At 38.1% G+C, this 555,083-nt stretch overlaps 2 long non-coding RNA genes across 11 annotated transcripts; one reads left to right on the forward strand and one right to left on the reverse strand.

Moving 5' to 3' along the window:
* The first annotated feature begins 15,405 nt into the window (after positions 1 to 15,405).
* LOC147379598 (uncharacterized) lies at positions 15,406 to 451,837 on the forward strand. 10 transcript variants are annotated; one of them, XR_015162171.1, is made up of 4 exons: positions 15,557 to 15,859; positions 97,906 to 98,065; positions 100,431 to 100,492; positions 450,350 to 451,837. It is a non-coding gene; the product is annotated as an uncharacterized LOC147379598 (long non-coding RNA). The 10 variants fall into 10 exon arrangements; XR_015162173.1 differs by lacking the exon at positions 450,350 to 451,837 and adding an exon at positions 348,962 to 350,322; XR_015162162.1 differs by lacking the exon at positions 450,350 to 451,837 and adding an exon at positions 393,366 to 394,082 and having other exon boundaries at positions 15,558 to 15,859.
* Positions 451,838 to 477,075: 25,238 nt separating this feature from the next.
* On the reverse strand, positions 477,076 to 514,461 carry LOC147379599 (uncharacterized). The gene is made up of 2 exons (XR_015162186.1): positions 514,322 to 514,461; positions 477,076 to 477,628 (listed from the first exon to the last, which is right to left on the reverse strand). It is a non-coding gene; the product is annotated as an uncharacterized LOC147379599 (long non-coding RNA).
* Positions 514,462 to 555,083: the final 40,622 nt, after the last annotated feature.

A 555,083-nucleotide genomic window follows, 5' to 3' on the forward strand; every position in this document is an offset into this window, starting at 1 on the left:
ATTTCTCCCAGCAATCTTGATTCCAGCTTGTGCTTCATCCAGCCCAGCATTTCTCATGATGTACTCTGCATATAAGTTAAATAAGCAAGGTGACAATATACAGCCTTGACGAACTCCTTTTCCTATTTGGAACCAGTCTGTTGTTCCATGTCCAGTGGGAAGCCCCCTTATTGCTGGTAGATCTGGCTTAATTAACTTTCTAAAGCAGATATTTCAGAAAGGAATAGTGAAAAGTTAAAAATGTTCCAGTTTAACTGGTGGAAAATAGGTTGATGATGAGGAAATGCTGTGAGATATCTATTACCTCTCTAAGTCTAGGATCTCCTGAACAACCCAGTAATCTTGTACATTAGAATGTAACTGAGGACACTGGTGAAGATGCCAGTTTGGAAGACTTTCACATCTAGATGGTCATTCAAGATCTGGGGCTCTGATGATTTGAGCCAAGTTTAGTGTAACTAACGACAGGACTACGAAGTACAGTCACATTTTAAGGACATACAGAGGGAACAAAAGGCAAAGGAGACTAAGAAGGAATAAAACAGCAGCATCAGAAACCAAGAGAAACTAAGGCCAGCAGTACTGTTATGACTTGCACAGAGGCGGAGCTGACTCTGGATCTGAGATTATTGATTTCTACCCTGTGCCTAGTTCCATCACTTTATGGATAGGAGTAATTTTTCCTTTAACACTTTGTGCTTTGTGCCTGGGTCCAGTCAAGGACAGGATGCCTCCATGTACCTAGATCTGTTTTGATTGTTTTAAATTCTGTTAAACTAACTAATCTGAACTCATTAAAATCTAAGAACAGAATAGCTTGTTTTATAAAGCATTGCACTGTGTATTTCCACTGCTGTCTTATGGCAATGTTTTCCAAAGGCTGGTTCAAGGACACCAGAAGATATGTTTCAGTATATTTGAGAAGATCTCAAGGGCTTGTACTTTTAGTAGGTTCCCAGGTGATTTGATGCATGTTCAAGTTTGGAAACCCTTGAGTTTTTAACCAGAAAACATAAAAGCTTCACAGAGATTTTAGAATGGCACATCTAGAGATTTGCCATACCAGGGTTAAATAGATATGAGGTATAGTCTCAATTTTCACGACAACTTACTGTCATAAAGAATCAGTCCAGAGTACATATATCTCTTGAGCTTTTCCACTATTCAGAGTATTAGGCAGGATTCAGAGTAAATTAAAAAGAAGATAACATAAATGAATAATTGAATGCAATCATAATCTACAGAGACAATGAGATCCTTAGTGGATATTTGTGAAAGGGATATACTTCAAAGATAATCTCAGTCAGTGGGAAAGGGAGTGTGGTATCAGAGGATGCTTTCTCCAGACTCCCTCACTTGTGTACTGCTTTGTTTCTTGGCCTTCTCCATGGGAACCATGTGTTACAGTAGTAGAAAGTGCCTTAGACTTGGCATGAGATGCTTTGATTTGGGGTCTTTCTCTGTCCCTTGCCAGCTGAACAATCTTCAGAGAGTTTCTTAACTTTTCTGAACCTGGGATTCTTATCTATTAAACATGATAAAATCAGCGTTGAGAAATGTTTGACAATGTAAATATGAAATAATATTATTTATAATTAACTCTGAAAGGGGGCTTCCCTCGTGGCTCAGATGGTAAAGAATCCACCTACAATGCAGGAGACCCAGTTTGATTCCTGGGTCGGGAAGATCCTCTGAAGAAGGAAATGCCAACCCACTCTAGTATTCTTGCCTGGAGAATTCCATGGACAGAAGAGCCTGGTGGGCTAAACTCTATGGCATCACAGAGATGGACGTGACTGAGAACTAAACCACCACAAACACCACCAATTCTGAAAGGAGAAATTTCTAGTGTGCTTGCTTTTTATAAATATTTGTGACATATCAACATTTAAAATGTTTTAAAATGATTGATTTTAAATATTCTTATCATGTTTGGGTGTGCTGCGTATTTAACTGGGTGCCTTTCAGCAATATTTCCTAAAAGCTGCTTTGAGATCACCAGTGGTTCTGGATTGGTAGATCTGGACTTGGACCTTTTAATCTATGCTTTTTCTTAATTATTTTTTAAAATTTAATTTATTTATTTTAATTGGAGGCTAATTACTTTACAATATTGTATTTGTTCTGCCACACATCAACATGAATCTGCCACGGGTGTACACGTGTTCCCCATCCTGAACCCCCCTCCCACCTCCCTCCTCGTACCATCCCTCCAGGTTATCCAAGTGCACCAGCCCCAAGGATCCTGTATCAAACCTGGACTGGTGATTCGTTTCTTATATGATATTATATATGTTTCCATACCATTCCCCCAAATCATCCCACCCTCTCCCTCTCCCACAGAGTCCAAAAGACTGTTCTATACATCTGTGTCTCTTTTGCTATCTCACATACAGGGTTATCGTTACCATCTTTCTAAATTCTGTATATATGTGTTAGTATACTGTATTTGTGTTTTTCTTTCTGGCTTACTTCACTCTGTATAGTCTGCTCCAGTTTCATCCACCTCATTAGAACTGATTCAAATGTATTCTTTTTAATGGCTGAGTAATACTCCATTGTGTATATGTACCACAGCTTTCCTATCCATTCATCTGCTGATGGACAGCTAGGTTGCTTCCATGTCTTGGCTATTATAAACAGTGCTGTGATGAACATTGTGGTACACGTGTCTCTTTCAATTCTGGTTTCCTTGGTGTGTATGCTCAGCAGTAGGATTGCTGAGTCATAAAGCAGTTCTATTTCCAGTTTTTTAAGGAATCTCCACACTGTTCTCCCTAGTGGCTGTACTAGTTTGCATTCCCACCAACAGTGTGAGAGGGTTCCCTTTTCTCCACACCCTCTCCAGCATTTATTGCTTGTAGACTTTTGGATCGCAGCCATTCTGACTGGCATGAAATGGTACCTCATTGTGGTTTTGATTTGCATTTCTCTGACAATGAGTGATGTTGAGCATCTTTTCATGTGTCTGTTAGCCATCTGTATGTCTTCTTTGGAGAGATGTCTGTTTAGTTCTTTGGCCCATTTTTTGATTGGGTCATTTATTTTTCTGGAATTGAGCTGCAGGAGTTGCTTGTATATTTTTGAGATTAGTTGTTTGTCAGTTGCTTCATTTGCTATTATTTTCTCCCATTCTGAAAGCTGTCTTTTCACCTTGCTTATAGTTTCCTTTGTTGTGCAGAAGCTTTTAAGTTTAATTAGGTCCCATTTGTTTATTTTTGCTTTTGTTTCCAATCTTCTGGGAGGTGGGTCATAGCGGATCCTGCTGTGATTTATGTTGGAGAGTGTTTTGCCTAAGTTCTCCTCTAAGAGTTTTATAGTTTCTGGTCTTACATTTAGATCTTTAATCCTTTTTGAGTTTATTTTTGTGTATGGTGTTAGAAAGTGTTCTAGTTTCATCCTTTTACAAGTGGTTGACCAGTTTTCCCAACACCACTTGTTAAAGAGATTGTCTTTTCTCTGTTGTATATTCTTGCCTCCTTTGTCAAAGATAAGGTGTCCATAGGTGCGTGGATTTATCTCTGGGCTTTCTATTTTGTTCCATTGATCTATATTTCTGTCTTTGTGCCAGTACCATACTGTCTTGATGAGTGTGGCTTTGTAGTAGAGCCTGAAGTCAGGCAGGTTGATTCCTCCAGTTCCATTCTTCTTTCTCAAGATTGCTTTGGCAGGGATGTAAGGATTCTTCAATATCTGCAAATCAATCAATGTAATACACCACATTAACAAATTGAAAAATAAAAGCCATATGATTATCTCAATAGATGCAGAGAAAGCCTTTGACAAAATTCAACATCCATTTATGATAAAAAAAAAACTCTCCAGAAAGCAGGAATAGAAGGAACATACCTAGACATAATGAAAGCTATATATGACAAACCCACAGCAAACATTATCCTCAATGGTGAAAAATTGAAAGCATTTCCCCTAAAGTCAGGAACAAGACAAGGGTGCCCACTTTCACCATTACTATTCAACATAGTTTTGGAAGTTTTGGCCACAGCAATCAGAACAGAAAAAGAAATAAAAGGAATCTAAATTGGAAAAGAAGAAGTCAAACTCTCACTGTTTGCAGATGACATGATCCTCTACATATAAAACCCTAAAGACTCCACCAGAAAATTACTAGAGCTAATCAATGAATATAGTAAAGTTGCAGGATATAAAATCGACACACAGAAATCTCTTGCATTCCTATACACTAATAATGTGAAAATAGAAAGAGAAATTAAAGAAACAATTCTATTCACCATTGCAACGAAAAGAATAAAATACTTAGGAATATATCTACCTAAAGAAACTAAAGACCTATATATAGAAAACTATAAAACACTGGTGGAAGAAATCAAAGAGGACACTAATAGATGGAGAAATATACCATGTTCATGGATCGGAAGAATCAATACAGTGAAAATGAGTATACTACCCAAAGCAATCTGTAGATTCAATGCAATCCCTATCAAGCCACCAACGGTATTTTTCACAGAGCTAGAACAAATAATTTCGCAATTTGTATGGAAATGCTTTTTCTTAAGTAATAAAAAATTTCACACTCTTCTTTAATGTTATATGAAATTTGCAGATAAATTTAAATTCATGACTAATGTTAAGGATTAGTTTTTAATATATGGGCTTCCCTGATAGCTCAGTTGGTAAAGAATTTTCCTGCAATTCAGGTGACCCCTGTTCAATTCCGGGGTTGGGAAGATCTCCTGGAGATAGACTACCCACTCCATTATTCTTGGGCTTACCTTGTGGCTCAGCTGGTAAAGAATCCACCTGCAATGCAGAAGACTTGGGTTCGATCCCGCAGTTGGGAAGATCCCTTGGAGAAGGGAAAAGCTATCCACTCCAGTATTCTGGTCTGGAGAATTCTATCGACTGTATAGTCCATGGGTCACAGGAGAGTCGGACATGACTGAGTGACTTTCACTTACACTTTGGAATATACATTAAAATTTGCATCCTTCATTATTTGTTCCTCTGAAAAATTGCTGGACTTTAAATTTGCTTTTATTTTGTTCTGAAAAAGAATAATTGTCTTTCAAAGTCTTAAAGGCCTTTTCATTCTGTTGATGGTTTCTTTCACTCTGCAAAAGACATTTAGTTTGATGTAGGAAAGGCAACCTACTGAATGGAAGAAATTATTTGCAAATGATATATCTGATAAGAGGTTAATAACCAAAATATATTTTAAAAAACTCTTAAATTCAGTATCAAACAACAAACAATCTGATTTAAAAGTGGGCAGAGAATCGGAATAGACATTTTTCCAAAGAAGACATACAGGTGGCCAATAGGCACATCAAAAGATGTTCAAAATCACTAACCATCAGGGAAATACAAATCAAAATCATAATAAGATATCACCTTACACCTATCAGAATGGCCACTAGCAAAAGGACAAGAAATAATGTGTTGATTAAAATGTAGAAAAGAAGGACCCTGCATACACTGTTGGTGGGAATGCAAATTGATACAACTATGGAAAACAGCATGAAATTTTCTCAAAAAATTAGAAACAGTGCTACCATACAACCTAGCACTTCTTGGCATTTATCTGAAGAAAATGAAAACACTAATTCAAAAAGATATACACATTCCAATATTTATTGCAGTTTTATTTGTTATAGTGAAGATATGGAAGCAACCTAAGTACACATTGTAGATGAATGGATAAAGAAGATGTCATATGTTTATGTGTGAGTGTTTGTGTGTGTGTGTGCTTGCTTAGTTGTGTCCAACTCTTTGCAATCTCATGGGCTGTAACCCTCCAGGCTCCTCTGGCCATGGATTCTCCAGGCAAGAATACTGGAGTGGGCAGCATTCCCTTTTCCAGGGGATCTTCCCTACCAAGGGATCAAACCCGGGTCTCCTGCATTGCAGGCAGATTTTTACCATCTGAGCCACCAGGGAAGCCTATATATATATATGTATATGTATTTATATATATATATATATATATATATATATATATATATATATATGAAATGGAATATTACTAAACCATAAAAAGAATGAAACCTTGCCATTTGTGACAGCATGAGTAAACTTACAGAGTTTCATGCTAAATGAAAGAAGTCAGACAAAGACAAATGCCATGTGATTTCACTTATTTGTAGATCTCAAAACAAATTAAAAAACAAAACAAAACCAGACTCAGATATAGAGAACAATCTGGTGGTTGCTAGAGGGGTGATGGTTGAAATGGGGGGGAGGGAAATTAAGAAGTACAAAATTCCAGTTATAAAATAAATAAGTCACAGGGATGCAATGTAAAGCATAGGGGATATAGTCAATAATGTAATAACTTTGTGTGGTGACAGATAGTAACTAGACTTGTCATGGTGGTAATTTCAGAATGCATAAAATATTGAACTACTCTATGATATACCTGAAATTAATATAATATTGTAAGTCAAGTATACTTCAATAAAATGTAAAGTTTAATTATTTTCTTTCATTCATATTTATTATTTTTAGCTAAGCTAAAAATATGACCCTTCAATTGCCAATATACATACTTATCTTTATTTCTCTTGTTCTTAAAAGATATGATTTTGTTTTTATTATTAAAGCTTGTGTGCTTTTAATATCTTTCCTTCAGTCTTATTAATATTATTCCCTTCATTTTACATGGCTGCTTAGAAGCAACAGGTGTTTCTTTGTGGTGAGATTTGACATAATTAAAATTGAGTGAGAGGAAGGGAAGGAACCTGCTCTGTAGGTTTAGTGCTCTCAGGAAGCTCTTCAGTAAGCATGGTAATGAACTTCCTTCTATTTGCTAAATGAATGGATCTTTATTTAGAGACTCCACTAGTTGGGAAGAGTAATATTGAAAGACTTTGCTTTAAACAATATCTTAGAGCTAAAAAGACCAATTTGAGTAACTTGTCATTCCCCATTGACTTAGAATTTAAAGTCATGACTACTGCCATTTTTTCTTGTCAGTAATTTCCTAAAGGCTCTCAGTGTAAGACTTGTGTGCGTGCTCAGTCGCTCAGTTGTGTCCTACTCTTTACAACTCTTTGGGATGTAGCCTGTCAGGCTCCTCTGTCCATGGGATTTTTCAGGCAAGAATACTGGAGCAGGGTGCCATTTCCTCCTCCAGGGGATCTTCCCAACTCAGGGATCGAACCCATGTCCCCTGCATTTCCTGAATTGCCCCTGGATTCTTTACCACTGAGCCATCAGGGAACCCAATGTGTGAGACTGTAGGTGTAGGGCTTAGTTCTGTGATTTGTTTGAGGTCTCTGTCAACTTGTCTGTGATATTGTTAATGAATTAACAATTTAAAACATGTTTAAGTGCATACCTTAAACTATGAATAATATTCTATTTTTCTTCTGAAAATCTCAATTCCAGAGCCTTAGTGGCCTCATCTGCCTGAGGCAGCAGTGCAGAGGCCTCCTATTTCATCCTGCTGAAGACTAGACTTGCTCCTGTCCCTCCAGGTCCCTTTCGCACATTTGGTCACTTCTGATGCTTTTGAAAGTTGTTTGCTTACTTGTTCTTTGTCTCTCTCCCTCCTCTACAATGTGAACACTGTGAGATCAGAGACTTTTATTCACTACTGTCTCTCAGTGCATAAAGCAATGGTTGGTCCTCAGAAATAATTTATTGAATGAATATATGCTTTATTTTTTTAATAACAGGGCACACCTATTTTCTGAGTTGTCTTCCTTCTTATGTTTTGACTAATATTTTTTCCCTTTGCCATCTGGAAATCTTCATTCATTTTAAAGGGCTTTACCATCTGCTGCTGCTGCTGCTAAGTCGCTTCAGTCGTGTCCGACTCTGTGCGACCCCATAGATGGTAGCCCACCAGGCTCCCCCGTCCCTGGGATTCTCCAGGCAAGAACACTGGAGTGGGTTGCCATTTCCTTCTCCAATGCATGAAAGTGAAAAGTGAAAGTGAAGTCGCTCAGTTGTGTCTGACTCTTAGCGACCCTATGGACTGCAGCCTACCAGGCTCCTCCATCCATGGGATTTTTCCAGGCAAGAGTACTGGAGTGGGGTGCCATTGCCTTCTTCTTACCATCTGCTAGGAGTTGCTAAAATTCTGATTTTTATCTGCATAGAAAGGCCAGCAGGAAGTTATAGAGGCTAGAAGTATAAGATCAAAATGCTCCCAGGGTTGATTTCTGGTGAGGAGTTTCTTCTTGGCATGCAGATTGTTGCTTTCCTTTTGTGTCCTCATATGGCCTTACTTCAGAGAAGGCAATGGCACCCCACTCCAGTACTTTTGCCTGGAAAATCCCATGGATGGAGAAGTCTGGAGGGCTGCAGTCCATGGGGTCGCTAAGAGTCGGACATGACTGAGCAACTTCCCTTTCACTTTTCACTTTCATGCATTGGAGAAGGAAATGGCAACCCACTCGTGTTCTTGCCTGGAGAATCCCAGGGGGCTGCCATCTCTGGGGTTGCACAGAGTCGGACACAACTGAGCGACTTAGCAGCAGCAGCATGGCCTTACTTGTGTGTGTGTGTGTGTGTGTGTGTGTGTATAGAGAGAGAACTCTCTGGTGTCTCTTTCTTTGTTTATTAGGACACTAGTCCTATTAGATTAGGGTCACCCTTATGACTTCATTTGACCTTAATTTTGCCTCCATAAAGGGCCTTTCTCCAAGTACAGTCCCACAGGGGGATATGACTTCAACATATGGTTTTTTTGGGGGGCGGAGGGGAACACACCCATTAGTCCATAACCGCAATTATTTTCTTTCAACACCTAACAGTAGTCATTCCATTGTCTTCTGACTTTCATCTTTCATCGTTTCTGCAGGAAAGTTGCTTCTCTGAAGATAATGTCTGTTTTCACTCACCAAAATAAGAATACAATTTTCTCTGTTTTTTATTTGCAGAGGTTTACTATGATGTCGTCAGGTGTGCTATTCTTTGTATTTATCATACTTGGAAATCATAGTTGACATCTTTTTTCAGTTTTAGAAAATTATTGGTCATAATCTTTTCAAATACTATTTTTCCCCCATTCTCTTTCTCTCCTCTCTGTACACCAGTTACAGATACAGTAGTTGTTTTCATCATATCTCATATGTATCTTAAGGTGTCTTCTGTATTTTCCATTACCCTCCTAGTCTGGATATTTTTACTAACTTATTTCTCAGATCACAAATCCCTGTCTTTAGCTATATCTAATCTTTTGATAAACCTATTCACAACATTACTAATTTTATTTCTTTTGTTATTAACTGCTATAAATTTCATTTCATTATTTGACATAGATGCTTGTTCTCTAGTGAAATGTTTCATCTTAGCATTTGTTTTTCTAAATGTATTAATCACAATGATTTTAAAGTCTGTGTCTGACAATTCTAATACCTGGATTATCTGTGGTTCTGTTCCTATTGGATATTTAAATATTTTTATCCTTACTCTTGGTATTAAATATCATAGAATTCCCGACTGGTTTCCAGAGAGGGGTTTTCTTCAGCTGCTGGTAGATATTTAGAATAGAAGCAGATCATTCTGACTATAATATTATTACTATTAATATGTTATTAGGATGATTAAGATTTGGATTGCAGTCTTTGTAAGGTTCAGTTTATTTCCACATCATTGTTACTTCTAAGGTAGAATTTTATAGGACTCCCAGGTGAAAATTTGGAATTTTTACCAAGGTCTTTTCTCTTAGGCAAATCATGAACTCAAGTTTTTATTTCCCGAGTCCTGTGAGAGTACTTGAAACTCTTCTTAGCATCTCAGTCTCTTTGAAACCATATACTTTTCTGCCTGTTGACCTGTGCCATTTATGAATTGGTGAATACCTTGAGAAGAAAAATGACTTAAACTTTTGGTCTCATGTCTCTAAACTTCCTTTCTCTCTGGAACTTCATTCCTTTAAGTTCTGACTGCCTTGGTTGCTCTGAACCCTAATTTATGTCTCTCCAGCTCCTTGAGGCTGCAAAAACCTCTGCTCATCTATACCTTCTTGTCCACTTAATTGCTATTTCCTGCTAGGTCTGTCAACTTCTTTGTGTTACCATGAATTTGGCAGAAGACATATGATTACTGGGTCAAAGACAAGGAATGGTTTATTACTCACAGAAATAGCAATAGCTAGAGTATCATCATTTTCTTGTGCCAGTTCCCCAAGCCTCAATTTTCATAGGGCAATATAACAAGTAGTCATACACTTCCAATATAGTGGGTTGTATTACAGTAGAGGAATCCTAAGCTTAGGGAATCCAGTCTTGGGTTACAAATAAGTTTGTCCTTTGTTACCAAAGGAGACATGATCTTTAATAATAATGGGAAGCAAACAAAGTTGCCCTTTGCTATGGAGGCAGACAATCTCTCTGTTTTCCAAGACTATTCATTATACAAACATCCTTGAAGGTAGTCCTGAAAACAAGAGCTATGAGTGTTTCTACTTATAAGAACAAATAATAGAATCAGAACCAATCCCTTAAACCATCTAAGTTTACTATATAAAGCTAGGTGACTTCCATTTGAAATTTCTATATTGTCTTTTCTACTTAGCCTTAAGTACTCTACTTAGGTATAGCACGTTGTGTTAATGAATCCATAGACTCCACTCAGGGATGCGAGGAGAAAGTTTAGGATAATTATGTCACCCGTAATAACCTTAGCTAACGCAATGAACCTGATCTGAATACAGAGCCAATATGATATCACTGATCATTTGAGCTAAAGTCAAGAATAGGTTTATAACTGGAAGACTTTTCATTAAAGAAAAACTGCTTGTAGGGTGAATATAAATAATGAGTTGGTTATTCCTTTGAAAGCTCCTTAGAGCAACCAAAGGAGGTCTCATTTTGGTGAGATATTTTCAGTTATCTGGGGATTACATGATCTACTAGTTATATTTCTTTAAATATTTAAAAGCTTTGCATCTTTAGATGTAGATCCCTGTGTGAGAGGGAAGTCAGTGTCCAGCTTCCACACAAGAAGTTGCAATTGGGAAACAGTCCAGGGACACATATGATACTCTTGGAAAAAAATGTTGTTTACAATTGTTGCGTCAGGTGGCAGAGTGGAGACAAAGTTTCTCCCAGAGGGATAGCTAGCACCTTTTCATGTATAGCTGAGATGCAGCTAAGGCTATGCCAGCAATAGGGATGTACTATTCACATTTGACATGTGAAGCTCGATGGCCTGTTGTAACATGTTAGTCATTAAGTCTGAGTTTGTTGTTCGTTGTTGTTCAGTTGCTAAGTCATGTCTGGTTCTTTGAGACCCCATGGACTGCAGCATACCATGCTCCCCTGTCCTTCACTATCTCTCAGAGTTTGCTCAAATTCATGTCCATTGGGTCAGTGATACTATCTAACCATCTCATCCTCTGCTGCTCCCTTCTTTTGCCTTCAATCTTTCTCAGCATCAGGATCTTTTCCAATGAGTCAGCTTTTATCATCAGGTGGCCACAGTATTGGGGCTTTGGCTTCAGTATCAGTCCTTCCAGTGAGTTTACTCAACCTCAAAATGAGAATACTAGGCTGGAAAGTCATAAGACCTCCATGGGTCAGCAAGCTAATAGTTACTTTTCAGAAGGAATATATCTAGTATCTGTGTTAGGGAAGCAAGGAGTCCAAAACCCCAGAAGCATCTATGGGTGCAATCTGCCTCCCTTTGCTTGGGCTCCGATAGTCAAAATCATTCGTCCCAGAGCTTCGTAGCTCAGTAGAATCATTAGGCTGTAAGAGCTCCAAAAGCAGAGTGTGCCAGAGCTTTTTTATTCCTTAGTTTTGAGGTTGAATGGAGAGACAGTGAGGATATTTTCCTTCTACTTGAGGCCTCAGGATGAGTAATAAGATACAGAGGGCCACGACCAGAATGAAGCCTTAGAAAAGGGCATGATGCTGGCATCTCAGGCCACTTCTGGCTTAGGTCTTAAAAGTGGAAAATAGATCATTGACTTTATTTCAAGTCCAGGCCTTCAGGGCTGAAGAAAATATGTGCATTGGGGCTCAGTGTTCCAGCCAGGAAGAAATAAAGTGGTATCATTTGTGTAGAGTGTTTCCTATACATCCTGGAGAGGCCAGAGTGTGCCTTCTTTAGACTGTACTTTATGCATTAATTTTTTTTTAATTGTAAAAAATCTTTGATATGTGTGTGTGTGTGTGTGTGTGTGTGTGTGTATACATGCATGCTAAGTCACTTCAGTTGTGTCCGACTCTTTGTGACCCTATGGTCACTGACTCTTTGTGACTGTAGCCCCCCAGGCTCCTCTGTCCATGGGATTCTCCAGGCAAGAATACTGGAGTGGGTTGCCATGCCCTCCTATATGTATATATATATACACATATATGTATATACATACACATGTATACATATATGTATATATATGTACATGTATATATACATATAGTAAAGAAAGAATAGTCCATAGATTGCATTTTGAAAGTACATTAGTGAGCCTCTCACTCACGCTAGATCTTCTAATTTCTTTTAAATGGTATTAGTTATAGAAGTGTTTTCATCCTTCTCCCTTTTAATTGTTTATAATTTTTCAAAAAGTAGTTTTTGAATTATCAACCTTGCCCCTGAGACAAACAAGTACATACAACCAATTTCTGAACAGCAATGTTATTGCCAACTATTTCCCATGTCACTCGTGTCAGAGAGGATCCAGTTTCATCACCAGTCTCCTGTCCCAGCTTCACTTTTCTCCTTTTTGCTGATGCCTGGTGAATCTGTAACCTCAGTTCATGGTTCTCTTTTAAGATGCAGACCATTATATGCAACACCTTACCAGACATCTACATCAGGATACAAATCTCGAAAGTGGCATTAACAAAATAAAATAATACATTTCTCCACCTTGTCCACCCTCAAATCTACTCCCACATCATTTTTCCTTCTCGCAGGCATCAGTCACTTCATTACCCACATCAGAATTTAGTCCTGCCTCCTGACTGTCTCTTACATCTGTCTCCTCTTTGTCACTCCCTTGGCCCTTCCTTGATTCATACTCCCATCTGAACTATCTAATAACTGCCATGATTGCTGGGAACTGGCCATTCCATTATCCACCCTGCAACCCATTATCCACCTTGCAACTATATTTAGAAAGTGATATTTCTAAATACAGAGTTGATCATTTTACTTCTCTACCTAAACTTCTTTAGTAATTCTTATATCTGTGGAAGGATTAGACTCCAACTCCTGGCATGGAGATACTGGCCCTTGTTTACCTTTTAGACTAAGTGCTACTCCTGTGCCTAATGCTGAATTTTTCCCTATTAACCCAGTATTCCATATAACCAGTACGTGTGAAATGGAGTTTGACATGTGAGAATAGAATACTAATTTATATTTCTACATTTAAAATGGCGAAAAGAGAGATGATTCATAGATCTTCTGAAATGACTCAAAAGTCTGATGAAAGGAATCTGTGATAAAAAGTGACTATTTTAAAAACTGAATACAGGACATGTATCTTGAAAAAGATTTTTTTTCTGTCTTATGTATACACTTTTATAAAAAGTATTGTTTAGATATAACATTATTGTTTGAAAAAAATTTATTGAAATGACAAGAAATTAGGATTATTCTTAGGAAATTTAAAATCTATAATTGCCAAACCTGAAGGAAGTTTAATGATTTAAGGCAATTTACTGTTGTTGGAAGTACAAAAAAATGACTTGATAGGATTTTTAAAAAGGATTTATCAAAAGAAATTTATAAGATTCAGATATGTTCTAGGATTTCTTAATTGGAACTCAACTAACTTAGATATTTCTAATAGTTAACCTAATAAAATCTGTAATTCCTAAGATCATGTGGAATTTTCCATGGTTCGAAATTTAAAGACATAATACATATTTCAATTAAAAATTTTATTTTTAAAAAAGTGTATTTTAATATGTGATACAATAACATACTTCAAAATCAAAATATATAAAAACTTGTACAATGAAGTCTCTCTCTACTCTGGGTTTCATCTGCTCAGTCTCCTTTTCCCAGAGTCACAGGCAGGAAACCAGGAATATCAGTTTCTTATGCATTTTTCCAGAGTTCCTTTATACACATACAAGTAAATACAAATATGTGTTTTTATTTTTATCCATTTCTAATGTAAATGGTAGTATAATGTATACATGATGTCCGTACCCTGGGTTGACATGTTTTCTGCACAGAAAACTCAGGAACTAACTCATAGAGGGTTTCATGGAAATATCAAAGATTTCTGAAATATGTGTTCTTTATATGTACTTATCTGCTTAGGATTATCTAAGGCAAATAATCTGAGGCTGAACTCTCCCAGCCCCTGAGTAGGCTTCTGAGACTTTCTCCCTTCCCACCAACTTGCTTACATTTCTTTAATAGAAATTAAGTCTAATATTAAGCTACCAGGCTCCTCCATCCAGGGAATTTTCCAGGCAAGAGTACTGGAGTGGGTTGCCATTTCCTTTTCCAGGGGATCTTCCCGACCCAGGGATCAAACCCGGGCCTCCCACATTACAAGGCAGACACTCTACCGTCTGAGCACCTGGGAAGCAGCCTAATATTAAGCTGCAGAAACAGAATTGAAGAGGTAAAATTGCAACAAAGAAAAGCAAATAATAATATAAATTTCTGGCATTAAATATGAAGAATATTTCTATTTTCTGTAACACAGAAAAGCTGTGGACATAATTTAAAATGCTCTCATTCTAATCATGTCAGGATGAATGTTACGAAAGTAGGTCATCATCATTCCCTCTCCTGTTGCCTGCCCCCAATCTGTGCTGCAGTAGAAGACTTTAATGTGGAGGGGCCCTTCTCACCAAGATGCTCCAGGTGCCCTCCCAGTCACATGCCCTGAGGCAAAGACCGAGTAGGTTGTAGGAATCAGTACAGATTAGGAAGAGAGCAATCCATTTGCAGTATAAAGTGTGGGTTCTAATCCTGGCTCTGCCTCCTATTAAATGGTAATCTTGTCAATTCATATAGGTTTATAAAGTTTTATAGGCACCAATATTTTCATCTGTGAATGAGGCTGATCATTTCCATCCTACCTTCCCCGGTAGGTAGTGGGTAGTACCAAACATGAAGTGTTAACATACCTCACGACCAGTGTGGGGCCATGTGAATGCTGTTACCACCATGAGCTCTTTGGGATTTCTGAGGGGGAGCTTGTTACTAGGTTTTCCTGGTAACTCTGTAAAGGCTTGTGCCCAGCAGTGGGAAAAGAAGAAATTTTCCAGAAAATCAACCTGAGGGTTTGCCACTAAAATTTTGTTCTTTGGTTTGTAATATTTGTTTTGTTGTTGTCCTTTAGTTTTACTCTTAGGCATATCGTGTTCACTCTTTAATAATATTATGGTTTTATTTTGGTGGCTAATTTGCTACTTTTTTTAGATTTTTACTTAGAATGGCCTTTTTGACAACTACACAAAAATGTTTAGGTTGTTTCCAAAGACATGTTTGCCTTTAAGACATGATGCAAAACCCCAGGTGTGCCAATAGGACCTGGTATCTACTTCATTGGGATCCTTCCCCTCTTTACTTGACAAACGCAATCGTCTGGGTCAGAGCTTTGCAAACTGGAGTGATCATTGCTATCAGCTGGAAGGTTGTTAAAATACTGGTTGACTCACTATTTCTGTTTCACTGTCTCAGGTAGAGGTCCAAGAATTTGCATTTCTAATGGGTTCCAGGTGATGTTGTTGCTAATGATTCTGGTTTGGGGGCCATGCTTTAAGAACCACTGATCTAAAACCTAAGGCAGGGTTTCTTTAAGATGGTTTTAAAAGGACTGCCTTGCTCTTAAAAGGACTGCCTTATTCGGTTAACACCCAGCATTTGGTAAGAAGGCAGATCCTAGATTCCAACCCCAACTCTGAGGAAGCAGATTCTCTGCGTTTCGGGAACTACAGATTCCGTCTCAGAGGTGAGTCTCCTGCATTTTAATGTCTGAGAACCACTGGTTTGTGCATAATTGTCATCCCTGTATGCACATTAGAATTATGTGGAGAGTTAAAAAGCAGCCAATACCTACTCCTCCTCCCACACCCCTAGAAATTCTGTTTCAAGTGGTTTGGGGTGGGACCCAAACAACAGGATTTAAAAAAAAAAAAAAAAACACCCCAATGATTCTAACGTGCAGCCAGTGCTATGGACTAATGAGAGAACAGGTTGAGCTTATTGTTCTATATCTTGGGGTGTTAAGAATCTGTAGGAACTGGCTTGGGTCTTTTGAGGGTCAAGGTTGTTTGGGAATGCAGCCCAAAGTGGTGATAAACTCATTTAAGGCTAAGACTGCTAGTGAAGACGTACCATGGGAAAAGCTGAAAAGCACCTACTTTGAAGAGAGTGAGTTATCCATTTGTAATTATATGTTTATAATTGCAAGCTATAAATCTAATGTTATTTCGCTAACTATATTTTGTTTAGTCTGAGATTTAATTAAGTGTGTTTGTCTTATTTTGTGTTAACTGGTTATGTGTCTGATAGCTCTGTTAAATATCTTATACTCTCCTATGAAGACACTTAGATTTATTCCCTACAATAGCAGAGAGAAGAGATAGGTGGTCAGATTTCAATTTAAGATTAACGCAGGAGTTCTGTGGAAGGAGTTTTAAGCAGAGACTGAATGATTAGGGATGGGAAGAGATGTTGGAGAAGTAAAAGCAAATATAGCAAGTGGTCATGTTTAAATCACAGGAGACTAGGATTCTACATCCATGAGAATGTAGGAAGCAGTAAGGGGGTCAGGACAGCTGTGACCAAATTCTCCTGAACTTTCCAGGACATTCAAAACTTGCTTTTGAAGACATTTTGTATTTATAGCTCCCTCTTTAGTCTTGGAGACCTGGAATACTTCCAGAGGGTCTAGGAACATGAAGCAAACAGTGCCCAGCTGGTCCGTGGAGTTGAAGCTTCTTAGGATAGTGTCTTGGAAACCATATGGAGTTTTGTCCCTGTAGGATTTCACTAGGGCTCTAAGTCTGCAGCTCTGAAGCAGAGATGGTAGACATAGGGCATTAATGGAGTTCTCTGACCTATTTATTTTGGAGGTGGCAGTCAAACAGTTCAGGTTATCTGGGGAAGTTATACTGGGAGCTCAGTGACCTTGTCTTGCAAACATACCACCAAGTAACAGGCTATTTGAGGTCATTGAAATTGTGGATGTGAAGGGCCTGTGGCTCCTCAAGGATGTGTGTTCCTGTTCCTAGCAAATGCTATTCTGGGTCTGTCTTTAAGGGTGAGCAGTGTTCAGGGTCATTCACAGGGGAGAGAAGGCTCTGTGTCTGTCACTTCCTGATAGAATAAGCACAACAATACACACAATATCTATTTCTCTTCAGTCTGTGGGGATTTTTTTCAGCACAGCTTTTACACATCTGATCCTGAGAAAATCCACACTGTTGCTACTCACCCGGCAAACCTGACTACAATATTGGCAGTCATTTTGGAGTTCTAACAGACGAAATCAACCATTTTCAATAGACATTTCCTCCCTGCTTTGCATATTTCCTTTAGCTGCACCCCCTCCTGACTTGACAGATGCTGCTTTCTCTGCATCGGTGGACTTTTCCAGGCCCCTCCTCTTGACACTTGCCCTTTAAGCAGACATTTACAGGAATTATCCTGTTCAGTGTCATTACTCTGCTCTCACAGCTACAGTCTTAGTTCACTTGAAGGAGAGCTTGGTTGAATTTTTGTCTGTTTCCTAGTTCCTGGAGTTCCACCTCCACTTATCTCGGCTCCTCTTCCTGTTTACCTGAGCTCTCTCTGTTGCAGGAGAGCAAATGGAACAACGGAGGCCAGGTTTTCCAGACATCATCAGTCTGTTCAGTATGATAATTTTCAATTAGCAGTCTACTATTCTTAAATATCATTGAGACCATTCATTTTCTCTAAAACATCTTTTGTGTTCTAACAAACATTTTCCATTTCTTAGTACTTTTGTAATTCTGATTGATTTTGATTACATATTTGTAGAGTGTTTCTTTTTTCCCTGAAGAGACATAAAAAGCCCTAAACATTTTCTTCTTTCTGTTTGTTCAGGGAGTCTCTGAGATAGTCACACTCACACATAAATGAATGAATATAACTGAGAATGATTGGCCCAGATGAGAGGCCACTAGAATTTTCTTCCTCTTCCAACTACCTCTACTGGGTAGTGTCCTTCACATCCACCTGTGTTGACCCCAAAGCTACCGTGGCCCTTCCTCACCCTACGGGAGGCCAGTTTTTGCTTACTGATCTAACTTAACGCAACCCAGGGCAGGGTTTGGTGTGGGTGTGGGGTGGGGGTGAATGGTTAGCCGGAGAGTAGCATGGAGGAAGGGAAGAGGAAGCACCAGGGCTCTCTTCACACCTACCTACTGCTCTGGCCCCAGGACAGTCTTATTCTGGCCTCTCCTTCCACAAAGCTCTCTTCCTGGAATCCTCTCCTCCAGCACTTGACATAAAAACAGACATCTGGTACTCTCCCAGTGCATTGTAGAACTCTTACTTCATTCATGGTGTCCTACATAGCCTACTGATGACACCTCCGTACTCTATATAGCCTGTGGGTTTAGGTCTCCATGCATGGCCCTCTGGTAGTCTAGAGACCCACTGAAACTATAAAAGAATTTATTTAAATGTGTTTGTATATATGCATTGTTTAAATTGTCTACACATGAACATTCCTCTGAATATGTTTTCCTGGGGGGAGAGTTCATAGCTTTTTATCAGATTCTCAATGAGTAATATGATCCAGAGATACTTTAAAAGGTCAAGGAGTAACCACTGATGTGGCAGTGGATGGCCTGGAGACAGTGTTTAGTTCAACAACAAATATTTATTGAGTTTATATAATGTGGCTTCCATAGTGGCTCAGACAGTAAAGAGTCTACCTGCAGTGTGGGAGACCCAGGTTCAATCCCTGGATTGGAAAGATCCCCTGGAAAAGAAAATGGCAACCCACTCCAGTATTCTTGCCTGGGAAATCTCATGAACAGAGAAGCCTGGCAGGCTACAGTTCATGGAGTCACAAGAGTTGGACATGACTGAGCGACTTCACTTTCTTTCTTTCTTTGTATAATGTGCCAGGAACTGTTCAAGGCTCTTGATACATCAGTGAACAATGACAACATTCCCCCAAATCCTTACCACATGAAGTTTTGCATTTCAGTTTGGGGAGACAGGCAGCAGACAGTATACACTATACATTCTGAAGTACACTAGGGGGTGTAAAATGCCATGGAAAAATAAAACAGATCAGGGAGGTAGGAGGGGAGAAGTGTTGCTATAGTTTCAGGGTAGACCTCATTGAGAAAATGATATTTTAGGGAAATCTTAAAAAGGACAGGAATCATGTGGATATTGAGGGTAGACTTTGCCAGGCAGAGTGAACAGCTGGTGCAGTGACTCTAAGGTGAGAGTAACCCTGGCTTGTTCAGAGTGGTGGGGTGGAGTGAGTGAGGGGGATTGGCAGTGAGTCAAAGGGTAATGCCATGTGCATGTATCTGTGTGTGTGTATTTTTGGTTGGGTTGGGAATGCATTATTCTTTTTTTCATTTAAGACAATGAAATATGATCTACTACAATCTGATTTTGTTACTAAAGATGCTTTCAGCAGTGGCTAGGTTTTGGATAATAAGGGATGTCAAAATTAGAAATTCGATAGTGGAGGGAGGATGAGTTTGAATTATTTGGGTTATAGGATACATCCTGTTTCCTTGATTCAAAGACCTTCACTCCCTCAAAGAACCTCTCTTCTCTATCCCGACTTAAAACCAATTGAAAAGTAATACAGTGGAAATCAGATGGAGAGTAAATCTTATCAGTTTTGTTGATGATAGATTTTAGTATTCTAAGCAGTAACACTTTCCAATGTTGACGTTTCCCACTGAGCTGGGTGTAGCAAAAAGGAAGTTGAGAACAGGTGCTCCCCACCTGGGACTTTGGCTTAAATCAGCTTCACTAAACTGAGAAATTTGGTCCAATTGCTCTGGTCCACCAAGTGACTAACTCAACCAACCTCCAGGGTGAGATGTGAGGGGCTGGTTATAATACAGGGAGTCATAATTGAAAATTTTCCTCTCTAGCACTGTAGCTGCCAGAGTCACTTTGGTGTCCTTAAGAGAATATGGTAGCAGCTCCCTTTTGATGGGGAAATGGTTTAGTGTGCCACCTGGAGACCAGGAGGCTAGACACATGCAAGCATGCACTTAGGGGCCCTTAGTACCCAGGAAAAGAGATGTAATTCCCAAGTTTTATGTTTTGAGTATCTAAAAGTGGATACTATGAAGGATGCTTTTGGAGAGAAGGTGGGAATAGATGAGTACCTGATTGTCCTTGCTGCCTTTTTGAAAATTAGTTTCAGTGCCAGAATATATTTGTTAGGAAATCATAGGCTCCTGTGTATGTGGATGTTTGGGGAGGTGTTGGTGATGGAAGGGAGAGATAGGGAGAAACATAATATTTTATTTTTTTAATTTAAAATGAACTTGTAAACTTGTGGCTTTCATTTTTAAAATTCAAAATATATACTTAAACATTAAAAAGGACTGTAAAAATAAGTTCTCCCTGTTTTTTTCTCAAAATTCCCCTCTCAGAGGTAACCATCATTATCAAGTTTTTGTGAATCCTTCCAGAGATATTTTGCACAATAAATATTTAGTTTGTTTTACATAAATGATTAATGGTAAAGACACTTCCAGAGAAATACATTGGGTAGTTTAGTTAAACTTAGAGGCATTTGTGATATATGATGTCAATATTAACTCCACTATGTGATACCTTACTGTAAGACAAACCCTTTTTATTAGGCATAATTTACATACAATTGATGACTTAAAATCCATTGAAGAGAAAAGAATCCAAGTATAATGGTTATTGAAAAGGGCATCATTTGTACTGATGTGTTTCAATGTGTGTATTTTAGATTTGTTTTTCCTGCAGTGTCTGTCATGTATGTTTCCATGGTTACCAGGTAATAGACATAATGGGAATAAAAATGTATAGAGAACTGACATGGAACTATTAGAGCAGATTTCCTCCACAAAGGACATTCACTGTTACCACTGTTTCCTTTGGGTTATTTGGAAACTTACAGGGCCTGGATATAAAAGGTAGATATTTACTTATTGGGTAGCTGGTTCTTTTCTCTAAGTATGTCTTTACGTACTTTGGAATTACATTAAACTATCTTTTGAAAACCAAATTTGCAGTAAACAGTGGAGTTAATGTCTAGGTAAAAACACTTACTACATTCCCAAAGTTATCAATTCTGGCAGAAGTGCTGTGAGAATGAGGTACAATGGCAGTCACATTAAAAAAAAAAAAAGCAAAAACTTAGATTCTGATCTTAAAAGCAGGTGAAGACAAAAGTTGCACAATTTCATACTTTCAATATTCCTGAGATTTTAAAAAAGAGAAAAAAAGTATTCCCCAACGATAACAACGGAAAGCAGGTAGGGTGGGGAAGTGGCCTGGAGAAATGGAAAACGCTCTGCCCTAGAAATAGTTGTGAGTTATTCTCCCAGCTTTGCCGCCACATGGATGACCTTAATCTTGACCAGATATTCAGCCTCTTCTGGCTTCAGGTTTTCTATCTCTCAAACTTGGTAAGTAATCTCTCAGGTTGCTTACAAATCCAACATTTTATCATGTTAGGAAAGGACTTCAAGTGATCCATTCTTATCTCAATTCCACATTGAGATTTTTGTCTGATAAATTACTGCATCTCTCTCAAAATACTTAGCAGCTGCCTAGTCCTGCTAATAGTAGTTCTTGTTTAGTTATTCCTCAGCAGCACAATTAGATAATCACAACTAGTCTCAACTGAAAGTTTTTGGTTAGTTACTGAAATCATGGCGGCAGTTGTTTCAATTGTTCATATATATTTTCTTTTTCTTTAACTTATTGCTTCCCTCATGAGCCACAAACTGAGATTAAACCGAGATTTTAGGAATTAGTAGTAATTCATTATTGCTGAATACATTTTAAAAAATGATTTAAGGACATTAGAAATTTAAGGACACTAAAAAATTTAGTGAAAAAATGCAGGAAAAAAAGTACAAATCAAGAATTTAGAGCTCAGTGAATTATCACTAGGTGGCTATGCCCATGTAATCACTATATGGCATACAGGTAGAATATTGCCAGTGCCCCAAAAGCTTTCCTCATGACCCCTTTATACTCTTCACTTTTTGAAACAAGACTGAACTCTTAGTCTTGCCTGTTTTTGAATTTTATGTAAGTGAACTCATATACTATGTATTTTGTATCTAACTTTCTTCACTCAATATTAAGAGATTGTTCATGTCATTACTTGTAGTTCTTTCATTTTAATAGTATACTTTTGTATATCAACAATTTATGCATTGATTCTACTGTTAGTACACATTATGGTTGGTTTTAGTTTGGGATTTTTAAGTATAGTGCTTCTGTGAACATTTTCGGGCATATATTTGGGGCACATGTGCACAGTTTTATACTGAGTGAGTGACAGTCACTCAGTTGTGGCCGACTCACTGTGACCCCATGAGGGGTCACAGAGGAACTGTGATCCCAGAGGAACTGTAGCCCACCAGGTTCCTCTGTCCATGGAATTCTCCAGGCAAGAATACTGGACTGGGTTGCCATTTCCTTCTCCAGGGGATCTTCCCAACCCAGAGATCAAGCCCTGGTCTCCTACATTGCAGGTGGATTCTTTACCATCTGAGCTGCCAGGGAAGCCTACTACTAAGAGACTCAAAAGTATTAAAACTACTAAGAAGCCTACTATTAAGAGTTTTATACTGAGCATATACCTAAGTGTGAGGTTGCTGGATCATAGTATACATATAAATTTAGTAGAATGTCTATCAGTTTTCCAAAGTGGTTGTTTTAGTCAGATTGGGCTGCTATTGAATATAACAAAGTATCATGGACTGGGTGGCTTATAAACAATAGAAATTTATTTCTTATAGTTCTGGAGACTGGAAGTCTGACATTAGGTTACCAGCATTAGTTAGGTTCTGGTGAGGTCTCTTTTCTGGGTTACAGGGTTACAGACTGCCAACTTCTTGCTATACCCGTATGTGGCAGGCAGAGAGGAAGGGAGCTCTTTGCTGCTGCTGCTGCTAAGTCGCTTCAGTCGTGTCCAACTCTGTGCAACCCCATAGACGGCAGCCCACCGGGCTCCCCCATCCCTGGGATTCTCCAGGCAAGAACACTGGAGTGGGTTGCCATTTCCTTCTCTAATGCATGGAAGTGAAAAGTGAAAGTGAAGTCGCTCAGTCGTGTCCGACTCCTAGCGACCCCATGGACTGCAGCCCACCAAGCCCCTCCGTCCATGGGATTTTCCAGGCAAGAGTACTGGAGCAGGTTGCCATTGCCTTCTCCAGGGAACTCTTTAGAGTCCCTTTTATAAAGGCACTAATCCCACCATGTAGGCTCTTGCATCATGACCTAATTACCTCACAAAGGCCCACCTTCTACAGGCCTCACCATCACATTAGGGGTTAGGATTCAACATATGAATTTGGGGGGACAGAAATGTTCAGTCCATTGTGGTGATTTTTGCTAATTCACATAATCATAGGTAGTAGATGAGAATTTTCATTGCTCTAAATTCTTGACCTTTGGGATTGATAGTCTTACATTTTAGATGTTTCTATGAATGTATAGATCTTATGATTTTAATTTCCATTTCTTTGATTACCGTCAAGGTTAATGTACTGGTGAGAGTTCTCTAGAGAAACAGAACCAGTAGGGTATATATAATATTTATATTTATATATTTTTATTTTATAATGCATCTGTAAATATACATTTATTTATTGTGAAGAATTGGCTCATGTGATTATGAAGCCTAAGAAGTCCCATGATCTGCCATCTATGACCTGGGACCTGGGAAAGGTGGCATAATTCAGTTTAACCTGAAGGCCTGAAAACTAGAGGAGTTAATGGTGTAAATCCAGTCTTAAGGCCAGAAAAGATGAGATGAGGTGTCCCAGCTAAAGTGTTGAGACAGGAAAAAAGGGGCAAATTCCTCCTTTCGCCACCACTTCATTCAAACCCAAAAGGGATTGGATAATGCTCATCCACACTGGGAAGGGCAATACAAATGCTAATATCATCTGAAAACATCTTCACAGTCATACCCAGAAATAATACTTAATTTGGTTTCTGTGTGCCCAATAAAACTGATGCATAAAATTAACCATTACCCTTAAGTCAATTTTCTGAAGTTTATGGGCCACTGATTTTGAATTAAATTTCTTTATAATCTGATTACTTAAAATCAGGTTCTGTGATACTTTGATTTAATATACCAATATTGGATCTAAATGGTATTCTGTACATGCTTAAATTAGTATTAGCCATGATCATTCTAACATCTATGATAAATAATAAGTAAATAAGGCAATGTATTTAAAAAAAATTATTGGTCATTTTCATTTTTGTGAAGAACTTGGTCAAATTTCTTTATTTTTTCATTTTTCTTTTTATGTTTCACAAGTATCTTTCCCCATAAATTTGACTTTACTCTTGTCTGTGTTTTGATTAGTTGTTGTTCAGTCACTAAGCCGTGTCTGACTCTGACTCCACGAACTGCAGCCTGCCAGGCTTCCCTGTCCTTCACCATGTCCCGTAGCTTCCTCAAACTCATGTCCATTGAGTCAGTGATGCCATCCAACCATCTAATCCTCTATCATCCCCTTCTCCTCCCGCTTTCAATCTTTCCCAGCATCAGGGTCTTTTCCAATGAGTCAGCTCTTCACAACAGGTGGCCAAAGTATTGGAGCTTCAGCATCAGTCCTTCCAATGAATATTCAGGACTGATTTCCTTTAGGATGGACTGGTTTAATCTTGGTGTCCAAGGAACTCTCAAGAGTCTTCACCAGCACTACGGTTTGAAAACATCAGTTCTTCAGTGCTCAGCCTTCTTTATGGTCCAACTCACACATCCATACTTGACTACTAGAAAACCATAGCTTTGACTATACAGATCTTTGTTGGTAAAGTGATGTCTCTCTCTCTCTTTAAGTTGTTTTAAAAGAAGATTCTTTATTTTCCTCTTCTTTTAACTTAGATGTTTCTCCTTTTTAATACATTGTCTAGGTTTGTCATAGGATTTCTTCAAAGGAGCAACGTTTTTTAATTTCATGACTGCAGCCACTATCCACAGTGATTTTAGAGGCCAAGAAAATAAAATCTGGCACTGTTTCCACTTTTTCCCAATCTAATTGCCATGAAATGTTGGGACTGGATGCCATGATCTGAGTTTTGATGAGTAGGAAAACAATTTTAATGTAATCAAATTTTTGAAATTTCTTTGTATTGTTAGTGCTTTTTGTAATCTGTTTAAGAAATCTTTTTCTACTCAAAGGTCAGGAATATATTCCTAATCTTAGTTTCATTGTTTACTTTTCGTGTTTAGATCTTTAAAGCACCCAAAACTGAATTTTTCTTTTCTATGTGAAATGGCCAAATTTTGTTCTTTCCTATATAAATAGTTGACCCTGCATATTTTTTGTGAAGAGTTGATCATTTTTCCCACTGCTCTAAGTGTTCTATTTGACATTATTCAAGTAGCCACGTAAATATGGATCTATTTTTCTGCTCTATTACCTTGGTGTATATATCTATGCTTATACCAATTCTACACTGTCCTACTTCGTACAACTTTGTAATAAGCTATGTATGCCATCTGGTAGAATAAGGTCTCCCACATCAAGAATTTCTTGGTTATTTTGACCACTTTTATTTTTTTTTATGTGATTTTAAAGTCAACTTGCCGGTTTCCACACAAAAACTGTTAGGATTTTTACTGAATCCCAAAGAAAGGCAATGCCAAAGAATGCTCAAACTACCACACAATTGCACTCATCTCACACGCTAGTAAAGTCATGCTCAAAATTCTCCAAGTCAGGCTTCAGCAATATGTGAACTGTGAACTTCCTGATGTTCAAGCTGGTTTTAGAAAAGGCAGAGGAACCAGAGATCAAATGGCCAACATCCGCTGGATCATCGAAAAAGCAAGAGAGTTCCAGAAAAACATCTATTTCTGCTTTATTGACTATGCCAAAGCCTTTGACTGTGTGGATCACAATAAACTGTGGAAAATTCTGAAAGAGATGGGAATACCAGACCACCTGATCTGCCTCTTGAGAAATTTGTATGCAGGTCAGGAAGCAAGAGTTAGAACTGGACATGGAACAACAGACTGGTTCCAAATAGGAAAAGGAGTTCGTCAAGGCTGTATATTGTCACCCTGTTTATTTAACTTATATGCAGAGTACATCATGAGAAACGCTGGACTGGAAGAAACACAAGCTGGAATCAAGATTGCTGGGAGAAATATCAATAACCTCAGATATGCAGATGACACCCCCCTTATGGCAGAAAGTGAAGAGGAACTCAAAAGCCTCTTGATGAAAGTGAAAGTGGAGAGTGAAAAAGTTGGCTTAAAGCTCAACATTCAGAAAACGAAGATCATGGCATCTGGTCCCACCACTTCATGACAAATAGATGGGGAAACAGTGGAAACAGTGTCAGACTTTGTTTTTTGGGGGCTCCAAATCACTGCAGATGGTGACTGCAGCCATGAAATTAAAAGACGCTTACTCGGAAGGAAAGTTTTGACCAACTTAGATAGCATATTCAAAAGCAGAGACATTACTTTGCCAACAAAGGTTCATCTAGTCAAGGCTATGGTTTTTCCAGTGGTCATGTATGGATGTGAGAGTTGGACCGTGAAGAAGGCTGATCACGGAAGAACTGATGCTTTTGAACTGTGGTGTTGGAGAAGACTCTTGAGAGTCCCTTGGACTGCAAGGAGATCCAACCAGTCCATTCTGAAGGAGATCAGCCCTGGGATTTCTTTGGAAGGAATGATGCTAAAGCTGAAACTCCAGTACTTTGGCCACCTCATGCGAAGAGTTGACTCATTGGAAAAGACTCTGATGCTGGGAGGGATTGGGGGCAGGAGGAGAAGGGGACAACAGAGGATGAGATGGCTGGATGGCATCACTGACTCGATGGAAGTGAGTCTGAGTGAACTCCGGGAGTTGGTGATGGACAGGGAGGCCTGGCATGCTGCAATTCATGGGGTCGCAAAGAGTCGGACATGACTGAGGGACTGATCTGATTTGATCTGATGGATGAATTGTCATTTTAATGATACTGAATATTCCAATTTTGAACATAGTATGTCAATCAATTCATTTAGAGTTAAAAAAATTCTCCCAATAAAGTTTAGATTTTGTTTACAAGTCTCAAATCTTTTGTTAAATTGATTACTGATTATTTTGTATTTTTGTATTATTGCAAATAGTACCTTTTAAAGTTTTTTACATACTACTTGTAGCCAACATATATAAATCAATTTCCATATATTTACTTTATATCTGGCAATCTTATTTGTTCTGATTCTAATAATTTATCTGTAGATTCATTTGAATTTTCTGTCTATAACTATTTTTTGAATAATTATTTTTTAAATCTTTTTGAATACTGTCTCATTTCTTTAGCTTTTTTATTCCATGTATATTTGAAAAATTTATATTTCATTTTTTATTCATTATTAAAAATAATAATAAAGTAAAAAGTAAAATATACCATTGATCTTCGAACAAGATAGGTGGTGAGGTACTGACCCTCTCTCTGCAGTTGAAAACCTGAGTATAACTTATATGTATAACTGACTATATGTGGTTCCTCAGTAGCCATGATTCTTCTGTATTCATGGTACTACATTCATGGATTCAGTCAACCTTGGATTGTGTAGTACTGTAGAGTTTACTGTTTAAAAAAATCCACGTGTATGTTGATCCACACAGTTCAAGCCTGTGTTGTTCAAGAATCAGCCACATATGATAGCTGTCAGCTACCTATGATTAAAAAGCAGAGGCATTATTTTGCCAACAAAGGTCCATCTAGTCAAAGCTATGGTTTTTCCAGTAGTCATGCATGGATATGAGAGTTGCACCATAAAGAAAGCTGAGCAGCGACTTTTCGATGTAGTGCAGGGCCTCTCGTTGTGGTGGCTTCTCTCGTTGCCAAGCACAGGCTCTAGGCACAATGGCTTCAGTAGTTGTGATTCTTGGATCCTAGCACTTGTGAGTCCAGTAGTTGTGGTGCGTGGGCTTTTAGCTGCCCACTGCATGTGGGATCTTCCCAGACCAGGGGTCAAACCTGTGTCTCCTGCATTGGCCGGAGACACTGTACCACCAGGCAAGTCAGATAACTCAGTTTTTATATGTCTGTTAATATCTATATTTCCCTTTTGTTCTTAAAGGGTACTAGCTATAGACTTTTTGGTTGGTGTTTAATATTCTGTTTTCACACAGTTTGGGACAAAGGTATTTGTTTAATTTGTACTGGGGAGGTTTAGGAAAGATGTTTGATTAGAAAAATTATTGATCATGATGCAGCATATCCTACAGTATATTCTGCAGAGCTAATTCATGGGCTTCCCTAACACAAAAAGAACTTCATGACATCAGATTTTGTGAAAACATGCACCATCTATCGCTTTTATTGAAATTCAGTGCATTTTATACCCTGAAGAGGCTGCTGTGATAAAATCCATTTAACTTTGTTAATTCAACATTATCCAAAATTATTTTATCAGGAAACCATAGTTCTGGGTGATTGCTAATAAATATTTCAAGCACTTGGTGATATGAAGGCTAACTTTTGGGAGAGCCTTTTTAAGGGCTACATTGTCCTGGGATACCCCCCCCCAAAAAATCTGAGCTTGTTTTTTTTTTTTTTAATTAGGACATTCTGTCCCCTGAAATACTCTTAAAATCTATTGTTTCAATTTCTGACGAAGTCTACCACGGAACTCAGTTTTATAACTGTAATCACAGCACAGTGCTACTGATAAATAGAAGGAATTCTGGTGCAAGTGGTAAAGCTCCTATAAACTGAGATTTGTACTGGGTTAGAGATCTCCATCAGAGAAGGCAATGGCACCTCACTCCAGTACTTTTGTCTAGAAAATCCCATGGACGGAGGAGTCTGGTAGGCTGAAGTCCATGGGGTCGCTAGAGTCGGACATGACTGAGCGACTTCACTTTCACTTTTCACTTCGTGCATTGGAGAAGGAAATGGCAACCCACTCCAGTGTTCTTTCCTGGAGAATCCCAGGGACGGGGGAGCCTGGTGGGCTGCTGTCTGTGGGGTCGCAGAGTCAGACATGACTGAAACGACTTAGCTGAAGCAACAGCAGCAGAGATCTCTCTAATCTGTGCAGAGAAGGGCATTCTGGTAACACATTTTGTTAAATAGGGAGACAAGCAGTTATTCATTGTACTCTGAGGACTTCAGAAATTCAGAAAGGGCATGGAGGAAACAGTGAGTCAATCTTATTTAGAGATCTGGTGGGGTTTATTTATAGAGGAGTATATTGTGTTTCCACCCCCACTCCCTGCCTGGCCACCAAAGACCCATCACCCTTTCATTTAAGTCTGTGCAGAACAGGACGATTTTTCTATCATCTTCAAGCCCAGCTGGCTTTAAGATCTGATATTAGAGATTACCAATAAAAGCATCCCAAAGTTGATGCATCCATAGATCCCTGGGGGGATGTAGAGGTTGTCACACTGGGTGTATGTACATGGACAAGGTTGTTGGTGACCTTGAGCAATTAGAGGACCAATGCTACGGCTTCCAGCAACTCAGCCAACAAAAGAGCTGCTTCTCGTGTCATCATGTATCTCTATGGCAGCCACCAGCTTCCATGCTTTCTGCTTTCCTTGTAAATTGTCAAGGAACTCAAGAAGCAAACCCTTGCTGCAATCCCCTTCTTATCTTTGATACTGCACACATGTGGCTCTGACACATATATTATTAGTTCCTACTTTCTCAGTTTTAATTAAAAACAGAAATGAATTATTTTAATCTACCATTTTGAGAGTCAGCATTATTGCATGTGATTATCCACTGAAATGGGGTTGGCACAGAAAATTAATGATATTTAAAATATTATCTCTACTATTTTAGTTTGCTCTCCCAGCAAATCTTAATTTAGTCCAAAAATCTTCTCTTTACACATGATCCTAAGTAAATAGGCATTTATCCAGTGGATTGAGACTCTAAATGTTAACTTTTCAAGTATTATTTAAACTGTCTTCTGTCGTTAAAAACCTCAATCTTTTGGCATATGTAACTGTATAGTATATAAAATATGTTAAACGTAAATTATATAATTAAAAATATCCAGTAACTCTTCTATGAGTAGAGTGACCATAGGGCATTCTGTTTTGCCCAGGACAGCCCTGGTTTACCCTTGTAAATTGCAAGGGTAATTTACCCAGGTCAATTGCAAATAGCAACTCCTTTCACTTTCAAAAGTGTCGTGGCTTGGAGAATAAATTTTATAGTCATTCTATCATAAGCCAATTTCATTCAATATATAAATTATTAGGAAACAATTATTCATTTTGACATTTAAGGACAATGGAAGTTTTTGATTGACCATTAAATAAATTGACCATTAAATTGACCATTAAATTAAACTTACCAGAGGATACTCTGGTAAGTTAGTAGTTCTGGTTGCATATCAGAATCACATATAGATCACCCATAAACTAATTAAAGTTTCTGGAGGTGGAGCACAGGTATCAGTTTGTTTAAAACCTTCACAGATAATTTTAACATGAGGTCAAGGTTGAGAATCACTGGATTATATAGATTGTGCATTTAAACTTGACTTCTTTTCAGGATTAATCAAAGACATTTTAAATAATTCAAATTATTTTAAATAATTTTTCTAGCTGACATACCTAGCTAGTGTTCCAATTCAGGTTCAAACTTGTAATGTATATACAGTAAACCATATCAGTGGATGCTTTTTGAACCATCATAAGCAAATAATCTAATAACTCACAGGCCAATTTAATCATGAAGATAATTCTAATAATTGAGTTAATCTTTGGTTTCTTTTTCTTTCTGCTAACTTAAGAATTTGATAAAGCTTTGAATGGTGAATGTATAGCTTGGAACTTATAAATAACTGGTACAGTTCATCTTTTATACATAGATAAAAAGCAATTATTGAGGTGAATATTGTCTTGGGAATTACTGGAGTCATTCACGAGGAGTTTAGGGGTACCTGATGGTTTAGAAGATTAGAGAAATATATGGTCATATATTCTGGAAATGGACCTGAGTATTCATCATAGTATGAGAATTATTATCTCATAGGAATTATATCTACAAAATTACAAAGGGTTTGGGGATTTCTGACTCTTGGGAACAAAAAAATAGCATTATAACTTTCATCTGTATATTTCCTATAAGATCCCAAAGTCAAAACTCCCCTCAGGAGAGGTCCTGCAATGAGCTGTTGCTGCTAAGTCACTTCAGTCGTATCCGACTCTGTGCGACCCCATAGACGGCAGCCCACCAGGCTTCCCCGTCCCTGGGATTCTCCAGGCAAGAACACTAGAGTGGGTTGCCATTTCCTTCTCCAGTGCATGAAAGTGAAAAGTGAAAATGAAGTCACTCAGTCATGTCCGACTCCTAGCAACCCCATGGACTGCAGCCCACCAGGCTCCTCCTTCCATGGGATTTTCTAGGCAAGAGTACTGGAACAGAGGTAATTCTGTGATTCTGCTTGGTGTCCCTCTATACAATTTTGTTAAATACTTCAGAAGAAAGTTAGTCTTCAAAAGACAGTGAGTCTTCAATATTAACAAAAGATTTAAATATTTTTATTGTTTAAAATGATTTTATTGAATTTATGATCATAACCCCTGTAAATGACTATTTTAATTCTGAGTATCTATAACATAATACTGCTTCATTTTAGTTTGATTTAAAGATAGAAATCTTCTTCTAACATTACCCAGTTATTATGCTTTGAAGGAACTGACACATTACATGAAGTTTGCCATATAGAAGCCACGGTCAATTTGTTCTACAATTTTTTAGAGTAGTTGATGTTCTATTATAAAATTTCCTCTGAGTCTTTAATGTGAAAATATTTAGCTGCATTAAGATTACATGACTTCAAAAAGACACAGAGTAAGCATTTGAAAGATCTCAAAACTCAAGATAATGTACCATTTGTTAGAAGGAATTTATCTCAATTCAAATATGCTTTAGAAAAAGATAGAAATGAATTTCTTTGAAGAATTTATTTAAGCAAAAAATACTTTTAGATGAGTTTTACCTAAAGCATATATGAATAAGCTGACTTTAGCCTCTTTCACATGTGACCTGCTATTCATATAATCAAATACATAAGCCTAAGGATAACTTAGTGGAGTCTGAGATTTTGAAAATGAATGTGTGTTTAAAAATGAATATTCCAGGGTAGAAGCTTTCAGAGTATGGTCCCTGGATCAGCAGCATCAGAATTGCCCTGAACCTACTATACATTCAAATTCTTGATTCCCACTCAAGACCTACTGAATCACATATCTGAAATGATGCTCAATAATCTGTGTTTTATCAAGCCTTCCAGGTGATTCAGATGCATCCTAAAGTTTGAGATTTTTTTTAGGGACTGAAGTATAAGGTTAATGAGTTAAGGGTGAATTGACTCGGCATAGCTAGATGATATAGAAGCTTGACTAGTTTAACTGTGTGTTCTTTAAAGAATTCATTAGTGAGACACATTTTAAGGATTGTATGTGCCTGTGGGTGTTTATTTTTATTTCTCTCAATGAATAAATACAACTCACTTTTTAGCCATAAATATATAGCTAAGAACTGATCCTTTGAGCATTTCTTTTGCTTTTCCTTAAATCATATAGATATGTATGTTTTTTAAACATGAAGATTTATTGAATAGCTCATGTTTCTGTAATGAAACTTCAAAAGACTGAGCAGTAGATTTTCTGTGATGTTTTCCCATCTGTAATATCAATTTTTCTTAGAAAGAATTAAAAATTAAAAATAGCCTAGCACATAGGAAGCATATCACTGAATAAAATAAACAAGGATTCTTGCCCTGTAGACCAACTTTTTAGCAAGTTTCATATACTGTAAATCCAATTTAGAAATAAAGTTTATAAATACTTGAATTGATAACCTTTATTCTATTATGATAGTTCCTTTTAGAATGAAAAGCTTCCCATGTGTCAGCCTGAGATTAGTTTTAGAGGTGACAATATTGTCAGTGTCTGTCTTTGGTTTGAGACTGAGTCTTTCAGCTCAGAGTTCCTCAGAGTCATTGGCCCCATGTGTCGAGTAAATGTCTCCTGTTTCCTTGGTCAGTGCTCTTAACTAAGAGTTCAGTAGTGGTACACTCAAAAGAAATCAAATGGTTTACAATAGAAATGTCACCTGAGACCAGCCATTTTTTAATCGGTTTCTCTGGGATGCAAGTGTCGAGAACAGGGAGGAAGCTGGTCAAAAAATACGCAGATGTGCTCCATGCTGAGAGACGAAGGGAGGATCTATAGCTCTTGGTAACTTCATCTTCTCAAGGATGGGCCTTTTGTACATTGTGGAACTGATTTTTATGGCCTTTACAATTCCTGCTTTCATATTCTGAAAGTGATCATGTGGTTTCATACAATACTTGCTGCCCATCCTAAATTTCCCTGTGATTATTCGTGTATGGTGGGTCCAGTAGGGACCTTATCTTCATGAGTCCACGAGGCCCCAACCCCCCTCTTGACGAGTCAAGAGATTTTCAGCACTTCTTAACTATTCTTCCAGAGGTAGTCCAGCACTGACTGCTGAATATGGAAGACTCCTTCCATTTTTATTGAATTTGAGAAATTCAGTAAATGATTTGAAATCATTATTTCAGTCAATTCTAGATACTATAATTATACCCTCCCTCCCTTACAGTCGTAGCATTATGAATATTTATTGTGTACAATGTTTATGATTAGTACATTTATATTACATAGTTGTCTTTAGACAAATTGACCAGAGACTTGGGTGGGTGAGAGCTGTACAGAACACTTGTAGAACTGGGTGACACGAGAAAAGTCCCTGATCAGGCCTTGGTGGAGAATGTCTGTTGTGACTGTTTGTTCATGTCATCCATCTCATGGCTTTTTTTTTTTTTTCTTTTGTACTGATACTTGGAGAGAGAGAGAGAGAGAGATATATATATATATAATTGATATTCTCTCTTATTTGCCATGATTGGGCTGCTATGCTTGCTTATTTTTCTGACAAATTTAACAGAATAGAAAAGGTAGTAAGAAGATATTAGATAACAGGGCAAAAGTTGGAAAAGAGTTGGGAAGGGAAATATAAAAATGTTGCTGCCTGAGATGGAGAACTTGAAGAGATGTGGCCTTTTACAGATTTGTAGGCTAGCCACAAGGTGGCATCATCATCTGCTGCTGCTGCTGCTGCTAAGTTGCTCCAGTCATGTCCGACTCTGTGCGACCCCATAGACGGCAGCCCACCAGGCTCCCCCGTCCTGGGATTCTCCAGGCAAGAACACTGGAGTGGGTTGCTATTTCCTTCTCCAATGCATGAAAGTGAAAAGTGAAAGTGAAGTCGCTCGGTCGTGTCTGACTCTGTGTGACCCCATGGACTGCAGCCTGCCAAGCTGCTCCATCCATGGGATTTTCCAGGCAAGAGTACTGGAGTGGGGTGCCATTGCTTTCTCCAGGCGGCATCATTTAAGGACAGCTTAGTTGCTTTTCAGGAATTAATGAAAGTTTGCTCTGGGTGCAAGAGTTATTCTAGAATGGAAGAATAAGGTAGGGACCCTACAGCTTTCTGTTCATATGTAAGATATGAAATCTTACAAAGAGCAACTTAGTGAATATTTATTACATTAATAAGTGATGGCTTCTAAACAAATACTTTTATTTCACTGACTTCAAGTAGTTTTTTATCTTCCCATTTTGAAAGCAGCTTCATTCTTTTAGTTATCAATATGCTAGTAAGAGAGTAAGACTGAAAATTTACAATGTAAATATCTGCTGTTTCTTCATTGGATTGTTATTTGTATGTGACTTTATGCTCAGCTTTAAAAAAGTGAAGTAGTTGCATATCTAGAGAATACTTTTCTGAAAGTCTGGGACATTATGCAAAAAAGTCTAGTCAAAAAGAGCAGGAAAGAAAACTAGGGAAAGATTAGAAATCACAAGAGGAAGAAGATACAATTCTTGAAGCCCCATCAGTTGAAAAACCATTAGCGTTTTAGGGATGAGAGGATGCAGTTAAAGTATAATTGTTGTTGATGTTGTTTGTGCTTAAATCTATGAGACTTTGGAAAGACATAAGATGTTTGCAAACTACTAAGAGGCAAACAGGACTTTTCTAACGTGAAAAAGGAGACCAGATAGACCTTGACTCTGGTTTGGATAGAAAATACAAGTTCAGTTCAGTTGCTCGGTCGTGTCTGACTCTTTGTAACCCCATGAACCACAGCACATCAGGCCTCCCTGTCCATCACCAGCTGCCAGAGTCTACCCAAACCCATGTCCATTGAGTTGGTGATGTCATCCAACCATCTCATCCTCTGTCATCCCCTTCTACTCCTACCCTCAATCTTTCCCAGCATCAGGGTCTTTTCAAATGAGTCACCTCTTCTCATCAGGTGGCCAAGTATTGGAATTTCAGCTTCAACATCAGTCCTTCCAATGAACACCCAGGACTGATCTCCTTTACGATGCACTGGTTGGATCTCCTTGCAGTCCAAGGGACTCTCAAGAGTCTTCTCCAATACCACAGTTCAAAAGCATCAATTTTTTGGTGCTCAGCTTTCTTTATAGTCCAACTCTCACATGACTACTGGAAAAACCATAGCCTTGACTAGACAGACCTTTGTTGACAAAGTAATGTCTCTGCTTTTTAATATGCTGCCTAGGTTGGTCATAACTTTCCTTCTAAGGAGTAAGCATCTTTTAATTTCATGGCTGCAGTCACCATCTGCAGTGATTTTGGAGCCCCCAAAAATAAAGTCAGCCACTGCTTCCACTGTTTCCCCATCTATTTGCCATGAAGTGATGGGACCGGATGACATGATTTTTGTTTTCTGAATGTTGAGCTTTAAGCCAACTTTTTCACTCTCCTCTTTCACTTTCATCAAGAGGCTCTTTACCTCTGTTAGTCTCTAACTTGTTTTTTGCTTGTCAGAATATTTTAAAAGTGTGTAAATTTATTTTCATTGTAATTGTTGTATAGCATGAACTTTTAATATAAGCATATAACAATTTATTTTTGTTTGTAATTTTGTGATGCAGGGTTAAAATTGGGGAATATTAACTTCTAGCATTAACCTAACACTGAATCCTATTTTTCAAGTTAGTGGGTAAATAGCAATTACAATTAGAAAATGATGACAAAGAAAATAAAAGCCTTTGTTATCATAAAGAACTAAGTTTATAACTACATACTCAGACAAAGGATGAACCCTCATTTAGGTTTCAGTTGATTGCAGAGTAGGCCATCAATAAAAGAAGACAAAATAATTCAACAGCAGGAAAAATAAAATTTTATGCCTCTAGCCTCAAACTTCCTCATTAGTGGAAATTCTTTTAAAATACCATGAAGTATTCTCATTGCCTTAAAAATGTAATTTTTAAAGAATATTGTGAGGAAGAAAAATGCCACAATAGAGCTGAGAAAGGTTTGTGTATAATTGTGACTTTTCTCCTGGGCCTCAGGCCCATAAATGCCTCTCCTTCCCAGCTAGCACAGTGGTAAAGAACCGCCTGCCAATACAGGAGGTGCAAGTGACACGGGTTCGATCCCTAGGTTGGGAAGATCTCCTGGAGGAGGAAACGGCCACCTGCTCCAGTGTTGCTGGGAAAATTCCATACACAGAGGAGCCTGGTGGGCTGCAGTCCATGGGGTCACAAAGAGTCAGAAACCACTGAATGTACACACACACACACACACACACACACACACGTCTGCATTTATATTGTACATACACTTTAAACTTACATGGGAACATCTCTCAACACAAAGAAATTTTCCACTGAATCAGTTCAGTTCAGTCGTGTCCAACTCTTTTCGACCCCATGGACTGCAGCACGCCAGGCCTCCCTGTCCATCACCAACTCCTGGAGCTTGCTCAGACTCATGTCCATCGAGTCGGTGATGCCATCCAACCATCTCATCCTCTTTCGTCCCCTTCTCCTCCTGCTTTCAATCTTTCCCAGCATCAGGGTCTTTTCCAATGAGTCAGTTGTTTGCATCAGGTGGCCAAAATATTGGAATTTCAGCTTCAGCATCAGTCCTTCCAATGAACACCCAGGACTGATCTCCTTTAGGATTGACTGCTTGAATCTCCTTGTAGTCCAAGGGACTCTCAAGAGTGTTCTCCAACACCACAGTTCAAAAGTATCAATTCTTTGGCACTCCTCTTTCTTTATAGTCCAAATATTTCCACTGAATATTTCTGTTATATTGATTTATTTTCAATTCCTTGCTTGGAATATGTTTTCTTTTTTTTTAATGACTCTGTACACTCCCTTTTCTCTGAACTATCACTCCCCTACTCCCTTCCTTGACCACCCTGGGGCCTCTATTTTCTATGTTTACATACTCCTGTAGCCTGGAGTAGGAAATGGCAACCCGCTCTAGTATTCTTGCCTGGATAAAAAATTCCACAGACAGAAAAGCCTGGAGGCTACAGTTCATGGGGTCACAAAGAGTCAGACTGAGCACAGATACACATACTCATTTAGTATACTGTATCTCTGCCTTTATAGCTCTTAACAGCACCTTTTCTTGTTAGTATCACTCACTAGATTTAAGCTCTGTGATGGGAGGCCAAATTTACTTTATCCACTACTACATCCTCAGCAACCCCCTGTGCCTGGCATATGTTAAATCAACAATATTTGTTGAAGCCAGGACATGGAAGCAACCTAGATGTCCATCAGCAGATGAATGGATAGGAAAGCTGTGGTACATATACACAATGGAATACTACTCAGCCATTAAAAAGAATACATTTGAATCAGTTCTAATGAGGTGAATGAAACTGGAGCCTATTATACAGAGTGAAGTCAGCCAGAAAGAAAAACACCAATACAGTATACTAATGCATATATATGGAATTTAGAAAGATGGTAACAATAACCCTGTATGTGAGACAGCAAAAGAGACACAGATTTATTGAACAGTCTTTTGAACTCTGTGGGAGAGGGCGAGGGCAGGATGATATGGGAGAATGGCATTGAAACATGTAACTTATCATATGTGAAATGAATTGCCAGTCCAGGTTTGATGCAGGATACAGGGTGCTCGGGGTTGGTGCACTGGGATGACCCAGAGGGATGGGATGGGGAGGGAGGTGGGAGGGGTGTTCAGGATGGGGAACACATGTATACCCATGGTGGATTCAAATCAATTGGCAAAACCAATACAATATTGTAAAGTAAAATAAATAAATTAATTAATTAAAACAAACAATATTTGTTGAATAAAAATATTCACTTTTATATTCATATAAAAGTTTCATGTTTATGGCAAGTATCAGCATAAATAGCACATCTGATACAAAAGGCAGGTTGAATTAACCTTGCTGCACCACCAGCCTCTCATTGCCGATGAAGTAGTATGGGTGCACACAGATGAGTGACAGGTGGATGGTGATGGTAGTGGAGGCAAATGAAATGGAAAACCAGCTTCTTCCTGGTGGGTGCTGGAGCTCTTTCCAGCTGCCCCCCTTCTTTCTCTCTCTCTCCCCATTCACCCTGGTTCTAATTATCACCAGCTGGAGCCACTTAATCCTAGCAGTTTAAATATTGCTAAAACATCTGTGCGGAGAAGGCAATGGCACCCCACTCCAGTACTCTTGCCTGGAAAATCCCATGGGCGGAGGACCCCGGTAGGCTGCAGTCCATGGGGTCACGAAGAGTTGGACATGACTGAGCGACTTCACTTTCACTTTTCACTTCCATGCATTAGAGAAGGAAATGGCAACCCACTCCAGTGTTCTTGCCTGGAGAATCCCAGGGATGGGGGAGCCTGGTGGGCTGCTGTCTATGGGGTCGCACAGAGTCGGACATGACTGAAGTGACTTAGCAGCAGCAGCAGCAGCAGCAGCAGCAAAGCATCTGTGAGAATGTAGTGTTTAAGCTTCAGATGGCACCAAAGCAAACAATTTTTTTCCCTCATTTTTCTTGCTATATCTTTACCTTTCAGGACTGCCAACTCTGAAGAATGATACAGATCAGAATATTTATTAGGGATATAAGAATCTACCTCCTTGGGTCACATCCCAGGGATCAATCACTTCTGGACTCATCCTGAATTGCATTTTTTATAGCATCATTACTTAATCAATGGATTCAAAGTCCAAAAAATGAAGGACATGAATACTTGTATTTGTGCATAAGATATCTATCTATCCTCCTGGAAGAAACCCAAAGGGTGGTTTTTGAGGACCTAATTCATGTTGTAAAACATTTTTATGAATTAGAGAAATACTGTCCAGCTTATAAACTTGGACATTGGATATTTAAGATTTTAGAAGACATTAGAAATTAGTTGATTTGCTCATTGTCTTTGATCTTTTTTTTTTTTACATTTAAAGTCGCTCAGTTGTGTCTGACTCTTTGCGACCCCATGGACTATACAGTCCATGGAATTTTCCAGGCCAGAATACTGGAGTGGGTAGCCTTTCCCTTCTCCAGGGGATCTTCCCAACCCAGGGATCAAACCCAGGTCTCCCACATTGCAGACAGATTCTTTACCAGCTGAGCCACAAGGGAAGCCCAAGAATACTGGAGTGGGTGGCCTATCCCTTTTCCAGGGGATCTTCCTGACCCAGGGGTCAGGGTCAGGAACCGGGGTCTTGAACCGGGGTCTCCTGCATTGCAGGCGGATTCTTTACCAACTGCGCTATCAGGGAAGCCCATTGTATTGACCTACTTTTTGTCTACAAGCCTTTTCTCTTGGTAAAGGAGTCCCTGGAGTGCCTCCCCAAGTCCTTTGCATGGGTAACTTCTGTGTGGTCTGTAAGACTTACCTCAGCCATCACCTGATGGCTCCATTCCTGCTCTTTCTCAACATTTCTTTAGCATTATGGCTACCACAATTCCCCACGCTTTGTTTTCATGGTATCCTATATCTCCTCAACCAGTTGTCTTCAGAGACTTTTTTCAGAAAACAACTCCAAAATTCTGCTCTACTAGAAAAGTCAGGCAGTTTTGACCTTTCCACAGAATATGTCATTTATGCCCAGAAAGACTAGAGCTTGGTCTTCTTCCTTCAGGTCTGTCCGCTCTCCATGTCTTCTGAATGTTACTTCATCCCCATACCTCTTTAGTATTGAGATTTCATACCCTGAGCACCAGCCTGTGACAGGGAGTGAGCTTATGGTATTTCCTTCTGAGAGAGGAACATGCAAGCTGTTATGGACTGAAGGTGTGTTCCCAACTCCCTTCCCCATGATTTCAAAGAGTGAAGCCCTAACCCCCAGTGCAGTGGCATTCAGAGGTAGATATTTGGGAGATAAATAGGTTTAGGTAAGATCATGAGAGTAGGGCCTCCATGGTACATTTACTGTCATTTCAAGAAGATGAAGATTCTGGAACGTGCTTTTTCTTCACCATGTAAGAAAACAGGAAGAAGACAAATTTGCAAACCAGGAAGAGAGACCTTATCAGACACCAGATCTGCCAGTACCTTGATCTTGCACTTCCCAGTTCTTAGAAATGTGAGAAATAAATGTTTGTCATCCAGTCTACAGTACCTTGTTATAGGAACTTGAGCTCACTTTTAGTGTTGTGGTAGGGTCAAAATATCCTGGGTTAGAATGCCAGTGCCTCTGTTTACTAGCTGTGAGATCTTGGGCAAGTTTCCTAACTTGTATGTGGCTCAGATTCCTCATCTGTAAAATGGAATTGATAATATTGTAGTACCTACCTATGGGGTTGTTATGAAGAATAAATTAATGCATGTAAAACACTCAAAATGGTACCTAGTGCATAGAGCTCAACTGACGTTAGCTGTCACTTTACATGTCCTACAGCTGAACACGGAACACTAATCTTGATGAATGTGACTGCTGCCTCACTCCAGGTCCCTTGTTCCTATATCATGTCTGGCACAAACCTGCCTGTCCTTCCCACTGGAAGGTGGCTGAGCTCTGCCTGGATGGCTGGCATTCCTGCATCCCGCGACACGGAATACAACCTCAACATAAACCTTACAAGTCTATTGCACTGCAGAGGAACCACTGCTGCACAGCTCTGGAGACAGTGTGATTTCTCTCCAGCCCACGTCTCTCTGCACAATTCTTTCCTTAGCATCCTCCCACAGGCTCCCAAACTAAGAATTCTTATTTCTCTCAATATAGGAAAAAAACGGTTGTTAGTACATAGGTCCCAGTCATTGTTCTAAAATATGCATCTTAGTATATTCAGTACCTTGTTTGATAAACATTGAATAATTCCTTCTCTCCCATGGGCTTCCCTGGTGGCTCAGACAATAAAGAATCTGCCTTCAATGTGGGAGACCTGGGTTCGATCCCCCTGGTTGGGAAGATCCCTTGGAGGAGGGAATGGCAACCCATTCCAATATTCTTGCCTGGAGAATTTCATGGACAAAGGAGCCTGGCAGGCTACATACAGTCCATGGGGTTGCAAAGAGTCAGACACAACTGATTGACTAAATATAGCACAGCATGGGATAAAATGCAGTCATCCTAGAGTGCCTTTTATACTTCTTTACTTACGTTCCTGAATCTGGTGTCTTTCCTTTCTAATTGCCCTTTGTTCTCATGCCTGCATACTCTGTTTTCTTACATCTCTCTCTGCCTTGTGCACCCTCTCCTCTCTACCAAGAAAGTTCTTTTTGGCTTGGTGAACTCTTATCATCCTTGAAGACTCAGTTCAAATTACCCCTTTTATGTTTTATTCTTGTGAGCAAAGCTAGCTATTCTCTTTCCTAATACAGTCTTTGCACCATCTTATACCTGGTTAGGGGCTTCCCTGGTAGCTTAGCTGGTAAAGAATCCGCCTGAAGTGCAGGAGACCTGGGTTCAATCTCTGGGTTGGGAAGATCCCCTGGAGGAGGGCATGGCAACCCACTCCAGTATTTTTGCCTGAAGAATCCCCATGGACAGAGGAGCCTGGTGGGCTACAGTCCATGGGTTTGCAAAGAATTAGACACAGCTGAAGCGACTGAGCACACACACACACACACACACACACCAGACACTAAATCTGACCACAACTTGATCATAGACTCATCAGCTTTCAGAACTGTGACATGACTGAGTGAGTAAGCACAGCACATACCAGGTTAGAGGGAGCTTCAGCAAGAGAGACCTCCATTTAAGAGTTACCCAGAGCTTTTCTGTATGGAAGGAGACAGCATGTCATCTTGGAAAGATCATTTTTAGTCTATGAAGTATCAGCCAGGGGGCCTTTCTTAATTGTATTTTGAAGGCTGTCTTGTTTGTTAACCTTTGTGATGAATGGTTCTGATTCTGAAGAGAAACATGTATACTTCTTATCCTATACGTTGCAGTGTGGCTTGTATTATTGAGTCACATTTTGTTCAATTGATAAATAAATTTCAGGAGTGAATGAAATGATTTCCCTCTGTGTAAGCTGGTAAAATACCATTGAAAAGTACTGTTGTAGAAAGACCTTTCTCAAGTGCAAAGCCGTGATATTAGCTTGTCATCCTGTTGTGGAGTTTCCTCTTTTAATTATGGGTATGCCGCCTGCCTTTAACTATTGTGTTTTATTTACTTGGTTTACATCCATGGAGATGTCCTTGGCCACATACTTTAAATTCCTCAACATTCACACTTTATGGCTTTTTGTCAACCAATTAAAGTTTATAATCTTCATTACATAATTTATTATATAACAAGTTTGAGCATATATTGCTTTTTATTTGCCATTTGAATTACAATTATCCAGAATCATTAAAATATACATTGATAAAGTAGTACACAGATTTTTTACCCAAAAAATCTGGAACTTCATAGAGGAGTTATGAAACATTATGTTACAATGGTGGCACCTTTTTTTTTTTTTTTTAAGTAAAAGCAAGTTCTTTTAAATGCTTTACTTTTCTAGACCTCCCACTCCCCTAGAAAAGGGGAAGGACTGGGGAGGTGAAAGAAAAAATTTTAATTCTGAATATTGTGATAGTGAAAATGAAGAGTCTATATACATGACTGTATCTAATGGAGTAGCAATTCACTCCAGTTTTCTTGCCTGGAAAAACTCTATGGACAGAGGAGCCTGGTGGGTTACAGTTCATGGGGTCTCAAAAAGCCAGCACAACTGAGTGACTGAGCACATAGATATAGGATAAGAAAGTCAAAGGGATAAATTTCTCTTAGGGGGAAGCTCTAATTCACATTTGTCTTAATGTCATTATCAACAATGTCTATCCCATTGTAAAGCCAGCTGCCCAGGAATGCTGTCTTTGCCAAAAATAGTCAAATTAAATGATGGAGGAGGGGCTCCCATTGAAAATATACTTGTGAATTTTGTAGTGAATGAAAACTCATCTTCACATTCAACTCCTGAAAGGATCTGTTGAGGAAAAAGGACTTGGACCGACCCACCTCTTGAAGGATTTTCCATAGATAGAGAGAAGAAAGGAAGGCGTCCTAAGTTGGGAGACAGAGGAAGGATGTTTAGAGGCAAGGACTCATCATTTTAGCTGGGAGGATAGTAGGTAGATCAGCTCAACTGGCTTGGAGAGTTTGGGAACCTGAGGGTTGACCAATTAGAGTGGATATAAATCAAGGCTGGGTTGTGAAGTAACCTGAATATTACCCATAAAAAGTGTGTGGACCTCGTAGGAAATGGGGAGGTATTACTCTTGGAAGGAAAAGATGGTGTCTCATAACATCTTTTTCTGTCCACTGTCTTTAATACATTGTCTGCCACACTGAAGGCATTCAATCATGTCTGAATTGAATGAATGACCCTGTCACTCCTTTGGGCTCCAGATTAAAGTATTAAATTGATATCTTCACTTGGTTGATTGAAAGGAATTTTGAAGTCTATATGTTTCTTATGATTTTACAATTTCCAACCCAAACCTAGTTTCTTCAGTTTTCTCTGTTTCACTGAATGATCCCACTATCCACTTACTTACATAAACTGAAAGTCCAAGAGTCTTAACCTATCCTCTTATCCACCATGCCCAACATATCACCAAGTTTAACTGACTTCTATATTTACCAATTTATATATTTCACCAATTTACATTGGTTTTACCTTACCTTCTAAATATCCCTCATATATACTCACTTTATCTTCACTAGTCCATGTTGTGGGCAGTTCACCCCAGAACTGCCACAGTTACTTTATTTTTTCATTTAAAACAATTACTTATTTTAATTGGAGGCTAATTACTGTACAATTTTGTGATTATTTTTTTGCCATATATCAATATGAATTGGCCATAGACATATGTTTCCCCTCCATCTTGAAGCCCCCTCCACTTTCTCTCCCCACCCCATCCCACCAGGTTGTCATAGAGCACTGGCTTTGGGTGCCCTCTGGAGTCACTTTTGAGCTTTTTTTTTTTTGTAACTACTTTGATTTTCCTTCAGAAAAACTTCTACTCAGCAACCAAAGGGAATTTTTTCCTATAAGAAAATGAGATTAGGTCTTTCAAACTTAAAGTGCTTACATGCATTGCCATCACCTTTCAGTATCAGTATCAGTTTAGTCACTCAGTCATGTACAATTCTTTGCAACCCCTTGGACTGCAGCGCTCCAGGCCTCCCTGTCCATCACCAACTCTCAGAGTTTACTCAAACTCATGTCCATTGAGTCAGTGATGCCATCCAACCATCTCGTCCTTTGTCATCCCCTTCTCCTCCCACCTTCAATCTTTCCCAGCATCAGTATCTTTTCAAATGAGTCAGCTCTTTGCATCAGGTGGCCAAAGTACTGGAGTTTCAGCTTCAACATCATTCCTTGCAGTGAATATTCAGGACTGATTTCCTATAGGATGGACTGGTTGGATCTCCTAGCAGTCCTTAGGATAAGGCCAAATCCTTAACATAGCCTACAAGGTCCTTTGCCCTGAGGCCTTACTTCCTTCTCAGGTGTGTTCAGCTTTTACTCCTAATCTTTGTTTGGATTTCCACTGGATCTCCATTTCTGCAGGGAAGTCTTTCTTGCCTTACTGTTAGTTCCTCTCCTATTGTACCATATATCTTGGTTTTCTAGCTTTTTATTAAAGTTGAAAAGGTTCACTCATCTGGTTATTAACACTGGTCTTTTCCACAGATTGTGATCTCTGTCAGGGTTGAGTCTGTTTTAGTTAGCTCAGGCTGCTATAACAAAAATGCCATAGATTGGGTGGTTTAAACAGTAGATGTTTATTTTTCACAGTTCTGAAAGCTGATGAGTCTATGATCAAGTTGTGGTCAGATTTAGTGTCTGGTGTGTGTGTGTGTGTGCTCAGTCGCTTCAGCTGTGTCTAATTCTTTGCAAACCCATGGACTGTAGCCCACCAGGATCCTCTGTCCATGGGATTCTCCAGGCAAGAATACTGGAGTGGGTTGCCATGCCCTCGTCCAGGGGATCTTCCCCACCAGGGATCGAACCTACATCTCCTGCATGACAGGCAGATTCTTTACCACTGAGCCACCAGAGAAGCCCTTGGTGTCAGGTGAAGACCCACTAACTTCTTGGGCTGTAGATGGCCACCTTCCTGCTATATTTGCACATGGCCTCTCCTTGGTGCATGTACATGGCAAGAGAGTTCCTATGATTCTCTTTCTTCTTATAAGGGGATGAATCCCTTCAGGAAAGCACCACTCACATTACCTTATCTAAATCTAATTACCTCCCAAAGGCCTCATCTGCTCAGAGCCATCACACTGGGGGTAAGGGCTTCAACCTATGAATTTGGGAGTATACAAATATTAAGCCCATGCAGAGTCTGTTCAGTATTGAATTTCCAGTGGTTAGTACAGCAACCAGTGGCCACTCAATAAAAGATTATAAATTATATGTATGTATATTATTGTAAGAGTTTTGCTGGTGGCTCAGTGGTAAAGAATCTGCCTGCAATGTAGGAGACACGTGCAGGAGACACAGGTTTGATCCTGGGGCCAGGATATCCTCTGGAGAAGGAAATTACAACCCATTCCAGTATTTTTGCCTGGGAAATCCCATGGACAGAGGAGCCTGGCAGGCTACAGTCCATGAAGTCACAAGAGAGTTGGACACAACTTAGTGACTCAACAACAATATGTATGTAAATATATATCCACACCACTAGTGGACTATATATTGACAAATATATGTATATAGTATATAAGTGTGAATATAATATACAGTCTGGTGATGGCCCAGAGGCTAAACAGGCGTATGTGGAGTTAGGGACTATTAGAATGTTCCAGTCGTGAAATAACACGATCCTAAACTGCCTCTGTGGCAATGAGAAGAAAAATATTGGTTGTATGAAGTATTATGAGGAAGGAGTTGATGATGAGAGAGGCAAGAACAGCACAGAGAACCCAGTTTTCTGAATACAAAGCTAATGTCTGGACCTCCGCAAGAGAATTCATGTGGTGTAGATGATGGACATCATCCCTCTGCTGCACACACACATACACACACCCAAAGGAGCCTTCAGTATGCATATGTTCAGGTGGGACTGATAAATGGACGCTGAAACAGGCGCTTCCACACTGTTTATATTAAGGCTGCCCTTTGATTTGCAGCTGTGGCATCTATTTGCAGAGTTTGACTAATTTTTCATTTTAGATTCACGTCCTTCCCATTGTTTTAGCTGAGAAATAAACAGCGTGCTTAGGGTCATCAATGAGAAAAGAAGCTGAAAATCCCAATTTCAGTGCTTTTGAACTGATTGCAGTCATGGTTGATCCTCATGGGTTTGCTGCTGAAGGATGTCAACTAGACAAAATGCGAAGCACACCTTGATTGCTCTGTGATACAGAGGTCACAATCCGATTCCTGTGAAGGACTCAAGGGATATACTTGGAAATTAATTAAACAGATTTCCTCCCTAACTTTAAAATCATAAAAACAGAAACATCATACAAATCATTTGTATATTTTTATTTTGCATATTTTCTTCTAGTCTTTGAGCATTTACATCTGTGTCTCAGTTATGCTTTAAGTTTTGTTTGCTACATTTCATTTAATATGCACAGTATTTTCCCATGTTTCTGTATATTATTTCTAAATATCTTTTGTCATGAATCCATGATATCTCCATAGATTTAGGTACCTTTATTTATTTTATTATTCTTCTACTTGAATATTTTAGATTTTTTTTTTCAAATTTTCACTTTCAGATGATGTTGCAGTACATGTAAGTTTTGTCTTGTTCACTTATTTACCCAGTTATTAATTAATTCCTCAAGATGGGAATAGTAAGTTCAACAGTAAAAGCCCTTTGAACTCTTGATACATATTGCTAAACTGCTTTCCTAAGTGGTTTGGCAATTATATAACCAAAATAAATGAATGCAAACAGATATGGTTGCATACTTACCATGTACCACGTCCTGTTTAGGTATAGTTTTAAGTATGAGATATCTCTGGAAGAGAAAAAAATGGCATTACCAGGTTACAATTTGGAATTTTGCTGTGGTTGGAAAAACAGAAACACAAGCAGGAAGCAATTCTTAGGATACAAAGTTGTCATGCAAGAAATGTTGGAAACCCAGGGGATATTGAGAGAATATCAGGCATATTAAAGATGAGAAACTGGAGTTCTTAAACATAGAGTTGAGGTTGAGTGAGAGAGCTACAGAAGTGTTTTAGGATGAAATGTGTATTAATTTCCTGGGGCTACAGTAACAATGTTCCACAAACTCTGTTGCTTATACTACAGAAATTGTCTTGCAGTTTTAAAGGATAGAAGTTCAAAATGAAGTTGTTGGCCAAGTTGGTTTCTCATGAGGGCTGTGGGGAGAGTGTTTCATTTCCCTCTCCTAGCTTCTGGTAGCCTCTTCCTGGCTTCCTTGGCTTGTAGATGACCCTTTCCCTGTGTCTTTACACTTTACACTGTCTTCCCTCTAAGTCTCTGTGTCCAAATTTCCCCCTTTTCATAAGGACACAGTTATATCTAGATTAGGGCCCACCCTAAGAGTCTCATCTTAATTCGATCATCTGCAAAGACCCTATTTTCAAATAAGGTCACACTCACAGGTACTTGGGGACTTTGGATTCCAGCATCTTTCTGGGACATTCCAGTCAACCTGTAACAAGCCCTTAATACAAGTTTTTGTGCAGATAAGGGTGGATTAAGTGCAGTATAAAGCTTGAGGTTTGAAGTCAGGTAGTGTTCAAACTCCAAATTGAGTCTGAATCCCAATTTGGCTTCTTACTGGTACTGTGATCTTGAGTAATTTATTTATGTCTCTGAGCCTCTAGTTGCCTCATTGTGAAATTAAATGGTTCTTTGAATCAGGTGGCCAAAGTAAAGGAGCTTCAGTTTCAGCATCAGTCCATCCAATGAATATTCAGGGTTGATTTCCTTTAGGATTGACTAGTTTGATATCCTTGCAGTCCAAGGGACTCTCAAGAGTTTTCTTCAGCACCACAGTTCAAAAGCATCAATTCTTTGGCACTCAGCCTTTTTTATTGTCCAGCTCTCACATTGACAGGTGGAGTAGGGATAATTTTAGCATTTTGTAAAAGAAGAAAAAGTAACTGGAGTAGTAAATGAAGTACTTGTGGCATACCCAGATAGGAATAGGTCTTTATTCAGTGAGAATGTGGGGCTACTTATCTGCTCTCTGACCATGGGCTTTTAATTCATTTAATTGTCATTTGAATTCACTTGGTTCAGATGTGTCTTTCTAAAATTGTTTTTACTTGGGATTTTAAAAATAAAGATACCAGAAAGAAATAATTGAGAATAGTTGAAATGATGCTATGAAAGAATGGTATAAGGTTTGTTAAAGTTGTAATAACCAACAAACTATTCCTAAAACTCTAAATGTCTTTTTCTAGTTTGGAAAGTAGTGAAATCCTTAGATTGGTGTAGCTATGTCTGCCTGATCCAGATTGTATTTTGTTTGTATTTGTGTGCAAAGTGTAACAGGGGCTGAGCTGTGTGTCATCCCCAGCTGCAGCCCGTGCTGCTTCACACTTCCTCTATCTTCTGACCTGGTCTTGTCATTGGCTTGAATCAGAGTCTAAATACTCCTTGCCTAGAGTTCTCAGCCTCACTAATTGCTCCAAGTTAGAACCTTAGCAGCAAGATTTTGGTACATGGAATGAAATCCTTGGAACTTGTGCTGTTTTCCATGTGTTGCATCTAGAGGAATGGAGAGCCAGTTTCTGGCTTGAAGGATGGTGTAATACTCAATCAGAACATAAGTAAGACAGGCAATGTTCTGAAGTTAGCAGGTATACCATGGGAGATACCCAGGAAAGTTTTTTCTGTATATTGACTTTTTCTAAGAAGCCTTATAATGTTATATTATTACTATCTGGGTTGTTCCAGGGACCCAGTAATCCACTAGGTTTTAATTGGCCTTGGAGACATGAGATTGGCCTCCTGGGGATGGAATAACTAGGCCCTCATCTGAATTGTGGGTCCACTGGGAGTTCTAACAGTTTCGACCATAGCAGTAGGTCATCTGTTGTTGCACTGCAGTTCTCTAATGGTCAACAAACCATAAAAAGTACTTAGAAACCCTGGGCTTTTAAAGCAAGAGTATAGGAAACGAAGTGACTCTTGTCTTCTCCCTCCCATCCCTCGGGGACAGATACTGTGAAAGTCTTGGTACCCTTTTGTAGGATGTATGCAGTTGGCATCAGAAACTGGAGGGCAGGATCTTCCTGAAAGATAGTTCCTGTATGAAATGCCTGAGGAGAAGGGATGAGGCTTTGGATAGTCACAGAATACTATAGATAAAGAAAGTTAGTCTTGGCAGTCTGGGCCTAAGGCCATGGCTCAACGTTTTCATTGTATTTTCTCAGGTTACCTCTCTTGGCCCAAGTGAAAGTCTGTTGCACAGAGCTTTCTGAGGATTAGTCCATTCGAAGGAGGGGTTTCCTTTACATAGCTCATTTGCTTAACTTGCTTATAAAAGAAAAGTTTAATGCCACTGAAAATTATGACATTCTTTTGATAAAAATCAATTCAAAATACAAAGTTTTTTTTTTTTCTCATTTATTCACTCAAATGATACATTACAAACTAAAGCTTGCATAAGGTAGAAACATTCAGTGTGACCATTGCTTTTTCTTTACACAAGTCAGGAAAATCATGACAATGTTATATTTTCAAATGTATTATTGTTTATTATTATTTTTATTGAAGCATAGTTGACTCACATTCGTTTCAGATGTACAACATACTGATTCAGTATTTTCTATAGATTATGCACCTTGCAAAGTCCCTGTGTTGTACGTTACATCCCTTACTTATTTTATAATTGGTGGTTTGTACCTCTTAATCCCCTTCACCTATTTGGCTCATTTCTCCACCACACTCCCCCTCTAGCAAACACTAGTTTGTACCTGTGAGTCTGTTTCTATTTTGTTGACTTTGTGGTGTTCCCCACTGGCTCAATGGTAAAGAATCTGCCTACAATGCAGGAGACATGGGTCTGATCCTGGATCAGGAAGAGCCCCTGGAGGAGGAAATGGCAACCCACTCCAGTATTCTTGCTTGGAGGATCTCATGGACAGAGGAGCCTGGCTGACTTCAGTCCACGGGGTCACAAAAAGTTGGACACGACTGAGTGACTGAACACACACACACACAAACACACATATTTGTTCATTTGTTTTGCTTTTTAGATTCCACTTATAAGTGAACACATACAGTATTTATCTTTCTCTGTCTTAGTTCACTTAGCATAATACCTTCCAGATTTATCCATGTTGTCTCAAATAGTAAGATATCATCTTTTTTCCAATAACTAATAAAAAAGAGTAATATTTCTATGTGTATGTATCTTTATACATTCATCTGTTGATGGACACTCAGACTGCTTTCATATCTTGGCTATTATAAATAGTTCTGCAATGAACATTGGGGTGCATATATCTTTTTGAATTAGTGTTTCTATTTTCTTTGAATAAATATTCAGAAGTGGAATTGCTGGGTCTTATGGTAGCTCTATTTTAAATTTTTTGAAGAACCATAATGGTCTTCAAACCATAAACTGTAATGACTCTACCAATTTACATTCCCATCAACAGTGTATGAGTGTTCCCTTGTTTCCACATTCCCACTAAACACTTATTTGTTGTCTTTTTGATAATATCTATTTCGACAGATGTGAGGTGATGTCTCATTGTGCTTTTGATTTGTATTTCCCTCATGATTGGTGATGTTGAGCACCTTTTCATGTACCTGTTGGCCCTTTGCATGTCTTCTTTGGGAAACTGTCTATTCATATCTTCTGCCCATTTTTAATTGGATTGTTTGTTCTTTGATGTTGTATGATTTTTTAAAGATATACTTTGGATACTAAGTCCTTATCAGACATATCAATTGCAAATATTTTATCACATTCAATAAGTTACCTTTTCATCTTGTAGATGGTTTCCTTCACTGTGCAAAAGCTTTTTAGTTTGATGTGGTCTCATATGTTTAGTTTTGCTTTTGCGCCCTTGCCAGATGAGACATTTATAAAAATATTGCCCAAGACTAATTTCAGAGAACATACTGCATATGTCTTCTTCTAGGAAGGTCTTATATTTAACACTGTAATCAATTTTGAGTTTATTTTTGCATATTGTGTGAGGAAATGGTCTAGTTTCAATTTTTTATATGTAGTTGTGCAGTTTTCCCAATAGCACATATTGAAGAGTTTATCATTTCCTTATTGTATGTTCCTGACTCCTTTGTTGTAGATTAGTTGACCATGTGCATGTGAATTTGTGTTTGGGCTCTCTATCCTGTCCCTATAGTCCAGGTGCGGGTTTTGTGCCAGTATCACACTGTTTCGATTACTGCAGCATTGTAGCATAATTTGACGTCAGGGTGTGTGATATCTCTACATTTGCTCTTTCTCGAGATTGGTTGGCTATTCAAGGTCTTTTGTGGTTCCATACAAACTTCAAAATTATTTGTTCATGTCATGTGAAAAATGTCGTTGGTCAGACTGTGGTCCCCTGGAGAAGGGAATGGCAAACCACTTCAGTATTCTTGCCTTGAGAACCCCATGAACAGTATGAAAAGGCAAAATGATAGGATACTGAAAGAGGAACTCCCCAGGTCAGTAGGTGCCCAATATGCTACTGGAGATCAGTGGAGAAATAACTCCAGAAAGAATGAAGGGATGGAGCCAAAGCAAAAACAATACCCAGCTGTGGATGTGACTGGTGATAGAAGCAAGGTCCAATGCTGTAAAGAGCAATATTGCATAGGAACCTGGAATGTCAGGTCCATGAATCAAGGCAAATTGGAAGTGGTCAAACAAGAGATGGCAAGAGTGAATGTCGACATTCTAGGAATCAGCGAACTAAAATGGACTGGAATGGGTGAATTTAACTCAGATGACCATTATATCTACTACTGCGGGCAGGAATCCCTCAGAAGACATGGAGGAGCCATCATGGTCAACAAGAGAGTCCGAAATGCAGTACTTGGATGCAATCTCAAAAAGGACAGAATGATCTCTGTTCATTTCCAAGGCAAACCATTCAATATCACAGTAATCCAAGTCTATGCCCCAACCAGTAACACTGGAGAAGCTGAAGTTGAATGGTTCTATGAAGACCTACAAGACCTTTTAGAACTAACACCCAAAAAAGATGTCCTTTTCATTATAGGGGATTGGAATGCAAAAGTAGGAAGTCAAGAAACACCTGGAGTAACAGGCAAATTTGGCCTTGCAATATGGAATGAAGCAGGGCAAAGACTAATGTTTTGCCAAGAAAATGCACTGGTCATAGCAAACACCCTCTTCCAACAACACAAGAGAAGACTCTACACATGGACATCACCAGATGGTCAACACCAAAATCAGATTTATTATATTCTTTGCAGCCAAAGATGGAGAAGCTCTGTACAGTCAAGGAAGACAAGACCAGGAGCTGACTGTGGCTCAGATCATGAACTCCTGATTACCAAAATCAGACGTATATTGAAGAAAGTAGGGAAAACCACTATACCATTCAGGTATGACCTAAATCAAATCCCTTATGATTATACAGTGGAAGTGAAAAATAGATTTAAGGGACTAGATCTGATAGATAGAGTGCCTGATGAACTATGGAATGAGGTTCGTGACATTGTACAGGAGACAGGGATCAAGACCATCCCCATGGAAAAGAAATGCAAAAAAGCAAAATGGCCGTCTGGGGAGGACTTACAAATAGCTGTGAAAAGAAGAGAAGTGAAAAGCAAATGAAAAAAGGAAAGAGATAAGCATCTGAATGCAGAATTCCAAAGAATAGCAAGAAGAGATAAGAAAGTCTTCCTCAGTGATCAATGTAAAGAAATAGAGGAAAACAACAGAATGGGAAAGACTAGAGATCTCTTCAAGAAAATTAGAGATACCCAGGGAACACTTCATGCAAAGATGGGCTCGATAAAGGACAGAAATGGTATGGACCTAACAGAAGCAGAAGATATTAAGAAGAGGTGGCAAAAATACACGGAAGAACTGTACAAAAAAGATCTTCACGACCCAGATAATCACGATGGTGTGATCACTGACCTAGAGCCAGACATCCTGGAATGTGAAGTCAAGTGGGCCTTAGAAAGCATCACTACGAACAAAGCTAGTGGAGGTGATGGAATTCCAGTTGAGCTCTTTCGAATCCTGAAAGATGATGCTGTGAAAGTGCTGCACTCAATATGCCAGCAAATTTGGAAAACTCAGCAGTGGCCACAGGACTGGAAGAGGTCAGTTTTCATTCCAATCCCAAAGAAAGGCAATGCCAAAGAATGCTCAAACTACTGCCCAATTGCACTCATCTCACATGCTAGTAAAGTAATGCTCAAAATTCTCCAAGCCAGGCTTCAGCAATACGTGAACCGTGAAATTCCAGATGTTCAAGCTGGTTTTAGAAAAGGCAGAGGAACCAGAGATCAAATTGCCAACATGCGCTGGATCATGGAAAAAGCAAGAGAGTTCCAGAAAAACATCTATTTCTGCTTTATTGACTATGCCAAAGCCTTTGACTGTGTGGATCACAATAAACTGTGGAAAATTCTGAAAGAGATAGGAATACCAGATCACCTGACCTGCCTCTTGAGAAATCTGTATGCAGGTCAGGAAGCAAGAGTTAGAACTGGACATGGAACAACAGACTGGTTCCAAATAGGAAAAGGAGTACGTCAAGGCTGTGTATTGTCACCCTGCTTATTTAACTTATATGCAGAGTACATCATGAGAAACGCTAGGCTGGATGAAGCGCAAGCTGGAATCAAGATTGCTGGGAGAAATATCAATAACCTCAGATATGCAGATAACACCCCCCTTATGGCAGAAAGTGAAGAGGAACTAAAAAGCCTCTTGATGAAAGTGAAAGTGGAGAGTGAAAAAGTTGGCTTAAAGCTCAACATTCAGAAAACGAAGATCATGGCATCTGGTCCCGTCACTTCATTGGAAATAGATGGGGAAACAGTGGAAACAGTGACAGACTTTATTTTTGGGGGCTCCAAAATCACTGCAGATGGTGACTGCAGCCATGAGATTACAAGACGCTTACTCCTTGGAAGGAAAGTTATGACCAACCTAGATAGCATATTCAAAAGCAGAGACATTACTTTGCCAACAAAGGTCCATCTAGTCAAGGCTATGGTTTTTCCTGTGGTCATGTATGGATATGAGAGTTGGACTGTGAAGAAGGCTGAGCGCTGAAGAATTAATGCTTTTGAACTGTGGTGTTGGAGAAGACTCTTGAGAGTCCCTTGGACTGCAAGGAGATCCAACCAGTCCATTTTAAGGAGATCAGCCCTGGGATTTCTTTGGAGGGAATGATGCTGAAGCTAAAACTCCAGTACTTTGGCCACCTCATGCGACGAGTTGGACTCATTGGAAAAGACTCTGACGCTGGGAGGAATTGGGGGCAGGAGGAGAAGGGAACGACAGAGGATGAGATGGCTGGATGGCATCACTGACTCGATGGACGTGAGTCTGAGTGAACTCCGGGAGTTGGTGATGGACAGGGAAGCCTGGCGTGCTGCAGTTCATGGGGTCGCAAAGAGTTGGACACGACTGATCAACTGAACTGAACTGACCTGGAAGATTGTTTTGAATAATATGGACATTTCAACAATTTTAATTCTTTAATCCATGGGCACATTCCTTTCCATTTATTTGTGTTGTCTTCAGTTTCTTTGATTATTTTCTTACAGTTTTCAGAGTATAGGTCTTTCACTCCTTGGCTAAATTTATTCCTAGATATCTTATTCTTTTTGAGGTGATTGTAAATGAGGTTGTTTTCTTGATTTATTTTCCCAATAGTTCATTATTAGTGTATAGAAATGCAACAGGTTGCTGTATATGAATTTCGTATCCCGAAACTTTACTGAATGCAGTGATTAGTCCTAGTAGTTTTTGAGTGGAGTCTTTCTTTAAGGTTTTCTATATGTAGCATCATGCCATCTTTAAACAGTGAGTTTTACTTCTTTCCTTTCAATTTGGATGTGTTTTATTTCTTTTTGTCTAATTGCTATAGGAAGGATATCTGATACTATTGTGAAAAAGTGGTGAGAATGGGCATCCTTATCTTTTTATTAATCTTAGATATAAAAAACTCTTAGGCTTTCACTATTAATATGTTAGCTGCGGGTTTGTCATAAATGTCACTTATTATGTTAAGGTGTGTTTCCTCTAAACCCACTTTCTTGAGAATTTTTATCATGAGAAGATGTTGAATTTTGTCAAATTTTGTTATGGCCTTTTCTTTTTCACTTAAAGAAGACTCTTTAGCATTTCTTGGAAGGCCAATTTAGTATTGATGAGTTATTTTAGTTTTTGCATGTCTGGGAAACTCTGTCTCCTTCAGTTCTGATCGCTACATTGCTGGGTTACGTATTCCTGGTTGTGTGTTTTTTCCTTTCAGCACTTTATCATGCCACCCTCTTCTGGCCTCTAAAGTTTCTGCTGAAAAATCTGTTGATAGCCTTATGGGGGTTTGTTTGTATGTGACTCTCTGCTATTTTCTCTTGCTGCCTTTAAAATTCCTTCTTTTTCCCCCACATTTGCCATTTTAATTAGGATACATCTTGGTGTGAATCTCTTTGGGTTCATCTTGTTTGAGACTCTCTGTGCTTCCTTGATCTGGATATCTGTTTCCTTCCCAGGTATGGTAAATTTTCAGCAATTATTCTATCAAATATGTTTTCTGCCCTTTTCTTTCTCACTTCTTTTGGTCCCCCTATAATGCAAATGGTAGTACATTTGATGATCTCTGAGATCCCTTAAACTATCTTTATTTTTTAAAAATTCTTTTTATTTTTTGATTGGGTGATTTCCAGTATTCTGTCTTCCAGGTTGCTTATGTGTTTTTCCATATCACCTAATCTGCAGATGACTACTTCTAGTATATTTTTCAATTATTCTTCAACTCTGATTTTTAATGTTTTCTAATTCTTTGTTGAAATTCTCACTGTGTTCCTATCTTCATCTGAGTTTGGTGAGCATTTTTTATGACTGATGTTTTGAACTCTTGATCAGATAAATTACTTAGGTCAGCTTCACTAGGATTTTTCTCTGGGAGTTTTATCTTGTTCTTTCTTTTGGAACATACACTTATCTCTTCTCATCATCTTTGATTTTCTGTGTTTATCTGTATGAACTTGGCAAAAGTTACCTCTCTAAGTCTTGAAGCCTGTTCTGTGTCGGATCATCCCTTTGCATGTTGCTTCTGCCAGGTGGCTCTGGCAAGAGCAGAAGAAGGCTGGAGCTGAAACAAATGCAGACTGTGGGTTTTCCAAGGTGTACTGGGGAAAGGGGAATTGGAGCTGGAGGGGCATTGGAGATGGAGCCTGGCACAGGCTGGAGTTTCCCTTTGAGTATACTGAGGAACTAGGGTGGGGCTGGAGGCAAAGCCCGTGACTTCTCCTACGATGCACTGGGGGCTGCTGCCTTGGTAGGGTAGGGTTGGATCTGGAGCTAGGTATGGGCTGAGAGTGTACTGCTGTGGGCATGGCAAGTGGGTGATAGTACCAGGTAGCTATCTACTTCTGCTCTGGGACTCAGAGCAGGTAAGTTTGTATATATGGCCTTTAAGTGGTGAGTCTTTTTTCTAAAACTCGATGGCTCTTCAGGTAATAAATGTTGCTGGTTTTCAAAACCAAATGAGGGGATTTATCTTCTACTTACTGGTTCTTAGAGCTGGGGTTCCCCTCACCCCTTAGGGAGAAGCTCTGAATTTGTGATATCCTTTTCCTCTTTTGAATTGCCTGCCAGGGGTGTGGGTCCTAACTAAATCGCCTCTTTTCTCTTTTTACCCATTTCAGTGTGACTTTTTTCTTTCTTTCTATCCTTCATTGCAAAAGAGCTGTTCTGTTAGTCTTCATGTTGTTCTCAGAGAGAATTGTTTTATATGTAATTGTACTTTTGGTTGTTTGGCCTGAGGTGATCCAGTCTTGGAGTCTAGTTTTGGTGTGTCTGTGGGAAGAAGTGAGCTCAGGACCTTCCGACTCTGCCATTGTGATCCTGCCTTAAATCTAACTATGTTCTTAAAATATCCCCCCATATAGTTATGTTAATATTATATCATGAGTGATCCATCATTTCCTCACAGATTTGAGATGCCATCTTTTATGTTCACATATGTGCCTGGTTTTATTTCTGGGTTCTCTTCTTCTTGCTGACCTATTTTTCAATTCCTGTAGCAGAACGACTTTGTTTTTAATATAACATTAAGACATATTTTGAGTGGGTCGGACCAAGCTCCATTATTTATTTTTCATGAATTTCTGTATAATTCTGCATTTATTCTTTTGGAAAGTCTTCTTACTTTAAAGCAAATGTGTTGATATCAGTGAGATTTTTGTTGTACTTTTGAATTTGTAGAGTAACTAAAGGATAAATATCCTTAGCATATTGAACTCTCCCATCCAGGAATGTTGTATATTTCTCCACATTGCAAGTTTTCTTTTCTCTCAGCAAAATTTTATGGTTTTCTTTATGCATTGTATAAAGAAATTTTTTCTTAACCAAATTGTATATTTTTTGCTAAACTTATTCTTAATCAAATTTTGTTATAAAATTATGAAAATTTTGTATCTGTTTTGTAAATTAGATTTTAAAAGATTATAGGATTATTATAAAAATTATTAACTTTTGGTATATTTACCTTATATCCAAAATCCTAATAGAACTAAATTAGTATTTTTACTATTTTGTCAGTTGATTTTTCTCTTTTTGAATTGTCTTGGGTCAACAATCATATAGTTTTGTCTCTGATATTTATGCTCTTGATTTCTTGTTCCTGAATAATTTTATAGTCTAGAACCAAAGAATAATAGCTGTGGGTAGTGGGCATTCTTATATTGTCTCTAGATTTAATGAAAATACTTTGTATTTTATGTTCTTTTAGTTTCCAGTTCTACTGAATTTGAGGAATTTAAATAAATTTCAGTTCAGTTCAGTCACTCAGTCGTGTCCAACTCTTTGCGACCCCATGAATTGCAACACACCAGGCCTCCCTGTCTATCACCAACTCCCGGAGTTCACTCAAACTCACGTCCATAGAGTCAGTGATGCCATCCAGCCATCTCATCCTCTGTCGTCCCCTTCTCCTCCTGCCCCCAATCCCTCCCGGCATCAGAGTCTTTTACAATGAGTCAACTCTTCACATGAGGTGGCCAAAGTACTGGAGTTTCAGCTTCAGCATCATTCCTTCCAAAGAAATCCCAGGGCTGATCTCCTTCAGAATGGACTGGTTGGATCTCCTTGCAGTCCAAGGGACTCTCAAGAGTCTTCTCCAACACCACAGTTCAAAAGCATTAATTCTTCAGCACTCAGCTTTCTTCACAGTCCAACTCTCACATCCATACATGACTACTGGAAAAACCATAGCCTTGACTAGACGGACATTTAAATTCTCTGTAAACTTCTTTATGTCTTGCCTACTTATCCTGTCCTTTTCTGAGAGAGATGAGTTAAGGTTTTCTATTATAATTTTGACTTTGTGACTAAATCCATCTTTTTTCTAATAGTTTTTGCATTATATTTTGATGGTACTCTATTTGGTTCTGATGGTTCATGACTGTAGCTATCTTCCTGGGGGAATTGCAGCTTATTTCATTATAAACCTTCCTTGTCCCATTTCGTGCTTTTTGACTTGAATTTTTACTTTTTTATGCTAATAATGGCACACATGCTTTCTTTTATTGTGATTTGCCTGACATATGTTTATCTATATTTTATTTTTTTAACTTTTGTTATCATAAATAGCATATTGCTAGAAGTAAAATCTTTAATTTAGTTTTACTGATATGTTTGGTCTTATTTCTACCATCTTATTTTATGTTTGCATTTTACAATACTTTATATAAAGGGTGTACATGTATATATACATATATATATATCTTATCCTGATTTTACCACCTAGATGAAATTATTTCTCTGTTCCTTTTCCTCTTTTAATGGCTTGAAAAGAATTTATTTCTTTACCTTAAAATTAACATATTGATATACTTTTCTGTGCTAAAAATTAATGATTGGACATTTAGTTTGCTTCTAGGCCTGGCTAATATAAATAGTGCTGCAATGAACATTGGGGTATATCTTTTTGTATTATGGTATGCTCAAGATATATGTCCAGTGGTGGGATTGCAGGGTCATCAGTTCAGCTGCTCAGTAACGTCCAACTCTTTGCAACTTTATGGACTGCAACATGCCAGCCTTCCCTGTCTATTACTGATTCCCAGAGCTTGCTCATACTCATGTCCATGGAGTTGGTGATGCCATCCAATCATCTCATCCTCTGTCATCCCCTTCTCCTCCTGCCTTCAATCTTTCCCAGCATCAGGGTCTTTTCTAAGGAGTCAGCTCTTCACATCAGGTGCCCAAAGTGTTGGAGCCTCAGCTTCAGCATCAGTACTTCCAATGAATATTCAGGGTGATTTCCTTTAGGATCAACTGCTTTGATCTCCTTGCAGTCAAGGGACTGTCAAGAGTCTTCTCCAACACCACAGTTCAAAAGCATCAATTCTTTGGCGCTCAGCTTTCTTTATCGTCCAACTCTCATATCCATACATGACTACTGGAAAAACCATAGCTTTGACTAGATGGACCTTTGTTGGCAAAGTAATGTCTCTGCTTTTGAATATGCTATCTAGGTTGGTCATAACTTTCCTTCCAAGGGGTAAGTGTCTTTTAATTTCACAGCTGCAGTCATCATCTACAGTGATTTCGGAGCCCCCAAAATAAAGTCTGTCACTGTTTCCATAAAGTCTGTCACTGTTTCCATTGTTTCCCCATCTATTTGCCATGAAGTGATGGTACTGAAAGGTTGTTGTTGAATCAAGCGAAGACACCAGGATTCTTGGCCCCTGGAGAAGAATTCAATCTGGGGCCAGAGACGAGGCTTGATCGCTCAGAGCTTTTGTGTAATAAAGTTTTATTAAAGTATAAAGGAGATAGAGAAAGCTTCTGACATAGGCATCAGAAGTGGGCAGAAAGAGTACCCCCTTGCTAGTGTTAACAATGAATACTCTCCAATGAATCCAAAGAATGTTTGGAGGTTGTAAAGACCTCACCAGACCTACTCCCATAATTTACATTTTAAGGTAACAGAATTAGCCAGAAGGTTTAATCCAGTGACTGTCCTTAATCCAGAGACTGTCCTTAGGCAGGATACATTATTATTATATAATCCTTGTAAAGACCAGGTCTACTCCCATAATTTACATTTTAGGATAACAGAATTAGCCAGAAGGTTTAATCCAGAGACTGTCCTTAATCCAGAGACTGTCCTTAGGCAGGATACATTATTATTATATAATCCTTGTAAAGACCAGGTCTACTCCCATAATTTGCATTTTAGGATAACAGAATTAGCCAGAAGGTTTAATCCAGAGACTGTCCTTAATCCAGAGACTGTCCTCAGGCAGGATACATTATTGTTATATAATCCTAAGGAATGTAGAAAAGGAAAAAAAGTTTGTCCTTTCTTCCTCCTTGAGAATTCCAGACCCCTCTCTCCTTGGGGACCCCTAGACTCCTTATCAACCTGCCTAGGAAATGACTCTCTCAGTACCAGATGCTATGATCTTTGTTTTTTGAATATAGAGTTGTAAGCCAGCCTTTTCACTCTCCTCTTTCACCTTCATCAAGAGGCTCGATAGTTCCTCTTCACTTCTGCCATAAGGGTGGTGTCATCTGCATATTTGAGGTTATTGACATTTCTCCCTGCAATCTTTATTCAAGCTTGAGCTTCATCCAGCCTGGCATTTCTCATGATGTACCATGCATGTAAGTTAAATAAGCAGGGTGACAATATACAACCTTAATGTATTCCTTTCCCAACTTGGAACCACTCCATTGTTCCATGTCCAGTTCTAACTGTTGCTTCTTGACCTGCATACAGATTTCTCAGGAGGCAAGTATGGTAGTCTGGTATCCCCATATCTTGAAGAATTTTCCACAGTATGTTGTGATTCACACAGTCAAAAGTTTTAGTGTAGTCAGTGAAGCAAAAGCAGATGTTTTCTGGAACTCTCTTGCTTTTTCTATGATCCAACAGATATTGGCAATTGATCTCTGCTTCCTCTGCCTTTTCTAAATCCAGCGTGAACACCTCGAAGTTCTCGGTTCACATACCATTGAAGCCTGGCTTGGAGAATTTTGAGCATTACTGTGTTAGCGTGTGAAATGAGTGCAATTGTGCAGTAGTTTGAACATTGTTTAGCATTGCCTTTCTTTGGGATTTGAATGAAAAATTGACCTTTTCCAGTCCTGTAGCCACTGCTGAATTTTCCAAATTTGCTGGCATAGTGAGTGCAACACTTTCACATCATCATCTTTTAGGATTTGAAATAGCTCAGCTGGAATTCCATTACCTCTACTAGCTTTGTTCATAGTGATGCTTCCTAAGGCTCACTTGACTTCACACTCCAGGATATCTGGCTCTAGGTGAGTGATCACACCCTCGTGGTTATTATCTGGGTCATGAAGATCTTTTTTGCATAGTTCTTTTGTGTATTCTTGCCACTTCCTAATATATTCTGCTTCTGTTAGGTCCATACCACTTATGTCCTTTATTGTCCCCATCTTTGCATGAAATATTCCCTTGGTATCTTTTTTTTTTTCCCCCCCCCCTTGGTATCTTTAATTTCCTTGAAGAGATGTTAGTGTTTCCCATTCTATTGTTTTCTTCTATTTCTTTGCATTGATCACTTAGGAACGCTTTCTTATCGCTCCATTCTCTTCTTTGGAACTCTGCATTCAGATGGGTATATCTTTCCTTTCCTTTGCCTTTCACTTCTCTTCTCAGCTACTATTTGTAAGGCCTTCTCAGACAACTGTTTTGCCTTTTTGCCTTCTTTTTCTTGGGGATGGTCTTGATCACTGCCTCCTGTACAGTGTCATGAACCTCTGTCCATATTTCTTCAGGTACTCTATCAGATCTAATCCTTTGACTCTATTTGTCACTTCCATTGTGTAATTGTAAGAGATTTGATTTAGGTCATACCTGAATGGCCTAGTGGTTTTCCCTAATTTGTTCAATATAAATCTGAATTTTACAATAAGTAGTTGATGATCTGTGCTACAGTCAGTTCCTGGTCTTGTTTTTGTTGACTGTATAGAGCTTCTCCATCTTTGGCTGCAAAGAACGTGATCAATCTGATTTCAATATTGACATCTGGTGATGTCTATGTGTAGAGTCTTCTCTTGTGTTGTTGGAAGAGGGTATTTGCTATGACCAGTGCGTTCTGTTGAAAACTTTGTTAGCCTTTGCCCTGCTTCATTTTGTACTCCTGTTGCCTGTTATTCCAGGTATCTCTTGACTTCTTGCTTTTGCATTCCAGTCCCCTGTAAATGAAAAGGGCATCTTTTTTGGGTGTTAATTCTAGGAGGTCTTGTAGGTCTTTATAGAACCATTCAACTTCAGCTTCTTTGGCATTAGTGGTTGTGGCATAGATTTGGATTACTATGATACTGAATGGTTTGCCTTGAAAATGAACAGAGATCATTTTGTTATTTTTGAGATTGCACACAAAAACTGCCTTTCAGACTCTTTTGCTGACTGTGAGGGCTACTCCATTTCTTCTAAGGGATTCTTGCCCACAGTAGTAGATACAATGATTATCTGAATTAATTTCACCCATTCCAGTCCAATTTAGTTCACTGGTTCCTAAAATGTCAGTGTCCACTCTTGCCATCTCCTGTATGACCACTTCCAATTTATCTTGATTCATGTACCTAACATTCCAGGTTTCTATGCAATATTTTGTCTAACAGCATTGGACTTTACTTCCATCACTAATCATTTCCATAATTGAGTATTGTTTCTGCTTTGGCTCAGCCTCTTCATTTTTTCTGGTGCTATTTCTCTGCTCTTCTCCAGCAGCCTATTGGACATCTACCGACCTGGGGAGTTCATCCTTCAATGTCGTATCTTTTTGTTTTTTCTTACTATTCATGGGGTTCTCAAGGCAAGAATGCTGAGGTGGTTAGCCATTCCCTTGTCCAGTGGACCACGTTTTGTCAGAACTCTCTACCATGACCTGTCCATCTTGGGTGGCCCTACATGTCATGGCTCATAGTTTCATTTAGTTCGACAAGGCTATGATCCATGTGATCAGTTTGGTTAGTTTTCAGTGACTGTGGTTTTTGTTCTGTCTGCCCTCTGATGGATGAGGATAAGAGGCTTGTGGAAGCTTCCTGATGAGGGAGGGACTGGACAAGGAAGTCTCTTTATGATCTGTTCCCTGGTTAGCAGTGTGGCCTCATCTCCCTGCTCCAGAATTACACTCTGGCCAAACTGAGTACCTTGCAGTTCCAGAACATCCCACCCATTGCCTTGAGTATATGAGCTTCTCCCTGCTGGATTATCTGACAAGCAGCTACTGATCTTCCTGATGTCAAATAAGCATAACCTCCTCTGTGAAATCTTCTCTGACTCCCCAGGTGGAAATAGAACTCTAACTATAAACTGTTTACTGGCTTCAGTGATCATATTTATACTAAAATTGTTTATGTCTCCTTTCACCGAACCCAAAACTCCCTAAAGTCAGGGTGTCTTTTATTGTCAGTATATACACTTAGTGTTTGGTATCAAGGAGGTATTAAATAAATGCTAGTTGGATGAACTAGTGAATAAAGAAATTAATATCTCCAAGGTTTTTGGGTAGATAGGAAGAATATGACTATGTATTAGGGAGATAAAATAGTGCGAGAAGGAAACTTTGCTTTGGTGGTGGTGATGAATTGAGGAGTAATATTAAGACCTCACCAAAATAATTTAGCTTTAAAAGTGTATCTGCCATTTTTAGTCTTGAATTAAGAGAACTGTTTTAGAAACTGAGATATAACTTGATTCTAAGAGACTGTGACAGTATGAAAATTGTACCAGAATTCACTGTGCTCTGTTGGACTCCTCATCAACAATAGAGACTTGCAAAATAAATTGATTTAAAAAATACTTATGACTCTTTTAGAAAATCATAGCAAACACAGAGAAGTATAGGCAGAAGAATAAAAATTATAGCCCCACAATCAGAGATAACCACTATTAAATATTTTGTTTTATTGTCCTTTAAAGTATGTTTTGTTTCACCTGGTTGAAATCATATTCAATGTTGTAGCTTCCTTTTGCTTATTTAAAATTTTATCATAAGCGTGTTCTCATGTCATTAAATGTCTTTATAAACATTTTAATTGCTGCATGTTATTCTGTCTTATGGCTTTTTCATAACAGATAATTGTCCATGTAAATTATACATCCTTATTTTAAAAATGCAGACAAAAAATCTAGGAGAGATTGTAAGAATACTTTCTAGAGAGAAAATTACACATAGAGTTACGTGGACAAATATAACTCTATCTCAATTTCAAGTGAGCTGGGATTTTTGAAGTTATGCTGTGTGAGTGTGACATACACAGCACATATGTTATACCACAGTGAAAAAGGTAAATGTTAGTGTGTGCGGAGGGCACCAGAGACGCCATGAGAAGAGACTCTAAGAGGCTTTAGGAGAGTGCCATAAACTGAATGTTTGTGTTCTCCACTCCCCACAGATTCTTATGTTGAAGCTTAATCCCTAATGTAATGGTATTTGGAAGTGGGGTATTTGAGATATGATTAAGTCATGGAGGTGGAGCTGTTGTAAATGGCATTAGAGTCCTTGACTTGCCAGGTGGCGCTAGTGGTAAAGAACCTGCCTGCCAATGCAGGAGATATAAGAGACACGGGTTTAATCCCTGGGTCAGGAAGATACCCTGGGGGAGGGCTTCACAACCCACTCCAGTATTCTTGCCTGGAGAATCCCGTGGACAGAGGAGTCTGGTGGGCTACAGTCCGTGGGGTTGCAAAGAGTCGGACATGACTGAAGCAACTAAGCACAAAAGAGACTCCAGATAGTCCGGTAACCCTTCCCCTGTGTGAGAATATAGTAAAGAAATGTGGCCAGTTATGAACTAGGAAGTGGGCTCTCACCAGATACCAAATGTGCTGACACCTAATCTTGAATGTTACACAGCCTCCAGTACTATGAGAAATAAATTTCTGTAGTTTATAAAGTCATTCAGTCTGTGGGATTTTGCTATAGGTTCCTAAGGGGACTAAGACAGGGAATCTGTATGAGTGGTGGAAGTAAAGTCTCCTGATCCATTAATTCATTAAAGAGCCCTTTCTTAATCAGGTCTGTGGTATTCCCCATGCATTTCCTTTAGGCCATGTGGACACAGGGGACTTCAGTCTGGCATCAGGAAGGGTCTATGGATTAGGTATATGGTACCTAATTTTGATTATTTCTTCCTTTGCAAACTATTGGGGAAGCCCTGTTTCCCTGTTTGCATCTCAACCCATTCGCAAACATGGAGGGTCAATAATACATCAGTAATGTGTGAATTAAACATGAGATAGTGTTCTAGCTTTTGAGAAAAACAATAGATAAATTGCAATGAAATGTTGTAAGTGATATATATAGAGAGAGATATGAGAAAAAATAGAGGAGAGGGTAAGTAACTCTGCCTGGGAAGGTACCTTTTAAGCCAGATCTTATTGGTTGAGAGGAAGATGAAGGAAGGGTAGGGTTGTGCAGGTTATTCTACATGTGCCCCTCTCAATCAGTTCTTTACTGGGCTCTGCCCTGTTGTGTACCCTTGGAAGTTATCCCTCAGAGTCTGCATCAGCCAGGATCCTTTCTGGCTTCCATGTGGATTCAGCAATTGGAGATTATAGCAGGAGGTTAGAGGACAGGAAGAGAGAGACAGTGGAGTATTTCTTTTTCTGCTCCCTCCCAGCTTTGCTGCATCATTCTGCCAGTGGTTGGTCTCTCTACATCTGGAATGATAAATTGGAGGCTGATATGACCATCACTGTGTTTTGGGAAGATGGTGGCTGACAGTGCTAAGCATAGAGTGTAGTGGGAAGAAACAGGATCAAGAAGACTAGAGAGAAGTAACTATTATAGTAGTTCCCACAAGAGATGAGGAAGGTCTGTATTAAGGCCTTTTTGGACAAGGGGGCACATTTCAGAGACACCTCTGAGGTAGCTACTATGAGATTTATTTTTTTTTAAATTTTATTTTATTTTTAAACTTTACAACATTGTATTAGTTTTGCCAAACATCAAAATGAATCCGCCTCAGGTATACCTGTGCTCCCCATCCTGAACCCTCCTCCCTTCTCCCTCCCCATACCCTCCCTCTGGGTCGTCCCAGTGCGCCAGCCCCAAGCATCCAGTATCGTGCATCGAACCTGGACTGGCAACTCGTTTCATACATGATATTATACATGTTTCAATGCCATTCTCCCAAATCTCCCCACCCTCTCCCTGTCCCACAGAGTCCATAAGACTGATTTATACATCAGTTAGGATAAGGAGTGAGAGAGGAGTTAAATGTGACAAGGGGTATTTTATTTGGGAAGTTTTTATAAGGAAGTTGGTGACAAGATAATGGGAAGGTGGGGGTGTGAGGAGAAATGGGAAAAAATAATGAGTTTGGAATACAGTTTTGAGCTGATTAAGTCTTCATTGCCAGAAAGACACTGGGTTGTACCTATATGCCTCCTTGCATTTATTAAGGAATTTTAAATTAATTTGAATATCTAAAAACCTACTATGTGCAGCACACTTAAATTACCATGCAGAGATTATAAGATGGGAGTTTTAGCCATGGAAGAGTTCAGTGACTCTCAAATTAGCGATGATACAATAAAGAAAACTTTCATCCAATGCTTTAAAAATATAAAATCATAAGTGAAAATATTTGGGGGAATGTGGAAGAATGGAGAAGATTTGAAGCACTTGAGAATGAGTGCAAAAATAAGTAGCTTCTGTTGTTTATACACATTTTTCTTTTTAAATTTGGCATTATTCCTGGCAAAATTTAGGTTTTAAAGGGTAGCTATAAACCATTACTGAAGTCAATTTCCAAGGCTAAAGTGTGAGGGATGATTTTCCTGTCATTTGTCACCCAAGAGCCTACACTTTCAGTGCTGTGATTATTTCGAGGTGAAAGGTGAGAAGAAATGCCCCTTAAGGTTTATTCAGCTAGGATGTCAGGAATGGTAATCTCAGTCACTATGGTGTTTGAGCCTGTAAGCTCTGAAAGGATTTACTCTTTTTTCACAAAGAGAGAGCAGAATGGCAGTGTCAAAGATAAAAAGAAATGAGATTTCGAAAAAGTGGATTTCTGTGTCCACAAAATAGCTTTTTATTCAGGGAAGCTTTAATAGGAATTAGTAGTATTGTTTTACATAAAGGGCCAGATCAATGCAGTTCGATGAAAGGTAGATGTATTTATGTTAAAAATGTATACTTCTCTGTGACATAATTTAAATTAAACAATCAGCGATGCACGTAAGGCTATTTCTTGTGCAATTATTAAAACACTCCTATTTTACATTTATAAACATATACATAGATTTAGTTTAAACATTTTTAAACTAAAAACTAGAAAGTTCCTTTTTTGTATCTGAGGTGGTGGAAGAGAGCAGGCTAACCCAGGCACTGGGAAACCGGAAGGACCTTCCTTTCTGTAATTTCAGTCAAGGGCCAGATCTCCTTGTTGTTTGACTATGATTTCTACAAATGGTGGCATTAGACAAACTTTTGGGGGAATCATTTTATATATACTGGAAAAGTTGCAGTGAACAAGAAGATACAGTATCAGCTCTCTAGGAGTTTATAGACAGACAAAATCCGTGGCCTTAGAAGTAAATAGATCTCATTTTAATTGTTTCTGGTCTTGGAATTGGGGTTTTAGAGATAATATCCAACCCATTCATTCATTTTTCAGATGAGAAAACTGATGCTTGGAGATGTTAAATAACCTGCCAAATGCCTCAAAGCTAGTCTGTGGCAAAGCTAAGACAATTTACTTTAAGCCCAGTTCATTTTCTGGGGTACAGCACAGCTCACTTTGAGCACATCAGAGGAAAAGGGAAGAAAATAGGGGAGAAGTATGTTAGTAGGGTCACTCTTTGACTCTGAAGTTTTGGGGTTTTTAATAGTTCATGCTCATATTTACTATTTTCTCAATGCTGACTTCATTATTTCAGGATTAAAGGTTGTTTTAGAGGTTAAAGTCATAAAATCAGATGAGTGAAGTAAAAGGGAATAGAAGTGAGAGGTTAATGTCAGAAAATCAGATGAGTGGGGTAAAAAGGGAATAGAAATGATGTATGTGTCAGAAGTTTGGGTTTCCTGTGAGCTTCACTGGCTGTGGGATTTTGGACACAGCTTCTCAGGTTCCTCAGCTAATACTTGCTTTTTGATATTACTGTGATAGACATTTCTTGGCCTCCCAATATCTCTTTCTCTCTCTCTCTCTTTTTTTTTTTTTTCAAAAAAGACAGCAGCTTAATATACTTTTGGGGATTTATTCATCCCCCTAGTGAGACTATTACTCAAGGTGTCCTGACTTTCTCTCACCAAAGAGTGGACATTCAAATTAGTCTATTAGTCTTTCTCTGGGACTGTATTTCCTGACAGGATTTACAGAAAGGTGAAAAAACATGTCTTATTTCTGGCTTATGTTGGTGGTGAATTCCTGAAGAGGCATCTGTCAGTTCTTGCTACTTGGATCCCTAGAATTATCTTTATTCTTATTTCTTCCCAGATGAACAGATGCTGCTTCGGCCTTCTCTTCAAGTCACCAAAAGGGTAGCTAGATTTAGTTTCTATTGCTTACAACCTGGGTTGATAAACCAATAGACTTACCATGAGGCTAAAATAAGGACTAAGCCTCAGCTCAGATGGATGTTATCATTACTCGTGCATATTACTTCTTCCATTCTCAAGTATTTTCTAAATTACATATCTTTTTGGTGTTACATGTCTTACCAACTGGGTATGTTGTGTTCCTCAGTTATTTTATATTTGTGCTGCTCATGTCTGCAGAGGATTATCCCTTATTTCTCCCCCATTCCCATGTCATTAGCCCTCTGAGAGAATGAAACATTAAACAGGAAATGCTATATTAGTCAGGAGGCCACCCACAGTGTTTCTTCTACAATGACACTGTGAGAAACCTGTGAGAATACCTTAATCATTTTGTGGGAGGTCCTTTTAAGTAAATATACATAAAGCAGTTGTTCTTAAATTTTAGCATGCATCACAGTTCCTTAGGAGGCTGCCTAAAATGAGGGTTTTGGGTACCCATCTCTGGAATTTTTGATTCATTTGGTCTAGGGAAGGTCCAAGAATCTGCATTTCTAATGATGCTAATCTGAGGGTCATGCTTTGAGAACTGTTCATCTAGGATAATATTTTAAGTAATTAATATGCTTTCACTTATTTTTGGGGGTACTCAGATTGGATGTTATGATTTCTCACATATATTACTCCTTCCATTCTCTGGTATTTTCTAAATTATGTATCTGTTTGGCGTTAAATATCTCATCAACATTTCTCTGAGATGAGGGTTGAGGATTAAATTAGGGTTGTAATTGTAGGGGTGTAAAGAAAAAGAAAAAAAAATTAACTATTCCAAAGAAGAGTTTTCAAGCATACAAGGTTGACAGACTTGAAAGTGAGGGTAGGTTGTTAAAGAAAAGAATTCTGTAAACTCCATCTCTTCCTTTAACAGAAGAGGCAAGCCAGCAAACCAGGTCATGGAGTTTTTGTTTTCTTTTGCTTTTCTGACTATAGAGTTTTAAATATGAAGGGACTTAGCAAAACAGGGGAAAAAGGAAAAGCTGTTTTTTTTTTTTACCCTCCTAGAGTTAGGGTAGGAAAACTGGTAATGAGATGTCTTTCTATCCGCAATCTTACAGGGGGAAGTCATAGATACAGGGACTCTGCTCTAGCTCCTTTTGCAGTCTGGAATCAGGTTACTTCAGCAGCCTGCCTGGCTATGTCCAAGTCACTTTGGCTCAACACGGTTGAAGAGAGTATCCAAGTTACTAGGTCTGAGTCTCCCTTAGATCCCATGTATTGTGGAAAGGATCCAGAAGTTCACTTGTGCCCTGTGGAGAGAAGGGAAAGACAGCTGGTGCTGAGCTTATCTAATGGGTCTTTCCTTGTGATGGGGACCAAGTCTATAGCCAGGGGCTGTAGCGTAGACACCTGAACCAGAGACTAACTGGGAGTCCCCAGGCTACTTTAGGGAAGATCATAGCCCTAGTGAGAGCTGGGATGGGGCCTAGTTCAGCAAAGAAGTGACCAGTGCTCCCTGAGAACATTCTCAGCCCAGAGAACACCTGTAGCCTTCAGTAGCATCAGGTGCCTGCAGAATGATCAGGGATGGAACTAGTCACACCTAACTGGTCAGCAATCTGTGGAGCAGCTAGAACATCCACTCTACTGTGGAAGTCATTGAGTTCCAGGAACAACTTGTTGGTGAGAGAATCTAGTTCTCCTCCAAAGCCCCCAGGGCATATTTCTCTCTTACACACCTACATACTTTGTTAAAGAGTCGTGGTAAAGCTCAGAGCTTTGAAACACTGCAAAGTCTTTTAAACAGAGACTGAGTTAAATTAATGGTTTTAACTGAGGTTACTAGATAAAACTAGTGTATTCTCCACCCTACCTTCCCCACCTGATACTACACAATCACAGAGAAATAAAGATGCTTTCTTTGTACAATTGAGGGTGGAATGTTAGCTTGTATATTGGAAAAATCTAATAAGAATATCAGGCATCGTTGCCTATAGGGATTCAAAAAACATCTGCAGAATTTTCTTTCTATCTGTCAGGTCTGTTTTATTTTGTGTTGACTTTACTTTCAGGCAGGATTTAACAAGTGGTGGTAAAGAAGTACTCTTGCCTGGAAAATCCATGGACAGAGGAGCCTGGTAGGCTGCAGTCCATGGGGTCACTAAGAGTCGGGCATGACTGAGCGACTTCACTTTCAGTTTTCACTTTCATTCATTGGAGAAGGAAATGGCAACCCATTCCAGTGTTCGTTCTTGCCTGGAGAATCCCAGGGGCGGGGAAGTCTGGTGGGCTGCCGTCTATGGGGTCGCACAGAGTCGGACACGACTGAAGCGACTTAGCAGCAGCAGCTCATTATGCTTAGTAAAATCCTGACATGCTGGTCAACCCTCTGAGGCAGACACTGACACTGCGAGGTCACATGCTGTCCCACTCGGTGGGAGGGGTAGGGCTAGGTAATCGACATCCTCACCTGGTTGAGGAGCCTTTTCTTAAAAAAAAAAAAAAAAAAAATACTGAACAAGCACTTAAAAGAGGTGGTCCAAAACTTAATTGTGACCATTGGCCCCACTGTGATCACGATTCTGCCTGATACCTGGGCGGAAATAGCTTATGGGCAATTATGAAGTGCCCCAGTGTCATTTGCCTGTGTGCTTTTGGAATTTGGAATCTGAGAGAGGCTTATTAAAGGAATTTGAGGAAGCAGTATCCTCCACATGTGTGCCATTACACAATTTTAGTGCAAAGGAAATACCTGTGTTAGGAAAATACTTGAGACAAGATACCATTAGCTCAACTTGGATGTCTGCTAGGTCCTCCACCCTCTTCTTTTGGTTAATTCAGTCTTTATCACTTACTTCAGGCAGTGTTTCCTCCTGGAAGCCCTCCTAGTGCTGGAGAAAGTACCTTTCCATGGTTGCCACAGTATTCCTATGAATATGATCACATAATTTATTTTCTACCCTGGGACACATTTGAAGTAAAAACTATTAATAGTAACTTAAAAAATTATGCTAGAATAACAGGTATAAACTGGATTTGTCTGACGCAGTGGAAACTGTGGTCCTCCTAACTACAGATGCCTTGATATGGCAATTACTTACCTGTTTGTCTTCCCAACTAGCTGGTGAGCCATTTGATAATGGAGATTATTTCCTATTCCAAATGCTCAACACAATGCTTGATGAATGCTTTTCAATGTTGAACAAAAAAGCCCCCTGTGGTTCTTGAGGGCTGGCAGATTTACTTAGTCTCCCTAGACCTAGAGGGGTTAATACATGCTTCAGGTACATTTGATCATTTCCCTTTCCCTTCCTCTGTTTATTCTTGAATGTTGATGCAGATACATGTATTTTAAAGGTCTTCCTTCCATATCTCTCCAATTGGATGAGGCTAATTACATGACTATTTTTATCAAATCTGAGCCACCAGTAAAAGGGAATCAGGCTGGTTCTACTAGTGTTTAGATCCAGTAACTAACCCTTTCCTTTAGCTTTATTTGAAAATTCTTATTTCATATATTATCACACTATAAAGCAACAGACTAAACACAGTAATAGCTTAATTTATTTTGCCTTTTTTATGGTAGGTTTGTATATAAATGCATTTTAAAATATAATCTTTTAAACTCACTGATATTCATGATCATTTAGAAATGATTTTAAAAAGTTGTCAAATACTTGTAATTATAGAAATTGTCACTCAAATTACAGGAAGCTTAGAAAAGCTTTATTGCTGTTTAGTTTTGTTTGAATGCTCCCGAGTGTGCTATTGAGAGAGTTGATAAATCGAGAGGGCTGAAAGAAGGAAGTGGTCATAGTGTTTAAGTTATGTTACACTTAAATCCATTTAATTATTTTCACAAATATGGTGTTCTTTTGTAAGAAACATTAAAAAAATCATTTTTATTCTGTGTTTTCCTCTATAGAACCCCCCCAAAATTATCCCTGCTTGCTTTTGTATTTCTCATTCTTTGGTTTTCTTTCAATGCATGTATATAATTATATGTTCATGTTGTCATGGTGATTCAGAGCCTGAATTGTAAGACTGTTGTAATCATTTGCCTAAGCCTGAAACCTGCTGTCCAGCCCAGCTAAATCAGCAATATAATGATAGATGGTCAATGTATTCTTTGCTGAAAATTAATCTGTTGTTGAAATATTCTAAAAAATATTTCTTTAACTGTCAGAATTTATTCAATGTATAGCAACGATTTGTATTAGAGAGTTAAAAATGTAGTTATTCAGCTTCTTATATTTAAATTTCATTATGATTATTTTTTTTTCAAAATCATATTGTTAGATGACATCTTTCTTCCTAGCTGTTTTTCTTCCTCCTAAGCATATAGTTTCTTCCAAAAAGGTGTATGTGTATATATGTGTGTGTGTATATATATATATATATATATAAATATAAATTTGTAAAAGTAAAACATGGCATTTAAAATATTAAAGTGTAAAGTGTTGGTCGCTCAGTTGTGTCTAACTCTTTGCGACCCTATGGACTGTAGCCCACCAGGCTTCTCTGTCCATGGACTTCTCCAGGCAAGAATACTGGAGTGGGTTACTATTTCCTTCTCCATTAAAATATTAAAAAATACATAAATCCATAAAATAAATGCTTTCTCTATTTTAACTTCCTCCCCCCAACTTAATAGTATCATAAGATAATCTCCTTTCCTTCCTTTTCAGCCACACAGAACCAGCATGCAGGATCTTAGTTCCCCAACCCGGTATCAAGCCCATACTCCCTGCAGTGGAATCTTGGAGTCTTAACCACTGGATGGCCAGGAAAAGTCCCCCACAAGTTTACTTTATCGTTTTTAATATCTGCATAGTATTCTGTTGTATAGATGCAGTATAGCATCTTTGATAAGTCCCTTAAGTGCCTCACCTTTATATTGTTTCTTACCTTTCCAACTACAAATTTTAATACCATGGATGAGCATTAGATACATATATCTTTTTGGACTTGTATTTTTGTGGGAAACATTCTTAGTCATCCTTACCTACAAGCTCAATTATATAATACATCTGAATGTGTTTATAGTGGGTCAAAGAGATATGTACACATAAAACCTCAGAATGTGTCCTTATTTAGAATAAGGGTCTTTGCAAAAAGAATTAAGCTAAAGATCTCAAGATGAGATTATCCTGGATTTAGGCTGGACTAATGATTGGTATCCTTATAGGTGAAAGGAGAGGGAGATTTGACAGACAGACATGGATGATAGAGCGCCATGTGAAGACAGAGGCAGAAATTAGAGTGATGTGTCTACATTCCAAGAACACCTAGTTGGCAATCAAGAGACAAAAATTTACCAATCTAGAATTCTGCATCATGAAAAATTATCATTCAAAAGTGAAACAGAAATAGATTTTCTCAGGCAAACAAAAATTGAAAAAATTTGTCACTAGTAGTTCTGCCTTGCAAGAAATATTAAAAGTTCTTTAGAGCAAGGAAAATGATAGTTCAGAAACTTTGGATCTTCATAAAGAAAGGAAGGACTTCAAGGAATGCATAAGTGAAGGTAAACTAAAAATGTTTACTCTTATTATTCTGAATTGATATAACAGACAGCATATGAATACTTATGAATGGGTATGTACAGGCGAAATGAATGACAGCAATGATACAAGGTGGAGTGATTAGGAATATTTTGTTATAATAAGGTACCTGCACTACCAGTAAAGTGAAAGTGGACTTGGAGTAGTTTTAAATATATAGCCCAAACTTTGGGGCAGCCACCAAAAACTAAAAAAGTTCAAGTGATATCCTAAAGAAGAAGAGAAAATGGAAGCAAATAAAATGCTCAAACTCATAAAAGGGAGAAAAAAAAATCTAGAGTACAAAAATAGGAACAAATAACAAGAGTAACAGAGAAAACAGTAACAAATATGGTAGACAGATATCTAACCATATCAATAATCACCTTATACATCAAAGGTCTAAATATACCCATTGAAAGATATAGATTGTCAGAGTGGATTTAACAAGACCCAACAATATTGGCTTCATGAAACCCACTTTAAATATAAAGACCCATGTAGATTAACTAACCCATATAGATTGACTGTGTAGATCACAACAAACTGTGGAAAATTCTTAAAGAGACAGGAATACCAGACCACCTTACCTGCCTCCTGAGAAACCTGTATGCAAGTCACAAACAGACTTGTTCAACATTGGGAAAAGAGCATGTCAAGGCTGTATATTGTCATCCTGCTTATTTAACTTACATGTAGAGTACATCTTGTGAAATGCTGGGCTGGATGAAGCACAGCTGGAATCAAGATTGCAGGGAGAAATATCAGTAACCTCAGATATGCAGATGATGCCACCCTTATGGCAGAGAGCGAAGAGGAATTAAAGAGCTTCTTGATGAAAGTGAAAGAGGAAAGTGAAAAAGCTTGCTTAAAACTCAGCACTTGAAAACTATTATGGCATCTGGTCCCATCACTTCATGGCAAATAGATGGGGAAACAATGAAAACAGTGACAGACTTTATTCTCTTGGGCTCCAAAATCGCCATGGATGGTGACTGCACCTATGAAATTAAAAGATGCTTGCTCCTTGGAAGAAAAGCGATGACAAACCTAGATAGCTTTTTAAAAAACAAAGACAATACTTTGCTGACAAAGGTCCTTCTAGTCAAAGCTATGATTTTCCAGTAGTCATGTATGGATGTGAGAGTTGGACCATAAAGAAGGCTGAGCACTGAAGAATTGATTCCTTTAAACTGTGGTGTTGGAGAAGACTCTTGAGAGTCCCTTGGACAGCAGGGAGATCGAACCAGTCCATCCTAAAGGAAACCAGTCCTGAATATTCATTGGAAGGACTGATGATGAAGCTGAAGCCCCAATACTTTGGCCACCTGATGTGAAGACTTGACTCACTGGAAAAGACCCTGCTACTGAGAAAGACTGAAGGCAGGAGAAGGGGATGACAGAGGATGGGATGGTTGGATGGCATCACTAACTCAATGAACATGAGTTTGAGCAAGCTCTGGGAGATGATGAAGGACAGGGAAGCCTGGAATGCTGCAGTCCATGGTGTTGCAAAGAGTTGGACACGACTGAGTGACTGAACAACATATAGATTAAAAGTAAAGGTATGAAGAATGATATCCATGGTAACAATAATCAAAAGAGTAGGAGTAGAGTAGGTATGTTAATTTCTGACAGCAGGATTCAAAGCAAGGAAAATATCAGAAAAAAAGAATGGCTTTAATTAATAGCATAATGCTAGAGGGATTAATATGCTAAAAAGACATTACATGCCTTAATGTATATGTGCTTAACAGTAGAATGTCAAATTATGAGGCAAACCTTGATAGCATTGCCAGGAAAGAGAAAAATCCACTATTAGCAGATCTCCAGCTAACAGTCCTCTATTAGAAATCAATAGATTCAGCAGAAAACCAGTAAGGAAATAACTGAACTCAAAACATCAACAACAACAATCAACTGGATATAATAGAACTTTTCATAGGTTATTTCACCTAACAACTACAGAAAACACATTCTTCTCAACTTCACTAAGATTATATTCTGGGTCAGAAAATACACCTAAAGTTAAAAGTATAGAAATCCTACAATGTCTGCTCTCAGACTAAAATAAAATTGAACTAGAAATTAATAAGAGGGAGAGCTGAAAAATCCCAAGGTTAAATGACAAACTCTTACATAATACATGGATTAAAGAAGAAATGCCAAGAGAAGTGAAAAGAAAATATTTGGAGCTAAACAAAATCACAACCTATAAGAATTTGTGGGATGCAGCTAAATCAGTGTTTAGAGGAAATTTATAGCACTGAATGCATATTTTAGACAAGAAGAAAGATTTAAAATGAATCATCTAACCACCCCTTTTATGAAATTAGAAATTGAGGAGCTAATTAAATCCAAAATAAGCAGAAGAAAAGACTAATGAGCTATCAGGCAAAAGTCAATGGAATTTTAAAAAAATCACAAGAGAAAATCAATGAAACCAAACACTAGTTTTTTGGAAAGACCAATAAAATTATAAGCCTCTAGTCAGGCTAAGAAAAAAAGGAGCACAAATTACTAAAATCAGAAATGAGAGAAAAGTCATCTCTATAGATTCCACGGACATTAAAAGTATAACAGGTGAATTCTATGAACAACTCTATGCCTACAGAATTGATAACCTAGATTAAATGGTCAATTCCTTGAAAGACTGTCTTCAAAAACTCACACAAGGAGAAATAGAGAATCTGAATAGGTTTATATATACTATGGAAATTTAATTAATAATTAATAAACCTCTAAAATAGAAAGCACAAGGCCCAGCCAGAAGATGGATTCACTGGTGAATTCTACCAAACATTTAAGGAAGAAATTACATCAGTTCTCTACACTCTCTCAGAAGCTATTAATAGAAGCAGAGGGAGTACTTCTTAACTCATTGTGAGGTTGGCATTACCTTCATACCAAAATCAGGCAAAGATACTGCCAGAAAAGAAAACTACAGACCAATATCTCTCATAGGTGTAAAAATCTTTAAATTTTAGCAAATCAAATTTAACAATGTATAAAAATATTCATATATACAATGAAGTGAGATTTATCTCAGGTACACAAGGCTGGCTCCATGCTAAAAAATCAATTAATATACTTCATCACAGCAATAGGCTAGAGAAGAAAAATTACATAATTATATTAGTAGATGGAGAAAAGTGAAAGTGAAGTCGCTCAGTCCAGTCTGACTCTTAGCGACCCCATGGACTACAGCCCACCAGGCCCTCCGTCCCCCATATGGGATTTTCCAGGCAAGAGTGCTGGAGTGCGGTGCCATTGCCTTCTCCATTAACAGCGGCTAGGCATATTATATTTACTTGGAGCTGGTATACTTGGTGACAGCCTTAGTGCCCTCGGAGATGGAGAAAAAGCCCTGACCAAATCCAACATCCATGAATGATGAAAATTCTCAGCAAACTAGGGATAAAGGGAGAAGGCAATGGCAACCCACTCCAGTACTCTTGCCTGGAGAATCCCATGGATGGAGGATCCTGGTAGGCTGCAGTCCATGGGGTCGTTAAGAGTTGGACACGACTGAGTGATTTCACTTTCACTTTTCACTTTCATGCATTGGAGAAGGAAATGGCAACCCACTCCAGTGTTCTTGCCTGGAGAATCCCAGGGACGGGGGAGCCTCATGGGCTGCCGTCTATGGGGTCGCACAGGGTCAGACATGACTGAAGCAACTTAGCAGCAGGAGCAGGGATAAAGGGAAGTTTCCTCAATTTGGTAAAGAATATTTACCAGACTTCCCTGGTGGTACAGTAATAATCCACCTGCCAATTCAGGGAAAACAGCTTTGACCCTAGTCCAGGAAGATTCCATATGCCTCGGAGCAACTAAGCCCATATGTCCCAGCTACTGAGCTTGCACTTTAGAGCCTGGGAGCTGCAACTGCTGAGCCCACCAGCCACAACATAGAAGCCCATGTGCTCTAGAGTCTGTGAGCTGCAACTCCTGAGCCTGTGTACCTAGAGTCCGTGCTCTGTAGCAAAAGAAGCCACTACGATGAGAAGTCTCCACACTGCAACTAGAGAAAAGCCCACGCACAGCAATAAAGACACAGTGCAAGCAAAAATAAATTAATTAATTAAAAAACTTTTAAAATATAAATTTATTTATTTTAATTGGAGGCTAATTCGTTTACAATATTGTATTGGTTTTGCCATACATCAACATGAATCCGCCACAGGTGTACATGTGTTCCCCATTCTGAACCCCTCTCCCACCTCCCTCCCCATACCATCCCTCTGGGTCATCCCAGGGCACCAGCCCCGAGCATCCTGTGTCATGCATCAAAGCTGGACTGGCGTTTCGTTTCACATATATACATGTTTCAATGCCGTTCTCCCAAATCATCCCACCCTCACCCTCTCCCACAGAGTCCATAAGACAGTTGTATACATCTGTCTCTTTTGCTGTCTCGCATACAGGGTTATCGTTACCATCTTTCTAAATTCCATATATATGCGTTAGTATACTATATTGGTGTTTTTCTTTCTGGCTTACTTCACTCTGTATAATAGGCTCCAGTTTCATCCACCTCCTTAGAACTGATTCAAATGTATTCTTTTTAATGGCTGCGTAATACTCCATTGTGTATATGTACCACAGCTTATCCATTTGTCTGCTGATGGACATCTAGGTTGCTTCCATGTCCTGGCTATTATAAATAGTGCTGCGATGAACATTGGGGTACACGTGTGTCTTTCAATTCTGGTCTCCTCAGCGTGTATGCCCAGCAGTGGGATTGCTGGGTTGTAAAGCTTCTGCGCAACAAAGGAAACTATAAGCAAGGTGAAAAGACAGCCTTCAGAATGGGAGGAAATAATAGCAAATGAAGCAACTGACAAATAATTAATCTCAAAAATATGCAAACAACTCCTGCAGCTCAATTCCAGAAAAATAAACGACCCAATCAAAAAGTGGGCCAAAGAACTAAACAGACATTTCTCCGAAGAAGACATACAGATGGCTAACAAACACATGAAAAGATGCTCAACATCAGTCATTATCAGAGAAATGCAAATCAAAACCACAATGAGGTACCATTTCATGCCAGTCAGAACGTCTGCTATCCAAAAGTCTACAAGCAATAAATGCTGGAGAGGGTGTGGAGAAAAGGGAACCCTCTTACACTGTTGGTGGGAACGCAAACTAGTACAGCCACTATGGAGAACAGTGTGGAGATTCCTTAAAAAACTGGAAATAAAAAAACTTTTAAATTTACAAAGACCTACAGTTAACATCATAATTAATGGTGAGAAATTTGAAACTTCCACTTAGTATGTGCATGTTTACAGATACATTCTTTCTGAACTGTGTGGAATATTTTCCAGGGTAGACCTTATACTAGCCTATAAAAGAAAAGAAATCTTAGTATACTTAAGAGGATTAAAATTATACAATATGAACACAGTGGAATTAAAAATCAACAATAGAAAGAAACTTGGAAAAATTCTCAATTTTGAAAATTTAGAAATACATTTTGAATAGCCCATAGGTCATAGAAAATAAAAAAACCCACAAAAGAAATTAGAAAGTATTTTGAACTAAATGAAAACAAAATATAACATATCAAGATTTAAGGTATATACCAAAACAATGTTTAGAGGAAAATTTATATCAGTAAAAGCCTTTACTAGCAAAGAAGAAAAAAATTAACTAGATTCTGCCTTAAACTTGAAAAAAATTAACCAAAAGTTAGAGAAAGGGAAACAAAAAAAAAATGAAGTTAGAGCATAAATCAATTAAGCTGAAAACAGGAAAATACAGCAACAAAACTGACAAAAGATTGGGTAGACTGAGTCTTTCCTCCCCTGGCAAAGAATGGAAAAGACAAAAATTACCAAAATCAGGACTGAAAGAGATTTTCTTTATACAAAATTTAAAAACCAATTTTATGCCAACAAATTAGATAGCATGGATTAAATGGACAAATTCCCTAAAAGAAACAAACTACTAAAGTTGATTAAAGAAAGAATATTTAAATAGACCTGTAACAAACATACAAATTGAATTAGTATTAAAATCTGTCCATAAAGGAAAGCCCAGGCCCAGATAGATTTATTGGCATATTCTATTAAATATCTAAAGAAATTATATCAGTATTTCAGAAGCTCTTCCAGAACATAGAGGAAAGGGGGACATTTTCCAGCTCATTTTATGAGGTCAGTGTTGTTATTCTGATACCAAATACAGAACTATCATAAGAAAAGACTACAGACTGATATGTGTCATAAATATATATACAAAAAATCTACAACAAAATATTAGCAAACCATATCCAGAAACCTACAAACAGGTTATACCTTGTGATCAAGTGGAATTTATTCCAAGAATGCAAGATTTATTTAATATGTGAAAATTACTGTAATACACTATCTTAAAAGAATAATGGAAAAAAGTCACATGGTCATTTCAATAGATGCAAAGGAAGGGCATTTGGCAGAACCCAACACCCATTCATTTGGGCAGACACCAGGAGATAGTGAAGGACAAGGAAGCCGGGTGTGTTGCAATCCATGGTGTTGCAGAGTCGGACATGACTTAGCGACTGAACAACAACTTCCATTCATAATAAAACTCTTAAATTAGGGATAGATAGGAGCATCTTTGCCCTGATAAAATGCATCAGTACTTAAAAAAAAAAACCCTTAGAGCTAAAATCATACTTGACAATGAAAGACTGAATGCTTTTCTCTGTAAGTTTGGAAATAAAGCAAGGATATTTACTCTTACCACTTCAGGTCAACAGCATTCTGGAAGGAAAGGAAGGAGAGAGAAAGAGAAAAGAAGGAAGGGAGGGAAGGATGAAAGAAGAAAGAAAAAATGGGAAGTAAGGAAATAAGGGAGGCAAGGAGATAGGAAGGGAAAAGAGGGAAGGATAGGAAGGAAAGGAAAGGTAGGGAAAGAAAGGTCGGGGGGAGAGAGAAAGGGAAGAAAGGAATAAGAAAATTAAATTGGAAAGGAATAAGTAAATAATTTGTATTTGCAAAAGATATAAAACCTTAAGGAATTCATAGTTGTAAAGAATTTGCCTGCCAATGCAGGAGTCATAAAATATGGGTTTGATCCCTGGGTTGAGCATGGCAGCCCATTCCAGTATTCTTGCCTGGAGAATCCCATGGACAGAGGAGCCTGGCAGGTTACAGTTCATAGCATTGCACTGAGTCAGACACAACTGAAGTGACTTAGCACACATAATAAATATGCAATGTTGCAGAATATAAGACCAGTATACAAAGATCTATCGTATTTCTCTGTAAAATCTCAAGAGGCATATTTTTGCAGAAATTTGACATGGGAATGCAAAGGATATCAAACAGCCACAGTAGTTTTGAAATAGAAGAACAAAGCAAATGTAGGACTTAAACTTCTTGCTTTCAAAAATGACTCTAATGCTACAATAATCAAGACAGTGTGGCACTAGCATAAGTATAGACTAAGAGTTTAAAAATTTATGGTCAATTGATTTGGACAAATGTACCGAACCAATTCAGTGGAGCAAAGGATTGTCTTTTTTTATCAGACATTGCTGGGGAAACTTGATATCCATATACACAAAATTTAAAAGATTGTATCTTAAATATAAAAGCCAAATTATTAATTTCTAGGAGAGAATATTTGTGACCTTCAGTTCAGTTGCTCAGTTGTGTCTGACTCTCTGCGACCCCATGGATTGCAGCATGCCAGGCCTCCCTGTCCATCACCAACTCCTGGAGTTCACTCAAACTCATGTCCATTGAGTTGGTGATGCCATCCAGCCATCTCATCCTCTGTTGTCCCCTTCTCCTGCCACCTTCAATCTTTCCCAGCAACAAAGTGAAAGTGAAGTCGCTCAGTTGTGTCCAACTCTTTGTGACCCCATGGACTGTAGCCTACCAGGCTCCTCTGTCCATGAGATTTTCCAGGCAAGAGTACTGGAGTGGGTTGCCATTTCCTTCTCCAGAGGATCTTCCCAACCCAGGGATCAAACCCGGGTCTCCTGCATTGGAAGCAGACGCTTTACCATCTGAGCCACCAGGGAAGTCTCCAGGGTCTTTTCAAATGAGTCAGCTCTTTGCATCAGGTAGGTGGCCAAAGTACTGGAGTTTCAGCTTCAACATCAGTCCTTCCAATGAATATTCAGGACTGATTTCCTTTAGGATGGACTGGTTGGATCTCCTTGCAGTCCAAGGGACTCTCAAGAGTCTTCTCCAACACCACAGTTCAAAAGCATCAATTCTTTGGTGCTCAGCTTTCTTTATAGTCCAACTCTCACATCCATACATGACTATTGGAAAGACCATAACTTTGACTAGACAGACCTTTGTTGGCAAAGTAATGTCTCTGCTTTTGAATATGCTATCTAGGTTGGTCATAACTTTCCTTCCAAGGAGTAAGCGTCTTTTAATTTCATGGCTGCAGTTACCATCTGCAGTGATTTTGGAGCCCAAAAATATTAAGTCTGACACTGTTTCCATGTTTCCCCATCTATTTCCCATGAAGTGATGGGACCGGATGCCATGAGTTTCGTTTTCTGAATGTTGAGCTTTAAGCCAACTTTTCACTCTCTACTTTCACTTTCATCAAGAGGCTTTTGAGTTCCTCTTCACTTTCTGCCATAAGGGTGGTGTCATCTGCATATCTGAGGTTATTGGTATTTCTCCCGGCAATCTTGATTCCAGCTTGTGCTTCTTCCAGTCCAGCCTTTCTCATGATGTACTCTGCATAGAAGTTAAATAAGCAGGGTGACAATATACAGCCTTGACATACTCCTTTTCCTATTTGGAACCAGTCTGTTGTTCCATGTCCAGTTCTAACTGTTGCTTCCTGACCTGCACACAGGTTTCTCAAGAGGCAGGTCAGGTGGTCTGGTATTCCCATCTCTTTCAGGATTTTCCACAGTTTATTGTGATCCACACAGTCAAAGGCTTTGGCATAGTCAATAAAGCAGAAATAGATGTTTTTCTGGAACTCTCTTTTTCTATGATCCAGCAGATGTTGGCAATTTGACCTCTTGTTCCTCTGCCTTTTCTAAAACCAGCTTGAACATCAGGAAGTTCACGGTTCATGTATTGCTCCTCCTTGAGTGTATTAGCATTTGAATTTAGAATTCCATAAAGACAGCAAAGAATTTTCCAAGATTGGCTGCCCCTATATTATGGAGTAAAATTACATTCAATTTACAGTAGAATTAAGTTAAGCAAAATTCTTTTCACATAAATGCCAGTAATTATGCCTACTTTAATTCCCAAATGTCTCATTAAAGCACTAGGAAAAGTGCTTAATTGAATATGATTTGTCTTCTGGTCCAGGAGGGTTCCTTGTCTTGTACAAAGTTCTGTTGGTCTTCTGTGAGTTCTACTGTGCTCCTGTGTCTCTCAATAGTCTATGCCAGGGTTAGTTACTTCCTTTCATTGAAGCAGCTTGTTCTTGCAGTAGCCTAAAATATGTGCCCCACACCCTAGAAAGATATCAAGTCTCAATCTCTGGAATCCGTAAATGCTACCTTATTTGGAAGAAAGATCTTTACAGATGTGATTAAGACTTGGGATGTGAAGATCACCCTGGTTTATCCTAGTGGATCCTAAGTACCATCATGTGTATCTTTATTAGAGGGAAGCAGAGGGTGAGTTTGTTCAGAGATGGAAATATGAGGACAGAGCAGAGGGAGATTTCAATATACTGGCCTTGAAAACTGAAATGATGTGGCCACAAATTAAGAAATGTTAGAAGCCACAGGAAGTTGGAAGAGACAAGGAACAGTTTCTCCACTAGAATCTCTGGAGGGAACACAGCTATGCCAACACCTTGTTTTTGGTTCAGTGACACTGGCTTCAGACTTCTGGGCTTTAGAACTGTAGGAAAAGAATTTCTATTGTTTTCAGGCACCAAGTTTGCGGTAATTTGTTACAGTAGCCACGGGAGAATAATACAGTACTATTTCCTGACACTTCTTATTTATCCCGAAATCCTTTGAATTCAAATCTTTGTCAATAGTATTATCAAGGTGGTTTTCATTTTTTCCAAAAATGTTTTGTAGAATGTTGGTTGCCTGCTCTGTTTATTGACTCACATGGTATGCACACCTTTTCCTTCTCTCTCACCTTCCCTCTTTTCCTCTCTCTTTTCCACGCACCCTTTGTTTTGGCTATGATATTTTAGTTTGGTCTGTTTCTGTGTTGACTGCCCTCTGGGATGTATCAGGAGAGTCATATTCTCATCCTTCTGATAAAAAGTAACTTTAGTATTGGGAGCCAAACTGATACAGATTTCTCCAATGAGAAGAAATGTGAATATCCCTTATGGCTGCAAAGACCTGGCAGTTACTATTAATGTCATTTTAGGTCAGGAAGCAACAGTTAGAACTGGACATGGAACAACAGACTGGTTCCAAATAGGAAAAGGGGTATGTCAAGGCTGTATATTGTCACCTTGCTTATTTAACTTCTATGCAGAGTACATCATGAGAAACACTGGGCTGGAAGAAGCACAAGCTGGAATCAAGATTCTTGCTGGGAGAAATATCAGTAACCTCAGATATAAAGATGATACCACCCTTACGGCAGAAAGTGAAGAGGAACTAAAAAGCCTCTTAATGAAAGTGAAAGAGGAGAGTGAAAAAGTTGGCTTAAAGCTCAACATTCAGAAAACGAAGATCATGGCATCTGGTACCATCACTTCATGGCAAATAGATGGGGAAACAGTGGAAACAGTGTCAGACTTTATTTTGGGGGGGCTCCAAAATCACTGCAGATGGTGATTGCAGCCATGGAATTAAAAGATGCTTACTCCTTGGAAGGAAAGTTATGACCAACCTAGATAGCATATTCAAAAGCAGAGACATTACTTTTCCAACAAAGGTCTGTCTAGTCAAGGCTGTGGTTTTTCCAATGGTCATGTATGGATGTGAGAGTTGGACTGTGAAGAAAGCTGAACACCAAAGAATTGATGCTTTTGAACTGTGGTGCTGGAGAAGACTCTTGAGAGTCCCTTGGACTGCAAGGAGATCCAACCAGTCCATCATAAAGGAGATCAGTCCTGGGTGTTCATTGGAAGGACTGACGCTAAAGCTGAAACTCCAGTACTTTGGCCACCTCATGCGAAGAGTTGACTCATTGGAAAAGACCCTGATGCTGGGAGGGATTGGAGGCAGGAGGAGAAGGGGACCACAGAGGATGAGATGGCTGGATGGCATCACCAACTCGATGGACATGGGTTTGGGTAAACTCCGGGAGTTGGTGATGGACAGGGAGGCCTGGCGTGCTGCAGTGCATGGGGTCACAAAGAGTTGGACACAATTGAGCGACTGAACTGAACTGAATGCTCAGTAGCATATAAAGTACATTTTCTTTTTGGTATGTCTTAAAATATTTTTGTATACTTTAGTAAGTCAAAAGAAAATTCAGAGGGCTTTATTCAATGCGAATATTTTATTGTGTGAGAAACAAACTGCTAACAGAGAGACTTCAAATGCAAAGTGGTTAGACCTTGGCTTTCAGTAGTTACACTTTTGCTTATAAAGGCTGAATGAATAAGCACATTGTTTTCTCTTGTGATTGGTTAATTTTGTGTTCGTTTGATTGCCTACACTTAACTTGTTTGTAGCTGGCAAGCAAGGAAGCTGGAAAGTCTTGCTGTAAGGACATGAAGAAAGCTTAAGTTTTGTTTATGATCAGCATTTCTAGTAAGTCAGAACAGTTCAAGTTTTGGTTATTGACTGAGTTTTTTATTCAGTGGTAAAAAGAGTGACCTCAACTTTTTTTTTCTTTAGCAGAAATAAAAGTGGGCGTCTGAAATCAAAGTACCTAGGATTAAATCTCTGGAGAAGGCAATGGCATTCCACTCCAGTCCTCTTGCCTGGAAAATCCCATGGACAGAGGAGCCTGGTGGGCTGCAGTCCATGGGGTCGCTAAGAGTTGGACACAACTGAGTGACTTCACTTTCACTTTTCACTTTCATGCATTGGAGAAGGAAATGGCAACCCACTCCAGTATTCTTGCCTGGAGAATCCCAGGGATGGAGGAGCCTGGTGGGCTGCCGTCTCTGGGGTCGCACAGAGTCGGCCACGACTGAAGCGACTTAGCAGCAGCAGCAGCAGGATTAAATCTCAACTCTTGCACTTCTTAATTGTATGACTTTTTGTAAATTGTCTACACTAACCTGTTTAAGCCTTGGAATTTCTTATCTGTAAAATGTGGATGGTGATAAGGTTATTGTAAGGATTAAATTAGTTAATATATGCAAAGTACTGAGACAGAGACAGTGGCACATGGCAAATGCTTATCAAATGCTGCTTCTATCATCATCATCATCATCATCATCAACATCATTGTCAATGTCTAGGGTGAAGACTGTGCCCTCTTAATCTGTTTTTCTGTCAGAGCAGGGATGGTTTTCATTTCTTAACCTTACCAGCTCTTGAACTTGCCATCTCTTTAACCTGGCTCTTCTGCTGTAAGTGGACCCCAGGCATTTTATACATACTTGAGCAGGAGGAATTAGCAAAAGGTTTTCCATTTGAGGTGGGTCTTATTTTTATGAGCACTTATTGGCTGTCAGAAGGAATAATTTGATGAATTACTTAAAAGAATATCTAAATTTCTCAATTTCACTTTGTACTATATGGGTTCAGGCAAATTTTTCATATATATATATATATACATACACACATTTAAGCAAAATTTTCAAATACCTTTGAAATTTAGGAATGTCTATGGTTTTGTTATGTTAATTCATTCAGCAAATATATTTTGAATTCCTACTGAGTGCCCAGCTCCTGTGTCAAGTCCTGGGTGCCTAGCAGTGAACCAGACAGACATGTTCCTTCCCCATGGAATTTACAACCCAGTGAAGACAGACTGGGTTGGATGGCATCACCCAATCCCAGGGAAGACAGACTGGTTGGATGGAATCATCGACTCAATGGACATGATGGTATCATGTCCATTGGACTGGTTGGATGGTCCATGGACTGGTTGGATGACATCACTGACTCAATGGTCATGAATTTGAGTAAACTCTGAGAGTTGGTGATGGACAGGGAGGCCTGGCATGCTGCAGTTCATGGGGTCATAAAGAGTTGGACATGACTGAGCAACTGAACTTAACTGAAGACAGACTGAAAAAACAAGCTAATGAAATAACAGCAAGTTGAGTCAGGTACTAGGAGGACCACAAGCCAGATTCTGAGATGGAGACAGAGAACAGCAAGGTTACATGGGGCAGGATGGGTTCCAAGGTAGCTGGGGAAGGCTCTCTGAGGGGTGGACATTGGGGAGAAATTGATAGGATGAGAATGAGTCTGACATAAGAGAAGCTGCAGAAAGAAAATTCCAGTTAGAGGGTATAGTACATGTTTATGTGTTAGAAGATGACAAAAAATACCAGAGTGTCAGTAGGGAAGAGGACAGGTCTAGGAGCTATAGGAGGTGGTTTTGTGGCCATAGGCATGTGCTGCATCATGCAGGAAGTGACAGATCCTTGGAAGGAGTTTGGATTTCATTCCAAATGCAGTGGGAAGCCTTTGAATAATTTTGAACTGTGGAGTTTTTAACAGGGTTATGGCTGTAAGGGCTGGGGAGGGTGGTGGGCCTTGGTGGTTGGAGAAGGGGAATGAGAGAGGTCAGTTGGTTTGCCCTTGGCATCAGTTCAGACAGAGATAATGTTTTATGGACTAGGCCCCAGCAGCCTATAAAGAGATAGATCAGCCATTTTGGGGAAGGTAAAATCAAAAAGACTTGTCCACTGATGGGATCTGGGGTCTGAGGAAAAGGGAGGGATCAGGAATTATGTCAGTGTTGTAAAGTAATAATAGAAGTGTAACTCATGAAATCAGTCATGGTTCTTCTTGTTAGCAAATCATTTTTATCTAGAATGTATGCAGGTAGGATTAGTATATGTGCCATACTATCATATAGTTATCTATGTTTCCAAATCAGTTTGATTTTTCTCTGGGACCAAAGTGGTTCCATTGCTTAAAAAGCTCTGCCTTGATCAGTGCCTTTAATAGCCATTAATATAAATAGAAGTGTTTTAAATTTTGATTAGGATAGCTAAATTTTGCTAAATCAGACTGATTGCAAAATTGACTTAAATAGTTTGAGTTATGTAACATTTTTCAAGGGAAATCAGTTTTATTACTTTGAAATTCATAGAGCATCTCAAACTAGACTAAGAAAATACTGCCAAATAGAGGAGATACCATAGGACCCACTTTAGTGATTGATAAGATGGTTTTAATTAGCACTGCAAGTATTCTTAATTGAATGTTCCTATAATTTTTGAAATTTTTATTCTACAGTAAATTAAGTGCATCCATTTCAGTTTTGCTTACATTATTTCCTTGATAAGATCCTTTTAAAAATAGATACTACAGGTATTCTTCTATGTTCAAATTACTTTCATTTGTTATTAATAGAGTACCAATAACAGAGCTTTATAGTTGTATAACTTCTCAGTCAGTATTTAAATGTCTTCAAATTATACAACATGAAATATCTGCTTAAAAATTGAAGCTGAGGAGAACTGCAAAGTATCTGTGCGCTTGCTTACTTTTCTGTGTTGTTATCCTGAGTAGCTATTTCTTAACTTAACATCCATCCATTTGAAGTAGACTAACCCCTCTTCCAGTGAGGCCTCTCACAGCTCTTGACAGACAAGAAACAACACGTGTGTTCCTCTATAATCTTCAGCCCGAGTGGTAGTTCAGCCTGTCTGAACATTGTAAGTATTAGGGATAAACCCCTAAATGAGCTCACTTTATTTGGTTAGGGATCATGTTAAACTAGATAACTTGTTTATGTTGATATGAAAGTCTCTGTGGCTTTTACTCATTAATTTCAGTTTGACTCGCAGAGCTATGCAGGACGTATCTGTTGCCCTTCCCCACAAGAGAATGTGGGCATTTGCTTCTACACCCACGCCTAGGTTGACACCCACCTCCACATCTACCTCCACACCTGCATCACAGTCTGTGTCTCTATCTCTCAGTTTTGAGAGCTGCATTCACTTAAATGTGAAGCAAAATTTTTCTTTTCTGAAAGGTGTTTTGACTGACCTTCTCTAGTTTCTCTAGATTTTTCCCCCTCATAATAATGAACCTCAGGAATACACTGGTGCATTTTGGGTTGTCCTCTGCTGGACAGATAGCATTTCCTTGAGTTAGTTCTGGGGCTATTACCATTTGAAGTTTTGCTACCTCAGGTGTGTTGAGTTCATGACACTGCCATTCTTAGAGTTGAAAACTCCCTTTCTATGCTCAGTTTGGGGAATCTTGCAGAAGTGAGGCCACTTATCCTCCTCAATCTTGGAACTCTGAAGCCTTGGTGTTTTCCCTTCCGAAACACTTGAACATGATATCCATAGGCCTAGGGCTTTGAAAACAAAGACCTGTTCAGGGTTGACTTGGGAGTGGCCCAGCCCATCTAACTCTTTTTTTTTTTTTTAACCAAAAAAGACTCACCTCCCCCTTAGACCAAGGCAAGTCCAGATTTGAAGGACATAAGGCTTGGCCAGTATTCCATTTTTTCAACAAATAATTGTTCAGTGCTTATTCTCCCTACTCTCTGTCAGGCACTATTTTAAGTGCTTGATAAATAATGGTAACCAAGCCAGATAGTATTTCTGCGTTCATGCAGCTTATATTTTTGGTGGAGGGGACAAATGCTAAATGTGGTATATAGCTAAGGATGATGTAAGTGTTAAAGGTGATATGTGCTAAAGACAAAGTAAAACACTCCTGTGTCATGTGGGGAGTCCCATTTTTACTCCCAAGTTAAAATAAGAAGTTAGATTTTTCAATGTTATTCCCTTATATTAAAAATCCCAATAAATTGCCTAGCTGTAATCATCACTGCCATCCCTGAGTGCCTACCGTGTGGCAGGTGTGTGGTAGATACTGTCATATTTAATTCTTACACCAGTACAAATATTACAGAGCATTTACTATATTCTAGGTATATTCTAGATACACACATTCTAGATACTGTGTTAAGTTTATTTTATGCAATGTTATTTCACCTATCTTACCCTTGGAAAATTAAAAATAACATCCTCATTTTGGGGGGCTTCCTGGGTAGCTTAGCTGGTAAAAAATGTGCTTGCAATGCAGGAGACCCTGGTTTGATTCCTGGGTCAGGAAGTTCCCCTGGAGAAGAGATAGGCTACCCACTCCAGTATTCTTAGGCTTCCCTGGTGGCTAAGATGGTAAATAATCCGCTTGCAATGCAGGAGACCTGGGTTTGATCCCTGGGTTGGGAAGATACCCTGGAGAAGGGCATGGCAACCCCCTCCAGTATTCTTGCCTGGAGAATTCCCATGGACAGAGGAGCCTGGCAGGCTGCAGTCCTGGGGTCACAATGAGTCAGACACAACTGAGTGACTAAGCACATACTCATTTTTCAGAGGAGGAAGTTGAAAACCTATGAGGTTAGGTAGGTTGTTCCAGGTGACACAGTCCTATGGGACAAAGTAGGGATTCAGAAATGAATGAAGTCAGTCTAGCTGAAGCCCACAGCCTTCCCTCAGATTCTGGGCCACCACTCAAAGGCATGACTTTGTCCCTGTGTGGTCCTCTGCTGCCTCAACACTAGCATTTATAGTGGGACATATTTCATTAATGCTGTTATTCATTCATTCCTGGAAAAAACATTGACTGTGCTAGGATTCTGATTTTCAAAGATGGAGAAGCAATAGCCCTGACCCAGAAAGAACTCATGGTCTGATGAGGAAATAGATATGCAAAATTTTATTTTCATAAAATGTAATTAGTTTTATAATAAAGGTATGTCCACCATGGGGCTTCCCTGGTAGCTCAGATGGGTAAAGCGTCTGCCTGCAATGTGGGAGACCCGGGTTCGATTCCTGGGTTGGGATGATCCCCTGGAGAAGGAAATGGCAATCCACTCCAGCACTCTTGCCTGGGAAATCCCATGGACGGAGGAGCCTGATAGGCTACAGTCCATTGGGTTGCAAAGAGTTGGACACGACTGAGCGACTTCACTTTCACTTCACTTTCACTTTCACCATGGCAAAGCTCTGAGGCCCTTCTGACCTCTGAACTTAGAGAAGGCATTTTAGGGTACTTTAGGACTTAGAGTTTTGGGGGTTTATACCTACAATAAGAAATGCATTCTAGATCATGACCAATTGCAATTAAAAGTACAATGTTCAGCTGAAACAAAAATTTCATGGAAAAACAGCTCATGCCAAGTGCAGACACTAGTCTAATATGTTTTCTTTAAAACATTTATTTTCTTGAAACAAAACATTTGGTCTTAAGACCTTGTATGAAGATGTGAGATGAATCAGGTATTGCAGGATGAGGTAGGGAAGGGTAATCTGGAAAAAGAATGTCTTCTACAAAGGCCCTGAGGCAGGAAAGGAGTGTGGAAGGGTAAAGGCTGAAGCTGAAGCTGGAAAGATACATGGGCAGCAGCTTGTGAAGGTTGTGACTGGCCTGTGGGTGAGCTCACATGTGTGCATGTGTTCTAAATTGCTTCAATCGTGTCCAACTATTTGTGACCCTAGGGACTATAGCCCACCAGGCTCTCTCTCCATGGGGTTCTCCAGGCAAGAATATGGAGTGGGTTGCCATGCCTTCCCCCAGGGGATCTTCCCAACATGGGGACTGAACCCGCATCTCTTGCATCTCCTGCATTTAGCAGGAGGGTTCTTTACCACTAGCGTCACCTGGGAAGCCCATTGGTGAGCTCACAAATATATTTTATTCTTTAGATCAGTGTGTCTCAGATATAATGCCCACATGAAACACCTCGAGATCTTGTTAAGATGCAGATCTTGTTCAGTAGGTCTGGAATGGGGTCTGAGTTTTTGCATTTCTAACAAGCTCCCAGGTGATGTATTTTGGTTAGCGCAGCTCTATATCATGGGGGTACTATTGAAGAATTTTAATCAGAAGTGAAATGAGTAGATTTTTCCTTTAGAAAAATTATTGTAATGTCCAGGTAGAGAATAAATTTTGAGAATCTGAGTGGGAACCCAGTTTGGACATTGTAGTTGGTTAAGTCATAGCTGCTTCAGATCCAAATGAGAACAACGGGAATTTGACTAAAAAGAAGAGGAGAAAATGTAGAGGAATTTATAAGATGTAATTCAGAGGTTTTGGTGAGTAATAGGGGTTGAGACTGAAAGACACAACAAGCATGGGCTTGGGATTTGTTTCTTGAGAAAAAGTGTTGCTTTTTGCCCAGATAGAAAAGGAAGATTATTTGCTCTGAAGAATGTTTGTTTGAGCTGCCCTTCTCTTTCCTTTTCCTCCCCTTCCCTCACTGTCTCCTCTTATCACCCTCTCCCCTTTGTCTCTCCACTCCTGCCCCCACAACTTGTTTCTCCCATTCCCTGAAGCCTTGTGGAAAACAATGAGGTTAATTTTTTAACATAATGAGCTGGCTTTAGGACTAGAGCAGGGGAGTAGATTTGGGAACCATTAGCATACACATCATCTGAGAAGGCAATGGCACCCCACTCCAGTATTCTTGCCTGCAAAATCCCATGGATGGAGGAGCCTGGTGGGCTGCAGTCTATGGGGTCGCTAAGAGTTGGACACGACTGAGCAACTTCACTTTCACTTTTCACTTTCATGCATTGGAGAAGGAAATGGCAACCCACTCCAGTGTTCTTGCCTGGAGAATCCCAGGGATGGGAGAGCCTGATGGGCTACCGTGTATGGGGTCTCACAGAGTCGGACACAACTGAAGCGACTTAGCAGCAGTAGCAGCAGCAGCATACAGATCATAGGTGATCTTAAAGAGGAAAAGGTGGCCTGAGAATATGTAGAGAGAAGAGGATCAAAATAGAATCTTTCAGGGATAAGGAAGAGTCCCTCAATGAAATTGCTGGAGCCAGGAATGTGGAATTAGAGGCACTGGAGAATCAGGGAGGTGGTCAGAATCCAAGAATCCAGGGAGAGAGAGTTTCAGGAAAGGTGAGTTAGAGAGTCAACAGACAGTAAGTCAAAGGAGAGAATTACTGCTTTCCTGAATGAGGCCATGGAGAGAGAAGATGAGAGGGTTAATTACAGAACCTTGAAAAATTATATCTTATATTTTCAGGACTGTATGTGACTTAGGAAAGAGCTGGAAGTCTGAATATAGAGATCAAGGAGAAAATTGACTCATATTTATTGCCTGTGAAGCACAAAAGAAAGGAATGATTCAGATATGTTATTGTTATTTTGGGTCTGGGCACTTATGATAATATGAACAGAATCAGAGGGAAATCAGAAGGAGAGGGAGCTGGGGTTTTTTGTGTGTGGGAAAGGGCATATAAAGATATTTGGATATGTTGATTTGAGGCTTCAGTGTCATAGCCTAATAGCAATGTCTTATCATTTACCATCTGAGCCACCAGGGAAGCCCATCAGTTCAGTTCAGTTCAGTCGCTTAGTCGTGTCCGACTCTTTGCGACCCCATGAATCGCAGCACACCAGGCCTCCCTGTCCATCACCAACTCCCTGAGTTCACTCAGACTCACGTCCATCGAGTCAGTGATGCCATCCAGCCATCTCATCCTCTGTCGTCCCCTTCTCCTCCTGCCCCCAATCCCTCCCAGCATCAGGGTCTTTTCCAGTGAGTCAACTCTTCGCATGAGGTGGCCAAAGTACTGGAGTTTCAGCTTTAGCATCATTCCTTCCAAAGAAATCCCAGGGTTGATCTCCTTCAGAATGGACTGGTTGAATCTCCTTGCAGCCCATAGTTTACCTGAAATGTAGCATTAGTTTGGATAGGAGGCCAGGGTTGGAAATGTAAATTTTCAATAAAATTTATAAGAAAAGGGAACCCTCCAATACTGTTGGTGGGGATGTAAACTTGTGCAGCCACTATGGGGAGCAGTTTGGAGGTTACTTAAAAAAATAAAAATGGAGTTTCTATATGATCTAGAAATCCCACTTCTGGGCATTTATACAGAGAAAACCTTAATTGAAAAAGATACATGTACCCCATGTTTATAGCACCACTATTTACAATAGCCAAGACATGGAAGCAACCTACATGTCCATCAACAGATGAATGGATAAAGATGTGGTATATATATGCATATATATATGTAGTGTGTATATGAATATATATATATGTATATATACACACACACACAATGAAATATTAGTCATGAAATAATGCCATTGGCAGCAATATGAATGGACCTAGAGATTAGTATACTAAGTGAAGAAAATCAGGCAAATACGGTCTGATATCACTTATATGTGGGATCTAAAAAGTGATACAAATGAACTTATTTAAAAAGCAGAAATAGACTCACAAACATAGAAAACAAACTTATGGTTATCAAAGGGGATAAAGGTGGGGGAAAGGATAAATTTAGAATTTGGAATTAACAGGTACCACACTGCTATATATAAAGCAGATAAAGTCCTACTGTATAGCACAGTAAGTACTCAAAATCTTGTACTTCTTCCCTATAATGGAAAAGAATAAAAAATAATACATATACATATATATATTTACAATTTTACAGTATATGTACATCCATATAAATATATGATGGAATCACTTTGCTGTACACCTGAAACATTGTAAATCAACTATACTTCAATAAAAAATAAATACCATTCACAGAGATGTGATTGTAAGAGTTGGGTTCCTTGTAGTTCTGAAAGGAACACATATTTTAGACCTTGAGTTATTTTGTCTATTTTAGGGAACTCTTGTCTATTTTAGGGGCTTGCTATGTTTTGTCACTTTTAAAATTTGTACACTTCACTGAGATGCCAGAGCAGCAAATAGGGGGTAAAATCTAGCCAGGAGTTATGCTGATCCAGTGTATGCCCTGGGGTGGGGAGAAGGGTGCCATTTAATAACTCATCCTCCCAGAGGAAACATCTTTCATAATTTGCAGAAAGGCACGATATGTATCAACATGCCTTGAAAGGGAGCCAGGCTGATATGTGGACAGATTAAGAATAATTATTTAGATTATTTACCAACATGAATGGTAATGTTGGTTATGTACTCTTTGTAAATGAATTGGCCACCAAGTCCCTAGGAAAACCCTTCTGTCTGAGTTTCAAGCTCATCGTTTTCTTCTTCACCTGGTCTTCCCTGCTGTCAACACAGCTATGCCTTACTGAAGCATATAAGGTAATAGCACCATGAACATGACTGAGAGACTTCACTTTCACTTTTCACTGTCATGCATTGGAGAAGGAAATGGCAACCCACTCCAGTGTTCTTACCTGGAGAATCCCAGGGACGGGGGAGCCTGGTGGGCTGCTGTCTATGGGGTCGCACAGAGTCGGACATGACTGAAGCGACTTAGCAGCAGCAGCAGTATACATAATTGGATGTATACCCAGAAGTGGAATTGCTAGCTATGGCACTTCCATATTCTAGAAGTTTTCTTTTTATTAACAGAAGTTTCTTGAAAAGTCTAGAACTTAAATTGCCATTGTTTTTTCCTTGTAACAAAGGCATGATATACATGTAATTCCTATACTGAGTAATCTGTATTCAGTTCTCTTCTCTGCAGCTTCAGCTATGCTCTGTCATGTTCCTGGCAGTTAATAATATCTTGGGATATTCCATAACTTTCCAGTCACATATTGTTGCTAAATACTGGTGCACCCAGTTAAACACTCTAGGCTTCTCACTTTCCCTCCCTCCCCTCGCCCCCATCCCCCACCCCCCACCCCAGTTCAAGCTTGACTGAGCAATTAACAGGGGTAAGGGGTAAGGTCTGCTCTTCTATGTACCTCCCTTCCTGTGCTTAGGTTATGGCTCCCCATGGGTACATGGAGAAAAAGGCCAAGTTCCTACCTCTTGGTCTTTACTCTCCTTTTCTAGACATTTGCCATAGAGAAGCATTTTCTTGGCTGCAACCTGCAAGTCTCTATATTTAGCCTCACCTGCAACAGATTAGGTTACTACTTGGGCCCTGTTGAAACTTCTTAGGAGTCTTTGGCTTTGTCTTCTGCCCCTGATTGGATCTCAATTGTCTATGTTACCCAGAATCTGTATATGTTGGTTTATGCATATCTTCCCCTGTTGTCTGACGCCTTTGTACTGACAGCTCCTTGGGGCAGGAATTTTTGTGGATCCATTATGTTTGGATTTTGTTTGTATTTTAAACTTTAAGCTTAGCAATTCCCAGTTGTGCAAGCACATCTCGTTTCCTTATCTTAGTGCTAAACACTGAAGCAGGCTTTGGCATAGACTCTGACTTCCCCCTTAGCCTGTGTGCTGTGCTAAGTTGCTTCAGTAGTGTCTGACTCTTTGCGACCTTATGGACTGTAGCCCACGAGGCTCCTCCTCTGTTTATGGGATTCTCCAGGCAAGAATACTGGAATGGGTTGCCATGCCCTCTCCCAGGCGATCTTCCTGACCCAGGGATCAAACTGGCATCTCTTATGTCTCCTGAATTGGCAGCCGGGTTCTTTACCACATAGCACCACCTGGGAAGCCCTCCCCTTAGCCTGGCCTACCTCTGTTTCATAAATACTGCTTGTGGCTTGGTGCTCCTCCTAGTTTTCCTCCTCCTTCATAAACCAACTCATAAAAATAAGAGTTAAAAAATGTTTAATTTCCTTTAAAAATTAAAATGTAAAAAGAAAATAAATGGCACTTGAAATTACATTATCCAAGAATAAATACTATTGCCACTTTTAATGTACATATCTATATTATATATATAAAACACATATACTATTCATATATTTATATATATATCAAATCTGTGTGCTTAGTCTCTCAGTCATCTCCAACTCTTTGCGACCCCATGGACTGTAGTTCACCGGGGTCCTCTGCTCATGGGATTCTCCAGGCAAGAGTTCTGGAGTGGATTGCTATTTCCTTCTCCAGGGGCTCTTCCTGACCCCAGGGATCAAACCCAGGTCTCCTGCATTCTCTACCGTCTGAACCACCAAGGAAGCCCATCACGTAATATATGGAGTTTTATATCCTTAATTTTTCAGTTAGTATGAATATTTTCCCATGTCAGTAAGAAAAGGATCTCTAATGGGCATACTACATTCTGTTGTATTTATCACAATTTAGTTGGTAATTTCCAAATTTAAGCATTTATAATAAAAATATCTAATACCTACTTAGTACTTATGTTTCAGCCACAGCTTTAGTGCTTTATATATATTAACTCTTTTAATTTTTGTAATATACTTTTGAGATCCCCACTTTACAGATGAGAAAACTGAGGCATAGAGAGGTTAATAATGAAAGTCATGAGGTTGTCATTGGAAGCTGGTGAAGTTAAATTGGAACTCAGCAAGTCTGGCTCTACAACTTGAAGTCCTAATCACTATCCTATAACTGTCTGACTCACTGTATAATTATCTTTGTGGAAAGAAAGTCTTTATCTGCATTTCTGATAGTTTGTACTAGGAAGATTCCTAGAGATGGAATAACTGGATGAAGAGTTATGAAGGCTTTCAAACTCTTGAAGAATGCTGTCCAGTTTACCCTTTGGAAAGTTCGTATCCATTTCCATTTACACCGATAGTGGGAAGAGCAGACACACGGACTTCCACCGCTGTAAGTTAGTCCCTCTTGTATTACCTTGAAGTCATGGTCTCTCTGAGTGGTTAAAATAGCTGAAGGATCAAGGGTCCCCTAAAAACAAAGGAGGTAAAATTTTATCCGAATGAATCATTTGTGTATATGCCTCAGATAATACTATAACCTTGTTTTCTTGATCTTTACACAAGTGACCTTCTGTATGTCATTACTACTTTATATATGAGTGTGTACTCAGACTGCTTGTGCCCAGGATTTGGGGGTCATTACACCTGTCAAGGGTGCCTTTCAAAATGTAGCCTTATTTTGACAGCTGCTGTCACAAGGCATATTTATGGTTCTTTCTCAAGCTTTCAGGCAGTAGGAAGCCCTTTTATATTAATGATCTTATACTACCTTTTGGTTTAAAAAATAGCACAGTAAAAATATATCCTGCTCACATGTCTTTTTACTTTTCATTTGCTTTATGTGATATGCAGAAAGTGTTACATGTATCTGCATTTCCAGGTAATAATAACCTTTAGTAACCCAGGTTTTATCTCTCTGAGACATGAATACTATCATCCTGAATTCAAGGAACACTAAGACTAGCAGGAAGAAATGCCAATTATTTTTTTAAAGAGAAGCTGAAATTTCCTTGCAAGTATAATAGGGAAGAAAATTTTAGCAATTTCTACAGTGATCTGGGCAACTTCAATGGGGAATCTAAATTATTCCATGTGGTTGGATGAAAATCAATCACCTTTCCTACACTGCTTCTTTGATTTGTATTTTATCATCACTATTCTTCAAAAGAATCTTCATAGAATCACGTTTCATTAGGCTTCATTAAGATTCTATTTCTTTTAGTCACAGGTCCAGCTTAGACTTCAAATGATTTAAAATCTAAGAAAAACGTGCACACGGAGAGGCAGGCAAGAGGCTGGTAACCTGGAGCAAAATAACAAACGCACGTTCAGCTGTGTAATATCTTGAAGCCTGTGCTGCTTGGGATTCTTTCTAGTTTTTATTTTTAAGTGTGACTCGGTTGAAGCTTTGTCTTGAACACAATGCTGTTGTTAATAGTGAATGAAATGACTGGAGCTGTGCTGAGGAAAAAAAAAGAAGTCAGCTGAAGGATTTAAAGCAGACCACTGCAAACCGAACGTTGCAATTATCTGCAGCTGAAAACAAGTAGCTTTTAATGTGTCCATTTGGCCAAGAAGAGAGGAGAATTATAGACCATTGCTCTTTCCTCTCTCACTCTCACACTCTGTCTTCTTCTTTATATAGTTTATCATCCATAATTTCAGGATGTATTTTGCTTTTTTAAGCTGTTTTATCTGTAGGCTTATGAGGTCACTCATGTGTGAATTCCTTTGTTAGTCATCTCACCTTTTGCCTTGATGATAGAAAATTGATCAGGCCTAAAGTACAAGTTCAATAGACAACCCCCTTGGTCCTTTGTCTAGGAGAATAGCTACCATTGAAGGCCATGAGCAGGTTGCTATTAATATGACAGCCTGCTCTATCTCCCACTGTAATTTATAATGAAATACCTAATCTCCATTATTTTGATCCAAGCAGGCGATCCCATGAAAAAGTCTTTTCATCCAGTTCCCAATGGCTGTTACATGAGAAATGGCAAACCAATAATTTTTGTCAAGTTTTTTAAGCCAACAGAAATGCTTTTCCACTGCTACAGTTTCAAAAGGCACAGATAAAGCTCATTCACTGAGATGAATGAAAAAGCCATCTGGGGTTTTTCTTTTTGACTTCCTTTCCTTTTCTCCATCCTTGTAATCAAATTTGAGCAAAATCAAATGGGGCTTTCTATGAAAGTACCTTTTGTTGATCTGAACGAGCTGGTAATTTACAAAATACCCTTCCTTTGTGAGGAAGGCTAAAGAAAAAAAGAATCAGTAGCTTTTAAAGCTGGGCCTTAGTGGGACTCTAAATGCAATGAAAGCAGTCTGTGTTGAGAGATTGAAATGCATTTCAAAGCCAGGCCTGACTCGGGTACAAGGAAGAACAGACCTATGTGCATTTTGTAGGAAGAAAAATGTGAATGGAAAAGAGAGACAGGGAGAGAAATGGGGGAAAATCTGGATAATACATTAAAGTAACCACAGATTTGGAGATGCATTCGTCTTACTGAAATTGTGTATGTAACCAGTGATACAGAAGTCGGATATTTGCTCACTCAGGATGCTCAGCAATTTAGCCTTTAAAGTTTGGAGCTGCATGGGTTTGTGGAGAAAGTCGGCTGGTGATGTGTGTGATGTTTTTCTCCAACTTTTTCTTCACTGGTTTGGGATTCTTCGGGAAGTACTTCAAGAAAACCTGAAGATGCTAATTTTCAGACAACTAATATTTGCTATTTTTCTCTCCTTTTGCCTGATAGATTTCAGTGATTCCTCTTCACCCCTTTGAATTCAGAAGGATGGCATAGATGTCTTCAAAATAGTAAGTAATGTGTGATATTTTTTTCAATTACTGTTAATAGTTAAACATAGTAAAGCTGAAATTCGGTTTTTGGAGGAGTTTGGAATCAGCATGCATGCTCAGAAGGAAAATACGTTTTGTGCAGCATTTGCATTATTTGATGCGAATGACTTTTGGTTCGATTTAACTGTGTATCACAATATTGTGCTGATGAGTGTCTTTTTCACTACTACTTTACTCTGTGTATTCTGTAATAGCTAAGTTTTGTGTGGCATGTAATGTATGCATTCTTAGCACAACAATTCAAGAAACAATGCACAAAATTGCAGGCAACTATCTTGGAGATGAAAGATAGAAAACTGTCTTTTCTCCATGTACATTTATAGTTCTGACTCCTATCAATCATGCCCTTTCTACTTGTGCTTGAAATAAAATTCTTGTGTAAGCTACATGAGCTTACTTCTTTAAAGTAAATATCCAGAGAGAAAGGCAAGAGTTGTTTTGATATTATAAACTAATCAAACATTTTTAAGGCTGTTTAAGTTACGTTTCCTGTAATTTAATAAAGCATTATAATTGCAATGAGCTTTGTTGAGAGAGATTATCCCTTTTTAAGAAAAGTGAAGTCTGTTTTCAGCTTCCTAAAAATAATGACATGTGTTGTCTAAGGACATATTACTTTTAATGAGAGCACATGTCACAAGTATTTTTTTTAAACATACATGGAGCATTGGCATTTTTACATAACTATGGTGCATATTTAAAATATGTAAATACTTTAAATTGGAACAAAGGGATATGGGGCAGCATCAGTTCTAATGTCTCCTAGATGAACAGTATCTGCATTAGTGTGGGCACTGACCTGAGAATTCCACATAGGCAACCCTGAGACCTTTCTCTCTGGAGCCAGAAAACAAGTTTAAATGAAACGGAGACCTATGTTGTTTAACCCTTAAGGTAACTAGTTTCTTAGAGATGATGAAATGGAAAGTAGGATCCAGAAGGTTTCACAGAGGTCTCTATGAGGGCCAAACACTTTCCCCTTCTAACTATTCCTCATAGCAAATCTAAATTCCTGGAAGTTTGTATTTAAGATGAAATCTGTTTTCTATGCTTTTGCTGCTTCGGGTCTCTTTTCCAACTTCCTACTCATTTATCTTTGCCTGTAGTTTTGAGCCATTTGCTGCCTCCTAATGCCTAACCGTAAAATAGCATGCATGGCAGACTGCCAAGACGGTGGCAGTGGGTATTGGTTTGTATTGGAATTGAAGTTCCAAGGTTGTTGTTACCCATAATTTACAACAGTTGCTACAAAACAGATGATTAAAACCTGAGGGGTGGGAGGGAGGGAGAAGAGTAAAACTAATTGGCACACTTTTTCACGCATCTAAGTGGTTTTTTCCTGTGAAAGCAAGTCGAATTGTTGTGTCATCTACATGGACACAGTCATGTTCTAGACCTGCTGTACTCTACCATTGTAATCACTGCCTGTGATCTCAGACTGATAGAGAAGCTCAACATAAAAGTGCTTTTGTTTGAAAGATGTATTTAATGGTAACAGTTACACAGATTTTTCTTATAATATTGATTTCATTCCTTTTTCTAAAAATTAAACTTGTTTGGTAAAGATTGTTGCTAGTTCTTAAAGAATAAGTTTATTATTTAGACGTCGTTTTAGTTTTATTGCTAAGCCAAATTGGTACCTGAACAATAATACTTTGTCTTTTACTTACTAATTTCATGTCTAGTCAATCTTGTAAGCGTTTTGCAAAATTGCTCTTCTATGTTATCTTGAAGTACTTGTGGTAAGGGCTAGAGGTAATTTGTTTTGGTGTAGTTGTAAAGAATGATGACGGTGAAGACTTGCTAAGGAATACATAATCCAGTCTGAAATTCAGCTAAGGTTCCTGTTTGCTTGGTTTGTCAAGGACTGCCTGCTCTAGAGCTCTTGCTAGTGGAGAAATGAGTGTTTCCTCTTTCCCTCAACGTAGGTATAAACACTGTTCTGTAAACACCTGGATTTGGAGAAACTGGAGAGCATGGTATTTCCCAGCTGACCACTGGGGCAAGGGGAAACTTCTCAAGTCTTTTGCTTACAGCCTTCTGTTCCTGGATATAACAATTGATATGCCATATGCTGTACTATTTGCTAAGCCAAAACAAAACCAAAGACAAACAAGCGAAAACCCACTTCTGGAAAGTTTAGAAACTTTGGTCTTTGTGCTGTTTTCGGAAGTTATCAGAGGAAAGAAAAAGGGCACACATTTGTCAGAACTCTGAAGCACCTGTGATTTATTTTAAAGTTCTGTTTTCTTTTGTGTAACATTAAAACTTCCTTGGGTTTTGCACTAGGAACTGGGTGCTACCTTTCCATTACAGTGATGGTATTGAGATTTTGATGCTTTCATGAACTAAAATAAATTTCAAAGGTGGAGATGAGGCTTGTATAGCTCTGATCTTTCCAGGGTGGGGGCTCTGGCCCCTGCATAAGCTGTGTCATCGGAAGCTGTTGTCTTCAGTAGAATCAAATAAATGTGTCCATGACTTGATGTCCTGACAAGCTATGGATTGCCTGAGTAAATGAGTGTGTTAAGCACTCACCTTCTGTAGTGCTGAGAATGCAGGAAGGTGATTGGCTGGGTTTTAATTGCAGTTTTGTATTGATGATGGACTAATCACTGGCATTTTTGGGCCTTGCTTCTCTCAGGTGTGATAGAAATGTTATCTGTTGCTTGTTTCTTTTCTTGCCTCCTATGGATGGGGCAGGCATTTTGGCGTGATTGTGATGGTTGGGTCTGATCAGCTTAGTTGGTAGTGATGCAAAGATAAAGAAGATAAAACCAAGTTTCCACAGATGATGCCTCATTGTTAATCCCAGATGGGAGCCAATGCTAGATAATAAAGGGGACAAGGCAAGACAGTTTGGGACAGGTTTTAATCAATGCCATGGTCACTCCAAGTATTGGTCATACAACTCCATGAAATTATAAGCAGGGCAGCAGCATTTAACATGGAAGAAGATGCTTCAATTCTCTTCATGTCCTAAAATTTACTATGGGGATCTGGGGAGGATAATAGAAATTCTTTAATACCACTTTTTATAAGGGTTTTGCTGCAGATTGTAATGCAACAGAATAGATATAGGATGAGTGAATAATTATGAGTAGAAAAAATAAAATTTAGTTTAAAACTCAGGAAGAAACATACAATATATCTGAAGACTACATTTCAATTTTTTTTTTTTTTTTTTTTGAGTCACGGACTTGGTTCAGGGTTTTCAGCAGCTACAGCAAAAATGGGAAAAAACATCATTAAAAAAGTAACTTCCATATAGTGAGTATTTTGTACATTTTAGCCGTAATCCTCCTGAAAACCCCAAAGCCTGCTATCATTATGCCCATTTTATAGTGGAGATACTGCAGGATCAGAAAGATGCAGTGACTGGACTTTGTTAATATAGGCAGTATGTGACTATGTGGATTAAGTCCCAGTCTGATTTATTTGCTCTTTCTTAAGTTATGGAAGTATATTAACACATTTACCTGAGACTTGGAAAATACAGAACAAAGTTAGATATAGTTATACTGTATAATACAATTATTTCTTAAGCAGATAAATTAAGATTTTTAGTTGGTGTTTCAATATCAAACTCTTGAAAATTAATAGAATGAATATACAGAAAAGTAGAAGGATATAGTGGACCTGAAAATCACCCTGAACCAGTTCAACATAGTTAAGATTTGTACAATTTCTCTCTGATACCTGGGCCTTCTTGGGGTAACACGGATATTAGCTGACCTTGCTGTCTCTGCCACATGCATAACCTCTTGCTGGTTTTGTCCAGGGTCAACCCACAGTCACAGATATCAACTTTTCCTTGTGTTCACCAATAGAACCCTCTTTCACAGAAGAGTGAGTGAGCAGTGAAGATTTTACTGAGGGAAAAATGAGGGGAATAGTTTATATGTATATCTCTCGTCAAACCACTCAAACATTCTGGTCTGCAAAGTGCCTTAGTTTGCCAACACTGAAGGTTCCTCTCTGGCCCTTCCCTCATAGTCTACCCAGCTTCCCTAGCTCTTCTGTCCTTGGCTCCCCCCTTCTCTTTCCATCTTTAAATTACTCTTACCTCTATTATGCAGGAGCACGTTGACTCGCCCAGCTCCTAAAACTAAAGATGCATATCTAAGCCCAGTGATCTGCTTAGCACACCCTCAAAGTCTTCCTGGTAGTAGTTCTTATCGTACTTAATAGTCTTGAGAATTATGTAGCAATTGAAAAAAAATACCATTACACGTTTTCCATGAGGGAAAAAAATATCAGTATCTTAGCTTGTCAGGCACTTAGTTATGAAAACAGTATTTTTCAGTGGGACTTCTTGGAGGATGCAGAGGACAGTCTCCATGATTCTTGGACATAAGAGGGATTTCACACACATTTGCTTGTTGCTGCCCATGGGGATGAATCCAGGGTGCTAAAGCAAAACTCGGACATTGCTAATTTGTATGGAACTTTGAACAGAAAGTTAATGATGGAGGAAAGGACAATATTAAGAATGAGAAAAGAAATAGAAGAGGGAGAAATAACTAGTTTAGTAATATGATGCTGGACATGAATTTGAGTCTCTTTTTTCAGTTGTGTATCGTAAATTCTACTGTATACTGCAATAGAAACTATATTCTTAATTTGCACATTAAATGATCAATGCAGAATCTACTTAAATGATAATAGAAAGTTAATGCCTAGAAAGAGGGCACTGACACCGAAACCAAGTCCGGAGCTTTAACACCACAAAGGTATAGACTTGTGAGAATACATGAAATCACATGATTAGGTACAAGGGCTTTTATCGATTTGGCCTCTTTTAGAAAATTTGAAGGAAGTACTGCATGCATTAACTATAATGGCTCAGCACATGTAATTTGTTTGGAGTTTGGGGCGTGGAGTGAGAATTGAGAAACACTTTACAAACCCTTTTGAAAAACCAGGTTTAGAAAGCTTTTAGCAGTCTTTTGCCTACACACTCGTATACTTTCTGCATAGGTTTTCTTTTAAGTTGATTAGGTCTTTGCTTCTGCTTTTTGGCTTAAGCAATTGGTGTTATAAGGTTCTTCGAGCCTTAAACTTGACTGTCAACAGTGTAACTCTTAGGCAAAGGTGTCCAATCTGTCAGCCATTCAAGATTGCCTATGTTGTCACAGTCTAATGAGTATGTCCTTCAAAGAGGAAATTGGAGGCTAAAAGAAATGCCTTTTGATATTCATAGACTCCTTATAAAGTGCTCTAAAACCAAGAGCAAGATTGTAGTTTTTTTCTTACAATAAGACAGTTACAAAAACAGATTTAATAATGTTTAGTTTCCTTCATTGAAAGCTTTCTTAACATATATAAGCTAGCTCAGTGAGGGTAAATACATAGGTAAAATGGCAAAAATGTACTGTGAAAAAAATAGCCCAAAGTTATTTTCAATTTCTTTCATAAACTGAAGGAAGGGCAAAGCACTTTATCCTATAGTTTAGCAATTTTAACATTTCTAAGATAGGGGCAAGCAGGACACAGTGAAATAAAGATGTGAGCAGAAGGAATGTAAAGACTTCCCCTCTAGTTTCTGCTGTGCAAAAAATGTGAATTCAGCTATGGCTTATGCATGAATTCAGTGAATTTCTCTTGTTTGCTTGGGAATCCAGATCTGGAAAGAAGGCCTCTCTTCTCAACAATGCTTGGATGACTTCCCCAAAGCAACTCAGAATTTTTTTCTTTTTTTGGACTTCCATGTATAACCAAGGACGTGGTCACTTGCATTTATTCATAGAAAATTCCAAAACCGACAAGTTACTTTTCTGGCCTCCCAAAAAAGAAATGTCCAGCTGTCCACAGGGATAGCACAATCCATGATCAATGCAGTGAAAATAAGAAAAATAAAAGGGGGGGTTAGAAGTATGAACAGAGGTTAGAGAACAGAGGATGAGGGAAAGAAAGGGAAAATGCCCCAAATAATCAGAGATCAAAAACACTTAAGCTCTTTATAACCAAATGTTGCACAATTTTTTAGCTGTACTCAGTCTTAAAGAGCTTCTAACCCTGGGGTTGTCAACTGGGAGGATGAGCAGTAGGAAGGGAAATGTGACTTCAACCCACTATGGGCAGCAGAATCTTCCAGAGGCTGTATACTGTTTCAAAAAGTCTATGAATACATTTAATATTACAGTATAATTTTACATTTGGAAAATTCAACAAGTGCTATTATTTTAATAGTTTAAACACCAGAAGCTAATGCTCCACAAGATCATCTTGGTCTGATGGAAATGTACAATCATGCTCAAGCTGCAAAAACTTCTGGGTGAAAGGTGGGCAGCTGTGTCAGAATGTGTTTGGTACTGAGGGGCCATTGGATTTTATATTCTAATAAAAAAGAGGGTACAGGATGAAACAGGCTAAGAAATGCTTACCTAGACCAAGAAGAGCAGACTTGGGAGGTATTCTCCATTCAACAAATATTATTGAGCACTCTACTGGGTTTAACATTCAGTTGAAGGTGTCTTTGCAGACAATGGGATCTATAAATATGGAGCTCAAGTTGAGTTTGGGGCTCAAGACAAAAACTTGGGACTATCTTAGAACTGAAGTGTCAAGTATCTTAAGGACTGAGAACAGCACACTGTATTTAGCAACAAAGAGATTGTGATTGACTTTGCAAAAGCATTTTGGGTAGAGGGATGATGTGGAAACCAGATTGTGGTAGGCTAAGAAGAGGGTAGGAAGTGTGAGAGAGGAGACTGCATCCATTCCATGGGCAGTTATTTCAGGCAGATTCACTGGGGAAGTGTTTGGGTCAAAGGGTTTAGGTCAAAGTTAGAGATGAGCTTGAGCATTAAGGGGAATTTTAAAAAAATATTTTTAAAGAAAATAGGCTGATCAAATATGACTCAGAAGGAAAGAGGGTGCTGAATCTGAGTGCACCTAGAAATAATCGCATTCAGCATGCCCTATTTGCTGATGAAGAAACTTGCTTCTTGAATTGAGGGAAAGTGTTTTAGATAGGAGATAATTAAATGCAAAGTATTTAATATATATAGCTAACCAACTATTACTTCACTAAAAGTTCACTGAAAATACATTATGAGATGGAATATAAAATAAAGAATGCACAGTTCTTGCTCTAAGAAAGTTTGCAAGCTAGGTCACTCAATAAGGCCAATCACTAATCACAGTAATAGGCTGGAAATATTATGACCCATCAAAGTAGTATAAATAGTCCTATGTGGATTAAAATATCAAAGATCAAAAGTTATTCACCCCTGTGGGATCAAGAAAAGTATTATGGAGAAAGCAGACCTTTAAAGGATGAAAGATTACAACAGAAGGAGTTTGGGAACCAAACACAAAGAATGTGAAAGGCCATATTAGGTTTGGGGTTATACAATAGTCTTAAAAGATCATGGAAGGCACACTGGACTTTTACTGTGGGGTGCTGAATTCTAAATTCATATGTATGGTTCAATTCTGTGAGCAATTGGAAGGTTTTTGTGTAAGATAAGGATGTGTTCCACAGATCTACATTAGGAAAATTAACTTGGTAACCACACCTGGAAATGTTTGGAGTAGGTTGAAAGTAAGGAAGCTGGTTAAGAAACTTGTAAAATAGACCTGGTAAGAGGGAACTAGAGTCTCAATCAGAGTAGTGACAGAAGGAATGGAATGAAACAGAATTTCCTCACTCATTAATTCAACAGATGTTTACTTCGTGCTTACTATGTGTTAGGCAGATATAGAGTTTTTTAATCTCAAAGAGCTCTCAGCCAAATATGTGATGTGAATAAGTTCTGTAATAGATAGATAAACTCAACAGTAAGCTATTACATGGGAGGGAGAGATATGTGTATAGAGGAAACCAGAAACCAAAGGAGCAGACTTTCAAGAAAGAAAGAGTGCTATAACCAAAGGCAAAGAGGAAAAGGAGTCCTGAAATGATTCAAGACTTCTGGTTTTTCAACACGGAGGATGTTAGTGATGTTAACAGCAGGAATTTCATTGAAGCAGAACTGTTATAGATCCAAGACTGATTGGGAGATGAGGAATTGAGGACAGGGAGACAGGGGAAACATTTTAGAGATAAACATATGGTAGCCGCTGAGGTCAAGGTAATGAAGGATGAGAGAAAAGAGTGATTCTATGATTTTAAGTCTCAGGGAATGATGGCATCACTTGGCAAAATAGAGAAGTCAGGAAAAAGACTTAATTATAAGGGATCTTTGGTTTTGCCCTTGATTGAATTTGAAATATGAATAGACATTTAGCCTATGATTTGAAAAAAGGATAAAAAAAACTATAAGTAGTGTTAGGGCTACATACAGCTAGTTTTGATTTGTATAAAACAGGCAGTTGAAGCCAAAGTCATAGAAAATACAGTTGATCTTTAAACTCTATGGGTTTGAACTGCACAAGTCCACTTACATGCAGTTATTTTTCAATAGTAAACACTACAGACCACATGGTAGTTGGTTAAATCTGTAGATGTAGAGTGACCACGCATGTGGAGGGCCAACTATAAACTACATGTAAATCACACACACATGCCTTTCCCCCACGCACCACCAGATGCTCAAAGGTCAACTGTAAAATTATAAAAGAAGAAAAGAGTATGGAGGACAGGAGAAAGGGATGAGAAAGAAGATTAGAAGACAGTGAAGCTGACTAAAAAGAAGTGGTCAGATAAGCAAAGGAAACCACAAGGGTGAATTTTGGCAACCAAGGAGAGCTTAGCTTTCATGGCTGTTTAATCTTGGTTAGAATGTTATTTACTCTAAAGCAGAATAAGTACCAAGTAAATGCCACTGATTTTTAAGAGCTAAGAATTTTTGGTTTTCTTGGGAACCATCTATTCCCAACTGGGAATAGCTGTTTTAGTAGATTGATCAGGAAAAAAAAAAAACAAAATAGAAACCGAGTTGTGAAGGGTTAAGGTATGAGTGGGATTTCTTTTTTATTTTTGCAGGGAAAGTGAGAGAAGAACTTAATTTGTGATTGTGGCAAGGCTGAAAGGAAAACTGAGGAAGTTTATATGTATAACTATGTGCAGAGAAAAATAGAGTTATCAGGAGTGAGAACTAAGGAAAAGGGGATAATTGATGAAGAAAGTTTGGGTAGAACAACCATACGATTTATCTTCTATCTTGGTATTTCTATCAGAATTTAATGAGGTAATGAATATGAAGTATCTGATAGATTACTAGGTTTGTAACAAATGTGATCTATTAGTAATTGGGAGTCAAGTGGAATGAAGAAAACAGTCATTGAGCATCTGCTCTCTACCAAATCCATGTTATGTTTTTTTAAAAATTTATTTTTAATTGAATGGTAATTGCTTTACAGTATTGTGTTGATTTCTACCAAGCATCAACATGAATCAGACATAGGTTTACCCATGTCCCCTCCCACTTGAACATCCCTCCATCCTCCCTTCGCATTCCACCCCTCTAGGTTGTTATCAAGCCCCAGTTTGAGTTCCCTAAGTCATACAGCAAATTCCCATTGGCCATCTGTTTTACATATGGTAATATATATTTCCGTATTAATTTCTCCGTACATCCCACCCTCTTTTTCCTCCCCTCTAAGCAGCCATGTCCATAAGTCTGTTCTTAACATTTGTGTCTCCATTACTGCTCTGCAAACATGTTCACCAGTACCATATTTCTAGATTCCTTATATATGCATTAGTACACAATGTTTTTCTTTCTGACTGACTTCACTCTGTATAATAGGCTCTATGTTCATCTGCCTCATTAGGACTGATGCGTTCCTTTTTATGCAAGGCCCTGTTGTTTAACTTCACCTTCACGACAGCCCTCTAAGCCAGGTGTCATCAGTCAGTTTTATACACCATACAACTTAGTGGTTGAAGTCTTGCCTAGGGTCACAGTGAAATATTAACAACTGCAGAGCTGGGATTTGAGCGCAAGCTTACAGATACTAAAATATCATTAGACCTTGTTTTTTTGAATAGTTTCGGTTTCGCATGGGGTAACAGAGTAAAAGAAGTAATTTGAAAGCATTCTTATTGTGCAGGCTTGATGTTCTTTATAAATAAAATGAGAGATTAGATACCTGGTAAGAAGGAGGAGGTCCATAAAGAGAGATGGAAATGGGGAGGTCCTTATAGAGACAAAGGAATGAGTTGAAATAGCAACTCTAGGGCATTGGTGCATCAGTAAGAGATGAAGAGAAGAAGTGAAGTTTAGGTAGCATGGATTTCAACGAACCTTGTTACATGTTGATACCTCAAGGTGAGGTCTGATTCTACAGCAGAATCTGCTAATTCAGACCAGCAAACTTTCTGTAAGGTGACAGATTGTAAATATTTCAGACTTTGTGGGCCGTGTGGTCTCTGTTAAAGCTACTCAACTTAGCTGTTGTATCATGAAAGCAGCCATAGATAATGCATAAATGAGAGTTAGCTGTATTGTAGGAGAATTTTATTCATGTTGGGCAATGAACATAGTCCTATGATATCATGATGGACAATGCCATTATATACTATATACTTATCCAAACACACAGAATGAAGAACACAAGAGTGGACCCTAATATAAACTGTGAACTTGGGGGTGATGATGATGTGTCAGTGTAGGCTTATCAGTTGTAACAAATGTCCCATTCTGATGAGTGACGTTGATGATGGGGAAGCCTGTGCATGCATAGAGGCAGGGGCTATCTGGGAAACCTCTGCATCTTCCTCTCAATTTTGCTATAAACCTGAAACTGTACTGCTAGAAAAATAAAGTCCTTAAAAAGAGAAAAAATGAGGGACATTGAAATGTTAATATTTACGTGTCATGAAATAGTCTTCTTCTTTTGATATTTTTTAAATCACTTAAAAATATAAAACTTTAGCTTGAGGATAGTACAGAAACAAACAATGAGCCACATTTGGCCTATAGACAGTAGTTTGCCCGCTCCTGTTTTGGGTACTTCTTAAAATATAGATTACTGGGTTTTACACCAGACTAACTCAATCAGAATAATTGGGGTGGGGTCCAAGAATTTGCATTTTAAAAGAGAGAGAAATTTCGTGTGTGTTTTAATATACCATTCTGAGGCAACTGCTTAAGGCCAGTGCTAGTAAATAGAGAATAAACAGTTCCCTAAAAAATAACAGAGTCCACAGATCTCAAATCACAAGGCAATGCTCAGCAGCACAGGACTGGGAGCCAAGGAGGGCCCATAGTGATCTGGGACTTGGCATGGAAGGAGTGGCAGAAAATACAGGGGCAGGGAATTCTAGACTTGTGGTTAGTGCTTCACTGAATGACCATCCAGGGGACCCAGATTGGCAGGAAGGCAAAGAAAGATAGGAGGAGGCTGATGAACTTAAAAAATCAGGAGGGTTGAAAGGATTAGGTTCCTAAGAGTAGGACACAGACTTGGAAGTCAAGGATCAAAGGGAGATGAACAGATATCTGTAGTCAGAGAGGACATCAGAAGAGATGTGAACTGTATTGGAGAATGAGGTAGGACTGTGTAAGGAATTGTATGGTGTTGTGGAGCTGGGTATTACTGGAGATGAGAGGTCAAGGACTTTTGAGGCCAGGGGCCTACAGAAAATTATACAACACAAATGGACAACACAGCTAGATAGAGTATCCAGGATAGAAATGCAGATGGCCCGAGGAGTGAGAAGAGAGGCTTGTCAGCCTGGGCTAGCCTGGCCAAGCAGGCCAGAAGAGTGTAAATATGATGTTTAGATAGGTATAAAGCAAGAGGAGGAGGAGGAAAGAGATAGATCTTGGTCATCTGCCCTGTTCCTGTTTAGTGGCTCTCACTCATACCAGCTCATTTGGCCTTTGCAACAAACTGCCCACTGGAGCGTTATACACAGTCAGAGGTGAAGAATCTAAAGTTTATAGAGGTCAAAAGTCCAAAATCACACAGAATAAACTGAGAAACTGGTCTTTATGGCTGAGAAGGCTATTGTCTTTTTCTTTTTTATTTTCTGTATCAACTCCAATAGTAGTCAGTAGTAACTTCCTAAAGCACTGTGTTCAGAAATATTCTGAGGTAGAAACTAAGATCAGAAAGAGTTGTGATTAATGAATTAATGTGCCTTGGGTACTGGATGGGAGGGGGCTTCCCAGGTGACACTGCTGCTGCTGCTAAGTCGCTTCAGTCGTGTCCGACTCTGTGCGACCCCATAGACGGAAGCCTACCAGGCTCCAACGTCCCTGGGATTCTCCAGGCAAGAACACTGGAGTGGGTTGCCATTTCCTTCTCCAATGCATGAAAGTGAAAAGTGAAAGTTAAGTCGGTCAGTCGTGTCCGACTCTTCGTGATCCCATGGACTGCAGCCTAGCAGGCTCCTCTGCCCATGGGATTTTCCAGGCAAGAGTACTGGAGTGGGGTGCCATTGCCTTCTCCTCCAGCTGACACTAGTGATAAAGAATCCGCCTGCCAATGCAGGAGATGTAAGAGACGAGGATTCAGTCCCCGGGTCAGGAAGATCCCCTGGAGGAGGCCATGGCAGTCCACTCAGTATTCTTGCCTGGAGAATCCCCATGGACAGAGGAGTCTGGCAGGCTATGGTCCATAGGGTCGCAAAGAGTTGGACACGACTGAAGTGACTTAGCACACTTGCACACATGCTATGTTTAATAATAGATTATGGCAGGACCTGGTTGGATGAAGAACTCAGAGGCGTGGAAGGAATAAGCCTGTGAATAGGATAACAAGTTCCAGGTTTGGGGTTTGACTTGATTCTGGGAGCAACAGAGGATTTTTAAAATGAAATGGCATAATAAAAACAATGGCTTAGGAAGTTCTGTCTGGTGGGTGAGAACAGGAATCAATAGAAACACTGTTCTAAAGTTATGAAATGCTGGAAGCTTAGATCAGGGGAATTATTCATTAGTATATGAATAGCAGGAATGGAAAGAAAAGAGATATTTCAGAATTATTAGTATTTGTTAACTACTTAGATACAGGAAATAGCATAAATAAACGATGGGAAAGTCAAAGATGACTAAGATAAGATTTTATGTGTGTTTTGGTACAGCTGGTTCTTTCTGAGAGGCCCTTCCAGAAAGAGTCCCATAATCAAATATATTTGTAAACAGTATATGCTCAATCCTCATTTTGGAGATTTCATAATACACATTAGCATATAAAAGGCTCTGAGAAGTCCTGAAGAAAAGAAACCTTTTAAATTGTACTTAACTCTTCTTTCCTTCAAATTAACTGAACATGTATCCCTTTCTCACATGAAAGAATGGATATATGACACATACTCTAGAAAATTATGCAGAAAACTGTGATGCCATGGTCAAAAAATGAGGAAGCTCTTTTGAAGAGAAAAGAAGGAGTTTTGTTTGCAGCTATGTTGAATTTGAAACCAGGTATCTTTGAGTGGAGACACTCTAAAGCTTGGTAAGGAGATTAGGGCTAAAGATGTAGATTGCAGAGTAATAAGCAAAAAGGAGATTGTTGAAGCTGAGCTATGCTTAGTCACTCAGTCATGTCCAACTCTTTGCAATCCCATGGTCTGTAGCCCACCAGGCTCCTCTGTCCATTGAATTCTCCAGGCAAGAACACTGGAGTGGGTTGCCATACCCTTCTCAAAAAGATCTTCCTAACCTAGGGATCGAACCCAGGTCTCCTGCATTGCAGGTGGATTCTTTACCATCTGAGCCACCAGGGAAGCCCAAGAATATTGGAGTGGGTGGCTCCAAAATCACTGCAGATGGTGACTGCAGCCATGAAATTAAAAGATGCTTACTCCTTGGAAGGAAAGTTATGACCAACCTAAATAGCATATTCAAAAGCAGAGACATCACTTTGCCAACAAGGGTCTGTCTAGTCAAGGCTATGGTTTTTCCAGTGGTCATGTATAGATGTGAGAGTTGGACTGTGAAGAAAGCTGAGCACTGAAGAATTGATGCTTTTGAACTGTGGTGTTGGAGAAGACTCTTGAGAGTCCCTTGGACTGCAAGGAGATCCAACCAGTCCATTCCAAAGGAGATCAGTCCTGGGTATTTTTTGGAAGGAATGATGCTAAAGCTGAAACTCCAGCACTTTGGCCACCTCATGTGAAGAGTTGACTCATTCGAAAAGACTGTGATACTTGGAGGGATTGGGGGCAGGAAGAAAAGGGGACGACAGAGGATGAGATGGCTGGATGGCATCACTGACTCGATGGACGTAAGTTTGAGTGAAGTCCGGGAGTTGGTGATGGACGGGGAGGACTGGTGTGCTGCAATTCATGGGGTTACAAAGAGTCGGACACGACTGAGCAACTGAACTGAACTGAACTGAGCCTATCCCTACTCTAGGGGATCTTCCCGACCCAAGAATTGAACTGCGGTCTTCTGCATTGCAGGTGGATTCTTTACCAGCTGAGCTACTAGGGAAGTCCATAGAAGCTAAGGGTGTCTAACAAAAGCTGTTAGCTGGGCAGAGGGGTAAACACTTGTCTGTTCTCTAATTAGGGAATGGGAGATGGTAGAAGAGTCAGCTGAAGGATACAAGGGATCAATGGACAAACAAGTATAAAGAGAACCTGGGTAGGATATGCTACAAAAAGTAAGGGAGGAAGTGGTTTCTGAAGGGGTCTGAGTGTCAAACACTTTAGAGTATGAAGCAAGGCCACTGTGTTTGGCAAGAAGGTGGTTACCGGTTACCCAGTAGTCAGGTCATGTTAATGCTAAGAATTCATTCCTCCAAAGGGTCTTGAACATCTTCTCTAAGAGAAAACAATATGGTCCCTGCTATTCAGTAACTCAAATCATCTCCTGAGAAGACAGTTGTCACACATAAGTAACAAATATGCTAACAGAGATGTCAACTGTTACTGAAGTGTGAGAAAGGGAAAGAGTATTCCTGCTTATCAAAAGCCTTAAATGTCTTGTTAGCAGAGGTGGTTCTTGGTGACATTGTGAAGTTGGGGACATGTGTCTGTGGTCATTCCTGAGCCCCAAGTCTCTGGCCTCTTTGTTGCTGCCTTTTCTCCATCTGCTTGAGCCTCCCCTGGTTCTGCTTACTCTTAGGCAAGAATCTGTCATTCTTCACCTTGAAGCCAAATGGGAAGTTTGATGTGCCTCCTTTTAAGTGCCATTACATTATAAAAAGTGATCAAAGCCAGAAATAGAATGTCTGAATTTCTGAAAAGTTTTTCCCTAAACACAAATGTTTAAATGACATTTTAGCATACTAATAGTATATAAGAAAGTGGTTAAAATATTATGTATCTTACATATAATAATGATAAACATTCATAATGGATATAGCACATGTATAGTATACTCATGTCCTCCTGTGTGTGCTTAGTCATGTCCTACTCTTGTAGCTCCATAGACTATAGCCCACCAGGCTCCTCGGGAATTTTCCAGGAGAGAATACTGGAGTGGGTTGCCATTTCCTGCTCTAAGGGATCGTCCCAATTCAGGGATCATACTTGCATCTCCTTTGTCTCCTGCATTGCAGGTGGATTCTTTACCTGCTGAGTCTCAGGAAAGCCCATATAGTATACTAATGTACTATATTAATATATATTAAATATATATTTATATATATATATTTTTTGTAAACAAGCATTGACTTAACTCATCAATTAGAAGCCTGTCATCAAAATAGGGGTTCACTATGTTCAATATTTAGTCATTTTTAATGCTTTTAAGGCATAATATGGAGAAGGCGATGGCACCCCACTCCAGTACTCTTGCCTGGAAAATCCCATGGATGGAGGAGCCTGGTAGGCTGCAGTCCATGGGGTCGCCAAGAGTCGGACACGACTGAGCAACTTCACTTTCACTTTTCACTTTCATGTATTGGAGAAGGAAATGGCAACCCACTCCAGTGTTCTTGCCTGGAGAATCCCAGGGACAGGGGAGCCTGGTGGGCTTCCGTCTATGGGGGTCGCACAGAGTTGGACACGACTGAAGTGACTTAGCAATAGCAAAGGCATAATATATGAAAATAAAATAATAAGATATTTACAGTTTATTAGCTGTGGTGAGAACAGAGAAAGAAATGAAGTGAATAGCCTAAATATAAAAGAGGCCTGATTTTACACTATAGGTTCAATTCAGTCCCTCAGTCGTGTCCGCCTCTTTGCAACCCCATGGACTGCAGCACGCCAGGCTTCCCTGTCCATCACCAACTATCAGTAACATTTACACTATCAGTAACATTAAAATTAAACTTTGAAAATTGAATTATGTTCCCAAAAATAAACTGTATCTGTTTCTACAAAATGGCTAATATATTATGTTGGCCTCAGGAAAGGTAACAATTTCATGGAGTGACCCAGAGCAAGAGAATTTACATCTAGATGAGATTCTTATGCCTCAGAAATGTGAATAACAATAATAATTGTAATTTAGGAGTGCCTACTCATGACTGCATGGCTGAGTGACTGAGCATGTATGCACTCGGTGCCAAGCAATTTATAAAGCATACTTTATGCTATCTCCTTTACAACAATAGGAAGGTAAATATTACAGCAACCAAGCAGGTAAATATTATTACCCCAAATTTATAGATGATAAAACTGAGGCTCAGAGGGGACAGGAAACTTGCCCAGCATCATAAATCTGGGATTTGAATTTGGTCTGTGTAAAACCCCATATACTTTCCACCTCTCTATGTGTGAAGTCCTAGTACTGTTTTGTGTGTGAAGTCCTAGTATTGTGACAAAATTTCCTTTAAGTTGATGTCAGCATCTTCACAAAATGATAAAAGGTAGTGGTAGATTATCAGAAGCTTCTTATGATAATAGCAAATGAAGCAACTGACAAAGAATTAATCTCAAATATATACAAGCAACTCCTGCAGCTCAACTCCAGAAAAATAAATGACCCAATCAAAAAATGGGCCAAAGAACTAAACAGACATTTCTCCAAAGAAGACATACAGATGGCTAACAAACACATGAAAAGATGCTCTACATCACTCATTGTCAGAAATGCAAATCAAAACCACTATGAGGTACCATTTCACGCCAGTCAGAATGGCTGCGATCCAAAAGTCTACAAGCAATAAATGCTGGAGAGGGTGTGGAGAAAAGGGAACCCTCTCACATTGTTGGTGGGAATGCAAACTAGTACAGCCACTATGGAGAACAGTGTGGAGATTCCTTTAAAAACTGGAAATAGAACTGCCATACGACCCAGCAATCTGACTTCTGGGCATACACACTGAGGAAACCAGAATTGAAAGAGACACGTGTACCCTAATGTTCATCGCAGCACTGTTTATAATAGCCAGGACATGGAAGCAACCTAGATGTCCATCAGCAGACAAATGGATAAGAAATCTGTGGTACATATACACAATGGAGTATTCAGATCAGATCAGTCGCTCAGTCGTGTCCGACTCTTTGCGAGCCCATGAATCGCAGCACACCAGGCCTCCCTGTCCATCACCAACTCCCGGAGTTCACTCAGACTCACGTCCATCGAGTCAGTGATGCCATCCAGCCATCTCATCCTCTGTCATCCCCTTCTCCTCCTGCCCCCAATCCCTCCCAGCATCAGAGTCTTTTCCAATGAGTCAACTCTTCGCATGAGGTGGCCAAAGTACTGGAGTTTCAGCTTTAGCATCATTTCTTCTAAAGAAATCCCAGGGCTGATCTCCTTCAGAATGGACTGGTTGGATCTCCTTGCGGTCCAAGGGACTCTCAAGAGTCTTCTCCAACACCACAGTTCAAAAGTATCAATTCTTCGGCGCTCAGCCTTTTTCACAGTCCAACTCTCAACATCCATACATGACCACAGGAAAAACCATAGCCTTGACTAGACGAACCTTTGTTGGCAAAGTAATGTCTCTGCTTTTGAATATGCTATCTAGGTTGGTCATAACTTTCCTTCCAAGGAGTAAGCATCTTTTAATTTCATGGCTGCAGTCACCATCTGTAGTGATTTTGGAGCCCAGAAAAATAAAGTCTGACACTGTTTCCACTGTTTCCTCATCTATTTCCCGTGAAGTGGTGGGACCAGATGCCACTCAGCCATTAAAAAGAATACATTTGAATCAGTTCTAATGAGGTGGATGAAACTGGAGCCTATTATACAGAGTGAAGTAAGTAAGCCAGAAAGAAAAACACCAATACAGTATAATAATGCATATACATGGAATTAGAAAGATGGTAACGATAACCCTGTATGTGAGACAGCAAAAGAGACACAGATGTATAGAACAGTCTTTTGGACTCTGTGGGAGAGGGCGAGGGTGGGATGATTTGGGAGAATAGCATTGAAACATGTATATTATCAAATGTGAAATGAATTGCCAGTCCAGGTTTGATGCATGATACAGGGTGCTCGGGGCTGGTGCACTGGAATGACCCAGAGGGATGGTATGGGGAGGGAGGTGGGAGGGGTGTTCAGAATGGGGAACACGTGTACACCCGTGGCGGATTCATGTCAGTGTATAGCAAAACCAATACAATGTTGCAAAGTAATTAGCCTCCAATTAAAATAAATACATTTATATTTAAATAATTAAAAAAGAAGCTTCTTATGAACATATATCAGGCTATCTATGTAGTATTATAATATTAGGGAAGAGTTCCAAGACATTCCTTTATTACTTAACACTTAGGTGTTGTATTACAGAAAATTTTGAAAATCCTTGGAGGTAGTCTTAAAATTGAACAGTTATAAACCAGAAAGGTGAGTAAACACTAATGGCAGTGAAAAAGAAATTGCTTGTTGACTTTGTTCATCCTGGAGATATATGATAAGTTTGTTCTAAACACCAGATGAAAAGTACACTCTATCAGGGGAAGTAGTGTACAGAAATATTGTGCCCTGTGTTTCAAGCTATTTTAACCTGTAAGGGAGAAAATCATTACAGGTCATAGTTAAATTCTCTCTTGTTTAGAAAGATTTTACCCAAGGTAAGTTGGCGGCAGAGGATGAGATGGTTGGGTGGCATCACCAACTCAGTGGACATGAGTTTGAGCAAACTCTAAGAGATCGTGAAGGAAGCCTGGCGTGCTGCAGTCCATGGGGTCACAAAGAGTCAGACACGACTGAGCGACTGAACAACAAGTTGAACTCAGTTAACTGTATGTTTCAGGGAAGTTTAATCCTTGTTTCTCTCTGCCCTGAATGTGCCTTCCATTCCGTTGATCCCTAATCTCTGCTCACTGCACGAAGAGTTCCACTCTTCTTATCAAAAATTTCTTGTTCATTTTGTCTTCATGTTTGCTTTACCCACTCCTAGCTTTGGACTGTCATTATTTCATCTACCTGTTTGCATTTTGTTTTCCCTTTGTGTGGGGGGATGGAAGTGCATTTTTCTGGACAAAACCCTTCAGTAAAGGTTTGTTCTTTTCTCTTGCAGCTTTTGTTGTAATCATATACAGCAGCATACCCCTATCCCACTTGCTTCCCTTAACTTTAGCCCAAGACCTTTTACCATTTCCTCCAACTCTCTACCAAAATTTTATAGTTTTTACTGTTACTTTTTAAAAGATGCTCGTTTAAGACATTATTAAGTTCTCCAGAATAGTCTCTCTTCATCCTACCTTTCTCTGTTTTTCTTTATTCCTTTATGCTACTTTCATTTTCTCTCTGATTTAATTCTATCTTTCCTCTTATTTGTACCTTCATATTCCTGCTTTTCTCTTTTCTAGAATTCTGGATGAATAAATTTCTCCCTGTGGTATTCCTTTCCCATAACTTTTCTTGGAAACTCTCCTTTATCTTTTAACTTTAAATCCCTTTTACTCTTATTAAACACCCCCGCTCCAAATCCATTAACTTTTCTTCATTCTTCAACTAAAAACCTTTCCTTCAGTCTATTCCAAACCCATCAGATGTTTGAATCACTTCCTCACCTCTGACTTTCTTCTTGACCTTCTCTCAACTACTTTCTCACTATCCTCTGCACTGAAATTGTACTTACCAAAGAAGTTCTAATGACTTCCTTCTGGAGAAATTGAATGTTCTTTCATCTGTGAGCTTCATCTTTCCTGGCAATAACTATCCATAGGCTAGTAGATCATCTTTGAAATACTTTTGAAGCAAGATAGGCCTTTTTTTTTTTTTTTGAACTAACAAAATATCTTCTAGAAAGTGCATTGTTTTGTTTACTTTGCTTATGAGAGTCAGAGACAACTTTCTGTTTGCATTTCTAATAGCTGTCTTTAAAAGTGTCTTGACATTTTCCAGTTGGTTTTAAATGGTCAGAAAATGGCTTTCTGAGTGTGGGTAAGGTTCTTTTCCCTGAAGGACAGACTTCTAAGTCAGTGTTATTTCCTTCCCTGCTCCCCATCCCCCAAACACACACACATTCTATTTCTCTAAATCTAATTCGCAAGTTATTACCACAGTTAGGAAATCTAAATAAATGACTTTTGGGAAATACTTTCTTTGGTCATTTTAAAGGTCATTTCCTTTAAACCTCCCCAAACTCAAATTCAGTTGGGAATTAGAATTTTAAATATTTCTGAATTAAACTTGAAAAAGTAAAAACACCTTTTTACAATTCTAATTGATGATGAAAAAAAACACTTTATGGAGCCTTTATAGGGCTCCATGAGTGTATTTTTTATTTTTTTTGACTATTTTTGTTCTTGATAAATGTTAATCATATGAGAGTAAAAATAAGAGTAAGAAGTTCCAGTGATAAGGGAAAAAATGATATATAAAGTATAAATGTTGCTTCTTTGTAACAAAAGCTTAGAATTCCAAGTTCAGGCTGCTGCTGCCTATTTTTCCTTGCTAACTTCAAGGGAGTGTAGTCTTAGACTTCAGTGATTACTTCGTGCAGGTTTATGTCACTCCTATTAACATTATTTAAATATAGCTTTCTTAATTCCTGACTATGGTGCTGAAAATAGTGTTTTGACTAGTTAAATGGAGAAGACAAAGAGACTGAGACAAAAGCGAGATATGCACTGACTGATTTATGTCATTTTAATAACATAATTACTTGATAAGCACTTACATGATTTAGTTACTGATCTTCAATCTTTCAGAGCTAGGGAATGAATTGCTGATATATCATACCAAGGTACTGTCAAAAATTCAGAGCAATGCTGTATTCTGTGGTATTTCAGGAGGCATATTCCTGAGTTGTATCATTAAGTAGCTCATCATATAAAATAGGGGAGTTTAGAGAAAATATTTCATGCTTACATGCTAAGTCGCTTCAGTCATGTCCGACTCTTTGTGACCCTATGGACTGTTGCCTGCCAGACCCCTCTGTACATGGGGTTCTCCAAGCAAGAATACTGGAGTGGATAGCCATGTCTCCTCCGGGGGATCTTCCTGACCCAGGGATCCAACCCACATCTCTTACTTCTTCTGTATTAGCAGGTGGGTTCTTTACCACTACACCACTTGGGAAGCCACAGTATTTCATAGTGGAACCAGATTGTTTTTGAATTGGTGCTCTCCTTAATTTCTCCAGGCTGGATATATTTTAAAGTAGGGAAGAGAATAATGTACATTTTTTCCTGATTTATGAATAATGAAAAAATTCAGAAGTGTGATCTAGTCAATATTTCATCAGGATTAGGCAACTGATTACATTTTTTAGAACATCAAGTCTAGGCACTGCCTTGGACTTAGATTCATCCCAAAGAGGTGTGTCTTCCAATACCTGAAAAGGAAATATTAATCATAATTCTTAGAAATAAACATGCTAGTTAGTCTGCCTGCAGCGAAATCCTGTCCTTAGAGCAAATTACCCAGTGTGACCCTGTCCAACTTCTCTTACAGTGGTGAAGTCAGGTTTCAGTGATCATTATGGGCAGTCTCTAGGAGGTGAATGTCAACATCCATTTATTCACCAACTTTTTTTTTTTAATTGAGTGCTTATTTGATGCAGATATTCTTTGAGATGCCAGGGATGAAGCAGGGAATAAGAAATTGTTCTTAACTCATTAGGGGTGAGAGGTGATTAAAATTACAAGTAATTCCTGGTTTTATGGATAATATAGTAGGATAAGTACTACCATAGCTTTAATCCAGTGGTGTAACAGTAACACACAGGAAGTTCATTTAGCCAGGTCTGGAGGTGCATTGGGATGGTTTAGAGGAGATGTCCTGAAGAAGTAGGGGTGAAACTGATATTTGAATAATGAGTAGTGTTGGACAGGTGAAGAGATGGCAGAGAAGGGAGAATATTTCAGGAAGCAGAAACAGTATGTGCAAAATCCCAATGGTGAAAAAATGTGATTCACTCAGGGAGTGTTATATGGTGATAGGAGAGGAGTGGGGAGAAAGAAAGATGGAGAGAAAAGTAAAGCCTGAATCATGACTAGCTTGTATATCCTGTTAAGGAGTATGGCATTTATTCTAAGTGTAATAGGGAGATATGTAAGTATTTTGAACAGAAGACGTATTTGTGTTTTAGAAAGATTACCTTAGTTACATCATGATCACCTCAGTTACTTCATTTCAGGTGAAGTGGGAACAGATAGAAATGGAAAGCAGGATTTGGTTGCGACATTTTAAATAATCTTTTGGGAAAAGATTTTGGTGCCTGAAATAAGGAGGTGAGTAGATTTGAGGGAGATATAGGAGACAGAATTGATAGAATAAGGTGACTGGATATTGGGAATGAGAGAGAAGGAAGAGAATAGAAGGACTCAAGAGTCTTGTAGGCAATTTGAAAAAAAAGCATGCTATTTAATGAGAGAGAACAAGAAAGGAGGGGTATGTTTGGGGGCAGAGAATTGAGTTCAATTTTGGATATGTTGACTTTGAATGAGTATTTCAAAGAGGACAGGGAAATCCTACTCTTCTTTGGAGGGTTGCTAAAGGAAGTTTTTCATCAGGCAATTATAGAAGTAGTATCAAGAAGTCTTCTCAGCATTAATTTTATATTTTAGAACTATTTCCCAAAGAAAAGCTGATTACTCACAAAAATAGAGCTGAAGTTTGGGCAGAGACTTGTTCTTAGCTCTTCTCTCAGGACTGGCAATAAGGGTTTTCAGGGGTGAACAGGCTTGGTGGACAATGGAGTTTTGCTGCCATGAATTGCCAATGGACCACTTGATACATCTTGAAGGAACAGGCAGTTGTGTGCTGCAAACTTCAGGCAGGCTAAGGGATTGTCTGTTCTTGGAGCCTTAACCAGAAATGTAATCCAATTAAAAACCAAAGAGGCAATGTATTCAAGGTAAAAACGGAAGCTAGGGGTGCATTGTGCAGTTGAGGAGAAAAGAAATTAAGAGTCTGATGTGTTACAAAATGAAAAGCATAAATATATGAGCTAGGTTATCAAGCAAGGGATGTGGAAACTCAGAGGCCTAACACAGAAAGTAATGAGTTTGGTTTGTAAGCAAATGAGCTGCTGTGGGCCTGTCCCGGAGGCTGATGCTGAAGGCAGCTTTTTGAATGTTCTCAGGGTCATGGTGCTAGATATTCACGAGGTCAGCAGTAACACTGTTATCTATGTCTCCATCTTAGGGTCCCTTTTCTTGTAGGTCTGGAACCTCTTCAATTTGGAGGGTAGTTTTAGTGTTAGAACTTTAGGTTCGAATGCTGCCGCTATGGGGGAATTACTTGCTTGGGATTTTGAGTTATGGAAGGATGGCTGGAATGGAGGACTTTTGGGATATGTAGGCAAAGCTGGTGCCTAACTCTGAGAAGGATTGTAATGTGAATCTTCTTAAAAATGTCAGGGTTGTGAGAATCCTTTAATGAGTGCCTGAGAGTAAAGTGTTGATCTGAATAATGTTGTGCTCAGTCACTTAGTTGTGTCTAACTCTGGACCCCATGGGCTGTAGCCCACCAGGCTCATCTGTTCATGGAATTTCCCAGGCAAGAATACTGGAGTAGGTTGCCATTTCCTACTTCAGGGGATCTTCCCAACCCAGAGATCAAACCCTATTCTCTCGTGTCTTCTGCACTGGCAGGTGGATTCTTTACCACTGATCTGGATAATAGGTGGTAGTTAACAGCAGCTTCTTTAATAACAGCTCCATATGCTGTTCCAAGGAGCCAGTCTCTTGGATCACTGGCCCTAGCAGGAAAGCTCCTTAACATTTCCCTTGACTGGAGGTTGGTTAGGTAGGAAACTAAGCTTTTGGGGTGGGGCTTTGTGATGATTGATTTTATGTGTCATCTTGATTGGGACACTGGGTGCCAGATTAAACATTACTTCTGGGTATGTCTGTGAGTGTTTCTAGATGAGACTGGCATTTGATTCAGTGGGCTGGGTGGAACAGATTACCTTACTAATGTGGGTGGTCATTTGCCAATCTGTTGAGGACTTGAATAAAATGAAAAGGAAGAGGAATGGGGGGTTTACTCTGTCTGCCTGACTGGTTGAGCTTGAATATTGGTCTTCCTTGCCCTTGACTGGAACTTACATGATCCACCTTCTGGTTCTCAGAACTACACTGCTGGATTTTCTGGGCCTCCAGCTTTCAGACTGCAGATTTTAGAACTCCTCAGCCTCCATAATCATGCAAGCCAATTCCTTATAATAAATTACACATGCGTGCGCACACACACACATCCTGTTGCTTTGGTTTCTCTGGAAAATACAAATTTACAATGAAAAGCTCTCCTTTGTCTCTCATTGTATTCTGACCTGGACCTGAAGGCATCTGCCTGTTACCAGCAAAAGGAGACAGGGTGCCTCTGCTGTCAGAGGTCTGCATTGCCATGGAGACCAAAGGTGAGTCCCACTGGCGATGAGTGTCGAGCTTTGTGAACTGAGACCATGCTGAGTGGTCAGACCATTAAAGCACAAGCAAATCTAGCTCTCTGCCAGTCATCAATTTTGTAGGCAGCAGAGAAGAGCAGGTTTGGATGAAAAGCCACATAAATTCTTGTTTCTCAGGAGGAATGACTGTGAGTGACACAGGCAGGGCTCTGACCAAGAACATTTGTGAGCATGGACTCTGCCCCTCCTGGAGCTGACACTGGTTAATGTAAACCATTCCTTTCCCCTAAGAGTTGTTTCCTTCATTCAGTTCCCAGCCATCTGGTCACCTCAGCATCCTGGCTTGGACACTTCCTTTAAAGTGTCCCAAGGCACACTCATTCTGCATAGGATGGTCTTGATCACATTTAGGCAGAAATCCTAAAGGACACTCAATGAGCTTTCTTTCCTGTCTAGAAACCTATTGATTTGGCTTTTGTGGGAATCTACTTTGGAGGAAATTCTGAGTTTGCTGTTGTCATATGATTGTGGTCTCTTGTTCCAGTGATTCAGGAGCTTTGACAGAAGGTGGGGGTGATTCGTGGTGACAAGAGTGCCCTAGATATATTTGGATGGTGTCAGTGCACATTTAACAGGCCAAATAGAGTTTTGGCTTATATTTTTTAAAAAACCCTCATATGTCAAGCTGATATGCTTATTCTGAAAAAGTTCCAAAGGGATAAAATCCCATCTAACCACTATTCATTCATTTCAGTGTCTCACAGCTTTTAAATATCCTCAGATGTTTTTTGTTACAGAGGCAGGGAGCCATGTTTAAAGCATAGAATTAATTAGGATTATAAGGGATGATGGAAATTATAGTTTATTAGTTTCATACTGTTCTGGGGGATAGAAATGAAGGTCTGAGCAGGGAGAGCTGCAGACCTTATTCTTATCCTCATCACAAATATGTAGTATTAATAGCTTCACTTTCAGGTAAGATTCCTTTGCATGGTACATTTCTTGGCTAAAAAACAGAGTTTAAAAATCATTAGTGTACTGTGGGCTTTTCAGGTGGCGTTATTGGTAAAGAATCTGCCTGTCAATGCAGGAGATGCAAGAGAATCAGATTCAATCTCTAATTGGGAAGATCCTCTGGAGGAGGAAATGGCAACCCACTCCAGTATTCTTGCCTGGGAAATCCCCTGGACAGAGGAGCTTGGTGGGCTACAAAGAAGTCCATGGGGCTGCAAAGAGTTGGACACAACTGAGTGACTGAGGATGCACACTCACAGTATACTTTATTTTCTTATTTGTAGATATAAAACCTATTCCTTAGAGCAGTAGTATGACCTGCTGAAGAACCCAGAAGCATTGAATCAAGGCAGAGTTTTAGCCTCCTTACTCTAGTCTGGTTCCTTCCTACTTGTCTCCTAAATTCTCAGTGTGGTTCAGGGACAGCCAATGGCCTGAGTGATCCGGACTTAAGGCACATTAGAGATATATACTAGTTCCATGCAAATTTATTAGAGATTTATGAAGAGAAAAATGTGACTCATGTTAAACAAACTTCGGAAATTCTACCCAAAGTTCTATAGTTTTATCTAGCTTATTTCTCCCCACAATTTAAAATATTGCTAATGTGAATATCAGACCTTTAACATGGAAAAACAATATGTGCAGTTTCTCAAATTTAGGTGACTGAGGAACATGCTTTTCACGGAGTAACCTAAAGGGGCAAATTTTCCATAAAACACACCCTGGGAAGTACTCTATAAAAATATAAGCTTATCTCTGAAGATATTGAATCATTGATAATCTAAAAATATTTTGGATATGGAATGTCTTAAGCAGAATGTGCTCACATTGAACTGTATGTGTAATAGCACTGGCTGACCACCTGGAAGTTGAGAAGGAGGTTACCCAAGAAACTGCAGAAAATAAATTGTTGAAAATATCCTTTCAGTTCACTTCAGTTCAGTTGCTCAGTCATGTCTGACTCTTTGCAATCCCATGAATCGCAGCATGCCAGGCCTCCCTGTCCATCACCAACTCCCAGAGTTCACTCAGACAGACTCACGTCCATCGAGTCAGTGATGCCATCCTGCCATCTCATCCTCTGTCGTCCCCTTCTCCTCCTGCCCCCAATCCTTCCCAGCATCAGAGTCTTTTCCAATGAGTCAACTCTTCGCATGAGGTGGCCAAAGTACTGGAGTTTCAGCTTTAGCATCATTCCTTCCAAAGAAATCCCAGGGCTGATCTCCTTCAGAATGGACTGGTTGATCTCCTTGCAGTCCAAGGGGCTCTCAAGAGTCTTCTCCAACACCACATTTCAAAAGCATCAATTCTTCGGCGCTCAGCCTTCTTCACAGTCCAACTCTCACATCCATTCATGACCACTGGAAAAACCATAGCCTTGACTAGACGAACCTTTGTTGGCAAAGTAATGTCTCTGCTTTTGAATATGCTATCTAGGTTGGTCATAACTTTCCTTCCAAGGAGTAAGCGTCTTTTAATTTCATGGCTGCAGTCACCATCTGCAGTGATTTTGGAGCCCAAAAAAATAAAGCCTGACACTGTTTCCACTGTTTCCCCATTTATTTCCCATGAAGTGATGGGACCTTTAGGGAAATGTAAATCTGCCCATGATGCTAACTTGCTATAACATATGGATGTTGTAGGTGATACGGGGAGAAGGGGGCGGGGGAGACCACAGTCCCTTTTCTAATTCCAAATGTCTTCAGCACATCGTAAGTTCAACCATTACAGTCATTCTCTGGGTTACTATACCATTATAATTACCAGTATGAAAACACTGCTTAATGTGCCACTCTAAAATATCTATCATTTTACCAACTTGGTTAATAGAAGAGATAGTACTGTACATAAGTTAACAGCAGAGGTTCTAACAGAAAACTTCTCAGATTTGTGTCCCTGCTTTGCCATTTACTGGCTCTGTGATCTTTATAGTAAGGCCTATCTCCTCTGTGTGTCAGCTTCTTCATCTATAAAATGGGGGTGCTATTTTTGGAGTACAAGTGTAAGGTTAAGAAACAGTACAAGATCCTGAAGATACACTATAAGATTGAGCTGGACTTTCTCACAACTAAGACTACTAAAAGATGACTAGAGTAAATGGCAACCCACTCCAGTGTTATTGTCCGGAGAATCCCAGGGACAGGGGAGCCTGGTGGGCTGCCATCTGTGGGGTCGCACAGTCGGACACGACTGAAGTGACTTAGCACAAGCAGCAGCAGAGTAGGGAATGGCAACCCACTCCAGTTTTCTTGCCTGGAAAATTCCATGGACAGAGGAGCCTGCTGGGCTACAGCCCCCGCGGTCGCAAAGAGTCAGACACGATTGAGTGAGCATGCATGCATACAAAGATGAATGTAGGAGCTGAGGTTGCTACCTGAAATATTTACAATGGAGAAGGGAGATTTGACAAAGCAAGCATGAAATTCCATTCAAGGAGGAGAACAAAGTTGGTATCTTCTCTCAGTCTTAAGAACCCAGCTCATCTAATGAACTGATTGTATCTATTGACTTTGTATTCCCATTGGACAGTGGACTTCTGAATGGCAGGAACTACACATCTTAATTTCTCATTCAGCTTTGTCTTGTTAGCAATTAGTATACTGCAACTTAACTTGTATTTTTATTGGGTGTTGAAAATAAATAGTAGGTTTGGGTTGGAGGATGGATTTTTCTCAAGCAAAATGATGTAATCATTATCTTAAAAAATATGAAAGAAAGCAAAGGCAGTGGCTTCTAGATTAAATCTGTTTGATCAAGCACAAAGTTCAGAAGATTATTTTCTGGTTTAAGAGTTGTGGAAGTCTACCAAATAGAATGATAAGTAGTTGGGAGGATTGATACCACTTTGTAGATGTAAGGTAAAAAATATACTAACTCAAAAATAATTTGAAGTACCTTTGTAGTCTAATCATTGTGCTCTGGGCATAGTTGCTCAGTAGTGTCTGACTCTGCAACCCCATGGACTGTAGCCCTCGAGGCTCCTCTGACCATGGGTACTGGAATGAGTTACCATGCTCTCCTCCAGGGGATCTTCCCAACCTAGGGATTGAACCCAGGTCTCCTGCATTAGAGGAGACCTATTTTATTCATAATTTTTATCTGCTTTATTTCCCCAAATTATTTGAAACTTCTACTAGTAGTTAATTTTACTTTTAATTAATGAGGTTCATCTTCATTTGGTGCCTGGATTATTCTTCATTTCCTTCAAATATCTGCATGGTAATGTTATATTGTCTCAATCTAAATCTGCATGGTAATGTTATATTGTCTCAATCTAATTTGGAATTTACAAAAGAATGAAAAGTTCCAACTATTTTCCTTACAATCCAGATTAGATTTATGCATTTTCTCCTAAGGATTTAATTGCTGTTGAGTAAAGTAGTAGTAGTATTATAATTTTCAAGTTCTTTTATTCAATCCTGTATATTGAAATGGTGCCTCAAATGTAGTGGCATCTGGTTTTCTTCCAGAGCCAGATTCACATGCTGCTTTGACGGTCAGTGGCAGAGATAAATCATGACCAACCAAGCTTAGGCGGCAGTTCCAAGACCTCCTAGTACTATCTGCAAAGCAGCTAACAGTAAACACATGGCTGGATAATTCAGTAATACGGTTAGTTAATTAAGAGTCCGAAAAGAAAAATTTTCTATTCCCCAACTGCTGAATTATGATTTTTATAATTATAATAATTGTTAAAATAATTTTATCATATTTTGTTTCACAAGTCCTTTACAATTATAGTACTTTAATTGGCTCTTCATTGCAAAAAACATTTTGGATGTTTATCATTTTTATTCTCATTTTGGAGATGAGGAAACCAATAAAGACTTGTTTTATGACTTTTGTGAATTTAAGGAATCATTTCTATATTTTATTATCTATTCTATTAAGTTATTTGTGGAATTTGAAAGGGAAATAAGAAAGGGTATTTTACTTAAACATTGATATAGCTGGTAGTAATTAGCTCCTATTATTTTAGAGAGATGTTCATGTCAAATTCCTAAATCTATTTGGTTTTAGACCCTTAATATTTAGGCATGTTCAGTGAGCAGGTTGGGAATATAATTAGGGGAGTGGTCATATATTTTTCTGTTCGTCATTTCATCTGGGGTTTGTTAAACAGAGGTTAGAATACATGGTACGTGTACATCCAATTTTTTAAAATTTGAAAACCACAATTATCTGAGACATTCCCTACATCATTGACTGTAATTAAACAAATATGAGGAAAAAATGAAGTTCTGACTCTGATGTTAAACAATCAAAATCAGGAAATAGTAGACTGAGATTTCACGTCAATAGCCCCAGATCTTTTATCCAAATATCTTCTCTTGTCATATTGTTCAGTGTTGGCTGTATTTCACTTCCTTTTTATATTTATTTAATAGAAAATCAGAGCAAAATAAACAAAACTCAGTCATCAGTGTTTATGGAGTAACTACTGGGGCCAGAACATGGTTCCCAATGCTTTGGAGAATTGTGATGAAGCCAAGTCCCAAGTCCTTAGGGAAAAAAAAACCTATCTAGTGGGCAGTGAAGTGAAAGTGAAAGCCGCTCAGTTGTGCCTGATTCTTTGCAACCCTATGGACTATACAGTCCATGGAATTCTCCAGGCCACAATACTGGAGTCGGTAGCCTATCCCTTCTCTGGCGGATGTTTCCAACCCAGGAATCAAACCAGAGTGTCCTGCATTGCAGGTGGATTCTTTACCAACTGAACTATCAGAATGGAAAGTGGGGATACATAAATAGCAATCCTTAGACACTTCTATTTCTCTAGAAGGCCTGAGATGAAATTATTCCATAAAGCAAGAACAGAAAAATAGAAATAGACAAGCTGGTAGTCAAGGATGTGTATTAATCTGACATGACCTCTTCTCTAATATGAAATTAGCATGAAAATCTTGAGTCTTTTAGGATGTAGGTATGAAGAGAAACACGTGCTGTAAAGTATATGTAAGCGTTGCTGCTAACTCCATGTTTCCAGGATAAAGGAAGGTTCTCTAACTACAGAAGCTTAGCAGGTTTTAGTTTCTACTCACTCCAAGCAGAGTTTTGTGCCAGAGGGGAAGACAGTGGGTGGAATTATCCCAATAGTGGAAAGATTATTTTTTTTAATTGATTGTTTTTTTTTTTTTTTTTTTTGCTGCTTCTCATGGTTTGCATGATCTTAGTTTTCTGATCAGAGATTGAACATGAACCCTTGACAGTGAAAGTGTGGAGTCCTAACCATTGGGCTGCCAGGGAATTCCCAACAGTTGAAAGATCCTTGGGAAAAATGGGTCCTTTCTTGTCCAGTCAAAGGAGGGATAGCCCTTCTGTCAGCCTATTGTGGGTAGATGGTGACTGCAGCCATGAAATTAAGACACTTACTCCTTGGAAGGAAAGTTATGACCAACCTAGATAGCATATTGAAAAGCAGAGACATTACTTTGCCAACAAAGGTTCGTCTAGTCAAGGCTATGGTTTTTCCAGTGGTCATGTATGGATGTGAGAGTTGGACTGTGAAGAAGGCTGAGCGCCCAAGAACTGATGCTTTTGAACTGTGGTGTTGGAGAAGACTCTTGAGAGTCCCTTGGACTGCAAGGAGAGCCAACCAGTCCATTCTGAAGGAGATCAGCCCTGGGATTTCTTTGGAAGGAATGATGCTAAAGCTGAAACTCCGGTACTTTGGCCACCTCATGCGAAGAGTTGACTTATTGGAAAAGACTCTGATGCTGGGAGGGATTGGGGGCAGGAGGAGAAGGGGACGACAGAGGATGAGATGGCAGGATGGCATCACTGACTCGATGGACGTGAGTCTGAGTGAACTCCGGGAGTTGGTGATAGACAGGAAGGCCTGGCATGCTGCGATTCATGGGGTTGCAAAGAGCCGGACATGACTGAGCGATTGATCTGATCTGATCTGATCTGAAGCAGTGGTATAGACATAGCAGTGACCATGTGTCCTTTTAGGTTGGTTTATAGGGGAAGCCATCAGTGTCTTCTGTTATAAGGTCAATAAATGTAGTCTTCATCCTTAAGTGACCAGATCGATAGTAGCTGGAATGCACAGATCAAAACGACCTCTCACTCCCCTTAAAATGTGTAGTTAAATACCAGTCACACACACATTTCAAACATTACATTTGGGCTCAAATACAGACTCCTGTGATATGATAAGGCTGCATCAGCCTGCAAGGACTATAGTTTTAGGGGTCAGTCTATTGACCAAAGAAAGGAAGTTTCATTACAAAGTGTGTCAGTTTCTTGGAAACCTGACAAATAGTATGGTGAATTGAGTAGTTTTCTTACTAGAGCATAGAGCACTATCTAATTTAGATCTTATATAGATTCTTTAATATAGATTCTAATATAGAATAGCAATTCTAATCTATATTTTAAGAATTAAGAACAGTTCGAGAAGTTGCCATGTGATCCAGCAATCCCACTCCAGGGCAAATATCCAGAAAAGATGAAAACTCTAATTCAAAAGGATATATGCACCCCAATGTTCACAGTGGCACTATTTACAGTAGCCAAGACTTGGAAGAAAACTAAATGTCCATCAACAAATAAATAGATAAAGAAGACATGGTGTGTGTGTGTGTGTGTGTGTGTGTATGTGTATGTATGTACTGGTACATTATTCAGCGATAAAAAGAATGAAATAATGCCATTTACAGCAAGATGGATGGACCAAGAGATTATCATATTAAGTGAAATGAGCCAGAAAGAGAAAGACAAATACCACATGATATTATTTATATGTGGAATCTAAAAAATGATATGTGAACTTATTTACAGAAACAGACTCACAGACATAGAAAACAAACTTAAATTTATCAAAGGAGAAATGGTGTGGGAGAAGGATAAATTAGGAGTTTGGAATTAGCAGATATGAACTACTATATATATAATACATAAACAACAGGGCCCTACTGTATAGCACACAGAACTATATTTCAATATCCTGTAAATAAGCCATAATAGAAAAGAATATTAAGAATATATGTGTATATATATGTATATACATGTGTGTGTATATATATATATATATAACTGAATCACTTTGTTGTATGCCAGAAATGAATACAACATAGTAAATATACTTCAATAACATAGATAAATAAACTATAAAGAAAAAACAGAAGAAAAGAGGAGCTAATTGGCAGAGAACAGTCCCATTCTTAATTTTGAATTTTGACTAAATATTAGGAGAAAGTTGAATTTTTTGTTCTGGAAAGAGTTTATACAATGACAATAGATAAAAGTAATTTTTACTGCCATTTAGAGAGAGAATAGGAAAAGGAATGTAATATGGAGGATTCTTATTCAGATATTAAGTTTTTTGGATTGAAAGAAAACAGATAGTACTCTGCTCATTTTATAGATGAGAAAAACTAAGGCTTAGAAAGGTTAATTATTTTTTTCCTGAGGTTATATGGATAATTAGTACAGGTCTGGGGCTTGAAACAAAGTGTTTCTGAATCCAAAAATCCATGCTTTTATTCTTGACATAATAAGGTAGATATAATAAATATAATAGATGAAATAATTATAGAACCTAACAGTGGATTCAGAGACAGGGAAAGAAATTTGCTTGAGGAAATTGGAAGATAGTGGTACATTTCCCTATCTAATGGGGAAATCCCTCACTAATATTGCTAGATGTTGATTTAATTTATATCAAGAGGCTGTACAGCATCAAGATTTGGCCATTGACAGATGAATGGATAAAGAAAATGTGGTACAATGGAACACTGTGAAAGTGAAAGTCGCTTAGTCATGTCCAACTCTTTGCGACCCCATGGACTACATAGTCCATGAATTCTCCAGGCCAGAATACTGGAGTAGGTAGCCTTTCCCTTCTCCAGGGGAATCTTCCCAACTCAGGATCAAACCCCGGTCTCCCGTATTGCAGGCGGATTCTTTACTAGCTGAGCCACAAGGGAAGTCCAAGAATACTGGAGTGGGTAGCCTATCCTTTCTCCAGGGGATCTTCCTGACCCAGGAATCAAACCGGGGTGTCCTGTATTGAAAGCAGATTCTTAACCAACTGAGCTATCAGGGAAGCTACTCAGCCATAAAAAGGAACACATTCAAGTCAGTTCTAATGAAGTGGATGAATCTAGAGCCTATTATTCAAAGTAAGTAAGTCAGAAAGAGAAAAACAAATGACATATGTTAATGGATATATATGGATTCTAGAAAGGTGGTACTGAGGAACCTACTGACAGGGCAGCAGTGGAGATGCAGACAGAGAGTGGACTCATGCACAAGGGTGGGGAGAGGAAGGGAAGGAGAGGGTGAAATGAGTGGACAGAGTAGCATGGAACCATATACACCACAATATGTAAAACAGCCAATGGAAATTTGCTGTATGACTCAAGGAACTCAAACCAGGACTCTGTAACAACCTAGAGTGAGTAGGAAATGGTGGGAGGTGGGAAGGAGGTTCACGAGGGAGGGGACATATGTACACCATGGCTAATTCATGTTAGTGTATGGCAGAACTCTAACCAGTATTGTAAAACAATCATCAATTAAAAATAAATATAATTTTTTAAAGTTTCTGAAAATTGAATAAAGTATAGGCTCCTTATTTTAATCATATAATAATTATTTTACCAAATTTTTTATTATGAGAAATGTCAAACACAAAGTATACTACAATTAACAACTATATATTCATTATATAACTTCAATAATTTTCAACATTTTGCCAATTTAATTTCACCTATTTCCTCAATGTTACTGTTGTTTGTATGAATATTTAAAGAATCAACCATTCTAGGGTTTCAATTCTAGATTTTTCAGTATGTATCTCCAATAATAAGGGTTTTAAAACCATAACAGTGATATTATCATCCTTAATAAAATAGTGACTCTTAGTATTCTCTAATATCCTGTCCATTTTCCTGATTACTTCAAAAACATCTTATATTTAATTTGTTCAAATTAGCATCCAAACAGCATATTCATGTTACATTTGGTTGTTTTGTGTCTTAAATCTCAGTTATTTTGTAACATTTTCTCCTGATTCTTCCTCTCCCTCCACCCTCATCTTGCATGCCATAAAACACTGAGACACCGGGCCATTTGCTCAGTAGAATTTCCTACATTTTGCATTTGGCTGATTGCATCTTTACAATGCTGTTTATGTTCTTGATATTGTTCCCAAGTCCATTGTACTGATTTTAAATTGGTAATTAAATTTAGAAGCTTAATTAAATTCAGTTTCACTTTGTTTTTTGAAGAAAAAATTTTCTTTATTTCTTATTGTCTTGCACCATGAATCACATTATATTTGGTTGTTCTACTAGTTTCTATAGTGGTTGTGGTGGTATGTTGGCCAGATCCTTCCATTATAAATGTTCCCATCAATATTTTGTTAATAGTTTATCAAGCATTAATATTCATTGTCTAGGTCAGTTATTTTGTTAAGAGTTAGAAAATGGTGATTTTGTAATATGACCATTTGTTTTGCATTAGCTGGAATTCTTCTGTAAATAAATTTCCTTCACTAGCCCTGAACTACAGTTTGCACAGGTAGGGCAAGATACTTGTTTGATTCCTTAATCTAAATTATCAGTTTTCATGGTAATGGATTGGTACTCTAGCAACCTCCAATGGTGACCAATGAAACATTTTTAGTATCATTATGAACTTGTGTGTGTGTCTATATAAAATTAATTCAGGTACAATCATTATTCTTTTTGATGCTCAAACTGACTCCTTTAAGGCCAGTGAGAGCCCTTTTAGCTAATTCCTTTATTCTTTCAACATAACCATATTCAGTTCAGTTCAGTCGCTTAGTCATGTCCGACTCTTTGCGACCCCATGAACTGCAGCATGCCAGGCCTCCCTGTCCATCACCAACTCTCGGACTTCACTCAAACTCACGTCCAACGAGTCAGTGATGCCATCCAGTCATCTCATCCTCTGTCGTCCCCTTCTCCTCCTGCCCCCAATCCCTCCCAGCATCAGAGTCTTTTCCAATGAGTCAACTCTTCGCATGAGGTGGCCAAAGTATTGGAATTTCAGCTTTAGCATCAGTCCTTCCAATGAACACCCAGGACTGATCTCCTTTAGGATACACTGGTTGGATCTCCTTGCAGTCCAAGGGACTCTCAAGAGTCTTCTCCAACACCACAGTTCAAAAGCATCAATTCTTCGGTGTTCAGCTTTCTTCACAGTCCAACTTTCACATCCATACATGACCACTGGAAAAACCATAGCCTTGACTAGACGGACCTTTGTTGGCAAAGTAATGTCTCTGCTTTTGAATATGCTATCTAGGTTGGTCATAACTTTCCTTCCAAGGAGTAAGTGTCTTGTAATTTCATGGCTGCAATCACTATCTGCAGTGATTTTAGAGCCCCCCAAAATAAAGTCCAACACTGTTTCCACTGTTTCTCCATTTCCCATGAAGTGAGGGGACCAGATGCCACAATCTTCATTTTCTGAATGTTGAGCTTTAAGCCAACTTTTTCACTCTCCTCTCACTTTCATCAAGAGACTTTTTAGTTCCTTTTCACTTTCTGCCATAAGGGTGGTGTCATCTACATATCTGAGGTTACTGATATTTCTCCCGGCAATCTTGATTCCAGCTTGTGCTTCTTCCAGCCAAATGTTTCTCATGATGTACTCTGCATAGAAGTTAAATAAGCAGGGTGACAGTATACAGCCTTGATGTACTCCTTTTCCTATTTGGAACCAGTCTGTTGTTCCATGTCCAGTTCTAACTCTTGCTTCCTGACCTGCATACAGGTTTCTCAAGAAGCAGGTCACTAGTCTTTGATAAATTTCTATTTTTTTGTCACAGTAGATACTGGAAACTCTCATACATTTCTTGCTCCACTTAGAATCAGCCATTTTCCCTAGTATCCCTGGTTCCTTTTTTTTTGGAAATGGTATTTAGAGATAATAATATAGTAATTAGAGAAAAACATCATGTGTTTATGCTAATATTATAATTTAAATGGAAAACTATGGATTTTTGCTGAAGTTTTATATTTTATGCTTGTATTTTTTTCTCTTCCACTAAAAATCTTGCTCTTCACAATATTAGAATAATCACTTATTTGCTTTATGCTACAATAAACCTATAATAGCTACACTAATAATGATACCAATATTAGTGCTAACAGTAAGACTAAAGAATGCAATTTATCTTTGAGACTTTGTGTCCTTATATTCCATGAGAGATTTATAATCAATATTCTGTTTTGAAGTTATTTGAGGTATTTCTCTATGTAGTTATGCCACCAACTTGATGTACAGTTCAGTTTCTTTGTTTTCATTTATTTTAATTCTTAAATGTTCTTTTCTGTTCTGATTTTTAATTATGTAAGACATTGACATGATTCCAAGTTCAACCTATGTAAAAAGATACAGTAAACAAATGTTTTCACCCCTGCCCCCTCCACATTTCCTCTTTTCTTCCCCATAGAAACCAGTTTTTATTAGTGTTTGGTTTGGCTCTATATTATTTCTTCTTAAAAATATAAGGAAAATTATTTTCACAGTAGTATTTCCCTTTACCTTTCTTAAAAAAAGGGAGACCATACCACAAATATTACTCTACATTTTGCTTTTCAAAAAACTTAATATATCTTGGAGACCAATCTTTATTAGTATGTTGCTGCTGCTGCTGTCACTTCACTCATGTCCGACTCTGTGCGACCCCATAGATGGTAGCCCCCCAGGCTCCCCCATCCCTGGGATTCTCAAGGCAAGAACACTGGAGTGGGTTGCCATTTCCTTCTCCAGTGCATGAAAGTGAAAAGTGAAAGTGAAGTCCTTCAGTCGTGTCCGACTCTTAGTGACCCCATGGACTGCAGCCTACCAGGCTCCTCCGTCCATGGGATTTTCCAGGCCAGGGTACTGGAGTGGGGTGCCATTGCCTTCTGCTATAAGTATGTAGCTGCTGCTGCTGCTAAGTCGCTTCAGTCGTGTCCGACTCTGTGCGACCCCAGAGACGGCAGCCCACCAGGCTCCCCCATCCCTGGGATTCTTCAGACAAGAACACTGGAGTGGGTTGCCATTTCCTTCTCCAATGCATGAAAGTGAAAAGTGAAAGTGAAGTCACTCAGTCGTGTCCGACTCCTAGCAACCCCATGGACTGCAGCCTACCAGGCTCCTCCGTTCATGGGATTTTCCAGGCAAGAGTACTGGAGTGGGGTGCCATCGCCTTCTCCTGCTTATTCCTTTTTACAGCTGCATGATACTCTAGTGATGCCATAGTATATTCAACCAGTCCCCTGTTCACGGACATTTTGTCTCTATCCAGTCTTTTTCTATTACAAATAGTGCCGTGATAAACACCTTTGTACATAGAAATTTTATGTTTTGCTTGTTTGTATCTTTGATATAGATTCTAAAAGGTATATCTGACATAAATCTCAAAGGTTAAAGGCACAGGGAAATTACCCTCTGTATGTAATTGTGCATTTTTCATTCCTATCAGTAATATATGAGAGTGCTTGTTTTTCCTAGACTCGCCAATAGAATATATTCTCAATCTTGGTTTCAGGACAGACCACTTATAAGGGAGAAAATTATTGTAGACTCCCTGTGTTGACTTAAATGATTTATGTTATTACTTAAATATGAGAAAACATAAAACTATATATAATATCAATTTTTACACTTATTTATTGTTGCTGTTCAGTAGCTCAGTCCCTCATGTATTTGCCATGAAGTTATGGAACAGGATGCCATGATCTTCATTTTTTGAATGTTGAGTTTTAAGCCAGCTTTTTCACTCTCCTCTTTTACCTTCATCAAAAGGCTCTTTAGTTCCTCTTCACTTTCTGTCATTAGGGTGGTGTCATCTGCACATCTGAGATTATTGATATTTCTCCTGGCAATCTTGATTCCAGCTTGAACTTCACGTGATGTACTCTGCTGCTGCTGCTAAGTCACTTCAGTCGTGTCCAACTCTGTGCGACCCCATAGCTAGCAGCCCACCAGGCTTCCCCGTCCCTGGGAATCTCCAGGCAAGAACACTGGAGTGGGTTGCCATTTCCTTCTCCAATGAATGAAAGTGAAAAGTGAAAGTGAAGTCGCTCAGTCGTGTCTGACTCTGTGCGACCCCATGGACTGCCTCTTACAAGGCTCCTCCATCCATGGGATTTTCCAGGCAAGAGTACTGGAGTGGGGTGCCATTGCCTTCTCTGATGTACTCTGCCTATAAGTTAAATAAGCAAGGTGACAATATTCAGCCTGGACGTATTCCTTTTCCAATTTTGAACCAGTCCATTGTTCCATGTCTGGTTCTAACTGTTGCTTCTTGACCTGCATATAGGTTTTTCAGGAGGCAGGTAAGGTGATACAGTATTTTCCACAATTTGAGGTGATCCACACAATCAAAAGCTATAGCATAGTCAATGAAGCAGAAGTACATGTTTTTCTGGAATTCTCTAGCTTTTTCTATGACCCAGTGGATGTTGGCAATTTAATCTCTGATTCCTCTACCTTTTCTAAATCTAGCTTGTACGTCTGGAAGTTCTTGGTTCCCATACTGTGAAGCCTAGCTTGGAGGATAGTTTTTATAAAACTGTAAAAGCAAATATACATATTAAGTATAAATAAACTATAAACCCAATACAATTTGAAATCAGTTTAATATAGTTAATGATTTTTCTGAAATGAAAATTTTTCTGCAATGAAATGGCCACTAAAGAGTGTGAATATGGTACTGCCTGTTGCAACACTCAGCTTCTTTTACATTACATATGAATGTGCTATTGTGTGTCAGATATATTGATCAAGACCCTTTTGGTTACAGGGACAGAAACTCAGTTAAAACTAACCTAAGCAAGATAATAACAAAAAATAACTTTGAGAAATATAATGGACCACACACACATAATCTGGAATGTTGAAACCAGTATGTAACAAATGGGTAGACCCAGGGGTTTTAGTTCTTTTATTTAAGTTCTGTCTCTACTTCTGCCCTTAGTTTCTTCCATGAGAACTTCATTCTCAGACTCTCTCTCTCAGTCCATATCATAGCAAAGTTGGCCCATAGGCAGCTTCAAGACAAATTCATCTTTACAGATCAAGACTGTCCTGGAAAAAAGATTCTCCGTTTCCTTCCCAGTATCTGTAACCACCAACCAAAAAGGACTTTAATTGGCTTGTTTAGATCACATGCTCCTCTGAACCAATCACTGAATCTTTTGATCAGTCAGCTCAGATCTTATGTCTAACTCCAAGAAAAGAAGATAGTAGCTCTCTTGACTTTTAGTCTTATCAAAACTACCAAAAGGAAGACTTGCAAGACAGAAAAACTCTTAGAGCTATCCACATCATTGTGGAAAGACTCAATTTCCCTGCTACTTTTCTCTATAGAACCTATTGAAAAATCTTAGTCTGGACACTGATTACCATTATGTGACTTGTTCTTCATTAGACATGGTACAAATTCCTCATTTACACATTGGGTCTTCCCTTAATCTTTCTTTCAGCCAGACTGTAATACTGCAATAGAGTTACTTGAAAGAAACATGGTCACTGAAATGACATTACAGATCTCAGTACTAGCAGGTCATTCAGATACTCAGGTGAGTTTAATTTGAACTGTCATAACAATGATAACTCAAGATTAAAATATTTGAGAAAACATCCAGGAAGCCGTCCCTCCCCTTAATCTATCCAGATGCCATTGAGGACTATTTAAAACATGATTGAGGTTTCCCAGGTGGTGCTAGTGGTAAAGAACCTGCCTGTCAATGCAGGAGACACAAGAGATGCAGGTTCAATTGCTGGATTGCAAAGAGCCCCTGGAGTAGGAAATGGCAACCACTGCAGTATTCTTGCCTGGGAAATCCCATGGACAGAAAAGCCTGGTGGGCTAAAGTGTGTAGGGCTGCAAAGAATCATACATGATGGAGCACAAGCTAAAGCATGAATAAACATGCAATAATTAATTTCATTAATATCATTTTGTAATGATCTGAGTGCTTTTAAATCTGCTAATAAATTGAGTATCATATTTGGTATCCAACCTGAAATTTATAAAAGCAAATATTAGCAGAAATATAGAATGAAAACAAATGTAAATCTAAGTGTATGTGTCAAGTTCAGAACTTAATGTCCACAAGAGCTCCAGCTTTATTTGGTTTACTTAAATCCATTTTTCTGAACTCTCTCCTCCGTATGGTAAGAAATCCAAGTCTCTCTGAATAGCTTTTCTGATTCTTGGGACTGTCAGGTTTCTCTTTTCTATATCTTACCTCAGTCTCCCCTCACCTATAATGTGAATTAATTAGGGGTGGAGTTAAAAGATTAGAGAAATTCACTGTACTGCTTAGGAAGTTCAGTCCTAGAAACTGAGAAAAATCTTTGAGATACTCTTAACTATTTAAAAGTATATAGACTAAACTTATATGGGCATTTAGAAAAAACTGTCTTAAGAAAACTCTTTTTTAAAGATAGGTGTAACCACTTCAGGATGTGTGTGCATGCTAAGTCACTTCAGTTGTGTCCAACTTGTTGTGACCCCATGAACTGTAGCCCACCAGGCTCCTTTGTCCATGAGATTCTCCTGGCAAGAACACTGGAGTGGGTTGCCGTGCCCTCCTCCAGAGGACCTTCCTGACCCAGGGATCAAACCCTTGTCTCTTAAGTCTCTTACATTGGCAGGCGGATTCTTTACTACTAGTACCACCTGGGAAGCCTGCTTCAGGATGTGAGGGACAGCAATAAAATGAAGGTTAATGGTTTTGCTTAGCTTCAGAGGTTGTAGTACAGCACTGAGAATATCTAGCTAATTCAGCAAACTCATACACCTTATCACCTCTATTGGCCAAAGTTTTCTCATATATAGAATGATACATGGGCTCTATCACCTCCGCAAATCCTTGGTATCTTTACTTTAGTTTATAAGACATGGTCTTTAGTGCTGAAGGAATGAAACTGTGGATTAATATAGAGGTTAAAGTAAGACATCAGAAAAAATTTGTTTCCCTGTGAATTTTTACCTTTAATCAAAGATACCTTTCCTCTCATAAGGACAGATATGGTAAAATGGAGAATCAGCTTTGTGGTTGGCATGAAGCTATCAGGCCTTTGTTTTAAAGTTTCAAATCTTCTCTAATGCTAGAAGTAGTTCTTATAAAAGTAGAGAGATAGTTACAAAAAAATGAACTGGAACCAGAACTTACAGAAGTTTGCTTTATTAAAAATCCCATATAGATGCATTAAAAAGGAACTCTGATGATAGTTTTTATATTTTGCCACCAGTAGCTTATAGACCATACTGAAATTATTGTGGAAAGACTGAAGTGACTGAACTCAAGAACAGAGATACTGATTTGCAGATGTGTCCCATGGTGAAAAGAGTAAGATACCAAATCCTGGGTGAGGCTGACTTTATAAAAGATCCATTTTCATGTAAAAACTTGCACCTTTTTAATGAGCCAGAATTTCTGTGGGTGAGTTATGTTAAAGACAATGAGACTTAGGTGTGCAAAACCTTCTCTGTGTCATTGAGAGATGGGATCCTTTAGTATGTAAAGTGTGTTGAAATCAAAGGTAACTTGCATAAGATCCATATTGGTTGCTTAATGCATAGTATGGCTGACATCTAGTGCATGCTAAAAAGCATCCTGAAAACCCCAAACATAACATGGTTTTGTGCATTAATGCTGCTGAGGAAAGTGCTAGCTATTAAATATTTTCAAAGTATTCAATATCTGATATTCAGTCTTATGCAAGATTTTTTAAATCACTTACCGTCATGTTGCAGTTGGTATGTAAATTTTTACAGTTTTACAGTTTAATACACTTAAACTGTTTAAAAATGCTTCCATTTTAAAATAGTTTGTATCATGTAAGAGTTAATTCCAGCTCTCTTATACCAGTAAAATAATTATTTCATCAAGTGGAATTGAATCTTTATCTCTCAGTTTGTACAAAAAAAAAGAAAATTCAAAAGTGGAATAAGAAATTAAATTGAAGTGTAAGTGATATGTTTTTAGTAAAACCATAATAACATATAGCTGATGTTTTCAAAGCTTGGTTTTTATTTTATTTTAAAATGTGTTTCATGTATAGCTTCAACAGGGTTTTCCAGCAGGTGTCACTGTAGGCAAATATAAAATGACAGATACATGGTTTATGCAGCTTGCTGCTGGTGGTTCCTTGAGAAAAGAGCAGGTTATGTTCAGACTTCTCAATTATTATTTTGTATTTTGTTGTTGTTGTTAATATCAGTCTCCTAGTATTATTTTCTGTTCCTGTTGATGCATTCACGAGTTAGAAATACTACTCAGCTGAGTGAACAGATGCAGCACAGTGTACACTCTGAAATGATGACATGACAAAGAGCTCCCATTTTCAGAGGTAGAACTGTTATAATTTTGTAGGAGAGAATCTTGAATCTTGAAAAGTCAAATTAAAGACTAATATTTTAAATTCTGATGTCTCTTGGGGATCTTCCCTAACAGTATAATAAATTTCTAATTTTTATGGTTACTGTATAAGATTGTTATAAAACTAAAGTTTCATCGGGAAGGAAAAGCTTTCAAATTATTCAGCAAAAGCATTAGTCTGGGATAAGTATGAGAAAGGGAAGAGTACTAGTAATATTACTGGTTCCTTGAAATTATGCTTTAATAGGTGAGTTAGATTTGAATTCATATTATTCAGCCTACAAAGAATATCTCATTAGGCCCCAGAACAGCCATTTCTGAGTATATTCTCAAAAAGAAATCCAGAAAACCCATTATTTCTGCCCCTCCTCTTCTTTTTAGTATGCACAGCACAGGGAAAGGGAAGCAGGGTGTTAAGGTACTGACGGGAGGAATTTTTCAGGAGTTATTTTTGCTGATTTCAAAGTTTTGCTGTTTCCTGGGGGCTAAGAGCATCTCTGCATAGCTTTCATAGCTTCTAAAGCAGGGTTTACTCTGCATCTGTAGACTAGATTTGGCTGTTGACAATTTGACATGCGCATATAGAGTTTAAAGAGAAATGCACAACAGAAAGTGGTTCAGCATTCTCTTCTGATCCCATTCTCAATGAAAAAGGTCTGCATGATGGGAAAAATTACATATTACACAGTTCATTCTTAGGAGGACAAAGTTATATTACATACATCCAGGCAGGTAAGTAAAAATATTACTTTATTCATATTACAATCAACTCACAAACTCTCGGGGAAAATTGCTGGTTTCTCTGACTAGAGTTCTTGAGCCCAAAATAGGAGCCACATCTCCTGACTCACTTCTTTCTTCTAGAACATGTTGCCTAAAATAGGAAGTCTTGTGTTTTTTTTCCTCACATCTGAAAACACATTTTCTTTTTAATAAAACTGCTAGGGTTGATTAAGGCCGATTCTTTACCTGGACTGTGCTAGGTATGTCAAACATGTTCTCTTGGTAGATTTCTTCTTCCTCCTCTTTCCTAGGAGGTGGGGTATGGTGTCCTCCTATGACACTGAAACAGGAACAGATTCAAAGCACTTAACATGTTCCAGGATCCTGTAGCCAGAAAGAATGGAGAAGGGGCCTGGATTTGGGTCTTTTCAAGTCCCAAAGCCTTTTGTTCTTTTTTAAAATATTAATTTATTTTTAATTGGAAGATAATTGCTTTACAATTTTGTGCTGGTTTCTGCCACACATCAACATGAATCAGCCATAGGTACACTTATGTTCCCTCCTTCTTAAACCTCACTCCCACCTCCCACCCCAACCCACCACTCTAGGTTGTCACAGGGCACCAGGTTGAGCTCCCTGTGTTATACAGCAACTTTCCATTAGTTATCTATTTTACATATGGTAATGTTTACATTTCAAAGCTGCTCTCTCTATTCGTCCCACCCTCTCCTGTTCCCACTGTGTTCATAAGTCTTTATCAAATCCTTTGTTCTTAACCTCTACACAAAGTGGACTGTTATATAGGAGAATAACAAAACTCTCATTGGCAAGTCACACAAAAAAGAAAAACATCCCTTTTCCTGCATTTTGTGGGCTTTTAAGTTAAAGCCAGCTTCAGCATGTCTACAGCGTTCAGGTTCAATCCTGTGGGGTGACTGGCTATTGCTCAGGGTGATGATCCCAGGATCCCTAGTGCTGTTTCCCTGATTTTGCTTGTTAAGCAGAACCATATATTTATACGTTTAAGGCAAGATTCTTAACAAAATCAAAAGCTCTTCTGGATAAAGAGAAAACTCAGGAGCTACAAACTCTGAGCATTATAATCTCATAGCATATTACATTTAGGGTTAGGGTTAGGGAAGGGTTAGGGTTCTTAGAAGGACTAAGATCTACCTTAAAGTTCAGTTTGTGACATGTTAGAATGGTTCCATTTGAGGCTTTGGAGTCGTTTAGACTGTAACTTGTATAACTGTAACATGATTAAGAGTTTACAATGGATTTGAAGTCAGAGAATCCTGGAATGAAACTGTGACTAATCTTCATAACCTCAATTTTCTCATCTCTAACATGGGATAATAGCAAATACCAGCAAAAAAATATCCAGTGGTTAGTATATGCGAGGCACTGTACTAAGTGCTTTAAGGCTATTTCACTGTATCTTTCCATAACCCAGTAGGACAGGTAATGTTATTTTATCCCCATTTTACAGAGGAAAGAACTGAGGCTGAGAGGTTAAGTCCTTCACCTGAGACAGTGAGCTAGTAAGTAGTAGAAATGGGATTTCAACAAAGCCTTTGATTCGTAATGGCTCTTAACTACCATAGGAATAGTTATTATGAATATTAAGAGAAAAATTTAAATGAGGTAATGTACAGGAGGCATTTATGTAGGCATATAGTAGAAAGACAATTTTTTGGTCTGTTTTTGAAACTACGGAGGAGTCTGATAAACTTAACCCTAAGAATACAAGAGAAACTAAGAATCTGTCTTAGGGAACTAAGAATCTATTTTAAGGAATCACTGATTATTTGGTTCTCATTTTCCTAGTATTTCATTAGTTAATGCTTATGTAGAAATTATGCTCAGGTACTTGTGTACACACACAGAGTTTTTAGTTAAAAATAGAATATACAAGAACATACAATATCTTAGAATCATAAAAGTTAATTTAAAAGTTTGTATAAGATATCAATTTACTTTTAAAAATATAACTATCTACAATATCAAAGGTATGCTCATCATAGAAAACTTGGAAATTAGAGAACTTATATATAGAGAGAGAAATCATGATCCTAGCAAACAGAAATAAGTACAGTTAACATTGTATTCTTTTTTTAAATATATATTCTTTTACTTAATCCATATGACTTTATAGTCTTTTAAAATATGCTATTTCTTTATATTAAAATTTGTTATAGATTTGTATTTTTAAAAAACATTTGAAGTCTCTTGTGATTGTTAACATTAAGACACGACACACTTGGCCATGGAGATTTCACTGATCAAAGTGATTTCTTTTCGGTCCAACAAGGCAACAAGGTGTTTTTTTGTTTGTTTGTTTGTTTGTTTCAGTATTTGAAGGCAGTCTTCCAGCCGTCTCTCCCACAGTGCATTAGACATGTCAGGAGGTTCTTGCAGCACCACTGAAGAGAAATGCTGAGGATTGGAGCAGACTGGAGGCTGTGTGGACTGAGGGGAGGTGGTGTGCTGGGCAGAGTGTGGGAGTTCCATCATCCGGGTCTAGCAGGGTGGAAATACGGGGCTGACGGTATCATGGCAGACTGCTGAAGGGAGAGAAGTAATGAAGCAACAAAGCTTCATGCGAGTACTACGTTAGTCTGGTCAGGCTGCTATAAGAGAACACCATAGGCAGGGTGGCTTATAAACACTGGGAATCTATTTCTCATGGTTCTGGAGGCTAGGAAGTACAAGATCAAGGTACTAGCAGATTTGATTTCTGGGGAGGCCGCGCTTACTGGTTCATAGACAGTCACCTTCTTATTATGTCCTCATATGGCAGAAGGTGGCAGAGAGCTCTCTGGGGTCACTTTAAAAGGTACTCATATCATTCATAAAGGCTCCACCCTTAGGACCTCTTCTCCTCACAGAGGCCCTGCTTTCTTAATACTGTCACATTGGGGGTTAGGATTTTTAACAAATGAATTTTGGGAGAACACGGGCATTCAGTCTACCCAATACTCTATTATGGCTTACATGAGAGAAGAATCTAAAAAAGAGTGGGTATATGTATAACTGAGTAGCTTTGTTATACACATGAACATAACACAACATTGGAAATCAACTCTACTCCAATTAAAAAAACATTCAGTCTGTACCAAGTAGTTGTGCTTTGAAACAGGAAGATACAATGAGCTTAAACTCAATAGAGGAGTGAGAGGACAAAGCAATGTTTTCTCTCTGATAACTATTAGGAGAGCTCTAAAGGCTATAGATGTCAAGACTCTCCAAGACCTTGAAACACTTGATCAAAAACAACAGAAAAATATGGATGTGCCTGGTTCTGTGGTTACTTGATGCTGGAATCCAAAGTATGAGACATTTAAGGCTTTTACCTCAAAGTAAGATTGAAAAAAACTGGGATTAGATTAAAATGGTTTAATAATTGTTGAAGTTTAATGGAAAAAGTACTTAATTTAAATTTCTTTTAATTTTGTCCTAAGTTACATATTTTAGTCGCCTTCTGCTTTTTGTGACCTCTGATCACCGTTTCACTTGGCATACAAAATTATTTACTTCTTTACTTGTGAAAATGGACTTCCCTGGTGGCTCAGACAGTAAAGCGTCTGTCTATAATGCGGGAGACCCAGGTTCGATCCCTGGGTTGGGAAGATCCCTTGGAGAAGGAAATGGCAATCCACTCCAGTATTGCCTGGAAAATCCCATGGACAGAGGAGCCTGGTAGGCTACAGTCCATGGGGTCACAAAGAGTCGAACACGACCCCATGAGCGACTTCACGTTCGTTACTTGTGAAGATGTAAATCGGGTCCCATCACCTGTCTGTTTACAAGTTTTCCTAAATGGCTTCCTGAATGTGACTGGTAGGGCTCTTCACTCATAATTCCCAGGCCAGTGGCCTTTTTAATCTCCATGGAGCACTCTGACTCCAAGCCTGTTCCTGCTCCCACATTTACTTGGTGGATGTCAGTTCTCAGTTTGGTGTCCCTGCATCCCAGACAAATACAGACCTAAGTCCTAAAGAGAATAGAAGCATAGCATTCACTGGAAAAAAGAACAGGTTGTTCTTTAAGAATTATTTATGAAAATTTATGTATACGTATAGAGGTATACACAAACTCACACAGACACACACCTGATATCATTTCTAGGAGCTCAATCAAGTGATTTTAAGGATTACTCGAGAGTATTTATGATGTCGAAGTAGTTTTTATAATTTGGTGTGGGTCACTAACTGGGTTAAATTAAGAGAAAAAACACATAGTTTTAAAATGAGAAGGTGAGATGCTGGTAAAGAGGGAGAAAAAAAGCAGAGATTTGGGCAGTGGACACTTATAAGATTCTAATGTCAATCTCAGTAAGCATGACTTCTCTGAGTAAACTGCCTGAGGTGATATGTCATTTATCCATTCATTCCCTTCATTCTACTATGTATCTTCCTTTTTAATCTTCCCCCCAAAATTTTAAAGTATCTTTCTACATTTCCCAGGAGAACTGGCTTTAAAGCATTTATTTTTTAATCCGAAGAAAAAATTGGGGAGATTAAAACTAAGAAATCTTTAACCATTCCCAAAGGCCCATCCATCTATTCACCTATTCATTAATTTGTCTGTACATACATACATCATTCATTCACTATTAAATACCAACTTCATTCTAGATTCTATCCTGAGAACTGGCATTCAAGGACAAATATCCTTTCTCATTGCTGGGGGTGAGTTTATTACACTATGAAACAGGTTCAAGTTTTAGGATGATCATTGAACTGAGAATCAGAGGAACTGAGTCTGCCTTTTTCTTTTACCCTTACTCATTTCCCTGTTTTCTTCTTTCCTGAGCCCTGGGTACCCATTTCCTCATCTTGTCTGTGAAGAAAAAGTAGACCTCTGACACTTGAGAGGCATTCTCTTGACTCTAAACATACTGCCCAATATGTAGTCACCTTTAATAACATTTTATCAAATAAATGAATGAATGAATAAATAATTATACCCAGAGGTCTTCAGGAATCCATATTTGGGAATGATAATAGCAACCTTTCCCTGTCAAATCAATCAAAATATAGCTAGTTGAAATAACCTGTTCAGATGGGAGCAGATGGTAAATGTCAAATTGTGAAGCTCTATCATGATGACCTTTCTTCCCCAACTTAGACCATTTAACCCTTTCATGCTACAAGATCAACCAAGGCCACCTCTGAGTACCTTATGGTAGAGAAAAATACTCATTTGTTTAAAATAATGAGTAAATCCAGAATAAATTTTATGATTTTCACATTCTCATGTAGTGGATAAAAATATAAAACTGCTATCATGATATGTTCTGAGAAATTTTTAGAGTTGGAAAAAAGCTCCTAATGCTTGGAAATGTAGGGAAATCATCCTGTGAAATATTATCTTGGGGAAGTACATTATTACAGGGAAGGCTAGACTGAATGAATGATAGTTAATATTTTCTGAGTGTTCTGGTGCCTTACCTGTATTAAATCATTAATTCTCACAGCAACCCCATAGTTGAGCCCTATTATCACTATTAAGATCTGTATTTTAGAGGTGAGAAAAGGCGCACAGAAAGACCAAGACTTAATTAAGTTCTTTGCACTGGTAGTGGTAGAGCCAGGATTCGAAGACAGCCAATCTGATTTTAAGGTTCACATTTTAAACTGCTTCTTATTCTGCTTCCAAAATATGTTTTGTTCTTCTTTTGTGCTATTTTTGTTAGATCACATCAAGCTAAAAGTTGAACAAAAGTATGTAAGGAAGATGGTTACACACCCAAAAAACCCAGTGGCATCAAACTGTTAATATGCATGTTAAGGAATTTTACTTGTACTTAAAAACTTTAATTTTGGCATTCTTTATATGTGATGATAAAATATATGTGTGTATTTCTTCTCATTTCTAGGCTCACAATAATTATGTAATTTCCTTCACTTAAGGTAGAATAAACTGTTAATAAATTGAGTGGTTGGCACTTAAAGACTGTTAAAAACCACTTCAAATAACATGACAATCTCATCTTTACAGTAATGCCAGGTTGTTAATTAGATGAACTACCCAAATACAGAGATTATAGTTAAAATCGCTTTGAGACTGCCTGTTTTACAACATCCTCTATGCCATGCACTTCAACTCCCATTTTTAAAAGTAAAAATTTCCAGCACTACTTAAAAGTTCCTTTTCCTAAGCATGAGATTTTCCTGAAAAAAAATAAAGGTCTTGCTAATTAAATAGTTCTATAAACAAAGCATCTGTATTAATGTGGAAATATGTAGGAACAAAATGCTCAAGGCAGGAAATTAGTCTAGGTGCAGAAGGGAAAATGTCATTCCGATTGAATCTTTTGGTGATGCTAGTTTTAGAAAACTTGAAAGTACCCAGATAGCTGAATTAAAAAAACAAAATTTTTTTAAAGTCATTTTTACTTTCAGTAGTGGCCACCTTTGTATACTTTTGAGCACAGTAAAGATCTCTCCAGTCTTAATGTCACCACTCATCTCCAGAGAAGGACCCAACATCTTTTTTTCCATGGTCTTTGATTGTTTCCGCATTCCCAGTAGCAGCGTCTCTCATCAGGATTGAGTCTTGAGCAGTCATAACACTTCTATTTAATTCTGTAGCCAAACAGCATTTGTTCCATAAACAATTCTTAAGTATTGTCAATGTCCCAGGCCTTGAGCAAGAACGGGGGAATACCTTTATGAGTAAGAAATGGCCTTGAACTGACCTTAAGGAAGAGTCTGTCTAAGAGTGTCAGAAAGAGCATTTCAATCAGAATGAAAGGACTTAAAGACTAAGACTGGGGCTGAGGAACTGGTCAGGCTTGAATTTGAGGTCTGTGCTGTGCAGTCTGAACAAGAATCACTGGGAGGATTCATGATAAAGGTATATGATTCCCAGGCCCAGTGCCAAGCACAGATATTTTCATAGAGATTCTTTAAGGTGGTTCAGGTCACCTGACCACCCTTTCTAAAGTTACCTCTTACCCCAGCCAGGATCTTTATTTAGTTACATAATGATTACCAACCTCCACCCCCCCATCTCCAAGACATACACTGGAATGTAAGCTTCATGAGGGCAAAGGTTTGTCTTGGTCATTGCTATATCTCCAGCACCTGAATAGTGCCTGGCACATAGTAGGCACTTAATAAAGATTACCAATATTACTAATGGTATAAAGCATGGAAGTACATGGTGATTCATAGACATTGTATTGCTGTATATCAGGGCTTATTTACGGGGTAGAGGAGATGAAGCTAGAGGCACATTCAGTGTTTTTACTGAAAGCTGCTGAAGGGTTTGGATTTTATCTGGCAGGTATTAGTAGATATTTGAAAAAGAATCAAAGTTCACCTTGTTTGTAGTCATTGGGAACAGAAAGTCGTCAGCTGATTCTTGGTGTTGTGATTTAAAAAATGCCAAAGCCTCACTTTGAGAAAATTCTCCCTATTTTTCTTCTGAAGGCACTGAAGTCCTATGTGTTTGGAAGGAGTCACACAGACTTTCTCTTCCAGCCAAACACTGCTCACCTCCATAAAGAAGTAGAATGTTTATTATTTAGATAAGCAGATTTCTATGTTGTTTCTTATTGGTTCAAAGAGAATTGCAACTAGACTTGCTTTAATTTTGTGAGGGAGGAATGGAGTCTACCCAGATGGTTGTAGAGCCTCTGGTTCTCCATTACATTTCTTCTACGTGCTCCACTGTCTTTCCCTCATGTTTTGTCCACCTGGCTTCCCTAGTTTGTTCTTCTGGTGAAGCTGCCATTCACAAACTCATTGGGCACAGTGATTGGTTCAGGGAAGTGCACCTAACCCAAGCAGGGCAAGTTAGAGTCACCCCTGGGGTAGATACAGATCCCTAAAGGATTACTTGATGTTTGAAATTAAATGTCACTCATTAAATGAATGGGTTGAATAGGTCATATTTATGTCTTGTCAAGTGGGATTGCCATATAATAGTTCACAAAATAGAAACTTCCCAGTTTTACGATATATAATATCTTCCTAAAAACCTGCAGTATTATAGAATAGACTAAACATGAGCTATTTAATTATTTGTTAGATGATGTTACATAGCAAAATAGGTGGTGATGGCATCAATATAGTATAGGATATTAATTTGGCAACACCAAATGAATAGAACCAAGAAATGACATCTTACCTGTCGAATTTATTTCAACTGGATTTATGCTTAATGTTCCCAAAGGCTGCTAAATGTTTTATGATTATATTAAAAAGATAAAATATTAATTTTGTCCAAAATTGTGACTCAAGGTGCTTTGACAACATATATATTTAACCTTTATAAGTATTTTTGTGGACTTCACTGTGAACCCTAGCACTTTAACAACATGTACTTTACAACATATATTCCACAAACATTTTATGCCATGCTTTTCTCTGCTCTTAGCTGCTATAGTACACATCAGGCTCAAAGAGGTTCTTTTTCTCTCCTTGGGCTGAATGGTCCATTTTTCCTATGGTGTAGTAAGCATCATTTACACATGTGTTATAGACGTATAGACCTCACTGCCTTGCCAAAGGCTCTGTGCCAAGTGCTGTATCTATAAAGATGACTAAGATACCATGTCTGCCCTCAAGAAGTTCACAGTCCAATGACCAGGTTTATTGTCTATCTGGAACTTTAAAGTTCAAGGGCTGAGCAAAGAGACTAGGAGGTGGCAAGAGATAAAGATGGAATGGCAAGCACAGAATGGATAGAAAAAATTCTGTTATCTCCCCATTCCCAAATTTGGCCTTTTATTCTGGAGGCTGTCTTCTCTTTGAAAATAAGGAAATAAGGAAATAACAGGATTAGATTTGAATGTTAGCAAAAGCACTTTGGTGGGACTGAAGAGCAGGTTAAAAGAGACCTGTTATGAGTTGAACTGTGTCCTCTTTTGAAAAAGATCGTTGATTTTCTAACTCCTAACCCCTCAGATTGTAACCTTGTTTGGAAATAGAGTGTCACTGCCGATGTAATAAGTTATGATGAAAACATACTGCAGTCAAGTGGTTCCGTAATCCAGTATGATTGGTGTTCTTCTAACAAAGGGAAATTTGGACACAGAAACAGATGTGCACAGAAGGAAGATGATGTGAAGAGGCTCAGGGAGAAGATGGCCATCTCCAAGTCAAGGAGAGAGGCCTCGAACAGATAGTTCCCTCATAGCCCTCAGGAAGAACCAGCTCTGCTATGACAGTAGTTTGGGACATTTGCTCTCCAGAACTGAGGCAATCAATTTCTGTTATTTAAGGGAGCCAACTTGTGGTAGTTTTTTTATGAAACAAATATCTGAAGATTCTAGGCCCTCATTGGTACTCAGTACCAATGAGGGCCTAAACTAAGGTGGGATGGGGTGAAGAGAAAGGATTTGAAAAATGTTTTGGAAGGAGAATTGACAAACTGTGGTGACCAGTTGGATATGTGGAGTTAACATAGTAATTAAAATGAACCTAGATTTTAGTCCTGGCTCTCTTCCTCCTCACCTGTTTGAATCTGAACCAGCCATTAATCCTCTTTATGCTTCAGTTTCTTATCTGTAGAGTGAGTCGTGATAGTTCCTATCTCACTGGGTTGTTGTGACAGTCAAGAGAGTGCAGTTTAAAATTTAGGGACGGTGTGGAGAAAAGGGAACCCTCTTACCCTGTTGGTGGGAATGCAAACTAGTACAGCCACTATGGAGAACAGTGTGGAGATTCCTTAAAAAACTGGAAATAGAACTGCCTTATGATCCAGCAATCCCACTGCTGGGCATACACACTGAGGAAACCAGAAGGGAAAGAGACACGTGTACCCCAATGTTCATCGCAGCACTGTTTATAATAGCCAGGACATGGAAGCAACCTAGATGTCCATCAGCAGATGAATGGATAAGAAAGCGGTGGTACATATACACAATGGAGTATTACTCAGCCATTAAAAAGAATACATTTGAATCAGTTCTAATGAGGTGGATGAAACTGGAGCCTATTATACAGAGTGAAGTAAGCCAGAAGGAAAAACACCAATACAGTATACTAACGCATATATATGGCATTTAGAAAGATGGTAACAATAACCCTGTGTACGAGACAGCAAAAGAGACACTGATGTATGGAACAGTCTTATGGACTCTGTGGGAGAGGGAGAGGGTGGGAAGATTTGGGAGAATGGCATTGAAACATGTAAAATATCATGTATGAAACGAGATGCCAGTCCAGGTTCAATGCACAATACTGGATGCTTGGGGCTAGTGCACTGGGACGACCCAGAGGGATGGTATGGGGAGGGAGGAGGGAGGAGGGTTCAGGATGGGGAACACATGTATACCTGTGGCAGATTCATTTTGATATTTGGCAAAACTAATTATGTAAAGTTTAAAAAATAAAATTAAATTTAAAAAAATAAAAAATAAAATAAAATTTATTACAGTGATATGTAAATACTTAATATGATAATCTTAGTAAATACAGTAAATACTCAATAAGTTTTTTTTTTTTTTTTTAATATGTGGGTTGTATGAAGGGGATTGAGAATGACTCAGATTTCTGACTTGGCCATCAGACAGGGCCATGCTGTTATTCAGGGAGAAGAAAAAGAGAAAAATGGATTTGGGAGGCAACATAGTAAATTCAGTTTTAATTAAATTTAAAACATACAAGCAAATTATTTGTCATTAAAAATATACTGCCTTACCTTTTATGTTGACTTTCATAGAGTTCAAGTTTATATTTTTAACTTAACAAAAGTTTATGTTTAACTTAACAATTGGAGATACTCTCACAAGGAAAATGAGATAAGCACCATTGAGTTTTTAGGTTGCTAGAGGGAAAGGATTGTAAAATCATATTTGTTTAAAATTCCTTAAAAAATCTGTATTGATTAAAATGGCTATTATAGTGGTGAATTGAAATATTGACTTGTCAGTTCAACCAATAATTAGCTCTTAATTAACCTTCAGTTGTCACTTATGACCACCCTGTCCCTTGGATAATGACCTTAGATGTGGCGATCGATACCAGAGAAATTGAGTCATCTGATGGAGGTTATCCTTGGCTAAGTTTTAGTTCTAAGTTTGCCAGATAAAATCCAGGAGACCCATTTAAATTTGAATCTCAGATAAACAATGAATACTTTTTAATCTTCAATATACTTCCCCCCAAATTGCACAGGACATATTTATACTAAAAAAAAAATTTGTCATTTATAATGCGTCACTTAAATCCACATTAAATGATATCCTGCATTTTTGTGTGTTAAATCTGGCAACTCTATCTTAACTGTATTGATGGAATGTACTTCTGTAGAAATATTTTTAAAAAGTGAGCTTATAATCATCCTGACTTGAGACACAGTGTGCTTATAACTTGGTATACACTATTTCTCAAGAGAATTTCTTGAACTCAGGGATTTGCAATTAATGATTTAATGGTGAAAACATAAGCAAGTACAATGGGAATAAACACTGCCAAAGATAACGCATTATTTAATAATGTATAGAAGTCAAAAGAATCAACCACATATATAGTTTCTTAGAGTGATATTTTTTGTAAGACTTTATTTAACAGATTAATTCCATGAGCAGCTATTTTGTTTTCTGTCTACTAATGAGTAGATTAAAATATAATGACTGCCTGCTTGTTTAATGAAGATGACAAACCCTCCATGTTGTGCTTATCTTTGTATGATGTGTTTCATATATAGCTTATATAATTATACCCTAAGAAATAAATTCATAAGCTACTTTAAAAATTATTAGACTCAGAGTGACATTTTAGATAGCGGATGCTGCTGCTGCTGCTGCTAAGTCAGTTCAGTCGTGTCGGACTCTGTGCGACCCCATAGACGGCAGCCCACCAGGCTCCCCCGTCCCTGGGATTCTCCAGGCAAGAACACTGGAGTGGGTTGCCATTTCCTTCTCCAATGCATGAAAGTGAAAAGGGAAAGTGAAGTCGCTCAGTTGTGTCTGACTCTTCACGACCCCATGGACTACAGCCTACTAGGCTACTGCGTCCATGGGATTTTCCAGGCAAGAGTACTGGAGTGGGGTGCCATAGATAGAGGATGAGATGTGGTTAAATGCCATGTGATTTCAATTTAGGCTTTGATTTTATTCATGAGGCCCCTTTTTGCTATCTTTCATCTCATCTATTCCTATACCTTTTGAATATGACTAGAAACCATCATGGGATCATTCTGCCTCTGTCTTGAACATTCATAGCCAAAATATTTGGTACAAATGGGAAAACTGGTAAGTTTTTCTTCTAAATCTAGGCATGTGATTTTGCTTGCTGCAGAATTGTAGTGGTTAGTTTGTTTGTTCACTTAAAATTTATCAGATCTTTTGCTACAAGTCATGCTACTTTGACTTTTTAGAATGGTTTATCTTCTTACTTCCTGTAACTTACTATAATGCTTGTGAAGTCATCATGAAGAGATGAAAATTATACTTCTCACTTTCCCAAGTATTTGCTCAAGTATTTTAAATGAATGCTAATTATTAAAAATACCCAAGAGAAATTCAAAACACAAATACTTTGAGATTCACTCCTAAGAAGAACAAAATAATATCAAGCAGTTCCCAGATTACAAATTGTCTGAGAAAATTCTAATTTATGTTTGAAAAAAGGCAATACAGAGATTGTGCTCACCATTTTTTTCGTTACCCCATGATCACAGAATTGCTCAGAACTGTCTTGCCACTTCTGGAGGCATTCTGGTAGAAATGATTCTTTTCCTTCAGCAAATAAGCACCTCTTTTTCCCTTCATTTTTTTGTTCTTTATTTCTAAGGGACTGTGGAGAGGAATAGAGGGATACATTCATTACAAGAACCATAAGACTCTACCCTGTAAACATGTTACTTCTGGGTTTGGGATAAAAGCAATGCTGCAAAGGAATTTTACAGAACTACAGCATACCTAGAGAGCTTTGGAAGCATTTAAGAGGAGTACCTAACCAATGCCATGATTGAGGGAAGTCTGCTGAGAGGAAGTAACTTCTAAATTGAGAAAGAGAGGATGAGTAGAAGTGGATGGTGAAGAGAATATTCCAGGTGGAGGGAAAAGTACATAAAGAGACCGAAGAGCTGATAGAGATCTGCTAATTAGAGAATTGAACTTAGCTTAATTTGCCAACTAGAGTTCTAGGCCAGATTAAGAAAGTGTCATAAATCATAAAAAAGAGAATTTTACCCTGAAGACTTTGCTGAAGAATCAATGGAAAGTTTAATGCTGTGGAGGACATAGTAAGATTTATACTGTTTCAGAGATGTGGAGAATGGACCTGAGGGTTAAATGAAAGTTGGAAGAGCTGGTATGATGCTTTTCCAGTAATCCAGGTGAGATGATGGCGACCTGACCAGGAAATTGGCTACAGGAAAGAGAAAACTGAAGAGCTCCCAGAAATATTTAAATGGCAGAGTTGACTGAACTTGATTGTTGGGTCACGGAGAATGAAATGAGGGAGGTCAGAGGACGATTTCCAAATACCTGGATTGGGCAATTAGTTGGATAAGCTGTAATATGATAAAAACTTAGAGGAACAGATATGGACATGGAAGAGTTAAGGGCAAGATAAAAATGAGTTAAATTTCAAGCATATTTTGAATACTTGTGGATACTGAATTATTCAGTCAACACATATTAATGAAATACCAACTACATGCCAGATAGTGTGAATAAAGGTCTTAGAAGTAGAGACGGCAGTGGTATATTTTAAAGATTATAATCTAGTCGAGATATACAGTATGTAAGTAATAAAAATAATAAATATACACAATAAATATGATTCTTGCATGTAGTGGAGGAAAACACATTTATGAATTGATTTGTTTCTACTTAAAAGTATGTTCAGAGACATCAAGTAGATACAATACTGCCTGGCAATAGCCTGTTAGTCTCTGATCCACCTTCTCTTTCCGCAGAGTACCAGCAGCCCCTTTTCTCTTCTCACTTTCATCACAATTCACAAAAGAGAAACAATTCATCTTTCTGTTATAAAAATCTATCAGCCAGATTTGTAGATTTATATCCACATATTCTTTCTTCCCATTTATGCACAAGGATAATGTGTCTTTATCCTTCCTGAGGTCAAGTTATCTCCTTGTACACAGAAGCCAGTCTTCTCTTTTCTACTCAAGGGCACCATGTAATAATCCCATCTTAAAAGTAAACCATCTTCTCTGACTTCATGTGTTCCTCTATCCCCTACCTTATTTCTCTGCCCTCCTTTATAGCAAAACTCTCTACAAGAGTTGTTGATTCTTTAATATCAACTTCATTGAAATATAATTGCCATGTAAAACTGTAATATATTTAAAGTGTACAATGTGGTGATTTGATGTGCATATACATAGTAAAAGAATTTTCAGCCATCTAATTAATTAACATGTCCATCTCCTAACATATTTATCTTTTGTCTGGGGAAGGGAGTGAGAGCATTTAAATTCTGCTTTCTTAGCAAATTTAAATGGTATGTAATATTTAAAGAGGAATTAATTTATGACACAATAGGCAAGATCATTCAAGAGGGCAAGCATTGTCTCTTCAATAAGTGGTGCTGAGAAAACTGGACAGCCACATGCGAAGAAGTGGTCTATTTTTTTGACAATTTTTATTAATCTTACTCAGTGAGTGCATAGAGTATTAAATAATCTTTGTAGTGAGATTGCTGAGGAAACTTCAGGGGTCATACTTCATTTCTTTCTGGCCTTTACTGCTGACTTGGTGACCTTTCCTGCTGAGGATGACTTCTTATCCACTGCCTCGATGACTCCAGTGACCACTATTTGTCTCATGTCCCACACATCACAATGGCCTAGAGGTGGGTACTCAGAGAACATTTCCACACATATGCCCTTGCTGGGGACTATCTGTGCATCTGCACAGTGGCCTGACTTCAGGGTCTTGGGGTTCCCTCCAGTTTCTTGCCTGAGCATCAGTCAATCTTTTCCCACAGCTCAGCAAGCTTGCAGAAGATGTGGGCTGATTGGGAAATAGTTGGGGTGGATCTTCCAACTATTGCGTCAAGACAATCACTTGTGTCATAAAGCTACCAGCCTCCATCTGGTGGGGGAGGGGTCGTTCCAGCCATATTTCCGTGATGAATGTCCTTCACAGATAAATTCTTCACACTGAAGTCCACCTGTCATCTGGAAGGGCCTCAGGCAGGATCTCCTGGTGCATCTACCCAGCCTTGACCTCTGAGGTGAGGTTGGTGGGGCAAAGGTGACCTCCATCCCAAGTTTCAGGAATCTAGTTTCCAGAAAGTCCACAGACATAGGGCCAATATTTCCAATCATGTGCACATCTTGCAGAGGCAGCCTCAGGGGCTCATTGACCAGTTGAATGGGTGGGAAAATGGAGTCCAGAGCATCCAGGAGAGTCATCCCTGTGGCATTTCCCTCCTTCCTCTTGACCTTCCAGCTCTTGAATATGGGCATGTGGATGCTAGACTATGCTAGCCTGAGATGGGCATGAAGGCCATGGCAGCCGAATTATAGCTGATCTTCTTGATGTAGGCTCTCACATCCTTGGTGATCTGGTGGAAGCTTGCAGCACTGTGGGTGGGCTTGGTGGAGTCTGTCTTGTTGACAGCCATGATGAGCGGCTTCACACTCATTGTGTAGGCCAGTAGTGTATTTGCATATCTGCCTATACTTCAAGAGGCCTACTTCAGATATTCCCATGTTGCTGGCCACAATGACCACAGCACAGTCACCTGGGATGAGCCAGTGATCCTGTTCTTGATAAAGTGCCTGGGGCATCAATGATGGTGATGTAGTATTTGGTTGTCTCAGACTTCCATAGTGAGATTTCATGGTGAAGCCACACTCTCTTTCTGCCTTCATTTTGTCCAGCACCCAGGCATACTTGAAAAAGCCTTTGCCCATCTCTGCTGCTGCCTTCTCAAACTTTTCAAGGTTCTCTTATCAATACCCCTACACTTGCAGCTGAGATGTCCAGTGATGGTATACTTGCCAGAGTCCGCATTGTTGATGATGATAATATTGATATGGGTCTTCTTTTTTACCCATAATGGTGGGTTCTTTAGAATCGCTGATCCAGATATTACCAAGAGCTTCACAGTCTGTAAAGTGGGAGCTGTGTATTATTGATGCTTCTGTTTCCTACCTCCCTTTCTGTTTGTAAGCCATGCAAAGGAGTATTTTTCTCTTTCACTCCACCGTAGTCTCCTTTCCCGAGGTGTTGGTGACCTCACCAACACCTTCCATCCTACCAAACCAATGTTCAGTTCTGACTTTATTTTATTTTCTCTCTCAGCTTTTATTGACATCTCTCCCCTCCTTGAAACTCTTAGATTTCCAGATACCAAAGTTTCCTAAATTTCCATCTATTATCCTCAATCTCCTTTGCCAACTCTTTCTTTTGGCTTTCTCTTATGTAGTTCTAAATATGAATTTCCTCTTGGTAATTTCACCTATTCATGTGGCTTTATATACTGCATATATCCTGATGATTTCTAAATTTATAACTCCAACTTTTTTGAACTGCAGTCATATATTCAACTGCTTATTTAATACCTTGAGATATGGCAACAGAATTCTTAATCCTACATGTCCTACTCCTGCTACCCCTACACCACCAAGCTTGTTCTTCTTCATTCTTGCCCTCTTCATTCTTATTAAATGGCTTCTCTTTTCAACCAGATGTAGGGTTAAAACACCTAGATTGTGTGCACTACCATTCTCTTTCATTTATGCTCCCCATATTCAGAAGGTTCTGTTGACTCAATCTTTAGGATATATGCCAAGTGTTATTAAATTTTTATTAAATTTACTATACAACATTAACCACCGTGGTAGACTACATCTGTGTAGCCCACTGTTTTCCCCATGTTCCCATTTCTGGACCCTCTCATAATTATTTCTCCACAAAATAATTAGGATAATCTAATAGTTTCTCATTATATTTGGAACAAAATTCAGACTACTTGCCATGACCTATAAGGCCATTCATGACCAGCCCCACCTACCTCTTCGTTTTGAACCTTTCTCCCCCTTGCCCTTTATAATCCAGTGTAGAGAAGTGAAATTATTTATATCTTAGAAGCTGAATTAATAATTTTGTTAATGGATTAGATATAAGTGATGAGGAAAGCAGTGTATTAAGGACAACTCAAAGGTTTTGGTTTGAGCAACCAGGTGGGTGGCAGTTTGCAAAACTGACCATCAAATCAATGGAATGATGCTGTGAAAGAGCATTTTTCTTCTGAAAGAAAAAAGGAGAAGCAGACTTTTTATTGGTTTGCATTTTTCATGGAAGAGGGTGAAATAAGTTTATTTAGGACCAAAATACAGTAGCTTTGATTCTTGTGAATGGGATCTATAGGTAGTTGATTAATTGAAAAATCTGTTTAAGAACAGATTCATTAAAAATAGTACTAACATAAGAGAAATCTTTTATTTTGGCTAAGAACTTAAAACTATTTTCATCCACCCGTTTTTTTTTTTTTTAATGTAGGTTCAAGGTATGTTCTTTGACATGGCTCCATTAATTAAATTTCTTCTTTTACATAAACCACATCCATAATATATTATATAATATTTCTAGTTTTGATTTATGTAAAAACTGGAGCTAAAGCTTAAATTCACATCTGAAGAAGTTGCGAGGCAAAACATTTCCAGATTTTTATAATTTTCTCCAGTCTTTTACATTTTTTGTTCCCCATAAACAATTTAATAGAAATTACTTGTTAGCTACTTGTTCTTATTTTAAAGCATCTGATATATTTTTAGACCACATCGTTTTGTTTTCTCACTTACATTTCATCAGATATATAGTAACACTAATTAAAATTACAAACTCACAATAGCAAGTACCAGTGAAATGAAAAAGTTTGGAAACAAGTTTAATCAATTCTTGGTAAGCCTAAATACAACTGAAGATGCAGTTGCATTTGGATTTTCTAGAGAGCAATTTACTAGTTGTGACTATTAAGTATGACTTAGGTTTCAATTACAATATATGGAGATTACTTAAAGACAATTTCTACTGTGTATATACACTAGATTTCACATACATAAAAATCTATTTTATGTACATACAGTGTAAATACCCTGAAGGCCCTACCTTTCAGGAAAAAATTCTCACAACAGTTTCCCACCCCCTCAGAGTAGTATGGGGTGGGGATGCACAAGATTGGAGAGCATGACAGCAGTTATTAATTTGAGCAGGATTTTGCTAACTGCAGAGTAGTGTCTTTAAAGAGAACATAGACATAAAGCAACTAAAATGGCTTTTGTTGAACTTCAAAGTCAACATTTTAGTGCCCCCAAAATGTGCACTAGGACATAATGACTATGTTTGGCAAGAAGGAGGATTTTCTGGGATTGAGAGCACCAGATGGTAAAGACAGCCCTGTCAAGCTTGAGAGCAGGGCTGTGTTCCTGTTTGGGAGGTCCTGGTGTATGTATCAACAGAACATCCTTAAATGTCAGTGTTCACCAACACAAATGAAGTAGATAATGACTGTTACTCAGTGACTTGTGTTAGATAAATTAAAGCCTTAACTATTGTCTTTCAAGTCAACAAACATTTATTGATTGCCTGCAATGAGCATGGCACTGTGCTTTTCGGCTGGTGCTGCTGCTGCTGCCAAGTCTCTTCAGTCGTGTCCGACTCTGTGCAACCCCATAGATGGCAGCCCACCAGGCTCCCCCGTCCCTGGGATTCTCCAGGCAAGAACACTGGAGTGGATTGCCATTTCCTCCTCCAATGCATGAAGGTGAAAATTGAAAATGAAGTCGCTCAGTCGTGTTCGACTCTTAGCGACCCATGGACTGCAGCCCACCAGGCTCCTCCATCCATGGGATTTTCCAGGCAAGGGTACTGGAGTGGGGTGCCATTGCCTTCTCCGGTGCTTTCAGCTAGGGATTCACAAATGAAAAACATGATATATCACAAGTTCATACTCTAGTCACAAGCAGGCATTTCAGAACTAATAATGATATAAATCAAATTAGACAGTGCTAGAATGGCCATATGAATTTTTATTAATTTCCCTTTTCAGTGAATTTTGGTTCAGTGAACTGGTTCTGTGCTTTATGAGGTAAGTCAACTTTCATAACCACTCTTAACTTGTATAGATTTCTCACCTTTCAAATGAGCCAGTCATATTCTGGACAATAATGCATTTTATTAAAAATGATATTTTCACTGGATAACTCCATTTAAGAGATGCCAATTAATTATCTATCATTTATAGCTGAATTTTTTTTCTTTGGCATCAGCCTTATGTGTCATTCTCCCAGTGTTTTTTGTTATTGGAGATCCCAGGAGTCTGTCCCTGAAGCCCGGCCACTGAAATGAGTATGAATTTTGGTTAAACTGGATGCTTTAGTGTACCCTGAATGTTAAAAAAGAGTCTGGCTTTATTTAGTAGGCATTTATTGCTTTTTAGCCTGTTACTTCAAATTCTACCTATCTCTAAGATATCAGCACACTTTCAAATAGTATCCTTCTAGTTAGGTCAAGGCTCATGGCCAGACACTGTCTGGGACCATGTGCCTTTTCTTCAGAGTTTTGATCTGTTATAATTTTATATTATTGGTGTGATTTTTCAGCTATTTATCTGTCACTCCATTCAGGTGCTAACCCAGTTGGCTCTAAACTTAACAGAGCAGGAACCACAGAAGTTTTACTCTTCAGCACTGTCTTAGCTTTTAGCCTGGTGCTTGGCACTAAATAGAGGAATGAACTTTGACCTGAAGTCTCTATTTCCTTCTTGTGTTAACTTTTGTGGGAGGGAGGTTGGGGGAAATGATGCAGATGAGTTTGGGTTCTGTACATTTGCTAATCATTTCTTCCTTCTAGTTTCCTAAACTTATTTTTACTAAAGTTTCAAGGATGCCCCACCATTCTATTGGGGAACAAGCCTGTGACCATGTTACCCAGATCGTTTGTAATTGTGTAAATTTTAATCAAGTTTCCCATTAAGAAGTTGCCTTTCCAGGCTGAAGAGGCCAGTGTTTCAATGTGCCTCAAATAGCAACACTAACATGTTGGTTGCTATTTCCTCTGTTGTGTGCCTTCTCTAGCTTCATTATTAAAATTTATGATATGTATGGAGAAGGCGATGGCACCCCACTCCAGTACTCTTGTCTGGAAAATCCCATGGATGGAGGAGCCTGGTTGGCTGCAGTCCATGGGGTCGCAAAGAGTCGGACACGACTGAGCGACTTCACTTTCACTTTTCACCTTCATGCATTGGAGAAGGAAATGGCAACCCACTCCAGTGTTCTTGCCTGGAGAATCCCAGGGACAGGGGAGCCTGGTGGGCTGCCGTCTATGGGGTCGCACAGAGTCAGACACGACTGAAGTGACTTAGCAGCAGCAGCATAATCTCACTTAGCATTCAAAAAGTGTAAGTACTGAAGCTTTCTAGGATACTAATTTCAGTTGGGTTTCTACTCTTCTTCTTTCACTTCTCCTTTCCTCTCTCTCCCTCTTCCTTCCTTCCCACACCCACCCCACCTTACTGCTGCTCCTCATCCCCTCCCATCCCATCCCCCTCCTCTTCCTCCGTATTCTCCTTTTTTCCTCACACAACTTTTTATGTAACTGGAGATTTGTACCTTTGAATCCCCTTTACCTATTTTGCCCCCACCCCACTCCCCAACCTTCTGGCATCTACAAATTGTTCTCCATTGTATCTATAACTCTGCTTTTGTTTGGTTTGCTTGCTTTGTGTTTTTAGATTCAACATGTATTTATTATTTTTCTTTATACATTGATGTTTTCTTCACTTTTCAACCCCACAGATGATTCAGTTAGTATTTTTGGGAAACTAGCAATGACTCCTAGACATGTACTTCCTCTGCTTGAAGCTAATGGTTCAGAGCTGTTCATTTTATGCCGATGTCATTTATCATAAAATATGTTACCATATACTTTCTAAGTTGAAGTCTGCTTATTATTTTTCTATCCACTTGTACAAATTGGTAAGATTTTCCTGATGGCTCAGATGGTAAAGAGTCTGCCTGAAATGTGGGAGACCTGGGTTCGATCCCTGGATTGGGAAGATCTCCTAGAGAAGGAAATGGCAACCCACTCTAGTATTCTTGTCTGGAAAATCCCATGGATGTAGGAGCCTGGCAGTCTATAGACCATGGGGTCACAAAGAGTTGGACATGACTGAGTGACTTCACTCACTTCATTCATACCTATACTTTACCTTTTTTCTTAGCTACAAATTGGGAGCTTTCACACTGAATAAATTCGGTCTTTTTGAACATTTATAAATGTGTTAAATATGATTGACATTAATCTTGATTCCCAAAGAACTTCACTCTGGAGGAAACTACACATTTATGCCTATTCTGAGTAAAAGTCATTCCTGGCCTACATCTACCCATGATAAAACTGCCCTATGGCACTACAGTGTCCATAGGGATTTCTGTCCTCCTGTTATTCAAAGGTAGGCCAATTTGTGGCTATCGTGCACTAGTATGGCTGTGCTGATGGCTTATGCACAGTGTCCTTTCTGATTGAGGATTCTCTTCTGATTGCTTGAAGCCCAAACATTGCCTATTATTAATATTTTGAATATTTAAGGTGATCACAAAATCATTAAGCACCATCAGGATTATGTATTATCTATGGGCTTCATATCCATCTCCTAGGATAAACCATAATAGATAACTGAGTCACTTTGCTGTATAGCAGAGATTGGCACAACATTGTAAATTAACTAAACTTCAATAGAAAAAAAATGAACAAGAAAAAATAACATTTAAAACTATTGTTTCACTTCTCTTTACTGGGTAGAGAACTAACATAGCCATAAAAAAGGCTGAAACAAGACTACTGACATAAAATAGAGGATTTGAATTATTTGCAAACTATAATTATGAAGTAATGGTGCTTTTATAGGTCTGGCTTTAAGGTCATGAATCTGAGTCTTCTGGAAACTGAAAGTTCTTTGGATTTTTCAAATAATGGGAGGATATGTTTCTTGTCTCAGGGAAAAGGAGTGAAGCCACTAACTTAATGTCATTCCTCTTATTTCCTTATAAAATAACAGACTTATGACATGTTTTTGTCAGCATGGTCAAAATATATCAGAGCTGTGTGAAAAATCTTAGTTTTTTTTTTTTTAAAGAGGCTGGGCTATAGCTGCAGAGTTGCTGTTAGAGACATGATGGTTCTCTTTTTTAGTATTTTAGTGGAGTCATGTAGACACAGTGGTAAGAGGGGAACATGTCCTTAGTCTGTCATAGAAACCATGGTTTGTATGAAGATCCAATTATTTATTTTTGAATTTCATAAATCATTAGCAGAAGGAATCCATTTTGAATTGAGATTTAGGTTGAGATTTAGCAATTATTTTTCAGTAATTTTGCTTAGTTCTATACATTGTTCGTGAAAGTGTTGGTCACTCAGTCATGTCCGACTCTTTGTGACCCCATGGACTGTAGGCCACCAGGCTCCTCTGTCCATGGAATTCTCTAGGCAAGAATACTGGAGCAGGTTGCCATTTTCTTCTCCAGGGGATCTTCCCAAGCCAGGGATCAAACACGGCTTTCCTACACTGCAAGCAGACTCTTTACCCACTGAGCTACCAGGGAAGCCCCAAAGTGTTTTTAACTGATTGCTATTTTATACATAATAGTGTATATATGCCAATCCCAATCTCTCAATCCATCCCCAATAAAACATTAAAAAAAAACCTTATTGCTCAATTTTCCCATGGTCTAGACACTGTTTCCAAAAAGAACCTGAAAATAATTAAGATTTCACTAGGTACAATGTTGTATTACTTTATAGAGTCAAGATTTTCTCTATTATTGGCCCCCTAAGAATGTTCAAGATCAGGCTTGATGATCAGTTGGTGATTTGTTGTAAGCAAATCCTTGCTCATCAAAATGTAGTCCATGGATAGCAGCATTGTCATCATCTGGAAGTTTGTTAGAAAGGCTCCCTAAAGCCCCAGGTGGACTTCCCAGGTGGCACTAGTGGTAAGAACTTGCCTGCCAATTCAGGAGACACAGGAGACACCTGTTTGATCCCTGAGTGGGGAAGATCCCCTGAGGAGGAAATGGCAACCCATTCCAGTATTCTTGCCTGGAGAATCCCAGGTACAGAGGAGCCTGGCCAACTACATGCAGTCAATGGGGTCACAAAGAGTCAGACATGACTGAAGTGATTTGGCATGCACGCATGCAAAATCCCCAGACCTGCTCAGTCAGAATCCACAGTTTGTCGAGATACCAGGTGATCCATACATACATTAAAGTTTGAGAAGCTTGTTGTGAAGTGTATCTAATTAGGATGAAGTTGGGGAAAGGCCCTGGTAAATATAAATTATCTTTCAAGTTTTGTGTGATTAAGTTTCTATGATTCATGGGGTCGCAAAGAGTCGGACACGACTGAGTGACTGATCTGATCTGATGATACACTAAGAAGGAACCACTTTCAAATGGATGTTATTTGGATCTTTCAACATATGACTAGATGGAAGATGGTAGATGGTAAGTTCTAGATGACTAGATGGTGAATGGAATGGCAATTTTCTTTCACTTTTGCTGTTTTTCAGTGTGTACAGGTACTCTAGTTCTTGGTATTACCAATTTTGATTCTGGTCTTCAAAAATACAACTGTGGATTTGAAGGCCCCATGAGAAAAATCTTGAACTGGATTTGCCATTTTTATGATTTATCATTGTTAATGATCTCTTATGTTCACATTTTTCTGAGTTTTAATTTAAAGCTGGCAGTAATGTGTAATATAATTTCAAAGAATGAATTTGGTCTCAGATTTCTTGGTTCTACTGACAACAGTATAACCACACTTGTCTAAAACTAGTCCCCAGGTCCTGCTTTCTACAGTGAAAGTTATACAAATATGTATTCAGCTATTAGCAGCTGCTGCTGGTGGTGGTGGTTTCCTTTTGCCTTTGGATCTGAAAGCAGCTTGAAAATAGAATAATACTTAAATAATTGAATTTTGGGTAAATTTTGTCAAATTCATTTTACAGTTCTTCATAAAGCAAGCAAATATGGACTAGTACACATACACACACAGTCTTTGTATAAATACTTTGAAAATCTTTAACAAATGAATTGAAAACATATTCAATACTTTATCTTACAACTGTTTCTGAAACCCTTTTCCATTTAATTTCTTCAAATCTGTTAAATCATCTGGGGTGGTTTGACCATAGCTGCAGGCATTCTGTTACAACTAGGGGCTGGGGGTGGGAAGGTGCCACTGGCATCTGGTGGTTAGAGTCCAGACATCTTGCCTGAACATTGTACAGTGTTCGGAACATTCTCGCAGCAAAGAGTTAGCCAGTCCCAATTGTCAATAGTGCCAAGGTTGAGAAGGCCTGTGTTAAACTGAACTGGTTAATGTTTAAACTTGCAGTTAACTCCTGTGCATGGGAATATGCTATTTAGAGACAAAACAATTTATTGACTGCAAACATAAAGTCTAAATACAGTATCATTATTTTTACAAAAGCAATTGAAATGTCAAAATTCAGACTGTAAGGCAAGATGAATCCAATAGAGGATATATGATGTTGCAAATGTCAGAAATAAGTTTGACAAGTATCTTCCCTCCCTTTTCCCTTCAGCCTCAGCAGTTGAATAGGTTTCCTGTTAAGGGAAGCTAAGCAAAATACTGTCATGAAAATATTGGATATTTCAATTAATAAATTCCAAATAAAAGTGGAATTAAGCTAAAAATTATAAAGAGTCCTTGAATGGCTTGTTGATTAGAAACTAATGTAACTCCTTGTCTAGGATAAAACACCAAACAGGCAGCAGCTGCTGGTAATTTGGTGCAAGTAATTGTAGAGCCAATAAGTTGAAGAAGTGCTTATTAAAAGAAACTGCTTTCCTATCTGCTTGTAAGTTCAATTGAGTAATGCACTCTACATGTGGTCTGACACTGGGTAAATTATACACCTGATTTAAAAACACTCCATCCATAAGAGCTCCTATTTTGCTCATCCATAAAATTTTTACTTTCTTCATTACTACTTGCAGCAGTGTATGGCATAATATCTATCAAATTAGGCTTTGAGGACATCTCAGGCTGGCACCCTGCTGACTTGAAACATGTGCTTAATATTACTGCAGTGCTTTTAACCCCATGAGTGCCCTGGGTTAGCCCATATAGGCACACAGAATCTGTTATTTTTATTTCCTCTCTTTACTGCCATATCCTCCACCTACAGAGAATGAGAAGCATCAAAAATAAAGGAGTGGGGGTGGAATTGGGGTGTAGTCACTGGGTAGGAGAAATAGTCAAAGTTTATAGAAATAAGATGGACAAAAATGAAAACTGTGTGGTCGACTGTTTCACAATTTTCAAATCTGTGAGCTAGATGTAAACATTTGAAATCAAGGCATTCTATTCATTTGACTTCATAACTTTGAAAAACAAGGGTAAAACCCCACACAATAGGACTTCTGATGAACTCACATTTAAAGCTAACTTTGAAAGGTATTTTCTTTATGTGTCTGAATGATTTAATTTTAATAAGTATTTATTGCCTTCTCTACTAAGTGCTTGGAGAAGGGCATGGCAACCCACTCCAGTGTTCTTGCCTGGAGAATCCCGTGGACAGAGGAGCCTGGCGAGCCTCAGTCCATAGGGTTGCACAGAGTTGGACGTGACTGAAGTGACTTAGCACACTGCCAAGTGCTAAGCAATGTGCTTGATGGTAAAGATACAGTGATGAGCCTATGCGGCCCATGACATCTTACAGCTCAGATTTTGCAAAGGGATCAATATTTCAACAATTAACTATAATGCAATGATAAAATAAAAATAACCTCAAGACTCTTGTTCAACATTCATTCATTCATTTGTTCATTCAGGGGAAATGATGCCTTTAATAATTATTTTACTTGCTGGGTCCCATCGGCAGCTCTTGCTCTATTATTGAGCTAAATACACCTGTGACTATCAGACTGATGCTAAATATTTGAGTCATGTGATTATTTCCCCCTATTCTTATTCCATGCTGACCTAGTAGTCTTCTGAATATAATTTAGCTTCCCACCTGGAACGTTCTTGTGGGGAAAATGAGCTTATGAGAGAACTCCAGTGGTCATTCATTTTTTTGGTGGTAATACTACCTGTTCTAAAAAAATAAACTGGTATGGTATATCGGTCATAATTTTGCTCCCTATGTAATACTCTGGGTTGAAGACCCTTTGATATACTACTTTTCATTATAAGTGAATACTTCATCATTTATCTTGTGAGATTGGTTAATGCGACTTTATCGTCAAAGAAATTGGACCCACTTTCTGAGTGCTGACAAGTCAGGTTTGTCGCCAATCAGATTCCAGAAATTAGTGCAAAGAGTAGAAGTTACTCGAGGATGTGAGAATGTTTAAAAAATAATGTGTGTGGAGAGAGAAAGAGGGAATAAGAGTCATACCAAGGCTAACTCTCAAGGTGTGTCAACCAGCAAAGGAAAATGGAGGACATGGCTAACAGGAGCCCAGAGAGAAAAGGGTCTAGAAAGGAGCAGGGAGGCAGAGATTGGCGAGTCTGAGAAGCAGGCCACTGAATAAGGTAGTTCAGTCCTTCAGGAGAGCAGTGTCAGTGGAGAAGTGGGAGGGAGTAGGGAACCAGATTTCATGAAGTTATGGAATAAATACCTGGCAGAGAAGTGGATGTGGCAAGTGTGGGCTTCCCTTCAAGAAATTTGACCAGAGAATGACAGCTTGAAGTGTTCTCTTCAGAAAGAAAACACCGAAGTGTTTGTGGACAAAATGCAAAGTGCTGCTAGAGAGGAAGGGAATACACGACAGAGTAAATTTCCAGATAGGCATTCATGCATACCTTTGCTATTTACTCACTCATTCCTTCGTTCATGTAGAGAGCACAGGATAGTGGTTAGGCTCACAGATGTTGGAACCAAATGGCCTGGGTTTGAGTACCAGTTCCATTATTACAGCCGTGGGCAAATTAACCTCTATCTGCACCTGCCTCAGAGGGTTATTATTAGGAGTAAATGAATTAATGTTTTTAAAGCATGTAGAACTATACCTGGTATATGGTAAGCATTTAATCATATTTGATAAGAAAGGAGTTAGCCTGGAAAAGGAATAAAATATCTGATCCTCTAATAATCAATAATAATTTTTTTCTATATTTCTTGAACTTCTCATAAAATGTATTTGAGATCCAAAATTACCCAGAGCTTGCAGTGAATAAAATTGCTATATAGATCAGCACAAAATGTTCTGACAATCTTATTCCTAGGTACAACTAGGTAAAATTGCAGAATTCCATAAAGGAGTTAAAGGAATTTCCTGAAGAAATTGCCAACTAATTTTGTCACATTTTTGTGGAATTTGGTGGATCTAACTCCAGGCTACTTTCAGAATACCTCTGGCTTCATATCTTTCTTTGAATTTAACTGCCCTTTCTACCCTCTCTCTTTTATTCTAGGTATCATTCAGAGCTCAGAGAAGTAAACCTGAAAAATTTTAAAAAAAGTTTATTTCTTGTGCTTCTCAATTGACGTTGGCTCAGAGCATATAGGGTTAATTTAATAAATGCATCAGATGGCTCTTCCCTTGGGCATCTCAGTCGATGGGAATGTAATTGCTTATTAATTTGTTGAGAACATTCTGCTATTAATGATGAAAGATGAGTGAATAATTCACTAAACTCTCTCCCTCCTTTCCTTCTCTTTCTCATAGATATATTCTTTCATTTCAGAGAGTCATAAGCATTGTTCATTTTGACTAGTGGCCCACTATTTTTTGAACTCAATATAGGAAAAGGAATACATGAATAAATTATTAAATACTTTGGTGGTGCCAGTGGTAAAGAACCTGCCTGCCAGTGCAAGAGGCATAAGAGACTTGGGTTCGATACTTGGGTCAGGAAGATCCCCTGGAAGAGGAAATGGCAACCCACTCCAGTGTTCTTGCCTGGAGAATCCCACGGACAGAGGAGTTTGGCAGGCTATAGTCCACAGGGTCTCAAAGAGTTGGACATGACTGAAGTTACAGATCTCTTGCTTCACTTTTCACAAAACCAAGTGATAGCTTATTCAGAACAGCAAACCTGTCTCTCTTTTCCCTAACCTGTTGCTAATCTTGGCTTACTTCATCTCTGTTGTACAAGGAGAGAAAAATGCAAGTGTATATTTAATTTTTAAGTTGCATATTGGAAAATAATCCTAACAGCCACCTTGAGAATAGACTAACAGCAGATGACTGTTTTCATCCTCCTGTCCATCTGGGGACTGTCTCCAAGGCTGTGGTAAAGGATTCTAAGTGGGAACATTCCAAGGTTTAACTCAATGGTTATCTGAGAACTTGGATCTGGGAGCAGGTCTGGGATACTCTCTTGATTGGAAATGGGAGCTGAAGGAGCTGTCTGCTGGACAGAAGGCATATCATTTAAAATTGTAAATTTCAGATGGCTGCAAAGAATGTACAGATTACAAAGTTGAAATCATCATCCCTGTGCTCACCAGAATGTGAATCTCAGGCCCTTTGTATTCTAGCTTTGTGATCTGGTAAAAATTGTTTAACTTCCTTGGGAATACTCCTTAGACTTTATAAACTTTAGTAAACTGCAGATGTTGATGTTTCTCCTATGTCCCCACACAGAAATAGTCTGAATTGGATAAAAGAATTTTGTGTACCACATGGAACAACTCTTGGTATTATGATTAGGATTAATCTTAATATCAGTGTTATTGTAGGTATGTGCATACTAAGTTGCTTCAGTTCTGTCCAACTCTTGACAACCCTATGGACTGTAGCCCACCAGGCTCCTCTGCCCATGGGATTCTCTAGGCAAGAACACTTTAGTGGGTTGCCATGCTCCTCCAAGAGATCTTCCTGACCCAGAGATAGTTAAATTAGAACAGAAGTTGAATTAGAAAGAAGCTGAATTTAAGAGCAGAATTAGCCTTAGTTGTTTGACTGAGTAGACTTCAAAAAGAGTTAGCATCTCTCCTTTTAAACAGACTGAATAGGACAGAGATATGGGCCAGGAAAAAGATAGGATTTAGAGGCACCAGAGTCCATGACGGTACCTGCTGCACATAGACCCTTAAGACATGGAGCTTGCATGAATGTGCTGGAAAGAAATTTAAATTATTTTAAATTTCTCCTTTATACTTTTTTGGTTTCTTTCCAAGTTTGATGCAAGCAGGACTTATTAATTTTAAAATTATTAACACCACTATTTAAAAGAAAATATGATACCAAAACCTAAACATGCAAAATGAGAGTACCACAGAAAATAGGAACAGTGATATTTAGAGGAGGAAACTTGGGGAATGACTAAAAGACCTCACATTTTTGGCAGACTTTTGTACGAGGCATGTGAGAAGTGCTCTGTATGTTTTATTGTATTTAATCCTCTTAACAAGTCTATATGGTAGATGCCAGTATTAATCTCACTTTGCAGATTAGGAAATGGGCACAGGAGATTTCCAATAGATTTCCAAACTCTTATGTCTGGTTGGTGGTCAGGTCAGGATTTACACCCAGTTCGTGTGGCTCTAAAATCTGTGCTGTTAACCCTGAGCTGTGTTAACTTCTGAGATGATGTGGACAACTTCCCATCTTGGAAATAACTGACAAGAGCTGCTGTTCTAATTTCAAACAAGTACAAAAACAGATCAAAACAGTCTGCCATACTTAGCTCACTCATTAATCAGTGCTGCTGCTGCTGCTGCTGCTGAGTTGCTTCAGTTGTGTCCAACTCTGTGTGACCCCATGGTAGGCAGCCCACCAGGCTCCCCCGTCCCTGGGATTCTCCAGGCAAGAACACTGGAGTGGGTATTAATCAGTGCACTATATCTTAACCACAATCTTTTTTCCTTTCCTCTAAGCTGTATACTTATGTCAGGTTACTCTTGTAACTTGCTAAATTATCCAGCATTCTGATGCCTCTAGCTTTTTCCCAGAAGTGTTCCTCTCTTTTCTCTCACTGGGACTCCAAAAGGGCTAGTCTTTGCCTATCTTTGTGCTTATGTCCTTCTCGCCAACTCAGTTTAGTAAAGTTCAGTCACTCAGTTGTGTCCGATTCTTTGCAACCCCATGAACTGCAGCACACCAGGCCTCCCTGTCCATCACCAGCTCCCAGAGTTCACCCAAACTCATGTCTATTGAGTCGGTGATGCCATCCAGCCATCTCATCCTCTGTCATCCCCTTCTCCTCCTGCCCCAATCCCTCCCAGCATCAGAGTCTTCTTCGCATCAGGTGGCCAAAGAACTGGAGTTTCAGCTTTAGCATCAGTCCTTCCAAAGAACTGGAGAAGGAAATGGCAACCCACTCCAGTGTTCTTGCCTGGAGAATCCCAGGGATGGCAGAGCCTGGTGGGCTGCCATCTATGGGGTCACACAGAGTCAGACACTACTGAAGCGACTTAGCAGCAGCAGCAGCAGTTCCAAAGAACACCCAGGACTGATATCCTTTAGAATGGACTGCTTGGATCTCCTTGCAGTCCAAGGGACTCTCCTGAATCTTCTCCAACACCACAGTTCAAAAGCATCAATTGCTCAGCGCTCAGCTTTCTTCACAGTCCAACTCTCACATCCATACATGACCACTGGAAAAACCATAGCCTTGACTAGATGGACCTTTGTTGGCAAAGTAATGTCCCTGCTTTTGAATATGCTATCTAGGTTGGTCATAACTTTCCTTCCAAGGAGTAAGCATCTTTTAATTTCATGGCTGCAGTCACCATCTGCAGTGATTTTGGAGCCCAGAAAAATAAACTCTGACACTGTTTCTACTGTTTCCCCATCTATTTCCCATGAAGTGATGGGACCAGATGCCATGATCTTCGTTTTCTGAATGTTGAGCTTTAAGCCAACTTTTTCACTCTCCTCTTTCACTTTTATCAAGAGGCTTTTTACTTCCTCTTCACTTTCTGCCATAAGGGGGGTGTCATCTGCATATCTGAGGTTATTGATAGTTCTCCCAGCAATCTTGATTCCAGCTTGTGCTTCTTCCAGCCCAGCGTTTCTCATGATGTACTCTGCATAGAAGTTAAAGAAGCAGGGTGACAATATACAGCCTTGATGTACTCCTTTTCCTATTTGGAACCAGTCTGTTGTTCCAGGTCCAGTTCTAACTGTTGCTTCCTCGCCTGCACACAGGTTTCTCAAGAGGCAGGTCAGGTGGTCTGGTATTCCCATCTCTTTCAGAATTTTTCACAGTTTATTGTTATCCACACAGTCAAAGGCTTTAGCATAGTCAATAAAGCAGAAATAGATGTTTTTCTGGAAATCTCTTACTTTTTCCATGATCCAGCAGATGTTGGCAATTTGATCTCTGGTTCCTTTGCCTTTTCTAAAACCAGCTTGAACATCAGGAAGTTCACGGTTCACATATTGCTGAAGCCTGGCTTGGAGAATTTTGAGCATGACTTTACTAGCATGTGAGATGAGTACAATTGTGCGGTAGTTTGAGCATTCTTTGGCATTGCCTTTCTTTGGTATTGGAATGAAAACTGACCTTTTCCAGTCCTGTGGCCACTGCTGAGTTTTCCAAATTTGCTGGCATATTAAGTGCAGCACTTTCACAGCATCATCTTCCAGGATTTGAAATAGCTCAACTGGAATTCCATCACCTCCACTAGCTTTGTTCATAGTGATGCTTTCTAAGGCCCACTTGACTTCACATTCCAGGATGTCTGGCTCTAGGTGAGTGATCACACCATCATGATTATCTGGGTCATGAAGATCTTTTTTGGACACTTCTTCTGTGTATTCTTGCCACCTCTTGTTAATATTTTCTACTTCTGTTATGTCCATACCATTTCTGTCCTTTATCGAGCCCATCTTTGCATGAAATGTTGCCTTGGTATCTCTAATTTTCTTGAAGAGATCCCTAGTCTTTCCCATTCTATTGTTTTCCTCTGTTTCTTTGCATTGATCTCTGAGGAAGGCTTTCTTATCTCTCCTTGCTATTCTTTGAAACTCCACATTCAGATGCTCTTATCTTTCGTTTTTCTCCTTTGCTTTCACTTCTCTTATTTTCACAGCTATTTGTAAGACCTCCTCAGACAGCCATTTTACTTTTTTGCATTTCTTTTCCATGGGGATGGTCTTGATCCCTGTCTCCTGTACAGTGTCACGAACCTCAGTCCATAATTCATCAGGCACTCTATCTATCAGATCTAGGCCCTTAAATCTATTTCTCACTTCCACTGTATAATCATAAGGAATTTGATTTAGGTCATACCTGAATGGTCTAGTGGTTTTCTCCACTTTCTTCAATTTAAGTCTGAATTTGGCAATAAGGAGTTCATGATCTGAGCCACAGTCAGCTCCCAGCTTTGTTTTTGCTGACTGTATAGAGCTTCTCCATCTTTGGCCGCAAAGAATATAATCAATCTGATTTCAGTGTTGATCATCTGGTGATGTCCATGTGTAGAGTCTTCTCTTGTGTTGTTGGAAGAGGGTGTTTGCTATGACCAGTGCGTTCTCTACTCAGGGATGCACCAAAACCCTGTTAATTAAGGAGTACTCCTTTAAGAAAATGAGTACACAATTATACATTCAAAATAAAATAAACTATTAATTTTAAAATAAAAACAATAGATTACATTAAAAAAAATAAGCTGACAAATACTTTGGCACCTGATGATAAGATGTTTAGATAGCATTACTAACTCAATGGACATGAATTTAGCAAACTCTGGGATATAGTGAAGGACAGGGAAGCCTGGTGTGCTGCAGTTCATGGGGTCACACAGAATCAGATATGACTTAGTGACTGAACACACACACACACACACACACACACACACACACACACTTGCATGACTAAGGTCACTCTCAAGACTGTGCAAATGGCCCATGCAAGTGAGAATGCCTGAACTCCCAGAGTCACTATCTCTGCCCCAGCTTCTCCTGAGATCAACTGAGCACTGTTGTAACACAACCCCTGTCAGCTCTTCCAGTCCTAAAGGAAAGAGCAGTGATGAAAGGCTTTTCTTTTGGTCTCACACACAAAATCAGAAATTAATAATTAAGTAAACAAAACAGAGACTTGTCACAGTAAAACTTGAAAAGATGTATTTGATGTCAATGAATTGGAAAGCAAGGGCAAGGCTAAGTAGTAGGTGTAACACTATAGGCTCCCCACCCCTCCACATCGTGTACTCTAGCAGAGGGTCTTCCAAAGAGTGAGACTGAAATGCCTAGAGAATGAGGTTGGAATCCTGTGTGTTAATAGAGTCAGAGCAATTCCAAGCAGAGAAGAGTATCTCTAGGCTTGTCTCCATTTTGCCTTAATTCCTCTTGAGTAGAGAGGACAGCTGTTGATCTTTTCACTATCCTTGTTCACTATCCTTGAGGTCCTACCTAAATTGTCCTCCTACTGGCTTCTCAGGAGGTTGGACTTGTCCATAGAGTGAGGTAAAGTAGTTGAGATCTCTGGTATAGAGGGAAATCAAGATTTCCTTCAATATTCCATCTTTAAAAAACAAAACAAACAAACAGAACATTCAGCAACTTTGGAAACTGAAATATCTGGATCTAAGTAGGGCTATAGGTTGAAGGCTCAAAAAAATCAGACAAAATAAGTTTAGGCTTCTGCTCAGAGCAACAAGTTAATACAATGATTATTATTTTTTTCAGTAAGGTATAGTTGACTTACAATATTATGCTGGTTTCAAGTATACAGCATAGTGATTCAGTATTTTTATAGATTATACTCCACACAAAGCTATGATAAAATGTTGGTTATATATATACATTATATCCTTATATCTTATTTATTTTATACCTAGTAGTTGGTACCTTTTAGTCTGCCTTCCCTATCTTGCCCCCTGACATCTCTCCACACTGATAACCACTAGTTTATTCTCTGTGTCTGTGTATCTGTTTGTTTTGCTATATATTAAAAATGTTTTATGTTTTAGATTCAACATGTGTGAGAAACATATAGTGCTTGTCTTTATCTAACTTATTTCACTAAGTATAATACCCTCCAGGTCCATCTTTGTTGCTGCAATGGCAAAATTTCATACTTTTTTGTGGCTCAGTAATATTCCCTCATATATGTATGTATGTATATGTATTTGTCTGTGTATATTGTTGTTGTTCAGTCACTAAGTCATGTCTGACTCTTTGCAACCTCACAAACTATAGCATGCCAGGCTCCTCTGTCCTCCACTATCTCCCAGAGTTTGCTTAGATTCATGTCCATTGAGTCAGTGATGCTATCTAACCATCTCATCCTTTGCTGCCTCCTTCTTTTGCCTTCAATCTTTCCCAGTATCAGGGTCTCTTCCTCTGTGTTGGCTCTTTGCATCAGGGGGCCAAAGTATTGGAGCTTCAGCATCAGTCCTTCTAGTGAGTATTCAAGGTTGATTTCCATTAGGATTGACTGGTTTGTTCTCCTTGCAGTTCAAGGGAGTTTCAAGAGTCTTCTCCAGCACCAGTTTGAAAGTACCAATTCTTCATATGTGTGTATGTGTTTATGTGTATATATGTGTATCACATATACATATACATATAAATATGTACATACATGCTATGCTATGCTAAGTCACTTCAGTCGTGTCCAACTCTGTGCGACCCCATAGACAACAGCCCAGCAGGCTCCCCCGTCCCTGGGATTCTCCAGGCAAGGACACTGGAGTGGGCTGCCATTTCCTTCTCCAATGCATGAAAGGGAAAAGTGAAAGTGAAGTCACTCAGTCGTGTCGGATTCTTACCGACCCCATGGATTGCAGCCTAACAGGCTCCTCCATCCATGGGATTTTCTAAGCAAGAGTACTGGAGTGGGGTGCCATTGCCTTCTCCGAATGTATATACATACATACACATATATATGGACTCAGTAGTAAAGAATCCACCTACCAATGCAGGAGACGTGGGTTCGATTCTTGGGCTGAGGAGATCCCCTGGAGAAGAAAAAGGCAACCCACTCAGTATTCTTGCCTGGGAAATCCCATGGACAGAGAAGCCTGGTGGACTATATAGTCTATGGGGTCGCAAAAGAGTCAGACAGGACTGAACGATTAAAACAACAACAACAACAACACACACACATACACATATACACAACACATTTCTTTATCCATTTATCTGTTGATAGATACTTAGGTTGCATCCATATTTTGGCTATTGTAAATAATGCTGTTATGAACATTGGGATGCACGTATCTTTTTGAATTAAATGTTTTCATTTTTTTGGATATCCTCAGGAGAGAAATTTCCAAATAATATGACAGGTATATTTTTAGTTTTTGAGAAAGCTCCATACTGATTTCCATAGTGTCTGAACCAACTTATGTTTTCACCAACAGTGAACAGTAAGACCCCTGTGTACAAACCTTCAAGTTGAGAACTTTCAAAGATGCAAACGTGTTTGTGTGTCCAGTCATGAAGGTTAGTTTACATGTTTGGCATACACTGTCACATGCGTATATCCTCTACTAGTGGTGGTGCTTTTGTGTACTTTATAGAGTACAGTAGGACAGTATCTTTATGTCAGTCCCAGGATGTCCAGAAGCAAGTGTAAAAGCAGCAGTCAGTGATGTGGCTGGTAATGCTAAGAAGTGCCAAGCAATAGTGATGGAAACAAAAGTGAAAATAATTGAGAAAGTGGTGTGAGGCAAAACGATGGTAGACTTTGCTCCTTCTTAGTACATGAATCATTCAACCATTGGCGTGATTCTAAAAAACAAGGACAAATCATAGAACATGTGAAGTCTGCTGTGCCAGTGATATTGACAATAATGTTGAAGAAGCAGGGAAAAGTATGGAAGAGATGAAAAAACTTCTCAGTGTGTGGAGGCAGGATCAGCATTAGTATCAAATTCCGTTCAGTTTAATGCTGATTCAAGAGAAAGCTAAAAGCTTCTATGAGGACCTGAAGAAACACAGAGAAAAATCATAGGGCCCATCTCTTAATGCCAGCCATGGCCTGTTTCATCAGTTCCAATGCTAGAGTCTACCTTCACAATGCCAGAGTAAATGGCAAGGCAGTGAGGGTAGATATGATAGCAGCCCATACATTTCCTGAAATACTTCAAAAATTATTTGATTTTTTGATATGTGATGAATGCACATATTTACTCGAGCAGGTTTTTAATGTGGACAAGACAGGACCGTACTGGAAGAGGATACCAGACCAAAGTAATATCAGTAAGGAGGAAAAGTTGATGCCAGACCAAAAATCAGCAAAGTGAAAGTTAAGTCTTTCAGTTGTGTCTGACTCTTTGCGACCCCATGGATGGTAGCCTACGAGGTTCCTCCATCCATGGAATTTTCCAGGCAAGAGTACTGGAGTGGCTTGCCACTTCCTTCTCCAGGGGATCTTCCCGACCCAGGGATTGAACCCAGGTCTCCAGCACTGCAAGCAGACGATTTTACTGTCTGAGCCACCAGGGAAGCTCAAAGGATAGGCTAACTCTGATGTTTGGTGGCAATGCTTCTGGCAGTATGAAACTGAGGCCTCTCTTAGTGTATCAGGTAACCCAAGATTTATTAAGAAAATAGCCATGGGCTCCCTTCCTGTTATGTGGAAGAGTAACCCCAAAGCCTGGCTTACACAGGCCATTTTTCAGGACTAGTTTTTCCACTACTTTCTCCTGGAGGAAGAGAAATATTACTTAAAGAAGGACATCTGATTCAACATTCTTTTGCTGCTTGACAGTGCTCAAGGCCACTTGCCATTCATGGACAACTTTCATCCTAGCATCAATGTAGTGCATCTGCCACCAAATACTATGTTGCTCATCCAACCTATGGACCAAAAAGTTATATAGACTTTCAAGAAATATTATTTACATCACACTTTTCATCAAGTAGTAAAGGTGAGTGACAAATCAGGAACAATGTTGAAACATATTTGGAAGGACTACAACATCTACAAGACCATTGACTTTGCTTGGTGTGAGGTTATGGCTGTCACCATGAATGGGGTTTGGAAGAACCTTTGCCTGAAGTGTGTTCACAGTTTTCATGGATTTGAGAAGGTGGACAAAGAGTCCAAAGAAGTCTTCAGCAACTTAGTGATCTTCAGTGAGAAGTTGGAGCTAGATCTGCAAGACAATGACTTCATTGCCTTCCTTGCTATGCAACATGAGGTGCTTATTAATGAACACCTGATGGAATTGGAGGCCCAAAGAAAGGACAAAGAGAGAGAGAAGTAACTGAAGAGCTGAACAGACTCATGACACAGGAAATGGCAAGGGGATTGTCTTTATTTGAGAAAGCACGTTAGTTTTTGAGGCACAAGACCCAAAAGTCGAATGGTACATGAAAGATGCAGCAGCTAGCTGTTCAGAAGGCAATCCAGTGCTACTGTGTCATCTATGATGAGAAGAAAAAAAAAAAGCTACTACCCAGATATCAGTGGATAATATTTTCTTTAAGAAAAATTCTTTTGGCCACACAGCACAATATGCAAGATCTTAGTTCCCTGACCAGGGGTTGAACCTGTGTCCCCCTGCAATGGAGCATGGAGTATTAACCATTGGACAACCAGGAAAGTCTCTGAATCATATTTTCAAAAGGGTTCAGTTCAGTCAGTCACTCAGTCGAGTCCGACTCTTTGCGATCCCATGAATCGCAGCACGCCAGGCCTCCCTGTCCATCACCAACTCCCGGAGTTCACTCAGACTCGCGACCATCGAGTCAGCGATGTCATCCAGCCATCTTATCCTCTGTCGTCCCCTTCTCCTCCTGCCCTCAATCCCTCCCAGCATCAGAGTCTTTTCCAGTGAGTCAGCTCTTCGCATGAGGTGGCCAAAGTACTGGAGTTTCAGCTTTAACATCAGTCCTTCCAAAGAATACCCAAGGCCAATCTCCTTCTGAATGGACTGTTTGGATCTCCTTGCAGTCCAAGGGACTCTCAACAGTCTTCTCCAACACCACAGTTCAAAAGCATCAATTCTTCAGCGCTCGGCCTTCTTCACAGTTCAACTCTCATATCCATACATGACCACTGGAAAAACCATAGCTTTGACTAGACGGACCTTTGTTGGCAAAGTAATGTCTCTGCTTTTGAATATGCTATCTAGGTTGGTCATAACTTTTCTTCCAAGGAGTAAGCGTCTTTTAATTTCATGGCTGCAGTCACCATCTGCAGTGATTTTGGAGCCCCCCAAAATAAAGTCTGACACTGTTTCTACTGTTTCTCCATCTATTTCCCATGAAGTGATGGGACCAGATGTCATGATCTTAGTTTTCTGAATGTTGAGCTTTAAGCCAACTTTGTCACTCTCCACTTTCACTTTCATCAAGAGGCTTTTGAGTTCCTCTTCACTTTCTGCCATAAGGGTGGTGTCATCTGCATATCTGAGGTTATTGATATTTCTCCCAGCAATCTTGATTCCAGCTTGTGTTTCTTCCAGCCCAGCGTTTCTCATGATGTACTCTGCATAGAAGTTAAAGAAGCAGGGTGACAATATACAGCCATGACGTACTCCTTTTCCTATTTGGAACCAGTCTGTTGTTCCATGTCCAGTTCTAACTGTTGCTTCCTGAGCTGCATATAGATTTCTCAAGAAGCAGGTCAGGTGGTCTGGTATTCCCATCTCTTTCAGAATTTTCCACAGTTGATTGTGATCCACACAGTCAAAGGCTTTGGCATAGTCAGTAAAGCAGAAATAGATGTTTTTCTGGAACTCTCTTGCTTTTTCCATGATCCAGCGGATGTTGGCAATTTGATCTCTGGTTCCTCTGCCTTTTCTAAAACCAGCTTGAACATCTGGAAGTTCACAGTTCATGTATTGCTGAAGTCTGGCTTGGAGAATTTTGAGCATTACTTTACTAGCATGTGAGATGAGGGCAATTGGGCGGTGGTTTGAGCATTCTTTGGCACTGCCTTTCTTTGGGATTGGAATGAAAACTGACCTTTTCCAGTCCTGTGGCCACTGCTGAGTTTTCCAAATTTGTTGGCATATTGAATGAAGCACTTTCACAGCATCATCTTCCAGGATTTGAAGTAACTCAGCTGGAATTCCATCACCTCCACTAGCTTTGTTCATAGTGATGCTTTCTAAGGCCCACTTGACTTCACATTCCAGGATGTTTGGCTCTAGGTGAGTGATCACACCATCGTGATTATCTGGGTCATGAAGATCTTTTTTGGACACTTCTTCTGTGTATTCTTGCCACCTCTTCTTAATATCTTCTGCTTCTGTTAGGTCCATACCATTTCTGTCCTTTATCGAGCCCATCTTTGCATGAAATATTCCCTTGGTATCTCTAATTTTCTTGAAGAGATCTCTAGTCTTTCCCATTCTGTTGTTTTCCTCTATTTTTTTGTATTGATCTCTGAGGAAGGCTTTCTTATCTCTCCTTGCTATTCTTTGGAACTCTGCATTCAGATGCTTATATCTTTCCTTTTTTCCTTTGCTTTTCACTTCTTTTCACAGCTATTTGTAAGGCCTCCCCAGACAGCCATTTTGCTTTTTTGCATTTCTTTTCCATGGGGATGGTCTCGATCCCTGTCTCCTGTACAGTGTCACGAAGCTCCATCCATAGTTCATCAGGCACTCTATCAGATCTAGTCCCTTAAATCTATTTCTCACTTCCACTGTATAATCATAAGGAATTTGATTTAGGTCATACCTGAATGGTCTAGTGGTTTTCCCCACTTTCTTCAATTTCAGTCTGAAATTGGCAATAAGGAGTTCATGATCTGAGCCACAGTCCGCTCCCGGTCTTGTTTTTGCTAACTGTATAGAGCTTCTCCATCTTTGGCTGCAAAGAATATAATCAATCTGATTTTGGTGTTGACCATCTGGTGATGTCCATGTGTAGAGTCTTCAGTAGAATTTTTCCTCCTTATGTTTTCTTGTTTCAGCCTCTTCTTTTTCACTTAAAGAAAACCCTTTAACATTTCTTATACAGTTGGTTTAGTATGGATGAACTCTTTTTTTTTTTTTTTTACTTGTTTGGGAAATCTTTATTTCTACTTCAGTTCTCAATGATAATATTGTGTAAATTAGGGTTAGGTTTTTTTCCTTTCAGTAGTTTAAAATATATCATGGCACTGCCTTCTGGCCTGCAAAGGTTTTGCTGAAAAACCACTCAGTAGTCTTATGGGGCATCCCTTGTATATAACTCTTTGTTTTTCTCAGTTGCCTTTAAAATTCTATTTAGCTTTTGTCATTTTTATTATGATATGTCTTGGTGTGAATCTTTTTGGGTTCATCTTGTTTGGGCCTCACTATGCTTCCTGAAACTGGGTATCTGTTTGCTTCTTTAGGTTAGGGACATTTTCAGCTATAATTTCATCAAATACATTTTTTAACCCCTTTCTATTTCTCTTTTTCTTCTGGGACGCCTATGACATGAATGTTAGTATGCTTGATGTCATTCTAAAGGTTCCTTATACTATTCTCATTTTTATTTTGTTTTATTTTTAAATAATTTTATTATTATTTTTTAAATTTTATTTTATTTTTAAACTTTACAATATTGTATTGGTTTTGCCAAATATTGAAATGAATCCGCCACAGGTATACATGTGTTCCCCATCCTGAACCCTCCTCCCTCCCCATACCATCCCTGTGGGTCGTCTCAGTGCTCTGCTGTTTTGAATAGATGATTTCCACTATTTTATCTTCTGGATTATTTATACATTCTTGTGTATCACCTAATCTGCTATTAATTCCTTCTCATGTATCTTTCATTTGAGTTATTGTGTTCTACAGCTCTGGTTCTTTTTTTATATTTTATATGTCTTTGTTGAAGTTCTCACTGTGTTCATCTAATCTTTTCCCAAGTTCAGTTAGCATTATTATTACCATGGCTTTGAACTCTTAATCAGGTATATTATTTATCTCTGTTTCACTTGGTTTTTCCCAGAGGTTTTATCTTATTCTTCTCTTTGGAACATATTCCTTTGTGTTCTCGTTGTGTTTAACTTTCTCTATTTGTGTCTATTAAATAAAGTAAAACATCTACCTGTCTGGGTCATGAAGGCATGTCCTTGAATTGGAGCATCCATATGTAGTCTACATGTGCCCTGTGGTTCAGTGAGAGGGCTAGATCTGGAGTGAGCGCAGGCTGTATTTTCCCCCAGGCTGTGTGTTGGCAACTTCTGACTTGATGAGAAGTAGGGCTGGACTCAGAGGGGCTGGAGTAATATCCATTGTAAAAGAGGGTTTCTTGAATTGTAGCCTACCACAGCTGTGTGACCCAAGACCTTTAAAGTCATATATTTTCTCTTTGGAATAAGTGTAATAATTCCTTCTCCATATACCTCACCACAAACTCAACTATAGTGAAATTGTTCGGTAAAATGAATTTCTCAACACAATTAAAATGTTTTTTCCTAAATGAAGTTTATACTGACTGAGTAGCATCTTAGGGGCTTCCCAGGTGGCACTGGTGGTAAAGAACCCCCCTGCCAATGCAGGATACTTAAGAGACAGGGATTCAATCCCTGGGTTGGGAAGATTCCCTGGAGGAGGGCATAGCAACCCAATCCAGTATTCTTACCTGGAGAATTCCATGGGCAGAGGAGCCTAGCAGGCTACAGTCCATAGGGTCACACAGAATTGGACACGACAGAAGCGACTTAGCATGGCACTGCACAGTAGCATCTTAGAGATCTTGAAGGCATGGGGAATACTTGAAACTCTACCTAGTTTACTTTGGTAGCTATACTATATACTGTCTTACACACAGACCTAAACATCAATGAATGAGTTTAGATATGAAATAAAAATAATTTATTTTATTTGTTCCCTTATTTGCAAGAAGAATAATTTTCTGTATTCTGGCTTTACTCCAAGTTGTGAAAGTATCACTGGATGTAGGAAATCAATCCTTGGAAGTAGGCACTAAAATAATACAACATCTAAGAATATCAGATAAATAGCAGAGATGAAATTTAAAATGCTTTTCATAAAGATTCTACTTTATATTTAGCTAAGCAATATATGGAAAAATTGCCACCTTTCAACACTCAAGTGATTACCACTGCTGTTACTGCAAAGGCTGATGCTTGGGCAATACCTGCAGTGGAATTAAATTAATGGAATTTATTTGTAGATTCATTTTTTTCAAAAAAGTTGCTTTTGGAGAAAAATACAGATTTGCACTTAATTTTCAAATTTTTCCCATAAATGTTACCTATTTCTAATTGACTTCCTGCTATTGAACCCATATTTCTAGAACAGATCAAGACTTGCTTATTAGACATTTCATACATTATTAGAAAAACACAATGATGAAAGCAAAGCTGGTAGCACTTTATGTGTAAGAGAACACATTTAATGGATGCTTATTACATGCCAAATCTGGGCTAATCACTTTACATATGTTGGCTCATTTAATTACTCAAAAGAACAATGTAGGTATTACTGCTATCATATTTTTGCATATAGGCTCGGAGAGATTATGTAACTTGTTCAGAGTCACATAGATGATAAGTATGGACCTGAACTAGAACCCAGAGAGTCCAAAGTATTTTCTCTCTAGATTCTTCATTTTTCACGAAATGTGCTGAGTGGCACTCTTGACTACGTGTCTTTTCATCACTGCCATTTGATTTAATTTTGCTGTTCAACAACTTGTGTGTTTAGGAGATCTTTGATTCTAGAGGGGAGCCATGGGTCTTTTTCTACTCACTTCAACCTTATTTTAATGGATAGATGATTGTGAAAAACTAGGGAAAATGGAGATAATGAGAAGTTGAAGGTATATTTTCTATGTGTTAGAATAAAAGAGACAGAATTTTATCATAGTCACAGCCCCATTGTGATTCTGAGAAATATTATTACTAAATAGAAAAGTGAAAGCATGTACTTTGTAATATTTTCATGTTTTCTCTGTTCTAAAAATCTAGTTTTCTTTTTGTTTATAATGGAACCAAACCAAAGTCAGTGAAGTGCAAAAATAATAATTATGTGTGTGTATGTTTATGCATACATATATGTACAGCTGATCCTTAAGCAGCAAAGGTTTTAACTGCACCTGTTCACTTATCTGTGGAGCTTTTTCATAGTATATACTATAGTACTACACAATCCACAGTTGACTGAATCTGTGGATGTAGAACTGCTGAGGTAAAAGCTGGATAATTGACTTCAAGGAAGGCTGGCACCTCTAAACCCCTATGTTGTTCAGGGGTCAACTGCATATATGTAAATATATATATATATGTATATATATTTATATTCAGTTCAGTTCAGTCACTTAGTCATGTTCAACTCTTTGCGACCCCATGGACTGAAGCACACCAAGCTTCCCTATCCATCATCAACTTTTGGAGCATGCTCAAAGTCATGTCCATTGAGTAGCCGGTGATGCCATGCAACCATCTCAACCTCTGTCAACCCCTTCTCCTCATGCCTTCAGTCTTTCCCAGCATCAGGGCCCTTTCCAATGAATCAGTTCTTCATATCAGGTGGCCAAAGTATTGTAGTTTCAGCTTCAGCATCAGTCCTTCCAATGAACACCCAGGACTGATCTCCTTTAGGATCGACTGGTTGGATCTCCTTGCAGTCCAAGGGACTCTCAAGAGTCTTCTCCAACACCACAGTTCAAAAGCATCAATTTTTCAGCACTCAGCTTTTTTTATGGTCCAACTCTCACATCCATACATGACTACCAGAAAAACCGTAACTTTGACTAGATGGACTTTTGTTGGCAAAGTAATATCTCTGCTTTTGAATATGCTGTCTAGGTTGGCCATAACTTTTCTTCCAAGGAGCAAGCATCTTTTAATTTCATGGCTGCAGTCACCATCTGCAGTGATTTTGGAGCCCAAGAAAATAAAGTCTGTCAGTGTTTCCATTGTTTTCCCCATCTATTTGCCATGAAGTGATGGAACCAGATGACATTATCTTAGTTTTCTGAATGTTGAGTTTTAAGCCAGCTTTTCACTCTCCTCTTTCACTTTAATCAAGAAGCTCTTTAGTTCTTCTTCACTTTCTGCCATAAGTGTGGTGTCATCTGCATATCTGAGGTTATTGATATTTCTCCCAGCAGTCTTGATTCCAGTTTGTGCTTCATCTAGCCTGGCATTTCACATGATGTACTCTGCATACAAATTAAATAAGCAAGGTGACAATATACAGCCTTGACATACTCCTTTTCCTACTTGGAACCAGTCTGTTGTTCCATGTCCAGTTCTGTCTATTGCTTCTTGGCCTGCATAAAGATTTCTCAGGAGACAGGTCAGGTGGCCTTGTATTCCCATCTCTTGAAGAATTTTCCACAGTTTGTTGTGATCCACAGAGTCAAAGGCTTTAAGGTAGTCAATAAAGCAGAAGTAGATATTTTTCTGGAACTCTCTCTTTTCTATGGTCTTACAGATGCTGACAGTTTGATCTCTCATTCCTCTGCCTTTTCCAAATCCAGCTTGAACATCTGGAAGTTCTTGGTTCACATACTGTTGAAGCCTCACTTGGAGAATTTTGAGCACTACTTTGCTGGCATGCGAGATGAATGCAATTGTGCAGTAGTTTGATCATTCTTTGGCATTGCCTTTCTTTGGGATTGGAATGAAAACTGACTCATTATTTAGATGTATCGATTGGTAGATAAGGTATGTAGGTACATATGTAAGGTCTGATAAGGTACATTTGCTAGGATTGATGTGATAATCTATATACCTTAGTTGAGGATGGGGAATTATTTATTGAACCTGATTCTAAAGTTCAAATTTATACGTGCAAGGAATTTAGTCTGGAATCTCATGTACAAATCAGATCAGATCAGATCAGATCAGTTCCTCAGTCGTGTCCTACTCTTTGCAACCCCATGAATCGCAGCACACCAGGCCTCCCTGTCCATCACCAGCTCCCGGAGTTCACTCAGACTCACGTCCATCGAGTCAGTGATGCCATCCAGCCATCTCATCCTCTGTCGTCCCCTTCTCCTCTTGCCCCCAATCCCTCCCCACATCAGAGTCTTTTCCAATGAATCAACTCTTCACATGAGGTGGCCAAAGTACTGGAGTTTCAGCTTTAACATCTGTCCTTCCAAAGAAATCCCAGGGCTGATCTCCTTCAGAATGGACTGGTTGGCTCTCCTTGAAGTCCAAGGGACTCTCAAGAGTCTTCTCCAACACCACAGTTCAAAAGCATCAATTCTTCGGCACTCAGCCTTCTTCACAGTCCAACTCTCACATCCATACATGACCACAGGAAAAACCATAGCCTTGACTAGACGAACTTTTGTTGGCAAAGTAATGTCTCTGCTTTTGAATATGCTATCTAGGTTGGTCATAATTTTCCTTCCAAGGAGTAAGCGTCTTTTAATTTCATGGCTGCAGTCACCATCTGCAGTGATTTTGGAGCCCAGAAAAATAAAGTCTGACACTGTTTCTACTGTTTCCCCATCTATTTCCCATGAAGTGATGGGACCGGATGCCATGATCTTCATTTTCTGAATGTTGAGCTTTAAGCCAACTTTGTCACTCTCCACTTTCACTTTCATCAAGAGGCTTTTGAGTTCCTCTTCACTTTCTGCCATAAGGGTGGTGTCATCTGCATATCTGAGGTTATTGATATTTCTCCCAGCAATCTTGATTCCAGCTTGTGTTTCTTCCAGTCTGATCAATGCAAAGAAATAGAGGAAAACAACAGAATGGGGAAAACTAGAGATCTCTTCAAGAAAATCAGAGATACCAAAGGAACATTTCATGCAAAGATGGGCTCGATAAAGGACAGAAATGGTATGGACCTAACAGAAGCAGAAGATATTAAGAAGAGATGGCAAGAATACACAGAAGAACCGTACAAAAAAGATCTTCATGACCCAGATAATCATGATGGTGTGATCACTGACCTAGAGCCAGACATCCTGGAATGTGAAGTCAAGCTGGCCTTAGAAAGCATCACTACAAACAAAGCTAGTGGAGGTGATGGAATTCCAGTTGAGCTATTCCAAATCCTGAAAGATGATGCTGTCAAAGTGCTGCACTCAATATGCCAGCAAATTTGGAAAACTCAGCAGTGGCCACAGGATTGGAAAAGGTCGGTTTTCATTCCAATCCCAAATTAAGGCAATGCCAAAGAATGCTCAAACTACTGCACAATTGCAGTCATCTCACACACTAGTAAAGTAATGCTCAAAATTCTCCAAGCCAGGCTTCAGCAATACATGAACTGTGAACTTCCAGATGTTCAAGCTGGTTTTAGAAAAGGCAGAGGAACCAGAGATCAAATTGCCAACATCCGCTGGATCATGGAAAAAGCAAGAGAGTTCCAGAAAAACATCTATTTCTGCTTTATGCCAAAGCCTTTGACTGTGTGGATCACAATCAACTGTGGAAAATTCTGAAAGAGATGGGAATACCAGACCACCTATCTGCCTCTTGAGAAATTTGTATGCAGGTCAGGAAGCAACAGTTAGAACAGGACATGGAACAACAAACTGGTTCCAAATAGGAAAAGGAGTTCGTCGAGGCTGTATATTGTCACCGTGTTTATTTAACTTATATGCAGAGTACATGTACAAATAACAACAATAATATTGATAGCAGCTAATATTTAAGCAGCAATGCTTTGTGCCCCTCACAGTACTCATTGCTTTATGTATGTTCTCTCATTCTTACCTCCATAGGATAAATTAGGAACTTTCAGAAGTGAAGGCCTCTGGCAGAATCTCAGTGGCCACAGTGACAATGCATTGCTTTCTTTGGGTGCTCCTTGTCCCCCTCTCTGCCCCAAATAGCCTTAGATAAAGGTTTGAAGAAAAATGTCCTTCTGCCACTATTTTTGTACTAACTAGCAGTCAGATTTTGGGGGCTTATTGTGGCCATTAGCTATACGCTTGATCTTGGTGTTCAGGTGTGTTACTGAAATGTTACCTGCTTGTGTGTGCGTGAATATTGTCAACCTAGATCCAGCCTCTCAAGAAAACCTGCTAATAACCTGTATTGCCAAGAGTTCTGTCATTGGCTTCCAAGAACAGTGACTTGCTGTAGGCTGGGTGATTTGTTCTTCTAACCCAGCAGAAAAGGGCAGGACATAGATAGAAAATATAGCAATTTCTTTGATGCATCCTAAGTACTTTCCCAATACCTTAGTACTTTGCTAAAATGGAATGAATGACCAATCTGTGCATTAATATATTTCTGTACATCACCAACAAAGAGAGGCTGGTAGTGGATTCTTTTTAATTATAAAAATTCTCTGACTTATTCAACACTGCCAAGTTGGTGGCACACCTATAGTGTGGTGGCACAAAAATAATTTTTGTGTGACTTTGCAATCATTTGTAACTATTTGCAGTCATTTTAACTATTTGCAAAATAGTTAAAAAAAAAAAAAACAACCCTAACGAATAACAAATTAAGATCTGTGAAAGTGAAAGTCACTCTGTTGTGTCCGACTCTTTGTGACTGCATGGACCGTACAATCAATGGAATTATCCAGGCCAAAATACTAGAGTGGGTAGCCATTCCCTTCTCCAGGGAATCTTCCCCACCCAGGGATTGAACCCATATCTCTTGCATTGCAGGCAGATTCTTTACCATCTGAGCCACTAGGGATGCCAAATTGCTATGTTAGAAAATTTTAAACAAGCCAATAACTTGAGTTAACTCTGGTACCCACTGAGGGAATTATTTGAATGACTGATTAGTTCTTTTCTGGCTTCAGATCCTAAAGTAGGGAAGTAAGTATATAGCAGATTTATAGGAAATTTTCTTCCTTGTGTCAAAGGGCATAGCACTCTTTCCGAGGATTGGACACAGAATGCCCAAAGTAGGGCTTGACTTAGCAGAGCCAGAAGACTGTTTTCTATCAGAAGCATAGAGAGAGGAGGTGGGACTTCACAGAAACTGACTTCACTTGCTTATCAAGTCATACTTTGGGTTTTAATCACAGTTATGACAATACTTGGCTCTGTACTCTGGTGAAAATCACTTTATTCTGTTACTCTTACCCCGTGCACATTGTGTGCTAAGTTGCTTCAGTTCTGTCTGACTCTGCAACTGCATGGACTGTAGCCTGCCAGGCTCCTCTGTCCATGGGATTCTCTAGGCAAGAATAATGGAGTGGGTTGCCATGTCCTCCTCCAGGGAATCTTCCCAACCCAGGGATCAAACCCACATCTCCTACATTGGCAGGCAGGTTCTTTACCACTAATGCCACTTGGGAAGCCCACTCTTACCCTCACCATCTCTCAAATGAGTGAGTCTCACGAAATGACACCAAAGGCCTTTCTAACTTCAAGTCTAAGAGCTCTCACTCTGACCATTCACCTGCTGAAACCTTGTGTGGGATTCTGAGGATTAGTATGTGAAGGTCTCTGAAGCATTTGGGAAAGTTTCAATTTAGAAAGTAACCAATTTTGCATTGACAACATGAAGCCCCTTATGCATATTTTTGGAAGGGAAATGTGGGGCCACTTAATATTTTTTAACTAAAAGAATCCATTAGTTCGATCTTCAGTGTCGTATTTTTCTTAAGAGGAGCATGTAACTTTGTGAATGGAACATAGAGCTTACATTACAAAGGCATCTTCATCAGTATTTTTGTCTGTATTACCCTATATATGATGAAAGTCATTGGATGAAATGCTTTTTTGACATGAATGAGAAACTTAGCTTTTGTGGTTTGGGAAAGTGACAAAAGATAGGAATCAGAAAGGTCTGGCTCTTTTTCCCCCTCTAAATAATTTGACTAGAAGTTCACACTTGCACATCTATAGAAGCTTTCATAAGCTTTTCTATGTTGACAGTAAATTCACATCTTTATACCACTTCCCACATTAAACTGAAATCTTGTCTTCCAAATAACCTGTGAATTGTTGCCTACCACCCATGTCTGTACACAAATCTGGGATATTTCTTGTGGAAGGACTTTAAATGGTACATATGATGTTGTATATTTAGAAAGGTAGAATTCGTTAGTATATAAGTGACTGCTAAACACACACATATGACATCTCTTATGTGCAGGATTTTGACTGATGAAAAGCTTAACCCTGTTGTATCTATAATACTGAATGAAGCCTCACAGAGTTTGGGGGAAAATCTTGCTCCCTGACAAATATTTTCAAGGGATAATAGCTGCTTTTCCAGTTGTAAAAGGCAAGCTGAAACCATCCTATAAGAAGAAACAGTGGACCTAGTAAACCAACATTTTATACTTGGACAAGATATGCAAATTTAAACAGAGAATTTTAGAAAGACAAAAAGTTTTTTATTGTTTTTTAAAAAATATAAAGTCTTTACAGTAAAAGAAAAAATTTGTTGTTTTTTTTTCCTTCCTACAAGAGGTTTAGGACTGTATAGAGACAGTTACATACATGGGCATCTCAAAGGAGAGGGCACCGAACGTACATGTAATTGGTTGCTTTTTTCTTTCCCTCAGCAGTCTGTAAAAAATGTGAAAATGCTCCTGCTTCTGCCTAGCCATTAAAAGGCAGTGCCTGCACCATACTGTGATTTGGGAGCTGAAGAAAATGGCCAGAACTGACTGATATCTGATAAACAGTAACAGGAGTCAGTTTATTGCACCAATCGTTAAATAATGGTGCTGATTATAAGGCTGCTAACTGCAGATGCTGTAATTGTCTGTCATAAATCTTAGTCATTTGTGACAGGAGCACAATGAAAGGGAGCATCTGCTTGAGGGCAAATGACTTCTGATAAATATCAGCTCTACGAAAATGTACTTGGATGTGTCTCAATATTTTGGAGAGCCATTCATGTTGCTTCCACAAATGTGAAGTTATTATTGGTTTGTATTGATTTTGCCACCCTTTTTTTTTAAAGAGACAGAGTGACTCAAGGTTGAGTTGAATAGCATCTCAGCTCTTTATCTGATCTACTCATTTCTCTCAAATGCATGTTTGAGTGAAAAAAAATAATTGCACTTTTTTTCAGTAGATTGCTGTTCAGAAACACAGCCTGGGAAATTCAATATGCAGCTTATAAAAAATAACAAAAGCCAACATTTGTTGAAGGAGGAGGGAAGGCTTTTGGATTTTTTTTTTTTTTTCTCTAATTTTATTTTATTTTTAAACTTTACATAATTGTATTAGTTTTGCCAAATATCAAAATGAATCCGCCACAGGTATACATGTGTTCCCCATCCCGAACCCTCCTCCCTCCTCCCTCCCCATACCATCCCTCTGGGCCGTCCCAGTGCACCAGCCCCAAGCATCCAGCATCATGCAACGAACCTGGCTTTTGGATTTTTACAAAGGTTATTTTTTAGAAAAGATTTTAAGTCCTAAAGTGCCAATCTCTAATGAATTTTAACTGCATGAAAATGAATTACATATTCTATTATGCCTATTACATATTCTATAGAAAAATAGTGAATATTATCATATTCATTATAAAATTTACTCAAATAATAAAAACCATGTAACAAGGATTTTTAAGTTAAAAAAAACTTGGAAAAGTTCGTATCACATAAAACTAACAGCCACATCTTTAAAATAGCTGCCTTTTTCCTGAAATATTTATTTCATATTAAACATTTAGTTGCTACATCAAAGACATCTTAGAAAAAGTGCAAAGCAAATAGAGTGAGGAAATACACATTTCCTGATGTGGAAAATCAACCTTGTAATGAGCTCAGACTTACAAATGTGGTTTGAAGATGGTGAAAGTTATTAATAAGTGCAGGCTATATCTGTTTATGGCTGTTGATGATTATCAGAAATATGGGTCTCTTATCAGAAGTTTCCATATTAAGAAAGTAAAAGTTTTGCGATCTGTTCCATGTAATTGCTTAGTTTGGGAGAATCCAGCTGAAGTGGTACAGGGGTGGCTCAGGGTATAGGGCTGAGGGGATGTGAGGACACATCGTGGAAGTGGGGGGATGCACTCAGAGAGGGAATCAGCAACTTTCTTGTGGGCTGCCTGGACTCTTTCCTCTAACTTCCTCTGCCTCTATTTACAGCTCAGTGCCTTAGGTTGAAATACTGGGATATAAAGTCATCCATACATCCATAGAACAGACTCTGGGGACCACCTCAGTGATAGTATTTTTGGTTTCACCATCTTATTCACAAGATACACTTTTTCTAAAAAGTCATCTCAGACTTTTCATTCTGTTCTTGACCGCAGGACAACTTGTGCTCTTCGGAATCCCTAATAACTCTAATAATCATAGATATAAAGAGCTTCCTGGTAACAGCCAGGATGTGGGACTGTCTTTAATGAAGGATTCCCTTAAAAGGAAGAGTCTCTGGTATTATTATAACTAAATTTCCTGGGAGAATATCTGAAATATAGTGCTCTATAGTGACCCTAATTTTCAAAAAGGCAGATTTGGACAGGTTAGGTAGTCTTCATTGGTATTTTGAAGAAATAGAAAAATAAGTCCTAAATTTCAACCTTTTAAAAGAACATGGGAGGAAGGGAGATATACAAAAAAAAGTATACTTTGGCATCAGATCAAACTATATTTGATTCTCAGCTCTACCAGGCAATTTTTAAACTTTATCATCTGCCATTTTTATAAGAAAGACCATTTTTATTAATACTAGAGTTGTGAGCAAGATCTATAGTATTTATACACCATTTGGTACAGTGCTTGGCACAAAGAAGACATCCAATAAATGTTTATGCTGCTGCTGCTGCTGCTAAGTCACTTCAGTCGTGTCCGACTCTGTGCGACCCCATAGACGGCAGCCCATCAGGCTCCCTTGTCCCTGGGATTCTCCAGGCAAGAACACTGGAGTGGGTTGCCATTTCCTTCTCCAATGCGGAAAGTGAAAAGTGAAAGTGAAGTCACTCAGTCATGTTCGACTCTTAGCAACCCCATGGACTGCAGCCCACCAGGCTCCTCTGTCCACAGGATTTTCCAGGCAAGAGTACTGGAGTGGGTTGCCATTGCCTTCTCCAAATATATTATATATTAGTAGCAATTATAAATTGTATATGCTTACCTGGATTTGCATTTGCTTGTCAGTCGTCTCCTGATTTTAATATTATGATTTATCTTTTTCTTCTGGAAAGAAGCTGCTAGGAAACTTAGATAAGTTGTCGATTTCTACTTTTATGGGTATATTCCTATGACTAAGTGAAAAGGTGAAGCAACTATATGTTAAATACCTAGGTCTTATCCTACTGGGGTTGGAGATAACCAAAGGGATTCAGGGGAATAAGTGCTCTGACATTCATCCTTGCTTTCTCAAAGCTTGCCGTATTGTTGGATAGAAAAACAAGCAGATAATTATATATCAGTTGCCTCATTTTTATTAAATAGTGTCATATAATAAAGTGCTGGAATAATTGGAGAGAGGACCTGAGCTAGGCTTTCAAGACCCAATGTGATTTGGGTAAGTCTAGTCACCTGACTTAAGGGAGACCAACAGCATGAGTTGAAACTTCAACTCATGCTCATGTCATAAGCATGACATGGAATGAGTTTGGTGTATTTAAGGGACTCATTGAAATAAAGCAGAGAGTATGTCTTGGAGCAGCATGGGAATAAATAAAGTTGAATTGGTGGTGGTGTTTGAGGTCTGAGTAGTACTGTTACCATTTTTCTCTTCAATACCTAGCACTAATTAACTCTAATGTGCCAAACATTAAACTAAGTTCTTTCATGGTTGATTTCAGTTATACCCAATGGCAAGCCCATGTGATAGGTAATGTTATTAGTCCTAATCCTCAGGTAAGGAATTATAAATCAGTTTCGATGTGAATCGGTATGGTATGATGGTAAAGAGCTCTGTCACTATAACTGGACTGCCTGGGTTTGAATGTCAGCTTTATTAATTACCAGCTGTGTGACCTTGGGCAGTTACTCATTCACTGTGCTTCTGTTTCCTTGTCAGTAAAACAGGGATAATAACAGTACCCAGCTTATAGGATTATTGTAAGGATCCAATGAGTTGTTTACTTTTAGATATCCTTTGGAATATTCCTCGGTATATAGTCACATATTATATAAGTGTTTGCTCTGAAGTAAATAACGTACAGATATCAATTTTGTGGAAGAAACAGAATCACTATATGACTATTACTTATGTTGACAAATAGTTAAAGCTCAGAGGATAATATACTTAAGTAATTTATATTCATTATATAAAAAATAGAACATACAAATAAGAAAATTAAAAATCTTTATACTCTTTCTCATGCATAATCATTACTCTTTGTATGTTCTTTCAAAATGTGTTTTTATGAATGTATTATATGACCTGATTTTCACTTAATAACAATTAGAGTTTAGAAACATTTTCTATATAAAAAAATATAGCTACATTGTATTTTTAATGGTTAGTAGTACAATATAGACATATGGCATATAAAATTGAACCAATCACCTACCTTTATATGCTATTTCCAGTTTCTTTTTGCTATTAAAAACAGTGCTGCAGTTTATAGAATTTATAAGACTCTCTCCTTAGGATAATTCCTAGAAGTGTAAGTCCTGACACAGAATTATTCCTATTTGTCAGTTACATTACATTTACATATAAAAATTTATACACACACACACACACACACACACACACACACATATATATATTACCAAACAGCCCTACAGAAACTTTTTGATAATTTCCAGTTCAATCAACAGTGTATGAGAATTGTCATCTCCCATTACCTTTGCTAACACTGGTAATTGCCCTCCTTTTAAATAGCTTTCAGTCTAACATATGAAATGGCATATCATCATTTGAAATTGCTTTATTATTACTAGTGGCCATAAAACTTCCAATATGCTTACTGAACATTTTAAAATAAATTTTCTATTAGTATTATTTCCTCCAAATTTTTTAAAGAAGTTTAAATTTTGTATTGAAAAGAAATTTTCATGATTATGATAATAACCTTTTGTTAGGCATATTTTAAAAATATGTGTGTGAATATGCTTTGATTAGAGTATGATAAGGGAAAAATGAATTTGGATCCATTGGAGAGACTTTTCCTAAATTTCAAATATAAGCATATTCTACCCTTGCTTTAAAACCTTTGATAGCTTCCCTTTAGCATGGGATAAAGTCTGCAGTTTAAAACTTGGCATGTTAGTTCCACCATGATTCAGTTCAGTTGACTTTTCTCGCCTCTTTCCCAGCCACACTCATGAACTGGTGGTATGCTAGGGCACAAGAGCTTGCGCGAACAGACTGTGCACATCTCTTCTCAGCTCCACATTTAGTGATGTCACATGTCATGCTGGTGGCTTGAAATCAGCCATGGAGAAGTATTTATACCATGTTACTATTCAGTCACCCAGTCATGTCCGACTCTTTGCAACCCCATGGACTGCAGCACACCAGGCCTCCTTGCTCCTCATCATTTCCCAAAGTTTGCCCAAGTTCATGTCCATTCCATTGGTGATGCCATCCAGCCATCTCATCCTCTGATGCCCTCTTCTCCTTCTGCCTTCAATCTTTCCCAGCATCAGGTACTTTTCCAATGAGTCAGCTGTTCACATCAGATGACCAAAATACTGGAGTTTCACCTTCAACGTAAGTCCTTCCAATGAGTATTCAGAGTTGATTTCCCTCAAGATTGACTGGTTTGATCTCCTTGCTGTCCAGGGGACTCTCGGGAGTCTTATCCAGCACTGTAGTTCAAAGGCATCAATTCTTCGGTGCTCCACCTTCTTTATTGTACAGCTCTCACAACCATACATGACCACTGGGAAGACCATAACCTTGACTGTATGAACCTTTGTCATCAGAATAATGTCTCTGCTTTTCAACACATTGTCTAGGTTTGTCATAGCTTTCCATAGACACCAGCAAACACTAGAAATTAGTTGGGTTTTAATTTTTTCTTCCAGAGACTCAATCATTGAATATTTATCAGCATTCCACTACATAATACCCTCAACTCTAGGCATCCTAAACATCTTAACATTTCTGATCCAGTGCACCACTGAGACATGTAAGCATCTCAGATAGGGTAGTAACCAGTTGCTCCTGCAAACCATTATTTGGTCAACATACATCAGCAGTGTGTGGGAGAAGCAGGGAAACAGGCTCTCTAGTGGCAGGACTCTTGCCTCTTGCCTTTGTTCTGACCAACTTGTTCTGCTCCAACATTGCCTACTCTTTTTAATCACACAGAAAGTGAAAGTGAAGTCGTGTCCGGCTCTTTGCAACCCCGTGGACTGTAGCCCACCAGGCTCCTCCATCCATGGGATTCTCCAGGCCAGGATACTTGAGTGGGTTGCCATTTCCTTTTCCAGGGGATCTTCCAGACCCAGGGATCAAACCCAGGTCTCCTGCATTGCAGGCAGACCCTTTAACCTCTGAGCCACCAGGGAAGCCCTAATCACACAGAACCTGCAGCTAATCAACTCATCCTTACGAAGTCTTAGGCCCACCCTTGAGAGTCTTACCACTCCCTCATCCCTACCTCAAGTGGCTTATCAGAGCAGTTCCTCTAACCATATATGGTCCCTTCCTTGAGGGCCATTCTGCTAAATATAGATTTTTTTCTGTCTTGTTTCAGTACCTCTTAAAGAATAGGATCTAAGACCATAGACTGGCTACCCCCACCTTTAACCTGAATCTACCCTCAAGATAACTTCCTTCCCTACCCTGTGCCTAAGTACATGTGTTCTTGCTTCCTTTCACCTTCCCCTGCCCATTTGGTTGATAATTTCCTTCTGACAGTAATCTCTTCCATGTCTACACCCTATAAGTCTCGATAGTAATAGGACTTATCACATGAGCCACTTTAAGCAGTAACTTTGTATCCATGAGTCTGAGCTAGATCCAGGAGTTGGTGATGGACAGGGAAGCCTGGCATACTGCAGTCCATAGTGTTGCAAAGAGTCGGACATGACTGAGCGACTAAACTGACTGACTGTATCCTCATCAAAGAACCTTACATAGATGGACTTAGATCATGCTTGGCTGTATGGATATACTTGAGGAGATAGTGCCACTAAGGAAACATTTTATTAAGGTGAATTTTGGCAGAAGTGTGCAAGGTGACTGAAAGGAAAGAATTAAAATGGCCATTGTTAGGAAAACTGGATAGGGTGTTGAAATTTTGTAGGGAAGATCATCTAGTCATGAGGGGGTAGTGAGCTCCTGGAGGTGGGTGGTAGTAATGAGGACAGAAAGAGCAGACAGACAGCAGAACTTAGTGAAAGGCAGCCTAAGAGAAGAAAAGCTAGGCAAATTTAAATATCTTCAAGCTTCTAATTTAGAAACAGACATGGAGTCATCTGTGTAAAACCATGAACTCACAAGGAAGAGACCTAAAAAGTAAAAAGTGAAAGTTGAGGATTAGAAAATTTTTACATCTGGAAAAGGGGTACAGAAAAGGAGAAAGAGGAAAAATGATTAATGAACTAGAAAAAGAATCTAAAAATTGAAGTATCCTGAAACCTAAGCGAAGAGATTTTAAAAGAACAAATATGGTTTTAAGGATTTTAAATATTAGTCAAAGACAAAAGAAAAAAAATTGCAAACCATCACTACCACAACAACCAAAAAACCAAAGGGTAAAAGGACCAAAAAAAAAAAAATAATATATATATATGTGTGTGTGTGTGTGTGTGTGTGTGTATATATATATATATATATAAAATTGGCATTGACAAGGAGATCTCTAGTAGCTTTGGAATTGACAGCCTCAGAAGTAATAGAACAGTGGAAAGTCACTGGACCACAACTCAGTGAATCCAGTTCAAATTCCTGGGCCACCTACTGACTGTATTACCTTGGGTAAATGTCTTAATATCCCAGAAATTCAGTTTCTTTTATAAAGGGAAGATAATTATTGTCCTACTTATTTCACAGGGTTAGTGTGAGGTTCAAAAGGCAGATGTTTATGAAAGTGTTTTGAAAACTAAGTTTAATAAGAGTTTAATAAGAGTTACTTATTTCCATTACTATAGTCATGAAAGTGTGTTAGTCACTCAATCATGTCTGATTCTTTGTGACCCCATGGATTGTAGCCTGCCAGGCTTCTCTGTCCATGGGAATTCTCCAGACAAGAATACTGGAATGGGTAGCCATTCCCTTCTCCAGACTATTGTCATAATTGGAGCCAAATGAAAGGCAAGAAGGGTTAATGTAATCCTAGGAGGGTTAATGTAAAGAAAGGTAAAGGATGAGAAGGGGAAGGAAGAGATTGAGCAGTACTAGAAGAAGGAATATGGTAAAATGAAACCTTTATTTACTTTTGTTTGAAGGCACAGGGACCCTGGACATGGGTGAAGACACAAGGGGGCACTCGCAATGGGGAAGAAGGATGATTGTGGGGATGGGGCCCAGAGGAAATAAAGACTGTGGTCTTTAGACATAAGGACAGACATCCCCTCCTCTGAGACTGGTAGGAAGGGTGAGACCTTGATATAAAGACAAGTCAGGATGAAGATAACATAAATAAAATTGCTCTTATGGAGCACTCTAACCATGTGCTCATAGGATAAGGGAAGGGTGTCCAAGGAGGGTCAGGGAGAGAGTGACGGCATCTGGCTGGAGAATCAGAACTATCATAGCAGAAATACTGTTTGAACTTCTGCTATGATAGTATCTCCTTATGTTGGAAACAATTCCTTGAAAGGAATTGCAAAGTATAATATCTATGATCTCAACCCCATGTAATCACTGAGCATTAGCTTAGTCCAAGTAGCACAACATGGCCTAATAAGAAAAAGAATTATTCAACTCTGCAATTGAATTAGATAACAAATGTGATCATCTGATTTTCTGCACTGAAGATTTAAGTACATGGTTAGATAAAAAATTTGTATATATTTCCCAGTTTTGAAAATCCATCTTGAAGGTGAACTTTGTACACTGAAATTTTGCATTCTCCAGGACATTTTCATGGTTTATAAGTTGAAAGGGAGAGTCATTTTGCAAATCAGGACTGTCTTCGATATATGAATCACATGATGCACATCTATGGTGACTTACATCTTGGATAACAAGGGACTCACATTAGGATGTAAATGTGTAAGGTAGAGTCGAGATGGGATGAGAATATACCTCTATTCCAGCATGGTTATTGATTGGTGCTGAGTAGTGGTTTTTTGTAGAAGTAAGTGCCTTTTCCTCTGCAGTTTGCCTCTACCAGATGTTAAGGTAAAGGATCAATTATCTTTCAATACCACACAGATTCTGTTACTTCTCTTACAATAAAAAAAGAAGTTCTCTCGTCCCATGACACTATGAAGTGTGGAAAAGGAAAAGTGAGAGGTTTACATGGTTTACTTTGTCGGGAGAGTGTGTTATTTCCTCAGTTCTGTCTCACCATAGCAAAAATTTGAAGCAATGGACAGACCAGTGTTATAGCTCAGTTTTATTTAGAAAGCAAAGGAAAATACGTCCTCAAGGTGTGAGGCTGGATCAGCCCAAAAGACACGAAGAGAAGCCCCCAGCTCAATTTTGGCTCCTCTTTTTATATGTTTTTTCCCTCCTCCCCCTGGGCCTGCCCTGTGTAAATTGGGCTAGCCAGGAGGGCTGTTTGTTTTACCTGAGGTCCTCGAACCTTCCTTGTTTTATTTTCACGGGCTTTTCCCTTCTTTGCCTTTTAACCACTGCCATTCTGGATTCCTTTTTCCTATTCTAATTACCTAACAACTTCTTCTCTTACCTGACTCTGGTTGACATCTGAGTTTGGGAATCCTACTATAACCCAATGGTTCTCAAATTTAGCTTGTGACACATGATTATATTGAGATCAGTCCTGTGGTATGTTAACTACTTATTTAAAATGGCTCAAGTTGGGATAACTGTAAATAGTAAATTTTGATACATTAAACACTGTCCAAATTTGTCCTGTAATATTATTTCCTCATTACTTATATTCTGATATATAATTTCTTAGGCAGGTGAGAAACATTATGTTAAAGTTAGAATAATGGGAACATCCATGGAATTATGCCACGTGAAGGTACCACTTGTCTGTGTGTCCAGAGGGAAAAAAAGTTGAGAACTGATGCTCTGGCAGTTGATGGAGCAGTGGCCCTATAGTTATTTTAGACATCACTAAAAAATCATACATGGTGAACACTTTCTGCAAAGCTGTATTCTTTAATTTGATTTTGGTCAAACACATGCCTGGTTGACGGAGTCAAATAGTTATTATAAGATTCATCTTAAAAAGCCACAGGTCTCCTGAGACTGTGGTTCCCCACCCTGTTCCCACTCCCCTGAGACAACATTTGGGTTAAATGAATAATTTGTATTTGCTTTATGGTAATGTAAATTTTCTTCATAACAGATTCTTTTGTGTTTGGTTGTGTCTGACTCTTTGCAACCCCACAGACTTTACCCTCCCATACCCCAGACTCCTCTCCATAGGATTTTGCCAGCCAGAGTACTAGAGTGGGTTTCCATTTCCTCCTCCAGGGGATCTACCCAACCCAGGGATCAAACCTGTGTCTCCTGCATTGGCAGCCAGATTCTTTACCACTGAGCCACCTGGGAAGCCCTTGTTATGCTAGTACTAATGTACCATTGGGTCACAAAGAGTTGGACTGAGCGACAGAACCAACAAACAAAAATTGGACTTAATCATTGCCTCATATTTTGTTAGGCTTTTTCCTTAAATTGTCTGTTAGAACTATATTCCTGTCAAATTGTCAATATGTTAGGTAAGTTATCAGTTTCATTTTGATTTGGGACATTCCTCCTGAACCCCTCCTCCTTTTTTGCTCCAGCCCAGACTAGTTGCTTTCTAGGCTGTTACATAAGCATCGTCTGTGATTTCCCACTGCCTTAGTTCTAGAAATTTACTTTGCTTCTCTCTCTTGGTTTGACTCCCATGTCTAGTTTTTCTCCTTTATTTTCTAATTGTGGTGGTTTCTAGTAGTTTCTTGAGAAAATGAGTAAAAGGGATGAATATTTTTAAATCCTTCATGTCTGAAAATGTTTATAATCTACCTTGACATTTGGGTAGGTGTAGAACTCTGGTGTGGAAGAAATGTATCCTCAGTATTTTAAATAACATTACTTCACTGTATTCTAGCTTTTCAAGTTCCTATTGAAAAATTTAAACTCTGATTGCTGACCCATCAGCTATAACCTCTCTAGAAGCTTTTAGGATCTTCTTTTTATCCCTAAAGTTCTAAAATTATCACAGTGATGAGTTCTGACATATAACTTTATGGTCTAGTTTGGAATCTGTAACTTTAAGTCTTTTAGGGGTTGGGAAATTATAGTGGTTAGTTTGTGATGGTATCCTTCCCTTTCTTACGATTTCTCTTTCTGGAATTCCTGATTGTCAGATTTTAAGATTCTTGGATTGATTCTCTATTTTTCTTATGTTTTCTCTCCTACCTTTGCATTATTTTGTCTTTTTATTCTACATTCTGGAAGATTTCCTCAACTATATCTCCTAAACATCTTGTTGAAGTTTTGCTGTCATGTTTTTCAAGATTTCAAGAGCTCTTTATTGGTCTTATTTCATGGATGCAATAGTTTTCTTATCTCACTTTTAATTGCTGCTCTCTGACTTCTTCTTTGTTTTCCTAAAATATTTGGTGATCTGTGGATTCATTTCATATTTTTTTAACTTTTTATATATATGTATCCATTCTCCCCCAAACTTCCCTCCCATCCAGACCGCCACATAACACTGGACAGAGTTCCATGTGCTGTATGTAGCAGGTCCTTGTCGGTTATCCATTTTAAATATAGCACAGATCACCAAGAAAGTATTGGGAGCTCTGTGTGTGTGCGTGCACACACATGCGTGCATGTGGGTATGTATACACATGCACGAGCATGTGGCAGGGACAGATTTCCTGATCTAGTTGGTTACCCTGCCTGATGTGAGGTGGCTGCCTACAAAGCCCTGGGGTGTTCTGGGGTTAGTGCTGGTGAGCAGAGCCAGGTTCTGGGGTGTATTGTTGTGTGGCCAGGAGTCTCAGATCTAGTGTTGGCCACTGATGGGTGAATCTGGTTCCTAACATAACTGGCTGCAGGGCCTTCAGTGTCCTAAACCTCATGTCACCCTGCTGGTATGTGCGGTTGAGTCCCAGGGCAACTGGCTGGATGGTCCAAGATGTCTAGGAGCTGGTGCCAGTAAGCTGGTGGGCGAGCTGTGTTCTTACATTGCAAACTGTTGGCCTGCAGTGGTCCTGGACCTTCTGTTTACCTGCTGATGGGCAGGGTTAGGACCCACTGGATCCCTGGGCTATTCTTGCCCACTGATGGGTGAGACTCGTCTTGGTGCTAGGCTGTCCTACTGTTGGGCAGAGTCAGGGCCCAGGGTCTCTGGCTGCAGGGACCAAGCATCCCATAGCTGGAGTCAGCCTGCTAATGGGGAGGACTAAGTATTGCCTGCCTAGCTGTTTGCCCTGAGGTGTGCCAGTACTGGTGCTAACAGGCTGGTGGATAGGGTCAGATCCTGGTACTAATACACTACAAGGAGGATTCCAAAACTGCACTTCTTAGAACCAGTGTCTTTGTGGTAGAATGAGCTTTCAGATGGAGAAGGCAATGGCACCCCACTCCAGTACTCTTGTCTGGAAAATCCCATGGATGGAGGAGTCTGGTAGGCTGATTTCCAGGGGTCACTAAGAGTCGGACATGACTGAGTGACTTCCCTTTCACTTTTCACTTTCATGCATTGGAGAAGGAAATGGCAACCCACTCCAGTGTTCTTGCCTGGAGAGTCCCAGGGACGGGGTAGCCTGGTGGGCTGCCATCTATGGGGTCACGCAGAGTCGGACACAACTGAAGTGAAATAGCAGCAGCAGAACTTTCAGAATGACTGCCAGTACTGTCTATGTCCCCAAGGTGAGCTCCAATTGCTTCCTACCTCTCTGGGAGGCTCTCCAAGTTCAGCACATGGGTCTTACTCAGACTTCTTTCAAATGACTGCTTCTGCCCTGAGTTTTGGAGGGTGTGAAATTTTGCGGGTGCCCTTTAAGAGTGACATCTCTATTTTCCACATCCCTCTGGGTTTTTTTGAAAGAAAGCCACATTGGCCTTCAAAGCCAAATGACCTGGGGGCTCCTCTTCCTGGTGCAGGACCCCTGGGCTGAGGAGCCCAATGTGCAGCTTCAACTCCTTCTTAGGGAAAACCTCTGCAATCGTGTGGGTCGCTCATCCCACATTATGGGTCTGGACCATACCATGTCTCTCCTCCTCCTACCCATCTTATTATGGTTCCATCTTTATCTTTAGTTGTAGAATATCCTTTCTTCCAGTATTCTTGTCTTTCTCATCAATAGTTACTCTATAAATAGTTAATTTTATTGCGCTCATGGGAGGAGGTGAGATTAGGATCTTCCTACTGTACCATCTTGGACACTGGGTTACACTTTTAAAAAAGGGGGGAGAGAGAAAGATGAAAGAATGTGATTTCCAAAAGAACAGTGCTCTATAATACCCAGATATTATGCAAAAAAAATCCTATTTTTTGTATAATACAGGTGTCTCAAAGGCAAGGCTGCCGGTGTGGTTTCTCAGTTTGTTCAGTATATGAAGGTGCCTGACAAGAAACAGGCAAGGAGTACCTTTTTATTCACTATCAAGATCCCGCTTCTAACTGGCCTCTCCAGAGGGGAACATTTAAAAAAAATTTTTATTTAAGTATAGTTGATTTACAATCTTGTATTAACTTCTGCTATACAGAAAAAATGATTCAGAGATATATATATATATATTCTTTTTCATATTCTTTTCCCTTATGGTTTATAACAGGATATTGACTACAGTCCCTATGTTATACAGTAGGGCCTTATTGTTTATCCATCCTGTATATACTGGTTTGTACCTGCTAATCCCAGACTCCCATCCTTCCATCCCCACCATCCTTTCCCCTTAGCAACCACAAGTCTTTCTGTTTTACAGATGGTTCATTTGTGTCAAGTTTTAGATTCCACATATAAGTGATAACATATGGTATTTTCTGTTTTATGTCACTTACTATGATAATCTCTAGGTCCAATCCATGTTCCTGAAAATAGCATTATTTTTTATGGCTGAGTAACATTCATTGTGTGTGTGTGTGTGCGTGTGTGTGTGTGCGTATATACCACATCTTTATCCATTTGTCTGTTGATGGACATTTAAGTTGTTTCCATGTCTAGGCTATTGCAAATAGTGCTGCTATGAACATAGGGATACATGTATCTCTTCAAATTACACTTTTGTCTTGGATATATGCTCAGGAGTGGGATTGTTGGATCACATGGCAACTCATAGGGTGACATTTTTAAAATCATCTGCCCAGAGAGTAGCATCTTTTCCTAATTACTGCAAAGTCCCTTAGAGGTAGTCCCATTGCAAGATGAGTCCTGAACCGAAGGTCAGAAGAAACAAGACATAAACAATGGCTCATCCCCTGGTACATAAAGATTTGGAGAGGTTATTGGAAAGCCATAGGAGAAATGAAGCAATATTACAAATACCTCAGAGGAATCGTGGAAGGAACGGATGTTATTTAACTTGGAAAAGAGAAGAGAGCACATATTAAAAGATGTTTAAAAAATAAGAGATGAACTCTTTCAAAGAACAGAATGACTGGTTGCTCTTAAAGTTTGTCCCAAGGGGATCAATAGTGCTTTACTGGAGAAACAAAATCACTTCCTGGCAATGAAGACTATCATCAACATTAGAAGTTGTGGCAGATCCTCTTTAAGAGATGTTATAAAATGAGATGTATGCCCACCTGGGAGGAGTGTTAGTTGATTCCCCTTTAGATATTACAGAATTAACTAAAGTTTCTAAATATAAAAGTTTTGTAGTTATTGTTCCTTTTGGTTGAAAAGGAAGTATGGGAAGCCCTTGATTTTCAAAGACACTTAGTTCTAGAGTTCTCCAGTGGGGAGATTCCTGAGTGCCCAAAATTGCAGAGAACTGCTGATGATATTGAGAGTGGTGGGTCTAGAATCAGGAGATCATTCATACTAGTATAAATATCTCTTTGCAAAAAATGTTTTAGTCTTTTTCCTTTCTGCTCCCTTACCTTTCTTTTCTGATAGTCAAAATTTGGTTTCTGGTACAGGATTTTTGCTTGAAAGTTTATTAAGTTATAACTACTGTTATTATTATATTAACTTCCTGCTCTGGGCACACAGTGTTCTTCTCTGTTTGCAGTATATACTTCCTACCTTTTCTTACATTCATTTATTCTTGCATTCATTCAACAAATATTTACTAGAGCTGTGTATGTATCAGTAATGTGCTGGTCGTTGAGGATTAAATGGCGAACTAGATATGACCCTTACACTCAAGAATGTCTCACTTTAGAGGAAAGATAGGCAAATAAACAAAACTACTTCCCACATCAGATGCTCATATCCTAAAATGGTTTCCTGCATATGTCAAATAGCAAGATTCTATCTAGTACACCCACCCAGACATTGACTTTGTTTACACATGTGACTTTTCTCATTTATTACTGTATGTACACAGTGTATGTATATGTGCACCCACACATATATATTGAGTGTGTGTATATACGTATATACATATATACATATATACATAGTGTACATATTGCTATCATCTATATCTATCCTAAGCTCAACATTCAGAAAACAAAGATCATGGCATCTGGTCCCATCACTTCATGGGAAATAGATGGGGAAACATTGGAAACAGTGTCAGACTTATTTTGGGGGGCTCCAAAATCACTGCACATGGTGACTGCAGCCATGAAATTAAAAGACGCTTACTCCTTGGAAGGAAAGTTATGACCAACCTAGATAGCATATTCAAAACCAGAGATATTACTTTGCCAACAAAGGTCTGTCTAGTCAAGGCTATGGTTTTTCCTGTGGTCATGTATGGATGTGAGAGTTGGACTGTGAAGAAGGCTGAGCGCCAAAGAATTGATGCTTTTGAACTGTGGTGTTGGAGAAGACTCTTGAGAGTCCCTTGGACTGCAAGGAGAGCCAACCAGTCCATTCTGAAGGAGATCAGCCCTGGGATTTCTTTAGAAGGAATGATGCTGAAGCTGAAACTCCAGTAGTTTGGCCACTTCATGCGAAGAGTTGACTCATGGGAAAAGACTCTGATGCTGGGAGGAATTGGGGGCAGGAGGAGAAGGGAATGACAGAGGATGAGATGGCTGGATGGCATCACTGACTCAATGGACGTGAGTCTGAGTGAACTCCAGGAGTTGGTGATTGACAGGGAGGCCTGGCGTGCTGTGATTCATGGGGTTGTGAAGAGTCAGACACGACTGAGCAACTGAACTAACTAACTATATCTATCTTGTTCCCAAACTAAATTTTAAGCTAATTAATAACTAATATTTTATTGGTAATTTACTAGATGCTTGGTGGTGTGCCAAGTACTTTATATATAATCATGTTATTTATTCCTCATAGCAATCTCTGAGTGTTGGTTCAATTACTTTCCCTATTTGCATATGAAAAACCAAGCACTGAGAGGTTAGGTAACTCACCCAAGACTAAAGAGCTAATAAGCTGCAAAGCCAGGATTTGAACCCAGAGGTCTGACTTCAAGGTTACAAAGAACTTTAGCTTATATTATCCTATCTGATCCCTGCAATGTTCTATCCAGCAATCAGGGATTTCATTCTCATTATAGATGAAAACCTTCATGGTTTTGTTGACTGAGGGATATTGTTTTTGAAATTTTACTTTTGCAAGGACAAGATGATATTTGCTGGTAATATTTAGGGTGTATAACAATTTTAATGTTCAGTTGTGAGTGTATATGTGCATGTGTGTGTGTTCAGTCGCTTAGTCTTGTCAGATTCTGTAGCCTGGACTGTAGCCTGCCAAATGCCTCTGTCCATGGAATTTTTCCAGGCAAGAATACAAGAGTGGGTTGCCATGCTCACGTCCAGGAGATCTTCCCAACCCAGGAACTGAACCCACATCTCCTGCATTGCAGGCAGATTCTTTACTGCTGAGCCATACCAGGAGAGCCCCTTTGAGAGTTTGTGATGTGAAAGTCACTCAGTCATGTCTGACCCTTTGTGACCCCATGGACCAAACAGTCCATGGAATTCTCCAGACCAGAATACTGGAGTGGGAAGCCGTTCCCTTCTCCAGGGGATCTTCCCAACCCAGGGATTGAACCCAGGTCTCCTACATTTCAGGTGGACTCTTTACCAGCTCAGCCACCAGGGAAGAGTTTAGTTGCTGCTAAATACATCCAGCAAATTTTGAAAACTCAGCAGTGGCCACAGGGCTGGAAAAGGTCAGTTTTCATTCCAATCCCAAAGAATGGCATGCCAAAGAATGCTCAAACTACCACACAATTGCACTCATCTCACATGCTAGTAAAGTAATGCTCAAAATTCTCCAAGCCAGGCTTCAGCAATACATGAACCGTGAACTTCCAGATGTTCAAGCTGGTTTTAGGAAAGGCAGAGGAACCAGAGACCAAATTGCCAACATCCGCTGGCTCATGGAAAAAGCAAGAGAGTTCCAGAAAAACATCTATTTCTGCTTTATTGACTATGCCAAAGCCTTTGACTGTGTGGATCACAATAAACTGTGGGAAATTCTGAAAGAGATGGGAATACCAGACCACCTGACCTGCCTCTTGAGAAATTTGTATGCAGGTCAGGAAGCAACAGTTAGAACTGGACATGGAACAACAGACTGGTTCCAAATAGGAAAAGGAGTACGTCAAGGCTGTATATTGTAACCCTGCTTATTTAACATCTATGCAGAGCACATCATGAGAAATGCTGGGCTGGAAGAAGCACAAGCTGGAACCAAGATTGCTGGGAGAAATATCAATAACCTCAGATATGCAGATGACACTACCCTTATGGCAGAAAGTGAAGAGGAACTAAAAAGCCTCTTGATGAAAGTGAAAGAGGAGAGTGAAAAAGTTGGCTTAAAGCTCAACATTCAGAAAAAGAAGATCATGGCATCCGGTCCCATCACTTCATGGGAAATAGATGGAGAAACAGTGGAAACAGTGTCAGACTTATTTTGGGGGGCTCCAAAATCACTGCACATGGTGACTGCAGCCATGAAATTAAAAGACGCTTACTCCTTGGAAGGAAAGTTATGACCAACCTAGATAGCATATTCAAAAGCAGAGACATTACTTTGCCAATAAAGGTCCATCTAGTCAAGGCTATGGTTTTTCCTGTGGTCATGTATGGATGTGAGAGTTGGACTGTGAAGAAGGCTGAGCGCCAAAGAATTGATGCTTTTGAACTGTGGTGTTGGAGAAGACTCTTGAGAGTCCCTTGGACTGCAAGGAGATCCAACCAGTCCATTCTGAAGATCAGCCCTGGGATTTCTTTGGAAGGAATGATGCTGAAGCTGAAACTCCAGTACTTTGGCCACTTCATGCGAAGAGTTGACTCATGGGAAAAGACTCTGATGCTGGGAGGAATTGGGGGCAGGAGGAGAAGGGAATGACAGAGGATGAGATGGCTGGATGGCATCACTGACTCGATGGACATGAGTCTCAGTGAACTCTGGGAGTTGGTGATGGACAGGGACACCTGGCGTGCTGCGATTCATGGGGTCACAAAGAGTCAGACACAACTGACTGAGCAACTGAACTGAACTGAAATACATCCAGAGCATTAGGGTAGCAGCAGGATGATGGCACCTCGAAGGCTGTCACCTTTTGATGCTCCCTCAGTTTATCTAATCCCAACCCCAAGTCTGAAGAGCCAACAGCTTAAGGGCAGAATTTAGGGGGCAGGCAGATTTGCTTACATGACAATGCTCACTCATAAACATTGCCTTTGCTAAATTGCTTTTCTTTTCAGTTTTTATAGTTCTTATATTTTGATCAATATTTATCAAATTTTGAAACACTTGCCATCCTTCCAGTTAATCTAGATTTGAGACTTTTGACTCATTCCTAGACTTTCTGCATCCCATCTCATTCAAATCCCTCCCAATTCCTGTAGCTGCTTCCTTTGTAAAAGGTTTTGAGTTCCTTAGTACTCAATTCTTTCACTATCTGTTCTCAGTATGTTATGCGCGCTTATAGGTAATGAGAAGAAAATACAGAATGAAGACTTTAACTGGCATAGGTGACGAAATTTGTTGTTCAGTCATTCAGTCCTGTCCGACTCTTTGCAGCCCTAGGGACTGCAGCACGCCAGGCTTCCCTGTTCTTCACTATCTCTCAGAGTTTGCTCAAATTCATATCCATTGAGTTGGTGATGCCATCCAACCATCTCATCCTCTGTTGTCTGTCACCTTCTCCTCCTGCCTTCAATATTTCCCAGCATCAGGGTCTTTTCCAATGAGCCAGCTCTTTACATCAGGTGGCCAAAGTATTGGAGCTTCAGCATCAGTTCTTCCAATGAGTATTCAGGGTTGATTTCCTTTAGGATTGACTGGTTTGATCTCCTTGCAGTCCAAGGGACTCTCAAGAGTTTTCTCCAATACCACAGTTTGAAAGCATCAGTTCTTTAGCCTTCAGCCTTCTTTATGGTCCAAGTCTCATATCCATACATGACTACTGGAAAAACCATAGCTTTGACTATATGGATCTTTGTTGGCAAAGTGACAGAATAGTGGACAACTATTTTCCTGTGTTTAAAAAATCTTTATTATGAATATATACGTAGTAATAATTTTCAAATAATATCACTGAAATTATATGTTAATACTAATTGTACAAAACAAACAGCAGTTTAAATCAGACTGTCTTACACTTAACTGATGCTATTTACCTGGGATAATGAAGCAGTCCTATTGTAAATGGCAAATCACTTGCTGAAAGAGAATCAGACTTTGAATAAACGTGATTTTACTGTGTTTATGTACCATAGGTTTCTGACCTAAGAGTTTGAATGTAGGTCCTTGGTAATATCTAGCAAAACCCCTTCCCCACCACCTGCTACAGTGTCTCTGTTACATGTTGAAAGGGGTGATATTATGGACTCAATAGTGCTTCCTCCATTCGTATGTTGAAGTCTTAACCACCAGCACCACAAAATATGACTGTAGTTGGAGATAGGGCCATTAAAGAAGGTATTAAGTTAATATGAGGCCATTAGAGTGGGTTCTTGTCCAATCTGACTGGTATCTTTACAAGAAGAGTCTGAGACATATAGAGGCACACCAGGATTGTGCATGCACATAGCAAAGGCCATGTGAGGACACAGAGAGATGGCAAAAGGCCTCAGAAGAAACCAGTCCTGTTGACACCTCGATCTTGGACTTCTAGGTTCCAGAACCGTAAGAAAATAAATTTCTGTTGTTTAAGCCACTCAGTCTGTGGTATCTCATTATGGTGGCCCTGGTAAGCTAATACAAACTAAAACTCTGACCTTTAGTTCAACTTCTCCAGTGACAGAAAACTTTTGATCTCTAAGCCACCCAATTTTATATTTGGCCTATATTAATTATTTTATAGATCTTTCTAGTATTGAGCTATAATTTTCTGTCTTGTAACTTCTTCCCATTGGACTTATTTCTGACTAGAGTCACATTAAATCTGTTTTTGTTTTATCTTTTTTTTACAAATGATGTTTTCAAATATCTGAAGGTAATTATTTCCCTGTATGACTTGTTTTTTCGCCAGAAACATTCCCCACCATCAGTTCTTTTCACTGTCTTCATATTCTATTGTTTTCCTGTCTTTATGATGATCATGTTCTTTTCAATCTTATAAATATTCTATTGTGCTGTGCTGTGCTGTTCTTCGGAGAAGGCAATGGCACCCCACTCCAGTACTCTTGCCTGGAAAATCCCATGGACGGAGGAGCCTGGTAGGCTGCAGTCCATGGGGTCGCTAAGAGGTGGACATGACTGAGCGACTTCACTTTCACTTTTCACTTTCATGCATTGGAGAAGGAAATGGCAACCCACTCCAGTGTTCTTGCCTGGAGAATCCCAGGGACGGGGGAGCCTGGTGGGCTGCCATCTATGGGGTCGCACAGAGTCAGACACAACTGAAGCAACTTAGCAGCAGCAGCAGCAGTGCTGTTCTTAGTTACTCAGTCGTGTCTGACTGTGTGACAGTATGGACCATAGCCCGCCAGGCTCCTCTGTCCATGGGGATTCTCCAGGCACAAATACTGGAGTAGGTTGCCATGCCCTCCTCCAGGGGATCTTTGAGGACACATAGAAGAAGTTTCCAGGTGGTATATTTTGATCACTAATGTGCCACATTAGGACTTCCCAGGTGGCACAGTGGTAAAGAATGGTAAAGAATCTGCCTACCAATGTAGAAGATGCAAGAGACAAAAGGTTCAATTCCTGGGTCAGGAAAATTCCCTGGAGAAGGGAATGGCTACCCACTCCACTATTCTTGCTGGGGAAATCCATGGAGAGAGGAATCTGGTGGACTATAGTCCATGGAGTCACATGGAGTCAAACACAACTGAGCACTCACACATTACGTGTGCCTGTAATGTGCCAAACAGACCTATTTCTTTTAGGTAGGATGAAATTTATGGTAAAAGAGGGAACCAGTAATTTGAAACATCTTTTTTTCCTTAGATGTCTAAAACGAAGTAATCATACATTTAAGGTAAAAACATGGAGAATTAGTACCACGACTCCTTGTTGTTCAGTCGCTAAGTCATGTCTGACTCTTTGTGACCCCATGGACCGCAGCACTCCAGGCTTTCCTGTCCTTCACTATCTTCTGGAGTTTGCTCAAACTCATGTCCATTGAGTCAATGATGCCATCCAACCATCTCATCCTGTGTCACCCCCTTCTCCTCCTGCTCTCTGTCTTTCCCAGCATCAGCGTCTTTTCCAGTGAGTCAACTCTGCATCAAGTGGCCAAAGTATTGGAGCTTCAGCTTCAGTATCAGTTCTTCCAATGAGAATTCAGGGTTGATTCCTTTAGGATTGGCTGGTTTGATCTCCTTGCTGTCCAAGGGACTCTCAAGAGTCTTCTCTAGCACCACAGTTCGAAAGCAATTCTTTGGCACTCGGCCTTCCTTATGGTCCAACTCTCACATCTGTATGTAACTACTGGAAAAACCATAGCATTGACTATACAGACCTTTGTTGGCAAAGTAATGTCTTCAATTTTTAACATGTTGTCTAGATTTGTCATAGCTTTTCTTCCAAAGAGCAAGTGTCTTTTAATTTCATGGTTTCAGTCCCCATCAGCAGTGATTTTGGAGCCCAAGAAAATAAAGTCTATAACTGTTTCCATTATCCCCCATCTATTTGCCTTAAAGAGATGGGACTGGATGCCATGATCTCTGATTTTTTTCAATGTCTAGTTTTAAGCCAGATTTTTCAGTCTCCTCTTTCACCTTTATTAAGAGGTTCTTTAGTTCCTCTTCATTTTATGCCATTAGTGTAGTATCATCGGCATATCTGAAGTTGTTAATATTCTTCTGGCACTCTTGATTCTAGCTTGTGATTCATCTAGCCTGGCATTTCTCATGATGTACTCTGCATGTAAGTTAAATAAGTAGGGTGACAATATACAGTCTTGATGTACTCTTTTCCCAATTTTGAACCAGTCCATTGTTCCCTGTCTGGTTCTAACTGTTGCTTCTTGGCCTGCATTCAGGTTTCTCAGGAGGTAGGTAAGGTGGTTTGGTATTCCCATATCTTGAAGAATTTTCCACAGTTTTGTTGTGATCCACACAGTCAAAGGCTTTAGCATAGTCAATGAAGCAGAAGTAGATGGTTTTTTTTTTTTTTCTTGAATTCTCTTACTTTTTCTGTGATCCAACTGATGTTGGCAATTTGATTTCTGGTTCCTCTGCCATTTCTAAATCTAGCTTGTACATCTGGAAGTTCTTGGTTAATGTACTGTTAAAGTGGTGTTAAAGTGCTGCATTCAATATGCCAGCAAATTTGGAAAACTCAGCAGTGGCCACAGAATTGGAAAAGGTCAGTTTTTATTCCAATCCCAAAGAAGGGCAATGCCAAAGAATGTTCAACTTACTGTACAATTGTGCTCATTTCACATGCTAGCTAGGTAATGCTCAAAATTCTTCAAGTCAGGCTTCAACAGTACCTGAACCATGACTCCTTACTACAAGGCAAAACTATCACTGTGTGCTTGTAGACAGAAACCTACTTTTCTCTATCAACTGTAGCTTGACTTTAAATTTTACTTAAGGGTAATTGGCTGAATGGATACAAAAACAAGACCCCTATATATGTTGTCTACAAGAGACCCACCTCAAAACAAGGGACACATACAGACTGAAAGTGAAGGGCTGGAAAAAGTTATTCCATGCAAATAGAGACCAAAAGAAAGCAGGAGTAGCAATGCTCATATCAGATAAAATAGACTTTAAAACAAAGGCTGTGAAAAGAGACAAGGACACTACATAATGATCAAAGGATCAATCCAAGAAGATGATATAATTATAAATATATATGCACCCAACATAGGAGCACTGCAATATGTAAGACAAATGCTAACAAGTATGAAAGGGGAAATTAACAATAACACAATAATAGTGGGAGACTTTAGTACCCCCCACACACCTATGGATAGATCAACTAAACAGAAAATTAACAAAGAAACACAAACTTTAAATGATGCAATAGACCAGTCAGACCTAATTGATATCTATAGGACATTTCACCCCAAAACAATGAATGTCACCGTTTTCTCAAGTGCACACAGAAACTTCTCCAGGATAGATCACATCCTGGGCCATAAATCTAGCCTTGGTAAATCCAAAAAAAAAAAAAAATGAAATCATTCCAAGCGTCTTTTCTGACCATAATGTAGTAAGATTAGATCTCAATTATAGGAGAAAAACAATTAAAAATTCCAACATATGGAGGCTGAACAACACACTTCTGAATAACCAACAAATCACAGAAGAAATAAAAAAAAGAAATCAAAATATGCATAGAAACGAATGAAAATGAAAACACAACAACCCAAAACCTGTGGGACACTGTAAAAGCAGTGCTAAGGGGAAAGTTCATAGCAATACAGGCATACCTCAAGAAACAAGAAAACAGTCAAATAAATAACCTAACTCTATACCTAAAGCAACTAGAAAAGGAAGAAATTAAGAACCCCAGGGTTAGTAGAAAGAAAGAAATCTTAAAAATTAGGGCAGAAATAAATGCAAAAGAAACAAAAGAGACCATAGCAAAAATCAACAGAGCCAAAAGCTGGTTCTTTGAAAGGATAAATAAAATTGACAAACCATTAGCCAGACTCATCAAGAAACAAAGGGAGAAAAATCAAATCAATAAAATTAGAAATGAAAATAGAGATCTCACAACAGACAACACAGAAATACAAAGGATCATAAGAGACTACTATCAGCAATTATATGCCAATAAAATGGACAACGTGGAAGAAATGGACAAATTCTTACAAAAGTACAACTTTCCAAAACTGGACCAGGAAGAAATAGAAAATCTTAACAGACCCATCACAAGCACGGAAATTGAAACTGTAATCAGAAATCTTCCAGCAAACAAAAGCCCAGGTCCAGATGGCTTCACAGCTGAATTCTGCCAAAAATTTAGAGAAGAGCTAACACCTATCCTACTCAAACTCTTCCAGAAAATTGCAGAGGAAGGTAAACTTCCAAACTCATTCTGTGAGGCCACTATCACCCTAATACCAAAACCTGACAAAGATGCCACAAAAAAAAAAAAAAAAAAACTACAGGTCAATATCACTGATGAACATAGATGTAAAAATCCTTAACAAAATTTTAGCAATCAGAATCCAACAACACATTAAAAAGATCATACACCATGACCAAATGGGCTTTATCCCAGGGATGCAAGGATTCTTCAATATCCACAAATCAATCAACGTAATTCACCACATTAACAAATTGAAAAATAAAAGACATATGATTATCTCAATAGATGCAGAGAAAGCCTTTGACAAAATTCAACATCCATTTATGATAAAAACTCTCCAGAAAGCAGAAATAGAAGGAACACACCTCAACATAATAAAAGCTATATATGACAAACGCACAACAAACATTAGCCTCAATGGTGAAAAATTGAAAGCATTTCCCCTAAAGTCAGGAACAAGACAAGCGTGCCCACTTTCAACTACCATTCAACATAGTTCTGGAAGTTTTGGCCACAGCAATCAGAGCAGAAAAAGAAATAAAAGGAATCCAAATTGGAAAAGAAGAAGTAAAACTCTCACTATTTGCAGATGACATGATCCTCTACATAGAAAACCCTCAAGACTCCACCATAAAATTACTAGAGCTAATCAAGGAACATAGTAAAGTTGCAGGCTATAAAATCAACACACAGAAATCCCTTGCATTCCTATACACTAATAACGAGAAAATAGAAAGAGAAATTAAGGAAACAATTCCATTCACCATTGCAACGAAAAGAATAAAATACTTAGGAATATATCTACCTAAAGAAACTAAAGACCTATATATAGAAAACTATAAAATACTGGTGAAAGAAATCAAAGAGGACACTAATAGATGGAGAAATATACCATGTTCATGAATCAGAAGAATCAATATAGTGAAAATGAGTATACTACCCAAAGCAATCTATAGATTCAATACAATGCCTATCAAGCTACCAACAGTATTCTTCACAGAGCTAGAACAAATAATTTCACAATTTGTATGGAAATACAAAAAACCTCGAATAGGCAAAGCAATCTTGAGAAAGAAGAATGGAACTGGAGGAATCAACCTGCCTGACTTCAGGCTATACTACAAAGCCACACTCATCAAGACAGTATGGTACTGGCACAAAGACAGAAATATAGATCAATGGAACAAAATATAAAGCCCAGAGATAAATCCACGCACATATGGACACCTTATCTTTGACAAAGGAGGCAAGAATATACAACGGAGAAAAGACAATCTCTTTAACAAGTGGTGCTGGGAAAACTGGTCAACCACTTGTAAAAGAATGAAACTAGAACACTTTCTAACACCATACACAAAAATAAACTCAAAGTGGAATAGAGATCTAAACATAAGACCAGAAACTATAAAACTCTTAGAGGAGAACATAGGCAAAACACTCTCCAACATAAATCACAGCAGGATCCTCTATGACCCACCTCCCAGAATATTGGAAATAAAAGCAAAAATAAACAAATGGGACCTGATTAAAATTAAAAGCTTCTGTACAACAAAAGAAACTATAAGCAAGGTGAAAAGACAGCCTTCAGAATGGGAGAAAATAATAGCAAATGAAGCAACTGACAAACAACTAATCTCAAAAATATACAAGCAACTCCTACAGCTCAATTCCAGAAAAATAAATGACCCAATCAAAAAATGGGCCAAAGAACTAAATAGACATTTCTCCAAAGAAGACATACAGATGGCTAACAAACACATGAAAAGATGCTCAACATCACTCATTATCAGAGAAATGCAGATCAAAACCACTATGAGGTACCATTTCATGCCAGTCAGAATGGCTGCTATCCAAAAGTCTACAAGCAATAAATGCTGGAGAGGGTGTGGAGAAAAGGGAACCCTCTTACCCTGTTGGTGGGAATGCAAACTAGTACAGCCACTATGGAGAACAGTGTGGAGATTCCTTAAAAAGCTGGAAATAAAACTGCCTTATGACCCAGCAATCCCACTGCTGGGCATACACACCGAGGAAACCAGAATTGAAAGAGACATGTGTACCACAATGTTCATCGCAGCACTGTTTATAATAGCCAGGACATGGAAGCAACCTAGATGTCCATCAGCAGATGAATGGATAAGAAAGCGGTGGTACATTTACACAATGGAGTATTACTCAGCCATTAAAAAGAATACATTTGAATCAGTTCTAATGAGGTGGATGAAACTGGAGCCTATTATACAGAGTGAAGTAAGCCAGAAAGAAAAACACCAATACAGTATACTAATGCATATATATGGAATTTAGAAAGATGGTAACAATAACCCTGTATGCGAGACAGCAAAAGAGACACAGATGTATAGAACAGTCTTTTGGACTCTGTGGGAGAGGGAGAGGGTGGGATGATTTGGGAGAATGGAATGGAAACATGTATAATATCATATAAGAAATGAATCACCAGTCCAGGTTTGATGCAGGATACAGGATGCTTGGGGCTGGTGCGCTGGGGTGACCCAGAGGGATGGTATGGGGAGGGAGGAGGGAGGGGGGTTCAGGATTGGGAACATGTGTACACCCGTGGCAGATTCATGTTGATGTATGGCAAAACCAATACAATGTTGTAAAGTAATTAGTCTCCAATTAAAATAAATAAATTTAAATTTAAAAAAATTGTTACTGAAAAACAAATAAATAAATTTTACTTAAGGATAATTAATATATTTTGTGATATATTTAATATTAAAAGTAATTTTTAAGCCTAAAATATATTTTAGAAGTAATTCTAATAAACATTAATTTTTTGTCATTTTTGAGGATTCATTCATTTTAAAGTATTTATTATCTATCCATTTATTATTGGAGTATAATTGTCCTATAACACTATTTATTCCATTGTACAACATAGCGATTCAGTATTTCTATATGTTGCAAAATGATCACCATAATAATTCTAGTTATTATCTGTTACTATACAAAGTTATTAAAATATTATTGACTATATTCCCCATGCTGTGTATTTCATTCTGGTGACTTATTTTATAACTGGAAATGTGTACCTCTTAATCTTCCTTACCCATTTCACTCCTCCCCTGACCTTTCTCCCCTCTGGCAAACTCCTTTTCATTTACTATATCTATGGATCTGTTTCTGTTTTCAACAAATATTTATTTTGTCTCTATCACATGCAAGGTTAGTTTGAATTGGGGGGGTAGTTTAGAAATCACATGTATCACTAATCAGCAATTCAGTCAAATTATCATGCATGTTGCATTTATACTGTTTGTGTCTCCTTTGACAAATGGTAACACAATAATGTATTTTAAAATTAGCGCCCTATGGCCTGGGGTTCAGGGTTGTCCCAGAAAGTGCTAGGAGTATGAAGAGAAAACAAGAAAGGTGGCCAGACATGTGCCCCAGGAAGAATTAGGAGAGGGTGCTTTAGAAGAGTAAGCTTTGTGGATTCACCCACACTGAAAGGAGGAACAGTTCCAAAGATTGGTCTTTTTATAAGGTACCAACTTTGTTTGCTTAGTCCAGGGGTTTGAAAGTGATCTGACCCTGTAGATCAAAGCCTTTTAGTAACTATAGCTTCAGAAGCAGACATGACTACTTCAGATAAGAGTAAGAATGGCAACAAGGCAAAACCAATACGATATTGTAAAGTAAAAAAAAAAAAAAAAGGCAAACAGGTGATTGAATAAATGAATGAGTGAAAAAAAAAGTAACAATGGCAGCACTAATAGCAGTTACCTCAGTACTAATAATAGTTATATGAATATTTATCACCCTCGGAAATGGCACCCCACTCCAGTACTCTTGCCTGGAGAATCCCATGGATGGAGGAGCCTGGTAGGCTGCAGTCCATGGGGTCGCAAAGAGTAGGACACGACTGAGCAATCACTACTACTACTACTACTACTACTACTAGCCACTGTTTTAAGTGCTGTACCCTCAAATTCATTTACTCGCTGGACAAACATTTACTGAATGCCTATTATATGCAAAGTCCTGTGAACAAAATATACAAAAGCCTCTGTCCTTAAGTTTATCTTAGTGAAGAGGTATTTTATTTCATCTTTATTAAATCAAGGACCTGGAATAGGTCCCAGTGAGAAAGTGAAATTTAAGCAAATACTTGAAGAAGAAGCCACATTGGCAGGCAGGTCTGCAGGTCTGGAACCTGGGGGAGGGTTCCAGGTGATGGAAGCAGTGAGAGCAGAGACCTAAGTGCAGGAGTGTGCTTTTTGTGGTCCAGGAGCAGTGGATCTGTGTGGCTAAAGCTGCTTGAGTGACTGAGGGGAAAGTGGGAGGGTATCAGCAGAGCCAGACAGAGCAGCGTGGAGGACGTTGTAAGCCATTGTGAGGACTTGAACTTTTACTCTGAATTAAATGTGGAGTCTTCGCATGATTTTGATCAGAATAGTGACTTGGTTTGACCAAATATGAATAGGATGCCTCTTGGCAGTCATGTAGATAATAGATCTGTGGGGTTGGAAAACTGATTTGGAAACTAGAGACGGTAGAGACAACCATGGAGGTAAGAGTGGTCAAATTCTAAATTTATGTTGAAGGACAAAGGGATTAACTTATCTGAGGTTATGAAGCTAATAAAAGTCTGAATGGGAAATTGAACACAGGCAATACAGATTCAAAGATAATTCTGATACACAGAATAACCTGACCAATATAAAGAGATGGTAAGAAGATAGGCATCAACTTAGTAAAAAGGCACAGCTTTCTGACTATTATGCCTTATTAGTCATATTATGCCTAATATTATGCCTTATTATGCCATATGCCTTATTAGTAAGGCAGTGATGTTCTGTGATTAGAGGGGTGTAAGATGAAACAAGAATGCTATTTGTCTTTGACAGTAAGGAAGATTCATGCACTGGGGATAGGGAGTTATAAAATGACTCTAAGTTCCTTACTAACTCTAATGTTCTATAATCCACATACAAAATAACAAAGTTTACTGTTTGTCAGTAGACATTAACAATTCTAATTAATAATTACTACTATTTTAAAAACCATTTTCTTGCCTTCATCTCGTATACTAAGATATAAACAATACTAGATTTGGCCTCTATCCTTAAAGAAAGGGTAAAACCTTGATATATCTGATAAACCTCTGTTGTGACTCAAAATGAACCCATGGAAATTGACCTTTTAAATGCACATTTGAAATATCTGTGTATTTGCTGTGTTAGTGCTACTACTAGGCAGTTCAGAGGAGATAAATTAATAAAATAATAGATGGTGGTCTCAGGTTAGGATTCTCCAAAATCATTGCAAAACATCCTTCAATACTCCTCTGGGGGTCTTGGCTTATAGTTCGTATATTTCAGGTGCTGTGTCCTGACTGTGTGTGTTGATGGAATATCAACAATGAAATATTGTGTTTGAGTTTCTGTTTATGAAACAGACAGCCCTATTCCTGCTTATATTTGTGGGTTGATGTGCTGGGAGGTAATCCAAAAATATGACTTCATATAAATATTTTAAAATATTCTTTAGCATAATATCAAAGTGTTCTGAAGAAACTCCTTTGGGATATGATACATCCCACTGCAAGCAACGTATGACAAGTCTATAGAATCTACTATCTACTCCCAGTGCATTCAGCAGACAGGAAATGTGGAAATCTGGGAGAAACGTTTTGGAATATTTCTGACTGTACTAAGAAAATATGGGGAGAATAGATGAATGCACGATGTTTGGTGGAATGGGAAAATGAGGAAGCAAAATGAAGTTGAAGTAGATCCTGACAATTGACAAAGGAGATGGCAGGGCCCCTATTTTGGATGAAAGTTTCTTGAAATTCAACTCATCTTTGAAGGTGGAAAACTGTAGGTTAATATGCTTTACCTGAATCTGGATATATCTGGAGTCCTACTGACTAGTCTTCTCAAAGAAGGAAAATTAAACCCAAAAAGAACAAAGAAAAAAATACTCCTTCCCCACTACATATGAAGTGGAATTTTGGATAGTGTCCCTGTTGGACTGGATTCTGATCTTAAAAAGAACGTCCCAGGTGGCGCTAGTGGTAAAGAACCTGCCTGCCAATACAGGAGAGGTAAGAGACACAGGTTCAATCCCTGAGTCTAGAAGATCCACTGGAGGAGGGCATGGCAACCCACTCCAGTATTCTCCAAAATCCTATGGATAGAGGAGCCTGGTGGGCTACAGTCCATAGGGTCACAAAGAATCTGACATCACTGAAGAGACTTATCACACATGCTGCTCTCAAAAATTAAACCTGGTTCTTCTTTATACTGGTGGTGGTGGGGTGTGTGTGTGTATGTAAGTACTTTCATCATGCAGATGTTCTAAGATATAACAGAGAGAGCCATTAGTTACATGAGGCAGCCTACTATAGAGCATAAGTTCAGATCTTAATGGTGACTTCTTCTCATTTGCACTGTTTGAATGGTATATCAAAGGAAGAGAATCTCAAATAAGTTGTCTAAATTTAGTAAAGAAACCTCTTCTCCCTGGTGGTTTTGCTTTATATTTCTTTTGGAGCACCATAGATATAATAGATAGCATTAAGAAATCCAGGGCTGATACTGTACTTTGTGAAAAGCTGTGACTTTCATTTCAGATTGTGTTTGATACTAGCAACTGATGTCTGAACCATGAAACAAGACCATATCAATCTTACCTCTTAGAATGTAAAATTGCACTCCTACTTGGACTCTTGCTGTTTAATTCATAGTGCAATTTTAATGAGTTCTTTTTTTTTTTTCTTTTTTGTTTTCTTCATGTGTAGCATGCAACTTACATACTTTATTAGAATTTTAGGTCAACTTTTATAATTCCCAAATATTAATTGTGGAAAAGTTTTGGTTTGTAAATGTGTACATGTAGAGAACTAGCACCCCCTAGTGTATTAACTGACCCCAAATATTTGGTTTGGCATTTAATAAGCTAATAACAACAAACAGGAATGTGTTCTAATGGACAGGTTATTTGTTAACTTTTATCACTGCCATTATGACATAACTTGTTTAGGCACAGGGCAAGCATGTTTTTAAGTTAAAAATCATCAATGGACTAAAAGGATGGAAGTCACATTTCAGATATTGAAACTAAAATTAGATAACCATTGTTGGCTGTTTGAACTGTTGGTGATATTTTAAGACTGTAAAATAAAACAGTAATCTGTGGTCATGTTGTTAATTTTCTAAATTCTTTTTCTTTTGAAAAATTTCAGCAACATACTTACATGTTTATGGAAGACTATAAAACTGAAAGTGTTTAGGATTTCTCTTCTTTGGGGAACTGTTATACTGTGTGTTGCTTAATGAAACTGTAAGCTGAAAATTATAGCTTCATTCCAGAGAGTGAGAGGACTTATTCCAACAGATGGCATCAAAACACCGGTCTAAACTGTATGATCGCTGATTGTTAATTGCATCTGTAAAACAATCCTTTTAAACAGAGTAATGCATTTTATCATACAGATTATAGTTCTACGCTTTTTGGTTTTTCAATGTGTGTTAACATTTTCTGCTCCAATGTAAGATTTAGTGCTTGCATAATTATCAGATTAAACGAGAGAGCAACAGTGACTCAATCATTTTTAAGAACTGTGCATAAGAAAGAGAGAACCATGAATCACATTTTTTTGGGGGGGGAGACATGCTATTTGAGAAATGTTTGGATTCTTATCTCATTATATAAAACAGGAAGAATGGGCTGGATCTCACCCTCATCAAATTAAAATGGTGGAAACCTATAAAAAGATCTTAAATATATGGTAAACATATACTGTATTTTTAAATATATCTCATGTAGATAAAAGTATGTTTAATCTACATGGGTATTTTCAATGAAAAGGAAATATTTGAGGAACATAGTAAGAAAGGACTGTTCTCTGAAAGATTTAGAAATAAGGCGCAGAGCTTTCTTTTATAAACTGTTGCAGTGAAATCCTGCCTAGACACAGAGGGATGGGTTTGACAACATTGTGAATATCCTTTCAGAAAGATTCTTCTGGTACAGATGCATTGGGAAGATGGAATATGAAGACTTGATTGTTTGGTTAGTTCTTCAGCCTAAGTGATTTGAATCTTGGAGCCTAAGTGTAGAGATGTGAAGGGAATAATTTAACATTCGTGTCATTGTGAGGCAGTTTTTGGTTTGTGCATGTCACATGTGATTCTGTTTACATCTAATTATTAAATATAAGCAGAATTAATTCCCCCCCCCAACTCTTTCTATTTTGAGTTCTTGTGTAACTACTGGGAAGGGACTATAAATTTGCTTATTGAATTAGAATATGCATTTAGTAAATTAATTTGCGTTAATTCCACTTCTAAGTTTTTGGATATCTTTATCTGATATATAAGTGCCACTAAGATAATGTCTTATAAGCAATTCCTCCTAAGTGAAGTATTATCAATATAGATTCTATATAGAAAACATCAGAACCAAAAGCATGAATGTAATCACAGAGGGTGTCTAAGTAGCAAAAAAGAAAAAAATATTTTTCCTTAAGAATCTGCAATAAACCTTTGCCCAGAGCCCACTTTTTTATTTTGAAAAGAATTCTGACAACTAGTTTTTTCTGATTTTAACCACAACAGATTACAAAGGCACCTTACTAGAGGCAAGCACACGGAGTGATTTCCAATGCCTTGCTCTGAGTAAAGAGTTGGAAAACTGTATTAACAAATCAGAGAAATACTTATTAATTACCACAGGGGAGGTAGGACCTTGGAATATCCCAGCAGACACCACCCAAAAGATGATCAAAGTTAACATCACCAGTGATAAGATACATTGCATCATGGTCCCTGATGTACCAAAGAAATGGCATGGCCTTACGTCTGTTGTGTTTTTGCCAAAAATGTATGCCCAAAAGTCCCAATATAATCACTGGAAAAGCCAGAAAAATTTAAAGACATTCTACAAAATAGTTAACCAGTACTCACCAAAAGTAAGATCATGATAAGCAGGTACATGCTGAAGAGCTGCCACAGGTTGGAGGAGACCAAGGAGACAAAACAAACAGTGTGAGAATCTGGGTTGGATCCGGAAACAGAGAAAGGATATTAGTGGAAAAACTGGTAAAATTTGCATAAGGTTGCATGATATTTATGTACTAATATTAATTTCCTGTTTTTAATGATTACATTGTGGTTATTTTAAGATGATAGCATTGCGGAAATTGGGTGAAGGGTGTATGTAGAGGTTCTCTATACTATTTTGTAACTTTTAATTAAGTCTAAAATTATTTTAGGATAAAACAATTTTTAATCCTATACAGCTCTAAGTGTGTAATAGTCTGAGGCCACTTAATACATGGACAAAAAGCCCTGTTATATACCTGAGTTGTATAAAATCATTGATAGCCAATATGATGAGCTTCAAGGAAGAGTTATTTTCATTATCATTTGTTTCATGTAAATCATCATGAAATATAGTTTAGAATAATTTATATTAAAAATTTTAATATAAAAAATTTGAAACTATAAATGAATAAATTTCAATTATTTGGAAAACTATTTTTTGGGAAAATTTTATTAATAGTGTTGTATAATGAACCATTATTCTACCATAAGAATTTTCTTACCTATGCCAGAATTTTCCCTCAATCCTCTACCCAGAGAGAGGTAAAGTGTTACCTATCTTGTAGCAGTTGTGTGGCTCTGTGACATATCCAGATCTTAATTTGAACCTGCAATAAAACTAGATTTGAAAACTGAGCTGTAAGTTGAAAGAGTTCCATCATTCTGTGATCTTGATATTGTGTGGGAATGGGAAATTCAAATGATTTCCTTCAAGGCTTATCTCTGATCTCTGCTTTACAAACAGAAGTGGGAGACTTGAGTATTTATAAATCAGGTAGTGTTAATCAATCCATAGTTCTCATCCTCAAATCTGTCTGCTAATAATCTCTTATTTTTCAATGAAGAGTGACAACTAGGGTTTTCACCAAAATCCTTATAAGATGGCCCTGAATGCAACAAAGAGTAGAAAGCTCCACTGTTTGCGCAATCAATAAGGAATGGAATCATATTTTTTTCATGCTTTTTTTAGCCTACAATTTAGCAAATACGCCTGAATTTCTCTCATGTATACCATTACACTTAATTGTCTGAGAGAAGCTTGTAACAAGTATTTGTTGAACACCCACCATGTATCAGTTTGGGTGAGGTGCTGTAGGATTTAGAAGTATGCTTTAGTTCTTCTGTATCTCATAAGAATCTCTTTAAAGACCTCATGGGGTCTTACAAGATTAAAGATCGTGTACAATTGGAAACCAAGAAGACTGTATTCACTTAGGTGTTTAGACCAGTGGTTTCCAACCTTATTGAGATTAAAGGTTCTTTTTAAATGTTAAATATCTCACAGACTCTATCTGATAGTTGATCTGTGTGTAGTACTTGAAATTAGAAAAATACATATAGCAGAAAACAAATATGAATTATTTCAAACTGTGTATTTTATTAGTCTAATGAAAATGAAAGTGAAAGTGTTAGTCACTCAATTGTGTCTGACTCTTTGCAGTCCCATGGGCTGTAGCCCAGGCCCCTCTGGCCATGAGATTCTCCAGGCAAGAATCCCGGAGTGGGTTGCCATTCCCTTCTGCAGGGGATCTTTCCAACCCAGGGATCAAACCCAGGTCTCCCTCACAGCAGGCAGATTCTTTATCATCTGAGCCACCAGGGGAAGCCTTAATGGTATCTACTTATTTTGAAAAAAACAGTAGCAAGTACTTGTGAGTTGCATATGCTAATGCTAGGTCACTTCAGTCGCGTCCGACTCTGCGCCACCCCATAGACGGCAGCCCAGTAGGCTCCCCCGTCCCTGGGATTCTCCAGGCAAGAACACTGGAGTGGGTTGCCATTTCCTTCTCCAGTGCATGAAAGTGAAAAGTGAAAGTGAAGTCGCTCAGTCGTGTCCAACTCTTAGCGACCCCATGGACTGCAGCCTACCAGGCTCCTCCATCTATGGGATTCTCCAGGCAAGAGAACTGGAGTGGGGTGCCATTGCCTTCTCCGGAGTTGCATATAATTTAGTATATACTTTGGTCCATATAGGAATCTGTAACCCATGAATTCTCCCCATGTCTATTCCGTGGATGCTTATCCTCAGACTGTGAGCCACACTGCTGGAGCAAAATTCCTATAGGAATCCAACTGAGAAAGGTTGACATTGTTAGGGAAATCACCAGAGACTCCCTGGTAGGGCTTAAGGTGTGCCCCAGAGTCTACAAAAAAACTAGAGTATGCCCAAGGGAAGTCATGGAGAAGCAAGAATGAGGTAGGCATACAGAGAGGCAATGAGGAGCCAAGGCTGGCCAAAGGAGGGCTGTGTTGGGGAATTAGAAAAAATAAAATGGGTTAAATGAGGCAAAGGGAGATTATAGAGATTATGAAAATCAAGCATAGGAGTGACAAACTTCCATTAAGACAAAGCACTGGAGTGGGACCCAAAGGAATGGTTGTAGTCCTGGCTCTACTGTTGCTAGCCTCAGGCAACTTATATTTTGGAGCCTTGATTTTCATCATTAATATGACTAGGATAATAATACCTGCCACTCAGAGAAGACAGCCATCTGTGAAATTTCCTAGTGGGTTTTCACTGTATTTTGGTTGCATCTGAAATAGGGAACTACCTAAGATTATTGAGCAGGGAATCAGCATGATGAAAGTGATATATTAAAGAAGATTAGTTTGGCAGCAATGTGGCAGGTTGGATTAGAGTCAGGAAAGCCAATGAGAAAACTGCCCCAGTGATCCTGAATCAAAGACTGCAAAAATAGGGACAAAAGGAGGTTGAGATGAAAATTGATTGGCTTTTTTATTTGATAAGGTATCAGGGATAATATGAATCAAAAATAATCTTGAGATTTTAAATAGCTAGTGACTTTAGAAGGATGGTTGGAATGCTGAAAAAGAAAATGGAGGGGAAAGTGATTTGTAGAAAAAGGATCTTGGGTTTGGACATGGTAAATGGTATATGACTGGTATGCCAACAGTCAAGTAGAAATTGAGTCTAAACTCTTGGGAATATGCAATTGGAGTGAAGGTGAAGTTTGTGCTAGAAATGGCAAGATGTGGGGCCCAGGAGCCTAGTGGTGACAGCTGAGCTGTGAAGTGGATTGCCACTTAATAGAGATTATAAACAGAAAACCAATGATCTAAGATGAAGCCTATGTGATATTTTCTCTTGAGAAACAATTCCCAAGGCTGATCAGTTCTTTACTCTGTAGCTAACATAAGATGGAATTGAATTTTAATTATCTTATGGGGTATTTAACTTTTAATTTTTTTTAAAAAAAATTCTGATGAGCCAAAGGAATATAAATACATTGCTTTTCCTTTCAAGGGAATGACTGATTACTTGCTTTTAGCACTCCTCCTAAGATGAGGCATCGAATGACTCCTTTCAGGTCCTTTCTTCCAGAGTTATGGCAGGAAAGTATGACAACATTTCTGGAATTTCTGGTTGGCAAAGCCACTCACAACAGGCCTGTAACCAAGGGAGCTTTTCTGGCATTCAAAATTCCTCTTGATCTGACTTCTTCATTGTGTATTATTGCCCAGTTCCTTCCATCTGCATGAGCTGGGAGCTAGTCTTATGCTAACTCTGAGCTCTCTTCCTCTACATGGAATGCCCTTCTCTCTGAATCCTTCAAGACCCAGTCCCAGTGCCTCCTCATCCCTGAGGCCCTGTTGCTAATTCCCCAGTAAGAAAGAATCCTGTCTTCACTGGTGCTTCCACCTCTGTGATACACTCCTTCCAGCCTATATTGCATCATCCTTGTTTGTTTATATCCTTGTCCCCCCCCACCCCCCACCCCACTACATGGCTATGAACTCCAGCCAGTGGGGGATATGTCTGACTCCTACAGTGCCTGGCCTAGTCTCTCACTCACTGCTTAGCCAACTGTGAAGAAAATGGCAATTTCCTAGCAACAGTTTAGTAAATCAAAAAGAGAGAATAGCAGCCATAGGGGAAAAGGGAAAGAAGAGTCCTCTGTCTTTAGTTGGAAATTGAACACAGCAGAAAAGGAGCTGGTGATGGTGTTAGGCAGGGATAGCCATTTCTGTGGGTGGCTCAGGAGAAAGACACAGGGGGTTGCTAGAGAGTAAACATGAAAGTCTGACCTCCTGTGGAGCTCTGAATCTCAAAGCATTGGAAGTACATACTAAGGACATGACTCCTCTGTGGAAAGTTTTAGGTAATGTGGTGAATTTTAGGAGAACTACTCAGGTGGGGTAGCCATGCTGTATTGGAGGTGGGTCATAGGTTATAAGGCTCTGAGAGGGGCAGCCAGGGGTTGTGGAGTGGATTGAAAGGAAGGATGTCCAGTCTGAGTACAAAAACTAAATATTTGAGAACTTAAAATTTCAAAACAGGGTAGAGGAAAAGTAAAGGGATTATTTTGGAAAGAGAAAATCCAATTCAGGCTTGATTAATCCAACCCCCAAATTAGCAAGTAAGTAATAACCTATCACATTTGGTTAGAGCTATAGAGCCTTCAATTAAATAGAGTCTGAACATTTAAATTTGATTAAGTAAGGTGACTTCTAATAATACAGGCAATTAGCCTGTGGAATGTGCAGGTGGAGAATGAGAAGGAGGAAACAATGCTGCCTTTTGAAAGCTGGTCTAGTGATTTTTAATATAATAACACCTTCTGCTTTTATAGAACTTTCCATTTACAATAGTCCCTAATCTTCATTATCTCGTTTGAGCCTTGCATCTCCCTGTTGGGCAGGTTAAGAAAGCTGTGCTCACATCTGGGTCTCCTCACTTCAAGCCTGGACTTCCTGGGTTCCTTCCACAGGCCTTGCTAGCTCTCTGATGGAGGTGAAGAAAGACCCAGTGTGTTTAGAGTTCTTAGCTGTCACTTAGTTAATACACAAAAATGTGATTTGGCATAAGCTATTTGAATGAAAGTCTTGCAACTATAGTTTACTTTTGCAACTATTCTGTACACTAGGTGGCACAGTGCTATGCGTGGTAAATATCCACTGATATTTGGGAAGCAAATGAGCTGCTGCATAGTTCCCCTGGGCATCCTAGAGTTTCTGGAAAGGTACCTGAGAGGTAGCTTGGTGGGGCACCTGAGGTGGTGAAGGTGGGCAGGGGAGAAAAACGAAAGGACAGGCCTCTGATGCGCTAGTCTCTTCAACCCCAGCACCCTTTTCTTGATCTTATATAGTAAGTGTTACGGGTTGCCTTGTGTGTCCCACCCCAGAATTCATATGTTGAAGTTCTAACCTCCAGTACCTCAGAATATGAATGTATTTGGAGATAGTCTTTAAAGGGGTAACTAAGTTAAAATGAGGTAATGGGCCCTAATCCATTCTGACTGGTATCCTTGCAAGAAGAAGAAATTTGTACACAGAGGGAAGACCCAGTGAAGACCAGAGAAGACAGCTAGCTATCCACAAGCCTAGGAGGGAGGCCTCAGAAGAAACCAACCCTAATGACACATTGATCTTCTACTACTAGCCTCCAAAAGGATGAGAAAGTAAATTTCTGTTGTTTATGCCACCCAGTATGAGGTACTTTGTTGTGGCAGCCTAGGCAAATGAATGCATTAAGATTCCAAGCATTTAAGGAAATTATAGAAAGAGAGAGAGAATGTTCTTAAGAGAGTTATAAAACTATGATTTTATGGTTTAAGATTACTTTCCATGAGGGTCAGATAAATACTTCTTTTATCCTTAAATCATATAAACTATCAGTAAGTAGTGGTCACTCTTTGAGGTGACCAAGTCTATAGTTTCATTGGGTAAATAGATCAAAACAGCTTCTAAACTTTATTTTCTGGCACTAGAATATTAATCAATCTAGGCACACATTGCATCTTGCAGCATCATAACTACTGTTCTTGAAAAAACAGGTAAACAGTTTCTAAACTGTACGTGACACAAACCGATTCCATGGCTACTGAGTTCTCCACTCTTTTGCGCTAACACTTCGAACTAAAGTCCATGAAGAAAAAACTCAAACCGTTTCACAAAAGCTGGAAAAGAAACATGGCCTTTTTTACATAATTTGAACCCTCTGGGGAAGAATTCTAGATTTGTTAATACTACTATTTGTTTCAAAATTATCTTGGTTCCCCTGGAACTGAGCAAATTGCTGAGAAAAAACAAACTAGCTCCCCAAGAAGTTTTAGGATGGTGTGGTCAAATCATCATCAGTTAAGGATGTCTTTTTCAGGAGTATCATTGTGAAGAAAACTGCTGCTGCTATTTACAAAAAGAAATTGGTGGGAAGGCATGAAACAAAATTGTTTCTAAAAGTGCTATGTATAAGCATTTATGTTTGGGAGCCATTGTCATTTTCCTCGATTTCAAGGCTGTATCATTTGCAGATGAAATTAATGTCAGATTTCTATTCTTCATGCCTGCTGTGGTAACAATGCTGAAACTGCTCTGAAGGACCCATATTTTGTACTCTCAAGTTTAAACCTAAATTTTAAAGAGATTTGAATGGAGTAAAATGTGAAAATTTATTGTTTAGTTAAAAAATTAAAGAACAAGCAAAAACAAAACTCACATAGGACAAGAATATATGCTTGCTGCCTTGCACAGTAGACATTGTATGGTATTCTTTAAGAATGTAAGTGGTTGGAGCCTTTTGAAAAATGATCAGACAGTTGTCTAATTAGAAAGTGGAGAAGAAAACTATTTGTTTTACTTACAGTCTAGAAAAATAATGATTCACATGAAAGCATAACTTATCCTGAATGATCTGTTCTGTCAGTATCTTGCAAGTTTTTTAAATGAAGACAATTACGTGTGTATATGCAAAACAGACCATCTATCATTGACCATTTTCTGGTGATGGAATCTTCAAACTGCTTCTTTTATAGCATCATCCTTTCAGGCTATGATGTAAGTAGGTAACAAGACCAAAATGCATATGTGATTACCTTTTTGGCACTCAGAATCCTGGCAGACTCCTCCCATAGAGTCTATTGTTTGTAAAAGGCCTATTGTTTGTAAAAGGTCATCGGTTAGACTGGCTATGAGCCCAATATTATTTATTTACATAAGTACTGGAGCACATATGACCAGTCACCTTAAAACCTAGGGTTGGTTGGGCAATGAATGACAGAAGTCAACTGCTATGCAAAGGACAAAAACAGAGCACATCTTCTTGTATACGCTGGGAGCTGGCAGTCTTACAGAAATAATTCTAAATTGTCATTCCCAGCGCTGTCTCAAAGGTGGAGATATCTTACAGTCTTGCACTTACTGCCACAGACCACATTAGGTTTGCATAATTTAAGCTGCTTATGAGTGAGACTGACTACAATATCAAGACAAGAAGCTGTATTTCACTCTACATGAAGGGACTAAAGCAAATTCCCAATTCCTCATGAGCTTGTAGTTCACTGCTGTGAGTTCTAAGTCAGCGTCTCTTTATGGTTTTTAGTATCATGCATTGTTCTTGAAATGATAAATATTCCCTAACTTTTTAAAAGTTGAGTCTCATACATTTGTTTTCAAATTGGTTCCGAATTCAGAGGATAATTTTTTCCTTTAAAACATGGTTACAAATATGTCAATAAAAGCCTGCATTTATTAGAGCTAATAAAGTCAAAATACTGCAAGGTTTCAGCTGTATTCTTCACTAATAAACAAAACTAGAATAAACTGCAATTAGAATAGTTTCATATTTATCTTGGTCACTGGGGTCTAAGGAAAAGGTTTAATTAGAAAAAGATGAGGAAGAAAATGGGGACTTCTGAGTACTTGAAGGACTTTAAAAGGGTGAAGACCTTAATGATGTCAAGCCTAATGATGGAGACGGTTTACCTTTCCTTGACACAAATGTGTTGTTAACCATTCTTTAATGCTTATCGATAATAATTAGTATTGTTCTTTGGGTTCACAATGGTGCATAGACAGAGGGTTTGAGAGGGTAAGGGAGAAAACTATTTCTGAAGAAATGAGCAAGGATTAAATGTGTTGGAAAGAGAAAATGAAGTTAAAGAGATATAAGTACATATATGAAAAAAATTTATCTGGATAAAATTTATGATGATTTCAAGGTTGAAATACAAGGAAAAATTATCTAACCTATCATCTCCTTGCCTGCAGGGAGAAAAAGGAGAGAGTGGACAGAGGCTTGGGGCTCAATGACTCCCCATTACTATTATTCTGGGTGATAGTATAGCTTGACAGCTACTCGGAATGGGGAAAGGGCAGGAGATGGCAACAAAGGGCAGGAACCCATGGACCAGCTACTTAAATAGGGCTCAAGGGTAATATATTATACTAGGTGTGTTAATATTATACCATTAGAGAAAGATATTATTTATGAGATCCTAGCCAGTACAGTTTTGTGTTGTATGCTTACTATCTTCCAGATACGGTTTATAACATTTATAAGCACTATCTCATTTAACCCTGTAATCCTTAAAGAGATATAATTGCTACCATTTTCCAGATAAAGAAACAGAAGTTACATTAAAGTATCTTGCCCAAAAGAGCAGAGCTCTGAACTGGTAGTCCTGAGAGTTGAATCCTGAACTGGCTGCACTGAGCCAGTGCTCTGGTCTGGATTGAGACATGATGTCTCCTCTTCTATCCATATTGAGGTATCATTCCATTAAAATATAAGAAAAAGTGTACACTTAGTACAGTACTGAGTGCAGACTGAATGTTCACTAAATATTGTGATTATCATCTACCAAAATAAAGTATTGCTTGTTAAATACCAACACGGCCAACATGGGGTCTTGGTATTCACTCTTGATTTTGCTTCTTTCTGCATTTTGGTAGTTTTCTCTCTGCCCTTCAGGCATCTCACTGTCATATATTTCTATCTTGGAAATCCACTGATTTCCCTTCCATGTGTTTGCCAGCCTATCATCTCTGTGAGAGTGAGGGACTGTTTTGGCACATAGTAGGCACTCATTAAATATTTGTTAGATTAAATCATTTAATTCAACAGCTGAACTGTTTACTTTGGATGTGTGCACACATACTTAGTCACACAGTCATTTCCAACTCTTTGTGACCCCATGGACTGTAGCCCATCAGGCTCTTCTGTCCTTGGAATTTCCCAGGCAAGAATACTAGAGTGGGTTGCCATTTCCTACTCCAGGGGATCTTCCCGACCCAGGGATGGGACCTGACTCTCCTGAACTGGCAGGTGGATTTTTTTTACTACTGCACCACCTGGGAAGCCCCTTTCTTTGGTGGTAGAGGACAATAGAAAAATTTAGTTCTATGTACAAACACCTGTACTTTAATATATTACAATAAAAAATTTGAAGTAAAACTTTAGAAACAAAGGGTATTTTTTGTCCAGAGACTGTGATAACACATTTCATAATTTATCATTAGGCTTTTGAATGTAAATAGTGTATTTTCGTGTTTTCATTAAACTACCAACATGAACAATTTAAGAATTACTCTTCACCAGTTATATAAGACACTTCATTTGAATTCTATTATACACATAGCATTATGCCTCCCTTCCTACATTTAAAAAAATTACATTTCAAAACAAGAGTGAATATTGTAGCTAGCAAGTTCATAATCATGTCTCTGAGATTTACAGTCTGCCTTCTTTGCTCTGGCTGTGTATCCATTCGTGGGTGTAGAAAACAAGACTATTTTATTCTTGTTCTGATATGTCCTACTAATACATGTTTATGGAATAAAATTGCCATGGTTATTAAAAGAGTCTATGACATTTTCTAAAGAGTGTGGATATTGCCTGCACAGCCTGGCTGAATTCCAGTTTGGGTAATTACATTCTGCTGTCTGGTTACCTTAGCGATCCTTGCTTTTGCTCTGTGGGTCCTCACGGTAGTTGAGCTCAGCTGAGATATTCCTGTTTGCCATCCCTAGTTTCAAATAACAGGAGCTGAAGGGAATCTAGTCTTTGGAAATTTATATTCCATCTATTTTAACAAACTTAAAATTTTGTACACATTCTGAGTCATATAGTAAAGCTTGGTTTTCTAATCTGAATTTTGTTGAACTAGAGTGGGCAGTCTAATCAGGGAGAAAACTGTGAACCTTGGGTTTTTTTCTGTTTTTGATCATATTTATTATTCCTATGGAAATTGGAGCAATTTTCTAAGTCTATTTAATCTCTCCTATCTCTGAGCCTTCATAGCAATTTGCTAGAACTTCTATCATTGTTCTTACAATCTGCCTTGAGGTAGAGCTGCTTGTGGGTTTATCTTAGACCCAGGATGAATGTTAAATTTCTAGATTATAGGGCCTCTATATTTTTCTTTTCATACTGATAAAAACTTTCACAGAATTGCATGTTGTAGGTGTTCAATAAATGATGGATGAATGACATTTCCTTTGGGTTAACATTATTTACTATTAAAGACTGAGCCTATGTTTTGGACACCAGCAGACAATTTATTATGCAGCCTAATGGGATTGTTTCAATTGCAATATTTCAGTTTCTGGACATCGGCATCACTATATTGTGGCAGGTTGCCCATAGAGACAGCTGGTTCCCTCCCTTGCACCCTCCTACACCAATTTTCTCTTAGAAAGCTTAAGGGTCCCAAGCCAGGATTATTATAAGATTATTATTGGGACTGCAACCACAGTTTGCTTTGCACTGGAAGATTCAATTTGCTTAGAAAGGGCAATTCAGAGTGGAGAATTTGTAAACTTTGATCTACTATACCAAAAAGAATGGAGGATCTACCTATAGCTGTCCCATTTTTTCTCCCATGGCAGGAAGCATATTAAAATGCAAATACCTTAGAATGACTTTACTATAGAGTTAAATTGGCTCTAAGTTTTGAAATGTAAATAATTTATAAATGTCCATATTTTAAGGAATGAAATTCTTGGTCCACATTCCTCCATAGAGCTCCACATGTTCATATCTTACTTCAGATTCCAGTTGTTCTCAGGGACCTCTCAGGAAACTCTGCTATGCATCTCATCTTGGGGAATGGCTCATTGCATTCTTGGTACTCCAATAACATCAAACTTCTATTCATTCCCTGCACACAATGGATACTTCTTTGGCCTGGAATGCCATGTTACTGGCCCTGTCTGGCTGACACTCATACATCTTTAAAGACTCAGTTTCACCAGAAGTGAAAACCCTAGAGGCAGGGTCAGGTCTCCCTCATCTGTGGTTCCCTAACATCTTGAGTATAGCTTCATATATAGTCTTTTTGGTAGAAATGATTTTTATTTTATGTCTTCCTTTATTCTTGGTGAAATGGAACTAAAATTCCTTATGTTGCATGTACATAGCAGAAACACTTGCTGGGGACTAATTATCTTTATTGTGGGGTGACTCTTCTCAGGACTGTAGTCTACAAGAAGAAGGTAAATACAAAGGACAATGAAAATAAGATGGAGTCAGAGCAAGGAAAATCATTTTTACCTATGTCTCCTTTTCCTCTTTCCATGTGTTAAAAGTAGTTCAAGTATTTGCTGTTTTGCTTTAAAAAAAAAAAAAGAATTTGTTTTATAGTTAATAAGAAAAGAACTTAATTGCCTTCCAGTTCAGTTCTTAGGGACATCTTTGTAAAAGATTAGTCTGTAAACCTCAATTCTAGCTTCTCTTTTAGAATTGATATTTTCTGTTTTTCAAATTTTGAAAGTTGAACCTTTATGCTCTAGCGAGGAATGAATCATTTTGGTAAATACTTAAAATATTTAAAAGTCAGAAGTTCATAGGTTTTATTCATGATTGACTCACTGCTATGGTGCCATGGTATCAGTGAATACCAAATAAAAAATCTACATTGAACTTGAAATCTGAAAAATGATTATTATATTCTTCAAAATACAGTGTGATATAGTCAGTAGAGTACTGACATAGGGCAGGAGAAGGCTAACATTCCAGTCTCAGGTTTGTAACCAGCTGTGGACTTTGGGAAAGTTATTTGGCCTCTTTGAGGCTCAGTTTCCACTTTTGCAAAATCATGATATTTGGAATCTGGGCTGATGACAGTAGCAATAGTAGCAACCACAGCAATCAAAACTAAAAAACTGGAAGACATATCCTGCTGCTCCGTGCAAGAAAACAATTGGAGGGAACCTAGACAGTTTTTAAACATCCTTCTTTTCATATGAAACATTGCTGGGAAAAATCTGGCATTATGGAACCCACGGGAGACTAGATAGAGGTATTGAAGCCATGCCAATCAGCCTCAGTCAAATCTAGGGAGGCAATATAATCTAGTGCTTAGGAACAAGGGCTTTAAATCTCAGGTTTGCTCCTTATCAGTGTGACAATAGACAAGTTGTTTAACCTCTGTGGAAATCAGTCTTCCCATTTGGAAAAAGAAAATAAGGTCTAACCAAAGGGTTTTACGAAAGATTACTTGTGTCATTGTATGTTAAAGATACAATAAGTGATAACAGTTATTGTGAGGTGGTCTATATGAGTCTCAGAGTCATCTGGTATTGGGCCCCAACCTTGTTGGGGTCATCATTCTCAGTCTTAGTGGCAAGAATCATGTTAATGGTAACAATATTTATAGAATATTTATACAATAGGTTATAGACTTGCACATAGATTACCTCATTTCCCATCATAGTAATCCTGGAAGCAAGGCAGGTATTACTCCATTTATGGATGAGAAAACTGAATCCACTAATTTAAATGATACAGCTAAGATCACCCATCTAGTATGTAGCAAAGTTGGGCTCAAACCAAGGTCTTCTGTCTTCTAATTTCATCTGTTCCTTGTGATCCTAGTTCTACTTATGATTTGTGGTCTCAGGTCAATTGCCCGGTCTTAGGTCAATTGCCTAACTTGTCTGTCCAGTTTAATAAAATGATTAGAAAAGCTTTAAGATGCTTCTGTGATTCCAGAAATGTCCTGTCCAGTGTGGAGGGTCACTATCTCTTTTGCAACCTACTAGAAACACAGGTGCTGAGTCACGGGAGGGAACACTCCCTGTACTCTTGCAGGAGGGGTGGTGCTGCCTGCGTCAGGACTCGGCCTTACTTAATACATGTTGTGGCAACCATTGGATGGAACCACCCTTTGTCCAGTCCTAACTGAATCTCCTGAAGGAATCCACATAACCTTATGTCAGAGATGTTTTATGCTGGATAATTACATCATGGGGAAAGTTTATATTCCCTAATAATCCTGTCACTTCCCATAGTTAGTCTTGACTTTAAATTTGGGACCATAAATTTATTTCTATTTCTCTTCCCTGGAACTGTGGGATTGGTTGCAGGACTGTTAAGAAAAACTAAGAAAATCAGAACTTTTGAACAAGTTGTCTTGTTCACGAACAGTCCATTTTGAGGCACAGTTTCAAGTTCCTACTAATCAAACAAAGGTATAAATGGACAGCACAACTGCCAGCGAGTCAGAATCCTTATGCCACCGCTGCCAGTGACCTGAAGTCACACTGGCACAACGCTTTACAGTTTACAAAGCATGTTCATATATAAGTTGCCTGAGTGTTAGTCACTCAGTAGTGTCCGACTCTGCTACTCCATGGTCTGTAACCCATCAGGCTCCTCTGTCCAAGGGATTTCCCAGGCAAGAATACTTGAGTGGGTTGCCTTTTCCTTCTCCAGGGGATCTTCCTGACCCAGGGATTGAACCTCAGTCTCCCCCACTGCAGGTAGATTCTTTACCGTCTGAGGCACCAGGGAAATCCTCATACATCATAGTGTGCTAATACAAACGGTACGTTAATAGAAATTGCTAATGGTGTTAAGTGATCTTGCCAGTTGAAGACATCAAGGGGCAGAATCTAGGATCAGTCAGCTGGTGAAGGCTAGAGCTGGGACTGGAACTCACATTTTTTACTGCAGAAGGCCAAATTGTCTTGGTACTGTATTATCTGTATTTGCAGCCCTCCATCTGGTGCTTGGGCTTCCTGGGTGGCACTAGTCATAAAGAACCACCTGCCAATGCAGCAGACATTAGTGACACGGGTTCAATCCTTGGGGAGGGAAGATCCCCTGGAGAAAGACATGGCAACACACTCTAGTATTCTTGCCTGGAGAATCCCATAGACTGAAGAGCCTGGCAGTCTGCAGTCCAAGGGTCAGACATGACTGAAGTGACTTAGCACGCATGCATCTAGTGCCTATTAGCTTGTGAGCTAGTCACTTACACCAGATTGCTATTATCTTGGTTTTAACTTTCACCTTGCTTCCCTGGTGGCTCTACTGGAAAAGAATCCACCTGCAATGTGGGAGACCTGGGTTCAATCTCTGGGTTAGGAAGATCCCCTAGAGAAGGAAACCGTCTCCCCTCTCCAGCATTCTCTCCTGGAAAATTCCATGGACTGTGTAAGTCCATAGGGTCACAAAGAGTCAGACATGACTGAGCGACTTTCACTTTTCTTCAGGTTTAGAGGTTTTAGCCTATTTCCTACTGAAATGATTAAATGTAACCAAAACACTCTAGAAGTTAACCATTGGTTAATGGTAACCATTGGTTAATGGTAACCATTTTACCAAATGTCCACAGATTTTAATGATTCTGGGCTATTTATATACTTTACTACTACTCTTTAGAGTTTTCCTTCTAGGAACAGGAAAGGGAAGTTGACTTCACCAGAAATAAGGATATCAAGACAAATAGTCCACCACAGATCTGTCAATAAAACTAAACAATAATCATGGTTCCTCTCCTGGGGCCCAGGATTTTGTCAGTGGTTCAGGTTAATGCAGAGGTTTTCTTTGCATTTTTGTCTTGGCGTCTAACACATTGACTTGTACAAATTTGGAACTCAATTAATTTGCTTTAATTTTACCCTAGGCCTTACATTCTCTACTTCTAGCCTGTTCTGCTGTGGTTTAAAAGAAAAAAGAAAAAAGAACAGTTGTGCTCAAATCAGTCAAAGTGATCATTAAAAAGAGAACTACTTCAATGATTTTCTGAAATTGGTGAAATTATTTACACAGGGACTTATGCCTTCTTCTACTATACTTTAAAACTTTATGCCATGTTTTTAAGAATTTCATTGTAAATATCCATTCTTAGTATAAATTTTACTTATGAGATAGTTAATATTTTCCAGTTACTTTTCTGGGAAATATCTTTTCTTCCTAGTAATTTATCCAAAGGAAAAATTATGTTTTATTCTTACCAAAGATGAAGACCCTACTAAGTGAACAGTGAGTTTGGTGCTTTTACCTGCATGGTGGCATTTAGTTCTCATCACTGACCCTAAGGGATAGGTCACATTATCCCAGTGTTACAGATGAGCAAACAAACTCAAGGAGGTGAAATAACTTGCCATATACCTGCCATACACCCAGATGTTACAGAGCAGGTGGATCTGAATCTTTTCATAACATCACATTCTGTACAGAGATGAAAATCAGTGGTGGAGTAATCATTTTGTTTATCAATCCCATAGCTTCTCAATGGATATGCAATTAAATGACCAACTACTGTCTTCATGAGCTGTCTGGCTTTGTGGCCCATTTCAAAGTGAATTGGACCATTAGTTCAGAGAAAAAGCATTCAAAATTGTGCTTGAACTTAGAAGGAGCCTAATTTTCATATGCACTGATTCAGCTAAGCAGAGCAATCTAATCAAAGTCCTACAAAATATATATTATCCTCAAGAGTTCCAGGACGAAACTCATTTCAACTCAGCAAATATTTTGTGTGTGTGCATACAAACTTACTAGGTGTCAATACTCTCAGTGACCATTAATGGTACTCAAAGATAAATAAGATGTGATTTCTGCCCTTCAGGATCTCAAGATCTAATGAAGAAGACTTAGGTCTCTAAATACAAGGCAGGACATGGATTTTTTTTCTTCTAATTCCTTCACTAGGAGCCTATCCTCAGTCATTTTCTCTTGTTGCTTCTTTTCTTACCCTAAGAAAATCATTTATGTTCTTTATTTCAACCATCACATAATGAGCTGTGTGTTTCTCTCTCCTAGATTCTAGTCTCCTATTTAAAACTATCTTCTGGACATACCCAACTGTGTTCTTCAGATATTTTAAATGCTATATACCCAAAATGAAACCTTGCCTCCTTTTTAATATTCTCTGTTTGATTTGGTGGCATCTCTGCACATCAGTTTTCCACGCTAAAAACCTCAAATGCATGATTTATCTATCAGTCTCCCATTCCTCATGTTCAATTGTTCATCAAATCCTGTGAATTTTTATCTCCTAAATATGCCTTGAATTTTATATTTTATCTCTATTTTCATAGCTATGATTTCAGTTCAGCTACATTTCATCTCTTATCTGAGCTAATACAATCATCTAACTCATCTCAGCCTTTTATTTCTTTTCTTCCAAATCCAGCCTCTATAAGTTGCTTGGTTGATCTTTCTAAAATATAGTTGCTAACATGACTTTCACTTGTCTAAAACCTTTCAATGGTTCCCTCCTATCTACTAAAAGAAGTTCACATTATTATCCCACATTATTATCACATTATTAGCCCTACTAATGTTATTGACCTCAACCTTCCTGCCACTCTTTTTGTGCCAAGCACATTCATTGATTTTGTTTCATTGACTATGCTGGCATGCATAGGTAAGACCATTTTTAATTCTGATTGGTCAGAAAACACATCCACTAGTTGTTAAGTATTTTGAATACCATCCTTTTCTTCAGTAATCTACTCTGTTTTCCATTCCCCTGTCATGTACTTTTGAGCCCTTTGAATAGTCAGTTTTATATGGCAGGAACATTATTCCCTTCTTCTCTACCTGGCAAATTAATATTAATTCTTCAAGATACCTGCTCAGATATCACCTCCTCTGTAGTACCTTTCCTATTTTCCCCTATATACAGCAGAATTTTTGTTTCCTCTGGCCTTTCAAAAACACAGTGTGCATATGCTGGTTATAGCATTTATCACATTATATTGTATCACTTACCAATTTAGGAAATATTCAAGAAAAGTTTTTAAAAATCTCTGTTGTGTAGCATAGTATTTGGTATACAGCAAAAACTATAATAAAATGTTTATTGAATTGATAGATGGATCTAGAAACATTTAACAAAGTGGGATTCAAGTGTTATTTTGAAGATGAAAGAGATTAAGGAGTGGTGTTTTTCAAACTTGGTTTCAGCAGGGCCTCTCTCATTAGCACTATGCTATGATAGTGGGAGACGGGGAGCCTGTGGGTGACCACAGTCCAAGAAGGGTCAGATGAATAAAGCTCTATCTAAGTTTAGGGGGGTGCAGAGTTGGAAATAAAGATGAGATTCACTTTGGAGGCAGAATTGGCAAGATTTTGTAACCGATAAAGTATAAGGTTAAAGGGAGAGAGATTAACAATAATTACAGTATTTCAAAATTGAGGGATTAAGAGACCAGACATGGCCCATCACAGGAGGCTTTGTGGAGTTTGAGTTAAATAAGGCAGAAGAACATAGATGCTGACAGTTATAGACTCATGTTTTCACCCTAAGAGCCCCAATTATAAGGTTTACTTCACATATTTTCTGTGTTTATCTTAATTTCCAGTACAAAACTCACTAGAAATTCAGAAGCAGTGCTGATAATCATTTCTAATCACTATTGTGTAGACTTGATGAAGATAATTCAACTCACATATCCAGTTAGGAATGTTTCTTTTTTACGGGATTAGGGAAGTACAAGATCCATCTCAAACATACTTATTGCCAAAGGCTTTGTTTCATATATTGGAAAATACATTATTTTCATATCATTTGCTATGCCAATACATTATTAACTTAGAGCACAAGAGAAAAGAACAAATCTCATTCCATTAACAGGGTACAGAGTATCTGTGCTATCGGATATGGTAACTACTAGCCTTACATGGTAGGATGCCTGTGTTAGTTGTTCAGTCATGACCAGCTCTTTGTGATCCCATGGACTGTAACCCACCAGGGTCATCTGTCCATGGGATTCTCCAGGCAAGAATATTGGAGTAGGTTGCCATGCCCTTCTCCAGGGGATCTTTCCAACGTTTCAAGTATTCTGTACATGGTTATCGATCATTTGAAATGTGATTAGTTTAAACTGAGGTGTAAAATGCACATTAGATCTTGAAGACAGTACAAAATGAAATATCAAATTTCTCAATTATTTGTTATAGTCATTACATGTTGAAATGATACTATTTTGGATACATTGGTTATATGAAATGTATTATCAAAATCAATTCCACCTGTTTCTCTTTACTTTTATAATGTGGCTACTAGAACATTTAGAATTATATACCATGTTCACATTATATTTCTATATTTCTATTGGGTGATGCTGGAATATTTTTCTTACTCAAAAAACCACCCAACAGATATTTAGTTTCTAGTGTACAGATGGTTATGCTATGTACTAAAAGCTTTGAAGTTAGCTGAGGAGTTGCAGTTGCATAAATTATGTATATTTAGAGCTTGATAACATTTCGATCAATATACAGGACATTGGTTAGAAAAGTAGATTGAAATGTCTGTGGATTTGCCCTGTCCCCCTTTAAACGTTAGTTTTATTCTCTTACACTTTCTCCCCAATATCCTATTTAGTGATTTGTAAGGAACAACTGATTTTCTGTCTGTTATATAACAGTGGGGACTTTGATTTACAAGGTCTTAGAACCCTTGGGCTAGTAGAAAAGAATTAGCTCATATCCACATATGGTGGCCAGGATGCAGAGCCCTGGAATATAATCACTATGCTTAATTCTCAAACTATACTCAACATATCTTATTCTTTTTTTGAAGCATCAGAAGAGACTTACCAGTGTTATAGGCTTTGGGGTCATCCAGAATATTACCTGCTAGCCATGGTACAGAAAAAGAAGAAGAAAGAGGAGGGAGAAGTGGAGAGAGGAGAAGATTATATGCAGTTTATAAATATTGGAATTTTAGATAAAAAAGAATTTAGTTTGTGTTGAAGGCCTTAGTGATAGTGTATTTGCACTACCCTTCCAGATAAAACATGTGAATGTGTGTCATTGTATAAAAACACTGTTTTTTAAAGCAAAATGACTTATTATTGGCCAATATCTTAATTTTTATTTTTTGAGCGAGGCATTTAGTTTTCCATGCCTTGGTTCCTTCACCTTTAAAAATGGAAGAGATTTTTATTCTTTTGTGTTTTGTTTTTATGGAAATGAGAAGTAAATACTTTATATTTTTAAAAAGCTAAGTTTCTAATTATAATGGAAAGTGCTTCAATGCTACAAAATGTACTGAATAGACTAAAGTTGCAGAAACAAAGTAATACAGAAGATGCAAAATATTCTTTGAAAATGGCGACTTCGTTTTAGCTGAGTGTTTCACTGGGTTAGAGTAATGTCGATGGAAATAAATAAGTAGCTGAAAACCATTTATGAATACCAAGATACAAATGCAGTTTAGATTTGCAATTCTCAATTCCTATGTGGGAACATCTTATTTAAAAAGGGCTGCCTGAATTAAGGTTATGTTCAGTTGCTGAAGTGCCAGTCTGGATATGGTTTTGTTTTTTTTTTAATTTTGATTACTAAATAGGATTTTATTTCCTTTTTAAAAAGAAAATTTGCATCACTTACTGAATAGCCCACATCGTGGACTAAAATGCTGTAAAAGTATGCACAAGCAATGAAACACCAGGAAAATGGCTAAATTTTCAATGAGTAGTGCTCATTTCATGTGTAAAGAATTGCATTATTCAAGGCTAGACTGCATATTCAAATATGAGCTATGCATTTTGCTGAAACATTGTTAACATTTTGTTGACTCTGAATAAGTGTTAATAATACACAGATTGTACCTGTATATTCTGGCTGCATAATATGCCAAATGTACTGATGTTTCTATGCATTTGGAGTGTTTTTGAGTCAGTATTAAAATATACGCTACTAACATCAGTATCTACTCAGTCTTAAAACATCTATGGCAATGGCATTGTTTCTTTAAAGAATTTATATTCTTTGAAGTATCAGTGACACTTAAACATTTTGGTTTTTACTTAAAGCCTTACAATAAAAGGAATTAAACCATTAAAAAAAAAAAATAGCGGCAGCTTACTCACTGAAGCAAAGATAGATGAAAGTTCTGTCTGTTAGGCTAAGCCCTCACAGGATTAACGAAGTAGACAGGTCTGCAAATATGGAGGAACTGCACTGGCAGCTAAAATGACTGAGAGATTCATCATTCTTCAGCTTCCAAACCATGTCTTTGTATTGCACTAAGTGTTCAGTCATTGGTTCAATAATTATTAAGTTCCTATTATAGGTCAGGCTTGAACAAATAAAACATGATTGCTGGCTTCATGGTACTTCCTAACTAGTGTATGGGAGGTGAGAGTTGACAAATAGTGACTAGGTAATTGTGCAAATAAATATGGCAATAAAAAGTGGCTAACAACACACACTCGGGACCTAGATATAGGTTGAGTCCTGACTCCACCACTTTGTAGCTGTGGAATCTTGGCAAGTGATCTAATGTCTCCATTCCTTCTCATCTTCCTCCTCAAGGTTGCTGTGAGATTTTGGTTGGAATATCTATTAGCCTGGCCCATCATAAATGCATTAGATTTGTATTCTTCTTCTTTTATTAAACTGTAATAAGGGCTATGAGGGTATGTAATAACACCAGTGATCTATTCTGGAGCTGGCAGTAGGGGTCAGAGAAAGCTTTTCTACGGAAAAGTTGTTTGAATTAGGATCTGCAGAATGGGTAGGACTTCAGTAGATTGAAGGGATCAGAGGTAAAGAAAGTGGGGTTGAAAGTGTAAAAGAACTTTCCAAGCATAGAGAAAAACAAGTGCAAACACTCTGAGGCAGGAGAGAATATGCCTCCTTCAAGGCCCCAAAGTAGCCTTAAGTGGCTGGGGTGCAGGGAGAGAGAGGAGGAATGCTGAGACAAGAGGTGGTACTGACTTTGCTCACTGCACGAACTTGAGCTCCCTTAGACTATTTTTTTTTTTTACAGTTTTTCTTTCTATCCCCCATTCCCACCACTCACCCCTTCCATGCAAAAGATAGAGGAACAAATAGTTCTTTGTGTTTTCTCTGCTCAGCCTTGCAAATAAAAATAATTCACAAGTGGCTCTACATATATAACCAAAATGCAACATTGTGTCTAAATATTAGATGTAAATTAAATTGTTTCTTGGTGTTCAACTTATCTTTTTGTATCCATTATAATCCTCTATTTATGTTTATGCTCCACAGCTGGAGAGCTGCAACTAGCTGTGGAAAAAAAATTATAATACTCCATACAAAAGAGGTGGGGTGGATGGGTACTAATTAAACCTAAGTAGTAAGAGACTTAAGGAAAAAGAGATTTCTGTATCTCTCTTAATGGGATGAATGTCATGTTCCAGTTCCTACTTTATGTAAAATCCATTATACAATATGTAAAATAATTCTCCAAATCTTGATTTCCTCAATTGAAAATGACCCTGAGCAAAAACTATAAGTAGAGGAAGGTTTGAATTTCTTGATCTTTGCACTCTTTTGTTCTCTCCGTACGTGATGTCTTAAATCAGCAGAATAATTTAGGAATGGTAGATATTGAAACAACTAATTTTTCTTTTCTGTAATCTGCATAGACTTCAAAATGCCTACAAAGCACAAAGTGCCAGTTCATATAATTTGTTGGCAAGGATAAAAAGAAGAAAGGAAATTATTTCCTAAGCGTGTGAATCAGCCCAGCTTTAACAGATATTTTTCTGTCATGTGCAGCCTGAGGGCTTATGCCTATCTGAGCTTTATTTGACAATTACCACTTGCCAGCATAATTAAATGATAATTTATAAATACTAAGAAAGCATAATGGGGAAGAGCAAATAGGTGCTTATCAGGGCATTGAATAAAGTTGATCTGCTTCAGTGGCAATTTTCATCTCTTATCTTGGTTGTTAACTGGTCTCACTTTTGTCTGTGTTTTGTTTAGGTTTGATATTTGTTAGGGTGATATTATCTACCTACATATACACATTTTCCTTCCATACGGAATTCTAATATTTCTTTTATTGTTCATTTTGAAGCCAATGTATTTATGAAATATTCCTTGTATTTTAATTCAAAACATAGATTTGGCACCTAGAATTTCACATATTTCCAGAGAAACCCTTAACAAATTAGTAATTTTTCTGTTTACTTCCCCCTCACCTTTTTTTTTTTTCCCAGTGAGTAAGTTCTTTTCTGTGTTGCATCTGTGATTTTCTTTAATCGGTTTTTTAATCACCTGGGCTTTGCAGTTAATTACATTCCACAGAGTCTCTTCATCTATCTCCTAGAATGCTGGCAGATTTTTTGTAAGAAAGAGTGAAAGCTCACGTGTAAGCCAGGACTGGCGAGAAGGGCTTCCTAACCTTGTGGTGGTAATGAATGATACTTGATATGCAGCACAGAAATTTTGCTGTGTTCCTACTGAATATAGAAATTGCCCACAGAATTCTGTAGGGTAGACAGCTTTTGTTGCATCAGTGTTTCTTCTCAAGGTTCCTTACCTATTATAAATATTAGGGCGGTTCTGCAGAAGCTGTTGTGGGGCCATGGACAGAAACACAGATTTGTCCTGGGTGACCTACATAAAGCAGTGCAAGAGCAATCCTCTACGTGAAAGGCAACAAATCAGTAGAATGGCAAATAGATATACATACTGAATTTCCACACTTTTAGAAAAGCATGTTTGAAGAAGTCAACAAGGTGGGGAAAAGCAAGATATTGTTAGTGGGTCGCAAAGAGCCTGAAGTCTTTTTTTTTTTTTTTTTTTTTTGACATCATGAAATTAAATAATTTTAGCAACTGCTGATTAGAGTTGTGATTTGAGTGAAGAGCGTGAGGTTGCCTTATCAGAGAAACAACAAAATAAAAGGCTTTGGTGTTTAAAGTTGCCAATTCCTTGAATTATTCAGCATTTTGTCCTTATAAATAGCAATTATTTGCCTTTTTAGCACTAAAAAAATTATCTTTCATATTCAAATATTTAAATATACAGAGCCATCATTGGGGCAAAAAAAAATCCCAATGTCAGAACAGATTTTTTATACAAGAAATAATTTGAAAGTGGTGGATTAGTTTCTACCTTTTGAAACACAGTGCTTTCTATAATCTTCAAACATTATTTAGGATAATGGAAGCCATCATCCTGGTTCTCAAATGTTAGCACTTCCATTAGAATTTGCCGCTACCTCTTATTTTTTATATTAAAATACAAGGCTTAAAAGGTATTATCTTACTAAAGGGGGGCAATTGTAGAGATGATTTGATTGAATAAAGGAAAAAGCTGTACAGGCCTTTTAAGATCAAGGATGTATTGATGGAAAGCTATCATTAGAGACAATTAATGTTCTCCAAGGGAAGAAATTGATTATGGACAAAGATGGACCCTAAGGAGCAGATATGTCTTAATGCTCTAAGGCCTTAAGGATTATGCATTTCATTCACAGCATCTGTATTTTAACCCTTTGAAGTGACTAAATACTAGCTTATTCTTGCAGAATGGCATGAATTAAATTTTTTTTATAAGATTGTGTCTTGTAAAAGATGTGATTGACATTTGATTCTTTAAATAATAATAAAATAAATTTGTAGCATCATTTCTCTATATTGCCCTTCAGAGTAGATCTAGACATAAATACATATAATAGAAGGAATGAAATTAGATAGTGATGGCCATTCTTCAACATTATGGAAGTATGGTAATGCCCAATAATCGCCCTAAAGATGTGCTTTCATATGGAACCCCTGAACTTCAGCTGCATCTATGTTTCCAAATAATATATCCTTTAACTTTGCTTGTCCTTTCTATAGATCTTATACAAAGCATTCACCATGTTTTTAGCCAGTCCCTTGCAGCCGTGGATCACAATTGGGTACTTAATAAGGTGGCAACCCCACTGGGAACATTTCATATAATTATTCTTAGCAGAAAGAAGATTGTTATGGCTTTTTTTCCCTTTTTGAGTTTGGCAAAATTCCAAGTGATTCAGTTTGGGCTCCTAAAAACCAGTTTTATACTATTGGTCAATTATACTTCATGAGTACTCTGTATCCTCACTTCCCAGTAGAATGCTGTATTGCAGGCCAGCAGAGTCAGTTTAATTGTACAGCTGGTCTCCTTGAATCTGTGACCACACCAGAACAAGTGATTGATAAAAGCTGCTTTTTGGCCACAAATTTCAGAAGGTGTCGATCTGAGCATGGAACTGTTTTTAGAAATCAATTTCTCTCCAGACTTCAGGGCACTCTCTGCTGGTGTATTATTCCGCTGTGCTTAGTCGCTCAGTTGTGTTCGACTCTTTGCGACCTGATGGACGATAGCCCTCCAAGAAAGAATACTTGAGTGGGTTGCCATGCCCTCCTCCAGAGGATCTTCCCCACCCAGGAATCAAACCCAGGTATCCCACATTGCAGGGAGATTCTTTACCATCTGAGTCACAGTACAGTATGGTTATTGCTAAATATTAGGAGAAGCTCACTCATAGTAGTAAATACCTTATCCAGAGAGCTCTATGATTTTAAGTGTCAGTTAAGGGAAGGGAGGGCTTCCCTGGTGGCTCAGACAGTAATGAGTTTGTCTGTAATGCAGAAGACCTGGTTTTGATCCCTAGGTTGGGAAGATCCTCTGGAGAAGGAAATGGCAAACCACTCCAGTATTCTTGTCTGGAGAATCCCATGGACAGGGGCTCCTGGTAGGTTCCAGTTCATGGGGTTGCACTGAGTCAGACATGATTGAACAACTAACACCTTCATTTCACAAGGGAAGGGAGGTTAGATCCTGGATCCTAACTTTGGGCTTACTGAGTTTAGAAGTAACCTATTTAGTTAGCTCATATCATTAAAACTGTTTAAATTCTGATATTTAAAAGTATATCTTGATGTTCTTGGACCTTAAAGATGATGCATTTCATTCATCACTAAGTGAAATTTGTCAAAAATTTCAAATAATTTTAAACAAATTATTTTAAAGAATAGTGGCTGAATATACATGATACATTCTGTTGTGGTGCAACTGGATTATGGGTTTAAGTCTCCCAGCTGCTATTGCCAACTAATGTCCCTGAGCACTCAATACTTACTTACTCAAGTACATACATTTGGTGACTATGTGAGTGGCTGTAAGTGGCTTTTTGGGGTAAGACAAGAACATGTGAGAAGATAGTCTCCTATATGTTTCCTCTTAACAACAACAAATAGAGCACAGGACATTAATTACCCAAAGGTCTAAATTAAAGAAAAATTATGATTTATTTTTCATATAATTCAGATAAAAAGAAAAATGTAATTTTTTCATAATTTGCATTGGCCACATTGGGCTGGTGAGAAGTGGCTTGTAGAAGTCCCTTGTGTGGTTTATGAAAAGAGTGAGAATAACTAATAGGAACTCCAAGTCAGCTAAATATCTATGCAGTTTTGAATTTGAGTGCCTGGGGAGATTGTGGTACCATAGTAAAAATCAATGAGGGAAGCTGGGGTGAGGCATATTGCTTTCGAGGTCTGGTCAAATCGAAGTAGAGATGCTCAGCATAAAATTGAAAAGTTTAGGAAAGAGGTCAAAGTTTAGAATACTGGTTTGGAGATATAATAAAGAATCAAAATGGTAAGAGAAAGAACAGGATAATGCTGTGAAAAAAAAAAAAAAACAGAGAAGAAACTTTTAGGGAGAGAGTAGTTAGGTGCCATTAATGAACCAGGGAGTACCAGTGAGAATGAGAACCTAGAAGAAGGCCATTGTGTTTGACCTTTGATAGCTCATTAGTATGCTGAGAAGTCAGATGTTTGTTGTCATTGTTCAGTCAATAAGTCGTGTCCAACTCTCATGCCCCCATGGACTGCAGCTGGCCAGGTTCCTCTGTCCTCCACTAGCTCCCAGAGTTTGCTCAAATTCATGTCCATTGAGTCGTGATGCCATACAACCATCTCATCCTCTGTGGCTGCCTTCACCTTTTGCCTTCAATCTTTCCCATCGTCAAGGTCTTTTCCAATGAGTCATCTCTACTCATCAGATGGACAAAGTATTGGAGCTTCAGCTTCAGCATCAGTCCTTCCAGTGAATATTCAGGGTTGATTTCCTTTAGGATTGCCTGGTTTGATCTCCTTGCCGACCAAGGGACTCTCATGAGTCTTCTCCAGCACCATAGTTTGAAATCAGATCTGCTTAGATTTAAATGCTAGTTCCCCAACTATTAGGGGAGATTTTTGTATCCTTGGGGAAGTTACTTAATCTCTCTAAGCCTAACTAATTTATTGCTCACAGCAACCCTTAACGTGATAAAGTTATTAGGACACAACTGAGTTGCAAAGAAGAGAGTAGCTTCCCTACAAGAACCACAGCTAGTAATGGCTGGATAGGGATTAGGGTCAGTAGCCAGAAATACAGGAAGATTAAACAAATTGACTAAAGAGGCAGAGTCAAGATCCAAACTCATACCCATCTGAAGCTCAAATAATATCTGTTCACTCTGTCTTTTCCAACTGCTGACTGAGATTTTGGAGAGGGGACAATTTACAAGGATAAAAAAATATTGGATATATTCACTTAACGTGGCTCAATTTAATGACCTATGACTTCTATAGCCTGATATTAGAAGAACCCAGAGTATATTTTCTGGTCCAGCTGCATTGGCATCACCTGGAAACTTATTAGAACTGCAGATTTTCTGCCCCACTCAGACCTGCTGACTCATAAACTCTGGAAGTGGGGCCTGGAAATCTGTGTTTTAACACACCCTCCAACTGAGACTCTCATGCATGTTAAAGTCCAAGAACCACTGTCTTAATCTAACTTTGTTTACAGGTATTTGTTTCTGTTGGTGCCTACTGCCAAGCAGCCAGGTAGATCTGAGTGTGGCTCGAACTGTAGTTCCCAGCCTTGAGAATGTCTAAAGGTTATTGAAATATAGGTGCTATTTTCAGAAATTTTTGTTTAATTGGTCTGATGTATGGACCTAGGCATTGAGAGTTCTAAAACTTCCCCATGATTTTAATGCACACCTCGGGCTGGGAACATCTCATCTAGAACCATTGTTCTCACACTTTAGTAGGAATCAGAACTTCACCCAGAGATCTGGTTAAAAGTCAGATTATTGGACACCCCTCCCTCTGAGTTTCTAATGCAGTGGGTTTGAGATGGGGTCAGAGAGTTTGTATTTCTAACAACTTTCTAGGTGATTTCTGCTGCTCTGGGAACCACACTATGAGAATTGCTAGTCTAGAAATCACATGTTAGGCTTGTGACATGTGATGAACTGAGCTGGTAATTTTAGTCAGAGTTCCCATTCCTGCCCCCAAGTCGAGGTGAAAGTCCCAGCCAAAGTATCCTAGTGATTGCTCCATGTCTGTGTCTCACTGACAGGGGAGACTCGGTTCAGAAATATATGTACCTGGATAGGGGCTTCTCAAACGTTAGTGCACAGAGCACCAAGGGATCTTGCTAAAGCAGGTTCTGATTCAATGGGTCTGGGACAGGCCTGAGAATCCGTATTTGTGACAAGCTCCCTGGTGATGCTGAGGCTGCTGGTCCATGGACCATGGTGAATAGCAAGACACTAACAGTTTTTCTCAAATGTGCCTAATCATCCAAATCACCTGAAGTGCTTTTATTATGGATTTTTGGCTTCATCTCAGTCCTGTTGAATCAGAACATCCAAGGAAAACAGGTTCAACATCATGTCAGTATCTTTGTTAAGCAATTCATTAACTTATTTAAAAAATACTTACTGAACATTTACTCTATGCTAGGATCTATGCTACATACAAACAAGACAAATGCATAGTTCCTGACCTCACGTGGCTTACATTTTAACCAAAGAAACAAACAATAAACAAGTTTGTTTTTTAAAAGTAACTTACAATAGTGGCAACTGCCTCAAAGCACACAAAGCAGGGTCATATGTCCAAGTTCATGGTGAGGAAACATTGAATAGGGTCTTCAAGAAAGACCTCTTAAGGAGGAGCCGTTCTGGTCTCACTCAGTTTTTGAGAAAATCATAAGAAGGGAGGTGCAGAGACTCTGTAGACTGAATTTGGCTGATTGCCAGGAGTTTAGAAGTGGGTGGGACAGAAGTAGAGCAATTGAGTTCCCCTGGGTGATTTTCATACTTCAGAGGGTAAAGAATCCACCTGCAATGATAGACCCCTGGGGTTGATCCCCAGGTTGGGAAGATCCCCTGGAGGATAGCATGGCAACCCACTCCAGTATTCTTGCCTGGAGAATCCCCATGGACAGAGGGGCCTGGCAGGCTACAGTCCATGGGGTTGCAAAGAGCTGGACACGACTGAGGGACTAAGCAGGAGCCGCACATTTGGAAAACACACCTAAACTTTCTTACTAGCGGTCAGAGCATAGTGTAACCCTTGTTGATGAAGCCATCATCAGTCACCCCATCACTGGTCACTAGAGGAGGAATGGAGAAGCTGCCAGTCCCCTAATGGCCAATAAAAAGAAATTACCTCTAAAATGCATAGGATTAATACTATAATTATTTCCTACTAATTATTTAACTATGCAGAGGTGATCATGTTCACAGAAAGTAATGAAAGGATCAGAGAATTGTATTCCACTTAGAGAATGTTTCTACAACTTTGAGGGTCATATAACATAAAAATACTTTTTGGAGGGTTTGTGTAATTTCCCAGAAACACTATAATTGAAAGGAGCAAGAGAAATTCAGAGAGTCAGGAAAAATATTTGAAAACAAGGAAAGAATCGTGGGGTTTGGGGGAGGAAGTAAGCTTATGTGGTTTTAGCATTGTTACAAATTTGTCTTATGGATACTGTTTATATAGATAATAATTTTGATAACTTATTTTTTCCATACATGCTACATTCAAAAACTATGTAAATGGGTATGAGAGAAAAAAAGAAAAAGTCTTTGGGCAGAGGCAGCTTTCACCTGTATTTTTTTTTTTCCTTCAAGCTGTGAGCACTCTTTAATTACAAGTTAAAAAAAAATTTAAGATTGGTAACATATGTTGTCAGCATGTATTTAGCACCTGCAGAAATGAACATGAAAAATGTGACAGCACATAGGTGGAACACCCACTGCGTTGACTGTGAACACTGTCAACAAATTTTACTTTGTTAATTTTTTCTTATTAAAAAGAAAAGAATTTAATAGTGCAGGTGTTCAGAACATCACACAAGATGATATAACGAAGGGGAGGTTATAAACCTTTAGCATGAAAGCCAGGGTCTGGAGTTGTAGATCTTTAAGCTTTGTTTCTCACACACCTCCTTCTCGTTCCTTTAAAAAAAATAAAAATTCTCTCTACTTCTTGGTCTTGGCAGTCTCAGTTGTGGTGGAAGGCATAGGCATGTCTCCTTGAAGTAAGGGTGAGAAGCAGTCGGGACAGATCAGCTGACACATAGGACAAGACACCTTAAACAGTCTTTTCTAGAGCATGGGAATTGAAGTGTTCTGTTTGCACTTGATTTTCTATTAATAAAGTTGTAATAACTGTAGATAAGAGGTCCCATATCAGCTACTTCCACAGCAGAGGTTTTTTGAGTATAGGTTCTGTCTTCTGAACTCTTAGAGCAGAGGCCATTTCATTTAGCGATGGCATTCGTTACAATGCAGTGCTAGGCAAGAAATAAGACCTTCCTGAATGATGCTATGCTACCTTCTGATCTTACTGGTTTCTTCACTATTGAAGGAGAACCTTGCGAGTTACTTTCCGTGATCTCCCTTCATTGATGATTTCATTTCCAAATTCTGTAAACTGGTTTACTCAAGAGGAATGGGTAATGCTTTTCCTTTGAAGAGTCATTTCCTCCCCCACAATGAATTTGCCCAGACTGAAAATAAATTACTGATAGGTGTGTTCATTTTTATTTTGAAAATTTTGAACTTCTTAGGTTTTCAGAGTACCCACAGGATCTTTTCCATTCTTTCATCCCCTCATTCAACACTTCGGTGTTGGCCTATGATCCGTCCTTTTTTCTGGTAGTTCATCAAAAGACATTTCATAAACCCAAAGTATTTCAGAGGCACAAAATAGAAGGATTTTGGTTAGGTTTGTTTGACCAATTCCCAGGCTCAGCAAAGGCTCTTGACTCTGGCTGCGTGTGTGGGAAACATTTGCACTTCTCACAGCTGAGAGAAGACCCTGGAAATGATAGGTTTTTTACACCTCTTAGATGAGACATGGGAGCTAGAAAGCATTTCACTCCCATCCCTCTGGGACGAAGAATCTGTTTGCGGTAATCACTGGCGGTGTTGACAGAGTGTTCAAAACCATCTGCTCAAGGGCAAGTGTTAACTCTATCAAATCCTAATATTTTAAGCACACTGATCCCCAGGCCCAGGAGACCTCCTGACAGAACTCTCCCTGGGCTATGTGTCAGCCTGCCATCAATTATTACTGCAATGTAGAAAGGCCCGATACACCCGCCAAAAGTCAGCGAGGAAAGCAGCAGCCGAGTCCCCTTCATTCAAGTCTTGTTATTAGGAATCTGAGGCTTTCTGTGTCTTTTATACAAGAGCTTCTCTGTAATACATGCATATTTTTAGCCTTTAATTTGTTTGTAAACAGTCTTTTGTGTTTTTTTAGGCCCCATGCGTACCATCTTCAGTATGGATTTTATATAAATTCATGTAGGCTCTCTGTACAAATATAATTCTCTACAAATAAGCACACAAACAGGTTTAAATTAAAATCCTCTACCAAAATTACTTAATAAAACATACAATCCAGCTGGGAGGTTTTTGCTGTATCACCTCACAACCCTTATTAGCAGCCATCAAGTTGTTTAAACTGGTCAGAATATTTACTTATTTAGTGTTTATATAGTTTGCCAGTACAACTGCACCTCAGAAAAATTATGTTTTAGAATTCAAAGTATAAAGAACAATTTTTTAAAAAGCATGTAGCAGTAAAAACATTACAAAGTCCAATGAGCTGAAAACATCACCTTATTAAAAGGAAGCCAGTTCAAAATTTCAGGGACATATCTGAGCCATTTTCCCCCAGTAAGGACCCCACTGGAAAACAAATGCACTGGCCTGAACCATCTGTAAAAACATCTTCCTTGTCAGAGACATCTCAGTAAAGCTGATATTATTTGCCATAATAGCTCAGAAGCATTAAGGGAAATGCTAAGAATAAACTCAACACTGAGAGAAAGTTCTCAGCCACAAAACTTCTAAAGCTCAAATATGACATTTTTATTTTTAAATTTTATGTATTTTGAGAATTTCATCCCACGCCACTTACCAGATCAGTCCATTGTAGATACTCAATAAATAATATGTGTTGAATAAATAGACATAGGTTTTGCTGTACTAGAGCACTAATATTATCTGGATTTATGTTCCAGATATAAAGGAGAGTAATTGGGAGAATTCTGTGGTTACGATCACCACCACCAATGCCACCCGTATAGCTAACATGTGGTGTGTGCTATTACATGCCAAGTACTTTAAGCACATTATCTCATTACCTAACTAGATCAACAGTATTAAGTAGGACCTGTGATTATTATTAGCCACATTTCTTTCTGAGGCTTAGAGAGCTAAGTGGATCGGCCAAGATCATGCAACTAGTAAGTAGTAGAGTCTAAATTAGAACCTGGGCAGGCAGTTCCAAAGCTCATCTTCTCAACATAACACTGAACTGTCTCTAAAAGAAAAGTACTTAGTGTCTATGACATTCTTAGAGGCCAAAAAACATAGATAGGACTTCATATTTTCCTGTAGACTCCCGTTGAATGCCATCCACTCATTATTGGTCTGAAACTATTGAAGGCCAGAGGACATGTGGAGATTGGCCTCAGAGCATAGAACAGAAGTTCTTTACTTTTATAGTTGCATATCCTATTGAAAGTCTGAAGAAAGTTAGGAAATATCATTCCTAGAAAAATGTACAAATGCATAATTTTGCATGCATTTGCCTGTGTTTTCTTTTTGGGGGGTGGTGTATGGGATGTGGTGTAGCTTTTAACTGTGAACTTGTAGGAGAGGCTGCCATGTAATTAAATAGAGTAAAACTTAGTAGACATTAACAAAAATTCTAGAATAGTGCAGAGAGAAGTTTTGGTAACTGACTTGGAGAAGTCAGGGAAATGAATGTTATTAGAGTTCTATGCATTAAATAATTAGACTAAAACCTATCTGTAGGGTCTCACCTAGCACCCAAGAGTTCTATATTTTAGTTGCTTCATCTGAAGATAGCCTTCAAGATTTCTCATTTGACAGTTTCTGGAGGTGATATAATTCCATATGTCTATTATTTTGTATTTATTTCTGCCATCCAGAGAACATTGTGTGTTGCTCTCAGCATTCAGTGTTTTTGCTGTAGCTCTCATTTTAGCTGACCATGGGTCTTTGTCTTTCAGTGTGTATGTATGTGAGAGAGAGGGAGACAGACAGAGACTTGGTGAATATATAAATAAGCAAATTACAAATTTACTTGTAGTTAGGCCTGGTAAATAGAAGCTCTTAGATCATCTGGGCCTCTTGGATCAGTTGCTTAAGGTTCTGAGCTTCAGTTTCCTCAGCTAAACAAGAATACTTAGTTTTCAGGGTTATTATAAACATTAAGATAATATGAAAAAAGAATCAGTACTTTATCTGGCTCATTTTAAATGTTCAGTGAATATTAATTCCCTTCTCTTTTCTCCTCTTCTCATCTTGGGTTTTCCATTTGCCATTTGCAAAAGCAAACAATGTTAGTAATCTTGGTTCACAGGGAAAGAAAGGTAACATAATGGCATATACATATAAAACTCTATGGAGAAAGATTCCTTGAAAATTTACTTTTGCTTATGTTTGATTATTGTGCCTTTTGTGATTGCTTGAGATAAGGCTACAAAAAATCCTATAATTAAAATAATACATGGGAATGATAGTTGCTGTTTAAAGATTTTTTAGAGGGGTGATTTTTCCTTGTGCCTGTATCTTGAGGGCTAACCTTTGGAGTTCTTCTGAAACATGTAGAGCTCTGCACTGGTGCTCTCCCCCTCAGTATGCTACCATTTATTTTTTCAAACACCTGTGTTGGAGTAGAATGCAGCACTGTCCCAGGTGCTGAAGGGACTGTCAGAAATTAGAAGAGCCATAGATTCAAGACTAGGTGATTATGAGCAATAATTTTTATATGTATATGTGTATACAGGTAACAGACGTTCTCAAGGGTGTCCTGTACCTCTGACAATGGAATTTGGGAATGATATACAAAACACTCTCTAAAATTCCAGCTTTAAAAATTAAAGTAGATAATAAGCATAAAGCATCTGTTGTTGTTCGGTTCCCCCATTATGTCCGACTCTTTGTGACCCCATGGACTGCAGCAGGCCAAGCCTCCCTGTCCCTGTTAATTCACAGTAAATAAAGCCCTGTGTTAATGTAAATGACTATTTTTACCTCAATTTCTAGGATAATCCCCAGGAATAAAATGAAATCTTTATAAGGTATGAGTGTTTTTTGCTTATTTACATTACTAGTAAAGAAGTTTAATATGTTCTATAAACAGTGACTTCCAAAAGTATAGACAGAGCATTCAACTTCTCACAGATGGCTGGTTTATTTGGTTTTGTTTTGTTTGAAAGGTCTTCTGAAGAATATTAATTTGTTATTTACTCTCATTTACAAGATGTGTTCTAATCTCTCTAGTGCCCAGGAATTATATTCTTTCAAGAATCTTGACTCTTGGTCATTTGGATTTTCCTGAATGATAGGAAGCAGGAGGTAGCATTCACCTGTGGAAGGTGAGAAGGGGAGAGTGAGTCCCAGCTACCACTTAGAGAGAATAACAGTAGTGAGCATCCCCTTTTTTTCATAGTTAAGGCCTAATATAGATGAATGGCTTTACCCTTTGGGAAATGAGGATGCAATAGAAGAATTGCCAATGTGGATATGTGTCTTGGGTGAGCCTTGATCACAGAGGCCATGAAGGTTCAAAGGGGCAGATGGAGGACTGAAATGTGTATTAATTTTTTCTGTAGGCTGAAATGGGAAGGGGGAAATTACCTAAGTCCCCCTTGGAAGTAAGTGTCTTCCTAACTCTCTGTGGGTATTTAGGGAGTATCACAAGCTGTGAGTGTCTCTGAGTGCATCTTGTCTCTTGCTTTTGCCTCGCTGAGCCCTTCCCTCTGTGGATCCATTCTTCCAACTGCTTCTGTAAACTCTCCCCTGTGGCATCTAATTCCCCACGGCTGCTCAAATATGATTCCCCCGAGACTCCCTTCCTCTCCAGCTGCATCTGTTCACCTCCCCTGCTGATCGATCCACTTCTTTAGCTCAGGGACAGTGAGAGGAAATGATTCCAGCAGCTAAACAGCTTTTATGCAGAGAGAATATTTAAATATTCTCAGTTCGCATGATTCCCTTCACCTCATGCTATGATCAGAGGTTAATGGAGACATTTGGGGCTTCTCTCTGATGGCATAGACAGGAAAACTTTCTGAAATGAAGGCTAAGGTCTTGTCAACACCTTCCCTCAATTTCCCCCCAAATGCATTTGTTTATTTAAGAGAGTAACAGTACCTTTCCTTGTCAAAGTCCTTTTTAGATAGTAGACCATTATCCATACCCTAACTCTGGGTAGAATGCCAGCCAAATCAGAAGCTGTTATTAATATTTATTGTTTCTGGTGGTTTGAATTAAAAAATAAATTTTGAATTCTAAGTGTTTATATCACTAAAAATGATCTTTTGCTATATAAAGTGCATTTTTATGATGATACTTAGATTTTTTCCCCTTTTTTTGAAATAAGTTTATTTTTGCAAATTTGAGCTGTGAGACATTGTACAAAATAACCTTCCAGGCAGGCTTGTCCTAGGTATTAAATATCCTGATAACCTAGCACAATGCCTGACCAATAATGCCCAATAAATTAATTTATAAATATGTATTAGGAGCTTTGTGCTTCCCTGGTGGCTCAGATGATAAAGAATCTGCCTGCAATGCAGGAGACCTGAGTTCGACCCCTAGGTCAGGAAGATCCCCTGGAGAAGGGAATGGCAACACACTCCAGTATTCTTGTCTGGAGAATCCTATGGACAGAGGAGCCTGGCAGGCTATAGTCCATGGGGTTGCAAAGAGTTGGACATGACTGAGTGACTAAGCATACATATATATATGTGTGTATGATATATATCCTTTATACATTTGTCCAATATATGTTTATCTTTTCATTGATTTTTTGGGCTGCTCATTGCTGCTTTCTCTAGTTACAGCAAGTCGGGGGCTACTCTCTAGCTGCTACATGTGGGTTTCTCATTGTGGTGGCTTCTCTTGGTGTGACACATAGGCTCTAGGGTATGTGGGCTTGGTAGTTGTGGCTTAGTTGCCCCACGACATGTGGGATCTTCCAGGGATCAAACCTGCCTTGGCAGGCAGAGTCTTAAGCCACTGGACGACCAGGGAAGTCCTATACATGTTTATCTCTTAATTGATTGTATAGTGTCTCCTTATGTTGTAATATCAGTTTTCTTTTCTATTCCTTATTCTTGACAATTTATTTCCAGTTTTCTTTATCTGCCTCTCTCTCCTTTCCTTGTTTTCTTCCTTCCATTCTCCCTTGTCATTTAAAAATTTCCCTCTACAGCTTTTCTTTGTACAAGCCTTCTTCCTTTATTTTTTACTTTGTTTTGTTACTCCAAGAGATATTGAGAAGAACACCCCCATATGTCTCTTTTTGGAGTCTTCGCTGTTATATAATATCCCCAAATCAAATTCCTAGATCAAGAATCTGAACAATGCTTGTCTAGACTGGAGTTGAGCCACATTCTCACAGTAATGTACACTCTTATATATGCCAGATTCTTCACAGTCCTACCAGCAATGGGTTTTCTTATTTTTCATTTATTTTTGTGTATTTGATGTTTCTAATGGGATTTTCACAAGTTTTTTTTATTCTATTAGCAATTATAATCTTTCCATTTGAAATTTTCTTATCTGTAAACTATCTTCTTATACTTCTTATCCTGTGAAATCTGGGTAATGATATAATATATTCCTTACAAAGTATTACATATTTTGAGTAGTAACCCAACTAGAAATATTGAGTGACTATTTTGTGCTAAGTGTTGTTCAAGGAACAATGGGGAACTGGAGATATAATGGCCAAGACATGGTCTCTGACTTTCAGGAGGTTTGAGAAATGTATCTAGTGAAAGGTGACAAGTATATAAACAGAGTGCATCACAGTGTAACAGATATTTTGTGATGGAAATATGTCTAGGGTTCAGTGGCATCACGTAGGAAATGGGATGATTATTCAAACCAGGGAATAAAGAAAGTTTTTTATCATCAAGGATCATAGAAGAAACCTTCACCAGTTACATCTGTCATTTTTTTTCTTTTTGATTCTGTTGGATCTGTGCTTGATTGTTTAACAAATCAACTCCTTTGCTTCCATTTGCCTGGAATTACCACAGCATTTATGACTCGATGGTAATACGTGTATGCAACACAGCATCAGGTACATTTAATATGATGTACATTTTAGGGTTTAAGGTGAAAATAGAATGCAATTAATGCTGAAAGAGACATATTCACCCTTGCATTGTTTATTTGAAGCCCTGAGTAGTGATCTTGCACACCAGTGCCACTTGGGGTTGATCCTCTCGTGCCTACACACCATGGGACTCTAATAAATTCCTACCAGGAAGTGCATGGGAAAGTGTCTTAGGGAACATAGTGACCTCTGAAATGTTTCCCTCCAAACTTCCTACTCCTGAGTACTCAAACAACTGCAGAAACTTTGACCTTTCTGGTATATCTTACAGAAAGATCTTCAGAAAGCTCTTCCACTCTTTCTAAATGATAGTGGTGCAAAAAGGTCCTGGATTCTAGGGAACAGAGTTTATCTAGTTTTGTCTTCTGTTAGCTTTGACAGATTATTTTTTGGGTGGACCAATCATAGCTATGCAAGAACTACTTCCATGCAATTTTTAAGAAGAGCCACATGAAAATGTCCACTTTTTTTGCTTTTGGAGACCCAGCCTCACTTTCCAGATTTTTATTTCTCTTCCTCCTGTACTACTTGCTTTTCTCAAATGTGATTATGTAAGTCCATGAGCTGCTTGAGGGCAGGAGTTCTGTTCAGTCTTCTTTGTATCCCACACACATAGCATCGGTGCTGGCTCATGGTGGGCCCTCAGTAGTGCTTACCATATGAAGGAAGCATGCTCATCTTGTCTTTGCAGTTACCCTAACTGTTGCTCTTCTTTTTCTTCAGTTCCGTTCATTCACTCCGTTGTGTCTGACTCTTTGTGACCCCATGGACTGCAGCAAACCAGGCTTCGCTATCCATCACCAACTCCCAGAGCTTGCTCAAACTCATGCCCATTGAGTTGATGATGCCATCCAACCATCTCATCCTCTGTCATCCCCTTCTCCTCCTGCCTTCGGTCTTTCCCAGCATCAGGGTCTTTTCCAATGAGTTGGCTCTTCTCATCAGGTGGCCAAAGTATTGGAGCTTCAGTTTCAGCATCAGTCCTTCCAATGAATATTCAGGGTTGATTTCCTTTAGGACTGACTGGTTTGATCTCCTTGCAGTCCAAGGAACTCTCAAGGGTCTTCTGAAACACCACAGTTCAAGAGCATCAATTCTTCGACACTCAGCCTTCTTTATGGTCCAACTCTTACATTTATACATGACTACTGGTAAATTTATTTTTCTTAGTGTCCAGTAATAATATGACGTCTTTATGTGCCCAGATTTCCAACTCACGACCAGATTCCATGTGAGAGAATTGGTTTGACTCCAGGAGTTTGTATATCCACTAGAGGGCACTGTTTTGTCAGAGGCTTTCTTTGATACCTAGATAGATACCTTAAACTTCATGGTCCATCCCAGCTTCAAGTTCTTTTTATATTTGCTAATAAATGACACTGAACTTCCTATCACAACTGCACATGTAAAAATAGAATCACTATAGTATATCATGACCAAAGATAGTTGTAATAAGTTAGATATAAGCTAATATTACTAATTGATATGGCAAATATGTATTTAACAACAGAAGGACATATACTGAGTAAGAATGCTCATATACACATTTCTCTGTTCTTGCTCATTATTTTTTAGATTTTCTTCTAACCAAAACTAGAAGGGCAAGTGAAGCTTTCATTGTCTCCAACTTCATTTTTGCACGTCCCAAATATAAGCATTATGCTGTGACTGGACAAATTCCAAGCTAAATACTTTATATCTGAATTCCAAAAGTAACTCCCAAGGAAATTTGTTTTAAATAGAATGGCGATATCAAGTCTGCTGCTACTTTTTAAGCTATAAAATCTACATTTTCTGAAGGTTTTTTTTTTCCTTTCCATCAGTTCTAATCCCACAGAACTATCTTTAGGCAGAATCAAATGGGTTTCCTGGTCTTTAGTGTCAAACAGTTCAAGTTTGCAAATATTGTCAGCTTACACGTGAATCAACACGGGATACATGAGAAGACAAAGCTGCTTGCACTGTCAGCGAGCTTCCAAACACATCATTAACCCAGTGGTAACTCGTGAGGCCCCACTGGAGCTGTCTAAGGAAGCTGCAAAAGAAGGAGAAGCCAATAGGGAAGGTATCTATCCCAAGTTTAAAATCTTACTGGGAATCATGTCATAGAACTTAAGGAGCTAGTGGGGCCCAGTACCCTATCAAATACAAAGGGATAGACCTGTAAATAAGAACTCTTAGAGTCTTCTCCCAAGAATTTGTGATGATCTCTTAGTAAACTCTATCTAAATTATGCTTAAAGGCTTAAGTTTTAGTTGCGCAATCCTGTTCGACTCTTTGCCACACCCACAAGGCTCCTCTGTCCATGGAATTCTCCAGGCAAGAACACTAGAATGGTAGCTATTTCCTTCTCCATGGGATCTTCCCAACCCAAGGATCGAACCCAGGACTCCTGCTTTGCAGGCAGATTCTTTACCATCTGAACCACCAGTGAAGCCCTGAAGACTTGAAAAAAAGTGGGACTTTTTTTTTGTATACCAGGCAGCAAAGCCATTTGTGAAGTGTTTAATTAAACTTACTCTGATTAAAAATGTAGGCTTAAAGATTTGTTGATTTTGTGACAAATTATAGATGCTACTTGTCTTGACTGGTTTTATTTTGTATTCTCCAGACAACAGGATCATATATGCATAACTGTGGTTGGGGGAACAGGAGAAAAAAATACAATTTTTGAGAAGAAACATGTATTTAAGTTAGCCAAATGTTAAAAAACCATATATATAGGAACCATATATATTTTTCCTGAGAGAAAAATTTGGAATACATAGAAAAGGAAAAATATGAAGTTCCTCTCTCTCAGAATTTGCATCTAAAAGAAATGGATGATAGGTTTTTTTTCTTTCACAAACTTTGAAATCTAGCTTCCTACTCAGTAATCCTAACATTTAGATGTTTGTAAATGATACCATTTCCCTTAAATACTATACTTCTTTTCTAGAAGGCTTTATAACTTTTAATAAGAGGAGAAACCATTTCTCTCCACCTATTTGATGTAGCAGATTATTTATGGAGCCAACATGTTGACACACTATAAACTGTAAAAAATGAGACCTAATAAGGTTAATTGTCATCTGAACCTTCCTCTGTAGGCTGCAATCTGTAGGCTTTGATTGTTTCTCTGGGGGAAACTCTGCCCAGATGGTGAAATCTTCAAGGCCCTGACCCACAAGAGGCCTGCAGAGATGGAGAACAAGGTGCTTCTCCACAGACTAATTAATTTACTAGTATAGCACCTGTTCCAGAATAGATAGGGCTGGAAGGGAAGGCAGTCCCTGGGCACAGTGGCAAGCTCGCGGGTAAATGGATTTCAGCTGATTATATTAAGCTGATGCTTTGATCATCTAAAGGCGTTAAAATGGAAATATGGTTTTTTCTGGCTGTTGGCCTCTGTGAGTGTGACTTATATTATTATTATAATAATAATAATAATAAATGTTGGGAATAGAAAAGGCTGTTTTAGATTTCAGCACATTCCATTTGGAAAGTATGCCATATATTTGTCTATTTCTTTTTCCAGTTTTAGAAATGTGTGTTGTCATAAAGCTGTATCTTTTAAACAATTCTGCTTTCTTGTTTCCATTTTATTCCAGCCAAATTACTAGCTGGAAATCAAACACCAGCACAGATTCCTTTTAGCTAGAACACTTTATTATGTACTCACACCTTTAATTCAATGTGTGTAATTAGGCTTTAATCAGCTGAACACTATTTGTGAAAAAATATCAGACACTTCTTTAAAGAAAATTCTGGTAAAGTCATGCTATTAAGCTTTGGTGACTAGTTACTGGCATGAATAAATCCTTGAGTAAACAAGGCTTGGTAGTAAATGGATTTACAATGTGAGTCTTTCTGCACTCAATTTCACTTTATTGCCTCTTTGATTCCCAAAAGGATTAGAGGTAATTTTTTCAGTCCTTTAGATGCCATGAAACTGTTTCCCTTTCCAAATTAACACTGTGATCTTCCATGTAATGTGTTTGGCAAACACTAGGAATTTATAAGACCATTAGTCTGATGTTGCATAGTAATAGAGATACAAACATGATGTTTTAGATGTCATGGCCTTATAGTGGCCAGCTTTCACCAAGGTTTTGAAAGTTTAGTTTTTTGAAAATAGAAAAATAATTATTGGTCATATGGAAAACAGTTTAAAGAATGCTCGTGATTTGGTTAGCTAAATGACTTGAACTATTTCTTTTACCATTATGTGTTAAATTCTGACGTTGCAATGGTGAAGTGACGACAACTAAACTTGTCTTCTTTTAGGAAGATATCACACAGAAATATGAAAACAGAACAAACACATGAATTTAGTATATAATCCTAGGGCTTATTTCCAGAGAGTCCTATCTGATTGTGTCCTCATAATCCTTGGAACTTTCTGTTTTGTGGAAGAAATTGAAAAATTTATGGCTGCTTTTCTTTGGTTTTCTCTTCCAAAATTCCAAAAGCATCTTTTAAATGTTTGTCTTAGTGGGTTTATTTTTAATATACATTCTTTTTTAAAAAATAAGTACAGCGATCTATATAGTGAAAATAGCTCACTGTTCCACTCCTCACCCTGGTCTGTCTCTTTAGCTCCCCTCATTGACCAGTTCTCTGTGTGGACCTCCAGAGATATTTTAACCACATTTGGTATAAACTAAAGGACATTTGGGTTGCTTCCAGGAATTGACTTTTAGAATTGCTACTGTAATATCCCTGAGTATGTATCTCTGGGCCAGATGCACCTATAGTATATATTTCTAGAAGTTTTTGGACAAATATTAAGTGGTGCTCCAAATATGATGTATGAATGTGACTTCTTGCCCATAACCAGCTTTGCTTCCCCCTTCCCAATCTGAAAGTTTGTACTGTATCTTATTATATTCATTTGCATTTCTTTACTTATGACTGAGGTTGAATATCTTTTCAAATGATTAAAGATAAAGATCACGTCATTTTCTTTTGATGTGAACAGCCTGTTCATGTCTTTTGCTAGTCTCTCTATTGGGCCATCAGTGTTATTCTTGTGGGATTGAAGAGCTCTTTATGGAATAAGGAATTCAGTATCTGTCTGCCAATGTGCAGCATTTGCCACTTCAGTGGCATTTCCCCTCATATCTGTTGTCTCTAATTTACTATGCCTTCTCTTCCTCTTCTTTTATCATTGGCAGTCTGGATTTAGGGTTGCTTAACAACTCCTGGAAACTGGAAATGATAATGTCATGGGAAAGGGGTTAATTTAGGTGGTTTTCTAACTTTGACTTTTGATTAAGTAGGAGGAGAAGGACTGAAAGGGCAAAATTAAAAAAAGGGTGAAGTGACTACTTTAGTGATTTGAAAAAGGAGCCTTTATACTGACAAGACCTTGAAAAAATAATATTTATACAAAAAAAGCAATTTATTTTACCCATAATTTTCTGCTTGCTTCTGCCATTATTACAGGTATTTGTGTTAGAATAAGAATTCCCTTTCTAGAAGCTTTGGCCATGCAGTCATATTTCTGCATTTTGAACATTATAATTTGTGGTCATGAATTGAAAATGATTGTAGGACCACAAATTCACCACAGTGACCTTGATCTTGGATGGAGTGGCGAAGGAAGAGTGAGAACAGCAAGACTGAAAGCTTTTTTTTAAGCACAAGTAACTTTTTATGTTCAGCTCCAATTGATAACAAAGTAAACACAGAGACAGGTTTTAGACATTTAGGGCTCAATGTCAAAATATCTTTGTGATGTCCTGAAGTTATCACTGTTATCTTCAGAGTAATGATTAAAAGCATGGGCTTTGGAATTCAATAACTTGGGTTCAATTCTTGAGTCTTTGACTTTTTAGCTGCATGACCTTGGTTAAGTTCGCATCTATAAAAGAGATATAATCAGAAAAATGACTTCATAAGTTGTTTTGAAAATAAAATGAGATAATATATGTGCCTGTCAAAAATGCCATTAATTTCAGTTCTTATTAGCTTTACTAATTACCAGAGAATATTTATAAAATATTATCTAAATTATTGTGTAGTCAACCTGATCTAAAGTAAGTGAATGAATGTCTGTGAAACTTTCTTACATGTGGTAAATATGTTGCAGCCTTCACTTAACCACATCTGAATAGTTTCTTGGTAAGTTACTTCATGATATCTTTCCTCTCTTTGGAGTTCTTGTCCAAACCAAGTTTAAAGGTTAAAAACATGATACTGTAGTAGAAGTTATCAGAATGAAATTTGCCCTTGCAAGAGGTCTCATATACACCTCAAGTCTTACAGTGACTAAGACTAGCTTGAGTCCACCTCAGTCCCCATGGCCTTCATGTGTTTGCTCATGCTGTTCCTCTTGTTTGAAATGCTGTTCCTGGTTTTACCACTCACATAGAAATATATACATTACTCTGTTTGTCAGTGAAATTGGTAGCTAATTTTTATTCTGTTGATGAAGAATGTCAAGGAACGCTGATAAATTGGATATGACTATCCAGTATTATGGAGAAGGAGATGGCACCCCACTCCAGTACTCTTGCCTGGAAAATCCCATGGACGGAGGAGCCTGGTGGGCTGCCGTCTCTGGGGTCGCACAGAGTTGGACACGACTGAAGCGACTTAGCAGCAGCAGCAGCATCCAGTATTATGAGGAATATGTGTGCTTACTTATTTTAAGTGAATGACTTTCAATCACTTCAGTCAACATTTCTAATGTGAATATTTCATGTGACATTATTGGTATTGTGTTGGTTAGTTCTGCAAATCAGAACTTGTTTGCAGAACCCTATTGTGTTAATATATCTTATCATAATATTTGCCAATACCAAAAGTTTTACAAATTAGTTATTGTGACTATGGTTTTCTATTAACATGAATTTACTGATTAATTTATTTACTTTATGAGAATTCATATAGCACAATGCCAGAGTTCAATGGCTAAGAGTGAGTACAGGGATTCGTGGTATTAAAAACAACTGTCACTCATTGGACATTTTTATTCTGGGTCTACATGCCCAGAAAATACGTGGTAGAAAAGATTATAAAATAGTCACTTAGGAAATTAATTAGTAACATTTCAGGCAAGATCCTGAATCAAACCTATTCAATTTATGAGGGTTCCTTCATGAGTAATTGCACTTCAGAAGAAGATCACTAGAATTGTAGTTCCTAACTACAATTTTCCCCTAGATAAAAAAAATGAAAATAATGACCAAACGCCATTTCTATCTATCAAATAGATAAAAGTTCCTAAAGTAATGGTAAGTTCTTTAGAATGTAATGAGATGGGTACCCTCACTGAATGGTTGGTGAGGTTGTGTATTAGTGCAAGTTTCCTGGAAAGTAATTTGGCAAACATATTCAGAAACTAAAAATGGCCTTCTTGGCAAAATGTTTAATGGAGCATATGCATCTTGCCTCCCTGCCCTGCAGGTTTCCATTCTATCACCAATAACATGTAGAGATAGTTAAGTACATAGACTGTGCTACTGCTATAACTACTGCTATTACTACTACTACTGTCTGAACCCAGAATGCTAGTTAACAAAAAAGTTGGGAAATGGTTGAGTGAAGGACAAGGAAGAAGTGAAGCGTGCTGTTTCTTATCTAATTCAGGAGTCATTAGATGCTGTTTCACTATGGGAAAAAAATGTGCATGTATGTGTCTGTGTTAAACTTAATCACTAGAAAAATTCAAACAGAATATTTTCCATATTACCAGAGAAACAACTATAGGACAAAATAAGCATGGTGCAAGATGCCCCCCCCAAAAAAATAAATAAATAAATGAAAAAGAATAAAGAATGAAGAAAGTAATATAATAATAATAATAGAGAAAATAACAAAACAGATAGCATATCAAACTTGAGTTCAGTGATGTGTGAACAACAAGAGCAGTTAAATTTTATAATTTAATTTTTAAATTGTAAATAATGGCTGTAGAGGGGGACACAGTCTGGTAACCAGAGTAAGCAAGAGGACTCATTCTGGATGTCAACAGGCATGGCCTGGCTCTCATATTAAGCCAAGAACTCTGGTTATAAAAATAATCTCAGTTACCAGAATAAGAGGGTTCATAATTTTCACTCTAGAAAGATTCAGTAACCCCAGTTAATTTCCATGGAAATTGTTATCCCTTATTATACCTGTTTCAACCCCAGGAAAATTATAATTAAATATGAAGGGGCAAAAAGAGTCAAAACTATAATATATAAATATTTTTGTGTTTACAAGTTACATGTACATATTTAGTATCTTATATATTTGGAAGTATTGAAATTAACTTGCTGTATTAGAGTCAATTCAAAATTGATTAATTTGGGTCTGTTATAACTTGTAAATCCAATTTAAATGTATCAGGTGGTTACATTAGCTTAAAACCATAGCTTAAGCAGAGACATTACTTTGCCAACAAAGGTCCGTCTAGTCAAGGCTATGGTTTTTCCAGTGGTCATGTATGGATGTGAGAGTTGGACTGTGAAGAAAGCTGAGTGCCGAAGAATTGATGCTTTTGAACTGTGGTGTTGGAGAAGACTCTTGAGAGTCCCTTGGACTGCAAGGAGATCCAACCAGTCCATCCTAAAGGAGATCAGTCATGGGTATTCTTTGGAAGGAATGATGCTAAAGCTGAAACTCCAATACTTTGGCCACCTCATGTGAAGAGTTGACTCATTGGAAAAGACCCTGATGCTGGGAGGGATTGGGGGCAGGAGGACCAGGGGACAACAGAGGATGAAATGGCTGGATGGCATCACCGACTCGATGGATGTGTGTTGAGTGAACTCCGGGAGTTGGTGATGGACAGGGAGGCCTGGCGTGCTGCGATTCATGGGGTCGCAAAGAGTCGGACACTACTGAGTAACTGAACTGAACTGAATTTGGCTAGATGGACCTTTGTCGTCAAAGTCATATCTTAGCTTTTTAATATGCTGTCTAGTTTGGTCATAGTTTTTTTCCAAGGAGAAAGTGTCTTTTAATTTCATGGCTGCAATCACCATCTGCGGTGATTTTGGAGCCCAAGAAAATTAAGTCTGTCACTGTTTCCATTGTTTTGCCATCTATTTGCCATGAAGTGATGGGACCAGATGCCATGATCTTTGTTTTTTGAATGTTGAGTTTTAAGCCAACTTTTTAACTCTCCTCTTTCAGTTTCATCAAGAGGCTTTTGAGTTCCTCTTCACTTTCTGCCATAAGGGTGGTGTCATCTGCATATCTGAGGTTATTGATATTTCTCCTGGCAATCTTGATTCCAGCTTGTGCTTCATCCAGCCCGGCATTTCATAGGATGTACTCTGCACATACGTTAAATAAGCAGGATGACAATATACAGCCTTGGCATACTCCTTTCCCGATTTGGAACCAGTTAAGTTAGTTCCATGTCTGGTTCTAACTGTTGCTTCTTGACCTGCATATAGGTTTCTCAGGAGGCAGATCAGGTGGTCTGGTATTCCCATCTATTTCAGAATTTTCCACAGTTTGTTGTGATCCACACAGCCAAAAGCTATAGTGTAGTCAGTGAAGCAGGAATAGATGTTTTTCTGGAATTTTCTTAAGCTCAACTTAAAAATAAGGAAAAACCAGATTTTAAAAAGTGTACCTTATTTCACATCTATTTTATATCTATATGGAAGCTTAATAAGGTGGTAATTTGGGATTTTATTTCTTCACTGCTGTAGTCTTTGCACCTAGAGTGGTATCTAGCAGACAGTAGGTGCTCAATGAATATTTATTGAATTATTAAATTGACATGCACCCAAGCATTAATAATGATGATTTCTGAGTGGTAGGATCATGGGTGTTTTTTTCTCTCTTTATACCACATTTTCTAATTTTTTAACTATATATATTTATTATATTTAAAACAACAACAGCAAAAGAACCTTTAAATTGGGCCAGAAATTCCTCTATCACCAGTCTTTATACTAAGAAGAACCCATTCTTTTCTTCCCTCAAGATTTTTTTCCCCAAGAGACAGCAACGATGGTGTGGTCTTCATCATCCGAGGTTAAATCATATCACCCTGCTGCTTAGGAGTTCTGAATGTTTGCAAGCCAAATTTTGCACTCAGATTCTAAAATCTGGTCCCAACATAGCTTCCTAACTGAATCGCCAGCTCTTTCATGTTAAGACAATCCCTTATCATGTTCATTCTCTGTTTTTAGTCTTTGCTTCCAGGGAACATCCAAGACTATTCCAGTCAAATGGTTATCTTGCTCTCCCTCTATCCCAGTCTTCAAAAGTCCTGCCAGTCCTCACACTCCCTCATGATTTGTCTCAGTGTCTCACCCCACGTGAGTTCTCTCTCTCTGTTGTCCTTCAGCACATATTGCATCTACAGATTCTTTTGACTCTTACCTGTGCACGCTTACTGTTTTTCTGAAATGTTTCATAAGTGGTTGTTTGATTTCCCCAAGGTGCTAGTAAACCTCATTGGGTTAGGGAGAATGATGCTTGCTTCCTTAAATCTTATCAAGCCTGGCACTGTACATTGAATATCATAAACACTGAACATGTATTTATTGAAAATGGCTAGATGCTATTCAGTTTTGACACTGGTCAGAAAAATTAAAAAAGGACCATTTGGGAGTATGATAAACTGGGATTCCCACCTCTGTTGATTACTATTTAACTTTGTGATCTTATATTAGTAAATCTCTTTGAGCCTTTAATAGCAGTTTACTATCTTCCCTCATAGCTCAGTCAGTAAAGAATCTGCCTGCAAGGTAGAAGACCCAGGTTTGATTCCTGGATCAGGAAGATCCCCTGGAGAAGGCAATGGCAACTCACTCCAGTATTCTTGCCTGGAGAGAGGTGCCTGGCAGGCTACAGTCCATGGGGTCACAGGAGTCGGACCCGACTTAGTGACTAAACCACTACCACCACAGAGATTATAAGATTTTCCTCCATCTTCTTGGCTCTGTCATTTACTGTTTGATCTTGGGAAATTTTTTCTGCCTCTTTAAGCCTCAGTTTCCTCATTTGTTAAATAGAGACATAACAACCCATCAACTCATGGCATTGTCACAAAGATTAAATAAAGCTTGGCAAATCCCTTAACATAGTTCAGAGCATATTTTCAAGTCTTGCTCATAAGATTACATTTATTTTGGTATTTGAGAGGACAGTAGTGGCAAATAAATGGTGTTATTTCTGAATTTACCTAATAGAATTCCAATAAATGTTAAATGAAAGATGCTTAGCTTGATTTTGGCTCAATAGGTGCTGGTGATCATTATTTTAGCTTTAGGTACAATGGATTAGTAATATTTACTTTGAAGAGCTTTGGTTTGAGTTCAATGTGAAATTTGTATAATGCATGTAATTCATAGATTATAATTTTCCTCTTTATCCTCTTATTTCTCTTCCTTTAATCCCTATACCTGATTACTAATTTTGGACCAATTTATATCAGAGTACTGAACACCTGAAGGACTGTTGGGGTATTCTAGTAATGTCTGAATGTAGAAATGCCTTGTGGAGAAATGCTGGTCTCCACTAAGTTTCTCTCTATGTTGTTTGCCCCCCAGTGGCATTTACTTTGTATGTTTTCAAACTGAAGAGAGGATTATATTCAGATTGTAGCAGCATGAGACCAAATGGAACCACAAATTCAATAATTTGTGTATGTAAAAATGTGAGACCCAGACAGGTTCTGTTGTTTACCTAAGGTCACACCACATGTTGTCTCTGTAGTCCTATGCATCGTGCAAATCTACATTGCCTTTCCTCTCCTGAGCTTTGTGATTAGCTGTTACAACTCTAGGACCCATGTGAGACTTGCATGTCATTCTTCAGAGAGCTGCAATTAAGTCTACCTCATCTTCTGCTGGATCTCCCAGAAAATACATTTATATTAAGGTTCTTTGCTCTTATTTTTTCCCCAAAGCTCATGTTAGTCATTAAATGGCTATTTAATATAAAGAAACAAATTAAACAGGGGAGGGGAAGAAACGCATTTCTTTTTTTTCCCAGTTGCTTTTTGTGCAGGTGGATTGCTGCAGGAGTCCCCTCTTCTGAAGCCCATCTGGGATGTTAGTTTAGCTCTATTGATGTTTAAGACTCCGTCTTTCATCATAACCACATGCCAAGACAATAAGTAATTGAACCACATGTTTTGCCTTTTTAAAAAGGTGTAATCTCCTTCTGAAGTGTAGAGATGTTTAGCAGGATTTTTCTAATTTATCTGTCATCACACCATGCAGGCTAGGCTCCAAGCCCCGAATGCAGTGTCTCTTTATCACTGTCTTTTGATGAACACCTGTTTCCAGAATACAAATATATCTGCTGAAATGCAAAATTAAAATAATTTCAACAGTATAGGAATAATTAGGAACCTTTTTTTTGAAAGGTCCACCTGTTCCAAATATGAAAATATCATATTTAGTTGCATGTACATCCCTTTATCACTATATATTCTTTATGCTAGGTATGTATATAGTTGATAATAATTCTTCTCTGATATTCCATTAAGTAAAAAAAATAAATATTTTCATTTTTAGATATTCAATTGTAAGCAATTTTTAAAAAACAACCAGAGTTCTCTAAGTTGCTTGGGAAAGAGAAATTCTCTTTAGAAATTTATCTCCAAAACTTTTCAAGGGAAATTACTCCAAAACTTTTTAAGGGAAGAGACTTTGCAAATGTTCTGTTATTTATGACTAACTGTACCTTTTGTTAAGGATTTGACTTTATAAATATAATAAAGATTATGTGAATTTTAAGTTAGTTTCAATAGATATTAGTTTTTAAGTGGTAAAGATATAAGAGCTCTTGAAAATATTTTTTCCAAAGTTTGGTATATGAAAACAATTAAAGCAACAGACTTCATATAAAGAATTACTTTTTAATTATCATTCATGTCACTTTATATTTAAGACTTTATCCATCATGTTTCCTTTTGGCTTTCCCATAAACTATGGGTGGTTGGTGCCTTCAAAGTTAAATTATGTAGCAACTGTAATCCCCTATTTGTGGCCTGACAATGTGAGAGAAAATATCCCCATTGCCAAGAATTCATATTGCAAAAAGAGAAGCCCACACAGATATACACACACACACACACCCACACACACACACACACACCCACCCACCCAGAGCAAGAGACCTTATATTCAACAAGCTATGTAATGATTTCCATTTAACATTAGTCATAGTGGTGTTCACTCAATAAGAAGTAACCTTACACTTATTATCCAAACACCCAATAAAGCAAAATTCTCAGATGAAAGCCAAGTTAATGTAGAATTGTATTATAATTGGTCTTTATTTCAGAAAGTGAAATCTGAAGTGCCAGATTTTGTGTTTTTCTGACAGCCATGCAAAAAAGTAAATCACCAGTTGCCTGGCTGTTACCTGCAAAGTTGTCCACTAGGCATTTATGTGGCTGGTTGCTTTTTAACTGTCAGGGACATTTTGGGCAGTCTTATATACATAAGACTAATTATACTAATTAACCCACACCAACGTGTGAGCAGTAAGCATGACTACTATTAGGATGTAATTTTTTTTAATCCTTTATTGTGTACATTTAGAGACACAGCAGTTTCAGATTTACCATACAATAGGAAAAGGAGTTATCCAAATTGAATAAATATACATTTTAAGTTGGGCAAATACATTAATGTATGGCACATGAAACCTACACTTGTGTTACAAATATGCCCTTGCTTAAGAATGATTTTCTGTGTAGGTGTATGGATTGTAGCTTTTGTGGTTGTTAAATTGTGGGACTCTCTATTCACTTTGCTTAATATAATGTAGCAATATCACATTAAGTCTATAGCTTTTACTTCTGATGTGAGTAGTTGTATTAGGTGGATTAATTGCCCCTCAGAAATATCTGTATTCTAATCCTCAAAACCTATGAATATGTAAGCTTACATGACAAACGAAAACAAATAACCTAGTAGGTGTGATTTAGACAAGAATTTTAAGGTAAGGAGCTTATCCTGGAGTATTTTAGTAAACCAAAGTAACCCCAAGGGTCCTTCTAAAGAGGGAGGTGGGAGAGTTGGTGTCAGATATGATGTAATATAAGAAATGAATCAGCCTGTTGGTTTTAAAGATAAAGAAGAGGCCATTGGCCAAGGTATAGGGGCAGCATATAGCAACTGGAAACGGGAAGCATGCTAATTCTTCCCTGAACCTCCAAAAAGGAATATAGCCTTGCTACACCTTGATTTTAGCCCACTGAGACTTCTAGAATTATAATATAATAAATTTGTTATGTTTAAAGCTGCTAGGTTTGTGGTAATTTGTTACATCAGCAATAGAAAACTAATATGGTTGGTTTGAGGGGGGATTTTTTTCATTTCTCAGAGCCCCAGATTCCTTGTCTGTAAAGAACTAATAACATTTGCTTATTATTTTTATAAAAACTAATGTATGTAAGTTCAGTTCAGTTGCTCAGTCATGTCCAACTCTTTGCGACCCCATGAATCACAGCACGCCAGGCCTCCCTGTCCATCACCAATTCCTGGAGTTCACTCAAACTCATGTCCATCGAGTCGGTGATGCCATCCAGCCATCTCATCCTCTGTCGTCCCCTTCTCCTCCTGCCCCCAATCCCTCCCAGCATCAGGGTCTTTTCCAGTGAGTCAACTCTTCTCATGAGGTGGCCAAAGTCTTGGAGTTTCAGCTTCAGCATCACTCCTTCCAATGAACACCCAGGATTGATCTCCTTTAGGATGAACTGGTTGGATCTCCTTGCAGTCCAAGGTACTCACAAGAGTCTTCTCCAACACCACAGTTCAAAAGCATCAATTCTTCAGTGCTCAGCCTTCTTCACAGTCCAACTCTCACATCCATACATGACTACTGGAAAAACCATAGCCTTGACTAGACGGACCTTTGTTGGCAAAGTAATATCTCTGCTTTTTAATATGCTGTCTAGGTTGGTCATAACTTTCCTTCCAAGGAGTAAGTGTCTTTTAATTTCATGGCTGCAGTCACCATCTGCAGTGATTTTGGAGCCCAGAAAAATAAAGTCTGACACTGTTTCCACTGTTTCCCCATCTATTTCCCATGAAGTGATGGGGCCAGATGCCATGATCTTCATTTTCTGAATGTTGAGCTTTGAGCCAACTTTTTCACTCTCCTCTTTCACTTTCATCAAGAGGTTTTTTACTTCCTCTTCACTTTCTGCCATAAGGGTGGTATCATCTGCATATCTGGGGTTATTGATATTTCTCCCGGCAATCTTGATTCCTGTATGTAAAAGTGCTTTTAAATATTTAAAATATTACAACATAAGGTCATTTATAAAATAAGTAAAACTATTTTTAAATTTTACAGTAACTAAGAGACTGTCAGGGTAAGACTTAATCATTTAAAAATCTTCCCTAAATCCCTATCAATTAAGAACTAGTGACTAGAGAACATGGAATATGTCCAGCTTCATTAGAAAGCATCTGTCAGAACGTATCCAGGCAGCCAGAGAAAGGGATTGAGTAAATGACCTGGACAGTATGAAAAGCCAAGAACATAACTGATGTCAACAGGGCAGCAAAGATTCAACGGACAGGAAATTATCTCAGCAGGGCTGAGGAAAACAAAAAGTACAGGGACTCATTAAAAGACCAAGCTAGATTATTTACAGCAAAAAAATAGCTTAAATGACCCTTAAACACTATTTTCTGAAAAGATGGGTAAACAATTCTTTTTGCTCAGGGGTATTCAGCATTAAATTATTTTAATTAGAAAAAAATTGGAAACCATCTTAAATGTCCAACATTAGGGAACAGTTAAGTAAAATATGGTTTAACAATAGCATTTGATACTGTAATTAGAAGTACTTATCAAAAGCTTTTAATAACCTTTGGGGGAAAATAGATACGTATATAGAGTATAATAACAACTATGTAAAAATTCTCTTAAAAAGCTAGGATGGAATATACAAGTTAAAATGTTATCAGTGGCTACCTCTGAACGATGGAGTAATGGTGATGTTTTCCTTTTTTCAATTTTTCCTTTTCCAGTTTATAAAATACATATGCATTACTTTATAATTTTCCCAAGACAGCGCATATTTCAGAAAAGTATACATAGTCTTAAGAGGATCTTCTAACTGGGCAAATTTATTCACTCTTGCTATTTACCAATTAATGACCATCTCCTCTCACTTTTACTTTAACCCAGTGACATTTATTGGATACTTTGTTGCATTTACTTTGCTTTGTTGGCTGCTGGTTTAGTCCTTCAGTCATGTCTGCCTCTTGCAACCCCATGGACTGTAGCACACCAGGCTTCTCTGCCCATGGGATTCTCCAGGTAAGAATTTTAGAGTGGGTTGCCATTTCCTTCTCCAGAGGATCTTCCCAATCCAGGAATCAAACCCGGGTCTCCAGCATTGCAGGCAGTTTCTTCACTGACTGAGCTATGAGGGAAGCCCTGAGCTATGAGGGAAGCCCAAATTTACTTTGCTAGGTGGTATGAAAAATATAACAGTGAGTAAAATATAGTATTATTAATGTAGTACTTAATTTACTATAATATTGACCTCTGGGATTTATAGGCTAGTGGGCAGGAAATGAAAATAAACATTACATCCAGGTTTGAGGTATAAAGACAAAACTGGGAAAGAATAGGGCTAAGTGAGAGTCACCTTCCATGAGGTGACTCATGGAAGTCATAGAGTCTTAGCAGGGACTTTCTAGATGACTAGGACATGAATAAAGAGATTGGGGAGGATGGGAGCATGTGTGGGTAGACATTGCCATTGGTGCTGTCATAGAAGGAGGAGAGGACAAGGGTATGTTTAGAGAACAATGGATTTTCCCAGTTAGAATTTGAGGAGAGTCATAAGAGGAAGGTGTGGAAGGAGAAAAGAGAGTTAGAAAAGAAGCTGAAGGCCTGGTTGTAAAGGGCCCTGAAGTCTTAGCTGATAAATCTGGGTATTAGCTTTGTGCACATTAACTTCTTGACACTTAGCCATCACTACAGAAAAGCTAAGAAAGACAGGCTACATCGTCACCTGAATGGTTGACAGCAAGATGTTTGACTATCTGTTAACTCTTCATTCAAATGATTTACAATGTTGAAGTCACACCCATAGGAAAAGTGGGTTCTATTAATTATGTTTACTCGTCATTCAAATGTTTTACAATGTTGAAGTCGGACCCATAGGACACATGGATTCTATTAACTATATCTTCTGAGGCTGAATTTTATTTTATTTTTAAAATTTTTATTGAAATATAGTTGATTTGGGTTTTCCTGTTGACTCAGTGGTAAAGGAAATGACAACCCACTCCAGTATTCTTGGCTGCAAAATCTCATGGACAGAGGAGCCTGGCAGGCTGTAGTCCATGGAGTGCAAAAGTGTCAGACATGATGTTAGTTTCAAGTATACAGCAAGGTGATTCATGTATATGTATCTGTGCTGCTGCTGCTGCTGCTAAGTCGCTTCAGTCGTGTCCGACTCTGTGCAACCCCATAGACAGCAGCCCACCAGGCTCCCCCGTCCCTGGGATTCTCCAGGCAAGAACACTGGAGTGGGTTGCCATTTCCTTCTGCAATGCATGAAAGTGAAAAGTGAAAGTGAAGTCGCTCAGTCGTGTCCGACTCCTAGCGACCCCATGGACTGCAGCCTACCAGACTCCTCTGTCCATGGGATTCTCCAGGCAAGAGTACTGGAGTGGGGTGCCATTGCCTTCTCCGTATGTATCTGTAGCAGAATTTTAAAGTGATTCCTACTGGCCTTCTTGTCCCATCAGACCTCTGGGGTGAATCTTGAAGCAATATGTAACTGGGATTCAAATTCAGAGCTTTAGAGCCTGGCTGCTTCCATATGCAGGAAGTACCCCCCTCCTCCAGCTTCTTTATTTGGTATTTGTATACATACTATTTCCTCTCCAAAACCATAGCTTTTCAGTGGACAGGAATAGTGTCATCTTATGTTTGTTCATCTCCGTTCTCCTATTTGAGCATAGACAAATAACCATAAAGTTTTAATATTAAGTGAACTGTCATCCTATCCATTTGTGTCAATTCATGTGCAGCAGTACCTGCTCAGCATTTAGATTTAAAAGAGTTCTTTGGAAGAAGCCATTGCCTGAGATATTTGGAAGGATCGAGGCAACATTCTGAGTCCTCTGATGTTTTTACCATTTTCCCCATTTCCACTTCATTTTCTGACTGAACATGTAGCATTGGATGGCTCATAATTTAATTCTCCTTTTTAAACTGCTAAGATAAGTGTCTGGACTGAGAAAAATAATCTTTTTTTTCTTAGGAGGTTTCTTTCCACATGGTATTTTAAAATCTTTTCTGCCTTCATCGGTTGTCTGATCGAATGGCAGTTCTTGCTCCATTCTCTTAGACTCTGCTTAATGGCATGTTTTCCAAGCCTTTTGTCCTTATTACTACCCTTTGGATTCTTTCCAAATTAGCAATCTTATTTTTTTAACATAGAAAGAGCCCAAAATTGCATGCAGTTTTCCAGACAGAGCTTTAGGAGTATGGTGAATAATAGGATAATTACTTCCCGTGTGAACTTTATTGACACCCAAAGAGATTTGTAGGCATTCTCTTTTCCCTTTTTATCCCAAAGGATGATGTTCACTAAGAAATGGTCAGATCTTTTATTAGGGAAAATTTAATGAGAAGTTTTGCTAAGTAACAAATTAGGTGATACCAAAATACTGTTAATTATCTAAAAGATGGACATTTCTCTTTGGAAATACTACCTTTGGTATAAATTTTAAGCTCCATTATTTTGTTCAGTAGTAAGAGTAGAGGCACTCTCAAGGAGTGGTTTGGGGTGGGAGAATACCTCATTAACTGCACATTTAATCATGCAGCATGGGAACTTCCATAAAAAACGGTCAAGAACATAAGCAGGGGTGAAACTGACATCAGTTAGCATTGCATCCTACATATATTTATATATGTTCATTAAATATTCTGTGTAGTGCATTAATCTGTAAGTTCTGGCTGTAAATGTGAACAAAACTGTTTCTGGCTATTAACCAAATTTTTTCACTTCTCAAAAATCTCTAGTACCTTCCTCTCTCACAAGGATAAAATACACATTCCTGACTCTGGTTTACAAGACACTTTGGAATCTGGGCCCTGCTCCCTCTTTGACCACATCAACAGTCTGCTGTCACACAGAGGGCCTCTGCCAGAACAGCTGGGGCCCAGCATGGAGCTCAGAGAATCACTATCTGTTAACTCTTACCCTATGCCAAGCACTAAGCTAAACGTTTTACAGACATTGTTGTATTCAAGCCAAAGAAGAAAGATACCTTTAACTGATTCTATTATTTTTTACTAGTAGTATGTTGCTGCTGCTGCTGCTGCTGCTAAGTCGCTTCAGTCGTGTCCGACTCTGTGTGACCCCATAGACGGCAGCCCACCAGGCTCCCCCATCCCTGGGATTCTCCAGGCAAGAACACTGGAGTGGGTTGCCATTTCCTTCTCCAATGCATGAAAGTGAAAAGTGAAAGGGAAGTCGCTCAGTCATGTCTGACTCTTAGGGACCCCATGGACTGCAGCCCACCAGGCTCCTCTGTCCATGGGATTTTCCAGGCAAGAGTACTGGAGTGGGGTGCCATTGCCTTCTCCGAGTAGTATGTTAAAGATTACTAATATTAGTAGTAATATTAGACCATTATTACTGTCTTATTGTTATCATTAAAGAAGAGAAAAAGTTATTGAAGAGAAGTAGTTCATAGTCATTCAACTAATAGTTGATTGAACCAGACAACTGTGTTTGAAAGACTTCCTTGTCCTTGGATACTCTGTTGAAAGATTTCAACAGAGTTGAATTGTGTAGATAATGAGAAAAAACTGCTTTTCTTCAAGAAACTTTCAATTTAGTACACTTACTGGATGGATAACAGTCATTCAGTTTACTTTCTGAGTCTAAAGAATTAACTGTTCTACAACTGACTTCCAGTTCAAGATGATTATTTGGACCTAAGTATTTAATGTTCCCCCTTTCCAAATTTCTATTGAAATTAACAATGAAGTGTAAATTAGGAGGAAAAAAACTGTTTCAGACCTAGAAAGGTGGAAAAGATTGACCAATAGAGCAGAAACCCAGAATTTATGTTATGTCCTGCAAATAGAATTGCATAACCTCCTGCTGTTGGAGTGCCCCAGGACTTTGGCCTAGGTACCTTCTTTCTTCAATTATATACAATGAAACCTATCTCTATTGCTGCTTTGAATTTTCTCCAGAACTCTAAATTTGTATACCCAACTGACTCTTGGACATCATCCATCAGTACTCAATGGGAATGTCAAATTTAAAGTAGTCAAAACAGAACTCATAATTCTTCCACCATCTGTCAAACCTGTCCCCCGACAGGCATTTCCATTTCAGTAAACACACACCATTATCTACCCAATTGCTAAACATAAAAATCTAAATATAATATTGGATACTCCTCTTGCTCTTAACCACTCACCCACCACAAATTCAAACCATCAGCAGGTCCTGTGATCTCAGTATCCAAAACATGCCCTGAAACTGATGTCTTCTCTCTGTCTCCATCACCTGTGGTCCTGTTGATGCTCTTGTTTCTCCTAGAATAGTTTCCCACACAGCAGAAGTGGGAGCTTTTACAAGAAAATTGTATTATGTTACTCCTTCCCCACAGCAAAACAGACACAGGAACAAACCCCACAATTTAAAACCCATAAGAGCTTTGCATCACACTTAAAAGCCATACTCCTTGTGATTTATGAAGTCCTACTTTGTCTGGTAACTGCCACCTTTTATCACTTTCTCATTCTCTTAATATGCACCGGCTCCTTTAAGTTTTTCAAAACTCACCAACTCAGAGGGTGGGACAAAAAGAGAGACTAGCATTGACATAATATACCACCATGTGTGAAACAGATAACTAGTGGGAAGCTGCTGTATAACACAGGGAGCTCAGCTCGGTGTTCTGTGATCACTACGTGAGTGGGATGGGGCGGGGTGGGAGGGGGAGGGGATATATATATACTTATGGCTGATTTCACATTGTACAGCAGAAATAACACAACATTGTAAAGTGATTATACTCCCATTAAGAAATAAATTTTTAAAAACCCACCAACTTTTCCATCTCAGGGTCTTTACACTAGGGCTTTCCTTTCCCCAGTCTCAGGAGAATCATTACTGATCTTCACCCTATTGGCTGTTTGTCATCAAATTGATGTTTGCCCTTTAGAGAGACCTTGCCTAACCTCCCAATTTGAAGTGTATAACCCTTCTTTCTCTATGTAGTAATTATCACTGGCTGAACCTTTTCCTGTATATTTGTTGCCTATTGTTCTTTTCACCTTCTAAGAAAAATCCCCCAGAAACAAGGACCATATCTGTTTTGTTTAGTGCAGAATTTGTCCTAACTATGTGATATATAGTAGGTACTCAATGAATATTGTAGTGAATGAGTGATTTTTAGTATGGTTTTGAAATATAATACAAATATCAAATATAATAATTATTATAATCTAAATATAAAGATCATTTAACCAAAATCTAACCAGTAAGGTAAATCTATATAAAAGAGTTATCATAAGAAATACAAAATAAGATGATAGAAGCTAGACCAAATGCTACCAGTTACTACAGCAAGTTTGGGTTAAGCTCCACCATTAAACAACAAATATTTCAGATTGGGTCTCAAAATTTAATAAAACTGCTTGATATTTATGAGACATACCTAAAGTAGAAAGATGAAGAAGAGCTATAAATGAGAGGAAAGGCAAAGAAAAATTGGAATATGGAAAAATGGGTTGTAATAACAGACAAAACAGCAAAAAAAGAGACGTGTATTTTACGTTGATAAAATGTAAAATTACAGAGAAACTGTAACAGTGATATAGTGATACCATTGTGCAGTCAATAACATAAATTTAAAATACATAAATTAGTAAACTTAAAAATTCCACATTAAAAAATCCCAATCATAGTAGAAGTCTTAGTATACCTTTTTTTGAGACTTTGATGAAACAAATATAGAGGAAATAACACTGTCACTGATAACTTTTTGTTTAAATACATATGGATTTTTATACTCTATAACAGAGATGGGAAAACCAGACCACTTGACCTGCCTCTTGAGAAACCTATATGCAGGTCAGGAAGCAACAGTTAGAACTGGACATGGAACAATGACTGGTTCCAAATAGGAAAAGGAGCATGTCAAGGCTGTATATTGTCACCCTGTTTATTTAACTTATATGCAGAGTACGTCATGAGAAACGCTGGGCTGGAAGAAGCACAAGCTGGAATCAAGATTGCCAGGAGAAATATCAATAACCTCAGATATGCAGATGATACCACCCTTATGGCAGAGAGTGAAGAAGAACTAAAGAGTCTCTTGATGAAAGTGAAAGAGGAGAGTGAAAAAGTTGGCTTAAAGCTCAACATTCAGAAAACGAAGATCATGGCATCTGGTCCCATCACTTCATGGGAAATAGATGTGGAAACAGTGTCAGACTTTATTTTTGGGGGCTCCAAAATCACTGCAGATGGTGATTGCAGCCATGAAATTAAAAGACGCTTACTCCTTGGAAGGAAACTTATGACCAACATAGACAGCATATTCAAAAGCAGAGACATTACTTTGCAACAAAGGTCCATCTAGTCAAGGCTATGGTTTATCCTGTGGTCACGTATGGATGTGAGAGTTGGACTGTGAAGAAGGCTGAGCACCGAAGAATTGATGCTTTTGAAGTGTGGTGTTGGAGAAGACTCTTGAGAGTCCCTTGGACTGCAAGGAGATCCAACCAGTCCATCCTAAAGGAGATCAGTCCTGGGTGTTCATTGGAAGGAGTGATGCTGAAGCTGAAACTCCAATATTTGGCCACCTCATGTGAAGAGTTGACTCACTGGAAAAGACTCTGATGCTGGGAGGGATTGGGGGCAGGAGGAGAAGGGGACGACAGAGGATGAGATGGTTGGATGGCATCACTGACTCGATGGGCATGAGTTTGAGTGAACTCAAACTCAGGAATTGGTGATGGACAGGGAGGCCTGATGTGCTATGATTCATGGGGTCGCAGAGTCGGACATGACTGAGCGACTGAACTGAACTGAAGCAGTATCAAACTGCAAGAAAACTAAACATTCTATTAAAAAAAAATATTTCTCAAAAAGAACTGAAAACTTCCACTGTTAATGAAATTAATACATTTCAAAATTTGTGAGATGCAGCAACAAACTCATACAGAATAAAATTCATAAATTTAAGTGCTTTAATTAAAGAAGGATTAATAAACTAAGCATATGAATGAAGAATTTTAAAAGCAACCAAAGAAGCATGAAAAAGAACAGATATTAATGAAGAATAAAATAGAAAATATTGGAGTATATTTCATTCTCCTATGAAGGCTGAAGGTCCTGATTGTATTCTCCCTGGATGGAGGTCCTCTGTACATCAGCAGTGGAGCAACACAGTAGTTCAATTAGATCCATGTTTTGAAATCTGAATATTCAGAAGCCCTTCCCTTCACATCATTTCACAGATACTGCCTCCATCCTCTCTGAGTGCTTAGTATATGCTGCCTACTTGATAATCATCAGTTCAGTTGCTCAGTCGTGTCCGACTCTTTGCGACCCCATGAATCACAGCACGCCAGGCCTCCCTGTCCATCACCAACTCCTGGAGTTCACTCAGACTCACGTCCATAGAGTCAGTGATGCCATCCAGCCATCTCATCCTCTGTCGTCCCCTTCTCCTCCTGCCCCCAATCTCTCCCAGCATCAGAGTTTTTCCAATGAGTCAACTCTTCGCATGAGGTGGCCAAAGTACTGGAGTTTCAGCTTTAGCATCATTCCTTCCAAAGAAATCCCAGGGCTGATCTCCTTCAGAATGGACTGGTTGGATCTCCTTGCAGTCCAAGGGACTCTCAAGAGTCTTCTCCAACACCACAGGTCAAAAGCATCAATTCTTCCGCGCTCAGCCTTCTTCACAGTCCAACTCTCACATCCATACGTGACCACAGGAAAAACCATAGCCTTGACTAGACGAATCTTTGTTGGCAAAGTAATGTCTCTGCTTTTGAATATGCTATCTAGGTTGGTCATAAGTTTCCTTCCAAGGAGTAAGCGTCTTTTAATTTCATGGCTGCAGTCACCATCTGTAGTGATTTTGGAGCCCAGAAAAATAAAGTCTGACACTGTTTCCACTGTTTCCCCATCTATTTCCCATGAAGTGGTGGGACCAGATGCCATGATCTTCGTTTTCTGAATGTTGAGCTTTAAGCCAACTTTGTCACTCTCCACTTTCACTTTCATCAAGAGGCTCCTGAGTTCCTCTTCACTTTCTGCCATAAGGGTGGTGTCATCTGCATATCTGAGGTTATTGATATTTCTCCCAGCAATCTTGATTCCAGCTTGTGTTTCTTCCAGTCCAGCGTTTCTCATGACGTACTCTGCATATAAGTTAAATAAACAGGGTGACAATATATAGCCTTGACGAACTCCTTTTCCTATTTGGAACCAGTCTGTTGTTCCATGTCCAATTCTAACTGTTGCTTCCTGACCTGCATACAAATTTCTCAAGAGGCAGGTCAGGTGGTCTGGTTTTCCTATCTCTTTCAGAATTTTCCACAGTTGATTGTGATCCACACAGTCAAAGGCTTTGGCATAGTCAATAAGGCAGAAATAGATGTTTTTCTGGAACTCTCTTGCTTTTTCCATGATCCAGCGGATGTTGGCAATTTGATCTCTGGTTCCTCTGCCTTTTCTAAAACCAGCTTGAACATCATAACTTTATTTAATTTTTGCAAAGACCTGTGGGTATTATTGTCAATTCCATATTGTAAGTGAGGAACTACCCCAATTCATGCAGCTAGTCAATAATAAAACTAGGGGATTTAAACTCATATCTGTATGACAGCCCAAGCCTGTGATTGCAACCACTACTAATCCACATCACCTATCCCCTAAATTACCAAGAGTTCTATAATGCATTAGTGTCAGCAGTATTTACCCTTGATACAAAAAATACATTAAAGCAAGAAAGTAGGTTTTGTCTACTCAGTTCTAACATATGATTTTTTCTCATTTTACAGTTGAATAAGTAGCATTTAGGTTATTTTACAGTTTTAGGTGTTATAGAGTTTTGGCCAGAGTGATACAACTCAGACTTTAATGTGCATCTACTCAAGGATGTTGTGAAAATGCAGATTCTGTTTCAGCAGGTTTGGGGTGGGGCCAAGAGTCTACATTTCTAATAATTTCCCAAATGATGCTGATGCTGTGGTTCCACCAAACATACTTTGCATATCAAATGACTAAAGGATCATCACCAACTTTTAGTTTTCTAAATCGGGAATGGTTAATAGGTATGAGATGTTCAATTTGTTTTTCAGTTGCTCAGTTGTGCCTCACTCTTTGTGACCCCATGGACTGCAGCATGCCAGGCTTCCCTGTCCTTCACTATCTCCTGGAGTTTGCTCAAATTCATGTCCATTGAGTCATTGATGCTATCTAACCATCTCATCCTCTGCCACCCCCTTCTCCTCCTGCCCTCAATCTTTCCCAGCATCAGGGTCTTTTCTAATGAGTCAGCTCTTTGCATCAGGTGGCCAAAGTATTGGAGCTTCAGCTTCAGCATCAGTCCTTCCAATGAATATTCAGGTCTGATTTCCTTTAGAACTGATTGATCTCCTTGCAGTCCAAGGGACTCTCATGAGTCTTCTCCAGCACCACAGTTCAAAAGCATCAGTTCTTTGGTGCAGGTATGAGATGAGGAGGATGAATCACTAGCCTTCAAGATGACATACTGCTTTCCAACAGAAGAAATTGGATGTATAAACAAGTTCTAAAGGCCCTGATTACATATTTGCCTAGAGGTTCTTGGCCAAAATTAGCTCACAAGTTGAAGGAGAATAGGAACAAATATTTACTGAGTGATCAGGGCCAAGCTCTGTGCTGGATACTTCTGTTATCTTGTTAGTCCTTCCCAGATCCCTGTGAGGAGGATGGTACCCACCCTGTACCCCTACATATCATAGAAATGGTATAATGTGGAGGACGATGGATGGCAAATGTAGAGAGGAATAGAAACACCTTGTGAGCAACACCATGTTCTTGTATTGCACCAGGCACTTGCATTTATGTCACTTCATTTCAACCTCATGTCTGACATGTGAAATAAACATTCTTACCTCTGTTTTTTCTAAATGAGAAAACTGAAGCTCAAAGACTTGTCTAAGGTTATTAAGCTCTAAGGTGGCAAGTGTAAGGTTAAAATCTAGAATTGCCTGACTCCCCAGTTCCTGTTTTCTGCCACACCCCTCCTCACTTTGTAGAGACATGGATGACAACGTTTTATTATAATTAGAGCCCATGATTCATGGTTTATAGCACACCTATTCTAAGTCATAAACACAGGTGTAAAACAAGTCAACATGAGTGCAATCAGCCTTGTTTACTCATTTTACACACATGTAGGTTTGTGAAGTCTTTCATCACCCAGAGGTTAGAAAAAGGAGGCTGCTATTTTGTAGTGATAAAACTGTGTTCATTGCCCCAGCTGGGCCATATCCAGTAATGGATTCCATAAGCACTGCATGCCTTCCTCCTTACATTATCTCCACTGGGCTTTATCTCCTTTGTCCTGGGGCTGTTTCTGGCATCTTCATTTTGATTGTTGAGCTTTAGGAAGGAGAAGGCTCAACTCAGCACCTCATTTGACAGATCCAAAAGGAGATCAACAAAAGAATAAAAAATTGAGGTGGCATTCTCCCCCTGTTCCCTCCTTGGAGACACTGCTGCAGTGAATCCTTTTCCACATCCTGGACCTTTGGCCCTTTCACAAACCAGCTGATTTTTGTCTGGAAACGCAGTGATGATATCAAGATGACTCCCTCTGGCAACCCTGCTCAGAGTGGTTTCACAGGTCATGAATTAGCTAATCTGAAGAGAGCAGATCAAAAGTAAAAATGTGAATCCACAAGTAGCTAGTAACTTAAAAGTTCTAAACAGAAAGTGTGTTTGTGTACACATGTACGTTACATTAGAGGATGCCTCTGACATCTAATCAGGTTATTATGTCCATGTATTTGTTTAAACGTAGGCTAGAAAAAACAGGGTAGGGAAATACAATTGAAAATGTTTCGTACAGATAGCTACTGATGTCTGACAGTGTTTTCTGTACAGAATCAAATGATGGCTGAGACTGAAGAGGAGGGAGGCAGAGAGGAAATCAGGAATAGAAATACTCACACAAGAAAGGAGACAGAAGCAACAACCTCCTACTAGCCCCTCTGAAAGAGAGAGAAGAAGCTTGATTGTTTTCTGGGGAATAGTATAGGAAGGCTGAACAGGAGGTGAGTGTCTGAGGGAATTTCAGAATTTCTTCTGAAAATTACTTCTCTGGAAAAGCAAGAGAAATGAGTCTTAAGGAGGGGGAAAGTTTGTTATGAACAGACTTGACATTTTGCCAACATTCTGAACTTAAAACAGAGTAAAATGTCTTTCTGACCACTGCAAAGGAGTTCTTTTAAGTTATTTTGTTACTTTCCTTATCAAGACACGCAAACATTTACATTTTGCGTAATTTTAAGTTGGTGAATTGTCTCCTAAAACCTTCCCATAAAAGCACCAGATGAGTGTGGAAGTGAGGTGAACATGCTCAGTAGAGGAACTAGAAGGAACATGGGTGAAGAAGGTAAGGAAACAGAATTGGAATTTTAAAGAGAACAGTGATGAGTTCTGTTTCATTGGATTCTAGGATTCTTGATGTGGAATAAAACAGTAATGGGTTGGAAGTTCATTTGGGATAAGATCACAGAAGTCTTAAAATTTTAGAGTGAGGATGGAGTTTGGAGTTTGTTCAATATACAGAGATTTTGGAGACAGAAGTGGCAACCCACTTCAGTATTCTTGCATGGAGAATTCCATGGACAGAGGAGCCTTGCAGGCGACAGTCCATGGGATCACAAAGAGTTGGACGTGACTGAAAACATAAACACAGTTTTGTTCTGGGTACTAAGTCACTTCAATTGTGTTCAACTCTTTGAGACCCCATGGACTGTCGCCTGCCAGGCTCCTTTGTCCATGGGATTTTCCAGGCAAGAATACTGGAATGAGTTGCCACTTCCTAGCCAGAGGACGAAAAGTCTGTGAATGCTTAAACCTCCCATCTTTGAGGCATTCTGAACAGTTTTCATGTGGTCTGGCAAGTCAGGTCCCTAGTTTCCACAGCCATGCATCTGATATTGGTCTTTCTTCCTTCCCATCTCTCACTTGCCCTGTTTCCTCCCTCTTCCTTCCTGAACTCATCTCCTTCACCCAAGGCCTTGTCTCTGTCTCTGCTTAGTGGGAACCCAAACTATGACAGTAATACATACTTTCTAGAGCTAGTCAATTACACAAATCAGCCTGCCCTATATAGATTCTGTTTGTTCTTATTTCAAAGTGAATGTTTAAGTAGTTTTAACTTTTCAACCAATTACTGTGTACCTATTATGTATTCAACATTGTGCCAAGTCTTAAAAGAACGCACTTTGGAAAAAAGCATGATGTTGGCACTCAGAAGACCAGGTTTCCGTCTTGGCTTTGCTGTACACCATCTACTACTTGGAACATTGATTACATTCCCTAACCCTTGCCTATAGAATAAGGAAAATAATAAAGCCTCTTTCTGCGGAATGGGGAAAATATTGCTAATGTTTTAATTAAGCATGACAATGTATGTATGCATTCATACATACGTGTGACAAATTCATATATATGTACAAATACAAATGTATTTGTCAATTAGTAAATTATAGGTTGGCATAAAAATATGGAATTGTTGTCTAGGTAAGTGACACAATCAGGGTGGTCACTTCTCAAGTTGCTTGTACATATGTTTTCTAGGTTCCTGATCTGTATGCTAAAGAAAATAGCATCTTATTAGTTTTGTAATTGTAAATGATAATCTGTGTGTGTATGTGTGTGGATGAGACAGAGGCAGAGGCACAGGGACAGACACAGAGGGAAAGGGAAAATCAGCTCCCAAATGACTATTTGCATCTCCCCAAAAGCTGTGTCTTTGGTGACTAGGAAAAGATCCTACTGAGATAGGAGACAAATGGTAGCATGCAGAATAAATCTACTTAAATGTTAATCCATTTCAAGAACTCGTGTAAAGCAACTATCAATACATCAAGGCTCAACCTTGAAATTTGAGCATATTGGTTTAGATGGTGATTTTAAGACACAAAGCAAGCAAAGATCATTGAGACAGAGGGTAAATATAAGCATTTGTGCTATTACAATAATTTGACATCAGTAAATTTTTCAAGGTTTCTCCAAATAACTTGGAATTTCCAAAGGATTCTTATGCAGTGCTATCTGGAACTACCCCAAAACTAGAAATGTGTTTTGTTTTGGTTTTTGTTATAGAAAACAAACTGAAAGTAATGCTAATCAACTTTCAAAGACAATGACTTATATCATTTCCTCCTGCCTGATGGGTTTATCTTTGTGATCTCCCCTAGTAACCCCCCAAGTGTTTCCTATCTAGTTTTAAGAATAAATTAAAGATTTGGCTGAGATCTTTGGATCAGAGTTAGAGCCAGGCTTTAGAGGTAGTGGGGATGGTCTATCCCTGTGAGTCTTAAGTCAGGGGGGTCAGAGCCCTGGACCAACAGGCACAGGTTCATTCTTTGTGGCAGCACTTCATGAGTCTGATCCTTGATGCTAACAAGGTTGGGGGAACAGATAAATTAAAGCAGAGGCAATCTAACCCTGCTGTAGGGCTTCCTAAATTACCACTGGTGGTATGTGAGATAATTTTAAGTGATTTATAAAAGACTATTTTTTAATTTTAAAAGATGTATGTTTATTTCAGTATTATGTACCTTCTATATTATGATAAGTAATTACAGTTGTGGAAAATAAATACATAAAAAGGAGCGAGTCAACTAAAAGATGTTGGCTGCTTTCAACAAATAGATTCATATGACACATTAGATGGTTTTAGATGATACAGAGATGAATACTTCTTAATCTTTTTAAAACTGGGAAATAAAACATATATACAAAAATGTACATAAAACAAGATATAGAGTTTACTGATTTGTCAGAAAAAAAACACCCATGTAACTACCACCAAATCAAGAAAAAAAAATTGGCATTACCATAAACTCTGCATTTGCCTACCAATCTCTACCCTCTGCTGCCCCACAAAGAACCACTATCTTAACTGTTGTTGTACTAGGCTCTATGCTCTTCCTTAGTTTGTCTATATTAGGATGCACTCCTCAATACCATCAAGTTAGTTTTGATGATGATGTAAATTATTTGTGAATGGAACTGTGTATTATGCATTATTTGTGCCTGGCTGTTTTAGCTTTTGCTTACGAGATTCATCCATGACGTTGGATGTAGCTCTAGTTTCTTCATTTTCATTGCTGCATAGTATTATATTGCTGCATATGCCATTATTTATTCTGCTGTTGATAGATATTTATACATCTTCCGGTTTTCAACTATTAACATTAATACTGATTTGAACATTCTTGTACATGTCTCTTGGGATGTATATGCACACATTTCTGTAGGATATGTAGTGAAAGAATAGAATTGTTGATTAATTCAGCTTTACAAGATGTTGAAACTGGTGATGATGAAAACTACTTTCATAGTTTTACCAATTTCTGTTATATGATTGCTTCAAATCCTAATTTATACTTGTCAGTCATTTTAAATTTCTGTCATTCTGGTGATATGTGTAGTGATATCATGTTTAGTTTTAATTTGCATGGTCCTGACTCTTAATGAAAATTAACACCTTCCCATATGTTTTTGGACATTTGGATATCCTCTTCTATAAAGTATCTGTTCAAATTTCTTGCCCTTTTCTATTTGGTCATTTTGCTTTTTCATATTTATTATCCCTATATATTCTAGATACTACTTTTGTTGCTAAGATATGAGTCGGTTATCACTTAATGAGAAGTTTTTAATTTTAATATCATTTTTTATTGCTTAAAATAAGTGCTTTTTGTTGTTTTAAGAAATATTTCCTCTCTCCATATCCATAAGTCTAGGAGGAGAGGGTGAGATGTATGGAAAGAGTAACATGGAAACTTACATTACCATATTTAAAATAGATAGCCAATGCAAATTTCCTGTATGGCTCAGGAAACTCAAACAGGGGCTCTGTATCAACCTGGAGGGGTGGGATGGGGAAGGAGATGGGAGGGAGGTTCAAAAGGGAGGGGATATATGTATACCTATGGCTGATTCATGTTGAGGTTTGACAGAAAACAACAAAATTCTGTAAAGCAATTATCCTTCAATTAATAAATAAAATTTTTAAAAAGTATTTAGTAACCAATAACAATAAATCAAGGAATCAAATACAGAAAAAAAAAAAAAAAGAATAGGTCTGGAGTTGGGTGAAAATCTGGGCTAGAGGTATAAACTCGGAAGTGGCATCATGTAAGACGTTTATTGCATGTGATTAAATATGAAAATATGAATGTGGTTCTAAAAATACAAAATTATATGAAGCAGAAAGAAAAGGTATTTCCTATCTTAAGGTCATGAAAATATATTCCTATATTATTTTCCAGCAACTTTGCTGTTTAGTCTGACATATTTAAATCTATAATCCACCTGGAACTTAATTTTTGAATAAGCTGTTAGATAGGGTGCAATTTTCTATTTACATCACCATTTATGGAAAACAGTATTCTTTCTTCACAGCTCTGTAGTACCATCTTTTCATAAATTATGCCCTAATATGCAGAGGTCTGTGCCTGAGATCTCTATTCTATTCCATTGTTCTATTTGTCTATTCTTTGCCAGTACTATTACTATATTGCCTTAATTCTTGTTGCTTTTTAATAAGTCATGATACCTGGTAAAGCTTGTCTTCCCACTTTGTTCTTTTTCTTCAAATCTGTCTTAATTGGTCAGTTCTTTGTTGTTGTTCATTTCTGTATCAATTTTAGAAGAAGCTTAGTAGTGTGCAGGCTAATGGGTTCTCTAGGGGGGAAAAATCTCTGATTTGTTAGTAGTTGTCAACTTCCATAGGGTAAATATTTCCAAAATGATTGGTTTCAAGCCACCACAAACACTAAAATAACTATTTTGGCTTTAGTTGCATTGAACCTATACATCAGGCTGAGAAAAATAATATAATGTATAATATAGAGTTGTCCAGCCCATGAATATATTCTCCATTTATTTAGGTCTTTAATTTCTCTCCATAATACATTATAATGTCTTTCTTTTTTATATACTTTTTTGTAAAGATCTTGCTCATATTTTTTAGTTAACTTTATTACTAGGAATTTGACATATTTTATTAAATATAAATATATTTACATATAAATATATAATTTATAAGGGCTTCTCTGGTGGTTCAGATGGTAAAGAGTCTACCTACAATGAAGGAGACCTGGATTCCATTCCTGGGTCAGAAAGATCCCCTAGAGAAGGGAATGGCAATCCACTGCAGTATTCTTGCCTGGGAAATCCCATGGACAGAGGAGCCTTGTGGGCTACAGTCCATGTGGTCTCAAAGAGCTGGATAGGACTGAGCAACTAACACACGTGTAATTTATATGCTATTAGAAGTTTGTTTTGTTTTTTTAATGTTTGTTGCTGATATAAAGAAATGTATTTTTTTAAAAAGGTTATGCTGTCATTGTACTCAGCAATTCCCTAACTCACATACACATTTTAAAATTTATCTGTACATTTTTTTCATTTTCTATGTATGCATATTTTTGTGTGAATGATCATTTTATTTCTTTTTTATTCCTTGTTCCTTATATTTCTTCTTCTTGCCTTGCTGCACTGTATTTCCAGTACAATGTTAGATAAATTAGTGACTGCTTTCATTCTTTTTCTATTCCAGGTTTCAGAGTAAAAGCTTCTAGCATTTTACTGTTAAATATGACTTCCTGGTATAGGATTTTTTTGTTGTTGTTTTTCGATTTGTTTTTCTTCATTTGTTTTTATACATTCCCTGTATTGAATTATGGAGGTTCCCTTCTTGTCTTACTTTGATAAAGGTTTTTAATTATATATGAATGGTTGCTGAATTTTATCAAATGCTTTGTCTCCATTTATATAGACCATATTATTTTTTCTTTTTTATGCAAATGTAATGAATAACACTAATCACTGTTTTAATGTTATATCAATCTTAAATTCTATATAAACTAGTAAATATATATTACTGGTTTCAGTTTGCTAAGTTTAACATTTTTACATCTATGGATATGAATATAATTACCTGTAATTTTCCTTTTATCTTAATATTCTTGTCAAGTTTTATTACCAAAGTATTCTGTTTATGAAAGAAGATAGGGAGTATTCCTTTTTTTCTATTCTCTGGAATAATTTGGATTTATTTCTAGGATTGCATTGGATTTGTTTATTGTTTGGTTGAAATCACTATTAAAAATAAGAAATTATATTAAAGAAAATAGGGCTGTTCAAGTTTTTTACTTCTTTTTGTGTTAATTTTGGAAAATTGTATTGTTAGAAATTTCCATTACTTAAACATTTTCAAAATTGGCAAAAAGTTGTCCATATTACCTTACTGTAAACTTTTCCAGGTCTATATAATCCATACTGATCATAATGATGTCCCCGTTTTGTTGCTGATACTGATTTTTTCATGCCTTTCTCTTTTTCTTTCATTAATATCAACATAAGGTTTTAAAAATTTTACTAATATCCTAAAAAAACAATATCTGAATTTTGTTGATATTTTCTGTTATTTATTTTTTATATCATTTATGCTGTTAACTTTATTTCTTCCTTCCCTGTATTTTCTTTGGATTTTATTTTATTGTTTTTTAACTTTTTAAGATAGATGCATAACTCACTTTTAGCTTTTTTTCCTTTTGAATACATACATTTTTTTTTCTTTTTTTAATATTTTATTTTATTTTTTAACTTTACAATATTGTATTGGTTTTGCCATATATCAACATGAATCTGCCACAGGTATACATGAATACGTACTTTTTAAACCTTTAAATTTTCTTTAAGCATGGCACCATATCCTACGTATTTTGATACTTAGTAACTTTATTATCTTCAGTTAAAATATTTTATAATCCTCAATATATTCTCTTCATTGAGCCCTAATTTACTTAAGCATATATTTCTTAATTTCTAAATTAACAAATATTCCAGGGAAATATCTGATACTAATTTCTAGTATAATTGCATTGTGACCCTAGAATACACTTTGCATGACTTTAGTTGCTTGAAATTTGTAGAACCTTACTTGGTTCATAATATGATAAATTTTTGAAATATTCCATGTGTATGTAAAAAGAATGTGTATTATTTGGTTTTTGTCTGTATTATTCTATACATGTTAATTAGGTCGTTTACTCTTCATGTCTTTCCACTTTATCCGAACTGATTTTCTGTTTGCTTTTATTATAAAGAGAAGTATATTATAACCTTTCACTATAATTGTGTGTTTACCTGTCCCTTTTTGCTGTCAGTTTCACATAGCCTTTGAAGGCTATGTTCAGTTCGGTTCAATTCAGTCGCTCAGTCGTGTCTGACTCTTTGCAACCCCATGGACCGCAGCACACCAGGTTTCCCTGTCTATAACCAACTCCCGGAGCTTACTCGAACTCATGTCCATCGAGTGGGAGATGCTATCCAACCATCTCTTCCTCTGTTGTTGTCCCCTTCTCCTCCCGCAAAGCTATATCATTGGACACAAAAACATACAGAATTTTCCATAAAATATTCTTACTTTTTCCTAAAGCTCTGTTTTCTGACATTATGGTTATACAAACTTTTATTTAATGGGATTTTTTTTTTACTTGTAATCTTTTTATGTCAGTAGATTTTAGATATTCTCTCAAAAAGAATATAATTTTTAATGCAATCTGATAATGTTTATTTTTTAATTGGAATATTATGCTCTTTATATTTAGTATACTTACTGATATTTCAGTTTAAATCTACCATTCTATTATGAGCTTTCCATTCTGTCTGCTTTGTTCTTTCCTCTTCATTCTTAACTTCATTTATATTGATAAATTGTTATTATTCTATTTTCCTTCTATTTCCCACAAAGTTATACACCCTTACTATTAAGTGGTTGGCTTACTTACTGTAGCATGTATTCTTGGCTTATGAAAATCTAGTTATCAATTGGTTCTTTCTGACTCTACCCAGAAAATGAAAGTAGATCAAAGACATTAAATAATTTTATTCACCCTCATTTTACTTAGATTGATTTAATTTTATGTATCTTCCTTTTAAGTATAAATGCTATTATTTGGTATGTATCTTATTTATGTATATATTACAAGCCAAACAAAACCCAATTATGACCCTCTTACATAGCCAATAATCTTTTTTACTCATTTATTTAGCTATTACAGTCAGTTTTCAAAAATAGAATAACCACTCAGCCAAAAATTTGTTTAGTTTTCAATACTGATGATGCCATACACATTTAAACAGGGTATGAAAATGTTTATTACTTACGTAATGAAGCTGACTGAGGAGAGCAGGGAAGATCTAAGATGGTCTCAAAAATTTGGGAGAATAAGAAGATGACACTTGTTGTTCAGTAGCTCAGTCATGTCCGACTCTTTGCAACTCCAAGGACTGCAGCACGCCAGGCTTTCGTGTCCTTCACCATGTCCTAGAACTTGCTCAAACTCATGTCCATTGAGTTGGTGATGCCATCCAACCATCTCATCCTCTGTCATCCCATTCTCCTCCTGTGTTCAATCTTTCCCAGCATCAGGGTCTTTGTTAATAAGCTGGTTCTTCACATCAGGTGGCCAAATTATTGGAGCTTCAGCCTCATCATCTGTCCTTCCAATAAATATTCAGGACTGATTTCCTTTAGGATGGACTGGTTGGATCTCCTTGCAGTCCAAGGGGCTCTCAAGAGTCTTCTCCAACACCACAGTTCAAAAGCATCAATTCTTCGGCACTCAGCTTTCTTTATAGTCCAACTCTCATATCCATACATGACTACTGGAAAAACCATGCTGCTGCTGCTAAGTCGCTTCAGTCATGTCCGACTCTGTGTGGCCCCATAGACGGCAGCCCACCAGGCTCCCCCGTCCCTGGGATTCTCCAGGCAAGAACACTGGAGTGGGTTGCCATTTCCTTCTCCAATGCATGAAAGTGAAAAGTGAAAGTGAAGTTGCTCAGTTGTCTCCGACTCTTCACGACCCCATGGACTGTAGCCTACCAGGCTCCTCCATCCATGGGATTTTCCAGGCATGAGTACTGGAGTGGGGTGCCATCGCCTTCTCAACTGGAAAAACCATAGCTCTGACTATATGGACCTTTGTTGGCAAAGTAATACCTCTGCTTTTTAATATGCTGTCTAGGTTGGTCATATATTATCTTTCAAGGAACAAGCGTCTTTTAATTTCATGGCTGCAGTCACCATCTCCAGTGATTTGGGAGCCCAAGAAAATGAAGTCTCTCACTGTTTCCATTGTTTGCCATGAAGTGATGGGACTGGATGCCATGATCTTAGTTTTTTCAATGTTGAGTTTTAATCCAGCCTTTCACTCTTCCTCTTTCACTTTCATCTAGAGGCTATTTAGTTCCTCTTTGCTTTCTGCCATAAGTGTGGTGTCATCTGCATATTCGAGGTTATTGATATTTCTCCCGGCAATCTTGATTCCAGCTTGTGCTTCATCCAGACTGGCATTTAGCAGGAGGTACTCTGCATGTAAGTTAAATAATCAGGGTGACAATATACAGCCATGACATACTCCTTTCTCAGTTTTGAATAATTCTGTTGTTCCATATCCAGTTCTAACTGTTGCTTCTTGACCTGCATACAGGTTTTGCAGGAGGCAGGTAAAGTACACTAGCTTGGAGGTTTTATGGTGGTTAGAGGGTGGGCTAACATGAGGGTTTGTGTGTAAGTAGGGGCCTAAATCATTCAAATCTCACACTGGTACCAGAGGGAATACCCAGACATTTTTCTTAGCCTGTTCAGATATGGAGCAGAACAGAAACTCAAGAGGAAGAAGGGGTAGTTTAAAAACTTTTAGTGTTCAAACATCAAAACATGGAGCCAGGCTCCCTAATACTTAGGCTTTCCATTGCTTTTAATGACTTCCTACATTTCTAAGTTTCCATCTGAGATGGAAACTTTTCATTGTACCTGAAGAACATCCTTTAATATTTATTTTAGTGTGTCTCTTTCTGGGAAATTATTTTGTCAATCTGAAAAGATTTCTTTGACTATCAATTTCAGAAGATATGAGGTTGTAAGTTGTTATAGGGGCGGTCCTAAGATGGTGGAGGAATAGGATGGAGAGACCACTTTCTCCCCCACAAATTCATGAAAAGAACATTTGAATGCTGAGCAAATTCCACAAAACAACTTCTGAATGCTGGCAGAGGACATCAGGCACCCAGAAAAGCAGCCCATTGTCTTCGAAAGGAGACGGTTGACATCCGCCAGGAGGGTTGCAGCCAGAGATCAGCTCCACAAAAGAGACACGTGGCACACTGGAGACGGGCGCATCCACGGCAACCCAGGAATCCGAGTGGCTGGAATGGGGAAGTGGTAAGACACACTCACCACCTGCGGAGAGTGCGCTTGCCAAGCACCTGGTCACCTGAACTGCTCGGACCTGGGAAGGGGACAAAACGCAGGCCCAACCAAGTCTGTGCCTTTGTGGAGTACCTGAGTAGCTTAGACCTGGGAAGTACATGCAACCCAGAGCCTGCTCCCTGCAGAGCAACCTGGAGCCAGAGCAGTGTAGACTGGGAAAGCACACTTGCCGTGAGTGGGGGCAAACCCAGTGTGGCCCAGACACTGTGAGCACTCCCCACACATGCCAATGATATTTGTTTGCAGTGTTCCTTCCTCCCCACAGCACAATTGAACAAGTGAGCCTAAATAAGAGACCACCTTCGCCCCCTTGTGTCAGGGTGGAAATTAGACACTGAAGAGACCTACAAACAGAAGAAGCCAAATAAACTGAGGGAACCAATTTGGAAGTGACAGGTGCAACAGATTAAAATCCCTGTAGTTAACACCGGATACATTGGAAGGGGCCTATAGGTCTTGAGAAGTATAAGCTGGAACAAGGAACTATCTGAAACTGAACTGACCCCGAACTGACCCCACACTGCCCGCAACAGCTCCAGAGAAATTCCTAGAAATATTTTTAAAAAATTTTTTTCTTTTTTTATGTCCTCTATTACTCCTTTAAGTTTCATTTTTACAACCTACTATTACCTACAAAAAAAAAATTTTTTTAAAGCAAACTTCATATATATTTCTTATACTTTCTGTGATTTTATTTGGTTTTTATTAATATTGTATTTTTGAGAGTCTAATTTTTAATCTTTGCTTTATGGTGCTGCTGCTGCTAAGTCACTTCAGTTGTGTCCAACTCTGCGACCCCATAGACGACAGCCGGTATTTGTTACCAATTTTGTACATTTAAGAATCCAATCTTCGGTACCTGTTTTTACTTAGGAGTGTGATTACTGGCTTGATTACTGTCTCCCCCTTTTGACTCTCCTTTTAGTCCCCCAGGTCACCTCTATCTCCCCCACCGCCTTCTCTTCTCTATCCAACTCTGTGAATCTCTTTGTGTGTTCTGGGCTGTGGAGAACACTTAGGGAACAGAGTAATGCCTAGATCTATCTCTCTCCTTTTGATTTCCCCTTTTCTCCTGCTCACCTCTATCTCCTTCCTCCCTCTTCTCTTCTCTATGTAATTCCGTGAACCTCTCTGAGGGTTCCAGACTATGGAGAGCACATAGGGAATTTTTTACTGGCTAGATTGCTGTCTCCCCTTTTGATTCCCCCCTTCTCCTCCTGGTCACCTCTATCTCCCTATCTCTCTTCTCTTCTCCATGTAACTTTGTGAACCTCTGGGTGTCCTTCACTGTAGAGAATCTTTTCACCATTAACCTAGATGTTTTATTATCGGTGCTGTATGGATGGAGAAGTCTTGAGGCTACTGTAAGCATAAGACTGAAAACCAGAAACAGGAGGCTTAAGCCCAAAACCTGAGAACACCAGAGAGCTCCTGACTCCAGGGAACCTTAATTGATAAGAGATCATCCAAAAGCCTCCATACGTACACCAAAACCAAGCATCACCCAAGATCCAACAAGTTCCAGAGCAAGACATACCATGCAAATTCTCCAGCAACACAGGAACATAGCCCTGAGTTTCAATATACAGGCTGCCCAAAGTCACACCAAACCCATAGACATCTGAAAACTCACTACTGGACACTTCATTGCACTCCAGAGAGAGGAAATCCAGCTCCTCCCACCAGAACACCAACACAAGCTTCCCTAACCAGGAAGCCTTGACAAGCCACTCATCCAACCCCACCCACAGGGAGGAACTGCCACAATAAACAGGAACCATAAACTGCCAGAATACAGAAAGGCCATCCCAAACATGGCAATTTAAACAAGATGAAACGGCAGAGAAATACTCAGCAGGTAAAGGAACATGATAAATGCCTACAAAACCAAACAAAAAAGGAAGAGATAGGGAGTCTACCTAAAAAGAATTCAAAATAATGATGGTAAAAAGGATGCAAAATCTTGAAAACAAAATGGAGTTACAGATAAATAGCCTGGAGACAAGGATTGAGAAGATGCAAGAAATGTTTAACAGGGACCTAGAAGAAATAAAAAGGAGTCAATCAATAATGAATAATGCAATAAATGAGATCAAAAACACTCTGGAGGGAACCAACAGCAGAATAACTGAGGCAGAAGATAGGATAAGTGAAGTAGAAGATAGAATGGTAGAAATAAAGGAAGCAGAGAGGAAAAAAAGAAAAAAGAATTAAAAGAAATGAGGACAACCTCAGGGACTTCTGGGACAATGTGAAATGCCCCAGCATTCAAAGCATAGGAGTCCCAGAAGAAGAAGACAAAAAGAAAGGCCAATAGAAAATACTCAAGGAGATAATAGTTGAAAACTTCCCTAAAATGGGGAAGGAAATAGCCATCCAAGTCCAAGAAACCCAGAGAGTCCCAAACAGGATAAGCCCAAGGTGAAATACCCCAAGATACATATTAATCAAATTAACAAAAATCAAACACAAAGAACAAATATTAAAAGCAGCAAGGGAAAAACAACAAATAACACACAAGGGGATTCCCATAAGGATAACAGCTGATGTCTCAATAGAAACTCTTCAGGCCAGAAGGGAATGGCAAAATATACTTAAAGTAATGAAAGAGAAAAACCTACAACCCAGATTATTGTACCCAGAAAGGATCTCATTCAAATATGAAGGACAAATCAAAAGCTTTACAGACAAGAAAAAGCTGAGAGAATTCACCACCACCAAACCAGCTCTTCAACAAGTGCTAAAGGATCTTCCCTAGACAGGAAACATAGAAAGGGTGTATAAACTCAAACTCAAAACAACAAAGTAAATGGCAAGTGGATCATACTTATCAATAATTACCTTAAATGTAAATGGGTTGAATGCCCCAACCAAAAGACAAAGACTGGCTGAATGGGTACAAAAACAAGACCCCTATATATGCTGTCTACAAGAGACATACCTCAAAACAAGGGACACATACAGACTGAAAGTGAAGGGCTGGAAAAAGATATTTCACACAAATGGAGACCAAAAAAAAAGCAGGAGTAGCAGTACTCATATCAGATAAAATGGCCTTTGAAATAAAGGCTGTGAAAAGAGACAAAGAAGGACACTACATAATGATCAAAGGATCAATCCAAGAAGAAGATATAATAATTATAAACCAACATAGGAGCACTGCAATATGTAAGGCAAATGCTAACAAGTATGAAAGGGGAAATTAACAATAACACAATAATAGTGGGAGGCTTTAATACCCCACTGACACCTATGGATAGATCAACTAAACAAAATTAACAAGGAAACACAAAGTTTAAATGACACAATGGACCAGTTAGACCTAACTGATATCTATAGGATATTTCACCCCAAAACAATGAATTTCACCTTTTTCTCAAGTGCACACGGAACCTTCTCCAGGATAGATCACTCCTGGGCCATAAATCTAGCCTTGGTAAATTCAAAAAAAATTGAAATCATTCCAAGCATCTTTTCTGACCACAATGCAGTAAGATTAGATATCAATTACAGGAAGAAAAAAAACAACCTATTAATTCCAACATATGGAGGCTAAATAACATGCTTCTGAATAACCAATAAATCAGAAGAAATCAAAAAAGAAATTTAAAAATGCATAAAAACAAATGAAAATGAAAACACAACAACCCAAAACCTATGGGACACTGTAAAAGCAGTGCGAAAGGGAAAGTTCATAGCAATACAGGCTTACCTCAAGAAACAAGAAAACAGTCAAATAAATAACCTAACTCTAAACCTAAAGCAACTAGAAAAGGAAGAAATGAAGAACCCCAGGGTTAGCAGAAGGAAAGAAATCTTAAAAATTAGGGCAGAAATAAATGTAAAAGAAACAAAAGAGACCATAGCAAAAATCAACAAAACTAAAAGCTGGTTCTTTAGGAAGATAAATGAAATTGACAAACCATTAGCCAGACTCATCAAGAAACAAAGGGAGAAGACTCAAATCAACAAAATTAGAAATGAAAACAGAGAAATCACAACAGACAACACAGAAATGCAAAGGATTATAAGAGACTACTATCAGCAACTATATGCCAATAAAATGAACAACTTGGAAGAAATTGAAGAATTCTTAGAAAAGTATAACTTTCCAAAACTGAACCAGGAAGAAATAGAAAATCTTAACAGACCCATCACAAGCACAGAAATCAAAACTGTAATCAGAAACCTTCCAGCAAATAAAAGCCCAGGACCAGATGGCTTCACACTGAATTCTACCAAAAATTTAGAGAAGAGCTAACACCTATTTATAGCATATTCAAAAGTAGAGACATTACTTTGCCAACAAAGGTCCGTCTAGTCAAGGCTATGGTTTTTCCTGTGGTCATGTATGGATATGAGAGTTGGACTGTGAAGAAGGCTGAGTGCCAAAGAATTGATGCTTTTGAACTGTGGTATTGGAGAAGACTCTTGAGAGTCCCTTGGACTGCAAGGAGATCCAACCAGTCCATTCTGAAGGAGATCAGCCCTGGGATTTCTTGGGAAGAAATGATGCTAAAGCTGAAACTCCAGTACTTTGGCCACCTCATGTGAAGAGTTGACTCATTGGAAAAGACTCTGATGCTGGGAGGGATTGGGGGCAGGAGGAGAAGGGGACGACAGAGGATGAGATGGCTGGATGGCATCACTGACTTGATGGACGTGAGTCTGAGTGAACTCCGGGAGTTGGTGATGGACAGGGAGGCCTGGTGTGCTGCGATTCATGGGGTCACAAAGAGTCAGACATGACTGAGCGACAGAACTGAACTGAGCACCTATCTTAGTCAAACTCATCCAGAAAATTGCAGAGGAATGTAAACTTCCAAACTCATTCTATGAGGCCACCATTACCCTAATAACCAAAATCAGACAAAGATGCCACAAAAAAAGAAAAGTACATGCCAATATCACTGATGAACATAGATGCAAAAATCCTTAGATGCAAAAATTCTAGCAAACAGAATCCAACAACATATTAGAAAGATCATACATCATGACCAAATGGGCTTTATCCCAGGAATGCAAGGATTCTTTAATATCCACAAATCAATCAATGTAATACACCACATTAACAAATTGAAAGATAAAAACCATATGATTATCTCAATAGATGCAGAGAAAGCCTTTGACAAAATTCAACATCCATTTATGATAAAAACTCTCCAGAAAGCAGGAATAGAAGGAACATACCTCAACATAATAAAAGCTATATATGACAAACCCACAGCAAACATTATCCTCAATGGTGAAAAATTGATAGCATTACCCCTAAAGTCAGGAACAAGGCAAGGGTGCCCACTCTCACCACTGCTACTCAACATAGTTTTGGAAGTTTTGGCCACAGCAATCAGAGAAGAAAAAGAAATAAAAGGAATGCAGATTGGAAAAGAAGAAGTAAAACTCTCACTGTTTGCAGATGACATGATCCTCTACATAGAAAACCCTAAAGACTCTACCAGAAAATTACAAGAGCTAATCAATTAATATAGTAAAGTTGAGGATATAAAATTAACACACAGAAATCCCTTGGATTCCTATACACTAACAATGATAAAACAAAAAGAGAAATTAAGGAAACAATTCCATTCACCATTGCAACAAAAAGAATAAAATACTTAGGAATATATCTACCTAAAGAAACTAAAGACCTATATATAGAAAGCTATAAAACACTGGTGAAAGAAATCAAAGAGGACACTAATAGATGGAGAAATATACCATGTTCATGGATCGGAAGAATCAATATAGTGAAAATGAGTACACTACCCAAAGCAATCTATAGATTCAATGCAATCCCTATCAAGCTACCAATGGTATTTTTCACAGAACTAGAACAAATAATTTCACAATTTGTATGGAAATACAAAAAACCTCGAATAGCCAAAGCAATCTTGGCTATAGAAGAATGGAACTGGAGGAATCAACCTGCCTGACTTCAGGCTATACTACAATGCTACAGTCATCAAGACAGTATGGTACTGGCACAAAGACAGAAATATAGATCAATGGAACAAAATAGAAAGCCCAGAGATAAATCCACGCACCTATGGACACCTTATCTTTGACAAAGGCAAGAATATACAATGGAGAAAAGACAATCTCTTTAACTAGTGGTGCTGGGAAAACTGGTCAACCACTTGTAAAAGAATGAAACTAGAACTCTTTCTAACACCATACACAAAAATAAACTCAAAATGGATTAAAGATCTAAACGTAAGATCAGAAACTATAAAACTCCTAGAGGAAAACATAGGTAAAACACTCTCCAACATAAATCACAGCAGGATCCTCTATGACCCATCTCCTAGAGTCATGGAAATAAAAGCAAAAATAAACAAATGGGACCTAATTGAACTTAAAAGCTTTTGCACAACAAAGGAAACTATAAGCAAGGTGAAAAGACAGCCTTTAGAATGGGAGAAAATAATAGCAAATGAAGCAACTGACAGAATTAATCTCAAAAATATACAAGCAACTCCTGCAGCTCAATTCAAGAAAAAAAAAATGACCCAATCAAAAAATGGGCCAAGGAACTAAACAGACATTTCTCCAAAGAAGACATACAGATGGCTAACAAACACATGAAAAGATGCTCAACATCACTCATTATCAGAGAAATGCAAATCAAAACCACAATGAGGTACCATCTCATACCAGTCAGAATGGCTGCTATCCAAAAATCTACAAACAAGAAATGCTGGAGAGGGCGTGGAGAAAAGGGAACCCTCTTACACTGTTGGTGGGAATGCAAACTAGTTCAACCACTATGGAGAACAGTGTGGAGATTCCTTAAAAAACTGGAAATAGAACTGAAATGTGACCCAGAAATCCCACTGCTGGGCATACACACCGAGGAAACCAGAATTGAAAGGGACACGTGTATCCCAATATTCATCACAGCATTGTTCATAATAACCAGGACATGGAAGCAACCTAGATGTCCATCAGCAGACGAATGGATAAGAAAGCTGTGGTACATATACACACCATTAAGAAGAATACATTTGAATCCATTCTAATGAGGTGGATGAAACTGGAGCCTATTATACAGAGTGAAGTAAGCCAGAAGGAAAAACACCAGTACAGTATACTAACGCATATATGGAGAAGGCAATGGCACCCCACTCCAGTACTCTTGCCTGGAAAATCCCATGGACGGAGGAACCTGGTAGGCTGCAGTCCATGGGGTCGCTAGGAGTCGGACACGACTGAGCGACTTCACTTTCACTTTTCACCTTCATGCATTGGAGAAGGAAATGGCAACCCACTCCAGTGTTCTTGCCTGGAGAATCCCAGGGATGGGGGAGCCTGGTGGGCTGCCGTCTCTGGGGTCGCACAGAGTTGAACACAACTGAAGAGACTTAGCAGAAGCAGCAGCAGCAGCAACACATATATATGGAATTTAGAAAGATGGTAATGATAACCCTATATGCGAGACAGCAAAAGAGACACAGATATATAGAACAGTCTTTTGGATTCTGTGGGAGTAGGCGAGAGTGGGATGATCTGAGTGATAGCATTGAAACATGTATATTATTATATGTGAAACAGATTGCCAGTCCAGGTTCAATGCATGAGACAGGGTGCTCAGGGCTGGTGCACTGGATGACCCGGAGGGATGGGATGGGGTGGGAGGTGGGAGGGGGCTTCAGAATGGGGAACACATGTACACCCATGGCTGATTCATGTCAATGTATGACAAAAACCACTACAATATTGTAAAGTAATTAGCCTCCAATTAAAATAAATTTTTAAAAAAGTTTTTATAACACTTTATAAAGATACTATTCCATTCTTAGATGATATTCATTGTTTCTGCTGAGAGGTCAGCTATGTGTCTGATTATCACTCTTTTAATGGTAATAGTTTCTATAACTTTTAATTTTTTTTCCATTTGGGGGTTTTAGCAGTTTTATTATTTAGTGCCTCAGTGTGGATTTCTTTTTTGGATATTCTTCCTGGGATTTATGGTGATCCTTGAGTAGATAGCTTGATGTCTTGGTTTTAGAAAATTCTCACCTACTATCACTTCAAAATTCACTTCAGTCTAATTATATCTCTCTTTTCTTTGTACTTCAGGTCTATTATTTTTCTTCTCCATTTTTAGGACTCTATTGAAATGTTATACCTTCTCACTGCATCTTCTACATCTGTTATCATCTTTTCTGTTATTATCATTTCATTTTTACTGGGCTTACTAAGGATATTCCAAGTTATTAATCTCTCTTAGATTGTGTATATTCTACTATTAAACCCCTCTATTGATTGCTAATTTCAGTTCTTATTTTCAGGTTTAAAGATTTCATTGAGTTTTTCTTTCTCTGCCAAACTTCTTAATCTGTTTTTTATTTTCTTGAACATGAGAAGCAGATTTATTTTAAAGCTTTTATTTGGTTATACCTATTTCTGAAGCTCCTACAGATTAATTTCTATTGTTGTAGTTTCTGCTGGATTTTTCTCATATTCTCTTGCTCATCATGGAGCCGTTTTAAAATTATGTGCTAGAAATTATAGCTTTAAATTGTTTATAGGAATAATAGAGTGCCTGAGATATATTACACTATGTAGAAAGACATTTGAGAACTTTAGCAAGATCTGAGTGCACAGGCATTCTTGGATACCAAAGACTAATAAATTGGTATTACTTTAATTCTATTTCAAGGATTAAGATAATTCAAGGCTGAGCTACAAGAATTTGTCTATTCTGACTTACCCTATTCCTTAGGATATATCCCTTTATGGTCTCATCCCAAAACAGGAATATTCAGTGTGTCTGTTCATCACCTTACAGAACTCTGGACTAAGATCTTCTTAGAGCCTCATGAAAATGTCAAAGTTTCACTTAGCCTCTTAGTTGCTTATTCCAAAATTAGAAAACTATACCAAGGGAAATGGAGCTCTAGTCTTCAGTTTCACCTCTGACCATCTCCCTCTCCTGCACTGTGGACCAGGAATTCTTCATTTTCTTGTTGGCTTTACAGTACCTTCAAAATAAAATTTTAAAAACTATTTTGCCTGATTTTTGTCTTTTGTCAGAACAAATGAAAAAGTTACATAGTTTGACATTACTGGGAGTGGAAACTGGTAGAGTGAATATTTTTACAATTTCGGTAGTTAATTGTTTATATAAATTTATACCAGTAAGATTGTTAGTGTATCCAAACTATTATTTCATAGATATACTTTCTTAGATTGAATTAAAAACTTAACCAGCCAATTGGAAGAATATATTCAGGAAATAATAGGTAATGATGGCAAAAATTATGAAATTTGAATGAAATTAATTATGTGAAACTACAGTTCAGTTCAGTTGCCCAGTCGTGTCTGATGCTTTGCAACCCCATGAACTGCAGCACGCCAGGCCTCCCTGTCTATCACCAACTCCCGGGGTTTACTCAAACTCATGTCTATTGAGTCGGTGATGCCATCCAGCCATCTCATCCTCTGTCGTCCCCTTCTCCTCCCATCTTCAATCTTTCCCAGCATCAGGGTCTTTTCCAATGAGCCAGTTCTTTGCTTCAGGTGGCCAAAGTATTGGAGCTTCAGCTTCAGCATCAGTCCTTCCAATGAATATTCAGGACTGATTTCCTTTAGGATGGACTGGTTGGATCTCCTTGCTGTCCAAGGACTCTTAAGAGTCTTCTCCAACACCACAGTTCAAAAACATCAATTCTTTGGCACTCAGCTTTCTTTATAGTGCAAGTCTCACATCCATACATGACTACTGGAAAAACCACAGCTTTGCCAAGATGAACTTTTGTTGGCAAAGTAACTTCTCTGCTTTTAAATATGCTGTCTAGGTTGATCATAAATTTTCTTCCAAAAAGCAAGCATCTTTTAATTTCATGGCTGCAGTCACCATCTGCAGTGGTTTGTGAGGGAAGCCCCCAAAACTAAAGTCTGACACTGTTTCCCCATCTATTTCCCATGAAGATGGAACCAGATGCCATGATCTTCGTTTTCTGAATGTTGAGCTTTAAGCCAACTTTTTCACTCTCCACTTTCACTTTCATCAAGAGACTCTTTAGTTCTTCTTCACTCTCTGCCATAAGGGTGGTGTCATCTGCATATCTGAGGTTATTGATATTTCTCCTGGCAATCCTGATTCCAGCTTGTGTTTCATCCAGCCCAGCATTTCTCATGATGTACTCTGCATATAAGTTAAATAAGCAGGGTGACTATACAGCCTTGATATACTCCTTTCCTAATTTGGAACCAGTCTGTTGTTCCATGTCCAGTTCTAACTGTTGCTTCTTGACCTGCATATAGATTTCTCAGGAGGCAGGTCAGGTCGTCTGTTATGCCTTTCTCTTGAAGAATTTTCCACAGTTGGTTGTGATCCACACAGTCAAAGGCCTTGGTGTAGTCAATAAAGCAGAAGTAGATGTTATTCTGGAACTCTTTTGCTTTTTCAGTGATCCAGCAGATGTTGGCAATTTGATTTCTGGTTCCTCTGCTTTTTCTAAATCCAGCTTGAACATCTGGGAGTTCAACAGTTCACAGAACTGTTTAAGTCTGATGGAGAATTTTGAGCATTACTTTGCTAGTGTGTGAGATGAGTACAATTGAGTGGTAGTTTGAGCATCCTTGGCATTGCCTTTCTTTGGGATTGGAATGAAAAACAGACCTTACACACCTTCTTAGAATAATTCAGCTTCTACGAATGTTTTCTTCCAGGGAATCCACTATTGCCCTAAATAATTCCTTACTGGAAAAACACTTTCTGTAACATTGAGTTCACAATTTTGTGTACCTTGTGCTGAAAATTAAGTACCTATTTATTTGAATCAATGCTAATACTGTATAATAAAAAGTTAGACATTGTTTTTTTTGTTTGTTTTTTTTTTATCATTGGCTCTTTATATGAGATTATTGACGTTGTGATGGGCCACAAAATTCCACTGAGGCCCCAGAGGAGTCCTATTTTATTGGGTATAAGAAAGTTGCAAATCTGTCACCAAACTTTAACTGTTTTAGTTATTTTCCTCCACTGCTTTCTAATGCTTTATTATACATATAGTACTAAAGTCAAACATGACTGAATGACTGAACTGAACTGAAAATATTTTCATTTTATTTTTGACTAAACATTTTTCTTAAAGCCATGAAAATATATAATTTCAAACCATAAGTTTTCTGTTTGTTTTGCCACATTCACTAGAATTCTATTTTTTCATCAAAGTGTAGTTGATTTATACAATATTGTGATAGTTTCAGATGAACAGCACAGTATTCAGTTATATGTACATATATATATTCTTGCTTATCATAGGTTTTATGATATTGAATATGCTTCCCTGTGCTATACAGTAGGTTCTTACTGTTTATTTTATGTATCAGTTCAATCCAGTTCAGTTCAGTCACTCAGTCGTGTCCGACTCTTTGTGACCCCATAAATTGCAGCACACCAGGCCTCCCTGTCCGTCACCAACTCCCAGGGTTTACTCAAACTCCTGTCCATTGAGTCAGTGGTGCCATCCAACCATCTCATACTCTGTCATCCCCTTCTCCTCCTGCCCTCAATCCCTCCCAGCATCAGGGTCTTTTCCAATGAGGCAACTCTTCGCATGAGGTGGCCAAAGTATTGGAGTTTCAGCCTCAGCATCAGTCCTTCCAATGAACACCCAGGACTGGTCTCCTTTAGGATGGACTGGTTGGGTCTTCTTGCAGTCCAAGGGACTCTCAAGAGTCTTCTCCAACACCACAGTTCAAAAGCATCAATTCTTCCGCACTCAGCCTTCTTCACAGTCCAACTCTCACATCCATACATGACCACAGGAAAAACCATAGCCTTGAGTAGATGAACATTTGTTGGCAAAGTAATGTCTCTGCTTTTGAATATGCTATGTAGGTTGGTCATAACTTTCCTTCCAAGGAGTAAGCATCTTTTAATTTTATGTATAGTGGTGTGTATTTGCTAATCTCAAACTCCTAACTTATCCCTCCCCTACTTTGATAACTGTCAGTTTATTTTCAATAAGTCTGTTTTGTAAATTACTTTATTTGTATCTTTTTTAAAACATTAGCTTCCACCTGTGAGTGATATCATGTGATATTTGTCTTTCACTGTGGGTTACTTTACTTTGTATGATAATCTCTAGGTTCATCCATGTTGCTGCAAATGGAATTATTTCATTCTTTTATATGGCTGAATAATATTCCATTATATGTACATACCACCTCTGCTTAGTCCATTTATCTTCTGATGGACAAATAGATTGCTTCCATATCTTGGCTGTTGTGAGTAATGCTGCCTTGAAAATTGGTATGCATGTATATTTTGGGGTTAGAGTTTTCATCCTTTCTGAATATATGTCCAGGAGTAGGATTCCTGGATCATAGGGTAACAATTTTTAGTTTCTTAAGGAACCCCCATACTATTCTCCATACTGGCTGAACCAATTTACATTCTCATTACAATAGCATGGGAGAGTTCCCTTTTCTCTACACCCTCTCCAGCATGCATCATTTGTAGACTTTTTGATGATGGCCATTCTGACCAGCGTGAGGTGATACCTCACTGTAGTTTTGACTTGCATTTCTTTAGTGAATAAAGAATAATTAGTGACACTGAGCGTCTTTTCCTGTGCCTGTTGTCCATCTATATCTTTCTATAGAAATGTCTACTTAGTATTTGGAGTTTTGTTCCAGCCACCCTGAAGGAAAGGTGTGCTGACCTGAGTACAGCCTGGCCTGTGATGACCACGACAGCCTAAAAAGTGGCCTTGCCCCCCCATGGGCCACACTGCTGCCCCATTGGGGCCCAGACACTCCCATGGGACAATGTGGCCTGGATAGTATGGTCATTTTAACAATATTGATTTTTTCAATCCAAGAACATGGTTTATCTTTCCATCGGTTGTGTTGTCTTCAATATTATCAGCATCTTATAGTTTTTTGGAGTACAGGTCATTTGCCTCCTTAGGCAGGTTTACTCCTAGGTGTTTTTCTTTTTTGATGCAATGGTAAATGGGATTGATTCTTTAATTTCTCTTTCTGATATTTTATTGTTAGTGTATAGAAATGCAACAGATTTCTGTATATTAACTTTGTATCCTATAACTTTACCAAATTCATTTATGAGCTCTAGTTGCTTTTTGGTAGCATTTTAAGGATTTCTTATTGTTTAGTTGCTAAGTCATGTCTGACTCTTTGTAACCCCATGGACCGCAGCACACCAGGCTTGCCTGTCATTCACTGTCTCCCAAAGTTTGCTCAATCTCATGTTCATTGAGTCGGTGATGCCATTTAATCTCTCATCCTTTATCATCCCCTTCTCCTCCTGCCTTCAATCTTGAAAGTGGTTGCATCACAGCCTTGCCCATCCCAATGGCCTATGAATGATTTTAATATTTAAAAAATATATACAGAAGTTGTATCATAGGAAATAACAAGAAACAAAGACAGATCACCATCTAAGTCAGAAGTTATTATTTGAAAAGATTAATAAAATAGATATATCTCTAGGAAGATTAAGAAAAAGCAAAATGGGGAGATAATAAACAAAAGAATTGAAATGATATAACTATAGGTGGAAAAGAAATGATAGATGATCATAAAGCTGGGGATTTAGAGGACTGGAGGATGCAACTTATTCTCATATCCCAGAGTAAAACTGAGAATGCTTCTAAGTGACAAAATCTGATTAAAACTTAACTTTGGAGTCATAGGCTGAATTAAAGATGTTACAGGTGCCTTAGGTTGAATCGATTATTGTGATAGCTGGTCAATCTTTTCAGGGACACAAATGGCTTAAAAGAACCTAAGCGTATAGTGCCCTCAGAGAAGTCTGATAAAGTTCAACAGAGCCTCCATGGAAGACTGGAAAAAGAGAGGCATGTCTTGAAAGGAATTGCCTATGTGGCTGTTGGTACAAAAAAGCTGATGAACTTGTTGGGAGAATTACGCTGCCAAAATAGCCATGAGCCTAGGATAAAGGAGATTGTGTCTGTTCTAAGTATAAGAGCAGGAAGCAGGAAATTCTTAGCTCACAAGAGTGCATTTTCTCCAGTGCCCTTTTCAGAGGTGGCCCATTAGAGTAATAGAAAAGGCAGAACTGCCCAGAGGTTTGCGTCAAGAGTTGTCTATAGCGATGGGCTGGGGAATTGGAGACAGAGCGGAATGAACTTAATCCAGAGGCATTTCCACCCCCAATGTTGGAGGGCCCTCACAGCATTTGCCCAGTGGAATTTCAGAACTGCTATACTTGGCAGACTGTTTTAGTTCATGGGTCTTCAAATGAAGAGGGACTATATCTGGACCCGATGTTCTGGACCTGATGTTAAGGTGATCATAGAACCCTGGACCTAGAATCTGATGCTTTAATGGATACATCATTTAAGCTGTTTCCCTTGAGGTTGGGAAAAGTATATCATTACCTGGAAGAACAAGAAATGAATAATTGTAACCAAGAGAACAAACTTGGGTCAGTTTTATTGTTCCCCCCTATTCACTGTCATTTCCTGAAAGATGATTATGCATTCCTGTCCTTGGCCATGTATCTTGTAGTGCTCCTCCCTGCGATATACCTTCCTTACTTATAACAGGCTTGGCCAGTGAAACGTGATGGAACTGAGCCATTTCCAGCAGAAGTATTAAGAGTCATCCATGGTGTTGCCACTGCTCTTTTTCTTTTGCAATGAGACTGAGATGGAGCTACTCCTGTAGTCTGAGTCCTGGAATGGCAAACACCCAGAACAAAGTCAAAGCTGACTCACAGACACACAGCCAGCCTGTACCAAATGTGTGCTGCTGCTACTGCTGCTGCTAAGTCTTATCAGTCGTGTCCGACTCTGTGCTACCCCATAGACGGCAGCCCACTAGGCTCCCCCGTCCCTGGGATTCTCCAGGCAAGAACACTGGAGTGGGTTGCCATTTCCTTCTCCAATGCATGAACGTGAAAAGTGAAAGTGAAGTCGCTCAGTTGTGTCCGACTCTTCGCAACCCCATGGACTGTAGCCTACCAGGCTCCTCCGTCCATGGGATTTCCCAGGCAAGAGTACTGGAGTGGGGTGCCATTGCCTTCTCTGGTACCAAATGTGTACTTGAGCAAAATATTCAATATTTCTTTGTATAAGTTACCACTAAAGCATAACTTAGCAAAGCAGATTAATATAGGAAAATATATATAAGTAAGAAAAATTGAAAGGAAAAACAAGAGAATTGTAAGCACAAAATTTGAGATAATAATTACCTTTAGTGGGGAAGCAAGAGAATACAGGGAGGAGCACATGGGTATTTAGGTGATGTATATATGGGAGTTCACTTTATCATGGTTTTACCTGACAAATACAGTCAATTGATAGAGCATATTATATAGTACATATACATATATAGTACACATGTATAAATACATACACATGCATATATACATATGTACAGTCTTTATACAAATATAGGTTTATATTCTATTGCTTGTGCCAACATTTCATAATCATAAAATAGGAAAGTATATTAAAACCATGAAATAATAAACTGAATACATGCTTTGACCTATTCTTCACAAAACCATACTAAAACGACAGCATGAAAACAAGGAGAATGGGAGAGGAAAAACAGCAACCACATTTTTGACTTAACAGCCCAGAGAAAGCTGAAACCTAGACTAGCAGCTTGACAAGCCTAGACTCAAGATGCTTCAAATCAAATTACTCCAGGGAAGTTCAGGAACTGTAGGCACAATGGACCTCTGAAGAAGGGTGTTCAGTTAAGGATGAAAACAGAAGAGTTACCTTAAAATGCTATAATTTGCAGTTGGACCCTCAGATCTGCTCCTTCATCATAAGAAGCTGAGTTACTGCTCATTCTCTATCCTGCAGAAGATGAGAGGTTTAATTCAAAGATGTTGAACTCCAGGATGTCAGGCAAGGCTGATCACAAAAATAGCTTTCTAAAAAACAGATCAAATAAGAATCCACAGTAAAAAATGTTCCTCCAGTTTTTGCAGTATTCAATACCAGAATTACTCTGAAAGAATAAGCAGTTAGTTCTACAAAGAGATTAAAGTGATCATTCTCCTAGGGCCATGACGACTCCTAAAATGTTGTATATGTGGGAAATCCTCAATTTAGTTGTTCAAAAAAATATTTGAATAACTTCTATATGGCAAGACTGCCTTAAACAAGAGATAAAGAAATTGTCCTGAGTTCTTTCAAGAGGTGAGTGTTAGAGGGGATGATAAAGCATTAAATAAATGATTACACAAATTATTAACCAATTACAATGGTAATAAGTGCTTCACTGGTGACCAACAGCCATACTTGTAAATATTTTGTAGATAAAAATATTTAACTGTTATGGCATGGATATCAACTAGACTAGATTGGTAAACATTTCCAGTGCCTCCCAACTAAATACTGTCACTGAATATAGGAAGTAATAGACTCTCACTCAAAGTATTTTACTCCATATTTATTACTAAAATTGGAAAAATAGAAGGAAGACCCTTTAGACTTGTCTAAAGGTCATACTATGATATTGCTCTGCTGCTAAGTCACTTCAGTCCTGTCTGACTCTGTGCGACCCCATAAACGGCAGCCCACCAGGCTCCCCTGTCCCTGGGATTCTCTAGGCAAGAACACTGGAGTGGGTTGCCATTTCCTTCTCCAGTGCATGAAAGTGAAAAGTGAAAGTGAAGTCGCTCAGTCGTGTCCAACCCTCAGCAACCCCATGGACTGCAGCCTTCCAGGCTTCTCCGTCCATGGGATTTGCCAGGCAAGAGTACTGGAGTGGGGTGCCATTGCCTTCTCCAACTTTGATATTAACAACAGTTAAACTGGAGTGCCATTCTTGAGATCATGTGACATAGTATTCTACTTAAACACAGTTAACTGATTTTCCACACTTTCAGGACAAATGAGGAACAGTAAAAAATAATCATAAAACCCTAGATTATTAAATGACCAAACAACTCTACAGTACTCATTTAATTTTTACATGCTAAAGTTAATATCTTGGGGAGTAAGAGAGTTGGCAGTCAGGGAAATGTGGAAAGCAGGTTTTTGAGATGACAATATTAAGACCTATAGTTAGTACAGAGGTTAGTTTTCCCCTTCCCTTAACTATAGGATCTGGGATCTTAAATTTGGATTATGGAAGTCTGAAAGGGTAGGAATCTAAAGGGTATAAGAAATCACCTACAGAGTGGAGGTTAAAAAAACAGTCTTCTTGATGTGTTTTTAATTCTTCGAGAGCATCTATCTTGTACAAAGCAGCCTTTTTTTCTCTACTGACTCTGCTCTTTCTGCCTCCCTCATATTCTTTTTCTCTCCTATCCCCCCTTCCAAACTTCAAGTTGACCTCCTCCTCGTGGTGGGTAACTGATGTATGAAGGAGACCACCCGGCTGGGCCTACCGCACACTGCAAGTGCCACCCCGGTCTGGTAGGGTTCAGGAAGGCCCCCCCATTTAGCACGCTTTGTATTTTTTGTTGTATTGTTCCCCTAGCACTGGATAAAAAACATGGCATGAACAATAGAGCTGTGTGAGATTTAAAATATCTGAATACATAATAATTTTACCCAGCTTTCAGAAAAAACTAAAAAGTAAATAACAAAAACCACTCCTCAGAATGTGTGAGCCTAAATTTTCAGTCACTTTGGAAGCATTTTTCTTCCTTTTCTGGTTTTTCATTATCTAGGCCAGTTGGCAATAAAACAGCATTTAATTATACATAAATGTGAGAACTCTGGTGAGAGAATATGGATTGTGATCTAGTCAGAACTAGTTTAGGGCCAGAAATTGTTCATTCTTGATGGCTTCATTCTTATCTGCTTTTCCCCGATTTATTTTGTACTTTTATTTTCCCCTGCAGTTTTCTTTCTCGGCTTTTTTTTTTTTTGCTATATGGTCTTCATTTTCTGTTCCCTTTCATTATTTTCTCTTTTAAAAGTCCCACCTTTACCAAGGTACAAGCAGTCTCCTGGCAAGGAAAAAAATAAAAAGAAAAGAAAACTATTTTGTTCAGAAATAATTACCCAAAATTGGCAAGTTTTTTCTGCAGCAATGTAAATCATAGTCACATTAATGAGATCACATTTTCAGTGAAAGGTACTTTTAGGGAAGGTATGATAAAACATGCTCCATTTAAGTCTGAAGCCTCTCCTGGAAATACATCGTGGGCTTCATTTGAATAAAATTTATCCTATGAATCTGTTGCTTCTTATGGATTTTGAGAAAGTGCCCTGTTCTTCCTGTCAGTGGCAGACGGCATGTCTTTAATTTTTTTTTTCCAATAATATTGCAGTACTTCAGTACTCATTTTAAAGATAGATGGATTTTTTTCTCTCATAAAGAAGAACATTGTGGGGGAAAAAACGCTGGATGTGATTTCAAAAAATGTCAAAATATGTCAAACGCAGATACCACTCAAGGGTTTCATTAACTGAAGCTTTGGTGATAAGTGTCATCTTGTCAAAGACCCACCCATCTCTTCCAATACATTACCAAATGTACTAATTTCCTTGCCGAGCTTGATGTTTATTGTATAGCTGAAATTGAAAATGGTCGGTAATGGAGTGAGCTTCAATCCAAGACCAATTCTGAATCTAAATTACTTGCTTCTTTCAATAGCATCGACAGAGGAGAGCTTTATGCACCTTGTACCTAATCAACCCTTACTGTGACCCTAAATTCAGCAGTCTTCAGAGATTAATAATAAAATCCTCAGTTCAAACAATTATTTGCCCTGAACAAGTTGCCCATTTCTTGTGCTGAGAATGAAAGAATGTGACATTATTTTTTAAAAGCTCTGCATGTTGTGGCCCACCATTTATTTTTGATCTCTGACCCCCCCCCCCCCCCCCCCCCCCGCTGAAGCATGATTGCAAATCCTACATGCTTGCTTGAATATTTTTTGGAGGGTGGGGGGGAATTGAGAGGAGATTTCTTTGTTAGCGTTTTAACATGCCTCTTCTCATTCCATATCCCCTTACGACTGTGGTTTTCACAAAATAAATGAGATACATCCTAGCAATATATGTATTACTAAAGTTTTTAATACAGGTCTTTAATGATCATGGAAAGCATGACCTAATTCTGGCTTTGTATAAAACTATTCGTAATCTTTAGAAAATAAACTCTGGGAAAAATCAACTATATCTCTACTTTCTCAAATAAAAAATATCAAATTCAGGGAATGTCTTCCTGAGACTCAAACCATAAATTTTTTAATGAAATGTTTTCCTCACTCAATCCCATTGGGCATTATAGCCCTTGAGAGATTAGCTGAGCAATATCATTCTTTTACTCATATTTACAATGAAAAAATATTCCTTCACATTCAGGGCCACACGGTTGTGGGATTTATTTATTTATTTATTTTGTATTTTGTGTTTTCAACTTCCTTTTGTCCAGTTAGTATTCATTAGTGTGATTACAATGATAGATAGAAAGGCTCAATCTCTGCTTTTCATAATGTTTGGGTTGGAGGAAATATCTGAATCAAAAAGGTAAAGGAAATATTTGGACACCCAAAATGGATGGTTTCTTAGATTGATCAGTAAGAGTCACTCCTATGTCCAGTAACCTACTGGGGGAGGGAAGAGACCCATGGTACACTGCTGCCCTAGAAACTCTGCCTGACATTTGACATGGTCGACATTTCCTCTGGCTGGCTGCTTTTGGAGGGAAACCCTCCCTAAGGACTGCCCTGGTTGACAAAATGAGTGTTTCCAGGAGAGTCTCATGCCTCTTGAATGCACTTTTTAATGCCCGACAGCAATAATGGCCATCTAAGTATTGATTATATAATATGTCTGCTGAGGTGGCAACTACATTATTGTTGCAAGAGGCCAAGAGGCTAAGAAACTAGGTTATCTATGAACTGTCTCAGCCATTGAGCATTTTCTTGAGCAAAGGTCAATATACAAAGCTATCTTTGGACCTTATTATACCTTATTCTATGATTTCAATTGACAGATAATACAACGAGATGGTCAGCATGTTCCAAGTCCTTTGAAAACAGCCTCAAGTTTACCACGGCATAGGCACGATTTGCTCATCACCACAAGGGGACAGTAGTCTTATGGAGGTCTGATTCACGAGGAAGACTAGGAATTGCCCAGGCTGTCGCTCTATGAGGGCACCCGGATGCTAATTAGCAGCAGTGAATTGGTTAAGTAGACTTTGAAAGGCAGTCAGGAAATAATTTAATATTTTTTCTTTCATCCAAAAAAATACAATGGATGGTATATAGTAAGTCTGCTGCGTATAGTAACAGCAATAAGGGCACTGAGCTTTTATTATACACTGAATTACATCCCCTGTGTGGGGACACTAGACAGCCTATCGTGTATTAAGAATTCAGCTGAGATCACAAGCTTGCCTCACCTAAACCTTCTGTGATGTGATGAGAATGACTTTTGGTTACTGTACATCAAAGAGGGTCTAGCAGGCTAAACAGTGATTGATCCATTCTCCTCTTTCAAGCCCTCTCTTCAAAAATAGCTTTAAAGCAATCATCTAATAAGTGTCAGAATAGAAGACAGAAAATGTTAGTACAAGCACTAGGCATATATCTACACTAGCTAAATTTCTGCAAGATGTTCAATGACTGAACAAGGTTTTTAGAGCAAATGCTATCATCTCATAAGAGGCAAGAAGTACCAAGTGGACTGCCATTGACATGGAAACTAGGCTGAGACTTAAAATGATTCAAGGCGAAATACTGTGATTTGCTCGACTAGCAGAGAATTCTGTTAAGAAAATTTGTGAATAATTTTATTTATGCACAAAATCTGGTAAAGGGGTTACCTTCTTGCTTATGCACACAAAAGCAATAGTATCTTCACAATATTTATTCACAAAATTGCATTGATTGTTTCTTTCAATGAAAGCTGAGTTAAATGGACCAACCATGTGAGTGTTCCAGCATGGGGATCATTAGAGCTATTCACAAGTACTGTGATTCTCTTCCTCTTCCCTGAGGTCAGATCTGGCTACATGATTTTCTCTGGACAATTAAACGTGAGACAAAGTAACCTGAATAACATGTGGATGGGAGCTTTAAGAGCTAGTAGAGGATTTGCCACATCCTTGTTTCTCTGTCTTGATGACTCAGAAAGCTTGAGTCAAGATGGAGCCTCTTTCAGTCCCTGAGTCATTAATGTAAAACCTCTCTGCTGACCTGCACTGGACAAGTAGCCCAAACAAGAAATAAATCTGTTCTATGTTAAGCCACTGAGATCTTTGGAGCTGTTTGCTACCACACCATAACCCAGCCTATCCAGACAGATACATAAGAGCTAAGTAACTTAAGAGCTCCATTAGGTCTCTGAATAATGGAAAATGGTATAGAGTGGGGCATCGTTATGGATCATATGCTTTCTTTTGTCCAGGCAACAAAGATTTATTAAGTACACACTGTGGGCCAGACAAGGTGCACATGAGGATAACAAATAACTGGAGAGTGTGCTTTGATGTGTTGCCCTTTGTCACCTCTTTGCTAAATCCCCAAGGAGTAGATGAGTAATAAAGCTTGAAGTTTTCACTACTTTCAGATAACTAATCAAGAGAAAAATAAGATTAGTGGTGTTTTGACATCCTTTTGAATGAATGGCATTTTTCAGAGGACAGTTTATTGGAGAAAAATAATTTTGGCAAATCCTGAGATTTCTTACATTGTCCAAAAATCTGTAATTGTTAACCCTGACAGTCCAGTCATTTATAACCACATCAGGCATTTCCTAGGCTTGTTCAGGCTGTGCTCTCTACCTTGAGCACTCTTCTTAGCCTCTTCTCATCTTTCAAAGATCAGCTCATGTGTCTTCCTTTACATGAAATTTTCCTTTCTCTGCCTCTCCACAGCATCAGGTGAAAGTGAAACTGAAAGCTGCTCAGCCGTGTTTGATTATTTGAATTCTCTAGGACGGAATACTGGGGTGGGTAGCCTTTCCCTTCTCTAGGGGATCTTCCCAACCCAGGGATTGAACCCAGGTCTCTCGCATTGCAGGTGAGATTCTTTACCAGCTGAGTCATAAATGAAGCCCAAGAATACTGGAGAGGGTAACCTATCTCTTCTCCAGCAGATCTTCCCAACCCAGGAATCAAACCGGGGTCTCCTGCATTGCAGGCAGATTCTGTACCAACTGAGCTATCAGCATCGGGTACCTATCTCTGAATTGAAAGTGTTAGTGGCTCAGTCGTGTCTGACTCTTTGTGACCCCATGGACTTCTACAGGCAGGAATACAGGAGTGGGTAGTCATTCCCTTCTCCAGGGGATCTTCCTGACCCAGGGATTGAACCCAGGTCTCCTACATTGCAAGCAGATTCTTTACTATCTGAGCCACCTATTTAGCATTTATTTCAGTCTGCATTATGTTATGATAATTGTTTACATGATAACTTTCTGCTGCAAGATTCACTACCCCCCACATAAAGGCTGTACATTCATTATAAGTAAAGGACTTTTTATTCTGTTTTATGTATCTCCAAACTGACTCCCCAGTCTACCACTTGGTTCATGTTAATTGATATTTTAATTGATTTGAGAGATGTGTTTGGGTGGATCATGGATTTCTTAAAACAGATAGCAACTGCCCTGATTTGGAATATTGAAGAAACAAAGAAACCCTTTCAGCTGATACTTTTGGCTACTAGGGGGAATTAGTTCTGTCTTGGCCAAGGACCAAAGCCTGCCTCCTGAACACCCATCACACTTAGCTAATTTCCATTCTCCCCAGGGACCAAGACAGAAAGACAAAAGAAGAGGGAAGTAGGCATTTCAGAAGAGTTACCCACCCACAAAGAGCCAGTTGAAAGGGAGAAATGAAGAGGGGAGGAGGAAACTGGTGTTAAAAAAATTACCAAATGAATGTAGAATTTAAATTGCATTTCATTATCCATCTTCTCTGCATCATACCAATAACTCTCTAGACTTGCTCTCTCTCCCCGGGATGAGTCCCCGATTGCTCAGAGATTGCTGCTACTGGAGCAGAGATCAGAAACCTTCAGTGTTTGTGCCAAAAATACCAAGCCACTACGTTCAGTCCTTCTCTCTCCTTCCCATTTCTTCTTCCTCACTCGACCCCAGCATTTACCAGCCAGGACACCACTATTCCCTTGATACTTGACCTGATGAGTACTAAATACGAGAGATGAGCAAGTGGTTTTTCTCTCCTGATTTATCCACCACACTGGCAGTTTCTAACCTTTCATTCTTCAGCAAGGTAGAGAAAAAATGACTTTGGCTTCAAGCAGATGGAAGATGTAATCCTAGTTTAAAAATGTGCCTCAAATACCTTAGAATGTTAACCATTTAGCCTATTTCCTCATCGTGTGAAATAGAGTTAAGTACATCTATATAAAGTGATTGTTAATATGGATGGGTGAGATATGATTGTAGGCACATAGTTAGTGATCAGTAAATATCTTACTATTGTTATTACTAGTAAATATTTCGCCATGATTTTTCTCCTCCATGATCTTTCCACTGTGATGATCTTGATTGTATCCTAATGATCCCATGTCTAATATCATGCAGTCTCTTCTAAGTCATCTTCCTAAAACTAGAGATTAGAACATGACACCTTCACAGAAGACCCTTCCATGCCTCTAAAACTTTAAAAAAGTTTCCAACTTTCCAGTCATTCTTAGGGATTTATAAGGAAAAAAATCTTAACCTAGTATAGCACAGGAAGGCTGAAGCAATCTAGCATCTGTATCCAGTCTCATTGCTCATCGTTCCCCTCGTTGAAACCGCGAGAGTCTGCTTCTCTACAGAATCCCAAAGAATCACACCTCCAAGGGTCCATGTAATAGTGCCCTCACATCTTGAGAATGGGCTTGGCTGTGTGACTTGCTTTGGCTACTAGAATATCAGCACATGTGACTCAAGTAGAAACTTGATAAGTGTTTATGCACTGGGGCTTCCCCTCTTGAAACTCTGCTGGCACCATTTGAAGAAGTACAGCCCAGTCTTTTGAGAGTGAATGACTTCTCGGCAAGAGGAGCTTAGTTAGCCCAGATGTTCCAGCTGAGTCCAGCCCAAGCCAAGCCTCCAGAGAAATAAGCCGCATTTGTGCATGCAGCCAAAGCTTCAGAACATCTATCCAGCCAACCCACACAATTATGAAGAATTTTAAACTTTGTTTAAAGCCATGTTTCAGAGTAGTTTGTTACACAGCAATAGATAACTAATACACAATGCCTTTATCTCCAAAACAATAAGTAACTACAGTTCAATGAAAATGTTATTTTTTGTCACACACCCACTCCTTTACAAATGCTATTTTTTGTGCTTGTAATGCCCTATACCCTTGTCTATTACCCTTTGTATCCCAGTGAAGGCTGGTATATACTAAGAGTTTGATAAAGTTTCAATGAACACACTTAAAATGTCAAAATATGCCACAAAACCTCCAAAGGTCTACACTAGACACCATTGTTCTGATGGGATCTTACATAGAAATGCATCCATGTTGCTGCTTTTGTGAAAGGAAATACTGGTTTATATGCAACCATACACTTATATATCTGCTACTACAGAAAATGTCTTAGCTTCAAAAAAGATTTAATTTTAAAAAAAAGAAATTTAGTTTTAATAAAAAGGAGACAAATTCTTTCACTACTTAGATAGCAACTTTAAAATTATATGCCATCAGACATTGCTTGTACTTGGGAAAATCAGGGTAATATCTGAGAGGTGAATTCTGGTGCATCTATTAAGAGCCATAAAATGTATATAGGGTTTCTTTGATACACTAATTCCATTTATGGAAACATATAGGAATAATACAAAATACAGAAAAATATGCACAAGAACCCTGAGCATGCACTGTTTGTTTTGAAAAGTATAATAAATTAGATTCTGATCACCAGAGCTTGGCTCAGTCACTTTTGGTGCATCCATTCAGTGAAATGTCATGTGGCCATTTAATAGCTATGAAGTCTGTCATGAAAAATACAGAAGAGCAAATATTAAGAGAAAAAACAAGATACATAATAATTGTATGCACCCAAAGATGACAACAGTATAAAAATATAAATGTGAAAATAGTTGTAGGAAATTATGGATCACTTCCTCCTCCACACCAGATTTTCTATAATCTTGTAACATTATTTTTATAATTTAAGTAGAAATTTTAAAATAAAAAATAAATTATATCTCTAATTCTGTAAAATATAGTATTATAGAAGTAATTTTGATGCTGAGCTTTTAATTTAATTCTCTATCTGAGAATGATCCCTCATAGTAATTGCTATTACTTTACAGAATCCAGGAATCATGGTGTTCCACCATCTGGTTTATGCCATCTCTTTAATCAATATTTATGAATATACTTCACAGGAGTTTTGTGAGTCACTGTACCTTATAGAATTTTTAAATGGAATCATTTTGTGAATATTACTGACACTCCTGCATTTGTGAAAATTATTAATACTTATTGCCTTTTGCATGGGTCAATTTATATTGGGAAGGTTTCCTCAAGACAGTGGGAACATTCTTTGCCAGGATGGATTTGCATATCCCATTTAAAGAGCTGCATTTTAGAGAGAGATCCCCTAGCCCCAGACACATCCCCAAAGAAAATCAATGGAGCATGACTCATGATAAGGGCCCAGTGACTTCAACTCTTCTTGCAGGTTGGAAGATCTCCAAAATTTCTATCTCAGCTGTTAGGACTTCCAAAAGGTCCAATCACAGACTTCTAGATATATTTCTACTGGCATGATCTGCTTTCACTGAAACTCAGTACAACTGAAGTGGCCCCAACTGATTCTTTTTCTGACTTCCATCTTTCTCACGTAAGTCACTTAAACTCTCCAATTAGAAAATTAAAGATTTTTCTCTCTCCTTCATACATACATATGAAACCAGTAAGGCCAGTCAGTTTTAATAATGCTTCTCAGATCAAAATCCTTCTCTTTGCTTTTCCTTGTCTTCATGGTTGTTTAGGTTTCATCACTCTACCAAAAGTCTCCTAATTAATCTGTCTTCCTCTACTCTTCTTCTCTATTTAATCCCACTATTATATGAATATGTCTTGAGTGGTCATATGCAACTCCCCAGGACACTAAAAAAATTGCAGTACATTTCTCATTACTAGCTGGGCTAAATCAGGTGCAGCATTCAAAGCTCTGTCATTTAGAGCCAGTCTACTGTCCTAGCTTCATTCTCTCAAGGCTGCCACATTACACAACTCTGAGGGCACCCTTTACACTGCGGAGTACGGAGGTTACACCATACGATGTAACCTTACACCACAGTGGGACTGCTGCTTCTTGGAAGCGTGTGAATCGTGGCTCTGTAACCCTTTTCTCTCCTATACCACCCAGCCAAAACCCATTCTCGAAAAGGCCTTTTGGCATCTGCATCTTTAGACCATCTCACCTAGCAAGTCTTGCCCACTCTTTAATATCCCTTCTCCTGGGAATCTTTCTTGGTTTCCTCAACCCTTTTCCTCTCCTCTGATATCACTCTAATTACAGTTGTTAACTGCATGTACTGAGATAGGTCAGAATTGGACAGAGTAATTTTTAATTGTTCCTCATTTCAGCACTGTCTCTGTGACCTTGGAGAAGTTACTTCTCTACGTCTCATCTGCCTGTAGACAGAGATACCTTACCCATTCCCACAGAGCATAGGGAAGATTAAACGATATCATGAATGTCATGTAACACTTTTAGCATGGTTCCCAGCACATGATAAACGCTCTGCATATGTTAATTGCGGAGGTGGAGGTGGCAGCTACTGCTGAGGTGACAGTTGTAGGTTTTATTTATTCTATTAGCTGAGAAAGTAGAGCCTGGGGAGATGGGTTTTATGCCAGGCTCTGCCATGTAAAGGCTGTGAAGCCTTGAACAAGCTCTCTTTACCCTGCTGAACCTTGTTTTCCTTTCCAATAAAATGACCAAATGACACAATGGATAAGAAAATGCTTTGCAGACTAGCAGACAATATAAATGTAAGGTGGCAATGGGAGTAGGTTGGCAGGGTTTTCATTCATCTCTTATCCCCCTCTGGACCTTGCACTCAGTGTGAGGAAGTACATTCAGTGTACTACTGTACAACCTATTAAATATTTGAGGAAAATTTTGTGAGTCCAAAGGGTTGTGGAATATGGTTGTTAATGTATGTTTAGGGTTTCAAGAGATTTCAGAGGTTATTTGCTTCAATGCCCCATCTCACTATCACCTAAAGTCATACCCAGGGTCATAAAGAAATTAAGCAGTTGAACTCAGATCTGTATCTAATTTTTCAGGTTTTTCTTCCCATCATTCTTGGCTAACTCCCTGGATTAAGATCTCATTGATGAAAAAGGGAATACATTTAAATGTCATTAGTTTTATTTTAACCCAAACCTTAGTAACCTAGTTAAGGAAATTCATGGAAAGTTTTCTTAAATACATTAGAAGAATTAGAAACAATGACTACTGGAATTTAGCACTGTTCTGCTCTTCAATGTCTTTTTCCTTCTACATGGAACAACAGTCACTGTAGCTTTGAGTCTGAGTCCTCTTGAGAAGAGAAAGGTGTGGCTAGTGACTGACATAGAGCAAACAACTGGGGCCAGACACCTGGGACTTGACTTCTCTAAGCCTCATTTGCCTGTCAGTGGAGATAATAGTACCCAATATAATTCAATGTAATGTGTACCCACTGAATTCTATTGAATTCACATTATATTGAATCATAATATATTGAATCCTTTGCCAATGTTTAAAAATTGGGAGATGTCACATTTTAAAAGAATCCAGATTTTTCTGGAAAAACTCAGCAACGGTGAGCTCATATTCCCATTCCCTTTTGATAAAGCAGATACTGTCCTGTGTGCCACAGCAGTAGTCACTGACCTAGACAATAGTCAATTATCATCTATTGGTCACGTTCAAAGTATTAAAAATCCCCACTCACATTGCTTACTTACATGACTTGCTTAGCCTCAATAGGTGTTAAGGGCTTACACCTTTGGCTTTAGTCAGTATCACAGCCCCTGCCCACACTAAAGAGGAAGAAAGATGAAAGGAAGAGAAATTTTAAGTTAATAGTAATAATAGTTACTGAGCTTTTGCCATGAGTGTGCACTACGCTATTTTACATACCCTCACTATGTACTCTGTGCATGAAGAACTAGTCTTATCACCATTTTCTAGCCAAGACTATGGTTTTATATGTTAGGTAACTTGTCCAAGGCTACAGTTCATGAATGTTTATAATTTGGATATTTCTGCCTCCAAAGCCTATCATTGGAACCGCTACACAGCTTTTGTACTCTTTCTTAACATATAAATGATGAAATCAGCACCATAATATACTTTCTTCATCTCTCAGAAAAAGCAAATATTGATTAACTACACTCAAGCAATTTTAAATTAGGCAGTCAGTCTTGAAGTGCTCCAAATCTTGCCTATTTGTGTTCGTGCAGTGGTGGGCTGGCATTAATAATATGCCTGGGTAAATTCTCGCAGCATTTGGTAGTTTGAAACATCCAACATACAGGTGGGAGGATGTGTATAGCAAAGTAACAGAAAATCTCTTTCTTTTCTTTCCAATTGAACTTATTGTGACATGTAGGGAATTCATTCTGAAAGATGGTGGGTTTCTTAAATGGTGGCTAATTCTGATACATCTGCAAACACTTGACTCCTTGGGTACCCAGGCTCCTTCTGCAGTTGTCTATGTAGAAGGGGACGTTATCGCTGAATTAGAGGAATTAGAAGCAACCCACACTCTCTGTGTTGTATGCTCAGGCCCCCTTGCAGAACGGAAAGGCTTTTTTGCACTCTTTCCAGTAATAGCTCCTATGTCTTAATCAAATACATTTCTCCCTGTTTCAGTTTTTTTCTAGCAACCTTTCGTGTTTTTTCTTTGTAATTCTGCCCTGTGAATTTTGGGGGTGGGATGGGAATTCTTATCTAAACCAAATCTCTATCCCTCCCCTCCACCGTTATTAAGCAGCATTATAATAGCAGATTTTATTGGCTGTTCCACATTGTGCTGAAGCCACACAAGGCCTTATCTAATTGTTTATATAAAGGGCTATGTATGGAGAAACCCTGAGTTCATCTGGTGAGGCTGCAGTGGAATAGAAAGTTGCCTCATTCAAGGGATAACCACGGTATCAGAAGGATTGCTGCTTTGTTTTTAAGTGAATGTCTTGCAAAAACAAGTGCCCACAACCAAGGCACAGAAACATTTATTAAACCTATTTATTGCACATTTCATTACCATAAACCTTCTAGGGAGTCATAGCCTAAGCAGCAGCTTGGCCACATGGGGACAAATGATCAGTTAAGTCTAGTTGGAGACAATTTTATAGATTTTAAATTGTTTTTCCCCTAGTGGGAAGAGTGTGTTCTTATGGCTAATGTAGACATTTGGATTCAATCAGAAATTGCATTCCTAAGAACATCCTGGATTACATTGTATGTTAGGATATCAGACTGCATATTAATGTCTTCTTAAGTGTCCAGTTCACTGGTTTGTGCCCTTTTCATTTGACAGCTGCTACGAGAAGCTCCTTTCAGAAGCAGTTCTCTAGAAATGTGATTTCTGGGGTGCTGAAATCCCCTCTCAAATCCCCACCCAAGAATATGCTACCCTCAAATTTTCCACCAGGATGAGAATTCCCATCATTAGTCACTGCTCTGAGAGTGGAACTTTGTCCCTGAGAGAAGTGGCTGATTAAGATCCACAAATCTGCCACTGTAAAATTGATACATTGAAGACGCCTCTGGTCTTTTCATCAATTAGTCCATCTCCATACCTAGGCAGATATTTGGAATGGTCTTACATCTCTTTGCCCCTTCTCCATTTGCTTCTCAAAATCAAAGGTCTGGCTTAAATATTATATTCCCCTTAAAAATCATCCCTAACTGTCCCAGCCAAAGCACTGCCTACCCATATTAATGCCTTTGGTGCATATTTATGCCTTCACTTATTCATCATTAAATGTAGACTAGGAACTTAGAAAAATGGTGAGAACAGAAAAATAAACATGGGCATTTACCCTTGGGTCATGTCTTCCAGGGAAGCTCTTCCCAAAGTAATAAATATCCCAAGGTGGGGTATATGTAATGATTTTAGATGATGAATTGATTATTTTTTAAATTTCAATTATTACATATTTACATTTACTGTCTAATTACAGTTTTTCAGTCATGGAGTGATATAAAGGTGTTTTAAAAATAAATGTATTTAACTAAAAAGCATTAATGGAAAGCTTTTAAAAATTATAACACAGGCAATACATAGATGTAGGGGAAAAAAACAAAAGCAAAAATCCATGAAGTACTGAGCAATTACAGGCATGAGAAGAACCATTAAGGGAATATGTGAAAAACAAAAATTTAGAAAGTTGTTTTAGGAAAAGCAGTTTGATAAAGACTGTGATAATGTTATATAAAGATATTAATACCTCTGGAGGAGCCTATCGAGGTATCATCAGCTTGGGATGGAGCATCAGAGCCAAATCAGCTTGTTTACTGCTTGCGTGATCCCCCATATCTGATCATGTTTGGGTGTGTATCTCTTTTCCTTTGAAACCATGCAAGGTGGCCCTGAGGAAAGGATTCGCTCTGCAGCCTTATCCCTCCACACAGTAGTGCATGGTGTGAACTAATCATTGTTCCTATAGCTAATATCTAAGGAGAGGTATTATTTTTCAAGGATCTAGCAGATAAAATAGAAATGTATATGTATGTCAGACTTGTCATGTTACTACTTCCAGATTCATAATCTTTTGTTTTTGAAGTATACTTGACCTCCAGCACCATGTTAATTCCATTTGCACAACTTAGTGATTTGATTTTTCTATACATTACAAAACGATCATCACAGTAACTTTAGTTACCACCAGATTTACAATCTTGGTATCTTTTAATCAGTAATCAGAATGCATTCATTTTTTATAATGTGTCCTGGCAAGTGAGCTAAAGGTCTTGGGATACACCTTTCCAAAAGAGATTCTGTTTAAGAATAACCAAAGTCTGGCAAAATAGGGCTCTGTGTATGGGGCAAGGGCTACCTATAAATCCTAAAACTCAATATTTACAAGATGATGAGACCTCCATAAAACAGATGGGCTGGAGACCTGAATAACTACACATCCTTTGGCTCTTTCCTTTCTGATTTCTACTGCTTCTGCCCTCTGGAGTGTCCATGGAAGGCATATCCCCTGGAAAATAGAAAAATGTCAGAGAAGAGCCCAAGACTGGGTGTCACACACCCTGAATTTGAGTCCTAGGTCTGCCCTTTTGAGCTATATGACCTCAAACATGTTACTTAGACTCTTTATGTTTTTTCATCAGTAAAATGAGCTTGATAGCACCTTATCCTTACAAGATTTGCTCTGAGAATCTGAGATAAAGAATATAAGCACTTGGCATATATCATAAGAATCATTTTGTAATTATTATTGTATGAAGGAAAATCTCTCTGAAAACAGTGTTATGACATTAAGTGCTAGAAATACCCCTAATATCCAAAGTTCAAGATAAGCCAGCTGGTAAGAAGGAAAGAGAAGTCGATAAAGCAGTGAAGGAGCTGTCAGATCCTTTCACAGCAGCTGAGATATTGTTAGAAATGGGGAATCTCAGGCCCCACCCCATATCCACTGACTCAGAATCTGCATTTTAACAGGATCCCCAGGTAATAGGCTTGCTCATTAGAATGGGAGAAGCACTGTTGTCAGATACTTCCTCTGCTCACATTTGTTGTTCAGTTGCTCAGTCATGTCCGGCTCTTTGCAGCCCATGGACACCAGGCTTCCCTCTCGTTCACTATCTCCTATAGTTCCTTCCTTTTTTACAGACGAGAGGATCTTGTCAGGCAAATGCAGTCACAAATTTCTTTTCTTCAAGCAGCTCAAAAATAATGATAATAACAAAAGGAGTAATGGTAAACAACATGTGTGTGCACTTGACATATATTAATTTAATACCCACAAAAGAACTGGAAATGGATACTGTTACCATTCCCATTTTACAGTTGAGAAAACCAAGGCACAAAGAAGTTCCTTACTAGCGGTTATATAGTAACTGCAAGTTCTGGGATGACAACCCAGGCATTTTGGCTCTAGAGTCCTTGCTGTCAACCACATTGATTCCATTGATCCAAGCAATGACGCACTTGCCTCTTCCCTGGAGGCAAATATTATTCCCCTAAACTTCCGTGAGATCATCTACAAGTGAATCTAGGAGTGTAGGTTCACCAGTTTTAGTATTTCCCCACTGCTTCTGTCTGAGTTCAGAGCTGAATTTCTTCTTCCTAGACTTAGGTAGTAGCTTCCTCAGCTGACTTGCCTGTGGTCTTTCTCCCACGCTAGGCTGTTCAAATATTATAGTCACAGTTATCTTTCTAAAGGACAGCTCTGATCACCTGTTCCCATGTCAAAACTTCAAAAGCTTCCCAATTTCAACATGACCCACCTGCTCTACTCAAGATTCCAGTTTATGCTTTGATCCCATCTTTCCAAAATTATTTCCATCCCCCCAACACATGCGCACTCATGGAGTGACCCAGGTGCATGCTCATTTTGGGGATCACACCTTTGCCTGTCTCTAAAATGCCATTTCCCACATTCCACCTGTCTGAGACGACTTTAGTCCCATGTAGGTATTATATTCTCAAGAGGCTTTTTCACTTGTGTAGAGCCAAGAGTCATCTTTCTCTCCCCTTTTTTCCTGTTCAACTTTGTGACTGCCTCTTGGAGACATCTTGTATTAATATCGGGCAGGTGCCCTTTACAAGGCTAGTTAAATGTTCTTTGAGTTAAAATATTGACTGTAAGTAATGAATTCTACTCAATCTACTTTCAAACTTGACTTCCTGAGACACATATATCCAGGTTTCTCTGTGGAGTATGTGGCATTTAATCAATTATATGATAGTATATAAGGGGAGGAGATAGTGGCATTTAAGCAATTATATGAATATCAGGGGAGGAGATAGAAGTTCCCCTTCACCCCGCAGCAGATCACTCTGAGAAACCTGATTCAGTCTTTGATTTTCAACAAACTTGAAAAGCCATGAATCTTGCATGAATTGCAGTGAATAGCTTCAAGGTGTCCTACTCCATTCACCTTTTCTCCCTTTTTACCTTTTTGTCTTACACACATACATATGTTTTTAAGCATTTGTTGTTGTTCAGTTGCTCAGTTGTGTCCGATTCTTTGTGACCCCATGGACTACTATCTCCTGGAGATTGCTCAAATTCATGTCATTGAGTAGTTTCAATGAATATTCAGGGTTGATTTCCACTAGAATTGACTGGTTTGATCTCCTTGCAGTCCAAGGGACTCTCAAGAGTCTTCTCCAGCACCACAGTTCAAAAGCATCAATTCTTTGGCACTCAGCTTTCATTATAGTCCAACTCTCACATCCATACATGACTACTGGAAAAACCATAGCTTTGACTTGAGTTCTATCATTTTCCAAAGGAGTTCATTGTCTAAAAAATGTGCATACCTTTGATGTGACAGCTTGCCTGTAGTAATCCTAAGAAATTATCATGGTTGTTCAACTGCTCAGTTGTGTCCAACTCTTTTTGACCCCATAGACGGCAGCATGCTGGGCTTCCTTGTCCTTCACCATTTCCCAGATCTTGCTCAAACTCATGTATCATGGATACATGCAAAGATTATGATACAATATGATCTATGATACATGCAAAGATGGTGATATAAACCATTACAGGGTGGTTTATATTACAAAAAAATTCCAAATTAATTTAAATGTCCAAAATGGTAGTGATTTAAAAAATTATAGTATGTTCTACCCATGCTTTAGGGTAGAACTTTAGGGAATAGTGATATTTACTATTTACTTTAGGGAAAGTGATATTGAAAATATTTTGTGGGAACAGGTTCATAATATATTTTTGACTGAACAAACTGTGTATGAAAAAATAGAGAACCTGGAAATAGTCCCACACAAATATGTCCAACTGATTTGTGACAAAGATGCAAAAGTAATTCAATGAAGGAAGAATAGTCTTTTGAACAAATGATGCTAAAGCAATTGAACATCAGGCAAAATGTGAAATAAAACAGGTAAAATCTTGACATATTGCATTTTATAAAAAATTATTTTGTAATGGATCATAGATTTAAATGTAAAGTGTAAAACTAGGAAACATAGAGAAGAAAACATAGGAGAAAGTCTTTGGAACTTAGGGATGGGCAAACAGTTCTAATGTATGAAACTCTAAAGATGATCCATAAAAGAAAAAAATGACAGTTTGGACTTCATCAAAATTAAAAATTGTTGCTCTGTAGAAGACCTCACTTAAGGGCTGAAAGGATAACCTAAAGGCCAGGAGAAAGAACTGCAAACCACATATGTAACAAAGGGCTTGAATCTAAAATATATGAAGAATTCTTAAAACTCAGCTCAAAATAAAGGATAAAAAGACCAAAAATCTGGCTAGAACTTGGGTAAAAGACATAAATAAAACTTCCATCAAAGAAGAGATATAGATGATAAATGAACACATGAAAATTGTTCAACGTTATTAACCATTAAGAAAATACAAATGAAAACCACCACATGCATCAGAATGGACAAATGAAAACTGATAATATCAGATGTTAGTGAGGACATGAAAAAACTGAATAACTTGTATATCGCTAACTGGAATGTGAGATGGTGCAGTCATTCCCAAGTCTTGTTCAGCAGTTTCTTCCAAAAAAAAAAAAAAACAGCTAATCATGTTCTTACTGTATAACCCAGCAATCACATTTTGGAGCATTTATCCCAGAGAAAGGAAAACTTAAGGCCACACAAAAACTTTATGAATGATGATTCATAGAAACAACCCAAACAATCTTTAGTGGATGAAAGATAAAAATAAATTGTGGTATATCCATTCTGGAATACTACTCAGCTATATAAAGGAATATATTATTGATGTATGTAACAATTTGGATGAATCTCAAGGGAATTATGCTGAATGATAAAAGCCACTCTCAAAAGGTTGCACATGCATGATTCCATTTAACATTTTCAAAATGAAAAATTATAGAGATGAAGATCAAATTAATGGTTACCAGAGGTTAGAGATGAGGTGGAATAGGGAAGGATGTGACTGTAAAGGGTTAACACTGGGATCTTCATGATGATGGATAGTTCTGAATCTTGACCGTGGTATAGATTACATGAATCTACATATGTGTTATAATTACATAGGCTACACACAGATACAAACACAGGAGTGCAAATGAGTATATGTAAGATTGGTGAAATCTGATTATAAGATCTGTGGATTTCACCAATACCAGTTTCCTGGTTTTAATATAGCACTGTAGTTATCTAAGATGTTACCATTGGGGGAAATGTATACAATACCTCTGTGTAATACTTACCTAACATCTTGTAAATCTATAATTATTTTAAAATAGAAAGTTGAAAAAAAAACCTGATTTGCTATATGTGATAACTTGGACAGATCTCAAGGACATTATACTGAGTGGAAAAAAAAAATCTCAGTTACATACTATATGACTTCATTTATAGGAGACTGTGTATTGGTTGATTAATGAAAATGTTACCAGAGGCCCACAAGAATTTCACACTAACTTCCCCCGAGAGATATTATTTAATATTTGCACGTTAGTATTTGCAGTGACTTTATAGAACAATACCATGAATAACATTAATCAACTGTATATAATTCTCACAATAGCAGATAGATAAAACAAATTAGTAGTTGCCTAGGGATAAGGATGAGGAAGGTGGTAATGAAGGGGTAGACTGTAAAAGATTTCCACAGGGGAGTTTTATGTAATGAAACGGGTTTGTATAAGGTTATGGTGGTAGTCACATAAATATATACATGGGATTAAAATGCACAAAAGTCTATACAGGTGTGTTTGTGTGTATGTGCACATACACAGGTAGAACTTTGTAAATTCTCAACAAAGCAAAATATAGTTAGCGGTATTGTACAAATGTCATGGGCTCCCCAGGTAGTGCAATGGTAAAGAATCTACCTACCAATGTAGGAGACTTAAGAGATATGGGTTCAATCTCTGAGTTGGGAAGATCCCCTGGAATTGAAATGGCAACCCACTCTGGTATTCTTGCATGGAGAATTCCATGGACAGAGGAATATGTTGGGCTACAGTCTATAGGATCTCAAAGGATTGGACAGACTGAGCACACACATACACACAAATGTCAGTTTCATGTTTTAGCTACTGTATTACATTTATGAAAGATGTAACCATTGGCTCCTCTGTCCATGGGATTCTCCACAGAAGAATACTCAAGTGGGTAGCCATTGCCTACTCCAGGGAATCTTCCCGAGCCAGGGTTGAATCCAGGTCTTCTACATTGCAGGCAGATTCTTTACCATCTGAGCCACCAGGGAAGTTCTCAGCCATTGGGGGAAGCTGGGAAATTTTGTACTACTTTTGCAACTTCCTGTAGTTTATAACTATTGCAAAATTTTAAAAGTCTATAAAACAATATGTATAATACAATCGCATGCATATATAATTTAAAACATATCTACAACTTAAAATTTCAAGTCTTAATAATAATTGCTGATCAATATAAAAGTTAATGAGGAAATACCAAAATCATCTCAGATATAATTGTGTGCCAGCAGCAAAATTTCTTTTCATTTAAACTTAGACTTGACTATAATTAATTTAATTAGGATTTAGATTTAAATTTTATTAAATATAGAGAAAATTTTTAATGTAACAGAAATGTAACACACAGTGTTAGTGTTTTTCTATAAATTTGAAAATCACCTGTAAATATTGATAGTTTACTTTTTACTTTCATATAATATTTAGTTAAGTTGGAATATTAGAAGTTCATTGACCACTCTAATGTATCCAGTAGCTTAGCTTAAATAGTTCCCATTTAAATAGTTCCCATTTAAAATATATCAAATTATTAAAAATTTTAGTTTTGATTTGAAAGTAAAAGAATTTTATTAAGATTATAATATTATTGGAAGTTTAAGAAAATTTAAGATTTGTCATATTTAAAGGTTTGATATAATAGATTTTAAAAAGTTAAGTATTAGAGGAGATTTTTTTTAAACAGTTGAAGTATTTAAAATGTTAATTTCATCTTCAACATATAAAATATCAAAAGTTTACGAATGCTATAAAGCTTAAGGGAGTTTTATTCAAGTTATTAAATACTTTTAAAAGTGATAAGGATATATCAACAGAAAATTAAGATAAGTCAAGTTTAAAATCTTAAGGAAAAATGAAGTTTATGATTGTGTGACTTTAATAGATAGAATGTTAATATTTTAAAAAGTAGCCCCAGAATAGTCCCTTTTGTGTGTCCTCAAAAGCCAAATCTCATGTTTATATTGTGGGATGTAGATACTGATTTCACTGATATTTTGGCATTACAAAAATAACTTTTTGTTTTTGTATTTTTAGTATATTGTATATGTGTTTCATCATATATGTATATATAATATATGTGTATTTTATTATGTAATTAACATAAGAAAATGATGGTAATAAGAAAAAGGTAACAATGGCACCCCACTCCAGTACTCTTTCTTGCCTGGAAAATCCCATGGATGGAGGAGCCTGGTAGGCTGCAGTCCATGGGGTCGCAAAGAGTCGGACATGACTGAGCAACTTCACTTTCACTTTTCACTTTCATGCACTGGAGAAGGAAACGGCAACCCACTCCAGTGTTCTTGCCTGGAGAACCCCAGGGACGGGGGAGCCTGGTGGGCTGCCGTCTATGGGGTCGCACAGAGTTGGACACGACTGAAGCGACGCAGCAGCAGCAGCAGCAGCAGCAGCAGCAGCAGCGGGCACTTTATTAAAAGGATGTCCTGCCTTTCCCCTTAAAGTTATTGTGAATCTTGTACTTAACCATGCCTGGTGTGTGCTTGCTAAGCTGCTTCAGTCGAGTCTGACTCTTTGCCACCCTATGGACCATATCCCGCCAGGCTCCTCTGTCCATGGGATTCTCCATGCAGGAATACTGGAGTAGGTTGCCAGGTCCTTCTTCAGGGAATCAAACCTACATCTCTTATGTCTCCTGCATTGGCAGGTGAGTTCTTTACACTAGCGCCAGTGACTCAGGTGAAATGGGATATGTATTTCTGAATGAGCATGTCACCCCTGGCCTTAACTATTTTTCAATCTTTATTTCCCTTTTGTCTTACCTTTCTCTAGTAAATACAGTAATCTCATTATATTTTTGTCTGGAGCCATCTTAAATCCTTTGTGGAAGCTGTTAGGTAGAAGGCACTGAGCGAATGTTGGCTGGTGTTGGCTGCACCATGATCAGACACCAGAAAAGAGCCCCTCCCTCTGTCTCTGCAGTGGACAGGTCTTCCTGGGTTTATGAGAAACCATCCTGCTCTAAGTAGACCCAGAGTTCCATTTAGAGTAGGATGTTAAAGCTGAAACTCCAGAACTTTGACCACCTCATGCAAAGAGTTGACTCATTGGAAAAGACTCTGATGCTGGGCGGAATTGGGGGCAGGAGGAGAAGCGGATGACAGAGGATGAGATGGCTGGATGGCATCACTGACTCGATGGACGTGGGTCTCAGTGAACTCCAGGAGCTGGTGATGGACAGGGAGGCCTGGCGTGCTGCGATTCATGGGGTCTCAAAGAGTCGGACACGACTGAGCGACTGAACTGACTGACTGACTGAGTAAAGAAGTGGCAGTCAGAATCATCTAATACATTCAGCACTTGATTCCTTAAGTGACTATTAGCTGCTCTGTGTAAAGTTCACAGCAAATTCTTAATCTTCAGCCAGCTTTCATCTGTCATCTAGCTTTAATCTGTCATCTAGCTGTTTTCTACATCTAGGGAATTAAAGTTGGTGTTTGTAAGTAACTAAGCAAAAAACAATCAGAAAGGAAATCTGTATTTTAAAAGGAGTTTATTATACATTGTCCGAGATTGTAATCTGGCTTTTTGTTTAATCTCAGCAGTTAACGGTCATTTATTTTCTCAATTATTGATCAGATATATCATTTTTCCCATTGAAAAGTGTTGTCATTGAAAGAGAGAACTCAGCTTCTCTAAATTTTAAGAGTGAAAAAATCCATATACATATAAATATGAAAATATTTTCTATGGTTTTGAGTGAGATCAGTGTATATGTATGCTGTGTATATGTATGCTCTGTATATGTTTAAAATTCTTCCACCTGGTCAAAATGCTTTCAAAAGAGAAAGAACAGCTGATGCCTCTTGTTCAGACTGGAAAGTATTATGATTACACTGAAAAGCATAGCCCCTCTTGAAGTTTAGTTTTTTACTTCCTTTATTTGAGTATAAAGCAAAAAAAGGAGGTTTCTCTAAGATGTCCTAATAGAAGCTCTTGAATGATCTGCAGAGGTAGCATTGAGGTGAATGGAGTCCATCAAGATTTGCCAGAAGTATGAAATAATTATCAGAAGGATTCCATTAGAGACAAAAGCTACCTAGACTTAATAGACGCAGAAAAGGCTGACCCTTTTCAGGCTCCTTAACTTTCTCTAATGGATGGCCTTAAGTTGAAATCAAGACTCAACTGGATCATTGATTCTTAAAAGAAAAATATTGAGCATAGTGGCATATAAGCAAAAGCTGGAAAAATGGTCATAGATTTATCTTTTAGTTAAAGCTTGCTGTTGGCTTTTGTTTTTGTTTGGTTTGTTTTTAATTTTGAGCTCACAGGAATGGAGGCTAAATGATGGGATATGTTCTGATGACATAAATTTTCATTTTAATAAATAAACCAAGGCTTCTTTCAACAAGTACAGCATGGTTGTCAACAAAAAGGAATCTACAGATTTTTAAAAAACCGTTTCCATTGTATGTTACCTATTAGGTAATGCAGAGGGTTCTTTACCTAGTAATTGACCCATGTGTCAAATTTTTCACTTCCCTTTGAAGGGACCATGGTAGTGTTTCTCCCACACAAAGTCTTAGAATCTATAGTTTGCAGTGCACACTTTCGTAGCTAATATGTAATGCACAGACACATACCTTTCCAGGATAAAGAGGATCAAGTACCTGAAATTATCTAAAATTTCTTGTGTTTGTTGAAAGCAGCAACTGATGCCTTTGCCTCTAGTTGTTCCAAAGCACACTGCTGCTGTATAGAAGTGTTTTGAGTGTCAGATTGGTAATTAAGTGGTCCCTTATGAAGGGAAAATTGTTAATAATAAATACATGTACAACTATTGTCTGAGTATAGGGCCAGCAGAAATCAAGAATGTTAAGGAGAGAAGTGAAATTGTGGATCAAGCATTTTGGTTGTCATTTAAATTAATATTATGTTGCTCTTGATAAGTAAGATGGGTTGAAGTGCCCAGTAATATGAAAGTGGAAGTAAAGAATCTATTTTAAAATCTCAAACATAGAGCCAGGATGAATAAAAAAAATCTGTATCATTTTAGTGGGCATGTCTGTGTATTCAATATATGGTTAAATACTAGATCATTAATAAATAAAATACTAGATCATCAGTACTCAAATTAATAATATCCTGAGAGAATATAGGAAAACTGAGAGTACAGTTAATGAATTTCTGAAAGGGAAATTGTATACAATTGGTATCATTTTACATTGAGTGTAACAAATAATTCTATATCAATGACTCAGCAGATTCTGGAAACATTTCTATCAGAATTTTCTAATTTATCTCATTGAAAACTATACATGTTTTAAATTAACAAATTAAGTACTATTTAACCAATAAACAAACATCATTTATATAAATCAATATAAATACTTATATATAAGATAAAGTAAAATCATATATAGTTTATTAATAAAATAAAATGTTTTATGAAATATAAAATAATTTCTCTTAAATATAATATGGCCCTAAATGTTACTCTGAATATTTCAACTTTAGAGTAACTTTTCCTTCATCATGTCTCTATTACAATAACTGTACAGTTATACTTTTCAAAACAAGTTTTCATATATATATTTTTCAATACTCGTTTAACAGTTCTGTGAGGTAGATGAGACAAATATCACTGTTAATTTTGTTCTGTGGATGAGAATATTGAGACTCAGAAGGTTCAAGACAGTGATTTACCTTAAAGTCATATAACAAGAAATTGGTGGAGTCTGGAATTGAATGTCTTCTATGACTCCAAGGAGTACAGAGTGTGGGTATGGGCAAGTGGAGGGTTCTTATGACTCTTCATAGTTGAAGATGTTCATGCTGAAGGTACAGTGATTTGCTTAGTAACAAAGAGATATGGGGGAGAGGGAGAGAAGAAAGAAGAGAGAAAATAAAATATATATAGATGGGTCCAGTTCATACAGTGCTTATTTGGTGATGTTTGACTGTAAGATGATGTTTGGTGATGTTTGGTGAATGTTGACTTGTAAGATGTTTTTGTTTTGTGACTTGCTTGTATACCTTCCCAATTACATGACACTCTTGTTCAAAAAAGATAACTGCAGCACAGAAAATGAAAATTGTCAGCCAAGCCAGCATCAACTCATGGGGACTAAGTTATTTGCAGGAGAGCATCATCACAAGTATGGCCTTTGGGAACATGCCATAGGTTGAAACTAAATTAGAATAGATGATGATAGCACTTGATAGTATTAGAAGGTTTATATTAAAGCTTTTGAAATAATATATATCAGTTCAGTTCAATCGGTCAGTCATGTCCAACTCTTTGTGACCCCATGAATCACAGCATGCCAGGCCTCCCTGTCCATATATTGGAGTTTAAAAGTGAGACTAGAAGGTTTATTGTGATTTTTGCTTAAAAATCTCTTATATCTAACTCATGAAAAAAAATATTCTCTGTACTATACTATACCTAGAAATGCCTGCATGGACCTTTTAGTATGGTGAGTACAATTATTTCATAATTCACTATTCAAAATATAGTGAATTTTATAATATTCACAGATGTAATGTGTCTTAACGGGCCAGGGTAATTTGTAGTTAACTCTTAGACATGTCTTGAGAGGTAAATAAATCAATGATTATGAAGCACCTTCTACAAATTTGACTCTTGTCATGAGGGAGTGACCCAAACTAAGTTTCTAGCAGCATATCTGTGTCATCAGATGGAGTACATAAATTGAAGATTTATCAAAGATCTTAAGATATGGATAAGGAAAATATTGAAATGCCTACTCAGTTATCTGCATTACAGTGAGAATCTGGTTGAATGGGTTTCCCCTCCTCACCCAGTATGTTTATAACTATAATTGCTTATAAAGCAAACTCTAATGAAGTCAGAATATTTAAGTATTGCATACTTCATTTGTTGACAGAATTGATCAAGTCCAAATATTATTTTTGGTCTTGCAGACATCACTGATGTATAATTTGGAGGGGAGAACACTAGAGTATGAAAGTTCTGGAAATGCTGAAATGTTTTCAGTATACATCAAAATATAAGTCCCACTAATTATGCATTTATATTACACTCTGAGCAAAAAAAAGAATTCTTCTCTAGTCTGTTTTTCAGATTTCCAGATAACTATCATATGCAGAACAGATAGCCCAGCTGGAGTGAGTGGGCCCAAAGTGATGAAAATATATAGGGTAATTGGCCTGCCAATAAAATGAAGGGGTTTTTAGGTTTCTCAGTTATACAGGAGATTCTGAGAGTCCACATGTCATGTCAATGAGTAAGTAACAATATTTATGTAATAATTTAAACCAAGCTAACCTTATGGATTAACGTTAGGACACAATGTTATAATATATATATTCTATATAGTAAGAAAGGAGACAAAGCATTTGGCTCTTATATGAAATTAACACTCTAAGAATATTTTCAGGGCCAAGTGTTTCAAAATATTGACATGTTACTAGGGTTCTTTGCCATTAAATATAGACAAGTATATTTAGAATATAGAGAAAATATCCAATTAAGGAACCCTTGGAGAAAATCTGCCTACTCAGTCAGCTGGTCCTGAGACATGGTTCAAGGGCAAACGGAGGAAGGGAGGAAGGTTCATTTAAGTTTAGATTGATAATAATAATAAATTTTGAATTGGGTTTGCATCCCCTTTCAAATGGAAAAAAAGTGATTCCTTGCTTTTCCTATTTTGCATAGAGAGAAAGAAAAAAAATCTAATATTATCAAAGATTTAACAGGTTCAGAGGTCTAAAGAAAGAGCTTATCCCCCAGTTAATAGCTTTATTCACAATATCTTTAGTTGAAAAAGTTTTAAATGCGATTTACGTGGAACAAATCAGTTTTAGGTTCCAACATATATTTCAGTCTGAAGCAGTGTGCAAAATCCAGCTAAAGATAACCACCAAACATTTCATTTATTTGAGGTAAGCATGTGCATTTGCAAATGAGTTTCCCTTTATAATAGAAAAATAGCACCAATTTTTACTTAGAATTTTATTTTTTTGTTGTTATACCTTAGGTCCTAATTTTAGTTGTTATTGCTTCCTTTTTCACCTTAATTAATTTATTTAGAATTCTGTCAGTCTCTGCCTCCCTCGAAAATCTACCCTATTAAGGGTCTGCCTAGTTGAGGTTATATAACCTCAACAGTTGACTAAATGCATCTTTTTCATGCCTCAGTTTTTGTTTTGAGCAAATAGAAAAGCAAGTAACATTCATTTGTTTTTCTTTTTGCTATGTTTTGTGAGAATCAGTCAAATTATAGGTGTTTAACTGAAGGTTGGGTCTTATTTATAACCATGGTGCACTAAAAACACTTCATTTTGTGTCTACAAAGATATAGGTTACAGAAATGTCAACACAAAAATAATCTGAAGTTTTATTTCAAAATGCTGATGTATGGAGATTGGGGCTGCCATTGTGCTGATAAGGAAATGAATGAAGTATTTCCCATGGATAGATGAAAATCTTGAGTTAGACCTTGAATTTCTGATTTTTTCAATTATATACATTAGCATTTGGTACATAGACATTGGCCAGGCTATTCTCAAAGATGGCTATTCTCCTTATTTTCCGATGAGATGTCCACTGGAAGATTACATACTGCATCTCAGGAAGAATCAAATGCTGGATGGTGTTTGGGCTGGTGCAAAATGAAGCTAATAAACTAGAAAAAAATGTTCCACACTTGCTTAACAAACTGTTAAGTCTCTAGTGTTTTACCATTGTTTGAAATGTTTAAACATTTTGTCACATATTTAAATTATGGATGGGCCATTGAGTCATTTCCTTTATAGCACATCACCCACTGTTTGTAAATTATCTGTGAGCTTGGGACAAGCAGCCGTCTGTGTGTGGAATTTAGGGGAACGGAGTTTTTTCTTTTGTTGCAGAAAGTATTACTTCTGCCTTACTTCATTCACTTGATTTAACACTTCAAAAACTGACTTTTTTACCTGTCCATGATTTTCCTGCCTGTTTTGTACATCAGACAAGTAAGAAGCAACATCTTGAGTTAGGATTTAATATCAGATCTAGGTATAATTTTCTATGAAAAATAAAATGATTATATTTTAAAAATTATTCTTAAAAAATGATAGCCAAAAGAGAAAGAACAAATTTTTAGACTAATATTAATATAAGTTTGAGGATGAACATTTCCTAAGCCAGTAGAATAATAAACCTTTTTCCTGACATATAGCCGCAAGTAATACTATAGAATTAAAAAATGTAACCTTAAAGATGTTTCATTTTAACACTTCTATTTACAAGTGAAAAAGCCAAAAACTCCTAGAGTCAGGTGCATTGCCTAAAATTATACTACAAGTGACCAGGAGAGTTATGTATCCACTTATTCAAAAAAATATATCATTGGAGAGCCTATTATATATTAAACATGGTGGAAGATTCAAAGATGAAAAAGATCCAGACCATATTTGATGCTCATAGGAAATTTTTGCGGTAATAGAGAAGAAAGATATACAGAAGTAACTAAACTATATATAAAGAGAATATGATTTATATCATAAGGCTGATACAATAAAAGCAATTTAGGATTTGAGGAAAAAAGCGAAGTTTAGAACTCTGATTTTTTTCCCCTGGTTTATCTCTACCCCTACTAGAGTATTAGCTCCATGAAGGCAGGGGCCTTACTATGCCTGATAAGTGGGGTATATTAAAACTCAGTGAATGAACAATTGAATGTTCTTTCCACACTTTAATGCTGCCTCTTAAAAGTAGCAAATGTGTATGTTTCTCCTAGAAAGCATTTATCCTCCTCACAGTGATTACAAGATCTGTTCTTTTATTGACTATTCTGTGCTTAATACCATTCTGGTGATCTGTCAGAGTATAATATTCCTACTTTACCGTATTTAAGCAATCTCAATGTTTATCTTTCAACTTAAAGCATACAGTTTGCAAATTATGAATTCTAAGGTACAGAGTTAAAAACATGGACAGAGTCAATCTCATTGTTTCTAACATGTTCCTGGAACATATACCATATGTGTCTTATAACTGGGAAGATGGATTTTTTTCCCCTATATAAAGAAAGAAAGAAAGTGAAGTCACTCAGTTGTGTCCAACTCTTTGTGAACCCATGGACTGTAGCCTACCAGGCTCCTCCTTCCATGGGATTTTCCAGGCAAGAGTACTGAAGTGGGTTGCCATTTCCTTCTCCAATAATAGCACTTGAAAAAGATAAATTTGGCCACTTAACCTTTGTGAAACTTTTTGATTTCTAGGATTAGATTACTATTTAAGTCCTCAAACATACATGCTCACAATTAAAGAACTTGGAAAGATTTCTAATAAGAAAAGTGGGCACTGTCATATGACCATGCAAGAAATCCTTATGCTTTTAATTATTTTTCTGGTTTAAAGGAGGAAAAAAGGATAAAAAGGAAAGTTATCTCTAGGTCCTCTATTTCATTGCATAAGGGATGGACTGACCCGAAATGTATGACAACCCTGTTTGGCCCTTCATATGTAAAACAAAATAAAAAACAGAAAGAAAAATCATGTTATTTTCAGGCATGGGCACTTGTTCTAGCCAGAATTATTCAGATAGTTTTCTTTAATTACTTCTTTACTGTGACATAAACTTGTTTAGAAATTTTCATGAAACCCATCACTCTGGACATGAATTATTATTGAAGAGTATAAGGAGTGTATTTTTTTTTTTTTTTGCTGGGGAAAATACGTCAAATAGGACAATACTAGAAGTCAATATTTTTGGTAGTTTCATGTAGCATATTATTTACATAAAAATAAAAGCATAAGATAATACCTTTTAAAAATTTTTCTTGGATAATATTCAGTTATAGGAATTCATGTTAAAGTTTGGGGGTCTTCAGGTAGATTTCACCTCTGAATTCTAAAACATGGGCTAACATATATGTTATATATTATATAACATATTATAATCAAGTTGAAATTCTGGGCATATCTAATACATGGATCATTTGATAGAAAATAAATTTTCTTACCTTTACCCAGAAAGGGGAGAGGCACATTGATTTAGGTTTAAGGATAATTCAAGGATAATTTGGATAATTATAGATATCATTGATGTTCATATATTGTAGGTTACTTGAATACCATATGAATATTTGAGTTTAAATGTGAAAATTTCATATACAAGTATCCTTAGAAAATCTGATTAAAATAAAGAAAAAATTATGTATTTAAAATTGAGGCAATAATAGAGATGATATAACATTTTGAGAAATCCACATTTTAAAATTATTTAGAGATGTTATGAAAAGTACTCCAGCACTTTTTGGCATTCTTGCTATTTAAACAGATTAAATTTCAAAAATATATAATTGTACATAGCTATCAGAGTAGTCCTGTGTCATGAAGGAATTCGTCACTATGTACTTTAAAAGATCTTAATGATAATTATATAAGCTTTTTTGAAATCACCTCAGATTTGGTTAATTATAAATTATTATTGCTACATGGCAAGAAGTTATAAAGTCTCATAGTGCTGGCAAAAGCTGTTTAAAAAAAGTAATCCTAACTAATGTAATGCAAAAGTAAGTGTCCCTAGTAGTGGAGGTAAATATTTTAAATTATGGTGGTTTGTGACTTGGTATTCAGCCTAATGAAGTCTAGGGATTATGCAATAAGTAAAAATCTTATGACAAGAATATAAAATTTCTAATCCAAAACCATAAAAGTAACTGCTTGACATTTTATAATTTTGTAAAGAACAGGGCAAAAAATACAACTTCTGGTTACAAAAGTCTAATAAATAAACCTTTGCATGGCTGACTTTGAAGTTCTTCCTTATAAATGGACAATGCATTTTGTATTTTTTGGTTGTATTCCCCAAGTGCCTTTCAGTTTTAACAATCTGAGTTCAGTTTTCCTAAGAAAGAAGCCCCTCTTTCTCTTTCATAACATCTAAGAGGTTAGAGAGTATGTTTAAACAGATATATTTTCTTTTCGTCTAACCTTGTCTGGAAGATATAGGAAAACTAATTTGCCTTATTTACATATGGCACAATCTATCCAGTATTCAAGGGTTTGTTAGAAACAGGAACCTTGTGCATTTCCATGGTAACCGATGGCATGCTGACAGTATCTGGCTTGTTGCAGCTTCGTCTAGGCAGGCCGGCAATTAATCAGCCATCTACATGCACAAAATTCTTTGTGAGTGAATGGCAGCGCGCCTCTGTAGTGCTGTCTGTGCTTTTACAATTTTGTATTCCTGCCGGGCAAAGTACTTTTTTGTCTCTTCTATTCATTTTCCATAGCTCCCCAAAATGTGCTCGAAAAGAGTGTGAGGGGGTGGGGGAAAGGGGAACACATCTACCTGTAATTTCAAAATGACATTATTTCTTCCTGGCATCAAATACACCAGAGTACGTTTCTTCCTTTTATTTGTAGTGGGCTTGCCTTTTATTTCTTTCTGAGTTTTCTTGGGTTTGTGCTAGATGGTCCCTTAATCTATGTCTCAAGGTCCTTTATTGTTGGTGCAAGTGGGACATACCTACTGAAGCCCAGTCTGTGTGTAAATCATGGCTGAGTCTGTGGTATGGAGCCTGCAGTCCTTATACTCCTTATGTAAGACCTATAATTCAATCAGTCTTTTGTCCTTGAAAGATGACAAAATGATTTGCATTGAACGGAACTGAGTAAATTTCTTTCTTCAAAAAGGAAAAAGAAACACTTAATAGTAGATTTGTAGTTGACAAATCTCAGAAGGATTTAGTCATTAGTGATTTCACAAAATTCACAGAGCAAAAAATTTGGTTGTCTTCAAACTCAAGTGAAATATCTGAAGAAAATTTTAAGTATATTGGGGTATAGAGATATTAAGTTCTTGAAAAGTTTCACACCGTAAAAGAAAAGTTTTTGTTGGAAAAGTTTTGATGCAAAAAAACTATCAGCAAAGCTGTTTATTCATAGAATGGAAGGAATACAGGTGAAAATACAAGTAATTTTTAGTATCTCTGTAATATAGAAGGTCATTTTTATTAGCTTAGGAATATAAATATATATACCTACTTTAATCAGGAAGAATTACTTATTTATCATGTAATTTTTCTTTAAAATTAAAAACATTTCTTAAAAATGTGATCTCAGTTTGAAAGTCAAACCTATTTCAATAAAATAATGATACGGATGCTTTTTCATGCAAATATTTTGCCACTCTCTCTTCCAGTTATGTTTCATTTATTTAATGAATGACAAGATCTCTAATGTAACTGTTTTCTCCAATTTTGTCTTTCTGTTTAGAAAAAAAAAACAGTGAAATGTGAGCACAAAGCTTCTGTTTTCTTCTAACCAAGTATTGTTATTCCTTTTAAGTGCTACAAACATAAGGGCATCATTTGTTCTTCCACGCTCAGCTTCTCTTACTTGTTTATGTACTAAGTAACACACTAAATAATATTTCATCTAACATTTAACCCACTTTATAATTTTATTTATTTATTTTTGTCTTTGTTGCTTTGCAGGATTTTCTTTAGTTGCAGTAGTTGTGGTGCGAGGACTTCTCATTGCAGTGGCTTCTCTTGCTGTGGGGGCTTCCCTGGTACTTCAGCTGGTAAAGAATCTGCTTGCAATGCAGGAGACCTGGGTTTGACTCCTGGGTTGGGAAGATCCCCTGGAGAAGGGAACAGCTACCCACTCCAGTATTCTGGCCTGGAGAATTCCATGGGTATATAGCCCATGGTGTCACAGCAGATGAAACCACCCTTATGGCAGAGAGTGAAGAAGAACTAAAGATGAAAGTGAAAGAGGAGAGTGAAAAAGTTGACTTAAAACTTGATGAAAGTGAAAGAGGAGAGTGAAAAAGTTGACTTAAAACTCAACATTCAGAAAACTAAGATCATGGCATCTGGTCCCATCACCTCATGGCAAATAAATAGGGAAACAATGGAAAACAATGACAGACTTTATTTTTTTGAGCTCCAAAATCACTGCAGATGGTGACTGCAGCCATGAAATTAAAAGACGCTTGCTCCTTGGAAGGAAAGCTATAACAAACCTAGACAGCATATTAAAAAGCTGACATTACTTTGAGACATTACTTTGCCAACAAAGATCTGTCTAGTCAAGGCTATGGTTTTTCCAGTAGTTGTGTATGGATGTGAGAGTTGGACTATAAAGAAAGCTGAGCACCCAAGAATTGATGCTTTTAAACTCTGGTGTTGGAGAAGACTCTTTTTTTTTTTTTTAATTGATTAATTTATTTATTTTACTTTACAATATTGTATTGGTTTTGCCATACATTGACTTGAATCCGCCATGAGTGTACATGTGTTCCCCATCCTGAAAGCCCCTCCCTCCTCCCTCCCCATCCCACCCCTCTGGGTCATCCCAGTGCACCAGCCCTGAGTACCCTGTATCATGCATCAAACCTGGACTGGCGATTCATTTCACATATGATATTTTACATATTTCAATGCCATTCTCCCATATCACCCCACCCTCACCCTCTCCCACAGAGTCCAAAAGACTGTTCAATACATCTGTGTCTCTTTTGCTGTCTCGCATACAGGGTTATCGTTACCTTCTTTCTAAGTTCCATATATATGCGTTAGTAGACTCTTGAGAGTCCCTTGAACTGCAAGAGATCCAACCAGTTAATCCTAAAGGAGATCAGTCCTGAGTGTTCATTGGAAGGACTGATGTTGAAGGGCTGAGGTTGAAGCTGAAACTCCAATACTTTGGCCACCTGATTCGAAGAACTGACTCATTGGAAAAGACCCTGATGCTGGGAAAGATTGAAGGAGGGAGGAGAAGGGGATGACAGAGGATGAGATGGTTGGATGGCATCATTGACTTGATGGACGTGAGTTTGAGTAAACTCTAGGAGTTGGTGATGGACAGAGAAGCCTGGCATGCTGCAGTCCATGGGGTTGCAAAGAGTTGGACATGACTGAATGACTAAAGGATTCTAGGGTGTATGGGCTTCCGTAGTTGGAGCACATGGGCTCAGTACTTGCTCCCTGGCTCTAGAGCACAGGCTCAGTAGTTGTGGTGCTCAGGCTAAGTTGCTCTGCAGCATGTGGTATCTTCCAGGATCAGGGATTGAACCCATGTCTCCTGCATTGGGAGGTGGATTTTTTTTTTAACCACTGAACCACCAGGGAAGCCCTAACCCATTTTAAAACATCCTATTTCCTCCAGAGTTCAATTAAATTTATCAGTGATATTCCAAATCTGAATGCTGTTTTGCTCTTACACCTAAGTCCTTTCTTCCCCAGTTTAAGATATCTTATATTTATGTAAGAATCTGTCAATTTTTTTAGTATAATTTAGCTCACAGTATGTGATCTCTATAATTTTTTGCTGTTTTAGAGAAATCAGCCCCAAACCTTCTCTGCATGGATAATGTTACCATGAGCTTTTCCAAGTTCTCATTCTTTCATATTAGTAGTTTTAATTAAGGAGGGATTCTGTCACATAATTCACTCAGTCATTAATCAGGTATTTTTTGAGCTGCATTATTTGACTGTTTGGCAATCTACAGCACCACTGCCACCTCCCAATAATAAAAAACATGGGAACTCTTCTCTATGGTAGAAATTATTCTTATCAATTTGGGTATAATAAATTTGAACACAGGTAGTAGTGGATTAGTTTCAGATGTGACTTTATATCTACCTTTTTAATTTCTTTATATCTATCTTTTTAATTTCTGAGGTTATAAATGAGGATAATAGTACTTCATAGAATTTTTTCAGAGTTAAATAAAATGCATGAGGCATCTGGCTGATTTTACACACTCCAAAATGGTATAAATCTGAGGTATCCAAAGCAATCAAATTCATAGAAACAGAAAGTAGAATTATGGTTACTAGGAGTTGGGAAGAGGGGAGAATGGAAAGTGACTGTCTAATAGGTACAGGATCTCCTTTGGGGTAGTAACAATATTCAGGAACTAAATGGAGATGATGGCTGTACACTGAGTGTACTAAAAAACATTATATTGTACACTTTAATTGGATAAATTTATGGCATTTGAATTATATCTCAACAAAGCTATTTTTTAAGCTAACGTTAAAACTTAGAATATTTTACACAAAATTCCAGAATAACCTCCTTTGGAAAAGTCCTTTGATCTGATACCACCACCCACATGGTCCCTCATAAGGTTTCTAGTTGTTTAATGGGTGTAGAGTTTCAGTTTTGCAAGATGAAAAAGTACTGGAGATCTGTTTCACAATATTGCAAACATACTTAGCACAACTGAACTGTGCACTTAAAATGGTTAAGATAGTAAATGTTATTTACATATTTTTAGCACAATAAAAAATAATAATTAAAATTAAAAACAATGAAATAGTTGATAATGTGTTATTAAGATTTTTATTTTTATTATCATTATTACTTTTCCTATTAACTTGCTAGTCCTTAATTTATTGAAAAGGTTAGGCAGAGGCAGAGAACTCTGGAGTAGTAAAACTTAATAATGATATGTATATTAGATCAAACCATATGCAGTCACAATATTCAGCCACGTTTGACCCACAAAATGGCAATTTCAAATGATTCAACCTATTAATTAATGAAAATGTCCTAATGTAACTAAGAGTATAACATACTGATTTTATTGATTTGCTGTTATACATATTTGAATTCAGTACAAAAGCATATTTATTTTTAGCTTCTTAATGAATCTCCACTTCAGGGCCCAATTGAAATCATTGTTTTGTTTTGTTTTTCTTTCTGAGTAATCTTCAACCTTGGTTTCCTTATCTGTGAAATAAATGACAAATAGCACTGAGGTCAGGAATACATGAAACAAATTTTGAGAAATGCTAAATCCAGAACTTGGCACAAAGTAGATACTCAACAAGTACAATACTTCCTTTTTCCTGGGTAGCAATATATGCGACAATATGGCATATTGTTAATGGGTATATGAACTTGAGTTAGATGTGAATTCCAGCTGCTGATTGTAGGTAGATTACTTCTCCTCACTGAGCTTTAGTCTCATCAGAGAAGAGCTACCTCAAAGGAATGTGAAGATTAAAACACCCTACCCAGTTCTGTGAACATATTAGGTCTTGACAAAGTACCCTAACCAAGGATTTATTGTTTTCATAATCTTTTTTCCCCAGTGGAGAGGGGAAGACTGTGGAAAGAGGAGAATGGTCTTACAAACTTAAAAATGCACCCATTTCCTTTCCTCAGAATGTTCCTCCCATTTTTATTCTTTTTTTTCTACGAATGTCCCTGATCCCAGGGTTGTCCCAAATCCTATATGTAGGCCAGGATTTCTCTTACCTTCCATCTTGGGCACTTTGCCATGTTCCCAGAGTCCAAGCAGATGGTGAGTAGAAGAAACATTAAAGTGGGCTCCAGCAACCTGGGTACTGGTTCCAGCCCCAGTGACCACGGATTTGTAGCACTGGTCAGTCATTGCCCCTGTGAAGCATTTGGAGCAGTTCAGAGTATTCTAAACTCCAGTTATGACCAGCCTAAGATGAAAAGAGAAAAATAAAGACAAATTTATGTAGCTATAACATTTAATCTATATTTATATTTGCATCTATCTTTCTATTGCTATACACTTATACCTGTCCTTGCTTAGGAGAGGCTGTCCTTGATACTGAGATGATGCTGTTTTTCCTCTTTGTTTCCAAATGCCTATTCATTTATGGGATCACAGCTAAATAGATGGTAGATTGTATGTAACTTCCTCACTTGGCAAAATAAAAGGCTGGCAACTGTCCATCTTTCCCCTTAAAAATTGTAAAGGCTAAAAGGCTGGACCTTTTGACTTAGTTAATTCAAGGATATTTCTCAATCTGACATTCAGTTCTTCTAATTAGAATTCATCAAACCCAAAGATCCTTAAGTGGTTCTTTGGCTTGAGGATTAGAGAGGCAGCCCTTTTATAAACTCAATGAAATCTGTACTTCTCCAGGTTTTGTCCCCAAACATCTTTGCTTCACCAATATAGAAACATGGATTGCTTTTATGACTTTATTTTTTAGAGCAGTTTTAGATTCACAACAAAACTGAGAGGGGGATACAGAGATTTCCCATACATGCGGAGCCTCCATCACTCACCAAACATTTGCTGACATATCACAATTACCCAAAGTCCACATTTTACCTAAGGGCCCCTCTTATACATTCTGATTTTGAACAAATGCTTAATAACATATATGCATCACTATCGTACCATGCAGAATATTTTCATTAAACTGAAAACCCCTGTGTTCTACCTATTTATCTCCTCACCCTCTACCTTTTGTCAACTGCTGATGATTTTACTGTCTCCATAGCTTTACCTTTTTCAAAACATCATATCGTTGGAGTAATACAGTGTGTAGCCTTTTCAGATTGGCTTCTTTCACTTAGCAATATGCATTTAACTTTCCTCCATATGTTTTCATGGCTTATAGCTCATTTCTTTTTAGCACTGAATAGTATTTAATTGTCTGCATATACCACAATTTATCCATTCACCTACTGAAGGACTTCTTAGTTGCTTTCAAGTTTTGGCAATTATGAATAAATTTGCTATGAACATCTGTGTACAGGTTTCCATGTGGACATAAGTTTTCAACTCTTTTGCATAAATACCAAGGAGTACAATTGCTAAATTGTATGCATGAGTATGTTGGGCTTTGAAGAAACCTTCAAATTGTCTTCCAAGGTGGCTGTAGCATTTTTAGTCTCACCAGCAAGTGTTCCAGTTGCTTTGCATCCCACCAGCATTTGGTGGTGTCAGTGTTTTGGATTTTGGCCATGCTAAAAATTATGTATTGACAATTTATTGTTTTAAATTCATTTTCCAGATGACATATGATATGCAGTATCTTTTCATATGCTTATTTGACATCTATATATCTTCTTTGGTGAGGTGTCTGTTAAGATCTTGCCTATTTTTTAATTGGATTGTTTTCTTAGTGTTGAGTTTTAAGAGTTCTTTATGTAATTTGGGTAACAGTCCTTTATCAGATATGTCTTTTGCAAATATTTTCCTCCCATTCTATGGCTTGTCTTCTTATTCTCTTGAGGTTGTTTCACAGAGCAGAAGTTTTTAATTTTAATGAAGTCTGGCTTAGCAATTATTTCTTCCATGCATCATGCCTTTGGTGTTGTATCTAAAAAGATATCACAATAACCAGAGTCATCTAAGTTTTCCCCTGTTATCTTCTAGGAATTTTATGATTTTGCTTTTTTACATAAAGATCCTCATGCTGGGAGGGATTGGGGGCAGGAGGAGAAGTGGATGACAGAGGATGAGATGACTGGATATGGCATCACTGACTCGATGGACACGGGTTTGGGTAGACTCTGGGAGTTGGTGATGGACAGGGAGGCCTGGCGTGCTGTGATTCATGGGGTCGCAAAGAGTCGGACACGACTGAGCAACTGAACTGAACTGATCCAGTTGTTACAGCACCATTTGCTGAAGAGACTAACTTGCTCCATTACATTGTCTTTGCTCCTTTGTCAAAGAACAGTTGACTGTCTTTATGGGGGTCTATTTCTGGACTCTGTTCTATTGATCTAGTTGTCTATTCTTTCACCAATACCACACTGTTTTAACTACTGTAGCTTCACAGTGAGTCCTAAAGTTGGGTAACATCAGTCCTCCAACTTTGTTTTTCTCCTTCAATACTGTGTTGTCTATTCTAGGTCTTTTGCCTCTCCATATAAACTTTAGAATCAGTTTGTCAGTATCTGGATACAAGTAAATTGGTGGAATTTTCTTTGAGATTTCATTGTATCTATAGAGTAAGTTGGGAAGAACTGACAATATGGTGTCTTTTTGTCCTTGAACATAGAGTATATTTACATTTATTTAGTTCCCCTTTGGTTTCATTCATCAGAGTTTTCTAGTTTTCCTCATATAGGTTTACACATATTTTTGTTCATGGTAAACTTTTGAGAAAGATAAACTTTCTTTGTGCAAGTTGGGTTCTGGCACATCCTAGTAAGTATGAGACATGTGTTAGGTTAAACAAGGAAGCTCATTATATAGAATTTTGTAAACAGGAAAAAAGTATGTATCATATGCATCATCAGTTATTGAATTTTTATTTTTCTCCACATAATGCATAATATCAGAGTTTTCTTTTACAGCATTTATTATAAATGGAATTATACCTTTACTTGTTATAAGTATATGGGGTTACCTTCCTATATTTTAAGCTCTGTGAGGGCAAGGATGATGTTGGTATATTCACCATGGTGTGGCTGGCATGTGCTCTGCAAATATGAATAAAAGTGGTGTGTGCCGTAAGAGACAGGGGAGGATCTCAAGTTCTAAAGTGAAATCAGTGAAAACCTTTCCAAAAATGGCAGGTGAAGTAGCTTAAGTGGTGGCTGGTGTTTCAGCATACAGATATGAAATATTACATGGTGTTCAGTATAATTATAAAATAGAGTTCACTTTAGTGTATACTGGTGACTTGAAAATTGGTAATTTCTATTTATAAGGCAAACCTAGACAGCATATTAAAAAAGCAGAGACATCACTTTGTCGACAAAGGTCCATATAGTCAAAGCTATGATTTTTCTAGTAGTCATGTACAGATGTGAGAGTTGAACCATAAAAAAGGCTGAGCACCGAAGAATTGGTGCTTTTGAATTGTGGTGCTAGAGAAGACTCTTGAGAGTCCCTTGGACAGCAAGGAGATCAAACTGGTCAATCCTAAAGGAAATCAACCCTGAATATTCATTAGAAGGACTGATGCTGAAGCTGAAGCTCTAATACTTTGGCCACGTGATATAAAGAGCTGATTCACTGGAAAAGATCCTGATGCTGGGAAAGAATGAGAGTAGGAGGAGAAGGGGATGAGAGAGGCTGAGATGCTTGGATGACATCACCGACTCAATGGACATGAGTTTGAGCAAACTCAGGGAGACAGTTAAAGATAGGTAAGCCTATTGTGCTGCAGTCCATGGGGTTGCAAAGAGTCAGACACGACTGAGTGACTGAACAACAACAACTTAAAGGAAAAGAGGAGCTGTAGAGATTAACACAAATAAAGAAATAAAGAAAACCTGACCTAGTAACTCAAACAAGCAATTCTCTTAACAGTTCCATGATCCCTTTGGTAGGAAGAAGTTTGTAAGAAGTTATTAAACTCAACAGGCAAATATAGCCAGGGCTGGAATGAGTCAGACACGACTTAGCAACAAACAACAATTTATAAGGCAGCTTCTGAATAATCTGGAAAAAAAAAATGAAATTATCAGATCAGTTTACCCTAAAGCCAGTCTAGGGAAAAGGAAGTTTCTCCATATGAAAGGTAACATAGAGGAAGGGACTGCAAAGTCTTAGCCACTAAAGGATGTAAAGAGTTAAGCATTATTCCAAATGTGTTAACTTAATAGACCAGTGAGCACAATCTCCTTTTGATAAAGAGACTGAGCCAGAGAAGAACTTATATAAGAGATAAGGAGCTCTGTTTCCATCTACCTGCAAAGTAATGGATAAAGCAGAAAACGTAGAGACAAATTGTAGGCACAAGGCAGCTTGCCATGTGGAAAGAGCTTTGGTATTAAACAGATTTCATCTTTACCTTCAGCTCTACCACTAACTAGCTGGTAACTTGGGACATATGAAATAAACTTACTAAATCTCAGCTTCTTCTTTGGTAAAATGAAGATAATACTCTTAAGATTTTTATTATAGATAAAATAATACATGTAAAAAGGACTAGCACAGAATTTAAAACATAGTAGGTGTTCAGGAAACACTTTTCTCTCCACCCTTTCTTTGTCTATTTTGTCTGTTTCAGGTCTTGAGTTTAGCTTTTTCTAAGAAGATACCTATTCCCTAGTTACCACATAGGCACTTTGTATGTTCCCAAAGCTGGAAGCAAATATTTAAATAGAATAACAATTCAATGAGTCTAATAGTAACACCAAATTAACCTGCAGCATCAAAGACTTGAAAATTAAAGTTTGGAATCTTCACTTCTGTAAAATGCTTAAAACAATGTATTCATTTAGTCTTCTTTCTCTGTTATTTTATCAAATTAAAAGAGAATTAGAGGTCAAGTTTACAGCTCATATATAGATTACTGCATATCAAATTCTGTATCAAAACTCATTAAGGTCCTGGAGGTCCTAAGTGAGGTCCTGGAGTGGTGACACAGAGTTTCCTGTGGGAGGAGGTGACTGGAAGAACTATGGAAGTGAAATGGAGCAGGAGCCAAACAATTTATCACTATGTGCTGACCAGCAGCATATGATACTGTTCAGACTGCTGAGTTTATAGTTAAAAGAATTCTGCTTGAGCCCTTGGTCTCATGCTTATTAGCTTAGCAAATCCTGAATAGTACCCACCTGAGTTCCCAAAAGAAAAATGGTGCTTCGATAGTGCTGACCCAAAGTAAGTGCTTAGTAAATATTTGTTGAGTGAATAAATGTGACAGAAATTGACATCAATCCTTAGTTCTCACGTGTTTATGATGTGGTCCCCTACAGCTTCCCTTAAGCCCATAGACTATGTAAAATCACATTTAGATAAGTTAATCCCCACTATTTGACCAGAAATGTGTGTGTGCCTGTTATTCAATGAAAGTAACTGGCCAAGAAGACTGACGTATCACTTGTCATCTTTAATGTTCCTTCATCATACGATCCCTTCATGGATTCATATATCACCTGTCAGGTAATCTTCTGGAGAAGCTTGACTATAGCAGTTTGTTCTGTAGTTTGGATGATGAATGAGATGAGTTAGATCATTTAATTCACTATATGGCACCCAAATGTTAAAGCTGAAGAAAAAGAATGTCTGACAAATTGTTTGTTGTCATTAAGGTTTATTTCTCAAATGTCTTAGATGGTTCCCCCCACCTCACTCATTGTCCAACACACAAAGCTAACTATCATAAAGAAGACAATACTTAATGGATGCTAGACAAATGATAGTTGAAGCTGTCTGTTGTATTGCCCCATAAGTGAGAGCCAAATTATAATGTCATTAGATGGGATGCCTCAAGTTATTATAAAGTTGTGCTTCCCACAATGTCCTTCCTTTACGCCCAGCATGTTTCCTCCTGGCATCTGTTTTCACTCAGCAGCTGCATTGTTTTTATAACAGCTGAGATCAAGCTTTGAATCTTCTGTTAAGCCAGTTTTTAAATGTCCTCAACCAATACCTAAAAACATATTTGGGGATCATACAAACATAAACTTTAAAAGCAATTGAGTTCACAGGGACATCAGGTATATATTTCTGTACATACCCACTTAACACTATCTCTGGGGCTATTTTCTCCAGGCACAAATTATCTTCTTAGATTGTACATTCTTGTGTCCATTTCACAGCCAGCTTGGAATAGTAACACTCAGTTAATAACTGAAGAATGAATGAAGGAAGGAAAGTACTTTCAAAAATACAGATAGAAGCATACTAAATGCATTTTAGTGTAAAATATTTTGGTACTAGTTGACTACAGAGAAAATGAATTCTACTTATAGTACAGGAAAGTTAGGATACCTTGGCATTTTTATTGGCAACAAACTGATTATCTTCATTATTTTTTTAAAAGTGGCTTCATGAGTACACTTACCTTTCTCAGATTTAAACAGTGCCTGACAAACAGAGCTATGGATTTACTTGTGTATTTGAAATGCAAACGAGGAAGCTTTGTTCTTTTTCGGTATTAAGCAGAGCACAAACGAATTACTCATTTGACTTAATGACAATTCATAGTATATAATATATTAGTGACTGTTACATTGTCTCCTTAAATAGAGCTCAGAAAATGTACTGACACATTTGAAATGTTATGTTGCCATTTCACTGATGTGAAGGCTTTGAAGTTAGATATATCTGTGTTCAAATTCTGGCTTTACCAATTATAGACTATGAGATAAACTACTTCAACTGTGTGCCTCAGTTTCTCCATTTTTAAAATGAGAATAAAAGTAGTTTCATCATAGAGTTGTAATGAAAATTGTTCACCTATAGAGAATTTAGAACAGTTTGGCAGTTAATAAGTGTCAACAATGTTAGCCAGTATTATAAGGTTGACTTTAGCTTTAGTCTTGTTATATTTATAAGGGATAAAGCAAAAAGGATTAAAGGCTGCCAGTTTCCCTTGCACATCTGTCGTTGGTCCCAGCCTGGTCCCTATACTAATACTGAAGAAATATAGTGAGAGCTGCATATATAATTTCAAATTTTCAGTAGTAGGATCAAAAAAAACTAAAAAGAAACAGGTGTAATTAATTTTAATATTCTTTTAACCACACATATCTAAAATATTATTCTAATATGTAATCAATGTGAAAAATTAATGAGATATCTTATTCTTTTTTCCTACTGAAGCTTCAAAATCCAGTATATATTCTATACTTATACCACATCTCAATATGGGAGCTAAATTTTGATTAAAAAGATTTGATTTACATTACATAAATTGACAACTGAAAAAAGCAAACTCACATATCTGTTGTTCCAGACATATTTAAAAGTTTTACATTACATTTAGTTTTTAAATTTAAAACTCAGTTCCTCTGTCTCACTAACCACATTTCAAGTTCTCAATGGCTTCATAAGGCTCGTGTTCATTAGCAATCTCAAGATGAACATACCTGAGATCCTGCCACCCTACCCAGCATGAAGCTGAGCTGCACCTCCAGCTGTAATGTTGGGAGCAGGATGGGGCAAAAGAAGAGGCTGACTTCATATGACATCCTGAACCTGCTGTAAAGGAGAAGAAACAATGGTGAGGTTGGTGGTTAGGGGGTAAGTGACCCAAAGGATATCCATAGAAACAGAAACTTTGGCTACTCATGACTCTGCAGACTGCTTGGTCCCCTCTGCGTCTTTGTCTGCACTACCCACCCTTTCTGGTTATAAATGGGCCTATTGACCTGTGACTAGAACTCTCAGGCAGGTATCACAAACATATGAGCACAGTTCTTTATTAGTGGCCAATAATATAAATACTCAGCTTTGAGGGCTAAGTGTTCCTCAGAACCTTAGGTTCTCTGAATCAGAAGGTTTACTTGTTGGCTTATTTTTACTCTATATGTTTCATTAAAAACATCTTATCTGACTTTATAATATAAAATTTAAAAAAATAAATTTACCACCAAGTCCACTAAATAAGTGGACTTCAAGAACTATTTAGTAAGTACCTACTTTGTTGCATGCTCTCTGTTAAGTACTGAGAACACAATGGTGAACTGTCATAGACAAGCCTCTGTTCTCATATAACAGCATCTGGTGAGTTTACAGGCTAGTAAATGGATAGCTGCATCTCAAGGTGACATATCTTAACAATAAAGGCAATAGAGAGGCTCCAGGAGCAAAGAAGAGAGGGAGCTAAGCTTAAAGCAAGGCATTGTTGGGGGGGGGGGGGGCGGGCAGAGGTCAGAAAAGATTTTGGGAAGGAAATTATGTCCAAATGGAGACAGAAGAATAAAGAATTATTTAGGGAAGACATGTCAGGGAAAAAAGGAATAGATGTGACAAGACCTGGAGAAAAGGATGAGAGAAATGTGCAGGGAAAATTCAGTGTGACTGAAATATCAGGATGAGGACTGAGTCAGAGAGATTAGGCTGGGGAGGTTAGCAGTGGTCAGATTATCCAGAGCTCTGTGAGCACAGTGGAGAGTTGGAGGATGACATATTAAAGTTCACATTCAAGAACCATCACTCTGGCTGTGATGTCAAAGACAAAGGCAAACAGGACAGGAGGCAAAGGGGCTTCATAAGAGACCATCTCACAGTAATGCAGGCAAGAGATGAGGCTGGGTTGAACCAATAATTTAGCAGTGGGGATACAGAGAAAGGATGGACTGGAGAGAGATTTGGGAGGTAGAGGTCATGGGGTTCAGTAATAGATGAAGGGGAGACACAACAGAATCAAGACCTATGCCCAAGTTTCTGACTTTGGTAGTGTTTCCATTATTTGGACTGGGGGGAAGATATTGAGTGGTTCAGGAATATCAGTTCAGATTTAGGCATGTTAAATTGAGATATTTGGGGGATAAACTAGTAGAAATTTTCAATTGACAGGTATGGCTGCAGGTTTAAAGCTCAGGTTAAAAAAAAATCAGACTGAGATGGGATTCTTGGAATTAGCATGTAAGGAGTAACTAAATCTGGTAACATTGTGAGGACACCTGAGGAAATTATATGGGAGAGGAAGAGATCAAAGGCCAGGATAAATCTGTGTGTGTGTGTTAGGCAGTCATGTCTGACTTTTGCAATCTCATGGATTGTAGCCTGCCAGGCTCTTCTGTCCATGCGGAATCTACAGGCAAGAATACTGGAGTGGGTAGCCATTCCATTCTCCAGAGCATCTTCACAACCCAGGGATCGAACTGGGGTCTCCTGCATTGGCAGGTGGATTCTTTACTGTTTAATTTACGAGGCAAGCCCAAGATAAATCCTTATGGAATGCCAAGCTTAATGGAAATAACAGAGGAAGCAAAGTGTACAAAGGAGACGAATAGCCGAACAGGTAGGTGCATATCAAGAGCACAGAGTGTCAGGAAAGTAAAAGGACAAAAGGATTGCACGAACAAAAGAGTCGATAATGGTGGCAGAAGTAACAAGACTATTGGTGACCTTGATGAGGTCAGTTTCAGAGGTGTGGTGGAGACAGAAACCAGCATGCAGTTGGCTGATGAGAAAATAGGATATAAGGGAAGTTGCATTCTTTGACTTCTTGCGTAAATTTCTCATCTTAATTTTTGACTAAAATGTAGTGTAGGAAAAGAGAATATTGTGTTTAATGCACAGTTTTCCTTGGTAGCTCAGCTGGTAAAGAATCTGTCTGCAATGCAGGAGACTCTGGTTGAATTCCTGGGTCAGGAAGATCCCATGGAGAAGGGATGGGCTATTCACTCCAGTATTGTTGGGCTTCCCTGGTGACTCACAGGGTGAAGAATCCACTTGCAATGTGGGAGACATGGATTTGATCCCTAGGTTGGGAAGATCCCCTGGAGGAGGGCAGGGCAACCCACTCCAGTGTTCTTGCCTGGAGAATCCCTGTGAACAGAAGAGCCTGGCAAGCTGCAGTCGATGGGGTTGCAAAGACATGACTGAGTGACTAAGCACACATACACGCACACACACACACACACACACGCACACATGCACACATGCACATGGCCAGAGCCACTGGTAGTATCATATTTTTGACGTCAGTCAAGTACTCCAGAATAGAGCAGTATTAGTAATCACTCTAGAGGTCAGGGTGCCAAGCCTTTCTTTAGTTGTTCTCCTGTAAACAAACTGGAAGCAGAGAGATGAGAAGACTGATAATATAGGTTCTTGGAAACCCAGACTAGGAATGGAGAATAGAAATGCTCAGCAGGGAAATTCCAAGTACTCATCCCCTCTTCTTAAATTCCCTCCTTCCCCCTTTTGTGCTCTCCTTTTATTTTTCCTTTTAAAATTCCATTTTAAAATGCAGGGTCTTTGAAAGTTCTTAGCATCTCAATTACAAGTGAAGTTTTGTCAGAGTGATTGGGAGATGAAATACTGAGGAGGAAAGAGCCAGTGCAGAAGCAAAGAGCTACAAAACCTGACTTTTGTTTACCTCACAAGGTTTACTTAAGTGTCAGCTGCTTTCCAGACTCATTGTGATACCCATCATATTCATGGGAAGTCACGTGAGAGCCATTTCTGTCGCATACTCAGTTACCCCTGACTGCCGTCATCTGGACAGTATAAGTTTTGTAAGTGCTAATCTGACAAATAGACACATTACAAAGGTCAATCCTTGTTTCATTTGGTAAAGAATCTGCCTGCAATGCAGGAGGCTGCCTGCAATGCAGGAAACCTGGGTCTGGAAGATCCCCTGGAGAAGGAAATGGAAACCCACTCCATAATGCTTGCCTGGGAAATCCCATGGACAGAGGAACGTGGTGTGCTACAGTCCATGGGGTTGCACGACTTAGCGACTAAACCACCAGTAATGGCGAATCTTCACCCAGAAGTCTGTGTTGGGTGGAGGTGGATGGATGGCTAGTGAGAAGAAGGAAAGCAAGAAGGTCTTCATAAGAGGCCCTGTGGTTATAGTTATTATTGTTAACCTTGTTTTATCATTAGAACATATAACACGCCATTCACTCCTTTTATGGTGGGGAAAGCACAGGTTTTGGGATAAGATGACTGTTACCTTCTGACTTGTGTTCTTAGGGAATTCACTTTCCTTTTCTGGGTCTCATTATCTCATCTGTCAAGTGGTATTATACTGTGCACATTATGGGGATGTTACAAGCGTAAAAAATCTTTTATGTAAAAGATCACGTATGTAAATTATGATGCACTCCACATACACTAGTTATTATTCGGCATCCAAGTACAATTTATCTTCCTGGAGGGAGGATTGCCTAGATATAACCTATTGTGAACAAGTGCGAGAACTTTTAATACACTAATAGCCTTAGGCCTCAAATCCTGGAGAGCTTATTAGTGCTCGTTAGTGCCCATGCAGTAAGACCTCGCTGACTCTTCTGAGCGTTTTGTGTGCTATAATACTCTTTTCAAACTGTTTTCAGTTATTTCCCCCATACACTCCCCCTCCAAAGTGCCCACTTTTTTCTCTTGCAAGCTCTTTCTCCATGCTTAGCTCTTCCATTTTATAAAGTAAATAATCTTACCCACTCCCACCCACTGGCATACTTTTAATCACTGCTGATACTTAAGCATAGTTTTATGCTTCTACTTCCTCTGTGACAAACATACTCCGAGTGCTAATTAGGACCAACTTGAGCATATGTCAGCAGCCCTTTAACTGTTCTTTTTGAAACAGTTCCAGTTAGTCCTCTTAAATGAACTTCAGAAAAGAACTCAAATTAATTTGCTTCTCAATGTCCAATGGTTCAAACATTGGGTTTCTTTTTCTGCATGGTGACTTCTGGTTAGCAATCAAAGAGCTGCTTTTCTACATTATGATTTTAGCTCAACTTCCTGGGAGTGGAAAGATTCAGTCATTTATGAAACTCCATGATTATTCTTGTCTTTACATTTTGTACTTCCCCAAAATGCTTTCCCTTCTCCTTAACTCTATCTCTTGTTTCATTTGGATTATTCTTTGAGGGCGATATTTCTCATGAAGAGTCATACCAGAAAGTCTAAGATAGGAACATATCTCCAGGGCTTAACACTGGTCACACAGTCAGCACTGGCTACAAAATATGTGCGTCCCCAGACAAAATGAAGCTGTTAAAGTGTTGCACTCAGTATGCTGACAAATATGGAAAACTCAGCAGTGGCCACAGACTGGGAAAAGGTCAGTTTTCGTTCCAATACCAAAGAAGGCCAATGCCAAAGAATAGTCAAACTACTGCACAGTTGCACTCATTTCGCATGCTAGCAAGGTCATGCTCTAAATCCTGCAAGCTAGGCTTCAATAGTACATGAACTGAGAACTTCCAGATGTACAAGCTGAATTTAGAAAAAGGCAGAGGACCCAGAGATCAAATTGCCAACATCCATTAGATCATAGAAAAAGCTAGAGCATTCCAGAAAAACATCTACTTCTGCTTCATTGACTACACTAAAGCTTTTGACTGTGTGGATCACAACAAACTGTGGAAATTTTTTAAAGAGATGGGAATACCAGACCACCTTACCGGCTTCCTGAGAAACCTGTATGCAGGTTTCAAGTTGCAACAGTTGATTCAAGAAGCAACAGTTAGAAGTGGATATGGAACAACAGACTGGTTCCAAATTGGGAAAGGAGTACATCAAGGCTGTATATTATCACCCTGCTTATTTAACTTATATGCAGAGTACATCATGCAAAATGCTAGGTTGGATGAATCACAAGTTGGAATCAAGATTGCAGGGAGAAATATTAGTAACCTCAGATACACAGATGACACCAGTCTTATGGCAGAAAGTAAAGCAGAATTAAAAAGCCTCTTGATAAAGGTGAAGAGGAAAGTGAGAAAGCTGGCTTGAAACTCAACATTCAAAAAACAAAGATCATAGCATCTGGTCCCATCACTTCATGGCAAATAGATGGGGAAAAATGGAAACAGTGAGAGACTTGATTTTGGGGCTCCAACAGTACTCTTGCCTGGAAAATCCCATGGACAGAGGAGCCTGGTAGGCTGCAGTCCATGGGGTCGCTAAGAGTCGGGCATGACTGAGCGACTTCACTTTCACTTTTCACTTTCATGCATTGGAGAAGGAAATGGCAACCCACTCCAGTGTTCTTGCCTGGAGAATGCCAGGGACGGCGGAGCCTGGTGGGCTGTCGTCTCTGGGGTCACACAGAGTCAGACACGACTGAAGCGACTTGGCAGTAACATTACTGCAGATGGTGACTGCAGCCATGAAATTAAAGGACACTTGCTCCTTGGAAGAAAAGCAGTGACAAACGTAAATAGCGTATTAAAAACCAGAGACCTCACTTTGCCAACAAAGATCCATATAGTCAAAGCCATGGTTTTTCCAGTAGTCATGTATGGATGTGAGAACTGGACAATAAAAAAGAGTTGAGTGCTGAAGAACTGATGCCTTCAAACTGTAGTATTGGAGAAGACTCTTGAGAGTCCCTTGGACAACAAGGAGATCAAAGCAGTCAATCCTAAAGAAAATCAATTTTGAATATTCATTGGAAGGACTGATACTGAAGCTCCAATATTTTGGCCACCTGATGTGAAGAGCGGACTCATTGGAAAAGGCCCTGAGGCTGGGAAAGATTGAGGGCTGGAGGAGAAGGGGACAACAGAAGATGAGATGGTTGGATGGCATCACTGACTCAATAGACATGAGTTTGAGCAAACTCTGGGAGATAGTGGACAGGGAAGCCTGGAGTGCTGCAGTCCATGGGGTCACAAAGAGTTGGACATGACTGAATGACAGACAAGATGAAAATGCAGGGATATAAAATACTTTTAAGAATTTTAGGACAAGAAGAGCATAACATTGAACCAGATGCACAGACTTCCTGCACCAGTATCCTATGTAACTGGTCACACATGAGGTCCTGCATACAACCAGTGTGGTGACACAAATTGATAGTCTTGTTCACTTTACATCCTAATCATGAACTTCACATTTTAAAATAGGTACATACCTTCGATAATCTCTGTAAATAGGTTCTTACTAGATGAGAAACTCAATCCATTTGGCAACTTTTAGTAACTCAGTTATTTTACTTTTATGTGAATTTTCTGACACCCTTTAGTCAATGCCTACCTTAGCTTTGGATTGTAAAACTAATTGGAACGTTTCAGGGAAATGGAATTCTCAGATAGCCATACTTCAATAATGGCATTAACCCAGAAATTGCATTTATTGCAGTTTCATTTGTTAACACAAGTACATTTATGGTGCTGAGAGCTTTTAAAGTCCAAAAAACACTAGAAAGGCATAAACACGAAAGAGTATGCAGTCTGGTAAAACCCGGGAAGCATTTCACGCATGTTTGGGGGCAACCTACGGTATCTGAATTGATTGTTAAATATATTTAATGCTAAATTTGATGGCATCATTACAGTGCCTTGTGTTCTTACATGCATATTTTCAGACCTTCTCCTCCTCCACCTGGGCTAGCCACCACTTAGCCCTGCAGGAAGCTGACTTTCTATGCTTATCTGCAAGGCTAGGGGAGAGCGAGTGGTGTTGATTTTGCTGTATGTGGCCAATTATCTTGACCTTTATGATGGATCAAGCCGTGGCAGGACTAGGAAGCCAAGTCTCCCTCCCATTTACATCTCCTTCGAGGGAGCATAGCACATTGCAGTCATGTCAGTTTGTGGTCTTATATTTCACTCCCCAGCAATGCACATCTTGAGACACTGTGATTAGCATCCCTAATTCCTAAAAATTGACTTGCCTTGTTATAACTGGAGACCTGTCGCCTAAAAATACTTCACCTACTGTTCAAAAGGGTATTATTTTAGTGCCCTGGGGATAGGAAAAGTTTTCAACCCACCAGTGCAGGGATTAGTTTTATTTTAAAGTATTTGAAGTGTTTTAGATAACTTAGCTAAGAATGATCCAAGTTCAGTGGCCTCCCAAGAGTCTTTAAAAATCTGCTTCAAGTCCTTATCTGACAACAGTGTGTAAAAAGATGCTTGCATTCTGCATAGCATATTTGGACATCAAGCTCTCCCTCCCCTACGTGTCAGAGAAATTAAGGCACCTTCTGCATCAACCAAACACAAAGGGTGATTTGTTGGGATAAATAGCTTTCTCTTTGAATAGAATTTCTGACTGAATCATCTAGATTTAATCATATGTCTATTGAATAGCATGTGCACTTTTCCTTTTTTTCATATCCCTGTCCACTGAGCAAATAAAGGCATTTCTCTTTTTATTAATTGGGGTATTCATAATTGCCTGTATAATTTTAGAGAAATACATAATTTTGTGATTCACTTAGAGTCAGGTTAAAGTTATATCTCTGAGACACTGAAAGAGCATCATCTCTTCAAATGATCTCTATTCACCAGCTTCAGGAACCACTGACTGACTTAAACCAGTCAGATCAATGTATATGTACAGACAGTTTGAGTCAGACAGCTAGCGTGAATAGGTTTTTTTTTCCCCCAAACCATTGAATTAAGTGACTAAACTAACTGGACTTTTCAGTGGTAATTTGGAAGTGGTATATTTTTTGTTTTGTTTATGAATCTGTGCAGTGAAACCATACATCCAAGGCATATGAAGAAAGCATCTGTTTTCATTTTTTTCATGGTTCTTCACCTGGGTAGGAAAGGATGACATGCTGTGCTTCCCCTCAATAGCAACACGATTGATGACAGCTGCTATCAAAGAGCTTCCATCCTCATTCATGATTATGACTCTCCGTCCTAAGTCTCATTTTTGAGAGGGAGAATCTGAGACAGCCATACTAAGTCAAACAGATTAATCAAATAGGTGTTTTGCTTCTGTGAGTTTCTAAGGTATTCTCTGACCATGTTAATGATTGCTCACAGCTGCACAGGCATTCAGTGTAGTTCAACAAAGTTATTTTGTCAGTTATTGCTTGAATGCCAGGCTACTGTCCTCCTGTTGGTACCTACAACTCTTCATCATTTCATGTAGAGCTCATGATCTAAGTAGAGCTCTTAGATGATACAGTTAAAGAAGTCATGTGTCTAGAGTTTAGCATGTTCAAGCCATAGGTTACTACTCTTTCTCTATAGACATGTGATTGGTGCATGTTGGTTAGAGAAGAATGATAAACTATTTAAAACCATGTATTCATATTTTTATGTATTTTTTGTTTTTGTTTTAATTAATTTATTTTTTTTTTACTTTACAATATTGTATTTGTTTTGCCATACATCAACATGCATCCACCATGGGTGTACATGTGTTTCCCATCCTGAACCCCCGTCCCACCTCCCTCCCCATACCATCACTCTGGGTCGTCCCAGTGCACCAGCCCCAAGCTTCCTATATCCTGCATTGAACCTGGACTGGCGATTCATTTCTTATATGATATTATACATGTTTCAATGCCATTCTCCCAAATCATCCCCCGCCTTCTCCCACAGAGTCCAAAAGTGTCCATCAGTGTCTCTTTTGCTGTCTCGTATACAGGATTATTGTTACCATCTTTCTAGATTCCATATATTTGTGTTAGTATACTGTATTGGTGTTTTTCTTTCTGGCTTACTTCACTCTGTATAATAGGCTCCAGTTTCATCCAGCTCATTAGAACTGATTCAAATGTATTCTTTTTAATGGCTGAGTAATACTCCATTGTGTATATGTACCACCGCTTTCTTATCCATTCATCTGCTGATGGACATCTAGGTTGCTTCCATGTCCTGGCTGTTATAAACAGTGCTGCTATGAACATTGGGGTACATGTGTCTCTTTCAATTCTGGTTTCCTCCATGTGTATGCCCAGCAGTGGGATTGCTGGGTCGTATGGCACTTCTATTTCCAGTTTTTTAAGGAATCTCCACACTGTTCTCCATAGTGGCTGTACTGGTTTGCATTGCCACCAACAGTGTAAGAGAGTTCCCTTTTCTCCACATCCTCTCCAGCATTTATTGCTTGTAGACTTTTGGATCGCAGCCATTTTGACTGGCGTGAAATGGTACCTCATAGTGGTTTTGATCTGCATTTCTCTGATAATGAGTGATGTTGAGCATCTTTTCATGTGTTTGTTAGCCATCTGTATGTCTTCTTTGGAGAAATGTCTAGTTCTTTGGCCCATGTTTCGACTGGGTCATTTATTTTTCTGGAATTGAGCTGCAGGAGTTGCTTGTATATTTTTGAGATTAGTTGTTTGTCAGTTGCTTCATTTGCTATTATTTTCTCCCCTTCTGAAGGCTGTCTTTTCACCTTGCTTATAGTTTCTTTTGTTGTGCAGAGGTTTTAATTTTAATTAGATCCCATTTGTTTATTTTTGCTTTTATTTCCAATATTCTGGGAGGTGGGTCATAGAGGATCCTGCTGTGATGTATGTTGGAGAGTGTTTTACCTATGTTCTCCTCTAAGAGTTTTATAGTTTCTGGTCTTACGTTTAGATTTTTAATCCATTTTGAGTTTATTTTTGTGTATGGTGTTAGAAAGTGTTCTAGTTTCATTCTTTTACAAGTGGTTGACCAGTTTTCCCAGCACCACTTGTTAAAGAGATTGTCTTTTCTCCATTGTATATCTTTGCCCCCTTTGTCAAAGACAAGGTGTCCATAGGTGCGTAGATTTATTTCTGGGCTCTCTATTTTGTTCCATTGATCTATATTTCTGTCTTTGTGCCAGTACCATACTGTCTTGATGACTGTGGCTTTGTAATAGAGCCTGAAGTCAGGCAGGTTGATTCTTCCAGTTCCATTCTTCTATAGCCAAGATTGCTTTGGCTATTCGAGGTTTTTTGTATTTCCATACAAATTGTGAAATTATTTGTTCTAGCTCTGTGAAGAATACCTTTGGTAGCTTGATGGGGATTGCATTGAATCAGAAAACGAAGATCATGGCATCTGGTCCCATCACTTCATGGGAAATAGATGGGGAAACAGTGGAAACAGTGTCAGACTTTATTTTTCTGGGCTCCAAAATCACTGCAGATGGTGACTGCAGCCATGAAATTAAAAGACACTTACTCCTTGGAATGAAAGTTATGACCAACCTAGATAGCATATTCAAAAGCAGAGACATTACTTTGCCAACAAAGGTTCATCTAGTCAAGGCTATGGTTTTTCTTGTGGTCATGTATGGATGTGAGAGTTGGACTGTGAAGAAGGCTGAGTGCAGAAGAATTGATGCTTTTGAACTGTGGTGTTGGAGAAGACTCTTGAGAGTCCCTTGGACTGCAAGGAGATCCAACCAGTCCATTCTGAAGGAGATCAGCCCTGGGGTTTCTTTGGAAGGAATGATGCTAAAGCTGAAACTCCAGTACTTTGGCCACCTCATGTGAAGAGTTGACTCATTGGAAAAGACTCTGATGCTGGGAGGGACTGGGGGCAAGAGGAGAAGGGGACGACAGAGGATGAGATGGCTGGATGGCATCACTGACTCGATGGACGTGAGTCTGAGTGAACTCCGGGAGTTGGTGATGGACAGGGAGGCCTGGCGTGCTGGGATTCATGGGGTCACAAAGAGTCAGACACGACTGAGCGACTGATCTGATCTGATCTGATAGATTGCTTTGGGTAGTATACTCATTTTCACTATATTGATTCTTCTGATCCATGAACATGGTATATTTCTCCATCTATTAGTGTCCTCTTTGATTTCTTTCATCAGTGTTTTATAGTTTTCTATATATAGGTCTTTAGTTTCTTTAGGTAGATATATTCCTAAGTATTTTATTCTTTTCATTGCAATGGTGAATGGAATTGTTTCCTTAATTTCTCTTTCTATTTTCTCATTATTAGTGTATAGGAATGCAAGGAATTTCCGTGTGTTGATTTTATATCCTGCAACTTTACTATATTCATTGATTAGCTCTAGTAATTTTCTGGTGGAGTCTTTAGGGTTTTCTATCATGTCAGGATCATGTCATCTGCAAACAGTGAGAGTTTTACTTCTTCTTTTCCAGTTGATTAACTCTAGTAATTTTCTGGTGGATTCTCTAGGGTTTTCTATCATGTCAGGATCATGTCATCTGCAAACAGTGAGTTTTACTTCTTCTTTTCCAATTTGGATTCCTTTTATTTCTTTTTCTGCTCTGATTGCTGTGGCCAAAACTTCCAAAACTATGTTGAATAGTAGTGATGAGAGTGGGAATCCTTGTCTTGTTCCTGATTTCAGGGGAAATGCTTTCAATTTTTCACCATTGAGGATATTGTTTGCTGTGGGTTTGTCATATATAGCTTTTATTATGTTGAGGTATGTTCCTTCTATTCCTGCTTTCTGGAGAGTTTTTATCATAAATGGATGTTGAATTTTGTCAAAGGCTTTCTCTGCATCTATTGAGATAATCATATGGCTTTTATTTTTCAATTTGTTAATGTGGTGTATTGATTGATTTGCGGATATTGAAGAATCCTTGCATCCTTGGGATAAAGCGAACTTGGTCATGATGTATGATATTTTTAATGTGTTGTTGGATTCTGATTGTTAGAATTTTATTAAGGATTTTTGCATCTATGTTCATCAGTGATATTTCTGTAGTTTTCTTTTTTTGTGGCATTTTGTAAGGTTTTAGTATTAGGGTGATGATGGCCTCATAGAATGAGTTTGGAAGTTTACCTTCCTCTGCAATTTTCTGAAAGAGTTTGAGTAGGATAGGTGTCAGCTCTTCTCTAAATTTTTAGTAGAATTCAGCTGTGAAGCCGTCTGGACCTGGGCTTTTATTTGCTGGAAGATTTCTGATTACAGTTTCAACTTCTGTGCTTGTGATGGGTCTGTTAAGATTTTCTATTTCCTCCTGGTTCATTTTTGGAAAGTTGTACTTTTCTAAGAATTTGTCCATTTCTTCCACTTTGTCCATTTTATTGGCGTATAATTACTGATTGTAGTCTCTTATTTTTTGAATTTATTTTTTAATTGGAGGAAAATTGCTCTATAATGTTGTGTTGGTTTCTGCTATACAACAACACAAATCAACCATAACTAATATATATATTTCCCTCCTCCTCTCCCCCCATCCCACCCCTCTAGGTATCAGAGAGTGCCAGACTGGGTTCTCTGTGTTATATAGCAACTTCTCACCAGCTATCTATTTTGCACATGATAGTGTATTTATGTCTATGCTACTTTCTCCATTCATCCCATTCTCTCCTTCTCTCACTGTGTCCACAAGTCTCTTCTCTATATTGCATCTCCCTTCTTCCTTGCAAATAGATTCATCAGTACCATTTTTCTAGATTCCATATATATGGAATATATATTAATATACAGTACTTTTCTCTTTCTGACTTACTTCATTCTGTATAACAGACTATAGGTTCATCTGCCTCACTAGAACCAACTCAATTTTTTTTTTCTTTTTTATGGCTGAGTAATATTGCATTGTGAAGGCAATGGCACCCCAGTCCAGTACTCTTGCCTGGAAAATCCCATGGACAGAGGAGCCTGGTGGGCTGCAGTCCATGGGGTCGCGAAGAGTTGGACACGACTGAGCAACTCCCTTTCACTTTTCACTTTCATGCATTGCAGAAGGAAATGGCGGCCCACTCCAGTGTTCTTGCCTGGAGAATCCCAGGGATGGGGGAGCCTGGTGGGCTGTCGTCTATGGGGTCGCACAGAGTCAGACATGACTGAAGCGACTTCGCAGCAGCAGCAGCAGCAATATTGCATTGTATATATGTAGCACATCTTCTTTATCCATTCATCTGTCAGTGGATATCTGGGTTGCTTTCATGCCCTAGCTATTGTAAATAGTGCTGCAGTGAACATTGGGGTACATGTGTCTTTTTCAATTATGGTTTCCTCAGGGTATATGCCCAGTAGCAGGATTGTTGGGTCATATGGTAATTTTGGAGAGGGAAATGACAACACACTCCAGTATTCTTGCCTGGGAAATCCCATGGACCGAGGAGCCTGGCAGTCTACAGTCAATGGTGTCACAAAGAGGAGGACACACCTGAGTGACTGAACAACAACAACAGTGGTAGTTTTATTCCTAGTTTTTTAAGGAATCTCCATGTTGTTCTCTATAGTGGCCATATCAATTTACATTCCTACCAATACTGTAAAAGGTTTCCCTTTTCTTCACATCCTCTCTAAAATTTATTTGTAGATTTTTTGATCATGACCATTTTGACTGGTGTGAGGTGATATCTCCTTATAGTTTTGATTTGCATTTCTCTAATAAAATTAGTGATGTTGAGCATCTTTTCAAGTAAAACCATGTATTTAAAGAGGCAGTTACCGTGATTTACTGGGGCTTGGTTGAAGAAGAAACTTCTTAGTAAGACCCTGAACCATTGACTGAATGAAGTCAAAGGCACTGGTAGCTCATTGCATAAAAGTGAGTAATAATATAGAGCAACGTTTCTCAGCCTCAGGAATATTGATGTTTTAGATTAGATAATTCTTTGTTGTGATGGACTGATCTGTGCATAATGGGATGTTTTGCAGCATCCCTGCTCTCTACCCAATAGTTCAGTAGTTTACCCTCTCCCAGTTGTGACAACTAAAAATGTCTCTAGATATTGCCAGTTGTCTTCTCAGGGCAAAATTCCCTTCACTTGAGAACTGTTGGTACAGAGCTTTCCAATATGGAAAGCACGTTGATCTTGTCAATAATTCTGTTAGAGATTTTTTTAAACCCTTGTTTTACAAGAGGAAACTGACGTTCAGAAAAGTAAAGTTACTTGCCTAAAGGCTCACAAGTAGTATGTGATGGAGATGGAATTCAAACTCAGACAGGCCTTCTGAAACCATATTGGGTGTTCTTTTATTACACAAGAGAAAAAAGATATAGTATCATCTCTGAATTCGGTTTTTTCTTCTTTTAGTTGGGTTTCCCAGGGTTTACATTACTTGATTTGAACCAAAATTATTCTCAATGTCCCAAGGGGCACTTAATGTTTAGTCTTTTAGTAGGACATTAATTTCTTATTTGGTCTTTAGTGCCAATAGTCCAATATTCAATATGTTGACAAGAGTGTATCAGGTTAGTGTTAAGAGCCATACAACTTTTCTTAGAAATCATCTTATATTTTAGTAAGATGAAGAAACATTTTTTTACTTCAGTAAGGTTGTAGATATAGATTTCTCTTCAACTTAAAATTTGTTAATGCTTCAAGTCCACATTAACAATTCACACTCAAAGGTTGGTTGATTAAAAAATAGATTCACTTTTTTATGTCAAAATCTCTAAGCAATCAAGAAGAGAAAAATTGTTTAAGACATCCTCATGTGCAAATAAAGAACTGTCTTTAAGAACCAACTTCAGATCAGTCTGTGTTGGCACATTGAGACATATTCCATGGCTACTGAGTACCAAGGCTAATATCCAAATATTTATTCTTTGCCACAGTGAAACCTTTCTTACAATGCCAGAAATAAAATGCAGCATATCTTTTCATAAGACAAAATCATTTAGTCAAATAAATAAATGGACAGTAACCTCTAAGATTTACTTAAGTTTCAAGGTTCATTCATGATAGAACCTGTACATAGGCCTATAGTTCAGCAAGACAACTCTGTAATGGCTGAATTTTAATCTACTCAACAAATATTTCAATAAAGAGACTGAGGAAACTGTTCTAATTTCCTTTTAAAATGTTCCTCTGTTAAAAAGGAAGAAGAATGGTATGAACCTGCCAGTATTGCTAAGGAGGCATATAGTTTCTGCTACTAGATGATAGTGGCGTTTCTAAGGCATACAGAGTAACAGTAGTTTAGTGGTTTCTCAAAATGTCAAACATAGACTTGTTGTATGGCTAGACAATTCCACTTCTAGATATATACCCAAAAGAATTGAAAATAGAGATTCAAACAAATACTAGCAAAAGTTCATAGCAGCGTTATTCATCAGCATCCATCAACAGATGAATGGGTAAACAAAATATGGCATATATAAACAATGGAATATTATTTAGGCATAAAAAGGAATGATGTTCTGGTACATGCTACAACATGAATGTATCTTAGAAACATGCTTAGTGAAAATAAGGCAGACACAAGAAAGCAAATATTATATGATTCCATGTGTATCTATAAATATCTTAAATAGGTAAATTCATAGAGACAGAAAGTAGATTAGAGGTTATCAGAGACTAGGGGAGGAGAAAAAGGAGGACATTTAATGGCTACAAAGCTTATGTTTGGGATGATGAAAAAGTTTTGGAACTAAGTAGTAGTGATAATTACACTACATTCTGAATATGATTAATGCCAATGAGTGAAACACCTAAAATGGTGAATATGGCAAATTTAATGTTATGGGTGTGTGTATTTACCACAAAAAGTGAAATATTTTAATTTATGTGATAAATTAAAGGCTGAAATTCCTAATGCACAAAGCAACTTGAAATCCATAAGGAAAAGCTCAATACTCATCAAAAAATGGACAAAGGGAATAAGTAGGCAATTTACAGAAGAAATCTTATGATAATAAATATATAAAAATATAATATGATCATCCTTGCTTATAGTAAAATAAATAAAAATAAGATATTACTTTTATTCCTAAGGGAAAAGGAGTTAAAGGACACAATGCAATCAAAAGAGAGTGGCTGAGTGGATTAATAGACAGGATCCAGCTACATGCTGCCTACAAAAGACTCACTTCAGAAATAAGGACACAGAGGGAAAATGAAAAATGAAGGGATGGAAAAAGATATTTTGTGCAAATGGAAATAAAAAGCTGGGCTAATTACACTCATATTAGACAAAATAGACTTTTTTTTTAAATTTTATTTTATTTATAAACTTTACAATATTGTATTGGTTTTGCCAAATATTGAAATGAATCTGCCACAGGTACACATGTGTTTCCCATTCTGAACCCTCCTCCCTCCTCCCTCCCCATACCATCCCTCTGGGTCGTCCCAGTGCACCAGCCCCAACCTGGACTGGTGACTTGTTTCATGTATGATATTATACATGTTTCAGTGTCATTCTCCCAAATCTTCCCACCCTCTCCCTCTCCCACAGAGTTCATAAGACTGTTCTATACATCAGTGTCTCTTTTGCTGTCTCATATACAGGGTTATTGTTACCATCTTTCTAGATTCCATATATTTCTGTTAGTATACTGTATTGGTGTTTTTCTTTCTGGCTTACTTCACTCTGTATAATAGGCTCCAGTTTCATCCACCTCATTAGAACTGATTCAAATGTATTCTTTTTAATGGCTGAGTAATACTCCATTGTGTATATGTACCACAGCTTTCTTATCCATTCGTCTGCTGATGGACATCTAGGTTGCTTCCATGTCCTGGCTATTATAAACAGTGCTTCGATGAACATTGGGGTACACGTGTCTCTTTCCCTTCTGGTTTCCTCAGTGTGTATGCCCAGCAGTGGGATTTCAAAATAGACTTTTAAACAAAAACTGTACTGAAAAACAAGGGTGTTACCTAATGATAAAGGAGTCAATCCAGCAAGAAGAAATGACATTTATAAATATGTATGCACCTAACATAGGAACACCAAAACATACAAAACAAATATTAAAAGACCTAAAGGGAGAAATTGACAGCAATATAATATTGTTGGGGACTTGTACACCCCATTTACATAAATGGCTAGATCAACAAAAAAACATAGAGCATATGTTAGGCCATAAAACAAGTCTCAATGAATTTTAAAGGATTGAAATTCTTTATACCACAGTGGTATGAAACTAGAAGTCAATTAGAAGAAGAAAACTGGAAAAATTACAAATGTGTAGAGATTAAACAATATGCTACTGAATAACCAGTATATCATGGAAGAATAAAAAAAAATTAAAAATACAGATAGACAAATGAGAACAGAAATACAATATACCAAAATTGATGGGTACAGCAAAAGTGGCTCTAAAAAATAAGTGAATAGCAATACAGGTCTAACTCAAGAAACAAGAAAAATCTCAAACAGTCTAACTTCACACCTAGAGGGACTAGAAAAAGAAGAACAAATGAAGCCCAAAAATAGTGGAAGGAAGGAAATACTAAAGATTGGAGTAGGAAAAAAAATGAAATAGAGACTTAAAAAGCAAGAGAAAGCAATCAATGGGAAACTAAGGGCTGGTTCTTTGAAAAGATAAACCAAATTGACCAACCTTTAGCTAAACAAGCCAAAATAAAAAGAGGGCTCAAATAAACAAAATAAAAAGGAAAGATAAGAAATTACAGCTGACACCACAGAAATGTGAAAGATCATGATACTATTGTGAACAATCTTATGCTAACAAACTGGACAACCAGTCACAGCCATTAGGGGGACAAAAGTATTCAAATTGGAAAGAAAGCTATTCAGATCGTAAAAAAAGAAGTAAAACTCACTGTTTGCAAATAACAAGACTCTTTATACAGAAAACCCCAAAGATTCCACCCCAAAACTGTTAAAATTAATAAACAAATTCAGTAATGTTGCAGGATGCAAAATCAATACAAATGTGTTTCATTTTTATACACTAATAATGAACTAGCCAAAAGAAAAATTAACATGATCCCATTTATAATTGCATCAGAAAGAATAAAATACCTAGGAACAAATTTAACCAATGATATCGATGAAAAAAAAAACTGAAGAAGAGGTACAGCTGCAAGTAAGGTAAAATTGAGGTGAAACAAACAGAAAATTGTGGAGGTTTTGTTGGGATGGAGGTGGGATCAAGATGGTGGAATAGGAATACTCTGAGCCCACCTCCCTCCATGAACGTGTCAAACTGTATATAGAGCAACTCTCTCTGAGAATGACATGAAGACTGGCAGAACAGCTCTTCTACAACCAAGATTATAAAGAAAGAACCACAAGGAGTCTGGTAGGAGGGGAGAAGTGATTTTCAAGTCAGGACCACACCCTGGTGTGGGACCCAGAAAAGCAGGGGGACATCACAGACTCTGAGGTCTTCCTTGAGGGTTGAGGGGCTCGAGCCCTGTATTGGTATCTCAGTCATGGAATCCAGCACTGGGAAGATTAATCACCTTGGCTGGTTTAAAAATAAAACAAATGAAGAAAACAAAATAAAACTCCTTGATACAGAGAACAAAATAGTGATAGCCAGAAGGGAGGCAGTTGGAGGTGGGGGTGGGGAAAATTGGTGACAGAGGTCAAGAAGAACAGTCTTTCATTCATAAAATAAAAATGCCATGGGAAGTTGAATTGAACATAAAAAAAGGTCATGGAGATGTAATGTACAGCATGGTGATTATAGTCAATAATATTATATTTAATATTTTGTAACTTTGGTGACAGAGGATAACTTACTGTGATCATTTCACAGTGTATTCAAATATGAAAATATTATGTTCTGTACTTGAAACTAATATAATGTTATATGTCAATTATACTTCAATTTTTTTTAAAAAAGGGATATTATATGTATGCCTAGTTTTTCTATTTTGTATCTTTTACAATAAAGAGGTAAATAAAGGCTAATAAAGAGGTAGGCAAATGGGAATATTTCTTTACAGGAGAACTTTGTGCTATGTCTGTGATTAAATCAATCACATGTATTCTTTAGGTTAAAATAATATGTAAATCACAGTATTTCTATTTACTGTCCTTCAGTTCAAGAACTGAATATGATAATTTCAGTGTTTCAGAGGGTAAAAATAGCCCAAGACTCATAGAAGAAATTTAGAAAAATTAGTTACTTACTAAAAAAAAAAAAAAAAAGGTGGAGTTGGTGGTAATGAAACTTCACTTTTAAAATTCAACGAGGCATAATCACTAATCTTCAGGGAGGTCAGGTTGAGGAGAGAAGAAAGATGTGGTTTAGAGAACACTTTTGAAGAGGATGAATGATTTAAGTACTGAGGGGCTTCCCAGGTGGCGCTAGTGATAAAGAACCTGCCTGCCAATGCAGGTAATGGCACCCCACTCCAGTACTCTTGCCTGGCAAATCCCATGGACGGAGGAGCCTGGTGGGCTGCAGTCCATGGGATCGCTGAGGGTCGGACACGACTGAAGTGACTTAGCAGCAGCAGCAGCCAATGCAGGAGACTTAAGAGGCATGGGTTTGATCCCTGGGTCGGGAAAATCCCCTGGAGAAGGAAATGGCTAGCCACTCCAGTATTCTTGCCTGGAGAATCCCATGGACAGAGGAGCCTGGCGGGCTATGGTCCATAGGGTTGCAAAGACTCAGACATGACTGAAGCAACCTAGTAGGTACCAGGCATGGTTAAGCCCAATGGGGATGAGTGAGGACAGTGGGTCCCCAAGCCCCATGCTCACGGAAGGCCTCCTGTGGGCTAACCAGTTTCAACACAGAGATATCCTGACAGATCAGGCAGAAGGAAACTCTCTTGCCCTGGTACCGGTCATACCAACTGGGGTACACTGAAAATCGATTTTTGTAAATATAATTTTTATATTGACAGTCATATAGCATTGTATTTTACATATATTTATAGCACTAACATATTAGGCATTAGTGCTATAAATATAGCATTTTAAACTTTAAATATAAAACACTTTTGCTAACTCTGCTTTAAAATATTTTAATAAACCAGGAGTTTCAAAATATGAAAGGGCCTGGGCTTTGTCCAACCTCTGAGAGGCATTTATCATGGATTAACAAATTGGAAATGCTGAAAATCCCCTTATAGGGTTTGTCAATTTGCAGATTATTTACCTGGATATGTAATTGAGCAATACTGTGACTGGTCTGCTAGTTGTGATTATGGGGGCCTCCCAGGGGGTCATATTAATACCAAAATTACTTAGCTCTTTATTAATCAATTATGGGCTGCTTTATTTAAGAGATGCAGGGAGTTTGCAGCAGTGGAAAATCCACTGGGCTTAAGTTTCTTATTAAATCTTCTGCAGGTTTTTTCCAACATGTGATACATAACAGAGTTCTATGACATGATAAGAAAGCAAAGTATACCATTTGCAATTCTAAAAGAAAATTACAGGTAACTGAACTCCAAAAGCAGTAATAATTAGAATAGCAAGAGGTGCTGAGATAACAGCAAATAAAATCCTATGGACATCTTGTGGTTATTTTGGAGAAATCATTACTTACTTTAATCATTTGGATTATGTGTACTGGGAATGCACTCATCATTAGGGGTCTGATAGATGTGTAATTTGACTCTGGATGTCAATAGGATCACAACTCTAGATAGTAAATATTGTAAACAGTAAATATTGCCAGTTGCTTATGATGCCTGCATAACAAGTGGAAAAAAATCTTACAAATTGTAACTTGGATCTCATCAGTATATTTGCTCTATTTATTAGTTTATGGCTAATAAACTTCTTTGTGAGAAGGAACATGACATTTCTCTTGGGAAGTTTTATTTTCTCTTTCATTTTTTTCAACTTAAAAAAATGTTTCTGGTCCAAATGGACTGATATACAGAACATTCAAACTGATATTTTTGTGCTTGCTTGTTTCCCTTAAAAAGACTAGTCTTTCCTGTTGGTAACAAAAAATAGTGCATTGGTCCAGTGGTTAACGCAACTATATTAAATTGACAGTATAACTGTATACTGATCAGACTATCCAAGACACAGAGGTAAAGCCTGGTACTAGGGAGAAAATCAGAGGGACTCATTCATGTAGGAGATATGCTCTGAACTTAATATGTGCCAGATATGATACCAGATGCCCTGGGTATGTCCTCTTCCTTGTTATGTGGCCAACACCAAAAATTGCTAAATTCAACTCTGAGTCTTTACTGGGAAGCCACAAATTAAGGAATGCCTTTGTTGGGTTTGAAGTTAATTATTAATAAGTGGATGACCAAAACATCTTTTTCTCTTATGAATTTCCAAAACCTTAAACCCTATCATAAAAACAATGTTAAATCTTGTAGAGGATGAAACTACCTTAAAATAAATCAGTATTTTCGAAAGTTTTGCTATTTATAGTACATATTTGAGCGTTTTGCAGTAGAAGGGTGATTTGCTCTTTACTTCCTAGAAAAATGACCAAAGTGGAAAGATGTGATGATACATTTAGTGGAGGAAGTTAAATTGTGGATTTATCAGAAATTTGGAGAAATGAAGATAAGGACTGGGGGGCTGTACTTGGTTACCTATTCCAGTGATCAAAAACATGATGCTGGTGCAATAGCAATACCAAAGGAACAGATCATTTCTGACCCAGCATTTGCATGACTCAGCCTCACTCACCTCACCCTAATTCAGGCCTAAGCACCATGTTACCAGCCCAATGGCCTCTCACAACCATTCTGTCCCTCTCCTTTGACAGATGGGGGTTGGGTTGGGTGAGGTCTCAGGAACCTGAGCTAGATGGGGACTTATTACCTTCAGATGCAATTGCCACCAGGGAAATATTAATAGCAGGGTCCTAAAAGAAAGGTAGGTAAGAGGCAGAATAAACAGCCCACGCTGGTGGAGGGCAGGGGTGTGGGGGTAGAGCGGTTCCAAATGGAGCTCAAGGTAGAAAGGCAGCCAAAGGACAAAGTTAGAGACAAAGATAAATGTTGCTGCTGAATGAGGATGTGGGGAGATGAAGTATAAATCAGTGTTGGTCGCTTAGTCATGTCTGACTCTTTGCAACCTCAAGGACTGTAGCGCACAGGTCTCCTTTGTCCATGGAATTCTCCAGTCAAGAATACTGGAGTGGGTAGCCATTCCCTTTTCCAGGGGATCTTCCTCACCCAGGGATCAAACCTGGGCCTCTTGCATTGCAGATGGATTCTTTACCGCCTGAGCCACGAGGGAAGCTGGAACCTGTAATAGTTCCTGAGTCATCTGTGGACATCTGCATGGTCTTTTGGTATCCAGTTTCCATAGCTTTTAGGAGAGCTCCCAGAGCTTTGAAAGTGATGGCCAGAGACAAATCATTTATCTGTTTTGGTATTTCTAATCATCCGACAATACACCCTACTGAATTTATGTACTTTCCCCATTATATCAACCTTATACTACTTTTTTATTTCAGTCTTGAGAGAAGGGAGCTCAAGATACTGGACATCTGCTCTCCTTTCTGGAAGACCGATAATATGAGCACACTCTCAATTGGGTTGAACGCGGCCTCTTAGCAGTCCTACGGTGGACCAGGCAGCTGCATACCTGAGGCTCAAAAAGGCTGAATAAATTATCCAAGAAACTGGTAGAACTTGAATGAGCCCAACCCAGGAAGGCTACTAAGGAAAGTTTGAAAGCTTGAAGTGTCAACAAATTTAGCAGCCTCTCAAACAACCAAGAAGCATTTCTCATATGCACTTTCTTCTACCACCATCATCACCACCAAATTCACAGGGGCACATTTCCTGAGGATAGTTTGTCTAATGAGCTAGTCAATCTGAAAACAAAAGCCCCTTCTGGGAGTTTCCATTGTGAGGAAGTTTTCTGCTCTTTGTGATGAAAACGGAGGAAGCTGATGCCCCAGAATCTAAATCTGCCTTGCTCAATTTCTGCATAATAGGTTAGAAGGTACAAATGAGAGAGAGAAGAAAAATGAATATTTTTAATACTTGCATTTGTTTAATTTCTTAGGAGAGTATATTAATAGACTATTCTTTTAGAAGAAGTAAATTAACTTTATACAATGTTTAAGGAATACTGTATATGTAAGATCAAATGAGGGGAAAGGATAGTTCTGCCAAAGGCAACTGTTATCAAGGTTCTAAAATTAATTGGATGCTTTAATTGAGGTAGATTACTAGCTAATGCTTGCTTGAATACAGTAATTCTCCTATTAAATTATCTTTGAATAATTACCTGAAATTTCTCAGCTGCAGGGACTGATGGCTATTTAATTGCACAGTGATGTTGCTATATAATTACTTAACAAGGTGTCCTGTAATAGTTTAATTCCCTTTTTACTGAAAAAAGTGGATGATAAAGTAACTACAAATACCTCTTTCATAAAAAATAAATTGCTATAGATTTTTTCCTTCAGATTATTTGATATTTCAAGGTAAATGAAATTATTTCTAAATTTTTTATTTATAATTCAAGTATTGATTTTTAAAATAGACTAGAGCCTCTCTAACACATAATACATTAGATAACATTTCAAAGGGTTGGAATAGTCATTTTTAATTTTTACTTATCATGAGTATTTTATGTTATTAAATGCCCAGGAAGCCACTCTTTTCATTTTTATTGCATAGTTTATCTAAGGTTTTCAAATTAGGTATGCAATCATTAAATGAATAATTAAATATTATTTAAATGTGGCCATATGTCATGTGACAGTAGTATGACAGAAAATTAAATTAATTTCCTTAAATTATTTTGCAAACAATCTCCAAAGCAGGTAGTTTCCACCAAGACATCAATATATTAGCATTTAGAATATTGCTACAAACATTACTGGAATATCAATAGCAAATATCATCTTATCAGGTTAACCTAATTGACCTCTATAACAATCTTGACACTAAAGTCAAAAAGCAAAAGACTAAATATATTTTGACAACTTTTCTTTCTTATATAATTTGGTGATATAGAAACTAGTAAAATCTTAAGAAGGTACCGCTGATTGGGATGTTGCCTGAAAAAGCAAATTAACATTAGTATATTTCCAGTCTTGCACATTAAATATATTTCTAAGATTTGTCCTAATGATTTAACATTGTATAAATGACCTTGCTCCTAGAATAACATGTTTGTTGAGCTTGAAAAACTAGAATTGAACACTGTTTAAATAAATTAGGAGGATGGGTCACAATAACAAGATGAAGTTTGACAGATTCAAGGCAATTTCATTCCCATACAAAAGATAGACAAGAATGGTCTTTTCCCTATGGCAGAGATAGTACTTAGTCACTGTGGAAAATAACTAAATATGAGACTTTCTGTTAGACCTTTCTTTAAGCAAAACTAATACTGAAATATATAGATGAGAATGCAGAATACAGGTCTAACCATCTTAAACACTGGTTTATAAAGAACTGGGGATACCAAAGTTAATTTCCATTTTTTTAAAAAATCAAAGTTCATAGGTATAATATATGCATCACACATATTATTAAACCCTTCAGTATCTGCAAGGTATTTGTCCTGGCTCCATTATGAACAGTTTAATTCTACTTGTGATAAAATTTTTAGATCAGGTGAAAATATGGCACAGAATACCACTTGTGATTATTAGCTAGGAATATAAACAATGCAGATGAAATCATTCTCATACATTACAGCTATAGCTGGATCCGCTGCCTGAGAAGTACAGCACACAGGGAAATGTATACTGTGATTTGTGCAAGGATGCATAACCTAACACCCTGGCCCCATGGAAGCAGGTATAATGAATTCTGATTCTGCAGCTAGGGAAAACTATAGCAGCCACTGTATCTTTGAGATCTTTAAGATTAAAATGGAGTTTTAAAATTATGTTAAATGAGAAAGCAGAGCCAAGGTGTTGGGGTCATTTCGATCTTTTGGCCCCTAACAATATTTAAAACCAAAGTCAAACAGAAACCACTTGCTACAGTCTGTGAGGAAGAAGGAATGAGGTGATGCAGAGTCAAGAGGGAATTTGGTGGGATGGGAATGGTGGAGATGGAAGTGAGGAAGATACAGAACATGAAACAATAATCTTAGTGATTCCCAAAAGGCTGTGTGTCCCAAGGTGAAATTCTTTGGTTGCTTATGAACACTGCAATTGTGACCACTCTTTTATGGCCCGTGTCACTCATATTCTTCTAGTATCATGGTTATTGTTTAGTCGCTCAGTTGTGTCCGATTCTTTGCAACCCCATGAAAGGCAGCACGCCAGACTTCCCTGTCCTTCACCATCTCTGTCCTTCACTAGTATTGTGGAGAGGATGCCAAAAAGCAGCAGGATTCTGTCTCAAACCTGTGACGAAAAGGAAAATTGGTAAAGTCCTGTTTTTGGAAACCTTCTCCACAATGCAGACACCTGGCCAAGCCTGTGATGAGCATGTACGTATGGCACTCCTTCCCCAGAACCTGTCCCACTGGTGTGTGGGGACAAGGCACCCATGGCACAAGACAGTGGGCCCATTTGCCATGTACACTCGGGTAGTTAATTTTTCTTTTTAATAATAATACTATGGCAAGCATAACAAATAGCCTCAGAGGTTTCCTGTGGATGCTACAGTTTCTTATTTCTGCAAGTAGCAATTGTGGATAAGTCTCTCTTTTCATTTAGGAAATATGTTCTTTACCAGAAAACTCAGTACCATTATCTTTTTTAAAAAGGCCTTAATTTTGTTTATTTAAAATTGGAGCTCTATTCTAATCACATGATTTAATCAGTGGGAGTGGTAGTCTCATACCACTGTTGTATTTGACTTCAGAATCAGCTATGTTTGCTTTCAAAAATAGAAGTGGTCCTTGAATAAAATGAATAGTCTGATTTATTAAGAATGGACTTCATTTTCTTGTATGGCTTTTCCTCAAATGGAAATATGGATCTCAGAAGTAATTACACAGGAAATCGTCCCTCAACTCACACATCCGCTCACCCCTAAAATAAAATGAAACTTCTTCATGTGGTTCCAAAAGGAAGGAGACATCATCTCTGTTCCTTGTCTCAGTGATGCATCTTCTGCCAAAAGACAAATGTCAAATTAAATAGACAAGACAAAACAGAACTGTCTTCATCGGGAGCAAGCTGCTTTGTCTTGCATGGTGTAGATGTGTGTCTACAGTTGTGTCACTCACTGTTCAGTGATTGAGATCAATTCTTCATTGGGATTCATGTTTTCACCATAAATGAAAGACCACAATTAGGTCGAACTTTGATCAATCTTTCTGCCAACAGATCTGAAATCAAATTTTAAGCCTGACCAGAGCTCATGTTCTTCCTCTATTCCAGTACAAAAGCTTGGAACCACAGCATCATTGAAGCATCCTTGAAATCATTTGTGTTTCACTGGTGATGTGAGATACGGCAGTTCTTTCATTCCACAAACTAGATGGCTTTTTTCTACTTTCATTGAAGGAGAATTATTTAAGCTTTTATGGCCTTGTCCTCTCACTGGCAGACCTATGATTTCAAACTATGATGAGTATTTCCCAAACTTTATCGTGCTTCATAATCACCTGGAGCTTGATAAAAATGCATTTTTCTAGGCCTTCCACCAGAGATTCTGGTTTAATAGGACTGGGGTGGGCCTCAGGCATCTGCATTTTTAACACACTCCCCAAGTGACTCTTCAAACTTTGAACACGCACTTAGATATCTCTGTGGTCCCTTTAAGATTCTAACAACTGCCATCAATTTGTGAAATCTTAGAGCTGGCAGGTCTTCTAAAAATTGAGTGCAATTATATATAAACTGGTTGCATAATACAGATGATGAACTGTGTCAGGTAACAATAATTAAACAACTAACAAACATTTGTTGAGTATTTCTTAAATTTAGGCAAATGTTATTTTAAGGACTTTGTATTAGCTCATTGATCCTCAAACAGTATTAGGAGGAAAGTAATATTACTATTGTCTGTTCCAAAGGTGTGGGATCTGAGGCCTAGAGAGGTTAAGTTGTTTACTCAGGATTGGACAGGACTTGGGGGATGGGCAGGCACCTGCCTGTGTTGAAAAGAACATTCTAGGTGGAGAGAGCGGAAGGAGCAAAAGCCCAGATCTATTAAGTTTAGGAATTATTCAACGATAGCAAGTGCTACTATGCCTGGGGCTCAAGTGGCTTTGGGAAGAGTGTGAGAAGGGAGGAGAGAGGGGAGAAGAGAGAAATTAGACCTACCTAAAACCGAAAAAATAGCTCAGGATCTCGTTTATGGAGGGACTTAGGTGGTATGCAATTTGGGCTCTTCTACCTTTTTACTTTCTGTTATAGAGTTAAACTGGCAAAAGAAAGGTCAGCTGTATTTATAATGTCCATATCCTTTATAATCCAAATAATTTCACTCCTGGACTTTTAAATGCATAAACAGAAATGCATGTTAGAAGTTATGTACAAGACTATTTTTATCACAGTTTATAAGTAACTTTCAAATTTTAACTAAAATTTTGGCAACAATGTAAATGTTTGACAATAGGAGATTCCTGCAATCAATCTTTGTATATGCATATGATGGAACTTCATTTAGCCATTCAAATAATTTCGGCAAATATTTAAGGTCAAAAAAATGTTCAGAATATAATATTACTCTTAAAGCAAATTTATGAAACAAGTACATAGAACAGTATAATTTCAATTTTATGAAAATTATGTAAAGATGTAGAGTTATACTATTATGTATACTTAATACTAGTACGATGCATGCTTAATATATATGTATTAAAAATACTGAAACATTGACAGGTTCTCACATCAAACAGTGATTATGCATGGTTTTCATATTTTTAATATTTGTCCATGTTTTATAGATTTTTCTCTATGAGTCAAAGTTTTATTTTGTAAAATAACTGTAATAAAACATATCATTTAGAAATATTATCAATATGAACTGAAGCAAAAAAAATTTTCTAGTAACCAAAGCATTTAATCAGGAAACCCTAATTCTATGAATTCCAGTTAAATTTATTTCCATTTTCCAAACACAAATCTTCAGCATCATCCCAAAGTTTTGTTAGTTGCTTTCGTATCTATTTTTTCTGCGAACTCACCTGCATGGAAATTCAGAAGCTTTGCAGCTTAGCAGTGTTCCCTCACTGCTCTGCAAATTCATAGCGAGGCATAATGCCATAACATAACAGTGTCCATGCCGTGGCTCAAGGATCCTGTGTGTGGAGGGTGAGATGGTGGGGGGAACTAGATTATTTCTTCTTTCTCTTCTGGCCAAGCAATGTAGAAAGTGACTGTGGCAGTGGTAGCTGGCTATTTCCAAAACTTCCCAAAGCTTCCTGAGGCTAACCACAATCAATACTCACTGAAAAAAGAGATTAAAAATTGTTTACAATTCTCCCCTTAAAGTCTAAAAGGCTTTGCTGAAGAGTGGCTAGCGCATGAAGTCTAGCTAGCACATGAAATTTTTGAGGCATATGGCACTTGTTTGGACAAAAGAGTAATGGTCTTACTTACAGACAATAGAATCTTTGGAGGTGGAGAGTCTGATGTTTTTTATTCCATGAACAGCATTCTAGGTGTACTCTCTGGAGCTGCCACCATGGTGTTAGCCAGCTATAGGGAAATAATAATAAATATAGTGTTCCCTCTGTGCTCTATGTGTTAACTTGACATATAATATTCACAATCACCCTATGATATAGGTGACATTGTTATCCCCTTTTTACAAGTGAAGAAACTAAGACACAGAGAGATTTAAAAAATTGTCCAAGTTGATATTATCACCATATCTTGGGGATTTATACATGTCATTCACCAGTGGCTCAGGATGACAAAGCACTTTATGTGATCCAAGAGAAGGGAATGGCAAACCACTTCAGTATTCTTGCCTTGAGAACCCCATGAACAATAATGAAAAGGCAAAAATATAGGACACTGAAAGATGAACTCCCCAGGTTGGTGGCTCCCAATATGTTATTGGAGATCAGTGGAGAAATAACTCCAGAAAGAAAGAAGAGACGGAGCCAAAGCAACAACACCACCCAGTTGCGGATGTGACTGGTGATAGAAGTAAAGTCCAATGCTGTAAAGAGCAATATTGCATAGGAACCTGGAATGTTAGGTCCATGAATCAAGGTAAATTAGAGTGGTCAAACAAGAGCTGGCAAGATTGAACATCGATATTTTAGGAATCAGTGAACTAAAATGGACTGGAATGGGTGAATTTAACTCAGATGACCATTATATCTACTACTGTGACAAAAATCCCTTCAAAGAAATGGAGTAGCCATTGTAGTCAACAGAAGAGTCCAAAATGCAGTACTTGGATGCAATCTCAAAAACAACAGAATGATCTCTGTTTGTTTCCAAGGTAAACCATTCAATACCACAGAAATCCAAGTCTATGCCCCAACCACTAATGCTGAAGAAGCTGAAGCTGAATGGTTCTATGAAGACCTATAAGACCTTCTAGAACTAACATCCCCAAATGATATCCTTTTCATTATAGGGGACTAGAATGCAAACAGAAAAGGCAATGGCACCCCACTCCAGTACTCTTGCCTGGAAAATCCCATGGATGGAGGAGCCTGGTAGGCTCCAGTCCATGGGGTCGCTAAGAGTCAGGCACGACTGAACGACTTCACTTTCACTTTTCACTTTCATGCATTGGAGAAGGAAATGGCAACCCACTCCAGTATTCTTGCTTGGAGAATCCCAGGGACAGAGGACCCTAGTGGGCTGCCGTCTATGGGGTGGCATAGAGTCGGACACGACTGAAGCGACTTAGCAGCAGCAGCAGGACACAAAAGTAGGAAGTCAAGAAATACCTACAGTAACAGGCAAATTTGACCTTGGAGTACAGAATGAAGCAGGGCAAAGGCTCATAGAGTTTTGGCAAGAGAACACACTGGTCATAGCAAACACTCTCTTCCAACAACACAAGAGAAGACTCTACACATGGACATCACCAGATGGTCAATACCAAAATCAGATTGATTATATTCTTTGCAGCCAAAGATGGAGAAGCTTTATACAGTCAGCAAAAAAAGACCGGGAGCTGACTGTGTGTGGCTCAGATCATGAATTCCTTATTGCCAAATTCAGACTGAAATTGAAGAAAGTAGAGAAAACCACTATACCATTCAATATGACCTAAATCATATCCCTTATGATTATACAGTGGAAGTGACAAATAGATTCAAGGGATTAGATCTGATAGATGAGTGCCTGAAGAACTATGAATGGAGGTTTGTGACACGGTACAGGAGACAGGAAACAAGACCTTCCCCAAGAAAAAGAAATGCAAAAAAGCAAAATGGCTGTCTGAGGAGGCCTTACAAACAGCTGAGAAGTGAAAAGCAATGGAGAAAAGGAAAGATATACCCATTTGAATGCAGAGTTCCAAGGAATAGCAAAGAGAGATAAGAAAAGCCTTCCTTAGTGATCAGTGCAAAGAAATAGAGGAAAACAATAGAATGGGAGAGGCTAGAGATCTCTTCAAGAAAATTAGAGATACCCAGGGAACATTTCATGGAAAGATGGGTACAATAAAGAACAGAAATGGTATGGACCTAACAGAAGCAGAAGATATTAAGAAGAGGCGGCAAAAATACACAGAAGAACCATACAAAAAAGATCTTCATGACCCAGATAATCACAATGGTGTGATCACTCACCTAGAGCCAGACATCCTAGAATGCAAAGTCAAGTGGGCCTTAGGAAGCATCCCTATGAACAAAGCTAGTGGAGGTGATGAAATTCCAGTTGAATTATTTTGAATCCTAAAAGATGATACTGTTAAAGTGCTGCACTCAATATGCCAGCAAATTTGGAAAACTCAGCAGTGGCCACAGGACTGGAAAAGGTCAGTTTTCATTCCAATCCCAAAGTACTACTACTACTACTACTAAGTCACTTCAGTCGTGTCCGACTCTGTGCGACCCCATAGATGGCAGCCCACCAGGCTCCCCTGTCCCTGGGATTCTCCAGGCAAGAACACTGGAGTGGGTTGCCATTTCCTTCTCCAATGCATGAAAGTGAGAAGTGGAAGTGAAGTCGCTCAGCGACTGACCCTCATCGACCCCATGGACTATAGCCTTCCAGGCTCCTCCATCCATGGGATTTTCCAGGCAAGAGTACTGGAGTAGGGTGCCATTGCGTTCTCCAAATCCCAAAGTAAGTCAATGCCAAAGAATGCTCAAACTACTGCACAACTGCACTCATCTCACATGCTAGCAAAGTAATGCTCAAAACTCTCCAAGCCATGTCAACAGTATGTAAACTGGTAACTTCCAGATGTTCAAGCTGGATTTAGAAAAGACAGAGGAATCAAATTTCCAACATCTGCTGGATCACTGAAAAAGCAAGAGAGTTCCAGAAAAACATCTACTTCTGCTTTATTGACTATGCCAAAGCCTTTGACCGTGTGGATCACAAAAAACTGTGGAAAATTCTGAAAGAGATGGGAATACCAGACCACCTGACCTGCCTCTTGAGAAATTTATATGCAGGTCAGGAAGCAATAGTTAGAACAAGACATGGAACAACAGACTGGTTCCAAATAGGGAAAGGAATATATCAAGGATGTTTATTGCCACTCTTCTTATTTAACTTGTATGAAAAGTACATCATGAGAAATGCTGGGCTGGCTGAAGCACAAGCTGGAATCAAGATTGCTGGGAGAAATATCAATAACCTCAGATATGCAGATAACACCACCCCTATGTCAGAGAGTGTGAAGAACTAGAGAGCCTCTTGATGAAAGTGAAAGAGGAGGGTGAAAAAGTTGGCTTAAAGCTCAACATTAAGAAAACCAAGATCATGGCATCTAGTCTCATCACTTCTTGGCAAACGGATGGGGAAACAGTGGAAACAATGACAGACTTTAATTTGGGGGGCTCCAAAATCACTGCAGATGGTGACTGCAGCCATGAAATTAAAAGATGCTTACTCCTTGAAAGAAAAGCTATGACTAACCTAGGCAGCATATTGAAAAGCAGAGACAGTACTTTGCCAACAAACATCCATCAAGTCAAAGCTATGGTTTTTCCAGTGGTCATATGTGGATGTGAGAGTTGGACTGTGAAGAAAGCTGAGCGCCGAAGAATTGATGCTTTTGAACTGTGGTGTTGGAGAAGACTCTTGACAGTCCCTTGGACAGCAAGGAGATCCAACCAGTCCATCCTAAAGGAATTCAGTCCTGAATATTCATTGGAAGGACTGATGTTGAAGCCGAAACTCCAATCCTCTGGCCACCTGATGTGAAGAACTGACTCATTTGAAAAGATCCTGATGCTGGGAAAGATTGAAGGTGGGAGGAGAAAGGGATGACAGAGGATGAGATGGTTGGATGGCATCATCAACCCAATGGACATGAGTTTGGGTAAACTCCAGGAGTTGGTGATAGACAGGGAGGCCTGGCATGCTGCAGTCCATGGGGTCACAAAGAGTCGGACACGACTGAGTGTCTGAACTGAACTGAACTGATAAGCACTTATAGATTTTTAACTTAAAGCCTTATAACAATCCCGAGAAATATCAGTATGTCCATTTTTCAGATGAGGAAACCAAAGCTCATTTGAGAAACCATAAAATAACTAAAGGAAGAACTGCCAGGTGGGGAGGAGCTGCCATGCCAGGGCCCCTGTTTTTCCTGCCTTGTATTTCCCCTTCCCCCTTCTGCTGTCACCCTCCAGGCTTCCACTCCTTAGAAATCGGATCCAAATATGGATTCAGACACCATCAAGAAAGACTCTCATAAGTCCCTGAGAAGAGGAACACAAGTCTACAGAATCAGACAGAAACAACTGAATCCGACTGTGCCATTTAATGGTGGTTTGATTTTGAGGAATTTTTTTTTTTTCATTTTCTCAAGGCCTCCTTTTCCTCATCTGTCAAATGGATGGTACTTATGTCATATAGTTATGGTGAGGATTAAACAAGGTTATTCTTATCAGGAACTTAACAAAATGTACTCGGTAAATAATAACAATAATAATATTGGGGGGAATGTTGACTTTTAAGGGAATTGATTATATCAGTATCAAACTGTGAATCATTAGTTCATGATATAATAATGGAACTCTATAAAAAGGAAGAGGAAGGTAAAAAGCATAACAAATATAGGAAATTTTGATATAAAAGATTTTATCATAGAACTCTACCTAGCCTTTAATAACCACCATTATTGGTGAAGCTGTTTGAGGGCAATATAGGAGGTAAGTTTTCCTAACCCATTTGATCATTATTTTTCTGGAGTCCTGTTAATTTCTAAGGAATCTTTGGGAAACTCTCAAACAGACAAACTCTGGTTGTAACTTAAATTATTCGGAGAAGTAGGGAATTGTTTTATTGCCAAACAATATGCTTCCACATCAGAGACTTTGAAAATATATATTCTAACATTTTCAAATTCACATAGCATCCCATAGGCTAGAAAACCTAGGGCTTTAGGAAAAGTGAGTTATGATTCCAGTATTATTTGATATTAACTAACATAGGATTGAATCTCTCAATACAGAAAGAAAGCCAGGCTTGGGGAAGGACAGAGCGGAAGGCAAAAGAGACTCCCCCAACCACCACCACCACCTAGGAGAAGGGGGAAAGGAGAAGATGTGGAGAGTGGGGACCTGCTGGAAAGATGCATGTGGATGGGCTCCAGGTTTCAGAGAAAGACAGGAAAGAGAAAGGAAAATATCTCTGTAACCCTGGGGAATCAACTAGGAGGGGCATCCTGAGGATGCCAAGCATAGGGTCCCGACTTTGCTAAGCACCACCTTGTTTGCCCTCAGCTGTTTCTGTGTAACCAAAGGCAGTGTGTGTAGGAATTTTTGTCCCACACAAGTGCACATATTTGCAAGTCAATGGAAACAATACCAGTGAAAGTCAACACTGCTTTGAATGATTTGTCAGTTTCTTTGGAACACATGGTTGACTGTGTCCTAAGGGCAGCTCCCAGGTGATTCCATAGTGGAAGTATGACTGCATGTTCTTCATGGTGGAATTGGTATAGAGTGGTTGCTGAAGCCCAGAAAGATTTCTTAGGGCACCCTAAGGCCAGCTCACAGCATAAACCTGGAGGAACACTGACCAGTGAGATGCACTACCTGCCTTCTTCTCATTCGCCTCCTCAATTCAAGTCTTCCTAACAACATCCAATGTTCTATTTTGTTTTGTTGTAAAATTGTTAAATAAGTGCTTCCTCATAGAAAAATTGACAAGCAGATGAAAGGAAAAAGAAGGGGAAAATCACTCTTGATCCCACTGTTAGTATTTACTAGTATTTTTTCATTAAATTTTCTATCAATTCTAAATACAACTTTGAGTCCAGATTCTTTTCACATATATATATATCCTTTTCCATTTTAAGTTTTTATAAGATATTGAATATTGTTCCCTATGCTATAGAGTAAATCCTTGTTGTTTATTTTATATATAGTAGCATATATCTGTTAATCCCATACTCCTGATTTATCCCTTTCCTCTTTCCCCTTTGATAACCATAAATTTGTTTGCTATGTCTGTGAGTCAGTTTCTGCTCTGTAAACAAATTCATTTGTATTATGTTTTAGATTCCACAGGTAAATGATACCATAAAATATTTGTCTTTGTCTGACTGACTTAGTATCCAGATTTGTTTGTTTGTTTTTTCCCCAAATCTATTATTGACTCTCTTGCTCTCCCTCATTTACTGCAACTTTATTTCAGACCTTTTCTCACTTGAAAGTATTTCCCATCCTTAAGGACACGGGGGTGACTGAAGAAAGCAAGAGCCCTACCTACTCTCATACAGCCTGAAAGCAATATCAATCAATCTTTTCCCTTCTTTAACAGAGGTCTTTTATAGTTCATATTCTTCTGTGGCTTGTTTTTCCCTCTTAACATTATATCTTGAAGATCATCCTCACTCTTTCTTATTAATACATTGTGTGTTATTTCCTTGTATCCTTGTATCATAATGTAACCAACCCATGTTGACGGGCCTTTAAGGTGTCACCAGTCTTTATTACTGCAAATAGTACTACAGTAAACAACCTTGTACATGTGACATTTCACACATGTGGGAACAGAGCTGTAGAATAGAAACCTGGGAGTTGGCTTGGGTAGACTTGCCAGACCGCCCGCCATACAGGTTTACCAAGTAACATTTCCTCAGCAACCTGTCAGAGGGCCAGTTTCCCCACCACCTTAAAAAGCTCTCCTCTTTCTCCTCTGAAACCCACTTCGTGGCTCTGGGAAATCCCATAGCAGAGAGAACTGAAGGAGATGGGAAGGGAAAGGGCAAGCTTGCTTTCTCCCTCGGGCCACCAAGGAACTTTTCTCCATGGAGGTCTGGGCTGATTTTTTAAGGTTCCTTTATTCCTTAAAGAAAGAAACTGCTACAGCGCTACTATGTAGGGGCCCTTTGAGGGGACGGATTTCTCTCCTGTGTTTCCATCTAAGCCAACCACTTAAAAAGATAAGGGGCACCGTTCAGGGTTGTTGGAGCAGTAGGGGAACACATGGCTGATCAGCAATCAAATGGCCACTCAGGAGAGCAATCTGTGTTCTCTCCCCACCGAGCAGCCAGTTTCAACCGGCACCTAGGCAGAGCCCATTTGCCAGCTTCTTTGTGCCGTGGCTATGCTCCCCGTCTTGGGGGCTGGGGCAGGTTAGGAGAGAGCGCCCATGTTGTACAACAGGATATCTGAGCCGCCCTTTATGCCTACCTATTTCTTTCCCTGTTTTCACCCTTTTGTGTGTTTTTAATGGGGATAAGTGTGAGATGTACTGGAGTGCAATCACATTGTGGTCTTAAAAGGATCTCTGATGACAGAAAATATGTCAATTTATTATTTCCCTCGGGACAGAGGGAAAAAGTACAAAGGTTCAATGGATGATGAAGATAATACTTGTGCGCTGTATAGCATTTTCCAACAAAAGATTTTAAGGTGATTTTCCTTCAAAAAAAAATATTTTAGTCCCATTTTGTAGGTGGGGAGACAAGAAGATTTCGTAGTGACTGAAACGTCCTAGTGGTGGGACCCTGCCTAGAGTCAGCATCTCTATGATCCTTTCTGGGCTCTTTTCACTCCCTCTAGTGGAATTTGGTTCTTCACATCAGAGTTTCGTACAGCAAATAGCAAGCACTGTGCTATTGTGTGTGATCTTTTGGGTACCAGGGCCACAGTTTCATCAAATCTTCAACCCAATGGCTCTGTCTGTGATCAGAACCGTCTCCTGTACCTACAGCTCCATTTTCCTTAAATAACAATTAGCCCAGCAGATCCTAGGCTGTTCTCAAACGCAGGCAGCATTGTGGTGAGGCTCAAGCAAGGAGGTAGCCGCTTGTTATTTGTCACGCAGGGTCATTCATAATGAATCAACAAAGCATTGACAATAGTTTTCTTGTAAACTGAGCAAACCTTATAAATGGTGTGTGGTCTCCCCTCCCCCATGAATTAGTTCCTTTGTCCTGAAATGTGTGGTTAGCACAGATATTCATTCTGCTCTGCTGGGAGAGTGGCGGGAGTCTAGGGAGGCACCCGGAATGTGCAAGACAAGTCGACATTTTATCTTGTGGTTTTCTGTATCAGAACTGGAAATATCTCATGTGTACCTTGAAAAGAAAAACCTAGGTGGAAAGCATAGAAAACTTTCTGGACTGAGTGATCAATTTTAGGACATGAACGTGATGGCTACTTCCTCTCTTTTATGTGTACAAGGATGAAAGGAAATTAAGACTGTAGAAACAGTTTTTTAAGCGCTTTGTATGGCTGCTTGAAATTCATTGTATGATTGCCTATTTTTTAAAAACCTAAATAAGGAGGCCGAAGGTACTTAGAAGGAAACTAATTGCTTTAAGCTTTTCCTCCTCAGTGTATGCTATTCTCTGCTGTTATATAATCTTGGATACTGAGCAACTGAATGAAAGAAGCAGTGTCTTACTTAAAGTAAATAGACAAACATTATTTGCTGCTGGCATCTTCTTTGGCTCCTGGGATAGGGGTGAGAGGGTATATTTTGTAGTTAAAGTTACCATGACTTAGAGTTCATAATATCAATCTTATTATCAAAAACTAAAACAAAAATTCACAGAATTGCAAAGAGCAAATTTATGTGGAAGGTTTTTAAAATCTTGAAATGTTCAAGTATCGCTGCTTGTCTTTGTAAAAGGCAAATTATGATGGCATAATTTCTGATGTGTTGTTACCAGATAGTGTGTTGGAATGTGTATTAGATCAAACTGATAGACTGCCGCATGAAAGAGCTGCAATATTCAAACGACTTCATGTATAAAATTATTTACAGAATTATACCACATTAATAGCATTTATTTCATGTCAGATATAATTTTTCTTAATGGTAAATTTTTATTAAGGCCTATGAATGTGTTTTCACCTCTTCAAAAGAATTGCCAAAATCACTGCTCACACATGAAAACAAGTCAATGATTAAGATCACATAAACCCATGTAATATGTATATTCAATCCAGAGTTGTTTTAGGGTCATTGTAGCCATAGAGTTTTCAAATAAATTATTTGAATATAAAAGTAGATTATGTATTTCTCCTGTGGCTGGCCAAATGTCTTTTCAACAAAGGGTAAAATAAGAAGGCTATTTTTTTGTGTAAAAGAGTGATCTTTTTAGTCATGCTTGGCTGCCTTTTCAGGACTGTCTCCATTTATAATGAGATATTCTTGAACTCATTTGAACCAGAAAGTTTAGTAAATTTGTGGCACATTTTTACATGAAATATCATGATTTGTTTAAAATGATCAGGGGAGAGCAAAGGGAGAGTAGATTAATGGTTGTTTTGATTTCTAGATTATAATTTTTGAGCTGGCATTTAAATTGGACAAAATCTAGAATATTGAAAACGTGTATGTATTTACTTTATTTCAAACTTCTTGGCAGTTCTCATTTCATCTTATTGCTTGCTGAAAGGTATACTTGCCATTCGGATCTCAGTTAAATCTCAATTGAAGCTGTCATAAAGACTATCATAACAATAGTTTTTATAGTAGTATTTTTCAGGGTTCCTGACATTGAAAGGTGGTGATGGCCCTTCCAAAATATTGAAGAAAAGTGTTTTTCTATAATTTCATGGCTCTGATTTGTAGTAGATTTGACTTAAATGCAAATTTATAAATATTGAGTTTTTCCTTTTCTTTATAAACATACTAAAAAAAAAAAAATCCTGAAAATGAAAACATACACACACAAGTGGTGAAAGGGATCTTTGGAAAACTGAAAGTAAACTTTGACATGTTCATTAACATATGAAAACACATTTATGTTATTCTCTTATATTTTAACTTTCTCTACATTTAATTATTTTTCCTCACATACCTGAAGGTCATTTAAAAAACTCTTAGTTATATATATTTTGCCATTTCAAACAGAAAAATCAATTAATAGACCTTAACCTGGTATCAGAAATCAATTCTGTATTGTAATCATTCCCAATCTTATTTCTTTAATTGTGCTTTGAAATGGCCTCATTACTTGTTTTACATTTGTGTTTTTCTCAAACCCCCTATTTTCTCTATAACTGCTCTACAACAAATGCCATTTTTTTTCTATTTTTTTGCCTTTCCCTGGTTTTTACAGCAAACGATGTGTCATATCTCTCCTGAAATTGGCCATTCTTTTCAGAAAAGATTTTTTTTTTTTTTTTGGCCTGTGGTGTTACACTGAAAAAGTCACCCAGCTAAAATGAGTTACTTCATTTCCAAATAAAAACAATGGTGTTTTCATGCCTGCACTTATTATTATTCTGAGAATGTACTAATTTGTTACATCCAAGATGACGGTTCGTTGGGTCTGTGAAAAGGGCAGTGTGCCAACTATAGCAGGGAAGTAAAAGGCCTTCTTTCATGGGAAGTAGTGGGACAGAAAGTAGCCCGCAGTTCAGCGGGTATCAGGAGGCATGCTGCCAGTGGAGTCATCCCAGTGTCAGGGTTTCCTGTGCTGGGTTCTGAATCAAGCAAAAACTATGATTTCACTTAATGTCAGCCTGGGCAGCCAAATTTTCAAACCCACTATTGCTCTAAGGAGCAACTGATAAATGTTTTATCCCTGCAGGCACTGGCTGATGTGGCACAAGGGTTTTGAATGTGTGCAGTGCATTATTACTTTTGGCATTAAGCTTAGATAATTGTCTACTTACCCTGAGCTGGTAATAGCAAAATACAAGTGGAGGTTACTCTTATAAAGTAAAACTACAAAATAGATTTATCTGTATTATGATGAATTTTTTTTATTCCTGTCCTCCCCCCTATTAAATTTAAATGATAATGAAGTTTGATTCTATACCTTTATTTGGCTCTAAACCAGGGTGGTCTCATAATTTTGCTTTACATGCATGACATTGCTTAAGGTCATTAGCTGTAAATCGTAGTATAAAAAGGCTGAAAATATATTCAGTACTTTGTAGTTTCCGAATACACATTTAAGAGCTGCTATGAAAAGTCGAGACCTACATGGCAGATTTTCTGGCACTGAATGGTCAATTTAGTGATGTAGATTAGTGAATCCACACAGTAAGTGGAGAGAAACGATAATAATGCTTTGATATGTCCCTCTGTTGAAGCATATCCTGGCTGATCTATTTTCTGTTGTAATATTTTTCCTTGTCCTGTGGCAAAATGCTCTCTAATTTTTAAAAAATATAACCCAGATAAAATGATCAGTTTTTAAAAATTATTTTCATCTGCTTTGGGACCACTGAAATAATAAATGAAAGGCATTTGGATGAATGAATTTTATTTTGTTGGAGTAAAAAACTTCCCTTTGAGAATGTTTGCTTTTTGTTCAACATGTATTTGTTGAGTTTTCTTTTCATATAAAGTTTTAATTCATGGTCATTTTTTATTTTAAAGAGGAGTGTTCTTGTTTACATTTAAACAACTCTTTTAGTAATAATGATGATGACGATGATATTTTATCTAAATCTTGAAATAGGTCTTGCTTAAAATATGACTGACCTTAACATGGTGCTTTAGTCTTATTTCATTTTTTGTAACTGTTCATGTTCCTGGAAAATGACAATGAGTTCTACATTTTGTAATTTTTCCTAGGTTACAAATTTGATTTTCTTGACAACTTCAAAATTAAGGGCGTACGTATTATTATTTTTCATTTCAAATGGAAACTAGCTGAATTTACAATAAAGGCAACTGAAAATTGGGATTGTTTAAAAATTAAAACAAAAATACACCGTTGTAACAGATTTTAAATGAAGTAGATTATCAAGTGGACTGCTAATTTTGCCTTTCCAAAATGTTGGATATTTAACCCTCAGAATAATTAAATATTTGTAATAAAGCAGTTAATTCAAGCAGTTTATTGCTGTAATTTGCAAAAGTACATTGAGCTGCTTTCTTTTCAGCTCATTGATGGAGGAACAAACATTTCTTTAATAAGACTACAGCACATTCTAATTTTGTTGCAAAAGCTTAGATAAGGATCAGGCCCCCTCTGAATCACTGCATTGACCTATGACATTGAAAGTGCTGAAGCTCTTTGGCAAAAGAAGAGTTAGACAGTCATTATTATGCACAGGACTTTCCAGTTCTAAAGGGGCTCTGTGCTTTCTCTCAGATAGACTTTGTTTGTTGGAAATGAGAACTGTATTTTGGCAGCAAAGGACCAGAACTGAAGCTACTCTGCAGGCAGACTCATTATGACATAATCCTTCATTAATCCTCATTCTCTATTAATAGATCATGCAGCAGTTTTGCTTTAGTTGATCATCTTCATCAAGGAGCTATGAAAAAGCATTATTGGTGAAATGCCCACCTCTGGTTTTAAGGCTGCTGGTTTATATTCATCTTTATTAGCTGCAAAGATTAATGGTGAAAATAATCTCTTGGACTTTGCTTAGTATACAAATGACATATGAGCACCTAAAAAATCTAAAGTAACTGGATCTTGGTGTTTGGGTGGGGGAGGAGTTGGTAAAACTCACCTGGGAAGAAAATATACCATTTAACAATTTAAAAAAGAAAAGTTTATCAGGCTGAGATTTCCTCTGGAGAGATAAAGGGGTTCTAGTTGTAGAAGTGTGGGAATAGTGGCTGAACAGTCCAAGTTCCCATAGTGCTTCAGAAAACTAGTGATCATAAAACATACATCTGTTACTGTGTAGATTAGAACAATCTTGAGAAGCTGAACTTTTCAAAATGAGTGGGTAGGGGCGCATTTCCCTTAGAAATATATATGTGTGCTTCTTTTCATCCAAATTATCTGCCCCAATCAGAGATGAGAGCTATAGCATTCTGTTAGATTTTCATGTTACCCTACTGCATTTTGGAACCCATGTAAAAATGTAGGAATAATAAATAAATGTGCTTTGCTGGGGTGTTTTGTCATTTTTTAAATTGAAATCTGTAACACTCTTGGGGTCACTGCTGAGCCAGAAGTTCCCACAGCAAGTTTGCTCCTAGGCTCAGCCTGAAATTCCCCGAGTCCCATGACCTCCTACTTTCCCTGACTCTATGCACCAAGACTTTGATGTACATTTGTTGATAGACCCAAAACCTTATCAGAAGGTATAATTAGGAGCAATAGGAGGAGGTTCTAATGATATTTCTTTCATCTTAAGTCCACAGGGTGTGAATATTACAAAATAAAATACTATCAATGGGGAGATTATTTGGCTGAGAATATGAACATTTTCCTAGAGGAAAATACTAGAAAACCTTTTTCTGTGGTTGACAGGTGATTGTTCTGGTAGGAATGTACTTATAGTGTTGAATCATTAATGGAGATTGTGCCTCTTTGGAACTGGTGACAGCCCTACATTGATCCCTGATAGTAATGCCACTAATTCTTAAAATATTAGAAAATATGCAGGCTGCAACAAAACTGTGGGGATGTATTTTTTGTATTGTCTTGCACATATTTGTGAGTTGAATAAACCTCAAGGAAGGTAATGAAGTTGTCCTTAAGCACCCAATTGTAATGGTTTAATTTGGTTTCTATCCAGGTCTTCTCATCTCTTAATGTTTTTATTTATATTCTATAGTAAGAGAATTAAGGTTTACTGAACAGCTCTTATAAACGTACCACCTCCCTAGGCACTTTACATAAGTTATCAAAATTAATTTTAGAGTTAATAGTCTAAGCTAACTGAGGGAGAATTATTGTAGAACTGTGTTTTCTAGGCTTTTGATATTTAAACTGTGTTGGAACCTGGGTTGACACCATGGTAGAGGACAGTCCAATCAAAGCCTGAGAGATCAAAATATGACTGAGGCTTGAGATCTAGTGGCTGTCTTTCTTCATGAGAAGTGGCTGGTGGTGGATGGAAGGGCAACATAGACTCTATGTAGAGAATATTCAGCCCTCAAATGGGGATCTTTACGATAGCAAATAAGAAGCTGCTAAATAAGAACTTTGAAATTACCATGACCAAGCTAGGACCTGCAAACCTGAAAAACCAGTCAATCTCGTCAATCTCCCCATGGTAGACAGCTTCTTAGAAATGTTTGACCACCTCTTCATTGATTTGATTTAATCTGAGGCTTTGCTTGGGGCTTCCCTGGTGGCTCAGATGGTAAAGAATCCGCCCGCAATGTGGGAGACCTGGATTCGATCCCTGGGTTGGGACAATCCCCTGGAGAAGGGCATGGCAAGCCACTCCAACATTCTTGCCTAAAGAATCTCATGGTCAGAGGAGCCTGGCAGGCTACAGTCCCTGAGGTCGCAAAGAGTCAGACATGACTGAGTGACTAAGCACAGCACAGCAGAGGCTTTGCTTCACAGCAATAGCATGGCATTTAGTTAGTTTCTATTTAAGGAGATTCAACACAGCAAAAGTATTGTTGCATATAAAAAAATAAGGACCAGACAATGTCTAAGAAATGTATTTAACATTTAATAAAAACATAGATCATAGCAATTTGGTCTTGGGTTTTCTTGCTGAGTTTTCTGGTGTTTGGATATTAAAAAGCCTCAGAGTTCCCCATAAAACCATTGCAAATTGCTCCTGGACAGAATTCATCCTCCCCTATGTTATTCTCCTATTGTTGTGGTAATAAATTAACCACAAACTTAGTGGCTTAAAACAACCCCAATTTATTATCTTACAGTTATGGAAGTCAGATGTCTAAAATGAGTCCACAACACTGCATTCTTTTTGGAGACTCAGGAGAGAATCTATTTCCTTGACTGTTCCAGCTTCCAGAGGCCTCATACATCCTTTGGCTTGTGGCCCCTGTCTCCATCTTCAAAGGCAGCAAAAAAGCATAGTATGTTCACATTCCCTTCTTTCTATCCCTTTTCTTCTGGGGTCACATACCTTCTGTCTGATTCTGACTCCTGCCTCCCTCTCATAAAACCCCTGTGGTGACATCTCAGGCCCACCTGGACAATCCAGGATAAACTCCCCATCTCAAGATCTTTACCCTGATCACCTCTGCAGAGTTCCTTTGCCATTCCAGGTAACATTCACAGGTTCCAGAGACTAAGGTGTGAACATCTTCAAGGACCATTTTTCAGCCTAACACATCCCCTGACCCTCAGGAAAGAATAGGGCTTGTATTCCTTTTCTTCAGGCATGAAATGGTGCTGAGATCAGCAGTTTCCCACCTTGGCTGGGGATTTTTTTTTTTTTAACCCTAATGCCTGCAATGTACCCCAGATCGATTACATCAGGTCTGTGGGCGTGGCTCACAAGGCATAGGGTATTTTATGCTCCCCAGATGACTCCAAAGTACAGCCAAGGTTGAGAGCTAATCATTAAGAATGTTTTCTTTTCTTTTTGAAGGCTGTCTTAGGGCATGACCTGGATATATGAGAGTGCCTCAACTTTACCAAACTAATTTCAAATTTTGTTAAGAGGTACATGAAAATGTCTAGAAGAATGCATGTTTTTGTTCATTTTTATTGAAGTATAGTTGATTTACAGTGTTTCAGGTGTACAGCAAAGTGATTCAGTTAGACATTGATATATACACATATATGGAGAAGGCAGTGGCAACCCACTCCAGTACTCTTGCCTGGAAAATCCCACGGACGGAGGAGCCTGGTGGGCTGCGAACCATGGGGTCACTAGGAGTTGGACACGACTGAGCGACTTCACTTTCACTTTTCACTTTCATGCATTGGAGAAAGAAATGGTAACCCACTCCAGTATTCTTGCCTGGAGGATCCCAGGGATGGGGGAGCTTGGTGGACTGCCGTCTATGGGGTCTCACAGAGTCAGACAGGACTGAAGCGACTCAGCAGCAGCAGCAGCAGCAGCATACACATATATACACACACATCAGTTATGGTTTTCTCTGGATATATACCCAGGAGTGAAACTACTAGATCATATGGTAGCTCTATTTTTAGTTTTTTAAGGACCCTCCATTCTGTTCTCCATAGTGGCTGTACTAATTTACATTCCTACCAACAGTGTAGGAGAGTTCTTTTTTCTCCACACCGTCTCCAGCACTTATTACTTACAGACTTTTTGAAGACGGTCATTCTGACTGGTATGAGGTGGTAGCTCATTGTAGTTTTGATTTGAGAATGCATATTTTAATTGTTCAGAATTTGTTAGATTAGCCTTAGGATGCTATAGTCAAGAGAGTGGGATGAAGACAATCTATTCTGTAATTACCGAGTTCAAGCAATAATGATTTAAACTATATACACCTACAGATAAATCTTGTGCTGAATATATAAGTTAAGCACTTTTTAAAAATAATTTTTCCCTTAATAGTATGAATTCAAAGCAGTCTCTTCCATGCTGTTATAAGCTGTAAATCAATGATACAGAATGTAACCCAACATTCTGAAATTGAAATTGACTTAACAGTGAGTTGCTGCTGCTGCTGCTAAGTCGCTTCAGTCGTGTCCGACTCTGTGCGACCCCAGAGATGACAGCCCACCAGGGTCCCCCGTCCCTGGCATTCTCCAGGCAAGAACACTGTAGTGGCTTGCCATTTCCTTCTCCAGTGCATGAAAGCGAAAAGTGAAAGTGAAGTCGCTCAGGTTGTCTACTTGAAAGTTATACAGTCGTGTCCGACTCCTAGCGACCCCATGGACTGCAGTCTACAGGCTCCTCCGTCCATGGGATTTTCCAGGCAAGAGTATTAGAGTGGGGTGCCATTGCCTTCTCCAACAGTGAGTTATATGGATTCAAATATGAAATAATTCCTTCCTTTTCATATTTACACTGTATTTCTTCACTTAAAGTTTACCCTTCCACATAGCTAGAAGGCTTGGTGTTTTAGAAGGGCTTATGTTGGTTGACATTTGAATAATTGATTAACTTATTGTCACTGAATCATCAAGACCTTTAAGTCATCACATAATCTTGACTCTCTTCCAGTGTGAAAATATACATTATATTGTATCTCTAGATAATTACTACTAAAAAAGAGAGACAAAGGAGTTCAGATATTTTCCTCCCTTGACTATTTGAATTGTCTGTGGGCTTTACTGGTCAATTCTGTTTCCTAGGATTGGAAAAGGTCAGCTCTGTATTGGGCTCCATCGAGAAGGGTTTAGGAGACTGTTACAAGATGCCGTTAACATAAAATGGTCTGTTGGTGTTTATGCTTTGATGCTACAAGGACAAGGAATACAGTGGCTACATTTTTTTGAATTAGGACATAAAGTCTAAGGAGCAACATTTGCCCTATTTCCACATAGAAGAGGAAGTGTGGAAAATGTTGCATCCGTACTAAATGATGGGAGATTACTCAGGACATTTTCATATATCATGGGGGCAATGAATAAAACATTTAAAATCAAACTGATTATTTTCAAAAGTAGGTTTGGTTGTAGGTAATTTATTAGATTCTTATTAGTAATTTAAATAATGGGAACTATTCATTAAGAATAAATAAATACTAATATAATAAATAGCATGGACTGCAGCCCACCAGGCTCCTCCCTCCATAGGATTTTCCAGGCAAGAGTACTGGAGTGGGGTGCCATTGCCTTCTCCGAATATATCAATTTGTTCAATTACATTTGAGAAAGGAATGTGCTCCATTAGCATTTTTGACAAACACTAAAAGCACACAAAAATCCTACACTGAAGGTACTATATCAATGCATATGTAATAAATAATAGCTACTACTTAATACACTTTAAATTTAATTAATACACTTTAAATAAATTAGCTCATTTAATAGCACAGTAACATATAAATGCAAATACCCCATTTTACAGATGAGAAAACAGAACTAGAGAAGTTTAGTAACTCCATCAAAATCATAGAACTAGTAAGTGGTAGAAGCAGCAGGCACACCTAAATGTGAGTCTCAGCTCTCCTGACCACTTCAGTTCCAGAGAATGAAGGCTTTAACTAACTTTCAAATGCTCTGAATTCACAGTTGTTAAGTCTGTAATCCCAGATCAAGAGATAAGAATAAACACAGGCCAAAGCTTTGTACCCAGGTTGGTTTTCAGGGCATGATGAGATAAGAATGAGAATTTTACTACAAAGAAGAGGTCTCCAGGAAGCTTGATTTTTCATTTGGAATTGTTTCATATGCATGTTTAAACTATCCTCAAGATGATATTGATTCCTCTATTTGTGTGTGTTCCACTTTGAAAATCCTGATCATTTAGAGGTAAATTAATTTGCTTCGTTTTATTTTAGACTATATATAAAATATCTAGTTTTATTTTTATGAATCAGTGTTTCTTAACCCGATCCTTAAATCACAAGAATTAAAATTACCTGCTTGTTAAAAATATACTTCCTGGATTCCATTTTAGATCATCCTGATTCACAGTCTCTAAGGTCGGGGCTTGGAGAAGATGTTGTTCATTTTATAAACTAATCAGGTGATTTGTTGTAGAAATTAATTTCACTTGCCCAAAATTTAGATTCTAAAATCAATGCTCATTATAGTGATTTAGAGACAGTGCAAAGCTTCCGAGAAGGACAAAGCTAATAATATACTTCATATACTATTTTCTTCTATCTTCATTTCTTCATGTTAACTTCTTCCTTCCTTTTTCTTTATTCATCAAACACTAGCTGATGCTCCCACAATGTGTGGCCACTCGGCTAACCTGGATGCATGACTACTGTCACAGTTTAGGAGATTTCACTGTCCCTGCTCTTGCATATTAGATAATTCCAGCTCTAAAGAAACCTGTTTGATATTGTTAAGTCCACCATTTTCCAATCATATTTACCCACATATGTATCCTTTTTCAAAGAATATTTGTTATCCTGGAGAGCAACTTTAGAAAAAGGGGATTTGACAATGATATTTTAAAGCATATTAACATATAATCAATAATTGGCAGGATTTCCTGGAAGTGCATTTATTGCCTTTTTAAAATAACTATTGCCAGGATAAAAGACTTCTGGTAGATTACCCATGCTCTGAAGTTTCTCTTGGAAGACTTGACCTGTACTAAAGGAAATAGAGGCAATCCTAGCGTTTTTGATTATACCAGACTTTAGGTAAGAATCCTAATATATATTTCTATTCCTTTTTAGAAAAGTGCAAACTCAACCAATTCACCTATTTTGTTATAAATTTGGATAAATGATTCAGTATTATAATCTTGGTCTCTAACTGTTAATTTACAGTTTGTCTTTACTTGTTTTTAGATGATTAAAGCAACATGTATATTTTAAAAACACACAAATAAAACAGAAGCATATAAAGTACACAGTAAGAACCAAAAATGATTTCCCATTCCTATTATGTCAGTCTCATTCCCTAGGCATGCTTCTGCATCTCTTTCAGTTTTTTCCTATATTGTGTTTACACACATACACATGCAATGTATGAGGAAATCAGTATGTATAATATGCTACCCTGGAATTCTCTTGCTTTTTCTATGATCCAACGGATGTTGGCAATTTGATCTCTGGTTCCTCTGCCTTTTCTAAATCCAGCTTGAACATCTGGAAGTTCATTTCCCATACTATTGAAGCCTGGCTTGGAGAATTTTGAGCATTATTTTGCTAATGTGTGAGATGAGTGCAATTGTGCGGTAGTTTGAACATTTTTTGGCATTGCCATTCTTTGGGCTTGGAATGAAAACTGACCTTTTCCAGTCCTTGTGGCCACTGCTGAGTTTTCCAAATTTGCTGGCATACTGAGTGCAGCACTTTCACAGCAACATCTTTTAGGATTTGAAATAGCTCAACTGGAATTCCATCACCTCCACTAGCTTTGTTCGTAGTGATGCTTCTAAAGGCCCACTTGGCTTCACATTCCAGGATGTCTGGCTCTAGGTGAGTGATCACACTATCCTGGTTATCTGGGTCATGAAGATCTTTTTTGTATAGCTCTTCTGTGTATTCTTGCCACCTCTTCTTAATATCTTCTGCTTCTGTTAGGTCTATACCATTTCTGTCCTTTATTGTGCCCATCTTTTCATGAAATGTTCCCTTGGTATCTCTAATTTTCTAGAAGAGATCTCTATTCTTTCCTATTCTGTTGTTTTCCTCTATTTCTTTGCACTGATCATTGATCTTTCTTTTTTTAAATTTTATTTTATTTTTAAACTTTACAATATTGTATTAATTTTGCCAAATATCGAAATGAATCCGCCACAGGTATACCTGTGTTCCCCATCCTGAACCCTCCTCCCTCCCCATACCCTCCCTCTGGGTCCTCCCAGTACACTAGCCCCAAGTATCCAGTATCGTGCATTGAACCTGGACTGGCGACTCATTTCATACATGATATTATACATGTTTCAATGCCATTCTCCCAAATCTCCCCACCCTCTCCCTCTCCCACAGAGTCCATAAGACTGATCTATACATCAGTGTCTCTTTTGCTGTCTCATACACAGGGTTTTTGTTACCATCTTTCTAAATTCCATATATATGCGTTAGTATACTATATTGGTGTTTATCTTTCTGGCTTACTTCACTCTGTATAATAGGTTCCAGTTTCATCCATCTCATTAGAACTGATTCAAATGTATTCTTTTTAATGGCTGAGTAATACTCCATTGTGTATATGTACCACCACTTTCTTATCCATTCATCTGCTGATGGGCATCTAGGTTGCTTCCATGTCCTGGCTATTATAAACAGTGCTGCGATGAACATTGGGGTACACGTGTCTCTTTCCCTTCTGGTTTCCTCAGTGTGTATGCCCAGCAGTGGGATTGCTGGATCATAAGGCAGTTCTATTTCCAGTTTTTTAAGGAATCTCCACGCTGTTCTCCATAGTGGCTGTACTAGTTTGCATTCCCACCAACAGTGTAAGAGGGTTCCCTTTTCTCCACACCCTCTCCAGCATTTATTGCTTGTAGACTTTTGGATAGCAGCCATTCTGACTGGCATGAAATGGTACCTCATAGTGGTTTTGATTTGCATTTCTCTGATAATGAGTGATGTTGAGCATCTTTTCATGTGTTTGTTAGCCATCTGTATGTCTTCTTTGGAGAAATGTCTATTTAGTTCTTTGGCCCATTTTTTGATTGGGTCATTTATTTTTCTGGAGTTGAGCTGTAGGAGTTGCTTGTATATTTTTGAGATTAGTTGTTTGTCAGTTGCTTCATTTGCTATTATTTTCTCCCATTCTGAAGGCTGCCTTTTCACCTTGCTAATAGTTTCCTTTGATGTGCAGAAGCTTTTAAGCTTAATTAGGTTCCATTTGTTTATTTTTGCTTTTATTTCCAATATTCTGGGAGGTGGGTCATAGAGGATCCTGCTATGATGTATATCGGAGAGTGTTTTGCCTGTGTTCTCCTCTAGGAGTTTTATAGTTTCTGGTCTTACGTTTAGATCTTTAATCCATTTTGAGTTTATTTTTGTGTATGGTGTTAGAAAGTGTTCTAGTTTCGTTCTTTTACAAGTGGTTGACCAGTTTTCCCAGCACCACTTGTTAAAGAGATTGTCTTTAATCCATTGTATATTCTTGCCTCCTTTGTCAAAGATAAGGTGTCCATATGTGCGTGGATTTATCTCTGGGCTTTCTATTTTGTTCCATTGATCTATATTTCTGTCTTTGTGCCAGTACCATACTGTCTTGATAACTGTGGCTTTGTAATAGAGCCTGAAGTCAGGTAGGTTGATTCCTCCAGTTCCATTCTTCTTTCTCAAGATCGCTTTGGCTATTCGAGGTTTTTTGTATTTCCATACAAATTGTGAAATTATTTGTTCTAGCTCTGTGAAGAATACCGTTGGTAGCTTGATAGGGATTGCATTGAATCTATAAATTGCTTTGGGTAGTATACTCATTTTCACTATATTGATTCTTCCAATCCATGAACATGGTATATTTCTCCATCTATTAGTGTTCTCTTTGATTTATTTCACCAGTGTTCTATAGTTTTCTATATATAGGTCTTTAGTTTCTTTAGGTAGATATATTCCTAAGTATTTTATTCTTTCCGTTGTAATGGTGAACGGAATTGTTTCCTTAATTTCTCTTTCTGTTTTCTCATTATTAGTGCATAGGAATGCAAGGGATTTCTGTGTGTGTTTATTTTATATCCTGCAACTTTACTATAGTCATTGATTATTTCTAGTAATTTTCTGGTGGAGTCTTTAGGGTTTTCTATGTAGAGGATCATGTCATCTGCAAATAGTGAGAGTTTTACTTCTTCTTTTCCAATTCGGATTCCTTTTATTTCTTTTTCTGCTCTGATTGCTGTGGCCAAAACTTCCAAAACTATGTTGAATAGTAATGGTGAAAGTGGGCACCCTTGTCTTGTTCCTGACTTTAGAGGAAATGCTTTCAATTTTTCACCATTGAGGATAATGTTTGCTGTGGGTTTGTCATATATAGCTTTTATTATGTTGAGGTATGTTCCTTCTATTCCTGCTTTCTGGAGAGTTCTTATCATAAATGGATGTTGAATTTTGTCAAAGGCTTTCTCTGCATCTATTGAGATAATCATATGGCTTTTATTTTTCAATTTGTTAATGTGGTGTATTACATTGATTGATTTGCGGATATTGAAGAATCCTTGCATCCCTGGGATAAAGCCCACTTGGTCATGGTGTATGATCTTTTTAATGTGTTGTTGGATTCTGATTGCTAGAATTTTGTTAAGGATTTTTGCATCTATGTTCATCAGTGATATTGGCCTGTAGTTTTCTTTTTTTGTGGGGTCTTTGTCAGGTTTTGGTATTAGGGTGATGGTGGCCTCATAGAATGAGTTTGGAAGTTTACCTTCCTCTGCAATTTTCTGGAAGAGTTTGAGCAGGATAGGTGTTAGTTCTTCTCTAAATTTTTGGTAGAATTCAGCTGTGAAGCCGTCTGGACCTGGGCTTTTGTTTGCTGGAAGATTTTTTATTACAGTTTCAATTTCTGTGCTTGTGATGGGTCTGTTAAGATTTTCTATTTCTTCCTGGTCCAGTTTTGGAAAGTTGTACTTTTCTAAGAATTTGTCCATTTCTTCCACGTTGTCCATTTTATTGGCATATAATTGTTGATAGTAGTTTCTTATGATCCTTTGTATTTCTATGTTGTCTGTTGTGATCTCTCCATTTTCATTTCTAATTTTATTGATTTGATTTTTCTCCCTTTTTTTCTTGATGAGTCTGGCTAATGGTTTGTCAATTTTATTTATCCTTTCAAAGAACCAGCTTTTGGCTTTGTTGATTTTTGCTATGGTCTCTTTTGTTTCTTTTGCATTTATTTCTGCCCTAATTTTTAAGATTTGTTTCCTTCTACTAACCCTGGGCTTCTTCATTTCTTCCTTTTCTAGTTGCTTTAGGTGTAGGGTTAGGTTATTTATTTGACTTTTTTCTTGTTTCTTGAGGTATGCCTGTATTGCTATGAACTTTCCCCTTAGGATTACTTTTAAAGTGTCCCATAGGTTTTGGGTTGTTGTGTTTTCATTTTCATTAGTTTCTATGCAAATTTTGATTTCTTTTTTGATTTCTTCTGTGATTTGTTGGTTATTCAGCAGGGTGTTGTTCAGCCTCCATATGTTGAAATTTTTAATAGTTTTTCTCCTGTAATTGAGATCTAATCTTACTGCATTGTGGCCAGAAAAGATGCTTGGAATGATTTCTATTTTTTTTGAATTTACCAAGGCTAGATTTATGGCCCAGGATGTGATCTATCCTGGAGAAGGTTCCATGTGTGCTTGAGAAAAAGGTGAAATTCATTGTTTTGGGATGAAATGTCCTATAGATATCAATTAGGTCTAACTGGTCTATTGTATCGTTTAAAGTTTGTGTTTCCTTGTTAATTTTCTGTTTAGTTGATCTATCCATAGGTGTGAGTGGGGTATTAAAGTCTCCCACTATTATTGTGTTATTGTTAATTTCTCCTTTCATACTTGTTAGCATTTGTCTTACATATTGCGGCACTCCCATGTTGGGTGCATATATATTTATAATTGTTATATCTTCTTCTTGGATTGATCCTTTGATCATTATGTAGTGACCATCTTTGTCTCTTTTCACAGCCTCTGTTTTAAAGTTTATTTTATCTGATATAAGTATTGCTACTCCTGCTTTCTTTTGGTCCCTATTTGCATGGAAAATCTTTTTCCAGCCCTTCACTTTCAGTCTGTATGTGTCCCCTGTTTTGAGGTGGGTCTCTTGTAGACAACATATGTAGGGGTCTTGTTTTTGTATCCATTCAGCCAGTCTGTCTTTTGGTTGGGGCATTCAACCCATTTACGTTTAAGGTAATTACTGATAAGTATGATCCCGTTGCCATTTATTTTATTGTTTTGGGTTCGAGTTTATACACCGTTTTTGTGTTTCCTGTCTAGAGCATATCCTTTAGTATTTGTTGGAGAGCTGGTTTGGTGGTGCTGAATTCTCTCAGCTTTTGCTTGTCTGAGAAGCTTTTGATTTCTCCTTCATATTTGAATGAGATCCTTGCTGGGTACAATAATCTGGGCTGTAGGTTATTTTCTTTCATCATTTTAAGTATGTCTTGCCATTCCCTCCTGGCTTGAAGAGCTTCTATTGAAAGATCAGCTGTTATCCTTATGTGAATTCCCTTGTGTGTTATTTGTTGTTTTTCCCTTGCTGCTTTTAATATTTGTTCTTTGTGTTTGATCTTTGTTAATTTGATTAATATGTGTCTTGGGGTGTTTCGCCTTGGGTTTATCCTGTTTGGGACTCTCTGGGTTTCTTGGACTTGGGTGATTATTTCCTTCCCCATTTTAGGGAAGTTTTCAACTATTATCACTTCAAGTATTTTCTCATGGTCTTTCTTTTTGTCTTCTTCTTCTGAGACCCCTATGATTCGAATGTTGTAGCGTTTAATATTGTCCTGGAGGTCTCTGAGATTGTCCTCATTTCTTTTAATTCATTTTTCTTTTATCCTCTCTGATTCATTTATTTCTACCATTCTATCTTCTAATTCACTAATCCTATCTTCCGCCTCTGTTATTCTACTATTTGTTGCTTCCAGAGTGTTTTTAATTTCATTTATTGCATTATTCATTATATATTGACTCTCTTTTATTTCTTCTAGGTCCTTGTTAAACCTTTCTTGCATCTTCTCAATCCTTGTCTCCTGGCTATTTACCTGTGATTCCATTTTGATTTCAAGATTTTGGATCAATTTCACTATCATTATTCAGAATTCTTTATCAGGTAGATTCCCTATCTCTTCCTCTTTTGTTTGGTTTGGTGGGCATTTATCCTGTTCCTTTATCTGCTGGGTATTCCTCTGTCTCTTCATCTTGTTTAAATTGCTGAGTTTGGGGTGTCCTTTCTGTATTCTGGCAGTTTGTGGAGTTCTCTTTATTGTGGCGTTTCTTCACTCTGTGTGGGTTTGTACAGGTGGCTTGTCAAAGTTTCTTGGTTAGTGAAGCTTCTGTCGGTGTTCTGGTGGGTGGAGCTGTATTTCTTCTCTCTCCTTCCAAAGACTTGGGTTGCTTTTCTGGGTGCCTGATGTCCTCTGCCGGCATTCAGAAGTTGTTTTGTGGAATTTACTCGGTGTTTAAATGTTCTTTTGATGAATTTGTGGGGGAGAAAGTCCTCCACCAACTTAGCTCCTCCTCCTCATTGATCTTTCTTATCTCTCCTTGTTATTCTTTGGAACTCTGCATTCAAATGGGTATATCTTTCCTTTTCTCCTTTGCTTTTCACTTCTCTTCTTTTCACAGCTATTTGTAAGGCCTCCTCAGACAGCCATTTTGCCTTTTTGCATTTCTTTTTCTTGGGGATGGTCTTAATCACTGCCCCCTATACAATGTCACGAACCTCCGTCCATAGTTCTTCAGGCACTCTCTATCAGATCTAATCCCTATTTGCTCAGAATCTATTTGTCACTTCCACTGTATAATTGTAAGGGATTTGATTTAGGTCATACATGAATGGTCTAGTGGTTTTCCCTACTTTATTCAATTTCAGTCTGAATTTGGCAATAAGGAGTTCATGATCTGAGCCACAGTCAGCTCCTGATCTTATTTTTGCTGACTGTGTAGAGCTTCTCCATCTTTGGCTGCAAAGAATATAATCAATCTGATTTCAGTATTGACCATCTGGTGATGTCCATGTGTAGAATCTTCTCTTGTATTGTTGGAAGAGGGTGTTTTCTGTGACCAGTGTGTTCTCTTGGCAAAACTCTGTTAGCCTTTGCCCTGTTTAATTTTGTACTCCAAGGCCAAATCTGGAGTTATTCCAGGTGTTTCTTGACTTCCTACATTTGCATTCCAGTCTTCTATGATGAAAAGGACATCTTTTTTTGGTGTTAGTTCTAGAAGGTCTGGAGAAGGCAATGGCACCCCACTCCAGTACTCTTGCCTGGAAAATCCCATGGATGGAGGAGCCTGGTGGGCTGTAGTCCATGGGGTCGCAAAGAGTCGGACACGACTGAGTGACTTTGCTTTCACTTTTCACTTTCATGCATTGGAGAAGGAAATGGGAACCCACTACAGTGTTCTTGCCTGGAGAATCCCAGGGACAGCAGAGCCTGGTGGGCTGCTGTCTATGGGGTTGCACAGAGTCAGACACGACTGAAGTGCCTTAGCAGCAGCAGCTAGAAGGTCTTGTAGGTCTTCATAGAACCATTCAACTTCAGCTTCTTCAGCATTAGTGGTTAGGGCATAGACTTTTATTACTGTGATATTGAATAGTTTGCCTTAGAAATGAAGAGAGATCATTCTGTCATTTTTTAGATTGTACCCAAGTATTGCATTTTGGGCTCTCTTGTTGACCATGAGGGCTACTCCATTTTTTTAAGGAATTCTTACCCACAGAAGTAGATATAATGGTCATTTGAATTAAATTCATCCATTCTAGTCCATTTTAGTTCACTGATTCCTAAAATGTCAATGTTCACTCTTGCCATCTCCTGTTTGACCACTCTAATTTACCTTGATTCATGGACCTGACATTCCAGGTTCCTATGCAATATTGCTCTTTACAGCATTGGACTTTACTTCTATCACCAGTCACATCTACAACTGGGCATTGTTTTTGAGTTGGCTCCATCTCTCCATTCTTTCTGGAGTTATTTCTATACTCTTCTCCAGTAGCATATTGGGCACCTACCGACCTAGGGAGTTCATCTCTCAGTGTCCTATCTTTTTGCCTTTTCATACTGTTCAGGGAGTTCTCAAGGCAAGAATACTGAAGTGGTTTGCCATTCCCTTCTCCAGTGGACCATGTTTTATCAGAACTGTCCACCATGACCCTCTATGGGTGGCCCCACACAGCATAGCTCATAGTTTCATTAAGTTAGACAAGGCTGTGGTCCATGTGATCAGATTGGTTAGTTTTCTGTGATTCTGGTTTTCCTTCTGTCTTCCGTCTGATGGATAAGGATAAGAGGCTTGTGGAAGCTTCCTGATGGGAGACACTGACTGTGGGGGAAACTGTATCTTATTCTTATGGGCAGGGCGATGCTCAGTAAACCTTTAATCCAATTTTCTGTTGATGGGTGGGGCTGAGTTCCCTCCCTATTGTTTGACCTGAGACCAAACTATGGTGGAGGTAATGAAGATAGTGGCCACCTCCTTCAAAAGGTCCCATGCACACACTGTTGAACTCAGTGTCCCCGACCCTGCAGCAGGCCACCGCTGACCCACGCCTCCGCCAGAGACTCTTGGACACTCACAGGCAAGTCTGGGTCAGTTGCTTGTGGGGTTACTGCTCCCTTCTCCTGGGTCCTGGTGCGCACAACATTTTGTTTGTGCCCTCCAAGGGTCTGTTCCTCAGTCCTGTGTAAGTTCTGTAATCAAATCCCACTGGCCTCCAAAGTCAGATTTTCTGGGTGTTCTCAGTCTCTTTGCCAGATCCCCAGATTGGGAAATCTGTTGTTGTTCCTAGAACTTTCTTAACAGTGCAAGAATTTCTTTGGTATAATCGATCTGCAGTTTGTGGGTCATAAAAAAAGCAAGAGAATTCTAGAAAAACATCTACTTCTACTTTATTGATTATGTCCAGGTCTTTGTGTAGATCACAATAAGCTGTGGAAAATTCTTAAAGATATGGGAAAACCAGACCACCTTACCTAGCTCCTGAGACATCTGTATGCAGGTCAGGAAGCAACAGTTAGAACTGGACATGGAACAGCAGACTGGTTCCAAATTAAGAAAGCAGTAGGTCAAGGCTATATATCGTCACCCTGCTTATTTAATTTATATGTAGAGTACATCATGTGAAATGCTGGGCTGGATGAAGCACAAGCTGGAATCAAGATTTCCAGGAGAAATACCAGTAACCTCTGATGTTCAGATGACACCACCCTTACGGCAGAAAGTGAAGAGGAACTGAAGAACCTCTTGATGAAAGTGAAAGAGGAGAGTGAAAAAGTTGCCTTAATATTTAGCATTCAAAAAACTAAGATCATGGCATCCAGTCCCATCACTTCATGGAAGATAGATGGGGAAACAGTGGAAACAGTGACAGAATTTATTTTCTTGGGCTCCAAAATCACTGCAGATGGAGACTGCAGCCATGAAATTAAAAGACACTTACTCCTTGGAAGAAAAGCTATGACAAACCTAGGCAGTATATTAAAAAGCAGAGACATTAGTTTGCTGACAAAGGTCCATCTAGACAAAGCTATGGTTTTTCCAGTAGTCATGCATGGATGTGAGAGTTGTAGTATAAAGAAAGCTGAGCGCCGAAAAATGCTTTTGAACTGTGGTGTTGAAGAAGACTCTTGAGAGTCCCTTGGACTACACGGAGATCAAACAAGTCCATCCTAATGGAAATCAGTCCTGAATATTCATTGGAAGGACTGATGCTGAAGCTGAAACTCCAGTACTTTGGCCACCTGATGCAAAGAACTGACACATTTGAAAAGGCCCTGATGCTGGGAATGATTGAAGGCAGGAGGAGAAGGGAATGACAGAAGATGAGATGGTTGGATGGCATCATAGGCTCGATGGACATGATTGTGAGCAAGCTCTGGTAATTGTGATGGACAGGGAAATCTGGCATACCGCAGTCCGTGGGGTTGCAAAGAGTCAGACATAACTGAGCTACTGAACTGAATATGCAACACTCAATAGAAATGGGAGCCCACCTAGAAAATGCTATGGACAGAGGAGCCTGGCAGACTAGAGACCATGGGATTGCAAGAGTTGGACATGACTGAGCATGCATGTGTGCATCATGTAATACATATAGTAAGTATATATTTTTGCAAAGATAATATCATATATTATTCTAAAATCCACTATTCTGTATTAAATATGTTGTCTCAGGTTTCTGAAGTTTCTGCAAAATAGGGCTCTTAGGTTCCTGTGTACCTTTCACAACTTTTTGAGTATACCACCATGAGCTTTATGTAAGCAATAACACCTGGATCTAGAGTTTAAAGGAATTTATGTAAGTGTATTGCTTTCTGAAATATCCAAGTATCATGTGGTTAGTTGATGATGCCTCAGCACATTATTACATGAGGATGTATTCTCATGCATCAGTTGTAAGTGTGCCATATGAGTTTCACAACCACATTCTATACAAACGCATTTTTGCAAAACAAATACTCTTTAAATATGCTAGAAGACATTTACTATTTAAAGCAAAGCTGGCACAAATTCTATTTTACACCTAGGAATTCCACTGAAAAATAATTCCTCCCTAATTCATGAATCTGAGAAATCTGGGCTTTTATAAATCAAACATGTGGTTATTAGAAAGACTTTACAGCCTTCCAAAACAACAAGATAACAAAAACTTACTATTACAAGGTCTATGTCATTTCCAAATCATGAACCATAAGAAAGATAAAGATAGTTCAGTTCAGTTCAGTTCAGTTACTCAGTCGTGTCCGAATCTCTGCGACCCCATGAATCGCAGCACACCAGGCCTCCCTGTCCATCACCAACTCCCGGAGTTCACTCAGACTCACGTCCATCGAGTCAGTGATGCCATCCAGCCATCTCATCCTCTGTTGTCCTCTTCTCCTCCTGCCCCCAATCCCTCCCAGCATCAGGGTCTTTTCCAATGAGTCAACTCTTCTCATGAGGTGACCAAAGTACTGGAGTTTCAGCTTTAGCATCATTCCTTCCAAAGAACACCCAGGACTGATCTCCTTCAGAATGGACTGGTTGGATCTCCTTGCAGTCCAAGGGACTCTCAAGAGTCTTCTCCAACACCACAGTTCAAAAGCATCAATTCTTTGGCTCTCAGCCTTCTTCACAGTCCAACTCTCACATCCATACATGACCACTGGAAAAAGCATAGCCTTGACTAGACAGACCTTTATTGGCAAAGTAATATCTCTGCTTTTCAATATGCTATCTAGGTTGGTCATAACTTTTCTTCCAAGGAGTAAGCGTCTTTTAATTTCTGGCTGAAGTCACCATCTGCAGTGATTTGGGAGCCCCCCAAAATAAAGTCTGACACTGTTTCCACTGTTTCCCATCTATTTCCCATGAAATGATGGGACCAGATGCCATGATCTTCATTTTCTGAATGTTGAGCTTTAAGCCAACTTTTTCACTCTCCTCTTTCACTTTCATCAAGAGGCTTTTTAGTTCCTCTTCACTTTCTGCCATAAGGGTGGTGTCATCTGCATATCTGAGGTTATTGATATTTCTCCTGGCAATCTTAATTCCAGCTTGTGCTTCTTCCAGCCCAGCATTTCTCATGATGTACTCTGCATATAAGATAAATAAGCAGGGTGAATACACAGCCTTGACGTACTCCTTTTCCTATTTGGAACCAGTCTTTTGTTCCACGTCCAGTTCTAACTGTTGCTTTCTGACCTGCATATGGGTTTCTCAAGAGGCAGGTCAGGTGGTCTGGTATTCCCATCTCTTTCAGAATTTTCCACAGTTTATTGTGATCCACACAGTCAAAGGCTTTGGCATAGTCAGTAAAGCAGAAATGGATATTTTTCTGGAACTTTCTTGCTTTCTCGATGATCCAGCGGATGTTGGCAATTTGATCTCTGGTTCCTCTGCCTTTTCTAAAACCAGCTTGAACATCTGGAACTTCACGGTTCACGTATTGCTGAAGCCTGGCTTGGAGAATTTTGAGCAGTACTTTATTAGCTTGTGAGATGAGTGCAATTGTGCGGTAGTTTGAGCATTCTTTGGCACTGCTTTTCTTTGGGATTGGAATGAAAACAGTCCTATGGCCACTGCTGAGTTTTCCAAATTTGCTGGCATATTGAGTGCAGCACTTTCACAGCATCATCTTTCAGGATTTGAAATAACTCAACTGGAATTCCATCACCTCCACTAGCTTTGTTCGTAGTCATGCTTTCTAGGCCCACTTGACCTCACGTTCCAGGATGTCTGGCTCTAGGTGAGTGATCACACCATCGTGATTATCTTGGTCGTGAAGATCTTTTTTGTACAGTTCTTCTATGTATTTCTGCCACCTCTCCTTAATGTCTTCTGCTTCTGTTAGGTCCATACCATTTCTGTCCTTTATTGAGCCCATCTTTGCATGAAGTGTTCCCTTGGTATCTCTAATTTTCTTGAAGAGATCTCTGCTGCTAAGTCACTTCAGTCGTGTCCAACTCTGTGCGACCCCACAGATGGCAGCCCACCAGGCTCCACCATCCCTGGAGTTCTCCAGGCAAGAACACTGGAGTGGGTTGCCATTTCCTTCTCCAATGCATGAAAGTGAAAAGTGAAAGTGAAGATGCTCAGTCGTGCCTGACTCCTAGCAACCCATGGACTGCAACCCACCAGGCCCTTCATCCATGGGATTTTCCAGGCAAGAGTGCTGGAGTGGGCTGCCATTGCCTTCTCCAAAGAGATCTCTAGTCTTTCCCATCCTGTTGCTTTCCTCTATTTCTTTGCATTGATTGCTAAGGAAGGCTTTCTTATCTCTCCTTGCTATTCTTTGGAACTCTGCATTCAGATGCTTATATCTTTCCTTTTCTCTTTTGCTTTTTGCTTCTCTTCTTTTCACAGCTATTTGTAAGGCCTCCTCAGACAGCCTTTTTGCTTTTTTGCATTTCTATTCCATGGGGATGGTCTTGATCCCAGTCTCCTGTACAGTGTCACGAACCTCCGTCCATAGTTCCTCAGGCACTCTATCAGATCTAGAGCCTTAAATCTATTTCTCACTTCCACTGTGTAATCATAAGGGGTTTGATTTAGGTCATACCTGAATGGTCTAGTGGTTTTCCCTACTTTCTTCAATTTTAGTCCGAATTTGGCAATAAGGAGTTCATGATCTGAGCCACAGTCAGCTCCTGGTCTTGTTTTTGTTGACTGTATAGAGCTTCTCCATCTTTGGCTGCAAAGAATATAATCAATCTGATTTCAGTGTTGACCATCTGGTGATGTCCATGTGTAGAGTCTTCTCTTGTGTTGTTGCAAGAGGGTGTTTGCTGTGACCAGTGCATTTTCTTGGCAAAACTCTATTAGTCTTTGCCCTGCTTCATTCCGTATTCCAAGGTCAAATTTACCTGTTACTCCAGGTGTTTCTTCACTTCCTACTTTTGCATTCCAGTCCCCTATAATGAAAAGGACATCTTTTTTGGGTGTTAGTTCTAAAAGGTCTTGTAGGTCTTCATAGAACCGTTCAACTTCAGCTTCTTCAGTGTTACTGGTTGGAGCATAGACTTGGATTACTGTGATATTGAATGGTTTGCCTTGGAAACGAACAGAGATCATTTTGCCGTTTTTGAGATTGCATCCAAGTACTGCATTTTGGACTCTTTTGTTGACCATGATGGCTACTCCATTTCTTCTAAGGGATTCCTGCCCGCAGTAGTAGATATAATGGTCACCTGAGTTAAATTCACCCATTCCAGTCCATTTTAGTTCGCTGATTCCTAGAATGTCGATGTTCACTCTTGCCATCTCCTGTTGGACCACTTCCAATTTGCCTTGATTCATGGACCTGACATTCCAGGTTCCTATGCAATATTGTTCTTTACAGCATCAGACCTTGCTTCTATCACCAGTCACATCCACAATTGGGTATTGTTTTTGCTTTGGCTCCATCCCTTCATTCTTTCTGGAGTTATTTCTCCATTGATCTCTAGTAGCATATTGGGCCCCTACTGACCTGGGGAGTTCCTCTTTCAGTGTCCTATCATTTTGCCTTTTCATACTGTTCATGGGGTTCTCAAGGCAAGAATACTGAAGTGGTTTGCCATTCCCTTCTCCAGTGGACCACATTCTGTCAGACCTCTCCACCATGACCCACCTGTCTTGGGTGGGCCTACGGGCATGGCTTAGTTTCATTGAGTTAGACAAGGCTGTGGTCCTAGTGTGATTAGATAAAGATAACTCTTTGAATAAAGATGAATGTTCTTTCCACAGTGTCATTTCTGTCTTTAATCTTTCCCCTTTAGGTGGGATAGCAAATGGAAGATAGTTTAAATATATTTATACTGAACTATTGATGATTTATTTAAAACAAAATATGTATTTGAAGAGATTAGCCATCATTATATTTAAAACTTGTGTTTACAGTGTTTTGTAAAATAAAGCAAACCATGTACTTGATAAAAATGCTCAGGTGGTTTAAAAAAGATACTCAAAGTGAAATCTCCCTTTTTAAATCTTATCCCCAACAAGCAGTACCAATCCCCAAGAGAACTATGGTTAATAGTATGTTGTGTTTATCCTTTCTGAAGAAAAGTCTGTTATACTCCAGACCTATATATATTTTTTATTATTTTCAGATAGGATCATACAATTTTTTTTAGTCTCAGATAGAATCATACCATATGCACTTCTGAACTTTATCTTTTTCATTTAATAATATATGTTCAGTTCAGTTCAGTCACTCAGTTGTGTCCGACTCTTTGCGACCCCATGAATCGCAGCACGCCAGGCCTCCCTGTCCATCACCAACTCCCGCAGTTCACTCAGACACACGTCCATCAAGTCAGTGATGCCATCCAGCCATCTCATCCTCTGTCGTCCCCTTTTCCTCCTGCCCCCAATCCCTCCCAGCATCAGTCTTTTCCAATGAGGCAATTCTTTGCATGAGGTGGCCAAAGTACTGGAGTTTCAGCTTTAGCATCATTCCTTCCAAAGAAATCCCAGGGCTGATCTCCTTCAGAATGGACTGGTTGGATCTCCTTGCAGTCCAAGGGACTCTCAAGACTCTTCTCCAGTACCACAGTTCAAAAGCATCAGTTCTTCGGCATGAAGAAAGGACTCATCATATTGACATGAACAGATTTATTTCATTGTTTTTTAACAACACTGCATTCCTCCTTATCACTTCACTATCATTTAACTTAGCCTTTGTTTGGGATCACTTAGATTGTTTCTTTCTTCTTGCTAGTATAAACGTTGCTACAGTGAACATCCTTATGCTTACCTACCTTGGCACAGTTTTCAAGAATATCAACGGATAATTTTTAGCAGCGATGTTACTCACAGAGGTTAAGATGCATGATAATATGCAACATTCAAAAGCATGTCAAATCAAAAGCTTTCTAATACTGTAGCGGTAGTACAAATTGATGCATACTCCTGGGAGGGCAATTTGATGATGACCCAACAAAATCTGAAACTCACTTAGTTTTATCTAGAAATTTTGCTGTCAGAAACTAACATAATGCTATATGTCAATTATATATCAATGAAAACAAAAAGAGAAACTGACTCTATCAATGTGTGCTAAGTTGCTTCAGTCATGTCTGACTGTTTACAACCCTATGGACTGTAGCCCCCCAGACTCCTCCATCCATAGGATTTTCCGGGCAAGATTATTATCAATTCATATAATAGCTTTTTTGCATAGAAAGTTTTTGTTATTGAAGTATAATTGATTTACCATATTATATTAGTTTCAGATGTACAGCATGGCGATTCAGTACTTTAAAAAATTATGCTCCATTTAAAGTTATTATAACATAATGGTTATATTTCCCTATTTTGTTTACTTATTTTATACTTGGTAGTTTGTGTCTCTTAATCTCATACCCCTATCTTGCCCCTCCCTCCTTTGCTCTTCCCACTGGTAACTGCTAGTTTGTTCTCTATATCTGTCAGTCTGTTTCTATTTCATGCATTCATTTGTGTTACTTTTTAGGTTTCACATATAAGTGATAACAGGGTATTTGTCTTTCTCTAACTTATTTCACTAATCTTAGTGCACTCTAGGTCCACCCACATTGTTGCAAATGGCAGAATTTCATTTTTTATGGCTGATTAATAGTCCATATTCTTTATCCATTTTTATGTTGAAGGACATGGGTTACTTCCGTATCTTGGCTATTGTAAATAGTGCTGCTATGAACATTGGGGTGCATGTATCTTTTTGAAAGGTGTTGGCTCTCTTTTCTGGATAAACACCCAGGAGTGGAAGTGCTGGATCATATGGTAGTTCTGATTTCAGTGTTTTGAGGAACCTCCATGCTGTTTTCCATACTGGCTGCATGAATTTGCATTCCCACCAACCGTGTACTTGAGTTCCCTTTTCTCCACATCCTTGCCAACATTTGCTATTTGTAGACTTTTTGATGTTAGCCACTCTGACAGGTGTGAGGTGATGTCTCATTGTGGTTTTGATTTGCATTTCTCTAATAATTAGCAATGCTGAGCATCTTTTAATGTGCCTGCTAGCCATCTGTATGTGTTCTTTGGGAAAATGTCTATTCAGGTCTTCTACCCATTTTTTGATTGTATTGTTTGGCTTTTTGATAGTGAGTTTTATGAGGTGTTAACCCCTTATCTGTCATATCATTGGCAAATATTTACTCCTGCTCAGTAGCGTGTCTTTCTATTTTGTCAGTGGTTTCTTTTCCTGTGCAAAAGCTTTTAAGTTTAATTAGGTGCCATTTATTTATTTTTGATATCATTTCTTTTGCCTTAGGACACAAATCCAAAAAAAAAAAAAACTGCTACAATTTATGTCGAAGAGTGTTCTGCTTTCTTCTAGGAGTTTTATGGTTTGGAGTTGTACATTGAGATCTTTAATCCATTTTGTTTATTTTTGTGTATGGCTTAGGAAATGTTACATAGTATCATTTCTTATGGACACAACCTCTTATATTACATCTGTAAGAATAATATGTAATATAAGAGGAAAGAAATTTGGAACTTATCTACTCCAATTTCTGAGATCTAAGAGGGAAAGTTACATAGCAAACAGATGCCCTGTAAAAACTATTACACAAGTTCAGGACTACCAGCTAGCTATGCTAAAAGAGATGGATAATTAGACACATCCTTTTCCTCTCAGACCTCCATCTCATTGATTATAGTCACTGTATTGCTCTCTCTTTCCCTTTCCACGTCTATTCTAATGTTGTTATGTCAGATCTTTATCAAAGGTATAGCTAAGGAGCACTGTTCTAGAAAATAGGTCCACTTCGTATGGTTGAGGGCAGGAGAGAATAGGAGCGAAACCAGGGTTAGGTTAGGAGAGTGAGAGAAGGGGCCTGAAATTTGTTCCATTAATAGATAGAAATTAAAAAGAGTCAGGGGTCAGGGTGGTGTCCTTAGTTCCCAGAACCAGTCCTGATCTACCGTGACCTCAGTCATTTCAAAGAGGAAAAGCATCTACTAGTTATAGGTTTGTAGAACCCACAGTGTGAGACATAGATTGTTGCTGCTTAGTCGCTAAGTCACGTCTAACTATTTGCAACCCCATGGACTGGAGCCTACCAGGCTTCTCTGTCCATGAGAGAAGGCAAGAGTACTGGAGTAGGTTGCCATTTCTTTCTCCAGGGGATCTTCCCCACCCAAGGATCGAACCCATGTCTCCTGTTTGGCAGGCAAATTCTTTACCACCTGGGAAGTCCCATAGATTTCTGCAGCTGTCATCAATTGACTGGTCAGTTAGCAGGTGTTTCATCAAATGATGATTTTACCTGTAGATTTTTAATACTCAACATCTCAATACATTGCATGTATGGCAAACAGGTATACATACATATATGTAGTAGGACATCACCAGGCAATTGAAACAAACAAAAAAGGGAATTACTCACCAGAAATGGAGGAAAATGTTCATTTTAATTAGAAACAAAATAAAAACAATCAAAGGGTACTATTTCCTGTTCAACAAGTTAACAAAAAATGTGTTTTTCAAAAAATACTTAATTATATTAAGGTTTCCTTGCAATGGGTGCTTGTTGGAGTAGGACGGGGGCCTTGGGAAAATACAGCTGATGGTACAAACCTAAACATTGAAACATCTGGGGCCAGTCATCCTACTACTAGGAATTTAGCCTGAGAACATCATTTGGAAATGAAGTTGCTTGCTATAAGCTGTAGGATATTCCCATCAACTTTATTTTTTAACTAGAAACACTGTAAACAGCCTTCAGTCCTATCAGTGAGGAATGGTGGGTGAAATTGTAGCACACCAAATGGATGAAACATTAAATAGATGATGATTACCAAAGCCATTTAACTCTATGAGCAGATACTGCAATACAGCCATAAAAGAAAGACGTCAAATTGTACACGGTGATTGGCACACTGAGTGTATGTCTGTGCTTGGATAAATTTTGGAGGAATACCCACACATACAACATACAAAATAGACTATATTAGAACAAGAATATGCTGGTTTCCCTCCTTTTGTAATTTTTTGATTAACAACAATAACAAAATGAAACAATAAAAATAACAAATCTAAAAAGGTCAATAAATATTTTCACTTATAAAATTTTCTCCTGCTCAATCTATATGTATTCTTGGTTGTTCCCACCTAGGATGTCAAGAAGGGATACATTTTGGTCAGTTCATGTAGATTCTTTCAAAGTTTAAGCACAATTCCAGTGTGCTCTCTTAATTCATTTTGGAATAAGAAGACTCTAACAATGTAATAGAATAAAATCAAGCAAGACTTTAAAAGTGTTTTGTTTTTAATTCAAGAAGATGTATACTGATTCAGTATTTCAACATTTGCAGTGTTAGGAAGTTAGGAATATGCTAGCTCGTAAAGCAGCATATTCAATTTATAAATTTCCATTCACTCATGATAAAGGTATTAAGCTGATTCTCTGTTTAGAATGACAGTAACAAGACTGAAAGTGAGGAGACCAGTTTAGAGTCTTTCTCATTAGTGTTGATGAGAAATGATGAAAACTGAACAGAATCAGCACCAAAAAAGTGGAAGAACGACTCTAATACATATTTAGAAAACAGATCAATCAGACTTAATGACTAACTCCAGCCCAAATTCAAGGAGAGAGTATTAGTTTTCACTTCTTAATAAGAGGAATAGAAAAGAATTTATGGTTATCTTTTGCCTGACACATCCTCCTTCCATATTCTATGCATTTGTTTTAAAAATCTGAGCTCATCAGAAACCCCAGACATCTACAATGTTTCCTCTTTTAATTTCAAAATCTGACTTTTCTTCCTCCACTAAGAGACACTTTTCTTTTTATGGTTTTAAGGATTTTTAAAATTCTGTTAAGATTTGTGTCCACAGAATAATCTAGATCTTATATCTTAACTTTAAAAAATCCATTTTTCAGAATTCTAAACAGTGCTTCTCAGCTATGAATGTACACACACATCATTAGGAGATCTTGTTAAAATGCAATTTATGATTCTGTAGGTTTAGGTGGGGCCTGAGATTCTGCATTTCTCACAGGCTCCCCAGATTATGCCCTGTTGCTAATCCTCACACCATACTTTGTGTTGCAAGAGTCTAGAGAATCCTATCTAATTCCAACATTGCTTAACTTATGTGGCTCCATGACACTCTATCAGTCAATTCTGCCTTTGGGGAAAGAGTAAATTTCAGAATGATATTATTTCCTAGACTTTTTCAAGTGATGTAATTGGAGACACGTCAAACCAATAATTTATCAAAGACTCTGCTTAGTGAAATAAAAGTCCAGATAGGTATAGATACATCTTGTCACTGCACCTATTCTATACTCTGTAAGGTAGTGATAACATTTTTATGGAGTCACATAGCAGTCATATGAAGCATTTATGATTATCTTCTCTAGATGAAGAAAGAGGCTCAGAGAGGGCAGATCCAACAGCTGGTATTCAGTTAAGTGCTGCCTCCCTAACTTGGATCATCAGACTCTTAATTATATAAACCTGAAAGAAAAAAGTCTGATGAGGGTTCCTAAGGTCAGCATTGATTATCTACTAATCATATGAACCAGTATCCGAAACCCAGAGTACCCCTAAAATATGGGAGAATAAAACTCAAGTGAGGTAGCTGGGTATTTGGAAACCATATATTTTCACATGAGATCATTCTTGATCCATTTTCCATCACAAGGCATAGATGAAAGAGACACTCACTATCTCCAGACCCCCAAACATTAGTCTGCCATAATGACATAAACAACAAGTCTCCCCACTCCCCAGTCCCCTAAGGACATGCTTAGATGCAGTGCTGGCAGTGTCATGTTGCAGTTGTATTGAGAGCTTCTCTTCTTTGTTGAACACCAAGAATCAGGTCTGGGGAAAAAAATCTGTAAGTACTATAATTACCTTCAATTTAATTTCTGGGTGTCTTTTTTTTTCTCCCAGCTGCTGCCAAGGTTCTCCTTCTGCCACATCAGTTAGAGCAATATACATGAAACTCAGGTCAGACATCCTGGAGCAATTTTTGTGAGGTTTCAGGGTGATGTACTCAAGCCCTTCTAGGAAACGGGAGTCAAACTAAAATCAGGATTGATTGTTTAAAAAAAAAAAAAAAAGCATACCAGTTTCAAGAAGCCAGTTTATTTTCTCAGTTTGGGGAAAAACTTTTAGGAGTTGAAATGTTAATACTTCATGGTTTTCAACTTGTTTGGGTAGAATACATTTAATCTTCAGTTCATTTTCTTTGTCATTTGTTAATATTTTTATTATTCCTTCCTTACCTATTACTATTACTTTTCCCTATGGGTGTTCATTGCTCCCCTGGTGGCTCAGAGGTAAAGAATCCACTTGCAATGCAGAAGACTTGAGTTTGATCCTGGGGTTGGGAAGATCTCCTAGAAGAGGAAATGGCAACCCACTCCAATATTCTTGCCCGGAAAATCCCACAGAGGAGCCTGGTGGGCTATAGTCCATGGGGTCGCAAGAGTTGGACACAACTTAGCGTCTAAATCACCACCATATATATTCATACATAGCTCTATGTGCATTTATTCTGCTAAGAATGAAGATCACTAAAAGTCTCGGAAAATGTATCCCTCTATTCTACTCCAGGGCTGTTTAAATTAAGGTCCTCACTTCTTTTAAAATCCAATTTATGTTACTTGGAAGCCACATTTCATATTATCCATAATAATGCCTGTTTACCCAAAAATTAATAGTGTACCAGACAGAACAAATGGAATAAAAATAGGATCTATTGTAGAAGTTAGGCTTCAGGCCTACTGTATAATAAACCATAGAGACAGGGCAGGATGAGGGCACTGGTGACTGACCCAAAGGCTAGAAGGCATCCAGTATTATTCTGGCATTAACTGAGGAGTAAGACTGTGCATAGTATACTAATTGGGGGTTTAAAACATGTACATGATTTCTGTCTTCAAGATGCTCACAGTGTAGACAGGGAGACAGATGAGAAGATAGAAAGTGAATAGCAAGAGTAATGCCATAGGAATAGTGTAGGAAAAGATTCCTTTCAGTGGAGGTAGAGGAAACTGGGAAAAGTTCACAGAGATTATTGCATGTGAACCAAAACTTACAGAATGCATAAAAATTAAATAAATAGGAATGAATGGTAAGGATAGTTACAGAAAATAGATTACGCTATTATCATCTACAGAGGTGGGAAAGTGGAAGGCATGCACAAGGAATGTGTGATTAACTGAAAAATCACGGACTGTAGAACTGAAAGTTAGAAAAGTAAACCTCCTTTTGCATCGTTTTACCAGTGGTGTATATCCTCCAAGACCAAAGTGTCTCACTTATTTTTTTTAGCCCATTTCCTTTCTGTAAGACTCCTAAGAATAAAAATTGAGATTTTTGTATTTATTGATAGGTATAAAGAAGAGGTTTTATTTTCCTTGTTGGGCTTCATGGCAATGTGTCTCCTATATATAACCCCCTATCACTTTTCAAGCATGTCCATATTCTTGCAAAGTGTAGATGTCTAGTCACTTAAAGATAAGATTAAATATTTTAAATATGAGATGGATAACACAATTATACTCAGGGTTTAATGAAAGCAGAATATAAGTCATTGACATGTCTTTTCCTTGTTCAGTTTACTTTTAATTTTATTCCATTGTGTAGTTCATATAGGATGTCTCCATTTATATCTTGAGAGCAATTGAAAGATACTGATTAAAATAATTTAATAATAACTAAATAATTATTAATAAGTAGTACTGAACTGATTTGACTTGATCCTAAATTGCCATATTCTGACTTTCCTCTTGGCTCAAGTGTGAATATCTGTTTTTGTTATATTCTTAAGTTCAAATTCAGTGGCATACTTTCCCAATAATTCTGACTAAAACACATCTAAATTTTATCCATTCTCTGGGTTTCAATTACTTCCAGAGTAACGTGGATATTACAGAATTTTAGGAATGCCATTTCTTTTCTCCAGGGGATATTCCTGATCCAGAGATCGAACCCAGGTCTCCTGCGTTGCAGGCAGATTCTTTACCATCTCAGCCACCAGGGAAGTCCCTTTAGGAATGTCAGTCATTCTAAATGTATGCAAACTGCCTTATTCTTTAAATTTGTCTCCTTATAGAGCGTAGCTTAATTATTTAATCCATTAAAAGGTTCTGAACAAGACTTTTGACAGGACAGGAATTGAAGGCCATCCTCCACGTCTGGAATCTTCTTTTTGACTCTCTCGCTTCAAAATCCTACTTTGGACAGCAAGAAAATGTTGCATTGTGGAAGGTTATTTGATTTTTGATAGGTTTCCCTAGGCTTACATCTATCTATTATCTTAGGATCCAGAAATCCTCTTTTTTTAGGAAAGTGTTGCATCCTTATTTTGTTAGACTTATAAAAATCACAGTATTTCAAATGACTATATTGTTTAAGTGACTATTCATGTGCGTATTGGACATATCGCAGGTCACAGATAACTCTTCATCCAAACGTTTACTGGTAAGGGTAGCTGGGTTCTGTTTTCACTTTCATTTATCTCTTTTTCAAGATGTGAAGGCAATACATTTTTTCTTGCCTCCATCTGCTTCCCTCACCCCCTCTTCTTTTGCTCACAGCATGGAAACTAGAGTTACAGCTTAGCCTGTTTTGTTTATGGAACTGTGCCAGAAGCAGTTTTGAAGGTGTTTTAAAAATGAAGACATCTGGCAGCTGGCATACTTACAATTCATTTGCCAAAGACAAGTTGCACGCTGCTGGAATTTTTAACTGAAGGTCACGCACCAGGTAAGATGCAGTCAGGTGGAGCTGGTGTGTAGGAAGCCACACTGAAAATTTGTTAGCCCTGTGAAGTTGGGTGAACTAAATCAAGAAGCATGCCTGCCTCCTTGTCCACCATCTCCCCCATGTCACCAGGCCCCCTTAGAAGAAATAAGAGGAAAATAAATCCAAACCAGGAAAGCTGACAGTGAATCACAAAGCTCTGACATGTCCGCAGAAGCCCTGGAAAATAGGCAAGAGGAAAGTGTTAAGAAAATAGAGATGAAAAGAGTTTTTAGCATAGTGTTGGATACACATGATTCTGTAAGTTGAATGGTTCAGTTTTTCAGAAAGAAATAGCCTAAGAGATTATTGTGTTTATGACACCTCACTAGTGAATATCTAAAAGCTAACCAACGAATAACACACTCCAGTATTCTTGCCTGGAGAATCCCATGGACAGAGGAACTTGATGGGTTACAGTCCATGGGGTCACAAAGAGTCAGACATGACTGAAGCGACTTAGCACGCATACACACAAACCACTTAATGCTCTGTGATTGAAAATTGACTTGGTGTCTGATAGCTTTAGAGTAGTTTTTTGGGGTTATCTGTTTTACAATCTTTTATTGTAACTGGAAATAACTAAACACTAGTGCCAGATCAATTTGTTTTGTAATTCTACACTGGGATTAAATTAATCTGTGTTTTATACTTTTGTTTTTCTGCAACAGGAATTTAACATATAAACATGGGCATTTCATTATGAGATTAACACTTGACCTAACAGAGGAAAGGAGGGAAATTATCCCACCACATTGACAATTTCTCTCTGACAAATTTCAGCACTTTAAAAGTTGTGGGGGCCATATTTGACATATAGGCAACGAGATACAGGTTTATAAATCAAGAACTAGAGATTACTTCTGTTAGGCCTTGATATATTTCCATGTAAAAAGTCTGAGCTTTTTTCCTTCTGTTCTAAGTCCAGGCCTGTTGTCTTGAGTGTTCTTGTTCAAAATATTATGCCTAGGGGTACTGGTTAGTGGAGAAGGAAGGAGATAGTGTTGCTGTCATGATTCTGTTGTTGGATCCTTACCTCACTGCAGATGGAGACAGAATTGCTGCCCTTACAGAGGCTGCAAACCTGTAGTCTAAGTGCAGGATCTAGTCCAAATATATGTTCATTTGACTCACTCACTGTCAATTTGCAGAGTGTTCAGAATTTTTTTTTTAATTTAATTTTATTTTTAAACTTTACATAATTGTATTAGTTTTGCCAAATATCAAAATGAATCCACCACAGGTATACATGTGTTCCCCATCCTGAACCCTCCTCCCTCCTCCCTCCCCATACCATCCCTCTGGGTCATCCCAGTGCACTAGCCCCAAGCATCCAGAATCGTGCATCGAACCTGGACTGGCATCTCATTTCATACATGATATTTTACATGTTTCAATGCTATTCTCCCAAATCTTTCCACCCTCTCTCTCTCCCTCAGAGTCCATAAGACTGTTCTATACATCACTGTCTCTTTTGCTGTCTCGTTCACAGGGTTATTGTTACCATCTTTCTAAATTCCATATATATGCGTTAGTATACTGTATTGGTGTTTTTCCTTCTGGCTTACTTCACTCTGTATAATAGGCTCCAGTTTCATCCACCTCATTAGAACTGATTCAAATGTATTCTTTTCAATGGCTGAGTAATACTCCATTGTGTATATGTACCACCGCTTTCTTATCCATTCATCTGCTGATGGACATCTAGGTTGCTTCCATGTCCTGGCTATTATAAACAGTGCTGCGATGAACATTGGGGTACACGTGTCTCTTTCCCTTCTGGTTTCCTCAGTGTGTATGCCCAGCAGTGGGATTGCTGGATCATAAGGCAGTTCTATTTCCAGTTTTTTAAGGAATCTCCACACTCTTCTCCATAGTGGCTGTACTAGTTTGCATTCCCACCAACAGTGTAAGAGGGTTCCCTTTTCTCCACACCCTCTCCAGCATTTATTGCTTGTAGACTTTTGGATGGCAGCCATTCTGACTGGTGTGAGATGGTACCTCATAGTGGTTTTGATTTGCATTTCTCTGATAATGAGTGATGTTGAGCATCTTTTCATGTGTTTGTTAGCCCTCTGAATGTCTTCTTTGGAGAAATGTCTATTTAGTTCTTTGGCCCATTTTTTGATTGGGTCATTTATTTTTCTGGAGTTGAGCTGTAGGAGTTGCTTGTATATTTTTGAGATTAGTTGTTTGTCAGTTGCTTCATTTGCTATTATTTTCTCCCATTCTGAAGGCTGCCTTTTCACCTTGCTAATAGTTTCCTTTGATGTGCAGAAGCTTTTAAGGTTAATTAGGTCCCATTTGTTTATTTTTGCTTTTATTTCCAATATTCTGGGAGGTGGGTCATAGAGGATCCTGCTGTGATGTATGTCAGAGAGTGTTTTGCCTATGTTCTCCTCTAGGAGTTTTATAGTTTCTGGTCTTACGTTTAGATCTTTAATCCATTTTGAGTTTATTTTTGTGTATGGTGTTAGAAAGTGTTCTAGTTTCATTCTTTTACAAGTGGTTGACCAGTTTTCCCAGCACCACTTGTTAAAGAGATTGTCTTTAATCCATTGTATATTCTTGCCTCCTTTGTCAAAGATAAGGTGTCCATATGTGCGTGGATTTATCTCTGGGCTTTCTATTTTGTTCCATTGATCTATATTTCTGTCTTTGTGCCAGTACCATACTGTCTTGATAACTGTGGCTTTGTAATAGAGCCTGAAGTCAGGTAGGTTGATTCCTCCAGTTCCATTCTTCTTTCTCAGGATTGCTTTGGCTATTCGAGGTTTTTTGTATTTCCATACAAATTGTGAAATTATTTGTTCTAGCTCTGTGAAGAATACTGTTGGTAGCTTGATAGGGATTGCATTGAATCTATAAATTGCTTTGGGTGGTATACTCATTTTCACTATATTGATTCTTCCAATCCATGAACATGGTATATTCCTCCATCTATTAGTGTCCTCTTTGATTTATTTCACCAGTGTTTTATAGTTTTCTATATATAGATCTTTAGTTTCTTTAGGTAGATATATTCCTAAGTATTTTATTCTTTCTGTTGCAATGGTGAATGGAATTGTTTCCTTAATTTCTCTTTCTGTTTTCTCATTATTAGTGTATAGGAATGCAAGGGATTTCTGTGTGTTGATTTTATATCCTGCAACTTTGCTATAGTCATTGATTAGTTCTAGTAATTTTCTGGTGGAGTCTTTAGGGTTTTCTATGTAGAGGATCATGTCATCTGCAAATAGTGAGAGTTTTACTTCTTCTTTTCCAAGTAAGTTGACAGGAGAGTTCACATTTTTAAAAATTTTGATTTCTGGTTTCTTTTTCAAAATCAGAAAATCAGGCATCACCACCCACAATCCCTCATGAGAGTGGTCTGTTGGCCCTGGCCCCCACGATGCTATGGTGCAGGGGTCCTCCAGTCACCAGGCCCTGACACCCCTATTCTCTCCCCAGGGCTGAACGCAAATTGCTACTTCTCTTTGTTTTTGCTGTTACTTTTCCAAACTCAGAGTCAAGAGGAAAGTGAAATGTTTCTTCTATCTTTGTCTCTGACAAAAATGTGGAAATAGAAACAAGTCAGAGAGACATGTTTTTCTAACACCAGGCCCTTTACCCACAGTGATATTATCTCTCTTGTCCCAGTACATTTCCTTCCTTACATGAAGCGCCTCCTCTGTCCACCTCAAATTCTGGGGCTGGAGACTCCAGGAGTATAAGCTGCTTCCTGGCCCAGCCAGGATCACAAAACCTGTACCCCACATCAGAACTGCTGCAATATCGCAAGTGGAGTCTTCTATTTTAAAAAATGAATTTATTTATTTTAATTGGAGGATAATTACTTTACAATATTGTGATGGTTTTTGCCATCCATCAACATGAATTTGCCAGAGGTATACATGTGTCATCCTCCCTCCCTCAGTTCAGTTCAGTTCAGTCGATGAGTCGTCTCCGACTCTTTGTGACCCCATGGACTGCAGCACACCAGGCCTCCCTGTCCATCACCAATTCCTGGAGTTTACTCAAACTCATGTCCATTGAGTCGGTGATGCCATCCAGCCATCTCATCCTCTGTCGTCCCCTTCTCCTCCCACCTTCAATCTTTCCCAGCATCAGGGTCTTTTCCAGTGAGTCACTTCTTCACATCACGTGGCCAAAGGACTGGAGTTTCAGCTTCAACATCAGTCCTTCCAGTGAATATTCAGGACTGGTTTCCTTTAGGATGGACTGGTTAGATGTTCTTGCAGTCCAAGGGACTCTTAAGAGTCTTCTCCAACACCACAGTTCAAGAGCATCAATTCTTCGGTGCTCAGCTTTCTTTATAGTTCAACTCTCACATCCATACATGACTACTGGAAAAACCATAGCTTTGACTAGACGGACCTTTGTTGGCAAAGTAATGATTCTGCTTTTTAATATGCTATCTAAGTTGGTCATAGCTTTTCTTCCAAGGAGTAAGTGTCTTTTAATTTCGTGGCTGCAGTCAACATCTGCAGTGATTTGGGAGCCCAAAAAATTAAAGTCTGTCACTGTATCCAATGTTTCCCCATCTATTAGCCATGAAGTGATAGGACTGGATGCCATGATCTTAGTTTTCTGAATGTTGAGCTTTAAGCCAAATTTTTCACTCTCCTCTTTCACTGTCATCAAGAGGCTCTTTAGTTCTTCTTCACTCTCTGACATAAGGGTGGTGTCATCTGCATATCTGAGGTTATTGATATTTCTCCCAGCAATCTTAATTCCAGCTTGTGCTTCATCCAGCCCAGCGTTTCTCATGATGCACTCTGCATATAAGTTAAATAAGCAGGGTGACCATACACAGCCTTGCTGTACTCCTTTCCTTATTTGGAACCAGTCTGTTGTTCTATGTCCAGTTCTAACTGTTGCTTCCTGACCTGCATACAGATTTTTCAAGAGGCAGGTAAGGTGGTCTGGTATTCCCATCTCTTTCAGAATTTTCCACAGTTTATTGCGATCCACACAGTCAAAGGCTTTGGCATAGTCAATAAAGCAGAAATTGATGTTTTTCTGGAAGTTTCCTGCTCTTTTGATAATCCAACAGATGTTGATAATTTGATCTCTGGTTCCTCTGCCTTTTCTAAAACCAGCTAAAACATCTGAAAGTTCCCGGTTCACGTACTGTTGAAGCCTGGCTTGCAGAATTTTGAGCATTACTTTACTAGCGTGTGAGATGAGTGCAATTGTGCGGTGGTTTGTGCATTCTTTGGCATTGCCTTTCTTTGGGATTGGAATGAAATCTGACTTTTTCCAGTCCTTATGGCCACTGCTGTTTTCCAAATTTCCTGGTATTTTGAGTGCAGCACTTTCACAACATCATCTTTTAGGATTTGAAATAGCTCAAGTGGAATTCCATCACCTCCACTAGCTTTGTTCGTAGTGATGCTTCCTAAGGCCCACTTGACTTTGCATTCCAGAATGTCTGACTCTAGGTGAATGATTATACCATTGTGATTATCTGGGTCATGACGATCTTTTTTGTATAGTTCTTCTGTGTATTCTTGCCACCTCTTCTTAATATCTTCTGCTTCTGGTAGGTCCATACTATTTCTGTCCTTTATTGAGCCCATCTTTGCATGAATGTTCCCTTGGTATCTCTAATTCCCCTCCCCCACCCCAATGGAGCCTTCCTAAAGATACACAACATATGGGCCATCCCTGGTTTCAAAGGCTGTTAAGGGATTGGAGGATGGAAGGGTAGGAGACCTGGGAGAGGGGGACAGTGCACTCTCTGATATTATTTCAGTTAAAAATGTAGTTGTTTTTTTTTTTTTTATTGTTGTTTAGTTGCTAAGTCATGTCCAACTCTTTTGTAAATCTATAAACTGTAGCCCGCCTGGCTCCTCTGTCCATGGGATTTCCCAGGCAAGAATACTGGAGGGGGTTGCCACTTTCTTCTCCAGGGGATCTTCCCCACCCAGGGATTGAACCCAAGTCTCCTGCATTGGCAGGGAGATTTTTTACCACTGAGCCACCAGGGAAGCCCTTTGTTCATAAATTTACTCATAAATTGGTATTGCCTGTTAGGGGTTTTTCTACAATCAGGCTCTACTGCTTTTATTGAAACTGACTAGTTATAAAACCTGGGAATGTTTCTCTTTCTTTTTCTTAAGAGAAACCACCATAAACACATACAGGGAAAATGGTACGTGGTAGAAATGAAGACATTTGCCTGGTGATTTTAGTGATTGGTTATGAAAGCAATGATGCAGTAACTACTCTTTTCACCAGTCCATCCATTTAGTGTAATTGCTCTCTAAGGAGAATTTTATAGTGCTTGGAATTGTCACTCTGTGAAGTACTAGCAAACTCTACCTCATGTAATCTATACTAAAGTCTCAAGAGATGAATTATAAATGCTTAGAAATGGGTTTCAGAAAGAAAATTGATGATTTGTTAACTCTCCATCTTTCCTTTAAAACTTGTTTGTTATTGACAGTCAAGTGCCTATCAGATGAGGCCAGTCTACAATCTCTGCTATGTTTTTTATTCATCACATAAAGCTATTTATTCAGACTTTATAATATATAAAGCTAAACCTAAGGAGTACTGTTTAATTACAGGATCTCAGATCTCTAAGATGACCATGGAAATTAATTTCTACAACGTTAGTTCTCATTCTCCTTGTGGATGATTTTAGGTCTTTTCTTATTTATATAGAATTTTATTACTGGGTTAAACAGAAGCAAAGTGTACTTTATAGACAGCAAATATAATCTTCAATAAGATCTCTAATCAAAAGGGAGTTGGAAAAGTGAAAAATGTAGATTATTGGAAGTAGGTGCATTTTCAAAGAATGATTTTTGGTTGTGTGTGTATGTGTGTTGGTAGTAGAGTGGCAGAAACACAATTTATTCTTTTCAGCATTCAATTTTAAAAGTTAAAGGAGATGGTTATGTTCTCCTTGTTGTTACCATTGATTTTAAAACATGAGAGTTTGCTCAGATGGCATGATCTGGAGATTTTGTTTTAAATATCAGGTTGGTCATTCACTCAGCCAACATTGAACAAATGCTATATGCTAAACGGGTTTTCCAGGGAACACAATGGTAAAGAATCTGCCTGCAAATGCAGGAGACATAAGAGATGTGAGTTCAGTCCCTGCGATGGGAAGATCCCCTGGAGAAGGATATAGTGACCCACTCCAGTATTTCTGTCTGGGAAATTCCATGGTTAGAGGAGCCTAATGGGCTACAGTTCCATGGGGTCACAAAGAGTTGGACATGACTGAGCTACTGAGCATATATGCTAAATACTTTAAAAGGTTCTGGGGCTACAACTCAAAATAAAACAGACAGGCTGATTGGAAAGAGTATCATTAAATGAAATACCACACTTATTGTATCCCAGGAACATACCACGCCTGCTCCTGCTTTGGGCCATTTGCACTCACTATTGCCTTTGCTCACACTTCTCTTCCCCCAGATAACTGCATAGCTCCCTCCTTCACTATTTTCAAGTCTTTACTCAAATGTCACTTTCTCAGTTGAACAATGCAGAATTCTAAATCTAGCTAAATGAACACCAAATATTAAGATAAGATGAAGGTATTTTTTAAGAAATCCATTCAGAAGGAAATGTTCAAGGAAGTAGTCAAAGAAAACAAAAAAGATTTCTGGAGAAAGAAGCACATTAAATACAAAAAATATGAGAGAAAGAGAAACCAGTGAGACATTTGACTAAGTGTAGATGCTAAGAATCATGTGAACTTTTAAAAATACTAATAATTTGGAACAGAACTCCAAATGAGTTCAATATGAAAGCTGAAGGTGAAGCCAATGTCATTGAAGGGAGAAATGATAGCATGCTGTGGTTCACTTTCTTTTATTAGGAAAATGTTATATACATTTGGGCTCCCCTTGTGGTTCAGCTGGTAAAGAATCTGCCTGCAATGTGGGAGACCTGGATTCGATCCCTGCGTTGGGAAGATCCCCTGGAGAAGGGAAAGGCTACTCTCTCCAGTGTTCTGGCCTGGAGAATTCTATGGACTATACAGTCCATGGGGTCGCAAAGAGTCGGACACAACTGAGCAACTTTCACTTATATACATTTAAACATATGAGTTTAAAAATTCATGGCTAACCAATACAGGAATAGACACAGATATATAATTCTTAAATCTCTAGAGAAGGAAAAAGTGGAGAAAATGAAATTAAACCCCTCCCCCAAAAGACAGAGAGAGTAAAGAAAAAAAAATTTTTTTAAGGTAAATATTAAATATTTACTAGTGGTAATATCGGAGAAGGCAATGGCACCCCACTCCAGTACTCTTGTCTGGAAAATCTCATGGATGGAGGAGCCTGGTAGGCTGCAGTCCATGGGGTCGCTAAAAGTCGGACCGACTGAACGACTTCACTTTCCCTTTTCACTTTCATGCATTGGAGAAGGCAATGGCAACCCACTCCAGTGTTCTTGCCTGGAGAATCCTCGGGATGGGGGAGCCTGGTGGGCTGCCGTCTATGGGGTTGCACAGAGTCGGACATGACTGAAGCAGCTTAGCAGCAGCAGCAGTGGTAATATGGCCAAATATTTTAATAATTACAATGAATGTAAAATGTTAATTATTTTAAAAGGCAAAGATTATCGGATTTTATTTTTATCTAACTACATACTAATTCGCTGCTGCTGCTGATCCTAAGTCACTTCAGTCATGTCGGACTCTGTGCAACCCACCAGGCTCCCCCATCCCTGGGATTCTCCAGGCAAGAACACTGGAGTGGGTTGCCATTGCCTTCTCCAATGCATGAAAGTGAAAAGTGAAAGTGAAAGTGAAGTCGTGTCTGACTCTTAGGGACCCCATGGACTGCAGCCCACCAGGCTCCTCCATCCATGGGATTTTCCAGGCAAGAGTACTGGAGTGGGTGCCATTGCCTTCTCTGACTAATTCACTGCGACACTTCCAAAACAAAATGACACAACGTAATTAAGGAGATAGACACAGGTATATCAGAAAGATGCTAAATAACCAAGAAAAAGATTAGTTAAAATAATATTAACATGATTTAAGAGGTCAAACTCATTTGGACAAAGAGGAAGATTTCACACTATAAACAGAATAATCTGTTAAGATACAAAAATCAATAAAGAACAAAAATTTGATGTACCTAACCATCCAGCTTTCACATATATAAAACAAAAACTATTAAAAATGCAAGTAGATATAGGTAAACCCATAATCTTAGCAGGAGTATTTAGTGCAGCTCTCTTAGAATTTGATGATTAAAGTAATAAAATTATAATAATAAAGGTACATAGGGTTTTAATAATACATATCAGATCAGATCAGTCGCTTAGTCATGTCCGACTCTGCGACCCCATGAATCGCAGCACGCCAGGCCTCCCTGTCCATCACCAACTCCTGGAGTTCACTCAGACTCACGTCCATTGAGTCAGTGATGCCATCCAGCCATCTCATCCTCTGTCGTCCCCTTCTCCTCTTGCCCCCAATCCCTCCCAGCATCAGAGTCTTTTCCAATGAGTCAACTCTTCGCATGAGGTGGCCAAAGTACTGGAGTTTCAGCTTTAGCATCATTCCTTCCCAAGAAATCCCAGGGCTGATCTCCTTCAGAATGGACTGGTTGGATCTCCTTGCAGTCCAAGGAACTCTCAAGTCCAAGGACTTCTCCAACACCACAGTTCAAAAGCATCAATTCTTTGGCGCTCAGCCTTCTTCACAGTCCAACTCTCACATCCATACATGACCACAGGAAAAACCATAGCCTTGACTAGACGAACCTTAACAAATTGCATATGTATACACATACATGTCCAGTAAAAAACGAATACACATTTATTTCAAATGCAAGTCCATTATTTATTTTTAAAAATATATCACATATTATGCTTCAGTAAATAATCTGAAAAATTTCAAAGGAAAACTGAAACTACACACACATGTACTGACTTCAGTTCAATAAAATCAGAAATCAATAACAAACTGATGACTACACACAATCTAACTACTTAGGTACAGTTTTTAAAACTATTAAAATAATTCCTGAGCTAAGAAGGATATTTACAAAAGCGAACGATAATAAAAACACACTATAAAAAACCATGGAGCTTCCCAGGTGGCATAGTGGTAAAGAATCCACCTGATAATGCAGAAAATGCAGGCTCAATCCCTGGGTTGGGAAAATCCCCTGGAGAAGGAAATGGCAATCCACTCCAGTATTCTTGCCTGGAAAATCCTATGAACAGAGGAGCTGGTGGGCTACAGTCCATGGGGTCACAGAAAGTTGGACATGGCTTAGCACACATACACATACAAATACATATAAAAACATGTGATATAATTCTAGGTAAATATATAGCAAAATATAAAAAGAATAATATTTTAAGAAAAGATAATTTAACATTTAGAAATGTATGTATGTCATTCACTCTAGTAACAATAATAAAGAATGATAAAAATATGGTCATCTCAATATATTTCAAATTAAAAAAAAATTCAATAACATTTTTTGTTAAAACTCTTAGTAAACTAGGAAGAGAGATAAGCCTCCACACTTTAACAAGAAATATTTATGCATCTTACAGTATACCAAAATCAATAATGAAACATTATAAAGATCTTCATTAAAGTCAGGAATAAGTTTCCATATTCAAGATTGTACTCTCTGTCCTAAGCAATGCAATAATAAAGAATAATAAATTATATTAATTATAGGACTAATATTAAATAAGAGTTATAAATGTTAGAAAGGAAGAGAAAATTCATGATTTATAAATAATATAATCTTATATCTTGAAAATCCAAAAGAAATAATTAAAATTACTAGAACTGAGAAAATTTAATAAAGTAACAATTTTAAAATGCACAGCTTTCATATAGACCAATTAAAAACAATTAGAAAAATTTTGAATATTGTCTTTAACTGCAAAAAGGGAAAAAACCACAAAATAAATAGGATATTAATATGATAAGAAATATACAAGATTTACATGGAGAAAGTAGTAAAATATGGCCTCAACAATGGATAGAATTACTCAGTATAGTAAGCTCACAATTCTTTTCAAATTAATCTGCAATTCAACGTAATACCAAACAAAACTTAAAAGCTAATTCATTTTAATATATATCTGTAGGTGAGAATAGTCAATAGCGTAAAGAAAAATGGAGGTAGAGTATATTTTTAAACCTTCTAAAATATCAGGACATGTTAAGAAATTAAAAGAGATTGATACTGGGGGCAGAAAAATAGATAAATAAATGGAATGGAAAGTGCATAAAAGCAAATTTAAGATATCATAAAAAATTGCATTTTAAACCATTAAACACAGGAAAATACTTTTATAATACTGGAGTAGGACATGCACTGTTAAGAGAAAAACTAAAAGCTAAGAATCAAATTATTGATAATTTGATAAAATTTAAAACCTGTGTATGATCCAAAAAATATCCACAAATAAATTTGTCAAATGCAGTATATTTGGAGAAAATATTTGCTATATATATATATAAAACAAAGGATTCCATATAGGATATGTAATAAAGGATTATATATAAGACATATGAAGAATTCCTAATAATTAACAAGAAAAAGATTACCACACCACAGGAAAAAAAAGTCAGCAGAATATGATCAAGCAATCTTAAAAAGAGGAAGCATGCATGATTAATTAATAAGTAAAAATGTATTCCACTTCAGTAGTACTCACAGAAATGGAAATTAAACCAGAAGTTAGATATAATTTCTCAGTCATCAGATTAGTAATTTATTTTTAATGGCAGAGTTCCAGTGTAATGTAGTATCCTTAGAGCCAGCACTTCTACTCCGAGATGTCTGTGGTGGACACTGTTAGCTGCCCATCTAGCTTTTCATCCTTCCAGAGCACTGATTTCTGCAGTATTGCTTTCCCCTCCCACACCAGGGAGGAGTCTGATTGAACCAAAAGGTAATCTTAAGCCCTGCCCTCTCAATCAGTGATTGGTCAAAATTTTTGAGAGGCACAAGAGAGAATTTTGCAAGTGTTTAGAAAAAGTTCTTCCTTACTGTTAAGGAGAATATCAAGAAGCAAAACTTACTTTCTCTCACAAAACATGAAAAAATGGCACAGAAGTCCAAGTATGCCTGGCATGTTTAAGGAAGAACAAGAACCCCTGAGAAGAGAAACTGTTTTACAGTGGTGGAGGGGAGACATCAGGGGTTTGGTTCAGTTTCTCTGTTTGAGATAGTGTATTTCAACGTGGAGATGTCAAGTAGACATTTGGATACTCAAGTCTGGCTTTCAGTGAAAATATTGGTTTGGAGGTAAAACTTTGGGAGTTACCAGAATTCACAAGTCATTTGATCATGAGAAATGTTTACATGCCTTATGATCCAGCAATCCCACTGCTGGGCATACACACTGAGGAAACCAGAAGGGAAAGAGACACGTGTACCCCAATGTTCATCGCAGCACTGTTTATAATAGCCAGGACATGGAAGCAACCTAGATGTCCATCAGCAGATGAATGGATAAGAAAGCTATGGTACATATACACAATGGAGTATTACTCAGCCATTAAAAAGAATACATTTGAATCAGTTCTAATGAGGTGGATGAAACTGGAGCCTATTATACAGAGTGAAGTAAGCCAGAAGGAAAAACACCAATACAGTATACTAACGCATGTATATGGAATTTAGAAAGATGGTAACAATAGCCCGGTGTACGAGGCAGCAAGGGAGACACTGATGTGTAGAGCAGTCTTGTGGACTCTGTGGGAGAGGGAGAGGGTGGGAGGATTTGGGAGAATGACATTGAAACATGTAAAATATCATGTAGGAAACGAGTTGCCAGTCCAGGTTCGATGCACGATGCTGGATGCTTGGGGCTGGTGCACTGGGACGACCCAGAGGGATGGTATGGGGAGGGAGGAGGGAGGAGGGTTCAGGATGGGGAACACGTGTATACCTGTGGCGGATTCATTTTGATATTTGGCAAAACTAAGACAATTATGTAAAGTTTAAAAATAAAATAAAATTAAAAAAATAAATAAAATAAATAAATTTAAATTAAAAAAATAAAGCAGAAAAAAAAAAAAAGAAATGTTTACAGATCACGAAGGAAGTGAATAAAGAGAGGACACTGAAGGACGTGGCTCTAGGGTACTCCAGTAGTACCCTAGGAAAGGGTACTTAGGAAATTTCCTGATATTTAGGAAAGCCAGAAAGAGGAACAGGGAAGAAGAATGGGAAGGAGAGGTCAAGAAGATAGGGGAAAAGTTCAGGAAAGCATAGTGTCCTGAAAGTCAAACAAAGAAAGTGATTTAAGGAGGAGGCAGCAATCAACTGAGACAAATACTAGTGAGTCAGTATAAGGTAAAGTCTAAGATAAAGGCTCTGAAGCCATATGCCAGGTTCAAATCCAGCACTCACATTTACTTGCTGTGGGACCATGAAAAAGTCACGATACCTCTCTGTCTCCACTCCTCATGTAAAAAAGTTATTACAATGGCTCTGATGTCATATGTTATTGTGAGGCTTAAGTGTCTAAATATGTTTAACACACTTAGAATAGTGCCTGGATATGGTAAGTGCTCAATAAATGGCAGCTAGGATTACTTTATTGTTGGATATTTTTTATTTTTCTCTTCAAGTTTTATTGAGGTATAATTGACACACAGCACTCTAAGGTCTACAGCATAATGGCTTGACTTCCCTATCCATATATACATATATGTGCTGTGCTTAGTCACTGAGGTCCAACTCTTTGCAACTCCATGGACTGTAGCCCTCCTGGCTCCTCTGTCCATGAGACAGAGTTCTTTAGGCAAGAACACTGGAGTGGGTTGCCATGCTGCCTCATATACATATATATACACAGACATATATACATATACTATTTTTCAGATTCTTTTCCATTATAGGTTATTATAAGATTAAATATAATCCCTGTGCTATAGTAGGTCCTTGCTGTTTTTCTATTTTATATATAGTAGTGTGTATCTGTTAATCCCAAACTCCTAATTTATCCCTCTCCCCCCAAACCTTTCCCCTTTGAAACCTTAAGTTTGTTTTCAGTGGGTCTATTTTTGTTTTATATATAATTTCATTTCTATCATTTTTTTTAGATTCCACTATAAGTGATATCATATGATACCATCGTATTTGTCTTTGTGTTATTTCAATTAGTATGATGATCTGTAGATCCATCCATGTTGCTGCAAATGGCATCATTTCATTCTTTTTATGGCTGAATAATACTCCATTTTAGGTAAATACCACATCTTCTTTATCCATTTATCTGTTGATGAACATCTAGGTTGCTTCCATGTCTTGGCTATTGTAGATAGTGCTGCAAAGAACTTTAGGATGCATGTACTTTTTAAAATTAGAGTTTTCATCTTTTCTGTAAATATGCCAAGAGTGGGACTGTTGGGTCACACAGGAACTCTATTTTTAGTTTTTTAAGAAACCTCCATACTGTTCTCCATAGTGGCTACACCATTTCACATTCCCACCAATGAGTGTGGGAAGGCTCCCATTTCTTCACACCCTTCCCAGCACTTATTATTTATAGACTTTTTGATGATGGCCGTTCTGACCAGTGTGAGATGGTACCTTATCATAGTTTTGATTTGCCTTTCTCTAATAATTAGCAGCGTTAAGCATCTTTTCATGTGTCTGTTGGTTATCCATATGTCTTCTTTGGAGAAATGTCAATTTAGGTTTTTTGCCCATTTTTTTTATTGTGTTGTATATGTTTTGGATATTAAGCTGAATACACACTTTGTATGTCTTTGAAATTAAGCCCTTGTGAGTTACATAATTTGCAAATATTCCCTCCCATTCCATAGATTTTCATTTTGTTTATAGTTTCCTTTGCTGTGCAAAAGCATTTAAGTTTAATTAGGTCCCATTTATTCATTTTTGCTTTTGTTTCCACTACTCTAGAATGCAGATCCAAAAAAATACTACTGCAATTTATGTCAAAGAGTATTCTGCCTGTTTTCCTCTAAAAGTTTTAAAATATCTGGTCTTACATTTAGGTCTTTAATCCATTTTGAGTTTATTTTGTGTATGGCATTAGAAAATGTTCTAATTTCATTCTCTTACATGTAGCTTTCCAGTTTTCCCAGCATCACTTATTGAAGAGACTGTCTTTTCTCCATTGCATATTATTGTTCCTTCTGTCATAGATTAACTGACTATAAGTGTGTACGCTTATTTATGGGGTTTCTATCTGTTTCCATTGATCTATATTTCTGTTTTTGTGCCAGTACCATACTGATTTGATTACTATACTGATTTGAATAGTCTGAAGTCAAGGAGCATGATTCCTCCAGCTCTATTCTTTCTCAAGTGTTTTGCTATTCAGGGTCTTCTGTGTTTCCATACAAATTTAAAATTTTTTGTTCCAGTTCTGTAAAAAATGCCATTGGTAATTTGATATGGGATTGCACTGAATCTGTAAATTGCCTTGTATGGAATACTCATTTTAACAATATTGATTCTTCTGATCCAATCTTTCCATCTGTTATCTTTCATTTCTTTCATCAGCATCTTATAGTTTTTTGAGTACAGGTCTTTTGCCTCCTTAGGTAAAGTTATTCCTAGATACTTTCCTCTTTTTGATACAATGGTAAATGTGATTGATTCCTTAATTTCTCTTTCTGATATTTCATTGTTAGTGTATAGACATGCAACAGATTTCCATATTTTCCATGTATTTTGCATCCTGCAACTTTATCAAATTCATTGATGCACTCTAATAGTTTTCTGGTAGCATTTTAAGGATTTTCTATGCTTGGGATCATGTCATCTATCAACAGTGACAGCTTTACATCTTCTTTTCCTATTCAGATTCCTTTTATTTCCTTTCCTTCTCTGATTGCTGTGGCAAAGACTTGAACAAAAATGACAAAGAGTGTATATGCAAATCAATCAATGTGATATACCATATTAACAAATTGAAATATAAAAACCATATGATAATCTCAATAGATGCAGAAAAAGCTTTTGACAACATTCAGCACCCATTTATTATAAAAAACTCTTTAGAAACTGGGCATAGAAGGAACCTATCTCAGCATAATAAAGACCATATGTGATAAACCCACAACAAACATAAGTCTCAATGGTGAAAAACTGAAAGCATTTCCTCTAAGATCAGGAACAAGACAAAGGAGCCCACTCTTGCCAGTTATTCAACATAGTTTTGGAAGTCCTAGCTATGGCAATCAGAGAAGAAAAAAATAAAAGGAATCCAGATTGGAAAAGAAGAAGTAAAACTCTCACTGTTTGCAGATGACCTGATACTATACATAAAAACCCAGAGATACCATTAGAAAACTATTAGAACTAATCAATGAGTTTAGTTAAGCTGCAGGATACAAAATCAGTACACAAAAATCACTTGAATTCCAATATACTAACAACAAAAAAATAAATAGGAATTAAGGAATCAATCCCATATACCATTGCAACAAAAAGAATAAAATATCTAGGACTAAATCTACCTAAGGAGAAAAAAGAGCTGTATACAGAAAACTAAGACACTGATGAAAGAAATCAAAGACAACATAAACAAATGGAGATATTCTATGTTCCTGGGTTGGAAGAATCGATACTGTGAAAAAGAGTATACTACCAAATATAATCTACAGATTTAGTACAATCCCTATCAAATAACCAATGGCATTTTTCACAGAACTAAAACTAAAAATTTCACAATTTTTATGGAAACACAAAAGACCCCAAATAGCCAATCTTGAGAAAGAAAAATGGAGCCAGAGGAATCAACCTTCCTGACTTCAGACTATACACAAAGTTACAGTCATTGAGACAGTTTGGTACTGGCACAAAAACAGAAATCTAGACCAATAGAACAAGATAGAAAGGGCAGAGATAAATCCACACACCAATAGGCACCTAATCTTTGACAAAAGAGGCAAAAATATACAGTGGAGAAAAGAGAGTCTCTTCAATAAGTGGTGCTGGGAAAACTAGACAGCTATGTGTAAAAGAATTAGATTAGAACACTTTCCAACACCATACACAAAGATAAACTCAAAATGGATTAAAGATCTAAATGTAAGACTGGAAACTATAAAACTGTTAGAGGAAAACATAGGCAGAGTCTCTATAATGTAAATCACAGCCAGATTTTCTATGACCCACCTCTTAGAGTAATAGAAATTAAAACAAAAATAAACAAGTGGGACCTAAGTAAACTTAAAAACTTTTGCACAGCAAAGAAAACTATTAAAAAAGGTAAAAATGCAACCCTTAGAATGAGAGAAAACAATAGTAAATGCAACAACTGACAAAGGATTAATTTCCAAAATATACAAGCTATACAACCAGCTTATGCAACTCTATACCAGAAAAACAAGTGACCCAATCAAAAAGCGGGCAGAAAACCTAAACAGACAATTCTCCAGTGAATACATACAGATGGTTCGGTTCAGTTCAGTCGCTCAGTTGTGTCCGACTCTTTGCAACCCCATGAATTGCAGCACGCCAGGCCTCCCTGTCCATCACCAACTCCTGGAGTTCACTCAGACTCACGTCCATTGAGTCAGTGATGCCATCCAGCCATCTCATCCTCTGTCGTCCCCTTCTCCTCCTACCCCCAGTCCCTCCCAGCATCAGGGTCTTTTCCAATGAGTCAACTCTTCGCATGAGGTGGCCAAACTACTGGAGTTTCAGCTTTAGCACCATTCCTTCCAAAGAAATCCCAGGGCTGATCTCCTTCAGAATGGACTGGTTGGATCTCCTTGCAGTCCAAGGGACTCTCAAGAGTCTTCTCCAACACCACAGTTCAAAAGCATCAATTCTTCTGCACTCAGCCTTCTTCACAGTCCAACTCTCACATCCATACATGACCACTGGAAAAACCATAGCCTTGACTAGACGGACCTTTATTGGCAAAGTAATGTCTCTGCTTTTGAATGTGCTATCTAGGTTGGTCATAACTTTCCTTCCAAGGAGTAAGCATCTTTTAATTTCATGGCTGCAGTCACCATCTGCGGTGATTTTGGAGCCCCAAAAAATAAAGTCTGACACTGTTTCCACTGTTTCCCCATCTATTTTCCATGAAGTGACAGGACCGGATGATATGATCTTCGTTTTCTGAATGTTGAGCTTCAAGCCAACTTTTTCACTCTCCTCTTTTACTTTCTTCAAGAGGCTTTTAGTTCCTCTTCACTTTCTGCCATAAGGGTGGTGTCATCTGCATATCTGAGGTTATTGATATTTCTCCCTGAAATCTTGATTCCAGCTTGTGCTTCTTCCAGTCCAGTGTTTCTCATGAGGTACTCTGCATATAAGTTAAATAAGCAGGGTGACAATATACAGCCTTGACGTATTCCTTATAAACACAAAAAGATGTTCAACATTGCTCATTATTAAAGAAATACAAATCAAAACTATAATGATATATCATCTTATATAAGTCGGAATGGCCATCATCAAAAAATCTACAAAGAACAAATGCTGGAGAGGGTGTGGAGAGAAGAGAACCCTCTTGCACTGTCAGTAGGAATGCAAATTGATATAGCTACTATGGAAGACAGTATGGAGCTTCCTTAAAAACCTAGGAATAAAACTACCATATGGCCCAACAATCCCTCTACTGGACATATACCCTGAGGAAACCATAACTGAAAAATACACATGTACCCCAATGTTTGCTGCAGCACTATTTACATAGCTATGACATGGAGGCAACCTAGATGTCCATTGACAGATAAATGGATAAAGGTGTGGCACATATACACAATGGAATATTACTCAGCCATTAAAAGGAACACATTTGAGTCACTTCTAATGATGTGGATGAATCTAGAGCCTGTTACAGAGAGTGAAGTAAGTCAGGAAGAAAAAAACAAATATTGTATATTAATGCACTTATATGGAATCTAGAAAGAAGGCACGGATGAACCTATCTGCAGGGCAGCAGTGGAGACACTGACATAGAGAGCAGACGTGTAGCCATAGAGGGCAGGGGGAAGGAGAGGGTGGGACAGATGGAGAGAGTAGCATGGAAGCATATACACTACCATATGTGAAATAGATAGCCAGTGCGATTTTGCTGTATGACTCAGGGAACTCAACCCGGGGCTCTGTGACAATCTAGAGGTGTGGGATGGGGTGGGGGATGGGAGGGAGGTTCAAGAGGGAGGGGAAATATGTATACCTATGGCTGTTTCATGTTGATATATGGCAGAAACAAGCATAATATTGTAAAGTAATTATCCTTCAGTTAAAAATAAATAAATTTTTTTAAAATGGCAAGAGGAGTCATCCTCATCTTGTTCCTGATCTTAGAGGGAATGCTTTCAGCTTTTCACTGTTGAATATGATGTTAGCTGAAGGTCTGTCATATATGGCCTTTATTAGGTTGAGGTATGTTCCCTCCATGCCCACTTTCTGGAGAATTTTTATCATAAATGGATACTGAATTTTATCAAAAGTTTCTTCTGTATCTGTTGAGATGATCATATAGTTTGTATTCCTTAATTTGTTAATGTCATGTATCACCCTGATTGATTTGTGGATATTGAAAAATCCTTGCCTTCCTGGGATAAATTTCATTTGATCATTGTGTATGATCTTTTTAATGCATTGTTGGATTCAGTTTGTTAGTATTTTGTTGAGGATTTTTACATAATGTTCATTAGTGTTATTGGCCTATAATTTTATTTTTGTAATATCTTTATCTGGTTTCGGTATCAGGGTGATGGTGACCTCAAAGAATAAGTTCAGAAGTATTCCTTCCTCTACAAATTTTCAGAATAGTTTCAGAAGGATAGCTCTAAATGTTTTGTAGAATTCACCTGTGAAGTCATCTGGTCCTGGATTTTGTTTGTTGGGAGTTTTAAAATCATTGATTCAATTTCAGAACTTGTAATTAGTCTATTCATATTTTCTATCCTGTTTACTTTAAATATACCTTTAATCAGAGGTTGGCCTTAGAGAAGTCATTCTGAGGACTTGCTGGTGGAGGACAGAGAAGATGGAGGGATGTGGAGCTCCAGGCACCTCATGTTAAATGTACTTATTTGTTATTATATCTCTATCACATACTACAATGTAAGCTCTGTAAGAGAGGGCCCTTATTTTATTCCCTGCTATATCTCCATCACCTTTAACAGTTCCCAGCACACAGTAGGTATCCAGTAAATATTTTTAAATGAATGACTACTTTCAGTAAAAAATTGAGGCCCAGAAAAGATAAATAAAATGCTTTCCCACCTTATTATGTCAGAGTTTGATCTAAAACCTGAGTCTCTTGGTTCCCATTACAGGGACTATTCCAGTAATAGGAAAATCTGGGTTTCAGAATTTATATCCCACCCTTCAAAATGGTATTAAAGTTGTAACAATTTCAAAGGCAGAAATGAGATAGAAAAGAGCAGAATGAATTCCCACTTCTTTTCAAGATTATCCGAAGTCATTGCATACACAGTTTTTATTTTGCTGAAAAGTTAAAACTTTTGTTGATGATGTGGCTGCTAAATAATTAAAATAGAAGTCTTAAAAAAATCCATAATCTAACAAAATTAGTCATTTATTGAACAATACAAATGAAAGTGAAATTTTAAAAATTACCACAATTTTACCTCCTTCTTGTTTCACACATTTTATGTATTTTTCAAGGACTACAATTGAAAATTTGAGAATATAATTCCTTATAGTAAAAAGTTAAATTGTGTATAAATATAACAGATACTTATTTCCACAAAACTCACCAGTAATATGACATTTATGCAATTAGAAATAACCTTGAATCTCTTATCCCTCAGTTTAATAATCTATATATAGCATAAGACTGAAAGGTTAAGAGAAGAATTATATTTCTCTGTAATATTTACTCTTAGATATTTAAGTGGCAATATTAAGTAGCAATGAATCACTTCATCCACATGTAAAACTTCATAGTTCTGTAAATAACTAGCTAGAACTGGGGAAATATTTTTAGAATAGCCAGGGACTATAAAATGAAGCTAATTCATAGAAGTCTCCAGTTAATTATAGAGAGATTACTAGACGATTTCTGTAAAAATATACAAAGTAGGTCTAAATCAACACAGATGGCAACATGTAACATGTCTGTATAAAGAAATTGAAAATTGTGTCTCCAATCATGTAATCATAAAAATGTCCCTCTTGCTAAGTTTCTAAAAACCATAACATTGTAAAATAAAACAAATAGTTTGCCAGAGTTTTTTTTAAAAATTTTTTTATCTTAAAAATGGCCTTAATTTTTGATCTAGAAAAACTCACTTTTAGAAGATTACTCTATGGAAATAGTCAAAAGGAAGGAAAATGCTCTATGTTTTGAAGATGTTCACTGTGGTATTATGTATATAACTGGAGAATCTAAAAACTTAGATGTCCAACAACAGGGAGATATTTAATTAAATTGGAGTTGATCTACTTAATATATATTCATTAAACACAGTATAAAATGCTCCTTGTAAAAAAAATGTTTAATCTGTATGTGTATCATTAAAGAATTCAATCCAAATCAACTCAGCTACTGTCATATGTGTGTGTGTGTGTGTGTGTGTGTGTGTGTATACACACACATACATAACTGTGTGAATGCTACTTAGGCTTACGGGTAGGGAAAACAAAACTAGAGAAGTAGCACCGCTTATACAATTCTTAAGAACGTTTAATTCTGACTGGTTAAGCCACATGCACATGACACAGTGATAAAGACTTTTAGGTTCCGAGGGTAATTACAAGTCACACCTAAGCAATCACCATTTAGACTTTCTGATTCATTGCAGCTAACCTGAAGCAGAGAAATTTAGTGTATTTATTCTGGGTATTTTGCTAGCCTCTTCAAGTCATTTTGGAATCCTTTATTGGCAATATGAAGTAACTGTATATTTCAGTGCACATCTTTGCTATAGAAACATGATTTTCAGCTTTGCAGCCCAAGGATGCATTCCATGTATGAATAGGGTCTTTGTGAAACAAGAGTAAAGTCATCAGCTTTTATGCTATGAAGAAGAAATGTTCATCTTCTAATGTGCATATATGTAAGCCACCTCTTTAAAATCAGCCCCCTTAAATGGCAATGAGTATGCTTGTGTGTATGACACATCAATGTCCATTAATTGCATGAAGAGAACTGAGATTCCAATGGCAAAATCTGTAAAAGTAGATATACAAAGAAAAGTGGAAGCATCTGTTTAATATATACGACATTAGAATTTAATTTTACCTCTGTGATGCTTTTGTGTGACTGCAGTGTTACAGCAGAGCACAGAAGCATAGCCGTGCAGTGTCAGCAGGTGCATGCCACCAAATTACTGCTTTTAATTTGCATATTCATCTGCTAAGAAGCATGTCATTATCATATCAAAGGGATACTAAGCAACATCTAGCTTGGAGAGATGTGGCATAGTTTCAATAGGAGCAATTAATGCAAGATGAGGACTCTCTTTCTGTCATGTCTCCCAGGGCTAGCTGTAATCGGGCTGATTATTGGATACCAATAAGACCGAGGGCCCAGTTGGCACAGAATAAGAGAAGAACTGGAAAGAGAGCCTGCTAGTCCTCTCCACTGTACACTCGATGGCAATGTGATGCTCTGGTCACTCAAAAGAATCCTGTCCTTATTATAGATGCTATCTCTCTGCCCTCATCTATTTCAGATGTCATTAAATGACCAAATGCATTCCAAAAGTAATTATGTATTAAAAGAAAAATGATCTTGACTTTAGAGAGCATGGGAAAATTTTTTGAAAAAGACATTAAAATTGTATTTTAATAGAGGTTTTAGTACTTTAGGTAAATTTCATTCAAGCAAACATTTTTCTTCCTCCTTTAAGCAGTTATTGAGCACCTAAGTATATATCAATGGAGAAGGCACTGGCACCCCACTCCAGTACTCTTGCCTGGAAAATCCCATGGACGGAGGAGCCTGATGGGCTGCAGTCCATGGGGTCGCTAGGAGTTGGACACGACTGAGCGACTTCACTTTCACTTTTCACTTTCATGCATTGGAGAAGGAAATGGCAACCTACTCCAGTGTTCTTGCCTGGAGAATCCCAGGGACGGGGGAGCCTGGTGGGCTGCCGTCTATGGGGTCGCAGAGTCTGACACGACTGAAGCGACTTAGCAGCAGCACCAAGTATATATCAAACAGTGTCAAGTGATGAAGGTGCAGATGCAAACTAGTCACTGTCCCTAATCTCAGCTTGCAGTTGAACAGGAGGAGACAAACATGTAAACCAAGCAAAGCTTAACTAACATTTCTTACTTACTGTTTATTAGGAAAGGTCACAAACATGCAGAACCATCTTTTTGATATAATAGTAAGGACATGTGGTGTCATTTCTTTGTGGAAAGATGTTAAGAACAGAATTTTAAATTTTATTTTAGTTTTAGAAATGATCTCACTTTCTCTCTCCTAATGGTAGTAGCTAAAACAGTGTACAAATATGAATACTTGAACAGTAGAAATAGAGACAATTGTTTCAATTATTCTGTTGTTCTTTAAGCTTTCATTGGATGTATTGGTATAAGCAAGTGCTTTTTAAAAACAGGAACCATTAATAGCTTGCTTCCTATGGTGTATAAAATGGGATGGTATACACATACACTTTCATTAATTTATTCAACAAATATTTTTTGAGCGCTCACTATGTGGTAAGCACTGCTATTAAGCACTGAGGGTACAGCTGTGAACAAAATGTGCGAAGTGCCTGTCCCTGAGTTTATACTCACACATGCTCCTCTGTGTGAATATATGCATTGAGCATATGCCTAATGAAAAGTTCAATGGCATTCATTCAACAAGCACTTAATAACCACCTTATGTGGCAACTTCACTTTCACTTTTCACTTTCATTCATTGGAGAAGGAAATGGCAACCCATTCCAGTGTTCTTGCCTGGAGAATCCCAGGGACAGAGGAGCCTGGTGGGCTACCGTCTATGGGGTCACAAAGAATTGGACACGACTGAAGTGACGCAGCAGCAGCTGCAGCAGGGAAATGAAAGGAACATGAAGTTTACCTTGAAAACTACAAGACAAGAATGAGTACAAGAGAGATATCAAATGATCAGTAGACCTAAAACCACATGTCTTACGTGAAACAAAAATAAATCAGTATTCTTTCATGGTTGTCCAACCTTATAAGTAATTTCAGATATCAACCAATCATCTCAGTATAACCCCAGAAAGTTCGTCAACCACCTTCTTATCAATTGCTATTAAAATTTTAGGGGCGAAGTGTTGAACCTTGTTGAGCATCAGAGCTAGGCACTTTGGGTGCATCATTTTTCTTAATACTCAGACGAACACTCTGATAAATGCTAATATACCCAATTTGCTAGTAAGGAAACTAAAGCTCAGAGAGTTTTATATCTTCCAAGGTCACTCAGTTAGTAAGTGCCAGGTATAATCAGAACTTGGAATTTGCTAATGCCTAATATGTGTTCTAACCAATTCTTTGGGCTTCACTGGTAGCTCAGCTGGTAAGTAATCCACCTGCAATGCAGGAGACCCCTGTTCAATTCCTGGGTTGGGAAGATCCCCTGGAGAAGGGATAGGCTACCCACTCTAGTATTCTTGGGCTTCCCTGGTGGCTCAGTTGTTAAAGAATCCACCCTGCAATGCAGGAGACCTGGGTTCGATCCCAGGGTTGGGAAGATCCCCTGGAGAAGTGAATGGTTACCACTCTAGTATTCTGTCTTGGAGAATTCCATGGACAGAGGAGCCTGGCAGGCTATAGTCCATAGGGTCTCAAAGGGTTGGACACAACTCTTTTGCTTTATTATAGTAGAAATTATGGGTTAAATGATATATATCTCATTAGAACTACTGATTGAAAATTTAAACAAATGAACAAAAATATAATCTCTTTAACTGTATGTTACTATTCTGGCTGACCTTTTCACCAAACGAAGAGGATCTTTTTTCTTTTTAATTAACCTTATGCTGAGAATTGTAGACTCATTTTATCTTGTTTAAATTGGTTGTTTCATAGAGCTGAGCTACTGACTTAGAGTCAGAAAGTCTGAGGTTAAATCCTAGTTGCTTGAGGAAGATCCTTAGCTGGTAAGAGCTTCAGTCTTCTCATCTACAAAATGAGGAATTTAATCTATATGCTATATTAGGTTTCTTCCAGGTCTGGCTTTCTATGAATCTATGAAAAACAGCTAGAGAGGATGATAAAATATTTAAACATCCTATACTTCCTGTATCCTACTTTCCTGCAAAAAGAAAAATAAAATTCTCTGTTATGTTTTTAAATAATACCTTTAGGTAAAACATCAGTAAATACTAATTACTGATTAAATGTTTTCTTCTCACAAAAGTTGACTTCATTACAGCACTTAATGTTCATTTATTTCTTTTTTTACCAAGAATAAAGGAATGAATGGAAGAAGGAAACAGAAAAGGAAAGAAAGAAAGCCATATATGGGTATATGTACATTAAATATTCACTCATATAACAACAGTTGTGTATGCGTGCCTACATGTATGTACGTTATATGTACACAAATGAACGTATCGAAAACCTCAAGTTCTGTAATTTTTTTTCTGCTGTAGCAGGAGGAGGAAAATGTTGCCCTTTAACAAGTTCATATTTCAAGGAGCTTATGGCCTCCTTCCTCTAAGTGAAATGGTGGGTTTCACAAATGGTGGAGTGTCACAGAAAAGTTTATTTAGTTCTCCTGTTTTATCAACAGGAGTCAGCTTTATGAATCAATCATGAATTGGTTGAAGGTATATCTATTTATAACTATTCATAGTTTTTACAACTATTAGATTAAATATTATTCAATTATCATCTACTCTGGCATCTGGGCATTTTCTAATTGGTTTGTTTAAGTCTGCATTCACACAAGGAGGTCTTCAAAGATCACTCTGTTCTTTTCAAGAGACTCTAATTCATATCAAAACCTTAACTGATCTCAAACAGAAAAACTTTAATCACATACACGATTCAGTTGACGACATACTCAAAAGACAGAATCTTTCGCAAATAAATCACATCTTCACCTATCAGTTCATCTTGTGTCCTTCTGTCAGTACAAATTCCCAAACTTCTTTACAGTAATTGTAGGCCTCAAATAAATGCTAAAACTTTTAAAACTATGAATAGGCTTTTTAAGCATAATTCATGAAGGAAATTTTTTTGTCAGTTCCTATCTTCGTGGCTTATATGAAATTTCTCAGCAAATTCACTCACAAACCTGTCCGCTCCATGTTTGTCTGCTATGGTAGAAAATGAGAACCTCAGTTCTTTTACAGGGATGATTCAAAGTACTGCATTCACCTTAAGTAAACGTAAGTTTATTAGTATTTGTGTAACATATTTATTGTCATCCTGCTTATTTAACATATGCAGAGTACATCATGAGAAACACTGGGCTGGAAGAAGCACAAGCTGGAATCAAGATTGCCAGGAGAAATATCAATAACCTCAGATAGGAAGATGATACCACCCTTATGGCAGAAAGTGAAGAAGAACTAAAAAGCCTCTTGATGAAAGTGAAAGAGGAGAGTGAAAAAGTTGGCTTAAAGCTCAACATTCAGAAAACTAAGATCATGGCATCTGGTCCCATCACTTCATGGGAAATAGATGGGGAAACAGTGGAAACAGTGTTAGACTTTATTTTTGGGGGCTCCAAAATCACTGCAGATGGTGACTGCAGCCATGAAATTAAAACACACTTACTCCTTAAAAGGAAAGTTATAACCAACCTAGATAACATATTAAAAAGCAGAGACATTACTTTGCCAACAAAGGTCTGTCTAGTCAAGGCTATGGTTTTCCCAGTGGTCACGTATGGATGTGAGAGTTGGACTGTGAAGAAGGCTGAACGCCAAAGAATTGATGCTTTTGAACTGTGGTGTTGGAGAAGACTCTTGAGAGTCCCTTGGACTGCAAGGAGATCCAACCAGTCTATCCTAAAGGAGATCAGTCCTGGGTGTTCATTGGAAGGACTGATGTTGAAGCTGAAACTCCAATACTTTGGCCACCTCATGCGAAGAGCTGACTAATTGGAAAAGACCCTGATGCTGGAAGGGATTTGGGGCAGGAGGAGAAGGGGACGACAGAGGATGAGATGGCTGGATGGCATCACCGACTCGATGGACATGAGTTTGGGTAAACTCCGGGAGTTGGTGATGGACAGGGAGGTCTGGTGCACTGCGATTCATGGGGTCGCAAAGAGTCGGACACGACTGAACGACTGAACTGAAAGGAAAGATAAAGAAGCTGCTTTCATTCGTGTATGGGTGTATGTATTAGCAACAGTAAAGCCAAGTGGTGTTACTGGATATGGTAGAATAAGAAAATAGGTGTTCTTTAGGGAAAAAACTAAACTTTATTGATACAATTCAAATGGCCAGAGATAACATTTGTCTCCAAAAGAGAAAACTACAAATGAAAAATATTAAGTGATGTCTATAACAAATTATTGCAGTTGAAACTGAATAAAGAATTCCAGTATCACACATCAGCTTTTCTATTGGTACAGGAGGAGAGATATGAATAGAAAGAGATAAAATTATGCCATTAATAACATGGGAAAAAGTGAATCATAGGCAAATCTATTATTTTAACTATATAAGATATAAAAAGTAGTAGATTCATCATATGCTTCTGTTATGCAAAGTCATAGCTAGAAAGCCTTGGTCCATTTCTATAGCTATATGTTGATAGATATTAACTAGACTTGTGATCATTTCACAGTATATACAAATACCAGAACTTTATATTGCACATCTGAAACTAATATTGCATGGCAATTATGCCTCAATAAAAAAATTAAACAAATAAGAAATCCTTGATCTAGTTAGGAATAAATACTTGGTAGATAATTGATTACTTAATTAAAATGCAGCTAAAACAAGAACAAATTTTGAAACCATCCACAACCATTTAACAGTAATATATTTACATGGCAAAAGAGAATTAAAGCAGAACAGAAAATTGGTGACACCCAGATATGGTTGGCTGCTTTAAAAGAAGGGAAATATTACCATAAAAATATCTAGAATTTCTTTCTTTTTAAAGAAAAACAAAAGATCTGAAAGTACTGCCTGTATTCCTATATGACAAGTGGCAGGAGCTAAGCAGTAAATGTCACCTTTAGTTGAGTCTCTCCTGGTTTGCCATAGTTCCCACCAGCTCCTCTCACCTTCCAGCCATATTGCTTTACCTATGTGATACTTTGGTGGCTTTTGAGTGTTCAACCCGATATGCTAAATAGCACTTTCTCTGTAAACAGTACCTTAAAGATTAGAAAGTTCAGACCAGTCATTCTCAAAATCAGCTACATATTAGAATGACCTGAGAAACTTTAAAAAAATTTTATATATATATAGATATATGGACCCTGTCCCAGGCTATAAATCAGAATCTCTTGAGGTGGCATAGGTTTTTTTTTGTTTGTTTCTCAGCTAATTTTAATACATAGCCAGGGATGTAGTTTAGGTATTAAAGATCATTTCTAGTTTGCTCTTAATTCTGATTGTTATTAGTTGTTTGTATGAAGACACATACACAGACATTTGGCATTATAAAAACCCTGCACTTGTTGAATGCTTAACATTTGAAAGTGTATTAAATTGTTGTTGTTCAGTCGTTCAGTTATGTCTGACTTTTTGTGACTCCATGGACTGCAGCACACCAAGCTTCCCTGTCCTTCACTATCTCCCGGAGTTTGCTCAAACTCATGTCCATTGAGTCAATGATGCCATCCAACCACCTCCTACTGTTGTCCCCTTCTCCTCCTGCCCTAAGTCTTTCCCAGCATCAGAGTCTTTTCCAATGAGTTGGCTCTTTTCATCAGGTGGCCAAAGTATTGGAGCTTCAGCTTCAGCATCAGTCCTTCAAATGAATATTCTGGGTGGATTTCCTTTAGGATTGACTGGTTTGATCTCCTTGCTGTCCAAGGGACTCTCGAGTCTTCTCTAGCACCACAGTTCAAAAGCATCAATTCTTCAGGGCTCAGCCTTCTTTATGGTCCAACTCTCACATCTTTACATGACTACTGGAAAAACCATAGGTTAGACTATACAGACCTTTGTCACCAAAGTGATATCTCTCCTTTTTAATAAGCTATTTAGATTTGTCATAGCTTTCCTTCCAAGGAGCAAGGGTTTTTTAATTTCGTGGCTGAAACCACTGTCTGCAGTGATATTGGAGCCCAAGAAAATAAAGTCTCTTACTGTTCCCATTATTTCCCCATATATTTGCCATGAAGTGATGAGACTGGACGCCATGATCTTAGTTTTTTGAATGTTGACTTTTAAGCCATGTTTTTCACTCTCCTCTTTCACCTTCATCAAGAGGCTCTTTAGTTTCTCTTCATTTTCTGCCATTAGGGTGGTGTCATCTGCATTTGGTTCAGTTCAGCCACTCAGTCACAAAGTCCGACTCTTTGTGACCCCATGAATCCCAGCACACCAGGCCTCCCTATCCAACACCAACTCCCGGAGTTCACCCAAACCCATGCCCATTGAGTCGGTGATGCCATCCAACCATCTCATCCTCTGTGGTCCCCTTCTCCTCCTGCCCTCAATCTTTCCCAGCATCAGGGTCTTTTCAAATGAGTCAGCTCTTCTCATCAGGTGGCCAAAGTATTGGAGTTTCAGCTTCAACATCAGTCCTACCAATGAACAGCCAGGACTGATCTCCTTTAGGATGGACTGGTTGGATCTCCTTGCAGTCCAAGGGACTCTCAAGAGTCTTCTCCAACACCACAGTTCAAAAGCATCAATTCTTCAGCACTCAGCTTTCTTTATAGTCCAACTCTCACATCCATACATGACCACTGGAAAAACCATAGCCTTCACTAGAGATGGACCTTTGTTGACAAAGTAACGTCTCTGCTTTTCAATATGCTATCTAGGTTGGTCATAACTTTCCTTCCAAGGAGTAAGCGTCTTTTAATTTCATGGCTGCAGTCACAATCTGCAGTGATTTTAATTAAAAGCGTCTTTTAATTTCATGGCTGCAGTCACAATCTGCAGCCCCAAAAAATAAAGTCTGACACTGTTTCCACTGTTCCCCCATCTATTTCCCATGAAGTGATGGGACCGGATGCCATAATCTTAGTTTTCTGAATGTTGAGCTTTAAGCCAACTTTTTCACTCTCCTCTTTCACTTTCATCAAGAGGCTTTTTAGTTCTTCTTCACTTTCTGCCATAAGGGTGGTGTCATCTGCATATCTGAGGTTATTGATATTTCTCCCGGCAGTCTTGATTCCAGCTTGTTCTTTTTCCAGCCCAGCATTTTTCATGATGTACTCTGCATAGAAGTTAAATAAGCAGGGTGACGATATATAGTCTTGACGTACTCCTTTTCCTATTTGGAACCAGTCTGTTGTTCCATGTCCAGTTCTAACTATTGCTTCCTGACCTGCATACAGGTTTCTCAAGAGGCAGGTCAGGTGGTCTGGTATTCCCATCTCTTGAAGAATTTTCCACAGTTTATTGTGATCCACACAGTCAAAGGCTTTGGCATAGTCAGTAAAGCAGAAATAGATGTTTTTCTTGAACTCTGTTGCTTTTTCGAAGATCCAGTGAATGTTGGCAATTTGATCTCTGGTTCCTCTGCCTTTTCTAAAACCAGCTTGAACATCTGGAAGTTCATGGTTCACATATTGCTGAAGCCTGGCTTGGAGAATTTAAGGTCAGTTTTCATTCCAATCCCAAAGACAGGCAATGCCAAAGAATGCTCAAACTACCGCACAATTGTACTCATCTCACACGCTAGTAAAGTAATGCTTAAAATTCTGCAAGCCAGGCTTCAGCAACATGTGAACTGTGAACCTCCACATGTCATCTGCAATATCTAAGGTTATTGAGTTTCTCCTGGCAATCTTGATTCCAGCTTGAGCTTCATCTAGCCTGGCATTTCTCATGATGTATTATGCATATAAGTTAAATAAACAGGGTGACAATAAACAGCCTTGATATACTCCTTTCTCAGTTTTGAACCAGTCTGTTGTTCCATGTCTGGTTCTAACTGTTGCTTCTTGACTTGCACACACGTTTCTCAGGAGCAAGTAAGGTGGTCTGATAAATTTTCATCTCTTTAAGAATTTTCCAGTTTGTTTTGATCCACACAATAAAAGGATGTAGTGTAGTCAATGAAGCAGAAGTAGATGTTTTTCTGGAATTCTCTTGCTTTTTCTATGATCCAACAGATGTTGGCAACTTGATCTCTGGTTCCTCTACCTTTTCTAAATCCAGCTTGTACATCTGAAAATTCCTCGTTCATGTACTGTTGAAGACTAGCACAAAGGATTTTGAGCATTACCTTGCTAGCATGTGAAATGAGCACAATTGCACAGTAGTTTGAAAATTCTGTGTCATTGCCCTTCTTTGGGATTGGAATGAAAACTGAGTTTTTCCAGTTCTGTGACCACTGCTAAGTTTTCCATATTTGCTGGCATATTGAGTGCAGCACTTTAACAGCATCACCTTTTAGGATTTGAAATAGTTTAGCTGTAATTCCATCACCTCCACTAGCCATGTTCATAGTAATGCTTCCAAAGGCCCACTTAACTTCACTCCAGGATCTCTGGCTCTAGGTGAGTGATCACACCACCATGGTTATCCAGGTCATAAAGATCTTTTTTGTATAGTTCTCCTGTGTATTCTTGCTACCTCTTCTTAATATCTCCTGCTTGTTACTGTATTATATAGACAAAGAATTAACAAACCTCCTAAACTGAGTTTGTTTTGACCCAATTCTACATGGAGTTTGTATAGCCTGGTTTGTTAAAGTACTGAAACAAAGCAAACCTTTGAATATTGGTGCCTGTTTGCTGTAGGGATCAAATATCTTCACAGGACTAACATTCAACTTCACATGTATTAGGCCCAACCAGGACTCTAGCTACTTTGAGTAATTAAGTTTTAGCACAGGTCATGGCAAAGCTTGTATCTTTTCTGATGCTTCAGGCCTGTTCTTGGTACTATATGCAAAGCTCAGTTTGATCAGTCAGTCAAAAAATGATATTAGTTAACTTTTTTAAAATAAGAAATTGGACTAATTTAACTCATCAAATCTCCTAAGGTAGATTAGTTTGTATGTGTAGACCATCTACAATATTAATGCCATTACTGTATTTTATTAAGTTGTTGAAAAAATTCAATGTAATTTTTATGTGGATCAATTCAAATATTACTAGATCTGGAGAGAAGGAAGAAGAAAGTAGAAAATATAATTATTTAGTCCTGGCAAAATGTGACACAATTTTTGCTTTAAAATAAACTCCATGCATTATAGATGAGTATTTGTTTTTAGAGGCTCGTTCAGTCAGGAAAAAAAAAAAAAAACAACTTGCAAATTACTTCCTTCTTTTGGAATATGTCTTTACCAGTAAGTGTACTGGAAATTATTCTACATTAGAGTGGTTTCTAAAGTGGTCCTAAAATTAGAAAATTTACTTCAGACATAACTTATTTTGATACATCATAAAATTTTGTGAAGAATAATTTTGAAGGGAGGTTTAAGATTGCAGTGTTCTCTATTTTAGTGAATAGAGAGCTGGATAGTAAATTTCAAAATTTGGATATTCATCCAAAATTAGAAGCTAAAGAAGCACTGGAGTTTGCCACAATTAAGGCATGGATGTGTGGAGGCCTCATAAGCCTACTTTCTCAGGTCACCAGTATATGTTAAATAATCACTCAGCATCTGTAAAAATCTGTCTCAGTTAATTTTAGCTCATTTATTCTCAAAGCATCTTCATCAGTAAGAATACTGATAAAAATCTATTTTACATACAGAATGTAGTAGTAGTAGTTTAGTTTCTAAGTCATGTCCAACTCTTTGTGACCCCAGGAACTGTAGCCTGCCAGACTCCTTTGCCCATGGGATTCTCCAGGCAAGAATATTGGAGTGGGTTGCCATTTAGAGACAAACTTTGCTAAAGATGAGGTTGAAATTGCATAAAGTTTAAATTGCAAACTGAGTACAATATTGCAGCCTGTATAACATGTGGTGGGTAGGAGGAGGGAGGGTATGTATGCATAGACATGTATGTATATATACATACATATACACAAATATCAAATATATATAATACTTATAACAGACTTTGATATGAAGGTCATAATAGCAAAATTTTAAAAAATTTTTATTGGAGCAGAAAGTGAAGAGGAACTAAAAAGCCTCCTGATGAAAGTGAAAGTGGAAAGTGACAAAGTTGGCTTAAAGCTCAACATTCAGAAAATGAAGATCATGGCTTCCGGTCCCATCACTTCATGGGAAATAGATGGGGAAACAGTGGAAACAGTGTTAGACTTTATTTTTGGGGGCTCCAAAATCACTGCAGATGGTGACTGCAGTCATGAAATTAAAAGATGCTACTCCTTGGAAGGAAAGTTATGACCAACCTAGATAGCATATTCAAAAGCAGAGACATTACTTTGCCAATAAAGGTTCGTCTAGTCAAGGCTATGGTTTTTCCTGTGGTCATGTATGGATGTGAGAGTTGGACTGTGAAGAAAGCTGAGCGCTGAAGGATTGATGCTTTTGAACTGTGGTGTTGGAGAAGACTCTTGAGAGTCCCTTGGACTGCAAGGAGATCCAACCAGTCCATTCTGAAGGAGATCAGCCCTGGGATTTCTTTGGAAGGAATGGTGCTAAAGCTGAAACTCCAGTACTTTGGCCACCTCATGCGAAGAGTTGACTCATTGGAAAAGACTCTGACGCTGGGAGGGATTGGGGGCAAGAGGAGAAGGGGACGACAGAGGATGAGATGGTGGATGGCATCACTGACTCGATGTACGTGAGTCTGGGTGAACTCCGGGAGTTGGTGATGGACAGGGAGGCCTGGTGTGCTGCGATTCATGGGGTCGCAAAGAGTCGGACATGACTGAGCGACTGATCTGATCTGATCTGATAGCTGCTTTACAATGTTGTGTTAATTTCTACTGTAAAGTGAAACAGTTATATATGTATGTCCCCTCTTTTTGTATCCTTCCCATTTAGGTTACCACAGAGCATTGAGTAGAGTTCCCTCTGCTATACAGTAGGTTCTCACTAGTTATGTATTTTATACATGGTATCAATAGTGTATACATGTCAATAAAAATCTCCCAATTCATCCCGCCCCCCTTCCTTCCTTCTTGATATCCGTATTTGTTTTCTACTTCTATGTTTCTATTTCTGCTTTGCAATTATTTACAATACATTGCTATTGTCTATAGCAATTTCTTCAGATTCCACATATATGCATTAATATACAGTATTTGTTTTTGTTTTTGACTTCAGTCTATACAACAGTCTCTAGGTCCAGATACATTTCTACAAATGATCCAATTTTGTTCCTTTTCATGAGTGAGTTGCAAAGAGTCGGACATGACTGAGCAACTGAACGGAACTGAATATTCTATTGCACCTATGTACCACATCTTCTTTGTGCATTCCTCTGCTGATGGACCTTTGGGTTGCTGCCATGTCCTGGCTATTGTAAACCGTGCTACAGTGAACACTGGGGTGCTTGTGTCTTTTTGAATTATGCTTTTCCCTGGATATACACCCAGTAGCAGAATTGCTGGATCACATGGTGGTTCTATTTTTTAAGGAATCTCCATACTGACTGTATCAATTTACATTCCCACTAACAGTGCAGGAGGGTTCCCTTTTCTCTACACCCTCTCCAGCACTTATTGTTTGTATATTTTGTGATGATGACCATTCTGACTGGTGTGAGGTGAAATCTCATTGTATTGTTAGTTTTGGCTTGCATTTCTCTAATAATTAGAGACGTTGAGCATCTTTTCATGTATTTGTTGGCCATCTGTATACTTTCCTTGAAGAAATGTCTATTTAGGTCCTGCACCCATTTTTTGATTGGGTTGTTTTTTTGAATGATATCAAATTCCTTATGATAACATAAGTTTTTTAGTTAGAAACAACAAAACCCAATTCAAACTAACTAAAAAATAAATCTTATTTATTAGCTGACATAGACCTGGCTTCATTCAGTGGCAAGTGGTGCCATCATGGAATCTCTATCTTGGATTTTTTCGCAGACTGTCTCCACTTGGCATCAAGATGTACTGAGAAGCTTCCCTCTCCCTAAACCTCCCTTCTGTTGTGGACATTCTAGTTACCACTCCAGAAAGAATTGTTCTTCAATAGCTCTAACAGAAAAGCCCAGGACAGCACCCTGATTAGCCTGGCTTGGGTCACCAGCCTGCCCTGTACCAATCACTATGGCCTGAGGGAAAGTGTCCTCTTACTACCTAGGGCTAGGTCATGTGCCCACCCTTGTATCTGGGTGAACAATGAAGGAGCTTGGGTCATTCTGCCTCTCCAAGCCACGTGCAGAGGGTCCTCTCCCTGGAAGAGAGAGCTCAGTTACCAGGAGGGTGTGGAAAGAACAGCAGTTAAACAAAAACAACATATGCTCCACTTGAACATACAAGGCTCATTGCATTTGGCCCCTGCCTTCCAGCATAGCCTTATTAGTTCTCATTTCCCATAAATACATCAGTTACTACAGTTTCCTGAATTTGATGTGTTTGCTTGATGAATTAATGAATACCTGTATCAGTAGAGGTGAAAGTGAAAGTGAAGTCGCTCAGTCGTGTCAGACTCTTTGCGACCTCGTGGACTGTAGCGCACCAGGATCCTCCGTCCATGGGATTCTCCAGGCAAGAATACTGGAGTGGGTTGCCATTTCCTTCTCCAGGGGAATCTTCCCGACTCAGGGATTGAACCCAGGTCTCCTGCATTGCAGGCAGATGCTTCAACCTCTGAGCTACCAGGGAAGCATTGAGCTACCAGTAGAGGTACCTCCTGGTTAGATATCTACTGATCATGTATCTACTCATTGAGCTATCAGTAGAGGTACATCTATGCTACTACTGGCTATATGGAAACCTTGAAGCCTACCTAAACTAACAAGATTCCAGATAACTTAAAGATAACCAATCTTGTTCCTAAATGATCATTATTATTCCATAGAATGTTGCATAAATATGAAAGTGGGTTTATTAATAATGATTTTGCATGATAAAAGTATTTCTATCTATGTATGTAAGTATCAGGCTCCTCTCCCAGACTGAAGGCAGGAATCCCACTGCATTTGCATCTTTCAAAGCACCTCTATGATGCCATGTACATACTATCTGCTTAGTAAAAGTTTTTGAACTGAAATGAATAGTGGACTCGAGTTTTGAGGCAGAGCACTTTCTGTTTTCTGAAAATAGGATGGCTATTTTCCTTCAAGCAGCTATCAAGTGCTATAATTTACATATGTGTATTTAATAAAGAGACTCTGCTCTTAAGTATAAACATTCTGACTTCATAGTAGTTGTCCAGATCACCCTGTATAATAAAAATTGTGTTGTCTTGTTTTTAGGTTGACGTTGAGTACTGGATTGTTTTAGAAATATTAGAGTCCATGGGTGAGAGTCTTCCCTCTACTATTTGCAGCCAGATTAGTGTAACCTGTTTTTGTTTGTTTTTTTTAATGATATGGAGATTTTTAGAAGGCAGTAAGAATATCCACAAATTATAATTTATCTGTGAACTTTTTCACTTTAAATATAGGTCAAATCTTCCACTTATGCTATTATTAATAAATAATATTAGCATAGTAGTTTATAGTCTATAAACTGCTTTCCTGTTTATAAATTTCTAAAGGTCATAAATTTCATAAGTCACATAAAAAAACCACTTAGGGTTTTAGTTGACAGCAAGTGAACCAATAAATGTTTAGTTGCCAAGAAATGTAACACAATTTCAGACTGCATTAATATAAGTAAAGTATCTGAACTAAGGAGGTGATAGTTTCACTGCGGTTTGTGCTAGTTAGAAAACATCCGGGCCATTGTGTTCAGTTCTAGGCATCACTGAGTCTTAAGACAGGCAAAGATTGACACAACTGGAGCTTGTCCAAAGGAGAGCAACTAGGAGGATGTGAGATCTGGGAAGGCCAAGTCACATGAGGAACACTTGAAAGAGCTGATGATATTGGGTCTAAAAACATACTTGAGAAAACAGCAACTGCCTTTATTAATAGGGCTATCATAAGAAGGAAGAATTAGATCTTCTCACATGTCTATTTAGAACTGTGTCTATTTAGAACTATTTAGAACCTGTCTATACAGAACTGTGACCGAGAGCTGAAAGCTACATAATTCAGTTCAATATTGTTTAAAGCCCTACCCCTCAAAAAGTTGTTTTCAATGACATAATAATTTACCTGTCACTGGAAGTGACAACTCAAAATCTACATGATCATTTATCAGGAATATCAGCTCCACCATCTGTTAGTATGTAACTTGGGACAAGTTACTTTCCCTCTCTAAGCCTCAGAGTTTTTTTTTATCTTGAAAACAGATTTTTAGGATTGCTGTAAGGAATACATGATGTGATGCAAGTTAAGCCATCAACACAGACAAGCATTATTATCAGAACAGCTTGAGAAGGGCATCTCTAAACAATGCAAGAATAACAAGTAAGGTAAATATAAGAGTTTAATGACGTAGGCTCTTATACACAACCAAAGGTTGACAAAGGTTTGCCCTCATTATGTCATACACTGATTTTAATGATTCTCTTGTCTTGAATTTTACTGTAAGCCTTAGCCAAGGGAATTACCATTTTTCTTAATAATAATAAACTTTTTATGGAATATCTCACTGATTTTATGGAATGCCATAGAGTATTAATGGTAAGCATTTGGGAATGAGAGTTACTCAAGAGGCAGCAGAAATCAAAGAGTGTGGTTGTTGAGGCAAGCAAAGGTCAACTTACAGTCTGTGATGTACCATATGCATCTGAAATAACTCAGGACACTTAAAATGGAATACTGAGAACAGAAATATATAATTTATGGGAATTTATCCCATTCACATTGCAAACATTTATTAAGCACCACGTGTCAGCATTGAAAGAATAAAAGCTGAATACAGGAAATATAGAAATAACTATAGGAAATGATGCCTGTCCTGAGGATTTTATACAGTATAGTCTGAGACAGAGAAATATATAGAACTCAGCATAAATCCAAACAAAACAATTTTAACCAAATGCTGTCGGAAAACAGAGTAGGAAGCAATGAATATAAAAGAACCATAATTCTAGTGCAGGGAGCTGGGCAGGTTTTGCAGAAGTGAAATTTGTAGGTCCTATCTTTGTTTCCATGATGAAAGGAGGACAAACATTCAAGACCTTGGGGATAGCATTAATCAAGGTGAGGAGATATGGAAGAGCGCCAGTCTTGCAGGGATGGCAAGCTGTCTGGAGTGACTTAAATACAGGAGGTTGTGGGGAAGGGAGGAAGGAGTGACAGATGAGCCTGGAAAGGCAAGTGTGGTCAGATGTTAAGAAGTGGAAAACCATGCTAAGTAAATACACCAAGATAGGATAATTGGGGCATAAGTTTCATGAAGTATATTCACTGTTATGTATTCCATGTGGGGCTGTTAATAACTTCTTTAGACCAGAAGGCATCAAAACATCCCAGACAGGTTCCTGAACTTATATTGAGACAATAGGTAGATATGGTTCCTGCAGTCAACCACTGTCCTGAGTTTAAAACAATAAAAACATAAACAAACCAAAGAAAAAAATGAACACACTATCTTATTAAAAGTCCACTTGTTTATTTCCCAATTTTAGTTCTATCCGATCTCAAAAGCCTCTTAAGCAGAAATATAGTTCCTGCACTATGGAAGGAAACTCCTGCATACGATACCTAATTATTATTAATTTCCACCAGTAATACTTGTAAGGAGTAACCAGCAAATAGGCTTTTCGCTCTTTGAAGTTTTCATGAACAAATCTACAATGTAATTTCTGCTATTTACAAACTGGAGTATTCTGAAGATGACAGTAGAGCAAGCTTTTACATGTGTGTGCACGACAATTCTGGGCTGCTACTAAGCTCAACCTGTGAATTAGGGATTCAATTTCCTCTCAGTTTATTGTCTTAAACTAAAAACATATCAAAAATATCAAAGATCATAATACTTCCAATACCCTTTGACTCAGCTTTCTAAGAATTTATCATTGAAATTTTTCATACATATATTCAAAGATTTTATTGCATGGATATTTTTGCCTTCAATAACAAAAGGAGGGCAATCTAAATGTCCCATAAAATGGAATTAATTAAATTATGACACAGCTATATGACGGCAAAATATTTTACAGCCTAATAAAAACATAGTATCCATTATGCTCACAATATAGTGTTAAGTGAAAAAGCATATCGCAAAATAGTCTGTACTATATAATCTTATTTTTATAAAATTAATGCACATGCATAGAAAAAAATGATATTTATTTTTACATTATTCTTTGGCCTTTCTGTATCTTATTGAATAAATACATAGAAAACAATATTTCTTAAATAAAGGGAAAGAAATTGAAAGTTATTATTTTAATAGCATGTCAGTAGACTTTTATTTTGAAGCTTAAAAACATCAATGCATTTGTAACATTCAATTGGTGGTTAAGGCATTTTTCAAAACAACTTTAATTCTTCACTTATGTGAAACTCATAACAGTGAGAATGATATCGTCTGGGACCCCCAAAAGAAAAAAGATGAATAGTTTAATTGTAGTTGAGAAGTGATTTTTTTCCCCCTATAACTGTATAGTCAGAATGATTCTTTTGGTCTTTTGGTTCAATCTGACAGTCCCAAGCTCTACATCTGTTGGTCATATATGTGTGAACCACATGGAGTGAGTTTGGAAGAAGTCAAGGGTATAAAAGTGATGAAAAGGGACTTTCTGCTTGGATGGGTCTGCTTTGAATGCTAGTACAACTGTGACAAGAAGGGAAATACCTTTGAAAGAAAGAATCAGGAAGCTACTTGGAAGAGAGAGAGAAGGATCTCTGTGGTTAGAAGGAAAGCTTTATAGCAGCACGTTTTCATGCTAGAGATGAAAAAAATGGCTTTCCAAAGAGCAGAACTGAGATTATGAAATGACTGATGTGACTTTCAGTGTCCTGGGCTATGTGATGATCAGATGCAGGATGGCCAGTGTGTGGCACTGTGCTCAGCAGAACTTGAACTGGTCACCCACCCCTTGGCCGGGTGACTCAGATAAGAAACCTGAGACCTCTCTTGAGAAAATGATGGGGGAGATAGGGGAAGAAAGAGAAAGGCAAATCTTGAGATATGTGTACAAAAACAATGGCATAAGAAAAAAGCACAGAAACATGATTTGATATGGTGTGATAATCAAACTAAAGCCCTTAGTGAAAAGAGATGTAGTTTCTCCATCAGTCAACCCAATGAAAGATGAAATAATACAGATGAAAGGTTAAGAAAGTCATGGCTATCATCATGACCATAGGAGCTACTTTTAAAGAAAGATACTGCAACCAGAGAAAGTGGGAGCCCTCTTGCATGGTATGCCTGATTTAACGTCCAAATGCACAATTCTGATAGTTTTCAAGACTCCGTCCTCAGAAACCTTCCATGTCTACCCACCCCCCTGGTGCTATGAGAGGAAGCTCAGATTTCTTGGCCTGGCTTTGGAAGTATTCCCTGGACTAGATTCAGCCTCCTCCACAACTTTACCTCCCACTGTTCTCTTTCACACTCTCTCTGCTCCAGCCAGGAGGCTTCCCTGATGGCTCAGTGGGTAAAGAATCTTCCTCCAATCCAGGAGATGCAGGAGACATAGGTTCAATCCCTGGATCAGGAAGATCCCTTGGAGAAGGAAATAGCAATCCCCTCCAGTATTTTTGCCTGAAAAATACCATGGACAGAGAAGCCTGGTGGGCTACAGTCCAAAGGATTGCAGACAGTCAGACACAACTGAGCTACTAAGCACACACATACATGTTCCAGCCAAATAGGATTATGCACTGACCACTCTGCCTTTCCCTGTTTCCCACTTTCGCGTACATTGTTTTCTCTACTTCTTCCTCATTGTTAGATAGCTAATCTCAACTATGCTTCAGGGTCTCATCTCAAGTGCCATCTGATCCTTTCCACTGTCACAAATAACTTCTTCCAATGCCAAATTTCCTCTTAGTTCAGTTCAGTTCAGTTCATTCACAGTTGTGTCCAACTCTTTGCAACCCCATGGACTGTAGCACGCCAGGCCTCCCTGTCCATCACCAACTCCCAGAATTTGCTCAAACTCATGCCCATTGAGTCGGTGATGCCATCCAACTATTTCATCCTCTGTCGTTCCCTTCTCCTCCCACCTTCAATCTTTCCCAGCATCAGTCCTTCCAATGAATATTCAGGACTGATTTCCTTTAGGATGGACTGGTTGGATCTTCTTGCAGTCCAAGGAACTCTCAAGAATCTTCTCCAACACCACAGTTCAAAAGCATCAATTCTTCGGCACTCAGCTTTCTTTATAGTCCAACTCTCACATCCATACATAACTACTAAGCCTTGACTGGACAGACTTTGTTGGCAAAGTAATGTCTCTGCTTTTTAATATGCTGTCTGGGTTGGTCATAACTTTTCTTCCAAGGAGGAAGTGTCTTTTAATTTCATGCCTGCAGTCACCATCTGCAGTGATCTGAGAGCCCCCCAAAATTAAGTCTGTCACTGTTTCCACTGTTTCCTTATCTATTTGCCAAGAAGTGATGGGACCAGATGCCATGATCTTAGTTTTCTGAATGTTGAGTTTTAAGCCAACGTTTTCACTTTCCTCTTTCACTTTTATCAAGAGGCTCTCTAGTTCTTTGCTTTTTGCCATAAGTGTGGTGTTATCTGCATATCTGAGGTTATTGATATTTCTCCCAGCAATCTTGATTCCAGCTTGTGTTTCATCCAATCCAGCATTTCTCTCAGGCTCTTTCTATTCAATTTAACCAGAAACTATTGATTACACATGTATGAGATACTCTACCAAATACCAGAAATACCTCTACACATGCACACAAATTTCATGTCCTCAAGAAACTAACAGTATAAATGAAATAATGAGACTACATAATAATTGTGTATCAGTGTGAAAAATTAAAAAAGAGAATCATGTACTAAATATACCACCAGGGTCCCAAAGGAGAAATAAGTCCCCATCTCAGTAAATGGCCCTAGCATTTACCCAATTGCTTAAGCCAAAAACTGTGGTGGTCATCTCAGAGTCCTTTTATCCACACAGCCTCCACATCCAGTCTGTCAGCAAGCCTGTAAACCCCCATTTCAATGCATATCCCAAATACATTCACTTTGCTCCTTTTCTACTACTAGCATCATTTCCCCCCCACCCCATCAGTCTCCTTGTGAGTCTCTCTGCTTCCAGTCTTGCCTTCCTGCAAGACTGGAAGAGAAATTAGGGTGAGCTTTCTACAACATTGATTGAATCATAGCCCTTTACTGTTTATAACTTACTGTAGTGGTTCCTAGCTACACATAAAATCAAAACTTCTTTCCATGGCTTATGAAGTCTACATGATCCAACCTCTGTTCCCCTTACTACCTTTCTCATCCTCTCCACTTTTTTCCCATTCATTCTGTCCCCATTTCTGTCCTCAGATGCAAATTTGTTCTAATTTTGGCATCTTCACATTGTCTGTTCCTCCTGCCTGGAGCACACTTCCTTCAAATCCTCTCATAACCCTTCACATTATTCATTACTAGTAATGAAGACTTATACTCACCCATCACTTAAAGGTCATTTCCTTGATCATCCTACTTTAAATAGATGACAATGACGACTAATATTACTACTCTCTATTATCTCTGTTTGTGTCTTTTACAAAAAATTTGAAATTCAAAATTATCTTTATTTACTTATTTATGGTCTGTCTCTCTCACTACAAGGCAAGAAACTATTTATTTCACTTCTGCCTCTCAACAAAGCTTAGCATGGTCCCTGGCATCTTGTAGGTACACAATAATTATTTTTGAATAATATTAACTCCAGTTAACATTTATATTATACCTACTGTGTCCCAGGTACTGTTCTAACACTTTATAGAAATTAATCTTTGCAACAATGTTATAAGATAGATTAGATACTACTATCATCTTTATTTTATAGGCAAGAAATAGAGACTCCAAGGGGCTAAGTAACTTGTCCAAAATTATACAACTCCTTAAGTGTCAGAACTAGGATGCCAAACCTGAGTCTAGCTTTAGAGCATTTGTTTCTAATGTCTACACAATACCACTTCTGCAAATGAACTCAGTGCTGAACTTTGCTTATGTGGAAAGGATAATTACTCTGAGAAGAAAATGCTCTGCTGGAGTTTTGAAGGACAACTAAAAGTTTGCCAGAGAATAAAGGACGGAAAGGCATTCTACGTTGAGGGAAGAGTGCATTCAAACGTTTGTATTTTGTAAAATCATTTGTATTTATCTTTTCATATCTGCATATACTTTACATTTCAAATAGTACTTACTATGTACCTACATGCCCTGAGTGATGCACATATATATTAGTTTTTGGTTACTTATGGCTGTGCTGGATGTTCATTGCTGCATATGAGCTTTCTCTAGTTGAGGCAAGTGGGAGCTACTCTTTGTTGCAGAGTGTGGGCTTCTCATTGTGCTGGCTTCTCTTGTTGCAAGCATGAGCTCTAGGTGCACAGGTTTCAGCAGTTAATGGCGTGTGGGCTCAGCAGTTGCAGCAATAGGCTCTGGAGTGCAGGCTCAGTAGTTCTGGCACACAGACTTAGTTGCTTCATGCACATGGAATCTTCCTGGGCCAGGGATTGAACCCATGTCCCCTGTGGTGGCAAGAGGATTCTTAACCACTGGACCACCAGGGAAGCTGCAAATGTTTTTAACATTTTTTCTGGAAGGGGCTTTGGACAAGAATCTAGAAAAATCTGTGTTCTATCCCCTAGAGTTCTAGCATTTAAAATTTCTATGACCTCTTAAATGCACTCTCATCCTCAGTTTCCTTACTAGTAGAATGGGAATGATAATCGTACATTTGGGGATGCTGGGAGTCCTGAAGGAGATCATGGATGTAAAAGATGAGTGAAGACCATAACAGGGAAAGAGAAACTTTATGTTCTGTCCCTCACGTAACTTAGTTTAATAATTACAATAGTTTTCACAAATCTGTGAGATCTTTAGTCTTGTTCTGACATTTATACCTTTTCTCTTTTCCCCTTCATCAGTCATACTTCCTCTATAAATTTGTCTTTTCTAGTTTCTAGAGGTAAATGTCTATGTCTGTTATGTCTAGTTTGGCTTTACATGACCCTCGAAGCATAGCTTTAATTGTATTCCACAAATTTTGATATGTAGCATTTTCATTATAATTGAATTCAAATATTTTCTAATGTGCAGAATCGTTTTTTTCTTTGACACCCCCTTGCATATTTAAAAGTTTATTATTTAATTCCTAAATCTGTGGGGTTTTCAGCATTGTTGTTATTGGTATCTAATACATGTCCACTGGGTTTCCCAGGTGGCGCTAGTGGGCAAGGACCCACCTACCAATGCAGGAGACATAAGAGGCACAGGTTCAGTCGCTGGGTCAGGAAGATCCCCTGGAGGAGGGCATGGCAACCCACTCTCGTATTCTTGCCTAGAGAATCTCTTGGACAGAGGAGCCTGGCAGGCTACAGTTCATGGGGTCACAGAGTTGGACACAACTGAAGCGACTTCGCACACATGCACATATTTCCACTATGGCCACAGAAAATGCTCTGAATTATTTAAATCTTTTGAAATTTTTTGTGATTTGTTTTATAGTTTGGCTCATATAAATTTGGATAAATATTCCACATTCACTAAAAAGAAAGCAGTCTAGGGTGAAGTTTAAATCTTGTGCTGTTTAAATCTTCCATATTCATATCATTTTTTGGTCTGCTTGTTTCACCAGTTATTGGGAGAGGTGTATTAAAACTTCCAACATGATTGTGGACTTGTCTCCATCTTCTTTTAATTCTGTCCATTTTTCCTTTGTATATTTTAAATCTCTGTCATTTGGTGCCTACAGTCAGAAAATTTAATCTTCTTGCTGAGTTGAAACTTTTATCATTATGAAATGTATAAATGTACCAATGTGCTATCTTTTAATTTTGCCTGAGAATGCCTTCATTTTTGAAAGATGTACTCACTGAGGATAGAATGCTAGGTTGACAATTATGCTCTTTCAATGCCTTGAAAACATAATTCCTTTGTACTTTGATTTACAGTTTCTTTTGAGAAAATACATTATTCTTGCTTCTTTGAAAGTAATGTTTCTTTTTTTCTGTCTGCTTTTAAGATTTTTCTCCTTGATTTTGGTTTTCAGTTGTTTCAGTATTATGTGCTTAGCAATGGTTGTCTGTAGTTGTTTTGTGTAGGGTCTCCCATGCTTCTTTAAAATGTGGTTTGGTATCTTTTAGTTGTTTGGGAAGTTCTGTCCTATTATCTCTTCAACTAGTGCTTCTTTCTGTCTACAAATATATCTGATATGCCTCTGCTACTTTTTTTCTGTATTTTCATTGTTTTATATGCTCGTCTGATGCTTCTTCCTGAACTGTGTTCTGCTTCATAAACTCTTTCTTAAACTGTGTCTAACTGGCTGTTGAATCCAGTTATTCTATTTTTCATTTCTAGAATTTTTATTTCATTCTTTTTATAACTTTCAATTTCCTGTTGCGGTGCTCTTCCTTGCCTTGCCTTTTAATTCCTTGGACATATGAAACAGTTATTTTTAAGCCTATGTCTGATAATCCCATTATCTCCTGTGTATTATTTTCTAGTATCTGCTTTCCCTTCTTCTTCCATTATTTTACAGATATGTTGAGGCTTCAGATAATAGTATTTTTCTCTAAAGAGGATTTACATTGTGTGCATGCTAAGTTGCTTCAATCGTGTCTGCCTCTTTGCAACCCAACCCTATGGACTGTAGCCCACCAGGCTCCTCTGTACAAGGAATTCTCCAGGCAAGAATGATGGAGGGGGTTACCACCCCTCCCCCGGGAGATCTTCCTGACCCAGGGAATGAACCGACATCTTTGTGTGTCCTGCATTGGCAGGCACATTCTTAACCTGGGGCTTCCCAGGTAGCACTAGTGGTGTACATTGATTTCTGGTAAAAAGACAGGCTCGGACCACTGCCAATCTTCAGATTATCTTAATCCAATTAGAAAATGAATTTATTCAAATCTGGGCTTTAATTCTGGTAAGGTGTAGCAAGCCCAGGCTACCCATGAGCTCGGGCAGGTGGTGGGGTGCTCATAAACATTCCAAGTTATCTTCCTATAAGGAATGCTACTGAACTTTCTGAGAAGCTGGCCAGACTGCCTGGGAACTCAGCAGGAAACTGCTTACTGGGGCAGCTGCTCTATTTGCTAGAAGTCACCTTCATGTCAGGGGGAAGGATGTCTGAAATTCACTGGGTGTGAGCCCCAGTGGGTACACAAGAGTACTCACTGAGCAGCACCACAGCAAGAAGGAGTAAGAGCACACTCAAACCAAGCAGGAGAGAGGTTTAAAACTGCTCATTCCCACATTATATTATTAAAGAACTGAAAAGAAACGTCCAACATTAGTGGAACAGATCAATAAAATATACTTATAAAGAAGTTTTACATAAAGTAACTTGGTCCTACATGCAGCAATGTAGACATATATCAAAATATAATTTTTAGTGAAAATTATGGTATTATAAAGTAACTTTTAAAATATACAAAGCCATACAAATGTGATATATACATAGGAATGTATCAAGTTCAGGATGTTGGCTACCTCTGGGAAAAGTAAGGACAGAATAGGATTGGAAAGAGACACACAGGAGAATTCAATTATTTCAATAATATTTTATTACATTTTAAAAGACCTTATCAAATGGAAAATGACTAATGTGTACCCATGGTTTTATAATATTCTTGTTTTCTATATGTTTGTCATTTTATAATAAGATACTTTTTATAAGACAGGATGGGTGGAGTGTCTATTATCTGTCTGTCACAGAAGATATTTCATAAGTAGTCATGAGCATTGCTGTTTCAAGGCCATTCCATAGAGATGATTGAAATTTGGGACTTTCCCAATCTGTGTGCGTTGTTGTTGTTGTTCAGTCACTCAGTCATGTCCAACTCTTTGTGACCCCATGGGCTGCAGCACATCAGGCTCCCCTGTCCTTGACTATCTCCCGGAGTTTGCTTAAACTCATGTCCATTGAGTCTGTGATGCCATCCAACTATCTCATCCTCTGTCACCCCCTTTTCCTCTTGCCCTCAATCTTTCAAAGCATCAGGGTCTCTTCCAGGGAGTCAGCTCTTCTCATCAGGTGGCCAAAGTACTGGAGCTTCAGCATCAGTCCAATCCATGCTCTGGATGATTCTAATAGACATTCTGCGAGAAAAAAAAAAAAAACTTCCTGCTTAAATAGATGACTCTTGACTGGTTATAATATATATTGGCATATTCTGAAGGACAGGGGAACATTTTTTTTAAAAATCCATTTAACCCAAACTTTCTTGGCCCCAGATTTTTCTTCTGTGTGATACTCATTGATATCTTACTGAACTCTCTTCTATGCAGCACAGACAAGTGCTGATCTGCTAAATAAACTGTGGTTGTAACACACATAATTCAAGCTGTAAATTTAAGAGACAAAATTATGCTATTAAAGAAATCATCCCTTTGTTTAAGTTGAGTATGATTTCTCAAGTGATAAAGACAGTTCTCCCAGTATTTGATTTTACAGCCATACCTTATCAACCCATTTGTGATACCTTAGTTCAAGGCTTGATTTTCAACTGAAGCATCATTTATAGTAGAAAATATTACAAAGGAAAAGTGGTGTGACCTATATGTCCATTCCAATCCCACCAATTTTCCTGATTCTACACAAGCTCAATCAGTTGTAACACCCTTTAATTATCCACTAAAATAGTCGTTTTCCAGTTCAAAGCATTCGAAACCTACAAAAGCTTATGTTTGGGGCAGTGATTGACAGTACTCTTTAGGGGTGGGACCAGAGAAATGCAGCTAATTCTTCACTATTTCTTCTTATGGATGTTCTCATTATTGAAAAGCACAAACTCAGATTTTGTAAATACTACTTGTCTAGTCAAAGTATTTGATTCTTAAGTGAATCAAGGAATGCATAAAAGCAATCTAAATGAAAATATACCATCAGGTCACTTGCTGGAACCATTTTATGTAATTTGCAGACCTCACTATTTGTCAGTTTTTCTATAAACACATAAACTTCAGTATAATCTTAATTTGTAAAACAGTAAGAAAGGCTTGCCAGGGATGACTTATTCAACAGTTGAAAATTGGCACTACATTTAAGCATTGAGAAAGGATTATTCTCCTTTAAAGTTCTTTCATATAAGCAGTTGACTCTCTCTGGTATCACAAAACTGTTTATTCCCTCATTCATTTACTCAACAAAGGTTTGCTTTTTTAACATGCCAGGCATTAAACAGCTTTAAGCTAATTTTGGCCAAATCAACTCCTCTATAAAAATGATCAGTGAGATAACAGAAAAAGCTTTACGACCTTGGAATGGCATTATCCCTTTATTCAATGAATTTTTGAGTACCTACTATGTGCCATACATTTTTCAAGGCACTGGGATTATAACAGAGATGAACAAAAAAGACAAAGTTTTCTACCAGTCTAGTGATTAAGAAAGATATTAGGCAAGTAATCATGATAAAGTATGATTATTATGACTACATGGGAAATACAGGCTGCTCTTTGAGAAGTTCATTTATTGACCCTTGTTCATTTATTTAGCAAATATTTTTATTATTTAATATGTACTAGTCATTGTTCTAGGAACTGCTGGTCAGCAAGAAACAAATCAAAATACCTGTTCTCATGGAGGTCAAATCTACAATGCTGGTCTTTATCAGCACAACACACCAAACCAGTACTTTCCAAAGTGTAGCATTCATAACACATGTGAAATCTGAAATTATGTAGGTGGTACACAGACTAATACATTAGTAGTTTTACATTTATATGTTATTATATTTTATTCATGATATAGGCTGTTTGTGACAGTTTAGGCAATGACTTCTTCCTAATTGAATTTAATTTTAAAAAGCTGAGTTCAGTCAAAGAAAAGTATTTAGTAAATAAGTATAGACTGTATATTGACTTGGGAAGATGTTATGGTGATACGTATATTACCAAAAAAACAAAACCAAACCAAAAAAAGAGTGGAACACAGCTTTCACCTTAAATAAAGTGTTGTCCAGATGTCAACAGTATCATTACATTGCCCAAATTCTCAGGATAAACTTTTCATTATTTTAAAGTTTTACAGCTATATGACATAAACTCAATGGAGCGGGGATGAGGGAGGTAGGGGTAGAGAAAACAGATTTACAATTTTTTCTTCCAGTCTTCTGTAAACTGTTTGAAAGTAGGGAAATTCTTATTCATAATTTTCAACATAGTATACAGCAATTAATAGATGCTAAATAAATGCTAGGTGAAGGAATGAAAGAATCATTTAATGAAATGGGAAATGCCCTCTTGTACCACTCAAACTATAGTGAATGCTCTGACCTGACTGAATGTAATTAGCCACCGGGCACGAGAAGGAACAGTCTCTCTGAACCAGTCTTCAAGAACAATTTACGACTCTGCCCTGAAGATTCAAGAGCTGTTTTTCCAATAGAAGAAACATAAAAGAGATTAACCTTTCTGCTGTGTAACTACAGACCAAGTGGTACAGCTTGCCTTCTATCACTGCCACAGAAGAACAGAGATAATGAAAAACCCTCACCAAGTTTGTTATATGCATTTTTTTAAAGAACCGATTAAATTATCAATAAGACCCTATTAGGTAATCTTTCGTCATCACCAGGATCTCTGTATTATGCTAACAATCAAAGAGAAATCATAGAAACTGCAAATTATAGACAGTTCTCTTTGAACCTATAAAAACTAAAAAAAAGGGGGGGGGGGGAGGGGCAAGGGGTAAATAACCTTTGAAAAGTAGCATCCTGACCAAAAAAATATTAAAATATGGTTACTTTACATATTTTCTGCAGCTTAAGAATAAAATTTTACATCCCTTATTTTGAAATGTTAATTCCTGCCATCTTTAACTGCTGAGGAAACCATATTTTCTATTTTGAGAGTTTGAAGAATTAAAAGGTCATTAAACTTTTGCTAATAGAAAATCCTAATAGCTAAATTTCAAAGAACTAAGGATTCAATTATGATGAATAACCCATGTTCTTATTTTTTACTGTGACAATTTAAATAATGATTCTGTAAGAGGCAATCTTTCTCAGTCATATCAGTTCAACCAGGAATTATCTTCTTTCCTGTCCAAACTCTGATTGTCTCACAGTTATCAACACACAAATGAAGTAAATATCCTAGTCCTGTTGATGTCATGCTCAGGTTTTCTTGTCAACTGTCATGAGAAATCCTGTCATTAGGCAGATTTGGTAGATGCCCACTGCCAAGTCCTCTTGCCTCATTAGACCAATTTCATAAGGCTTTCTGAATCTATTTGGTAGAAATGGGATCCAGACATCCACGTCTGAAATTAAATTCTCCCAGCAGTTGCCTCTCAAAGAGCGGTCCATCTCTCTGCCCTCTTTTCATTGGCTGTGGTATGAGTTGACTAGCGTAGGATGAAGATGGACTGCTTGGCTTTTAAACTTGCCATTCTCCAAGGAACATGAATATGGTCTCGGCAATTTGAACCACTGGGAGCAGGATTCAGTCCCTGATCTTGCCTAAGTTCACTGTAAATAGCTTGACAAGGGGGGCAAATGGCTTTCTTCTTGCTAATACATCAATATACACTGTCTAGATCCACTTACAAGTATTTGCTAGCCAGTTCTTTGACTGCCTTTGCAAATCAGTCAAAGGATCTAACCATTTCTCTGTAACAAAACAAATGATTTCTTAGTGCTGACCGACACTTCCACGATAAAAGAGACTTTACAAGCCTGCATTTTGTAAATCAAAACTATGGTAAATACAACATACAGAGCATACTTTCTTTTCAGGGACTAAATAAGCAAGGATTATTTATTCATTTATTTATCCACATATTTACACTCACATTTTTGTTTGAGGATGTGTCAAGTAAGAGATTAGAAGGCAATTTTCACACACAAGCCCCAAAGAAACATGTTGTTATTCTGTGGAAGTTATTTGATTGTTCTTCATAGTCTTTTCCTTTCAACTGGCATTTAGAGAACTAGCCACACAAGCTGCTCCGTACCTTCCTGCATGATACCATTCCTTCCTGTTCTCCTTATCTGTACCTGCAAGGATGCACAGCTTTCTCTTTTTTCTTTCTTGTGGGTTTGTGCAGTTTCTTGATGTTTGTGACAGGCCACGATAGGGGAAGCTTTTATCACCGTGGGGTTTGGAGGCCTCAGTAAATTGAAAATTGCAAATGAAATCCACTGGGCTTGAATTCATCAGCTATTATGTCAGATGACCTTTGGCAGCTGCTGATAAAAATGAGAGAATGTTAGCTCTGATCCAATTTTCAGCACTAACCATTCCTTTTCAAATCCATTCACAGTCAGGCAGCAGACACATGGGAAGTGAAAATGATAGGGTTTCAAGAGAACGGCATTGTGTTGCAGATTAAGATTTTCTCCCCCTATTTCTAGAGGTCGGCCCCCAGGCCTCTGTCTGGTATCTACCTATTGTCCAATCAGTTTCAATATCTGCTTCAGAGGACATGTTAGCCATCCTTACAGATAAGTGCTTACAGGAGAGAATGTTGGACTTAATAGTTTTGCTTAGGAGGCATCAAGGGTCGCAGTGTAGCAATATTGACTGGCACATGTTAGTTTAATCTGACGTTCTAAGGAATGTGACACTAGATTCTTTCAGAGTTGTTGATATCTAGGTGATTTTTTTGTTACCAGCTCTGGTTTTATAAAATTTATTTTTGTACAACTATTTATATTCATGAGTCAGAGATATTCTAAAATGTCTATCATAGCCAAGCAAAGCAGCCTAAGCTTGTCTAAATAATGTACGGATGCCAAAACTATGAAACTGGGAACCAAATGACATGTGCGCTGTTCCTGCAATCCAGTTGAAGGTTAAATGTCATCAACAGTATTTCAGCAGCTGGACTATCCTGAACTAAATGAGTTCTTATAGCTGGTACTGGTTCCCCAATAAATGTAGATTTTTATTTTGCAGGGGGATAAATTAGACTTAGTATTTTCCACACAGGTAGCATAAACAAGCAAAATAACACTATGGATAGTTGAGTCATCAGTATCATTTCCCTACCTATGAAACTTTTAGAGGCCTTCTAAAAGCAAAGAAAATTGAAGTTAATCACTTTTTCCTTCATTTAACTGTAAGTTAATCACTTTTTCCTTCATTTGACTGTTCAGAAATGGGGGGGGGAAGGTCTCTCCTTCAATTCTTTGAAAATGCCAAGTTCATTGTGGGAACAGTCTCAAATAAATATGAAGTCAACAAGCATCAAATAATTGAAATCCATGTATCATCATAAGCATTTTCAAGAGAATCTAATAAACTGAAAAATATTTATTTAGGTTTTCTTGGTATGCAGATTTAACTTTTCTATTTGCCCTTGACACTGTTAGTTAACAATACATTGAAAATAGATGTTTATATGTAAATAGGGTTATAAAAATACTTTTCATGGCATAGCAACTGCTTTCTTCACGCATAAGAACTATAAAGACATTTAGAGACTCCTCCAAATGTAAGTATTTGAGTGGGAAGAAAATGGTTCTATACACTACTTCTAAAAAAAAAAAGTAAGTGCATATAGGATGTGTAGTATGCATACAGTATATCTTACTTTTGAAAAGTAATTGGGCTTCCCAGGTGATGCAGTGCTAAGGAATCCGCCTGCCAACGCAGGAGATGCAAGAGACACGGGTTTGATCCCTGAATCAGGAAGATCACCTGGAGTAGGAAGTGGTAGCCTACTCTAGTATTCTTACCTGGGAAATCCCATGGACAGAGGAGCCTGGATGGCTGCAGTCCATGGGGTGGAGAAGAGTCAGATGTGACTAAGCATGCATAGTTATTTAAAATCAGTATGTTTCCCCCCTGCCTTTTTCTGGTACTCTTAAGCCCTTTTAAGAGCAGACAATAATCTGTTGCCCAATGAGCTTGTATAAATAAAATGCCTAATGATGGTGTCTAAAAGATTCCAACCCTCCCCAAAATATGCAAATTAAAGTCAATTATTGTTGAACAATATTTAAAGGAATCAAAGTCACGTTGTAAGCACTTAATGGATCTAAAAACAAGAGGCACCAAATAACCAAAAAAGTATGGATTCAGTATATTCGGGGCTGCCTTTAATTTCTCCAGGTGGTTGATTTTCTACGTTTTTTTTTTTTTTTAAACTAATGAAGACACATTTAGACTCAGATTTAGAAAACTTTGATACATGGTATTTCTGTCCTACATCAGATAAGATCACATCAGATCAGTCGCTCAGTCGTGTCCAACTCTTTGCGACCCCATGAATCGCAGCACGCCAGGCCTTCCTGTCCATCACCAACTCCCGGAGTTCACTCAGACTCATGTCCATCGAGTCAGTGATGCCATCCAGCCATCTCATCCTCTGTCGTCCCCTTCTCCTCTTGCCCTCAATCCCTCCCAGCATCAGAGTCTTTTCCAATGAGTCAACTCTTCGCATGAGGTGGCCAAAGTACTGGAGTCTCAGCTTTAGCATCATTCCTTCCAAAGAAATCCCAGGGCTGATCTCCTTCAGAATGGACTGGTTGGATCGCCTTGCAGTCCAAGGGACTCTCAAGAGGCTTCTCCAATACCACAGTTCAAAAGCATCAATTCTTCAGTGCTCAGCCTTCTTCACAGTCCAACTCTAACATCCATACATGACCACAGGAAAAACCATAGCCTTGACTAGATGAACCTTTGTTGGCAAAGTAATGTCTCTGCTTTTGAATATGCTATCTAGGTTGGTCATAACTTTCCCTCCAAGGAGTGTCTTTTAATTTCATGGCTGCAGTCACTATCTGCAGTGATTTTGGAGCCCAGAAAAATAGTCTGACACTGTTTCCCCATCTATTTCCCATGAAGTGATGGGACAGGATGCCATGATCTTCGTTTTCTGAATGTTGAGCTTTAAGCCAACTTTTTCATTCTCCTCTTTTACTTTCATCAAGAGGCTTTTTAGTTCCTCTTCACTTTCTGCCATAAGGGTGGTGTCATCTGCATATCTGAGGTTATTGGTATTTCTCCCAGCAATCTTGATTCCAGCTTGTGTTTCTTCCAGTCCAGTGTTTCTCATGATGTACTCTGCATATAAGTTAAATAAACAGGGTGACAATATACAGCCTTGACGTACTCCTTTTCCTATTTGGAACCAGTCTGTTGTCCTACATACCTCTGTCCATTTGGATCTCAAATGATGCCCTGGCTGGCTCTGTAAAAACACCACCCGGTTGTTTGGCTGAACCACCCTTCTGACAGTGTGGACAGCAATTCTTAACAAAAGGCTGAAGTCTTTACCTTCAGAAATTTATCAGTGACTAAGGCCACACATGGCTCAATTCATCCATCGCATACAGCAGGATTTGTTTCTCTGATTATAGTTTCCTCAAACTTCTACCTGCCTTTAGGTTTTGCCATGGATACTAGCACTATTTCTAAAGAAGCAAATGGCAATAGTGAGCATGTTCTTAGGGAACTGCAAAAGTGCCAGGCCCAAGCCATTCAGCTTGGACCCACTCAGCTAACAGGTCCCTGCCAGAAGAAACAGCGGCAACACACTTGGCTAGACCTGAGCCTGGCTTTCAGCCACTATGATCTGCATACTCAGATATATAGAGCAATTAGATAGGCCTGTTAGGTTTTATGTCTTCATTATTGATTTATAGTATGAACTCAGCATGACAATTGAACCAGAGCAGCCAATAAAACAACTAAATCATTGAACTTTACATAGGCACATATTTCCAATTTATATTTGGGGAGGAAATACATGGATGTACCATTATTTCTGGTATTTTGTCCAAGGACTTGAACAGAGATTTGGGTAATTCATTATTCCCACTTCCTAATCTTTCATTGCTGTTCCTTCTATAGAAACACTATCCAATAGAACTTTCCATTATGATGGATATGTTGTACTCTATCTTGTTCAGTATGGTAGCCACTAGCCACATGTGGCTATTAAACATTCAAAATGTGGTTAGTTGGACTGAGGAAGAATTAAAATTTTAAATTATTTTATTTTATTTTCATTGGAATTTAAACAGCCACATATAGCTAGTGACTACTGTATTGGACAGTGCAGCAGCTTTATAGTGTACTAAATTTGTCCTCCCTCCACCAATAGCTTTTTCACCTTTTCAAGACTGTTTGAAAGCTATGCCTTTGATAAAGTCTTTATTGACTCCCCCATCTCAACATTCCCTAACTCTTCCTGAATATATTTCATTTTGTATCTTTGATCATTTTCTGCCATTTATTACACTTATCTGTTCTACAATGCTACAAACTGCTTGAGGACAAGGACTGTATCGACCCAGTGACGTGCTCAAATATTTGAGAAATTAAACTGAGTTGTAGGCGTTATAGGGAGAGAGGATATAATTGTTTTAATACACGCTAATTAAGAGAAGAAATGACACTTTGTCATCCTTCTTTTCATGCACTCTTTAAATTTACAAAAGGGCCTATTATTTCCCTCTCCTGATCTATTAGGTAGAAGTATAAAACAAAAGTATTACATTTGTTCTTTTGAAGGCAGTAAACTTGGGGATACTTCTTCCTCTCTTTATAAATGATAACAATGCTATACATGTAGAAAAAACTCAGTACATACTTCTTGAGTCAATTAGTAAATGAAAGAGAATTATTAGCCAACTTTCAAGTGTATTTGAAGTCCCTGAATCAAGGAGATGTACTTACATTGGCTTCTAAGTTTAGAAAAATTCTTTCTAAATATTCATGTAAATAAACTCTAAGAGCTGTCCTATACAGTAGTTATACAACTCTATGTATTTGATAGAGCTCAGAACTATACACTTGAGGGTGAATTTTATTACAGTGTATTAGTTTTTTTAAAAGTGAGGGAAAATACCATGTATTTTAGTGTATGCTCATAATTTTAAAGTAGCTGCTTAGCATTTTAGTGCTAAATTATATTTATATAATACTAATTTTATTCAGTTGTGTGCTCCTGTGATGCCATATGACATCTAGGTGACTTTTGGGGAATAGTGAAGAAATCTGAGACAGTTGTAGAAACTAAATTCTTCCACTTACTAATTAGGAATACTACTACTAATTGCCACATTATATTATAGTAGCTTCTGATTACTGAACATATGATACATGCCAGACACCATTCTCAGGCATCTATTTAGGATAACTCATTTAATCTCTTGCAACCCCATAAAGTTAGTATTATTATCCCCACTTTAAAGATGAGGGAAGTAACATACAGGAGGATTCAGTGCCTTGGCAAAGGGCACACGGCAGTTAAAGTGGCACTTGGCCACAGTAGATTCTCCATTATTTTGGGTCCATGTGAATATTAGCAGGTAGGGTCAGGGGATAGGTTTTAGCAGCACACACTGGCTCTATTGGCTCTTACAATTTTACAACAGCTCTGACCTTGTATTTTCTTTAATAAAAGAAAGATTATTTTTTAGGCATTTCATGGAGAATGCTGCAATGAGGGCTGAATGAGATATTAATATGAAAATACAATGATCTGTTTACTAGCTGTGCTTGTTAGCTGTGTTTAGTGTTTAAAATTACAGTTCATGTGCCTTTTTGTGTTTGCATGAAAGCCATATATACCTCATTTCTGATAGATGTCCTCCTCACTCCCAAGTTCATAGTTAATTAGTCATGACCGCCCTTGAAGAAATCCAGGGAAAGGAACAATAAAGATTTCAGTCTTTTGACATCTAATTATACAGCAGGGCCCTTTAACTGTTTTTCCTTTGTGAAAAATCTGGGGAAAAGGAACAGGAAGAACAGATGAGAAAGGAAGGGATGTGAGGTTGAAAGGAAAGTAGGAGAATCCCCCAGAGCTCACTGTGAAAAAATCAATTAATTCAACCAAGATGAGACTTTCTAGCACTTTCCTCTGCCCTCTTCCATTCGCCTCAGCTGGGTAGTGTCAGATTCCCAAAATGCTGGACACTGAAAGGATTCTAGAGTAAAATGTTTAAAAAGAGTAATAAAACAGTTAATATCAGAACACGAATTGTTTCTCATTCCCAGAAATATATACATGGACTATATGAGGGATGGAGGGTTTTAATGAGGTTAAGTTGTTCTACTTAGTGTTATTTTAGACATTTTATAGCTAATCATTGTGAAAATGTCCCTATCAGTCAGTTCAGTCGCTCAGTCATGTCTGACTCTTTGCAACCCCATGGACTGCAGCATGCCAGGCCTCCCTGTCCATCACCAACTCCTGGAGTTTACTCAAACTCATGTCCATTGAGTCAACGATGCCATCCAACCATCTCATCCTCTGTCGTCCCCTTCTCACCTAGCTTCACCCTTTCCCAGCATCAGGATCTTTTCAAATGAGTCAGTTCTTTGCATCAGGTGGCCAAAGGATTGGAGCTTCAACATCAGTCCTTCCATTGAATATTCAGGACTGATTTCCTTTAGGATAGACTGGTTGGATCTCCTTGCAGTCCAAGGGGCTCTCAAGAGTCTTCTCCAACACCACAGTTCAAAAGCATCAATTCTTTTGCACTTAGCTTTCTTTATAGTCCAACTCTCACATCCATACATGACTACTGGAAAGACCATAGCTTTGACTAGACGGAACTTTGTTAGCAACATAATGTCTCTGCTTTTTAATAAGCTGTCTAGGTTGGTCGTAACTTTTCTTCCAAGGAGCAAGCATCTTAATTTCATGGCTGCAGTCACCATCTGCAGTGATTTGGGAGCCCAAAAAAATAGTCTGTCACTGTTTCCCCATCTATTTGCCATAAAGTGATGGGACCAGATGCCATGATCTTAGTTTTCCAAATGTTGAGTTTTAAGCCAACTTTTTCACCCTCCTCTTTCACTTTTATCAACAGGCTCTTTAGTTCTTCGCTTTCTGTCATAAGGGTGGTGTCATTGACATAGCTGAGGTTATTGGTATGTCTCCCTGCAATCTTGATTCCAGCTTGTGCTTTATCCAGCCCAGCGTTTCTCATGATGTACTAAGCATGTAAGTTAAATAAGCGGGGTAACAATATACACCCTTGATGTACTCCTTTCCTAATATGGAACAAGTCTGTTGTTCCATGTCCAGTTCTAACTGTTGCTTCTTGACCTGAATACAGATTCTTAAGAGGCAGGTCAGGTAGTCTGGTATTCCCATCTATTAAAGAATTTTCCACAGTTTGTTGTGATCCACGTAGTCAAAGGCTTTGGCATAGTCAATTAAGCAGAAGTAGATGTTTTTCTGGAACTCTTTTGCTTTTTCTTAGCCTACAAATACACAAAACTATGTCCAAAAGATTTACAACTACAGACCAAACTTTACTAATCAATACCGTCCATCAACAACATATTGTACTAATTTCCTTTTTGTGAAATCAATCATTCATTCAGATAAATAAGAAATAGTGGCATTAAGAAGTTCAGGTTAAGTGGAGACCTTAAATAAATAAATATAAAATACTATACCTCTTCAAACTTCTTGTGAAAACAGCCTCCTGAGAATATACATTTTTTTAAGTAAGGTTAGAGAGAAGTTTTCAGAGTCAGAAGGAAATGAATCTGGCCAATGAATATTAAGTACCACTGAAGTCTAAGGCTACCGCTGGCCATTCCTTTTGATGGTGAGCAACAATAATAATGGTCATAGCTTCTATTCCTTTTTTCCCATCTGCATACATAAGGAAAGGTAAATAACTGTAGCTGCTACAATCAGTAAACCCCCAAATCCAAGTTCTTAAAAATATCTGCTAGATATCAGGAGAATCTGATATGGGTCAGGTGGCTCTTCTTTACAGTTTTCCTCTTCTTTGCAGTTTTCCTCTAAGAAAACACTTTCCTTCCATTCTGCAACTCTGCAATCTCCGAGTCTCTCTAGTAGTGATGGTGGAATAGAAAGGATTCCTTCCTTCCTCAACCTGTAAATGACATAACACTTCCCTTTACATCCCACTGGTGAGATTTAATCACACTACTTTACCTAGGTCTTGAGGAGCTGAGAAATAAAGTTTAGCTCTATGCCAAGGAAAATGAAATGGATGGTGAACCCATATGTTATAATCTGCCACAGCCGGACACTTTACATTTGTTGTATGTGATTAATATATTACATGTTACATATATTAACTTTAATGTTTATAAGAACCCTGGAAAGTATATGATATTAATCTCACTTCACAAAAGGGAAGCCAGAGATGCTTTATATAAGTTGCTTTATATAAGATGCTTATATAAGTTTAAATAAATTGCTAAAGACACACCGTGAATTGTGGGACCAAGATACAAACACAGTCTGTCTTCAATGGATTTAAAAAATAATATTTTATAAATGACATGCAAAAATATATATGAATGGCCAAAGGATATAGAAGGCAATGGCACCCCTCCAGTACTCTTGCCTGGAAAATCCCATGGACAGAGGAGCCTGGTAGGCTGCAGTCCATGGGGTCACTAAGAGTCAGACACGACTGAGTGACTTCACTTTCACTTTTCACTTTCATGCGTTGGAGAAGGAAATGGCAACCCACTCCAGTATTCTTGCCTGGAGAATCTCAGGGATGGGGGAGCCTGGTGGGCTGCCATCTATGGGGTCGCACAGGGTCGGACACGACTGAAGCGACTTAGCAGCAGCAGCAAAGGATATAGAAAGAAACAAGAGCTAGTAACTAAATTATGAGAAATGGTCAGGCTCAAAAATAGAGAACTATTCTAAGCTATCAGAACGTTAGTGGAGAGAGAGTACTATCACATAATGAAATGGAAACTATCATGTGCTACCTAATAGTAATTTCAATCATATAGAAAGCAATGTAAAGACTGTAGATGCAGAATAAAGTGGTTTTAAAAGACCAGATCCTGACAAATTGGTCAGAGTAATATTAGGGGATAGTGGGTGCAGGTGGGGGAAGGGTCAGGACAGAAGGATGAAATGTTTCATAGTGCTTATATTTCTCGCCATTTGCAGAAATCCATTTTCAATTGATCGGCCAATTCAGACATGCCTCTTTTAGCCGAAAAGGGAGACTCTAACCACCTCTCACCTCTCATTAAGATACCATGTCAGCAATACAGACATAAAACGTATTTAAAGACAAGTCATTGCTCATATTTCCTGTATTAAGAACAAACTTTCATGAAAATCAATTGATAACAAGACTTGAATCTTTAAGTAAATTTTGAGAGATTCCATTAGAGTCTAAAAATCTATAGATAGTAAAAGAAATTCTGAAATAAGATAGTGACTAAAGCCAATTTAGACCAGCACAGGACTAGAAGAATATAGCAAAAGCAAAATAAAAGCAAAAAACATAGGAAAAAAAGATCTCTATAACCTGGAAAAAAGAATATTTTAATATGGAAAATATTTCCCTGATCTTTTACTTAAAGGCCCATTTCACTAAATCCAAATAGTCGGTTTGCCCTGCTAACTAATGCCATCGCCTTCTCCACAACTAAAGACATAAGAGTTGTCAAAAACAGTTAGCGAGAGCTATTTTGTAATATGGCCAGTTATTAAAGCATTTTAATGCAAATTTCTCAGGTGTAGTGTACACAGTACCTCTTCTGAGATACAGGAATAGATATTCTATAAATGAAGATTTTGTGCTGGGTGAAACAAATCATGAAAAGATTTACAGTAAAATTTAGCAAAACCTTTACTACTAGTACTTACTATGGATCTGAGATGGGAAGAGGGATATACAACATTGAGTGTTTCACCAGTGCACCCTTTTATTTTGCCATGAAGCATATGGTGGCGCTAGTGGTAAAGAACCCACCTGCCAATGCAGGAATGTAAGAGAGATGGGTTCAATCCCTGGGTTGGGAAGATCCCCTCATAAGGGAATGGCAACCCCATTCCAGTATTCTTGCCTGGAGAATCCCATGGCTAGAGAAGCCTGGTGGGCTACAGTCCATGGGGTCACAAAGGGTTGGACATGACTGAAGTGACTTAGTACATACTGAGGGACGAATGTCTTTTGGATCATTCTTTGGAAGTACTGATTTGGCACCACTCCTCTCCATCAACAGAGGCCTTTGTTTTCAGTTGTCAAAAAGGGGATAATGCAGTTAGGAGTTGTAAAAAGCAGTTGGGAAAGAGGGGATAATGGTTAGGAGTATGGACTCTGGAGTCAGACTGCCAGCGTTCAAACTCTGACTTGCTGTAGGCTCTTGGGCAAGTTACTTGAGCTCTCCTTTTTCTTTATTTCTAGGATGGGCATGAGAGTAGTAACTAGCTGAGAGAAAGTTACAAGTGTTAAATAACTGGACACATTTAAAGTAGCTGGAACAGTTTCTAGCATACATAGTATGCTAGTACATACTACATACATACATAGTACATAGCATACTCCCAATATTAGCTCTTGGCTACTAAGGCAAGGAACAGTTGCTCCAAATAAATATCTTTACTAGGACAGCTCCAAATCTAGTTTGGGTTATGCTATGTATGTGTGTGTGCATTAGTCGTTCAGTTGTGTCTGACTCTTTGCAACACCAGGGACTGTAGCCCACCAGGTTCCTCTGTCCATGGGGATTCTCCTGGCAAGAACACTGAAGGGGGTTGCCATTCCCTTCTCCAGGAGATCTTCCCAACCCAGGGATCAAACCTGGGTCTTCAACATGGCAGGCAGATTCTTTACCATCTAAGCCACCAGGGAAACCCAGGTTATGCTATACAGAACATCTTTATTTTGTAAGGAGGTTTTTTTTCCTAAGACTACTTCTAAAAATCATATTTTGAAATTTAAAACTTGTTATTATACTCAGGAAAAATTTTTTATTTTTCCCCCTAGATTAAAATCATGACCATTTAAACCTTCATTTCTTTCACTTAAGACCCTAATTTTCAGTAGGTTGCAGTGATATATTATTAGATGAGGATATTTTCATCTTTGTTTTACTATCAGGACTCCAAAGATGACCAGATCCTTCTACTAAGGAATAGCTCTTAAATTCTGCATCTGTGAGTAACCAGATAACTAACGCTTGATTAGCACTTCATCACTGACAGTATGCTTTCATATACATTAGAGCACTTATAGTTCTTCCTGAACCATTTTTCTTTAACCCAGGCTGTCTCATTGCCCCTACCTGTAGTTTCAGCCATATGTATATTCACCTCCAAGCAGGAAGTATGAATTATTTATTACTCATAAATCCATTTCACTTAAGAAAGATTTCAGACAAATAGCAAAAGATTGACTCAGGATCAACATTAGCTCTATTCTTATCACCTGCCTCCCCAGCAAGTGTCCAGCTGCTCAGATACCCAGTAACTGGCTCTGATTCCATTGTTCCAGCTCTCTCCTACAGAGCTCACATACTACCATCACCTGGAGCCTGTCTTGGCCCCAAAGGCCCTTTATTCCAACTCCCAGATTCCAGATAACCAGGTCTCCTATATCACAGTCTGTTCTGAGGAACAGAGAATTCTTGTGGGAAATCCATCCAAAAGTTTCTCAGTTTTCTGTTTAATTTTGCAATCAAAAAACCAATGAAACCTGTCCAATAAATCCTACTAATGAAGTAATGGATTGTCAAGCACAACTGGCCAGAGTGCCTCCTATGTCTTTGAAGCTGATGTCCAGATTACTTAACAACCTAAAGAATGTAGGTGTAAGCATTGGTGGGTATGTGGTAGAATTCTCACCTGCCACGCAGGAGGCCTGGGTTCAATTCCCAGCCAATGCAAGAGCACTGCTACTGGATTTCCATGCTCGCTCCGATGGTAAAGAATTGCCTGCAAAGTGGGAGACCTGGGTTCAATCCCTGGGTTGAGAAGATCCCCTGGAGGAAGGCATGGCAACCCACTCCAGTAATCTTGCCTGAAGAATCCCCATGAACTGAGGAGCCTGTCAGGCTATAGTACATGGAGTCCCAAAAAGCCAGACATGACTGAGCAACTAAGCACAGCATGAAGAATGTAGATATGCTCAGACTGAGGAAAAAGAGAAAAGCAGGAACCCAAAACTAGTGTTTCACATCTGAATGGTATGTACTCATGGATTTTTTTTGGACTGATTTATTCAGATTTTTCCATTAAAGAATTCCAAAATACAGCTTAATTTTTCTGATATTTACCTGCTCCTTTAGCTTCCCTAAATAATGCTGCCCCAATTTGGGGTTACATTTTTATTGTGGTAAAATCTATGTAACATTAAATTTTTTAATGTACAATACATTGGTTTTAATTACATTCACAAAGTTGTGTGGCCAGCACCACTATGAATTTATAAAACTTTTTCATCACCCAAATAGAAACTCTGTACTCATTTTAAGCAGTAACTCCCCATTCTTCTTCCACCCAGCCACTGATAACTTCTGTTCTACTTTTTGTCTCTGTCAATTTGTCTGTTCTAGATATTTCATGTAGGTGGAATCCTACGGTATTTGTCCTTTTATGTCTGATATATTTCACTTGTTCTCAAGGTTCATCATTGTTGTAGCATGTATCAGAATTTCAATCTTGTTATGGCTAAATAATATTGTATTTATATACCACAATTTATTTATTTGATGGTGCTTGGGTTGTTTCAACCTTTTGGCTAATGTGAATAATTCTACAGTCTGTACAAGTATCTGTTTGAATTCCTGTTTTCAATTATTTGGGGGTATATACCTAGATATCCAGGAGTTTAATTGCTGGGTCACGTAGTTATTCTATTTTTAGCTTTTAAAGGAGCCTCCAAACTAGCTTACACAGCCACTATATGTTCCCACTAGCAATGTATAAGAGTTCAAATTTCTCCACATTCTCAGCAGTAATTATTATTTTGTTTTTGTTAATTTATTATATCCATCCTAGTAGGTGTGAAATGGTATCTTGTTGTGGTTTTTATTTGCACTTGCCTATTGGCTGATAATGTTAAGCTTCCTTTATGAGCTTGTTGATAATTTGTATATCTTCTTCAGAGAAATGCCTATTTAATTCCTTTGCCTATTTTTTAATTGGGTTGTCTTTTTATTATTGCATTTTAGGAGTTCTTCATATATTCTGGATATTAAACCTTACCAGATAAATGACTGTAAATAACATTTCCCATTCTGTAGGCTGCTTTTTTAAAATATCTTTTGATTCAAAAATCTTTTTCATTTTAATGAAGTCAAATTTATCTATTTTTTTCTTTTGTTGCTTGTGTGTTCTGTGTTGCTGATCTACTTTGAGTTAATTTTTATATATAGTATGAGGTAGGAATCCAACTTCATTGTTTTGCATAGGGAAATCTAGTTGGCTCATTATCTTGAGGAAACTATTCTTTCTCCTCTGAATGGACCTAGCACACTTGTTAAAAATCAACTGACCACAGATGTTTACTTCTGGACTGTCAATCCTATTCTATATGCTTATATATCTATCCTAATGGATCATGGAAAAAGGAAGAGAGTTCCAGAAAAACATCTATTTCTGCTTTATTGACTATGCCAAAGCCTTTGACTGTATGGATCACAATAAACTGTGGAAAATTCTTCAAGAGATGGGAATACCAGACCACCTGACCTGCCTCTTGAGAAACCTATATCCAGGTCAGGAAGCAACAGTTAAAAGTGGACATGGAACAACAGACTGGTTCCATTTAACTTATATGCAAAGTACATCATGAGAAACGCTGGGCTGGAAGAAGCACAAGCTGGAATCAAGATTGCCAGGAGAAATATCAATAACCTCACATATGCAGATAACATCACCCTTATGGCAGAAAGTGAAGAGGAACTAAAAAGCCTCTTGATGAAAGTGAAAGAGGAGAGTGAAAAAGTTGGCTTAAAGCTCAACTCAGAAAACAAAGATCATGGCATCTGGTCTCATCACTTCATGGGAAATAGATGGGGAAACAGTGGAAACAGTGTCAGACTTTATTTTGGGGGGGCTCCAAAATCACTGCAGATGGTGATTGCAGCAATGAAATTAAAAGATGCTTACTCCTTGGAGGGAAAGTTATGACCAACCTAGATAGCATATTGAAAAGCAGAGACATTACTTTGCCAACAAAGGTTCGTTTAGTCAAGGTTATGGTTTTTCCAGTAGTCATGTATGGATGTGAAAGTTGGACTGTGAAGAAAGCTGAGCGCTGAAGAATTGATGCTTTTGAACTGTGGTGTTGGAGAAGACTCTTGAGAGTCCCTTGGACTGCAAGGAGATCCAACCAGTCCATTCTGAAGGAGATCAGCCCTGGGTATTCTTTGGAAGGAATGATGCAAAAGCTGAAACTCCAGTACTTTGGCCACCTCACGAGAAGACTGGAAAAGACTGATGCTGGGAGGGATTGGGGGCAGGAGGAGAAGGGGACGACAGAGGATGAGATGGCTGGATGGCATCACCGACTCGATGGACCTGAGTCTAAGTGAACTCCGGGAGTTGGTGATGGACAGGGAGGCCTGGCGTGCTGCAATTCATGGGGTCGCAAAGAGTCGGACATGACTGAGCGACCTAACTGAATGTATCACACTGTTTTATTTTTGCAGTTTTGTACTAAGTTTTCAAAATAAATGGAAGTTCTCCAACTTTGTTTTTGTTCTTCGAGATTACTCTAGCTATTATGGGTCCTTTACAATTCCATATGAATTTGAGGATTGGCTTTTCCATTTCTGGAAAAAAAAAATGAACTTGGAATTTTTATAGGAATTATACTAAATTTCTAAATAGCTCTGAATAATATTGACATCTCAAAAACTGAGTTTTCAGGCTTAAGCACTTGAGCAATATGTAGGGTTTAGTAAGTTTAGGAATATCACATACTAGATTCCATATAATTTTTATTCTTAAAGATTCAATCTGCACTAGCATATTAAATACTCAGAGAAATTCTGTAAGATATAAGTTTTCAAAATGTGGTTTAATTCTGCATTTCCAAATCCATTGACCCCAAAATCCTTTTTCATCTAACAGCTATGCTATACTATTGAGCTCTGGAGTCAAAGGGCCCAGTTCAAATTCCAGCTCAACTGCCTACCGATGACATTTATCTAATCCTCACATCCCTTACCCATAAGATGGAAATAATAAGTAATATTATGCAAAGACTTGTGAGCACTGGATGATAAAATGCATAGAAATCATATACTAAGTACTAAACAAATTTAGCTAAAACTGTTGTTAACAGTTCTCAAAATGAGAGTTTATAGAACATAATTTGAAAATGGAATCGTAATTATTCAATAACAGCACAGAATGCATACACAAATAATTGCTGCAGGTCTATTATATACCAGTGGGAATGTAAAACTTATTGGAAGGTTTTCAAGTAGCACATATTTGTGAGAAGGTTTGCAATCCTGGCAAAGTGTGGCATTTTCATTCAGGGATGAAGGACCATGTAGTGTCATACCATTGCTGAGATTTGCTGATGTCTCTATCAGTTCAGTTCAGTCGCTCAGTCATGTCTGACTCTTTGCAACCCCATGAATTGCAGCACGCCAGGCCTCCCTGTCCATCACCAACTCCCGGAGTTCACTCAGACTCACGTCCATCGAGTCAGTGATGCCATCCAGCCATCTCATCCTCTGTCGTCCTCTTCTCCTCCTCCCCCAATCCCTCCCAGCATCAGAGTCTTTTCCAATGAGTCAACTCTTCGCATGAGGTGGCCAAAGTACTGGAGTCTCAGCTTTAGCATCATTCCTTCCAAAGTAATCCCAGGGCTGATCTCCTTCAGAATGGACTGGTTGGATCTCCTTGCAGTCCAAGGGACTCTCAAGAGGCTTCTCCAACACCACAGTTCAAAAGCATCAATTCTTCGGCGCTCAGCCTTCTTCACAGTCCAACTCTCACATCCATACATGACCACAGGAAAAACCATAGCCTTGACTAGATGAAACTTTGTTGGCAAAGTAATGTCTCTGCTTTTGAATATGCTATCTAGGTTGGTCATAACTTTCCTTCCAAGGAGTAAATGTCTTTTAATTTCATGGCTGCAGTCACCATCTGCAGTGATTTTGGAGCCCCCCAAAATAAAGTCTGACACTGTTTCCACTGTTTCCCCATCTATTTCCCATGAAGTGGTGGGACCGGATGCCATGGTCTTTGTTTTCTGAATGTTGAGCTTTAAGCCAACTTTTTTACTCTCCTCTTTCACTTTCATCAAGAGGCTTTTTAGTTCCTCTTCACTTTCTGCCATAAGGGTGGTGTCATCTGTATATGTGAGGTTATTGATATTTCTTCCGGCAATCTTGATTCCAGCTTGTGCTTTTTCCAGTCCAGCATTTCTCATGATGTACTCTGCATATAAGTTAAATAAGCAGGGTGACAATATACAGCCTTGACAAACTCCTTTTCCTATTTGGAACCAGTCTGTTGTTCCATGTCCAGTTCTAACTGTTGCTTCCTGACCTGCATACAGATTTCTCAAGAGGCAGATCAGGTGGTCTGGTATTCCCATCTCTTTCAGATGTCTCTATAGATGTTTGCAAACACAGAGATTGTCCATGAAAGGATAAAGGTAAAGCTGGTGCTCAGAGGCAGATAAAGAAAGGGCAAATGAGAAGGGAGTGCTAACTCATGCCACTTCTCTTATTCCAATCAGTAATATCTGTCTTCCCATTAATATAACCCCGTTTCTCAAATACAAACAAAAAGATACTCTTCATAGTGGCTACTTTTCCCAAAAAAAAGATGAATCATGTTCTTTTACTTTGAAACAGAAAGTGGTAGAATTAAGAGAAAATACTACCAGCTGTTTTTCTTTTAAAATGGAAGGTTTGTTGAAATCATACTCTGTAAAAGAAGATGTGTGTGTGCTTAGTCATTAAATCATGTCTGACTCTTTGTGACTCCTTGGACTAAAGCTCGCCAGGCTGCTTCTGTCCATGGGATTTTCCAGGCAAGAATAATGGAGTGGGTTGCCATTTCCTTCTCCAGGGGATCTTCTTAACTCAAGGACTGAACCCGTGTGTGTCTCCTGCATTGCAGACAGATTCATTACCCACTGAGCCATTTGCAAAGCCCCATAAAAGAAGATAATACAGAGTAAATACAGCAGACTTTATTTAGATTGATGTATTAGAAAATTCATAGGGAGACAATAAACAACTAATATTGCCATTGTCTATATATTTGTAGAGCTATTTTTCTATACAGCAAAGTATAGCCGAGCTATTGAAAATCCTAAAGATGATGCTGTTAAAGTGTTGCACTCAATATGTCAGCAAACTTTGAAAACGCAGCAGTGGCCACAGGACTAGAAAAGGTCAGTTTTCATTCCAATTCCAAAGAAAGGCAATGTCAAGGAATGTTCAAACTACCACACAACTGCACTCATTTCACTTGCTTAATAAGGTAATCCTCAAAATCCTTCAGCTAGGCTTCAGCAGTATGTGAACTGAGAACTTTCAGATGTACAAGCTGTATTTAGAAAAGGCAGAGGAACCAGAGATCAAATTGCCAACATCCATTGGGTCAGAAAAAAGCAAGAGGATTTCAGAAAAACATCTACTGCTTCACTGACTACACTAAAGCCTTTGATTGTGTTCAGTTCAGTCAGTTCAGTTGCTTAGTTGTGTCCGACTCTTTGCGACCCCATGAACTGCAGCATACCAGGCCTCCCTGTCCATCATCATCTCCCGGAGTTCACTCAAACTCACGTCCATCAAGTCGGTGATGCCATCCAGCCATCTCATCCTCTGTCGTCCCCTTTTCCTCCTGCCCCCAATCCCTCCCAGCATCAGAGTCTTTTCCAATGAGTCAACTCTTCGCATGAGGTGGCCAAAGTACTGGAGTTTCAGCGTTAGCATCATTCCTTCCAAAGAAATCCGAGGGCTGATCTCCTTCAGAATGGACTGGCTGGATCTCCTTGCAGTCCAAGGGACTCTCAAGAGTCTTCACCACCACCACAGTTCAAAAGCATCAATTCTGTGTGAATCACAACAAACTGGAAAATTCTTAAAGAGATGGGAATACCAGACCACCTTTTCTGTCTCCTGAGAAACTTGTACATAGGTCAAGAAACAATAGTTAGAACTGAACAAGGAATAACAGACTGGTTCAAAATTAGGAAAGGAGTATGTGAAGGCTGTATTTGTCTCCCTGATTATTTAACTTATGTGCAGAGTACATCACGTGAAATGTTGAGCTGGATGAATCACAAACTGGAATCAAGACTGCTGGGAGAAATAACAACAACCTCAGTTATGTGAGATACTACTCTAATGGCAGAAAGTGAAGAGGGCCTCTTGATGAGGGTGAAAGAGGAGAGTGAAAAAGCTGGCTTAAAACTCAACATTCAGAAAACTAAGATCATGGCATCCAGTCCCAACACTTCATGGCAAATAGATGAGGAAAAAGTAGAAACACTGACAGATTTTATTTTCTTGGGCTCCAAAATTACTGCAGAGAGTGACTGAAGACATGAAATTAAAAGATGCTTACTCCTTGGAAGGAAAGCTGTGACAAACCTAGACAGTGTATTAAAAAGTCGAGACATCACTTTGCTGACAAACGTCTGTCTAGTCAAAGCTATAGTTTTTCCAGTAGTCATGTACAACTGTGCGAGTTGAACCATAAAGAAGGCTGAGTGTTGAAGAATTGATGCTTTTGAATTGTAGTGCTGGAGAAGACCCTTGAAAATCCCTTGGACTGCAAGATCAAACCAGTTAATCCTAAAGGTTATCAACCTTAAATCATTGGAAGGATATCATTGGAAGGACTGATGCTAAAGCTGAAGCTCCAGTACTTTGGCCACCTGATGCAAGGAGATGACTCACTGGAGAAGACCATGATGCTGGGGAAGACTGAGGGCAGGAGGAAAAGGAGGCAGCAGAGGATCAGATGGTTGGATGCCATCACAGACTCAATGGACATGGGTTTGAGCAAACTCCAGATGATAGTGAAGGACAGGAAAGCCTGATGTGCTGTAGTCCATGGGGTTGCAAAGAGACAGACATGACTTAGCAAATGAACAACAACAAAGTATATTACATAATATCGAAGAAATTTTATTATCTAAATATCACTTTGGTGTTGTAGTAATTTCATCACATTAACACAAGAGAAAATGGAAGTTTTATTAATATTAATGTATAGTTGTGAAACAAATAGACTAAACTCTAACAGCTGAATAGCTGTTTCTGTTTTGCAATAAAAATAAATAAATATGTTTTCTACAGGGTACCTTGTCCCACGCTTTTCTATGATTAAGCTGCCTCTTCAATGCATTAGTCACTCAATTTATAGGATACCATTTATGGCTTATCAAGAAATATTTATTCAACCCAGCATTACATAAGTAGTTTGCCTAATGCATTATTCCTTGTAAAAATGTTTATCCTTCCTGAATATGATGATGAGCAGTTGATTTATTTGTTCATGTCTCTTTAAGGATGATTTATCAATGTCAATGATACTTAAGAGTTCTGAGAGCAATTAATGTTGCTTCAAGAAAAGTTAATATGGCAGCTCCACTGAAGGTAGCCAGGGAAAACAATACTTCTTGAATGGTTAATTTAAGATCATGGACTTTCTGACTGAAACTCTAAAAAATCAACCTCAAGAGTTCATTGTATTTTTGTGGGCAAGTTGGAGAAAGAATAGGGGGTACCCACAAAAAAATATTTCTCTAGTTCAAATGTTACGTTTATACAAACAGAGCCAAGATAATCAATGTAAACCTGACCTCTTTGCTTTTCCTTTTGCAGCATGCGATAGTTTAATGTTTTATTTTGATATTACGGAAATTTTAAAGTAAAAGAATTGTTTGTTGTACAAATTAAAATATCTGAATTGAACTATAGCATGTTTCTGACTCCATCAAAATCCAAGATCCATTCAAGCTGCTATCTTCTGATAATCTCTCTGATCAGATAAATCTCAAAACTCTACTCTTGCAAGGTAGCTGCAGAAGTCAACTCTTTCAGCAGGATTTGTCTTGCTGCCCAACCCTGGTGATGTAAGGGAGGTGAAATGCAGTTGGTAGGTAAAGAAGCCTCTCCTAGTGGGAGGGGTTGGGAAGTATAAAATGGTGCTGGTGCCAGGTACAACCTCACTTAATCAGAAGTCGGAATCTGAGGGTTGAGACAAGAGAGTGGAGAAAAAATGACATGAGCTCATCTCTGTTCATGAAAACACCAAAATCACACACCTTGACACGGCCCTGCTCACCAGAGACACAAGACCCAGATCCACATGCCAGTGGGCAGGAACCAGTTCCTCCCATCAAGAAGCCTGCACAATCCCCTTAGGCTAGCCTCATCCACCAGGGGTCAGACAACAGAAGCAAGAAGAATACAAGCCTTCAACCTGTGGAATGGAAACCACAATCACAAACAGACAAAATGAGATAGCAAAGGACTATGTTCCAGACAAAGGAACAAGATAAAACCCCAGAACAACTAAGTGAAATGGAGATAGGCAATCTACCCCTAAAAGAATTCAGAGTAATGACAGTAAAGATGATCCAAGACCTTGGAAAACAATGGAGACACAGACCAAGAAGATACAAGAAATGTTTAACTGCATGTAGCTAGAAGAACTAACAAACAAACAGATGGGGACTGTCACACCCCACTTTCATCAGACAAATAATCCAGATGGATAGATAATCCAGACAGAAAATCAATAAGGAAACACAGGCTTTAAATGATGCATTAGACTGGATGGATTGATTTTTATAGAGCATTCCATCCAAAAGCAGCAAAATACTCATTCTTTTCAAGTGCAAATGGAACACTCTCCAGGACTGATCACATAGGGATTGGCCACGAAGTGAAACTCAGTCAATTTAATACAACTGAAATTGTATCAAGCAAGTTTTCTGACCACAATGAAATGGAATTAGAAAACAACTACAAGAAAAAACTTTTTAAACATAAACACATGGAGGCTAAACAGTATGCCACTAAAAAACCAATTGATCACTGAAGAAATAAAAGAGGGAATAAAAAAAATACATAGGGACAAATGAAAACACAACAATCCAAAACCTATGGGAGGAAGTAAAGAGGTTCTAGATGGGAGGAAGTAAAGAGGTTCTAAGAGGGAAGTTTATAATCTTACCTCAGGAAACAAGAAAAATTTCAAATAAACAACCTAACCTTACACCAAAAACAACTAGAAAAGGAAGAAAAACAAAACCCAAAGTTAGAAGAAATTACAAAGATCAAAGCAGAAATAAATGAAATAAAGAAAATAATATCAAAGATCAATTAAACTATTATAAAAGCTGGTTCTTTGAAAAGATAAACAAAATTAGCCAGACTCATCAAGGGAAAAAAGGGAGACAGCTCAAATCAATAAAATTAGAAATTTAAAAAAAAGAGAAGGCAGACACCACAGAGGATCGTGAGAGTATACAAGCAACTATATGCCAATAAAATGGAAACATGGAAGAAATGGACAAATTCTTAGAAAGGTACAATTTCCCAAGACTGAACCAGAAAGAAATGGACAAGATAAAGAAACTCGGTTTGGGGCTTCCCTGGTGGCTTAGATGGTAAAGAATCTGCTTGCACTGCAGGAGATGGGGGTTTGATCCCTGGGTTGGGAAGATTGCCTGGAGAATCCCATGGACAGAGGAGGCTGGCAGGCTACAGTCCATAGGGTCGAAAAGAGTTGGACATGACTGAGCAACTTTCACTTTCACTTACCATTACTGAAAGTGAAACTGTAATTTTAAACTCTCACAAACAAAAGTCCAGGACCAGATAGCTAAACAGGCAAATTCTATCAAACGTTTAGAGTAGAGTTAAAAGCTATCCTTCTTTAACTATTCCAAAAAGCTTCAGAGAAAGGAATGCTCCCAAACTCATTTTATGAGGCTACTATCACCTGATATCAAAACCAAAGATATCACAAAGAAAGAAAATTACAGGTGAACATAGACACAAAAATCTTCAACAAAATACTAGCAAATGGAATCCAACAGGACATTAAAAAGATCAAACGTCATGTTCAAATGGGGTTTATCTCAGGGATACAAGGATTTGTCAATATCCACAACAAATCAATCAGCATGACACACGAATCAACAAATTGAAGAATAAAAACCATATGATCATTCCAACAGGTGCAGAACTTTTGACAAAATTCAACATCCATTTATGATAAAAACCCTCCAGAAAGTGGGTATAAAGGGACCATACCTCAAAATAATAAAGGCCACACATGTGTGGTAAACCTACAGCTAAAATTATACTCAACAGTGAAAAGCTCAAAGCATTCCCTCTCAGGATCTCCACGGTGGCTCTATGGTAAAGAATCTGCCTGCCAGTACAGGAGACAGAGAGATGTGGTTTCAATACCTGGGTCAGGAAGATTCCCCTGGAGTAGGAAATGGCAGCCCACTCCAGTATTCTTACCAGGAAAATTTCATGGACAGAGGAGCCTGGTAGGTCCCCAGGTTGTAAAAAGTCAGACACGACTAACCGTGCATGCACACTCCCTCTAAGATCAGGAACAAGCCAAAGGTGTCCACTGCTGCCACTTTTATTCAACATAGTTTTGGAAGTCCTGGCCACAACAATCAGAGAAGAAAAGGAAATAAAAGGAATCCAAATTGGAAAAGAAGAAGTAAAACTGTCTCTGTTTGCAGATGATATGCTACTACACAAAGAAAATCCTAAAGATGCTACCAGAATACTACTAGAGCTCATCAATGAATTTGGTAAAGTTGCAGGATACAAAATTAATATACAGAAATACTGAACTTTTATACCCTAACAATGAAATATCAGAGAAAATAAGGAATCAATCCCATTTACCACTGCATCAGAAAAAATAAAATACCTAGGAGTAAAGCCACCAAGGAGGCAAAAGACTTGTACTTTGAAAACTATGACACTGATGAAAGAAATGGAAGATAATACAAACAGATGAAAAGATACACCATATTCTTGGAGTGGATTGGAAGAATCAATATTGTCAAAATGACCATGCTACCCAAGGAAATTTACAGATTCAATGCAACCCCTATCAAATTACCAATGACATTTTTCACTAGAACAAACTGGAACAATACATTTTTAAAGTTATGTGGAAATACAAAATACCCCAAATAATCAAAGCAATCTTAAGAAAAACAGTGATGGAAGAATCAGACTCCCTGTCTTCAGACTGTACTACAAAACTCCAATAATCAAAAAGGTATAATATTGACACAAAAACGGAAATACATATCAATCAGTGGACAGGATAGAAAGCCTGGGAATAAATTTGTGCACTGTAAGACAATGAAACAGAATTTTTCAAACAGAACATTGTGATATCCAGTGGGAGGCTTTTTGCTAGGCCTTGCATCTTAAGAATATAAATGTTCTATCACAGTGGAGTTACCTCTGAGAAGAGAAGTAGTGGTGACAAGATGTTCTCAACATTATACACTGACAGATTCTCCAGGGTGACGAGAAACAACTAGCTGGGCAATACCAAAGTTACTGCTTAGCATTCTGCCATCTGAAATTTGTCAGACTAGTATCTGCTATAAAATAACCTATATGGTATATGTGTAATAGTATTCCTGAGCAAAATATGGCTTTCATTATTTTTAAAAATTTGTGTTTGTTTAAATTTTGCCTATAAAACACATAGGTGTGGGGAGATAAAAATCTGTTGGATATATTCCCCAGTGAAATATTATCCTCATTTTATTTAAATCAGATGTTCTCCACTGTGCTTTTTAGGATAGTGCCAATAATTAAACATTTGTATTATAGCTTCAACCGTACGGCTGACATTTTTTTTAAAGATGTGATATTAAACAAATTTAATACCAATTTTTAGGTTGTTTTTTCCTGCAATTCTTACTTTGCATATGTAGTAACTGTGGTAAACAGTTTCAAGAAATGTTCTAGGGAAATACTACATATCTAAAGCTCATTTTGTTTTTTTGATGTCTGTAGTTGCAAAAATAACTTCCTGTATATAAGCTTTAATTTTTTCATTCATTTGTTTATCCTAGCAGCCTGGGTAGAATTAAGTATTTTGAAAGTAAATAGAGTTTGGGTCATGATTCATTTTATTAACTTTGAGTGATCTCATTTTTCATTTTTAAAAATCCTGATTATTATTTTGACCCCTTCTTTACAAAGAGGTAAAAATCACTTTAAAATAATATAGTATGAATTTATTGTCTGAAGGATCAGTGATTTTTCTATACAATCATGAAATTGTAGCTTAAAGAGAACCATTTCTTTGATCTAGTCTGAGATGGAAATGCTAAATAAGACTTTCAGGTTTTTCAGTAGCATTATGTTGGTTGAACACTAGGCCAGTAGACTTGTTTCTCAAGACAATATCACAGGTGGCTCAGTGTTAAAGAATCCACTTGCAGTGCAGGAGATGCAAGAGACTTGGGTTCAATCTCTGAGTTTGGAAGATCCTCCAGAGAAGGAAATGGCAAACCACTCCAGTACTGTTGCCTGGGAAATCCATAGACAGATGAGCCTAGTGGGCTACAGTTCATGGGGTCTCAAAGAGTCAGACACAACTTAGCAACTAAACAGCAACATGATCAACTAATCTATGAAAGAGGAGGGAAGAATACACAATGGAGAAAATACAATCTTTGCAATAAGTGGTGCTGGGAAAAACAGACAAGTACATGTGAAAGAATGAAATTAGAACACAACATTCTCTAATACCATATGCAAAGATAAACTCGAAACGTATCAAAGACCTAAATATAAGGCCAAACACTATAAAACATAGGGAAAAAAGGCAGAACATCCTTCGGTATAAATTGCGGCAATATCTATTTTGATCCACCTCTTACAATAATGAAAATAAAAACAAAAATAAAATAAACAAACATAATTAAATGAAAAAGCTTCTGCCCAGCAAAGGAAATCATTACTTCATTTGAAAAAAATTTTTTAATCAACAGTGATTAATCTCCAAAATATACAAACAGCTCATGCAACTCAATATGAAAAAAACAAACTTTCCAATCAAAAAACAAAGGACAGAAGATCTAAATGGATATTTTTCCAAAGAGGACATACAGATGGCCAAAAGAGCACATGCAAAGATGCTCACCATCACTGATTATTAGAGAAATGCAAATCAAAACTACAATGATATATCACCTCACACTGCTTAGAATGGCTGTCATCAGAAAAACCTACAAACAATAAATATTAAAGAGGAGGACATGGAGAAAAGGGAACCCTCTCACACTGTTGGTGAGAATGCAAATTGGTACAGCCAATTACGGAGAACAGTATGCAAGTTCCTTTAAAGACTAAAACTAGAGCTACTACATGATCCTTCAATCCCATTCCTGGGCAGACAGAGAAAGACAAATATATCGCTTACATGTGGAATCTAAACAAATGGTACAAAGGACTTATTTACAAAATAGAAATAGAGTCACAGATGTAAAAAACAAGTTGTGGTTACCAAGGGGGAAAGCCAAGGGCAGGGTAGAGAGGGATAAATGCAGATTGGGACTGACAATATATACAAAACTATATATAACTAATAAGGACCTACTGTATAACACAGGAAGTGTCTCAATACTATGCAAAACTGATGTGGGAAAAAAATGTAAAACAGAGTGGATATAGGCATATGTATAACTGATTCCCTTTCTGTACATCTGAAACACACTGTAAATCAAATATACCCTAATAAATACTTCTTTTTAAAAGTATACAAACAATAAATGCTGGAGAGGATTTGGAGAAAAGGGAACCCTCCTACACTGTTGCTGGGAATGTAAATTGGTACAACCACTATGGAGAATGGTATGGATATTAATTAAAAAACTAAAAATAGAGCTTGCACATGATCCTGAAATCCCACTCCTGGACATATATCTGGAGAAAACCATAATCTGTAAAGACACACCTCAGTGTTCATTATAGCACCATTTACAACAGCCAACACACGGAAGCAACCTAAAATGTCAATCGACAGAGGAATGGAGAAAGGTGCAATGCTGCTGCTAAGTGACTTCAGTCGTGTCCGACTCTGTGTGACCCCATAGACGGCAGCCACCAGGCTCCCCCATCCCTGGGATTCTCCACGCAAGAAATGCAATACGTATATACAAAGGAATATGAGCCATAAAAAAGAATGAAATAATGTCATTTGCAGCAACATGGATAGACCGAAAGATTATCACACTAATTAGACACAGATAGAAAATTAGACACAGGTAGAAAAATATTACATGCTATCACTCATATGTGGAACCTAATTTTTAAAAAGGTATAAATGAACTTATTTACAAAACAGAAGGACTTACAGATGTGGAAAACAAACTTATGTTTACCAAAGTGGAAACGTTGAGGAGGAGGGATAACTCAGGAACTTGGGATAAACATATACACACTACTACATAAAAGAGATAACCAACAAGGACTTACTGTTTATTACAGGAAACTCTACTCAGTATTCTGTGATAACCTATATGAGAAAAGAATCTAAAAAAGAATGAAGATATGTATCTGTATAACTGAATCACATTGCTATACACTAGAAACTAACAACACTGTAATTCCTTGATACTCCAATAAAACTAAAATTTAAAAAGACAAAAAATAATAAGCATTAGCAAAGATGTGGAAAAAGGAGAATCCTTATACACAGTTGATGAGAATAGTAAATGGTTTAGCCATTATGGAAAACAGTATAAAGATTCCTCAAAATATCAAAAATAAAACAACCATATGATCCAGCAATTTCACTTCCGGGTATATATCTACAAAGGAAATGAAATCAGCACCTGAAAGAGATATATGCATTCCCATATTTGTTTCAACATATGTGCAATAGTTAATATATAGAAACAACCTAAGTGTCTGCCAGTGGATAAACAGATAAAAAAGAGATGGTGTATGTAGGACTGCCAGTAAATATGAAATCTGCAACATCTGAAATCTGTCATCTGCAACAACATGAAGAAACCTGGAGGATATTATGCTAAGCAAACTAAATGAGAAATAAAAAGACATATACTGCATGTGCTAACTTATATGTGGAATCTAAAAAAGCCAAACTCATAGAAACAAAGAATGGAGGGATGGCTGTCAGAGGCCAGGAATGGGGAAAATGGGAAAATATTGGTCAAGGGGTAAAAACTTTCAGTTATATGATGAACAAGTTCTGGGAATCTAATGTACAGCATGGTGACTATAGTTAACAATATGGTGTTTTACACTTTGAGTGTGCTAAGAGTAGTTCATTAGCTTAATTGTGGAAATCATTTCCAGTTTGTCCATATATTAAATCATCACATTGTACATCTTAAATATGTACGTATTTGTTAATTATATCTCAAAAAACTGGAAAAAATAAAAGAAACTGAAAATGACAAAGAGATAGGCAGTACTTTTGAATTGGAAGAATCAATATTGTCAAAATTTTATACTACCTAAGGCAAGCTACAGATTCGATGCGATCCCTATCAAATTACCAATGACATATTCCACAGAAGCAGAACAACAAAAATTTTAAATTTGTAATGGAAACACAAAAAACCCTGAATTGCCAAAACAATCTTGATAAAGAAAAATGGAGCTAGAGGAGTTAGGCTCCCTGACTTCAGACAATACTACAAAGCTACAGTAATCAAAATAGTACCATAGTGGCACAAAAACAGGAATACAGATCAATGGAACAGCACAAAAAGTCCAGAAATACACCCATGCACCTATGATCAATTAATCTATAACAAAGGAGACGAGAATATACACTGGAGAAAAGACAGTCTCTTCAATAAGCAGTGCTGGGAAAACTGGACAACTACGTGTAAAAGAATAAAATTACAACATTCTTAAACACCATATACAAAAATAAACTCAAAATGGATTAAGGATCTAAACGTCAGACTGGATACTATAAAACTCAGAGAAAAACATAGGAAGAACGCTCTTTGACATAAATTGCAGCAATGTCTTTTTAAATCTGTCTCCTAGAGACATAATAAAAGCAATAAAAATAAATGAAAACAAAAAACAAATGAGACCTAATTAAACTTAAACACTTTTGCACAAAGAATACCATTATAAAAAAAAAAGGCAAAAAGACAACTCACAGAATGAGAAAAAATATTTGCAAATGATGTGACTGACAAGGGATTAATCTCCAAAATATACAAACAGCTCATGCAGCTCAATATCCAGAAAAACAAACAACCCAATCAAAATGGGCAGAGGACCTAAACAGACATTTCTCTGAGGAAGACACACAGATGGCCAAGAGGCACCTGAAAAGATGTTCAACATCACTAACAGAGAAATGCAAATCAAAACTACAGTGAGGCATCACCTAACACCAATCAGAATCAGATCAGATCAGTCGCTCAGTTGTGTACGACTCTTTGCGACCCCATGAATCGCAGCACGCCAGGCCTCCCTGTCCATCACCAACTCCTGGAGTTCACTGAGACTCACGTCCATCGAGTCAGTGATGCCATCCAGCCATCTCATCCTCTGTCGTCCCCTTCTCCTCCTGCCCCCAATCCCTCCCAGCATCAGAGTCTTTTCCAATGAGTCAACTCTTCGCATGAGGTGGCCAAAGTACTGGAGTCTCAGCTTTAGGATCATTCCTTCCAAAGAAATCCCAGGGCTGATCTCCTTCAGAATGGACTGGTTGGATCTCCTTGCAGTCCAAGGGATTCTCAAGAGTCTTCTCCAACACCACAGTTCAACAGCATCAATTCTTCGGCATCAGCCTTCTTCACAGTCCAACTCTCACATCCATACATGACCACAGGAAAAACCACAGCCTTGACTAGACGAACTTTTGTTGGCAAAGTCATGTCTCTGCTTTTGAATATGCTATCCAGGTTGGTCATAACTTTCCTTCCAAGGAGTAAGCGTATTTTAATTTCATGGCTACAGTCACCATCTGTAGAGATTTTGGAGCCCAGAAAAATAAAGTCTGACACTGTTTCCACTGTTTCCCCATCTATTTCCCATGAAGTGGTGGGACTGGATGCCATGATCTTCATTTTCTGAATGTTGAGCTTTAAGCCAACTTTTTCACTCTCCACTTTCACTTTCATCAAGAGGCTTTTGAGTTCCTCTTCACTTTCTGCCATAAGGGTGGTGTCATCTGCATATCTGAGGTTATTGATATTTCTCCCGGCAATCTTGATTCCAGCTTGTGTTTCTTCCAGTCCAGCGTTTCTCATGATGTACTCTGCATATAAGTTAAATAAACAGGGTGACAATATACAGCCTTGACGAATTCCTATTCCTATTTGGAACCAGTCTGTTGTTCCATGTCCAGTTCTAACTGTTGCTTCCTGACCTGCATACAAATTTCTCAAGAGGCAGATCAGATGGTCTGGTATTCCCATCTCTTTCAGAATTTTCCACAGTTTATTTTGATCTACACAGTCAAAGGTTTTGGCATAGTCAATAAAGCAGAAATAGATGTTTTTCTGGAACTCTCTCGCTTTTTCCATGATCCAGCGCATGTTGGCAATTTGATCTCTGGCTCCTCTGCCTTTTCTAAAACCAGCTTGAACATCAGGAAGTTCACAGTTCACATATTGCTGAAGCCTGGCTTGGAGAATTTTGAGCATTACTTTACTAGCATGTGAGATGAGTGCAATTGTGCGGTAGTTTGAGCATTCTTTGGCATTGCCTTTCTTTGGGACTGGAATGAAAACTGACCTTTTCCAGTCCTGTGGCCACTGCTGAGTTTTCCAAATTTGCTGGCATATTGAGTGCAGCACTTTCACAGCATCATCTTTCAGGATCTGGAATAGCTCAACTGGAATTCCATCACCTCCACTAGCTTTGTTCATAGTGATGCTTTATAAGGCCCACTGGACTTCACATTCCAGGATGTATGGCTCTAGGTCAGTGATCACACCATTGTGATTATCTGGGTTGTGAAGATCTTTTTTGTACAGTTCTTCTGTGTATTCTTGCCATCTCTTCTTAATATCTTCTGCTTCTGTTAGGTCCATACCATTTCTGTCCTTTATCGAGCTCATCTTTGCATGAAATGTTCCTTTGGTATCTCTGATTTTCTTGAAGAGATCCCTAGTCTTTCCCATTCTGTTGTTTTCCTCTATTTCTTTACATTGATTGCTGAAGAAGGCTTTCTTATCTCTTCTTGCTATTCTTTGGAACCCTGCATTCAGATGTTTATGGCCATTATCAAAAAGTCTACAAACAATAACTGTTGGAGAGAGCATGGAGAAAAGGGAACCCTTCTACACTGTTGGTGGGAAGGTAAATTGGTACAACCATTATGGAGAACAGTATGGAGGAGTTCCTTAAAAAACTAAAAATAGAGCTACCATATGATCCAACCATATATCTGGAGAAACCCGTAATTTGAAAAGATACATGCACCCCAATGTTGATAGCAGCACCATTTACAATAGCCAAAATATGGAGGCAACCTAAATGTCTATCAAACGAGGAATGGATAAATGAAGATGTGATACATACATACAATGGAATATTATTCAACCATAAAAAAGACTGAAATAATGCCATCTGCAGCAACATGGATGGACTTGTAGATTATCATACTAACTGAAGTAAGTCAGAGACAAATATCATATACTATCACCTATATGTGGAATCTTAAAAAAATGATAGAAATGAACTTATTTACAAAGCAGAAACAGATTCCCAGACTTAGAAAACAAACTTACAGTTTCCAAAGGGGAAAAGTTGGGGGGAATGATAAATTCAGAGTCTGGATTAACATATATTCACTATTATATTTAAAATAGATAACTAACAAGGACCTACTGGATAACACAGGGAACTCTATATTCTATAATAACCTAGATGGGAAAAGAATTTGAAAAGAAGAGATATATCTGTATATATTACAGAGTCACTTTGCTGTACATCTGAAAGTAATACATTATAAATCAATTATACTCCAATATAAATTTTTAAAAAATTTTAAGAAATTGTAATGCAATGAGATTACAAGGTGAAGAGAGAGTGCTCATGTTGATTTTTTTTCCTTCTGGTAAACTAGCCTTACATGCAAACTATCAGGGAAGAATACTGACAACTATTCAATTTTCATAGGAAAAAATGTGCTTATTGAATTTTTTTGATCAGCAGGGAGATTTTTGAAGCATGAACTTTGTACACGAACAATTTCCCTCTCCCAAAAAGTTCAGTATATTTTTTCTTTTTTTGCTTGTATATTTGGAGCTGCCAGAACTTTAAAGCTCTCAGGGTATTTCTAGCTTGAGTAAAGTTGGATCCATACAGAAATAAAAATGTATCTTCTTAATTTTCAAAGCAATTTCATTTGAAAGTGAAAGTCGCTTAGTCGTGTCCAACTGTTTGAGGCCCCATGGACTATACAGTCCATGGAATTTTCCAGGCCAGAATACTGGAGTGGGTAGCCTTTTCCTTCTCCAGGGGATCTTCCCAACCCAGGGATCAAACCCAGGTCTCCCGCATGGCAGGCAGATTCTTTACCAGCTAAGCCACAAGGGAAGCCCTTTCACTTATGTGTGGAAATCTAAAAAACGAAAGAACATATATAACAGAACAGAAACACTCATAAGTAGAAAACTACTAGTGGTTGCCAGAGGGGAGGGAAGTGGGAAGATAGGCAAATTAGGTGAAGGGAATTAAAAGGTACAAATTACAAGTTATAAAATAAATAAGTCACATGAATGTAATGCATAGCACTATATATTGTCAATAATACTGGAATACAGTCAATAATATTGAAATAACTTTATATGGTACATAATCTAAGAAAATAATGAATCACTATACTATAAACCTGAAACTAACATAATATTGTAAGTTAACTATACTACAGTTAAAAAAAAAAGGCATTCAAATAGTACACCATTGTTGCAGCATGTTAATACAGAACTCTTCAGAGTCTTAATTTACTTGAGCAAACCCGGTATAAACCCATGCCAAAGAGTGGGAAAGAAGGTTGGCAGCCAGAGAACTAGAAGCCAAATGGCTCCTCACTGGCAGCGGCATCTGGATGGGAGGTTGGCTTGCCTCCGGGACTCTTGGCCAAAGCACTGTTGTCTATACAGACGGCTGTGTATCTGTTCAGGAGTCCAACAACTGTGTGTATGTATTTTGGTAAGCTTTTATTTCTGGGCCAAAGATTTCCATGGCATTTTTACATCTGTTGGCACCAATTCTATATTCAGCTCCCCCCTTCCTCACCCATAGTTACATTTTAGTTTTAGATGAAAAACACTGCACATAAATGGAAATGCATTAAGAATAAATTTCTTGAGATTTTTTTCCTTAAATTCGATAAAACATGTATAGGTATGGCACTGACATTATTCTAGATGGTCTATCTTCCTTTCTCAAACCTTTAATAATGTGGAAATTCCCAAACAAAAAGCAAAAATATCCTTGATATTCACAAGATTTAGATAGAACCTAACTATAAAACTATCAGAAGTTACTTTCATCATCAAAAGTATAATGGACCATAAAGAAATTTAAAGTCAAGTTACTCTTTCAATGTTCTAGAGAAACAAAATCATTTTATAATTTTATAAATGTAGTTCCTGCAACATAACCACAGGAACTGCCACACATCCAATCAACGAGCTTGTCAAAGTCCTGTTTTGCAGGGTTTCAACTTCTCAACCTAAATTACTTGTTTCAAGGTCACTCACTCTCACACTAATTCAATCAACATCTATCAAATAGCCCCTTTATACAAAATGATAGGGGATATAGAGATATCTACCCCTAAACGTTTATATCTTCTTTTTGATGAAGAAAGTTGGAACAGACTTTTAAACAAGTAACAAGAGCACCAGGACAAAAACAGTAAAAGCTCAGTGGAGGTCCAAAGTACCATATAGCATATTCCAGGAATAGGACAATAAAGAAATGAATCCCATTTTTATGTGAAACATTTCAGTTGAGCTTAGTGCTTTAAAGCTAGAAGGGTCTGTGGAAATCATGTAATCCAAAACTATTCTATACTTTTGATGACGAAACTGATGGTCAAAGAGGCTGGATGGTCTGGAGGCTTACGTGGTGGTCCGGTGGCTAAGGGCTTCCCAGGTGGCTCAATGGTAAAGGATCTGCCTACCAATGCAGGAGATGCAGGTTCAATCCCTGGGTCAGGAAGATCCCCTGGAGTAGGAAATGGCAACCCACTTCAATATTCTTGCCTGAAAAATTTCAAGGACAGAGAAGCCTGGAGGGCAACAGTCCACAAGGTTGCAAAGAGTTAGACACGACTGAGCACACACATACCAATGATTAAGAATTTGCCTTTCAATCCAGGGGATGTGGGTTCAATCCCTGGTTGGTGAACTAAGACCCCACATGCTAGCAGGGCAACTAAGCCCAAGCACCTCAACTAGGGAGAAGCCTGAGCACCCAAATGAAAGATCCCACATACCACAACTCGACACAGCCAAATAAATAAGAAGTGATTTGGTCACAGTCACAGAGTAATAAGTATGAGGACTTAAAATCCAGTTCTCTCTCAATGCTACTCCTCATGATTTGAGGGTTAGGGCATACTTAAAGGAAGTTTGCATAGAAATCCTTTAAAATATCATGGCTAAATTTCCAAGATGATAATAAACAATGAACCAAGAATAGGTAATTACTGTGCGACGTAAATGAGAGGTGGGATGGAGTTACTACAATTACAAGCAATCCTCTTTGGCTAGAGTGTTGGGACAGGACCCCAGAAATATCACTCAGTGCCAGCCTATAGATGTTGCAATTGATAATGAAAAAGGCATCTGCCACAACTTTTCTCTCCCTATGGCTTGTAGACATCTCTATGGAGAAAGGAGGTGTGTCCAAAAGCTTATAGACAACTATGATGTTACCTCCATCCTCTTAGGGACCATGTTGTTATTTTTTCGTTGCTAAAACATGTCCAACTCTTTTGTGACTCCACAGACTGTAGCCTGCCAGGCTCCTCTGTCCATGGGATTCTCCAGGTAAGAATACTGGAGTGGGTTGCCATTTCCTTCTCCAGGGGATCTTCCCAACCCAGGGATCCAACCCATGTCTCATGCATTGGCAGGTGGATTCTTTACCACTGAGCCACCAGGGAAGCCTCTTAGAGACCACAGTGTCATAAAAAATGGCTCCCCCTTGGATATACTACTTAAGTGTCACTCATCAGCAGCCCTCTGAAAAAGACTGAGGGCTCCACAGTTTGAAACAGGGTGTTACATGGGTTTAAACAGTCTTACTGTATTAAGCTGAAGTTACTGTACACAGTAAATACAGTGTAGTCTGTATTGAACACTACTGAGAAAAGCTCTTATCCAACTTGGTCTGAGCAAAATAAGATTGTTTTCTGAATTAAACTAGGTAATCAGTACTTGATGGACGGGAGCCCTGCTGAACTGATAATCAGTATACAAAACCAACTTAAAGAGGCTGAAGGATGCCCAGACCAGAAGGACCTCTTCATAACCTAAAAGAATTAGCAAATCTGAAGGAAGAATACAGCACTTAGAAGGGAAGTTAATCAACTACAAAGAAACACAGAAAAAAAAAACGAAAATGTGTGTATGGGCAGTGTCCATCCCATAACCATCCTAGGCAAGAGTGCCCTGGGCAAGGACCCACCTATATTAATCATGCCTTTTTATTTTCTGTATTTTCTAGCATTTTGACATTAGGGCCTTGAGGAAACTGGAGAGACCTCCCTTCCTAGTGCTAATTCCAAGAGAGAGCAAACAACTTAAAATGACTACACTTTCACAAGCAAACCACCCAATACTCAAAGCCCATACCCTCAACTCCCTTCTTTACCTAGTTTTTACACTCTGGGCCCATTATCCACCAGCCCTAATCACCCCAGGGTCAGGTACTAGAAAAAGAAAGACAGTCCCTAACCCTGGAGCCTGCTAAAACTATTCAAACTAGCCCATCCTAAACCTGCTCATCCTGCCTCACCGACTTCTTCTCTCAGAATAAAGGCTCTTCCCCATGTTTTCACCTTGCTCCTTCCTCCTGAGCTACCCTGGTGCCTCCCTGTAAAGGTATATAGTGTGTCTCTTATTTCTAGGGATTTGTGCATATAAAACTTCTTCCCTCATATAAGTCATTTCCATGTCTGTATGACTGCTTATCACTAACCATACCTGATTAAAACAAATCCCCTGTACATTTTAAAACCACCATTCTGATGCAGTGACAGTGAGCTCACAAATCTCTCTTAGCCTGAAGACTTTGAACAATCTAAACAGACAAATACCTTTCACTGTTTCCAGTCCATTCCAATCCTCTGCTCTAATCTGGCATCTCAGGTGGCATGTCTTAGGAACAGAAGATTCTGGATCAGTCCCTATCATTTTCCTAATTTAACATATTAAGTAGATATTTATAATATGAGCAATAACAAATTAGATTCCAGTCTTGTAAGCCTGGTTCAGTTCAGTTCAGTCGCTCAGTTGTGTCCAACTCTGCGACCCCATGAATTGCAGCACACCAGGCCTCCCTGTCCATCACCAACTCCCGGAGTTCACCCAAACTCATGTGCATCGAGTCATTGATGCCATCCAGCCATCTCATCCTGTGTTGTCCCCTTCTCCTCCTGCTCCAAATCCCTCCCAGCATCAGGGTCTTTTCCAATGAGTCAACTCTTCGCATGAGGTGGCCAAAGTACTGGAGTTTCAGCTTCAGCATCAGTCCTTCCAATGAACACCCAGGACTGATCTCCTTTAGAATGGACTGGTTGGATCCCCCTGCAGTCCAAAGGACTCTCAAAAGTCTTCTCCAACACCACAGTTCAAAAGCATCAATTCTTTGGCACTCAGCCTTCTTCACAGTCCAACGCTCACAGCCATATATGACCATTAGAAAAAACATAGCCTTGACTAGATGGACCTTTGTTGGCAAAGTAATGTCTCTGGTCTCTACTTTTGAATATGCTGTCTAGGTTGGTCATAAGTTTCCTTCCAAGGAGTAAGCATCTTTTAATTTCATGGCTGCGGTCACCATCTGCAGTGATTTTGCAGCCCCCAAAAATAAAGTCTGACACTGTTTCCCCATCTATTTCCCATGAAGTGATGGGACCAGATGGCATGATCTTAGTTTACTATGACTCTATTCCTAAAAGATCTCCTAATTGGACTTCTCAGTCTTGGAAGCCTAAGTGTTGAGGACCAAAATCTAGAGGCTTGTTTCTCAAAATGTGGTCCTCAAACTAGTAGCAGCAGCATTACTACGGGCCTGTTAGAAATGCAGACTCAAATCTCAGGCCCCACTCTAGACCTACTGAATCAGATCTGTATTTTAAAGATTCCAGATTTGTATGCAAATTAAGACTTTGCGAAATACTATTCTAGAGCAAAGAGAAGCAAACTTCTTCCAGAAAGGACTAAATAGTCAAAATTTTAGGTTTTGTAAGATATATGATATTTGTTGCACTTCTAATCTCTGCCATTTTAGACCAAAAGAAGCCTTAGACAATGGAAACAAAAAAGCATAGTTATGTTCCAAAGGACTTTATGTATGGATACTGAAATTTGAATTTCATATGACTTTCACATGTCACAAAACATTATAAAGATTGTTAACCATTTAAAAATGTGAAAACCAGTATTAGCTTTCAAAGACTTACAATAATAAGTGGCAGGCCAAGATAGTTTGCTCACCCTGAATCTAGACCATGGAAAAGTCAATAGGATAGTTATTCTTTCAAGTGAGGCATTACCTATTCATCCACCCTAAAACCCCATGTGCCAAGTGAGACTCTTCCTCTTTACACTTTCAGAGCTGGATTACATTTTTTGTTTTGATAATTAACATTTCAAATTAAGATCTTATAGGAACTCAAGGATTCTAGAACACAGATGCAGAAGCTAACAGAGAAAGAGCTCCCTTCCTAGTGGAAGAGCACTGTAACCTGAAATATCAGTACTTTAGCAAAACATACCGTTTCCAACTTATTTCATATGGTTTCCTGAACTGACTGAGAAGCAATGAGGAAGTGATAGACCATTAGCCTTACTACAACCATGCACTCACACGCAACAAGAATCATCAAAGCTTACTTAATGTAAGTGCAGACAGAAGCAGACATGGAGTACCGATTACCTGATTTTCAATCCCTGTTCATAACAAAGGCCAAACGACAACATTCTGGTGTCTTGATTTTTTTCCAGCATTTGTGCAGCAAGCTATCTATTTGGAGGTGTGCCATAAGCACCCATCAGCCCTGACACCATCTAGTTCATCTGTCAACCACAGAAATGGTCTGGCCATCTACAGTGGTTTTATTTTTCCCCAATGAGATAAGGCAGTTCACCCTACAATTTCCAATTAGTGACATGCAACGAGTTGCTGAATTCGGAATATCAATTTTACTGTTGAATTATTAGCTATTTCTCTAATTGGATTAACTAAGGGAAAAAAAAGGTATTTCCATCATAATACTTGAAGTGGAAACTTCAAATAACTCTATAGCTCCCATGATGATGTGCTTAAGTTTCCTGACATCCATTTCACCATAATATTCTGTAATGTGAATTTTTACTTTTTATATTAAATCTTATTATATAAGTTTCTAATTTTATATATTTATTCCCCATTCTAAAGCTTGAAGACACACACACACACACACACATGCATATGAATCATCTAGGGACATTTTTAAACATGCCAGTGCCCATGGGGCTCCTAGTGGTGGGTCCTGAGATATTCATTAAAAAAAAAAAAAAAAAACTCCCAGGTTATTCTAATATATGGTAATTGGAACCACTGCTTTTGTGATTCCCAAAATCATTAAATATCACCATTTTTTCCTGAAAGTTTTGTAAGTCACCTTTTGTTACAATTATAAAAACTCAGAAACACTATTTTGAAAAATTAGAATTCTTCATGAAAATGACTTCCAGAATGTTCTCAGGATCAGTATCGATACAAGTGAAGCTATACACCTCCTTTATTTTTGTCTTTTTTATCTAGATAAACTGGTTTCAAATGCTGATTAACTATAACCCAGTAGGTACATATTCCCTAATGTCCTAGAAATATGGTAGTTTTATTACTGCTCAACATAGTTTCAAAACTATAATTGCAGTATAGTTGCTTCTCTGGGTACTTCCATAATTTTCATTCTCTGTTAGATGGTTAATATTAAAGTAGATATATAGTAAATTATAAAAATGAACTTACCTAGATGTTATTTTTATTGTTCATGTTTGGTTTTCTTACTATCTCAATTCCACCAGGATATGGGATTGTGATAAATAAACATTACTCGGATTTGTCTCTACCATCACCCTAGAAGTTTCTGAAGACATTCTAGCCTATGTGCCATCTCATCAATTCCAACTTTTGTGCCTCTGAGAAACATCTCAATAAATCAAAGTAGCACCTTGGGATATCTACTACCCAGGGATATTAGTAATCTTTCCTCAATTTTCCTTCAGGGATAAGTGAGCATACACTTGTTTTTAAAAATTTTTTTCTTATTATTTTGGGCATATGGAGGGAAAAATGAATTAGTTGTTCTTAAAATTTTCATCATATGAAATGGAAATGGAAGTAATTTGATTATTCTGATTACAAACAATTGTGCTAAAAATAATTAAATGTTACTTTTTAAGTGCTTTCTATTCTAGGTACTGTGCTAAGATGCACATATTATATCACTTAATCCTCACAGTAACACTATAACATAGGTTGAAAATGCTCCCATTTTACAGCTGAGAAGCTGAAAAAATCAGCAAGATTACATAATTTACCCAAACTCATACAACTAGTTAGCAGGATCAAAATTTGAAACTAGGTCTTTAGGATTCCAAAACCCACAATCCTAACCACTTTGTATAGTATAGTATTGTATAGTATACAATAGTATACTATACAATTGTATAGTATACAATTCAAAACTATACAATATTCAAACACACAATTCAAAACTACTACTTATCATAGTAAATGACCTTAAAAAAAAAAAAAAAAAGACAGACTGGGTCCCTTCTCTCACACTTTGCTTTCCTCTGCACAGAACTTGACTCTTGGTTAATAATTAATCAGCTCAAACAGGTTAATCACCTCCTGACCAATCTGTTTCTAACTGTTCAATTCAATAGAAGCAATCAGGCTGGCAGCAGTTTTGAATAGCTGCTTCAAGAAGATGGTTCCTTCAGTTTGGGTTTGAAACAGGATTGAAAGAACTCAGACTGCCATTGTTTTCAGAGAAAATATCCAACTCTGGAAAAAAAAAATCAACCAAAAATGTTTTTAAATGACCATCACACACCCTAAGTTTGTGTCTGTGTTCTTTAGCATGAATATTCTTTAATAGTTACCGTACATACATGTAAATGGATATAATGAGTATGTGTATGTATGCATATGTGTATATGTACACATACATACATTACTAGCAGGTGAGCATAAATTAAACCAAGTGTGCATCCTTTTATTTTTTTTAGTTTTTTCTTCCACACCTGATAGATTTAAACCCCTACAGGTCATCTTGTCAAAATACAATTTCAGCTCTGAAATAAAATTACAGAACAGAAACAAACACAATTTATTACAACTCACTGCCAGTGTTGCCAGATAACTACAAAAAAATAGTGTCTCAGACAGAAATATCAATAACTTTAATGCGTACGATTTGTTAACAGGGAAGAAAACAAGCAAAGTTGCTCTCCGCTGACTGTCACTAATATTTATTCGTCCAGTGACTGTTAATCAAACCAAGTTTACAGTCCCGTACAGCACCTGTCACAGGTGCTGATCATTAATCAGCTATTACAGCAGTTTATTCTGCTGCTGACAACTCGCAATTTTCCACTGATTCAGCTAGTTTGTCAGGTGGGAATTATGGCATAGCGCATGTGACAAAACACATCACCCTTTTTTTTTTTTTTTTTTGCATTTTCAGGCTTCTCTCTCCTGCTTTCTCCCCCTTTTTAGACAAACAATATCTGGGAACTCAGAAGTAATAAGGCGGAATGCATAATTAATTACCCAGCTTGCTCTAATTAGGGATGAATAAGTTGTGTCCCTCTCATCATCACAAATGTGGTGATGGGTAATACCAGTTTATGCTGTATTAACTGCAAATATGCAATCCTTCTGAGAGCACTTTTGTTGATGAATTTGATGAATGTGACAATAATTAGCAGAGACAGATGAGAGCTAAATTACTACTGACAATGTAATGCTATCCTGCTCGAGGGCCTGGGAACGTGGCAGGATAACATGGCAGGGACCTGGGCCTCGTTTCTAATTAATAGTCTTTTTTTTTTTTTCCCTTTTCCTTTTTTTTTTTTTTTTGCCAGTTGGGGGGAAAAAAGGAGTAACGGTAATTGTTTTCGTCAAAGGCTGCAGGGAGTTATCAGGGTAATAAAGTTAATTAGCAGAACAAACATCCTTTCACTGACTTACCAGTCTGAGGAAAAGAGGGTAATTCAAACTGCAGAAAGATATGACTAGATGGGATGATAAGGAAAGAAATTTTACACAGGAGGCCAACAGGGAAGAACGGTTTTCTCCCTTCACTTCTCTGACTTGATACATAGAAAGAAATTAGACTGTCCCTGCTTTCAGTTCACAAAGTTGCTCATATAAAGAACTTTATTGTTATGGTTTTAAGTTTAGGAAATAAAGTTGGCTTAGACTGTTTTTTTTTTTTCTAGGTAGTGATAGGTTTGTTCAGTTTCATCTTTATTCAAGTGACATTTTCTTAACATCTCAGGCATAGAAGTTCAAATATTAGCCAAGGAGAACATTTAGCTGCATTCTGTCCTACAGATATCTGTTTCATTCTCTGAATCTTTGGGGAAAAGTAAGAAATTGTTAAGCAATTTCCACCAAGTAGTATTTACTCTCCTGTGTAAATTAAAAATTAAAATGGGATTTTAAAAATACATATTTTATTCTATTTTTGTAGCCTCAAAAAATCACCTGTATTTTTTATGGCAACATTGTTTTTCACTTCCACTGTCTCTTTTACAAATACAATTGAACAATTTTTAAAAAGGTGAACATTTTAATGAATCTCAGTTTTAGACTTTATTCACTTCATAAACACTGCTTACCATAAGTAAATACAAGATAAAGAGAAAAGATCCAAACATTCTGAAGCCTTTCCAAGTTCATTTTCTCCCTTTAAATATCATTAGTGGTTGGCCACTTTAAAATATCAAACACTTGAAACATGTATAAAATAAATAATACTAGAGGGGAAGGAAGTCTGATGCCCCCATAAAAAAGTATCTATGGATTTTTATTTCATTTAGGTACTGGATTCAAAAAAGTTTTATGTTTTTTTGAAAAATTAAATATCTCACATTTATTATGTACATTAATGTGCACACATTTGTTTGCTGTCAGAGTCAAATAATAAATATAGCCTCCCATAATGTTCTGTTTGATTCTAAGTTAAGAACGTAAAGAGTAAGTAAATGGTAAACCTGACTTCTGAGTCTGACTGCATAAAACCAGGGTGACCTCCTAGCAGACTTCTGCATGCATAGACTTTCACTAAGAATAGGGAAAACATACCAAAACAGCCTTAACTCCTAATATCTACATTTAAAAAGTGCTATGCTTGTCCCAAAGACACAAGCAGCATGAGAGTGGAAGGCATAACACTGAACTACACACAGACACACACACACCAAAAAAAAAAAAAAAAAACCTGAGTTCTTTATTCACTTTTCTATCAACATCTATATGATCATGAGCATTTCTGTCATGCCTCTGATCCTCAATTTGCTCATCAATGAAACTGGGAGCCTTTCCTACTAACTTGATGGTATTGCTGTTAACACAAAAGAAATCATTTTTGTACTTTAGAGACCAAGAGATAATCTATGAATATACTGTTAACATTATTACAGCACAGAAAAATCATAAGAAATAATATTGAGAAAATCCATCTCCTTTTAATAATCTTCCCATGTGTGTTAGTCAGAAGCCAGAGCTAAAAGACTTGACAAGAAGTTTTTGTAGTAAGAAGAACTGAAATCTAGCTTTACTTTGTGCTTTTGCTGCTAAATTTACCAGAGAAATTCTCATTGAAAAAATATCCCCTTGGGGGTTCCCCCAGGAGCTCAGTGGTAAAAGAATCCATCTGCAATGCAGGAGATGTGGGTTCAATCCCTGGTTTGGGAAGATCCCCTGGAGGAGGAAATAGCAACCCACTCCAGTATTCTTGCCTGGAAAATCCCAGGACAGAGGAGCCTGGCGGACTATAGCTCATGGGGTCGCAAAGAGTTAGACACAACTGATAGGGCACACAGCCCAGAGAGATGTTTACCTTACACACAGATGAAATAATACAGAATAAGAGTGAGCACAAACAATGCCACAGAGGTAAACTTGAATCCAGATTATTTATTAAAATTCATTAAATGCTAAAAAAGAAAAAATACCCTCCAAGTTCATTTTCAAAATTTTCTTAATCTCTTTTAGAAGAACATATTAAGGTCATGACTAAAGAAAACTAATAACTGGCCAATATAGAAAGATCTCTTAGACTTGTCAAGCAAAATTTCCATTTGAAAATAGTCAAATTATCACAGACAGCTACGAGCACACACACACACACACAACAGATTTAGACGGCTATTCTTTGCCTTGTATCCTTAGGAACGTTCTTAAGTTTTTACCATATAATCAAACTTTATGTAGGAAAACTCTATAAATGAAAGAAACATTGTAATGCTACTTTCAACAACTTGTAATAGTTCTTATTTAATAACAGCTACCATATGAGGTAATAAGTTTTAATAGAAGGTCATTTTACAGAGAGGGAGGGAGGGAGAGAGAGAGAGACAGAAAAGATGTTAAGCAGCAACACAAAAATCCAAATGTGAAATTGTTTCTTTCTAGAAGTGGGTTGGAATTTTTTATTGTGAGAGAGGGAGTAACAGGGAACATGTTTGTTTCCTCTGGGACCAACACTGAATTTATCGAATATTTTGGTCTTTTCCCCTCTAGTCACAAGGTATGTCCTTTCAGAAAAGTAATGCAGAGTCTAATCAACCTAACTTCACTGACCTCCAAGGACTATTGAAAATTACAAAACTTGCTATGGTATTCTGACATGCCAGAAACCACTAGAAAAAGAAATTTGGTAACTCAGAGGTTCTCCTCATCTTGGAATGGAGACCAAAGTGATACTTCAAAGTAGGCAATAATTTCCAATACTAGCTAGCCTATTGGGTGAGCTAAAAACACTTAGTGAAAAAAAAACTATTAAGAGATTCGCCAATCAGATACTGTAGGCACTGGGAGCGTGTACTGTTGGTATTATTATGAATGTTCAGGAAATTTAATTCTTTCTTTTCCTTTTTGCTTGGAATTCCTTGGCCATTTTAGAGAGTTTTTTGACGGATTCTCAGTTCTTGAAGGCTCTAGGACATTTTTGCTTCTTATTTAAGTGTAGAGAAGTGTTACTTAGTTAAATAATTGCAAAGGACTAAAAATAAACCATAGTTTACTTTTTCAGATTTTGAATTACAAAATTATTTAAATGTTGTGTATAATCGAAGTGCTACATTACTACGTAATGAAATTACAATACTGCTTAATGACATTAAGGAACTGCATGCAAAAAAATATTTGTACACAAGGTGGTGATGTTAGCAACCAACTACAGTACTTTTATTCTGCTAAAAACCACAATAAATAACAACAAATTATTTTCCCTGAGTGATCTCCAAAGGTATGTTTAGGTATTCATACAGTGACAGTATGCAAGGGCACAGAGCATGTAAGAAATTTGTCATCACATCTTACAGAAGTAGCAGGGAAGAAAGAGAAAAAGGACAAATCACACACACACACAGAGTAACTTCTAAGGAATAAGATTATATTGAACGTAGTAATGATTCAAGTATTCAGCTTTTAACATTTACGTCTCTACAACACGTATTTGGATATTGAAGTCCAAAGATTAAATCCAAAATGTAAAGTTGTTTCTAAAACTAGCTCTAGCAAAATATTCCCACTTCCCAGAAAGGTTTCTTTAGAAAGCCTCTGCCTTACCACTCTCCCTGGCCTTCGTAAACAAGTTTCCTTATCCTGGTGACTCAAATGGTAAAGAATCTGCCTGCAATGCAGGAGACCCAGGTTCAATCCCTGGATGGGAAAGACACCCTGGAGAAGGAAATGGCAACCCACTCCAGTATTCTTGCCTGGAGAATTCCATGAACAGAGGAGCCTGTTAGGCTGTAGTTCATGGGGTCACAAAGAGTCAGACACAACTGAACGACTGACACTTTTACTTCCTTACTTTCCTTATCCCAAACCTAACTACAATGGTGATTAATGGAAGGCAATGTCGTACTCTCTATTCATGTTTCTTGTGAAGAAACTGAAGTTCGTAGATTTATATTAGCATAATTCAGAGCAATTAAAAAGTGAAGCTGATAAATAGTAAGTCACAATCTTATTTCTCACGAAATACTGGACTCATTATTATCAACACTAAAATATAAGTTAACTAATATATAGAGAGCTATATGCTAGCTAATATGTGTCCACAAAGAGTCGGACATGACTGAGCAACTGAACTGAACTGAATATATGCTAACACAAATCAATTCATATTTTTTGAGTACTGGTACACTAATAATGACATATAAGGCAAGTAAATAATTTTATCATCAAGCCCCAAGTCCAATTATTTGTTACAGTGAAATATATTTCTACTGATAGTTTTTCTTTAAAAAAAAAAAATTAAATGATGACACTAGCAGGAATGCAGAACTTGTTGGTTACAAAGTGAAAAGCTTGTGTGCCATGAATCAAAAAGGTAGACAGATGTGTTTCAATTTTAAGATTCTTCTCCCAAGATGAAAAGAGCAGCAATTGTTATTTGCAATCTAGAAAGCAAAGTATCTGTTCATGAATTATCTAAGGATGAGTAGGAAACTTAAACCCATAGAAAAGTAATAAAAATGACAACAGATGTTTGTAAACCTGTGCTCCCCTGTTCAGTGTTTCTACGTGTTGTTTTTGCTTTGATGTGCTGTCAGCCGCCTCTCACCTGGGAGTAGTGATATCTTATCAAAGCCCAAACAGTTCCTCTTCACAACAGACAGATAATGGTGCTTTTCAATTTATCATACTGGAAGTCTAAAAGAACCATGGGAACGATTGGTCAGGTGACAGCTTGATGGACAGTTTGACAGCACTTAAAGCATCATGGGAAATGGCTGTCACCTGATTTTCAGAGCGACCAGGGAGATAACCTTCAGAATGATGAGGAAAACAAAAATCTGAATATTTGTATAAGATCCAGAAGCAGCATCAATGTTCACTTAAGTGATAATAGGTATGAATTTAGATGACTCAAAATGTTATTATCAAACCTGAGAGGTTTCTCCAAGTCCAGAAGTGCCCTTCCTCACTTTTGATGCCTTATACTATTTTATTCAAATGTCATTTGAAAAATATATACATAATATAGGAATTTTGACTTTAAAAAGACACAATAAAACATATTAAGTAGTTAACCACATGCTAAATATATTGGATGACCACTAATATTCTCCAGCTTTGAAATCACCTTTTCTTTTTTTACAAACTCCTCATATACTTTTTCTTAAATTTAATTTGCACATTACAGCTCTAATTAAAAACGCTATCATAAAGAATCATATGGATCAAATGTCACACTCTGGGCTAACTTGGCTTCATGATCAGTGTAATCTTGGTGTGAGAAACAAAATAAGCACATCAATTTGAGGATCTTTTGCACAAAAATGTTTGAATCTGTATTCATTAATTTATACAGCCAATAAGAACTGAGTACTTACTACATCAAGGGTCTCTGCTAGGTGTATAAAGATGAGAAAGAAAACACTTCAGCTTACAACTTGCCTACAGTTTGAATGTGAGAATGGATAGAGTTTTAAGTAATAGTAGTTGGCAAATGAGATCAAGAGATCAGTCCAAATTTATTGCCTTTTAGTTCATGAAGCTGATATACAGTCATTTGCAAAGTTGTCTCTTGAATATTTTCTCTTGTGAATTGTATATACAGTTTACACTAGTTTTATGGTCTGATCTGAGGAATTCTGCCTGAAAATTAGGATTCCAAAGAAAAAATAAGCAGTCAGTGTTTATACATTTACTGAGTGCCTCACACGCAAGTTTAAAGAATGATTCCAGAAGTAATAGAAAGGTAAGAGAGACTTAAGATGCAATTTCTACAATCAAGGACTCTAGACATCAAAAACCCTCAGTCTCTTAGATATTTCAGCTACCTTTTTTTTCAGAGCATACACATGATAATTTATTTTAAAATAATACCTAAGAAAAGTTATAAGAATAGTACAAAGAACTCCATTATACTCATTATCCAAAATTCGCCAGTCGTTAACATTTTGCTGTATTTGTTTTTATCACTTCAATGCTCACTCTTTTTCTCTCTCACACACACATAACCCTCTCTTCCTCCTTCTTCTCTCTTTTATTTAGTTATCTATATATATTTATATAATTTTAATAGAGGGAAATGAGATTTGTGTCTAATTCATCTTTATATTCCTTTACAAAACTTAGCAACTGCCTTTTATATACTTAATAAAAATACACATGAATGAATGAATAATAAATATTCAACCTAAATATAGTCTCTGATCTTTTAGATTTGTGTTTATACATAAATATAAAAGGAATTATATTATTCATCTAAAGTGCATGTAATATTTTACAAAATGTGAATCTTCCTTCTAACTATGTCTTATCACTAAGTGATTTAGTAAAAGAATAATAAATAAAATAATGAAATCACAGCAGGAATGTCAAATAACTTTCCAAAGGAAGTAAAAGATAAAAGCTTCAGGTGCTGCTGGCTCTTTGTCTTTCTCCGGGACAAACAGACTAACTATAGATGTCAGACAAAAAGCTGAGATTTAAACAAAAACTGTCTTTCTGAAAAACATTCTGGCACTATTGTTGAAACTGGTACCACTTGGCTGCTTGACACTTTTGGGATAACACTTTGCTTTCATAAAATTTGATGCTTTGGATTCACATTCCAACATGATTTTCCAAATCCAGTTGTGCCAAAGCCAGACAAGCCAAACAAATTGTGAGAGTACCCTTAGTGTTTTCCAGAGACCTGAAAAAAGCCAATAAATAATTTAAATGACTATTAACAAAATGTTCTCCAAGTATTCTTCATAAGAATTCATTTGACAAAAAAAATGAAGCTGAAGTTTGCAAATGCAAAACAAAATGCTTTTGAGTGTTATATGTAAAATGAAATACTTAGAGACTGATAAAAACACATTTTGCTTGTTTCAAATTGGGAGGGCAAGATGCAGAAGGATTTATAATAACTGATTTTTGGAGAAGGTCCAAGTGCTACTGAACAATTGAATTCAGAGTCATTTCTGAATCATGTGCTTAGTCACTGTCATGTCCGAATCTTTTAGACCCCACGGACTGTAGCCCACCAGGCTCCTCTGTCCATGGAATTCCCCAGGCAAGAATACTGGAGTGGGTTGCCATGCCCTCCTCCAGGGGATATTCCCAACCCAGGGATTGAACCCAGGTCTCCCACAGTGCAGGCAGATTCTTTTACCATCTGAGCCACCAAGCAAGCCCAGAAAGCTTTTCCTTTCCTTGCTGAAATAAACCCATGCAACATCAGGTCCTAACAGGTCTCAGGTGTAGTCCCTAGCTCACCTGAAATGAATTGTTTCATTTTTAACAATTAATGTAGTCAAACCAACTAAAGTTCAATATAAAGCCAAAACTAAAGTCTAATGACATATTTCATAGTAATGCCAAAATTTGTGGTCTGGAAACTTAGAATAAGTTTTAGTGTTGAACTTTCAGTCAGATTAAATTTTCATAGAAAGAAATTTTCAAACTAAAAATTCCACAAAAATAAAAAATGATTAAAACCACTTAAAAAATAAGATATGTACTGTCCCATTATAAATTTCAACATATAAAATTAGCTTTTGGTGGGACTATTAAGCAACATTTTGAAGATATGTACTGTCCCATTATAAATTTCAACATATAAAATTAGCTTTTGGGGGGACTGTTAAGCAACATAGAAGTCTTAAAGTATTGGTTAATGTAGGTTGTATGAACCATGGACTTTTAAAAACACCATCCTTACTTGAAAAAGTGTATAAAATTGGTGATCTTTTGACTCAAAAATGTATGCACCACTGTTTGGACTCTGCTTTGGTATGAGATACAAAGAAAGCCTTGAGTCTTATGACCCAAATTTGAGCACTGAAGTTATTTCTGTTAGTTCTTTTTTCTTTCAAGGTATGTACAGTATGCTTTAAATGTGGGATATTCTGAATTCATTTTCCTTTACTTTTCTGACTGCATCTTTTTCAGATTTGGTAGATTTTGATATTCAAAACACAGAAAGCTTTCCTTTAGATGCCTTCTCTATTATAGAGGCTTTTACGTATTTATTACTAATGATTATAAAGCAGGTGGTGATGGAGAGGGAAGCCTGGCGTGCTGCAGTCCATGGGGTCAGAGAGTCAGACTAAGCAACTAAACTGAACTGAACTGAAAAAGCAGGATAGCTTGCACATTTAGAACACAGGTTTAAGGTTTTAAAATTTGAGCTCATCAAACTTCATCTGTACCTTTCCAGTAAACTGGAGACTTGCCACAGAAAAGAATCAGTGAAAAAAGCTGTTTAATTTTCTTAATGCCAGAAAGCAATCACTGAAGAATCTTACCTAAAGCTATTGTTATGGTTTATATAACGTCTTTACAGATAAAAAAGCTTAATTTTTGTTTCTTTTTTTCTCAATAAAAATATAAAAAATGCTGGAAAAGAGGGGAATGTGATAGCATATCTCACTTATACTATTTGAAAAGTGAAAGTTGCTCAGTTGTGTCCAACTCTTTGCGACCCCATGGACTAGACAGTCCATGGAATTCTCCAGGCCAGAATACTGGAGTGGGTAGCCTTTCCCTTCTCCGGGGGATCTTCCCAACCCAGGAATCAAATCCATGTCTCCTGCATTGCAGACGGATTCTTTGCCAGCTGAGCCACAAGGGAAGCCCTATACTATTTAAACATTTACTATAAAAGCTGCATATTTACATTTATAAGACCATGTTTTGAATGTGGAAAAGGAATCGATTCTCAACTTTCTGTCCAACTATTTCTCAGAATTCTGATTTGTGATTATTCAGAAATTTATGACAAATTTTCTAAACCTCACATATACTGTATAAAGCTAGGATTATAAAAATGGCACCTTACATGGCTCAACCTTCACATCTACCAAAAGTATTTTAATAAATTCTTCTAGAGGATATAAGAAGAAAATACATGAAGCTAGGTTAAGCCAATTCTTAGTATCCAAGTGTTATTAGTACCTACATTATTTACCTACATTAGTACCCACCAAAGTGAAAAGTCAAATTTCCAGTACTTTGGCCACCTCATGCGAAGAGCTGACTCATTGGAAAAGCCTCTGATGCTGGGAGGGATTGGGGGCAGGAGGAGAAGGGGACGACAGAGGATGAGATGGCTGGATGGCATCACTGACTTGATGGATGTGAGTCTGAGTGAACTCCGGGAGTTGGTGATGGACAGGGAGGCCTGGCGTGCTGTTATTCATGGGGTCGCAAAGAGTCGGACACGACTGAGCGACTGAACTGAAGTGATTTTTTATCTACATTATATCAAATTAACACTTAGGTTTTTTCCATTGAGATGCTTAACTGGCAGTTGTGTTGGAATTTCATAGGTGCAGCTGTAGTGTTTTAACAATCGAGCAGCAACCTTCCTCTTATTCATTCTATATGGCATTTTAAACCCATCATTTTCTTTCTAACTTTATAGTTAACAGAGAGCAAATGAACATCATACTTTCCACCCCTGCAATGTTCCTTATCTATTATGTTGGAAATTTGCTCTCTCTTCTCTCAGTCAAAAAAGGCTTAATCCTTTGTTATTTCATTTCCCTCACCATCTTAGGAAAGTTACAGCTCTCTGAGACTCAGTTTCCTCACCTGTAAAGTGGAAATAATTATGCCCACCTCTCAGATTTGTTATGAAGATTAGAGATTACTACAAGTAACTGCATAGGACCTCCTGTAACAGTCTGCTCCCCATAAAAGCTAATTCCCTTCTCTTTGATTAGTATTGAAATCCTTATTGATCGACTTGTGTACAAAGACAGGTTATTCAATGTCTTAAATTAACCTCTTTTCAACTACACTGAAGCACAAACCAATGCATCAGCAGATACTAATCTTTCTTGCTGGGCTGATTCATTAAAAGGGATTCAGCACACACAAAAAATCCTAAATCGTTAAGGCTGACATTGACAACGTTCAGACAACGCAATCTTTCCCAAAGACAGAAAAAAAGATTCTTTGCCTACCTTACTAAAAGCCATTGGGGGACTGGGGCAAATTGAGAGACTGGGATTGACACATACACATTATTATATGTAAAATAGGTGACTAAGGCAACTAATAAGGACCTACTGTACAGCACAGAAAATTACTCAGTACTCTTATGGCCTACACGGGAAAAGAATCTAAAAAAGTGTGGATATATGTATTTGCATAAAACACACTCACCTTGCTGTACACCTGAAACTAACACAACACTGTAAAGCAATTATACCCCAATAAAAATTTTCAAAAAAGAAAAGACCAACACCAATTTCCCCTTAAATATTTTCCCTACAATTCCATGAGGCAATAATAGAAGAATAATCAGATTATAGTCACAAGGATGTTTATACAGATATTTGAAAACTAAAAAAGATATACAAGGTATTATTCACATTTGTTACTATGGAATCAAAGAGCTATCCTATCCTCAAAACAATAATAGAAGAAATACCAGTGACAGGCATTGTGGTCAAGTACTTAACATGGATTATCTCATTTAATCCTCACACCACTACTCAAGTAGGTATTACCATTATCATTCATAGATGAGAAGCATGGTCATGGAGATAATAAGCAATCTGGTGAAGGCTATATAGTTTTTAAGTGGTAGGACTGAAATTCCAAATGATCTACAGAAAACTCTTTATATTCATTTGGACATAAGCTTTAAAAGTATAGCAGTCTTTTTATTCTTTAAAAAAAGAAAATTATATAACTATTTCATTATCTTTTGTCTCTCAGCCAATAACAAATCTAATTTTAAATATGTAAGCATTCATAGCATTCATTTACTGTGGTTTATAAATTTTGTTGGCCTCAGATAGGCAACCCACTCCAGTGTTTTTGCCTGAGAATCCCAGGGACGGGGGAGCCTGGTGGGCTGCTGTCTATGGGGTCACACAGAGTCAGACATGACTAAAGTGACTTAGCAGCAGCAGATATCCTTTACAGTCTTAAAAATTATTGAAGACCCCAAAAAGCTTTTGTTTATGTAATCTAGATCTAAGAATATTATATTAGAAATTTAAAACTGAGCAACTTTAAAAACACTTAACAATTTATTGAAAAATAACAAAGAATTCATTACATGTGAGCATAACTAACATATGAAATATAACTAGAGTTATTTCATCAAAAAAGTGGCATTACTTGACATTTTTTTCAAATCCTATACTATCAGGCTGAATAGAAGACAGCTGAAGAATTTGAAATAAAAAGCTTCCAACAAAAATCCAAGACCAGATGGTTTCAAAGGTGAATTACACCCAACATATAAAGAAGAACTTAAACTAATCCTTTCCAAACTCTTCCAAAAAAACCAAAGAGGAAGGAACGCTCTCAAAGACACTGTATGAATCCACCATCACTGATACCAAAATGAAACACACCACCAAAAAAAGAAAATTACAGGTCAATGTCTTCATTGAATATAGATGCAGAAATTCTCAACAAAACATTAGCAAACTGAATCCAACAATATATAAAAAAGATCATACATTACAACCAAGTAGGATTCATCCAAGTTCACAAGGATGATTCAACATACACAAATCACTGTGATATACCACACAAAGACAAGACAAAAATCATATGATCATCTTCACAGACGCAGAAAAGGCATTTGACAAAATTCAACATCCATTCATGATAAAGTCTTACAAAGGTGGGTATAGAGGGGAACATATCTCAATATAATAAAAGCTATTTATGACAAACCCACAGCCAATATAATGCTCAATGGTGAAAAGCTGAAATCCTTCCCACTAAAATCTGGAACAAGACACAGACTCCCACTATCACCTCTTCTTTTCAAAATAGTATTGGACGTCCTAGCCACAGCAATCAGATAAGAAACAGAAATAAAAGGTATCCAAATTGGAAGCAAAGAGCTAAAATTATATACAGAGGTCATTATATGCAGGTGATATGATACTATATATAGAAAACCCTAAAGACTCCACACAAAAACTACTACAACTGATAAACTAATTCAGGAAAGTAGCAGGATACAAGATTAATGTATAGATATCAGCTGTATTTCTTCAAACCAACAATGAAATGTCAGAAAAGGAATGTAAAAAAATGATATATTTTAAAATTGCACCCCCCAAAATAAAATACTTAGGAGTAAACCTGACCAAGGAGGTGAAAGACTTATATGCTGAGAACCATACAACATTAATAGGAAAACTGAAGATGATTCAAAGAAACTGAAACATATTCCATGGTCTTGCATTGGAAGAATTAATATTGTTAAAATGGCCAAAGCAAACCCAAAGCAATCTACAGATGTAATGCAATCACTATCAAATTATCCAGAACATTTTTTCACAGAATTAGAACAAATAATCCTAAAATTCATATGGAACCATAAAGGACCCAGAATTGCCAAGTGAAAGTCAGTCATGTCTGACTGCGACTATACAGCCCATGGAATTCTCCAGGCCAGAATACTGAAAAGGGTAGCCTTTCCCTTCTCCAGGGGATCTTCCCAACCCAGGGATCGAACCCAGGTCTCCTGCATTGCAGGTGGATTCTTTACCAGCTGAGTCACAAGGGAAGCCCAAAAATTGCCAAAGTAATCCCGAAGAAAAGGAACAGAGCAGGAGGCATAACACTGCAAGACTTCAGACAGGGTAGCTACAAAGCTATAATAATCCAAACAGCATGGTACTGGCACAAAAACAGACATGTAAGTCAATGAAATAGCCCAGAAATAAGCCCACACACCTGTGGTCAATTAACCTCAACAAAGGAGGCAGCTTTACAATGGGAAAAAGACAGTTTCTTCAGCAAGTGGTACTGGGAAAGTTGGACAGCCGCATGTAAGTCAATGAAGTTAGAACACACCCTCACACCATACACAAAAATGAACTTAAAATGGCTTAAAGACTTAAGAAGAAGACATGACACCATAAAAGTCCTAGAAGAGACATTGGCAAAACATTCTCTGGCATAAATTGTACCAATGTTTTCTTAGATCAGTCTCCCAAGGCAACAGAAATTTAAAAAATAAAGAAATGGGACCTAATTAAACTTGAAAGCTTTTGCACAGCAAAGGAAGCCATAAACATAACCTGCAGAATGAGAGAAAATATTTGCATATGATGTGACCAACAAGGGCTTTACAAAATATATGAGAGGTCACACAACAACAAAAAACAACTCAATTGAAAAATGGACAGAAGACCTAAATAGACATTTCTCCAAATAAGAAACATAGATAGCCAACAGGCACATGAAAAGATGCTCAACATCACTAATTATTGGGCCGCCTTGGTGGCTCAAGATGGTAAAGCGTCTGCCTGCAACGCGGGAGACGAGAAATGCAAATCAAAACTACAATGAGGTACTAGCTCACAACAGTCAGAACAGCCATCATTAAAAAGTCTATAAATAACAAATGCCCGAGAGGGTGTAGAGAAAAGGGAACCTTTCTTCACTGTTGGTGGGTATGTAAGTTGGTGTAGCCACTGTGGAAAACAATATGGAAGTTCCTCAGAAAACTAAAAATAGAACTACCATATGATCCAGCAATCTCACTCCTGGGCATATATCCAGATAAAACTATAATTCAAAAAGATACATGCACCCTCATGTTCACAGCAACACTATTCACAATAGCCAAGATACAGAAACAACCTAAAGGTCCACTGACAGATGAATGAATACAGAAGACGTGGTGCATACACACAATGGTGTATCAGTCAACTATAAAAAAAAAGAATGAAATAACACCATCTGCAGCAACATGGATACAATTAGAAATTATTACACTAAGTGAACTAAGCCAGAAAGAGAAAGACAAATACCATATGACATCACTTATATGTGGAATCTAAACTATGACACAAATGAACCTATCTATGAAACAGAATCCTGGACATAAAAAACAGACTGGTGGTTGCCAATAGGGATGTATGGAGTGGGACACTGGGATTAGCAGACCTAAGTTTTTATATAGAGAATGGATAAACAAGAAGGTCCTACTGTATAGCACAGAGAACTATATTCAATATCCTATGATAAACCATAACAGAAAATATTTTTTAAAAGGAATATATATGTGTATAACTGAATCGCTTTGCTGCACATCAGAAATTAACACAATAGTGTGGGGAGTTCTCTGGTGGCCTAGTGGTTAGGATTCCAGGCTTTCTCTGCCATGGTCCAGGTTCAATCTCTGGTCAGGAACTGAGATCCTACAAGCCACATGATGTGGCCAAACCAGGAAAAAAAAAAGAAATTAACAACATTGTAAATCAATTTTCAAAATCGATTGAAAAACTTAAAAAAGAAGACAGCTAAATGCTCAGATCTGTTTCTTCACTCAATCTTCTGTGATTTTGAAGTATATCGAGAAATTCTGATCTCTTACAAATGTGCAGTTAGAAAGGGGAGGAGTGTCTAAATAGCCTTTATAGTTATGAGTATCATCCTTTTATGCAACACCAAAACTTGATGAACATGGTTTCTTTAATGGCTAGTTTCAATATGGAATCTGAAACATCAGTGAACTTTCTGTACTCTGTTATATTCAAATCCATTGGCTTATTTCTAGTGCCTGGCTTTGAAATCAGGCTTCCAGGTGGTTCAGTGGTAAAGAATCTATCTGCCAGTGTGGGAGACCCAGGAGACACGGGTTCCATCCCTGGGTCAAGAAGATCCCCTGGAGTAGGAAACAGCAACCCACTCCAGTATTCTTGCCTGGAAAATTCCATAGACAGAGGAGCCTGGAGGGCTGCAGTCCATGGGGTCACAAAGAGTCGGACATGACTGAGCATCCACATACACAGTAATTTTGAAATATTATATTAGTCCTTTGGAAAATATCCGTCTACTTCAAATATTCTACATGTCGATATACTTCATTATGTAATATTTAAAATCAAGCCATATTAATTAAAATTACCATTAATTTTATCAGAGAGTCACCTTGCATCTCAATCATGATAGTGCTATCCTTGAGACAACTATGTTACTTCAGTACACAGCAGAAATGCTTTATATGTATTTCCCATTTAGTTACACAGACTATTAAAAAAGATGTGTACTCAAGGGACAGCATTTAATAAAATTAAAAACTTTTATTGCTGAATCAAAGAAATTCTTAAGTGCAACTGGCTTTTTATTGTAAGTGTGGAGGTGAAGAATATATCGACTATTCGAGTTTAGTACCACTGCCTTATATCATCAGCAGTTTATCCATCATAGTTTGTGTACAATCAGTGCAAAATACCAACACAGCAAGAAAATAAGTAACGTCTTAGTAGTATCATGGGCTTCCCAGGTGGCTCAATGATAAAGAATACACCTGCAATTCAGGAGATGCAGAAAACGTGGGTTCAATCCCTGGGACAGGAAGATCCCTGGAATAGGAAATGGCAACCCACTCCACTATTCTTGCCTGGAAAATTCCATGGACAGAGGAGTCTGTTGGGCTACGGTCAATGGAGATACAAGAAGTTGAAGATGGCTGAGCATGCACGTGTGTGAGTATGTGCGTGCACACACACATACACACACACAGTAGTATCCTAAAAATAGTTTCGATTTCATGGACTCCTTGAAAGACTTTCAAACAAGGGTTTGAAGACTACACTTTCAAAACCATTGATTTAAGGTTATACTCTCCTTTGCCAACCAAATCTTCAATCTTCCCTAGGCAGTTCTGGCAGAGGAATTAAAATGGGATGGAAAGGATGCATACAGAAAATTTTTTATTCCTTTGATTCTTGGGTCTTCCTGTTGTATTACAACAACTAAAATTTGGCCTCTTCACATACTGTAAAACACTGAATTCATTTCTTGGTAACTGCTTGTCTATATTATTATGGTGTCAGTCAATGTGTACAAGTTATTACACTGTCTGGAAAGGTTTTTTTGAACATATTAGGAGAAAGATAGAATAAACAAGTAATAATATTTTCCCAGCATATAAATTATTTACTATGTGTAAACTGCTCCACAGGTAAAGTTATTCAGTCAATAGGGTATCTCTCTCACTAATCAACCTCTACATTAATTTACTAATTTATCTGTACCTCCCAAAGTGAGAACTCTATGTTTCCTAATTTGAACAGATTATGAATATATTATGATATAATTGAAGATACATGCTGCTGCAACTAAGTCGCTTCAGTCGTATCTGACTCTGTGCGACCCCATAGACAGCAGCCCACCAGGCTTCCCGGTCCCTGGGATTCTCCAGGCAAGAACACTGGAGTGGGTTGCCATTTCCTTCTCCAATGCATGAAAGTGAAAAGTGAAAGTGAAGTCGCTCAGTCGTATCCAACTCCTAGTGACCCCATGGACTGCAGCCTACCAGGCCCCTCCATCCATGGGATTTTCCAGGCAAGAGTACTGGAGTGGGTTGAAGATAGTACATAGATTGTACATATTAGATCTTTTCTGTAATGAGTTCAAGGATGAAATAATACATGTTTTTAAAAGTCAGTTATCATGGGTAAAAGATGCTAAACTAAACCTCAGAGGAATTCTTTTACTCTGGGCCATTGTAAACTACTTAATTCTGAAAATACCTCCTTAAAATAAATATAAAAATTTATTCCAATTAATCCTTTATGAATAAGGGTTAAAGACTTAATCCTATGAGTTTATAAATCCATGGTGTCTAACAAATTTCATATTTATTTAACTCTATTGTCCAAATCAGTTCATACAAGTTCTTAAACAAGAAGGATTGATGCTGAACCATGAGACACCTTGTGATCTATGAACCCTTTATCTTAGAGTCATTTTAGACTCTGAATATGTAACTAATTTTTTTTTCTTACTTTTTCTGGTTGTAATCTAATAGTAAGACACAATAGAGGACTTTTTACCAAATTTTCATTCTTCATGTAACATTTTAAATAACTTTATTTAGAGTAAAAATAAAACTGAAATATTTATCATAGGAGTAGTACAAGTGAGCATAGAGTGGAGCACCTGCCATTTCTCTAGTAAGGCAGTGCTAACCAGTGGCCCACTTCTGGGCTTTTAGATATCCCTTTTCCGCTATGTCAACACCTCACATACGTCCTATCTTCCTTCTTAAATGCTACTCATTCGTCAAGGTCCTCTTCAATAAAGCCTGGTGATTCCTGGTTCCATGCTTGTCCCTGTCGTATATTTTTAATCTAGGGGCATTTCTTCTATTCCTTCAGCATTTTTTCCAGCTTATTACCATACTGTTAGTTATTAATCAGCACCCAAGAAAAACTATCATGCTCAAATATAAACTGCTGCTGCTGCTAAGTCACTTCAGTCGTGTCCAACTCTGTGCAACCACACAGATGGCAGGCCACCAGGCTCCCCTGTCCCTGGGATTCTCCAGGCAAGAACACTGGAGTGGGTTGCCATTTCCTTCTCCAATGCATGAAAGTGAAGAGTGAAAGTGAAGTCGCTCAGTCGTGTCCAACTCTTAGTGACCCCATGGACTGCAGCCTACAAGGCTCCTCCATCCATGGGATTTTCCAGGCAAGAGTACTGGAGTGGGTTGCCATTGCCTTCTCCGCAAATATAAACTATCAGAAAAAAAAAAAAAGACAGTTATTTCACTGAAAAATTATTTAATTTAAATGTTTTGCCACATATTATGACTTTGAAAAAATACAAAATTCAAGTTAGAGACAACAAAAAAAATTCAGAAAAACAATTTCCCTGTTTTACAAATGTTTTACCTCTAAGAATGAATAAATTTTGAGAATGAATAAATGGGTTTTCTGCAAGAGTAAAATGTTGGTTATAATACTGGCTATAGACTGAAAAATACATACAATAAAGAGGAAAATAATGATCTTTTGAGAAAACAAGTTAGACATGTATTTAGGGAGAAGAATAAAGCAAGTTGACAGGTTCAGAGAAGAAAATAAAATCAGAACTCAGCTCACCTATAACAACAATTCAAAACATCTGTTTCCGTTGAAACATAAGCCTCAATAAATCTGCTAGAGTATTACAACTTTCTTAACTTTGTGATTAAATTTTTAATAAAAATGTGAATTATAAATATTGGAAGACAGTTTCCATTTTTGTAGTGTATAATTTCCATTTTGTAGATATACTATAAAATATTTGCATTTATGTATAATACCCACATATGTATTACATATCTTAATTTCCACTCCATTTACTTTCTACTATACATAACAATGTAATATATGAAAAACAATGTTTATTATAACTAATGAAAAAGGAAAGGATTATGCAGTAAACAGGAGTGGGAAATGAACGCAGGACTTGGAAAATTGCCAATTATTGCCAATTAAGGTGGCCACTTCATATTACATACTCCACACATAAATAAAATGTGCATGTTTTGAGACAAAATGAAAGGAAAAAGTTACTACGGGAATTTTGTAATTTGGCAGTGGGAAGATTCTAGATACTAGTCATTTATCCAAAGGGTATTCATTTGATTTTAATTACCAATGGTTTTTGCAATGTATGCATTATTGTCCTCACAACTAGCACTGAGCTTTTCACACTCTAACTGTACAACGTATTTTTGATAGGTGGTTGATAGATTTATTCATTCATCTACTCATTCAACTCTGTTATTTAAAAATATTTGACTACATTCACCTTTTAAAGGTATTTTTTTTCCTCTAAAGAGAGTATATTTTGATACATCTTTTTATCTTTATACACACATATGCTATGCTATGCTATGCTAAGTCACTTCAGTCGTGTCCGACTCTGTGCTACCCCATAGACGGCAGCCCACCAGGCTCCCCCATCCCTGGGATTCTCCAGGCAAGAACACTGGAGTGGGTTGCCATTTCCTTCTCCAATGCATGAAAGTGAAAAGTGAAAGTGAAGTCGCTCAGTCCTGTCCGATCCTCAGCGACCCCATGGACTGCAGCCTTCCAGGCTCCTCCATCCATGGGATTTTCCAGGCAAGAGTACTGGAGTGGGGTGCCATTGCCTTCTCCGTATACACACATAGTTGTATCTATTATACTTGGACTGTACTTTCCAAGCAAAATAAAATGAAAACAATAGCTAAACTAAAAACAACCTTGTAGCTATAGATTTTGGATCATAACATGTTTTCCAGGAATAGAGCAGTTGGGTATACCTGACTTTAAGATACCAGAAACCTGAAAAGTGGGGCCCTTCAATGACTGTCTTCACACCATAATCCAAACATACTAGTCTGGACTTCATTTTCCCAGTATAATGATTTTGGTCATGGATAATTTGTAGTGGAGGTCTCCATGCTGGAACTGGTCTCATTTCAGGATAAAAGATTTATATAAGAACAGCAAGATGATGGTCAAAATAATCTTTCAAAAGTCAGGAGATAACCTTATCTCAAGAGAAAAATACTGTCCAGTGACCACACATTCTAAAATAAAAGCCTTGCTACTGGTGTGACTTTTCTATCAGGGAAACTGTAAAAATATGATAAAATAGAAGCTATTACTAGAGTTCAGGGAAAATTGAAGGTATTTTATTTAAACATTGCTCTTTCCCCCAGTGTGCTCCTTGTTGTTTTTTTGCATGATATAATTTCATGGTATTTTGATAGAATTTTGTACCTAAAAGAAATCTTAATATGTATTATTGACCTGAAAGTTCAGAGGCAACATTACCAAATAGCAGCAATGTCTGAGTTAAATTTTATTATTTATGACAAAGGCATCTCTATCTTGTCTGGACATGTTAGTCAGTTGTGCTTAAAGTGCAGTCCTCAGTCCTTTATAGGCTGTGTTTATTTCTTCACGTCAGTTTCCTGTTCTTTTAGAAACCTTAAATCTAAATAACTGTGGGGTTTTTTCCCTACTTGAATGAAAGTTGCTTTCTTTTCTTCCTCCTTCTGTATGGTTGCACAAGTTCCCTTCTAGGTTCATGAACCTATGACTGCTTAGTGAAGTTGAATATAATTCTTAATGGATGCTCATGTATTACTTTGAATATCCAAAGACACTTATGGAAAAAGACCTGATCATATGTACTACCGTATCTTGCAGGGGCCACTTGTTCTCATACAGTCTATTTTGCTGAGCACTGCAGTGCCTACAGTACTCTATTAAAGCTGGTGATTTGGGCAGGAACAGACTCACAGCCTTAGGCAACAAACTTCCAGTTATTGGGGTGAGGGCGGAAAGGATGGTGGGAGAAGTAGACTGGGAGTTTGGGACTGATTGCTATATTTAAAACAAATGATCAACAAGGACCTACTGTATAGCACAGGGAACTCTGCTCAATACTCTGTAATAACCTAAATGGGAAAAGAATTTGAAAAAGAATAGATACATGTATTTGTATAACTGAATCACTTTGCTGTACACCTGAAACTAACACAACATTGTTAATCTACTCCAATATAAAATAAAATTAAAAAATTAAAATAAAGCTGGTGATTTGGGGATAAAGTGACAGACTGACAGATATGATACATAGGTGGATAGATGGATAGATGGATGGATGGTCAGGAGGTGAAAATATATATATATAAAATATATATATATGCACATTAATATATACTTTGATCTCTTCCTGATGAGGTCAAAGGTTTAAACTATTTTCTTTCCAAGGCCTTTGGATCACAGACATCATCTATCTTGCTGCAGTAATGTTTCTTCAGCAGCCTATCCAACACTGTTCTTTTATGAATGGCATATAGGGATCTTCTGAAAAAGTGCAAGAGTTTCAGCCAATGCAGGTTATCATCCATGAAGATCTTTCCAGGCTACAGTTATTTGCATGATTGCTGAATCTTACATTTCTTCTCCCTCAGAGCAGAGGTAGACTGACCAAATAAGATAATATAATTCCTGGTCTTCTTTCTGAAATGAGTTAAATAATATTTTCCTATGTCATATTTTGAAAATTATTTAAGGAATAAACGGGTATTTTAAAATAAATATTGATGGTTAATTTTTAAAGGAATTTATCATGTGCAATCCAAAAACTGAGCAAATGAATGATCTGTAAAAATGGATTTCTTTTTCTGTGTAAAAATTTTGTAAGCATTCAAGCATTCTTTTTAAAAGAAAATCTAAAATCAAGAGGTAGCACTATGAAAGACTTACATGCATACATATTCTGACAAACACCCCCCTACTAGATTAGAACAAATCATTTTACCTCTACTTTCTCTCTGAAAAATAGGCATAATCTTAGCCTCTGACATTAAAGTTTTTCAAAGTGACAATCAGGATATGCCAGCTAATATGCACATTGGCATTAGGTGGGTTGTGGTTTGCCTTTCTCAGAGATGGGATATCAACTCATCCTGCATAAAGAATATTTAGAAAAAAAAAAGAATATTTAGGATGACATTAGATACCGAAAGACAAGGATAGAATAAAGACATGGCCATTTTCACAATAATCTAGTATTTATGTCTAAAATTAATTTCTAAGTTGTGACCATCCACATGAGTAATATCGCCAATTAGAAGTCTCTTTGGTGTGTGTTGTTATAGAGGAACTGTAAGATACATGCAAAACATATTCATCCAACAATAATTCCAACAGAAAGTATCATATAAGGCTGAATAATGAGAATAGTTTGGCCATTAAAGAGAGATTGAAAGACCAAAATCTATCTCAATTTAAGATAGTTTATACCAATGATATTAAGTAAAGACCTTTCCTGAGAATACTATGGAAGCAGCAAGTCAGAAAAACATGTTGATATTCATCCTACCCATCTGGAAAAAAATAGGTATTATGAATACAACACTATGCAGGTCAAGAAGCAACACTTAGAACTGCACATGGAAAACTGGTTCAAAATGAGCAGTGGAATATGTTAGGCTGTATATTGTCACCTTGCTTATTTAACTTATATGCAGAGCATATCATGCAAAATGCTGGACTGGATGAAGCACAAGCTGGTATCAAGATTGCTGAGAGAAATATCAATAACCTCAGATATGCAGATGACACCACCCTTATGGCAGAAAGTGAAGAGGAACTAAAGAGCCTCTTGATGAAAATGAAAGAGGAGAGTGAAAAGTTTGGCTTAAAACTCAACGTTCAAAAAACAAAGATCATGGCATCCGGTTCCATCACTTCATGGGAAATAGATGGGGAAACAATGGAAACAGTGACAGACTATTTTCTTGGGTTCCAAAATCACTGCAGATGGTGACTGCAGTCATGAAATTAAAAGACGCTTGCTCCTTGGAAGAAAAGCTATGGCCAACCTAGACAGCATATTAAAAAGCAGAGACATTACTGTACCAACAAAGGTCCATACAGTCAAAGGTATGGTTTTTCCAGTAGTCATGTATGGATGTGAGAGTTGGACTATAAAGAAAGCTGAGCACTGAAGAATTGATGCTTCTGAACTGTGGTGTTGGAGAAGACTCTTGAGAGTCCCTTGGACTGCAAGGAGATCCAACCAGTCAATCCTAAAGGAAATCAGTCCTGAATACTCATTGGAAGGACTGATGCTGAAACTGAAGCTCCAGTACTTTGGCCAAGTGATGCAAAGAACTGACTCATTGGAAAAGACCCTGATGCTGGGAAAGACTTAAGGCAGGAGGAGAAGGGGATGACAGAGGATGAGATGGTTGGATGGCATCACTGACTCAATGGACATGAGTGTGAACAAGCTGCGGGAGTTGGTGATGGACAGGGAAGCCTGGTGTGCTGCATCCCATGGGGTCTCAAAGAGTCAGACATGACTGAGCAACTGAACTGAATGAATACAACAGCAGAAATTGGACACCCCAATTTAACAGACTTGTGTGATAGGGATCTTTGGAGTGTTCTGGTAGTGAGAAAATATGGGCCTGACATTTGAGGAACAGCTACAATAAACAAGCACTTTGAAGAAGACTTTGATCATATGAATTCAGTAACTGCTTAAAATATTCCTCACACAATAGTTTTATTCCCGTTTCAAGTTGAGAAACTGACTTTCAGACAAGCTGACTTTCTTAAGCTGATAAATACCAAGATGTGTGAAGGATGTGTTCTTTTGGTTATATTTGGTGTATTCTAGGAGTCGGACACGACTGAGCGACTTCACGTTCACTTTTCACTTTCCTGCATTGGAGAAGGAAATGGCAACCCACTCCAGTGTTCTTGTCTGGAGAATCTCAGGGACAGGGGAGCCTGGTGGGCTGCCGTCTATGGGGTTGCACAGAGTCGGACACAACTGAAGAGACTTAGCAGCAGCAGCAGAAGCTGTACAAGACAACAGAGACAGAACATTGTCATCAAATAATTTGCAAGTTGGTGAGGTATATATAGACATACATACAAATGTGACAACACTAGGATAAAAAGAAAAGAATGAGAAACACAAAACTCAGAAGAATGGTTACTCGTTTCTAAGGAAAGACAGGAATTATGGAAGGACACTTTCAAAGTAGAGGGTACATGGGTTTTTTAAATTATTATTATATATATCATTTATGCATACAAAACAATATGAATTTCCTGTTTGTATGTATAAAATAAAGAGCTTCATGTTTTAAAAAGCATAATTACAAGTAGCTAATGGGAATACCAGACCACCTGACCTGCCTCTTGAGAAACCTGTATGCAGGTCAGGAAGCAACAGTTAGAACTGGACATGCAACAACAGACTGGTTCCAAACAGGAAAAGGAGTACGTCAAGGCTGTATATTGTCACCCTGCTTATTTAACTTATATGCAGAGTACATCATAAGAAACACTGGGATGGAGGAAGCACAAGCTAGAATCAAGATTGCTGGGAGAAATGTCAATAACCTCAGATATGCAGATGACACCACCCTTATGGCAGAAAGTGAAGAGGAACCAAAGAGCCTCTTGATGAAAGTGGAAGAGGAAAGTGAAAAACTTGGCTTAAAAACTCAACATTCAGAAAACTAAGATCACAGCATCCGGTCCCACCACTTCATGGGAAATAGATAGGGAAACAGTGGCTGACACAACTGAGCAACTGAACTGAATCTATATGTGATTTACAGGTATTATACCTATCTGTGGAAAAGCCCAAAATAAAATTTACATATCAATCAGATGGAAAGTTATCTGAGAGAAAATCATTTTTGGGTCCATATATAACAGATGGGTACAGTGTCAGAATGAGCCATTTGATAACTGACAAAAACTAACAAATGCTTACATGCAATTAAGCTTTTTATCCTCAAATCACTTCAGGGGTATTATTTATTTGTGACAACTCTTAGTACCACAAGGTAAGAATATGAGAAAATAATGGCTAATACAATAGCCTTCTTCAGTTCAGTTTAGTCGCTCAGTCATGTCCAACTCTTTGCGACACCATGGACTGCAGCACGCCAGGCCTCCCTGTCCATCACCACTCCAGGAGTTTACTCAAACTCATGTCCATTGAGTCTGTGATGCATCCAACCATCTCATCCTCTGTCATCCCCTTCTCCTCCTGCCTTCAATCTTTCCCAGCATCAGGGTCTTTTCAAATGAGCCAGCTCTTCGCATCAGGTGGCCAAAGTATTAAGAGTTTCAGCTTCAACATCAGTTCTTCCAATGAACATTCAGGAATGATTTCCTTTAGGATGGACTGGTTGGATCTCCTTGCAGTCCAAGGGACCCTCAAGAGTCTTCCAACACCACAGTTCAAAAATATCAATTCTTTGGCACTCAGCCTTCTTTATAGTCCAACTCTCACATCCATACATGACTACTGGAAAAACCATAGCCTTGAGTAGATGGACCTTTGTTGACAAAGTAATGTCTCTGCTTTTTAATATGCTGTCGAGGTTGGTCATAACTTTTCTTCCAAGGAATAAGTGTCTTTTTATGTCATGGCTGCAATCACCATCTGCAGTGATTTGGGAGCCCCCCAAAACAAAGTCTGACACTGTTTCCACTGTTTCTCCATCTATTTGCCATGAAGTGATGGGACTGGATGCCGTGATCTTTGTTTTCAGAATGTTGAGTTTTAAGCCAACTTTTTCACTTTCCTCTTCCACTTTCATCAAGAGGCTCTTTAGTTCCTCTTCACTTTCTGCCATAAGGGTGGTGTCATCTGCATATCTGAGGTTATTGACATTTCTCCCGGCAATCTTGATTCCAGCTTGTGCTTCTTCCAGCCCAGTGTTTCTCATGATGTACTCTGTGTATAAGTTAAATAGGCAAGATAGACAATATACATTCTTGATGTACTCCTTTTCCTATTTGGAACCAGTCTGTTGTTCCATGTCGAGTTCTAACTGTTGCTTCCTGACCTGTATACAGATTTCTCAAGAGGTAGATCAGGTGGTCTGGTATTCCCATCTCTTTCAGAATTTCCCACAGTTTGTTGTGATCCACACAGTCAAAGGCTTTGGCATGGTCAATAAAGCAGAAATAGCCTTCTTAATAATCTGAAATATTTACCAGCTACACTGTAAATCCACATGTTCCTTAGAGTAAATATCACAGGGCCTTGTACACAACAGACACACAAATCAGGGCTTTATTTAAAATTACTAACATAAATATACTTAGCATGGGCTAGGTAATTTTCATACATTATTTTCCTCACAGCCACCCTGAAAGATAGGTGACTGTTTCTCACTGCAGTATACAGAAAGTGTGGCTCAGAGAGAGTCAGTATTTTGCCCAAGGTCACAGGAGTAGTATACAGCAAGAAAAGTATTTGAACCCAGATCTGTTCCCCCATACAATCACAGGTAATATTAATCCTTAAAACCACCCTGTAAGATACATTCTATTGTGCTCTGCAAAGTCTCTTCAGTCATATCCAACTCTTTGCGACCCTGCAGCCCACCAGGGTCCTCTGTCCATGGGATTCTCCAGGCAAGAATACTGGAGTGGGTTGCCATTCTCTTCTTCAGGGGTCAAATCTGCATCTCTTCCATTCACTGCTTTGGCAGGCAGATTCTTTACCATCTGAGCTACCTGGGAAGCCCATCCTAAATTTACAGATAAGGAAATTGAGGCATGAAGGGATTGTCATATGTCCACAGTCACACACTTGACTCGGACTCAGAGAGACTTAACTGGGAGGGAGACTGGACTAGATCTCATGTCCTCAGGTCTAGGTTCATGGCCACCACTGTGGTGGAAGAGAAGGACACCATCTCATACACGAACTTTCCCAAGGCAAACCAGGAAGAACCCTCACTGTAAATAACCTTATTTCTGGATTTAAGGGGCTTAAAACTGGCAAAAATGCCCCCTGCCCTTTGGCCTCCTAAGATCTGTCCTAAGAGTGGACAGAATCTCCCAGGTCGCCCAGAAGACCAAAATCCACAGAAATACAGACTTAACACTTGAGTTCAGTGTCACGTTAAACTGGAGCAAGACAAGAATCCCCCCAAAGCTCTCTTTATTTCTCCTCCTCCTTCTCACAACCAGGCTTCTGACATCAAAGTTTACCATTAAAGCATCGTTAATAGAAATATTACTGTATATATTTTCACTAGAGAGAAGACTGTCATGGAAATTTTTCATGATAGGTGTTTACTGTAAGTTTGACATGCATTATGTTAGCGCATTCTGCTCTCCTTCTATAATTTTTCTATGCAACTTATTTATGTGCATATTTAAATGGTGTGCCACTTAATTGAAATTATAGTGTGTTTAAGCCAGATCTGACACTCACTGGCAGTTGCTATTAAGGAATATTTGGAACCTATGAACAGGTCATTTTCCAAATAGTACAGATATAACCATGTTATCTAGCAGAATGTTTCAGGAAATCAAATAACTGATATTGCTAACCTAAGTAGCCCATTCATTGCAGGCAGGATTATGTCTTATTAACCTTTACAATCCACAACCCCAGATCCACATATGACCTAACAGTGGTACCACTAACTTCTTCTCATATAAAGACTGCGTACAAACCCAAGGATCTGGGAAATAACTTTAAAAAAAATTTGTTCAATCATTGGAGTACTTCTTTAAAAATGTAAGTATTTGTACTGCATACAAAAAACAGTATTTTTATTCAGTTTTCTTTAGATTTCATCCGGATATTTATTATAAACAGTCTGTGACAAAGAAAACAAATCCAAGCTATCACAGGAAGAAGGTCCTTGATAGGGCAACAGTCCAAATAGTTCAAGGAACTAACAAAAACACCAAATAGCCTCTAATTTTAGTTGTGAATTTAGAAAGGCTGAATTTTATAATAAGCAACAGATTTTCTTCTCCCCTCCTTTATGTTTCCTACTACACATATCTACTTTAGTTCTCAGGTACTTAGTCACTCTGTGTCTGCTTCTCATCTGTCAAACAGGATACTACTACTACCTTCTCTCTGGGTTGTTGTATTAAATGAGGTAAAGCAGTTAAATGCACATATCAGATACCTGCATGTGATAAGTGCTGTATTTTAGATAATATATTATTTATAATTATTGTTCTATTATTATTATTCCATGATTGTTATACACTATAACTTATGATAGCTTTTAAAAAGTAAATTAACATTTGTGGTACTTCTATGAATATAAAAAATAAATTATGAACATAATGAAATGAAAATTGGTATATGATCAAAGATCACTTTGATGATAATACTCATAAAAATTATACAATGGAGCCACTCTTGAAATGTCCTTTATTTTTCTACAGACTAGATTACATGACATCCTAATGTGTTCTGCAAAGAAACTTCAACCCTGTATCAAAGGTGTCTATAATGCAAGTTTCACTATAAGAAATATATGACAACCTTGATCTCTTTAAGATTTGGCTTTCCCCTGTAACTTTTGCTTGTGAATTAGAAATCAAGTAAATAGGTAAGTGATCAGTATGTTTTAACTATGAGGGATGCAAAAGGGGAAAGGAATTAATATTTTTTTAGCACTTTCTAAGTGCCAGAGAGTCTGCTATGTGTTTTACATTGGTCATTACTTCATTTAATCCCCATAACTGTTCCCCTGAGATAGATATTATCCCTACTTTAACAAATGTGGACATTGTTTCTCAGAGACTTTTTTTTTTTTTTTTGATATGATTAGTCAACTAATAAGGGATGGATCAGAGTTTAGAACCTAGATCTCTCAAGCCTATTCTCCATATACTGTAAAATGTTTGAGAAACTGCTTTTTAAATTGAAGTATAATTGATGTACAATACCATACTAATTTTAGGTGCACCTCATAGTAATTCAATATTTATATATTTTTTCTTTTTTAATTGAAATGTAATTGCTTTACAATGCTGTGTTAGTTTCTACTGTACAACAAAGGGAACCAGCTATATGTATACATATCATATGTCCCCTCCCTCCGGGCCCTCCTCCCACTCACCTCACCCATGCAGGTCATCACAGAGTACTCAGGTGAACGCCCTGTGTTTCACAGCAGCTTCCCACTAGCTATCCATTTACACGGTAGTGTATACGTGTCAATCCTGCTCTCCCAGTTCATCCCACCCTTCTCTCCCTCTGCAATGTCCACATCTCTTCTCTACATCTATGTCTCTATTTCTGCCCTGCACATTGATTCATCTTTACCATTTTTCTAGACTCCATATATATGCGTTAATATAAGACATTTGTTTTTCTGACTTACTTCACTCTGTATGACAGACCCTAGGTCCACCCACATGACTACAAATGAGCCCATTTTTACGGCCAAGAAATATTCCATTGTAATGTTTATATACATTTTGAAATGATCATCACAGTAAGTCCAGTAACAACCTGTCACAGTACAAGACTGTTACAATCCTATTTTTTCCTATTCTGTACATTACATCCCCGTGACTTATTTTATAAATGCAATTCTGTATCTTTTAGTCCCCTTTTTTGCACCCCCAACTCCCTCTCCTCTGGCAACTACCAGTTTGTTTCTGTATCTATGAGTCTGTTTCTGCTTTGTTTTGCTGGTTCTCTTGTTTTTTAGATTTCATATGTAAGTGAAATCATATGGTAATTGTCTTTCTCTGACTTATTCACTTAGCATAATGCCCTCAAGTTCCATCTATGTTGTTGCAAATGGCAAGATTCAGTTCTTTTTTATGGGCTTCCCTACTCAAACAGTAAAGAATTTGCCTGCAATGCAGGAGACCCAGCCTTGATCCCCGGCTCAGGAAGATCCCCTGGAGAAAGAAATGGCAACTCACTCCAATATTCTTGCCTGGAAAACTCCACGGACAGAGGAGTCTGGCAGGGTACAGTCCGTGGGATCACAGAGAGTTGGAGTTCTTTTTTATAGCTGATAATATTGCATTGTGTGTGTATATATATACATATATATGCCACATCTTCTTTATCCATTCATCCACTGATGGACACTTCGGTTGTTTCCACATTTGGGTTGTAAATAATGTTGCAATGAACACAGAAGTGCATATACCTTTTCCAGTTAGTGTTTTTGTTTTATTTGGATAAATAGTCAAAAGTGGAATTGTTGGATCATATTTTTAATTTTTTGAAAAACCTCCATACAGTTTCCCACTGTATGGAAAGTGGCGGTACATGTCCACCAACAGTACACAAGGGTCCCCTTTTTTCCACATCCTCACTGAGTAACTACCTTTGACTGACTACTGTTTTATAGAACCAGATAACTTATTTCTCAAAATTATCTGAGAATCACCTTTAGAATAGCACATTGTGACCTTCTGGGAAATGCTAACAAATTTTTTTTTCTTTTGCTGACTCTAATTAGGATATTTCTCTTTAATTTTGGGGAATCCTGGCAACAAATTTCTACAAAGAACTTCTGTAGCAGCTTAGAAACTTCTCCATAAACATTTCATTTGATATTCTCATATTTTACATTAGTGTAAGTGTTCTATACACCCCAGGGAAGTGAGCTGCCAGTCAATGTCCCACAGGGGGATTTATGAAATGAAATCCTGCATATGTTGTTTGTTTCTTTTCAGCCCAGACTGCATGAATTATTTGAACTAAATGGGGGTGGGGGGATGAGTGAAGGGGTACAGGAAGCTAATACAGAGCTCTGTACCCCCATGGATGATAAATAAATACTTATGGCCTGAATGACCGACTACTTATTACAAAAGTCTAAAACTTTTTATTTTGAGATACTGGTTTTATGTAACTCCTGCAGATTTGTTTAAAAAAAAAACAAAACAATTTACCCCAATTATCATCACCATCCTTTCTAAGTAAAAGCCAGACTGGGCTCCTTGAACTGCTCTCCTCCCTCCTGCCAGGAGAGGGACTGCATGTAAGATCCAGGTGCTTTATTCTGACCAGGTTTACCTTCTGAGACAGAAGAAGGGTTAGTCTCAGGATTTGGAAGGAGCTAGACTGATGGGGAAAGCACCATGCTGTCATGGTTAACACTTGATCTTTTAAGGGCCTGAAAGTGAATGTGTAGTTGCTCAGTTGTGTTCAACTCTTTTCGACCCCATGGACTGTAGCCTACCACGCTCCTCTGTCCATGGAATGCTTCAGGCAAGAATACTGGAGTGGGCTGCCATTCCCTTCTCCAGGGGATCTTCCTGATCCAGGGATCAAATCCGGGTCTCCTGCATTGCAGGCAGATTCTTTACCATCTGAGCCACTTTAATGAATCTGAAGAGGCCAGATCCATGGAATTCTCCAGGCCAGAATACTGGAGTGGGTAGCTGTTCCCCTCTCCAGGGAATCTTCCCAACCCAGGTATTGAACCCAGGTCTCCTGCATTGCAGGTAGATTCTTTACCATCTGAGTCACTTGGGAAGCCCAAGAATACTGGAGTGAGTAGCCTATCCCTTCTCCAGGGAATCTTCCCCTGTCAGCAATCAAACCGGGGTCTCCTGCATTGCAGAATTCTTTGCCAGCTGAGCAACCAGGGAAGCCTGAGTTTTACTCAAAGTTTTTCTACTTTCTAATTGTTTGGCTTGGGCAAGATTACTACCCAGAGACTCCAGTTTCTCATCTCTCATATAGGGGAAATATCATGAGCATTAAATGAGATGCAATTTTTAAGACACCTGGTACATAGTAAGCATATCATTTACTAAATACTAGCAACCTTTGTTTTCATTTTTCAGGAGGCAGTAACACAAAATAGTATCATGCCCTGAATACACACTATTAGATATTGGGAGATTTTACAGGATTAATTGCCACTTAAAGCCCTTTTATTTTTTTTTCTAAACTGTAGTTATCACTGAACAACCCAGCAGAACTCCTTGTTCACTTAGTGGCTGTACATACAGTCTGACTGAAAACTAACATCCTCTTCTTCAGTAACCTTCTTCTCCAGGAATCTATATAGTACTATAGTCCTCAGATTATCTCACTAATTACTTAAATCCTATTGTCTGAATATAGTTGTCAAATCATCATCTACTTGTTGATATAGAGTAATATAAACATAAATATATTGTCAAAAGGATTTATCTTCACCAGATAAATTTATATACATATATAATATATTTATTCTATATGTCTAGGGACTCAGCTGGAATCAAGTAGGGTTATTATCATTCTCAAGCCTGTGAGTGAAAGTTGCTCAGTCATGTCCCACTCTTTGCAACCCCATGGACTATACAGTCCATAGAATTCTCCAGGCCAGAATACTGGAGTAGGTATTCTTCTCCAGGGGATCTTCCCAAGCCAGAGATCAAACCCAGGTCTCCCGCGTTGCAGGCGGATTCTTAACCAGATGAGCCACAAGGGAAGCCCATTCTTAAAAAGCCTGTACTACCTGGAACTAATGTGGAAGCTATCCATTTTCAAAAACTAGGCAAAATGAAATATTCTATGGTCATGCTACTGCATTATTTTTGATACAGTGGTACATGTTTTAATCTGCAGAAAGCTAAACTTAAACAGTGGGATGTGCTTCTTTACAATTATAGATACTGTTTCATCCAGAGACGCAGACTGAGCTTTTCTACTTACTTTTGTTTTAGTAAGTTTTAGAAAAACTTACTAAACTTACTGTGTATATATGTGAGTGTATGTGTACAGTATTTGCCTGACCAGTTACACTTCAAGTATAAAAATTAAGGAGCTTTCCTGGTGGCTCAGTGGTAAAGAAGCTACCTGCCAATGCAGGAGACATAATTTTGATCCCTGGTCTGGGAAAATCCCAAATGCCATGGAGCAATTATGCCCACGTGCCACAACTATTGAGCCTGTGCTCTAGAGCTGGGGAGCTATGACCACTGAAGCCCGTGTGCCCTGGAGACCATGCTACACAAGAGAAGACACAATAAAATTAGAGAGTAGGCCCCTGCTTACAACTAGAGAAAAGCCTGCACAGCAGTGAAGACCTAGTACAGCCAAAATTAAATAAATAAATAAAATTATTTTTAAAAACTCAAAATTTCTGTCATTCATCCCAATATTTCAATTTAGGGAGCTCCTTACTTCTATGTTTAACTAGATCACCATTTTCCAGTGTGGAGACATCAGTGTATGTAGCTAAAAATGTATTTCAGTATTTATTTATTTTAGTATGCTTTCAGAAATTTAACCAAAATACTAAATTATGATATAAAATTTCCTTTTTCAATAAAATTACTAACATAAAAAGAGGTAATTTAAAGTATTAAGGAAATAATATTATAGGATTTAATGTGGAAATATCAAATATTACAGAGGTAGGGCTTTCCTGGTGGCTCAGTAGTAAAGAATCCAACTGTCCGTGCAGGAGACATGGTTTTGATCCCTGGTCCAGGAGGATCCCACATCCGGTGGAGCACTGAACCCATGTACCACAACTACTGAGCCTATGGTTCTAGAGCCCCAGGAGCCACAACTAGCGAGCCCATGTGTCACAACTGCAAAGCCTGCGCATCTGAGAGCCTATGCTCTGCAACAAGTGAAGCACCAAAATGAGAGGTCCACGTATCACGACTAGAGCATAGTCCCTGCTTGCTTCAACTAGAGAAAAGCCTGCACAGCAGTGAACACCCAGCACAGCCAAAAATAAATAAAATTTTTTTAAAAGTTACAGAGGTAGTATTTAAAAGAACTTCAGAAAATAACTGCTCTAAATAACTCATTGAAAGCATCTTCTTACATGTTAATATTAAGTTATTTTGTCATATGGTTTTACAGAGTATTTTGAGTGGTAAATACCTGATAGTTTAAAGAAACCAGGTTGTATCATTCGGTAATCAGAGACTCTTGCCTGACTAAATTAGCAGAAGAATGTGGTATGTAATTTTCTATCACTCCTTACTATAAAATAAATCCCAAATAAAGCAAAGATCTAAGGGGGAAAAATGACAGAAGGGAGCAACATAGGATGAGATAGTTGGATATCACCAACTCAATGGACATGAGTTTGAGTCAACTCTGGGAGATAGTCAAGGACAGGGAAGCCTGGCATATTGCAGCTCATGGGGTCACAAAGAGTCAGACACAACTTAGTGACTGAACAACAATAATAATCTTGGAGCAGAACAGATCTTTCAAAGCATGATTTAAATTTCAGAAGATTTCAAAGATCTAAGAATTTGACAATTTTTTAAAAATTTCTCCATTGCAAAGTAAGTAAATAATAAATAAAATCAAAAAACAAAATAGAAAACTTATTTGCAGCATATGACAGACAAAAGCT

This window comes from Bos grunniens, chromosome 1 (genome assembly GCF_055505025.1).
Source record: "Bos grunniens cultivar Pamir isolate PY7600 chromosome 1, Bosgru_T2T1.0, whole genome shotgun sequence".
In the NCBI taxonomy this organism is placed as follows: Eukaryota; Metazoa; Chordata; class Mammalia; order Artiodactyla; family Bovidae; genus Bos; species Bos grunniens.